This window comes from Pezoporus flaviventris, unplaced genomic scaffold, assembly GCF_033815535.1.
Source record: "Pezoporus flaviventris isolate CSIRO_AGI_PZ_B2104156 unplaced genomic scaffold, CSIRO_AGI_Pfla_v1 ptg000041l, whole genome shotgun sequence".
Taxonomy (NCBI): Eukaryota; Metazoa; Chordata; class Aves; order Psittaciformes; family Psittacidae; genus Pezoporus; species Pezoporus flaviventris.
The window spans coordinates 1582688-2136122 of record NW_026892589.1 but is presented as its reverse complement, the minus strand read 5'-3'; the positions used below and the strand labels follow the sequence as shown (position 1 = coordinate 2136122).

Genomic DNA, 553435 nt, shown 5'->3' with positions numbered 1-553435 from the left:
TCTCCGGTTCCTCCCCTTTGTTGCATAGATCATGCAGCTTTCAAACAGGCAGAAGCTCGGGGGGATATTCACCATAGCAGTATTTTGCAATTGGATCTCTGTAGGTGTTCTCATGTTGCACGCTCTGTCGGGAAGAGAAGGAGAAGCTTTATCAGAACATACATACTGAAACAACACAACCCTTCACCGAGGCCAGGACCCGGAGCATTTATACACATTCTACACAGTAGAGTGTCATCTGGAGTCAAACAACACTGCACTCCTAACATGTAAAAGACAGGTTCTTTATTACAGTGCTTTATTGTTGAACCACACCCAGAACTTCCTTTTCAGAAGGCTACCCAAGCATGTGGGAACAGATTCTGTATTAAAATATACTTAAGCAGTACTGTCAAATGTCCTAAGCAAACAAGACATAATACAGTTGCTGTTTGAGACGCGTGCATTTTTTCCTGAAAAAGCTAGAGTTCAGGTATTATGGATAAAAATACAACAACTTTGGAGACATTTGGAACTATGTCCTTTGTTTGCAATCTATCCCTATTACTATACTAAATACTCAAGCTGTATGACATCTCCAACAGCACTGAGAGCTTGCTTAGACCAGAGCCTCCAATAAAATCCCACAGGTAACAGAAGTTCATCTGTTCTTAAAAATAAACTAAAATTAAAACATACTTTTTGAGTTCCTATGCAGATGATTGTCAGTGTATGGTAAGTCTAGAACTGTACCATAAAGTTAATAGCATCCTTTAACTACTGGGAACAATTCTGACAATATGAGAGCTTCCCCAGAACTCATCCAAGATCTTCACTAGTCACTGAACTCAGCTAGTCTCTTTTCAGATAAGTAACACTTTTCTAAAGAGAGTGTACAACTTATCCTGCTCTAAATATGCTCTTTGCCCTTCATTTACTCCTGGTGTTACCATTTCACCTTACAAATCAAAGGATACTGCCTCACATTAGCTCTCAGCCATAGCTTCAGTGTTTATGAAAGTGCCTGTGTGCACACAAGCACAACAGACCAGCCATTCACAGGACTAAGCCCCGTTTTCAAAGGGTATTTTTCCATTTTTGAGCACTGGGCATGTATTTGTGTCTTACCTGTGATGAAGTCCTGCATTTTGCCAGACACAACTCAAAGTGATCTTCCACTGCCATGAAGAGGTTTTGGAAAGCAATAGCTGCCCGGTTCAAGAAACGTTCCAGAAGATGTTGCTGAAGTGGTCAGCAAAAAAGGCAACAAAACAAAAAACTGTATTTCAACAAGGAGTAACCAAAACCCATCTTAACCTACACAGCTGAAGTCTCAGAGGAATAGTAAGCAACTCCACTTAGAACTTCTAGCAAGCACTGAAAGGTTAACACATCACAGAACCAACAGTAGGAAGAGAGTCTAGAGCAGCTAACAGAACACAGGGGAGTACCAATTGCAAAACTAATACTGGCTGGAATAGCTTTTCTGCAATCAATTCCCTTCAACAAACACAATCCCCCTGGTGCTGAAACATCTTGCAAGGCTCCCAATATTTCCTCTCAATGGTGGGAAGGATGAACTTTTTTTGAAGCTTTATTTATAGCTTGCCATATGCAGCTTTTCCTCATCCTTCTGCAAAAAGGAACTGTCCCCTCTAAGGAAAAAGTCCCTCACAAACAAGCACTTTAAGGGACAGAGGAACCCGAGCAACTGAGAACACCTGAAAAGCAGGAGAACAACTCTGCACCTTGCTGGGCTGCAGGCAACAGGAAACACAGTACTCATAGATACTGCAGCAGCCGTTGGGAAGGCAGCTCTCACAGCTGTACAGCTTTGTACTGGGCACGTTGACATTACAACAGCCATTTACCAGTAGGTCCTTCCTCTCACAGATGTAGCCTGAAAAACAAAAGTAGTAGTAACAACTGGCAAGACGTACCCCTTTGTAAGCTCTATGGAAATTTATAGTAATATTCACATTACTTGAGAGGAGGTTGGTTTATCATTTAGATTATGATCGCCCTCAATTTGACTCAAGTCCTAACTAGCAATAACACTTAGACACAGGGATGAGTTTCACAACAACCTGGTTGTGAAATAATAGGTACAACTGCTATGTACCTAATACATTGTATGTACATTTTAGGTATTTAAAAGCAGAACATTTAAGCTCAGATTTCTTTCTGGCATGATTCATTGGTGTTATTAGAAAAGGTGACTGGTGATCACTGTACTGGAAAAGAACTGTATGTTCTTTCAACTGGCCTATGTCTAAATAACTCTGTTTAGTTCCGTATGAAGAGACTTAGATTTATCCACACAGGATAGCTGTAATAGTCAATTGCTCAGCAGAATCCTTACTAGTTCAGAACCACAGCATATGCCCTTACAGGAACTGTACTACCAGTGTTAGACTGTGAGAGCTCTCTGTGATGTTAAAGACCTCAGTGAATTGGCAGTAAGTATAACTGAGGCAGTGCTAAATTTTAAATCAATGCAAATCACACAAGATGGGGTGGGTTTTCTACAGCCTTGATTTCTTTTTGAGAAAGCTCCAGTGCCTGACCAACAAGCTCACTGGGCAGGAAAGAGCTCCATGCACTGAGAACAAGTGGCTAATGTGCTTGGGTTTACAAGGGTCAGATGAGCTCCTTAACTGTGACTGAGCACTAATGATACCACTCCTGAGCTCCCTCCAAGCAAAGCCAGTCAGGTTTCCCCTATTACTCTGCTTAATATAGCTGACTTTGGGAATGCACAGGGAGCTACAAATAGTTCTGCAAGCAACCATGCTAAAGCAAGCAGGTCACAATGTAAGTTCTGTGCAGAGGTAACTGGAGTGCTTTGAAACTGAGGTGGGTCTGGGACCAGCAGAGCCACACCCATGGCATGCTGAGCCCCTTGGACCCACGCCTGCTGTGCAGTCAAACAGCAACATGAATCCAGTCTGTGGATGGAACACCAGCAGCTGAGATGATGCAGTAAGAATGTCTCAAGAAGGAGCAATTGCTACTTGAAAGGGCCATCAACAATTGGACAGGCAAAGCAGCACTAAACACTGCAACAGGCAGAATAAATTCTTAGTATCAAGTATACCCAGTTCATCTGTAATGAGGAGCTTCCCCTGCACAGAATTCCTGCACTGGTTACTCAGCTGACTGCTGTTTCCCGAACTGAACTTCACCTTCCACATGATCGGCTGCTCGTGCTCCTGCACTTGGAGGAGATTCCGATCTCTCACCATCCTCTCTTCCTGCAAGGAAAGACAGTAATGCAGACAGACATCCAAACATGCAATTCCTTCTGCCATTCCAGTCAATGTGCTTTTCCCCCAGTTAGAAATGTCTAGTGGCATTAAACTCTGCAGAATAGGAAACTACAGTGTCAGTGCATAAGCAACACACTACTTGCAGTAGGTTACTTTTCTCATGACAGAAAGCAGCACAATCCAGTAAAACGGGGGATACAAGTTCCCCAAAGGCTCACCTAACCCAGCTGGATTCAGTCACTGCCACTACAGAAGCAGCACGCGTTCCATTAAATAACCCTAGGTACACATACCCCTCTTTCGCAAGTTCCGCACCTGAGGAACAAGAGTTACTCTGGGATAGGGATGTTTTACCCGCCCGCAGAGGCCCGGTGCCGAACGCCGCCGCCGGGAGGGCACTGACCTGCTTGAACGTGCTCGTGAGGAAGTAGACGAGGGATAGCCCGAAGACGACGCCAAGCACCCAGCGCTTCCTCAGCAGCCGCCGCCACAGCACCGCTCCCCAGGGCACCATAGCGGCGGGCAGGCCGCGGGCTGGGCCCTCAGCCCCCCGCCGCCGCGCTCGCCCGCCGCAGGGACGGAGAGGAACGGCGGGGGCAGCGCTGATCCAGGACCGGCATCACCGGCTCCGGCAGAGAGCCGAGCCGAGCCGAGCCGAGCCGAGCCACTGCCCGGCCTCCCTCCCTCCCGGGAAGCGAGGCCCAGCCGCTTCCGCCAGCCGCGGGGCGGGGTAGGCGGAAGCCGCGGATGTGCGTGCGCTGAGGGGGTGCGGCCGCGCCGGGTGAGGGCGGTGCTGGCGCCGCGGCCCGCACGGGTAGGTACCGGGCTGCGGCCTCCGGGGACGGGTGTGCTGGTGTGGAGGCTCGGCTCTGCCCGGCCCCCGTGGACGTTCAGCTACGAACTGCAGCGGGAATCTCCTTACCGCGCCGAACTGGAAAAAAAAAAGGCCTTGCCTGTGCCTCTGTGTGTGTACATATATATGTGTGTGTGTACATATATGTGTGTGTGTACATATATGTGTGTGTGTGTACATATATAGTGTGTGTGTACATATATAGTGTGTGTGTACATATATGTGTGTGTGTACATATATATGTGTGTGTGTACATATATAGTGTGTGTGTACATATATGTGTGTGTGTACATACATATATATGTGTGTATGTTACTGCATTTGTAAATCTATATTGTGTGTCTGCGTATATATGCAGTGTTCTCCGTCAGGGATTGCAGTGACAAGGAGTAATAGGTTTAACCTTAAACGGGAGAATCAGGTTAGATATAAGGAAGAAGTTCTTTACAGTGAGGGTGGCAAGGTACAGGGTGCCCAGAGAACCCATCCCTGGCAGTGTTCAAGGCCAGGTTGGACTCAGGGGCTTGGAGCAAGCTGCTCTAGGGGAAGGAGTCCCTGCCTGTGGCAGGGGTTGGAACTGAATGATCTTAAGGTCCTTTCCAACCCAAACCATTCTGTGATTACACACATGGACATGAGTGTGTGTGTGTGTGTGTTATACACAATGAAAGCAGAGCAAAGCCCAGCAGGCACCCAGGGACTGTCTGTGCAGTGAGCAGGGCTGCAAGTCCCACTCTCAGAGGGAAATGGCCTTGTATCATGCACACGTGCTGGAGTTGAAGCACTAGGGGTTCCTGCTTCTCTCCATCTTTCCCAAAGAGATGGAAAGGTGAAACTCACTCTGCTATGGTGAAAATGACTCTATGTATGTGCTTCTTACAGGTGCGCCTGTTTGAGCACTGTGGTCAGGTGCCTTACAATCACCCAGCTTGAAGGACCTGTGATGACTTTGAAATTTGGACCATCTTGGATTATCTGAAGCACTCCATGTGTGAGATGTCTGCATCCTCTTGAGCTTCCCTCTCTTCCATCCTTGCACCTCTCGTTAAACCTGTTCTTCAGGTACTGTTAAAAGATGTTCAAGTGTAGCAAGATGAAAACCCCTAATCTAGGAAAGGCAGGAGCAGTGGGTATAGAAGCTGAGTGCCTTTTGGAACAAGGTCTGTTTAAATGCTCTTAAATCTGTGAGTCTCTGAGCAGAACAAATACATCTCGTGAAGTCCTGACTCTTCAGTACTTGGCATTTCTGTCACTGTCCCCTTAATGGTTGATGCCAAAAGATTTTTCTCCCCATAGAGAGAGAGAGACATCATTTGGGAACATGATTTCACCTCACATTACAGTCTGGTAGACTTCTAATGGCCTAGAAGAGAGTGGAGGGTTTTCTAAGTTGCAGAGTTATCTCCACACTGACTCTAACTCTCTTTATGTAGCACAAGAAGATGGACAGATTTCTTTATAAGCAGTGACCCCAGAGTTGTTCACAGGTAGGACAGCTCTGCCTGCGTGGGTCAGCCTGGCTTGGCCTTTTCATCATGTCTTAATTACCATTTTGGTTAAAAAGGGATAATATATATTAAGTTGACAGAGATACTGTCAGGCAAGGAGTAAATAACAATTGCTGCAGGGAAGGCAGTAGTAAGTCTTGTTACTATAAATGCAGCTTTAAAAAATCTGGAAAAAAGAAAATATTTATGTTTTTACTGTATAAAACATCCTTAAAAATGAATTTTGGTCCTGAAAACACAACACGAAGCGTACAGCTAGAGATTAAAAAACTGCTGGGAGTTAAAGATCAAAATCCGTAGTAAAGAGAGTGTTGGTGACTTAGGGTGTCCTCTCCCTAAAATGTGTTGAAAGCTGTCTTTTTCCTGTCATATATGATGATGCAAAATGTTATTTATATAGGGCTGTGTATTTACATTAACTGTCAAGGGGATGTGCAAAGTTGGCAGCTCATATTAAAACCTCTGTGTTCTCTGTCAGTGATGACTCAAATCCAGTGTTGTCTCAGTTCCACCCACTTCATTCATGGGGTTCTGCAAGACTGGATGTTACAAACCAAAAGTCTTTCTCTTTGTTTTGTAAATGTGAACATTTTTATCTTCATCTTTTTACAACTTTGATACAGTTCAGATTTAACTGAAATACACTTTCTTCTGTCACTGATTCGTAACTTATCTTCAGGGCTGGACAAACTCCATATGCTTTTATTGCAGGTGTACATGGTGAGCACAATTGTCTCTTTATGAGCTCTGAACTGCATGTTTTGGGCTTTATCAAAGCATAAAAATGGAATTTAATGCAGTTTTCCATGGGCTAGTGGGTCACTGAAAGGGGGGGGGGTGGGGCTGAAATAAATATTCTGTGTTTTCTATGTCTCAGCTCTGCTTACAGACAGGTAGGAAATGTTCTCAGAGCCATTGTGCCTTTTCAGAATAGAGATATATGGCTACACATTTATTTACATATATTCATGGAGTATGAAATAAGTAATGTTGCAACTTTTGGTATTCAGAAGTATTTAGAGCCTTTTACATTTTATTCAGTAGCTGTTGTAGTTTAGGGCTGTGTAGGATCAAACTTCAAGGATTTAAAGGATGTCTCTCTCAAGCTTCAATGAAATGCCTGTGTGAATCTGGACAAATCACTTGCAAAACCAGCCTATTCCTTAGGTTTTATGTAACTAATATAACATTAAGCAGTCTAAGTATTTGCCAGTTACTCTGTGCTGTGCCTTGATGATGATACTGTGTTCTTTGCTTTTGAATTAACTTTAGTTTTAAAAGGTGGAATGTGTTTGAGGTTGTTCCCTTAAAATTAGACACTTGAAAGCAGAGATTGAGGTAACTAAATGAAGAACTTCTCTCCTTGTTCTAGAAAAAGTTCCTGAAGTTAATACAATTCTAGTGCCTTTTAATTTCCCACTCCAGACCTTACTTTATGCTGACAATTCCAGAATGAATGGAGCAGGAGCATGTGATCTTTTGTGTATGTGCATATTACTTATGACCATTGTGCAGAGTTTGCCAATGGCATTTCTGTGGTTTAAAAGGAGTGGGTTGCTTATTTGAAACAATATTGTCCTGACCTGACTGTATTTTTTCCTTTAAAATGTTTATATGTTTTCTTTTTTCCCTCCCTCTCAGTTTTGCCTTACAAAGCAAGTTTCTTCAGAAGAGGAAGAAGAGATTTCACTTCCAGAGTGAAACTGATTCCATGTCACATCAAGAGCTTCTCTGTTGTCCTCAAGTTCGCTGTCAGAACATCTCATCACAAACCTGCACACTCCTTGTGACGACTGCCATGGGCTGCAGAAGGGGATGTGACTAGTTCCTGCCCTGCTTAGAGACCTCTGTGTGTGTTTCCGTTTGCCAGTTGAACGCTGTTCCCCTGCAAGTGTGCTGAGAAACAAATGCAAGCTCGAGGTGGCCTTTCAGAGAAGCCAAAGATTTATGCCAGCCATGTCACTAGCTGAATGGGTCTCACAACCCTTTGACTCTGTGGGTCTTTGTTAGGAGTCACACTGGGATTTGTTGACCTCCAACATTAATGTTGAGTGTGCTGTGCTTTAAGGTTTTGAGGAAAATGCAGAGACGGCATAGCAGCAACACTGACAACGTTCCTCCTGAAAGGTACATCTTTTTCCTCCTTTTTTCCCTTCATTTTCCTCTCCAGAGGGGAATGTTCTGATTTAAATGTATGCTGTGGTTTAGAAAATGAAAGTTCAAAATTAAGGAAAGCATATATGTCCTGTGCATGGAGTGTGGCCAGGCTTTCTGCTTGAGTTTAGAGACAGGATTACTTTTCTCCAACATTTCACTTAATGGCTGCTACCACCTGCAGTGTTTCAGATTTCATGGTCTGGTGTGGCACATATGGAGACAGTTGGCTTAGCATAGGCAGGATATTTGGGGGCTCTAGAACAGTGATTCATGGCACGGTCCTGTGGGGATCCTGAGTGCTGTCAATCCAAAAAGATCCATCTGTGTAAACACAGGCTATTTATACTGTTATTAAGGTATTTTAAAAGTCTGCTCTTCTGAAACTCCCAACTACTATGACTTAGTATTTTATAGCGAACTTGGGTGATCCTTTACATCATCCCAGAATCTGTATCTAGCTTTATGTATATGAATATTTAGAAGTAGAATACAAATAACCTCTAATTCACTTCTGTAATTATAATATCAGCAAGGGAGGCTTGCCACTGTTATTGTTCTGGTGCTAAATATTCCCTTGTGCTTTCCCAGGGTTAGAGCTTGACTTCTAGCTTGGTTTTGGTTTTTTTCCCTAAGAAGAAACTAGTCTAATTGCTCTAAGGCAAAGATGGAACTAATCAATCATGGACCACTTCTAGTCCCCATTCTGAATTTCAGGGGAAAAGAAAGCCATCTTCAGCTTTTTCAGCATGATGCTGCCCAAGCCTCACTGCAGGCTGTGGGTTTTATGTCAGCAGGCAAGGCTGGGACTTGAGAGGCGCGTTAAGGTTGTATGGGCCCTCTTGTCTGTAACATAGAGCTTTCTGAGTCTGTGCAAACTTGTAAGGCACTTCAGGATTGTTTGAATGGTTCAGATATATTCAGGGTAGGTGCCTATTGCTGAGTGCAAAGGATAAGCAGAGTAATCTCAGTTGGTTTTTGTAAATGCTTCTGTTTCTTAACAGCGTAAATGCATCTTGTCAGTACCATAGGCTGGAGGTTTCCTAACTGTCAAATGAAAAGTTGTTGCCACTGGTCTTCACTTCCTGTTAACTTCAACAAATTCACTATTTCATCCTTGTTTATTTGTTTTTAAATACGCCCCTGATGAATTCTTTCCTGTTGAAAGTGGAGTCATGTATCCTGGAAGTATTTTTCCAAACAACAATTGTGTCTTTATCTCTGACACGGGGTCCCACCCGACTTGTTATGTTCCCAGACATAAGTCCTGTCACATTGTGTCCCTCTCTTGTGTATACATCCCTCAATTGTAATGTTAGGTGTAAAGTCCAAGATCTGGTTGACGAATATTTTAAACCAAAAAGAGGTGTGTGATGTCTTTGACTTGATTCCTTGCTGGAGCCTGTGGAGAGACACTGGGAATGGGGTGTCACTATAAAAAGCCTTATTAGGAGTTTACTTAGTGGGAGGTATTCCCAGAGAAATTTGAAGCAATCTCCAGAGTGAGGTGAAAGGCAGTGCTCTGTGCCCTGTAAGATGCCTGGGGAGGCTTTGGAACCCATGGGGGAGAGAGGGTTAAGGGCCTTGCATGTGCTATCTCAGCTTGGGACCACTATTTCTAAACTTAGAGATCTCCCAGGACTAAAATCAAGAGAGACCCAAGCTCTGCAACATGCCTTATTTGTAGGCTTTGCCTCTTGCTGAGCTTTATTTATCCTTTACTCTCCTTTTGCAAGTTAGAGAGGTGTTTGCTGTCTGCCTAATGATTGTTCTATGGTTACCTGTATTGCTCCCTGTGATCTAAACTTCATGTGTATTAATTTCAGTACCACTGAGTTCAGGTGAAGAAAGCCTGTTTTCTTCTGGTGTTAGGATGAGGGTATTTAAGCCTTTCTTTTAGAAATCTGGCTATAATCCAACAACCTCAGGAAAGAATCAGTGCCAGATCTAATTCTGTCCAGTGCCCAGTAATTTGGGTACACCCATGTCCAGTTTGCCAAGAATATCAAAATAAAACAAGTTCTCTTGACCCAGGAGCACATCCTTCACTTAAAATACTTCTTGGGTCAGGGACACACAAGCAGGTCTCAACGTTTCTCTTCCCCAACTGACTCTGTGTCTTCTTGGTGTTACTCATCAGTGGGCAAGTAGTGATCATCCCTCAATAAAATCAGAAAATTTAGGGGGTAGGCCATTTGTTTGAGTTAGCTTGGTTAATGTGACCTGTCTTGGTTGTGCTGTGTCAGTTTACATGGGGCTTTGTATGTTTTGCTTGAAATATTAAGATCATTATAGACGATGTTGATTTTGGTATCAGATGTGTTATTTCTTTGGTTCCTCCAAAAGTAAATGGGGTGTCTGGGAACTCTGTTTCTTAGGGGAACTTAGGGGAAGTTCAGGTTAGATATAAGGAAGAAGTTCTTTACTGTGAGGGTGGTGAGGCCCTGGCACAGGTTGCTCAAAGAAGTGGTAAATGCTCCATCCCTGGCAGTGTTCACAGACAGGTTGGACAGAGCCTTGAGTGACATGGTCTAGAGTGAGGTGTCTCTGTCTTTGGCACAGAGTTGGAACTGGATGATCTTAAGGTCCTTTCCAACCCAAACCATTCCATGATTCTGTGAAGGAACTTGGCATTGTGATCAGTTCCTTCAAAGTACCCTGATCTTACAGTCTGCTTACTGGCCTCTAATTCTGCAACTCTGACTTTCCAACAGCAAATAGAGGGAAAAGCATCTGTCATCTGGGACCTTCATGTTCTGATAGTGTGTGAGGAACTCTTAATAGACTACAGTTAGGACTGGGCTATAAGACTGAGAAGTTCTGTGGCACTCATGTTGGTTTAATCACTTTCATGTCCATCCACTACAGAAACCGGAGCCAGACAGTGAGTTCCGAGACCAGCGTGGATGAAAGTGGAGTCTTTGAAAGTCTGAAGGCTGAAGCTTCCTCACCACAACAGTTGTTCTCAGGCCTGGCAGGCATCCCCTCAGGCACCATCACAGCCACCCCATTCCAGTCAGGTTTGGTCCTGGGCTCTTCAGCAGGAGGTGGGGAAGTATTCATTCAGATGCCAGCCCCAAGGGAGGAAGGGAGCAGTCGTACAGAGGGAGCCCCGTTCCACCACCGGCAATCATCCCATCATTTCCACCATGGCCATCACCGGGGTTCATCTCTGCTGCACATGGCAGGAGGGGATCGCCACGGGCACACTGAGGAAGGCAGTGATGAACAAGCTGGAACTCCAGCCCCAGCTCTTTCAGAGTTAAAAGCTGTGATTGGATGGCTGCAGAAGGGACTTCCCTTCATCTTGATCCTCCTGGCTAAAGTTTGTTTCCAGCACAAGCTTGGTAAGCATCTATCCTTTCTGGATTGTAAGTGTATTAGAGAGTGGTTAGGGAGCTTTAGCATGCTGTGGTGTCTGAGATATTTATCTGCATAACAGTGTCTAAAGGTAGTCTAGCATGAAGGGGACATATTTAATGCATGCATTAATGCAGCTGATAAATTCACCCTACTTTCAGTCCAAGCTGTTTTCACCTGTGTCAGTCCCATCTGTTTCCTGTCCTGGCCTGTGGGAGACCAGTTCTGTTCCTTTTCCTAATCTCTCCTTGAAATTCCTGTAGGGGCTGAGGATGTTACCAAGGCTTCTCCCTCAGACCTCTCTCCAGGAGAGGTGGGGAAAGCTTACATTAGTGACTAGCAAAGGCTGCTGTGTAACACAGAAGGGTTCAGAGGGACGAGACACTTTTCCAGCTGGAAAGATGGAAGATGTGAAATCAAGCCAAACAGCATCAGCGTTTATGTCTTACAGTTGAGATCTTCAGAGTTACCTAAACAATGTGTCTATGTAGGTTTCTTTAATAGGAGGTTAGTGTTTCAACCCCTCAGTGCTCATGTCAAATCCATTCTTCTAATCCTCCTCTTACATGAAATTATATGTGTGGCCTGTCTGAGGATCCTTACTCACTCTGGGAGTAATATGCTAGATTATCATCACAGGGAAGCCAATAATGCTTTAGTCCACCTTACAGTTCTGCCAGTATTCCCCAAACCAGGTATTGATTCATGTCTGAAACATCTTGCTCCTTGAATTTGATCTCCTATGTGGATAGCGTGCCTTGTCTTCTGCAAGCTGCTGAACTGATACTGTAACACTGTCATCTAGCCGAGTTCTGTTTGCACAACACAGCCGCAACTTGCAGCACTTCTCCTTCAGCACAGAGCCTGACATTAGGATGGAGCGTCTGTATTGGACCAGGTGTCAGATGCTCACTGCAGTAGCTTCATTTTCATTTGGACTGAATTTTAACTTTATGGAGTCCACACTGCCCTGGTTCAATCACTGTTATACTCAGTTCAACCAGAATATCACCCAGTATTTTTTTCCTAAGTTTAAGATGCTGACATCAAATGGCTTAAGGCTGAAGATCCTCCTGCTCAGCCCTGTGTACACTGACAGTGTCTTTCCCTGCAGGGATTGCTGTGTGCATTGGTATGGCCAGCACATTCGCATATGCCAACTCAACACTCCGGGAGCAGGTCGCTCTGAAGGTCAGTACGGCCTCTTACTCTCCTGTGGTCCCAGGCAACATCACTCTGCACACAAAACAATGTCTCTGTTGAACCTTCTTTTGCAATGTAGGGCTGAAAGCTGTTATATAAATACATATCTGTCAGATTAAGAGTACTGTGCTGTAATCCTCACTTCCTACTTCTCCCCATTGATAACTTTCCCACAGTTTATATCCTGCTCTTTTTGTTTAATTATGCTACACTTTTACAAGAGAGGAAAGGTCAGGGATATCTTAATGTGCTCTTGGCTCTGCCACTGCTGTCAGTGCATCTTCAAGCACTCCTCTGCACCTCAGTTTCCCATTGTATACCACAGAGGTGCTGAAACCTATTCACTAGTTAATGAGGAGATTTAATTTATTATCATTTAGAGACTGTTTTGAGACATTCAGCTGAAGGATTTTGTAGCTGTATTGCTTGTTAGTGTCTTGATAATGCTCTGGTGATAATATGCTTAGAATATAAAGAAACCAGGAGATCTTTTCAGGCCTTATAATCAGTGTCAGCAGAATACTTCAACAGCACTGAAAGCACAACACTAGAATTGCTTCTTTTGATAAAAATTACATGGGTGGCACAAGTGTATATTTCTGTCTCCCAGCAGGAGTGGAATAAATGTGATACAGTGCTGAATGAACAGATAAATTGCACAATCATGTAACAGATTGCTGTGGCCTTGCCCTTTGCACCTTTGTCTTTCAGGCAGTGTGCCCCTTAATCCACCTGCTTTAAATCTCACCCTAACATCCCTGGCTGTTGAGTAGCTACAAAGAGCTGTTTTCTTAATAAATCAGCTCCCAAGAAAAATGCTGGGATTTTTCCTCCCAGGAGTAAAATTTACTCTGGTATTACACCAGGCCAAGACCCAGGACAAGATCTTCTGCCACCCACTTCCGTCTGTAACATTCCATGTCTTTTGAAAATGAAAATTTACACTTCTTTTGACCTTTATTTCCTCAATCAAAAATGCATATGCTAGAACCAGCATGTGTCCAGATCACATTCACAGGTGCTGCGTGCAGTGATGGGTTATGTTATATTTGATTTAGCTAAGCCTTCTGTGTGACTTCGGGTCTATTTGTAAAACACCCCTTTGACAAAGTGTCCTTTCAAACAGGTGACAACTCAGAATTACAGGACAACATATGGACTTTTTTTCTTTCCTTTTGTTTTAACCTCTTGTCAAACTGCATTTTGAATATCAGGAGAATTTAGATGTCCCAAGAACGATCCCAACTTTGAAAACTGAATTCTGCAAGTAAGGCTGTCGTTGTCACTGGCGTATTTGCTTGATTTCTCTGAAGTTACTTTATGTTAACGAGTTAGCTGAGTGAGAGCCATTTCTGCTTGTGTTTCTGTATATCTTTACCTACAGCCTGTTTCTGAGTTGTAGTCCTATGTAAATAAACTAACTACTGAACACTTAGTGGCATATTTGTATCCCCTGGGTTGGTCTTGCATTTTTCAGCAGTCAAAGACTCAGCACAGTCATTGAGACTTTGAATTTATCCTCTCTGCTTCTTTCTTCTTGCTCAGGAGAAGAGATCAGTGTTGGTTGTCTTGTGGATCCTGGCCTTTCTCACTGGAAACACCTTGTACTTGCTCTACACATTCAGCTCTCAGCAGCTCTACAACAGGTGGGCAACATTTCCATTGTTAATGATAGAAGGAAGTGATAATTTCCAGGGAGGAAAAGAGGGAAACCCACTTTCCTCCACACTTTGAGAGGAAATGTGCATACTGATGGTATCTGCTGTCTTTGTTAATATCACTGTAATACCATTTGATGGAGGAAAAGAGTGTGTGTTACTCCCACCAGTGGACTATGCTCCTACCAATGAATGACATAACCAGGGTCTGAATGGGTCAGGGTGCGATGATGCACTGCCGTGTTGCTGCTTGAAACATGTACACTTGCAGTTGTCTTACATATCAAAGCAGGGTGGATACTTTTTTATAGTGGGGCTTCTGAATTTTGACCACTGCGACTGAACATAAAGAGAAGGTGTTGGAAGCAGGTAAGAGATTGTCCCACTGATTTTCCACTTCCTCTGATGTTTTCTTTTCAGTCCATCAAGCTTTGAGTCTATTACAGGAGATAAACTGGAGACGAAATAATAGTGTTTTACTCCTGTGTCCTCTGGGCCTGGAGGCATTTGGATCTGAGGTAACTAAGATAGCCTCCGCTTTCAGATTGTGACTGGAGCAGTTCTCATGTACAAGCAAGTTAGTACCCAGGGATTCGGTTCAGCACTATCCCTGCCTGTTATAAAGCAGGGATTAAATGACATATAGGAAGCAAAGATACAGAACTTAAGCAAGGGAGTGCTAGTAGAATAAATAGGAAGCAATGGAGCAATATCAAACCTAGTTATGTGAGAAAAAGGTTTTTATATTTGTAGCTAAAAAGATAGGAATTATCTTCCCAATGAAAAATTTATTTGTCCCATTGAAGACCACTTAGAACTTCAGACTGAAAATACAATGTGTGTCACATGCATCAGTGGGATTGTGGCTACATGGCTCTTGGCTATGTTTTTTCTGTTATTTATTTCATTGCTTCCCTGCTTCTTCCCACTGATACCGTCTAGTAAGTGGAAGAGTCAAGGTCTGCCCACAGCCCTGGTATCCTTTGGAATTGCCCCTAGTGTATTTGGGTTTGATCATTGGGAAGTTCTGTATGTAAGTGCTTCTAGTAAGCAGGAGAGATGAGGTGTATGTGTGGGTCCAAATGTGAGATGGTAAACCATGGGATACTCTGCATAGGGCTTGTAGGAGGGAAGAGGGGGGGTTAAGGTTAAAAGCATGAATGGGACTAGTTAGAAATGAAGGCTAGATCATCTAAAATAAAAGGGTTTCAGCAAATTGGGGCCATCCTACACACTGGTTAGGCCAAGGGTTATTAACAGGGGACAGACTGGGCAACAGCTTCAGTGGCAAGCCCTGTTCCTCCCAGTGTTGTGGTGGTGCCTGCTGGGTCATACTTGGGCTGGTGTATCTATTGCTTGCCGTGTGGGGACCTGTGACTATTCACAAGGCAGGCTTGGGAAATCAGAAATAGCTGCTTTGGTTTTGTTTCTTTCTGGCTTATTTTTAATTTTTCTGATTTATTTACTTTTTGCTTTTTTTTTCCTAGTGCATGAATAGTAGTAAAGTCTCTGATTCTGTTTCTGTTTTTAGGGTGTAATTTTACCTGTTGTGCTGTGCCAGTGTTGTGAGTATTTTAAATTCACGTTCAGGTGTTTTGTTCTGGGTTGGTTATTTTCCTTTTACTTTTTGGTTTGTTTTATTTTAAGTTTTTGCTTTCTACAATGAGGCTTTAGTAGGTAAATTCCTGAAGAGGAATCCTGGTGTTTCAGTCTCATTGCTGCTCGGGTCAGTAGCTCCTGCCCATTGCTATCTGAAGTTCTGCTGTCCTGGAATCCCCTCTTTAAAGGGCAGATGTTCAGCCCAGTCAATAACATTATGTCAAGGGAACTACCTTTCTGGATCTTTGTTTCTGGTAAGAGTTGCTGCTTAACACAGTCCAGCTTTTCTTCTGCTTCAGACAGTGGCAAGCCACCATCAGAACATGACACACCTCAATTCCTGATCTCTTTGCCACACTAACAGTGCTTCCTTTGTCACCAGCACGTTTCACATGTACAAGCAGCTTTAGAGACTGCTGCTCCTGCAGTAGTTCTACCTGTGGCAAGCCAGTCTCAGAGGACATAGGGGTCTTGACTTCCCCAAGGAATCATAACTACTGCTGCCTCCAAAGGATAAGCTTTTACAGTCAGATCCAATAGAGCAAGCCTGTGGACTAAAGGCATTGCCATTAGACCAGAGCTCACTTACAGTGTGGATTGCAGTCTTCCAAAATAGGCTTCATACATGTTTGGGTCCTGCTTTGTGATAGTGGGCAAACCTGCTGACCTAAGTAGGAATGGGCAAGACCAAAGTCAGGAGGCCCAGAAGAACCATGGGACTAATCTGCATGTCTTATTCCTATTGCCCTTGGGAACTGAAGTTCAGTGGAGTTCCTAGGCTTTCTCTAGCCTGCAGTGGATAGAGCTGCTCATCAAGAAGCTTAAGCGAGGTTCTCCTTGCTGGTATCTGAGCCTTGGTGTCATGCCTTTCAGCCTTATATTTCTGAAACCCAACCTGGAGAGGCTGGACTTCTTCGACCTGATGTGGATTGTGGGCATCGCAGACTTTGTACTCAAGTACCTCACCATTGCACTGAAATGCCTAATTGTTGCCCTGCCAAAGATCATCCTTGCTGTCAAGTCAAAGGTAGGAGTCTCTTCTCTTCTTGCTATACAGATGTTTGTCTTTGATAATGTGATACCTTTGCAACATGCCTGCAGCATGAAATATGGGTGGAAGAATAAAAATAATAAAACCTCTGATAAAACTTGGGTGGAAAGTCACCTCGAGAGTCAGCTTTTTGGCTTTTGAGCCATCACAGACCTGAGCAAGGGTTTGGTAATCCCAGCAAGTAATTCAACTCCACACAGGTAATCATTGCTTGAGAAGGAATAGTTACTAGCGATGAGATAAAGGCTTTTCTGGTTGATGTTGTTCTAGATCTGCAAAGAAGTATTTCTAAAGCACCAATCTCTTCATTTAATGGAAGGAAATTGCAAGTACTTATCTCTCTGGCTTTCTGCTTTGGTCAAAGAAGTAACAGCATTAAATGTAAGCTTCTGATGCCACAGAAGACAGCACCAGTTGTAACCATGGCCAGAGAAATATTTTAACTAAATAGCTAACAAATGTTGATGATAGCATATACAGATTAGGCCTAACTTTTGAAACTTTCTCACCACATTCTCTCTTGAAAACCCTTTTCATACTGTTTTTTGACATGCACATGAAGTGCCTCTTCCTCCACTTGGTGGTAACTACATTTCAGTGGCAAATGTAGCAATGTGTAGTGTTTGCATTTGGTAAAGAAACTTCCTGGCAGCTGTTGGGATGAAAGGCAGGATGGAGATGCCAGATACCATCATTCATTGCTGAAAGTCTCAGGCAGGGCACTTAAGGGGATGTCTAAACTGGGAATAGTTTTGCTTAGAAATGACATGGGTGGCAAGGGAGTTGAGCAGTTTGTTCCTGCACAGCAGGGCTATGAGATGCTTATTAATTTATTTCTGGCAATTGTCCAGCTCTTTTTCCTTCTTCTATTATTATTATTATATTTTGGGAGATTAATGTGCTAGGTCAGAGCATAATCCAGCCTGGGGAGGGAGGGAAAAGCAATGTGAATAGTCTTCCCAAGATAAATTGCAGTGTTGGAAAAGGTTCACAGCCTTTGCTTGCTTGTCTGAGAGCTATCCCAAGTACTCATTAATCCTTGTCGGGAGAGAAGAAAGAGAAGGGGGCTTTATTTGCAGCTACAGTGGGAGGCTGGTAAGATCACATCTGTCATGGGCCTATAATGACTCAGAGCACAGATGCTTCATTTTTAATACCTTTTTCTGGATAGCAATATTTCTCACTTTTTTTGAGTCTCTTTTTGTCTTAGGATGTTGTTGATGGTCTTCTTGTCCCTTGATATCTGAGACTGCTGTTACCTACCACTATGGATCTGGATTTATTTTTATCCCTCTCTCTCCAAGGCATCCATTAAGCCAACCAGGGATGAGATCTGGTGTTACAAATTAAGCAAGATCAAACTGGGATGGGAATGCTCCAAGAAAACCACAGGATGCCATAGAAATTGTAATTGGTAACCACATAGCTGAGCTCTTTCCCCTGAGCTGGGTGACCCAGCTTACCTCTTAAAGCCAGCACAGTGCTATACATCTTAGTTTCAGATGAGTTTTAAGCTTTTTCTCAGAACAGTTCTATTGCACTTTAAGCACATTATCTTTGACCAAGTTCTTATCAACTTATTTACTATCTGCTATCTTAATACTTGCCAGATACAAAGTTTTTCTTTTCCTCCCCATATGCTTGTAGTAATGTTCCTGCTTGAAGCCTAGCTTGTAGTTTCTGAACTTCTGGATGTCTGACACATAATCATAGCAGATAGCAAGCTGCTGGAGAAATAAATTACACTGGGAATAGAGCTAGAAGATTTTTCCATGGTAGACATAGAGAATTTTGCTGACGTAACCAGCCAGAACTGCAGTTTCTAGCTGCCCATAACACAGAGCCTAAAGTGGAGGTTGCTGCACTGTCAGGGATAGAGTTCAGCACAGCTTAGAATGGGATAGAGGTATTTTATCTTGAGCTTCCTTGCAGTACTTTGATCATTCAGCACTCAACCTCTGGGCATGCTCCTCATTTTGGAAGTTCAAAGGCATTCCAAAGCCAGTCTGGCTTTTCGCTGCTCATTGAGATTCTCGTCTGCTCTGAATAGCATGTGGTTTTCACCGATGCTTTCATAGCCTTTCTAGTACAAGGCATGCCCTCTGAATGTCCTTCTTTTGAAGTGTTCACATCTCCCCTCAGCTTCTCTGTAGACTGGACACCACTAGTTTTGAGTCTTTTCTCGGAGATCATTCGTTCTAGATCTTATTCTCTTCTGGACTTTCTTCAGTCCCCCCCATTTTCCAGACCATTTCTTCAGCCTATAAAGAAGAGTTTGGATTATAATCCTTCTTCCCAGTGTTTACAGCCTTTCCCACTTCAGTGTCAGCTGTACATTTGATAAGCCTACTTTGTTACATGAAGACACTAATGAAAACAGTGAGTAGTACTCCACTCTTACCTCAGTTAGATGCATCTTTTCATTTTGATAGTAAACACTAGGAATTTGGGCTAAAGCACTCAGTTCTCCCAATCTAAAGTACTGGGTCGTGTATTCCTAGTATGACACCATCACAGGAAGGGCAACTTTTGATTTCACGTGGCATCGAGGACCATCTTGGATTTATAGCATAGGATTTATGATCTGAGAGGCAGAAAAAGTCTGTCTTTGCAATCAGAATACAGAGAACAGTAGATGTGATCATGAGTGTTTGAAATGTGAAGCATGAGGACTGCTATGTTATCAGGATACAACTAGGCAGAGTTCTCCAAGATCAAATTACTCAGAAATAGAATATCATTGCAAACAACCCTCCAAAGAGTGAAGATTGGAAATCTGACTATTTAATCCCAGACTTTCCCAGGTTCCAAACCAGCTCAGAAAAAAGAGGTGCCAAGAGAGGCTGTGAGACTACAATCAGGCTGGAAGGCAGGGAAAGGAGACAAAAGTAGAAAAAGGAAGGGAATCCCAACATCAGATTCCAGCCTTCCACCTCTGCAATCAGAAGTTGTGGGAGAAGGAGCATACCTGTGCCTAAAGCTGTTCCTTCATCCCCATGAGCTGAGGGGCCCATCCAGCTGAGAACAAGTTTTAATAGCAGCTGGGCTCATCATTACTTTGGAAGGGGGGTTTGGCTCCCACCCTGCATGCTGAAGGCTCTCCATTAAGAAAGGCAAATAAGATCATTTGGTTCAATAGAAAATGAATTAAAGTAAATTAAACTGCAGGAGCCATGTGGCCTGCAGAGGCCTCCATTGTTGTACACACATAAACAGCAGTTTTTCATTTGCACTGCTAAGGAATGACAGCTTGAGGGGGGTGGAATTAAAAATAAGGAAATAAATAATAAAAAGACACAGTTGCCAAAGATTCCCTTTAGGAAATCCCAGGTGCCTGCAAGTCTCCCATCCCCTCCTCATGCTGTTGTCAACAGTCTGATCCTGGAGAATGGAGTGAAGCGTGAAGGGGGAAAGGGGAGAAGGAATACCAAACCCAAAGAATTGGAAGAAACTGGTACCCCAGGTTCTGTTTTATATCTGTATGTTTCCCTATATTTCTACAGGGGAGAAAGGTACCAAGAACACACTTTTTTCCAACAGCCTTAGTAGCTGATATGTAAGTATTTTCTTTGCATGCTCAGTGCAGATGTGCAGCCAAGTTACAAGGAGCTGCATTTCCAGAAGATGGAAAATTCAAAAGGAAAACACTAACATTTGTTGGTTGAAAACACAGCATGAAATTACTGTAGGGAACCCAGATCCCAAAGAGCAGACCCAGACTCCTCCAAGGAAGGTACCCAAAATGTTTTTTTCCTGTAACAGAAGCTCTCTGCTGTGGGATGCTGGAGTCTTCTGACATCTGGTTTAGGGACCTGAAATCCAGGGAAGCAGCCCCAGACTCCTCCAAAGAAACTACCTGACATGATTTTTTCCTTTGGAGAAACATCTTTCCTCTGAGATCTGGCAGAGACTCCTCCCAAGCATATCCTGCAGTATTTTGACTTGTCAGTTGTGTTTGAAAGCTGGATCATTACAAATGAGGTTTCTTTTGTGGCAAGACTGGCATTACTCATGTGAAGATTTTTTTGGTGCTGTGTAAATATTGGCAATGTACAAATACTCATCCACACTAGCACTGTGGACTCCTCACTGCCTCTTTGAAAAGACTTACTTTTGGTTGATTGTGGTTTTTTGATGCTTTTTTCTTTAAAGTACCATCTCATCACATCTGGTTGGAGAAAACTTATTTATATGAAGGCACCCATTCTTTATATGGCTTTGGACTTAGACTTTGGACCAGATACCTTTTCTAGGTGCATTCCATGTTCCCTAGCATAGATAGTTTTGCCAGAGGGGAGGCTGAGATGAGCTCTTAGGCAGAAGCTCTTCCCTGTGAGGGTGCTGAGGCGCTGGCACAGGGTGCCCAGAGAAGCTGTGGCTGCCCCATCCCTGGCAGTGTTCAAGGGCAGGTTGGACACAGGGGCTTGGAGCGAGCTGCTCCAGTGGAAGGTGTCCCTGCCCATGGCAGGGGTTGGAGCTGGAGGAGCTTTAAGGTCCCTTCCAACCCAAACCTTTCTATGATTCTGTATGATTGTTCTGCATCACAAGAAGAGCAAGTTGGAGCAGTTTGCTCCTGCCAAAGCATTTTCTCTAGGCCACAGCCTGTTCCAGGTGGCTCACATGAGGAATGAAGGTGCCAGAAGGAAGTTATATTAATTATGATGATGGCAGCAGCCTTCTCATGTCCCTGCAGCCTCTTTCATCATGCAGCCAGATAGTTATCACTCATTTTACATGAAGTCTGTGTACTTGTGTTCCATCCTGAGAAAAACAAGGTCTCTTGGAGCATTGGAGTCTTGTAGATACTGACCAAAAACCCCAGAAATATTAAAACAAGCAATGGGAGCAGGCACATAGATGTATTACAGAGTATCTGGGTAAAGATCTTCCTGCTTCATGTCTGTTCTCTCTTGTACTGTGTGATATGCCAGTTAATCCTAGTCTTCTCTAATAGTGTGGCTAAAGTGGCATTTCCAGCTAGGCAATGGACTGTCCTCTCTGTACCCTCTTCTTGGTGATCTTGGATGCTACTTGGGGGAACTCACTCAAATAGATTCACTCTTCTTGGGCAACAACCTTAGTTTTGATCCTCTGGAGCCACAGGAACTACGTGATGGTTCTGCAGAGACTTTTCCCTATTGCAGCCTGGGACGGATGTGATGTCCCAGAGTCAGAAGTGGGGGATTTATTACTTCTGAAAGAAAAATACTAACTAAAGCATAGGATTAGGTACTGGGGAGCTGGGACTCCTTTCTGTCCCTTTCCCTAACACACTTTGAAAGTCACTGCTACTAAGTTTCTAAAGGAATCATTGCTCCTCTGTGCCAAGTTTGACTTTCCAGTTTAAGATATCCAAGATGTGACTTTCAGACATGCTGTGCACCAAGTAAAAATCTCATTTTCCCCTCTAATCCCACCTTGGAATTACTCCTCATTAGTCTTGCATGGATTTTCACCAGCATCCTCTGTGCCACAATCCTGTTTACTGCTCCTACCCAACACTTCTTTATATTGGCAATATGACCTGAAATCTCAGCAGAGCCTGCTTTCCTCTCATCCAAATTGCCAGCAGGTCTCAAAAGTTGTTTTTCTAGCATCTTCCTGTTTCAGAATATGTCCTAATGCTGCTGGCAACAGAACAAGTGAGACTTGGAACTTCCCTTGAGTGCTAATCACAACTTACAGTTGCCTCATTGCAACTTCTCTCACTTCTCTTACATCCCATTTTAATTCCGCTGTGTAAAACCTTAGCATGCCTGTTTCCTTCTGTGGAGCACACGTATGCAAAGCCTTATGTCGAAAGGGACCACTAAGTCAGTGCTCAGACTATATGGGAATTAGCATTGCTTCTGCAGCTGTAATTTTCCCCCTTTGATGTTTCTAAATTATGATTCAAGTTTTAATTATGTGATTCCATGTTATTTTTCTGTAAGACTTCTTCCGTCCATCACCAGTGAAAGCAAGGTGAGGTATTGAAAGAGGGTGGTGTAGAAACTGGAAAGCATAGAGAACAAAGAGACCATTGGAAGAAGAGGAGTATTCTACAAGTTGAAGTTGAATGCTACACTGGAGAATTCAGTTCCATCCTCCATTTGCCAAATAATTCCTGTGTGATTCTAGAAGAGTCATGTACAGCTGCAAACTGAAGTCAGTGCTTTAGCTCTTAATGGTAATGTGAGCTATAAAATTAAGTGCTTTATAAAAAGTCTACTCCCAGGCATCTCAACTTAGACACCAAGAAAACCTTACCTTAACCTTAGTCTTTGTGTCTTGAGCTCTCATTTAGAAAGTAGAGAAAATAGCTGTCCCTTATGTCAGCTAACAATGTGAAAGTAATGGGGGTTTAAAACATCTTTTACTGTAGTGGTATCCTAAAGAGAGTGAAGACATTTTAGTGATAGGCTACTCTGAGTAATGCTCAGATAACATGAAGTGATAGGATGCAGATCTGCCTTCAAGTAGCAGGAAACCGTACTCACAAGTTACATGTTTAATTAGTACCACTCACCCCCTCTGAAAAAATAGTGATCACATCATTACAGACCATAATGTATTGCCTGTACAGAGAGAAAATCACAATTGCATGAAAATCCTGAATTATGCTCTCAAAATAAGTGCTTGCTTTAAAGGCTAAACATGGTCTTTATGTGCTGAAGGAGACAGAAAAATAGAGGGCTGTACACAAGTAACTGGCTTAGTTTGTAACTGGGAAAAGAGAAGTCACAGTTTCACCACATGGTATCATAATGCCCATCAGAGTTGCTGTAACTGGATCCACAGCACAGTCCTTTGCCACTTGTGCTAATGAAGTGTTTGCTAACAGTAGTAGATGACTGTCAGCTTTTATAGTAACCGAGGAAGCAGGGTAAGGAGTGTACTACCTTTTTAGCCAGGCTTAACTCCAAGCCATTGCAAGAGCTTGATGAGAGCAGAACAGAGACTTCTCTGGCTTTATCCAGGTATACTTCCAGGTAACATGCTATTTAATCTCTGTAGTCCAGCAAGGTAGGTGTGCTCCTGCACAGCCCTGTCTTGCACTGGGGCTGGCTCACAGGCTCACCGAAAAGAGGTTTTGCTGATCTTGGAGAGCTGTTCAACCTCTTTATATGGATTTTTTATGAAATAGGAAGTCACCTAACAGAAGCAGGCCTTGCCTTATTTCAAGCTTCATTCACAGTCAGATGTATGGGAGGAATAGTTGTATTTGTGCTTTATATAACAGACAGCTCTTCCTAATCTTAATGAGAAGTAGCTGAAGTACTTCTAGCTGAGGTTTTCAGACAAAAAACAGCTTGAGACAAAGATTTGACTTTGCAAGCTTCAACCTAGATAGCCAAGATATAACAAAGTTGAAAAGCAGATGACAGACAGGTAGATTGGGTGTGCTTCCACCCAGTGATGGGTGCCATCTGCTGTAAGTTTTTGCTATCAGAAGTCTAGATTTTGCTGCTGGAATTGTAGGGGACAATCCCTGTTCTTTAAGCTTTAGGTTCAGAAGGAAAACTCCATTTCTGCTGCAGTCCTCTGTAGAATTAATGCTGATTTTCTAGGCACCGTTCCTAGTTTAAAAAGGGCTGGTGTGTTACACTGAGGACTGAGATGCAGGACAGTACATTTCTAAAAGTATTTACTGTAGAACTACTTCTCTAAATGATGCTCAGCTTCTTTGTATTGCTTCCCTCCTCCTAGCTGTAATCACTCCAAGCTTATCAGTGGTCAGGTGGCTGGCGTTAAGGGGCTGGATGGAGAGATGCACCCATTTAAAGCTTGACTTCACTCTTGTGACAGTGTAAATAAGTACCTAGCTGCCAAGAAATCCAGATACCCTGCAGTTACCACTGAGAACTGAAGGTTTGTATTAGATAAAGGGATTTTGAAAGCATTGTAAAGGGTGGAGGTTTTGTGGTTAGAAAATTGAAGTGTGTCACTTGTTGCATACTCATTTTAGAGCCGCACTCTGCCATTTCCAATTGTGCAGCTTGTCTGGACCTCTAGGGCTGCCTGTGACCCATCTTTCCTTATGCTTTGCTGTGGGTTCTGGTGTTTACATGCCTCAAAAGCTTCTGTTGTAGAGGTATTTCAGCTTTGATGCCCCAAATGCTGGATCGAGAAGCTCCGTCTGATGCAATGAGAAAGTAAGCAGTGACCTGTCCCAGCCCAGTCTGCCAGGGAAGCAGGGCTGAATAAAAGCAGATGAGTGCGAGCCTGATGGGAGGAACGAGTCAGAGAAAGCAGTTTGCTGCCTTTAGCTTGCTGTAGCTTTCATCAGAGCTGGCTGAGGAGGGGGAGGCAGAGAACTGCCTGTGTGAAGGGAAGGAAGTGACAGCATAGTCATTAGCAGACTGCGACCCTCTGTCACAAGGGCACCTGAAATAAACGATGATTGCATTGAAGCATGAGGCTGGATAGAGACCTCTGTGCTAATTTAATAAATTGCTTGCATTTAGGACTCCAGATTGTTGCTATTCCATTTTTGCTATGTGATGCCACCTGGGATTAACAAGGAGGAGGGGATTGGACGGGGGAGAAGAAGAAAGCAGCCCAGGTCCGTTAGCAACCGCTGGTGTGACCTCACTCCCTGTCCCCGGGGGGATATGAGATCATGAGCATGCCAGAGCCCTCTGAAGGATTCGATTTGCTCAGTGCAGCAGGACGGCCTGAGGAGTGAGCTCATCTCTGAGCCCCTGGGGAGGGGCACTCGCTGCTGCTTAGGGGCTGCACAGGACTTAATCCCCACTCCAAATCTCCCCAGTTAGCAACTGCCCTGTGATGACATCACTGATGACAAAGCTGACCGGGACAGCACAGCAGAATTCCAGGGGAATTTCCCCTGCTCCATGATCTTAAAGAAAAGAACCTGGACATGTTAAAACCAAATCTTTCAGTCCTAATAGTGTCAGTGGAGGTTAAGCCTAGTTCTGCATTCACAGCTTGCCCTGACCTGGAGCCCTGTGACCAGTTCTCCCTTTTAAACAGTGTGGGACAGAACATAAAGGGTCCTCATTAAGACTGAGGAAGGAGTAGGGGGTTGGAGTTGGTTTAAATTAGAGCTTTACTTAGCCAGCTTTCCTAATCTTATGTGCTTTTAATAGAAATTACATGGTAAGAAAGAGACATTTCAGTTGCTGCATCTCATGGCTGTGTAAGCCAGGAGGGAGTTTGTTACCCTGCAGGTGTCCTTCAGGGAAGGAAAGCTTTCTATTGGAGTAAACACCAGAAGGGCAAGGACAGCTTTTGTGCAGGTTTACAAAGGATGGCACTCATTCTTTGAGTCTCTTTTGAGAGAGAAGTGTTTAAACTTCCTCCTCCCTCCCCCCCCCCCCCCCCCCCTTTTCTTCCTTAAGGCCCTCAGGAAGGTTTGTTTCTTTCAGTTCAAAATGCCTTGAGGGTTTGCGTTTTCTTTCAGCGCCAGTCTTATCTGTGTACTGTACAATGCACAAGAGCCAACACACACCTGAGTGGAAGGATGCTGGCAAATAGATAATGAACTTGATTCTTTGGGATGATCTAGAAAGTTGTCAGGAAGAGCAGTTTAATCACTGTAGCTTCAGAAGGGGTACAGGATCAGAGACACCTACCTTGCATTCCTTTTCTCATCATTAACAGTATCTACAACTTATGCCATATTAATTCCTGTAAGTCTTAAACCCTGCTTTTAGCATTCTTTAGCATTGTCCAGATCAGCAATAAGGTTTATATCCATAACTTGCTCTAAGAGTTTAAGATGCAAAAGTGTAGAATAGCTGGGTAAGTGGCAGAGCAAGAACACTATGAAACAATGAAGTGAGTTATCCTTTCTACACCCCAAGTTAAATGGCTACAAAGAAAGCTGCATGTCATGAGTACTGGTCTCTGCACCAGTTAGCAGTGTGCAGATGGACAGGGAACACAAGCCCTACATCAACTAAGTGTTATTGTTTTGCCTTCCTGATAGTAATGATGTGCCCCTTGTTTGGTTGGGTTTTACAGGGGAAGTTTTACCTGATTATAGAGGAGCTAAGCCAGCTCTTCCGCTCCCTTGTCCCCATCCAGCTATGGTATAAATACATCATGGGAGATGATCCATCCAGCAGCTACTTCCTTGGTGGGATCCTGATTATCCTGTACAGCCTCTGCAAGGTAAGTACCACGTCCCTAATAACCTCTATGGGAGCTGTAGCAAGAGCAGAGTGAGAAGCACAGCTGAAGGGAGCAAATGTACCTCTTGATTGTTGCTAGCACTATGCAGGAAGGGAAGCTGCAGCAGATGGGAACACCATGTGCTTCAGTTGCCAAAAGCCTTTTGCTTCACCAGTATGTGGGCATTGATGAGCTAGAGGAAAATCTGTGAGTCCTCATGTAGCATTGCATCAGGCTTATGAAGTCATTGCTGCTTTCTAATACCCTTCTATAAAAGAGAATGGGAGTGGAGTCTTGGGGACCAGGACTGGAAGAGATGTTAACTGTCACTAAACTTCTAGATGCAACACCAGAAGGAAGATTGCAGTTAAATGTTTCTCTCAAAGCCTTCCTCTGCCTTTCAAGGCAGGGTAGGTACTCTGTTAGTCACAATACTCAATGGAGCAGGGAGAGAAAGAGTCATCCAAGTCCTGATGAAGTAAAACAGATAGTTCTGGCCCCATTCTGGCTGATACAAGTCCAGGATCTCAGCAATGGACAAGAGTAATGTTTCGTCACAAGCATTAAGAGCACAAAGTCTGGCTGTACAATTGGAAATAGGTGTGACTTACTTGGTGTCCCAAGTCTGAGGTCCAGAAATAGTTGTATATCTAATTGTGTGCATTGAAACCTGCCTAAAGGCAAAGCAGTAGCTGAATAAGGATATATGTATCTGTGCTGTCCATCTCTGAGAAAGGCCAAGTGATTCAAGCTTGCTGCAGCCCTGATATTTGTCTGTGCCTAAGAAAAAGGGGCTATGGCTTTGCAGAAGCAGACTGAAGAACAGAAGACAGCTGAGCTGAAAACAGCTCAAAGGGGCTAATGGATTGCTGAGTCATAACTAAACCATAAAATAGATCTTATGCAAGATGTGCCTGCAGTTGCATCTATATGTTGTATAGGAATGGAGCATTGCAACCCCTGCTGCCAAGAAACATACAGGTTTTGTAAGCAAGATAGGCAGAGGAAGTTGTGAGAAGTGATTTGGGCACAGCAGGTCTGTGATCAAGCCAGAAGCACAGCAAACTATGCCAGAACAGAAAGAACCTGAGACCAGTGGAATGCCCTACGCACCCATTCATTCTCTTAGCTGTATATTTCCTGCTCTTTACTCTGTCCTGCTGGAGATTTTTGTTGCCCCTTTCATAGATGTCATTGCCTGGCTCCATTTTGGACGATATTCAACCTTTCAAGCACACATTTCACAATTACAAAGAGAGATCTGGTGTCCCTTCTTGCAAGAGTTACTCAACACCTGGAAAAGGGACTCTTATCTGCAGTTCTGCACACCATTTCTGATATTTGGAGAAGCCCTTAGAGTGTGAAGAAGCAGTGGGGGCCATGTGTTCCTTGGCTCAAGGTGAGGGTAGGAAGTCAATCCACATGCTGGGGTGTCCAGGTCAGTGGAATCTGTAGCTTGGCACAGATATGGCTGTGGCTGGACTGGAAACCACCACTTGCATATCATAGCTCAGACATGAACTGCTGCTTCCAGGCTGAGCTTCCCTTCCCATGGGCAGGGATTGTGGGTAGGCACCCCAGGTGAAGCTTGTCAGGGCCCTGCAGGCCTATTAATGCACTTAGGGCCCTGACACATAGGTGCCAGCAGTTCTTTATGGTTTAACTTGATGTTTCTGTACTATGAAGCCTTCATAGGTAATGTTGTGATGATCGAGATTTGAAAAGCAGCCCCATTTTGGAAAGTCTTGCTGATCAGTTGTTTAGAAGAGGAGAGGGCAGGTATTTACCAGCCTTGGCTATACCTTAGGGTAGGACTGAGGTGCACACTTTGTGAAAGTGCTTTGGCTACAGCCTGTGCCTTTGACATTCTTGTTTTTTTCTTTAATTCATCTAGTTCATCAAAGATGTCCACGGAAGTATAGGCCAGCTGAAGGGTGATAGGTCCAGGAACATGTCCCAGGTCATTATGTGACAACTGCTGAGTACCACGGTATGTGGCAACTGCTGAGTACCACACGTGTGTCCAGGTTAGGATTAGACCTCTGCACATGAGAGACTTTGCTTGGAAGTGGAAGAAAAGTGAGAGCACACTTCCCATACAGATCATGAAATGTTAGGTGTGTGCATCCCATCTACAATCACAGGAGTTGCAGGTCTAATTCTTTGTCTGAGACACTGAAAGTATACCCAAAGGAGTCCACATTAGCAAAGCCACAAACCACATTAGAAAAACCACAGAAGCCAATTTGGCACTCAGAGCTTCTGTGCTGCTGGCAGAAATCCAGGGCTCAGCATCCCCTTTCCCTACACAAAGGGCAGGCTGAACCTGGAGAAGGGTGTATATAGCACAGCTGATGGGAGCTGTCTTGGTGTCCCTCTCTGGACGGTATAAACATGGATCTGTGATTTTGACAAGGAAATCTCAGATGTTCATCAGTAAGGACATCAGGTCTTAACTTCTTCCCTGTCCTGAACAGAAACACTCACTGTTTGTGAACCCAATTGCTGCAATCATATTGCTAGAAAGATGACTGATGCAACTTCAGTGCATGGGGTGATAAATGGATGTTAGACAACTGTAAGATGCATCTTTTGGGGCTACAGAAAACTCCAGAGGAAAAGAAACTGAAGGGGGATAAATGGGCTGGGAGTAGAGGAGACATCAGAGCCAGAGCAGGGATGTTAGAAGTCATGCTATAAGCAAAGCAACCAGAAAAAGCTCTGAATTGGACTGTAGAGAAGAGCTGATTCTTATCCTTGTTAGATGATACAAAGTGTAGTAGTGGGCAGCCTCAAGTGCTAGCTGCTGACTGGAAGCATTACTACAAGGACCATGGGAGCCTTTTTACGTGCTGACTGGAAGCATTATTGGTGCCTTCATTTGATTCCACATCTCTTGCCTGATGATCTCATTGGCATTCCCTGCAGTGAGCCCACTTAATCACGCTGACCAAAAAGGGAAAACAATAGAAAGCCAGCTCCAGGCCTTCTAGTGCCTTTGTACTGGTGAGCCTTTGTACATGCAGAGCTGGTGCAGTTCTGCATGTCCTGCTTCACATCAACGCTGCCCTCATACCTGCTTCTCACTCATGCGGGTTCAAAATGGAAAGGTCCTGTTATATCATCTGTCCCTTCTCCCCACTAATGCAGGGCTGTTCTTTGCAGTCATTTCTTCGTATCTTCCTAGTGTTCATAGTGTCTTCTTCCCTGTGTTCTGCCAGCAGATAGGGAAGCTGAAGCTTCTTACTATGTCTTCACTTCAGGAATGTTGAGTGTCTCCTCTCTTGCTCAGCCCCTTGATACTTGTAGGCAGTTTATCATCTTTTCCTCCCACTTTTGTATTCTGACAAGCTGTACATACTTATGTCCTTTAGTCTCTTTTCAGCAATCATTTTCTGCAAACTCATTTTCTGCCCTTCCCTGAACTGCTTTCAGTGTTCAATGGGGAGCCCAGAATGAAGGCTGCTCACCACCTGTAGTTACACCATGTTTGCTGGGCGATGGAGGGAGGGGGAAAGAACAGGGCTGGTGTTGCCCCTGCTTTTGGCCATCTTTGGGCATCTGTAAAGAACCAACGTGCTGGACACTCACCCCCTTCCTGGCAATTAAAGTTTCTCACTCTTTAGGTGGGTGGGAGCAACCCAGCCTCAGTCCTGCTCCTCATTCCTCAGGTCATCCTTCTCACTGTAGCATCTAATCCCCTAAATCACTCTCAGCAGCAGGACAGGCAGAGTATCATCTGGGCCCTCAAGTGTCAAGCTGTGTGGCAGTTCCCTTTTCCCAGAGGCTGAGGAAAGCTGCTTGCTTCTTCTTCCATGTGAAAAGGCTGCTTTTCCTTTCCTCTTTCCCAAGCTAGCCACAGTGTTTTCTAACCTCACTTCTGGGCTTCTCAGGTCCTCAGTTCTCATGGTGGGAATGGGTCCATTTTAGCTCTTTCCTGCTTAGTAGGGCTGGACAATTTGCCCCACCACAAACCCCTCGTGTCTGCTCCTCTTTCTGTTGGTAAGGTCTCTGCTCTGCAGTCCATTGTTACCGGCACTTTTTTGGCCACCATTCTCCCCTGTCAGTTCACATTTATCACTTATTTCATGATCACCATGAGATCTTTTTTGGCACCATCGTTACTTAGGATGTTTGTTCCCTTTGAGTATCCATTTGGAGCCACTGTTTCCCAAGTTCCTGGACTGTCCACACAAGCGCACACACACTCTGTGAAAAGTATCTAAACTGGAATGTCTTTATTGCAGTCTTTTGACATCTGTGGTCGTCTGGGAAGCGTCAGGAAGGCTCTGAAGGTCCTCTGCACCCCACAGGTGAGTAGTCGCACACATTAGAGCAGTTTCATAGGTGGAACTTTGTTACTGTTGAACTGTGGAGTTGAAAATTGCTCAGTGTATCAGGATCACAGAATGAAGTCATTTGTTGTCCCATGGCTGGATAAGCTGTATCTCTTGTCAGGGGTGTTAGGGACCTTTTCTGGTATCTGCCCTGTCCCAGCTATGGTAAGAGATTGTTGCTAGTCTGGCCTGTTTGATTGGAAACACTGTGTAATATGGATTAATCCATTGAGGCCAAAGCTGCAAGAAGCTGACAAAACTTTGCAGTGCAGAGTGTGAGAAAGACTTCAAATAGAAGGATGTAGTTTCTGATGTGCAGTGACTTTAGAAGAGATGCTGCAGTGCACAGGAATTATCCCAGGCATCACATTATACAGTCCTGATACTTAGATCCGTGCAGTGAAATACTGTGGCATATTTTAAAGTGGTAAAATCAAAGACTGTAGAGAAAAGGGACACAAAACATCACTGATGCTTGTTGGAGCGGCCTTGCTTATTCTGTGGGCTTGGGCTGGGCAGTTTTCCTCAGCATATTTCTATTTCCCCTATTACTGTTCCAATAGGAGAAGCAACATTTACCTTCCACATATTTAAAAAGACAAGTGGGAAGCCTGTGGGTGCTGCTGTTGTTGTTCTTTCCTCTATTGTCTAACTTGCTACTAATAATACCTCCTACTATCTAAACACCTCTGTAAATGATGCTGAATTAATCCTTTCAGCTCCCTGTTGAGCTCATTACGTTCCATTATCATTGCTCCGAGTGGAGGCACTAAAAGATGGAGTCAGCTCGAGGGGAAAACAAATTGGGGAACACAGAGCTCCACTCCCTCTGTCCTGTGTGCTGGTGCCCAAATCTCTCTTCCCCATACACAGTGACATAACACAGGTGTCTTGCCCAGGTCATGCAGGGAATCTGGGTGTGAAAACCAGTGTCTATATATACGTGCAGATTATATACCCAGATTATCTTCAAACCCTTTGACACTGGAGTTTTTTCCCACCTCTCCATAACAGACCTATGGAGTTCGTGCCACCAGCCAGCAGTGCACTGAGGCCGGTGACATCTGTGCCATTTGCCAAGCAGAATTCAGGGAACCTTTGATCCTGATATGCCAGGTAAGACCCCAGCTTCCCATGCCAGGTTTCCCCATTGGCATTCACCTTCTGCAGCTGGGGAGAGGCACAGTCAGCCTGGGTACTTCTGAAGTAATTTACTGGGACTCAGTCTACGTCTTTGTGGACATTTATTACCTTCTTCCAGACAGGCAGTGATTTGGAGATTACTGAGCCACTATTTAGGGGCTGATCACGGCTAATGTGATGGAAAAGACCAGCCTTGTAGTCCAGACACTGCAGTTGGCAGTCCAGATCTTGGATCTAGAATGCAAGGCATTTTTATCTGCTTTGTAACAGGTTTATCAAATTAAAGCAAGTAGGTCACAGTGAATCAAAAGTGCCTCTTACTATTCCTGTGAACATCTGTGCAGATGTTATCAAGCTGTCAGCCGCAGAGATTCTATCTTGGTATGTGTTTATCAGAGTTGAGATTCCAATGAGTAACATTTCTCCTGGCTCTACATGTGCTGAGGAGGTCTCAGCTTCTTATAGGTTCTCCATGCTCTCTTCTTGCCCTGTTCCTGCTCTTACAGCCTGGGGCTAGATGGTGGTGTGTGCTGGGCAGCCATCCCTCCTGATCCCTCCTTGTACCCAAGGCAGGCTGGAGGGAGAGTCCTGTTGTGGCTCAGTGTTGAAATGAGAGAAGATAGGGAGTGAAAAATGACATTTATAGAGAAGGGGAAACTGGAACTGAGGGTGCTGAGGCGCTGGCACAGGGTGCCCAGAGAAGCTGTGGCTGCCCCATCCCTGGTGGTGTTCAAGGCCAGGTTGGACAGAGCCTTAGGTCTTGTGTGAGGCATCCCTGCCCATGGCAAGGGGTTGGAATTGGATGATCTTAAGGCCCTTTCCAACCCAAACCTTTCTATGATTCTATGTGAGCCCAAAAAAGCAAATGCAGTGAGTAGGGGAAGAGAAGGGGTTGTTTGAGCTAAGTATCGAGGATGGAAAAATGGTCAATCACTTTGTTGGCCCGGATGTTGCTTTAATGTTTGCCTTTTTAATGTTTCTACTGCTATAGTAACAAACAGTAAATATATCACTAGCTTTGGCCAACTGAAATAGTAGTAATGCTGGGATTTATATTTCTTATCATGTGAGTGCTGGTAACCAGCTCCACTGTCCACTTGAACCTGAATCATTCCTTGCTCCCATGGCTGTCCTATTGAATGGGACAAGACTGGACCTCCTGGCCTCATCCTGATGATGCCTTTTTGTCTCCATAGCACGTGTTCTGTGAAGAATGCCTCTGCCTCTGGTTTGACCGGGAGAAGACCTGTCCTCTTTGTCGTTCTGTCACGGTTGAAACCCTGCGTTGCTGGAAGGATGGCACCACCTCTGCTCACTTCCAGGTGTATTAAAACCATTACAAATGGAATAACATGTGTGGAGAGAAGACAAAGCTGGAAAATCTGGTGATCCCAAGGCCCCTGTTTAGTAGCCCATGGATTTATCTTAGTCTTTCTTCCAGCTCTGTTTCTCCAGGAGCCACAGAAACTTTATCCTCGGAGGCAAGGAAGAGGTGGTTTATGTTATGGCAGACTGCATGGCTAAGCTGCAGCCAAGATTTTGTCTTGAACTTAAGCAGCTGTAAACTGCCTGGGATGTGTTTCCTTTATTTCTCTCCTTTTAGTATAGCTAAATATTGCATGTATAAGGCAAGAGTACTGTGAATTGCATGTGTATAACTGATAATGGCGAAAAAGCTGCCCTCTGGCTCAAACTGCTGTGAGATTTTTCACATGAATTGGCTCTAGCGTCCCTGCATCTTTGACCTCATAGAATTATGCTGTTACTGTTACGCTTCCCTTCAGAACCTCCTGCCCCCACTTCATTTCGTGTTGGAGCAATGTCCTTTCCCAGCAGCCATGTTTTGGAATTGATTCCACAAATGGCATGGGTTGGAAATCTCAAGGAACTTGGGAAAGACCATGCCAGTGACACTGGAAATGACACCCGGAATATTTTTCCTGTTTACTTTTCATGATCAGACTTTCTGATTTCTTAGCATATGTGGAGAACAGTGGGAGGCAGAGAGAGGTTAAAGTCAAGCTCCTAACCCAGAGCATCTCATAGATCTAGATCTCTCTGCAATACGCTTCTCAGTGCAGCCCCTGAGGAAGGCACAGTGGCTTCATCCAGAGTCTGCCTGGGTCCAAACCCAGGAAGCATGTGAGTCTATGCAGCACCACTGGTACCACAAGCACTGGGGCATCAGGGAGGCTGAGTTTCCTGAGGCTGCCTGCCCTGAGGGCAGAATTGCACAGCAGCTTCAGGAGCCAGCCTGGTTTAAACCTGTGGTGGTGGAAAGGAAAAGCTCTTTGAAGGGGATACCTTGTGCTGTTAACAGAATGACCGCATTTCATGTCGCTGCAGTTCCCGTCGCTGCTGAGGCTGCTGCAGTGGCATCTCCACACAAATGGAGTTGTTGTTTGTGGGATGGAGCTTTCTCATTCACTGAACAACCTCTGCTTTGTGCTGCATGCCCAGAGAAAGCTCCTCATTAGGCAACTGTGGCATCTTCCCTGCTCATTACTATGGAAATGGCTGTAAGGTTACAATCCACTTGAGTGGATCATCAGGAAGAGCTGTACCTGGGGGAAATGAGCCTCTGTGTATGTACTGGCTGCTGCCTTCCCCTCCTGCTGGGAAACTCCCCAGGGAGAATTAAAGCAAACAGGAGCTAATGGTAACAGGATTAGGGCTCAACATTTCTTTGGGAATAATAGTTCAGTACAGCCAGAGGAGAAACAGGAGAGGCAGAGCCTGAGTGGGGAAGATAGTCCAGATCTGGCTTGAGAGGTACAGGGGAGCAGAGGAGGAAAAGCTCCACTTGCCAAAAGAAAGTGAGTTGATTGTTGTCAAATGGATCCCATGAAAGCCAAGGAGTCTGTGGCCATCTCTAATGGGAATAGCCTTTTTGGGGATGGGGAAAAGACTTCAGGAAGGAAGGAAGGTTTCCAGTGGGCGCAGAAACGTTGTGTATGATAGTGTGGTAGTGAGGGAAAAGGGAAAATGACTGGTTCTGTAGCAAGGGATTTACAAAGGTTTGAGCACCAGTTTGCAGGGTGATGCCCATTCGTTACAGGGCTGGTGCTACCTGCCCTGAAAGTGTTTGAAAAGCCACTTCTAACTCTGATCTTTTTCCTACATGCTCCTGGAAATGTATTTGGAGCAGTGTATGGAAAGGTCGGTATGAGCCTAACACAACAGATAGCAGTTGATCCCATTTCCTATGGTTTTTGTTTTCCTTTGGTGATAATGAAGGCGATCAAAGGGACAGGTGAGGAATAGTTTTTGCATTCTTACAGCCTTTTTTCTTATGTTATTGAATGTTGTTTACCAGTTGGCAGCAGAGTTGCTGTTCAGGTACCTCAGTGACAAGATGCAGCACTACGATCTGATGGGTGACCTTCGTTCCAGGAGGTGCCTCCCTCTGACCAGGTTTGGGTGCTGGGCCACCCAGTGCTCCACTTCTCTAAAGTGAATTAAGGTGAATTAGTGCTAAATAGGTGATGAAATTCATATGTTGGATGTTTATTCTACTGGAAGCATTACAGAGATCACCTTAACTCCTGCAAGATGAGGAATTTACCACAGACCACTATTATAGACTGTTAAATTGTCACAACCCCCTTCAGTCCCCGTTCTGGGGAGGAAGCAGCCCATGCTGCTCCGGGCCTGTTACATGGTGGCATTGGGAGTCAGGATGCTTCCACCCTCAAATAGGACATTTGGACCAGGGAACATAGAGGGGAAGCTTCAGCTCTAGCGACAGCTGATGAGGAACCACAGTGGAAATTACTGTCTCCAGTTTCAGAGAGGAAATGAAGACCCGGAGCCATTTTCACCATTGAACAGTCATTTTTCTTTTGCTTTTTTTAATAAAGTCATTATAAATATGTACAAAGAGTCTCAGCATAAGAAATTCGTTTTACAAAAGAGAGAAGCCCCATCCAGTCACAACGAGGAGCCTTCCTGAACTCGGCTCAGCAGTGAGCTTCGCTTTGCTCTTGCTTTGGTAAGGGTGGAAACGTGCACAGTGACTCTGCCAGGGTTTAAATCCAAACCAGCCATGCTCAAAGCATTGTGTGTTCACTGCACTTCACCTCCTGGAGCCTGGCTGCAGGCTGGAGACGCTGCCAACATCCTGTGGACCAGAGGTGAGGGGAACACAGTTTTCTTGTGATCAAGTTTAGACTTCACACTGATGGGAAATGTGAATACCCATGAAAACCAAACCCCACTGCAGTTGGCCTTGCTCTCTACTTGGGTGGCATCTGAAGCTAATAACTGTAACTAATAATTGCAGTTCAATACCCAGATGCTTTCAGTGAATATTTATCAAGCTCCAAAGTCACCTTCTTTAAATATTGGAAAAACCTGTTAAATCCCTCAAGGATTGAGTAGGGTGAACTCTGAAGCACTCTGATGGGAATAACATCAAAATTCACTCTTGGATTCAAATAAATACTTTCAGGGGGAAGAAAATCACTTGTTTTGTGTTTTCTAACTTTCTTTTGCAGACTGGGAGTGGAAATCCTGCAGCTTTGCCTGGAACAGTCACCCTGCCACAGGCAGAGCTGTGGTCTGGAAGGCCCAAGCGAGGCAGTGCACTGGGGTATGTGCTGACTGAGATCTGTGTTACACAGATGGAACGTGAGTCAAGCCAGTGGGATTGGCAGAGGGAAGAAGCACCAAAGCATCTCCTGCTGGGAACAGGGATATACACCTGTACACAGCAGGGAGGGTCTTTTGCACCTTCAGACCAGGGCAGAACTAGAAGGCCAAGGTAGGAGCAGCACTCGAGGACTCCTCTCCTCCATGCAGACCAGCTGACACCCCAGTGTTTTCACAGAATGCAGATCTGCTCTAAGGGAAGATGTGGAGGTCCTGGTCACCTCTGTGGAGGCAGAATATAGCCAGGTTTTGACATGGACAAAAAACATGGGTCCGGGATTGAATGTGGAGCCACAGGTAGTTTGTTGCACATGTCTTAGATGTCTGTCAAGTCACAGATGTTTCAAAACCACGTGCAGGAAAACTAACATTGAATGTTAAGGTAGATGTCCTGTTCTGTCCTTGCCATTGTGTACATGGCAGTGCAGCTGTGCTCTCCTTCAGCTGGACTTCCCCATTTGCCATTCCCCTGTCACCTGTGAGATTCTCCTCTGCCTGCTCAGCCTGCAGGACCAAACAGCATTCCACCAAACAGTTCCATCTTACATTGCATTGATCCCACAGCTTGTGTGCACATCAAAACTGCCTCAGGTTGACCAAAACAGATTGTAATCCATTTCCTTCAAAGGAGCTGTTTCTGCTTCTGCAGTGGATTTAAGTCTCTCATCATTTTAGCATGATAGAAACAGAGCAAATTCCCAAATCAGATTAAACTGATTGAGTGGCTGTTTCTGATTTAAGGAAACTGCTTTAGTATGGGGCTTAGCTGAATCAGGGTCACTTCTGTATGCCTGAACCAGAGGCACGATGGGCATCTCGCTCCTCCCCACTGACACCTCACTGGTTTGGGTGATGCCTCTCCTGGCCACATGAAAGTGTATGGCAGGAGGCTTGGTCCCATTCCATATTACTTTAACTACTGAAAATAATCCTAAGAGAGAAGAGGAAGGAATGTGGAATTAATGGGCCTCATCCTGGCCTGGGTGTAACGTGCAAGCAGACAGCAGTGCTATCCTAGGATTAATTTGGCCAAAGGACTTAACACCAGGCTGGGGGAGAGGAGCTTCACAGGGCACAGCAGCTTTGTTATTCCAGTGTGAAGTTCCAGCGTGTGCTGGGAGCTGTCCTGGTGGAGTGCAGCTTTAAAAATTAATAACGACTTTCCTCACGGCCACATTATGTGGTGTTCTGTACAGACTATGATCTCATAACCTCCTCCTCGGCCTTCACACACACCGCCTGCTGAAACCTAAGATGAGGCCTTTCTCATTTAGAGAGCACTCCCCTTCTTTAGAGAGGCACAACTGCAGAGCTCATCACAATCAATGACTTCTTGGCTGCTGTGAGGGAGAAGGCAGAGGAGCACGAGCGAGGAACTGTGCTGGTTTCCTACCCATGAGTACGGTCCAGAAGCCACCATCTCACACAGCTGCTGCAGTGCAGTCAGAACAGCGCTAGGGGAGTACGCAGCATGCTTGCTTTTGCAGTACAAACATCAACCAGGGTTCAAGCAAGGACTTTAAAAAGGATAAAAACACCCCTTGTCAAAAAATGGAAGCATTCAAGAATAGCAATTATACCAGAAAATGTAAGGCTTTGACAAACATGTACCCTCTAGGAAGTAATGCCATTTATGTACAGTGAATGCTGGCTGTGAAGTGCTGGTAAGCTGCTCCTCTAGCAAAGCTCACTTGACCCAGCAACTACGAGATGAAAGTGTCCAAAACTGAACCCGTGGTTCACACCAAACATCCCATTTAGAATGACAAAAGTGAAGCAAACCAAGATTAAAGCAGGACTTGGGGTACTGGACCTGCTCTTGTTTTCACTTGGGAAGCACCATAGGTTTGGTTGGTTCATATGAGTAGCAGTGGGCAGCGTGTGTCTCCTTATGGTTTTGATGACTAGTAGGAACCACCAAGGAGGACACTGATCCCTGGGAGTTCTGAGGCTTGGGGGTTTTACCAGAAAGCCTGTCCTCGGAGGGTTAGGATGGAGGCAGATGAGCCCATCGCTTTGCTACCGAGGTTGATCACTGATATAAGGGTCTTTCCCAAGGTAAGGACCTTACTCATGGGAAGGACAGAACTTCCTTTCCTCTTCCTTCTCTGTGGTGTTTCAGGGGAATTTCTTTGGGGAAAATGCCTCAAGAAGTCCCCTGCCTGCAGACCCCAACAGCAGGAGAGCCAGCAGCAGCACATCCTGCATGCCCAGAGATGGGAGAGCAAATGGAATAATGCATATTTCAGGTAAGAAGTTTACTAAACCTTCAGAACTCAGGAGCTAATGGTTGTTAAAGGTGAGGAACATGTGGAAGAGGCCTCTGTCTTGCACTGAGAAATGGAAGCCAGATCCTGTGCCAGATGGGTTGGCACAAGGCTGCCTCTGGGTACGTGGGGTACACACATGGGGAGGGAGGATGGTGTAGGGGAGGGAAGGCCTCCTGCAGGCTGCATGTCCTGTAGAGCAGTTCCCCATCCCGTCCTCCCCATGTCCTGTTCCAACCTGACTGTGCAACACTGTACTCACAATTCCACTCCCTCGTTTGAGTGATCTGCAGAAAGTTCTATTTTTAAGACTATGCCTGATCCAGCACCTGCAACACTGCTGAAATCAGCTGAGGCTCCTCCTTTTGCTAGAAGAATTCTTACTTATCTCAGCAGGAGGCTGAGGCAGGAAGGGGACAGGATGCTGAGCATCGGGCCCCAAGTGGTAGGAAAACGTTTTGTGGGTCCCCGTAGTTGTGAGACCATCGAAACTATCAACAGACAAACTACACGTAGCTACATGATCCCTCCCAACGCTGCACATAATCTAAAGTAGGGCAAGGTTACTCATTAGGAACAATTTGCTCTTTCAGCATAGCCCTTTCTGCTGTTTGTGAATTGACTGGGATCAGTAATACCCATGAAGATGTGTGCAGGGGCCCAAAACATTGAAGAATAGTTGATAAAGGGGAGAGTTGAGCTTTGAGATTGCTTAGAAACATTTCTCCTGCAGTAGTGAAGAGCCCAAGGTTTGACTTGCCTTGTTCCTTGGGTGAGGGTCAGGGGTTTAAAAAGACAGGGAGCCAAACTTCCTTCGGAAGTCAGGTTCCTGACATTCCTTTATGCCCTTGAAACCGCCCCCCCTGCCACGGGAGGGTCAATTTTGCGGTGCAAATATCTGAAACTGGGAGAAATGTTTCTAAAACCCTGCACACAGTGATCACTGTCAGTAGCTTCTGGAAGGTATCCTACATCTGACAGGTAGTTTTGGCTGCAAGAAAAAAGTGCGCTGTACTAGACTGAAAAAAGCCCTTTGCTTTCTAAGGACAGGTTCTCCTGTTATCCCCCAGTTTATTGATTAGTCTAGATGCAGTTCCCTTCCCTGGTTCATGGGATTTGAGGCTTAAATCACCATCCAGGAGGATACCCAGCTCTGGAGCTGTAGGAGATTCTGCACCAGCAGACGTCCACTGCAGTGAAAAGAGCTGGTGTGTCACTGCCAGCCCAGCGAATGCTGCTTCCCAAGCTCCCAACCATCCAAAGAAAAAGAACTGCCCCAAAGAAAATGTGTTTTATAAAGTTCTGGGCTAGATTGTTTTGTCTTAATTTATGCAGAGATTGAAAGAAAGAAAAAGTAATAGCACCTTCTCAACAAGTAGTATTTTTTTGCTATCTTGTGTATAAATATCAATAACCAAAATAGATTTTTCCTTGTCCCATGTTTCAGAACATCCTCTCAGGGAAACTGTAGCACCACAGAGAGGCAGTTTAGCCCCAGACAAATATGAAATGTAGCACCAGAGAAACTAAGGTCAGAAGAACAGCTTATCTCACCTGGTGCTATAGCACTGAATATATACACACACAGACTGTCTGTCGTCCAAGCTGCCAAGCACCCGTGCCCGCCCCACGGCAAGGCTGTGCCCGTCCCGCAGCAAGCTTGGTCTCTCAAGGTAGTACTTAACTCTGGATGTATTTTCCACCCCACTGCATCGAAAGGAACGTTTATGTTGCCATAAACAAGGTGCAGTGGCGAAACTGCCAGTGTTACAGCAAGGACATCACTAATCTTTTGACTCAGACTGCAGGAGCACAAATGCTCAGACCACCATCATCTACAAGGAATGTTGCTTACGTTCTCAACAAGGCATGCACGTCTTAACGTATGCATACAGGAGGGTTTACATTCTTCTATATATAAGCATGTATGTGTCTCTGGTTTGCTGCTGGGCCCTTGAACAGCTCCTTCTGTGCAAATCCTTCTTCACGTTGCCCAAAGCACTTCCAACATCTTCCACTTCTTTCTTTCTCTCCACTCTTCACAGCTGCTGCTCAGGCTCTGGATCCCTGTAGGAAAAGGGGAAACAATTTTCTCCAAGGGCACAGGGTTCTCTCCAGCCTAAGAAAGCAAAAGAATTGTGTTTGGGTTTAATTATATTGATGCATTGCTTACAATAAAAGCTTCTTTGAAATTTATGCTTGAACCCTCCCGCTAAATTTACGGACAAGGAGAGGTACGTAATTTATGGGCAGGATAGTTTGGTGGTTCAACACGAGACAACACCGTTACCCCTGTGCTACTGCAGGATGCCTGCTGAGCTCTCACTCTGCACGGCTCCTTTTGGGTGCTCCATCTTCATTTACATCACGTTAACAAAAACATTAACTTTTAGGGAAGCCATTAATTTTGTTCCAGGTAGGCAGCGGGGCGCAGTGAGTACCACAGGAGACTGGAAGAGCTCACTCGTTCCTGCTTCTGCCACTGATTAGATTTGTGGCCTTGGGCAAACCACTTCTTTCAGTTGCTGCTGTAAAATGAGGGCAGTAATAACTTCTTTGCCTTAGAGGTGGGCTGCAAGCCTTAATTAATAAAGTGCTCAGAGAAAGGCACCTATCTAAGTGCAAATTAGCAGGCGAGGTGCCCAAGGGGCAGCCACTCTGCAATTCCCATTTATACCTAGGCTTGTTGATACCAGCACTCACTGGGGTAGGTCCCATCTTTCAGGCTGTGGTGTCTGGTCTGCAAAGACTGTGGGAGTGAGTGACCTTACAGAAACCTCAGTGGAGAAATCTCTGCTGCCTTCGGGATGAGGTGATTTCACCCGGCTGGGAGAAGGGAGGGAGGAGTAGCTGACTGTGCAAGTGCATCAGCTATGAAGTCAGTGTAATTAGGGCTGGCAAACAGCTCTGGGACAGATTCTGAGCACCGTTACTCCATGTAAACCCAGAATCACGTCCCTGCTTTCTGTAGCACCACCCTGCCTATGCCAGCGTGAAGGTTGTCGCGATTCAGTGGCACCGTCTCTGAGATGAACTGAATCCTCCCCTGTGAGGGGACAAGTCCTGGTGCTGCAATGGGACTCTCGGAAACCTGCAACATCTCTGGTTCAGCCTCACCAGATTTAACCGTATCTGCTCTATCCCCATTGCTGTGAGCCCCCGAGCTGCTCTTGTGCACAGGATGTGGTGATGACAACCTCTCCCTCAGTTCACAGTCCTGCTTTCTGCTTTTCAGGAATCTGAAGCAACACTGGAAATAGCTTGAAGGACTCAAGCCAGAATGAATCATGTGGACTCGAAGCACGTTTCCTTTTGCCTTGCTGGGATCAATGCTCCCAGATAGCCACACAGCTCCTGGGGCTCCTGTATCTGCACACACAGACTCCACACACACCCCGCTCTCTGGAGTGCTCCAGGTATTTTAAAGGTCTTCTTGCAGAGCTACTTAGGGTTTTGGGAGAAGATAAATAGGAAAGGTGCTCACTACTTGGAACACCTATGTAATATTACCTACAGTAGGAACACGGTAACACTGGCTACACAAAACCAGCCAACAGAGCACAGACCACTGATAACCTGAAGAGGGTTGTTAGAATATTTTACTTTTATATCAATTTATTGTTATAATCTGGAGAGGGGCTTTGGGCAAGGGCCTGTAGGGACAGGCCAAGGGGAATGGCTTTAACCTGCCAGAGGGGAGGCTGAGATGAGCTCTTAGGCAGAAGCTCTTCCCTGTGAGGGTGCTGAGGCGCTGGCACAGGGTGCCCAGAGAAGCTGTGGCTGCCCCATCTCTGGCAGTGTTCAAGGCCAGGTTGGACACAGGGGCTTGGAGCAAGCTGCTCTAGTGGAAGGTGTCCCTGCCCGTGGCAGGGGTTGGAGCTGCAGGAGCTTTAAGGCCCCTTCCAACCCAAACCATTCCGTGATTCCATGGATAACCAGCTGTCAGTAAGTAGCCCAGCAGGGGTTGAAATGCATCCTGCTCAGCCTCCTGGGCTGCACACAAGGAGTCAGCCCTTCCCACAGCCCTGCGCTCGCACACCGGCCTCCATGGATCTCAGCCTGCACTTGTACACCTGCATGCTCAGGTCCAGGCCAGTGCTGGGCACAGACAGACAGACAGCACCCGGGATGTCTCTAGACATGTGCAGAGTCACAAGGAGGGGATTCTGCACCTCTAACAAAAGATGTCTTTATAGGGAGGTCTTCAAAACAAACCGCATCGGCATCACTGGGCGGGAAAGCAGAGCACAACCGGAGCTGCGTGGGGCTGGGATGCAGAGGAAGAGCCTGGGATATGGCTGCTTACACTCAGGTAAGGTGTTTACTTGAGTTACACTGGATTAAAGACTTCAGGAGCTGATCAAAGGATTTCCTCCCAAGCAAAACCATTTAATCCCTATTTATTCTCTCTCCCCTAGTAGCTTTTCCAATTGCCAGCTGTGAACCCTTGTCCTCCTGTGCCATCTATGGCCTGCAACAGATCATCCCTGCTGCCATTGTATTTTACAAACTGTCTCTCTGTGTCACTTAATGTACAGAAAAATCTATGAAATCCTGTAAAACTTGATAAATCCTAGAATGTCTTGAACTCTGAGTGATAAATCTGCTCTGGGGTGGGCAAAGAGCTCAGCACAATGTTTATGCATCTCATACTACCCTATTCTAAGAGCTTTAAATGGCTCTTAAGTTTTGCATCAGCCTCGTGCTGGCCTTTTGCATAAAGGTGTATTTCATGGAAAGAATAAAAGAGAACCCCAGAATCCTGGCCTTCAGCCCATCTTCCCATAAAACAATTCTGAATATCCTAGGCGGTGTTAAAGCCATTTCTGGGTGCATATTGGCTGCACTGCCAGTATCTGACTCATTAATGGAATATACTTTGAGCCAAATTCTGATCTCATTTACAGCACTGTAAATCCAGGGCAACCCAATTGACTTCAGTGGAGTTCCTCCAAATTTCCCACAATAGGCAGTCAGCAGACAGATCAAAATGTGGTACTTCGGGTCTGACCAGGCTGAGGAAAGCCAAACTGCATCCCATTGTAACACTGGGATGGAGAGCAAGTTGGAAAGAGCATCCCCCTCTGTAGAGCTGCTGCCAATGTGTTTATGTGTCATAAGGTTGAAACCTGGAGGGGGGGAAGGAGACTGTCCACTACTGTCAATATTTTTAATGGAATCCCAGCCTGGTTTAGGTTGGAAGGGACCTTAAAGCTCCTCCAGCTCCAACCCCCTGCCATGGACAGGGAGACCTTCCATTAGGGCAGGTTGCTCCAAGCCCTGTCCAACCTGGCCTTGAACACTGCCAGGGATGAAGCATCCATCATTTACTTGTAAAGAAAGATAGGAATTACAGCTGAGTTCCTGTATGAAAAATGTGGTGTCTATGGAAAACATGAAGTGATAAAGAAAATATCACTTGCTTTGAAATGTTTCATGGGACCCACCCTTCCCTTTGGTGATGTGTCCCTCTTTTCCTGGTTATTTAGGGGGTGCAGATTCTGCTCAGCAAGTTGCTCTGATTCATTGCTCCTATTAAGCAATGAGGCTGTGAGATGACAAATCACATTGGCTGCTATTTGCAAAACCATCTCATCCAGCCTGACACATCCCATTGCTTTTAATAGATACAGGCAGCTCCACTTCCCAATTCCTTTGAACTCTCCAGCCTTAAATCCTGCAGTTTTATCACACAGCTCGCTGAGCTGCTGTTTACACACACACACAAAGCAAGCTGCTCTTCTCCAGGATGCTGAGTAGGATGAGCATGAAATGACTCGGGTAGGGGGTCCCTGCTCTCAGCTCAGCACTTCTTTGACTAATCTTTCTTCAGACAGGACACAAAGCCATGCTTGGGCACCACCTGCATGAAGCCAGGGGAGAATCTGAGCTCATGGCCCCTAAAGCAGTTGGCAAAAGGAGCTCTGCTCCCAGCTAACGTGTCAGCATGTAACTTCTTGATTTAAATGGATTACACAGGCAATTCTGTTGGCACAAGTTCCACTCCTAATAAACAAAATAACACTTTTTCATATATTGAAAGAAATATATATATATTCAAGGGCTCGGATTGCTAAGGGAAGGCTTGAGATGGGGACTAAACCAGGCGCTCTCTTGCTTCCTTCTTCACACAGCAGCAGGTTAATGAGAGAACAAGGGCTGGGCAAGAGCCCTTTCAAATTCCCAAGCAGCCTGTATCCATGTACACTCACACTTCATTAGCATCTCTGTGGGAGACAGAAGGGTAACTTGGAAGACCAAGAAACAATTAGGAGGAGGTTCAAGAGGTAGGAGGAAAGAAGAGGAGAACTACTAGGAAAGAACTCTGCAGAACGGCGTGTCCAGGAGACCTTAGCACAGAAAGACTGGGAAATCCAGACAGGGAAAAGAAGTATGTTGGGGCTCCAATCTTTCCACAAGGCAGTGGCCTGCCTGGCTATAGCCCACCTGCAGAAAGAGGCATTTCTGGACTGCTGTTTGCTTTTGAAAACTCTGTTGCTGGTTTATCATGAAAGTTAATGATGAAGTTTCCCTTGTGCAACTGAACTGTGGTGGGGACCTTTGGCATTTTCGAGTAGGATGCTTGCCACTAGGAAGAGCAGGCTCCTTCTTCCTTCATTATCCAGGAGGATAAACAACAGCACTGGCCTCTTTGTGTTAGGGATGCGCCCAGGGCACAACATGCTGAATGCCTGTCCTCGTGTGGAACCGCAGCTCACTGCTGAGCTCACAGCCTAGTCCTGTGCGAGCTGCACTGCCTCTGGTCCTTCATTTCCTTTGCTCTCCTGCACAGCTCAGTGTGACTTCTCCAGACATCTTATCAACCCTGTTTTAATACAGATAATTAACTGCACTGAGACTCTGGACAGAGTGGCTCAGCATGAACCTCACAGCAAACAGTGGGGGGGGATTACTGGCAGCACAGTGGGCACAGAACCAGGCTGGTGAGGCTGGCAGGGACAAGCAGGGTTTGATTTTAATACACTGCCACTTCTGAACTAATAGAGTGAAACACAAGTGACACTGGATGCCAAAGTGGTACATGACAACTATACTTCATGCCCTGGCTGGATATTTCAAGGTGATGTCAGATTATGCATTATAAAACTGCCATTTGCAGAGCATCCATCCCCAAATCCCAAGCATGCTCCACAGATACAAACTGGTCACATGCAGCAGCCCTAATCCTGCTTTCCCTGGCATCACCAGAAGTCCTTGGTACACAGGATTATTCCCTGAGCTGCACTGTTGTGTAAAGCCACAAGGACCTGAGGGAACAACTACCAACCTTCCTCCTCAGAAACAGGACGTAAGCTCAAAGCAGCCAATGCAAAACGCTGTTACCAGTTGAAAAGGCAGGAGGGGAACTCAAGTAGTAAACCAAGCTGAAACCAGCCTCTTCCTCTGACTTTCTATTCCTTCTGCAACCATCAGCTCACAAGACAAATGCTGACTGCAACACATTTGTTAAGTGTACAAGTGAGTCTCTTATGAGCCCTTCCATGAAATCACTAGATCACAAGTGCTCAGAACCTGGACTTCCCATCTTGTTGCAGAACAATGTTATCATCAATGGCAGAAAAATACAGACTTTGCTCAGAAACACTCTGCAGAGTTAAAACACTGCTGTCCTACCACATCCCTGAGTCCAACCCAGCTCACTGTGCTGTCACTTGGGCTCTGACAAACTGTGGATAATCGGACACCTCCACTGGTGTGAGCAAGTCACTGCTCAGGATGAACAGAAAAGAGTCGTAATGGCAAAAATAGCCCAGAAACTGAGGTGTAGATGATCTATTTCATTGTTCTGGGGTTGCAGTGAATTCTCACCCTCAGCCCGGTCACTTGTGCCTTAGAATCTTACCAGGAAACAGGCAGGGCAGTCAGCTGCGCACGGCGACAAGCAGGAGACTGTCCCTGGCTTGTTACTCTCCCACATCTGGCCTCTTTATCCCTGCACGTGCTTCACATCACACACAAGGATCTGCTCTTCACAGACTGACATTTGTATTTGTGTCCACGAAGCCCCCGAGCATTTGGAGGCAGCTCAGCACATCCTGTCTGCGCAGCCTTTGAAGCTGCGAGGCAGGACTGTGCATGCTGAAGGAGCTCCCTTGCTGTGATGAGGATAACGCTTTGCTTTTCCACAGTGTCTTTATCAAAGCAATTCACAAGCAACTGGTTATTGCTTGGCCTGAAGTGCAGAGAGGCAGACGGAGGTGAGGGCTCCACAGAGTCAACAGCAGAAGAGATTGCGGGGAAAAATTAGTATCTGGCCAACCAAAGCTATGTGAACCTTCACAAACGGCTTCCAAACAGCTTTGGCCTCGTGGCAGTGCCAGAAGTCTGGGCTGAGTGTGTGCACTGATCCGTGGGGTCAGAGAACAAGATCTCTCTGCCGGCCCGACTCACCACCACCCTCTCTCCATGGGATGAGAAAGTGGGCAGGGAGGAAATTCCCTGGCTTGTTAGAGAGAAAAGGACCCCAAGACGAAGGAGATCACTGCAGCCCCCCCATGGATTTCAACTTTTAGAGGCAAGCAAGTCAGACGGATGGGTTTGCTTCATACTCTAGAATTAAACTGACAGGAAGGGAAGGAGGGTCGGTCGCTATCCCACAGCCTCATACCTCTATAAAATACTCACATTTTATAGAAATGGAGGCTTTGATCCCTCAGGAAAAACCCCAGGTTTGTTCTGGTTTTGCTTTCAAAGAAAGCTTCCCAAAGGTAACCAGCTCCCGACAGACACAGCAGCTGCGGCTCAGACAGACGACAGCGATGCCCCCGCATACACCAGTGCACACACACAGAGACCTGCTGGAAAACCTCAGTTTTCAACTCTCCTGAGAGCCATACCCTTCCTCCGCACTATTCATATGTACTTAATGGCATCTCGTGCACTTAAAAAGCATGCAAGGCATTTTGCAATAGGAGACCTGATTCCTGACAGCAAACTCTTGTTTGCCCAAGAGTTGCAAACAGCCCAGTTAAACTGGATTGTACAAGGTCAGCCCAGTGCTGGTGGCATTTTCCACCTCATTTTAAGCTCGTCTAAACCCTATCCAAGCTGTGGGATATGAGAGGATGCTCAAAGTTAGACATGCACTTAAGGTCTTTCCTGAACACGGGCACACATTAAGGAACACCCACAGGATACAATTTAAAGCAACCAAAATAGCAGCTCTTGCTCCTCATGTCTGTGGGGGGAAACCCATGTCCCAAAGAGCACTTTAGAGCACCCAAAACCCCTGAGGTGACCCCACATGCACTCAGACTCCCAGAGCTGAGGGTGCAGAGCTGTCCCCACCAGCCCAGGAGGTGTCCTCAGGATGACAGCGAGGGTTAGAAGACCAGGTATACCCCATTTCCCTGCTGCTGCTTTGCTCGGTGGCTCTGGAGCACAGTGGGAGCTCTAGGAGCAGTGACTGGGCTTTTGCCCAGCTGGTAGCTTGGGAACTCTTGGGGAAAGCCTCCAGCACTGGAGCAAGGCATTATCCAAAACCCAGAGCCAGGCACTGCCAGCCGAAGTCCTGCTGGATGGTCCTGTGGGGACATCCACCACTCAGGGACCTTAGTGATGGGTGCTCTGCAGCACCCGTGGGTCCAAAGCCCAACAGGGGATGGCAGGATATGGGATGTTCCTCCACTCACAAGAGGGCTGGAGGCTCTGCAGGCACGGCTGTGCAGGACAAGCACCCTCCATCTCCCAGGGCTGACAGCTGGGGCGATGTGGGACCTGCTCTGATCCCCGAGAGCCACCCTGCGCTGCTGCCGCTGCCCCGCTGGGGCCACAGGCTCAGCCAGTGCGGGCATGGAGCTGGAACTGCCCCGTGAGAGCATGGGTGACCCGGGCGGAGGCTGGAAGCCGTGAAAGTTTGGGGAAGGGGAAGGGGGCTGTTCGGGGAGTCCTGGGAGAGAGGGAAGAAGGGAGAGAGGTAGAGAGGGGAGGAGAGAAGAGATCGGAGCGATCTGGCACCCGGCGCTCCCGTTATCAGCCGCCGGTACCGCGGACAGCACGCTCCGCCCGTGCCGAGCCCTGCCCCGCCGAGCGCCGCTCCGGCCGCAACCGCGCCCCGCCAAGCGCCGTCCCCGTCCCCGTCCCCGCCGCGGTGCCGACCTGTTGCGCGTCCCGCCTGCTCCCCGCTCCGGCCAGCGCCCCTCTCGCCTAGAGGCTCCTCCTGCGGATCAGCCAGGCCAGCGCGGCCGCGGGCGTGATGGCGCACAGCAGGCACACCACCGCGGCCAGGCGCCGGCCGGCCCCGGGCCCGCGGCCCCGCGCCTTGCGCCGCTGCTCCAGCTCATCGCCCAGGCGGCGCAGGCGGGCGGCGACCAGGCGGGCGGCGGCCGAGGGCCGAGCGGCGCGGCCGGGGCTGCAGGGGCAGGGCGCGGGGGGGCCGCCGCGCAGCGCGCACGGGCACATGGCTGCGCCGCCGCTCAGCGCCGAGTGCCGCGCAGTGTGCGGGCGGGCCGGGGCGGCGGCGGGCGGGGGCCGGGGGGGGTTACATCATCCCCCGCGGGGCGGCGCTCGGCGGCGGGCGGGGGAAAGGGGGACGGAGGGGACGGTGCTTGTGCGGTGGGAAACTTGGGTAGCGGGGGGGTGTGTGGGACGGAGGGACGGCATGGGGCTAAAGGGACTGCGTGGAGACACGGGTGACAGTATGGGGATACAGGGACAGTGAGGAGGGAAAGGGGCAGTGTGGGATGGAGGGACAGCATGGGGCTAAAGGGACTGCGTGGAGACACGGGTGACAGCATGGGGATATAGGGACAGTGAGGAGAGAAAGGGGCAGTGTGGGACGGAGGGACAGCATGGGGCTAAAGGGACTGCGTGGAGACACGGGTGACAGTACGGGGATATAGGGACAGTGAGGAGAGAAAGGGGCAGTGTGGGACAGAGGGACAGCATGGGGCTAAAGGGACTGCGTGGAGACACGGGTGACAGCATGGGGATATAGGGACAGTGAGGAGGGAAAGGGGCAGTGTGGGATGGAGGGACAGCATGGGGCTAAAGGGACTGCGTGGAGACACGGGTGACAGTACGGGGATATAGGGACAGTGAGGAGAGAAAGGGGCAGTGTGGGACAGAGGGACAGCATGCGGCTAAAGGGACAGTGTGGAGACAGTATGGGGATATAGGGACAGTGAGGAGATAAAGGAGCAGTGTGGGACGGAGGGACAGCATGGGGCTAAAGGGACTGCGTGGAGACACGGGTGACAGCATGGGGATATAGGGACAGTGAGGAGAGAAAGGGGCAGTGTGGGACGGAGGGACAGCATGGGGCTAAAGGGACTGCGTGGAGACACGGGTGACAGTATGGGGATATAGGGACAGTGAGGAGAGAAAGGGGCAGTGTGGGACGGAGGGACAGCATGGGGCTAAAGGGACTGCGTGGAGACACGGGTGACAGCATGGGGATATAGGGACAGTGAGGAGAGAAAGGGGCAGTGTGGGACGGAGGGACAGCATGGGGCTAAAGGGACTGCGTGGAGACACGGGTGACAGCATGGGGATATAGGGACAGTGAGGAGAGAAAGGGGCAGTGTGGGACGGAGGGACAGCATGCGGCTAAAGGGACTGCGTGGAGACAGTATGGGGATATAGGGACAGTCAGGAGATAAAGGGGCAGTGTGGGATGGAGGGACAGCATGGGGCTAAAGGGACAGCGTGGAGACACAGGTGACAGTATGGGGATACAGGGACAGTGAGGGATGCAGAGTGACAACGTGGAGATGCAGGTGACAGCATAGGAACATAGGGACAGTGTGGAGACACAGGTGACAGTGTGGGATGGAGGGACTGTGTGTGGACACACATGATAGTGAGGGATGGAAGGACAGCATGGGGATGCAGGTGACAGCATGGGGATATAGGGACAATGTGAGGATATAGGGAATGAGTGGGGATGGAGACACAGTGGGGGACAGAGGGACAGCGTGGGGATGTAGGTGACAGTATGGGGATGGAGACACAGTGGGGGACAGAGGGACAGCATGGGGATGTAGGTGACAGTATAGGGATGGAGACACAGTGGGGGACAGAGGGACAGCGTGGGGATGTAGGTGACAGTATGGGGATGGAGTGACTGCATGGGAATATAGGGACAGTGTGGGGATATAGGGAATGGATGGGGATGGAGTGATAATGCAGGGATAGAGGGACAGTGTGGGGATGCAGGTGACAGTGTGGGATGGAGTGACAGCGTTGAGGTGCATAGGAATATAGGGATAGTGTGTGGGATGGAGCGACAGCGTGGGGATGGAGGGACTGTGTGTGGACACTCATAGTGAGGGATGGAAGGACAGTGTGAGGATATAGGGACAGTGTGGGGATATAGGGAATGCGTGGGGATGGAGTGATAGTGTGGAGAGAGAGGACAGCGTGGGGATGCAGGTGACAGTGTGGAGATAGAGGGACAGCGTGGGGATGCAGGTGACAGTGTGGAGATAGAGGGACAGCGTGGGGATGCAGGTGACAGCATGGGGACATAGGGACAGTGTGGGGATATAGGGAATGCATGGGGATAGAGGAACAGCGTAGGGATGCACGTGACAGTGTGGGGACGCAGCTGCCGGTGAGGGATGGAGGGGGCAGTGTGGAGATGCAGGGGGGCAGTGAGGGGATTACGCAGAGCTGGAGTGGATTTCATCACCCAAAGCATTACCGATGCTGATCACATTTTGGGTGCCCGACGCAGGAACACACAGCCCCCAGGCACTGACCCGCCGCTATGCAGAGTCTCCACAGCCATCAGTGCACAGCGGCAGGGCTGGGACCCCCTGCGCAGGACCCCCCATCCCACATCAGCCCTGGGACAGCAGCGGGGGCTCCCTGCAGCTCCCTCTGGGGCAGGAATCACCCCAAACTGGCCCGTTTCCTTCTGCCTCGCAGGGAGGCTGCTGCCACCCCCTCAGCAAATCACCCCGGTGTTGCAGAGGGGGCGGGGGACACCCTCCTGGGGCTCGCTCTCTTCCCAACATCTACCTGCCTGGAGCACGCATCCATCCTGATGAAGGGGCAGCTCCTGCTCCGCAGACCCCCCGCTGGCAGGGCTCACCACGGTCAGTGCATGCCCCGGGGCAGGCCACCCTCTGTGTCCAACTGATTTGTTTCACAGGGAATAAAAGTTTTTCGAAGGGTTTGTACACAGAATGATGGAAATCACCCAATGGTTTGGGAAGGGACCTTAAAGCTCCTCCAGCTCCAAGCCCTGTGTCCACCTTCCACTAGAGCAGCTTGCTCCAAGCCCCTGTGTCCAACCTGGCCTTGAACACTGCCAGGGATGGGGCAGCCACAGCTTCTCTGGGCACCCTGTGCCAGCACCTCAGCACCCTCACAGGGAAGAGCTTCTGCCTAAGATCTAACCTGACCTTCCCCTGTTTCAGTTTGAACCCATCACCCCTTGTCCTATCGCTACAGTTCCCGATGAGGAGTCCCTGAGGTAGCTCAGGTTTCCCAGCATCCACAGTGTCTGTGTTCATTACATTGGGTTTTTCAAACTGCATGGCCAACCACGAGCTACCGAGCAGAGAAACCAGCAAGTGGGCACTGAGGGTGCGGAACGGCAGCTTCAGAGGCGGACGCAAGGCTGGATGGATGTACCCGGGCACAGGCTGCAGCTGGGAGCACGGGCCATGTGTTTTATGGCTGTGCACCAGGGAAGGAGCAGCCATCTGAGTGTCTCCATTGACAAGTGTCACTTACCTGCTTCCTCCAGGGCTCCACAGAACTGGTGCTGAAGATGAATACCCGCGGCCTTTCCTCCCCTCAAGGCGGCAGCTGAGGCGACAGCGGCTCCACAGCCATGTTGGGTTCAGCCATCGTCTGAAACGCAGCCTTGAAGCAACAAGATGGGCTGATAGTGGAGGTCATCTCCTCCCCAGCGTGCCATGGGAGTGCCTGTGGAAGCCAGCGGGTGTGACTGGGATGCTCTGACCCGCACAGCACCTTCCTGGGGCGCACAACGGGCACGACCGCCCCTGCCCACGAGCTCTGCTTCAGCCTCGGCCAACAAAACGGCTGGAAGACGTGGTCCAAGTGGCGCCCATCGCCCAGTGCCACAGCAACGCTCCTGCTCCCGCTCCGCGTCCTCTCCTGCTCTTCTGGGAGCAGCTTTCCCCCATGAGGCCTCACGGTAGAGCCTTGCCCGCGGCCCTCCCTCGGCCGCCGACAGCTTCCCAAGGCCCGGGGCCTCCATCCCGCCCTTCGTGTGCTGGGGTGCGCGGCGCTCACCCCGCCTCAGGCCCGCAACATGGCGGCGCCGTCGGGCGTAGGAACCTTCGTGCGGCGGAACGCGCGGGAGAGGGGGCGGTTTCCGGGCCGGGCCGCGGGGGAGGCTGGGCCGGGCCCGGCCCCGCCGCCATGGCCGAGGGCTCGGCGGAGCTGGAGCTGTTCCGCCGCTGCTGGCGGGAGGAGCTGGCGGGGGGCGCGAAGCGGCGGCGGCGGGAGGCGGCGGCGGTAGCGGCAGCGGCAGCAGCCGGGCAGCCCCCAGCGGGGCCGGCAGCGGGGCCCGGGAGCCGCCCCAGCGCCGAGCAGGCCGAGCCGGGTTACTTGGCGCTGGCCCGCGGCCTGCTGCACGGCGGCGCCCCGCCCGGCCCGGCCCGCCGCAGCCCTTCGCCCGCCCGCCCCGCTGAGGAGCCCGCGGGGGATGGAGGCGGCGATGGCGACGATCTGCTGGGGCAGCTCATCCGAGACCTGGTAGGGCCGCGGCGGGGCCAGGGTGAGGTGCGGGGCGGGGGGGGGGGGAGCGGATGCCGGGCCAGAGGGGGACACCCGGGTTTCGGGTTCCTGTGGCTCCTTTGTCCCCTCCGCTTATTCCATCTTAGAAGGTTTTATCCCTCCAAAATGTACGTTTGTTCTTGCGAATTGGCATTTGCTTCTTCTCTTCAGAACGGTTTTGTTTCCTATTTAGGGTGTTTGATGCAGGTGCGGTGCTTCAGACTGGTTTGCCTTGGGACATGGCAGTGTAGTAACAACGCCATTATTAATTCATTAAATAAATGAGTTAACTCGGAAATAGTCTTAAATACAGTTCTGAACCAGATCAACGGTATTTTGGCGAGTCCTCTAAATGCAATAGAGGTTTTATTTACAGCGCAGGAAAACGAGGGGGGAAACCCATTTTCTCGCTTCTGACTAACCAAACTGGGACTAATTACTATTTGCTTCGAAGAATTAAAAGGAAGAGATTAAATTTCTGTCTGCGAGGCACAAATTAATCCATTTACAGAATTAGTGCTCCATTAGCACACAGGAGCCCAAATCGGTCTCAGAGGGATGGATTTTGGATTCATTCCAATAGACTTTTAGAGAGGCTGGTGCTGACTTCACGTTACCGCTTGGTTTGCAGCGCTGCGCTGAAGCCAAGCTGTGTGGGTTTGGGGGGTGTGGGAAGGGGAGACCTTGGTCTGTCTCTAAGGTTAAGGTTGCGTTAGAATGGGATTAGTAGGAGCTTGTGCTTTGTGGCAGGTCTGTGCTTACAGTTGGGCTGTAAACGCTCTTGCAGGTCAGTTAAAATGAAATCTGTACATCTGGTTTTAGCTTTTCCCCCTCCTTTTTCATGTGAGGGCTGTCAGTCCTGACCATTGTGGCTGTACTGTCTGTCTGTAGGCAGTCTGTCCTTCCAATGACACCTTTGGGTGCACGCAGACAGCCCAGGTTCTGCTGGCTGGATGTGAGTCAAGTCCAATTTGGAAGCAGTACATTCATAGTGGTGCTGTGCCTGAGCTCATAAGCCTCGAGCTAATAAGCCTTGCCGAATGGCTCATCTTATTTGTTTGGGCAGTGTGTTGCTCTGAAATGGTTCCTGGAGCTGGTTCACATCTGGCCAGAGATGTGTGCTAGAGCTCCTTTGATATTTTCCTTTGGTGTCCCCTTTGGAAATGGATGCAATTTAAATCGCATTGAAAGCAAACAGTCGTCTTGCAAATCCACAGCAGGGAGTGGAGCCAGTGGTCCTCATGAGGAGGGAAAGGAGAGGGAACGGAGCTGTTTGTGCAGGAAAATTATGGATGAGGAGGGAGGGGAAGAGGAGGTTGGCGGCAGGTCCTAGTTTAAGTAACTTTGGAATGAGTGTAAGGTTCCAGCGGTTATAGATGGTGCTGTATTGCTAAAAAGACCTAATGGGAACATTGCCCGTATTTGTGCTATCTAAACATTTACCTAATGTATCACAGAATCCCAGCCTGGTTTGGGTTGGAAGGGGCCTTAAAGCTCATCCAGTTCCAACCCCTGCCACGGGCAGGGACACCTTCCACTAGAGCAGCTTGCTCCAAGCCCCTGTGTCCAACCTGGCCTTGAACACTGCCAGGGATGGGGCAGCCACAGCTTCTCTGGGCACCCTGTGCCAGCGCCTCAGCACCCTCACAGGGAAGAGCTTCTGCCTCAGAGCTCATCTCAGTCTCCCCTCTGGCAGGTTAAAGCCATTCCCCTTGGCCTGTCCCTACAGGCCCTTGTCCAAAGCCCCTCTCCAGATTTCTTGTAGACCCCTTTTAGGTATTGAGGTATTTGAATTACTGAATATTAGGTGTTAGAATACCTTTTCCATTAAAAACTTCCATGCAGCCATATTCTGCAATGGTTTTTCCTGTGTAACTACTTTTAATAAACCCAGCACTGCCTGTATGTCCTACTTCATGGGTACTGCCAAGGGTCCAGGTTTAAATAAGTAAGGAACATAGAAAAGACCTGCAAAGAAACAAAGGTGTTGGGGCTAGAGAGGTGCTAAAGTGCAGAGGATGATCCTGATTTGGGATCTGCCTGTTTTCTGATGGAGACAGGTTGTAACTGAGCAGCTGATGTTGTGCATGGGGAGCAGGCATTCAGAACCACCTGGGAAGGGTACAGGGACCAGGAAAAAACACCAGAGAGCAAACCATCAGAATGGGTGACATAGAAATGCCCAGAATGGGCTGATTTTGTTCACTCTCTTATTATGTAGTATAAAAACTTGGAATAAGTAGGCAGAAATGAGGGAGACAAAACTTGATGTGATGCCTCCAGAAAGAAGATTTAATAATTATGTAGTTAAAACAGCCAGAAAGCATCTATATATGCCATATATGTGTTGCATTTAGTTGTTAGGGTGAAGTGATGGATTCTTTGGCTTTAAATTGTTTCTTTAGATACATAATCAGTTAAAGCAGCAACTCTTCCAGCACGTTACATATTAAAAAGACATTTTTATGTTACTGATGAAAGACAGAATCTGCAACATGATTTTCATTCAGTTTTATGTCAAAATACTCATTTTCCATCATCTGTTTGAAGCCTTGTGAGTGAAATTAATACTGGGCATATGTCTTCACAGTTTGATCTACTTGTTTGGTCTTTTTGATGCTTAAACCTTAGACAAACTGTTTCACTGGGACTTGTATCTTGCCTTTCACTGCCATCTGACTATACGTAAGCATTACATTTTTCCTCAGTCTGCTTGTTAGCTCCACTCTGCCTTCTAACATCCTTTACCTGCTGTTACTCAGAGAGAAGAGTAGCTTGAGTACCTTTAGCCAGCCTGGTTTGTCTGATGTGCTGTTACAGGAGGGAGAGGCAGAATTACCTTTGCCTTTTTGGTGGCACTGAGGACACGACGTCCTTTCTCCATACCATGGTAACTTTAGCTACTACCTAGCTGTACATTAAGGAAGCCTAACAGATTATTGTCTCTTTCTTTCTTTCCAGAATGAAATAAATGAGGTTCCTTTCTTTGATGTCCAGCTGCCTTATGAACTGGCACTGAAGATATTTCAGTACCTCGGCAAGACGGAGTTGGGAAGGTGTGCTCAGGTGAGTGCTGGTGACTGCTTCTCCAATACCATGTAAAATGGGCAGGAATATTCCAGGGACAGTCATTGATGAAGGCCAGATATGTGGTAGCCCTTGTATATAGCTCAGCTGATTGTGCTTTTAAGTGCTGAAAATACCTCCAAAGGCGAATACTGAAAAATAATAGTAAATGGCGTGGATTTAGAGCTTGCAGTCGAGTTAAATAAAGCATTTGTGGCTTGGACAAAAGTGAAGCCTTCAGATTTAAAATAAATACTTCCGAAGGTTTTGGGATTCAAGTGGGTGTACTTAGGAACAAGTGAGTGTCTTGCTGCAGTATTTAGAACACAACACTTTGCAGTACTAAAGGGTATGGCAACAAAGGTGTTTGTCCAGCTTTTCAGTGTGTGACCTGAACCACAGGAATTGGAGTAGTAACTTTTTGTCCTAGTAATTCCATGTGAGGCTGAATTGTCAAATGCCACTGATTTCCCATTACCCCCCAGGGGCTTCATAATTTTATTTGGTGATACTTTAAGATAATGCTTTCACCACTCTGTACTCAGACATGGTTCATAATGTAGTAATTGATGTGTAGCTGTAAACTGCCCGTCTCTTCAAGCTCATTCTTCAAGCAGCTTCAGTAACTTTAAACAGTCACATACACCTGACTTAGCATTGTTCAGCCCACCCTACTCAGCCTCTTTATCTCCTTTCTCCACACACTGAAAGATTAATCTCCTCTCTGAATGAAGCAAACTTAAGTTGGTGAGTGCTGATTACCCTGTGACCTAGAGTAAAATATAGTGGATATTCATTGCCAGCTTCTCCCATGGCCACTGGTCAGTGTTTCAGGCTGGTGTTCACTGAACTCTTAAGCACAAAGCACATCTTGCAACTTCACAGGAAGTCCATCCAAAACCATTCTTTGTGTTACACTTGAGCCATGCCCTGGATTGTTTGCAGGAGAAAGAAATGATAACATGTAAAAACTGACAAGGGTCAGGCAGGGTATGGCTTTGCTGGGGAGGGTGACCTGGGCACAAGTATTATCCAAATGGCACGTGTCTTGAAATCAGGCTTTTAAGGTTCAGTATGAGCAAGCCATGGTGTTAAATAGCTACCACAGTTGGTTATTGAATAAATCTTTGACTTGCTGATGTCTTTTATGAAGGAGGGGTAGAAGAAGAAGAAGAATTCCTCTTTCAGGGCTTCTGTTGCAGAGGAATAATTTCTTCAGGATTATTTTTGGTGCTGTCCAGGAGACAAAAGCTTTCAGATATGCTTGAGCTTGTCATACATCTCAACATAAAAAGGACATGGAACTGTTGGAACAAGTCCAGAGGAGGCCACAAGGATGATCAGGGGCTGGAGCATCTCCCGTATGAAGATAGGCTCAGAAAGTTGGGGCTGTTCAGCCTGGAGAAGAGAAGGCTGCGTGGAGACCTCAGAGCAGCTTCCAGTATCTGAAGGGGGCCTATAGGGATGCTGGGGAGGGACTCTTCATTAGGGTCTGTAGTGACAGTACAAGGGGTAACAGGTTCAAACTGAAACAGGGGAAGATTAGATTGGATATAAGGAGGAAATTCTTTCCTGTGAGGGTGCTGAGGCACTGGAATGGGTTGCCCAGAGAGGTTGTGAATGCTCCATCCCTGGCAGTGTTCAAGGCCAGGTTGGACAGAGCCTTGGGTGCCATGGTTTAGTGTGAGGTGTCCCTGCCCGTGGCAGGGGGCTGGAACTGGATGATCTTAAGGTCCTTTCCAACCCAAACTATTCTATGATTCTATGATTTGAGGTAGAGAGATGTGATCAATAAAGGCCCCATCGCATGAAATGAAAAGGGTTGCATTTCTTGGGTGGTTTACTTTAAGGTTATTAATTTTCCATCTCTTTTTGTTTTTGTTGCTGTTAGTTTTGGTTTGCTTTGTTTCCCTTGGGATGATCAGTTTATCTCAGGGCATAATAAAAAGGTTGGCTGGTGAAGGGCTGCTCCTTTTCTGTGTGCTCGGACTGCGCTTGATCTCTGTTTCACTCACTTTGGTTTCTAACCTGAACCTGTGCTCGTAAGAATTGCTTTAACACTGAGAAGATTTTCCACCTTTCTCGTTCCCCTTCTCACACAGAGTCTGTTGGTCCTGCATGGCAGCTGACAGGTAGCTGAGCAGATGCCCGGTGTTTTACAGATCTTTCAGAATGAGGTGAAGATCCAGTGCTTTTAGAGCAGAGCTGGCTGCTGTTGAAGTGTTCAAATAAAAAGCAAAGCGATAAAAATAAATCCCATTTGCATTTTTCTCTTGGTGCTTTGGTTTTTGAAGAGTGGGGGGAAGCCTGCTTGTGTTAAATGGAAAGCCCTGCTGCTTTATGGTGTTATCCCAGAAAGGTGTTTTTTATTAAGGTGCCTTGGGATTTTAATGACATTGGGACAGTTAGTGGAATTGGCATCAGGAACTATGTGAGTGCCTTTGGAGAAAACCTGTTAGCTTAGTTCTTTATGCCAAATTGGTACCCGACTAACAGTGAAGTAGCCTGACTGCAAAGTCTCTTTGAGATTTAATCACGCCACAGACTGCTCTGGAGGACTTTAATTTCACCTTGATATTTCCCCCTTCCCACTCTTCCCCACAGCTTTTCCTTGAGTTTTGGAATTAGTACTCTAAAACACAAACTACTTGTATGGCATTTCCAATACCAAAGCCATGCGCAGCATGTAAATGATTGGTGTCAGCAGTTCCTGAGCTCTGGTGGGTTGTGTGATACTCAATAGTATCCAGCAGACCACTCCCTCTTGATAGCTTATGTTTGTAATTCAAGGAGAAATGTATCCAGGACTTAATGTGTCAGCAGAACAGGCCAGAGTAAGGGCAAAATTTTCCCTCTGCTTTGTGCCAGCCCTATGGCCACCTTTAGATTCTGTTCTGACCATGGAAAGATGTATCTGTGCTGTGAGTGATGCTCTACAGCTGCCTGACAGGAGGATGGAGCCAGGAGGGGCTGGGCTCTGCTCCCAAGGAACAAGGGATGGGACAAGAGGAAACGGCCTCAAGCTGCCCCAGGGCAGGTTTAGATGGAGCTGAGGAACAATTCCTGCCCCAGAGGGTGCTCAGGCATTGGAACAGGCTGCCCAGGGCAGGGCTGCAGTCACCGTCCCTGCAAGTGTTCACACCCCGTGGAGACGAGGCCTCAGTGCCATGGGTTAGGGGTGGCCTTGGCAGTGCTGGGAAGGGTTGGAGTGGATGAGCTTGAAAGTCTTTTCCAACCTAACTGATTCTGAGATTCTTGTGTTATTTGGGGCTGATACTGCAGATACCTGCAGTTAACTTCACTCATGGGCTGAGGATCTGGCCTTTACACTGTCAGCTTTGTGACAGGGTGATGTCTCATCTATGAACTTCTCCATATACTTACAGTTACTGCTTTCTAGTAAATGCCAGAGACTGCATGAGCTGTGTTTTGTGGTGTGAAGGCACCAGTGGGAAGTTGCCTTTTTGCATTTTCATCGCAGGGAAGGTTTAGAAATGTTTACCAACACAATTGTGTATGTATCTAAGACAAGGGAGACTGTTTCTAGGAATTTAAGAATGAATTGCCTTCCATAAATGGAGAATTTCAGATGCTTGTCTCTAGAGCTTCAGGAATTTTCGACCTGTTAGAATTTTAGTGTTTATACATATAAAAGAAGAAAATCTCTTGTATTTTTTGAGCATCCTTTTGCATCAAGGTTGTATATGGATAAAAGAAATCACCCATCCTCCTCGGAGTTGAGAGGGAGAGCAGAGAAACCAATGGATAAGGATATACTGGGCTCAGGATGGGACTTAAAATAGCAGATGGACACAAGAGGGACGTGGAGCTGTTGGAGTGAGTGCAGAAGAGGCCATGGAACTGCTGCGAGGGCTGGAGCAGCTCTGCTCTGGAGCCAGGCTGAGAGAGCTGGGCTGGGGCAGCCTGGAGAAGAGAAGGCTCCTGAAGGGGAGACCTGAGAGCAGCTCCAGTGCCTGAAGGGGCTGCAGGAAAGCTGGAGAGGGGCTTGGGACAAGGGATGTAGGGACAGGCCAAGGGGAATGGCTTTAACCTGCCAGAGGGGAGACTGAGCTGAGCTCTGAGGCAGAAGCTCTTCCCTGTGAGGGTGCTGAGGCGCTGGCCCAGGGTGCCCAGAGAAGCTGTGGCTGCCCCATCCCTGGCAGTGTTCAAGGCCAGGCTGGACACAGGGGCTTGGAGCAAGCTGCTCTAGTGGCAGGGGTTGGAGCTGGGTGAGCTTTAAGGCCCCTTCCAACCCAAACCATTCTATGATGCTATCGTTATCACTGTGAATTGAAAAGATGAGCAGCTTCCACCTGGTGTGGCTTCCATCTGAATAGCTTTGGATTAAATCCGGTTTGGCACTCTGTATTGGACTGAACTGAAGGTCCAGATATTTCTAATTGAGGCCCCTGGCTTCAGCGAGTGAACCTTGACAATGCCTTTGTGTGTCTAGGGAAGAAAATTAACCTAATGAAACAAAGACAGTTATTTGATGCAAAGGGATAAATAAACCTTTGTTACAGTTTGAGCCAGTTGATTTAGATAGGATTAGGAGGAATTTAGGATTTAATGGAAGAGGTGGGCTTTGTTTGTTGCTTTTTGTGTGTGTTTTTAATAGCAAAACCTATGTGAGTGAAAGCCCGTGCAGTCCTTCAGACCATTATTACTTGCTGAACTAGAAGATATAAAACCATTCCTGTGTGGAGCTCAGGGGAAACCTAAGTTTCTTTGCTGAGAAAGGTTGAGAACTGTAGTAAAAAGATAATAAGAACACTAAATGCCAAATGAAACCGGGAACTCTCAATCTATAAACAGCTCTGTGAGGTGTTGTCATTGAGGGTTGTTGGAGTTTCTACATAGTGTAGATTTGGAAATCATTATGTTTGTAGTTTAATAAGAGCTTTGCACATCTCAGCTACTCCCCAACAAGCCGAATGTATGGGTGTGTATAAATAAAGCCGTAATGCTCTGGCTTTCGGGGCCTCACCTGAAACTCGAAGTCAAGCAGATCTAATAAAGCTGACTTGGAGCCAATGGCTGGTTTTAATGCGGCAGCTCACAGTGGTGCTGTAAAGTGGAATGCTTGAGACACTTTTATTAGTGATTTCTTGCAGCTGAGCCTCGCTCAGTGGGGCTTTTACAAGGGATTGTCATGCTAGTTTTGGTGCAGCAAGAAAAGGCTGCGTTAAGGACCCTTTGGAAATCCAGGCTTGTAAAGCAGCAGGATTCAATGTAATTTGATTTAAGAAAATCATAATAGGCGAGGGTCTTTATTCCCTTTGCATGTTTGTTCCTGAAAGTTGAAAAGGCAGCCTAAATTTTATGTAGTTCCCCCCCTTCTTTTGTTTTAATACCATCTTTATAAAATGCTTTTAAGACCTTGAAACTGGAATGCTCTGAACAACACTGTCTATTTTGGCAAACTCCAAAGGTGTGTGTTTTTTTCTTTCTTTTTGCTGCTTTTTTATTAAGCAAGGCGAACACTGCCATCAGTTGGCTTTGTTTCCCTCTGCTTGGCCTCTAGCCTGTCCCCTCCATGTCAGCAGAAACGTGCTGCTGGAACAGGAGGGGGGCAGAGGTGCTGCTCATGTCAACCCGACTTGGCCCAGTGCTCAACTCCTGCCCAACAGCTGCTTCGGTTTGGTGTGTCAGCACAAAGCTGGGTGGTTTTTTTTTTCCTTTGAGCAGTAATATCTGCATTTATATTGCTTTAAAATCAAGTTGAGAGCAAATTCCCCACTAAACTGTAACGCTCTGAGGGCTTTTCTTTTGCTTTTGAACTTCCTGAGTGTGTCCCTACAGGGAGAGGAGCATTAAGCACTGCTTTTTTATTACAGGATGATGTATAATGCTAGAGAAGACTCCGTGCTGGTTCTGTTGTTTGTAAGGCATTCTGATTGCCCTATCCGGGTTGTTTGCTTTGTCAGATGAGGGAAGAGCATTGTGTGTGTCTGCTAGTCTGAGCTAAGTTCTCTTGGTGATTGAGTATTAGTTCTGCTGGACTTGGATTTTCCTGTTTGAGAGCTGCTCTTGTATGTAGGTATCTTTGGGCCCCTCACTGTAAGAGAGCCCTTGAGGTGCTGGAGCGGGGCAGAGAAGAGCAGCAGAGCTGGTGCGGGGCCTGGAGCCCAAGTGTGATGGGGAAGGGCTGAGGGACCTGGGGGGTTCAGTGTGGAGAAGAGAAGGCTCAGGGGGGACCTGATGGCTCCCTACAAGTGCCTGAGAGGAGGATGGAGCCAGGAGGGGCTGGGCTCTGCTCCCAGGGAACAAGGGATGGGACAAGAGGAAACGGCCTCAAGCTGCCCCAGGGCAGGTTTAGATGGAGCTGAGGAACAATTCCTGCCCCAGAGGGTGCTCAGGCATTGGAACAGGCTGCCCAGGGCAGGGCTGCAGTCACCGTCCCTGCAAGTGTTCACACCCCGTGGAGATGAGGCCCCAGTGCCATGGGTTAGGGGTGGCCTTGGCAGGGCTGGGGAACAGTTGGACTGGATGAGCTTAAAGGGCTTTTCCAGCCTGGTTGACTCTAATCTTAAAAACACATTCAGGTTACTCAGTCCCCCCTTCTCTCTTCATATTAAACTTTTCTTTTCCCTGGAAGAATATATAATGAAATATATCTTATGATGCAATCCTTGATTCCTAGTGGGATGCTGGGTTTTGAGAGGCCAGCAGGCAACACAATGTAAACAACATGGCTAGAAGATTCATAAAGCGTTCCACAGGGGAGATCTGTGCTGTTCATTGCGTAGATACTGTCCCACTGCTTGGGGACTATATAGTACACACCATGTGTGCAAGATGGTTTTGCACTTACCGTGACCCAGGGAGACCTGTAAGACACAGGGTCATGTTGATGGGTGCTTTCTGGACCTCAGCTGCTGTCTCCCTGTGATGCTGTGGGTGTTTTAGTTGGGCTGACTGGCCAGTCTTGGCCTGATGCTCCATTTCATAGAGCAGACTAAGGCACGCTCTTCCAAGTCATCACATAACAAATTGTACAGATCACGTTTCAAACTGCTTGATTTATTTTCCTAACCTCTGTGTAAGCCTCACTGCAGGCTTTGTTACTCCGTGGCTTGTGTTCTGCATGGACTCCTAGCAAATCTCTGCTGCCAAAAGAGTCTCGTACTTTCAGTATTCCTTATGCTGTATTTTGTTGTGACACTCTACTTTGGTTTTAAATCAAGGTTTGCCTAATAATGATAAAATACAAATGATGAAATAGAAAACAAGTAATAGTTCATCTTTCACTTCCCTCTGCCGCGTTGTGTCTGTGGAACACATGGCAAGTGAACACAGGGTGATGGTCCTTGTGAGAGTTTGTCTGAATGGGACACGTAGATTCTTGATGTAAGCTGGGGAGTGCAATGGACATTAGATGCTTAATTGTAAGATGCTTATAACTGATGTCAGTCTGAGAAGGCTTTCTTAGTCTTTTGGAAGCAGTCTACAATTGATTGCTGCTTTCACTGGTAGCAGGTTTCATTGGTTACCTCTTTTTCTTTTAAATTAAGAATTACAGGGAACAGATTGCCACTTAAGTTGCCTCTTACCTCTTGAATCTTTAATTCTCAGCCCACAATTGCTTGTGATGAGGCTGTTCTCTCTGCAATGGACAGCAACTTGAGGCCGCTTGAAAAACTTAATAATTCATTCCTATTTATGCATACTGTAATACAATAGGTTATAAATCACTAATGTCATACACCTAATCAGGCATTGTCAGTGGGGCTTTAGAGAGATTGCGGTGTGATCTGAGAGGTTTTCCTGGCTACAAATATGAGCATAGATTCATATTTTTGCTCTAAGCTCACAATGCTGTCTGTTTTCTTGCTTTTTTCCCTTCATAATTTTCTAATGCACTGATTTTTCAGTGTGTTAGAGGCAGTGTGGCACTGAACACTGGTGTCCATCTTGCAAGGAGTTTTAGTGGAGTAAAAATTTAGGTACTTTCAAAAGAATCCACAGACAACAAGCCTTTTGTTAAAGGTTTGGGGGTTTTATGCTCTCAGTAGTATAAAGGGTGAAAAAATACATTTGTTTAGTTAAGAATTTAGAGTGCCTCAGGGTGGTGAGGCACTGGAATGGGTTGCACAGGGAGGTTGTGAATGCTCCATCCCTGGCAGTGTTCAAGACCAGGTTGGACAAGGCCTTGGGTGATACGGTTTAGTGTGAGGTGTCCCTGCCCATGGCAGGGGGGTTGGAGCTAGATGATCTTAAGGTCCTTTCCAACCCTAACTATTCTATGATTCTGTGATTCTATATTGATTTATACATGTGCATTTCAGATGTTACTTAAGTAATTTTCTATGAAATCCATGTTTTACAGCTTCATGCTATACATGTCTATATGTTTTGTTTCTAGGTCAGCAGGACGTGGAAGGCACTTGCAGAAGATGAAGTGTTGTGGTACAGGTTGTGCCAACAGGAAGGGTACCTGTTGGATACAAGCATCTCCGATCATGCCTGTTGGAAGCTTGCCCTCAGGAACTGCCGGGCCAGGGAGCGCACATTGAAAACCAACTGGAAGGTAAAAGGGATGCTGTAGAAAAATGGGAACCTGGTTCAAGGAAGTGGTGGTGAAAAGTTGGTCTTTTGTATTGCAGCTGCTTTTAGCCAGTGGAAAGGGGAAAGCTGCTGAAGGATTTATGAGACCTACTCCTAGCTCCCTTACCTTTTTTTTCACCCCATTGGCTGATTGCTTTTGGGAGTGAGTCTTTGTTTGCTGTGCTGCTCCACTGACTTTGAGAGAGACTTTTATACCTCAACAATCCACTGAGAATCAGTCTTTAAGATGAAGGCTTCCTCCTCTGCTCATTCCATACCCTGGCTTAAAAGAAAGCGATCATTTTGTTGTTGTTGTGATAGTTCTTTCTCTGCCTGAAGATTATGAGTGATAATGAACAGTGATAGCGCTTCTCCTTCATTTCCATCTGTAACAATTCCAGGCAGCAAGTATAAGGTGTGTGTGACTTCTCTCAGCTGCACTGCAGCTTATCGGTAGCAATAGCAAAGCTTGGAGTTTTCCACAAAGAATTAAATTAATCATAGAGTCATCTGGGTTGGAAAAGCCCTTTAAGCTCATCCAGTCCAACTGTTCCCCAGCACTGCCAAGGCCACCACTACCCCATGGCACTGGGGCTTTGTCTCCACGGGGTGTGAACACTTGCAGGGACGGTGACTGCAGCCCTGCCCTGGGCAGCCTGTTCCAATGCCTGAGCACCCTCTGGGGCAGGAATTGTTCCTCAGCTCCATCTAAACCTGCCCTGGGGCAGCTTGAGGCCGTTTCCTCTTGTCCCATCCCTTGTTCCTTGGGAGCAGAGCCCAGCCCCTCCTGGCTCCATCCTCCTCTCAGGCAGTTGTAGGGAGCCATCAGGTCCCCCCTGAGCCTTCTCTTCATCTGAACCCCCCAGGTCCCTCAGCCCTTCCCCATCACACTTGTGCTCCAGGCCCTGCACCAGCTCCGCTGCCCTTCTCTGGCCCTGCTCCAGCACCTCAAGGTCTCTCTTGTAGCGAAGGGCCCAAAACTGAATACAGGATTCGAGGTGCAGCCTCACCAGTGCCCAGTGCAGGGGCACAATCCCTGCCCTGGCCCTGCTGCCGCACTGGTGCTGATCCAGGCCAGGATGCTGGTGGCTTCCTGGCTGCCTGGGCCCAAGCTGCTCACGTTCAGCTCCATCAATCAGCACCCCCAGCTCCTTTCCCATGAGCAGTTTCCAGACACTCTTCCCCAAGCCTCGAGCATTGCATGGGGTTGTTGTGGCCCAAGTGCAGGACCCAGCACTTTGCCTTGTTGAACCTCATCCCATTGCCCTCATTCCATGGATCCGACATGTCCTGGTCCCTCTGCAGAGCCTCTTGTCCTCCAGCAGATCAACCCTCCTGCCCAAGTCAGTGGCTGTGTGGCAGTGCCAACACCGTGTCTTCTTTCTGTGCAGAACCGCATCGGTGCTGTGAGCCAGCTGCGGTACGAGCTGGGAAGGATTCTGTGTGATGTACATTCCTGTGATGGAGTTGTCATTGCTGGGTGAGTACGAGGCTGCCTGATCCTCACACTGCTTGAAATCTCCTGTACTGCTTTTAACTCATTCAACAGAAGCACTTGTTAGAGGCGACAAGAATGGCTTTTGCTAACCATAGTTCCTTTGTGAGTGATGGTGACTGTCCTTCAGGTGACTGATCATGGTTACCTGCAAGTCATTTCATCAGTGCAGGTTTTTATTGTGCTGTTCAAAAAGCTATCTCATGTGCATGCGGTCCCTGTAAAGTCTGCAGTACTTTGTGATGAGCTGTATCCTTTGTTTTGCTGTGGAAGCACCCAGAGTGTGTTAAATGTGATACACATCTACTGAAACATGCTCTCTTCATTACTTTTTCCATAAAATCCCTTAATCTCAAGGATGTTCTTGTGTGCTGTGCAAGATAACTTTAGGACTGTGACTTTCCTCCATTTTTATTTGGAAGACAATCTAGGGAGGTGAAGAACACCCAAAACCCGATATATTTCCCTAATATAAAGCCTTGTCAGGACCTTGATGTAATGTTAGCTATTCATTTGGTTTAAATATACTTTTAAATAGAATTTTAAGAACCTCACAAACGCTTAGAAGAGGTTACCATGACTGTGTCAATAGATGTAAGGCTTTACTGCTTGAATTTTACAGGTTCAGGAATTAGTAGCCCTCCAGAAGAAGCCACACGAGTAAATACAAATGGTGTCATCCTGGGGGCAAGTCAGAGAACACTGTCCTCAACATACCAGAGCTCCATATTTATGGTGGCACTTCACATTAATGGTATGCTTATGCATTATGGGATTAGAGAAAACTATGAAGTACTATAAGATTCACACACTGGTTGAAAGAAATGTGCTTTGAAATACACTGGGTGTAGGTAACTCCTGTACACATGATAGGCTTTTCATAGAATCATGGAATGGTTTGGGTTGGAAGGGATCTTAAAACTTATCCAGTTTCGCCCCCCTGCTGTGGGCAGGGACCCCTTCCACTAGAGCAGCTTGCTCCAAGCCCCTGTGTCCAGCCTGGCCTTGAACACTGCCAGGGATGGGGCAGCCACAGCTTCTCTGGGCACCCTGTGCCAGCACCTCACCACCCTCGGAATGCTCTTGAGCAACTGAGAGCAGAAATCTGAACTGGCAGACAGCAGGAGGAAAAGGGGAGTTTTTATCTTTGATGATTGGTTTGGTTTTGTTTTTTCCCACTTGTTTTCCTTCTGCATTTGCAGGTCTCCCATTCTCTTCTCTCTGCCATCCTGTTCATTGAGTTCCTTGAGCTTCCCTTTCTCTGCTTCTCGTGCAGTGTTTTCACTGCTGTAGTTGGTTGTGTTAGAGGAATGGAAATGGCTCTGCTGATGAGCCGTGAAGTCTGTGACCTCTGGAGGGGCAGTGCCACACAGTGGTTAACCTGAACAGTGGCCATGGAAGAAGTTGTGTGGCTGGAGGACCACAGATCTTAGTGCCTGATGTGAGACCCTTGAGGCAGCGCTCAGACACCACATGTCCCAGCCTGCTGTGGTCTGTGGCTGGGCTCCAGCTAAGCCCACAGCAGCCTGCCTTCTTCTGTGCCCTTCAGCTTGGGCACTGTGTTTCCTGGCCTTGGCCAGGGATCTGCACTGCTGCATCCATTCCACTGTCTCTAATGAAACCTCCTGTACTTTTTTGGGAGCCAGAAACCCCAGTTGTCTCCATGCTGCTGCCAAGACCTCCAGCTCTTCTTTTTCTTCATTTTCTCCATTGTGTTTATATCCAAATATGCAATATATAGAATTTTATCGAATATATACTATAGAATTTTATATAGAATATGTAGAAGATAAGCAGAATAAATTAAGTATCTAAAGAATTAATAACCAAAGGACAACAGTCCTGCATATTCAGCTCAGTCTGTATTTCAGCTTGGTGTATTATGGAAGTTGGGTTTATGCAGTTTCACACAGTGTTTTCATGTTGGTTCCCCAGTTCCTCCAGTGTCTCCTGCTGCTCTTGGTGAGTTTGCAGCAGTTGGCATGGTGAAGGGAGGCGGTGCCATTGGAAAATTGTGGTTCCTGAAAGGTTTGTGGGAATAGATGAGCAGGAAAGAGACCACCGAGGGAAAAGCCGCACGTGTGTATCCATTAGGAAAAGCTATGTTCCAGGTTTCACTCGCATGACTTGTCAGTCATTTCCCTTCTCTGAGATAATGTTTAGTAAATAGTATCTCTTTATGAAGCTATGAGCGTATATTTAGTACAACAACACAGAGAAATCAGAATTCAGCTGTTTGATTTGATCTGGTTAGGAAATGAAATGTTTAGAGTATTAGGACAGAAAGTTACACTCCTTCCTTTGCTGTTTACTGCTTGCCTTTCACTCTGCTTTGGTAGCTTGAGGTCTCTGACAGCATCTCTTTAAGTTGCTTCAAGTAGAAAACTATCCTGTGAATCTTGCCCCAAAGAAGATGAATTCATTGTTCTGCCAATAATGGTGAATATCAAACAACACAGACGTCAAGTTATCACTAAAACTTCCAAGGACATTAGGAAACGGCGCAGGGAAATTACTTATGTGCATGTTCAGGAGGGGAGACTGAGGAATTTGATGGGGTTTTGTTGTTTGTCTTCTTTAAACCCAAACATAACCCTCCCCTTTCTCTCCCTGCTTATAGTATTGTACTTAATGGCATTGTGCTTTCAAATTTGTAATAAAAGTGTAATGAATCTGGTGATCAATAGTAGCTGTTGCATTCGTTCAGTACTGAAGAAGTAATTTAATAGCTGAGGTTAGCAGAAGTCAATATTCTTCTCAGTATAAATATCAATTATCTGTTACATTTAAGGATTATATCTCCAGTTTCACAAACACGTGCTTATATATGTGAATAATACTAGGTTACAGGGAGACTGGCTGTATGCGTAAGGCTAAACTCGTACAAGGCTTCAGAAGTCAGTGATGATCTTAAGGCTGCTTTTGTGTGTGGCATTTCCTGGGGTTTCTCAGCAGTGGCCTGTGGCATCATTTACCTTTCTTTCTTCTGTGGTCAGGCTGCTGCACTGGATCAGATAGGGCTGCTCAGTTTTTAGGTGGGTTTTTGTTGCCTGACTTTGGGGAGCAGCTGCAGCACTCTGGCTCAGCTTGGTCAGACCAGCCAGGCATTACATTCTGTCTTTATAGCTGGAAACTGTGGCAGTGCACAGCAGCTGCTCCCAGGTTTCAGGATGCTCAAGTTGGGATCTTGGGAGATCAGAGAATGGTTCTAAAAATCAAACAAGGGGGGTGGAGAGCAAGGATCCCCAGCAGAAATGCCGGGGCTGTTGTGCATTTGGAGTCTTTAGCAAGTCTGGGAACAACCTTTCTTGATGTGACCCTGCGCTGTGATAGACCTGATCTTGTTTTCTTCACTGTCCAGCACTGTTTGAAGCAGTAAAGTGGGGTAATTTTTATTTAGAGGTTTTTTATTTTACTCTTTCTGAAAAGGAGTTTGTGCAAGCTCTGAGCAGAGTGACCGGGAGCAGCAGCCACAAGCGTGTTGGAGGCAGTTTGCCTGAAGTGCTTCAGGAGGAGATCTCTTTTGTTCACGTTATGTAAGGAAGCAAAGATAAACTGTGCAGGGTTAGCTCTTCCTTAGAGAAATGCACCTATTTCATGGACTCTCCTCTTCTCTCCACACTGCTGCCAAAGCTCAAGCCAGAAGATGGCAGAATATCAAGGATTGATTAAGCGCAACCTGAGCTGCGAGTGGAAGGTGGCTGCTAGCAGCTCCTCTTTCTCCGAGCGCCTTGCATTTCCTGGCTGACATCAGATAATTCAATCCGGCCTGCACAGAGCATCTTGTGTTTATCATTAAATTTTCATCCCAGCGGTTACGACGCTTGTTTTCTGGGTCAGACCTTGAATCCCTTTTCATTTGAGACAGTGGTGTTTGTGGTTACCTCACTCCCAATCAATGTTGTATTCGCCAGCCTTTCTACAGTTACATGTCTCGAAGGATCTTCTTTAAAGGGATGCTGTCCTCCCCCTCCCCTCTGTATTCAATTCAAATGTAGTTTTATCTATAAGTCAGAGTTTACTTAAAGCAATTATATGCCTGCTCGCTTGGCTTTTATAAATTACCACTGGTGATTGGGTTCACTGCACCTAATGCTGTTGTATGCTTGGTTGCAGTGCAGAATGCCTGGATTTCTTCATCGTCTTTTAATAAAAGCTTATTTATATCTTTCAAGCAAGCACATGTTCAGACAGGAAAACTGCTGCTTTCTTTTTCTGGGCAGTATTGACAGCCACACTGATGGGCATCGGCAGGCAGAGGTTTGGTCATCCTGGAGACGCCGATCTCAGAGCATGTGTCTGGTCCTTGTTTGAACTGTGTTGTCATTACACAGTGGATCCTGTGGTGTAACATGTAGTGTGTTGTGAGACTGTGTTGCTGTCTGTGTGGAATACACGTGTGGCTGTTCTTGAGCTGTGTGGCAAACCTGCCTTGTGTTGGTGGCTGTCATCTTACCTCACAACTCTTACTGTAAAACCCCACCAGGTCTGCTGTGAGGCAGGGTGATGTTTTAGTGTGCAGGGTGTTAACTTTTATGCTTGCAGAAGGGGCACTTTGGCTTTACTGCTGCTGTTTGTAGCTCTGAAAGCTTCCCAAATGAAAATAAACAGGAGCCAGTCCATCCTTCCAAATACCCAGATATATAAAGGTATCTGCTTTTTCTTTCTTCAGTTTTCCTTAGCTGAAGAAAGAATGGTAAACTGTTAGTGAAGAGCTCGCATAAATGGAAATACAAGGGTATGCTTCTGCTGTGCTACTGCTGTTAGAGACCCATCTAGCAGATGCTGTGTGGAGTCCCTGCCCCTCTTACAGGCTAGGCTGGGAATCAGCCTGTGGTTCGTCTCTTCACAGTTTCCTCCTTCCCCCATAAGTATTGTCATCTTTCCTAGAGACTTCATTTTCTTGGGTTACATCTAGCGAGATTTTGCTGCTCTGGAATGCCTCCATAAATCAGTAGATGAGCACTTCCTCCCTCTCAGGGTGGAGCAGACCTAGCACACATGGTATTTCTCCAAGTGATGCTTGATAAAGGTAATGAGAAGGAAAAGAACTTCCTAAACACTCTGTGTAGTTGGTGGAATCATCTGGTTTAGAAGTAGTGATAAATTTTGATTCTCTCATACTGAGGAATGCCCTGAAATGATTTTCATACAGTTGCCTTTGTTCTGAAGAGTCTTATGGGGGTTACAGTTTAAACACTGCAGCACTTCCAGACAATTTGGACCTTAACAGTTTAAGTCATTATGAGCAACATAATGTAAGTAGCTACTACTATGTGGTGGGTGTCTTTGTTCTCTGTGATCACCTCCCAGTCTACTTCCCTTATGTTCAAAGGTGACCTGCAAATGACTTGCTGTTCTTTTCAGCTTCATAATGATGTGTGAAACTAGCCCGAAAGGCTTGAAAACACTTCCCTGCACTTTCCAAACTTCATGTCAACTCTCATCTAATTTGGTTTGGGTTTCTTTGGTTTTTGCTATAGGGCTTGTGGGTTATTCTCAAGGTATTTGTTATTAGCTCTTGCATCTTAATTCAGTGTGCAGACCTGAGGAAACCAAAATATTAATTAGTAATGAAAATGAATCAAAGTTAACAAACTGAAGTCTTGAACAGCAGCCTGAATAAACCCCTGCCTTGCTTAATTGCTTGAATTGTGCTTGTATAATGGCACAACTTTGATAGGTTTCTCCCTCCCCTCTTGGTGACTGAGAGCCTGGATGTAAAACAAAGCAGTAAGGCAGAAGGTAAAATGCTTGCCTTTTTCCTTCAGCCCTCCCTAGACCTTTTGTGTCATCTTCACTCATTCTCATCATTGTTAAGAGATAGTCAGTGTCAGACCTTCCTTTTTTTCACGTGAGTCACCTTTAGGAGGGTTGAAAAGGGGATGACATCATTTCAGAGCGGTCAGATGACAAACTACGGGAGTTAGGTAAGGTTGTGTTCAGTGACAAGCACGTTGGCTTCTCTGTCAATTATGGAAAAGAGCCTTTCAGGTGAAACCAAGAGCAGAAGCTTGATCCCGACTCTTTGTGAAAGATGCTTTGCCAGCCTGCCTGACCATGGAGCTATTGATTTACCTCTGGGTTGTGCTAGGTGCAGATGAATGCGCTGCTGCAGCGAGACGGGCTGTGTGCTTAGTAATGCCCAGTTCTCAAGTCACAGTTGTTATTTTTGAGCTTGCAAAGCCTGATTTTCTCCTGAGAGCAGACAAACCCATCCTTCTTTCTGGTAAACTTATCATTGCACTTTTACTGTTTCCCCAGCCTACCAGCCCCTGTGCTTTTGCCATCAGTGTCTGGAGTTCAGGTGATACTTACCCTCTCTGCTGTTTGCAGTATGTTGCAGTCTGTGTCCCTTCCAACACGTAAACGTTCCAAGTTACATCGTCTTCCAGTGGAGTTTTCTCCCCTGTATCTGAAACTGGAGCCATTGATTTATTTGTTGCATTATGTGTTTGTCCTTTAGGAAATAACAGGTCTGACGGAGCAGATCCTCCCCAGATTGCAACCCAATTCCTCTTGAATTCTTTTGATAAAGATGATTTATTTCTTTTCCTCCTGCCATGACAGTACCCACAGTATTATGTTTCCTTGATCAGAGCAACTGGTTGAATCAGTGGGCCTGGGCTGATGCAAGACACTGGAACTTTGATCTAAATGATGGGAGTTTCTTGGCCTTAAGGAAATTACTAGAGACAGTTTGTCTTTCTCTAACTGCTGCTTTTGTAAGTGTTCATTAAAGTGTTTTTCCTGCCATATAACCCTTTGGCTTGATTCTATTCCCTTGGTATGACATTTACATCCACTTCAAATTAATAAGGAGGTGAGGCACACAGAAGTACTTGGGATGGAAAAATACTAATTCTATTACAGATAACAACAGTAACCTGCAGAAGAACTGCGCATTATCTCCTGCAGCTTAACCCACTTTCTAGAGCTGTGGTTTCCTAAATAAGGCTATAAGAAGGAAAGTATAAGCTCTTTGCAGCTCAGTATCTATGAGTGATCCACAGATGGACGTGGGTTGATGAATGGGGAAGTCATGTTCCCAGCAGAAGAGTTTGGGAATGCTCAGAATGTGCTTCCTACATGTTCAATCTTAGTGTTTCCAGATCCGTTTTGGTACAAGTTAGTCACTTTTCTCATAGCTGCACTCATGTCTCAAGCAACCCAAAATAGTGTTGGGATGAAATCAGGGACATTACTTGTCTGCTTCACGTTCTTCTACCTGTGTTAGGATTGTTTCAGATGCTGGGTTTGGTTTAACCCCATCTGTTTTTTTCTTGTATTTTATGGCATAGCTTTCTGCTGTGCTTTATAATGGCAGAAAATTTTCTCTTTCTTGTTTCATTTGTATTGGTTATTGTGTTCTATTTATATGCCTTTCTGCCATATAGAGTAGTTGTTAACTCCTTGCTTGTAGCTTCTTTTTCCTGAATCTTTCCCTTAAGGAATCCCTTAGCCAAGCTACCTGTTGATTATATACGTAGTGGCAAAATCAGTCTTCACATAATTGCTCTGTGAGGTATCTAACACTGTGATAAGTTAGCCTCATTTCAGAGAAGACTTGTTGGGTCTTAATGTTGAGTATAAAGAAAGTAATAGAATCCATTTCATTTCAGTATTGTATGTTGCCGTTGTGGCATCTTCCAGCTTGCAGTGGTTGTGGTGAAGAGCCTTTGTTTGAAATGGAACGTTATGAATTACCACTGCCTCATGGAGAACATGAAGCTTAGGAGCAGTTTGAACCAGCTTCCAAAGGCGTTCGGGCTTGGGTTTATTTGGACCTTATTCTTAAGCCTCCTGAGGGGGTCACTGACTGCATACCTTAATTAACCACATGAAGGACTGGTTACTTGCTTTTGGTGGAATAGGGATGAAAGGTCCGAGATGCTTGTTGCAGCAAGACCATGCAAAATACTCATTATTTTACTTACTTATCAACAGGCATCCGTTCAAACAGAACTATAGCTGGCGACTGTTACTTGAGCAAAATTCCTACTGACTTCAATAAAATGCATTGACATTGTAAGGACTTCATAATAAGATCTGTTGAGTATTAACAGATGGTCACTGACTGCCTGAAACAAAGTTGTTGGGTTTTTTCTTGTGTTTTGTTGATCACCGCAGGTATCTGGAAACTGAACAGGCTTTGCCTTCTGGAAATCAAACCTGACTGTGAAACAAAGGGGGCTTCTTTCTCTTTCCTTTTTATTTCCTTGCTACAGATTCTTTAGAGAAAACACGGAAAATATGAACTGATTTCTGAGATATCTTTGGTGTTCACACCAACTTAGTGTAGTAAGACTTGCCCTGGCATCGTGTGCTTGAGACAGCCAACAAAATGGACTGTCACCAGCATCCTGTTTCACCAGCAACCCAGTTGACCTGCTCGTTGGAAGTGACATTCTGCAGTGCCAGCAGTAAGCAAGCCATGAAGGAAAGCAGTTTGTCTTTGCTGTGCCATGGACTGAAAACGAGGAGAGCCTCGACTGTTTTGAAAATGTTCCTGTTAACAGTTTTTCTTTTGTGTATTTGTCAGTTTATGTATTAGTTGCAGTTGTACTTTGCACAAACACTAATTAGACAGCCATCAACACTCAGGGCCAAAGGCTTACTAACAATGCAACTGTGATAGCAGGGTCTTAATTGGTTGAGTATAATTGTCATTAGGCAACGATAAAGACATCTGGGGCTCTGGAGAGAGATCAGCCTCCCCCTCCTCCTCCTCGTCCCCAAATTTGTTCTGGCTATGGCTGTCCAACACAGTTGAGCTTTTTTCAGATGAGACTCTGTGTTTTGACCAGTTTCCTGATGTTTTTCTCCTTATGAAATCGCCTGCCTCTTCAGCACCACTTCATTAGAGCGATGCCCAGGCTGCATCTCGGCTTCCTCCCACATGTGCTCTGCACTTCACCACCTGCTTCCCAGCCATCATGGGACATCAGCAGCTTTTAACCCCCAGCTCTTTTCTCCTTCAGTCTTCTGCTTTCACTCATGTGAGAGGGCACGAGGAAATGGTTCATCTCATTATGACATTACTGCCAATAAAAAGTAGTTGAAATGCTTTTGATTAGTGAGTAGGTATTTTTATTATGCTGCATTTGTAGATACCATAAGAGTTTAATCTATTTTTGTGCCGTTTCTCTGTACCATATGCATTCCAGCTATTGTTGCTCCATTTCAGCAAGGTTTTTATGTGTATCTGTAAAGCTTAAGCTGAATTTGCAGACTCATTTTAACAGATGTATACATATCTGTCCAGAATTACAGAACTGGCTTGTCAAGGAGTATAGTTAGAAGATTACAGCTCCTGTCTTTCTCCTGCTGCTGCTTTTCATGTGTATACACTGAAACGTTCAAAAGAGCAAGAGGTGACATGTAAGTCTGTTGGAGAAGCTGAGTTACTTGGGTGCAGAGTGTCTGTTGAGCGCTAAGAGGGGGATGACTGGGCCTGGTAAGTAGGGATTGAAGCACGCAGACCCCTGAAACTGTGTGGATGAAACGCCTTGGAAGGCATCAGGGCAAGGAGAGGGGGAAACCTAGGATTGTAAGCAAGAGAATTTTACCTGTGCTTGGGAAAGCAAGACTTTGGACAGCCTTTCTAAAGGAAGTGAATCAGGTGTGGTCTTTCAGATGGTTTGGTTCTGCTCTGAGGCATCTTTCATTCAGCAGCTGGTAACCCAAGTAGATATTCATGGCGAAGTGTAGAAGTTGTGGTAGGAAATGAATAGAAATACTGACATTATCTAGAAATAGGTTTTGTGACGTGCAGCATGTGCATGTTGCGCTCTTCAGCCATCTATTGCTATGGCAGAGTTGCCAAGTGTCTGCAGTAAAGTGGCCTATTTATTTTTTTACAGCAAGGCAGTGCTTTACTAGTTTAAAAGCCTTTTGTTGTGGTAACAAATTGAAAGAGTGCTGCTCTTTACAGCAGCACTGAAAGCAGGGAGTTGAACCTGTTAAATTTTTTAGTTCTGAATTGGATTCATCTGAGTTTGAAATTCTTCCAGTTCTCTTCTGGTGGAGGCCCAGTCTATGCTGGAAATGGGCATGTGGTGGTGATGGCCAACGGAGCGTATTGTCAGCTGAGGAGGTGGTTTTTGTCTCCTATTTCCCCATGCTGATTCCCTGCCCAAACTTAGACCTCTGCTTGTGTTTCCATCATGGTCTTGTAACATCTCTCCAGATCCTTTAGGTTTGCTGCGTGGGACTGATTTGCTGTCATGCTGCACTGGGAAGGATGAGTGTGCTGAGTGAGATATAGTGGTAGGGATGCAGGAAGGATGGGGGCAAAGATGCCTTGCTGCCATCCTCCCACTTCTTCCTGATGAACATAAAGCCCTTGTCCTTTCTTGAAGTGCTCTGATGAAAGCTCTTCAGCATGTACCTATCTTTAGGCTCAAACTTAAACAGAGGAGATTTAGGTTAGATATAAGGAAGAAATTCTTTACTGTGAGGGTGGAGAGGCACCGGAGCAGGCTGCCCAAGGAGGTTGTGAATGCTCCATCCCTGGAAGTGTTCAAATCCAGGTTGGATGGGGCTTGGCGCAACCTGGTCTAGTGGAAGGTGTTCCTGCCCATGGCAGGAGGTTGGAACTGGATGATCTTAAGGTCCTTTCCCACCCAAACCAGTCTGTGATTATATGATTCTATCCATCATGGGAGACGAGGAGGATGAGGAGACTACAGGGAAGTATGGTGCAGAGCCAACCAAGCAGAGACAGTTCTTGCTTTAAAGCAGGTCCCAGCACAAACACATCAATTCGAGTGAAGTTTATTTCAAACGGATAGGAACCTTTGGTCGTTTGTTGCAGTCTGAGCTTAGCTGTAGAGGTGCTTCAGGTCTTTCAAGAACAAAGAATGGTTCAAGCCGAATTTTGACTTGGTTGAATTCAGAGCTAGAATTAATTTAAGCACTTGCTGTGGTGCTGTGATGTTGGAGCTTTCATTCCAGGATTGCAGTCCCTGTTCTTTTTTATGGATGGTGGTGTGTCTTGAGTCCTGAATCCCTTGCATTGCATGCTAGATACTAAAACCATAAGCAGTGCACTCAGAAAATTAGCCAGCCCTGTGTCTTTTCTCTATTCCTGTCATTCTGTTTCTCCATCTGTTAGTCTCTCTTTTTACATTCCTACACTGGACTATATGAGAGCGAGTATGTGTATGCACTAGGAGGAGATGCTGTTCTTCCATGCTTATTTGGGGATGAAAATGAATATTCTGTCAACTCTACCAGTATTTTATGTCTCTCTTGGGACTTACTTTTCAGGGTCACTTACTGACAGGAGAATTTTTGGCTTCCCCCTTGGGAGTAATCTGCTGCTCTTTGCAGTTAAGCTTGAAAACATGACCCCAACCAACTCAAACATAAAGGGAAACACAAAGCAGCTCAAAATTAAAATGCTTCCAAATGTTATGTGTGTGTCTTGTTGAAGGGGACAGCAATAGATCTTTGCAGTTATCTGTCCCACTGTGTTCTGTCTCCTAAGTTTTAAAATATATCTGAAATAAGCACTTTTTGGTGTTGTAAACTGATGTTGTGGACTGATCTGGATTGCTTTTCCGACCAGCATGGAATATTTTGCTTTGGGGAAGGAAGCTTCTTTCTTGATCTATTCTTTTGAAATAGTGCTGCTGTAAATTTGAGATGAAAGCAGGATTTGAAGGGGGATTTGGGCCTCATTTGCAGAAGGAGGAAAAGGGAGAAGTGCTTTTCCCACCCTATTCTCTCATTTTCTTCTCTCTTACTGTGTAAAACACTGATGAGGAAGGCAGGTGAAAAGGACACAGTTCTCTCTTCCCAATTCAGTGCAGAGAATTAATGTGCATCTCTTTCTGCTTGACAGGTTTCACCGCCCCCTCAGGCACTTTAATTAGTTGTATGAAGTGGAGCATTTTCACCCAGAGATGTTGGGAGTGATCTGCTCAGAGTACCTGTAACCCATTGCATGGTACTCCCCAGAGAACTGGGTAACCCGAGTCTAAGTCCAGCATCTTCTGAATCTTTATTAAGCACTTCACCTCCCTTGTAAATAACTGTTTTCTTTTTCCCCTTATAGGGCAGCCAGATTTCTCATTGTTAGATCTTTGAGCCTTATGAGGATCATTCTTTTGAAATACTTTACCCCCCAAAAATGGGAACAAAGACGAAGCTGATGGAGCAGGTAGCATCCTGCTTTTTCCTACAGAATCCAAGTCCCAGCTGTGGCAGAGAAAGACATCTGAGACTGTTTGACAGTGTTGATTGTCATAGTTCTGTCCAAACTCAGTTACTGAACTGTTCCAAATGGCTATTGCACTGTGTTCTTTGACCAGTCTTAGAGGGAGCTTCTCCTCCCTCTCCTGTGTCCTCTGTGACATAGAGGAAGCAGAGTTTCGAGGGGGGGGTTCTTTAATAGGATGTTGTGTGCTGCAGGAAAGATGACACAGACCCATTTCTGTGTTGCTTGCTGTGTAAAACCTTTGTTCATTTAGATACATTCGGTATTATCTGGGAAGTGTAGTTCTGTTTTTTCGTGTTCTCACTGGCACACTGATGCTAAACTACAGGTTTTTCTGATGTTTCAGTGGGAGAGCCTTCTGCAGAGAAGGCAGCACTTTATTCTAGTAAGTGTTCATTCTAAAGACAACCCTTGATAGTATTAATAAAATAATTAGTCTTCAGAGGCGTAGGCAAATCTGATCTGTTGGTGAGACATTAAGAAGTTTCTATGAAGAGCAGTGGGTTGGATGGGTGTATGTGTGTGAGTGCTTGTGTGTATGTACATAAACGCTCTGATTAAACAGCCTTTCCTTGGCCCAGCCACAATCACGGACTTTTAAAGACCAAAAAGAAGCAGTTTGAAGTTTTGCCATGACTTGTTGCTTGATTGCCTTCTCCCCCTTGAGCACAGCTCTACTTGCATTCTGGTTGTAAACCTAATATTGATGGTTGGTAACATGTGGTAGCTCAGTCGTGTCATTCTTGTAGCTCCAGTTTACTGCCTTAGACTTGATGTTACATTCAGTAAATGGGAATAAAATGAGCAAAGTTGATGGGCTTGTGTACAGAGTGTGTGTGTAAACAGGAGGAGAATCACTCCAGGAGCTGTAGATGGTGTTGGGTTTTAAGATGCTTTTTGTTTCTTCCTCCCTCCTCCCGCAGTTCCCCTTTCAGATGTTTGGGGGTGAACAATAGCCTTCTTTTCCAGATACACATCAGGAGAAGTGAGGTTGTGGGACACTCGCACCTGGGACTACACAGCCCCCATTCTGGAAGCAGTGCATGGTCCTGGTGATGCTGGACCTCGGCCACATGTCTCCTTTGTGAGGATAAACAGCTCCCTGGCTGTAGCAGCTTACGAGGACGGTAAGTAACCACAACTCTCCTCCCTATTGGAAAAAAAAAAGGGCTTTACAAAAATGAAGCAGCTGTGCTCAGCTTTTTGTGTGTCTGTAATCCTGTATCCACACACACACGCACACACTTGCTTTTATGTGAGAAAGTTGGCCAATAACCCTAAATGCATTAGGAGGCATTGGAACATAGCACCTATTAAAGCTGATGTTTAATTCCTACTGGAACTGCTACACAAAGCTGGAGTGCCAGGCTGTCATCCAGCCAAGCTATCTTAAGCAAATAACTTGTTTTGCTATAAAAATATTACATTTTCTTCCACCAGCCTTCTCCTCTGTCCAAAACTCCCTTGGGATGCTGTGGAGCTTTGTGATGGGAATACTGGTAAACTTGCATGTGATTAATCTGCATCCTCTCTTGGCGTAGCGTATGGATGCACATTTTCTCCACGGAAGTGTTGGTTTGCAGTGGTGGGTTATTACATACTTTGACCTAATATTTAATGAAACCTTAATAAAATCCTTGTTTTAAATACACTTAGATGTTTGTGTAATGGGTAACAAGAGACCAACAGGCCGTGGAAACAGCAATTGTAAAAGTCAGGTTTGGACAGTGCTGGCCAGTTGGGATCCTAGGCTGACTTGCTCACAGAGCTCAGCTCATCATCTGTCTTTAAAATGTATGATTTGACACTTGAAAACCTCTCCTTGGGTATGAATAAAGAGTATTTTGAAAGTTAGGGTGCTTGTAAACCTATTATCTTTGATCCTGACACATCTGCATGTGAAGACAAAAAAGATGGGTAATCCCAATTAAATCTCTAATCTCTGTGGTTTAGTTTAGAAGTAAAGTTAATGCTTTATATGTGAAAATAACTGTTTTGAGATGATCAGCATCCTTAGTTGTTGTTCTAGCATGAATCATGCTGTAATGGTTTTCTGTGGCTAAAAATCGTTGATGGGCAGTGTTTTCTGCCAACAGCAAGTCTGCTGTTGCAGAAGACTCATTAATATTATTTACTCAAGTCATAGGAAATTATAACTGTGATAGTTTTAAGTGTTGGCTTTTTGTCCAGTGTACCAAACAATGAGGTTCTTTTGTTTGTTTTCTAGTCTCCCACTGAATAATCTAATAATCTGTTTGGGGTTTTTATCTGTCGCATTCCTTGTGTCAGTCCTGGGTGTGCTGTGACTAAACTAGTTTACATAAACCTTAGTGCCTTCTATTCTTTTGGGTAGAAATTTCAATGGGCTCTGTGGTATGGCAGTTAGTCTGATTTGAGAAGCCTGGTCAGAATAGATTAGTTTCTATGTGAATAGGGAATTATAAAGGCTGGTTTTAGAAATGTTGAGTAACTGGAAGCTGGAAGTGTGTATTTACACTTTGGTGGAGAGCATGATTTTCAGCTTGGGGAGGGAGAGGATGACTTTGAAGATAATGTGTTTGATTGTTCTTTGTTGTACTTTTCCAGCTCCCTTTTCTCTTTGTTTGTAAGTTTGACTAACACAGAGAAACCATCTGCTAGTGTTGGAGGTGGTGCTGTCAGGCAAAGAGTCTAGACTTCTCTGTCGAATCCCTGGCTCGCAGACTCGCTCAGATAACATCAGTTTCTCCCAGTTCAACAGAGCTCACGCAGCGATGTCCTTGGCACCCGATCACAGGGAAGAGCTAACAGGCAGATTCTGCTCGCGCCGTGCCTGCCTTACAGCACTGTTCTGCTGGTTCTGTAGTAGCAAACGCTTCCCAGGGCAGATGAAATATAGGAAGGAGAAAGATTTGTCTTCCTGGGATGCCTGCGTCCAGAGTGAATTGTAACTCCGTGATGGTACTAAAGCAAAATTGAATTATGACTTTGGGTGGATGTTTCCGACGGTGTCAGCCTCTGAGAAACAAGGAGAGGTAAATGAGGGAAAAATGTATGGGGGGGAAATGAAGTTCCCTCTGCCCATGCCAGTGCTCAGCGGGGGCACTCTATGTACACCTGGGGCAACGGGACTTGGCAACTTGATCCACAGTTGTGATTTTTGAATTCCAACCCACTGGCCTCATATTTCTTCTGCCTTGTTTCCTATTGTCAGCACTGGCAGTGCTCCAGTTTGATTTTACCACTAATTGTGTTGCACGTTACCGAACTGAAATGAATCAAATCAAAATGCTTTTCCTGGAGCATTAGATAAAGCAGGCGAGGGTTCTGGGTAATGAGCAGATGCTGCTAATGCAGGGACAGTAGAGGCCTTGCCAGGACTCCATCTGCTCCATGCTTGCCTGGCTTTGGCTGGGAGCCACAGCTTTTGGGAAACAGCAGTCTACTTCAGCCATCAGGCTCCCCCCTGTCCTCGGAGCCTCATAGTTTGACTTGAAAACAATGTGCTGCAACAAGAGAACATACTTTGGGTTCTTTATCTCTCTCTTAAGTGCTATGTTTCATACTCATGTAGGCATGGCAGGGAGATGCTGAGCTGCTGCCCTTCATGGTAGAGCTTTCAGACCTGTTGGGAAGAGTTCGTGGTACTTCACAAGTTGCAGAAGAGCAACATGGAGCGAAGGATGGTGGTTTCTGCAGGGATCAGAAGTGCTGTTGCTTGTTGGCAGGCTCCAGGAAGGGAATTCTGGCAGTGTTACTTTCTGGGACTCGAAATCTGCTGTCTTGTCCATTCTGATGCCCTTAAAACTGCTCACAGGTATTGTCCCTTCTGTACCCTCTTTGCAAAGCTAGAAAGGGAGTATTGCGCTTGGTGCCTTCTCCTAAGTGCAAGGATATGCTGTGGGATAGCAGGGAAAGAGCCTGGCTCAAAGAAAGGGAAAAGTTTTTGAAGGAAGTAGTATATTTATTCCCATTGGATATGTGCAGATGGCCTTGGATGCAGAACTCCTGGTTTGGGTAAATGGCATGGGATTTCACGTTAGGTCAGGGAGTCTGCCTCTGGAGTGCCCAAGTTGGGAAGAAAATACAGACTTTCTCATACATGCCTTTCCTGAGGGACTGTACAGGAATGGTGTCACTTGGAAATCTCTGTTAGAAGAGTGGTGGAGGTAAAAGATGACAGCATTTGGTGGAAGCTGATGTGGTTATGGTAAGGTAAAGGCACACCTCATGGCTGAGGTCTGGTCTCCTGCTGTTGAGTACAGTAAGTAACTTGCTGGATCTGCTGACAGTTGAGAAATGGCCTTGCAGTGAATATAACATGTAAAATCTCAGTTCATGAGCACCCAGCATCTCTCTGCTGAGGTTAAGGGACAACCGTATGTCGGTTGTCCCTCTGGCTGGAAATGATGTGGGGAGTTTTAAGACTTCAGGCTGGTGCTCCTTTCCACCTGGGTATTGCATCTACTGCTTGTACTCCATAGAAGTATGATGGTAGCTGGAAGTTACAAGGAAATGAATTAATGTTCCCAACTGGAAGAGAAGACTACATGTAAGAAGTGTTTTCAGGAGGTTTTATTCTGTTGAAATCAAGATGAAGGGGCAAGGCCCAAACAGCTTCTGAATGTAGATGGCAGCTCTGGCCTTACCACACAATGGTGTTCAGAATCTGAAGTGAATGACCATGCAAACCATGAACATGTTTGGATTCCCTGCTCTAACATAGACAAAATTCTGCCTTTGCCTTTTCTTTTTCCCTCCCAGATAAAGCACACGTAGGTTGCTTAACATCTCTTCTAAAGCTGACAGCAACTGCTAGCCCTGTTGTCTTCATGCGGAAGAGCTGATGTAATGGGTCTTTAAGAGCTGTGTGTAGTGTTTTCCACACCAAAGCACAGCCCTCCCTCCACTTAGGCAGGTTTGCTGTTAGCAGGTAGCACAAGCGGGCGGCCGTGCTCTGCTGCGACGTGCTGTATGACACTGACAAACACAACCAATATAGTACTGACAAATGGGATTTAATGTCTGATTTAAAAATGTGATTTAACACGTGATTTTGCCCAGAGGAGCTGGGGCTGCCCCATCCCTGGCAGTGTTCAAGGCCAGGCTGGACGGGGCTTGGAGCAAGCTGCTCTACTAGGTGTCCCTGCCTGTGGCAGGGCTATGGAACTGGAGGAGCTTTAAGGTCCCTTCCAACCCAAACCAGTCTATGATCCTTCTTTTGCCTGTGTTTGTGTTGCTTTTCCCTGTTACAGGAAAAGAGATACTGGTGGCAGAAGTGTTGCCTTTTATACCAGAGAGAGACCTGTCTGAAAACAGATGTAAAACCCAGCTGCTCTTGCTGGATGTCTTTTGTGCTTCCAGCTGCAAAGAGGAGAATAGCTAGAGACAGGCATTAATGGAGAACAGCTTCCAGCCATTCACCTTTGATCTAGCAAGAGATGTGTAATACTGGCTGATGCTTACTAAAGCTGGAGTACAGTCAGGATCTGTGGTGTGTTGTGTAAGGCACAGTAGTTTATAGATAAATGTTTTATCCAAATACCTGTCAACTGAGAGTGAATTGCAATAAATGGACCTTTCCTGAGGGCACATTTCAACAAGATATTGGGTTAGAATTTTGAATTCTTTGTACAACCTTGGCTGAACTGATAAACAAGACAACTGGTACAGCGATTGTAGTGTTAAGTGTCAGCAATCACAGCATCTTCATCAGCTTCTTGCACTTAACTAGTTTCCCGGAGCCAAGATGTAATATAAGCAAGCTGTAAACTCTGAATCTAGGAGTTTGAGGAGTTATTGTTAGAGTTCAATTGGAATAATCACAACTGTGGTGCAGATTTCAGCATGCTGAGAAAGTGTTGCTTATAATAGGGATTTAAGGGCTTTCTAATACTGTTAAGAATACAATAGTAAACCCAAAACCAGATACTGAGCATACTGTATGCTTGTAACCTTAACTTCACCTTAGCAAAGATACTGCTTTGGAAATGAAGTGCTGGTCGCTGCTGGAGGCAGGAAGATAGACTCTCTAAAGCAGTGATCTCATCTGCACTGGTAAATCTTATGCCTAATATTTTTCATGTTGCTATACTAATAACTAACTGTAATGGTGGCTTTTTTGTCCTGCCCTTACACAAACATGATTGACTGTTGCAAAGGCTTGCATGCTAATAAATACATCTTGCTGTTTCTGCAGTGAAATACAGAGTATTCTGAGGAGCACTTTTGGCCCCGACGGTAACTTTACCTATTGATAAATACAGTGCAGTGTTTGCTTTCTCTGTGTAAAACTTGATAATGTTTTCCTGCTGCCATACAAGAATGCATACACCTTGTTTGACACTAGTGCCTTTCCAGAGGAGGTCCTTGCATGCAAGCAGTTGAAGCTTCCAACTGGTAACAAGTAAGATGATGGAGGATGTACATATAGTATCCTACACTCTTTTGGACGAGGGGAGAAGCATGGGGGACAAGCAACACCTTAGTAAGCAAGCAGTTCATCCTAATGAAAGAAAATGGTCTTTCTCTTGCTCTTTGCCTTCCTGAACAGTCCTTTTTTACTCGGTATACTGTGCTCCTTCATTAAACAGGTGTTAACTTGTGCCCTGACAAGTCACTTGGTTCTTTTTGATGTTACCAAGAATGTTTTCACACCACATTGCGAATCAGACGTTGCACACACTGTGTTTTATATCTTTTGGACAGATTTTTGCTATTGAACATGATAACAATGGCTTTCTTGCCCAGTTCTAGAGAGCTGAGCTATGAATTCTTGGCCTCTGACTTGAGTGTTTTGGGGTATTTTGCAGAACTTTCTCATGTTAATGCACTGTTAAAACCAGCAAAATGCTCATCACGTGGATGTTCAAACAAAAGCAAATCACCTTCCTTTTTTTCCTTTCACAAAAGTAGCTTTTAACTGGCTTAAATGTTCTGCAAAACAGTTGGAAATATGGAGAGGCTTGGCAGCAATATTCCTCATCTGATAAAAAAGTCCACTTCTAAGACCCATGATCGGCAATCATTGCAGTCTTTTCTGATGGATGGTTTTTTGCTTGCTTGTTTAAATCAGCTGTGCTGGAGGTGAGACTTCTCCCATTCCCTTTGTCTCAGCTTGGAGCCAAGGACTCACTGTGGAGGCACAAAGCAACCAGGCTGCAGAGGGAATCCGAGCTTGTGCTGTCCATTTGTATTGGTTAACTTGTGTTAAGCCTAAGTATGTGTGATGTGAGCCTGCATTCTGTTTTTCCAAACCCGTTCAGCAGTTATTTACCTTTCAAGCAATTAACATAATTACCATTATGCTAAGAAGTAATTTTGGTAAGTTCTGCTCTGAGCCCTTATGACTCCATCGGGACAGTTTTAGTTGGGACTTATCTTTTTGATGGAAGCCTAATTGCAGTTTTGGCTTTGTGTGAACAAACAGAGGCAGCTAATTGTTTAGGCAAATAGCAGATTAATTTAAATATTCATCCCTAATAAAACAAAAATGGTCCCCATTATGGTCCTCATTCCCATGGCGAGGAATATGAATATTCAGTGGGAGTGCCATTAGACAGGAATCTTAAGGATTATCTGCATTATTTCACATTGGTAGCACTTTCCAGATACCAAATAATCTTTACAAAAGCTAACATAAATCAATTTAAACTCATTTAGATACCATTTCACTATGTGCAGTTTCATTACCACACTCTTGCTTCACCTCCTTTGGGACGTAGGAGGAGTGTTTGCAAACTGGCATTGGTGCCCGTCCACAGCTGTCTGTCAGAGCTTTTATGTCTCCTTCTGAAGGAATAGCTATCATTAATCATTTCATCATTAATGGCTCAAGTAGAAGGAAGGCTTCTCCAGCCCTGTCTGTCACATCTGAAGATTGCTTCTCTGTTAATTCAGTGCAAAGGTGGCCCAGAAGTCTCCAATTCTGTCTGGCCCTTCTGGTCTGTAATACACTCCCTGATTGCTTCGGGTTGCTCTTACTCAGATTACTGCTTTAATGTACCACGCTTTTAAATCAAGTATTGGTGATCTGTGCTGGGGAAAAATGCAGTTGCAAACCCTTTGTCTTTTTGGCTTACACTCCTGTATTCTTGGGGATTTGTATTCTTTAGCTTTTTGGACTCTTCTGCATTTTCTGTTTACCCAGAGCATCAGGATCAGGAGCTGGTTGTAAACGGTTAAGAATGGTATTAAAGTCCCTGACCTGATTGCTGTGTGTGCAGAGCTTCAGATTCTTCACTTAAAAACTCCTCTGTGTGTAGCAGGGTGGCTTCATTTTGAATGTGGGCTCTTCCTCACTATTTTTAGTGACCACGGAGGGCAAATACATAGTAGAACAAGAATTTAGGTGTGTGTTTAAGTCTGATCTTCCCCAAACGTGGCAATGTGGGAGAAGTCAGGCAGTCTTCCTCAAAATAGATACCAGTGTTTATTGAAAGTCAAAAATTAGGATTTATTTAGAGAGCAGCAGAGCCTTTAATGCCAGAGCATGTGATTTTGGAAAGTTTCCTCTGAACCTGTTACATGGTGCTGTGCTGCGTCCTGAAGTTCTGGTTTCCTGCCCTACAGTCTCATTTCTGTATATTAACTTTTTTGCATTAGAATGCTTTTAAGCTTACATCTTTCAATGCTCTTTTAAAGTTCTGTTAAATTCTGAGCTAACACAGCAATTATCTTTTGTACACAGGGACAATTAGCATTTGGAACCTGATGTTCGGGCGGGAGCCAATCCATCATTACCAGCACAACCAGAGGATACAGGCTCTAGCTCTTGGTTCAGAGGGTGCAGTGGTAGCAACGGCATCTGGCTTCGAGGTCAAAGTGGAAAGCCCTGATGACAGAGGATTCTGGCAAACCACAGCAACATTTGACATCCAGAAACTGGTGAGTCTCCAGCTCCATTCCAGGAGCTCCTGATGCACCCATTATTTTTGGTACATTTAAGAGGGGTCTTAGGAAAATCTTACAAGAACTAGATAACAGCATTATCAGCTAGAGGCTATGATTTAGAAGCAGGTTAATGGATGAGCCTTTCATCACTGAAGAGCAAGGGTGAAATGCTGGCTGAAGCTACAAGTGAAAATGAATAGAAGTCCATATGGTGCAGGAGGTTGGCTGTTTTTAATAATTTTTTTTTTGTCAACATTAAACTAAGTTGGCTCATTTTGTAAATCAGTTTTCTCGCGTAGAATTGGAGCTAAAACTCGAGGTCTCATTCCAGAGCAACGCGCTCTGATTAATTCTGAGGCAGGATATTGCAGACGAGCTAATAGCATCACTTGTGAAGCTGTAACTAGTTGTGCAGCTTCTTCAGGTTGCACCTTCTGTCACTCAAGTTTTGAAACTATTTTAATTAACACTCAGAAGCCATCCCGTTCTCTGAGGTTTGATTATGTCTCAGAGCATCCACATTGCTTTGAAAGGGGAAGGAAGTGTGTAGGAATAAATTGGCAAGGCAGCTTCTCTCCTATTGCAGGAAGCTGACTGCACATCTGATGGGTATGAAGCTGTGATTTAAGCCACACCTGACTAATCCCCAAAGTTGAGTCAGTTTTACAAGGCTTAAATCAACAACATCCCCAAACATTTAAAGAGGTTTCCCAGTAACAGTGTTAGAACACCACCATGCACTCTGTTGTAGCTGGATCCATTTTGCTCTTGCATGTTGCTTGCTGTGAAAGGTCAGTGTGCCACATGTAAAAGATGTTCAGGACACCATGCTTTTTTCTAAGGTTGGGTTAGAAATCAACTGTGCTGTTAAGGAGTTTAAACCCCTCCTCTAGTGAGGCTTTCCAAACAGCATCTGAGCCATTTACTGAAATAGGAAGAGCAGCATCATTCTGGTCTTGTGACAGAAAATAAGGAGCTGATATTTGGGCTGTCCTAGAGCCCTGTGATGGCTTTTCTGTTAATTTAGAGTATACATATATATATATGGTTGCAGAGTAAGCATCAACTATATCCAAGGCCAGGTTGGACGGGGCTTGGAGCAACCTGGTCTGGTGGAAGATGTCCCTGCCGTGGCAGGGGATTGGAACTGGATGAGCTTTAAGCTCTCTTCCAACCCAAGCCATTCTGTGGTTCCATGATTCCACATTAGTTGCATGAACGTATTGTCTCTTCTGGAGCACCATATTAACGTTCTAGCTGTGGTATTTGCTTTGTGTGCTTTAACCTTATGTCTCTCTGCCCTTCATCTGAATGACTCCGTTAATTCTTGGTCCTTTCTTTGATGCGACATTTTGTTGTGTTCTGTTGTGGTACATTCTGATTAGTTTTTTAAATGGACTAATTCTAAAGATCCAGCCTCATTTCATCATAGGAGCTAAACTTGAGAAGTTCAGAAATAAAACTGATACTTGGTCTTTGAAATCAGTCCATAATTGGAACGGTCCAAGATTGCCGCAGTCACATCAGTAGTTTGCTCGATTTAGCAAGTGGCAGTAGTGATATAAAAGGAAGTTTTGGCTCTAATAAAAATTAAGTCTGCTCTTTTTAGGTCAACTTCCTTAATCTGGTTCCAGATGCTGGGGGAAGTCCAGTGGCGGTAGCAGCTGCAGAAGACATTGTCTATCTCCTGAAAGCAGAAGATCCTGGCAAAATTCTCCATTCTGTCTATGGCCAGCCTGTGACGTGTCTCGATGTGTCTGCGCATGGAGCTGCCTTTGGGGTCAGAAACTTTGGCTGGTTATTGAATGAGCCCAACCAGGTATTGACTTTTTTTGGTTAAGATTTTTTTACACGTTCGTAATTAACAAAAAAGGGAGTTGTGACCTTTTCCTTCCCTGCTGTTCAGCTTCTGACAGTAGAGGGCAGGCATTCTTTCAGTGCCATAATGTGATGCTTCTGTTAGTGTTCTTCTAGTGCGCTAGAGGAAAGGAGCTGGTTCACTGCGAATACTTTGCATTCTCTGCTCCAGAGTGAGACCCATCTCATGTATGGTCTTTTAGGGGGAACTTGTCTCAGAAAAAAACCCCAAAGCCTAAAAAACCCAGACATCCCTCAACCTTTCTGATGAGGGCATCCGGAGCAGTGTGTCCAGCCTTGTACATGCAAACGTGCAGTCTCTGCAGGATGCTTCCTTCTTTTTCTGCACCTGAGTGTTTGAACTAAGTTACTTCTGACTTGGTGAGGATGGTGTGAGTGTTGTATTAAAGGAAGCAAAATGATAATTATAGATTTGAAGCCCCCTGTGCTACACTGTGCTGCTTTTATCAGCACATCTTAGCAGTGGCAGGGTAGATTAAAACCAGACTGGTTTTGTAACCCTGCTGAAGACTTGTGGCCAAGGCATACTTCTAATGCAGCTCTTGTCAAACTTCTCTGCTTGCAGGAGAGGCTCTTTTGGGCTTGTAAACCCAAACAGGTAGCATAAATAATTGTATTTTTGGGGGGATCAGAATCCTACTTGAAACCCCACGTAGTTAATGGCAGCAGCCTGGACACAGCCCCGCTCCAGGACAGGGACCGAGCTGCAGAAAGACCTGTTCCCAGATGCCTTGCAAAGAGTTTCTGTCCCTTTCCTACATCTTGCCTAACTTTTCCACTCCCTCATTTCACTCCAAGTTTTGTAGTTTCACTTTAGGCTTGTGATGGGCTATCAGTAGTGAGGGAAGAAGAGTGCTTCAGGCAGGTGGAGAAAGAAGCAGGAGGTGAGCACCCAGATGAAAAGAGCTGTGGTGTGTAGTGTAAAAATGCAGCGTTTTCTTTGGCAAGCAACTAGAAAGTTTTATTTAGGAGTACCTCTGTGCTAGGAATAGATGTGTCCAGCTGCATCTAATTCCCCCTTAAAACTCAGGTCCACTAGGGAAATGCTGAGGCCACCATAAATACCTTTAGGGTTGAGAGATGCTGCGAGGCCATGCTGTCTTTATTAATTCCTTTGCTGTTCTAATCCAATTCTTTTCCCTGCAGAGGTGGGAGGTTAGAAGGTAAAATTGCCTCATTCAGGGGCATTACCTCGGTCATTGCCTTTGGTGCTTCATAAAGGAATAGACAAATCTACTTAGGCCCCCGAGCTCCACTCTGTAAAGCCAGACATAATTCCTAATTTACTTCTGAACTCTTTGGTGTTTGCTGGCAGATTGTATTAAGCAGTGCAGCAGCGTGCATCCTAATCAGGGACATGGGACCGAGGTGGCCGGGCTGTGTGTGTGACAAGGACGCTCGCTTGGCATTGCTGCCAGCTGACATCACACTGGAAATTAATTACTAATGTCTATTATGATAATTCTTCACCTCGCGCAGACGTGAAGGGACTTTGCATCAGCTCATTACTGTGGTCACCAGTTGACAGTCTGGCTTTAAAAGAGCTTTCCCTCTTGGAAATGGGATGATGGAGAATTCCAGCCCTGTTTTGCTGCTGGCTGGGTTGCTGCTTCTTCTCAGTTTGGGGTTTTCTTTGTTTTTCCTGAGGGATATGTTTTTTCCTTACTCTAAGCTCACAATCCCAATGCTACTGCCTGGTAACCTGCTTTCTGATCAAAATATAGCTAGGAAACCCACCTTTTCCCCTCCCCTCCTCCCCTCTTTTTTTAATCATTGTCTAATTTTAGCCAAACTTGACAGCAAAGGAGAGATCTGAGGCATACATTTTGTAAGAACTTTTATGTTGGAGAGGAGGAAAACATCAAGTCTGTGGCATAGACTTGCCTGCTGTTAGATGAGAGGCACACGTGCAGGAATGAGGGGAGAATAGAAATGATTCATTTGTGAGGAGTCCAACTTTCATGTTATTAAGCATCAGACCAACCAGGTATGATGCTGTTTCTTGAAAGTTGATCTGTTTAGCACTCCTGGAGCACTTTATGTTAAGCTAAGAGAAATTGCTTTAGTGAAGGCTATTTCAGCTGTATTAACCCCACTTGGAATGTACTATTTCCCTTAGATTCCAAAGCCTTGAAATACTGAGATCTGTTTCCTATCTAGGCTCATACATGGCTAATAATACAGACCAGAACCACTAGCCCTGGCTTTCCCTGTCAAGCTTAAGTGATGCTAATGGCATCCACTGGACATGCCCTGAAGGGTGACATCTAGCAGATAACATATTACCGTGTGTCATGCAGTCTGGAGAGCCAGGATCTCAGTGCTGCAGCAGCATCACAAAGTCATGGCATTCACACGTTTGCATTTTGGGTCTGAGCATTGTATCTAAAATTAAATGCACAGATTTAAAGTAGATCTGGCTTGGGTCCTCTTCATGTCAGGATATAAACATCCTCCACAGGTAACATTGTCAGGATTAACATCATCCCATTTCTGATGCAATTATCTCACTGATTGTAGGATGTGACTGAAGCTTTTCTCATAGTTATATATTTAGGCATATAGGTATATATAGGTGTATTTATAAGCTCCCCTGAATGGACCATCTCGTCTGTAGCTTCAGGTGAGCTTTTCTGCTTGTGGGTTATTCCTCTGAGATTTATAAGTGCTTTACCCTCTTGGGATGGGGGAACAAACCAACTTTCTCCTGTATTAAAATTCAGTTGAAATTGTTTAACATACTCAACAGTTTTTATTGATAGAAAATAATCAACAGAGGAGGATTTTGGTGGTGTTTCTACTAAAGAAGCTTCTTTTAGCCTGGAAGAGGATTTTATTTTAAGCTCTTGCTTTTATGCTTCATACCTTCTATGTTACATGCATTATAAGGTGCAGTCCAGAGGATGTCTGTGGTTTTGGCTGCTTTGTGCACAAACTTGAACCTTACTTCAGAACAGATAGATGGGGAAGGGAGGATAGTAATGACTTTAGAGACTCCAACTTAGAAACAGAAGGCTGGATGCATTCAAATGGGATGACTCGGGAGTTGTTTGTGCTGTTGCTTTTTCGTCTGTTTTGAGCTACTGATTGGCTTATACTTGATGAATGGCATTCAACATCATTTGTCTCGTATCATCATCAACTGAAATAATGCCTAATTTTGCTTCTGTGTTTAATGGTTCCACAATGTTCTTCAGCTCCTTGCTAATGTGAGTGTATCCAGTAGAATTAACTGCTGGAAATGGATGTTATCAGTTAATAGTAAGTCGAAAACCAAATTTTAAATAATCCTTTAAATTGAGTTTCATACTCTACAGTCTCTCTTGGATGATGTATTTAGGTCAGAGCTGCTTTATATAAGCTGTTACATCTTTCTTGCACCTTATTTTAACTAAGATCTTCCTCTTTGTCAACTGGTAAGCTTGCATTAGCGTTGCTGGTGTCGTGTCTCCAGTTCCAAAGTGTTGAGTTCCAAAGACTTGACATTATTTTATCTTGATTTTTCTTGTTTAAGAAAAGTGGGTGGTTTTTCAGTTTTATTAACCACTGTGGCCCTTGTATATAGTCCAGTTTTCAATTAATTGATCTTTCTGAACTCTTGCTTTTAATACCAGTAGAAGTGCAGGTCTTACCGGTGACTGAATTGGAATGTATGAGACTTGCCCAGATGTTTCTCTGTAGAACTGGGGAGGGTTAGCAGATCTTTGCAGGTGAAAGGTGTTTTAAATACCTTTTTCTTTATAAACTCTTTGGTACCATGTAGGAGAGACAGAGCTCTTCTTTCTGAGGATCTAAACTGTGTAAGTTCTGTAAGTCAGCCACTGTAAGAAATGAAGTCTACATACAGACCAGAAGTTGTCCTTGCCTAAATTTTACATGATGTGTGGATTAACGCCTCTCTCGCTGAAGAATGACAACTGTGTTTGCAAATGGCCAGAATTAGTTTTGCAAGTTAAAAATAAAAGAATCCCTTTTGTATCGGCTAATGTTAAAAATGCCCCATCCCTGGCAGTGTTCAAGGCCAGGTTGGACACAGGGGCTTGGAGCAACCTGCTGTAGTGGAAGGTGTCCCTGCCCGTGGCAGGGGTTGGAACTGGATGAGCTTTAAGGTCCCTTCCAACCCAGACCATCCTGTGGTTCTATGTTCTGCTTTTATATTTGTATGTTTATGTGAATGGCTCAAAACTGGCAGAGCTGCTTAGGTAAGTGTCTTAGGGTTTGAAAATCCAGCTGTGGAGTGTGCCATGAATGTTCAAGGGGATAATCAATGAAAACAAAATAATTCAATCAGGTTATTAAGAATTACCTTGCCTTCCTTTTCCCTGCCCTATCCTTAGGTTGGGGCAAAATGTGTTTCTGGACCAGGGCATGGTTTCTTAGTGAGTGGTGGTTCAGTGGGCAGACGTGCTGTCCTTTCATCTCTGCGTACCTGAACTCTTGCATCAGCCTTCAGCCACAAGTCAAATGAGCCTGGTGACCTCATTCCAGGTCTTAGCAGACATCTGTCCACATCACAAGCCCATCAAGGCTGGCATTGTCCCGGGGGCTGGCAGCCGGGGCTGAGGCAGTGTCCAGTGCTGGAACACCACGGGTTGCAGGTGCATTGGCAGAGTCACATTGCCTAAGCCCGCACGCTGCCTGCTTGCACAATGCTTGGCTCTGCTTCTTGCTACCAGCTTGGAGTCGCACTTTTTAGCTCCAGTCAGATGAAAACTTAGAAGGAAAAACCAAGCTACGCTTGCCTTTAGCTTCATGTGTAGTTTTTACAGCAGATGTATGTATTTGGAGGGCAGGGCAGCGTGTATGGTGGCTTTTTGTGCTGCTGGATTTGCTGCAAGCTGCTTAGACCCTGTTGTTTTCGCCGTCCTCTGCGTGGGTCTTTAAGCATTGCTTGAGGCTGCTTGGTGCAGCTCAGCGCATGCGAAATAAGAGCTCTCCCTTGCCAGCCTAGAGTCACCTTTAGGATGGCATGAAAGTCAATTTTCCACATGCTCAGAGAAACGGTTGTGTTACCAGCTTTACACAATGACTTCTCTCTGGCAAGAACTTGCAAAATAGTCTCTCTGGCTGATTGTCAAAAATTACATCATATTGGAGTAAACTGCTTTTAAATCAAACATCCATTATTCATGTATATTAACTGCTTTTATTTATTTATTTATTTTTTGCTGGCTGGTTTGTGCCTGATTTACTCTTTTTCTTTCTCTCTGATTGTTTGTTTGTCTCCCTCAGCTGCTCCTTTTAAATCTTAGCTCATCTTGAAATTTATGGAGCCAGAACACTTATCTCTGCGCACCAGTATCAATGCGCTGACCTTGCATTTGTCAACAGTCACATTTTGCTGTTGTTGTTGCCGTGCTATGTGCCACATTTACAGTAGGCAATTCAATACATTTGCACGGGGAAACTGTGCCCCTGAGGCTTGTAAACTTTGAAAATATCCCTTTTTCCACATCACTTGAGAAATAAAACTCAGCCTTGCCGCAGTCCGTACCATATGTTGTACTCAACTGGATGACTTCTGCCGCCAGCGCATGTGGAATAGCCTTACTGCTTTTGTAGATACCCTTTGAATTGAATGGGTTTAACCTGTGCAAAACCCAGATCCCATTTAATTCACGGTGGACTTGAAATTTCAGGACCCTTTCTTTTGTTGGCAATATTTGTGTGTATTGTGCCTGTGTTCAGGTAGTGTTTTGGGAGGATTTTTCTGATTGGCAGAGGGATGGGCAGAAGGAAGAGGGGGAGAAACCTGAAATGAAGTGCAGATTCGGTTCCCAAAGTTGCTGCTTGTTTCTCTGTCTCTTTGAGCAGCTCAGGGTGTTCTTTTAATGTTTTCTTTTAATCCTCTCTCTCTAAAATGACAGACAGAAAACCTCTCTCCTCGACAGTTCTTTCTGGGAAAGTGCTTCTTCAAGTGGTTATTTGGTAAGGAAAGGAATGTAGGTTTTGAGTGTGGTTTTCCAGTATGCTCTTTGCCAATATTTATGATACTCCATTCAATACTTCATCTAAATAATAACTGCATATACTGTATATAGAGTGCTGTGCCCAGTTCTCAGGTCTTACTCAGTGGTAACTTTTGACAAGAAGCAGAAATGTGATTGCAGAAGGAAACCAGCTCTTTCACAATGCAGTTGTCTGCTGGCTCTCAGCCAGGACAGTGGGTTTGAACACCCCTGCTCTTGTTGAAAGTACCACAGGCTCTTTGATAACAAGTGCTTGGGGATTTGTTGGTTTAATGTTCCATCCAAAAAAGACATCTCCAACAGCACAGGATCCCAAAACACCTGCTGGGGTATTGGACATGCATGGAAGAGTTCCATCAACAGCATTTCCTTCAGTTCCTTGGTTTTTCTTGGAAGTATCTCAACCACACTACATCGACCACGCTTGACCTCACTTAGCTGCAAGATGTAACAAAGCTCACAGCTTAGCTGTTCTGGCTACGGAGACTTTAATTCTTTGTGAATTAATTTAGTCGTCCGGTTTGAGTTCTTGGACAGCATTTAGAGAGAGCTCCTCATACTCACTGCTCAGCAGCTTCATGATGAACAGTACCTTCTCCTTTCTTCCTCTGCCTGGTCTCCTGAGTTTGCCAGATTCTTGGTGCCTCTATGCACGAACAGTGGCCACAGGTTAAGACTTGCCCAGCTCATGCAGTAAAGAGGAAAATTAGTCTAATGCACTGTCTTAACAAAAGAGAGAGTATGAGCATGAATAATTAATACCTCTAGTCTGTGGCAATCGGATAAAATGAAGTCCCATTTGCTCAGCCTTATTAAAAGAGAGAGAGGGAGAGGGGGAGATGGTAAAGGTTGTTAAGGGACTTGTAACATGGAAAGAATCGCCTCCGAGATGGATAATGTGTTTTCTAATCTCTGTGGTCTTTAACTAAACATAATGGTGAAGGTACTCTGGCTATTTCTGGCTTGTTGAATTATTCAGCATTCTGGGAGATTGCCTGGCTCTCAGCCAGTAACGTGGACTTTTCATTTGAACAATGTTAATAGGTAACACTTTTTATTTGTGCGTTAGATCCTGATACATCTGCACAGAGTATTTAATGCTTTTCCTCCCCTGTGTCCCTGCAGTCCCTCTGGGGGAAGGATGCTCGTTAGAGTGTTATCCCAGGGCACTTCATTTCACACCCAAATGCTCTTGGTTCACTTACCTTCACTTCGATACCTATTAGGTCACTGGGCTTGGCTGTCCATTATAGGATTATAAATACCTTTAAAAGGGTAATCCCTTTGCAGTGTGCATTATAGGATTATAAACCTCCTAAAGATCTTATGCTTTATCTGCCCTTTAACATGCAGGCCCTTATTTCAAGTCCCTATTGACCAAGTATTTTCATTATTTCTCCTTGGCCTTTGTAAAGAAAATCCTTGTTGCCTTAGGATGCTGTAGGAGAGCTCATCAGAAGTGTTCTAGCAACTTCAGGACTGTCATCAGTGTGCCTTTAAACCCCTGTCTTCAAGCAATTATTATGCAGACTTCAAGAAGCATTCCGAGTTCTTTCTGTTTCATTACCTGTCAGTTTGTCTAGGTGAGGTTTTGGAATTCATTTGAAGGCCATAGAAGCACTCAGGACAGAAGTTGAGTTTAAAGATGGGCAAAACCTGGATGTGGAAAATAATAAAGGGAGTCTTTCTTCCAACGATAGAAGTATTGGCTACAAATACACACGTGCATCAAAACTAACCCAGCAGTCTTTAAAAGAAGGGAGACTGACATGGGGAAAGAAGGAATTGGAGGGAGTAGAAGATAAGACAGAATCTTTCCTTCCAGTTTTGTGGATCTGAACCTTTCCTTTTCTACACTCTCATCCTTAAATGCAGACACTTTAAATTGGTGCCCACCTACAAGCTGTGTGAGAAGAAATAAATAATGCTTTGGCTGCTGCTACCTACATATGAGGATTGCCACAGGTCTAAACTGGAGCATTCAAGCAGGAGAAGGTGTAATATTTGCCCCAGTGTGTAAAACAGGGGAGTCTTTAAATGCTGTATGGAAGCAATTTTTCATTGTAGTCTTTCACGGCCATAACTGAATTTTCAAGGACGTATCATATGTTTATAGGATAGATGGGAGCTATGGGCATTTAGAGAAATTAATAGTTTATGGATGTTCACTTTAAGTATTAGCCCCAGGGGACTTTGGAGAAAGCAGCATTTGTCCCTCTCTGGAGTTTCAGTGTACAGCTGGGAAGGGCTGGTTCACAGCCTCAACTGGGAGCTGGAACATGTTGCTCTTGACCCGAGCTTTTATTGTTCCTAAGTTGAATTCAGCAGTTTATTGACTTTGTCTTTTGTTCCAAACTTTCCGAGGAGAAATTTGGTTGCCAGGCACAGATATTAATTTCCTTTGCACAAGGTACCTTGCCAGAACATCATTATCTCTGGGTTTGGTTAGCGGGAAGCTGTGCTGCAAGTGAGAACAGGTTGTAAATTGGTCTTTACCTTCAAGACTGATGTTTTCAGGCAGTTTGTAGCAACTTTTTCATAGCTATGGAAGTTTAAATTCGTGTTTAGCCACATTTATGTCCAAAGTCTCCCTGCAAAGCTGGAGTCTGCCTTGCTTTACAGAGCTTGGGTAAAATTGCTGTAATTTTGAGGGTCTTGAGGATAAAAACTGCATGCTAAAGATTGCTGCTTGAGGCAGCTTCACAAAGACAAGGCTGGGAAAGGGAGCTACTTGGGAGATTATTACAAGCAACTGAGGAAGTCAGGTATGAATGTGTTGATTCTAGGGGGGGAGCTGATAACATGTCTGAATAAAACTGTGCCTGCTCTTTAGCTGGGAGAAAAAGCAGGTGGAGGAAACCTGCAAATTCTCTGCCTTTCTTTGCTGTATTCCAAGACATTTATGAAGGTTTAATCCTATTGCCTAGAGGCATCCATCACAAAATGATCCCCTCCTGCTCTCTTAACTTGACATTTCAGATGCTTACTGGAATTGCAGAGATAGGGAGTAAAAGGCTGTGTCACTACCGCTGCTGTGGCAAATGTAGAAATGATATGTACAGATAGTGGAATATTTATTAAGCTGCATGTGGATAAGATCAGAAAAGCACAAGTTAAAAATACTGATATATCCTTGACATAGTCGTGCTGATGTTGCCCTGGAAGCCCTAAGTTCTGTCTGAGGTTTTGACTCCCATTGCTCTTTTCATGGTCACGGGTTTCTTTTAAATTAAAGGAGCATCACCATGAAATTTGGTGATGTTTATGGAGTTATGGAGGCCCAGGTGCTGTGCTGAGCTCCACTGGGCTATGACCAGTACGTTTCTCTGTTCCTAAAAGTATTTGCTCTGCTAAATTGAAAAGCCCAAGTAACCGAACTTCATCTGGCCCCACAGGAGAGACAGTGAACGTGAGTAAACCGATCACTGCGCACTGGAGTGGCAGCTGAACAGAAGGGAGAGAGCACATACCCTCTTCCAGGCTCTGGTCGAATCATCTTGGATGTTGCTTAAATCAGACTTGTTTTTATTCCTTCCCCATCTGAACTGCCACTTGAGATGTAATGTTTCTCTTTATCTGTTTGTGCTGTGATCTGTACAGAAGCCATCAGCAGGGCCTGTCAGCGCTGCGGCGGTGTTTGTTCAGTTCTGCTCTTCCATTTGTGCTGTATTTGATTGAATCTTTCTTGCAGAGTCCATCTGTCTAAACCTTCAAAATGTTAATTTTGTTTACCTTTACTCTCTCAAATATTAAAATTGCTGAAGAAACTGTTTGCTTTTCCGTGGAAGCCTTAAAAATTTGAGCTGGAGAAAATCCCCATGGCTTCTTTTGCCTGCCTGAGAGCTATACCTTCTGATAGTGGTTGGCAAGAGCCTTGCATCCTTGCTTCTTGATTCTTGATGACTCCATTGTGAAACTTGATTTCCTTCTTTCTGAGGGTGTTGTTGCCCTTCTTAACAGGGGTAGTTCTGTATCTTGGTTGTTTACCATCTCTGATGGTAAGAACTCTGCTTTGCTTCACACGGCAGCAAAATGTACTTGGGCTCCTGCTAAATTTAGCCAGTGTTTGTTCTCTTTCTACCAGATTCTTCTTTACAATCTGGAAACAAGTCAGTGTCTGAAGAAGATGGGGAACTCCATAGGTGACTTTACCTGTGTCAACCTCCAGAACAGTCCTCCAAACATGCTTGTAACAGGCAATAAAGACAGAAGGTAGGTACTACCAAGATCTGTAACCCATCTCAAATTAGCTTACTTCTATCCTGCTGTCCTACATCTGGACCTGCTAGAATTTGTTTCTCCTCTAATGTTTCAAAAGCAGCCTGCATGAACTTCAGGAACAAAATATTAGGTAATAGTTGGATGTGGCTGCCAGTTTGCTTTGTTTCAGAAAGCTCCATGGGAAGACTTTCTTTTTAAGCCATTTGGTGGACGCAGTTGGTGTACGGCCCAGCGAGACCACTTGGAATCTCTTCCACTTCCCCACCACCACCCGCAAAATGAGTTTGGCATTTAAAAGCTCACTTTCTGATATTAAAAAAATAACCTAAGGGATGAATCATGTAGGATGAGATGGGTCCGTCTGCCAAATGATGTCAAGAGTGTATTTCGGAACACTGTGATGTCCCTCAGGTGACAAAAAAAAGAGACTTTCATATGAACAGATTCCAGCTTCTATTTAGCTGATTAGCAGCTTTCTCTTTAACTCCTTGGCTTGGGGAGTAGGATTTTCCCAGCACAATATCTGGTGCCAGGATTGGACGCGCTGGGAACAGTCAGTGCGAAAGGATTAAAGTGCTTAAAAAGACCCTTTGAGTCCAATTTTTAGATTTTCTTTTTTTGGCTAGTTATTTGTGGGGTCTGATCCAGTGCACCAAAGGAGATGTGGGATGGCGAGGAGCCAGTCTCTAATGGCTCCCTGTTCCTTCCCTCCTCCTTTCTGCACTGGGCATCAGGCTGCAGGTGGTGGTCTGGTGTGGTGGTGGGTATCAGATTGTAAGGCGGATACTTCCCTTTGCCAAATCCCAGACCTCTGTCCCGCCAGTGCAGCAGCTTGCAAAAATGATTATTTTGTCAAACAGCTTTTTTTCCTTCTCAGCAAATAGGCAGCGCAACCAAAACTCACACTTCCTCAGCAGAGAGGTTAAGGAAATAGCTGAAGTTTGACAAGCGTAATTGAAACCACGACATTTTGAGGGTTTTTCTTCTTCTAAAAGCAGATAATTGATTTTCCAAAGCACGCCAGTAAAACCACCTCCAATTTTGATCTCTTGCACAATGAGGGGAGAGTTAATAAAGTTGATGTAGAATCATAGAATAGTTTGGGTTGGAAGGGACCTTCAGAGGTCGTCTGGTCCAGTCCCCCCTGAAGGAGCAGTTACATCAGGTTGCCCAGGACCCGCATCCAGCCTTGGTATCTCTTAAGTGAGGTTGAAATTTATTCCCTTTGTACTAAATGTCTGTGCTCTTTCCCCTCCAGAAGGCTCAGTTTTTCAGCTCAAGCATTGGCTGAGTTCAGGGGATCACTATTGCAAGAAGTTAGGAATCAACAGTTCAGCAAATAAGTTTGGCATGCAGGAGGCAAGGCCATGTGTGTCTCAGAGGTCATTTCCTTGTGTGTTGCTGCAGGAAGGGCATGAACAGGTAAATGAGACTTCAACATTCATAGCCCTGTTATGAAGCAGTGTACTAAATAGGGACCTTGCCCCTGATGGCCAGTGGGAAAAGTTCCTGCTTGAATTAAGTTCACATTTTCCCTAGTGTATGCTACTCTTTTATTCAGAGAGATCTGATTAACAGGGAGTGTGTGCTGATGCACTGCACTACAGCATCCTTTTCCCTGGTGGTACCTATGGTGATGAATAGCGTTGGGAAAGCAAACATATGGCAAGGCCAGTGTATTGTGTGGCTGAAAGGTGTGGAGCAAAACACGTATTCCATGCTCTCCTTAAAGGCAAGTAAGCTTCTGAGGTACTCTAACAGCAGAATCAAAGCCTGGTCATGATAATACCTTCCTCACAGCTCCCTTGAACCTGGATGAATCTGAAGTGCTCCCACTGAGCCCAGCTGCTGAGGCAGGAGACACTGGGCCATGCCAGGTCTGCATCAGAGCATCACATTAAATTTGCAAAATGCTTTTTTCCTTTTTTTTGTTAAAGCACATCTAAACAACTCAAGTGTGCCTCTAATTCTTGCCAGGGTGTGCCAGAATGGACACCTGCCTGAAACCTGGGTCCTCGCTAATGAAATAACCAGGGCACAATCAGATCTTTGTTTCCAGCAGTGCTTACCAAACAGAAGGAGCTTTGATTGCTGTGCAGAACACATGCAGTAAGACAGGGAGAGTGCTGGGTGTGAACACTTCCAAAATACCCCATCCTTACCCAAAACACAGCTCTAATAGGTAGCCAAAGCTTCTCTCTGCTGGAGTTGGAGAAAGCAAGAAGTCCTTTTCACCATCAGCAGCTGTTGTGGTGGGGTTTTCCTATGGGTGACTGAAGAGCCACACAAAGCATGCTCCTCGCTCTGTTCCAGCATGTTTTTCCACATGTCAGATGGATGTTGCTCTGTTGGAGTTTTGGATTGTTCTGTTGCCTTTTATTTCAGTGGCTGAAATGTGTTATTTGTAAAATCATATGATGCAATCTCCATTTGAGAAAGGAAAAGGAAAGACTTGCAACACCATTAGGATCATAGCAGGGGTATGGAATAAAGTAGAGTTAATGTGTTGGAACAAGTGTGTTTTGGCCTTTTCTGGCATTAATGTGTACCTGATGGTTTCTCTCGATAGCCATCAGCTGGGAGGAGCTTTCTCTGGCTTCTTTCCAAATCTGAGATCAGTATTTCTCCTTCTGTTTTCACTTGCTGCATTATTATTTTAATTCACTTACGTACTTTACTTGATCTCTTAATATATCAGGGTCAAAAAATCATACTCCTCTGTGCGATGCACTGCGTTTAAAACGACACCGTCAGCTTTAACTGGTTTTGTGGACGTGTTGCAGTGGTTGCAATCCTCAGCTCTTTCTCTGCTGTTCTGCTCCTAGCCAAGTCTTCAGTACGTTTCCCTTCAGAACCCTTTGTGTGACTGAGCAATAACTTCTGCAAACCAGATGTACCTAAAAGCCACCCACAGTCAGTAGCTGTGGTTTTGAAATCCAAAGAGATACTGATCGCTGGGTGCTTGGGGAGTGCTTTGTATCAATATTGGTGATGAACTCAAGTGTATAAACCTGTAATTCCCTTGACTTACCTTTCGAATTGCCACGTTTAGTCTCTTCCATAATGTTTGCAATAATAGCCCTTTCCTTGATCCTCATAATTATTACCCCTCAGGCACAGTGGATGTGGGCTGGGTACCAAGGGGGAGGATGTGTTAGCAGCATGCCCAAAACACAGGACTTCGTGCTTCAAGGCAATGCTAACGTGTTGGGAGGCACAGATAGAGAAACTTTATCCAAATTTCACTTACGTTTTATATTACCCATGACTTGTGAAGAGATTTTTGAGTCTGACTCAAAAAATCTTTCATAGAAACCAGAGTGAAAATTCAGTGGTGAGAAGCGTGAATCATATGGGATTTGTGGCCCTGTAGTGGTCATGGGACTACTGCTGTCCTAGACCTGTTTTCATAGCCCCAGAAAGTACTTGTGCTGTCAGAACCCACAAGCTGCACACCCAGATCTGGTTTGATCTCTGTCCTTTCTTTGCTTTCATTTAGGGTCAGGGTGTTCGACCTCCGCAGAAGTGAATCCCTGTGCTCCCTCTATGCCCACCAGTTAGGAGTGTCTGCGGTCCAGATGGATGACTGGAAGATCGTCAGTGGAGGGGAAGAGGGCTTGGTCTGTGTGTGGGACCAGCGGATGGGCACCAAGCTCTGGGAAATGCATGCCAGGTAATTTTGTCTGCACCTGTTGCAAGGGTGTTTATAGGATCTGATAGACAGGAGGAATGTGGGAATGGGATGATCCAGGACCCAAATGATAACATCCCCTGTCTGAAGCTGCTGAGAGTTCTGTTGTCGTGTGATTTGGGAACAGATTGCCTCCCCACCTGGAGTCTTGTGCATGGAAATTGTTTCCCCTGCATTTCTCATGAAAATCACAGAATCGCAGAAACATGTGATTCTGTGGCCTTTACATAGAATCCCAGCCTGGTTTGGGTGGGAAGGGAACTTAAAGCTCATCCAGTTCCACCCCCCTGCCATGGGCAGGGCCATCTTCGACTAGACCAGCTTGCTCCAAGGAGCCACGGTTTCTCAGGCCACTGTCTTCTCCCTGCCCCATCCCCATACAGTATTTACTTTATTGAAACTTGGATTTAAAGTGCTGGACTCCTGGCTGTTGCTTTTCAGAGTGCCTGCTTCTGGCTGTCTCTATGCACTGTAGCCTTACGCAATCCCTGTGTTTCTGTTCACCTCATCCACGCATTCAGTCAAATCCAGGTTGGTATTTAAATTTAAACTCATTTAAATATTAAAATACCAGTTTGTACTGAGAGCACAAGTAGTGCCGTACTGCAAGTACAAGCAGAGATGAGTATCCTGGAGTTGTCAGAAGACTGTTGGTTGCTGCAGCCAAATGATTTCTTACTCAAAGCATGGTTCCGAAGGGCTTTGTCTGAATGAAGACCTGCAGGATTTAGTGCCTTGTAAGTCTGAGTGATAACCCTACTAAAATGAACAGATAAATCCCGATAACTTTGTTTTTAATGCATCTTCCCCAAAGAGGAGCTAGATGAGGTATTTACAGTAAGAGAAGTTCAAGCTGAAGTTGTCACTGATTAATGGCAGGTACCACCTTTTCTTTTGACCCTGTGAGTTATAAAGCCCGTTGTGATGTGGCTGATGCATTAAGGACAATCTTGCATTGATTGTCTCCTGGAGCGGCACTAATGAGCATGCCAAGAAGGAGGGCAGATCTGAGCTTTGGGGTGTACTAAAAGTGAAACCATTAGGTTAAACATTTAAAATACTGTTTAATCTATATAGGGATCAGAAGGGATCACTTCAATCAAAAAGGCTTGCTTGGATAAGAAGGTGTGTGTATTGTTTTCCATGCCTTCAGCCAGGTGTCATGAATGGAAAGCAGGGGCAGAAGTAGAGAGAGGTGACAGGAGACAAGGAGGTGAGACATCTTAATCTGAGAAGATAAATTACTCCTGCTTGAACAGTAAATGCTGTTACAGTGGTTCAGGATTAGTTCACTCACAGTGAGAGGAAAAGGACTGGAGAGCAGACCTCTTAGTTTGTGCCACACAGTGCACTTCTAAATCAGCCATAGCTTGGTGCCTGGGGTGTGGGGGTCCTGGGTGTCCCCATCCCTCCTTTGGGAAAGCGGGCCTTAAAGCAGCAAGGCAAGCAGGCAGGCAGAATCCCTTGCAGCCTGTGTGCTGCCAAGTGTCTTAGAATCACAGAACCAACCAGGTTGGAAAAGCCCTTTAAGATCATCACATCCAGTCATTCCCCACCACTGCCAAGGCCACCACTGCCCCATGGCACTGGGGCCTCATCTCCACGGGGTGTGAACACTTGCAGGGACGGTGACTGCAGCCCTGCCCTGGGCAGCCTGTTCCAATGCCTGAGCACCCTCTGGGGCAGGAATTGTTCCTCAGCTCCATCTAAACCTGCCCTGGGGCAGCTTGAGGCCGTTTCCTCTTGTCCTGTCACTTGTTACTTCGAGAAGAGACCGACCTCCTGTCAGGCAGTTGTAGGGAGCGATAAGGTCCCCCTGAGCCTTCTCTTCTCCAAAGAACCCCGCGTGTGTTCTGATAACAGCCCACTAGATGGGGGTAAAAGCTGCGTTCATCTGCTCCGGAGAGGAGAAGTACAGATTCCCAACCTCTCTCCGTGGAGAGGGCGCTGTTTTAAGTAAATTCCTATTTAATCCAGAGCAACTCCTTTCCTGCGCTTGGATTTTAAGCCTAATGTAGGTGTCACCTCACCCAGTGCTGTGGGTTGTTTTTCAGGCATCCAGTCCGCCACATATGGTTTAATGCTCACAGCCTCATCACTGCGAACATCCCTGATGAGAAAAGTCTTCCAGGCACCAGCATCACGGATGATGACCTTACTGTGCACCACAAGTGAGTATCCCAGCTCTGAGGGGTGGGATTTGTGGCACTGGGAAGATCTGCTTTAGCAAAGTGGCCCACTAAGCAGCCAGGTCATGATCCAGAGCAGTAATAGAGAAGGTATAGCAAAAAGAAGTTTAAAGATAAGGCTTTCAAAACCCATTGATGAATTGACTCTTTACTTCCAACCACTTCTTTTTCAGCAGGAGAATGTAAAGGCCACAGAAGCCAGACTGGGAATGCAGCCCTTTCCTGCTCTAAATATTAGTAGTGGTACCTCCTGCTAAAGGAAAACTACTGGTGTTTCTGCTCCAGGTTTTGGTATTTCCATCTTAGATGGCTCTTAGCATGTCTAATGGAACTGCCAATCTCCAGTGTACTTACGTTCCCCCTTCCAGAACAGATGAGATCTGTTTCAGCAGATGACAGTCATGTCTCTGCAGTGCTGAAGTGAATGATTCACTGTTTGTTTCCAGGGCTTAGTGGGTCCCTGGAAGGAAGCAGGAGGGAGTTTTCTCTGTTAAAACTGCACAGACAGCCCTAGTGCAGAAGAGATTTACATTCAGCTTCTGGAGCATCGGATTCTGAATCTTCATGGCGATCTCTAGCTTTGTTTCCCCTGTTGGAATATGTAATTCAGCCATATAAAATGATGTGTCCTGGTTGTGTTTTGTGCAGGTATCGAGGAATCATTTATGCCTACGAGTTCTCAGCAGACCAGTTGGCTGTAGAAAGTGTCCTTCCAATCTGCCGCTCTTCCTATGATGAAGTGACTGGTTACAACTACAACATTGGCCTTGCAGTTCCCTATGATAACATTTAGGTAACTCACTTCACTTGGCTTCTGAGGTCCAGCCCTCTGCCAAGTACATGGCCAAAGGCAAAAAGGAAATCCACATGGGATAAGAGCCAAAAAGACGGGCTGCAGGCACGTGGAGTGGGCTGAGCATCTGCTGAAAACCTGGGGATATGCACAAGAAGAGAAAGGTTCTAACACTAAAATATGCTGCTGCCCAAACAAAACCTGTGCTGGAACGGAGAGGAGGGGAACAGTAAACAATGTTCCTTCCTGCTGCTTGTGGGAACAACACTGCTGATCCCATCCTGGCACAGGACACAGTCAGGAAGCGAGAGCCCCGAGTGGCAAACTGCAGGGGTAGTGGGAGGCTGGGAGCACACTGAGGAGTTGGTGCTTATCCTGAGAGGAGAAAATAACCACCAAGGACTTGGAAGAAGCATCCTGCTGAGCCACGTGGCTGGAATTTCTTTCCTTGTAACGAGCTGCTCATTCTGATTTTCCTTGGGGTGCATCAGAACGTGTCTGAGAACAGGTCCATGAGTAAAAGGTGGTTGGGAGAGGGGGTTATGATGGCGAGGGAGGGGAAGGGTGGCCCTGGCCAGGCTGGATGCTGGGACACTCAGCAGGCCACACGCATCAAAATGATTTTAAATTAAATTATTTTTGTAAGTCTCTAAAACAGAATTAAATTTTTTCTAATGGTAACGTGTTTGTGAGGGGTTTGTTCACAAAATTAACCAACCCCTGTGCACTGCAGCAGTGGCTCTCATGGCTCAGGTTTGTCATCAGGTTGGTTTGTTGCTGGATCATGCCCTTCCACCATGCACCTTCCACAGGAACTTGGGGTTCCAACACTGTCCTTGCTTCTAAGCTGGGAACTACTCATGTTGGAGTAATGGAACTGAAGGGGTGAACTGGCTGCAGTCCCTCTGTATGGGTAACTAGCACTGTGGAGAAGCATCCAGGCTGAAGGGTAGATGTGATGAAATTGAGAAGTAAGGCTTTAGCTTAAACCCCAGTTGCACTGACATAGGTAGAACCAGTTTGGTGAATAAGAGCACATATCCTGCATGGATATGTTTTACTGGTTTAAATCTATTTTATGGGGGTGCTTTGCCCTTGTGAACTTACTGGTGCAAGCCCAGAGCCATGTAAATGAGTTTAAACTGAGGTTAAGTTTTAACTTAACACCTCTTCACTGGTTTAATGGAATCCATTGAAAAGAAGGGTGTTGGGGTGGGGTGCAGGGAATGTGCCTGAACCTGTAGGACTGGGGCTGGCTGGAGTGTCACCAGCCCTTCTGCCTGAGGCAGGCCCTGGAGAGCTTCATGCTGCAGCCTCCTGCCTGGAGAGAGACACAGTTAATGGGGATTCATTGTCTTGGGGTGGTTTCCACTCGTGGGTTTGGTTTTGAGCAGCTTTCTGCTCCTGATGGACTTCCACAAGGCGCAGACGTTCGGTCTGACCAATGAAGTTGTGGTCTTTTTGTCTCTTTTCTCCCTCTGCCCTTCTGGGAAGGCAGTTCCATCCCTTCGCTGCTGACGGAGCAAGAGGTGTCATGGACATGGAGTCTGGACAAGAGTTTCTGTAGCATCAGTGCTGTTGTGGGTTGCTCCAAGGCTGGGACTTGGGTGGCTGAGCAGAGGGAGCGCTTCCACCGTCATTGTTCTCTTCAGCTGTGACCTGCTGCCGTGGCTCACTGGATACACCCTTGGCTTGTTCCCACTTTGACTCCCATTATCTTGCCTCGTGATCTGGGGCCAGCTTTGTTCTTTCTTCATCTCCCTGCTGCAGGGAGCAGATAAGTTTTGTCTTCTGTGTGTGCTGAGCCCATTTCCTGGAAGCCACCTCTCCTGCTGCCTCCTTGACCATCAGTCACTGAGCTGCACCCGCGTTCACCAAGGTGTTTGCTTTCTTATGCAGAGAAGACCTACGAATCGCATCACTGGGGACCAGGTATCAACCCATCCACATGCTGGAAGGCTTGCCATCATCTGCAGCGAAAGAAATTCTGGTCCCCATAGCACCATTTAGGTGGCTTGGGATCTGAATGCAATAGTGGATGGGAGGGTGGTCCTTTTGGTCTGGTTTCCCTCTCCCTGGAATTCATTTAGGAAGGTTGCACCACAACAGCAGTTTGTGTATGTGTTTAACTAGGATTCATAATGCAGATGAGGGCACTTAGGCTCTTGGAGAGTATCCGTGGTGGGTGTTTCTCAAAAGGGATGTCCTGTTTCACTGATAGTCATTATGCTGCTCTGGAGTGGGTGCTGGAGCGTAGCAAATGCAGTTGTGACTCTTCTCGTCTTCACCAGGGGTAGGTGACATTTAAGTGGAACCTCTTTCCTAATGAGTTCAGGAATGGAGTCACCATCCGCTCTTCACTGGAGAGAGATGCCACCTTTGCATTTCCCACCTGGGTATTTGCTAGTGCTACCAGTTTGTGGTGGGTAGGGGCAAAGGTGGACTCGTCTCTGCAGACCCCAGGCAAAGGTTATTGCTCAAGAAGGTTTCCATGTAGCTGCACAAGGAAGAGGGCTTACTCTGGGGCAGTGTGGAATCACCACCCCTGGAAGTGCTCAGAAGCTGTGTAGATGAGGTCTTCAGTGCCATGGGTTAGAAAAGGTTGGACTTAATGATCTTAAAGGTCTTTTCCAACCTCGCTGGTTCTGTGGTTCTAACAAGGGGGCATCTCTGCTGTGTCGGGTGGTGCCTGGAGCTGATGGGCAGGGGTTTGGGCTGAGGAGCTGTGGTCAGGACATGTTGGACCGGTGCTGTGGGTTGACCCCACAGAGCTTAGGCTGCAGGTGAAAGCTCACACATGGTGCAGCGTGCCAGGCTGGTGCCTGTTAAATGGGCTGGGTTGGTGGGGACAGCTAAAGGATCACCAAAGGAGGCAGGCATTCGGGATGGAGAGCCTCAAGAATGATTTCTGGTTTCAGTTGCTGGCAGCAGTGATCCTTAGCAAGAGGTATCCATTGTCTTTGTGAGAAGGATCCCTGGATGGAAGTTTCTCCCTTCCTGTCCTCCAAAGGGAATGTGTGATCAAAGGGGATGTCTCTATCACAGCCTCCAGCTGCCACCAGGCTGCAGAGCTCTGTCTTCAGTGAGAAGCGATGGGTGATGCAGAGCAGAGCAGCCTTGATGCAGAGGACATGGTAGGGCACTCAGCTGTAGCGCTGTGCTGTCCTGCCACGTGTTTGGGTCCAAGCCAGCAGCAGAGGCCCCAAGAAAATGCTTTTTGCCTCTGTTCTGTGTCCTTGAGCCCCTCGGCAGGGGGGAAAGAGGAATTCCAGCATTTTCTGTTCTGCCGCCCCTCTCTTGACGCTGAGGAGTGGTGGGAGGAGGAAGAGCGGGAGCTCTTTGTGCAGAGAAGGACCAAGGGGGTCTCTGATTCCTCTCCCTTTCCCTGCCTTCCCTGTGCGTGTCCTGAGATGAGGGTACCAGGGAGCCACAGCGGTGCAAAACATACCTGTTTGTGCCCCCTCTGCCCTGTGCCAGCGCCTCAGCACCCTCACAGGGAAGAGCTTCTGCCTCAGAGCTCAGCTCAGTCTCCCCTCTGGCAGGTTAAAGCCATTCCCCTTGGCCTGTCCCTACATCCCTTGTCCCAAGCCCCTCTCCAGCTTTCCTGCAGCCCCTTCAGGCACTGGAGCTGCTCTCAGGTCTCCCCTTCAGGAGCCTTCTCTTCTCCAGGCTGCCCCAGCCCAGCTCTCTCAGCCTGGCTCCAGAGCAGAGCTGCTCCAGCCCTCGCAGCATCCCCATGGCCTCCTCTGCACTCGCTCCAACAGCTCCACGTCCCTCTTGTGCTGCTGCCCCAGAGCTGGATCAGGGCTGCAGGGGGGGTCTCCCCAGAGCACAGCAGAGGGGCAGGATCCCCTCCCTGAGCTGCTGCTCACGCTCTGGGGGTGCAGCCCAGCACACGGGGGGGTTCTGGGCTCAAGCACTCACTGAAGCCAGGTCATGGGAAGCTGTTTGGTCTCCGCCTTCCCACGCTTCACTGTGCTGAGGTGGGTGCTCTTGGTGGGGAGCGGGGTCAAGGGGTCTGCCTGGGGCACCTGCCCTGTGGGTTGCTTGGTCCTGCTCTTCCAGAGCCTCTCCCGTTGCACTCTGTGACCCTGCTCAGCCTTTCTCAGCCTTGCCTTCACCTTTCCAACCGTGGCAAAGCAGCCTCAGTTTCTCCCTTCCCCTCTGCTGACCGCCATGGGTCTGCAGTGCGGCTTTGTGCCACACCACGGGTCCCAGCAGCTCTCACCGTGCCCTGTAACAGAGCCGTTCCCTTTCATGGAGCACCCTGGGCGCTGCAGGATTTCCCCGTGCTCTGCCAGGTTTTCCTGCACGTCACAGGATGATTTCTCCCCCATCTCACTGGGCTTTGCAGCACCAACATTGCTCTCATTGCCTTGGTTTTCCACTGGGAGCGATGCTCCTGCCCGCCCGGAGGGACCCTTCCTGCTCCTGGGCTCTGTCTGCTGGGCTGAGGATCAGCTTTGTCTTCCCGTTCCGCTCTCCCTTTCGTCTGCTCCGTGCACTCCCTCCTGCTCTCGACCTCATCCCCTTTCCCACAGAGAGGACAACCACCACTAAGGCAGAACACGCTGCGGGCAGTTTGCTTTGGGTCCTGCCTCCGCTTGCCCACGGTCCCTGCTTCCACAGCACCCAACCAAGCAGCTCAAGGGATAAACGTCCCCTCTTATCCAGGCCTCCTGCCCTCTGTTTCCCAGCCCTCGCTGCCTGCTGTAAGAGCTGATGTCTCCTCCAAGCAAACCCCATGTGGAGGGGGAGTGGGACCATGAGTTTAAGGACCCTCAAGCCAGCAGCAGCAGGGCTTTCAGAGGTGGAAAAGGGCCTTTCAGACACACAGAACTGGTGCCAGGGGCAAGGAGAGCCTGGAGCGGGGCTGGGTGGGACAGGTCTGCAGCATCTGTGCAGGAATTCCTGTGGGAAGAGGAGGAAAAGGGCCTGGGGATTGGGGGAGAACCTGGATGTTGGGTGCATGGGGCAGAAGGGAGCAGCCAGGGTCTGGCACAGGCAGGAGGAGGAACAGGATCAGCCTCAGCCGGGAGGTCAGGCACAGCCCAGTGGTGCTGGAGCAGTGCAGCTGGGCACGAGCCCAGGGGATGGAGGTGTCCCAGGGAGCCCCATTGAAGAGTCCCAGAGCCCTGCACACACGGACAGGGCTGCGGCTGCCACCGGGGCAGGAGACCCCCGGGTCCTGACCGGCTGCAGTGCAAGAGCTGGGAGCTCCATCACCGCCAACCCCGGCTCCCAGCACCCAGCCCACGTTGAGCACCACGTACCGGGGCTCAGCCACCACCACGGGGGTGCCACGGCCTTGCCCGTGCCCAGCCCCACGTGGCAGCATCCCCATGCATGGAGCTGTGCAATGGGCTCAGCCCCATCCCTGCGGCTCCCTCGGCAGCAGAATCAGCCCCAGCCTGTCCCCAGTGTCTTGGAGCAGTGCAGGTGTCTCCAGGTCAGGACTGCGCTGCAGGGACCGAGTGGCCTTCGCTGGCTGCTCTGCTGCTGCCTGAGGAGCTGCTCCAGTGCAGGGGCTGTGAATGGAGCGCAGGGGCAAAGCTACAGCAGCCTCTGAGGGCAAGGCGTGAGCCAGGGAGAGGCCGGGCACTGACTGCCCTTGGGGGGACGGAGAGGGCTGCCCGTGGTTGTCCATGGTTATCTATGCTCCTGCAGGCACTGCTTGCCGGGGGGGGAGGCTGTTTTCCCACCGGGAGAAGCTATTCCTGATAAAACAAACAAAATCTTTCCAGCTTCCCTAAAAATAGGCACTGCCCTTTTTCATCCCCAGCTCCGGCTGGGAATCCGCCCCCGTTAATACAAGTAAACAGACCTTGAGCTGCGGTGCCTTGTTCCAGTGGGAACATGTGGGGGCAGGAGCCACCCGGCTGCCACGTCCCCGTATCCCTGCAGCCTGCAGGGGGGTGCCTGGGCCCCGGTGGGGTCTCACACAGGAAGGTGCATCCATGGGGTTTGGGTTAAACTGGGGTTATTCCTCGTGCCACGGCCACCTTGAGCATCTCGTGGGATGCAGAGGGGGATGTAACAGCCCTTCCGGGTGATGAGGATGCCCCTCAGCATCCCCATCCCTGCCTGGGTGCACTCCCCATGGCATGGGGATCAGCCCCTCAGAGCACACACGGGGCAGCTCCTTCCCCAGAGCAGCACATGGCAGAGGCTCAGCATCCAGATTTGTGGGAAAACCAGGATCTGTGGGTGCTTTCTGCACAAGGAGAGACCCCCCAGGCCCTGTGATGTGGATGGATGGATGGAGGATGGATGGATGGACGAACGGATGGATGGATGGATGGATGGATGGATGGATGGATGGATGGATGGATGGATGGATGGATAGAGGATGGATGGATGAATGGATGGAGGAATGGATGGATGGAGGAATGGATGGATGGATGGATGGAGGATGGATGGAGGATGGAGGAATGGATGGAGGAATGGATGGAGGATGGATGGAGGGAGGGAGAGATGGAGAGAGGGATGGATGGATGGATGGATGGATGGATGGATGGATGGATGGATGAATGGATGGAGGATGGAGGGAGGGATGGAGGGATGGATGGATCGAGGGATGGATGGATGGATGGATGAATGGATGGATGGATGGATGGAGGATAGAGGGATGGATGGAGGGATGGATGGAGGGATGGATGGAGTATTTCTTAGCAAGGAGTAAAAAGAGAAATACCTTTTATTACAGATAAAACCCTCTTATGTTTCTAGAGAGCAGAGGGCAGCCCCACAACGGGACAGGCACGCGGGACATAGCGCTTGGTGCCAGGAGCATGGAGCTGCTGCAGGGTCCTCTTCATCTTCCTCCTCCTTGTCCTCATCCTCTTCCTCCTGCGGGTGCCAGGAGGAGGCAGGGTCAGTAGCAGTGCGCGATGGTGTCCACGTTGAGGAAGCGGACGTGCATCTTGGTTTCGATGTCGATCCCCTGCCACATCTGCAAGGGGAAGGGGGTGAGCGGGGTGGGGGGGTCCCCATAACCCCCTGGCACCCTCGTCCTGGGGACACAAGTGGAGGTGCCACCAACCTTAAGGAAGTCGTCAAAGGTGATGCCCTCATAGACCTGGTCTGGTCCCTATGGGCAGCGAGAGAAAAGGTTACAGCTGCCCTATAGGGGCAATGGGGCACTGGGTGACCAGGGGATGGGACAAGTCTCCCATGGGTGCACAGTGATGGCCCCACACTGTGCCCTATGGCCAGCCCCATATTGGTTCCCAGAAACAGCATGGCTGCACAGAGCTGCCTTTTGAACAAGCATTAAAGCCCCACGCACTGAGGGTGATGCTTTGTGGGGCTGTTTGCTTATGGCCCTGGGGACAGGGGAGATGCCCAGCCAGGAGGGACATTTCCCAGCCCCATTTTGATGCCATCTCGGTGCCTCTGTGCCAAGACAGGGTGAGGAACCAGCTCCCACCATTTGTCCCACACAGATGCTGGCTGCCTCCATCATGGCGCCATCGGCAATGGACCGGGCCGACTCCTTCTCCAGGTGGGGGTTCCCCGACAGCAGCTCCTCCACCACCTGCAAGGCAGGGGGTCAAGGCTGGGGCTGGGGATTCGGTGGTGATGGGGTGGGAGGGACCATACGTTACATTTCTGTACTCCTGCAGCGTGATCTTCCCATCATGGTCTGAGTCATACATGTGGAAGAGGACTGGGAGGGATGAGAAAAGTATGGCAGGGTCAGAGGGCCCTTTCCCACCATCCATCCCTCCCTCCATCCCTCCATCCATCCATCCCTCCATCCATCCACCCCTCCATCCATCCCTCCCTCCATCCCTCCATCCATCCACCCCTCCATCCATCCCTCCCTCCATCCCTCCATCCATCCATCCCTCCATCCATCCACCCTTCCATCCATCCCTCCCTCCATCCCTCTATCCATCCACCCCTCCATCCATCCACCCCTCCATCCTTCCCTCCACCCATCCATCCATCCCTCCATCCCTCCATCCACCCCTCCATCCATCCGTCCATCCCTCCATCCCCCCATCCATCCATCCCTCCCTCCATTCCTCCACCCCTCCATCCATCCGTCCGTTCGTCCATCCATCCATCCATCCATCCATCCATCCATCCATCCATCCACCCCTCCATTCCTCCACCCCTCCATCCATCCATCCATCCATCCATCCATCCATCCATCCATCCATCCACCCCTCCATTCCTCCACCCCTCCATCCGTCCATCCATCCATCCATCCATCCATCCATCCACCCATCCATCCATCCACGCCTCCATCCCTCCCTCCACCCATCCATCCATCCGTCCATCCCTCCATCCATCCATCCACCCCTCCATCCATCCGTCCATCCATCCCTCCCTCCATTCCTCCACCCCTCCATCCATCCATCCATCCATCCATCCATCCATCCATCCACCCCTCCATTCCTCCACCCCTCCATCCGTCCATCCATCCATCCATCCATCCATCCATCCATCCATCCATCCACGCCTCCATCCCTCCCTCCACCCATCCATCCATCCGTCCATCCCTCCATCCATCCATCCATCCATCCATCCATCCATCCATCCATCCATCCATCCATTCATCCCTCCCTCCCTCCACCCCTCCATCCCTCCATCTATCCCTTCCTCCCTCCATCCTTCCATCCCTCCCTCCCTCCCTCTCTCCCTCCATCTCTCCATCCATCCCCCTCCAGCCCTGGGCTTTGGGCAAGCCTCACATTTGAGTTTCTCTTTCCGGAAGCGGTCGAGCTGCTCCTCGTCCATGTTCATCTCGATGGGTCTGAAGTAGGACATGATGGTCAGGAAGTCCTCGAAGTTTATCTCATCCGCCAGCCCATCCGCCTCCTGCCGCAGGTTCCTGCCAAGAGCAGCGCTGCTGGGGACAGCCAGAACCCCTCTGCCCACCACAGAGCCCAGCGCGTCCCTCGGCAAAGCTTCAGGACTCTTTTATCCCCAGACTCATCTCGATGGCTGTAATTCCCATCCTGGCTCCATCCCACTCTTTAAGCAGATCTTTGCCCGGTCGCATCCTTGCAGAGCATAAACCAATGCCGGGGCTGTCCTCACCTCTTGTCGAAAAAGGCATGGACGATTTTCCCCCTGATTGGGTTGAATTCCAAATCGGGAATGCTGTCGAAATTCTCCTTGCTGCAAAAAGGGAACAGGGAAGTGGGAGGGAGCTGAGGAGGAGGGAGGTGCTGCCACTGCCACCACCGGGCTTGGCCAGGAGCCCCGACCCCATCCTTTCAAAACCATCACTGAGTATAAAGAGGTTTGGCTTGAAACCCCCTTGTTGCCCCAGCTCAGGCTGAGAACAGGCCACGCTGCTTCCATACTGCACCCATCTGAGGTTTGTCCCACTGGAGTGGGTCTTTGGGCCACAGCAGCATGGAGCTGATGCCGGGGCGCTCTGAAGGCAAATGCCTGCATGGTTTCCAGAGAGTTTTCCCAGGAATAATATCCCAAACGGGGCTCAAGAAGGCAAGAGAAGGAGCTCCTGCTGCGCACCCTCCCCTCGGCTCCCTCTGCCCTGCACCACCCCACTGCACCCTCGCTGCCCCCCGGGTTGTGCCGCACAGACCCGAGGCTGAGCCTGTGCTGGTGCTTTGCTGATGACCTGTGTGTGGTGGGGAAGCAGAGGGCAGCTGAGCTGGTGACACCGATGGGATGCTCCGGAGCTTCCCCAAGCAAGTGGAGTTGTGGCTTTGGAGCACAGCAGCCTGCACAGATGTCAAGGAGGGGGGAAAAGGGCAACTGCAAACCCTGCTGTGTAGGGACCTGTCACTGCTCTCCCCCAAACCGGGCTCAGAGCTGTGGGGTGGTGGGCTAAAAAGAACATGGGGAAAGTTCAGGTTGGAGATAATGCAGAAGCTCTTCCCTGTGAGGGTGCTGAGGTGCTGGCACAGGGTGCCCAGAGAAGCTGTGGCTGCCCCATCCCTGGCAGTGTTCAAGGCCAGGTTGGACACAGGGGCTTGGAGCAAGCTGCTCTAGTGGAAGGGGTTGGAGTTGAAGCTGGAGGAGCTTTAAGGTCCCTTCCCTTCCCACCCAAACCAGGCTGGGATTCCATGATCCATGACTTGGCTGGAGCAGCCCTGCTCCTGGGTCACCACTCGCTGTCTCATCTCCTCCTGGCATTAACGCCACGCTGCAGAGAACCAGCTCAGCACGGCCATGGGATGAAGGGCAGGGCAGGACAGGCTCCTGCTCACAGCCCCGGGAGCCGGACATCCCCCCCGGACACCATTCCCAGCGCCGGGAAGCGCCGTACCGGATTGTGAGCTGGTCCTGGCTCAGCTGCTTGAAGCGCCGGTGCAGGTGCTCGATCTGCTCAGAGGTGACTGTGGGGGGAAAAGAGAGAGGTGATGGTGGGGTGTGTGAGAGCATCCTGGGCACAGGGCAGCACCCAGGGACCCATCTGCAGCACCCATATCCCACCCAGGGACGTGGGGTGGGCACCAAAACCTGCCATAGAGGCTGTGCCCTGGGGACACCACCAAAGCCCACCAGCAATAGACAAAAGGCTCCTGGATCTCCCCAAGCAGGTGCTTGGACACCTCTTGACACGGATGTCCCTGTCCCTGTTTCCCTTTGGTGGCTCTATGCAGCCCTATGGGGGTTTGAGCAACCTGGTCGAGTGGAAGGTGTCCATGGAGGAGCTTTAAGGTTCCTTCAACCCAATCCAGGCTGGGATTCCATGATTCTGTGGAACTCCCTGGGGGCCACATGGCAGGATCCCACCTCCCTGTTTAGGGTCTGTTGGGGTAGCAGACCCACCCTTCAAACAGATAGCACTGATAAAAAGGAGTGACCAAAGCTGACAGCAGCAGGGGGAAGGCTGAACACAGAGGAGATGATTTGGCATCCAAAGAGCAAAGCCCAGCTTCGAAACAGCCATTACAGCTGCTTGGAGGGAGCCGGGGCACGTGGAAACCACAATCCACTGAGGTGGGTGCTGGGTCCTGGGGGAGGCCCTAGCCCCTGGGCAGCGTGGCTGCACCCCAGAGCATCACCTTAGAGGGCTGGAGCTGGGGTGCCAGCAGCCCCCCTTGGGGACCCTCGTCGCTGAGGTTACAGCGCGAGGCTCAGCAGCATCCTTCCTCCTCCTCACTCCCATGACTCAGGGTATGTGATGTTTTCCCCGCTATTCTCTACAGGCCACAACCAAGCTCTGCAAAGCCCCAGAGCACAGAGCCAGACTCTTGTGCAAATATTGACAGTGGCCGTTCCCAGGAGCCAGGGGAGCAGCTCCCACCTTTGTTTGTAGGAGCGGATGGAGTCAATCCCGGCACCAACTGCACCCATAGGCTTGCAGCAGCCCTGGCCAGAGCCAAGCAACTGATCAGCCCTTCCCAGTGCCATGGAGCAAGAGGAAAGCATCCCAAAGTACAGTTGGGGGGTTGCAAACAGCTGCTGTGGCTGAAGGCAAACAGGTCAGTGCGGAGCTCGGGGCTGGCTGGCTCCCTTCTCTCTTTCATTAATGTCCTTTGCTCTGTTTCTGTTGTTTCCCAGCCTTGAAATAGAACTCGTATTGATCAGGAAGGCTGAGCACTTCCAGACCTCTATTAATGCACTGGAAAAACCCATCTGTGCTTGTCGCTGGGGGTTTGCAGGATGAGGCCGTTGGATAGGCTTTGGGGGTCCCCCCCGAACCCGCTGGCTCTGAGGCAGTGATGCCTGGCTGCAGAGGCACCAGCTCACCCATACTGTGTTTTTCTCCCCTGATCCCTCTCTGTGTGATGCGCTGCTGCTGCCCGCATCCGCATGGAAACTTTCTCTGGACTTTGCTTTCCAATTTTGGCCATGGAGAAGTGACCTTTCGCTTTCCGCCTCGACAACATCACCGTCACCATGGGAGCAGCTGGGCCACCAGGCCTTCAGCATCTGCCCCTTGGTTGCACACCAAACCCTTTGATCTCTGAGGCATCCCGGACAAGGACATGACGGGGTCACCGCTGGGATGCTCCCGGCCGGTCCAGCCCCGCTCCGCGCCCGGCCCCCATCTGCAAGGCAGAGGGGAGGGATTCGCATCCCCACACGCAGGTGCTCCTCTCACAGCCGAGCTGCAGCACGGGGCTGCGGTGCAGGCGGGCCCCTGAGGACTGCACTGTCCTGCGAAGGGCAGCAGCGCTCGGCTGCCTTCCAGAGAGGAAGCCGCACCTGCACAAAGCGCAGCGGCTCAAGGGCGGCGGAGGCTGCTGCGTCCCTGAGAAACAGCCCCAGCACTCGGATGCTGCGGGCCCGTGCCCGAGCGCAGCGGCTGATGCTGCAAGGGGAAGGACGGTGTTCAGACTGAAGGTGTTGGGGTTGCTCTTTCCCAGCCTGCAGCGGTTTGCGCTGCTTCAGCAAAGGGGAGGGGATGGAGGGGCTCGGCCCCGCGCTGTGCTGGGTTTTGCCTTGCAAGAGCACCTGGGGCGCAGGCACAGATTGTATTGTCCCAGGAAGAGCCGCTTCAGGACAGGGCAGATGCCTCTGCTGCAGCTTCATCATCAAGCAGGGATGGGAACCGGCCCCACCGGCCCCAAGCAGCCATGGGTGCCCCTGCAGCTTTTAGGGTGGAAAGCAGTGGGAAGAAGGCGATGGAACGCGCCATGGGGACCCACAGGGAGCCCTGTCCCATCCCTGCAGCTCCCAAGGGGGGCCGGGATCCCCTCCCCGAGGCCGAACCCCAGCAGGAACCCGTCAGGAACGCGCACTCCTGGGGTTTCGGTACCAGCAGCCGCAGCCCGGGGGCAGGGAGCCCTGTGAACGCTGCCAGGAACGCCCCCTGGCCATGGGGGTCACCATGGGCCTCACTCCCATCCCCTCCGGTTTCGATGGGTGGTGCCTCTGTGAACCCTTCCTTCTCCGGGTGGATTCACCGGGACACCGGACGTGGGAAGGTGCCTCCCTCCCGCGGGTGGGTGCTGCAGAAAGGCCTCGGGCAGCGCTGCCTGTGCCCGCGGTGCCGGCTGCCCTGCCGGAAACCTCATAGGATCAGAGCGGGTTGGGAGGGACCTGAAAGCTCCTCCAGCTCCAACCCCTGCCATGGGCAGGGACCCCTTCCACTAGAGCAGCTTGCTCCAAGCCCCTGTGTCCAACCTGGCCTTGAACACTGCCAGGGATGGGGCAGTTTCTCTCCCACCCTGAGCTGCTGCTCACACCCCGGGGGCTCCTGCAGGGAGCGCTGAGGTCACCCCAGTGGGTGCTGCCGTGCTCAGCCCTCACGGGAGGAGGAGGAGAGGGGAGGGGAGGGAGATGTGACCATAGGATCGGTAGGGGCAGGGCTGGGGGGAGCTGATGGCCCCTCTCAGCCCCGAACCACATCCTTTGTCCATGGGCAGCGCTGCCTCCTCCCTCCATCACCACCCGCTCCCGGTACGGCAGGAGCTGGAGGAGCCAGGCGGGAGCATCCCGACCCCTGTGCCCAGAGCTGGCTACGTCTGGGGGCATCCTGGAGTGATGACATTCACCTCCATGCCGTGCTCGGAGCCTCAGGCCACCTCCTTGCTGCACCCCCCCGCGCTCGCTGGTTCTTTCCCCGCACCACCGGGCGTTAGCACCGCACCGGGGCCGGGAGCGCTGCGGGGGGACCGGGGGCTCTGGGGCAGAGCAGCGCGGGAGGGGGACGGGACGGACACCCAGCTCCCTGCAGCAGTGCCGGGGGTGGGCAGTGCAGCGCTGGGGCTCACCCATGTGCACGCTGCATGTCCCTGCTGGCAGCGGTGCGGCACGGGGGTGACACGGCTGCACCCCCCCACCCCTCAGCCCCGGTGACATGGATACACCCCTACCTTTCACCCCCCACCCACCGCCTCCATCCCCCGGTGCGATGCTGCATCCCCCCCCCCGGTGACACGTCCTGTCCCCTCCGCAGGGCTCCGCGGTTTGGGGTGCGGGGGAAGCAGCGGGCAGGGCCCTGCCAAGGTGCCCCCTCCCCGGGGCCGCCCTGCTCCGGGCCCCCGCGCTCCGTACTCACAGCCGGTCCTGTCCGCCAGCTCCCGCATCTCGGCGGGCACGGAGTGCGCGGAGCCCATGCCGGGCCGAGCCGAGCCGAGCCGAGCCGAGCCGGGCCGGAGGCGGCGCTCCGCGGGCCGCTGCACCGGGCTCCGCCGCCGCTGCCGCTTATAAGGGCGGGCGCGGCGGGGAGGGAGGCAGCGGCGCGGCGCGGCTCCCCCGGGTCCCTGAGCCTTCCGCTGTCCTTAGGTTCCCGAGTTAACGGCGGCACCCCCAGCTCCAGGGCCTGGGGTCCGGCGCGGATGGGATCCCCCTGGGATGCGGCTGGCGGCAGAGCCCTTGTGGGCTGGCGGCGCTGGAAGCCCGTGGCTGTGCTGTGACCATGCCCTAGAAGGGCAGGTAGTGCCCTCCATGCCCTGCACTCTCTCCAGGCGTTTCCCCCACCCAAGGACGCCCTAAAGGAACCCAGTGCCCACCCAAACCCTTTGACTTTCCCATCCGTGGGATGCAGGAGGGTGGGAAGAGAGGGGAGACACAGGACCCCCCAGAGGAGGGATGGGCTGGGCTGTGAACCCAGGGTAGCAGCAGGTCTGGCAGGGCCGCTGCAGAGGTGGGTGCTCTTACCAGCATCTCTCGCTGCCAGAAGAGGGTCGGACCCTGGCAGGGACACATCAGCCTCCCACCGGCACCAGGGAAGAGGAAACTGCATTCAAGAGACAAGGCAGTGGGGCTCAAGCCAGCTCCGGAAGCACAGGAGGCTCGGGCAGCAGGTAGCAAGTCAGTGTGGTTTATTGTTTTAAAGCGAAATAGAAACAGGAAAGGAACCAGACCAATCCCAGCCGGCACCTGCCCCAGAGCAAACAAAATACCTGCTTCTTTAGAAAATAAATAAAGGAGAAAGGGGAGATGGCCCCAGGCTGCAACCTCAGCAGGGTCAGGAGGACCCTGGGGCTCAGGAGCCCTCCCCCTTCAGGTGCGGGGCAGCAGTTCTTCATCTAATGTGTCTCCATGCCCAGCCCAGGCATCTCCAGCTGAAAGGAGCAGGGTAGGAGAGAGGGGTAACGAATGCACCACTCCATCCCTGCCTACACGGGCAGGCCCTGGGTCCGGATGTTGGGGAAGAGCCACAAGCCAGGCAGGTAGGGCCCATGGAGCTGTGACACCCATCAGGGATGCTCAGAACCCGCTCTGAGGGTCAGGACAATTCCCTGAGCAACCCAACGTGAACGTGAAGTTGGCCTGGGAGGGATCAGAAGATCGCCAGGGGCTCTCCTCCAACCCCCAGCAGTCCTTTCCTGCCCTCACCCTCCTGCACACGGCAGCAGAGCCCCAGTGGGTGCAGCTCTCCGTGGCTGCGGTGCAGGTGCTGGGGGCTCTGGTTTTGCTGTAAAGGCTGGGGACAAACTGGTACGTTTGGCACAGAGGCCACGCTCTCTGCATGGCCTCAGCTCTGGGGGCTGTTGGGTTCCGCTGTAGTGCGTCCTCACCAGCCCCATGGGTCAGGATGGATCCCAAAAGGATGGGGCACCATCAGCTGCACCTTCCCCTGCCCCCGGGAACAGGGCCCTGAGCAGCTCTTCAGCCCCTCTCACAAGCAGCAGCACACCAAGACAGTGCCCTGGGAGGGACAACAAACCTGCCCCAGGAGGCTACTGCCCACAGCCCTTGCTGGAGGAGATCTGGGAATGGCACCAACTGTATGACATTCCCAAGCCCCCAAAATCCAGTGGCACCACTGCCTCAGCTCTCTGTGCCACTGTCCTGACGATCCAGACAACAATTACTACCTGCTTCCTACCCCATCCCAGCCTACTTTCATCCTCTCCATACATCTCTCCTTCACCCTCCTGAAAACCATTTTAACATGATAGCACCCTAGCTGTCCTGTCCCCAGGACTCAGAAAGAAAAGGGAGAAGATGGAAAGGCATTCTCCATCTGCATGGTGCTCCATGCTGTGGGAAATTCACCCCTGTCTCCAGGAGACTCAGGACCAGAGGACTTTGGTACTGCACCAGACCAACCTGGCCAGGCTTTCTGCCTGGTGAGATGGTGGCAGGTCAAGTCAGACAAGAGAAGGGCAATTCCACCTTCTCCAGAAAGCAAAGTATCCCTTCTCCCCAAATGAGCTCTGCACAGACATGACAGATCACAAAACACGTGCACCATCTTCAACATACGTACATCCACAAGGACCCAGACATTACTCACAGACACAAGGAACTTCCAGGATCCACTGTTTTCCTGGGGAAATGGTGACTGCAAAGATGCCTGTGCTGCCAGGGAAGGAGGGACAGAAGAGCAAACACCTAATGTGACCTCCACCAACCCAAAGAGGCGTCACCCAGCAGTGCTGGACCTCGGATGCTCAGCCCATGGGAACTGAAGTGCATTTCAAGATGTTCTCAAGCAGGGATAGAGAGGTATCCTTGTGGCTCTTTTTCCTTGGCCACACTGGATCCTTGGGCTGGGGTCCCCGACAGCTGCCAATAAATACTTACATGGGAATTCCTCCTTGTCAAGACTCAGCCTGTAGCATGCAACACAGTCTACCCCACAAGCAGCACCATAGGAGGTGGCTGGCATGCCTGAGCAAACAGGAACAGAAAGGGGAGCCTTTACACACCACTTCCTTTGGTTTTGTCTGGATCCCAGAATTGGCCTGGGACCCTGTGCTCATGTTGTGTGGTGCCTATTGCAGCTCCTCCAGTCTCCTCTGAATTTGGCACATACAAGGCTGTGTTGGCACTGACGTGGTCTGTGTGGCAAAGCAGGCAGGCAGACCTGTAAAACATTGCTGAAGGGATGAGAGACTTCACTTACAGGCTGCTGGCTTCCCTGTGCCTGTCCTCTACTGTGACACTCTCCTCTCGCACCCCATGCAAAACTGGAAATGGCTAAAGTCTGTGGGTGGGGGAAGACTGGGAGAACCTCATGAAGAGCAGTTCCCACGTTTCCTCCTTGTTCAGACTCTTTCCATGATATAAACCTAGAGTGGCCCCAGCAAGGTGGGTATAATGGGGTCTGTTGTACACTGGGACCCACATCCTAAAGCACACAGCACGTTTACAAGCGGGTTACATGTGCATCGTCCAGTACCAGTTTTCAGAGCAACTCTGGGTAGCTTTCTGTTGATGCAGCCTCTTTTGCTAAGGACTCCTGTGAGCTCAGTATGTGGCAATCCTCTTGATGCACTTGAGGGGGGCAAGGTGGCAGACTGCCTGTTTGGCAGAGAGGAGTAGAAAGCCTCAGGAAGCTCACCAATATCTATGCTGTTACAGAGCAAACCTCAAAGCTGAGGCTGGGAATGGGGAGCCCAAGCCCTGCTCCTGCATGCCTGTTTTCAGCTACCAGCATCAACCTTGTGACTCCAAGGTCCCATTCCCAGCCTTGCATCCCTGCCAGGATTCTGTTTTCAAACCTCAACTAGGGTTGGAGGGCTGGGGGCCACCAAGAGATGGATTTTATGATTCTGCCTAATGACTCCTACCTGGCTTTCAGCTGGGTCCATCCTCCTTCCATTGAATTCTTTAGTCCCTTCCTTCCTCCCTCCCTCCAAGTTCATCCCAGTACAGACATCTTTAAACACAAATACCTACTTCGAGTACAGCACCTTCACCATTCCTCAGCACTACCCACACAGGGCTGTTCTTCCTAAAGCACCAAGATCCTGCACACCACCACCACTCCACTGGCAAAAGTGCTGGGCTTTCAACATTTATTTCTCATATTAATCAGTGCTTAATATTCCAATAGGATGGCATGCAGTTCAAGCATTCTTTTAAGAGGAGGGCTGTGGGATTTAATGTGGGGATACCTGAAGTGCTATAATAGAGCATCCACCTAACTCTACAGGGCACAGTACCTAATTCTCATCTTTGAGATAACTACTGTACTGCAAGTGGACAGTGACAGGAGACACTAACTGCAGTTAGTCTATAGACATTGCTTCAGAAACCACAGACATGAAGGTTCTGTGTATGCACAGACACTGTGTCACTCTGTACCCCTGTAATACCTAATCCCAGAGGAAAACCTTTTCTGCAGTGGTTTTGTCTGGAGCTTTAAGTCATGTTAAAATTCATGTGCCTTGAGCTGCTGAAGCTCTTCCCTTCTGGGCAGCAGAGTGTGCACTCCCCCCAAATCCATCCTCTTTTGGCAAAAAGGAAGAAGGCCTCAAGCTGCAGGAATTCACATCTCTCTTTCATACACAGTCTGGCTGACTCCAGGGCTGGCCAGTTTCCAGTCACAATCCCACTGTATTGCATGAATACCTACAGATTGGAGATGGCAGCAAGTGGAAGCTCCCCATACATCAAAGGGATTTTCCCCGAGGCTGGACAGTCATGAGTGGCAGGGTGTGTGGGAGAGTATGGGCAAGTATCTAGTCCAGTGGGTCCCTCCAGTGCTTTGGAAGCACTGGAGATGGAAGGCAGCTGTATGGAGTCCCCTATGACAAGCTGCAGAAACTGCTGAAGGAGAGGGTGAACTGAGAGTTTGCTGAGGTGAAAGCCATCCAGCTGGCCTTGGACACTGCTGAATGAGAAAAGTGGCCAGTACTTTACCTCTATACTGACTCATGGCTGGTGGCAAATGCCCTGTGGGGGTGGTTGCAGCAATGGAAGCAGAGCAGAGGTAGGCTGCTGCACCTTGCTGTGGCAAGATATTGCTGCCTGGGTGCAGTACCTGGTGGTGAAGGTATGCCACGTAAATGCCCATGTACCCAAGAGTCAGGCCGCTGAGGAACACCAGAACGACCAACAAGTGGATAAAGCTGCAAAGACTGAAGTGGCTCAGATGGAGTTAGACTGGCAACATAAAGGTGAATTATTTTTGGCCCGGTGGGCCCATGACACTTCAGGCCATCAGGGCAGAGATGCAACAGAGATGGGCCCGTGACCGAGGGGTGGACTTAACAATGGACACTATTGCCCAGGTTATTCATGAGTGTGAAACGTGCTGCAATTAAGCAAGCCAAGGGGTTAAAGCCTCTTTGGTATGGAGGACGATGGTTGAAGTATAAATATGGGGAGTCCTGGCAGATTGACTGTATCACACTGCCACCAACCCGCCAAGGCAAGCGCCATGTGCTTCCCATGGTGGAAGCAACCACCGGGTGGCTGGAAACATACGCTGTGCCCCATGCCACTGCCCCAGACACTATCCTGGGCCTTGAGAAACAAGTCCTGTGGCGACACGGCACCCCAGAGAGAAGTGAGTCAGACAATGGGACTCATTTCTGGAATAACCTTATAGACATTTGGGCCAAAGAGCATGGCACTGAGTGGGTATATCACATCCCCTACCATGCACCAGCCTCTGGGAAAATCCAACGGTACAAGGGGCTGTTAAGAACTACACTGAGAGCAATGGGTGGTGGGACCTTCAAACACTGGGAGTTACATTCTTTCCATTCTCCTTCCCATCTCTCCTGGAGTGAGGGGTGAAAGACTGACCTCAAGGTTTCCATGAAACAGTGCCATGAGATTCAAAATCATCCTGGGAGCACTCACAGCTGTGCCACAGATCCTGCCCTGGACATAAACGATGAATAGACCAAAAACCAAAGCAAGAACATGGACTGCATATGTTTAGCAGGCAAGGGAAAGGGCTAGAAGCTCATCTTCAGCATTAGGAAAGTTTGTGTCATCAGCAAGGTGGCCAAGTTGACCTCAGTGTCACCAGGGCTCTGGCCACCCCTGGAAGCTTAGCTACTACTGGTTTTGTTGCTGGGGCTCTTTCCCAGGCCCATAAGGATATTCAGAATTGGAATGGTAGCTCTATGAACAATCAGACTACAGAGGGGGAGCAAAACCTGACCAAGAATTCAGACCGGAGGAGACAACAGTGAAACGTAAGAGACTTTAAAAACTATCACCTGCATGAGATTAAAACATTAAAAAAACCCCAGAACACAACCAAACAAAACCCACATCACTGCAAGGACAAGCAACTTCCTTCCCTGGAAGAGTGACTTCTTCCATATTCCACACCAGGGATCTCACCGAGTTGACCTTCTAGGCAAGACAATCACAGAACAAGTAGTATGTGCAAATCCTTCCAGAGGACAACACGCTTTCCAACATGACCGTCCCTGCAAGATCCTTAAGCTTGGCCTCAACTACCAATGTGTCCCTGTGCCTCTGGGCCAGAATGGGCAGGCAGGCAACAGAAAGATGCTATAGCACCAGTTAACAAAGTTCAATGCAATTTTCAATGCATTAAGCCAAAGGATTGTCACCAAACTTGCCTTCCATGCAAGTTTTGCAAAGAGGGTAAAGCTACACTCCAGCTGCTTCTGTCCTCATGGTGCCTTTTGCATTCACTCCTTGCCTGAATTGTAGATCTTCTGAACTGTAGCACGTGTGAGCTCCAGATCCTCTGGGTACCGAATTTCTAGCTCAGTATTTGCTAGGTAGTGAATGCCAGTAAACTCTGAGAAGTAGCGGCCGATGTCAGGATGAGGGATCTCCCGAGGCTCAGAGTTGTAGTCCAGGTTCTCTGTTAGGAAAGGGAACAAGGGGTTATCACCTCATAAAATGGCCTACTGCAAGGCAATAAATCCTGCCTCTCTCTTAAGTCTTGTTTCTGTCTCTACAAACACCACATCTTGACTCTTTAAAGACAAAAAGCTAATCCAGGAAACTACACAGAGTGCACCACTACAGTTGCTCCGTAGTCTCATGTCCTAAAAGATGCTGACCCCATCTACTAGCAGTATGAAAACTGTTTTATGCCTGAGACTACACTGTCTGGCATCAGGTTAAAGTAGCAGGATGCTGGCCTGCTCCTGCTCATTCAGAGGTCCTGGTTGTAAGCACAGGGAGAAGCTGCCACAGTGAGCTCTCTGCCACAAACCCCATGAGAGATCCAGTTGCTAGAGGAGATCCTTCTCAGTTGCTCCAAGGGGAGGCTGACTGCACAGGGTTGTCCTGGCGGAGGAGCTGAGTGCTTTCTAGCTCTAAGTCACCAGCCTGGTTTCAAGCATCTCTCACACAGCAAAATGAACTTCCCTAAATCCAAACTTCTCCGAGTTAAGAGAAAAATCCCTAAGAACACCACACTGATTCCTTCCCAGGGCAGCCCATTTCCTCCTCTGCACAAGATAACCTGACTAAGCACAACAGTAGAAGCACTGGCATTAAAACACAAAGGGAACCCAAGCTGAGGGCCCCTTTGCTCCTGCAGTGTTTGCATAAAGCAGTGTGACTGGGAGGCAGCCCAGCACTAAATCACACGTTCAGGTGCCCTGCAGCAGTCCCCAAATGATGCCAGTTCTACCAGCACGGTGCCAGACACACAGGTAGAAACCAAAGCTGCTGAAGTCCCAAAGCCTGACTGATCTGCAAGGTAGGGTGGGAACGAGATGGGATGCGTTCAGGAATAATTCATGTCTCAAACTATTCAGTTCACTACAGACAGCACACAGAAGTTGTATTAATCCATACAGGTGCTTTGAAGCTACTGTAGGTCTGTGTGCAGCCAAAAGCACAAGCACTTTCTAACACTTCAGTGGGCTGGTGCAGTCCTTGCAAACTACCTTGTTTGTATACTGCACCACTGCAGAAGACAACTGACACTCCAATATGCTCTGCAGAAGCACAGCTGAGCACTGAGCTGTGAACAGAGGGAAAAACACTGTGATGAAACAGAAGCTGGCAGGGGAGAAGAGTCTGAGTTTGGCACTAGGTGGGGAGCCTGAGAAACATGCTGAATAGCATGTTCTGAGCCAGGTACCTGGCCTGGGCTGCCACAGAGCAAACAAAAAAGGCGAGAAAGGACAGGTAGACATCAAACTCACTGTATGAAGCAGGTGGTTTAGAATTAGCTACCGCTCAACCTACAAATATACAGGAAGGACTCAAACTGAGGTGCAGTTATTTATAATAAGCTTGAGGTTATTTCTGAACTGCTTAGATAAAACTCTGCATTACTTAAGATTCTTTCAGTAAAAAACTATCACCCCCTCCACAAAGTCAGGTCAGTAAGTTATGAAACTGACCCTTCCCAAGTGATCTGAGGATCTATTTTAGAGGGGATTTCATCAGCAAGATTTCAGCAAGCAAGGACAAACCTTTCAATAGCAATATCAAACCAGTTATATGCCACAGACACAACAGTGTCACCTACAGCTTGGCTAAAATACACTGTCCTCTAGAATCAGTATTATATTTTTTGTCTAATTGCTTATAAACAAGTATGAGATGCATATTTTATTATATATTATGAATAAATTATTCTATAGTTCTTCCCTGTGAGGGTGCTGAGGCACTGGAAGAGGGTACCCAGAGAAGCTGTGGCTGCCCCATCCCTGGCAGTGTTCAAGGCCAGGTTGGACACAGGGGCTTGGAGCAACCTGCTTTAGTCGAAGGTGTCCCTGCCTGTGGCAGAGGGTTGGAACTGGAGGAGCTTTAAGGTCCCTTCCAATCCAAAGCATTCTATGATTGTATGACTCTATAGTTTAATATCAAGAATTTTTGGTCTTTAAGAGCTTGAGAGGTCAAGTACTGCCTAATAAGAGCCATAAGAAGCTGCAATATGCCCAGTCCCCACTTCATCTACTGAATATAAAGCAAGTCTCAGGACACCAGGAAACACCTGCACTTTACACCTGCAAAGGTAGGAGAGTGTCCCTTCCTGTACAAACACCTCTTGGTCACATATAAGGGATTAGGATGTTCTAGAGAGCACCCCTAGTGAAAGAGCTGAACTGCATTTTGTTCAGCATTTCCACTCCAGCAGCTTCCATGTCTCTTAGCAAAATACAATCAGGCTGTGCAGCTGTCCTGCCAGCTGGATGGGATGCCTCTGGATCAGAGGGAGAAGAGCAAACATGAGGCAAAGGAACACTCTGTTTACAGCATACAGAGTTAGATTTATTATTTTTCCTTTTGAACCCCAGTTCAACACTTCCTCCTGTGTCCTAACCTCATATTCTGTCCAACAGACAAGAATTTCCTTTCTTATGGTATACTGCATGAAGAGTGACAAAGATTTCTACATTGCTTTGCAGTTGCAGAGACACTAATTTTTGTCCTGGTTTTATGCAAGGTGGCACTAAATCCATGCTACCTGTGCTCTTGGCACATAGTGTCTTGATGACAGCTGCTCAGAACCATGCCCTGACAAGTGAAGCTTATTTGCTCCCTCACTAAATCCTGTTTTGAGGTCCTGCCCAAAGCACAATATGATTTCAAAGAGCAAGAGCTACTGACAGAACTTAAGAGTGCAGTAAAAGATGAGTGACTTCTTTCAAAAGCAACAATCATGGTTTACACAATAAAAACAATCACATCCAAAACACGCTTCTTGGGCAAGAAGAGATTACACCAGAGTGGTCCTTAAAATTCATTCATGGAGAGCAAACAAAGCAGGCCATGATTCAAAATCATTTTCCTTCCTACCTCAATCTTAACTTACAGTTTATCTTTCATACTTAAAAGAGTTAATCCCTTAAACATCCCTTTCTCCTAATGTACTTCTAAAATGGATAGTAAACACAGGAGACTTACTCACCTTGAGCAGCATATCTGCAAGAGCCATCTTCCACTAGCACATTGTAGAAAGGCTGGTGGGGGCCATGTGGAAGGCTGTGGACGTTCATGTTCCGGATCCATTCATGCCCCATCATGCAAGCAGGATCCCATCCGTAAATCACACAGTTGTAGCCATATCTAAAGAAATAGCACACCAAAGACTGTGAGAGCTCCAGAGCCAGCTCTTGTCTCTCAAGACTAATACAGCACAAACAGGACAGGAACCTCCAGTCAGGTGGCACAAAAAGATTGTGTGTGTATTTGGAGGCTGGAGAAATGACCAGGAGTGACTGGATAAACAGACAGGAACAAACAGCTGAGGACAAAGGAAAACTAAATGTGAGCAAGGAAAAGAGAATGGGAAAAAGACTCTAAGCCAGCAAACAGAAGAACAGGAAACAATAGAGAGGGAATCGACCATCCTACTGTGTTGTGCAATGACTCTGTGCCCATCACACAGATGTGGTAATCCCAGTACTGAACTCTCAGAACCAAAGCCATCATTATTTTCAGCATATTTATGTGATTCATCATGAGGTATTGTAACTGTCACTACTGATGCCCTTAAATATGTCCACATGTCGAGTCAGAGAACTAGCTGAAGCAACACAGGGCTAGCATGTCACTCTGACAGAGTGGTAGAGACAGGGACACAAAGCCTCTGTGCAATGCAGGAAGAGGGGATAATAATAGCACAGGGAAAGATCCATAAGCTGTCTTAGGAATCTTACAGTCTCTTCTGAAGTAGATTCTGTTCCATGGTCCCTCATCAGAAACTGATTACTGATGTTTCTTCAAGAGCTCTGGGCTGTGGAAATTTTACCTCTGCAAGCAAACAGCAATGAATGCACTTGCTCTCAAAGGACGGAACTGCTCCCATTTTCCTACAAGGTGCATGGCATAGATGCAAATGGCATTTTCCATTCCATGTATCTCCTTGGCAGATAAAACATCTCATTACTGTCAGAACCAACACCTCTGCATTCATCCTTACAGCCTGCTAATGGGGGGAAGGTTTTGAAGAGCTCACCTCTTGTGTTTCATTATCAGCCCAATGGAAAAGCAGACCTCTTTGTGCTTCTCATCTGAACGGTGCTTCACCTCAGGTCCCACCTCCTCCTTCCGCCGCTCAATGTGTTCCAGGGTGTGTTGAACTAAGTACCCAACAGCCCCATGCTGGGAGGGGTCCAAAGCCTGAATATGTTGCAAGATGTCCAGAACCTTCAGCAAGCAAGCCAAAAAGACAGATTCAGAACAAGTCTCTAAAGCAGCCCAATACTTACATATATATACAGATATATTACTCAACTTAGCTGGGTCTAAGCGCCCAGGCCTAAGTGCCAGTCCACTACATGAGTTTTCCACACAGGACTAAGAACCTCTGCTCTACGTACACACTTCCAAGTAGTTCTTTACACTTGCTTAGCTTGCAGAAACTGCACAGTCCTCTCCTTTTCTAATTGTAAAGCTCCCTACTTCCAAGGAAGGGCACTGTTGAGCACAATAACTCCTTAAAACTAAGTCATACAAGCTAGTCATGTCACATTTTGTGACCACAGGGCATTGACAAGACTGTTTCAAGGTTTCTGGAATGTTAATACTGTTGCTAGTCTCCTGACCTGCTCCTGCAAGGTCATCCCAGATGACTGCTGTACTTGAGAAGAAGCATTTTAGTTTAAAAGAGTTCCTCAGCATGTCTGTGGGAGCCTGATGGAGGAAAAACAGGGCAGCACAGAAGGAAGGGCAAAGAATCTCTGTGATGCTATACCACATAAAGGGAAAAAGAGACACAGAACCTGCTCTCTCAGGATGACTGAGGAACACCAACTCTAAAAGTGCTCTCAAAGTAGCAAACCAGAACACCAACCCACCCACCAACAGCCTCTGGCACACTGCCAAGCATCCACTGCCAAGTTTGTTAGAGGCACGAAATACAAGTTTTACTCTTGTTTTTTGTCTTCCTCCTTGTTCTTAATATAACTACTGTCTAAACTGGTTGGGAAAAGACAGACATGTCTGTCCCAGCATCAAATACCTCAAGTGCTGCCACATTTCAGCACCTGGCAAAGGGACTGTCTCCTTGATCATACAAGGAAGTTTTGGTCATTCTAAGTTCAGAGCAGCAGCAGCAGAACAGAAATCTCATGCTGTTGAGCATGAACATCAGCCAAGAGGTGGATAAAAACAGATTCAGAGAAAGAACAGGTGAATAAGACGGCATGAGAAGCAGCAGAGCTCAGGCTTCTTGGCCACCTTAATTCTTTGGCTGGCATCTTGAGAAGGATGAGAAAATCCTGGAAAATCCTACAGAAAGGGGAAGGCCTGACAGTGACCAGAGCTGCCAGATTCTTGGCTATTTAATTTACTGTTATTTGCTAACATTTAGGACAACATTCTGTGCGACTTGGCTTGACTTTTAAGATTTTGTACCACTTGCCATAAATCTGGCAGACCTCTATTAAATCTGGTATCTTCTCTTCTGTCAGACATAGAGCATTCTCTCTGGCTGGCTAAAATCCTACCCAACAGCCTGGAACGACTGGATGCAATACTGCAAAGTCCAAATTTGCACATTTTCAGTGCATCTGGCAATGTGCTGCAGAGAAACCATATGAAAACTCAGCCATGATGTTGTATTATTTGCTCTGAGGGGCAGCAAAACGCAAGTAGGCAAAGCCTTGGTGCTTTACAAATACATCACTGAGTGCCAGAAAGGGGAAGGAAGATCTTGAAGGGGCTCGCTTAGCTGTCCCCTACATACATACAGTTGCTATTTCAGCTTAGTGAGTCCCCTCTGTACACAATGTCTTAGTTCGTGCTGGTTTTAATGTGGTGATCCTAAAATTTGCTGGTATAAGAAAGCAAGGGCGAGCTCAGCACAGTTTGTTCTTCAAAAAGAAGGCAGCTTCTCCAGCAGTCCTGAACTTCAGTGACCTTGGTGGAAAGAGCTTTATCATCTGCTCAGCTGTCCAGCCAGTAATTCTGCCTCCTCACCCAAACTTCACTTCTGGAAATGGCACAGGCATTGTCCATGTGCATGAGCTTCACTGAAGCAGTACAAGGAGTTTTCACTAGGGAACACCTCTTTGCTGTAGTGACACACTAAAGAAAGGGTACTTTGAGTTACATACTTCTTCCCTGGGCCTTAATTCAGTGAAAGGCACAGAGATGATCTAGACAACTTAGACAACTTGTAAGACTCAGCACCTTCTTTCCCACATTCACAAGACAGCAGCACTCAAGTTGCTAAGGTAAAGGTGGGATTAAGAAAGAATCCCAAGGACAAGAATATTTAGTTGCTTTTTCACAAGAGCCACTGACTGTCTGCCTAAGGCTTCAGAGAATAGCTTTGGTTGTATTTTTAAAAGATAATTTCCTGTAACTTTTTTAATAAGGTAATTGATTTTATATGAGCCCAGCAAGAGTTTTACCACCACTACCAAAAACCAGGCATAAATCAGAACGCTCTTGTAACTTACAGCTAAAGTCCATAGCATTGGTTGCAAGATAAGCTGTCAGGCTTGGGCAGTAAATCATAAATTATAACTCAGACTTGATGGTGCTCACAAGTTTCCTCTAGGGCAAGCAAGCAAGCATCATCCTGCTTTCCCTGCTTCACAGAGTAGAAATTGATTCTCTGAAATGTGATAACTCATTCAATTGTATTTATCACAGAAACAACTCGTGGCAGACTGTAATGCAAGCTGACGTAGTCCAAAAATCAATAGACCAGTGTTAATAGTACTTAGTCTATCAGAAAACATACAACCAAGTGGCAGGGTACCTTTTCTGGCCAGATTCCCAGGTGGAAGTATAACCTAGCTTGGAGCATTAGATGCTGCACATTGTCCGGATACATGGCCAGGTACAGATCCAACGAGTCTCTCAAGAGTTGGTAAGACTGATCAGTGCTTTCTCTGCCAGCAAAAAAGAAACTGAGTGGTAAGACTAGCTCTTTAACCCCTGTCCCCAGTACTCTGATGTACATAGACAGTCACCAAAAATGATGCCACAGGTACAGGCATGCTCATTCAGTGACTCTAGCACTGACCATCACTCATAGCATCCAACAGCCTGCTCAGCAGGAAAAAATGCTACAACATGACTTCCGATTGGAATCTATCCTCCCACTTCATTGATATTCCACTTGGTCAAACAATCCTACATGTATAATTAGCTCTCCAAGCCATTTCCTTTTGAAATCTGCTTTTGTACCCCTACCTTAATTAACCCTAAAGCAACTCTTTCACTCTGTGATTTCTGACTATGTGATTATCAGGGGCAACTGAAAACAAACCCAGATGTTTGTTACAAACATACAAACCAAACATATCTCTAAAATTGCCCATTTGAGCATGTGGATTGTGCTTACCAGGTCATAATGAAGGTCTCTATTCAATGATGGACAGTGCCTATCAGCTTTTCACAAAGCAAAAAGAGACCTGTCCGTTTCCTTGGTGAGAACTAGTTTTATTAAATATTCTTCTTTCCACACAACTGCAGGTGATTAAAAGCAACTAGAGAATGGAACATGGCATACAGAACTTAAAATCTCCTGGGGTGACTGACATCTTTCTAAAGCACTCACATACTGTGAGGAAGAAGAATCACATATGCAGACAGAACACTCTAGGCCCTTTTTTCCAGAGGCCAGACAGGCCCAGTGATCAACTCACCGCTTGCCAAGGTTTAAGAGATTCCCCACCATCCGCTGCAAGACCTCTTTTGAAGTCACCACTCCATAGAATTCTTCAGTCACATGGTGGCCAATAAGGTACTCACACTCCTTCACTGTCAGCTGCTTTCCCTTCCCAAAGGCATCAATGTAGGTGTAGTCAAAGATATCAGTGCTTCTAAGGAAACAAAAAGGGAGCTAAACTGTGATGATGGGTCTCATGATCCAGCAGGATTTCCTATTTCTGTGCTTCCCTCAGCACTCTGAAGCTTGTTTGTTAGCAAGTCTCACTCTTACCGCAGCTCTCGCCTAAAAAGAGATTACCTGGTACTTTCTCTGTCCTCTTAGCTGCTGCTTCAGATAAACATATATGGGAAGAGACAGAACAACTACAGGGACATTTCACTCCATCATGCCAGTTCTTTCCTTCAGGTTTGCTGCATCTATCGCTAGATTATATTATGAAGGCATACGCATATGACGTCTGAAGCCTAGTGCCAAAAGGGTCTCTTGGACTGCTGATGTCATTCACAAACCACAGAGTTCTGTAAACTGATCACGATCTGGTCAAAGACATGTTCTGTACTGACTCAGGGAATTAAATAAATGTCCAGAACAGCAGCAGTGGCCTGCAGCAACTGTTCTGTACGGAAGGTTAAATGAAATCAGCACCTTTTTTCTGCTTTTCAGCTTTTCATAATTTTCTTAAGTAAGAGAACCATTACCTCATGGTTACTATTATTGCACACAGGAAATCTGTTACCATTTAACAGCAGCATAGTTCAGTTCTGGGAAAACTTCTGTAGAGGTCTGATCTTTTTCTCCATATAGGTTATAATTACAGAAAGAAAATAATACAACATTCTGGTATAGGTCTGGACTTGTAAATCCTTTTTGGCTTTTATTACTGTGGGCATAACTTCAAAATTCAGCACGTCACTTACCCTTCCTTTCCTTGACACCATCGCAGCAGAAAATGGCTAGGGAAGTTCACCGGTTCAAGTCTGACTCCCAGCTGCCTGGCAATTGTTAAATACAGCACAGACAAGCTGATGGGGATTCCTGTCCTGCGGATCAAAACCTGAGGATAAAAGCATGATAAAACCATGAGGAATATTAAGAAAAAAACAGAAACCCCCAACGCTTGATTTTACAGATGAAAATACATCAACCTGACAGAGCATTATTTGTCTGACTATATTCAGACAGTTAAACACCATAAATGGATGCCTCAAGCTTTGTAGTCTCCTGGTTTTTTTGCCTGACATACACGTACCTGGTGAATGTATGAATTCAGGGAGTTGTAGTAATCCAGCTCGTTTCCTTTGTATTTCAACTGCTCATATAGGACACAGTTCATAGCATCAAGCACCTGCCGCTGAAGCTCCACTTCTGGGATCAGGATCTCTCCTAAAAATACATGTAATGAAATAAAGACTGAGGAAACAAGTGTACTTAACTTTCATGCAATGAACCTTATACCTGAATTTTGCCCAAGGACTAAGGACGCCAAGACAATTCAGATAGTGAAGAGACTAGCTGGAGTTTACCATGGCAGTGCTGTAGAGCTCTGCTCACAACATGGCCCGGCTCAGTGGATCACCCTGCAACTAAGCTGTGCCATAGCAATTCCTCGCTTCCTTCTGTGGCTGAAGGACTGGATCCTAACCACCCTGTGCCAGCATAGCACTGCAGCTCAGACACGTCACACTGTCTGGGTATGGGAAGAGTGCTTTCACTGCTTGGGAGCCCCAGGTTGGCCACACCAGATATACAGGTACAGACAGACCACCCATTCATCCATTTGACAGACAGCAAACATTTAATAGTGATTATTAATAAACCAAAGAGCAAGATGCTGCCCAACTTCTGGAGATGTTAAAGCACCTACCTTTTATCAGGACTACTTAAGTCTTCAGGTACAAATGGGGAAATTAAAAAAAAAAAAAAAGGAAAAGAGAACACCCCTCCTAATTCTTTTTGCTTAGACAGCATCAGATGGACTGACAACCCTGGGCTATTGAGACCCTGGGGCTGCTGCCTGACTGCTGGTTCAGGCAAATGTCAGAATATGCTTCCCAGGGAATAAAGTCCAACAGCTCTTTAAGCATCAATAACTCAACAGCTTCACCTTCTCCACCTGTATCTAGGCTTACAGAAATGCTCTGCAGCAAAGCCTGTGTTTATGTACAGTACCTGCCTTGGAAGCCAAGCTGGGGTGCCTCGGGTTCCTACTCCGCAGCACTTTGCGTACTTTATCTGTGATATCATCCACTTGTGCCTGGACACTTTTTAAGCAGATGTCTGACAGGGGGTTACAGTACTGATCAATTAAAACAGCACCTGCAAAAAACAAGCTATATAAGAAACAGGACTTCAGTTTTTTCTTGGCTTAGTTTCCCCTGCTCTAAATTCCAGGCATGCAGCAAGCAATTGCAGCAGAACATAAGAGCTTTCCTTTTAAAATCTGCAGTCATTTATTGGATTTGTCACATAAAATGCAAAGAATAAGCTGACATGAGAAATACCAATCCAATTCAATATTCTCCTCTCCACCATCTGGAAGGGAAAGCAATAGATTCATACATCGAGCAGGTATGCTGCTAGACCAGGCTTAACCAGCCAACCCTCTGGTCACACCTGGCGTCCTCCCAATCTACAATGGTTTTTATTCAGAGCCTGAAATCATATCAACTTCACTATTGCTTCAGTTCTGATTTCTTCTTGCCACATCCTCCATAGCTATCATTCCCTTTTCTGCTACATTCATCTTTCTCTTCCACACCTGCTCTCCATCTTCATGTCAGAAATCCACTATTACAGAAGAAACTGTCATTTTCCTTCTGCCCAAGCCCCCTCTGTCAAACTTCTGCAAGAAAACAATAGCCCTTTCTGAGAATCTTGTTTGTCATCTTGTCACCACTGCTCTTTCCCACCTTTTTTAACCTTTGGCATCAACTGTATTCATCTGCAAGAACTTTGCCTGGATGCAAAATTGCTCTTCCAGCTTCCCACATGCTTTGATAACATGTCCATGACAGGCCTGTATTCAAACCTTTCAGGAGGGGCCCAGGCAACGTCTTCTTCCACACAACCCCCCCCCCAAAGTGCTCCCCATGCTGACTAGGTGAAACTTCACAAAAGACTGTGTTGGTGCTTTAACAGTACCTCCACAGCAGACAAATGCATGTATTTGTGACCCATACGATCAAGTCACACAATTAAGTGCTTCAGTTATTTCCAGAAAAGGCTACTTCTAGCTTTCCCTTCTTTCCCTACCACAGTCTCTTCTTCAAATTCTATTGCCACTAACAAGAACCAGCTTTGGTGATAGAGACTCTTTAGTATGACATTTTTGAGGTACGTATCAGGAGTAAGGGACTCGTAGAAGCCACTGGCAGCTTTTGATCCATTTAGAAGACTATATTCTCCACAGAAAGCTTGAAGAGGAGAATAATTCACCAGACTGAGGACATGAATAGCAGAAAAGCCTTTTCTTTCCTCCTATCAGGTGCATGTGCCTTCCCACCCTTCGACTGGACTTCCATCCATCCCCCAGCGATACACTGCACAGCTTCAATAGCAAATATTTCCCGAGAGAAAAATCACAATGCACAGGCTCCAAGCTGTAACAATTCCCCCTGCCTGCAGGCTGCTCCTTGCTTTTATCTGAGAAGCTCTTGGCAAAGTAGATAAGAGGGAGCTGACTTGAAATCAAATCAGTTGGTCTGGTAGGCTGTGAGCCACTGTTAAAATGCTTCTGAAATGTCAGCTAATGAGGATGCTGAGCTACTGCTGATTGCTTCAATACATTATTCAAGACTCAAATAGAAGTGTTTAACATTTTCTCCATTGCTTTTCAGCTCATCTGTCCATAGGCAGTGATTCAAGCACACAGCACTGTCAGAAGCTAAGGTAATCCTGACATTCCCATACAACACTGTGCAACCACTGCAGGCTTTTAAGGATTTCAGCTACGTCAACAATGCAAACTTAATTCTCAGTCACTGTTTAAGGGCTAATTGAAATATAAGCAAGGAAGGCTCTTTCCAAGTAGAGGAGAAATGATGGAAAGCTGCCATTAGGTGCTCTTACCCTCCAGAAACGACTGCCGATCAGTTGGGCGCTGAAGATATTCCTTCAGGTTTTTCAGTATGTTCTGTTGCCGTAGGAAGTAGAGAATTTTCTTTGCATAGTACTTCCAGGTGAGACCTTTCCTGCACATTTAAATACAGAAAGCAGTACTGCCCTAAACAGGCACTTTAAGGGTGAGCATTTGGTTTCACTTTTCCAGTGAATACAGGTTTACAAGTTAAGACTATTGCTTTGCTAAATTAATTTGATAACACTGTTATAAGTGAAGAGTCAACCAACAATGAAGTGTTAAAAGGAAATTTGTCATCAAAAAAGCACAATATAAGCAAAACATTGCTGCTATCATCTCTCTTTTTTAACCTATCACCAATACGTAATCTTGAGAGGATACAGTATCATGTGAAACAACACAGATCCTAACCAAAGCAGCTCAGGAAGATCTGACTGAAGTCCTGATTTCATTAGTAAAACATTACCCTCTGACTGGATCCCTCCAGAGTCAATCTTAAAGTATCCTCTCACCATCAAAGCTCTGGCCTTTAGCAGTGGGCCATCTAGTGCCTCACTGAGCTGAGCAGTTCGGAATGGCACAAAGCCCTGGCCCCAAAAACCCAAAGGGAGAATTCTACTCATGCCCGTGCTTTGTCCCCGTTGTGTTTAAAACAAGACCAGTTTCCTTCTTCAGAAGCCACCCTCTGTCCCTGCTTACATTTCCTCTCCTCCAGACTGCAGGTCAGATCAGCCTTCTCCGTACTTCTGCACAGAACAATCATAACACTATCCTCTTTCCAATAAATCGGGATGCTCGACAGGGACAACTGCTTTATTGGGATATCTTCCAGGGAAATGATTTAGCCTAACGCTCCTGAATGGCAATAACTACAGTTTAATCAGGGTGTAATTAGCATCAATTCTGCTTTATGGGGAGGCATTTGGCCAGTGCAAAGGCTCAAAGGCTTTTTAACCAATTGTCAAATGAGAGATGTTTAGTCCCAGTTCAAACAGAGAAGGTAATAAAATGGATGTGAAAAGTCAAAAAATGAGATGATTGCCATTACAGTTATGTTCTTCCAAGCTCTACTAACAGTCCCTTTAACCAAGGCTATTAGACTGCATCAAGAGCAATCTATTGCTGCTTCGTATCATGGCAAGATCAGCATGGTTTATATGCTACCAGCAGAAAAAGCTTCAAGTAAAGCAGTGACTTATCTCGCCCAGTGTTAACCACGGTGATGAGAATACCCAGGCAGATGCAAGCCAGAAGTTTTATTGACCTGCTTGGCATTTCACCCGTGTGAATAGTTTATAGAGCTGCAAATTTTGCAATGGCTGAATTCAACTCAGTTGCTTATTTGCAAAGATTGCACTGACCTACTATAGCCAAGAAAAGCAACAAGAGGCAAAAAAAAAAGATGCTGTAGTTTCATGACACAGGGGTTCATACTTCTCATTGAGTATTCCTGCTTCCCTCCTGTCCTGTGTCCTCATCTGCAAATGACTTCAGCAAACTGATACAGGTTTAAATAAAGAGAAATGTGAGGATGTCCTTAAGTCAAAACTACTACAGAGAAAAGGATGCATGGACCGTCGTCCCGAGAGATGTCATGAACTGACAAGGAAACAAGCAACAAACAGTAACACAAAGCCAGAGGAACTCCTTCTTGTAGAACAGTCTTCATGGTTTCTCCTGGAAATATTACATTTGTTCTGAAACTAAACTCATAGCAATACTTCCCAGCTTTGGTAGGCCTGAGGATGTTGTTTTATGAGAGTTAAAGGAGGACAGAAGCTGAGGTCAGGCATCCACCACAGTGACATTCTCCTTCAACCACTGAAAGGAGAAAAATCCCTTCCATTCCTAACCCCTCACTCTCTTACCTTCCTTCCATGTTAAGGATACACATCAGTTCATCCTCAAAAAAGTGACTTGGGCACCCAAGAGTCTCAATGTCACTGAATCCATCACAGGGAACCTGCCAAAGCAGACAGTGAATTACGCAAAGTACAACAGATTCTTCTCAAAAGAACATAATTTAATAAGAGGTCTCAAAACCAAGTTTTCTCTAGGTTTTTAAGTTTGTGTGCCCAGCTCACCAAGTATTTATAGTCTCTAGTCTATGGATTCATTACAAGGATCCACTGAGAGCCCCATGGCAGCATCTTACAGCAATCTGAACTAACTACTACAGCGTTCAGGGTTCCTACAGTGGGTGTATGGAGCAGCACAAGCACGCTAGATCTTATGCATATCTCCAATTCAGTGAACCTGTGTCTGGTTGTGTTTTCAAATGACTTCTGACAACTTGCAGGACACATTCTTGCACAAGACCTGCAGCGAGATAGACTCATAGGCTGTGGTATGTGTCAACAAACTATTGGTCCTTCCGAAGTTCCCAGAGCCAGGTCTCAACATGCAGCAATGAGCAAAGAGCTTTTAAAAATGCAGCAGCAGCAGCTGAATGTCATATGCAGAGCGTGCTTTGGAATCTATGCACCTCTGCATTTTGAGCTCCTTCCCTTTTTGGCTGGTGATGGAGCATTTTCATACAAAGTGAAGAAATACAAAATTTCTGATGGCATAGTTGAAAAGATGTGAAGAGAGAGGGGAAGACAAACCAATAAAAACACTAAACAAGTAGCGGGGTTGTTGCACATATTTATACAAGATGACTTACATGTTCTGAAAAGAACCTTTTGGAGAATGAAGCTACAATTCTCTGGGCTTCCAAGCCAGCATTGTGCCGTGCTTTGTATTCTTCAAACCAGCTAACACCATCTGTGTGACTATAGTATTTCAGCAGCGATGGCCATCTACACAAGAAGACATAAGTGAATACATTCATTAGTATTTCCATATAACCAAGAACCTCCAAAGCTGTGAAACTTCACTTATTGTAAGCATGTGACATGAAGAGCTGAGACACTGCCAAGACACAGCACAACTTTAAATGTAATTGCATAAATTAAGCCAATGACTCAAGCACCAAAGCATAAACCCAAATGATTTTGTTGATTACTTTGATGGTTAGTTAAAATTAAGGTCTCCTGAAGCCTGTCAGCAGGAAGCCTTCAAAAGGTCAGACTTTAGATATTTCAATACCTAAATATCCTATACACTTTCAGTATGTCCTCTAGAGCTTTGCAAGATCAACAGGTATCATATTGGCAGACAAGAGGCAGTGTTTTATAATAAGTAACAAAGTATGGCATTCTGAAGCAGTATGACATGTAAACTAACTTGTCATCTAACAGAATGAGAATTTGTTGTCTCTGCTTTTCCTCCTGCCTTGTGGGTTTAATTAAAGGGATGCACAAAACAGAGCTCCCTCTATTGCCCTTGCTGGTGGCAACATCTACTGGAGGGAACCAGAATTCTGAAGACAAATTGTGACAGCTAAATGCTTTTGCTGTTCATTCTTAATGCAACAAATAATTATGACACCCCCCCCCCAACAAACATACACCTTCCCTGTAGAAGAAAGTTGTACCTGTTTTAATGAGTCCAAAAGTGCAAAAGCTAAAACACATTCCACAGTTTACTGAGCAGTGTTTCAAGGTTCAATTGAAAACCTAACTTCAGGTAATGTTATGGGGACTATTAGAGCCAGCACCTAGCGCAATAAAACACCAGCACAGCAATACCCACAGCTGCTCTGAACATACCAAGATCATTTGTGTATGAAACATGAAGAAGAACCACTGAAGATGGAAGACACCTGAGAGAAAGGCCTCTTGTAATTTATAGGGATGTTTATGTCACATACTGAGATGCTGTTAATATTAACTGTTTTTTACAAAACATTTTTTTTACATGGATTGCCTTAGACTTTTCAGATTTCATATATATATATGCATATGTATACTTTCATATATCTACATATATTTATTTTTATAACTAGAGAAAAGGCCAAATGTTTAAGCCACTACTTCTGTACAAAAATCATTACCAACTGACTCAACCACACAGTTATGTCCATCCACACACAGAGAATATTTTACTACCAGTTAATCATAAAACTCCAGTGCAATTGCAGGTACAAAATAAAGTCAAAGACTATCCAAATAACTTCCCATTACATAACAACCTCTCTGCTGATGGCTCCCCAGCCATTCACCTGCTGCTGAAATGTAGCCACGTCGTAATAACAATTACAATCATTTATTTTAGGATGAGAAAGAGTAATTTCTGGGGTTGAAATGATATTGAAAATGTTAGGAAGATGAAGCGCAATTACTCACGATGGAATCCAGCCAGGACGACAAGGTCAATGTGCAAACTCCTGCCAAAAGTTCTATTATCAAAGCCAGAGGAGGACAACAGCATGTGCTAATCACCCACCACACTCCATTTCAGCTGCTGGATCTCACCCATTTGTAACATTTCAGGTTCACTTCAGAAACCAGAGGCACTGAATTGGTGACAGGATCTGGCCACAGCTCAGTGAACTGGGGAAGCTGTAACGGTTCAGTAGCCTTTTTCACCCATGAAAAGAGAATAATTCTCTCATTTGAGGAAGCCAAGTGGCAATTAAGAAAAGCAATATTGCTACTTGTCCTGTGCCAAAACACAGACAAAACCAGGTAGCAGATGAGCATGCCCTATTCTAGATAGGCTGGCAGCCCTAGCGAAGGAGTGGTGTTTCTAGGACTGCTGAAAGCAGTGTAGCACAAGCCATACATCACTCAAGCTTTACTCCCAGCTAAAGTATTAACAGCTTCACCAATTACAACCCAACTCTGCTTTCACCAGGCACCCTATAACCACATTTGGGGGAATCTAAACTCAGGAGCAGCAGAAGTCAATCCAAAGGATTTTGGTTTCTGTGAAAATAGCTCTCCCAAAGGCACTACAAATAAGCACTACTGCTGTAACACATCAGCCCTGCAATAGGACAAGCCTTGGCAGTTGTTCTGGAAGCTGTTAGCTGCTAGTGGGGCCTGGGAGGCCCATCAACACCACCAGCGTGTGTGGCCCTACACCCAAACCAGTGCCAGACCCCAGGCTGCCTGTGGGGACTGCAGGCAGCCCAAGCGCTATGGAAAGGGCTGCAAGGACACATCTCCTCCGAGGGGCTCAGCTCGATCCCACCCCATGGGACCCAGGTGGTGAAGCAGCCCTGCAGCAGCCCCTGCTCGGGAAGGACATCCACATCTCACCCGTTAGATAACACCAAAAAGCCGCTGGGCTCGTCCAGCCCATGCTGGGCTCAGCATGCACCTTACAGAAAGGGAAAAGGGACAGGGATGGGGTGACGCGGGCCGCTCGGCTCCATCACCCCGGGAGCACCCGGGCCCTCCCAGCCCCAGGGGACCTTAGACCGGCTCCGGTGTGGCCCGGCCCCGCTGCCCCCCCCTTCGCCAGGCCGCGGGGCCCTACCTGAGGCGGAAGCGCTCCCGCCACACCTTGCCGCGGGGCTGGCACGCCTCACGCAGCCGGCGGCAGGTGCACGACACCCGCCCGATGTCGGCGGCTCCCAGCACGTCGCAGCAGAGGATCAGCTCCAGCAGCTCTCCCGGCAGGTCCGTCAGGCCCATCCTGTCACCGTCCGCCTCCGCCAAGCCCCGCGGCACCCCCGGCCCCGCTGCCGGGTCTGGGTCCGGGTCCGGGCCCTCCGCCGCCATCTTGGATGTTTACCTGCGCCCCCCCCCCCGCGGGAGGGGTTAGGGAGCGTCTCCAGCTTCCGGCGGGGGCGGGGGCACGGCCCGGGGAGCGTCTGCCAAGTGCCGCCGCCTGAAGAAGCGTAGAGCGCGGCCGCCCGTTCCCTTTGTAGGCGCTAGGGAGCGTCCGCCAAGTGCCGCGGAGCGGAACGCGCCGCTTCGCCTGGGTAAGGGTCAGTGGCGGAGCCTAGGGAGCGTCTGCGAAGTTCCTACCTTCAAGACAGGCGGTGTCTGCCCCCGTGGTGGGACCTCCAAAACGCCGTTCGCCCCGGCAGCAGGAGACCGGGGCCGGCTGCAGGGAGCCGGGTGGTTTGTGCCCGCCCGCCCTGGGCTCACAGGGGGTGTGTGGCGTTATCTGAGGTACCGCTGCCGCCATGGCTGCACGTTGGTACATGCACGCCTGAGGTGGCACCCGGGGTAATGCCGCCGCCATGGCGGCCGGGGCACCCCCGCGGGGGCTGAGGTAACCGCTGCACGGCGAGTGAGGTGACTCCAAGGTGGCTGCTGCCCTGCCCGGGGGAACGGCTGAGGTGACACCGCGGCCATGGCGGAGGTGAGAGCGCCAGGGTGTGAGGTGAGCCCGCCGCCGTGGCTGACACCATGGCGGTGTGAGGTGAGCCCGCCGCCATGGCTGAGGTAAGACCACCACAGTGTCCAGGGTCATGGCACTGCTATGGCCAAGGTGTAACTACAGCGCTGGCCAAGGTAGAACTACCGCTGTGTATCAGGTAACACTATGGCCGCGTTCCCCTCACCAGCCTGGCCCTGCAGGGCTCGCCGGAGAAGCATCCCCTCACTCCTGCACATGGATTCCTTCATCCTGCTCCTTGCGGACAGCTTCAGGATCTTTCTGTCCTGATCACATCCGTGTGCTGCTGCTCTTCAGGGAGCACTGGGATGTCTGTTTAAATAAAGGCAGATTTGTACCCCCTGCAACACCCCGTGTCAAAAGCCACACTGCTTTCAGGTTCACTGTCCTGGCCACATGCAGCCGTTCTCTTTGCCCAGGTCTCTCGGGTCCTGCTTGGAGCACTGCGGCTGTGTTCTTCCAGCTCCAGCACCAAAAGCTGCCCTGGGCTGTGTGCAGACATCCCTGCTTGCCTGGCTGTGGCAGTATCCTGACGGACATGCTATAGATGATGCCATGCCATGCTGTGACTCAGGTGACCTTACAAGAAAGTGTTTGTCTTGAAGATAAATACATATTGCTGATTTATAGTGGCCTGGCATTACAGGTAGCAAACCAGAGCAACCCTGAGACATCGGGAGAGCCATTCCAGCATTAAAACCTTAGAGAGAAGAGAAGAACGAGGTCTGATGGGCTTTAGTTCACTTTTTTATTTTGACTGTAATGCAAACAGGCATAAGTATTCCATAAAATCAGAAGATTGGAACTATACAGAAAGAGGTGCATGCTTTAGAACAATGTGGATATCTTGCAAACAGAGCCAGAGTCAGTCCGAGAGAGGGGGCTGGAGTACATTGTACGAATGGCAGAGATTTTAGCAGCATTGAGAGCTCAGAGGTAGGGGAAAACCATGTTTGTAACCACTTAAAGCACTGGTATGATCAAATACAACACCAGCTCATCTATCCCTCCTCCCACCGTCCCCACCCCTTTGCTCCTCAGAAGAAACCTACCTCAGGATCACGCGAAAAGCTACAAAATAAGCTACACATCCTCCTCCACACATACCTGTCTTATGGGATGCGAAGTGAGAGTAAAGACAACGTGCCAGTGTTAAATCGTGGCATCATTTGATAAACCAAATGAAGGCACAGTGACATGAGGAGGTGCTGAGGGGAGGGAGGAAGGAGCAGGAGGACCAGAGAGCAGCGAGAGGTTGGAGTCCCTTCCAGCACAGCAGAATTTACTCATCTGAAGATGTTGAGAAGAGGTTTAGGAAACCTCTGCCGTGGAAAGTTTGGGAGTTGCCTGCCCCAAAGCTGCCACCCTTCACAGACCAGTCCCCTTCCTCATCATGGCATCAGGGAAAAAGGCCATCAGGAGAAAAACTAATCCAAACCAACCTTTGAGGCTTATGCTTTTCAAAGGTGCCTAAGGGAATCACGGAATAAATCCCTGTTCCTATTACAAAGATGAATTGGCACTGAATATCAGAATCCCTGGGTGGCTGGAAACTCATGTTTCTAACTCCATTCAATCTAAAAAGCGACGAGTCCTGGCTGAAAGTCATCTTCCTCTGTTCATCTGCTGCCTGGGGAATTGTGCACACTCTGGAAGAGCTGGGGATGGTGCTGCAGACCAGGGAATCTATTCTCAAGCTCTTTTCAGCATACAAATCCCAGGGCTGTTTGAAGGCATCTCAAGGCAGCAGAGCACGTTTAACCTTGGGAATGGTGGACATTTGCCTATTGTGTAGAATTCTAGCAAAGCAGAAACTGGGCATTGAATTTCACTGGCTTCAAAGCCATCACTTCAATGCTGTGCACGGGGAGGTGCTGAAACACCATCTTCTGTTTGCGGACATCCTGTCGAGTACTGTAAAACCTATTTTGTCAAGACGTGATTCCGTGCCACAATCACACAGAAAGAGAATAAAGCAGGCTCAGAAGCAAGTAGCATTAACATCTCTTGTTGGAGCTGAATATGTATTAAGGCAGTTTTGTTGCCCTTGGAAAATCTTTAAATCTCTGTTAGCAATTCTTGTGAGAACAAAATATGTGATTGAATTCAAAACAATCTGATAATGTTTTTTGTTGGCTTTCTCCACCCGAAAGCAGCACATGAAAACAAAGCAACAAAAAGAAGCCCCGAATCTTTTGCTCTTTTAGATCATCTCTTTCAGTATTTACCCTTTAAATTTTAAAGCATTAAGGATACTTATGGAAATAAAACGCTTTGCCCAGTGTTATTCACCCACTTCCCCACCGTGGTAGCAAAGCGTAGCTGCAAAGCCTTGCCCTGTGGGCTCCTGTCCAACAACGGATGCTCAGGACAAGGCTCACTGGTTTGAATACCTTGCTTTTAAAGTGGTTCCTCCCTCCTCTCTCCCTGGAATCTGGGCAGGTAGGAAGATGAATAAGGCAGGAAAGCAGCAGCCCTCACAGTAAGGTGCTCCCATTGCTAAACAAGCTGTGACCACTCCGCTATGGGCTCACAATCTCTTGGGTTTTGTTTGCTTGGTTGTTATTTTCCCCTGTGATTTCAATGGCTCAAACTTCCATCACAGCCAGACATCTGTAGGGGTGGAGGCCAAGCCTTTCTAGTCTGCTTCATTCCTGGCACAGCAGGAAAAAGGTGTATCTATATCACAATGCTTAAATATGCCATGAGTTACCCATGCTAAAAGCAAGCCAATGTCTGGGAAGGTCTGTTTTACCTGTGGAACCAAGTGCTTTAAAGCAGAAATCTCATTAGCTTTCTCCCACTCCTCTGGTTTCCTATTAAATACACACAGCCATATGGAAGAAGCCAGAGCTCAGATCTCCCTGTCGAAGAGAGACTTCAAATGGGTCACTAGAGTCATGCATTGCAGGCAAGTGCAGATAGACACACACAAAATCACTGCCATCATGAAACTGCTGCCGCTTTGAAAGCCTGATCCTGCAAGCTGCTGAAATCCCCAGTGCCACTGAAGCGTGTCGAAGGTGTTTTGTATTTGGGAGGACTCAGATCCAAGTTCAGGAATACAGTTTTCAAGAGCATTCAGCACTGGCCAAATTTTGCTCCTCCTGTTACAGCAAAAGAAATCATTATACCAAAACCAGTTACAGCAAAGTGGAATGGTCCTGAAAATGTGTCTCCATCTGTTCTGTAAAGGGACTGTGCTCCCCTCTGGAACTATCAAAGTGATTGCAAAGTTATCAGAGCAATTCTGAAGCTGAGAGCTCATCCCCAGTGAAAACAGGAGCAAAATCTTGTTTTGAGCATAAAAATTCTTCCAAAGAGCACTGGGAACTCTCTGCAGCTCCCCCACAGGTATGAATCAGAGGAGTGAATGGCCTCAGTGGTCATCAGTTGTGAGACAGCAGCTTTAACTTGGGCTTGGTGCAAGGTCATGAAGTTTCAAGCACAAACTCTCCTCCTGCTGCCAGCTTAATAAAACCATGATCTCCAGTATATGGTAGGTGTTTATGGACCTGTGGTGCTTCAGAAGGTGGTGTCCAGTTTTCACCCACACTTTGCACTGACTCCATACACCTATCAAACCCCTTCACTGGGAGATTAAGTGCAGAGCAGGCCTGTAGGTTTCCTCTCAGTTATCCCAGGGGCAATTTGCCCATCAAGAATTTCACTTATCCATTGAAGTCACTGTTCCCCTCAGCCCCCAGTCTCTGTGTGTGAGGAGCATTTCTGGAGAGAGCCAGAACAGGAGTACAGCCCTAGTACAATAGTCTCTTCCCAGCCCAAGGCACTGCAAGCCCGTTGCCATTCCCAGGACTCACCCTTGCCAAGCAACTCACTGCACCTTTTGTCTGGTCAGCCAGGGCTGAGAAAGGAGGGATCTCTGGAGAGAAGTGGTAAAGGGAGCACAGGGTACAACCTGGGATGGGGTGAGAGGCGTCACGTACTAACAAACAGTAAAGGAACAAACGGAGCAATCACAGTCAGACTGGACACAGGTTCAAGCAGCTCCTGTCTCTTCCCATCTCCTCTTCTGCATGGGTGCAATCACTCAGGACATACCTGCAAGCTGTGTTGCACAGGCTCACACTGCTCTGAGTGTAGAGTCCCCTGCTCACCCCTGGGATGTGTAGGCACAGGATGGCGCAGGGAGCTCAAACCCATTTCTCTGGCCAGTATGGACATGGCTGGCTCAGTTCCTCTAAGTTCAACGATCTCAGGCCCACCCTGCACCGACCGTGGAGTCATCTTCCTGAGTCTGCTTCTGAGGGCAGAAGTCTCATTATTTTCCTGCTGTCTCTCATAAACAGAGCAACAACAAACTCCCAGGCAGTCCTTTTGGGGAGATGAAACCTTTGAAGTCATCAACAACACAGGCAGTAGACACCCTTGCACTGAATGAACAACTTATTTTTCCCTGCTAGTGGACACAGCAGGTTGGAAAAACAGAGAATCATTTCCCATGAGTTTTCAAGGTCAGGTAATAACTTTCTGTGGATGTTTGAATTAAAATCTTTGCCAAAACCAACCCCACTTCATAGTGTCTTGAAAATCAAATCTCCTTTTTAGAGAAGACCCTCTTTGTGTTTAATATCTGGGGAGCAAACAGGAGCAAAGCTGCTCAAAACGGGCAGTGGTGGTGGTGGACATCCTCCAGGAGAGGAACTCGGACACTGGATCAGGCTGGGTGTCATCAGGCCCAGCACCCCTCCCCTCAGGAGCCATGTGGGGCTGTGCAGGAGCCTGTCTGGGCAGCAGGCACCTGGAGGTGACAGATCTGTGAACCAAGTGCCCAAGAGGCACAACCTCTCATCCATGACACCCTGGAGCAGCTCACAGCACTACTCTGTGGCTGACCCCACCTCACTCTCTGCTGCTTATCCGTGCCAGAGTTACTGTAGCTACAGCCACACGTCAGAAATGTCACACTGGCACAAGCAGGGTGTAGACAACTGGAGGAAGAGCTGCATTTGTGGAATGATAAAGCAGATCCACAAATTGATTTTCCCCTTTGCTGTGGGAGAAAATGAAGCACGAGGGGAGTGCGATGCCCCTGCAGGTGAGAGGATGGAGAAGCTGAGATGTCTGAGACTGACTCAACAAAAACCAGTGAATCAAAATTCCCAGTGGTGCAGCTCGTGAGGAGCAAATGGTCCATCTCAAGCAGAGGGAGCAGAAAGGCAGCTCAGAGCCCTGGTGGACATATGAACGGGAGTCATGGACCTTCATGGCAGGAAGAGTGTTTCTTCTCCAGGGCCGGGCAAAGAGGCTGCCCTTAGAACAGCATATCCCTTCCAAAGGGCTCTGAAGGACTCACCTACCCAATGCCTGGTGAACTTGAGGGGGCTCTAGCTGTCTGTGACACAAGCCCCTGCATGGATCCCACTGAAGGCAAGGCACATGCCCCATTCCCTTCTCCACTGTGCTTCCCCACTGCTTTCACTGACAGCTTGGGTGGAAGGGGGATATGGAGGTGAGAAGCTTTGGGGTACAGGGAAAGCAAGTCAATTCGTCTCAGACACAGACTCCAGCAGCAGTACGTCTTCCAGATGGGAGGTGATACAGGACAGGAGAAAACTAATTGCCAGCAACACAGGATGAGCTGGGAAAAGGACAAAGGCAAGGGCATTTCTTAGGGCACTACCTGCTCTTCAGATTGCATCACTCCTTCTACCAAAAGGAGAACCAGAGCTCAAAGTCTAGAGCCACAAGCAAATCTCCCAAAAGAAGGGGATGAGTTTGATTTTTTCCCTTCAGCTCTGTTTCTGCAGCCACAGGACTGGGGGTTAGGACCAGGCTTGTTCTATGTTCACAGCTTTAGGGCTGTTTTCCACAGACAGCAAAGGGACCCAGCTCCCCCACCCCACTGCCTGCCCTGGGATTAAGGCACAACCCACACAGGGGGACCGTGGGCTGCCCTTTCTCCTCTCCTGTCCAGTTTTCACCTCCAGGTGACAAGTCCCCAGGCAATGACACAAACCTGCCCTCGCACCCGGCTCCAAACCCTGCTCTGGCCACAGAGTGGCAGCATCCATTCGTATTTTCCACCACTCTGGTGGGAGCATCAAAACCGAGACTTGGAGCTCAATTCGGTGCCTTTTGCTCCTGGATTTGGGGTTGGAGCTGTTTCAAGCATTCAGGGAGTCAAGGCTGCAGGAGGTGATCACGGTACGGGGAGACATGGCTAGCCAAGCAGCAGGAAAGAGGAGGAAGTCCTGGCTGAGGGTGGGGATAACGGCACAGCCTGGGGCCGGGGGAACCGGAGCAGCTTGTACCATGGGCTGGGAGAGCAGCAAACCTCCTGCAGCTTTTTGTTCTGGCTTTGACAGAGGGTGGCTAATCTCTGCCCTCTGAAAGCAAGCTCACCATTGCAGCTCCTGACCAAGCCCTCTGCTGTCACCGGTTTTGGTGCTTTGCTCCATAGAAGTATCAGCATGGAGTTCATCAGAGCAAGGGCAGGAGGAAAGGATGGGCATCTCCTACATCTGCCAACCCCATATCCCTGCCTCCAGCAAAAGCTGCAGCCGTGCTCTGCTGTCCTTGTCCTGGCAATGAGGGAGGACAAACCTTTTCCAAGATGAGGAAGAGAGGAGGAGGAGGAGGAAGGACACCAAAGGTCATCTATGCTTTACCTTGCAGACAGCTTTTCTCTGTTAGAGGGATGATACCTTCCTGTGATCGCGTTAACAGATGCTTTTGGGGCCAGGTTTCTGCAGCAGGGCTGAGGTGTGAGCGTGCCAGAGCCCAGTCACGCAGCATCTTTGCAGCCCATCTCACCTCTCTTCTCACTTGAGATGTCCGGGCAGACACAGCTAGTGCTGCTGGCAGCTGGGGCAGAGCCTACAGAGGGGGCTGGCTTGTCACTGAGATGCCACATGCATTTCTCAGGTCACTCCGTGCTGGCACTTTCTGCTCCTGAAGGTGTGGAAGAGGCTGGGCTCTGCTGTCCCAGCACTGCTCATGGGACTCTGCTAAGATGGAGATGATGCTGTCTTTGGGCTTTCAAGAATCCTTGGTCAGCACATCCTCACCAAGGAGCAGGAGCCTCCGTAACCCTCCAAGTGCTGCCTTCCAGATAGGAGATGCTTCTTGCAGTGGGGTTGGAGTTGCTTCTCTCCCATCCTCATGGCTTTTCAGTCTCACCTGGGAAAGGGTTCACACATTCACAGCATGCAAAGCTCTGGAATGCAGCCAGTCCCTCAATCTGTCCCATCAGCATCATTTCTGCAGGTCACACATCTCCTGTAAAGCCCTCCAGAGGACAGCCTGGCCAAGCAGCAGTCAATGGCATGAGTTTTTCCCCAGCATACACATCAGCCTGTGTATTTGATGCTTGCTTCTCTGTGGGAGGACTCATGCCAGCAAAAGTAGGGTTGAGCAAAAGGAGAGGCTCGTGGGGAGCAGGGAGCAGAGAAGGAGGCAAACATAGCACAGAATCCATTTAGGAGAAATCATGACATGTGGATAAGAGACATCCCACCCTTGGGATCGAAACAGACACTTGTATCCAGGCTGCTTGGGGGTGAACCAAGTTCATAGGCACGAGGGCATTGCACATCATCTGCCCCAGCTTCAGGCATATGCCCAGGGCTGTGTAAGTCCAAAGAAAAGCCATGAAAACGCAAGGATTCAGCCAAGCCCCGAGCTGGGGAGAGGGGGAACTCTGGTCAAGCAACAAGACGTAGCCATTGCCCAGCCCCTGCCACCTCTGCTGTCCCACTGAACACCAAAATGTGGATGATCACAAAGTTGATTTCATGCAGCTGCAAAACGCCCTCGTGAGAAGGAGAAATGTGGAGTTCTGTTAAGAGCCACTGCAGGTTATAAAGCCATCGTACTTCAGTGGGGAAATCCAGGGAAGGGAAAGGGGGTGAAAAGAAATGGCCACAGGACAAGAGCAAGAGAAAGAGGAAGAAAAGGAAATAAAAATCATCATCATTATCATCATCATCAGGACACAACGACAGGACGAGAGACAGAGCGCTTTCCATGGGCAGTTCCCCGCGGAAAAGGAGCCACCGTGTCCGTGAGATACAAAACCCTCCGGCTGGAGGGGGCAGCAGGAGCCGGGACTGGTTTGGCATCCCCTTGGGGTGACGGGTCCAGTTAGGAGCAGAAAACCCTGCAAGGGAAAGGGAAGAAAGGCTGGGCTTAGTGAGAGCAGGGAGGAGCAGCGGAACACTGGGTAAGGACCTTCCCTGGGACCATGTAGTAGACAGGAATTTACAGTGCCTTTTGCAGCTGTGTAAAGCGGACAGAGAGGTAACCTTTATCCCGACCTAGAGGTGGGAAACTGAGGCACTCTGTATGCAGTGCAGATCCCAGAGTATGTGCTGTGTTGGAGAAAAATTCCTACCCAATCTCAGGGACGTTGGGAAACCCGCTCTGGGTCAGCAGGGCACTACATGGCACAGCCAGGAGTGCAGGGAAGGGATCTGCAACCCAGGTTACTGAGGGCCAGGACAAGGAGGAAGATCCAGGCAGCTGCCCATCCTTTATCCTAAATAATCCTTCTGCTCAGCCAGGGAAAATCCCACCCCGGCTGAGCTGAGCAAATGGCAGGACATGGTAGAGCAGAAACAAACAGAGCAAATGTCAAGGTTTTCTACTTCTCTTGGTTGTTTTTGCAACAGTGGAAAGAAAGGTCTCTAGATCTTTCCTAACAGGGCATGCAGCAGCCTGGAGACCTCTCCCTCTGTGGGTACCTGCTGCCTGCATCCCTTGGGCCAGGCAGGGACCCCCAAAGCCATCAGTTGAGCTGGGGAAACCACCCCTCACCGTGGGTCCTGCAAACTTTAAATTCAGGCCTTTACATTTAAACAGGGGAGATCCCAGTTAGATACTGGAAACAAATTCTTCCCTGTGAGGGTGCTGAGGCGCTGGCACAGGGTGCCCAGAGAAGCTGTGGCTGCCCCATCCCTGGCAGTGTTCAAAGCCAGGTTGGACACAGGGGCTTGGAGCAAGCTGCTCTAGTGGAAGGTGGACACAGGGGTTGGAGCTGGAGGAGCTTTAAGGTCCCTTCCAACCCAGCCCAGGCTGGGATTCTGTGATTTGATGTAAACTCCTTGGCAGGGGGGGCAGAGGCAGGCAGTAAACAGAACTCTTTCCCTTTGCATCACCATTTAGATGCAATTGTCAGGTCTGAGCACATAGGTCCAGGGGGTGCAATAACCCAGGAAGGCCACCGGCACATTTGTCCTAGCAAGGTAACAGCTATTTCAGAGCCTGCCACGCAGCAGCCTCTGCTTCCAGTGCAACCCCAAATGCTTTTTCTCATCCTCTGCTATAAGAGGGATCACACGAGTGCAGAAGTTAAAGCTCCCTTCCCCATCCCACACATGCTGGGGAAGCAACTGCAGGGGTTAAAATAAACGTGTCAACTCACTCATCCGTGTCTTTTTTGCTCTCCTCAATGAATGCAATAGACTCAGATCTAAGGCGGTTAGTCACTTCGTACGTACGCAGGGTGACTCCAAAAATATCCTCGTGGTACCGGCTGTCATCCTGAAACACGGATGGGAGAGGGGCAGCAGGAATGAGGAGTGTTTACAAACAGTTGTGTTGCTGCAGCACCACAAAGCTCTGTGGTGTGGGCAGGTACCAAACACACAGCACATGTTCTGTCTGGAGGGACAGGCAGGGCAGAGGGGCAGGGACAAGCAGGGAGGTGGAAATGACCTTCCCAAAGGCACACTGTGGGGCAGTGGTGGAGCTCCTCATCGTTTGGCAGCCTTGGACATCAAGGGGACAAGGAGCCTGGGGCCAGCCTGTGTGTGAGAGCTGGTTGTAAACCAGTTAAAACGTAGTTCTGAGTTCCGTTAGCTACTGGATGGAGTGTGGGGACCTGGTTCAGAAGGGGCAGTCCCACAGGAATCAGGCTGAGTTATCCTCTTAAGGAGAAGCAGAGCGTTCAAGCATCGGTCCTTTGGCCTGTGTCCCAGACTGAGCTCATTTATGCTTCAGCTGCAACATCTGCAGCAACCTGTTTGCCCAGGAGCGTTGTCCAGCCAGGCACACACACAGAGGAGATCTGGGGAAGGGGGACTCACTGTGAGGGTGCTGAGGCACTGGCACATGGTGCCCAGAGGAGCTGTGGCTGCCCCATCCCTGGCAGTGTTCAAGGCCAGGTTGGACACAGGGGCTTGGAGCAAGCTGCTCTAGTGGAAGGTGTCCCTGCCTGTGGCAGGGGTTGGAGCAGGAGGAGCTTTAAGGTCTCTTCCAACCCAAACCAGGCTGGGAGTCTATGATTCTATGACCCACAAACTTCCCTGTTAGGTTAGTGCACTGATGGGGGAGGACACTGAGAACTAAGCAAGGTGAACAAGCCCTGCCCAGGCCACCAAGGGTGCCCAACAGAGCTTGTATCAGTGCTCATCACAGGAGCTGAAGGACTGCAGCAAAGCAAAGTGACTTCCGCTGTGCACCCAAAGCTCCGTCAGGTCATGCTCCCATCCTTGCCCAGTGCAGCAGCACTGCTGGGAACTGCTGTCCCCCCTGCAGCACCCATCACCCAGTGCCACCCGCTGTGCAGGAGGAGGCATCAGGTGCAGTGCCCATGGCAGGAGGTCACACAGTGTCTCGTGGTGCAGGCACTACTCACCCGCAGCTTGCTGATGAAAGCTCCTGCCTCCTCCACCGAGAGCTGGCCCTGCTGCCTCACGATGCGCTGCACCGTCTTGAGGACGTCCCCGGCCATGGTGACGTCCCCGCAGACGTAGATGTGGCCTCCCTGCTCCTTCAGTGCTTTGAACACAGTTTGGGCCAGCTGCTCCTGTAACACGTCCTGCACGTATTTCTGAGGGAGGAGGAGGAGGAGGTGGGATTAACTCCAGCTTCTCAGCCCTATCTACCTGAGTGCTCCGGCCAGGTTTGTGTGCACTGGGCAGCACTGCAATGTGCCACCGCTTTGGGCGAGCATGCCTGCAGCACTCACAATGATAAACAAGAGATGGGGAGAGCAGCAAAGCATCGCTCTGCTCTTGCATTTTCACACCTCCACCATAGATCTCATTGCCAGGCCTGCTCAAGGTGGTGGTGGTGGTAATTTGGACCAGTTATTTGTGCCGTCTCTGCGCCACTCCACTGGGTGACATCCCTCCTTTTCCACCTCCTTGGGAAGACGTGCCTTTCCCCTCCCATTGCTCCCAGGGCAAAGCACAAGCAATGTGGGCACACATTCAGGCTGGTGCAGGGATGAGGGGCTGCAGTGGGGAGGGCACAATCCTGTACACTTAAGCAACCAGCACACCCCAGGGCACGAGCCGCTGTGGCCAAGGAAGCAGCATCTCCACTCCGTGCTGGGTGGCCATGGCTGTGCAATGAGACCTGAGCAGAGCCCTCCACACACCTTTGGTTTGTCCGGTTCCCGGGAGTAGGCTGTGTACAGCTCTCTGAAGACACCTTGGGCTTTGGCAAAGAGTGTCTCCTCTTTATAAATGTGGTCAATCCTGGACTGCCGACAGCCAAACACCAGCACCATGGGACAAGGCTTCAGACCTGGGGGAAGAGAAGGGAGAAGCAGTTAGCCTGGAGACCACCAATAGCCCGTTTCTGCAAGCCACCTCTCTGCAGAGCTGCCAGCAGCCCCAGCACCCTGCACAGCATTGCTGGGAGCCCACTCTGGTCAAACTGGGAAGGAGGGAAGTCCCACAAGGAGGAAGGTGATGCATAGCCTGCGCCAGCGCATGGGCTGGGCTCACACAACAGGGATGCTTGTGCCAGGTTTGGGGGAGAAATGAAACTTTTTTTCCCTAAATCGTCTAAATGATCTGTGTAAAATGTGTATTTTACACACATGTACATGAAATGAGCCCTAAAAACCAACACCAGCACTGTCACACTGCCACAAAAGCTTGCAAAGCTGTACAGGAGGAGGCTCATGGAGTTAGGTTTGGGAGTTTGGGCCGACCTCCAAGCTCGCACTTGGGTGAGTCGCTGCTTCAAGAAGCCCTTGGCCTCTGCTAGGGTGACTGGACCCCCATCCCCATGCCACCACCCAGGGTTCCCAAGTAGAGGAAGAGGAGGAACAAGCATGGACCCACCTTTGTGCTGGATCTCAAAGAGCCGCTGCTGCCAGAAGCTGCGGAAAGGGGCGATGCCAGTGCCGGGCCCGATGAGGATACAGGGCACCTGGGGGTCCTGGGGCAGGTGGAACCCGGGCGCACTGCACACACCAAAGACACAGTTAAACCCCAGCAGGATGCTCCCTCCCTCACCTCTGCCCACAATGAGCTGGGACACCAGGAGAGGGAGGGGTAAAACCAAGATGAAATCCCAGAGAGCAGCATTTTGGTGCAGAAGGAGGGACCCATTTGCTCACCAATCCCACCCTGTTTTGTCCTCACCCTCAGTGCTTTGCAAAGATCTGAGGGCAAAGAGCTCATCCTGCAAGAGGATCACCCCATCTTTTTCACCCTTTGCCTTTTATGACCACTTACCCTCTTACAAAACAGGGCACTACTTCATCGGTCTGTATCCGATTGAGCCAGGAGGAGCAGACTCCATGGTGGATTGGTCCTTCTCCATCTAGGAGGGGAGGGAAGGAGGTCTGTACTTGTCACACCAGCCAACTACTCCAGTTGGCTCCCTGCTGCATCCCACATGAACACCTCACTGAAACATTGCCATGGACCGTTCTCCATAACATGGGACAGCGGTGTCATAGGTTCAAGGAATCTGGTCACTGTAGCAGGTAGAAACGCTTTCAAATGACATATAGAATCATAGAATCATAGAATAGTTCGGGTTGGAAAGGACCTTAAGATCATCCAGTTCCAACCCCCTGCCACGGGCAGGGACACCTCACACTAAACCATGCCACCCAAGGCTTCATCCAACCTGGTCTTGAACACTGCCAGGGATGGAGCATTCACAACCTCCCTGGGCAACCCATTCCAGTGCCTCACCACCCTCACATTAAAGGATTTCTTCCTTATATCCAATCTAAACTTCCATTGTTTAAGTTTGAACCCGTTACCCCTTGTCCTGTCACTAGAGACCCTAATGAAGAGTCCCTCCCCAGCATCCCTATAGGCCCCCTTCAGACACTGGAAGCTGTGAGGTCTCCACGCAGCTTCTCTTCTCCAGGCTGAACAGCCCCAACTTCCTCAGCCTGCCTTCATACGGGAGATGCTCCAGTCCCCTGATCATCCTCGTGGCCTCCTCTGGACTTGTTCCAACAGTTCCATGTCCTTTTTATGTGGACACCAGAACTGCACACAATGCTCCAGGTGAGGTCTCACGAGAGCAGAGTAGAGGGGCAGGATCACCTCTTTTGACCCTTTTGATGCAGCCCAGGATACGGTTGCTTTCTGGGCTGCGAGCACACACTGAAGCCGGCTCATGTTAAGTTTCTAATCAACCAACACCCCCAAGTCCTTCTCTGAAAGAAGATCTCTACCAAAGACCTTGTGGTGTTGCCCATGTGCTGATGCTTTTCCCCTGCTCCCCAAACCAAGCCTGTCTCCACTGACCCCTGCGTGAGCACTGTACCTCTTGTGCGATAGGAGACCACCGCCACGGTGAGGTGGACCTCGCCTGGGTACATCTCCGGGGAGGAGCTGATGGAGTAGTAACGTGGTTGAAGGAGGGGGAGCTGTGTGAGTAGCAGTGTGGAGGGCATCTGCACCGAGGGGAACTCCTCCAGCACCTCCACGATGGTGGGGTTCTTGGACCACTTCCATTCCTCATACTCCTGCAAGCCCTACGGCCAGGGAAAAGAGGGAAGGAGGGAGGAGAGAGCTGCAGCATCAGCCTCTTCCAAGCCAACTGCCTCAGCCAATATCCTACCAGGCTTATGGCAAAGCTGGGATGGGTGGCAGTGTGGGATGAAAACGCCCTGTAGTTGTGATTGCCCCCAAGGCCTTAAAGAACTTGGGTCCTGAGGCTTTACCTTGCTAAGGACCTGCAAACGTTTCTTCTCCTTGTCACTGGTGGCCAACAACGCAAACTGCTGCAGCAACAGGGGGGTGGGAGGGGTGGTGATGTCCAAATAGTACTTAAAAGCTTGGAAGATGGTGCATGGTGGGACACGGTTCTCATCTGTCCAGTTACTGATGACACCTGCCAGGAGGGAATTGAGCACAACCATGGGATCAGCTGAGCCTAAGAGCCAAGGTGAACAAATCACACAGAATCCCAGCCTGGTTTGGGTTGGAAGAGACCTTAAAGCTCATCCAGTTCCAACCCCCTGCCATGGGCAGGGACACCTTCCACTAGTCCATGAGATACTGTCATGCTACAAGTGAGATGCTGTACAATGAGCATAAATATGAGCCTGATGCTCCAAAGTTACTATTGCTTTTCATCTCCTGTTACACTACACATGGCAGTAGGGTAGCAGACTTATGCTTGAAATATAGTGCTGGAATGGTCCATCAAGATCCTTTAGCTTCTTTCCAGCCCTAGACATTGCTCTTTCCATGCGAGTATAAACACCTTTCATTTTCCCCAAGAATAAGGAAATACCTTCCCCAGGGCCCTGCTCATCCATCAAACTCTTGCTCTACCTCCCAAGTACAGATGAGCAGTGGCTTGGGCAGAGGAAGGTTGAAGGAGGTGCTCTCAACCAGTCAAACACAGCAGTGAGATGGGAAATGATGTATCCTGGCGGCCACCTTCCTCCCTGAGGAGCTACAAGGTGACGGGCGAGGGGCAGAGAAGCCAACTCTACGCTGAGGTGACCCTGGTTACCTAGAGCTGTGCTCCTCTCCTCCAGGAGCTCCACCTTCACCAGCTGGTTGGCCGGGGGGGCATCTTCAAGCCTGTCAATGAGGGCATTGACCAAGTCTTCGTGGTTCCCTGGAAACACTCCCAAGTGGTCCCCGGGCAGGTACTGCAGTTCCTGGTGGCCGTTGGTGTGGAGGCGCACGAAGATCGTCAGGCGGCTACAGGGAAAGGAGGAAAAGTGGGATGTGTTTGGGGAGTCCTTCAGGGAGCGTAAAACCAGGTTAACTTCTAGCTTTAGATACTTTATCATAGAATCAGAGACTGGTTTGGGCTGGAAAGGACCTTAACATCATCCAGTTCCATCCCCCTGCCACAGGCAGGGACACCTCACGCTAGAGCAGCTTGCTCCAAGCCCTGTCCAACCTGGCTTTGAACACTGGCAGGGATGGAGCATTCACCACTTCTTTGGGCAACTGGTTCCAGTGCCAAATACCATTTGTTTGCACTACACAAGTGTGGCCACCCATCATCCCACCCCTTCCATCAGGCAAGGAACATCCTTTACTGGGTTCACCTGGCTTCCAGCCTTGGTCAGAATCAGCACAAAGGTGGTACCCATTGGGACATTCAGGGATGAAGGGATGTGTGCGTGGGTGCTTGGGTGCACCATGAGTGCCTTCAGCTCCCAGGGCAGCTCCATCTCCTACCTGGACTTGGGGCTCTGCAGGTTCTGGCGTGTGATCAGCCGTGCTGCATAGACACGCTTTTTGTGGATGCTGTACAGTCCTGCAGGGGAGAAGAGTCAGTGAAGCAATGCAGCGGAGCATGGCCAAGGCAGGAGGCTTCTGGCTATTGCAAAGCTGTTGGCTGCTGCTGCACGTTCAGCCCTTCAGACTGGAGCTGGTTGTTGCCAGCCCCAGCAAACAGACCATGGGCTCAATCACCCTCCTGCCCCTATCTTCTTGTGTGATCCCAGTGATCCCAAGAGATCAGAGACCCCAAAGGAGGCCCAAACACACGCCCCTTCTGTTAATGACCGAGGAGGACCCCGAAACAGCTCTCACGAGGCTTGGGGCCGAGCCCTCACGTGCAGACACGCACCTCTCGCTGCTGGCACCACCTGGCTGGGAGCAAAGAGCCTGGATTTGGGAAGAGCAAAGGCAGTGCGGCAGATCCTCAGCTGCAGGAGCCATGCTGAGGGGCCAGGTGCTGCTGGGCTGGACACGCCATTGCATCGCAGCGCTCGGCTGAGCGGCATTTGGACGTGAAGAGAGCTTGGAATGCACCCAGGTTGCCAGCTCTTTGCTTCAAAAAATGGGGTCAGGAGGAGGGAGAGCAGATCATAGATCAACAGTGCTGCTACAGACACACACAGGGGCCAGGTGGAGGGGCCTGAGACGTCACAAACTGCTTCCTGGGCGTGTGGTGGAGGGGAAAAGCAACACTGAAATGTTGGCAATTTAGCACAAAGTAAAGAGGTTTGACCCCTTCACCCCTACTTTATAGAATCATAGAATAGTTTGGGTTGGAAAGGACCTTAAGATCATCCAGTTCCATCCCCCCTGCCATGGGCAGGGACACCTCACACTAAACCATGGCACCCAAGGCTCTGCAACCTGGCCTTGAACACCGCCAGGGATGGAGCATTCACAGCTTCCCTGGGCAACCCATTCCAGTGCCTCAGCACCCTAACAGGAAAGAATTTCCTCCTTATATCCAATCTAAACTTCCCCTGTTTCAGTTTTAACCCGTTACCCCTTGTCCTGTCACTACAGTCCCTGATGAGGAGTCCCTCCCCAGCATCCCTATAGGCCGCCTTCAGATACTGGAAGCTGCTCTGAGGTCTTCTCCTTCCCCTGCCCCATGCCCAGAGCTCTCGGTGGTGACCCCATCTTCATACCTTGGGTGAGCTCTGGGGCCTCAGCCACGTAGGTGAGGCGAAACTTGCTCCTCTTCCAGCTCCGGTCGTTGCTGATGAGGGAGTTGTTTGCTTTCTCGATGTTGACGTCGTCCCCCACGCAGAACACGTCGCACGCTGCCTGCAGCACACACCGGGCTCTCAGGCATCTCCCCACTGCCCCCAAGGAGCCCCACAAACCTCTGGTCCCAACCCACCTCAGCCAACACATGGGGAAGGAGCCCCCAGCTGCCCCAGTGGCTATGGGCATGTCTTGTGGTGCCCTCCCTTCCCCAGGGATCTGGGATAACACAGGAATTCAACACAGTGCTCACCCTTTGGTGAGCACAAACCAGAGCACCAGCTCCACCAAACTACAGAAAACCTCTTTATTGTGGGCTAAGGTGATGGTTGAGTATCCCAGCGTAGGGAAGGAGAGGCTGGGTTTTGATCCAACCCCAAACAAGCATCATTGCTCTATCCCTGTATCCATCTCCCCTCCTGCTCCTCCCTGGAGCACAAGGGAAGCGGGTTACCTTGAAGACCTTCTTGGCCCAGGTCCTGAAGGACTCCTCTTGGCCGCAGAGCTCATCCCCTTCTCCCATGCGGAGGATCCTCTCTCCACCCAGCTCCTCCAGGAGCGTGTCCACCGCGCGGGCAAAGGCGCAGAAATGGGGGTAAGCTCGAGACCCCAGCCCGAACACGGAGAACCTGTGGAGAGGGGGCACGGCTGCAGCCACTGGGCAGGGAGCGACACCACCATGTCCCCCTTCTGTCCCACCATGTCCCCCTTCTGTCCCACCATGTCCCCCTTCTGCCCCACCATGTCCCACTTCTGCCCCACCATGTCCCCCTTCTGCCCCACCATGTCCCCCTTCTGTCCCACCATGTCCCACTTCTGTCCCACCATGTCCCACTTCTGCCCCACCATGTCCCCCTTCTGCCCCACCATGTCCCCCTTCTGCCCCACCATGTCCCCCTTCTGTCCCACCATGTCCCACTTCTGTCCCACCATGTCCCACTTCTGCCCCACCATGTCCCCCTTCTGCCCCACCATGTCCCCCTTCTGCCCCACCATGTCCCCCTTCTGTCCCACCATGTCCCACTTCTGCCCCACCATGTCCCCCTTCTGTCCCACCATGTCCCCCTTCTGTCCCACCATGTCCCCCTTCTGCCCCACCATGTCCCCCTTCTGTCCCACCATGTCCCACTTCTGCCCCACCATGTCCCCCTTCTGTCCCACCATGTCCCACTTCTGCCCCACCATGTCCCCCTTCTGTCCCACCATGTCCCCCTTCTGTCCCACCATGTCCCACTTCTGTCCCACCATGTCCCCCTTCTGCCCCACCATGTCCCCCTTCTGCCCCACCATGTCCCCCTTCTGTCCCACCATGTCCCACTTCTGCCCCACCATGTCCCCCTTCTGTCCCACCATGTCCCCCTTCTGCCCCACCATGTCCCCCTTCTGCCCCACCATGTCCCCCTTCTGCCCCACCATGTCCCCCTTCTGTCCCACCATGTCCCCCTTCTGCCCCACCATGTCCCCCTTCTGCCCCACCATGTCCCCCTTCTGCCCCACCATGTCCCCCTTCTGCCCCACCATGTCCCACTTCTGCCCCACCATGTCCCCCTTCTGCCCCACCATGGCCAGCACCAGCACAAGAGTGCGCGGAGGGACCTGCGCATTGCAGAGATACATCATGCTTTAGGTAAGAGGAGAAGGGGAGCTCCGTGCAGGAACCATGTCTGCCCCCTCTGCTGCCTCCCCCCCATCCCATTTACCTGACGTTAGCCAGGGGCCCTGTGCTTTCAAAGTTGTCCCTGGAGTCAGGGCCATCGCTCGAGGATTTCTGTGCATCCGAGTAAGAGGAGACGCTGTTGAAACGGACCTTGTAGCTCCTGTGAACAGCAGCAGCATTGGGCATTACAGTGATGCCACGTGTGCATGGGGCTCCCACCGGGCTGTGTGCTCAGACTGTGCACGAGACCAAACCAGAGCTCAGGGGTTGATATTCCAGAGCAGACTCCGTGATCAGTGGCTAGAGCAGAGCAATGTGCTCAACCCACTCCTTCCAGTGGTGCCCGGCAACAGGACAAGGAGCAGCAGCCATAAACTAAACCACAAGGAGTTTCACCTCACCGTGAGGAAGAACAACTTTACATTGAGTTGTTCAGGAACAGGCAGCCCAAGGGGGTTGTGGAGTCTCTGTCTTTGGAGACATCCCAAACCCACCATGGACATGTTCCTGTGTAACCTGCTCTGGGTCGCCCTAGAGCAGAGGGGCTGGTCTAGGTGATCTCCAGAGGTCCCTTCCAACCCCAATGATTCTGTGACTCCTGGGGTTAAGCCATAGCAGCCCATACATTGCATCCCTCCATCTGGTCCTGGCCCACTCCATGAGACCCTCCAGTGGGTTGACCCAGGTGTCGGCCACCACGTTGTCCCCAGCAATGCAGAGCTGCCCGGACCTCTGGCTTTACCTGCCCTTCCCTGGCTGCACCCAAGGTCGATGTGCGCCTGAGCTGATATTCTGAAGGGTTTTTCATCCATAGGAAGTAAAACCCATAAAATAAGATAAAAAGAGCGAGAGCAGAGGGATGAGGAGGGGGAAGGGAGCGGAGCAGAAGCCCTGACAGCAGCAGAAGTGTTTCTGAATTGAACCATCTTCAGAAATTGCTCTCCACAAGAGTTTCTAAATATACTGCCAAGCAGGGAGGCAGCGGTGTGTGTGTGCATGAGTCACAGCAGACCTCCTGCACCCGCCGCCACGCAGAGGAGACAACCCCCGAGCAGAGGAATGCCAGGGTTCAGAGCCCTCTGCTCCACAGCCTCCTCCTGTCTGCCCCGGCTCCTCACGCTTCTCTGCTTCGCTCATCTACACAGAGCCATCTCCTTCCTCTGCCTGCCCTGGGCCACGTCCTCACCCTGGGTTGTGTGGGGCAGGCTGGGCAGAGCTGCCCATGATGAGAATGAAGCCCAAATTCCCCAGTCAGTGCTGGGTCCATGGTCAGGGCACCAGCAGTTTTGTTGAAATTAATAGGTCCTTGTAGTGCAGGACTCTTGATCTGGGACTATAGGGATAGGGCAAGGGGTGATGGGTTCAAACTGAAACAGGGGGAGTTCAGGTTGGATCTAAGGCAGAAGCTCTTCCCTGTGAGGGTGCTGAGGCGCTGGCACAGGGTGCCCAGAGAAGCTGTGGCTGCCCCATCCCTGGCAGTGTTCAAGGCCAGGTTGGACACAGGGGCTTGGAGCAAGCTGCTCCAGTGGAAGGTGTCCCTGCCCGTGGCAAGGGTTGGAATTGCATGATCTCAAGTTCCTTTCCAACCTGAACCATTCCATGATTCTATGACTGTTAAAGGATGAGCTGCAACTGAACAGCAGGTCCATAAATAGGAATGACTTATGAATGCCTCTGAAAGCTCTTGGAAAACCCTTGAGGTAAGACACAAAGAGCCAAGCTGATGCTGCCCCTCTGCCCCAGACAGTCTGCTCCAGGCCACCTTGTCTCATGGCAAAAGCTTTCTTTCATGCTTAATGGTGTGCACCAGGACCCTCCCTAGCACAAACACAGGCTGGGGGGGACTGGATGGAGCAGCCCTGAGGAGAAGGACTTGGGGTGCTGGTCAAAGAGAATCTCTCCATGACCCGGCTTCAGTGAGTGCTTGAGCCCAGAACCCCCCCATGTGCTGGGCTGCACCCCCAGAGCGTGAGCAGCAGCTCAGGGAGGGGATCCTGCCCCTCTGCTGTGCTCTGGGGAGACCCCCCTGCAGCCCTGATCCAGCTCTGGGGCAGCAGCACAAGAGGGACGTGGAGCTGTTGGAGTGAGTGCAGAGGAGGCCATGGGGATGCTCCTGGTGGGGCAATCAGGGCAGTTAAATTGCTCTGTACCACTGGCCAGGGCTAATCCTTCCTTCATTGAGGAGCAGCCCTTTGCTGGCTGTGAGCATCCTGTGTTAACTCAGGAAAGCCTCCGGAGCAGAGCAGTGCCCCAGTTAAGTGAAATGTATTGTACTTAATAGCTAAAATAAGAGGATGTTCTAGATATTTAACGCTTTGCTGGCTGCAGCCTCTGAGGCATGCGCTGAGATGCTCAAGGCTCATCTCCTAGTGATGAGGATCTGTAAAAGCCCAGAGCCTGTCTCCAAGGTACCAGCTCCAACCTCCTTGTTACAAACATCACAGTCAGGATTTAGAACAGCCCTTATTTTCCCTAGAAATACTCTCACATGATGCCAAGAAGTTAAATTTGGTTCTCGAGCTCACCCCCACCTACATCCACACAGCTGAGAACTCCCTTCTACCTCCAAGTCATCCTATTTTGGTGTCTCCTGGATGGCCCCAGCTCTCAGATCTGATGATTTGGGGGAAATTCCTGCTTTTATTTGGGTTTTTTTTCTGTTTTGGGTTGTGATTTTCATAGATGCTGCCTCTTTGCAGCTGAACAGAAATGCTTTAAACGCCAGCCAGGGGAATTACAAGCTGGAGTCCATGGGATTCCTGACTCAGTGCATCTGCCCTCCCTGGGACCTCCACCAGCTCCGTCCACTGGGTCTCCAAGCAGGTCCCATCCCTTTGACCTGGCCAGACTTGAAACCTGCATGAGGATTTCATCCTCTCTTCTGAGAGGAGGCAAGCAGAGGTGTACTGGCTGTGGGGCTGCCTGCTTGCAGGGGTTTGGAGTGGGAAGGGGGGTTTGGAGTGCTCTTACTTCCTCTCCTCCAGGTTGGCATTGGGATTCTTCATCTCCATTAAGGCGCAGCCAAATTTCTACAGGGAAGAAACAAGAAGAAGCCATCAGTTTTGCCAGGCCCTGCAGGGAACAAAGCATGACCAAAGCCTCGGCCATGGCTCTGATCTCTGCTTGCTGTTCCCAGCAGCCTGCAACGCGGCTGTACAGGGACTGGATAAGGTTGTAGCTCCCCAGCCAAGGGGCTGGCACCTTTTGTGTGACACTGACATCAGTTGTACAGGACGGATTTAGCAGCAGCTCAGTTACTTGTCTCACAGTAGGGAATAAGTAGATAACCCTATTACAGAGCAGGCTGGAGGCAGGCACACACAGCACCAGATATCACACAGCTTCTGGACCTGTTTTGGGCCATTCCAGCTCTGGCCGGATAAAAAGAGGATGTTTCTCCCCATTCCCCACTGCCTGTCCCCTGCCCGTGTCCCTCTTGCAGTGTAGTCACCCATCCCTGTGCTCTGTCCTACCTCTCCGTTCTCAGGTGGGTCTCCATTGCCAAAGGTGCTTGTGACCACCAGGACCATGGTTTCATGCTCTAGGTGCACAATGTCATACTCATCCATGGACATCACCTGGAGGAGACAGAGATGTTAACAAAAGGCCTTTGGTGGGGAGATCTACCCCCAGCCAGTCTCCTGGGATAGATCCCAGTCCTCCTGGGGATGGGAGCAGCATATCCTTGCTGACTCCATGTCCCTGCATCAGCAGAGATCTCCACACAGGGAGGATGAGAACAAGAGCCTCAAGGAATACGGGCAAAGCACGGGCTACCACCTGGGAGGCAGTAGACGTATGCATGCCACAATGCCTGCAGCAGTATTAGCTGGAAAATCCCCTGTGTGGGCTCCAATCCGGACTCAAAAGCTCATATCCTGGGAGTGGCTTCCCTGGGAAGCTCCACATGCCCTGAGCCATGTGTTTCCTGGGGCCACCCAGATGCGCACAGAGCCTCAGCGGGGCTGGGAGCGGGGACAGTACCTTGGCATCGAAGGCGTGCTTGAAGATCTCACACAGAGTTTTTGCATAGACCTGCGACTTCCCTGTCTCGGTAGCGTACAGAATGGTGGCTTTGACCCTCTTGGCCATGGCCTGTCCCATCAGCTTGGCTGAGAACTTCACAGCCCTAGGAAGCAAGAACAAACCCTGGTAAGAATCCTATGGAGCCAGGCTGAGAGAGCTGGGCTGGGTCAGCCTGGAGAAGAGAAGGCTCCTGAAGGGGAGACCTGAGAGCAGCTCCAGTGCCTGAAGGGGCTGCAGGAAACCTGGAGAGGGGCTTGGGACAAGGGATGTAGGGACAGGCCAAGGGGAATGGCTTTAACCTGCCAGAGGGGAGACTGAGATGAGCTCTGAGGCAGAAGCTCTTCCCTGTGAGGGTGCTGAGGCGCTGGCACAGGGTGCCCAGAGAAGCTGTGGCTGCCCCATCCCTGGCAGTGTTCAAGGCCAGGTTGGACACAGGGGCTTGGAGCAAGCTGCTCTAGTGGAAGGGGTCCCTGCCCGTGGCAGGGGTTGGAGCTGGAGGAGCTTTAAGGTCCCTTCAACCCAAACCAGGCTGGGAGTCCATGATTCTATGATAAGAGAGCTCGCTTCTCTGTCAGTGCCTCTAGCCCGGACTATTCACACCATTTATTTGTTATTAAATGAACAGCCTGCTTTAAAAAGCTGCAGCATCACTTTGTTGTTATTGTTTGTGCCAAACAGGGAAGCAGTGGAAGAGCACGTTCATCTTGACTTCTCAGAGGGGAAGATCGGACGGGGGAGCTTGGACACATGAAATACCTGAATGGGTGTAAGGAGGAAAACGCTAAACCAGGGGTGGGGATGATCTTTCTGCAGAGACAGAACAGAAGAATCAGGGGCAGCAGCTGCTGAAAGCAGTGACAGCATAACCTCAAAGGCAAAGCTGGAGACCAACCGCAGATCAAGCTGCAGAACTCATGGTATCTTCTCCTCCTCTCTACGTCTTTACATCCTACCTGGCTGCCGTTCCGCGGGAGCTGTCCTAGCCAAGCAGTTGCTCCTGTGCCCCACACGTCACACAGAGCCCTGAGACACTGAGGGGCTCAGATGGAGCTGTCTGCAGACCCTTGGGTTTGCACTGCAGCCATGCTATGAACCTGACTCGGAGGAGCAGCCCTCCCGAGGCTCAGAGCTTGCACGTTCACTCAAGGGCTGTGTCTGGCTGCTGCCTCCTGTGCCCGCAGTCGTGACTGGGTGCATTTGCTCCAGCCTTCCCCCCCGGCAGGGCAGAGGGGCTCTGAGAGCTCACTGCCCCCTCTAATCCTGGCCAAGGTGATGCAGCACTAGAAACGCTGGCTCCTTGTCTCTGCTGGTGCTGCTGCCTGGGGTAGCATCAGTGGGCCAAGTTTGTTGGTTTAGGGCTGCTCATAATCACCTAATTTGCTGCTATACAAACACTCCTCCGTGTAGTTCTGCATGTTAAAGCTGTCCTTTTGCTTTCCCATGAGGGTAGTGTCTCCATTCCCTAGAACTTACAGTGGCCCCAGGGGAGGGAAGGGGCAGGTTTGAATGCTCTGATTTAGCTGGAATCAGCACAGCCTGTCTGAACAAGCATCAAAATCACGCTGTGACCAGTGCCAAGGCCTGCTGAGCTTGGTCCATCACCTGATTAGCTCAGATCCAGTGAGGATTAATGGTGAATTACAGGAATAATTCCTTTCCCTGCGTCAGGAACAGTGGAGATTTGGGTTTAAATTACCTGCTCTGCTCACATTTTTATAAAACCATTTATCAATCACACACACAAAAAGCATTGTTTCTCCTAACTCAATGGCTCGATCCATCTTCCTGCGCTCTCCACCAGCCCCAGGCTGCAGCCCAGACCCAGGCACCAGCGTCAGCTTAAGGAGCACATTCATCAGCTGCTGATCGTGTTCATGGATGCTCCACAGAAAATAGCTTACAGAAGGTGACAGCTGAAGAGTGGGAACAACCTGATGGCAGGGACTTGGGGAAACTGAAGTGTGGGGAGATGCTGTGAACAGCACCAGGCCTCCTGCCAGCCTGGCCATGGATACCAGGGCAGACCCAGCCCTTCCCAGCCTTGGCACGGGGCTCTGCTGCCGTGGAGCCAACAGCTCCTACAACAGCCTCTGTGCCAATGGCCCACAGGGGAGGCTTTTGGGCCAGGATCAGCCAAATGACGCTTCATTCCTGCATCCCTCCTGACTGGATGCTTTGGCAGGGGAGAGGGATGCGCGTGGTCCATTACTGGGGGTCAACTGGCCATGAAGTGCTAATCTCAGCTCAGCCCCGATCCATCTGCTACCTGTAGATAGATTCCTCATGCCGATCTCCCCCCAGCTCCTTGCAGATGGGGTGTTTGGAGGTTTAGACACACACTGGAGACCAGTGCTCCTCAAGCAGCTAAAAAGTCAGCAAGAAAAAGAGAGATAAGGACACAGGCTTCATCTTGCTTGTGCCAGCATGAACAGTGCTGTGGGTGACCACCAGTGGGTGAGTTCTCTGCCCCAGGAGGCTGTGAAAGGGCAAACAGGCAATATACCCCCCGAAAGTGAGAAAGCCATTCCTGACCATTGAAGACCATGTTACTGGAGAATGAACCAGCCTGGGAGAAAAGACCATATGCAATGTCTGGTATTCACCTGCCCACACACCTAATGGGATGTTCAAAGGACTGCTTGCTTCTCCAAATGTCCCTATGGGCAGCTTGGGATCCAGGCTCCCAAGCCATGAGGTCGCACACATCTAAAGGGTAGGGGTACCAAACAGCACAACAAACACTGCTACCCAAAACCAGGATCAGCCCCAAACACTCCAGGGTTTTCCAGACCCACTGGTACTTACTTTGCTAACTTCTTAAAGCCGATGGCCCTCTTCTTGGTGGGTGTCCCATTGACACCTTTCCAGACATGGGTATTCCAAGGGTCCGGCTAGGAGAGAGAAGAGCAGCAGCAGCTGACAGGCAGTGATCAGAGCATTAGGAAATGCTGCAGCCACAGCACTAGCTGGCTTACACACAGCTTTCCATGTCATGTATAGGTCCCTGGTCCTTGGAGCCTCAAGGATCATGGCTCCAGGGTTTCTCGTGGCAGTTGGACAATGGAATATGAGCACAAAAACTGCAATATAATAAAGCCTTGCTGGCTTGTAACAGTATCTGGGCAAATTCTTCCCTCTGAAGTAAGCAGTAATAGGCAAAACGAAGGCAGGCAACACCAGAAAGGGAGATGGGATGGAAACAGCTCCCTCCCCTCCCCATCCCACAGGTTGGATTTCTTATCCTAAGAGGCCCTGTGGGAAGAGGAGGCAGCTGAAGCAAGGAACAAGCTCACAGAAGTTTATTCAGTGCCCTCAGAGTCTGTAATCAGGGCCAGGAACCATCAGGGCTCCTGGTGGATGCTTATAGAAATGAACAGGCTGCTCCTGGTTTGTGATTGCTCCTTAAGGGCTCTCGACTAGAGGTCACATTGTGTGAAAGCCACCGGCGCAGGGATGTTGGCTCATGAGGGTGTGTTTGCTCTGGGGCCTTTTCCCCATGCTCTGAAGTGTTAAATACTCCAGCATTTCATCCTGCTGCTTGGCAGGAGCCCTCCCCATCAAGCTGCTGGATCCCTGAGCTGGCAAGAGCCATTCACTACAACATGGATGCTGTAGAGAGGAGGATACAGTGACCACCAGGTCATTTCCTCACCCATCCATCAAAGTGCAAAACGCAAAGGGAGGAGCTCTGCTTGATCCAAGGGTGAAGGTTGGCACCTGAGGTGTCTCATATTCTCATGGAGGGGAAAAAAGCCATTGCCTTGGGAAAAAGTGTAACATCCAGGGGGTTATTACACTACATTAGGGGTGTACTACATCAGTCACACTTGTTCATGGACTTCAGTGCCTGAAGGGGCAGCTTGTTGAAGGGATTAGAGGGTGTCCCCCTTTTGCATCTTCTGAGCTCCAGGTCCCACCCTGCTTCTGGCTATACCTTTGGGCATGCAGCACTGATGGAAGGCAGGGTGCAGACACTACCTGGTACTCAAAGGAGGGTGTGAGACGGTAGTTGAGCATTTCCTGGTGGAAAACTGGGGTGATGCTGCCCGACATGGGAGGGACAATCCACACCCAGTCAGCAGGACAGCCCCCACGGCATCGGTACTCATTCTCCATGTGCTTGATAAAGGACTCGGTGGCTGAGTGGTGGTCCACAATGGTCACCTTGTCGCTCTGTTGGAGAGGAAAGAGAGCAGAGCCATCAGTTCTGGGTTAATTCACCCCAGAAGGTAACAGCCAGGATTTAAAACCAAGATTTTACATTTGGAGCTGTTCAAGTCAAATATTCCTCCCTCCCATGGTCTTACAGGACTGTACCTTTGGAGATGAACCTGCTCTTCCCAAGCAGGCTGCAAAGCTGTCCTAGTCCTTCCTGAGTAGATGTGCTATGGGATGCTTGTTCCTCCTGTTATTTGTCATGGGTCAAGCAAAGACTAAGATGGCATTGAAGAGGACGGAGCATCCTCTGCTCAGCCCCTTGGGGAGCTCTTTCATGGCTTGCACAACTCAAGGAGCAGCTCTGATCTAGCTCCCACCCTCTGAAGTTGGGTTGCCAAGGACCAGTTTTGCTAATCAACCTTTAAGTAAAGGCTGGGGGAGAACCTGGGCCAACTCTTGCTTCATGAACAGGAGAGAAGGGCTGGATCTTGCCCCCTCAGGGCTCTCCCTCTGGACCAGCAGAGCTCAGATGCTGCTAATGCTGTCCTTGCAACATCCAGGCCACAGAGATCATTACATTTCACTGCAGGTTCCTGGAACAGCCAAAAACTAGGAGGGCACAGGCCAATTTCAGCTGAGAGCATCAGCTGTCATTGTTCTTGGAGGGATGTCTCCATACTTGGCCCATCCAGTCCCTGTGTCCCTCAAGCCTGACCCAAACAAACCCAAGTCCTGCTACTCAGTTACCTGGAAGCTGTACAGCACAGCAATGTTGATCTCCACCAGGGCCTGGTCCTTCCACAGCGAGGAGGTTTTCCTCATATCCAGGTCCATTTTCTTGGCCACTTGCTGCAATAAAACATGGTAGAAGGTGAACATTTGTAATGGCCAAGAACCAAGACCAGCACACTTGCAACAAAGGGCTGACGTTTTGCCTTCCTCTGAGGAGACGTGGTCCTGCCTTTTCCTCTCCATGGCAGGAGTGTGGCCAGCCTGGCCTCCCTTCCTCCCCTAAGCACAGGAAGGTAACTAAATGCTGTCATCAAGAGCAGCTGCTCTCTGTGGGAGGAGAGGAAATAGGTGGGTCTGTGAGATGGAGCAGGAGATGGAGGTGATCCGTGAGCTGGGAGGAGCAGACTCCTGCACCCTCCCCATGTCTCCGTGCTGCTCACAAGCTCCGTGCATTCTCAGCCTGTTTCTTCTACCTGGAGTCCTTCCCCCGGGCACTATCACAGAGGGACATGTGCACACACACATTCGCTGCCACCCCTCTGGTTTCCAAGTGACTGGGAAGGATGCTGACAAAGTGTGCCCCTTGGAAGGGCAGAGGAGCCACCCTTCATGGGTGCAGACCCCTTGCACCAGCACCTCCCCTTGGCATTGTCACCAAGCCATGCTAAGAGCATCCCTGAGGAGTCACCAAGTGTCTCAGCACCTTCTGAGCCCCACTACATCTTAGCACTTGACTAGGTGCCTGCTGATCCATAAGGTCGTAAGGGGAGCTCAATGGACACCACACTTGCTTGAGTTAGGTATTAGCTGGCCCCATAGGTCACAAAATCCATCACCCCCTCCATACCTCCAGAAGAACATCAGTGCCCTCTCTAAGGGAGACTTGGATGTCTCTTGCGGTGTCCTGCCTGCTCCCCCGTCACTTCACACACCGCAGGAGCCCCTGATCAACTCAAGGAAGGGGAATTACCTCTAGTATGTTGTAGCGAGAGTTGTCACAGTAGTCCCGGACCCCGATCTCTGTGCCCATGTACCAGCCACTGAAGGGGCAGGCGGAAAACTCCAAGCCACCAATCTCAAGGAGCATGTTGGAAACCGCTGGCAAACCATACCACTTGAGGCCCAGGTCCTTAAACCATTCAAACCTGGTGGGATAACAGGCAGGGAACGGAGGAGGTTACTTTGCCACCAGTCTCCAGGCAAGCAGAATGCTTCCTGAAGGCAATATCTCCCTTAGGGGCTGTTTATAGGGAGAAATGGGTAGATCAGGCATTGGAACATGCTGCCCAGGGCAGTGGTGGAATCACCATCCCTGGAAGTGTTCAAAAACCTTGTAGATGAGCCTTTTAGTGCCATGGGTTAGTGGTGGCCTTGGCAGTGCAGGGATAGAGGTTGGACTTGATGAGCTTAAAGGGCTTTTCCACCCCGGTTGATTCTATGATCAGGAGTGCTACAGAGTGATGTAAGTCCTGGGAAATATCAAGAAAAGGGAAATCATCCTTGGGACAAGGGCACAACTCACTTTCCACCTCCAGGTTCTGCCAGGCTTACATCAGAGTGGAGGGAAGACCTGGAAGAGGGTCTTGGGTCAAGCGCCCAAGCCATGGCAAGAAAAAACCAAGCTCAGGAGATGGCTTAGGGTGAAACCAAATGGGCTCAGTCCTGCTGATCCCCAGCTTCGGGGCTAACTCTGACTTACTTGGGATGTCGGATGGGCACTTCCAGCACGAGCTCTGGAGGGATTTCAAAGAGCTCTGGGTCATTGCCATTGGCTTGGAGGAGCAGAGGCAGGATGTCGAAGCGCCCATGTGGTGCCTTCCATCCCTGCTGAATGCAGATCTATGGGAGAAACAAAGATGGGGTTCAAGCATTATGGGCAGGGAGTTGCATGGCACTGAATAAGGTCTCGTAACAGCACCTCTGCTCAGCCCTTGGGATGGAATAATAACCTCCATCCAAGGGAGCTACAACATGGGGTTGCCTGTCACAGCCAACCCTGGCCAAGTAAGGGGGAACTAGAGTGAAAACGAGCTTAGAACTAGATCCCAGGTAGGATCATGCTCTGAAAATGCTGCTTGTGTCTGTAATGGTGAAAGAGAAAAGGGAAGAGAAAACAAATGCAGCTTCATTGCAGTGGATGTGACAAACCCTGCTTGTCCCAGCACCCTCCTCCCTGCTGGGGTGGTCAGGATGCATGCCCCCACGAGCCCGTGGTGCCCAGGAAGGATGGAGACAGCCTCTGTCAGGTATGGTGCTGGTGCCTCTGTCAGGTACGGTGCTGGTACCTCCGTCAGCTCCACGTTTGCAGGGTCTCCCAGGATGGTGCCATCGGGCTGCTTGTAGCCGGCGTAGCGGATGAGCTGGGCATTCCAGATGCGGAAGTCGTGCTTGCCGTCCGTCCGCTGCGGGAAGATGGTAATAGCAGATCTGGAAGGAAAAGGCAGGGGTTGTCAGAGGAAGTGTTGCAGGGAAAGGTGCTGTCCCTGCCTGCACCACCCTGTGCATCACCTCTGCTCGTGCCCCGGGTAAGCCCCAGACATCTACTGTATTCCTTTCACTAGAAGCTGCCATGGCCAAGTGTGCTCCAGCTCTGGAATTTGGGGTGTTCCCAGCAGTTCAGCTCCAGGCAGAAGCTGGCTGCTAAGATGGGGCTTCACACAGAACCGGAGAGCACCCCATGCTCTGCATTTGATGCACAATATGGGGAAGGAGAATTAATGAAAAGGGGAATCTGTGCCTTGAGATCCCACGGAGAGCAAGGAGGAATACCTTTGAGCAAGGAGGAATACCCTTGGGCCAGCAGGACACCTTCCCTTGATATTGGGTCCCTCTAAAGCTCCACAGGAAAGGAGGTGGCTACAACCATCCTGCTGTGCAATGACTGCTGAAGGAGACACCGTCAGCTGGGTTGATACACACCCAGCTGTAAACTGTCAGCTATAAACCCTGGAGGCTCCCTGGTACTCACCTGAGATTCCCTTTGTTGGTAGCGTATTTGATGTGGTTGCAGATGTAATTGAACATCCCATGGGCTGTGGTGCAGTCCCGGGCATCAAACACCTGAAAGAGTGGAAGCAATTGTGGTGATGCTACAGGATGCTCTGACTCCTTAGGACAGAGCCAAGCAGAAGAAACACAGCACAGGGAAAGCTTTAGATACCACCATGACTTGTTAGGTGTCTAAAGCTCCAGAACTGCATGTTCTCTGCCTGTACAACACTGGAATGCCTAATGCAGCTGCCCCTTCTGCTTGGAGAGGTGAGTCATCTGCTCCTGAGGCAAAACCCTCCTCAGTCTAGTGCTCCCAGCCTGTCGCTTACCCACCAACAGTTTGGGTTTCTGCTGTTTGGCTCTTGAAGATCAAGATTCAAAGCTGAAATAGGGCAGGTCTCAGGTCTGAGGGGTACTGAGAGGATGGAGAACCACAGATTTGAATCAGAGAATCATAGATTCTTAGTTTGTGTTGGAGGGACCTTTAGAGGCCATCTAGTCCAACACTCCTGTGATGAGCAGGGTCACCTTCCACTAGACCAGGTTGCTCCAAGCCCCCTCCAACCTGGCCTTGAATGTTTCCATCTATAAAAGGATGGAGAAACCAGGAAAGAGGGTCAGCAGGAGGCTTGAAGACAACTTCTTGCAGATATAACTCCCCTCCCTGAATCCAGATATGCCAAAAGAAAGAGTGGAAGAGAAGAGTTGAAGCTGGGAGCAAAGGCTCAGCCTCCTGGCCCCAGGCAGTGCCTGTACCCTGTGTGAAGCAGCCACAAGAACTGCTCAGCAGCACTTGAGCTGTGTTCCAGGTTACAGAGGGAGACGTCATCTCTGTACCATGGGATTCCACTGGAGATACTACTTCAGAGCCTACTCTACGCTTCCAGCTGGTCGAAGGGCACTGAGCCAAACCTGCTTCTGCCATAGCATCTCTGTACCAGGGATGAATGTGCCCTGCTGCCTCTCTCCAGCAATAGTTTTGGAAGCAGCATGTAAGATACTGAAGGAGTATCTGATGTTGGAAAATGTTCTCTAGACAACCAGCTTCTAGTTGGCCCCTTTTCAGTCACAGACACCTCAGCTCCACCTACCCCACAGATGCTTTCCCAGCTCCTGCTCTCTTCCCAGCCTCTGCACCCCCAAAGCTGTTGAGGAGAGCAGGGCTGCTGTGTGCTGAACACCCGCAACTGTACCTGTGCTGTGCTTCCCCAGGTGTTTGCAGAGCAAGATTTGCCTGTCCAAAACTCCGGGGCATCCTTTGGCAGCCAACCTGGGGCTGGTGCTCACCTGCAGCTTGGACCACTGAATCCTGCCCACACAGCGGGCTGCGTTCCTCCAGGCATGCTTGGCTCCGTAGATCAGCTCTGTGTCCCGCAGCTGGTAGGTATCAGTGGCTTCAATCTCCTTGGTCACTTCCTCCAGCCTTTCCATGTGGGCCTTGGAGCCAGATCTGCATGGGTGGGGAACGGAGGAGATGGCAGCTGTCCACTGAGGCGGAAGGCAGGGAATCCTGCTGCTCTCCACCTGGGCACGAGTTCATAGGGTGGTTTGGGTTGGAAGGGACCTTAAGGCTCCTCCAGCTCCAACCCCTGCCACGGGCAGGGACCCCTTCCACTAGAGCAGCTTGCTCCAAGCCCCTGTGTCCAACCTGCCCTTGAACACTGCCAGGGATGGGGCAGCCACAGCTTCTCTGGGCACCCTGTGCCAGCGCCTCAGCACCCTCACAGGGAAGAGCTTCTGCCTCAGAGCTCAGCTCAGTCTCCCCTCTGGCAGGTTAAAGCCATTCCCCTTGGCCTGTCCCTACAGGCCCTTGTCCAAAGCCCCTCTCCAGGTTCCCTGCAGCCCCTTTAGGCACTGGAAGACTGCTAGAAGTTGTTTCTTTCTTAAGCATATGTGTGCACATATATACACACATGTATATATATGTGTGTATATATGTGCACACATATGCTTAAAATAGGGATGAAGATATTAAGATACGCTGTCAGATAATGGATGACCAAGTGCAAATGGGAGAAGTCAGTAATTTGCACAGAGGCACACACCAAATACTACAAGTGAAGCTCCACTGCAGAAGCAGTGTCAAGGTCTCAGCCTGCTTTGACTCTCAAGTGTGAAAGATCAGATGATGTGTGACATCTCAGCAGCAGCAGCAGCCTCGGACTGCGACATTCTCCAGCCAATGCTTACCTCTTTATAGAGGAGTAGTACTGGTCAATGAAGTCCTTAGCCAAGAGGAGCACCTCCTCTTTTGTCTTGGTATCTTCTGACTTACGGATGTGCTGGCTAGGAGTCATTACTGAGCCCATGCAGATCTGCTCGGTGCACGCTGTGGTCTGGTGGGACAGAAGGAGACAAGAGTGTCTTGGGTTACTAAAGCACATTTGACTATATGAACAGGGCTGGGGGATGTCAGTGGTTAGCTGTGCAGAGGTCAGAGGCATCTTTGACAAACAGGGACATTTCCAGCTTATTTGTTTTCACACCCATTGGCATGTTGTAATTGGTAATGTTGCTCAAGCATGTGCAGTCGTCTCTTGTCCCATCCTATACGGACAATTGGGTCTCACTAGATTCTTGCCCAGCTTGGTGTAAAGTCAAATGCTTTTCTTTATGTATCACAGGGCGACTTTCCTCTCACCCAGGCTGTTACACCAGAGCTTTGAATCTCAACCTCCAGAGACAAGACAACTGATCAGAATTCATCCAGTCCTGCACTTCCAGGTGAAGCCACCTTGGAACCCTGCGATCCACTCCATTGTGCTCAGGCAACTTTCGGCCAGGCCTACCTACAATACTCACCATCGCCGTCTTGAGGTGCAGGGTGTCATGGAGCACGGAGCCTGTCTCCCAGTTCTTGATTTTCACAAACCGGGGGCATTTGGAAGGACTTCCATTCACTGTGTTCTTGGTCGGGGACTGCCGCCCCGATGGCGGAGGCTGGACAACGACAAGAGTAGGCACAAGGTTAGTGCTCCGCAAGGAGATACAGAAGAAAGGCCTCAGCAAGCAGCATCCTGTATTAGTGGATGCCTGCCACTTAAATCCTAGTGACAATATAGTGAGACAAGGTACAGGATCCAAGTATCTGGCAGCATTTGGGATCCTACAATCGAGCAACCAACTCCCAATGAAACCGAGAAGTCGTCTCCGTTTACACGAGTGTCAAACCTGTAGAAGAGGAGTTAAAAACAGACATAGCAGCAACTTAGAGGAGAATGTTTTGTTCAAGTTTCCCAGTGGAAGACTTACCTCTAAAATGTATTAGATGTTTCTTTTTAAGGAGCATTTTAAGGAGCATCACCTGCTCAGGTTTTGCATGTGCCAAGCTGATAGCAGCACTGAGATAGAGCTAATTGTTCCTCCGAGCAAGCCAAAGGCACAACTCCTTTGATATCAACGCTGGGAGATCATAGGGATAAGGATGAATAAATTATGCAACAGGAGGGCTGCTGGATTATGCACAGTTACTTCAGTCTCAGCTCTGAAGCTCCAGCCCTCCCTGCTCCTCTGCGTCATGGTGTGCTCATCAGCACATCCCGAGCTATGTGCCAACAAAAGGAAGAGCCTCAGCCAGCAGAGAGCTTGTAATGAGAAGAGCTGGCTGCAAGTGCTTGTGTTAGCACGTGTTGTCACAGATAACATCTACCCGTTCTACAGTGACCCTTCTTTGCCCCAAGCACTTAAACGCTTAAAGAGCAATCAGTGTTTGCTGGCATGGGACAGTGGTCTGAAAAGCAGGGAATCCTGTAGGAATAAGACCTTATAGTAGGGTGCAATCCACACATGTAATCACAACGGCGTTACTGCAGGCTTCAAGGGGTGACCTTATCCCACACCAGAGCATCCTGTAAAAACCTCCTTATATTTGGCATCTCTTAAAGGCTTCCATCTCTGCAAATCAGGCTTGGACCAAGTTTTGATGTAGCCTTCCTACATGAACCCTGTAGCTTGTGTCCCTTTCTAATGCATCTGCAAGGTTTGTTAAAGATGGCACCACCTTCAGCAGAGCTGTGCAGAGTCTCATCCTCCTTTTTGGTGGCCCTGGGCTCATGTCACTGTTGCAGCTCATGGACTGGCACCAATAGTATAAATCAGTGTTATTACCGCCTGAAGGACCAAGTGAAGAAGAGCCAGCCCATGGTGGAAGAAATTCATGTTTGAGAACAAACACTTTTGCTGATGAACAAAGACCCAGGAGGGAAAGCAACAGGGACCACAAGGATGGCAGAAGCAGATGAGACTCCAGACCTAACTTATTCCTACTTTGCCAGGCAGAGGGTTGCTCTGCTCTTCTCAAGCAGAATGATGCCTGATGCACCGCTGCATTGCCCTGGTGACAATGTTGGTCCTATTTTTTGCCTAGTCCTTGTTTTTACCATATGTTCCATATTCTTTCTCCCAGAAAACAGGGATTTTGCTGTCAAGCAGCCTGAGGCTCACAGTGTAATACTGCGCACTGAAAGCATACACTGGGAGCAAGAGGCGAAGGATGGAGGCGGAGGGAGAGCTCTACCCCTCATCCCTTGGTAGGACCCTCTTTGGTCCTCACAGCAGCTGAAAGCAGCTCTCTGCACACCCTCAGGCTATGCTGTCACGGGTCTCTGCAGCATTCCTCATGTCACAAATCCCATGAGCTTCCCTAGGAACGTCTGAAGTCCTAGCCCCTGAAGCCAGATGACCGCCCAGTGGATCTCAGCTTCTCTTTCCCATGCAGCAGAAAGCAAACACAGTACTTCATATACAGCTCAGAAACACCAGTAAATAAAAAAAAGCCTCCTAAATGTAGTCCTGGAAAAGCACTGTTTTTAAGGTGGGGGCTTTTCTTTTCAGTTTTGTGGCATCTGGCCTGAATGATGGCAGTTTCTGGCTATTTCTTTCTGCTTGTTTTATGCTTTCAAGGAAATGAAACCATTCTTGAGCCACCAACAGCATCTTCTGCTCTCTGAACCAACCTGGGCCACCCTTAGGAGCATGGGGGATAATCTCCCACCTTCCTTCTGAGTGTGATTGCTCAGAGCAGCTCTGTGAGACTGGCAACACTGGTGCTGAGAAGCCCCAACAAACCAAATCCTCACCTTTACCTCCACTTGCCAGACATGGGTTGGAAGTACCAAGCAGAAAGTGCTGCTTGTATCCAGCATCACCTTTTTATTCTGAGTTAGTTTTGGTTTGCTGATGGGGTTTCAATGCAGCTTAGGAGGCATGCTGCTAAACAGCATCTTGCTGGAGCAGGTACGGGACAAGCCTGTGTTATGAATCCAGATGTAGCAATGATCCTTGGATCCTGGTGGACACTGGCTGTTTAACACCTGCCTGCGGATGTTCTGTCCTAAACCTCTCTCAGAGCTGCTCCCTTTCCATGCAGGAGCTAGCAAAGTGTGAATCCTTGCTGAAAGAGGGTCACGATGGAATGCTGAATGCTGAGTCCTTAGGATGCCAGCCAGACTGGAGCAGCAAAGGAGACACCACCTACAAGAAGCAGAGGTGCCACATCTGGCAACCACAGCACAGAGCAGCTATGGAGAGAGTGACACCCAGGAGAGCCTGGGAAGGAGCTCTGTGTGCGTATGTGTGTATTCGCCTTCCCACACGGCAAAGCTGAAGCCAAACACTACCCCTGGTTCTGTCAGGGAGGTTGTATGAGATCTTTTCATGCTTTAATTAGGCAGCTGCAGTGTTAGTGACTCAGGAGTGGGACAAACGGAGAGACTGATGCAGCAGCCGGGGCGCACATGCATTATGCAAACAGCTTTTACACGGGAGCGTGGTGGCACTTGTCGTCAGCACACAGCTTGGGAGCTGTCTGAGCTCCTACAGACACAGGGGAGAAATGCACCCAGCCCTGGGAGGCTCTTGGAACCGGAACGACAGGGAGCATCCTCCTCGCTGCAGACCTGAGTGAGCTCTACAGGTCCTCAGCCTTCCTCCTGCTTCCCACCTGAGCTTCAGGAGCATGTATTGTCCTGCTGAAATTCATTGACTGCAGGAGGACAAGGTCTGCAGTGTTAGCCCAGGTCATAGATATCATAGAATCCCAGCCTGGTTTGTGTTGGAAGGGACCTTAAAGCTCCTCCAGCTCCAACCCCTGCCATGGGCAGGGACCCCTTCCACTGGAGCAGCTTGCTCCAAGCCCCTGTGTCCAACCTGGCCTTGAACACTGCCAGGGATGGGGCAGCCACAGCTCCTCTGCCAGCTCCTCGTAGTAAAGAATTTCTTCCTTATCTCCAACCTAAATTTCCCCAGTTTAAGTCTGAACCCATCACCCCTTGTACTATCACTACAGTCCCTGCTGAAGCTTTGAAGTCCTTCTCCAGCTTTGTTGTCAGCCCCTTTTGGCACCGGCAGCTGCTCTTAGGTTCCCACATAGCTTCTCTTCTCCATCTATTGCCATGCTGACATTTCCTTCCAGCCTGCATTAACCCCACTGGCTGGAAGTGTGGGTTTTTTGCTTTTATAAAGCTGTAAATCATCCTTACAAGCGTGGAGCTGACATGACTGCCTTCCCCTCCTAGCTCCACGGACAAACACACCACTGGTTACCCTGGAGCTCCTAACAAATCAATCCGTGTGGGCTGAAATAGGACTCACGTAGGACCTGGGCTGGTGCAGTCACAGCATTTTGCCATCACTCAGGTTTAGGGCCAGGAGGAACTGGGCTCCTGGGAAACAAGCAAAACACCGTGCCCAATTTTGCAAGAAACAAGGGGTATGGATTGATGCCCAGTGGGTGTTTCAGCTCATTATGAGCCTCAGTCAGCATTCCCCACCTGGCCAAGCTGTAAACCCCACCAAATCCTGCTGCAAAGGACAATGTGTAAGAAGAGCTCACACTTTGCTTGGCCTTTCCCTGTGTTCACAGTAGTTACTGTTGCTTACAAGTTCAGCTGCCTTGACCGCATGCAGCCCTAGGGAATGACTGCGGGAAGCATGAGGGAAAACCCAAGCTGCCTTCAGAAGTGCAGGCACATCGATTTGGGGATAAGGAGGATGAAAAGAAAGCTGCATATCTAGTGGGAAAAAAAAAACCTAAAGAGTTTATTAGCAGCTTAAGACTGGGAGGTTTGGCAGCCCTTACACGGGGAGAAATTAAGCTCTGAACATAGAAGGTTATAAAGTGCTTATAGTAACAGACACGTACATGCAAGGAGCTTAGCGAAGGAGGCAAGACAGTGTCTTTCCAGAGCTGGGGCAAAGGGACCAGAGCTGTGACCTGTCCTTGGGCAAGATGGGCTCGTGATACCTGCCACAGTGCATTAACCATGCGGTTGGGACATGGGGCTGCCCAGGGACATCTCTCCAACAGCTGAGCAAAGGGTGATGCAGCGCTTGGATACACCCAGCTGTGTGTAGGATGATAACCACCATAAAGTTGTTTATGCTGCTGGAAGACCTGGCCACAACCCTGAGCTACAGCCAAGGCAAGGTGGAAATAAGCTCCCAACTGCATCTAAGCATCCAACCAAGTTGGTTAAAGCCATGCAGCAAGCCTGCCATGGACAGGAGTATCTCAGCTTCCGTCATGTTCATCAACACCTTCACAGGGGGTCTCCAGCACTGTGAGTGCCGCAAAAAGTGGACGTGAACATTGCATCAAAGTGGTCCTCAGACTGGTCACCGTGTCCTGCCCTGGTGCTGATTAATCCCATCAGGGAGACACGTTTGCCTGAACATGCTTGGCAATGCTCACACACGTCATGCTTTTCCCAAGGTGATCCTTCTGGCCTGGCAGGGTCTGCCTTTACGTCTCTGGCTTTGCTACAGACGGAGACCTAATCCCCTTTTGACAGGGAAGCCTGAGAATTTATGCCTGTGGAATGTGAGGAGATGAAAAGGCACCATCGAGCACATTATCTGAAGTGCTCTATCGAATTACCATCATGTGAATCAAAACGACTGTAACGACGCAACTTGGCTCTTAGCCGCAAAGACAGACAACAGTCCCAAGGGAGGTGTCAAAGTCCTGGTCCCTGTGCTCCCATCCCAGTCTGACCCTCTGGATGAAGAGCATCATTCTCCAGTAACCTATACCCTGCTTACACCACAGGGAATTCGGCTTCATTCAAACGGTCTCTATGCTCCATCAACTGCAGCTCTTGGGATCAAAGGCCTTCAGGGTAGCACATGTAGTCCTTGCATGTTCTCTGTGGTGTGAGAGCCCACCAGGATGGGTTATGTACCCCCAAACCCTTTTCCCACCCAAACCAGCACAAACCATGGGCTCTTACCTGCTCTGCTTCGGAGTAGGGGTTGTTCAGGACCACAGGCACGTTGCTCTTTCCCCACAGGTCACCGAGGACACGGTCGTTCTCCATCCCGGCTGGTAAAGCTTTCTGCAGCTTGTTTTCCCCTTCCCTGAAACTGAAGGGTTAAAAACCATTGGGGTCAGCGGGCTGGAGGGTGGCTGGGTGCCGGGACCATGGGCCAGGTCCCGGAGTGGTATCTCCAGGATCTGCTCCAGCTGTTTCCCACGAAGGAGCAAAACCTCGCGCATCGCCCCGCAGGAGGGGAGGAAATGCTCTGCCTCGGCCAAGGCGATGAATCACCGCAGCGAAGGCAATCCAAGCACAGCAGAAATCCTGCTGCACAGGCAAGCACAGTGCTTGCAAAACAACAGGAAACCCCTGCCTGACACTGCCTCTACACACCGGAGCCTTTGCGCCCTGAAACCAAGTTGGAGCCCTGTGAAAGCAAGCATGGCGCTGGGGGAAGGAGAGCCGCACGCGCTTGCAGCTGCAAAGTCTCATGGTGAAACCTCATAGCGAAACCAGCTGGTGTTTATGAGCAAAGAGAGAAAAAAATAAGCCAAGATAAAATAGGTGGCTCCCAGGAGGAAGAGACAGCAATCTCTCTTCTTCCTGACCTTTAGAGATGCTGCAAAGGCTGGTGAGCGCAAGCGATTTTCCTTAAGCAAACTGATGGATTGCCTCCACAGAGGATGTTGGTAAGGCTGGGGGACTGAGGACACCCCCAGCGTGAGCTGGCGTAACTCACGGTGCCCACAGTCTACCACGCACGTCTTGCCTGGGGAATGTACCATGGGATGTCAGGGAGGCTGTTAAATGCCATCGAAGCAGGTGATGGAAAACCACTGCCATATGAGCCTGCACGAAGGAGAAAAACAAATGGGGTTTAGAGACAGGATAGTCAGAGAAAGGAAGCTGTGGCATCTGCACTGAAGATGCCAACCACTCTGGTGAGGCCACACGTGGGAAGGAGCACCATGGGTTTAACTGCACGGGCCACAGACCAGGATGGCTACAGCCCTACAGCTCGCAGCCACCCTGCCCTTGCTCAACAGACCATTGAGGTAATGTGCTCTGGCAATTGCTTTGCTCCTGCTGTCAGTTCTTGCAAGTCTTCTAGATGCCCACTGAAGTCAATAATGACCCTTCCCATTAATGATGGTGGGCTTTGGGCACCGACCAAAGTAGGACACTCACACTCAGGGCATAATTCACACCAACTCAGCCTTTTGATACCGTCACAGGAAGACACAATACTTACAACACAAATTCCATTTCAGAGTCCTCCTTGCCCCCCAGTTCGCATCTTTAGGAACAGTTTAAAGGAAACGCTTCACTTGAAGATGATCTCCCTGTGAACTAGATTTTCTGTATGTTTTCTGCTTTTACAGAGCAATTTTCAGCTGCCAAAATATTACACTCAGCTCCTGGATACCTTCCAAACAACGGCTGCCTTAGGGTGATAGTGGCCAGCTTGATGCAAGCAGGGAGGTACAGAGCCATAGAGACAGCTTCTACTGGGTTTTCTAGCCCCCCCCAAGCCCTGAAAGCTGTTCTTTTGTGACTTGGCTGCTGCGAATACATGGAAGGGTTTCAATCAGATAAAGCACAAGAAACCCCACCCATTGCACCACACAACCACAGCCAAAGACAACAGGTCCTGGCTCTCTGCTGCACGGTGGAGGCACTGCCGGGAGCACTCGACAGCCATGCAGGCCCCCCAGGGCTGGGGACAGCCGTGTACCCACTCTGCCCTCTACCAGCCCATCCAAAGGGGAGGTTTGAGGGTCTCTTGGCACATCCAGCTTACCTCCATCTAGAGAATTCCCAGCAGCAAGACATGGAATTAGCAGGATGAACATTCAGCAAATCTGGCTTTTCCCTCGAAGTTAAGGCCAGCTACTAAATATCCCAGAGAATACCAATTTCCATGGCTGCCCATCCATACCTTCTCTCCCATCATATCTAGGAGAGTGAAGGCAGGTCAACACCAAGCTAGTAAGCACATGAAATGATGGGCATACATGAGCCATCTCTTGTAGCTGATGCTACAACACTACAAGCACTCACGAAGTTGTCCTCCCTGTAACTGGCCCAAAATCATAGAACTAAAGATTCATTGAATGGTTTGGCTTGGAAAGAGCCTTAAAATCACCCAGTTCCAACCCCCTGCCATGGGCAGGGACACCCCACACTAGGCCACGTCACCCAAGACCTTGTCCAACCTGGCCCTGAAGACTGCCAGGGATGGAGCATTCACAACGTCCATCAAGAAATCAAGACACAAGCACTAAATCCCTAAGGCAATAGAAGAAATAACTTTGTTTTACTGGTGCCGGGGACTTGGCACAGGGAATCTGCTTCCAGGAGGAACACAGTGCCTCTCCAGGGGCACAGCCTTTGCCTCTATGCAGCCAGGAGATGCTTGGGCAGACAGACCCCAGCGTGCCAGGTATCCCACAGGCACCTCCAGAATGACACTGAGCACATGCCTGCAGGCGCCTGGCACAACCTGCTGTTTCCAGGAAGGTGTTTGCCTGTTTAAAGCCTGTCCAAACGGGTGTTTGATGACACGAGGGAACCTTGGAGAGGAATCCATCAATCGGCAGCAGCAGCAGCCGGAGGTCTCGGCTGGGAGGCAGCATGCGGAATCTCATTGTCTGCACACCAGCAAAGCCATAAATGCTGCAGCCTGAGCCAACTGCAGGGGAAAGGACCAGATGCTTGAATTAAGTCATCGCTGTAGTTGGCTACTTTGTGTATTACAAGTATTACTGGAGCAGGGCCCCGTTCCCATTCACTGGCCTTGAGCATCACCCGACAGAGAGACGCATCATCCTGAGGAGCAGCGAAGTCCGGGTGGGCATTAAAGGCTGAATGCTCAGGAGCAAATGTTCCACATCCCATTGTGTGTTTGCCACAGGGGCAGAGAGCCTTGTGTAGTGCTGTTCTTGATGAGCTGCTGTGACCACGAGTGCATGCCCCTGTGCTGAGCTAGGGTAGACCTGTCACAGATGAGGCTGCCCAGAAGCATCCAGCTCTGTCTTTTGGAGAGAGACAAAGAGAAAAGCCCATTCAGAGCAGCCACAGCCTCACCCCAGACCTAGCCCAGATGGGAAAAAGACATAAAACTGATCAATTCCTTCATTTTACAGGTATTTCCTGCCTGGTTTGTGTTTGTGAGGTCAGACAGGATCAGGATCTTTGGGGTAAGTTATTTTCCTCTCTTGACTTGGCTTCCCCACTGCCCAGAAGAGACACAGGGTGACCTGCCCTATTCCCATGAGGATGCTGCTCACATAGTCAAGGAGGGGGGCAGAATGGCCAAAACACTTGCCCGAGCTCAGTCTCCAGATAACGTTTCCAAAAGCACTTTATCAACAGGAGAGCCCAAAGGGCCATTCTCATGGGTTCCTGGTAGGCAATGGGGAGGATGCAGTTCCCCCAAGGCAGCCGGGTTGGACCCCTACAGGGAGCTGCCATGGAAACAGCCCTGTCTGCAGCCACGCAGGGAAGAAGGGAGCTTGCCCTTGGAGACATTAAAATCACCCCTTTATAGTCTTTGAGGCACTGGAGGCAATGCTGAAGATGTGTCCTTGGAGGTACGTGTTTGAACTCTCCCAAAGGCCAGATCCCGGTTCCCGAGATCCCTCTCTGACCTGCTGCCAGGTCTATTACATGCTATCAGCAAGGCCTCTGGGTTCAGAGCAGGTTTCTGGGAAAGGACCGCGTTTGAAGTTGTCTTTTGTTCCAAAAGCAAAATCTGTTACTTAAAAAAAGCAAGAGGAATCCTGCCCTCCCCCGCTGGTGCAAAGGCAGAGCCGTGGATGCTGCCTCACCTCGGGAAGAGCATCTGGCTGTTGGGAGAAATGAGAGGCACCACTGTTTGCTTTTGACTAATTTGATGATGTTGCAGTGCTTGGAGTGATGCTGCTGAGGCAGCCGTTTCTGAAATCCCTCCAAAGCTTTTCCAAAAAGGAAACTGGAAAAATAATGAGCAAAAAAAAAGAAAGTTTGTCACTTTGCTCCTTTGAATTTGCCTGGCAGAAGAATCTCTCTGATTTCCCAGGCAGAGATACTGCTGGCTGCTGCAATCCCCAGGGCCCGTTTGGGTGAACAGATAAGGATGCTGCTGTCCACACTTGGGATGACAGCTGTTGTGCCATGATGCCAATAGCAGCACTCTGCTGTGACCATGGGGATGGACTCACCCCAAACCCTTGTCCATGGGGCTGAAAACCCTACACTTGAGCTTGGGAAGCTCAAACGTGCACACCTTGCTTCGTGTGAGCTTTGGGAGAGAAATACCTTTATCTTGCTTTCTGCTCATCTCCTGGTGTGTCGCTGGAGATGGCTGCCAAGCTGCACTGCACATTGCTCCTCCATCCAGTGCTAAGAGGCTGGGGTAAAAACCTATTGCCTCACCTTTATTTTGCCCCACAGAAAAACATACTCCAAAGGGCACTGCATCCTCAGAAGTTAATATCCCCTTGCAAGCGTACTCCTTTGGCAGCTCACAGTCTGTAACACTGGAAAATCTGGATACCTAAAAGGGGTTGACAAAAAAGCTGGAGAGGGGCTTTGGACAAGGGCCTGTAGGGACAGGCCAAGGGGAATGGCTTTAACCTACCAGAGGGGAGACTGAGCTGAGCTCTGAGGCAGAAGCTCTTCCCTGTGAGGGTGCTGAGGCGCTGGCACAGGGTGCCCAGAGAAGCTGTGGCTGCCCCATCCCTGGCAGTGTTCAAGGCCAGGTTGGACACAGGGGCTTGGAGCAAGCTGCTCTAGTGGAAGGTGTCCCTGCCCGTGGCAGGGGTTGGAGCTGGAGGAGCTTTAAGGTCCCTTCCAACCCAAACCAGGCTGTGAAAGCTTGCTGCTGCAGACTCCTCACCTCGAGGGTTAAAGCAAGGTCTGCCACAACAGCACCCATCTGAGTGAGAGGCAGGAGAAGTGCTTGGGCAGGACCTGGGATTTGCGGGGTGCAGAAGATGGAGCAGAGCTCCGGAAGAAGTGGGAATGTTGGAAGCAGAAATAACTCCCAAAGGGGCAATATGCCCTGAGCAGACAATTGCAGAGCAACCAAAGCAAGAAACCTCTTCCTAAACGAGAAAGGGGAGCTTGAACAGCACCAAGGGAAGAGAAGAGAAGCCTCACCCACAAGTACATGGCATGGCTTGAAGGAGGTCTTGTGCCCTGGAAGGTCAGAGCATTGCTGGGCTGTGCCCAGTGCTGTGATTAGGGACTAATGAGCATAGCAAGCCACAGAGAGCAGCTCTGGGGAGAGACCTGTGAAATATGAGGTTGGTAAATGCCATTGGAGTAGGCATTGACACAGAAAGACCTGGAACAGACCCAAGTCATCCCAAAGTCCCATCAGCATTGTTCAACATTCATCAGCCGGTGTCAGATGCAACCTACAACCACCACGCTCGTCCCTTCCCAGCCATGCCCAAAGAGCCCTGGGGCATTCCAGCTTCAGCATCTTCTTTGGAGGCCAAACACAGTTTAGGTCTGCCAGGAGGGCACATGGGATGTGGGTTTGTCTGCTGGGACCGTGTACAAGGAGAGTATGGCACCCCATAGGATGAAAGTACATCAGCACAGGGGCCGAGTGTGTGAAGGGCGCCTTGGAGACTGGTCTGAGAAGGCCCCACGGGGGTGTATTTGGGTGGAATATGCTGACACTGGGCACAAAATGCCTCTTTGGATTAGACTGATGTAGTCAGAGTGACGAGGAAGAAGGATCCACCGAGGGAGAAGGGGAGGGTTATTCACAGGCAAAGCTTCCTCCTTCTCCACTTTGCAGCATGGCAATGACATGAGAGTTTCAGGGAGCCTTTTCATTGCAGAGGTTTTCAAGTTCTCGTGTCCAAGTACAGAATAATGAAGACATCAGAAATGCAAATGAAATGTTTTGAGGCACACAAAGAGATTTTGGCGGCAGCGAAGGAGGTGGGAGGAAGAGAATTTTCTCTTGGAGAACTGCAAAATTATGGGGTTTGTTCCAGTGCAGGATGGAGCCTGAAACCTTCATAAACAGGATTCCTGCTCTCAGCACGCTGCTCCCTCTCGGGGCTGCTGATGCTGCTTTTTGGACCCGACCTGCCATGTTTCCATCATGCTGTTCATGTTATGGAATAGACCTGAGAAGGAAAATAAATACTGGCAACTGAGCGGAGGGGAGAGAGGGAGGGAAGATGGGACATGACAATCTCCCTAGAGCGCAGAGGGAAAACAGACCTGGCTTAGCTGGCAGTGAGTGAATCAAACTCTATTTTTGTTTTCTAGCCCACGGTGAGGCTCATGGCAGAAATGCCAGCTCTCATCATACCTTGCACCCCACTTCCATGCTCTGTGCTGTGATTGACTTCATTGCAGATGGCTTGAGCCAAGTAGCAGACATTGAGCCGTGGTCACAGCCCATCCCAAGGGCACGCACCATGGATACAGGGCACCTTACAGCTGGAGCAAAAGCCAGGTCATTGCAGGGACATGCAGAGCATGGGTGCAGCAGATGGAGAAGAACTGACTTCCCCCCCCAGTGCAAACTTCACCGTTCCCAGTTTTCTTTGGAATTAACATTAGAGACATGGGTTGGAAGCCTGAAGCATCAGGTGTAGTTAGAACCACATTTGGCAAAGCCCACCTTGAAGAAGTGTTTGGCTCCATGTGAAAGCCTCGGACATGCACCATTCCTTTCTGCCCTAGGAAAGCTGTCATGGCTCTGCAAGCCAAATTCAGTTTGACAAAGTGCTGCAGGCTGTGAAGCTCAGCACCAGGCAAAGAGAGAGACAGAACAGGATTGGTACCGAGACCAATGGATCAATGGCCAAGTGGTCCAGGCTGGAGGTGTCAAGCTCAAGGTTTTACACCCTCCTGTTGTCCTGGCAGAGCTCTGTTCTTGTTTTGATTAATGCCAGCCCTGATGCTCCCCCCCAACCTGCAGAAGTCAGAGCCTACGGCACGAGGGCTGCATCAATCTGACAAGGCTCGCTTATTCTTTCGGACATCTCTTTGGCATCAAGCAACAGTCCCCCCAGTTATCCGCTCCCCATTGCTCCCTGACCTTCCTGCACTCCTTCTATGGACCAAGAAAACTTTCACTGCAGAAGACCTTCAGGATGCCCCAGCTCTGCCTGAGACCAAGCCAAGGAGATGAATCACCTCCAGCCCGTCGCAGCAGTGGGAGGAAAGGTGGCTGGAAAATGCCCTTTACCTGGCAGAGCGGCTCTCAACAAGTTTTCCCTGCAGTAAATCTCCTTCCTCATGTCTCTGCTCCAGCCCAGGTCTCCTCATCCATAGAGTCCTACCGCAAGAGGCAGGCTGCAGCTTTTCATTGTGCAGAAGACTGATTTTGACTGAAAAGTGGATTTTCAGTCCCAAGGTACATAGATTATAGAGATACTTCTTTAAATGGTACCGGAAAAGAATGAGTGCAGCCTTGTGGAGTACCCACTTTGCTGATATTCCTCCTGGTTTCGCATCTTTCAGTTTAAGTGAATTCAAAGTGTTTGGGTTTAATCTCTGAGGAAAAGCGACTCCTCAAAGGAAAAAACACACAATTTTCCTCCCTCTCCCAGCTGGAGCAGAATTCCCTCAGAGACCTGCAGCTGGTGGGATGGGGACACAGTTTGAAGGGTGAGGCTGTACCTGGTATCAGCGCTTGGGATTGTGTCCCCTGGGGGATTTGCTGGCCTGCGACCCCCCCTACAGCAGCCTAAGCAAACCCAGAGGCAGAGAGGGGATCTTTAAGCACCCCTGCACATTCTCTGGACCTGTATGAAGCACAGCCCTGTCAAGGCTCCAATCCTTTGTTTGGTAAAACCAGGTCCCCCCGGGATGGCTTGATACTGGATTAAAGGATGTGCAGTCTGAGGAGGTAACCCTCAGCCTTCCAAAGAGAGTGCTGGGCTCAGGGGTTAAATTACCTCCTATTGCACAGCAGAGACCAAACCCCACTGCTTCTGAAACAGCCAAAAGTACAAGACCTGATAAGGGATGGCAGGGGAGGGTGTCCCCAGCATACCCTGTCCCATTGCTCTTCCCAGACGTCTGCCACCCGCTGCGGGCACCGAGCTGAGCAGATTTGTTTTCCCTCTGACTCAGTGTGACCACCCCAACGGGCTTTGAGCAGCCGTGCCCTCCGCAAGGGATAACGCATCATTTGGGAAAGCAGGAATGAAGATGGGAAACACACAGCGTGGGTGTTGGTTTGCGACGGGAGCCTTCGGGAGCTCAGCCTGGGCGCTGGCACCGAGCTGTGCACCACAGGGGTCCTGCTCCTCCCCAGCGCTGCCTTTCCCCTCTTGTTGTAGCCGATAGAATGGATGAATACAATCTTTCCCCCTCCCAAAGGAAGCAGGTGCAGGAGGGGAGCTTGGAATTACAAATCCCTCTGTCACTGGACCGAGATACCAGCTTAGGCGAACCTTTCACAGCCAGTCAATAAGCGAGGGCAGCCACAGCCTGCCGCAGCACTTGACACTGCTGAAATGTGTTCAGGGACCTGGGGAAAGGCAACAGGAGAAGGCAACCTATCATTGCTAACAAACAGCCAGGAGGCAAGAGAGCTGGCACCAAGAAATAGAAACAGGCACTAACAACAGCTTCTGCAAAGCATGAAGGGCCACAGGGAGCTGCTTCGGCTCCGCAGCGATGGGCTACATAATGCTGAGGAAGATCAGGGGGACACCACCACACACATGGCCCCTTGCAGAAATAGGTATCGGAAATGAAGCAGTTCCACCCGCACAATGGGACTTCACCCTTTTCAAGAAGCTATGGGGCAAGCACACACGTCCCCATCTTTGTGATACATGCATACATGTGTAGAAATAGCTTGATCTAGAAAGAGCGGAGAGGATGAGCAGGCAGCTCCGCTGTTGGGTGTCAACAAGAGATGGCCATTTCTGAGCTCTTGGTGGGAAACATCTCCCTCCTTTGAGGAAATAGAGCACCCGAGGCAGGTCCCACTGGCCTTGTACTGAGGTCCCCTTGGCTTCAGCTGGAGCTGGACCAGGGCTCCCCTCTCCCTTCCCCAAGCAAGATCCTGACTGCCAAAAGCACAGAAGGTTTTGAAACTCGTTTCTCTTGGGAAGCATCACACCCTGCCAGTCTGACCTTCCTTCTCCCTCTCTGGCAGCTAATCAATAGCAGATTTCAACTGGAGAGCTCTAACGCAGCACAGCAAGGACAGACGACACCATGAATCTTATTTGGCAGGTGGGGAAACTGAGGCACGGGATTGTGTTTCAGCTTAAAACAAATGAGATCAAGAACATGGAACAGAAACAAATCCCAGTCCAGCCGGTGACCCACCACATCACACAGCTCAGCTTTCCATGAGACACAACTCTTGCTGTCTACCCCATTTCCCAAGCTTACATCTTTCTCCCACCACCTATTCCAAATCTTCCATTACTTTTATCTTCCCTTCATCAACTGTTTCCCCCTTTTTCTCCATCCCTTCCTCTCCACCTCCGTCCTGCTGTGTCAGACAGCAGCCATTTGTGGAGAGCTGCTCACCAACACCCAAACTATCCGCGTTGGGTAGCCAAAACCACCACATTCCACCAAAGGTAAAAAAGTAATTTAGGGACCTACCAGTCTACCTGGACTTCTATATCTCTTGTCTCTACCTTGGAGGGTGCATCTCCATCGCTGTCCTTACTGCTGCTCTTCAGGAGATCCAGGACAGGCTCGATTTCTTTGAGAAGTTCATTGTCTTCCACGCCACCGTTGAGGCAAGGGTAGCTACAAGCACCCGCCTTCCCCTTTCCACTGCCCTGCCCTTTGCCACCGGTAACGACGCCGTTAACATGGACCATCGGCTCCACCTCCTGCCCAATCTCCCTTGTCCACAGGGAGCCCATGGTGCGGTCGGCTGCTGGCAGCGGCTGCTCTTTGCTGTGCAGGCTTGGGTTGGACAAGTCAACCGCCTTCGGAGCCGGGCAGAGGGGTCTGGTGACGCGGATGGTTTTTGGTGTCCCGTCGCCTGCAAAAGTGGTCTCCAGGTGAGTGGTGAAGCCCTCGGGACCCCGCAGGATGAGGACCACGTAGGTCTCGGAGGCGATGCTTCTCAGCGTCTCCAGCGCGGTCTCATAGCTCACGTCCACCAGCGGTTTGCTATTGACGGCTAAAATGATGTCCCCAGCCTGGATGAGGCCACTCTGCTCGGCAGCCCCTCCCCGGATCAGGTCGGAGATGATGACGGGTGGCTTGCTGACGCGCTCCTTCACCAAGAAGCCGAGGCCGCCCACCTTGCGCTTGAAGAGCCTCACCGAGATGACGTTGGGCTGTATCTGCTGCACGCTGAACACATTCTCTTCCATGGCAGCCCCTCTTTTTCGAGCCTGCAGACCAGGACCTTGGCACTCGTGGAGCACAGAGGAATTCACTGTCTGAGATGCTTGTCCACACCAAGGTGGGGAAGGGACAACTCTTTGGCTTTTGAGCAACCAGCTTCACTGCAGAACTCCTCTGGGCTTTGGCTGCAGGCTGGTTTTCTTCAGCATACTCACTGCTGCCTGTCTCTGTAATGCAGCCAGGGGAAAGCAGGGTGTATCACCGGTGGAAAGCAAGGCTAGGAGCAGGGCTGGGCATCGCAGGGGCTGGAGGGGACAGCATGCCAGCTTCCAGTCAGCCTCTGGTCCTGCGCTGGGCAGAGGAGGGGATGCAGCCCGCTCACTTCACCGACATCCCTGAAAGCAGTACACGAGCCTCTTCAGCTGGAAAGGAAAAGAGAAGCAAACAACAAAGGAGAAAGAGAAGTGAGACAGGGCAGGCGTTAAGTGCCGGCGCAGCACGGGGCTCGGCGCTCCACAGACACCCCCGTGCATCAGCCCGGCCCCACACATGCCACCCCTCAGGCTGCGCGCTGGAGCCAGGCTGCAGCTCCCCATTGCTCTGGGCTTTGTTTCCTCCACCCCTCCCTGCCAAAAGCAGCACCATCTGCTCGGCAGAGGATGGGGAAGTGCAGGGAGAGCCCGGGGAGGGGGAGCCGGGCTCGGACCCTCCCTGCTTTGACCATGTCGACCAGTCTGGCAAATGGGCAGAGGTGCATGGAGACCGGCTCCTGTGCCGGCCGAGGATGTCCTCTCCGTGTGTTTTCCAGAGTATCCAACAACCTGATGGTTGAGGTGGATCGGGGTGAGCAGACAGGGATGTGCGTTGCTACCCAGGATGAAACCCGTTCCATAGGCGCTGTCACACCAAGAGGGTTTTACGCTTTCTAGTAGCAGCCACAAGCAAACCAAGGCAGTAGAAGACATTCAGCTCCCCTTACCATGAGTTACAGCGAAGCACTCGGAACGGCGAGGGCTTTTAAGCCTGGCTACAGGGAGCACAGCCTCAGCCTGGCTCAGCTCCTCCTCTGCCCGTATTTCAAGCCTGGCACAGGGACACAGGAGGCAAAGCTCGCACTCCCCCGTGCCCAGCCCTGCCATCCAGCTCTGAGCAGCTCCCAGACAAAGTGCTTCAGCTGATGGAAACCCATCTAGAGGAGAACACGCAGGGAGTTTACCCAGCTCTCGGGGGAACCTCGTGCATCGGGGCATGACTTTCTACTGCCCATGTGTGGCTTGAGGAGCCACGTCTCATTGGCTCCTGATGAGACCCTGGTTCCTACACGCCACTGCTCGCATTCGCTAACTTCAGCTCTGAAACCCCATTCTCTGCATCCCCCTCCTGTTTCTTAGGTGCTCTGGAGAACGTGTCTCCCTGGGACCGTGCCCTGACATTTAGCAGTGCACTGAAAGGCAGATGCCTTCTTTTCCTTTTTAAATCTGCATTTTGGGCAGAGAACAGAGGGCACGAGATCTGCAGGCTGGAGGCACTGGGGTGCCAAATCAAACGCTCTCCTGTCGCCCAGAGACAGCACATTCAGGGCAGCATCTGAACTTTCAGACATGGAGCCGCCCTCTTCCAGGCGCTCCCTTCAGCTCCCAGATGGGAAAGACAGGGATCTGTGGAGCAGGGCAGGGACACCAGCCCTGGCATTAACTCCCTTGAGCATTTTAATCCCCCTGTGATGAAGGCTGCTGACCCCAGACTGGATTTCTACAGGCAAGTAAAGAGTAGAGCAATTAGAGAGCGATAACCCAGGCTGATGGATTTAACCCCTATTGCCCTTCTCCTGCCATTACTCATCCCTGCAGAGCAGCAGTAATGTACAAAGGGTAAATGTCACCTGAGTGGGTCAATGGGGAGTCACCTCTTCAAGGGCCAATTAACCCAGGTGACATAAGCCCTAATTGCCCAGTGACTTCCCACCAGTGGCCCTGGGCAGAGGTGACTGGAGCAGGACCTCTGCCAGCAGCGATGGCTTGTGCCACCTCACAGGGCTTGGGGCAGCAGAGCAGGACATCTCCAGGTCCTCAGGTCATCTGGGCAGGGAAGGTCACATACCCGGGGAGGATGGAGGGAAGCAGAGATCTGCTTCTATGGGGAAGGTCCTGTTCCTCTTCTCCTTCCTTTCCATCCCCTCCATCCCTTCCCCAGCCAGAGCCGGCTTTCACCGGCAGCACTGGACGCAACAGGATCCCAGCTAAGCCTTCCCTCTCTGTTGCAGGCTCTTTGGTACCGGTGCCAAACCACAGGACCCGACAGACCTTCTCCCTACCAAGCCCTGTCCTTTCCTCTCCCTGCTCCTGGCAGCCCACCAACACATGCCCTGCAACCCTCAGGCCCTCCACTGGTCCCCATTACAAACCAGGTCACCATCACCCTGACGTCCGAGCAGGTCCACCAAGAACAGGACTCATTTCTAATGCATTAGCTGGCACCAGAAGGATGAACCAGGCTTTGAAAGCAGTGTAAGTACCATGGGAGTGCAGTACTGCCAACTTCCTTCAAGGGGACAGCCCTGTTGTTAGCTCTGGATTAGTCACCAGCTACGAACGTCTCGCAGTGGGTGAAGTCTGTGTTCACACCATGCCCGTATCGAAGGGGCCAGGGCCACCTGACTGACTGCTCACAGCAAGCCCCTGTCACCACCAGGCATCCCCAGCAGTTCCTGGGGGCAGATGCTCAGCAGCTGGAGGAGATGATGCCTTTCAGCTTGTCTCAACTCCTTACTGCAGTGCTTGCAGGGGAGGGGGGCAATGCTAAGCCTCATCCACCCCAAATAGCAAAGTATTTACAGTCCCTCACTCTTCTCCTGCCAGGCCAATTTCCAGTTCTTCTCTCCAAAGCCTTATAGCAAAGCTTATAGTCTGTTACCTATATGCAGCTCCAGCCTGCAGGATCCCAGGGAACAGAATTATTGCTGGTGCACATCATTCCCCATCCCCAAAACCTGCCTTACAAGAGGGAAGAGGAGAAAAGAGTAGATTCCAGGTGGTACCCAAGCACCCAGCCAGGGCTTTCCCCGAGTTGGAGGTGACCAGCATGTCCCTATAGAAAAGAAGGGTGACTTGTTCCTTCCTTTTCCTCAGTTGCCTCCCAGAGTAAAGAAGGTCAGAAAAACTCCAGAAAGCAGAGGGCAGGAAAGGAGATGGAGGACAACCTGTCCCTAAGCTCCTGACCCTTCTGTTCCTTTGGGAAGAGTTGGACAAGCATTTACTTAGAATCATTTAGGCTGGGAAATAATGTTCAGATCATTGAGTCCAACCATTTTCCAGCTACAAAATCTTGCACAAACTCAGACTGAAGATGGGAGGGAGAAGCTCAGGAGTCACCTGGAAGCACAGGGAAGCCTTCCCCACACACCCAGCATGGGTGAGAGCTTCCCCATGCCCACCTCCCAGTGTGTCCCAGTACGTTGGCAGGTCCATTCCCAGAGGGAAGCTGAAAGATTCAACCCCATGTGAAGTGATGGGGAGATGGGGGCTGTTCGCAGCACGGATGAGCTCTGCTCAGCTCTGACGAGCTCAGTTCTCCCTATGAGCATCATTAAGAGTCTGATTTATGAACCCAAGAGCAGTAGCACATTTCCAGGTCGTACATGTGAAGCTACTGGAGATGTCAGTTCTAAGCCCTCAAAACCCATGGGAGCAGTGTGGTGAGCAGGGTTTCACAGTGCTAGTCGGGTGGAAACACTTATTTCACCCCTGAAAGACACAGGAGGTGCCCAAAACCACTGGCAAAGCCAGGTTCAGCTCCTTGCTGATAAACATCCACGGTCATTGCCATCCCACTCCCTGCCTCAGTTTCCTTCCCCTTTCCAAAGCATAAACCCAACTCAAATCACAGAACAGCAACAAACCCTGTAGAGCAAAACTTGTAGCACCCCAGACAAGCGTTAACCCTGATCTCAACACCAGTCCACACTGACAACGCCTGTCTGGAGGGTTCCATCAGTGCAGGGAAGAGCAGCAGAAGAGGTTCCCCTATGGCAGTGATGAAAGCATTTGCTTAACATACAAGCAATACGAAAAGCAATAACAAGAAGCTTTTAGAGCGGCCAGATAACATTTCAAGCAACAAACTCCAGCACATATGTTAATTGGCTGATTTGATTTGGGAAGCAAAGCGGAGGAGAAATCAATCTTAGGAGCTTAACACAATCTCTTAACTCTCCCAGCCAGGGGCTGCGAGTGATGCTGAGTTAGGATGTACCCAAGAGCAGCCCTCAGCGTGGGCACTTGGGTTGCCCTTGCCCTCACAAATCGATTTTGAGCCTTGTCTTTGCTGTGGTAATGGCTTATATTTCTATGTGCCAACTTTAAATGGACACCATTGTCCTATTTAATTAGTTTTGGTGGGATTTATAGTGCTCAAGGAAGAACCCCAGGGCTGATGGATTTATGCCCGTTTAATTTTTACGACCCATGGAGCACCAGTGGATCTGATGAGGAAGGATGGGATGCAACATATGCACATTTACTGTAAACCTGTGTGTTTGTGCAGCCGAAAATGGAGCATTAAAGTGATTCAGTGGCAGCCAGCTTGCCCATGCCAGCAGTTCTGTGCTCAGCTCCCGCTCAGCTCGGACCGACGCCACGATGTATCTGTGTACATGGCCTTTTAATCCTGACATTATATAGGCAATGCTCCCCCAGCTATCTCTAATTATCCACCTCCCACCAAGCTGGCCAAAATCCTCCCAGGAAGGAGCAAGCCCTTTTTCCTTCACAGCCAAACCATGCACTCCGCTTCTGCCTTCCCATCCCCAGTGCACCATGCTGGGAAGTGGCTGTTTCCCCCTGGACACAGTGGTCTGTTCATCCCCAATAAACCTGATTTACACCTAGGAGTGAATTAAAGAAGAGGTACTTTGCCATCTGTGCAACATCCTGGTGCTAGTGTTCAGTGTCCAGCGATGCTGCATCGCTGCTGGACCACTTCATACAGCCACGGGAAGCAGCAGGCTCGAGAAGGATGTTGCCAAAGGATGAATGGTTGAGGTCTCAGTCCTGGAAACCCCCTCACCTCCCTCACATCAGAAAGGCGCAGATGTTTGCATTGAAAACACATCTATAACTGGTAAAAGAACAGTTAATAATGCAACCGCTTGCATTCCAGTATAAATAAATCCATGTCCATTCCCTGAGAGGGTTCATTTGCCTCTAATCATGGGGTTGCTTTCTGGAAAGCCAAACAATCCATGGTTGCTCATGGCCACATCTTTGGGCTGGAGCTGCCCTAAAGCCCCACAACATGCACATTGATCCAGCTCCTTACTCTTCCTTTTGTATTCATCCCAACTGTCTCACTCCAGGGAATTAACAGCCAGGAAAGCCTGGTCCTGTTGGCAGGAGCAGTCACTGGCACACCTTGTGAACAGTTGGATCATTCTAGGTCCCTTCCAGCTGAAATAATGCTCTGTTCTCTATTCAGACCAGCATCCTGCACACTCCTTACCATGGAGCACCAACGCTAGAGGACGCAGAACTGCACCAAAACTTTGCTGTGATTTAATGAAGTCCCTCATCCCTCTTCCCTTCAGCCCATCCGATACAAACCGTGCCTCTCCAAGCAGACCTCGGGCAATCACTATAATGTTGCCAAGACAACTGTGTTGACAAAATTCCTTTTTTTTTCCCCCAGATGACAGAAACAAGGCTTTGTTTTAATTTGGAGTTCAAGGCTGAGCAGATTTCAGTCACACGCCTGCCATTTCTCTTCTACTGTTTCTTGGCGCCTGTGGTGTGTGGCTGAAACAGAGTTTAGATAAACCCGTCAGTTCAGCCGCTTACCCCATCTGAAACTGATGTTCTTATTAGGGCACAGCCCATCTGTAAAACAAATTTCACCACCATCAATTTGCCAAGAGGACTGGAATTACACCAGCGACTCCAGTTTGACAAATGGGACCCGTGTTAACACCGCACCACTTTGTCCTAAATGACAGAACAGGTAGATAGGAAATAAATGAGAAAGTGCCACTTGATGGATGGTCTCAGAATCCAATCGCAGCACGAGAGGGGGGTTGTGGCTCCATTTAGGGAAGAACAAGGAAAAGGGAATTCAGAAATCACAGCAGGTTGGCTGGAGCTGCAATAGCTCCGGAGCCGCCAGCCGGCATCAATAGAGTCAGCGACAGAGCTCGCAGCTCAGAGTCAGTCCAGGAATTGAGCTCCCGGCTCGTCTCAGCAGCTCACGTTCTCGTCCCCTCCTTTACTGCTGACTCCCCAAAATCCTTCCAGAATAGCATCAAATTTGCCTCCTCTATCAAGCCAGTGGGAGATGCAGCCCAATTAGGACGGTAAATAGCAATAAACCTGATTGTCACCAACTTCTTCTGATAGAGTGATTCATGTCACTATTTAAAACCCCAGGAAAACATCGGGCTCCTTACGGCACAAGCCTGGGTTCCTCAGTCTGGAGGCACGAGCCAGCGGCTCCCTGTGAAAGCCTCCCAGTGAGAAAGGCGATGGGATTCTCTCTGTCCCCCTTCTTCAACACCAAATGGGGCAGGAGGACTCGAAGTGCGATTCCCTGCTGATGAATTGGGTCCATGGAGGCAGAGCAGAGCTCACACCCTCCATGCACCCTCATCCTCAGTGACTGTGCAAGACAAAAAGGAAGATAATTTGTTCCCGAGTTTCTGTCTGCACTTTTCTTAGGGTTTTGCATTAGCACTTGTTGCCATAGTACCACCAGCAGCAGCAAAGGTCTCGGGATGCCTCCTGGGACCCATTTCATGTCCTAGGAAGGGCTCTGGCTCTGATTTAGGCAGGACTGGGGGAGATGGGGAGGTGGAATTTTCTGTTTCCTTTCTAACTCTTTCCTTGAAAATTAAATTGTGCTGAGGCGCTGGCACAGGGTGCCCAGAGAAGCTGTGGCTGCCCCATCCCTGGCAGTGTTCAAGGCCAGGTTGGACACAGGGGCTTGGAGCAAGCTGCTCCAGTGGAAGGGGTCCCTGCCTGTGGCAGGGGTTGGAGCTGGATGGGCTTTGAGGTCCTTTCCAACCCAAACCAGTCTGGGGTTCTATGAGTGCATGAGAGAGAGGAACAGAAACTGGCCCTGATGCTCATCGGTTCTTTCCCCTTCTCCCATGGGACAATCCTGTGCTGGTGATGCTGCCTTTGCCTGCAGCAGCCCCAGCCCCTCTTGGAAAGAGAGGTTTTGCCCATGCCAAAGGAGATGATTTTGGCTTCCTACGATGCTGCTCCTCAATAATGGTATTACGGGGAGAGGCAGCAGTGGGGCAGGCTGTCACACCAGGACCACAGTCCCCCTGCACTCCAGTGGGACTGGAGGCACTCACCACAACGTGCCACTGGTATTTCCAAGGATGCATTCATTTTGAAGGATGGGTCCTGCTCTCAAGAGACTACTGAGCTTCCATGACTATCAAGGCAAAGAAGAACTGCATCTTTTCAGCATGTCTGAAAACATGGACTTGAGACTCTGCAAAAAAAGGATTAGGACAAGCCTGTCCTTGAAGAGCATTGCAAGATCTCGTCAAGCATAAGGAGTTGCCTTAGCATAAATACCTCCGGTTTTGTATATACACACACAGAGTACTTGCAGGCTTCCACACTCTGCATATAGCACCAACATACTGCTAACATATGGGCTTTCCAGACTGTGTGTTTCTCATGCTCACAGCCAGATCCCAAGCACTCGCTTGGCATCACATCGGCACTTCAATCCGCTTGCTTTACAGCTGCCGTGGAGGGTGGCAACGCATTGGGTCAGGTATCACACACAGCCCGTCGCAATCCACTTGGAATGAACATGTTACATCTGGCTTCAGCCAGAAAGGGGCTGACAGATCCTTCCCTCTTCAGGACACAATACAGTTATTTTTGGCTACGCACAAGAGATCAGATCTCGTATATAGATCTGATTTAATGCACACGATACAATCAGAACAGCGTGAGTACAGCAAAGGCATTTTTGCTTCATTTGGAGCCTCCTTTCAAAACCGGTCCCCTCCTGTCAGGATTGCATTTCTTTAGTAAAAATTGATGGTATCAACAAGTATCAAACAATATTCTCATTACTCAGGAGAGGTAGATGCTAATCTATGCGAGCCGAGCTCATGTGACTTATCAGTTACTATATATAGTTGTTTTCAGGCACTGATTTAGGCAATCTGGCAGATTTCCTAAGCCTTTGTACAGATACTCTACTGAAATGGAAAAGACAAAATACACGAGCAAAGCAGGGGGTGGAAAGAAAAAGCTGAGCGGGGTAAAACGTGCCCGGGGGAGGACCAACCCCTCCCCATCAGTAGGAACACAACGTTAACTGCAAGTGAGGATTGAGCCCAAACCCCTCTGCCTAAGATGGCCTCTCCGGTACTCGCTCACGATCATTGCACTGGCAGAGGGAATAAGCAGGATTCAAAGGGCACAAGGACTTGTCACTCTCCTTTGCTCATGAGGGAATGTAGCGCTTCTCCCAGTGCAGGTGTCTGATCAGAGGAAGAGCCCCTCAGACCCCAGGTCTGCATAAGAGGAGACTTTGTGCTGGGAGTTTGTTTGCAAACACATGCACGCGTTAAAACGGGAGAGTATGTAACGGAGTGTGTAGCATCCTTAAGGAAATATTCTGGGTATTACAAGCAAGAAAGAAACAGAGGGAGGAAGAAATCGCTGATGCAAACCCAAATTCTTTACGATAGGACGTCCTCACTAAGACCTTTAACAGAAAAGACATAGCCAACCAAGACGTGCAGGTAGAAATCCTGGGGAGATCCTACTGTGAACAGCCCCCCTGCCCCAAAAGCTTCCTACAGCTTTTGTGTGATGATCCCTATAGATCCCTGCCTGAGCCATCAGCATTTAGGGATGCAGAAAAGGAAGACGAGCTGGCATTTAAAGCAGTCGAGCCCCCAGCCACTGCAACTGCCCCCCGCAATCTCCCACGTCTCCCGCTCCAGACAGCCTGTGCTCCCACGGGAAGGAAGGAGACACTTCCCCTCCATTGCGGTGGGAGGCGGATCAGCTCCTCGGGGACTCGGCGAGATCGTTGTCAAGTTGCTGCCAGAATTTCCTCCTGACAGTCATAACTTGAAAGCATTGGAAGAAAATGTCTGCACCTGGGCTGCGGAGCCGAGGCAGGGAAAGGCTCTGTGGGGCTGGAGCTGGATGGGGCGATGCATGCCCACCCCAGCACCAGATGCTCCAGATGTGCCTCTACAGAGGTCTCTTTTTCTGCTGCTTTGACAGTAAAAACCAGAAGCTTTCTACTGTCTACCACAAACTAAGCCAAGAGCGAGCCCACAGGCAGGGCAAGCACGGCTCAATCCCCTTGCTCCTGCGACAACTCCCTTCTGCATTTAAAGCGCATTCAGAGGGGACTATCGAGGTCCCGGCTGGGGAGGGAGAAGGGGCAAGAACCGGCATGACCCCCTCCGGAGGACTGGAGGCGGTGCTGAGCGGGGCATCCCAGGGCTGCACTCGGGGGGCTGGAGCCGTTTTAGGGTGCCTCTTCCCGAATGGGATGCATGCGGACCCTGCTCCCACCCCAGCGCCCCGGGGACACTCCGGGTCATCCCCAACCCAGCGCCGGGCTGGTGGTGGCACCTCCTGCAGCACGGAGCCCCTCCTGATGGTGCCCGCGCTGTCGCGGGGGGGGGATATGTCGCGATTCCCGTCGGGCAGCGATCAGCACCCGGGACAGCTCCGGCACGGCCCCTCCGCGGGAGGGGATGGGGGGGAACAGTCCTGACCCCCCCCCATCAAGGGAAACTGCCTCTGTCAACTTCCCCCTCCCATCTCTGCACCCGGGTCCTCGTCTCCGCCGGTCCCGGTCCCGGTCCCTTCCTTCCCCGTCCCGTGTGTGCCGGGTCCTCCCCGGTGAACCGCTCCCCCATTCCAGCCGCCCGCCTCGCCCCATCCCAACTTGCTGCAAAGAGTTACGGGGGAGGGAAATACCCAGCAGCTTCGTTCCGTTCCTGCAGCTCCCCCCCAGCCGAAAGGACAGGCGGAGGGGGGGGGGGAGCCGAGCACGGAGTTTGCAGCGGAGCCCCGGGGGTGCGGAGGGCGGCGGGGGGGACGCAGAAACACCCGAGCCCCACTCGCTGGACCAGCAAAGCGGCTTTAGCCGGGCAGACCCCACCCATGCCCCCCGCTCCCATCCGCGGCGCGGGGCCCGGGGACACCCCGGCTGCCCTCACCGAGCCCCGGGCTCCTGCAGCCGGAGGCAGCTCCCGGCTGCCCGCACCGGCGGGGCTGAGCACCCGCGGCTGCCACCCCGTGCCCGTCCCCAGCCAAGGGCACGGCGGCGCGGCGCAGCCCCGGGGGCACCGGGGAGCGCTTCCGACGGGCGCCCGAAGGAGCGCACGGTCCCGCGGGGCTCCGCGCATCCCCCCGCAAAGTTTCCCGGAGAAGCGGCCCCGGTGCGGGGCTGGGGGCAGCCCGCCCGCCCTCCCCACCTACCGTGCGGCGGAGAGGAGCCGGCCCCGTCCCCGGCCCTGTCCCCGGCCCCGCCCGGTGCATCCCTCCCGGCGGCTCCGGGCGCAGCGGGCGGACGGACGGAGCCCGGCGCGGCGCTGGGCTCGGCTGGGCTGGCGGGGAGGGAGCCAGTCCTTGCTGCGCCCCTTTATCCCAGCATCACCGAAACGAATCCGCTTTGACGTCCAACCCGGGTTTTTATGGGTGTGGAGCGAGCCGGTGCAGCCCTCATTAGGAGACACTCTGCTCTCCAAATCATACATCTTTTATATAACCTCATTTCCAGCGTGGCTTTTCTTCCCCCTCCCTCCCCTTACCGGGGAGCATCGCTCTCCCCCTCCCCAATTCCACACCCCCCCCCCCACAATTAAACAGCCGAGAGACACCCCCCGGCCCCCACTTGTTGCCGGGAAGCTCCGCGCCGCAGCCCGCCCCGGACCCGGGCTCTGCCTGCCCCTGCCCAGCCCCGCTGCACCAGCAACCGCCTCAGGGCCCATGGAAGGCTGCATTCACACCCCCCTTCTTGCTCCCGGCCGGGCTGTGCGCTGATGGCTGCAGGAAAGCCCCCTCTTTCCCTTGCTGCCAGGTCTGCCCCTGCCCTCTCTGCACCCAGGGCAGATGGCACCAACCCCGCTGTGATGCCCTGAGCACCAAAGCTGCCTGTACCTCTGCTGGCAGAACCGAGCCTGGGCTGCACGCAGGTTAGGGAGCAAAGGGGCTCCTCCTCACCCCATCACCCCATTTCTGACTCTCTATCTGCCCCTGATAAGGCCCAGTGCAAGCCCAAGGCTTGACATCAGTCTCCAGGATTTACAATTGTGCTCATTCCCATGGCAACAACAAACACACAATTATAGATATATAGTATTATATAAACCCAAGTGGGCTCTTGGGCAGGGATACGAGGTTCACCTGCTGCAGCCTCCTCCCAGGGCCAGAAGGCAGCTCTCACTGGAGCGGGGAGAGGTGGCTGCAGCCTGCTGAAGGTACATGGCCCGTGGATGCCCGGCAGCTCGGGCTCCCTGCCCCATGGCTGCTCTGAGGCAGGCAAATGCAGCACAGCAGGAGATTCAATTACAAAACTTCCCACAGGGAAGAGGAAAAGGAGCAGCCCTGTTCCCTCCCGGCACACTGGGAGTTTCGCAGAGGTGGTGAAGGGGAGAGGATAGGCAAATGTGGTAGCAGAACTGGGGCTGCTTTCCCCCTGCTCCCCCCTCCTCACTCGCCTCATACATCACGCTGTAGCACACTGTCTGGGGCTAATGAAAACATAATTAGGGCTATTTAGATGCAAGGGGACTAATCTAATAGTAAGCTAACCAACGACAGCTGCTCTGATGCTCTGGGCAGGGAAACCTGCCCCGTGGAGGGTTGTGTAGGTGCACACCAGCGCTGCATGACCCTGTCCCAGGCTGAAAATTCTCAGCTGAAGAGAAACACAAACCCTTCCCCTCTTTCAGTGCTCCCATCTTCGAGCCTGGCCTTAGCACTGCAGGGAGGTGTTCAAAGAGACTGCACTGCCAAAGGCACCCCGAAACACAGCACGAGCTGCGGCCTCCAGCACCTCGCTGCTCTTGTGCCCTCCTGCCTGTGAGGCAGAACTGCAGGAGACAAAGCCATGCTGGGGAAGCAAACCTGAACGAACTTAACAGGACGATGCTCATTCCACTGTCAGCTGGAGCGTTGCTGGAGAAGGTAAATCTGGGCAAGCAGGAGGATGCTGCCGGCCTGTGCACGTCCCATTCGTCCCCCTAAGCTGGGAGCAGCCCCAAGGTAGACTTTCCCTCCAGCTGGTGGCCATGAGTCAGCCCAGAGAGGGAGGCTTGGAGGTTCATAAGCAACTAATGAGGCAGATGTTGGGCTGTGAATGGAGAAGGTGGAGCGAGACCCTCTCCAGCCCATCTGCACCCAGCGAGCCCGTTCCCACACAGCTCTTGTGACAGCAAATGTTTGCACCTTCCTTCCTCCAGCCAAGAGCATTTGTGAGAAGGATTTCTCCACAGGAAACGTGTTCCTATCATCCTGCCTCATCCTTCACGGGTAGATGAGAACCCCAAAGAGACCCCAGCTCTGGAGAACCCCCCCCCCCATCCACGGAAGTTGCTTCCCCCCTTCTCACAGCTCTGAGCAAATGCAGGCAGTGCCACCATGCAAGTTATCCCCCAAACCTGCTTGGGATCGGGAATAGCCTTTTCCCTGCCCCTCACACAGCTACATCCCAGTTCCCCCTCTCTGAAATCAGCTCAGCTCTGCTTGCCTCTGGCCATATGCTGCCAGTGGTTAGAGAAGCCAAATATAAACCCAGCAGCTAATGCTCTCCCAAGTTTCCTTTCCCTCCCCCTTCCCAGATCTGAGCTCTTTCCCCTCTCCTGCTGCCCTTCATCCTCACCCACCTCTCTTTTGGGAGCCGGGAACGCAACGGGAATGTGGCTGCTCGGGATGCTCAGCTCCAAGATCCTTAGGAAAGCGTGGCCCCGGCACAGCTCACACACAATATCCCCGGCAGCCACAGCTCTGGAGTTATTCGGCTGCTATTTCTATGCAACTCGAAACGTGTTGGAGGGATTACTGCCCTGGGAATAAAGAAACGGCTAAATATATTTATACTAAAGCTTAAGGAGCGATGTAACTGCACACACACACACACACACACACACGTACACCAGCTGATGGGGGGTCTGGCACGGAGACTGCGGTGATTTGGGACAAATCCCAGGATTGTCTGTCTGTGCTCCAGTTTAGAGCGGGCGCCTATGCGGGTGCTCGCCTAGAGGTGGCAGTGAGCCTTCGCTCTTGTCCTCTCCAGGACCAGAGCAGAGCAGAGCAGCACAGGGGGGGCCTGGGAAGTCCCCAGCAGAGCTCCGCACTCTCTGCTGGCTCTGCCGCTGTGGGCATTAACACAGGTTCCTGTGCCCAGGAGGAGTCCCGCTGCCTCCTTCCCCTTCCTCTCCACCCGTGCCGTGCCCACGCCACTGCCCCGGCGGGATTCCTTGGCATCGTTCCCTCGGCACGGTGCATGGGGCGGGGAAAGATGGGGGTTTGAGGCAAACCAGACTGCGTTTAAAGCCTGCAGGACATGGCCGAGGGAGCTCACATCCCTGCGCCAGCTCCCGGATGTGTTTTGGGGGTGAAATTCCTTGCGTCCCATTCTCAGGAGCTCTAACAAGCCCCGAGCTACCAAACATCAGCTTTGCCCTGAAAGCACCCTCCCTTCCAACCGGACACCTGTAAATCCCACCAAAACCCAGCTGTATCCATTAAACCTCCCTGCGCTGGGGGCTAGGGGTGGGAACGTGCTGCTGGAAGGATTCTTTCGGAGCGCATCGCACCGCCTCCAAGGGTATAAAGTGGGTTATAAAGGGTGATCTCTCTGTCACACGTACTTGCGGGCACGCATGCACACAGCAAATCTAATAAAAAGATATTAGTCGAAGAGTATTTGGCTTCTGGCATTCAGCTCAGCCAAGCTTCGTACAGACACCACAGAAATGAAATTACGGGAGCACACAAACAAGAAATTCCAGGGGGATGAATTAATGTTTCATCACTATTACACGGCTGAGAAATACCTGCCCGTCTTCCCTGGTGTTTCTTTTAGGTGTACTTCAAAACGCGGACCCCCTACCTTTAACAGCCACCGCAGCACATTTCCCACAACCCAAGCCCTGCCACCTTCCCATCAAAATCAAAAGTGCTTTCATTATCATTTTAAGGACACGTTGGAGGGCTCAAAACCACCCCAAAGTTCAAGGACTTCCTGTAAATCCAGGATCTGATTTAGACAGATTAAAACCCCCCTGCTTGAAGACCTTGCTTCACTGGCTGGAAGGGGTTCCAGTTACTTCTGGGTTATTCAGATGCAAGTGCTGTTTTGAAGCACAAGTGCCTGAGCCATCCACCAGCAGCTGTAAGTTTGGGGGCAGATGCTCGGCAGCGGCAGAGCTACACGACTCCACTGAAATCAGCAGAATCCACATCATTAAAGCCAGCTAAAACCAGCCACTTCGCAGTGGTTTATATCATCCGAGTCCCTATTTCAAGCCCTTTCCTTTCCAGTGGGATCAGGCCCCTGAATGGTGCCTTTTAACCTTTGAATCAATTATTGGGGTAATTCCAAACCAGAAACATCACTTGTGTGTCAACCTGGAGCAGCATATTGAGAGGGTTTATGTATTTTCTCCCTATTGTGACACGTTTCAGAGGACCGTGGCTTAAACACTTGTTCCAAAAGACCCAAATCTCTAATCTTAAATGAGAAGTTATCACCGGAGGACCTTGGTGTGGGTGGTGACAAACACAGGAAAGGGCCCTGCGTCAGCCAGTGCCTTGGGTAAATAGGGACGGGGAGGAGAGCGGAGGGCTTGGAGCAGGCTGACAAGCCTGATAAGCCAAATCTGCAAAGCATTCATTGCGAAAAAGAACACAAAGCAAACCCAAAAGCAGAGAAACAGCTGCTGGTGAGCTCTTAATTTCTAAAAAAGAGCAAGAAGGGCAAAAATAAAAAGCCAAAAATACCCCATTCCCCACCAGCAAAGCCCCTCGCGGGATGGGGAGGGAGGGAGGTGCCAGCATCCCTGGTCCCCTCCGCAGACAAGCTAAAGTGAAGCGGCGTCTTTGCGGTACCCCATGAGGGGGAGCGAGCTGTGCAGCCCCTCTGTCACGTCAGCCCCAGCCTGGATGGAGCAGCAAAGGGAAGGTGACTGTGAAAGGCTGATCCCAGCCCCAGCAAGAGATGTGCAAGCACAGGGGGACACAAAGGTGCTGGTCACCCACCTCCCTGTTAGCATCATCAGGCCACGGCCAAACGGCAACCAAGGATCAATGCCAGCCCAAACATCAGCAGCTCCCCAAAAAAGGATGAAAACAAGAAGGCAAGAGACAGAGCTGTGGATTTTCTCCTTTTCTTCCACAACCCAGACAAAGGAAAGGCGATGCTCAGGATTCCCACCGACTGCAGAGAAGTTTGCAGAAGTATGCCAGGAATTCAGATTTCTCCCTGGAAGGACTTGAATGGGATCCTGAAGCACTGCTGCAGTTTAAAGGTGTCACCCAGCTGCTTCTCGTCGAGCCAAGATGAAGCAAACCCTTCTCCAAACCATGCTGACAAACGCCAGCCCAGCCAGGGGAGCTCAGCAGCCCCATGTGAAGCCCCAGCAGCAAGTTTCAACGTGCCAGGCCCTGAGTTCACAGCTTGCTTTTGGTTTAAAAAAGCTATTTACAGTTCCTGGCTCCCAAAACCCAGCTCAGCCCCAGTGATTCACCTACCTCCAAGCCGCAAGGTGCTCCCTGTGGCCAAATCCTGGCTCGTGTGCAGCTCCTCTGGTTCCAGGCTCCGGGAAGCAAGGCTGACCCCGCTAATGGGAGGAAATAGGGGCTGAGCAGCTCACTGGGGTTACCTGTGAGAGCTTCCTTAGTGCTGGGGACCTCATCCTCAAACAGCCTTGACGTCAGCTCTAATAACACTGACAGAGACTTTGCCTACGGTTGAAAACATCCTCGATGTTTCCTTGTGAGATCACCAGTGCCTCATGGATTTCAGCCCAAATCCCAGCCCCCTGCTCGGCATCCCGCTCATTCCAGCCACCTGGCACCCATTTTCATGCAACTCACCAAAAACATCCTGTTTTTGAGGTCTCAACCCTCCCATTAAATTTGGTGGAAATTAGCTGGGTTTGTTAGGATGAGGCGGGCGGATAAAGCAGAGCGCAGCTGGGTGAGCCCCGTTTCCTTAGGAAAGAGGTACCAAAGGTACCCCCAAAAAGAGAACACCCCCAAACCTTCTGTTTTGGTGCTGTTGGAGAAGGAAAACTGTGCCTGTGTTTAAGAGCAGGAGGATTTCCACCTCTCGATACCTCCTGTGGGTGATGGTAGCTCCACCAAAGGGTGACATTGCTGCCCATAACCCCAACCCAGCTGCTTTGGGGGGACTAAAATGTGTTTTCCTTGCTCTCAAGCTGGAGTTAACACCCCCCTCGAGGATGCGCCAGTCCTAGGTAAAGATAGGTTTCCTGGTGGGCACACATAGACCTTCCTAGTCTTGGGATCCTGCCCAGTTTGTCGAGGGAGGAGGTGAAATCCCAGGAAATCCTGGCTCTCCACAACAGGGAAACACTGCAGGGGCCCCAAATGGTTTTATTTCCAGGCTCCTGCTTTTCCTGCTGCATTTTAACACCCTTTGGAGAGCCCCAATTAAGTTGATTGCTGTGACGTTAACATCTGACCCATGGTTTTGCCTACATCCCGCTATAGCTTTGGGCTTTGCTTGTGGATGTCCTCACCTTTCCACACTGCTTTGAGCAGAGCTGGCTGGTATCAGCTCAGCCCAGGGCTCATGACTGTAGGATTTACTGCTCCACAGCAATCCTGATCCACTTCTGCTCCCAGTCCAGCTCTGGATCTGGGATGATGGGTCCCACCTTGCCCCCAAAGCAGGAGAAGTGAGGTCCCAGCAGGCACTGCCATCACCCTCAGGCTCCTTCAGTGGCCGCTCCAGCACAGGACGTGGTCCCTTTGCCATCAGGCCACTGGCAGAAGCACATTGGCAAAGGGAGTTGGGTTGAAGCTGGGGTCCAGAGGGGCTGCAGCTTCTCTGGGCTTCATCGGTGTCTCCAGATGTGGCTGTCACCACCGCACACCAGATGTGCTGAATCCCCCTCTCAACCCATCACTAAACACTGGAGAAGAGCCCAGGCAAGAGGATGGAGACCCACAGGCTTTGCCCCTGTGCTGGCCAAGCACCACAGCTGGTGGAACAGGACAGACCCATCTCTGCTGCCCCCATCTCCAGCCCAGCAATGGTACTGCCCTTCCAAGGCCAGGATCTGGGGCTGTGGACCTCAGAAGGTACCAGGAGAGGTGGCATCCAAACAGAGTTTTCTTTTTAGCAGTGTTGTTTTCCTATCGTCATTTGAGGGGTTTTGCAGCAGGAGCAGCTGATGGCCTGGAAACAGGCTCAGAGTTAGGACTGGAGGCACCCATCCACGCAGCCTGAGGGAGAGCTTTGAGGCTGAAAACATAGTAAACAGGAAAAGCAGCCCGACAGCTAAAGAGGCCACCTCGGACCTGAGAAGCAGAACCCTGTGAAGCACTGGAAAATAACCATCCTCTTACCAATCCAAGTGGGGAAACTGAGGCACAGAAAGGGCCGGGGTCAGCCAATGTGTTTGCAGCGACCCCAGGACCAAGAGACAGGGCTCAGGGTTTTCACTGCGAGGTTAAAGGACCATCAGGAATCCCTGGAGCAGGGGAAGGCTGGAAAATGCTCCCCCCAAAGCACCAGCCACAGCCAGAGAAACCCAGTTTGGGACTTGGCAACCCGAAAGCTTATGTTTGCCATTTAGACAGCAATAAATTAGAGTCAGACTTTCAAAAAGAAAGAATAGGAAAGGACCCCAAGCAAGATCAAGATCAAACAAGAAACGAGCTGTTGCAAAACACCAAGTCACAGCAGGCGGATCTCTCCCTGCATCAAAAGCTCCCAGCCCCAAACTGCTCCCCAGCGGAGACCCCACTGGAGCAAGCAATGGAACAAAGAACCCAGCCCTTCCCCATAAAGACCTCATTTGAGGGTCAAATGAGGCCAATTTGGGATGTTTGGGAACACCTGCAAACAAGCTGATGGAGGAGGAGAAAGGGATGCAGCCTTAGCAGAGGCTGTGAGTGAACCGGGTGGGTTACCAGTGGCCGAGCCTGTGGCCAAGGTGGCATCAGCCTTGTGTGACCCAAATGTCACTCCTGCCACCAGTGCCACCGCTTGGGGCTCGGCAGCCTTGTTGGGGAGCAAGGGGTCACACCAATGCACACCAGAGCCCCTCACCAGGAGCAAGAGTTGCTGTTTGAATCACAAACATGTTGTCTCATGCCCTTGCTGCCCAAGGAGAGCAGCCATCCCCACCAGCTGGCCAACGGTCCAGCGTGAACAGGGGATGGTCTTGGAGCTAACATCAGCCTCAGCTTGGGTTTTCATCTAAAACCCCCACTGTTTGCAAAGCTCATGCAATGGATCAGATCCATCTCTGCCCTGACTTCATCCCACCCAAATCACCAGGAGCACATCTTAATGGGTGTCGCAATGCAGAACAAGCACAGGACCAGCGCCGAGCTGCCCCAGCCCAAAGCATCCTCCCCTGCAGACAGCCTGTAATCACAGCTGGAGAAGAGCAGGAGGCTGCTGGCTTTCCCCTATTGCACTACAAGTCAGAATGCAGCACACTTTGGACATTCTTCATGGAATCCAGCTTTCATACAAAGAATCCGCTGTCTCTCTAGGGCACGTTTTCTCCTCGATGGCCCCACAGCCTGTTTCTCTCCCCAGCATCCTGCTGGTACCTAAAGAAGCCTCTCTCGCCTTCTCTGAATCTCGGCGTTCTATCACCGCCTCAAACGTGTTTTTCTTGCTCTCAGGGTCCCATCAACCCCCTGCAGAGGAGGACAGAGTAGCTATGGCCCTGAGTTGCACTCACAGAGCACAGAAGTGAGCTGCAATAACCAGGCACATCCGAGAGCTTTTTGATGCAATGGAGATAGACGGAGCCTGAGACAGGCTTCCCCCTCCCCTTTTACTTTCCCTCTCTTTATTTTTCTCTCCCCTCCTCGACCTTTTATTCCCAGTGGCCAAGAACATTTAGTCTGGCCGGGAAAAGGAAATCTCATTACAGCATTATGGTTCATTTAGCAGGTCCCACTGGAAGCCCTGCAATAACCACTGCCTTCCTAACAGGATTAGCCAGTGTCTGAACCTCCCAATCTCGCTGCAGTCATCTCCACTCCCAACAGGCTCGAGGACCCCAGAAAACCCCAAGCAGCCACAGGAGCCCAAGATGCAGGTGGACACAGAGAAGGGAAGATTGAGGGGAGCCAAAGATTGAGGCTGTTGGTGTGAACGTGGGTGCTGCTTGCAGAGGCTTGAGCAGACGTTGTCCCAGGCTGTGTTAGAGCCCTACAAATCCCACCTTTCTTTGCTGTCTTGGGTTCTTCCAGCCTTATGGCTCATTCTCACTCAACCTCTTGCTTCCCATGAGGGTTCTGGGGGTATTGACTTCAGAAATGCAAGCAAGACACTGAAGTAATGCAGGTGCTGCTGCAGCATTAAATAGGACATACCCTGTCTGCTGCACCTCAAGCAGTACTGAGATGCTCGTGTAAGTTGGTTGAGGATCCCCCTAACATCAGTCTTGGAGTTTACATGAACATGAAGGTGTTTGGTTGGCATCACATTGTTTGGTAACCCAGTGTTTTCTGGGTTCAACTCTGTCATTATGAGGGAAGGAGGGCTTAGGAAAGAATAATTCAGATGAAAACATCAAGAAAGAAGCCAAATTACACGCGGCCACTACAACAGCCAAGACAAGGTTTCGCCTTCAGTGATGCTGAAATCAATTTGCTTCCCTCATCCTTGTCCCCACCCAGTACAAGGAAAAGGTGGTGAAAGAGCAGCAAGTTGGGTGTAGCACTGCGTGTGAAACCACCTCTGCAGCTTCACAGGGGAGAACATCTGCTCCTGATGCTTCATTACCACACTGATTTATACATGGAGAGGACACAAACGCTGTCCCCAGCAGCAGCCAGCAGAAACAACAGGCTGGGGGTGGCAAAGTCAGCTTGTGCAAGAGCCTGGAGCTGACTGCATGTTTGGGACAGGAGCACGGCCCCGGGCAGGGAGGCTGTGACAGGAGCATTGCAAAATACTGCGCGTACGACTGATGACAGTGGTGAGAAGTGTCTCAATGACATCCCTGGATGGGACTGAAACACTTCAGAAAGGAGTGCAAAACACGTGCAGGGTTTGCCTGGTTTGCCTTCCCTTAGAGCAGGGAGAGACAGCACAGCTTTGGTTGAACCAAAGGCAAGAAACTTGGTTAACCAAGACTGTCAAGACCGTGCTCTCCACCACATCTTACTGATGCAAGACGTGCATCTCCATCTCCACCTTACTCCATCACACATCTGCTCCAAGGAGCTTTTGCCATGGCAGAGTCCTCACCAACCACTGCAGGGACATCTGGTCCCCTGCGATCCCCTGGGAGCATCACCCACTATGGCCCTTCTGCAGTGAGAAGTGGGAGCCCTGGGAGGTGTTGGAGCCCACCTCCGCATGCCTCTCCTCTGACAACAAGAGGAGCCCAGGATGTTGTCTCCCAGTTTTGATTCTCAGAACAAGCTGGGGTGGCTGAGAAGCATCATTAGTGCTGGAAGCAAGAAAAAGACAGTCAGGGTTGTTTTTCAAGGCAGAGCCCTGCATCCCCATCCCCGCAGCTCCCACGCTGTTTCAGCTCCACCAGCAGATGTTCCTTCATTAGCGAGGCATTTGTCTGGAGGTGAAGGGATGCGGCTGCCTTCACACTGCTGCTAACAAAGCTGTGTGGGCAGGGGTTAAGTGCTGGGGCTCAGCTTGTGCTCACAGGACATTACAGCGAAGGCAGTGGGGACCGCAGGGGTTTTGCATGATCAGCCCAGGGGATGAAGCTCAGGTGAAGAGAGAAGCTCTGGGAAAAGAGGAGTGAGGGATGAGAGCAGGGAAAGTTGCACTCATGCACGCAGCGTGTAATTCAGATTGCAGCGTCTCACTGAAGCCAAGAGCTGAGTAAGAGGCTAGAAAGGGTGATGCGTTTACATGGCTAATGAGAACATGAGCCCTGCCAGGAGGGTATAAACCCTCAGATCCCTGGGAACACAAATGGATATCCCCTGAGGAGAGAGATGTCTGATGACCTCCATCCATTCTGTCTGTCCTGGCGAGGTGCAGAGAATGAGGACCTCGGCAGAGCACTAGGACAAGGATGCTCTTGCTCCCTCAGTGCAGAAATTCCCACTGGACCGGTCACTTTGGCTTTTGGGAAGCATTTTTAGCCCCTTTTGGCTGCAAGCTGAGCTGGCACAGAGCTGTGAGCATCCTGCCTTCCTCTGGCCCTTCTGCAGGGACCCCTGAGCATCATCACTCTTCCCAGCATTGCTCCTACCACTGCTGTGCAGGACAGAAGTGTTACTTTGTGAGCTGGTATTGAACAAATCCAACCTTCTAGCACAGCCACATGCAACATCCAAGAGCATCAGCCACCACAGAGGATGGGATACAGGGCCTGACAATGGCTGGCAGCAAGTCCCGGTACAACTACACACTGCCCAAAGCAGGCACGCAGCTCCCCAACATCCTCTTTCCCATTTTCCTTCTTGTTGTTTGTTTGTTTGGCCATCCAAACATTTCTCAGCAGCAACAGGGTCTGGCAACCCAAAACTTTCCCTAGGGAAGAAGTTCTGGCATCCAGCAGCCAAGTCAGGAGACTCTGGAAAGTTGCTCTGAGCCTGCCTCATCTCACAACTTGACATATCACCGCTGTCCATTTCCCTTCCCAAGGAAATCTGATTTGTTCCAAAGTTTATAGTTTCAGTGACCTAATCCCAGCATAGTTGTTCCTGTTTCCCTTTAATTTACTGCCGCAGCTTGTATTAATTGATGGATTGCAGAGGGCTTGAGCCACGCTAATTGCTTTAGAAGAAGAAAACAAGAAGAAAGGAAGGGAGATGCGAGGTCCCTTGGTGGATTACGAAGGTATCCGAATGGGGAACCAGCAGCCACTAGAAAACAGCAACAGCTCCAAACAGAAGCAATTGTCTGGAGAGGTGGGGGCACAAGGAGTGTGATGCTGCCTGGAAACACAGATATCTTCCCTGGGATAACCTTGAGGAGAAAGGCAAGGTGGGGGAGAGGAGGCTGCGATGGGCTCTCTGCTCTGCCAGGGTTGCCTTCACCCTTGCTTCTGCTGCTGAATGACATTGGGGATGAGATGAGTTTCCTTCGGACAGGGAAGAGGCAAATGTCACCCATCATCCAGCAAGGATGATGTAGGGCTGCTCAGTTTGCCTGAGGAGGTGATGGAGCAAATCCTCCTGGAAGCTGTTTCCACCTATGATGGGCAAAGAGTCATTGGGAACTGCCAGCAGGGATTTATTAGGTGTAAATCACGGCCAATGCACCTGATCACCTTCCAGTTGAGAGGACTGGCTCTGTGGACCAGGACAGAGCAGTGCAAGCTCTATAACCTCACTTAGGCATGGCCTTTGACAGCCTCCTGTAGCATCCTTGTTGGCAAACAGTGGATAAGCAGGTAAATCAGGCTGCACTCAGCTCATTTTCAAGTGATACCAGATGGGGGAAACAGTTGACACGCTGGAAGGCAGAGCTGCTACCCAGAGGGACCACAATGGATCCAACAAGCAGCCCAACAGGGGCTCAGGGAACTCAAAGGCAAACACTGATTCCTGCCTCTGGAATGGGATAACCCCAAGTATCAGCGTCCAAATCACTGGAAAGCAGCTTTGGGGAAAACGATCTGGAGATCCTCGTGGACACAAGCCACCACGCTGCAGCTTGGCCAGCACAGATTGCTTCCCCCTCTGTATTATTCCCCTCTATTTGGTACTTGCAGTTCCACGTGGTGATCAGTTCTGGGCTCCCCAGGATAAGGCAGACATGGACACACTGGAGGAAGCCTATTGGAAACAACCAACCCAGTCAAGGACTGGACACAATGCACAAGGGAAGGCTGCAGGAGTTGGGCTCCTTCTTCCCAAAGAAGAAGAGGGAAGAAGAGACCCGATGGTTGTCTGCAACCACCTAAGTGGAAGCTGAGGAGAATACAGGTGGAGGTCACCAGAGACAGGATGAGATGCAATGGCACAAGCTGGAACATGAGAAATTCTGAGCTATTGAGGGGAAGAAATGATCCCCATGAAGATGGTCAAACACACGGCGTGGTCATCCTTGGAGTTACATGGTCTAGAGGAGGTGTCCTTACCCATAGCAGGGGGATGGAACTGGGTGAGCTTTAAGGTCCCTTCCAACCTTAACCATTCTATTGGCTTGGCTGGGTCACAGCTCTGAGCAGCCACCGCCGGCTCTGCCTTGAGCAAAGGTGCCCGTGGCACAGGCGGAGGAGGCAGGGTGCAAGGCAGAGCACTGAGATTGCTGGTACAGGCTGGGCTTGGAGACCTCATACAGGTTTGGTGGCTGGTCTTGAGCAGAAGCCAACAGAGAACAAGACAGAGCAGGAAGGAGCTTCACCTCCACCAGCTCCGCCTGATGGGAGCACGGTGTTTCTAGGACCTGACACACAATGTGGTGCCTTGTGCTGTCATGAGCCAGGTCTGATCCCATGGGAACATGCAGCAAGGAGGATGTGGAGGCCCCCTCTCCTCTCTGACACCGTCTAAACCACAGCATCATCCAGGTCTAAAAGTTTTCCAGGCAATAAACTTGCTCCTTGTTGTTATCCTGGCTGAAAGCCCCCCCCGGTTCCACATAAATCAGCCCAGGCTCTTTCAGCACGACTCTCATGGAGAGGCTGATTTATTCAGGAGCAACACAGGGAGTTTCCAGATTAACACTAATTGCTCTCCCAAATTACTTAATAGTTTAAATTGCAGTCCTCTCCTTGGGAATCATCTCAGACAGTTCAATAAAATACTAGCATCGAAGAGACAACTGCAAATTGATAAAGTCTTTGAGACGAGGCTAATATCATTGCTGTCTGGCAAATGTATTCATCTGAAACCCAATGAGGAGGATAAACAGCCTTGCTCGGTGAGGAAGACACTGCCTGCTACCGAGCTGCTCAATTTGCGCTTCCAGAGATGCTCTTATTGCTTGGAGAGAGCCTCAACACTGCTGAAACAAGGCAGCCGACTGCGACACCTATGAATAAATAGCAGCATCCTTCCTCTTCAGGAAAAGAACTAGATTTTTAAATAATAATAATAAATAATAATAATAATAAATATTACTAATAATAGGGTGAATGTTTATGCTGGTTGTGATGGGAAGAAGGAGGCAGTGCTCCCCTTTGGGGTGCTGAGGGCTGCTGTGGATGCAGGAGCCAGCTGGTGAGGACCAAGCTCCCGCAGGGTTGAAATTGTCACCCAGGAGGGAAGGGAAAACTTGTTTCATTTGGGCCATTTCCCAATTTCCCGGCCCCTCTGGGGGCAGGAGATGGATGTAGATGTAGGGGAAGGTGAGGGAGGATGGGGGGAGCATGAGGGAGAGCCGGATGTGTGCGTGGGGCTCAGCATCCTCCTGCTGTGGGGAAAGAGGGGCTGCTGGATTCACCCATGGGGACACAACCCCACCGAGGAGGCTTAAAACAGCCTAAAGGTGCAGGACCAAGAGAGTGGGTGCAAAGGAAGCCCCAGTAAAGGGACTCCAGGAAAGCTGGAGAGGGGCTTGGGACAAGGGATGTAGGGACAGGCCAAGGGGAATGGCTTTAACCTGCCAGAGGGGAGACTGAGCTGAGCTCTTAGGCAGAAGCTCTTCCCTGTGAGGGTGCTGAGGCGCTGGCACAGGGTGCCCAGAGAAGCTGTGGCTGCCCCATCCCTGGCAGTGTTCAAGGCCAGGTTGGACACAGGGGCTTGGAGCAAGCTGCTCTAGTGGAAGGGGTCCCTGCCCGTGGCAGGGGTTGGAGCTGGAGGAGCTTTAAGGTCCCTTCCACCCAAACCAGGCTGGGATTCTAGGAAGCACCAGGGTGGTTTGGGGGGTGCTGACCAGGACAGGCACCACCAGCACACTGGGAGCATCACCCCCACTGTGCAATGCTTTGGGAAGATGGGTACCCAGGCTCAAGGAGCACCTCATCACCAGTATGGCGATGGCCATCCCACATCCCACCTGACAACAGCCCTCCAGGACCCCACACACCCTGCTCCCACCCAGACAGAAGACCCTGCTTCTCCCCATGTCGGTCACCTGCCTTCCCTGGGGCCAAGTTGCCCATTTCCTGTGGTTTTAAAACCATTTTTAGGTTCGGCTGTGGGTGGTGGGGGAGCAGGGTCTTTCTAACACAGACTGATGGGCAGCAACTCGGATCCATCTGCCTGTAACACAAACCCCTTCCATGCCAGGTCTCCTCCCACCTCCAGCACAGGCATCACTAAACCACTGCAAGAGTCATAGAATCATTAAGGTTGCATTAAGGTTGAATAGGACCTTAATGATCACCCAGTCCCAACGCCTGCCATGGGCTCCAGAAGCTCCTCGGAACGCTGGGGAAGGGGCTTAGCTCCTGTGTGCTCTAATAGGAGGCAAAGCCAACCCCAGCTCTTTCCCTAGAGAGCAGTGTGGGAGCGAGGGGGTTACCAGGAGCCGCTGCCCAGCACGGTGCCAGGAGCCATGGGGAGCTGAGAGCAAGCCCAGCCGATGGCTGCCATCTGCTCCTGGCACCTCGTGTCGCTGCCGGAGCCCGAAAGCACACGAGTGCAAGGAGAAAACAAACCACAGCAGCCCTGTGAGCCCGCACTGTGGGCTCGGAGCAGGCAGGGATGAGATGCAGGCACCTGGGGCATGGCTGGGCAGCAAGAAGCAGCCCTATGGTCTGCTCTGCCCAAGCTGCCAAAGCCCTTTGGGGTGTTTAAAGGGCTGCAAAACACTGCCTGTGCTGGGGGCTTCACAGCCAGGGACATGTCGATTCGGGGTGCTTTCCACCCCAAATCAGCCTATGAGTCTATGCCCCCTTGTTCCTTGTGGGATGCAGCAAGGCAGCAGGAGGGATGAAGAGCGACTGGGGGGTGCTGTGAGGTCCCCATAGGGGTTGCCCTACTTCTGCACCCAAGGATGCACCGACGGCATCAGTTCTCTGTGCCTCACTGATGCAGAGGGATCACCTTGGGCCAGGGCCCATCCTCCCCAGGCCATGTGGAAGCTCCTGGGGCTGCAGCAGAGGAGCCCTAAAGGACACTCACACAGCAACCTGCAGGGCCACAGCTTTGATGTCCCCACAGCCGCCAGGAGAAGCGGCGTGGAGATCCATCCCCATCCCTCCGGGAAGGCATCCAAGGGAGCCGGCTTGGCAAAGCCGCCAATTAAAGCAGGAATCAGGCAAGCAGCAAGTGCTGGCTGCGGCCGGGTGGCCTCCGAGCCATGGGGGAGAGCGGCCGAGTTTCCTGACCCACATCAACACCCCCTGTGGGGCTCCGAGAAAGAGAAACCCTTTAGAAACATAGGAACCAAAGAGAAGTCGCATTCATCACTCAGCCTCTGTTTGTTTTCTGCACTCGGCTAAGCTCAAACAAGCAAAACAGATTAGTTGGGCTCATTTGTTTCCTACTTAATTACACCTCTTCGGTGCTGATGTAATAGATTGCAAGATCGGGGCTGCTAAGGCTGAAAATCCACCTGCCCCCCTCCCACACCCACCTTGGCTTTTCATTCCCGTGCTCAAAAAGCCCAGATGGAGGGGTTTGGGGGGGGGGGTGTGTAGAAAAAGCCCTCTAATTATGGAGGAATTCAAGGCTCTGAATGCAGGAGCTGCCAGCGAGCGCTCAGGTTGTCAGAAGCAGATGGACGCGGCTCCAGCTTTTGATCACAGCCTCCGAAAGCCTCCCCAGAAAACAAGGAAAGGGGGGTGGTGGATAAGGACCCCGCATCTGCAGCCGCACGCAGCCTCCCATAACTTCAGTTGTTTCCCCCCCCCTCGTCGCTTTGGCATCAATAGGACTTCCCAGGAAGCTGGAGCAGCTGCGTGCCGATGCAGGATGAGGTCTGTGCTGGAGGAAGGAGCTCTCGCACCTCCCCACAGATGTTGCTGCACAGGCTGGAGGTGCCTCCCCATCCCCTTCGGCTGCTTGCTTTCTTTCCTTCCTTCCTCTCCTCTCCGTGCCCCACGGCTGCCCCTCGTCGCTGTGCCCGTGCTCGCACACGCTGTGGTTAGTCAAGGCACAGCCCGCCTCGCCAGCCTGTGGCATGTAGGAGAAGGCGAGTGTCCCAAAGAGCAGCAAGATGCACATGGGAGGGGCTTTTAAGGCTTCCGGTGCATAAAATGGTCCCGCAGACCCCAGCCCATTGTCCCCCAGAGATGCGAGGGAGCTGCCAGCCTCCTGTTCCAAAGGGATGCTGATGGCAGCAGCAGCCCCCTGCCCACTGTGCCAAGGCCAAACATGAGAGATGGAACAATGAAGCATATGGGGGGGGGGGGGGGGGAATGGAGACAAAAAGTGACCCCCCTGCAATCCCCAGGTTAAGAGACCAGGAAAGAGGTGGGGGAGAGCAGCCCTCCCCCCCATCCCATCCCGAATAATCCACAGTGCTCCTGCTCCTCGAAACCCCTCTGTTCAGTGGGAGCCAAAGACATTCACACCCTCCATGTGTGGGGCCACACACACTCCATGCCTCCTCACTGCCACCACCACCCCCCCCCCCAAGTGCCCCCCTGTCCCCAGCCTTACTTGTGCGCAGAGAGCCGGGCACCGCGCATCGCACCCCGCTCACCTCCGCTGCCGCCGCTCAGCCGAGGGCCCCCCGTCCGCAGCCGGGCTCGCAGCCCCAAGGGGCGCACCCCGGCCCCATGGCTCCGGAGCCGGCCGGCAGCGAGGGAAGGAGGCTCCGGGCAGCGGCAGAAAGGGCTCTGCTGCGGGGGAGCTGCGGGAGGGCTGGAGCGCAGCGCCGAGCCGGCTGCGCGGCCCCCGCCGCCTTTCCCACGGTGGCATCGGGCCTCGCCGTGTCCTCGTCCCCTCCCCAGGCCGTGCAGCACGCACCGGACCCTCCGCCCTGCCCATTGCCCCAGGCAGAGCATCCCCTGGGGGTCCCCAGCCTTGGGATGGGGGCGGTTTACTTGTGGGTTTGGGTGGCCACGGCACCCGCAGGGCACTTGGCACTGGTGCAAAGTCCCCAGCAGTGACTGGCAGGGGATGGAGGAGCTTGGTTATTGAGTAACTTCTAACCTCCCCAGGTGGAAGCTGCTCCGCGTCCACCTCATGGCACAAGTGCTTTTAGCGCTTTGGGGTTTGTTTGCACCAAGTGGAGGGGTTGGGAAGGAGGGAAAGGGTGAGAAAAAAAGCTTCGGGTTTGAATTCCAACACCCAGCTAATAGGGAAAAGCGGAAGGGGAAAGCCCAGCAGCCCCTCACTGCTGCAGAAACAGGCTTCCCAGGGACACATCTACAGGGCATCAGGACCTTCCCCTCTGCAAAGCACAGAACAAGGTACAGACCGCACAGTAAGGCTGCTTCCACACCACAGCCAGGACAAGGAAGTCTCTTTTAGCCTGAAGCCTAAGGAATTACATATAGACATAAGAACTGGTTTTTAAGCCACCCCCAGAAGAGCAGGCAAGGAGCTCTTGTCCTTGACGCTGAGGTGGGGTTTTATTTGAGCTCGATCAGGAGATAACATGTCTTTCCAGGCATCTTGAAGGGTTTTGCATTGATTTTCCTCAGCTACAAAATGAGGGGGAGCAGGAAGGCGCCCGCAGGCTCCTTACCACGGCCCCTCTGTGCTGCAAAGTCAGGTGTGCCCAGGGAATTAGGATTCATCTAAGAGCTACTGCATTAACTAAACCAGTGCTGAGAGATTAAATCATCACCAGGGACCCTCTTGTCCCTTCCAATCACCCCATCCAGTATCCACCCAGTAATGAGAGAGCTGCACCTTAAATTCCGCATCAGGTTTGGCTGCTGCGAAGCCCCTGAGCTTCCCTTTGCCTTTAAAGAGGCAATTTGCTTTAAAGTGAAGAGACTTTAACACTAAACAAGAGCCCCCCAGCCCCGAGGAGGGAGGGATGGCTGGACCCACACATCGCACCAGCATGGATGTAGCCCTCTTGTCCAGAAGCCTCAGCTCAACCCCAAGGAACCCAAACCCTTGTAAAATCAAACCAGTTTTCAGAAGTCGCATCCCGCCCCCATCACTGTCAATACCTGGATCAGGCCCCTGCAATGAGCCCTTCTCATCCCAAGGCAACTCAGATGCTGCTCATGAGAGCAGGAACCTGTCCCACGCACCCTCCTATTGCTCACCATTGCCTGCAAAACCCCACTTTCACCTGGCTGGGAGCAATTTAACCCAGCATTTTCCTCTTCCAAAGTCGGTCCCCACTGCTCTGCCCTGGGGCCATTTACCAACAAGGAGACTTTTGAGCAGCAAATCCCCATCCCACCTCACATGAGCAGCGTCAGAACGGTTCCGTGTTTCTGCCTTTAAACCCCCGGTTCTGGCTTCCCAACCCTGCATTCCCAGGATCTATTCCCAAACATCTGCCAGGATCATGGAAACAAAGAGAGGGCGGTCACAAAGGATGCTGTGCTCTGATGTTCAGGCCCCTTTTATAATCAGGCATTTAGAGAAGGGGCTTGTGCACCTCCAGCAGTGCAGGAGGAAGCCCTAGAGGGATGCCCTAGGGATGCAGCCAGACAGGCTGGGGCAATTGCTGTTTTATAGCTTCCCAAGCACCTGAAGGCAAATCCTGTCTTCCCACCTCAATTCCATAGGCAAGAGTGTTTTGAGCCTCCTCAACAGTTTTCAACTGCTGAGCGTGACTTTCCCAGTCCCTAAATCCCCCCCATCAACCACAGCATCACCCAGCACATAGCTCACAGCACTCATCCCCACAGCAGGACCCCATCCAGCACCACCCCAAGCCCCCTGGCATGCCCAGACTCAGGCTGGGTCTCAACCCACCAGCCCAAGTCTCACTCACCACTGGGTCCTGGATTGCCACGGTGTTGTTCCCATGGGAAAAGCAGTCCCAGGGGTGCTCCCTGGGAGGCTGTGAGCACACATGTGGGTGAGCAGCACCCAAGGCCCCTCTCTTGCCAACGCATTGTATTTAAAGTGTGGGAGAAATTGCTGCTAATGGGGCAATCCATTTTCCTCCCAGCACCAGAGGCAGGTTTGCTCCAAGCCAAGCCCAAGGGCAGGGCCAAGGGAAAGCACTGGGAGCATTTACCCAGGCACAGAGCAAGGGATCCTCTCTGCTAAAATCTGCTTCTTCACAGCATGGTGGCTGCCCGGAGTCTCCCCACATCCCTAAGGATGTAAATGGGATTCATGGTGTGTAGGCTGCAAAACCAATGCAGAGCCAATGCTGCCTGGCAGAGCCATGGTGTAGCTGCTCCACCAATGTGTATTCACTGCTGTAAATACAGAATGAACTCAGAACCAGCCCCGTGTGTTGGCTGGGGAGCTCTGGGTACGGAGCAGGGATTGATCACCATGTGGTAGGATGCTATGGGCTAATTCAAGCAGCAACCCCCCCATGCAAGGGTAAGCAAGGAGCCATCCCCATCCAGGATGCTGGAACAAGCAGCTGAAGATAAGACTGCATAAGTTAGACCCCAAAAGAGAAAGCAGCATGGCCAGGCTGGGGAAGGAGCAACCATGACTTTATCTCATACACACAGAGCCACCAGCGTTCTCCCCCATTGGGGCAGGCCTGGAAATAGCCACCAGCAAATGAAACCCAACCCAGGGCTCTGACAGCAGCTCCACTCTAATCCCAGTGCCCATGAGCCTGGAAGTGACCGCCATCCCCTCTGCATCCCCTAGGGATGTGGGCCAGGGCCTCAAGAGCCTGTTGGTGGTGATGGTGCCAACAGACACAGAGGGACAGATGGTTCCCAAGCACCGGGCATCCCCAAACACCCCTGGTGCAGCAGCCAGCAAATGAAGTGCTGCAAAAGCCCTTGAGATAAATAGGTATTTATCACAAACCAGCCTGGTTTGGGTTGGAGGGACCTTAAAGCTCATCCAGTTCCAGGCAGGGACACCTTCCACTAGAGCAGCTTGCTCCAAGTCCCTGTGTCCAACCTGGCCTTGAACACTGCCAGGGATGGGGCAGCCACAGCTCCTCTGGGCACCCTGTGCCAGCGCCTCAGCACCCTCACAGGAAGATCCCCAATGTCCCCCTAAAGCTGATCCCACCCCCCAGTGGGACCCCCTCTCCTCCAGCCACAGCTCTTTCAGTGCTGGCTGCCCAAACCCTGCCCAGGGGAGCGCAGCCCAGCGCAGCCCTGAGCTCCAGCACCACAGACCCATCCCTCACAACACAGCCAGGGGATGCCCTGCGCACCCTCCCCGCTCCGGGCTTTGCTGTACAGGCACACGAAGCCACCCTGCCCCAGGAAAACAAGGAATAAAATAGCTGGGAGGCACGGGGAAGCCCTCAGCCAGTTTTAATACCTGGTGGTGCCCAGGGCACGGCTTGGCTCTTTAACCCTTGTAGGAGGCTGCAAGTGCGAAGCTTAGGGTTAAAAGCCGGGACCTGGGAATCACTCCTCCTTCCCAGGGCTGCCCAGAGGAAAGGGTCCTGCTCATGTAATGGCTCCAGGCATAGGGCAAGGCAGCCGGGGGTCAGGTTTCTGTCCCAGCGTAAAAATAGAGGTGAGGAAAGGGAATCTGCTGAGCAATGGGACAGCAGGGCCGTGGGGAGCTCAGCCAGGGCAGCCCCTTCCCCAGCAGGAGAGGACAGGGACCCCAAGGGGAACCCGGGCAGCTCCTCATCCACCCTGGCTGGCATCGATCCCACTGAGGAGCTGGGTCTTTCTGCCCTGATCAGAGCCATGATCCTGGTCACGGGTGGGTGGCCACAGCCCCCTGCAGCCCCCGCGATGCTCTCCGGCACATCCATGGTGGAACTGGCTCAGGCTGCCCCAGGAGGAGCAAATGGAACCCTAATGCAGGGCTGGAGCTGGGCTTTACCCCCAGCCTGCGCCTGACATCACCCAGTCCCTGCTGGGGTGGCTGTGAGGGGCTCAGCCCACCCCTGGTGCCCCAGGAAGGGCCCAGCCCTGTGCTCCAGCAGTGAGGGCTCATTGAGCTCCTGAGAAAGCCCAGACAAGCCTGGGGAGGAAAGATGAATTATGATGGGCAAACAATGCCCCATTGTGGGGCACTGCCACAGCCCCAGCCTGTGCCAGGGCTGCACCCACCCTGGGGAGAACCAGCCCTGGCCAGGATGGTCCAGACCTGGGTCAGTGATGCAGGACTGGGTTGGTGATGCGGGACCACCACTAGCCCCATCCTGGCTCCAGCTACAGCATGAGCACTGCATTGAATCACAGCCCTTCTGCTCTGCAAATCCAGTGCAGCCCCCCCAAAAATCCCCATGGTGCTGGGCTGGTGAAAACACTGGCTGGGGGCCACTGTCCTCACCTTCCAAGTTTAGGGCTCCCTGATAGCCTTTTTGCCTCCCAATTCTGCCGACACAGATTGAAAAGGGGAGCCCAAACCTGCCAGCAGTGGTCCCCATGGTGAGCAGAGGCTTGTGGCTGGTGTCCAGGTCTAACATCCAGGTGAACCATCCTTTGGAACCATAGAACCCAGACTGGTTGGGTTGGAAGGGACCTTAAAGCTCCTCCAGCTCCAGCTCCTGCCACGGGCAGGGACCCCTTCCACTGGAGCAGCTTGCTCCAAGCCCCTGTGTCCAACCTGGCCTTGAACACTGCCAGGGATGGGGCAGCCACAGCTTCTCTGGGCACCCTGTGCCAGCGCCTCAGCACCCTCACAGGGAAGAGCTTCTGCCTTAGATCTAACCTGAACTCCCCGTGTTTCAGTTTAAACCCATCGCCCCTTGTCCTATCACTACAGTCCCCGATGAAGAGTGCATGAGCTGGTGTCTGTATGTCCGTTTATTTAAGTTCAGATCAATAAAATGCTTCAGTGTATGTTTAATTTTGGGGCAGTCACGGAAGATAAATGTATATAAGCCCCAGTGTGTCCAAAGGGAGGGTAGGTCACCCAAGCAGCACCTAGAAGACATGGACACACCTCTGAAGCCACCCTCCCTGCTGAAAACACACATACCCTCTGCTCTCCTCCTTCTCCATCCTCACAGCCGGCCCCAAAAGGGTTACTAGCACAAAGCAAAGAGCCCTTTTGACGATGGGGTCCAGTCCCATCAGCCAGGCTGCCTGCAGCCCCACTGCGCCCATGTCCCACCCAGCACCCAAGTGGCAGCAATGCCCACCCTGAGCCCCAACCCATGGTCCTTCAGCATCACCATGGGCTTGCTTGAGAGCAGCAGCAGGAGGACTAGAGCGACGTCCTGGGGGTTTAGCTCTTCTTCCACTCCCTGCATCTATTCTTTGCTGTGAAATATTAATGGCTCATGATTCATCAGCACCAAGAAGGAGATTACAGACACGTGTGTGCATTCGTGTGGCTCTCTGGTACACACACACGAGCGTGTATATGCAGATACATATTCAGAGGTGCTTCTAAGCTGCCAGCACCATTTTTAAGGCAGTTTTGGGGATATATTGCACATTTATCCCCATTCTGGTGCTGGCATCTCATCAGGCACAAGCCAGGAGCGAGCTCAGCATCCCTGTGCTGGGCTCAGCAGGGGCTCTGTGCTGCTGCTGGCATTTCAATCAGCCACCCTGTCCCTGGAGTGCTGGAGCCCAGTTACACACCAGTGGCAACCAGTTATGCCCCAGACTGGTGGAGCCCTCCAGATTTACACCAGAGGAATCACCAGCAGGGTTTATCCCCCTGTTTATTGCATATATGCAAGAGATCACGGCGCTGACACAGCCAGCAGCCCATTTACCCTGCAAGGGAGCCAGAGGTGTAACAAAGTCCCTGGCATGGCATCAAGTGGTGGCTCTTTATCCCCAAATCTGTTTTCTCTTCTCTGGGAGATCCAGGCCCTATCACAGCACCCCCCTTCCATCTTTCCCAGGAAAACCGCCCTGGCCAGCCCCATCACCACTCGCCGCTCGGAATGTGCCTGGTCTAATTGCTTACCAGCTCCTGCAGGCTTTGAAAGATGAAAAGCCCTCGACAGGAGAAGCATTGAGTGTTCATGGTTTATTAATGGTGAGCCATCATTATTTCACCTCTCAAGCACTTGGGAGATAGCGAGGAGGGAAGAAGAGGGGAGAAGCAACACGACCCCTCCATCGCCTGCCATCGGGTCCCACCCGCATCAGCCCCACAGGCGAACACGCCGCTGCTTTCCACCGGGCTGTTTTGCAGATTGATGGTGCCCCCCCCCCCAGTAAAACAGCATGGGAGAAGCAAACAAAGCAAGCAGCAGATGTGAAGAGCCTCCAGTGCTTCATCACCAGGCTCAGCCATCCCCGCAGGGGCCTGGCTGGGGAGGAGCATCCCCTTTAGAACCCACCCAAGCCCCAGCCCCTCCACTGAGAGCCATGCAGAGATTTATCTGCTGCTGGTCCTATCATTTGCCCAATTCCCATGTTTTTGGCTGCCGCATCTCCCTGCAGCTCCCATCCAAATGTTCACAGTGATTTATCATTCCCAAAGGGTTCAGCTGTGAGCTGACATGGTGGGAGATAGGAAAAGGGGGATTCAGCAGTGCTTGTGTTTGCCCCCTGAGCATCACTGGACCAAGATGCTCCCAAAGCTCCGATAGAGGGGGAGTGGTCCAGAGCCCTCCATAGACAAATAGTCCCACCCCATCCCTGCGATGCCGCTGTGGAGCAAGGAGAGGGCAGGAGCAGCCGTCGGCGCGGGGACGCGGAGCAGCACAGGGGTGCAATGGTTTTGCAAAGGTGCTTTTTGGGTTCGGTTTTGGTTGTTTTTTATTATTGGCATAAATAATTCATACACTGTCACCTCACCAAACACTGCACGAGAAACCACGGGAACAAATGGCTATCCATTTCTGCAGGTCACAGAGAGTCGCACTCAGTCAGACAGCTGAAATTATAAAGACTTTCTTCAAGTGTAGAAAACGTTATAAATGTTACTGTACAAATTTACATCGGGGAGATCCATCGTGCCTTTCTCAGCCATTTCCCTTGTCGGTTTGTGGGGTGATATTTTCTCTGCCGTTGTTGGGTTTTTTTTTGCACCAGATTCAACTGTTCTGTTCCAGTGACGAGAGTTTTGCAACGACGACAACAAAATAGATATATATATTTATGTATATATTTATAAAAAGAAAAGGGAAAGAGGGAGAAAGGAAATGAGAGTCAGCTCATTCTGCAACGGTCAGAACTAACACGGAGAAAACAAAGCAGGCCATCGAGTTCAGTTGGAAACTGTACAGGAGTTAGAGCTCGTTATATATGTATATATCTATATACATACATATAGAGATATGTATATATATTTATATATACCTTATGTACAAGAAAATGTAACAGCGTACTTTACAGGGGCCAATAGTTAAAGGCGGCTTTTGCAGCTGACCAAGCTTCCCAAAGAGTCACCATTCAAATAAATAAAATCAAATATAAATTAAAATAAATAAATGGTGAAGAAAGGAGGAAGGAAAGAAAAGGTGCCCAGTAGAGCACCGGCTGCTGGAGGGCTCAACCTGGGGCTCCCCATGGCACTTGGGGGTGCAGACAACATCTCATGGCACCTCCACCACAGCCCCCTTCTTAGCATAGCTCAAGAGCAAGCCATAGGCACCAACTCTTCCATAGGATCCAGCAGAGGTTGAGCAGCTCCTCCACCTCCAAGACATTCATTTCTGCCTGTCATCTGTCTTAAAGGTTCATATCTCAGCTCCTGCCATGGTCAGATAAAAGCCATGGGGCTGGATCCTGAGCTCGTCATCCCCAGGAACAGGCTGGTCATGGCTCAGCAAGGGTAATTTGGGGGGCGGGAGTGGATAGATGAAGAAGCAGGACCAGGGGATGTAATTTAGCAGCCGAAGAAGGACATAGTGCTTTGGGGTCATGCAGCACCACCACTTCCATCACTGGTGATGGCCTCACCACCCAGCCCCAAACACAGAGTTCCCCAGGAGCATTGAAATGATGGGGAAATACCCCTCAGGCAGCAGCAAGATAAAGGGGAGCTCAGGGAAGAGCCTCGGAGCATGGCTGGAAGGATGAAGCAGCTGAGAGCTGGAGGACCAGGACAGGAGATCACGACTGTGGGGCTGCTCCACTGCAAGAGCCCGGGGATGCACCTGGGGTTGGGGATGGTTCCCTACGTCTCAAGCTGCTGCTTACAACACCACAGTGCTAAAACCAGCTCAGCTCCCAGCCGGCGCATCTGGAAATAGCCCGTCTCTCCTCTAGCTCACGCAGCTAAGCTGAGCTACCGGATGGACCAGCTCCCTCCTTCGGATCTCCTATTAGAGGGCATTGTGGAGAGCTTCTCCTTTCTCTCCCTGCTGAAGGGCTGGATATTTTTAAACTGGGGAAAAAAAAAAAAAAAAACCCGAAGCTCACAGAGTGGGAGTCAAAAAAAAAAAAAAAACAAAGGAGAAAAAAAACCCACAACAAAAAGTAGGATTCGTTGGGTCGGTTTTGTTGTTTAAAATAATTAAGACTTTCAAAACTAAGGCGGCATGATGCAAATCACACGGCTGCATAAACAACCGCTGCTGCGCTGAATGGAAGGGAAGGAGCTGCTCTTCTCAGCTAATTTATGGTAAGTGCAGGGCAGCTATTTTTCCATCGATACTATTGTGCGACAGCTCTGCTCGTGGCCCTGTGGAGACCCTACACTGAGGGAAGGGGGGGGAAGAGAAGGGAGATGAGGGAAGAGCTGGCGAGATTTACTGGCTGTTGGAGCTCTCAGCTCCTTTCAGATGCCCAAAATCCAGGGAGAAACACTTGGCTGAGGCTGCTGCAGAGAGCCCTGTGCTCCTGGTGGGGACCTGATGGCGTGGGGTGACCAAACCAACATGCCTATCGTTATTCCTGAGTGTTGGCTGATCTGGCATCTGTCAGCTGCTGGTGAGACCCCATGGGGGGATACGTCAAGGTAAGACGCTACAGCAAAGAGAGGGCTTGGGGCACAGGGAGTACACTCACAGTAAGACTTTCAAGACTGATGCTGTGCCTTCCAGTATAGATCTGCACAATGTCTACCAGGCTACAGCACTTTGCCACCCCTGGGGTGGAGCATCACCCATGGTATCACCTCCTTCGTCTTCCCAACACATTCCTCTTGCTCACCTTGGAAGTTCACTTAGAAACTAAAACCACTGAGTGAGGACAGGGCCTTTCTACAGTGATCGCTCCATAAGGATGTGGTTCGGAATCAAGGGTTTCATGGTGAGACCTCCCTGCAACCCCTGGCAGCTGAGAAATCTGGTGATGGGGCATCCTCCCTCCCACAGACCCCAGGACCACTTCAGTGAAGGCATTGGTGAAGCCTCAGAGAGGCTTAGTGCAAGATTTACAGCACATGTGCGCACAGGCACAGAGGATGGAGAGGGTACGAGACAGCAGGAGAGGGTTGGGGTGAGGAGGACAGGCAGAAGAGGGCATCGAGGTGGGATGAAGAACATGGTGTGATTGTGTGTGTTAGAGGGGAAGAGGTGGGATGTGGAGGAGGCAGAGGGTGAGCAGCTATGGAGCATCCTTTGTCATCACTAGAATGAGATGATGCTCAGCCACCTACACTGAGCTCTGCAGCATCACACCCAGAGGACCACAAACCACCCATGCTGCCTGGTGCAGGGAGTCATTAGCACAAATTAACACTCAAATGCTCAAGCCAAGGCCTCATCCTGCCCTCCCTTGCTCATCCCAGCAGCAGCAGAGCCAGGAGCAGGTGATTCCTGCCTCATACCATGCAAAACATCCGAGAGTGAGATGGACCATGTAACCACATGGCACAGCAAATGTCCCAGAAGCAACAGCATCCTCCTGACAGACCCTCTTCCAGCAGGCTTGGAGGCCGGATTCACCCCCTGCTCCTGCCCACCTCAGGTTTGACACAGATGCACGTGTGCAGATTTGAAGCCATAAAAGCACCTTTGTAGATGCCAGCACAATTAAAGCTCCATCTCTTCCTAGCTGCAATTAGGTTTCTAATCTTCATTTACTTATGCTGAAGCGGTTCAAACGCCGGCAAGGGGGAGTTAGAGGAGCAGCAAACAAACCAGGGCTGGTTAGTTTGGAGAGCCTCGCCATGTCTCCAAATTAAAGCTAACTTAGACTCCAATTGAATTACTCAGGATGGTTCCTGTCAAGCAATTACGCACAATAAGGGCCTGAAAATGCAATTTGCTGTCATCTGTCGCTTGACAGCTCATCTAATGGACTCAAGGGCCCATCCGAGCTGACGAGGAGAGGGAAATACCAGCACACAGCATTCAGATGGCAACACCAGCTCCGAGGTGTTGCCCAAAGAGCATTTTCTTTTGGGACATCCAGGATTTGGCTGATGGAAGATGAATATGCAGGGAAAACGGTCCTGGGGATGGCTGCTCATTCAGCTGAGATGTCTGTGGGGTGGAAAGGGAGATGCTCTGCACCACCAGAGCCTGTCTGCATCCCTGGCTCCACCAGTGAGTCCGGGGACAGCAGTGGGAGAGGGGAAGGACCCCAGCTCCAGCTGCGCCCGCTCTGCCCTGCTCCAGAGCATCCCCAAACCCAGGGCTTCAGCAGCATCTTCGGGAGTGAGGGTGGAAACCAGGAGCAAAGCGGTGCCAGGGAGGAAGAGAGGGAATGGCTCAGTGATGAGATATGCACTGGGGCAAGCAGCTAAACTAACAGGAACGTGGAGGAGCGCCCTGCCAAGAGGGAGACCCAGGGGGGAACATAAGTGGTCATGGCCGGGAGGTAGAGAAGCCACTTGTGAAAGGTCACCACTGCCCATGAAGGGGCTGCAGAGGCGTTGGGGAGCAGGACTCCTCCAGCTCTAGCTCTGCAGATGCATTTCCCCACGGGGGGCAGCTAATAGCAGCAGCACTCCCGGACCCCAGCAGGCTCCGGCTCTGAACTCATGAATCAGCAACATTTCCCCCTTTCTTTTTCATCAAAAATAATAATAATGATAAAGAAAATGAAACGAACCCACCGAGAACCAAGCAGCGACCCCTCCCCAACCGAGCATCGTGAGCACTGACCATGCTGATTGGGATCAGAGGAGCCCTGGGGTTAAATTGAAGCCGTCTGCCTCGAGGGTTGTCCCTGCTTGGCAGGGAACCGCCCCGAGCCCCGACCTCATGTGCACGGAGAGCCACCCGCTGTCCCCATCCCATCGCAGCCGGGCCTCGGCCACCGGCTCGGCTCCTCCAGCCCTTGCGGAGAGGCTCCACGGGATGGAATGCTGCAGGGGAAGAGGCTCATTCCCATCCTGCTGTTGGCCTGCGGCACTCGCTGCTCCTCTGTAGCACAGGGTGGGAAGTGGAGAGGAAGAGGAGAACCACAGGGGGAGGAAGGCACCGTCCCTTAACTCCTCCTGTCACAGCCTGGAAGGGAACAACGCAGCAGAGTCAGCACTGGGTGCTTCATCCCACAACACTGGGTTCTTCATCCCACAACACTGGGTGCTCATCCCACAACACTGGGTTCTTCATCCCACAACACTGGGTGCTCATCCCACAACACTGGGTTCTTCATCCCACAACACTGGGTTCTTCATCCCACAACACTGGGTTCTTCATCCCACAACACTGGGTGCTCATCCCACAACACTGGGTGCTCATCCCACAACACTGGGTGCTTCATCCCACAACACTGGGTGCTCATCCCACAACACTGGGTTCTTCATCCCACAACACTGGGTGCTCATCCCACAACACTGGGTTCTTCATCCCACAACACTGGGTGCTCATCCCACAACACTGGGTGCTCATCCCACAACACTGGGTTCTTCATCCCACAACACTGGGTGCTTCATCCCACAACACTGGGTTCTGGCAGGGCAGCTCATTGCAACAAACCTCCCCAAAGGGGTTTGACATGGGGATAGCCCTGAATGCAGCGGCACCATGGGATGCTGTCATTCCTGCATATCCCCACAAGCCCGGGCTGGGGTTTCCTGGTGCAAGCAGCTCCCAGGTTCAGTATAATCTGGAGGAACAAGGGCTTGTTGGGTACCACACACCTCACCCGCATCCCTGCGCATCCCTGCTCTCCAAGCAACAGGATGCCTGAGGGGCTTTTTCCCCCCATCCCCTTCATGCAGGGATGGCAGAGCCCCCGGGTACCACAGCCAGCTCATCCCTGTGCCAGCCAGGACTCCATGAGGAAGCCGGGACATAACATGGGAGCAGTGTCTGAAGCAGCTGAGGAAGGAGGCAGCTCCGTGCTGAACTGAAGCATCCTCCCTCCCCAGGGGACTGGTAATGAAGGAGAAGCTGCCGGGCAGCCACAGCCCATGGCAGGCAGAGCATGGCAAAACCCCTCCCAAGCCCAACGAGGCAGTTACACAGCCTGCTGCTTGGGGGTTCAGCATCCTTCAGTGTTCCTTGCCCAGCTCCCTGAGCTGCCCCAGTGCCTGCTCGGAGCACAGCTTGGTAATTAACTTCCCTGCTAATTAACAGCTTCCTTTCAGGGTGATTCGGGCTCCATCTGACTGGGGGCTTTGTGCTGTTCCCGGGAGCACATGGGGATGGGAGGTGGCATCAGTACCCATAACCTCAGGGCCATCCGCGCTTGGCGCACAGATAACGAAGCCGGAGATCGGTTATCAGATGTGGGAGGAGAAATCAGCACCTCCAACCTTCGGTGAGGTCCAAGAGGGATGCTCTGAGCAATTGAAAGCACTCTCACTTCTCTCCCTCAGCTCACCTTTGCCTCCCTCCATCCCCATTTCCAGCCTCCATGATCAGAGGGATGCACGTCAGGAGAAGGAAATATCCCCCTGTGAACGCAACCCCTGCACGGATCGGGCTTTGGCTCCTATTTGTCACAATATGATGAATTCAAGGGAAGAAAATGAGTTTTTAAGTGATTCTGCTGCATTTTGCCTGCTGTTACCAACAAACCAGATCCTGAAACCCTGACTGGGGACCCATTTACGCAGCGCTTGCTGAAGCAGAGAGAAGTGACTAAGGCAAAGCAATGAAACAGAGCAGGACGTGGCCATGAGCTGTCTGGAGGAGAAGAGACCATTCCCACCACTGGAAGCTGCAACTGCTGAGCAGGGCCCCCCCCCAACACTGGTTAAATTTGGGCAAAAGAAAGAAAAAACACCTTCCCTGGCAGGAAAGCTGCTCTGAGCTTAGTGAATAGGTAGGCAATGGAGCCTACGATATCCCCAGTGGAGATGTCCCCATGCCTCCCTTTGGACCTATCCTGCTTCTTCCTCTGGTGCTGGTGGAGCACATTGCCAGGCTCCTCCTGATCATCTCCAACTACTTCCACAGGCTTTGTCACCCCAACAAAGGACAGCCAGTACGGCAGTGAGAGCAAGCACAGGCACAGCACTCTGTGACCACTCTTCCTACCCATCCTTGCCTCTCCGCATGCCATCAATGTACCTGCAGCTTACCCCTGTCACCAGCACCACCAATTCAGGCTGTAATAGTGGGGGCTTGAAGAGTACAGGCAGAGCTGCCTGATGGCACACGGAAGGGCAAGCAGGGACAGGGACTTACTCTGCTGACTTCCAGAAGTGCCCGGGGTGGGAAAGGCGACGGTTGCGCTTTGGCAGTTTCTCCAGCATGTCCATGAGTTTGGTGAACGTGGGTCTCTCCTCTTGGTCGTAGGCCCAGCAGAAGAGAAGGATGTCCTGCAGGCACACAGGGCGAGAACCTGAGCAAACCTAAGCCAGTGCCTCTCCATCACCACCCCTGTGCCCAGCATCCACTCTGTGAGGACCCCATCTCCATCTCTGCATCCTTGCAAAGGGCTGGGGTGGAGGGGATGCGTCCATCCCATGTGAACCCCATCTCCATCACTGCATCCTTGCAAAGGGCTGGGGTGGAGGGGATGCATCCATCCCATGTGAACCCTGTCTCCATCTCTGCACCCTTGCGAAGGGCTGGGGTGGAGGGGATGCATCCATCCCATGTGAACCCCATCTCCATCACTGCATCCTTGTGAAGGGCTGGGGTGAAGGGGATGCATCCATCCCATGTGAACCCCATCTCCATCACTGCATCCTTGTGAAGGGCTGGGGTGAAGGGGATGCATCCATCCCATGTGAACCCCATCTCCATCACTGCATCCTTGTGAAGGGCTGGGGTGAAGGGGATGCATCCATCCCATGTGAACCCCATCTCCATCACTGCATCCTTGTGAAGGGCTGGGGTGAAGGGGATGCATCCATCCCATGTGAACCCCATCTCCATCACCCCATCCTTGTGAAGGGCTGGGGTGGAGGGGATGCATCCATCCCATGTGAACCCCATCTCCATCACTCCATCCTTGTGAAGGGCTGGGGTGGAGAGAACGTGCAAGCTGAGCTGATGCTTGTGCCAGTAGCAGGACTCAGCCTCACCAGCAGCAAGGGCAGGGATGCAGCCCTTCCTTTTGTGCTTGCAGATTTTGGGCAGCAGAGAGTGGTTTTCAAAGGGACCCTCCACCCATAGGTCAAGATCCCATTCCTCCTCCATGCACACAGCAGGATCCAGTGCCTGCCCCACGCCACGTACCGAGATCTCCTTGCCCATCCCGATCTGGCTGAGGTTGGGCTTCATCCCACTTCCCACTTGCCAGATTATTGCCTCTGCTGGCTGCGTCTTGAAGGGCCATTCCCGTGCGTGCAGCTCGTACCAGATCGTGCTGTTGGGAGGCAGAAGGGATTAGGGATGAGAGGAGCCGGGAGGCATCCAGGGGCCGCATCTGGCCAATGCTCCACATCAGCAGCCTCTCCCTGCTGCAAAATCATCCCCATCCAGATGTTTCATCCTAGATATGACATCAGAAGTGCTCAGCCATCAGGAGGATGCTGTGGGCAGGAGGATGATGGATGCACGGGCAAAGGCACCAGCCAAGCTGCTACATCAAGTGGGAATCTCACAGGGTGATGGCACACATGAAACCCCAACCATCTGCCAGTGCACCACTCCTATCACTAAGCCAAACCTTTCTTTCCATGAGGACTCCCAAATCCAAGGGAATATCCCAAAACAAGGGTGTCCCTGGCTGAGCTTTGTCCTCCCCCGTGGTCCTACACCCCTGCTACCACCTGGGTGGTTTGCATCCTCATTTTCTGGCACCCAGAGGCTGGATGAGTCCCAACTCCTGCAGCACTCACCCTGATTTCCAAGGCAAATTCCCTGGACTTGCTTTCCCCTTCAAGTGATGCTGTGACCACCAGCTAAAGCAACAAGAAACGGGGTTTAAACGGCACCAGGGTGGAAAAATCTGGTGGAGAGGGTCTGGTAAATGAAGGATCACTTCTGGATAGGGGAATCCCTGATTTTGGAAATCGGCTCTCCTGATTTGGGGAAAATATGCACAGTTTGGCTGTAAATCTTCAAATATTGGATTCATGTGAGATAGATACCCATTGGTGCTGGCAGGGGAGGAATAGTGGGGTTGGAGATGGGCAGGTGCTGGCAGCACCAGATGAGATGCTCAGATGGGAGCAGGGATTCTGAAGATGCATCCAATGCATTTAAATTCAGGTTCCTACTTGGGAGTTTGGGGCTTCATTTTTCCACTTTCCCACTTTTAGATGCATTCAAAACATCTGGGCTGCATTTCCCAGGGCATGGATGGCCCTATGGAGAGCAGGCTGCTGCTCCAACCTCCGTTTGCATCTCTAATACTGATCACTGCTGTGATGTCTCAGGCTTCAGCGAGCACACACCACCAGCCTCAGCCCCCTGCCTCACACCATCCTCACACCCTTTCATTAACATTTTTATCCCCTTTAGAAGGTCTTTTCCTCTCGCTATCACTGATCCCTGTGTGGTGGCAATAACCCTCTGGGTCATCCGGCAGCATCCCGAGCTCAGCAGAAACAAGAAAGAGGAAAAATGGGGGAAAATCTTTTAATCTTTGAAGGAAGATGCTTTACATAAGGGCAGAGCTCTCACTCCAAGAGAAAGGAGGAAAACCTAAGCCTAAGTAACCAACTCTCGCTTAGTTCGATACGATCCTTTAATTACCTCTTTATTCTTGTGCTAAAGTTATACCTCAGGGAGGGGATAAAAAGGAGAAGCCAGATCTTTTCAGCTGTAATTACTGCAGTTTTGATGGGAATATCACCTCTGATAACAGCCCCTTGTGCACTCATCCCCGCAGCCTTTAAGGTATCCATGAGAAAATTAATCTGCTGGGTAAAGCCCTATGTCTCTGCCTCGGGAAAGGTTTTATTGGGGCACAAATGGGCTCCTGCAAGAAGAGAGGTTTGATTCCAGATAAAGGGGCAGTGATGGGCTGAAGGACACTCATCAGTTCTCCTCTTCTTGGGCTTTTGGCATCTCCTCCCCTGGCAGCCATCAGCACCAGCCCCTCTGCAGCCAGCCCAGGGGGTACCCAGGGGTTCCCAGACCTGTGTTGCCATGCCTCTGCATCCAGAGCATCCGACCCACCTCAGGAGGATGCAGGGGAGAGATTACACCAGGCTGGCATCCCCCTGGATCCCATTGCTCTGGTCTGTATCCAAACAGGAGGATTTGGTGATCTGGGGGGGGGGGGGTTAACTCAAAATTCCCTGTAGCAGGAAGGTGCTCTGAGCCCAGGGATGGGGATTCCCACAGGCAGCATCCCCTTGGCACTGCAGCAAGGAAACTGTGTCCCCATCCCCTCCTGGCTGCTTAGAGCATCTCACACATGACCCAACCATGCCAGTTCTCACTGCAGGGACTCACCCCAGTGCAAAGACATCCGAGTGCTTGGAGAAGGGCAGCTTGTCCTCCTCGGTGTCAGGAGAGAGCTGGCGGATGATCTCGGGGGCAAGGTGACACAACCACCCGTTCTGGATGCGCAGCTTGTTCTCCCGCCTGCAAAACATGGGCCTGAAGCCATGGCTACCAAAGGGGGGAACATCACCACCAGCGAGCAGCCCCCCAGCCCTCCCACCCTCTCCCAGTGGGAATTTAGGCCTGGTTTTCCCTATGGCATCCTTGCAAAGTCCGGCTTTAACCCTGCTGAGGGGAATGATGCCATTAGTGGATTTGTGCCTGTCTCTGCTGGGTCCACAGTTCTGGACCAGCTCTGGTTCAGACAAGCTGGGGATGGGGATGCAGGGTCTGCTGGGGACCTCGCTGTGACCACTACTTCAAAACACCTTGAAAGAGCAGGGACAGAGCATTACCTGGGGTAAATCCCACCAGCACTGACACCTGACATGACCCTGCTGTGATTTGAGCAGGGGTTTGGACTGGGGACCTCTAAGGGTCTCTTTCCAAGCAAGCCCATCCTATAAGAATGGCCTGAAAATCAGTGGGTTTAGGTGCTTGGCCCCCAGACAACGCCTCCAGCCCACCTTCATGTCCAGGCCTCTGATGCCATCACCCATGGGAGCAGCATGGCTTTATTATCACCAGCCCCTCAGTTAACCTCAGACATCATCTCTACCTCTCCAAGGTCCCCCTCTTCATAACAAATACATGAGGTTCTTTTGGCCAACAGCTGAGGATGGCATTGGCTGCTTCTTCATCCTTTATATCCTCCAGCAGGCACCTAGGATGCACCACTGGGTTAGACAGAGTCCCCAAGCAGGGAAATGGGGAAGGACTACCAGTGGTGTTAACACCCTAAGCAGCTTGATCATGTGTCCAAACCCAAATTCAGCAGCACACTTTAGCAGGAGGTAACAGAACCTGCCCCATGTCACATCAGACAAGAGAAGGAAGAGCTCGATGACTTGTATCAAGGAATTCCTCCCTCTTTGTGCTTTGATGCACTCCCAAAGACTGTGATGAACACAGGTAAAGGATGGCTGTGGGGTCATCTGTGCTCCTGGGACCAAAATCCCAGAGCTGAGGTCCCAGGGGACACCATTGAGGTATCTCCATTCCCCTCCAAGGCAGGATGATGAGCCCTCACTGCAAACACTGTCTCCTTGGCTGGCTTTCCCCCCATGGCTGCTTACACACAAAGTGCGCGATCCAAGACAGTGCAGTCTGGATCCTCTTAGCCAAAAAGCCATCCCCATCCCCAAACATACCCCCCTTGGCTCTGGCAGTGACCAGGGGAGGATGCTCTCCCTAGGGAAGGATACTGCCGGGCCAGGGCATCACTGATTAACCTTCCATGCCCCCTCTGGGGTCTCGGATGCTCCTCACCCTGCTGTGCCACAGCCATGGCCGCAATCAGCAGCTTGGGCAAGGCACAGACCCTAAGGCCCCAGGAGCTGCAGGAGAGAGCACTTTGGCACAGGGGGGGGAGGCTTTCAGCTCCCACCACCATCCCCAGCCCTGTGAGGCTCTTAATTACGAGCTGCCATTAAGCATCAAGGCAATTAGAGCAGAGGCGGAGGAGCTGCTCGTCCCTCCCTGTGTCTATGGTCTGTGTCCCCAGGCAGGCAGCGGGGAGCACTCAGATCTGCTCCGCCACCATCAGCAAGACCAGGATTGCACCCAGGGCTTTTAGTTTTGCTCACTCAAGTCTCCAAGTGCTGTGGTATCCCACGAGTGGCTTTCAGGCTGGCCTCAGGATGCTCTGGGGACCAAATCTGGCTCCAGAGCTCCCGGGCATGTACACCCGAGCAAGTAGCTATGGGTTTCTGAGCTTCCATTAATGAAGGCTGAGCTTTAAAGCAGTTCCAAACCTGGTTCAATCGCAGCAATTTGAGGTTTCATGGCCAAAGTTTTCCTGAATTCATAACTGACCTGGCCACTTCCACTAGCAGAAAGCAGCACAACCAGCTGAGCATCTTCTAAAGCCACTGAAGGACAAACCAGCCCCAAGGCAAAAGCAAGAGCAGAAGAGCTTTTCCAACTACTTAAAACCCACCTCATACTCCTCATAATTACAGAGCAGCCCTTCCAAGACAAAAGAACATTTAAATAAAGGAGAAATACATCTGATTTCACCAGGAAAAGACACTGGATTAGGAAGTCTCTGCAGAGAGCGTTTTAGTTGTGGTAGTCATCTCAGTGTTCAGCAGCACAAGTGTGTCAGAGCACAGATGGCCACTGCAAACTCCTTGTGTTGGATGCTCTCATGAACTGAAGGTGAGCCTGGTCTAGGAGAATGAGGAGGATTTGTAAGCCTTGTCTTTAAGCCTAGAGAAAGCAGGTCAGTTTGGAGTTCTCATTCACATCTGAAGCAGCATCACCATCATCAACTTGACCTGTAATTTTTGCTCCCTTCTCCATCCAGGCTTGCCTGCACAAGCCTCTGCGGACCCCAGACTGGACTTTATCTTTCTTCTTCATCTGCAAGAAGCCAGAACCAGCAGAAAACCCTCCCTGAAAAGGGGAACCAGCCCTGCAGACATGTGCTGCTTCCAAATCACAGTGACCGGGGAGTGCAGATCCCCAAAGCCTTCTCTCAGCTCCCCACCAGCAGAAGACGTGTGGGTCACAAGCAGAGCAGCCACACTGAAAGCTCCTTGAGGCAGAGATTTCCCCATTTTCTCTGTTTTTCTAGCAAACCACTGCTCATTTCTGTCCAGCCTTGTATTTCTGACCATTCTTCCTCACATGAGTAGTCTCCTGACCTTTACCCATCAAATGATACCCCAGTCTTGAGCAGAGATGGCTGTGCATTGGTCCACTCCATTGGATACCCCATTTCCAAGCATCTCATCTCTTGGTTTATCTCCACAGCATCTCTGACCTTCACAGCAAAGGTCTCTAGCAAAATTTGGCCATTCTTGCCCAAATCCTTCTCCTACTGCCGCAATGAGCTTCAACCTCATCCTGGCAGGACCTCAGTCCCAAATCCCCTGCCCAGCTGCTAAACCAGAGCTGAAACCACTTCTCCACTGCAGGGAGAGCAGCAGCACTTCTGGATTTCTCAGCCTTCCAGAGCTTTTGGCCAAGTCTGTGCTAAAACCAGATGATATTTATACAAATAGAAGGGAAAGGCTGCCTGCTCAGCTCACCATGAGAGGCATGGGACAGAGGCATCTGTTCCCTTTGCCTCTAATCCTTTGGCCTCATCCCATGGGAACTAGAAATACATACATATATAACTTTTAAGATGCATTTTATCCCCTGAGCAGCTTCACTGTAAAGTGATGATCAGCCACAACAACCTTTCCAGTGACAAAGCCCATCATGAGGGGTGATGGAGACCGAAAGGACCATATGAGTGGAGACAATGAACACTTCAGTCCAGTACCTGATGTTCTGGATTCTGTACTGTGAGGGTGCTGAGGCGCTGGCACAGGGTGCCCAGAGAAGCTGTGGCTGCCCCATCCCTGGCAGTGTTCAAGGCCAGGTTGGACACAGGGGCTTGGAGCAAGCTGCTCTAGTGGAAGGGGTCCCTGCCTGTGGCAGGGGTTGGAGCTGGAGGAGCTTTAAGGTCCCTTCCAACCCAAACCTTTCTATGATGCTATGACCAGAAGGTGGGTACCACGCTGCAGGAGAAGAAACCTGCCCGAGCTGCTGGCTCTGACAACACCAGGCTTGGCCTGCGCTGCTTCCAGCACAAAGGGTTTAGTGCAAAGCTCTCTGCTGCTGGGAGAAGCAAGCAACACACTTCTTTAGTTTTAACAAAATATAGAATATAAGCTTTGGTCTTTTTTCCCCTCTTCTGTTTCCTTCCCCCCCCACACTTTGCTTTTCTTCCTTTCCACAACTACAGAAACCCTTTGCCCTGCCGAGCCTACAGCTGGAAAACCTCCCACAGCACTGGGAAAAAACACCCAAACAAACATTTAATAAGGCACATTTACCAAACGGGCTTGATTCCAAACCTCAATAATGTCACAGCACTATGAATGTCCCGACCTTGGCTCTCATTTTCTCTGGGTCTTGCTCCAGTGTCAGCACAGAGACTGCGCCCAGATGTCTGCAGCACCCAAAAGGTCACTGGAGTGGTTGGGGACATCCATGGGGACATCAGTGCGGGATGCTGTGCTGGCTGCACCACTCATCGGCCCAGGGGCAGGAGATGAACCAGATCCCAGGGGATTATATAAGGATATATAATATATCCCTAAGGAAAAGCCAAGAAATGAACTGGCTTTGCCAGCCCAAGTGAAACAGAGCCCAAGGAGCATCTCCCAGAGTGCTTCGGCCACAGAAATGATGCATCCCATTGGGATGGGAAGAGGCTGGGTCCAAGAGACCCTGCCCAGGGCCAGCTCCTGCCCCTCTGAACCAAACTTGCACAGGCTCGCACGCAGCATCATGCCCCTTCCAGCAATCAAAAGCAACTCTGCCTTTAAACACCAGGTTTAAAACCCAAACAAAATCAAATCAAAACAAGCTGCAAATCCTGCCCCCACGAAGTGGAGCAGTTGGGTTTCACCACTTGGTGCTGAGCCCAGACCCACCTTGCTGCAGAAACCCCAGCCCTGCTCCCGCCATCCCTCTGGGGCTTTGCTCTCCAAACCCCACAACGGTGCTGAGCATGGAGCTGCATTTCAAAGCAGCATCACTTGTGGGGCAGAGAGGGCTCTGCAGGAGCTCTTTTCCCAAAGCATTTCTCCTCAAAAGCAAACTCCTGGGAGGTGGGATGGTGAAATCCAATGGCAGCCCCAAGACACGTCCTCATGTCTAGCAAGACTGCAGACCCAGAAAGGCACTTGCAGGGGAGGTTTTGGGGTTCCCTTTGCACGTTTCCAGCTCAAAGGGTAGCTGTAGGGCATGGGGAGGGATGCTGGTATTTCCACCAAGCCATGTCCTACCTGCCCGCTTGGAGAACTCCCGAGATGCTGAAGAGGCCAAAGTCTGTGATCACCACCTTCCCGTTGTCATAGAAAACGTTTTTTGACTTGAGGTCCTTGTGAAGGATCCCCTTGGCATGCAGGTAGCCCATTCCCTAGGATGGAAGAGAGAGAAAAACACCCCAAAACTGAATGAGCAGCACAGACAGAATAGCACCAGGGCAGGGGCAGCCCCACGATTGCCAAGATGGGGAGAGCCCAGATGGCGGAGCAAGTCCAGAGGAGGCCACAGGGATGCTCAGGGGCTGGAGCAGCTCCTGTATGGAGCCAGGCTGAGCACACTGGGGCTGTTCAGCCTGGAGAAGAGAAGCTGCGTGGAGACCTCAGAGCAGTTTCCAGTGTCTGAAGGGGGCTACAAGGATGCTGGAGAGGGACTCTTCATCAGGGACTGGAGTGATAGGACAAGGGGTGATGGGTTCAAACTGAAAGAGGAGATGATAAAGTTAGATCTAAGGCAGAAGCTCTTCCCTGTGAGGGTGCTGAGGCGCTGGCACAGGGTGCCCAGAGAAGCTGTGGCTGCCCCATCCCTGGCAGTGTTCAAGGCCAGGTTGGACACAGGGGCTTGGAGCAAGCTGCTCTAGTGGAAGGGGTCCCTGCCCGTGGCAGGGGTTGGAACTGGAGGAGCTTTAAGCTCCTTTCCAACCCAAACCATTCCTTGACTCTATGATTCTATCCCTGTGCCACAGCAGCACATCCACGCTATTGAGCTAGGACTTGGCCACAACCAGAGGCTGCACATCCCCAAATGTCCCTGCAGATGTCCGGGCGGGTGTCTCTGGCTTGGGACAGGCATCACTTGGTGCTCACGGAGGGCGATGGGCTGCGACAGCACCACTTGTCTTCCTGATTAATGGCTTACGCAAGGAAAATTAGCAGCAAACCAAACTGGCAGTGCTTTCCTGAGATCCTCTGCTGGGAAATTGATGATGATGATGATGATGATGATGTTTTCCCTTTCCAGACTGGGAGCAGAGGGTAATAAGTCAAATCTCTCCATCCCCGCTACCGAGTCATTAGTGCTTCCTATGTGCACACCGACACCATTAGCATGGAAACAAGCACCTCGCAGGAGTCCTGCCTTGATTCCTTTCCCTGAGGAAAAGCTGCTTGGTGGTTAATTAAAATTATTGCTAATGATGCAAAAAGAGGCCATGGGTGGGAAATCCAGCTCCCCTGCACTGCCTGAGCATCAGCAAATCAAGCCGACTGCCGACAGCTCCGTGTGGAGGGCGTTCAGCTCCATGGGATAACCAGCTCTGGGAATGGGGAGGGTGATGAAAGCCATCTATCCCCACTTCAGCAGGGCTTTTGATGCTGTCCCACTTTTCATTCTCAAGCAGACTAGGGGAATCTTGGGCTAGAGAAAGCTATTGAAGGATAAATGCCAAATGGGCCAGCAAACTGTTGCTTAAGAGTGAATATCAGCTGTCAGTGACATAGGGGGATTTATTCACTGGATTTCCACAGGGGTCCATCCTAGGCCTGATCTTTTCACATGTCATCATTAACCACGCCGGCAGTGGAACAGGGATGTATTTGTAAGTTTGCAGACAATGTGGAGCTGGGAGGAATGATCCAAATTCAGAATGATGTGGAAAAAACGGGAAAGCAAACGGAAAACCCCACAAATCCTCAAATGTAAGCACCTGGGATATGGGGGGAAATTCAGAAGGCACCAAGCACTCAGCAGCAGCACAAACCCACTCCAGAGTGGGAAAGGCTGGTGGCAGCCAGGGACAACATGCTGCTGGGGATAGCAAACACCCCAACTCATCAAGTAATGGGGGTTTAACTTCACCCCTCGGTGCTCGAATCCCAAAGTGCCTCTGCTAAGGGATGCTGGAGGAAGGATTCAGTGCTGCGGCTGGCCCTGAGGTGCCACCGCTGCAGCCGGATGCCAGGACCATTCCAGCCACTGGGATTAATTAGGGGTCCCTGTGTCCCAGCACATGAAATACTGATGAGGTTTAAAGTTCTGCTTTAAAATGTCACCTTCACTGCCACCTTCACACAGTGCCCGGGAAAAGCATTTCAATGTGTGAGCCTGTTCCTCCTGCAGCGCCTCGAGCAGCCACGAGGCAGGATGTGGCCCAGCACCATGAGGATGCTCTGCAGCCCCCTCCCATCACACAGGAGCTCAAAGCAGGCGCTTTGCACCTATGGATGGGAACACGTCCCCCGTGCAATCATCAAACGCAGCGAGCCTTTGCCAAAGGTATTTCTCAGCGAGCCCAAATCCCTCTCTTTGCTCCACGGGGTATTGTGCAGATCCCACTGCAAATTCCAGCCCCGACACCTTCACCCTTGGGATGAGCTGTAAGAAAACACTCGCAGCCCAGTAACGCCTCAATTTCCTTGGCTGGCCAAGGAGAGCGAAAAGCCAGCTCCCTCTGCCGGCCCCGCTTCCCAAGGAAACCAGCTTCCACCTCCGGAGCAGCATGGAACAACGAGAGCCCTTGCACTCACTAATCCAATCAGCTTAACGACCCTCCTGCATGCAGGGACTCGAAGGATGAAGTCAAACGATGTGCACCAAGCCCAATCACAGCAAGTCACTGGGGTTTTCCCTCGGTTCTCCACGCCAGCCAACATCAAGTCCACCAAAACATCCTTAACATCTGCTGGGGGTTAACATGGGGAGGTGGGAAGGTGGAAGCTCTTCCCTGTGAGGGTGCTGAGGCGCTGGCACAGGGTGCCCAGAGGAGCTGTGGCTGCCCCATCCCTGGCAGTGCTCAAGGCCAGGTTGGACACAGGGGCTTGGAGCAAGCTGCTCTAGTGGAAGGTGTCCCTGCCTGTGGCAGGGGTTGGAGCTGGAGGAGCTTTAAGGTCCCTTCCAACCCAAACCAGGCTGGGATTCTATGAGTTTAAGGAATTTACTTTAGAAACAGCATACACTTTGGGTGTAAACAGAAGCAAAATAGGTAATCTAACAAGGAACAACATAAGCAGAAGCTGGGGAGCAGCACTGTTCGGGACATTGCAGAACATATTCTGTTTTCTAACATGGATTTGAGTATTTAAGGGGTTTAAGACCTGCCAGAAAAACTTCGTCCTTTTCTCTTTTTCTCCACAGAAAGATGCTAAACATGAGCTCAGCCCCAGATGACCTGGTCTTGCTGTGGGCCAAAGGGATTGGCTGACCTTGGCCAGTATCATGAGTCCCATGGTAGGACACTTGCCAAACGCTTCAGGCATCATTTGATGTTAAGTACGTTTGGAATCACAGCACAGCCCTCCTCTGGCAGACAGCTTAACACCTCTTGAGGAAATGAGCCGTTGCAGACACTCGATGGGAAGCTCTGATGGCTCAGGACCCAACTTCCCAGCCACTTGACCCCGCCACGTGAGGATGCTCCCCAGCCTCTATTTATACGGTCACGTCTGAAGTGTTGGAGATGCTCTCTGAGTCATCTCTATGAAAGGAAAAGCTCTTTTAGCTCTGAAAAATGTGTGTGTTCTGCCTCGTGGCACACGCAGCCTCCTGCCACGAGCCCCACGGCACTGACCCCTCCGGCGCCTGGGCTGCAGGGATGCGATCACTACGGAAACCTCCGAGCAACAGCAGGTCATTGGGTTTTCCCCAAGAGGAGGGGAATATCCCACCAGCAATTCACTCACAGTAGCAAAGCTGGGCTTAAACACCTGCACTGCCAAGGGGATGTGGACAGGATGAGTCCCAGGCTTACTATGGGGAGCCCATGGGAAGCCTTGGTGCCAGCCCAGGGGAAAAACTGGGATGAGGGAGGTCTAAGAGACCTGGATTTTAAAGCCAAAGGGGGTTACCCTGCCCTTGGTAATTCTTGGATCCTTCACTCCAGGGCTTGGCTGGATCCTGATCCCCATTGATGCCAAGCTGTCCCACTTCACACCACAGCACAGCACAGCATACCTTCACGATTTCTTGTGCTATCTGCCTTGTCTTGTTGACATCCAGGACAATTTTGGCATCTCTCACCACCGAGTAGAGGGTCCGTCCTTTACACAGGCTGAAAGAGAAGGAAAAGGGAGAAGATAAAAGCAGAGTTTATAGCACACACCCCCCCCATTGAGAAACATCCCCAAAGTACAAAGGCAGTGGCTGTGGCTGGGAACTATAAATAACCACAGGAGCTTTGGCTCCATCTCAAGGCAGATTGAAGGTTTGGGATGGAACCTGGGGGCTCTCCCCATTGCAGCACTGGGAGATGCGTGCTGGTGCCATCACCGTGGTACCGAGCCCCACAAGGGGTAACCCCGGGCTGGTCCCCAGCTCTTCCCCACATCCCATCCCCGCAGGAACCACCTGGTCCTCTTGCTTCAGAGGGGTTTTGTGCAAAACTGGCCGCAGCTCCCGCCTCTTCCCTCGGAGGATACAAAGCTCACAGATGTAATGAGTCAAAAGAGGAAAGACAGGGAGCAGAATGCAACCCCCACCGAACCCCATGCACTGTACAACGTCCTCCAATTTTCCTTCTCTCGTACCAGTTACAGTAAAATCTATTTACAGAGCCTTCATTACCAAAGGCAGCTGGAAAGGGGGGGGGGGGATATAAACCAATTAAAAATATATTGACATTTGAATATCATAATGGAGAACGTGGGTGGCTGCTGCCTCGACTCGCGCCCACAAAAATAAGGGCTCCTTTTTGCTTTTCCCTATCCACCCACACTCATTACAGGCAACTTTGGAGAGATGAGGCTGGATACCTGTGCCTGGGAATAAAGAGCCTGACACATGTCTCGTTAAAGAGGCTTCAGCGACCGCACATCTTCATCTGATCCTGGGCTAGTTAACGAATAAAAAGCTATGGGTTTTAATTCCTCTGCTCCCCACACTCAGCTCCACCACCCCCCTCCTCACCCATCTCCTCCAGCACTGGATTTGTCCCCTGGGAGATCAATAGGGTTTGCTCCTTTTGGGATGGAAATAATCAGCCTAATCTGTGCCTCCTTGCAAAGGATGAGGAGTATCACACTGAGCTGGCCCGGGTTTGCCTGGGTACCATGTTGGTCAGACAGGGAGAGGGGATGGTTCAGACCCCAGGCATGGATGAGGGGGAAGAGGAACACCGAGGGCAGTGATGCTTGAGCACAGCCCTGTGGAGAGGTGAGCTGCCCAGCCCTGCAGCACCATGGGCTTGATGACCTTAAAGGCTGGATAACCATAGAATGGTTTGGGTTGGAAAGGACCTTAAGATCATCCAGTTCCAACCCCCTGCCATGGGCAGAGACACCTCATTCTAGACCATGTCACCCAAGGCTCTGTCCAACCTGGCCTTGCACACTGCCAGGGACGATCTTAAAGGTTGGACCTGATGATCTTAAAGGTCTTTTCCATCCTAGCTGATTCTATGATTCTGTGAACGTCCCCCAGGTTGCAAATCTGGAGGAATCGGGAACACAACCTGATGGTAAAGTCCTGCTTTCATTTTGACCCCAAAGCTGGCTCAGAGCAGGATGATGAGGCAAAAACCCCAGGCAGGCTGTGCCACGCTTTCCCTGGGGACACTGAAAAAGGCAGCAGCAATCCCAGGGTGTCCCACATCATTACCTGTCAATAAGGTCCCAGTGAGCTATTAACCCCTCAAAGCAGGGATGTTAGAGGCCAAAAGCTCCTTATCCCTGCATTGGCAGCACAGTTTTCAAGTCAAACAGCAAAGCAGGAATGGGACCAGACCCATATCTCGTGGGTTTTGGAAAGACAACAGCATCCTTCTACTTTGCCATGGGTTGTGTTGGAAATAGCCTTGCGAATGAGTGGCAGTGGGGATTTTAAGGCATCTTCATACCCATGCAACTGCGTTCTAGTAATGGTTTTCCTTGCTCAGGTGCCTCAGCACATCCCTGAACCCACCAGCTGGGCTGCAAACCCAAGGCACCCACAATTACAGACATGATCTTCCTCTAAATCAGCTGCTCCCCATCTCCTGCAGTAGTTTGGCTGCAACCAAATCTGAACTTGTCGGAACATTGGGATCCAAGCCCTCAAACTCCCACTTGGAAAGCAAATCACTTGGAAGTGATCAAGAAAACCCTTGGGTTTCTGCAACTGGGATTAAAGGGTACAAAACAACGACAAATACTCATTCTCTTTTCGCCACCTTTAAAGTATTCAAGGGATTTGCACTAATCTGCTCCATAAACCTGCAAAGCTCCAAGCTCTGCAGTGCAACAGGCGTTCTGCACCTCCCATGACCTGCCTGTGCACAAAGGAGTTCCCCTCAGCCCCCCCTGCTCCCCAGGCAATGCTTGTTTCCCTCCAGAGAAACCCATTGCAGAAAGTGGCTTGTGGTCTGCGTTAGTCACGAATCAACATTGCACATGCAATGAATAGAGCAGAACCGGGCTTGATTTCAGCCCTGAAGTGAGTTAAGATCAGCTGTTTTCCTGGAAAAGGGTTGGTTAAGAGAAAAATCCTTCCATTTCTGCCCATCTGCGCTGCTGTGCTAACCCCAGGAGCAGAGCCTGCAGCCCTTTTCCGATGACATTCCCATCTCTCCACTTCATTTACTGAGGGAGTGCGTTAAAGGAGGCAGTGGATGCACTCGGTGCGAGGTCTGACACGAGGACAGCAGCCACTGCTCAGAGCCACGGTGGTGGCAGCAGCCCACGGTGAAGCGCGGTGGGCATGGGACGTGCCAGCACCGCTCCTCACACCCCGGGAGAGCCACCGAGGCAGCCCAGGTGCCTCACACCTCCTCCCAATGAATAACCCCTCCGTATCAATCCAAACAGCGACCGCCGCGCCAGTATGTGCAGCGTTTTCTTGCCGGATAAGGAGCTGCCAATGCAGAGATAAAGCCCTGTCGATACCTATTATGTAGCACCTGAGCCCATTCAACCACCACCTGCGGAACCTTTTCATGGCAGAGCTCCACAATTTCACTGCTTCTCGTTCCTCATCTGCCGTCAATTGCTCCCCATTGGGGCAGGAGCAGCAGGCACAAAGCACCACATCATCTTCTACCTTCCCACTTCAAGAGGTCTATGCCGAACCATGGCATTGAGGCACCCATCCGGCTGCGAGCAAGCAGGGCTGTGGATCACAAGGCCAGAAACTGCCTACACTTGACACCAGAAACAAAGGCAGACGATTTGCATCTTCAGATGGATCAAGGCTCATTCACCACTCAAGTACGTATTCAGAGATAAATACCTGTCTTCTCCTAAACCTCTCCATCCCAGCCATCAGCAGAGCATGACACGTGCCCTGGTACCACGTGGTGAGAACAGCCCCACTGGGTGGCTTGGGAAGATGTAAAGGTCCTTCCCGTGGTCCCCAGCAGCCAGGAGTGCACCTCAACCCATGGCACAACCTCAGCCCCAGGACAATCCCAGCCCCATCCCGCTGCAGATGCGACTCTCTATTCAAAATGAGTTCTTGAAGTGTTCAGCCAAGCAAGCCAAATCCCAAATTGCTTTATAAACACTCTGCATTTCACCAACGTGGGCTGAAGACATCAGCAACGGGAGCAAAGCCAAAGCGACGTGAAGGGGAGCAATTTGGGAGGGATGAGTGAGGAAGAGCTGGAGCACTGCCTCTTGCTGATTTTCCTATTTGATGTGAAAACAACTTCATCCCTCCTTCATCCATTGGGGGTTTCTTCCCCCTCATCAGTAGTGAAGATCATCATCCCTACAGACTATCATCACCTCGATAGGGTTGAAGACCTCAGCCTGGCTCAGAAGCAGAGCAGAGCTGATGGTACAGCGCTCGCATGCAGGTCACGATGCCATTACTTCCCAGGGTTTTGTGCTTTTCTTGCCTCTGCCCAACCATCCACATAAATGCCCATTAAATTAAATAGGCTCATTTGAACACCCCAAAGTGATGCTAGTCCCCAGAAAGCTCATTACTTGCTAGTATGTTGATTTATGGGCAACCAGCTCAGATACCATGGTGATAGCCGGCAGGCTGCACCCAGGGGAGACACACAAAGAGTGAGAGTGGGAATTCATAATAAGTGCTTTAATATAAAAATACCTCTGCTAGCAGGTTACATCTGTGCTGCAGGAAAGACAGCGCAAAAGGGGGGAGCTGCTCGGGTGCTTCCACGATCCCCAGCAGTTTACTGACTTCCAGTGCTTCACGGAGAAGGAAATCTTTGGGGAATATTAAGATACAGCCACAGCAACCAGAGCTGCTGAGCTGGGCCTTGTTTGATTTAGCTTGAGCAGGACCAGCCGCAGCAGAGAGGGGAGGAATGAGTTCTGCCCGTGCCCGAGTTGTCTCAGAACTCTTTCCACCCAGCAGCTTGGTTTTCCTCCGTCACCAACATCTGGCAATGTTTTGCAACCAGACAGCCACCAAATGGGAACTGAAACCAGGCTGGAAGAGCAGCAAAGGGAAGGGTTTGGGTTAATTTTATCCCTGGGCTTCTTTTTCCTCCAAATCAATAAGAAATATCGCACCCCTGACGCACGCTCTCCCTGCTACGCCAGCGCGAGCGAAGCAGAGCGGTGCCATCAGCCAGCTCACGCTTCCCAAGCCCTCTGCATCTAAATGCCACCCCAGGACAGCGGGGACAGGCCTGGGACAACAAGGGTCACACTGACGTGAGCTGCGATGAGTTTGTTAGGTCTCGGTCCAAAGAGAAGGCTGGCATGCGTCAGACTCGCACCTATACATACATATATATACACACATATATATTGCTCCCTAATTAAAAGCTCGGGGGTGGAAGGCTTGGCTGGCTCATGGCCAGCTATTCGCAGTGGGATGCTATCAGCACCCAGCATCGTTGGGGCCCCCAGTTCTACTGCGGGGTATTCAGGACTGGTTTCACTGGTATTCAAACCACCACCAAAACCTGCAGGTGAAGTGAAGCAGCACTTCCCTGAGCCACACATACCCAGCACGGAAACACTTCAGCCCCAGGGCTACAACTGCCCTTCCATTTCCCTCCTCTTCGCTGCACCCACGGGCAAGCAGGGGGAGACCTTCCCTTCCGCTCCGCTCCCATCACTTCCAACAGCAGCAACCTGTGGTTTCCTTCCTCCCCAGATCCCAGGGAGCACCATCCATCCACACTGCACCACACGCAGGGCGCAAAGCGGCAGCCAAGAGCTTCATGGCAGCGCAGCACCTGGACCAGAAGCCTGCAGACCTGATACAGAGCATCAGCATCACTAAAGCTCAGCTCCTCTGGGTGAAAATACTTCTCCCATGACACTCCACCTCCAAGCTGACCCCTTACACAAGTCTCCCAAAACAATCCCAACAGGGAGGCAGGAATTCATGACCTGCCACATAAACCAAAGCCCAGGTCCCCAACCCAGCCCCAGGTCCCACTTTGCATGGAGGAGCCTCTGTAGAGCAAAATGAACGTGGGGACGTAGAAAAGCCCTGGCGAGACAATGCTCAGGATGCTCCCCTCTCCCTATCTCCAGCCCATGAAAGCACTGTCCTTCGATGGATATTATTTAGGCAGAGCATTTGAGCTCCCAGCAGCTGGCACACGAGATAACTACAGCCAGAGCCTCCAAACCGCAAGGGCTGAAGGAGGAGGAGGAAGAGGAGGAGGAGGAGGGGGAGGAGGAGGAGGGGGATCAGCCTCCCCCAAAAGTAGCTCCAATTCCATCATCGCTTCGGGAGAAAAAAAAAGAACCCAAGTTATTTAGAAAAAGCCAACTCCATGCATTTTTATTTGGAGGAGATGGTGTCAGAGACGAGCTCTCCCACAGCTGCAGGGGAAGAGCTGGGAGACAGGTGAATGCAAAGCAGGCGCCGGCCCCGGCGGCTTAGCTAGAGCCCTGACTGCAAACAAGTCATCCGGAAACACTCACTGCTTCAGGTGGTACTCACCGCCTTTGGAAAGGGCGAGAGGGCTGGATGGGTCTATAGGGATGTGCGAAGATGCTTGGACCTCTCCTTGCCTTTGAAGGAGCCTAATATATTCCCTGTGCCCTGATCCTCCTGCTGCTTTGAGTGTGAGGAGGGAAAAGATGCTTCTTTTGAAGAAAGGGAAGAAACAAGTCTTTTGATGGAGATGGCTGCTTGACTAGAGCCCAACTCTGCTTTGCAATGGTAATAATGATTATTATTAATAAAAACTTAATAATGCTGTCACAGGAGGGATCTAATTCCCTCCTCTTTGGCTAGGCAGGAGGATGCCAGCACACAGGTTCCCCACCACCAGCAAACAGCCCTGCCTGGCTCCAAAGAGGATCCCTGGCATTGAGGATGCTCCAGAAACATAAGGAATCATGCTGAGATATCACTCAATAGCAAAGGGAAGAACTGGCACAAGCAGAAAGAGGTTGTGGGACCATCTCTCAGCAGGACACTTAATCACAGGCTTTCCCTTAAACACCCGCTGAAATCCCTTCTTCTCGAGTGAAGTGTGAGTCCTGCTGCCTTAAGTACATTCCTCACAAAGTCACGGCCAAAATAACACCATTTCCATGGCACTTTTGAGACACAAAGGAGAGCATCCCCCCTCGAGCATCCCCTGCACAGAGGAGCACATTCAGGTGCTGCTAACGCAGCCACCGGTGGGGATTTGATGCTGCAGAGGGTAAGAACGGCTCAGCCAGCACTGAAGCAGCCAGCTCTTACTTTGACATCAAACACCCTTGCAGAGGATCAAGCCGCTGCCTTTCCCCATCCCCATCACCCTCTTTGCTTGGGATATTTCGGGCTCCTTCGCCAGCCCATCCCACCCTGGAATGCTGTCTCCAGGCGGAAGACAAATTCTTGCTTAATGTACATATTAATACACCTATCGACTTTGCTGTTGTCAGTCGTTATCAGGATTTATCCAGCCTGATGGCCTCTTATTGATTGCGAAGGAGTGTATTCCCACGGGTCAATCAATTCTGATCCAGCCTGTGGCATGAAGTCAATACCTATTTATTATATGATCTACGAGCTCCATTATTTAACTGCTAGGAAAGGGGAAACACAGCAAAATTAAGGAGGGAAAACAACTGAGAGCCAGGCCAGGAGGTGATGCTTTGGCTCCAAAAGGGGTTGCTTTAACATGGGGAGGGTTAGAGGAGGCAGGACCTGCTCCCAGAATATAACCATGAGTGGGGAGAGAAGGACCAGAGCTGAAAGGCATCTCAGATACCCTCAGATGCATTGCTCTGGGAAAGCAATGAGGAAGAACCTTGCCTCAGTTTCCCTCCTGTTGAGCAGGATTTAGAGCTCCTGCTTAACTTCCCAGGTGTGAAAGAAGGCTGATAGGTTGTACCTTGAGATTGGTGGATTTCGGTGAGAAGAAAAGGGCAATTTGGTGTTCATCAATGCCCAATTGGTCAATGTGACTCCCTGGAGTGAACAACAGGCTGGCTGCAAGCAGCAGGCACTGCCTTGAGCAGCTCATCCTGGCCCCAGGGAGCACCCACAGGGGATAAACCAAGCAGCCCCAATCTGTTTCATCTTAAGAGCAACGATTTACACACTTCCCCTTTACTTCCTTTGAAACATCCCCTCAGCCCTCAGCCCCCCAAGTACTCAGATTTACAAGCCCCACATCCCTCACAGCCAAGCTGGGACACTGGAAACGTCGGGGAGTTTGGCACAGGGAAAGGCTTGCAAGAGCCCAGTGTTTAAAGCTGAGCTGTGTCCAGAGGTCCCCCTTGCCCACAGGAAACAAGGCCCAGGAATGGGAGAGGATTCCCTGCAGGGAGCTGGGCTTGTCCCTCCCAACAGCAGAGTCAAACGTTTGATGTTGTAGAAAGCCAGCATAGAAATACATTATAAATCAAAACAAACCCCTGCATTTAGTCCATGTGGTGCAAGGAAGTTACCCTGTAAGATACAGCCACAGCATCTGGGATATTCCCATCTTGCTCCCACCCCTTCCCTATTAATTCACGGCAGGTAACGCGTACCCTGATATTGAAGCCAGTTTGCTTTGCAGGGAGGAAAAAAGAGCAAACTCTCCTTTCATCTTCGGTATCTCACATAAGAGGTGTCCCCCCCTAAGCAGCTCCAGGGAAGGGTTTGGGAGATGCTCCCGCTCCAACAGAAACCCTCCAGGTTTCTGTGCTGAAAGGCACCTTCAACAAATTCCTTCTCTTTATATAGTCCTGCCATGGTCAGCCTTAATTCCTAATGTTCTCCTCGGGCTTCCTGGCACATTCGAGCCCGGACATAAATCATGGCCATGCAGCCCCGGGGGGGGATCACCAGCAGCCATCCGGTTGGCTCCTGGTCCTGCTTTAAATCCGGAGCTGCTCTGGCATCACGCTGTGATGAGAGGGGCCAAAACCCTGCCTGGGGCACCTTGGGGAGCAAATCCCAGGTTCCTGGTGCCACACTGGAGCTTTTAGCTAAAAACCGTGTAATCTCCTTAGGAAAGCTGCACCAAATCCCCCACGCAAGGCAGCAAGAGCTCAAGGCACAAAGGCTCCGGCTCAAACCTCCTCTCTCCTGCCTTTGAGACCTGTGAGCCCGCTTGCAAACAGCGCTGCCATCCAGCAAGAGCCATCAGTGTCTCTCTGGAGAGCTGCTGATCCCCCTGCTTTCATTACAGCCTCAGGGAGACCCAGGGGCCTTGGGAAGGATCAATGAGCATGAAAATCCCCCCCTTTTTTTTTGCTTTTTTCCACAGAAGGAACACGCAGAATCCTAAAATCTGCTCGTTTCTGCAACCCATTACCCTCGTGGGTGGCTCGAGCCATTGCAATAGCATTAGAGCACTGTTAGACTTTGTCTTTTGAGGGACCTCCTGGGTGGCTGAGGCTTTACCACCCTCCCCGCACCACCACAGGCGGAGGCTGGGACTGGGAACACCAAGGAGCTGATGTAAGGAGCTTACCCAGGGCTTTGTCTCATTGAACACCAGCAAACACAAGTTGTCATTTCCCTGCACGCAGCCAACACGGAGCTTTTCCAGCCCTTTCATCTCCACGGGGCCCAGGACTTGGATGCTGCGCTGTGCTATCCATTATGCAGCACGCCAAGCAGCACCAAGATCACATTCACTCTTGCTCAAGACTAATTAAGATGAATGTTAACTGTCTCCAGCACTCATTACCCAAGAGGGAATCTATTAGTGGCTCTGATGGAAGCGCTCTTTGGAGTAACCACCTCCCATTGCACAAAGATGCTCGGTTTCTCCCTTTCTCTGCTGACCCGGACACTTGCATGAAAAGGCACCTCAAGAATCATTGACTCATAGAGAATGGGCTGGGCTGGAAGGGACCATAAAGCTCATCCAGCTCCAATCCCTGCCACTCCTTGACCAACACCCCCAAGTCCTTCTCCTCAGGGCTGCTCCATCCAGTCTCCCCCAGCCTGTAGCTCTGCTGGGGACTGCTCTAATAAACCCAGGGGCAGGACCTTGCCCTTGGCTTTGTTGAACCTCATGAAGCTCTCGCCTCTCCAGCCTGTCCAGGTCCCTCTGGATGGCATCCATCCCCTGGGCCATGTCAAGTGCACCACACAGCTTGGTGTCACCTGCAGATGCTGCCCTCCATGACTATGCCATTGATGAGCATATTAAGCCGTACTGGTCCCTGTCATCTGGCCAGACCGATGGTTAATGCAGAGGAAAACCAGAGCATTAACCCAACACATCCTGCTGCTGCCTCAGTTCCCCCCCCCCCAGCTGTCGCCTGTGGGCCGTGGTGTTTGGAGGGGGAGATTTCTTTCTGCTAATGAGATGTTCCATGAATATCACAGCAAACAGGAAGGAAAGCGTAGGGATGTGAGAAAGCAAAAATAAACTGGTCTATAAATAACCCCCCTCCGGCAGCGCCGGGCAGCACGTCGTGGTAGAGCCCCTTCCAGGGATGGGCAGCTGCTTCCCGCATGCCACAGGAATACAGAGATTTCTTTAACAGCTATAAGAAACTGCTGTTCTTGGTGGAAAAACATCCTCGAGCACCCACTTCTGAGCACCCACAGGAAAAGGAGCCTCTCTTTTGCACAGAGCCGATTCAGGGCCAGGGATGCGCGCAGGGAGGAGCAGGCAAGGAAATTCGGACATCCTGGATTTGTGTCTAGTTAGCCCCATCAGGCACCTGGGATTGGTTTTCCCCACGCCAAGCAAGGCTTGGTTTAAAGTTATTCCCATAAATCCCCTTTACTGGTGGGTTTGGAAGTATCGGAAGCTGCTCTAAGGTCTCCCCCGAGTCTCCTCTTCTCCAGGCTGAACAAGCCCAACTTAAGCCCAGCTGACCTCGTGATAGAATAGTTAAGGTTGGAAAGGACCTTAAGATCACCCAGTTCCAACCCCCCTGCCATGGGCAGGGACACCTCACACTAAACCATGGCACCCAAGGCTCTGTCCAACCTGGCCTTGAACACCACCAGGGATGGAGCATTCACAACTTCCTTGGGCAACCCATTCCAGTGCCTCACCACCCTCACAGTAAAGAACTTCCTCCTTATATCCAATCTAAACTTCCCCTGTTTAAGTTTGAACCCGTTACCCCTTGTCCTATCACTACAGTCCCTAATGAAGAGTCCCTCCCCAGCATCCCTATAGGCCTCCTTCAGACACTGGAAGCTCTGAGGTCTCCACGCAGCTTCTCTTCTCCAGGCTGAACAGCCCCAGCTTTCTCAGCCTGATCATCAGAGATGTCCCAGGAAGCCCCCCGAAATGTCCAGCCAAGGACAGACCCGACAAGGACTGCGGGTGCAAGGGCAAGGGAGCATCCCTGCACTGTCAGCCTGGGAAACGGAAGGGATGCTTTGCCCCGAGAGCCTCAGAAGTGGCTCCTGGTGAAGCACCATCAGAACAGAGCCCAATAGAAAGCCTCAAAGGGGAGTAAGTTGTGTCTGGAAGTGACCTCCAGGCTTCCCATTCCCTGAGACTGAGCTGAGCCCCCTTCCAGCATTCCCCTCATCATTCCTGTATCCCCATGGCCAGCCCAGCACCAGACACGATCGCACCCCGCAGCTCCCAGCAGGAGAAAACCAGCCAGGTTTCCTGTTGCGATGGAATAATTGTGGTGATGTTGATTCAGCCTTCGAAGAACATGGATAAAAGCAGGTTCCTGGGTGTAGGCAAAGAGCAGGCGAGGCTCGGAGATGCTGTGAGCACAGGTTATATTTAGGGCAATCCAATAAATCTCTGTTTTGACCTTAAATAAAGGACCGAGTGCAGCTGGGAAGAGAATGAAGGCGAGCGGCACGCTTCGCAGCCCTCATATTAATGCATCAAGCCACGGATTTATTTTGTCAGGCTGTCAAAAGTGGCACCTTTACGGGTTTATATAAAGAGGCATTAGACTAGAAAACACTTTGTAGCTAAAAACCCCCATTAAAATAAAGAATATATTGCCCAGGTTTTGCTACTGAATAGGATTGAAAAGCAAATAGGGGCTGCAAAGGGATGGAGAAGCTGCGTTCTCCTGCGTGGAGAGGCTGCGACGCAGTGTAGCGCATGGATGGGGTGTCTGACGCATCCATCAATACAGGTGTTTGCACCCTTTTCAAACAGCTTTTGGCCTAAGCTGGCTAATGGATAGGGAGCTGAAACGCTGCTGCATTGTCACAGATGACTGGGTTTTGGTCCAAAATGAAAAGCTTATTTTTCTCCAGGTCCCAGCTGGGAACAACCAGCCCCTGTTTGGAGTCAGCCTGTCCCGAGAGGACACAATTCCAGAGCCAAACGCTGCCCATGAACCCACCAGAGCAGGGAGCAAGTGATGGGCACGAGGGTTGAAATCCTTTGCTGTTGAGCTAGGAGGGAGCAGAGCAAAGCTCCCACCCTGGTACCCACAAAGCCGCCTTATCTGGGATCGGGAGGTGCTGCTTTCAAGGGGACATTAGGGGTGGCTGATGCAATATTTCACTGCTGATGGCTGATGGAAACGCTGCTGTTTCAGTGCACGGCTTTGGAAACACTGCCAGGAGGAGGTTGGAAAGTCAACCTCACCTTGGGGAAGCTCCTCCAAGGGAAGGTAACCCATGGTGGGGTGCTAAGCAGCACCTGGTTCAAACCCTGCGGCTGAACACATGGGCCAGAGGTGAGGGAAATAGCTGAATACCCAGAAATAAAGGTATTTCGCATGAAAACAGCTCCTCCAGGAGCAGCTGCAGCCTCCCTGCCTTGGGGCCAGGGGGATTTTTGATTGCCTACCCTTTGATTGACCATGAAGATGCTCAGTGCTGTGTTTCCAACCACAGATACATGGGAATTCATTGAGAGCCAGACAGCTCTGAGGGGTTTGAGATGGTTTGGAAGATCCCAAATCCCAGCTTGCTCCCAACTAGCTGAAGGAAGCCCCCTCCAGCAGCCTTATCCCCCTGACGCGATGTCCCTGAGCATCACCAGCACCCAAGCAGCAGCTCTTCAACCCCATCTCCCTCCCCTGACCCCATCCCAAACTCACTCCTATTAGTCCCATACCCAGTTTGGGTGTAATAGGGACAACAGCTTTGGGAAAGGGAGGAAATGCTTCAGGAGACCATGACTTATCTCCCACCTCCTTGGAAGCGAGGAGACCCTGTGGATGGGCTCCAGACCTGTGGAGGATGAGCCCTCCTTGCAAGCACTTGGTTTTCCCACCCCTGCTGCCCTTCTGGCTGCTTTACAGACCCTTGGTCCCAACACTCACACCCTGCTGAGCCTTCAGACACCCAAGTTATCGCTGCTTTATGCAATTAGAGGCTTTTCCCCCACTCAAGCATGGTCCAGACCCACCACCACCCAACCAAGGCATCATGACAGAAGAACCCCAACCAGCACAGAAACTGCCGATCCTACCAGGTTACATCCCTCCTGATTCAAACAGATCATTCCTGTCCCTAATTAAAACAAGCCATTCCTGTCTCAAGCTCCATTTGTACAGAAGATAAATCTGCCTGGACATACTTGGGTGGGTTTTCTTTCCGCTTCGCGGCATAGATCACAGCAGACGAAGAGCATCCCTTTGCTAGGGCAGGAGGGGCACGGCCACTCTTGGTGTATCATCTGCTACCATCAGGCGATGGCGTCGTCTGGTTAAAGGTGTTTTGGGAAGAAGAAACAACCCCATCCACACGTGAGGTGTGAGCTGGGGCTTACCTGGTGATGATGGCGAGGTGCGGGGGGCTCATGCAGGCTCCCATGAAGAGCACCACGTTCTCGTGCCGGGTCTGCCGGTACGCCATCACCTCCCTCTTGAAGGCCTTGAGCTGGTCCTCGTTGTCCCGCTCGATGTCGATGAGGCGGATGGCCACCTCCCCGTGCCAGCGGCCGTGGAAGACCTGCCCGAAGCGGCCCTTGCCGATGAGCTCTCCGATCTCGAGCTGCTCGAAGGGGATGTCCCACTCCTGCAGGAAGATGCTGGTCTGGCTGGCCTTGCGCGGGAAGTTGCGCGCGGAGAGCAGCGAGAGGTTCATCTCTTCGAAGTCATCCTCGGACTCCTGCGCCTCCTCGGGGCCCTCTTCATTCTGCCGTGGGGTGAAGGGAGCGCGATAGAAACTGCACCCGTGGAAGATAACGATGGGCAACACCCCACTGACCCTCCTACTGCTTGTTCAAGACAACAAGGAACCAGGCAGGTCCCTTCCAAAGGCAACCGGGGGGGCAGAAACCCAGATTTACAGGGAGACATTTACCTACTCCAGGGTTAAATGTAAGAGCATTTAATTCATTCATCTGAAAGCAGTGCTTCATCCCACCATGGCCAAGCTGTGCTCTGCTAATACAACTGCTCCCACCCTGGCAGCCCTGGTCCGCACAGAAGGCACCCCAGGATGGATATGGCTTCTCCCTTCATCTCTTCCCTTAACTTTCCCCTTGGTTTTTTCCCTATATCTGTTTTCTACAGGAATTAAAGCACCCATTAAAAGCTGCATCCCCATCCTCAGCCCCTGCTCCTTCCCCTTCCCTGTATCTCAGAAAAGCTCACTGAGTTCTAAACCTGAGGGCAGACACGAAGCCCATGAGGGTCTCGCTTCATGGGGTGGGCACACGGATGCCTGGGCAGGGCCAGGCCTTGGCCATTAATTCAATCGTCAGCAATTTCACTGCACAGATGTTCAGCTTCTCTGTCTGCTGTGAAATGTGCCCCAAGACATGTATAAAATAAAGGTCTGCTGAGCACAGGAGCAGGTCCTGCTGTCTCACCTCCGAGGTGGGCTCCACTTCAATTTGAAGCAATGGGTTTCCTTCCAGGCTGTTAAAAGGATGATCGCGTTAGTGAGAACACAGATAGGTGGGGAGCACACGTGGGCATCGAGTCCTGCTTCCCACAGCATCACCGCACCGGGTCTAAAGGGATGTGGGGGGAGAAGAACCAAGCTCGTTGCTCATATGGGGGAACAGCCCCTTCCAACCCACACCCCGGATGTCTCCAAGCCCAAGGACAGCTCTGGGTGCTCACTGGGAGCAGGGAGGATGACAGGGATGAGCAACATTCATTACTGCATTAATTCATGCAGGATGTGTGAAGTTCCAGGGTGGATTTGGTGATGTGGGAGCATCATCTCCATCCCCCAAAGAGCACAGTGAGGAGGCTCCCTCACCACCACGTGCCCTGGGAGCTGTCACCACAGGCTAACCCAGGGGAAGGCACAGATTTGCCCCCTTGCAGCTTTTGCCCATATCAAGGCAGCCTGGGGCATGTGCTCACGGTGGTCTCCAAGGTCAGAACCACCTTCCCAACAAACACCAGCCAAAGCACAAGCGCAGCTGGTTGGACACCACAAGTGAAGAAAATGGGGTTTTCAGTCATCTTTGAGAGGTGGAGGTCTCAAAGATCCTCCCTGCTGTAAGAGCACCCACATTCATCGGGTTTCCCAGCTCCCCGGGCAAGGGCTCCTCTTCTTCACTTCCACAGCACCCCCCAGCACCGGGGTCTCACCGTGCCCAACAGTTAACAGGGGATTAGGGGAATTCTGTGGGGAAGATCAGCTGGAGCAGCTTGGGTGGTTTTGAGCATAATACAGGCTATTATGATCAATAACATAACCAACAGCATCCCTTCCCAGAAAGAGCAAGGATCACAGGAGAACCTGAACGCTCAGCGGTCCTGTGCATCCTCTCCCATTCAACAGCCACTAAAGAGCTATAAACCCCAGGAGGTGCATGGGTGCACACACAAAAGGAGTCAACTCTGGTATTTTAATCCGCATGGAAAACCCAGGGGATGCAGATGGCTTCTGCTGCCCATCACGATGCACGGGCGGCTGCAGGAGCAGCAGCTCCCTCCTCCTGCCTGCTCTTTAACGCAGGCACAAATACCTGTCTCCCGAGTATTGGAAGCAGAGGCTGGTGTTTAACCCAGCCAAGGCCAGGGTAAGCTCGGTGCCTCTGTCCTGACCATCCCATGGTTCTGTGATTTGCAGTGGGGTGAGCAAGAGGGGAATCGCTGATTTTATAAACTGAAAGCTATTTTCCCATAAAATCCTGCCAGCTCTACACCAAATACCTTGCAAAAAACACCCCAAAGGCCCCAAAAGGCTTTGAATTCACCACGTTGACATTAATTCCCCAGCTACCAGCAGCGACAGAGGCTCCATCCCCATCCCTCCCATTGCCTCCCCCAGAGGAGGCATCCACTGGACCCCTGGCAGTCGCCAGCGCAGTTTGGAGAGGATGGGGAAGCCAGACACAAACCACATCATAAACCTGGAGCAAGACCCTCTCTGTGAAACTGCTGGCTTGGAATAGCCTTCCAAAAGGGCATTTATCTAAAGGATCAGCAAGCAACAGTGAACTGAAACGTGGGGCACAGGCATGATGACCTTGGTGAGTGCTGGGATCAGCAGAGCAGCTCAGACTTGACCTGCCAGGGAGAGCTGGCCCTAACAGCAATGAGGTACTGCATTGCTGAGCTAACATCAGTGCAAAGTTTGTTGGACTTGAAGCCATCACAGGCAGGGCTGCAAGAACCATCTTTATTAAAACTGTCTCAAAGACCCTGGTTCCCTGCTTATCATTCCCCATAGAGTCATGGAATGGTTTGGGTTGGAAGGGACCTTAAAGCTCCTCCAGCTCCAACCCCTGTGTCCACCTTCCACTAGAGCAGCTTGCTCCAAGCCCCTGTGTCCAACCTGCCCTTGAACACTGCCAGGGATGGGGCAGCCACAGCTTCTCTGGGCACCCTGTGCCAGCGCCTCAGCACCCTCACAGGGAAGAGCTTCTGCCTCAGAGCTCAGCTCAGTCTCCCCTCGGGCAGGTTAAAGCCATTCCCCTTGGCCTGTCCCTACATCCCTTGTCCCAAGCCCCTCTCCAGCTTTCCTGCAGCCCCTTCAGGCACTGGAGCTGCTCTCAGGTCTCCCCTTCAGGAGCCTTCTCTTCTCCAGGCTGACCCAGCCCAGCTCTCTCAGCCTGGCTCCAGAGCAGAGCTGCTCCAGCCCTCGCAGCAGCTCCGTGGCCTCCTCTGCACTCGCTCCAACAGCTCCATGTTTAGTAAAAGATTCATCCCTTGGGCTTTGGTTTCTCAGACCAAAAGTCATTTCTATTCCTGATGGTGAAGCGCTGGGCACGTGCACTGCTGTGGTCATCAATCAGTCCCCTGCCCTTTCCTTTCAGCCGCTCTCCTCTGTGAGACACAAGCCAGAGCCGTGAGCTGGGTTAGGGCGGCAGGAGCATCCCTGACCACCCACCCCAACTGCCCAAAAGGCATCCCTGAGCCCAGTCTGCTCCTGTAGAACCAGGGGAGCACCCATGGGTGCCTGGAGGAGGCGTGGAGCAAAGGGTGCTCTGCGTGGGGAGGGGAAGGTGATGCTAAAGCAGGAGGAAGGGAGGCACTCACATGGGGTTGGAGTTGACGGGGTGGAGGATCACCTGCGGTGCTCGGGTCGGTGTCTCAGGGACCACATCTGGGGAGGAGAGAGCAGAATAAGAGCAGGTTGGAGGCACCAGGAGCCCCTTCAGTGCTGGAAACCTCCCTTCCTACAAGTCTGGAATGGTTTGGGGTTGGAAGGGTCCTTAAAGCTCAACTAAAGGGACCTTAAAGCTCATCCTTAGGTCCAATTTAATTACCCACTTAGCTATAGCTGGGTGTAACCCAAGGCCATCCAGCCCTGCAGTAATAGAGTGGTTTGGGGGAGAAATCCCACCCCAGCACAATCCCCTGCACACATCCAGGGGTTAGGAGAGCCAGCCATGCACCCAGCCTCCCAAAGGATAGCTCAGCGCCCTGTGCTCCAAGAGACTTACCTGGGAAAATGAACTGCTGCTTGTACTTGTAGTAATGGGAAGCTGGAAAAGAGAAAAGGGGAGTTAAACACCGGCCTGCAGAGGCAGACATTGGAGAAGCTCCAACCTGCACCACGGAACACCAGCCCTAAGTCCGGGTCCCCTCCATCCCCAACTCTCTGAAGGATGCAACCACGATGGCACGCAGGGTGCCAAATCAAGACTTGGCTCCCATCCAGCCTGCAGGAACCACTTGGCATCATGGAGACAATGAAAGGGTGCTCAGGCATTGGAACAGGCTGCCCAGGGCAGGGCTGCAGTCACCGGCCCTGCAAGTGTTCACACCCCGTGGAGATGAGGCCTCAGTGCCATGGGGCAGTGGTGGCCTTGGCAGTGCTGGATATGGTTGGACTGGATGATTGCAAAGCTCTTTTCCACCCCAGCTGATTCTGCCCCCTTTTGTCTGATCCAGCCCATCTAACTGTGCCTTTTGTGTGCATTTCTGCCATGCCGTGGAGCAGTGACCTTCCTGCCTGCTCCTGGTGCACTGGATGGTCCCCTGGGGACCACTGCCCAAAGCCAGTGCTGCAGGAGGGCTCTGGGCGCTGGTACCCTCCATTATCTCCCTAGCACCAGTAGGCAAAGCCCAAGAGCTGATTCGACTCCCGCAGGCAGGTCATGGGTATGAAGCAAGGCAGAGCTGCTGAGGCCACCCGAGGTTGGCACCAGCTCAGAAGGCACCTTCTCCTTAAGCTTCAAGACCCCAAAGGCTGTTCCTCAGCTTCAAGACCCTGAGGAGTGACCCCAGCTCTGCAGCAGGACCCCTGAGCTGGGATCAAAGGAGACCCAAAGGTAATTCTGGCAGAAGGAGGTCACCTTTTTGCACTTTCCAAGCTCAGATCCTAATCCCCAAGATGCCTGTTTTGATGAGATGAGCCATGGAGAGCATCCCGCAAGGGCAGATGAAAGCAGCGACTCCTGCTTTGTGTCACACCAGGTCCCGTTTGCCACAGGGCTCTGCTCATCACAGGCACGGAAGCAGGGAGCAGTGACCCCACTGAGCTGCTGGGGTCTGATCCTGCCCTGCTCCATTCCTGCTGGCTGGACAAGGAGCTCCCGGTGCTGTGGCAGTGGTGGCAGTGACAGCACGTCCATAAGGAGATGCTGCTGCCCACTATGGGGGTTGCTTCTGTGGTCTGTGCTTTAAACAACATGAAATAACATCTCAGGTGACCTGCAGGGAGGTGCCTGCTCCACAAGTGATGCACGATGGGGCCACCAGATGCTGGATCCTGTCTCTTCCCCCAGACCCAGGCAGGGTCCAGGGCTTGGGGTGTGAATCACTGCAAGCCTGGCTATCACACTGGGAAGACATCAGGATGCTTCTGCTCTGTCTGGAGCACCACGAACCCCGTTAAACTGGCACAGAACCCTTTGGGCAGGCATTCTGTAGAGCTCTCCCAGCACTTGGAGGAGCCTGACTTTGGGAGCAGGAGAAGGATCCGATTCCCTCCTTAACAGTTGGGTTCAACTGCTCCTTGGGTTGATCAGTGCTTCCTCACAGCTCCTCCACTGTCTTCCTCGTGCTCCTCCAGCATCCCAGGCACTCCAGAGACCTGTGCACAGCTGCAGCCTCTCCAGGTACGTGCTGTTTGCCCTCCTACTGGACCAGTTTGTTATCCTTGGAGGTTTAGGGATGCAGGACCCTCCGTGCTGCTGCCCCATCAAAGGGCACAGACCAAACAGGGGTCACCAGGCATGAGTGCTTCAGCATCTAGAGATGGGTCAGGGCCATGGCTGCCCTCCTCTTCCCTCACCAGGCCCTTTTGGGAAGGGCTGGAGGGGCAGACGGGTGGATGAGGACACCCAGCACTGCTAGGAGTGATGCTGAGACATTCCCTCCAAGAAGGGACCTTCCCTGGAGCAGCAGCACTGCACCAAGGACATCCCAAAGGCAGCAATGCTGGGTCAGCCTCTGCCACATCCTCAGGCTACAGGAGCCTCTTTATCCTTCTGAAGGAACTCCTACGTCCTGCAGCCAAATTGCCTCTTCCACCATTCCTGAAGAGACTGAGCTGCAGGAACAGATGGGTCCCAGGTACCCACACAAGACTCGATGGAACAAGCTATATCAGATACCCTCAGCATCAGCTACGCCCCACTATCACCCCACACACACTGCCATAAGCCTGTCACCCCAAAGACACAGTGAAACCAACCCGAGTTACCCTTGCAGAGGGGTAAGACCTTGTTTCCCATTTGCCGTTGAGGCAATAGGGGGGCACACACTTTCATGCCTGGAAAGGTTTCTGTAGCCTCAAGCACATCAGGTCACCCAGAGAGGCTGTGATGGCTCCATCCTTGGAGGTTTCAAGACCAAACTGCATCAAGCCTCCATCTCTGACCCTCCTCGAAGCAGGTTTGACTGAAGACTCCCAAGCTCCCTCCTGAATGATCCTAAACTCATCTTTGCTGCTCATTTCTGCTCCCAGCTTTTCCCCATCCCAGGGTGAGCCCAGAACGGGCATCACCCGGACCAGACCCTTATCCCAGGAGCAGATGCCGAGGGGAGGACACGGTACCTGGCAAGTTGAACTGCTTCTGCTGGCGCGGGCACTGCGGGGACGGGTGCAGGGGGGACGGAGGGGTCGCGCTGGGGGGCAGCGGTGGGGCTGGCGAGGAGGGTGTGGAGGAGGTGGTGGACGAGGGGTTGCTGCTGGAGTCTGGCTGGTAGGGCACCGGGATGTGGTCCTGCAGGACACGGGGAAGGAGAGAAGAGAGGAGTCAGTGGGAGCAGTGCACCCCGAGGTGCTCCGGTGCTGAGGAGCTGGGTGACAAGTGAGGGGTCACCCTACGCAGGTCATCCCAGTCCCCTATTTCCAAAAGCCCTAGAAAACAACCAGAGCCACAGCCTGGCCTTTCCCAAAGCTGTATTCACAGTGTGCACGAGAAATGGGGCTCCTTTGCAGCCCTTCCCTGCTGCGCACACACACTGAGGGCTCCCCAGTGCTGCTGGCTGGGGATGGCCACCAAGACCAGAGCTGGGGGCCACATCCCTGGGCTTGGTCCCTACAGGCATCGAGGAGCTGGTAGCTTCAGCTGACTTCCTTCAAGCCAAGTACCCAGTGCCTTGCTCAGAGCACTGAGGCGGAGCTAAGAGGATCAGCCAGCACATCCCAAGCCACTCCTTGCCCCTTATCAACCCTTCCTAATCAAGGCAAGGATGGCAGCTTCAGGTGTGCATCTGCAGGCTCACTGTGATGGGTGAGAAAGGACCAGCTGGGAGCAAACAGGGAGCAGAACCCACCTGGGTATCTTAGATCTGAGGAAGGAAAACTGAGGCCACCTTGCTGCCCAATGAGACACTTGATGGGGTCTGACCTTCAGCAGCACCAAGCACTCCCACCTCTCAACCCATAGCAAGATCCCTCCAAGGCTAGCAAACCTGCACCAGCCTCCCCCAGCCTGATTCATTTTAGATGAGCTGGGCTTTCCAGGAAAGCCACATTTATTCCATATAGACCATCCTGACACACAGGAGGATCGTGGGTAGATAAATCACTTTTTAAGCCAAAGCTGAAGGCCACTAAACAATCAGACGTCAATGGTATTCACAGAGAATGGAGTATCTCTATGGAAATGCTTTCAGAAACATCAAAGTAAGAAGTGGACCTTGTTGCATAAAGCGTATTCATAGAGGAGACTGTAACCAGAACGGGAGTGCTCAGGTTAAAACCGAATATAAATACATATATATATGATGTTGAGCATCATCAGGCTCTGGTTAGAGGAAAGCTAAGGTGAAAGGACTGCGTGACAGAGGCAGGAGAAAGAGGGCTGATGCCCTTCGCACCCAAAGCCTTTAGCAGAGCTGAGTCACTTCCCTGCTGCCCTCTCATAAATGAAACAAATCACTGGAAGAACAGGCACTAAGAGGGAAAATGCAGCTCTATTTCTTCTGGATACCTGCAGCAGCTCTTCAGCCTCAAAAAGCCATTTGCACCACCCCTTCACAGCCACAGAGCAGATCATTACTCATACACTAAGGATGTCCCAGGAGATTTAGGTTTATAAACTGCATCCTTAGAGCATCACCTGGTACCCAGCCTGTGCCGAGAGCCAGAGGATGCTGAGGAGCTGGGGATGCTGCCAGGCTGTGGGAAGCCAGGGTTTTCACATCCTCTTCCCCATCACAACAAGGATTTCCCTTGCTTTGAGTGCTTCCAGCCTGCAAACTCCTCACCCTGCTCTGCCTCCAGCAGCCCGTTGGGAATCTCCACTGAAGGCAAAAGAACCCATGCCAGGTCTACTGCTATTAATGCAGGGCAGGAGCAAGCCTGGTGCATGCTCAGGTCCAGCTTTGCCACTGACACAATCAAATTCCGGGCTTCTTTTATTTGTAACAATAAATCTGTCTCTTATGGAAGTCTCAGGTGGTAGCAGAGGCCTCAAACCACCCCGAAATCAGCTTAGATCTGGAGGCTGCAATGCAGCAAGAGCAGTGAGGGACAGGGTATTTTGAAGGTGCTGATCCCATTTGATATTGGAAAGAAATAACCTCAGCAGATGTAACCCACACTGGGAAACCCAAAGGAAACCATCACGGCTCATCCTGCCTCCACACCAAGCACACCCTTGCTTTGCTCCTTGAATCCATGGGATCATTCTTGTTTTAAGGCCCCAGGCAGGTTTCTAGGCAGCACCTACCCATACAGCCCCATAGCAGTGGATGCTCATGGAGACCCACGGAGACACCTACAAAGCCTGGTCCTGGCAGATGGTTATGGGGCTGGAAGATGCCCCATCCTGGAGACAACCCACCAGTCCCCTCCTGCCCCAACCACAAGGTCAGGGCATGGTCCCTTTTGCTCTTAAATTCCTCCCTTTAGGAATTACTCTGCAAGCTGTGCTCCCACCAAGCCAACAGGATTGATGCTCCCAAAGGATGTGCCCTGGGAAAGCTGTGGCTCCTCATGCAGGGAACATCCCTGTTGGGAAACAGGGTGGCAAAGCCTGAGCTGGGCTGCTCAGAGCATCCCTCGTCTGCAGGAGCAGCAGCTGCATGCACAGAAGCACCAAAAGCTGCAGGTATTTGAACAACCTGGGGCTGGACCCAGCGCTGGGGGCTCACCTTGTTGAGTTTGTTGGTTTTGGGGAGCGTTTGGCTGACGTGCAGGTCCGAAAACCGGGGGGGTTTGCGCAAGGGGTTGTTGATATCGCAGGGCACCGACTCTGTCCGGACTAACCTTGCTGGATTAAGAAGGGAGAGAGGGGAGAAGGGGATGGAGAGGAGGGGGAGAGAGATGGAGACACATCAAAGCTCCAAAGGGGCACGTTGAGGTCACCCTGTGCTTGCAAACTGCTATTGAATCGCTCTCCAAAGCAAGCCCCAGCAGCACCTTCCAGCTGCTGCGGATGAGCCCCAGGACCAGCCTTTGGGCTCCCCCCCTGCACCCAGGATGGAACCAAACCCCACCAGGACATGGGGGGCTTAAAGCCCCTGGTGTCAGGATGCAAACTGCACCCTTCTCGCCCTGCTAAGGGGCTGCAGTCTGGGAGGCTCAGCACCTGCCACAGCCACCCTGTCCTGAAGAGCATCAGGAGGAGGCACCATCCTCTTCCTCGTTGCGGTTCATTGGGATGAGGGGAAGGAGCTGGCTCAGAGCATCCTGCTCTCAGCAGGGAGATTCTGGTGGGGAGCAAAGCCAGCCTCCAGCTTGGGGGACTCAGGAAGGGGCTGGCTGCAAGGCATTATATTTAAGAGCTTGTTTTGGTGGGGGCCATCTCACTGATGCTGAGGCCACCCTAAAGCCACGCTGCTCCTTGCTCTCACGCTAAAACACACAGCGGGCATCTCTGCCCCTTGCAGCATTGCAGGCTGTAATTCCTGCCCATCCCAGCATGTAGGATGCTGCTTTCCCTGCCTCCTGGTCAGGGTTTGCAGCGGCTCAGAGCATGACACGGAGGTCTTCAACCTAAATCTGCCACAAGCAAGGGCATGGGCGCCGGAGCAGAGGCTGCAAAATTGCCCCTCTCTGAGCCACAGCATCCCCACTCTCCCTGCAAGGTGCCACCAGCGCGATGCATCTCCCCATAATTAAAGCAAGGAGCGCGTTTGTGGTGGTGTTGAACACAGAGCAGCAGCCTCAAGAGCTCAGAATTGAAGGCAATGGAAAGCGGAAGCGTTTCCCTTAGGTGGTCACAGTCCTTTGGCCGCTGGGGAGCCAAAAATCTGGAAGAAAAGAGGTGGGAAGCGGCGCCCGTCGTCCTGCTGCAAAGTTCTCCCTCCTCCGCGGGGTTAGGACGGGCTCTCCGGGAGAAGAGCGGGGTAAAGCAGCTCCAAAAGCACCGCGAGCATCCGCAGGGCCACATCCCCGTGGCGGGGACCCCCATGCACCGAGATGCCGCGTCCGCCCTAAGCTCTGAACGGTAGCGAAAGGCTAAAACCTGTTGCACTTACCCCGTGCCGTGGGGAATCTGAAAAGAAAAGGAGGCAGGGGAAGGGTGGGTGGAAGTGGTTTGCAATGCAAATCTGCCTCGCCCCGCACGGCTCGTCTCCCTACAAGCGGAAAAAACGGTGGGTAACGTCTCCACGGAGAGCCCGAGCGGTTCGGGAGCCTCCGGCACAGCAAGGAGCAGGCTCCCGAATCGCCCGGGGGGCTGCTGGGATGTTTTACCCGCTGGCAGCGTCCACGGAGGCAGAAGGAAGAAGGAAGGTCCTTACCTCCGCGGTGGATGATCAGCAGGTGACACGGAGGGGCCTCTTTGGTGCATTTGTTGTGGCACTTGAGCCTAGCGGGGAGCAGAGGAAAAGGTGTGAGGAGAGAGGGATCGAGGAGCATCGTGGCACGGGCAGAGGGATGCGGGTGGGAGCAGGGAGCATCGCTGCGGATCAAGGAGCATTTCTGCACCCGGGAAGGTGACTTGGTGCTGTGCACAGCCCCTGGGTGTCCGCTCCCATGGGCGAACCTTGTCAGATCCCTGCAGCTTGCCCTCAGGAATAGCCACTGTTCCCAAGCAGCCTCCCAGGCTGCAGGCGCAGGGGTAAGAAGTGGTCCAGGGTGCAAGTCTTGATGCATCAAGGGGGTTGGCTGGGAGGATGCAGAGGCAAATGAGAGCCATGACAAGTGCATCAGTCCCGATGGAGGGATGCAGGAGCCCCCAAACCCGGGGTGCTGCTCAGCTCCAGGGGCACCAGGCACCCAGCACTTATCTTGAGGATACCCAGTATTGTCACTTGTGCCAGGCTTGGCTGAAAGAGCAGGAGCAGAGACCTGAGCTCTGGGGAAAGCCCTGACCACCATCCACTAACTCTGCTTTCTGCTTAAATTGCAGGGGCAACAGAGGGGGAGGAAGAGACTGCCCCGGCCCCTTTGGCTCCCAGTGAATCCCTGCCATTGCGCCCTCCTCTCCTCACTTTAATACCAGGACATTTAACAACGACAGCATTTATGACCAGGTTGAATATTCTGCAGGAGTCTGTGGAGGTCTTCACCCCTGAGTCATGCATAGAGGCATGAGCTGGCTCCTGCCTCTCCCAAACCTGCTTTAATAAGGGATGGAAAAGAGTCTCTGGCTCCTGCTCTACCCCAGTGAAGGGGAGGGAGCCACGGGGGAAGAGGCAAAAAGGAGGCAAGGACTGAAAAAAAACAAGGGTAAAGGATGAAAAAAGACTGCAGCTCCAAGTCAATGAGCTGGGTAATGAAAATTCAGGAACTGTGCATGTTAGCTTTTATTACAGAACCATTCCTAGAGGGAAAGGCAGAGATTAATTTGCTATTGGAGGCTTGGGGGGGGGGGGTTCGGGTCTGTTTGTTTGCTTTTCCTGCTTGTTTCCCTCCTGTTCCTAGGGAAAGCTGGGGAACCTGAGTACTTCCGTTCCCTCTAACTTCTTACAGCCAGGGAACTGGTTTGCTTCTTTCCTGAGTGACTGCAGGCAGCAGGATCAACCCAGAGCCAGAGCATCACAGGGACAGGTCCTGCATCCCTCCTGCATGGGGACCAGCCCTGGGCAGGCAGAGCAGGCAGGCAGCAAAGCCTCCGGTTGCTTGAGCATTGAATGCAATCGGAATCCCCACTTTAATATCTATGTATTTGATAATATCACTTCCAGAAAGCCACCGTCAGCTGCAGAGTAATGGGGCATTTCTTATCCACATTTTAATCCCAATTTGCTAATTCATCAGCATTTAATCAATAGCAACAGCGATCGTTATCACTTCATAGCTCCAGCTAACTCAGTTACTCACGGTCAATCAGCTTATTCCCAGCACTCATCCCTAGGAAAGGCAATCCTGTCTCCAGGAGCAGCTTTTCTAAGTGCTGATGGCTGCATGATACCGTGTAAGAGCTGGGCTCTGCCACGCTGGGATTTAAAGCAGTAGAAGTGGCCTCTGCACCTCACTCTTTATCCAGCCCTATCCAATTTTCCAGCCCTATCCAACTTCACAGCCAGCACAGCCTCTCTGTTACTTTATTGTTGTTTGGGGTGGGTTGGCTCCTTGGTGCCATGACAGTGCCAGGAAACAGAGGCCCCCAAGCCTTTTGCTGCTGCAAGAAAATCGAGGATACAGCTCCAGGCTGTGGGTGAAACCCATTTGATGCCCAGAGCTACCCTTGATGCTCTCGACCAAGCTGCTGTCAGCCCCTGGTCCAGCACGTCCCTCCCATTCTCTCCTGTAGATAACTTCACAGGTAACCCTATAACATGGGTGTCTAAAGCCAGACCAAGGATGGAGGTGAGCAGGGAGGCTCTCAGGATCCTACTCGGAGCTCTGGAGCTGAGGTCTGGTGGGCAGCATCCTCCCCAGGGACCCCGCTGCCATCCCCAGCACCCAACCTCAGCCCTGTTTTAGGGTGATCTTCACCCAATTTCATGCCTCATTACAGCATCCTATGAGGATGAGCTGGAGAGAGGCTGGTTGCTTTCCCCATGCCTGTGCCCCTGCTTGGCTGCAGCAGTAAAACCCCAGTGATCCCCATCCCAACAGGAAGGAGCAGCCCCACAGCTCCAGCCCCACACCGTACTTGCAGTTCTTGCATTTTAAGCCGAACAACATTCCTTTACCGCAGACGGTGCAGGTCTGAGACATCCAGTACTTGGTGGAAAACCTGGGGAGAGGGACACAGAGAGTGGCCAGAGAGAGAAGCAGCTGAACCACCCCATCTGTGCTCCTGCAGGAGCAGCTCCCAAGCCTCCCTTAACTCCCGAGCCCTGGTTTATCCTTTCCTGGCTGCCTTTGTGGGTGTTGAGGCATCATTCTAGGGGTGCCAAAGCACAAATCTGAGCTCCCCCTTGCGCAGAAGGGAGACCAAACTGGGCATTAGGCACTGGTTGGGTGCAGCTCCCCATCTCTGCCTTGGCCAGAGCCCCCAAAACACCTCCTTGCCCTGGGACCCCAAGGTTCCAGTCCATTGGAGAAGCTTCTGCCCTATTGAATAGCAGAACCAAAGCTATTTCTAGAACTTCTCCTCCTTGAGGTAGATATGGAAGGGCAATAATCCAGAGATGGGAAATGTGCTGAAGGTTGGCAAGGTCATGGATAATACATGACTTATTGACAGCAGCTCCAGCCTTATCTAAACCAGATCTGAACTGAGATGGAATTTAAATGGGCTACTAGGGCAGCACTGCCCAGCATAGGAAACTGGGGGAACAGCCCCGAGTCCCCCCTCCTGGACCAGGGATAGAAAGGAAGACGTTCCTTGCTGGCACTGGGGGATTCACTGGTTGGGTACCTGTGTTTGATGGAGTTTCCTAGATCTCGACGGGGGATCTGCGGGGACCAGCGAGGCACTGACAGCGTATCTGCAGGAGAGGAGAGACAAGCAAAACCATCAGGTGGTGACAAGGGGGGCAGCCAGGGTTCCGGCTTTGTGCGAGGGGAGCAAAGGATGTGCACCAAAAAGAGGGGTTTGCCCAATATTTCCCCTTAGACATGATCCCTTTCTGGAAAGCAAGAGGTCTCTGCCCTTGTGCTTGGGTCTCCAGGGTACTGGAGTCTCCTGCTCCCCCCATCATAACCCCCAGCACCCACTTTGGGCCAAAGAGAGAGGCGCGGGGTGATGCACCCACCCCATGGGTGCTGCACCCATGTGCACACAGAGAGGGGTTGCAAAGCTACCGGAGCCACATTGCGATGTCCAAACAAGAAAGGGAAAACGAAGCTGAAGCTGCATCCTTTATTAATGAGCCACCACTTGTGGTCGCGGCTGAATAAAGGCCATTTAACTGGGCTTCAAGGAGAAGAGCAGAGTGAAAAGCAGCCTCAGCACTCTCCTAAGGGAAAGAGGGAGGGAGAAAGAGTAGCAGGACCCTGGCTGGGTAAGGAAGAAGAGAGAAGTTCATTAATGCCCGCTGGAGCAGGCACAGCCATGCTCGGTCTCCGCATCCCCCTTCAGCCTCAGCAAGGGCACAGACCCTGCTCCTCCTCCTCTGCCACAGGAGAGGTGCTGCCCGCAGTGGAGCTGTGCCAGGGATTCAGAGGCTGGATGGATGGATGTTCAATAAGGGCTTCCAGAGGTTTCCCGGGCACCAGCGACCAGCCCCATCACGGATCCGAGCCCGGCCGTTTGCTCAGCACGCCGGCAAATCCCTCACTAAACACACTTCCAATATCATCCCTGCGAGCGGGGAGAGCCGCTGTTTGCTTTAATATCCCCTTTTAATATAGCGGGCGGCGCGGTGCTTTAATTGCACTTCCCTTTCTGAAGGTTACATTTACATCCCCCTTCCATGCAACGCCGTTAAAAGCCTTGGGAGCACCCTAAACCACATCCATCCCCTGCACCTCCCTTCTCTTACTCCACCACCTCATCCCGCTCATCCCTCAGGCAGAGCTGGCAATGAAGATGTTGAAGGGCTGCGAAGTCAATTAAGGTAATTGCTGCCCCCAGCCCCACGGTGGCTGTTTTACACATGCCAATATTCCTGACCACGCTTCTCACCACCTCCTGAGCCCGCATCCCTCCCTGTACCATCTGCAGCCCCCTGGGGGTGTCCACCAGCCCCGGAGATGATGCTCTGAGGACTGGGACCGCTCCACACGCAAGCACATCCCTCCCGCAACATCATTTTCTCATCAGTGAATCACATCAGACAAGTGAGTCCCCGTTGCCCATCCCCAACGCTGGTCCTCGATGAACTGAACACCTGGACAAGAGCAGCTCCTCTCCCAGAATGAAATCACATCCTCTGCTTTACCAGCCACAATTTATTTCCACTAAGGTTCTGATGGCCTCAATTAAATCCTGCCATCCCGGCGAGGAGGAGAAGGGACGTAGGCAAAAGCATCTGAGCCTTTTAATTACTTTCTAAATGGGCTCGCTGCAAAAATGTATTAAAGTGTATCAGGGATTTTAACCTCCTACCAGAAATGAGCCCTACGTGATTCACAGCTCATTACGCTCATTAGAGGGAACGATACATGGAGGATCGTGGTGTTTAACAATAGACCTGCTCATTGTAGGAGAGAAAACAAGCAAAACAGGGCAGGAGGGAGGGAACAGCCCCCAGGGCTCGGGGGGGGGGGGAGGCTTTGAAGCTCATTGGTGATTCTCCCTTCAACTTGCACATGTGAGATTCCCACCCAAAGGAAAAGCTGGTCCTCCCCGGGCAATAGGGAATCAGGGTGATGCCCAAAGGGAAGGTGGGAATGCAGCAGCCTCCCAGCCAGCACAGGGGGAATGTTCTCAAAAATCCACATTTGCCACAATTAGATGTAAATGCAAGGAAAAGCCCTTCATAGGCTCAGGATCACGTCCTGCTGCCAGGCGGGGGGCTTGGCTTTGTCACAAGGACCCTATGATGGAGAAGGGCCAGACCCAAGGATGAGCTCGTCCTCGTGAGCTCTGAAGCATGACAGCCCATTCCCCACCTCCCTCCCTCCTCCTGCTGCCAGCAGCTCAGCACCCCACGCAATGACCATGAGCAACTGATGCTTCCCGACCTCCCTGCCCACGTGTCAGTCATTACTCACACGTTTATCACCATCAGCCTCCTTTATGGCTCGAGAATCAGGCCTCTCTCAGCCATCATTCCCCTCGCACACATGTGTGAGGGCTGGTTTAGGATGGTTTTCCCCTTCTCTCCTCTTCCAAGACGGAAATTAATGGGCACGGGTGTGATTTCCCACGGTAGAAAGCAGCTGGTACCCATTGAGCACCCAACAGGGCCAAGCACCGTCCCTTTCCCACCTCCCCATCACCTAGAGGCACCCTCAAAAGCTAAACCCTGCTCCTCAGTGGAGCAGTCCTACCCAGCACATTGATCCCCATAGAGCACCCAATGCCAGGGGATACCACCCAGGCACCCCACAACCTCCACTGCTTTCCTTCCCCACAGCATCCCGCCGGCAAGGGTCAGGGCTCCTGCACAGCCCAGCCTTGAGTCAACAGCCCACGCCTGACGGGATCAAGGGAGACAGAGAAGGGGGGAAGCGCCCGGACCGGGGGTGACAGCCGCCTCCGGCACGTCGGTGACAGCAGACACGGAGAGGAGCCCGGCTCGCCGCGGTGACAGGCAGCGGTGACAGGCACCACCGGTCCATGAGTGGCACCCGCGCGCCTCGGAGGTGACAGGGACCTTGGCCGTGACGCTCTCCTCGCCCCCGCTGCCATCCCGGGTGTGGATGTTCCCCCTTCGCTCCCTGTCTGTGGGATGCCTGGGAAGAGAAGAGCAGCCAGAGCTCCCTTGGTGCTTTGGGTTTGGGTTTCCACCCTCCCTTGGGGCACATCAGGAGGGCAGTGATACCCCCAGCCCCAACACTGAATACACCAGGGGCATCACCCGGGGCTGGGTCGTGCCAAACCACACCGATGGGGACGGTGCTTTGGCACGATATTGCCCTCCTTCATTTCCTGGCACCTTTCTGGATGCCCAGGGAATTGGTGTGAATGTGTTATCCATCACGGAGACAGCCCCATAAACAAACCCTCCTCCTCCTACTACAACAAACAGCGTCAGGCGATGCTCGCATTATGAATGGGACGGATAAAATCGATGGAAGTGCACTTGGAAAGCATCCCGGGATGAATCACCGCAAGGCTGAGGGACAGCCAGGAGACTTTACGCTGGTCTGTAGACGTCCTACAGACCCGCATCCATCCTGAGCAGCCACCAAAACACTCCAGGCACCAGCCCCAGTGTGTTTAAGTCCCCCAGAGAGATTATGGGGTGACACCGGGTGAAGCCTCCTCCCAGAACAGCTCAACAATCCCATGGAAGACGACCACGACAGGGACGGTGTCAGGTGTATCTACCACAGCACACCCAGGCAGAAACAGCAGCCCTGGGCCATATGATGGGGAAGGATGCTGGCAGAGATTCATTGAATCAGCCTGGTTTGAAGGGACCTTAAAGCTCATCCAGTCCCTCCATAAGACACCCCAGTCCTCACCCGAGCTGGCTTTAGGGCCAAACTAGGAGGGAAGAGATCCCCGAAGAGCTCAGCTGCAGCAGCAAGGAAACTGCAGCACTGCTCAGGGCAGCAGCTTCCCCTCCCCATGCCACAGAATCAGAATCAACCAGGTGGGAAAAGCCCTTTAAGCTCATCCAGTCCAACCCCAGCACTGCCAAGGTCACCACTAACCCATGGCACCGCCAGCCTCGTCTACACGGGGTGTGAACACTCCCAGGGACCACGTAGGATTCAACCTGAAGCAGGAGCCAAACCTGCCCGTGGCAAACATCCTGCACACAATCCCAGCCCTGCAGTGTCCCTGCTGTGGAGGGAGGGATGGATGACCCTGTGCAGTGGGATCACCCGCAGCAGCCGATGGCAGCAGAGCTATTTGCAGAGCAGCTCTTGTAAGAAGAGTCACCTTACAACCCCGCAGCCCCTCTTTGCAGTGTGACAACCCTGTTTATACAGCTGAAATGTCACATTCAGCCACTTTGCTGCCTCAAAGACTCATTGGGATTTCCTACCCCAGTCCATAGCCCTGCAGGAATCGGCTTTACCCATTCAAAGCTGGGTTCTCCAGCTCCACACAGCACTGCTGGCACAGGAAACCCTCCCATTGCCTGATGGCAAAGCAGCCAGCTGTGGCCAGATGTGGGCTGCAGGGAGCTCCCAGCTGGGCTGCCAGCATGTATGGCTGCAGGGCAGGTTCAGGGAGAAGGGCACTGATGGTCACAGAGAAATGATGGCCCCCTTGGGAAGTCCCCTGTGAAGGAGATTGGGCTGGAACAGGGTTAAGGAGAAAGGGTTAGGAAGGACCTTAAAGCTCCTCCAGCTCCAACCCCTGCCACGGGCAGGGACCCCTTCCACTAGAGCAGCTTGCTCCAAGCCCCTGTGTCCAACCTGGCCTTGAACACTGCCAGGGATGGGGCAGCCACAGCTTCTCTGGGCACCCTGTGCCAGCGCCTCAGCACCCTCACAGGGAAGAATTTGTGCCTGTGATCTAACCCAAATGTTGGCCCATTCTGGAGAACACCAAGCAGGGGACCTGCTCTGGATGCACACGGTGACAGTGGCTGGATTTGCAGCAGAGGGACAGGCAGAGGAAAGCAATGCCAACCAGCTCCAGGACACCCAGGTAACAGAGACACAAACACGACCTGCTCGACATGAGCCTTTACAGTCAAAAGGAGAAGATCCAACCTGATTTCTGGTGCCTGTAGCCAGGTCACGGGGTGTTGAATCCTAAATCCTGTTTCCAAGTAACAACACGTCTCTGGTGGTCACTTGTTCACTGTGAGGGACCAGGTGCACCAAGAGAGGGGCCTGGATGCAGCCAGACAAAGCATCTTCTGTCCCTCAGCCATGGGCTACTCCATGGCCAAGCTGGAGCTCAAGAGCACCCCAAGATCACCCCAGCATCCCAAATTCACAGGGATCCTGGCCCTGCGTGGAGAGGACTTTACCCCTCCAGCTGGATTTGTGCTGCAGGAGAAAGATGCTCCTTCACAGCATCTTCCAGCCCCCATGCCCTTGCTGTGGCAATCAGCTCCCATCAGGGCAAAGTGGCTGTTAAAAACAAGCGAGAGGCATCCAAACCCGCATCCGAGTGGGACCAAAGGTGATGCAGATGGGAGCATGCTCCTGCCACAAGCAGCAAGACACGCTGCCTGTTGTAAAGAGATCACTGAGAGACAGCCAGGGAGAGAAGGGTCTGGCCAAGGGCTCGCTGGGCTCCTCTTCTGCATCTCAATCCATCAACGACAATAGTTTGCTCTTTCAGTGCTTACGGAAGTCATTCCACATCAATCCAGTGCATACCTGGTGATGCCAGGCTGATCCCACCACGGAAAAAGGGAAGGGGCATTTTGCTGTTGGGGTTTTATAAAGGTTTAGGTACCCATGGTCATAGGGATGGGATATGAGGGAGCAGCCTTCCAGTATCTGAAGGGGGCTACAAGGATGCTGGAGAGGGACTCTTCGTCAGGGACTGTAGCAATAGGAAAAGGGGTGATGGGTTCAGACTGAAACAGGTGAAGGTCAGGTTAGATCTAAGGAAGAAGGATGTGCCAGTCTTCCTACAGGGTCACAAACCAGAAAGCAACCATGGAAGCAGACAGAAAGCCGGGATGCAGCTCCAGGACAAGGCCATCAGTACAGAATGATGCAGAAATACAAGAGAGGTAGAAAAAAAACCATTGTTTTTTGGCCTTCCCTCCTATTTTCCCCACAAGTCCCTGGGATTAAGGGTCAGTGAGTGGATGGATGCTGAACCTGCCAGGACCAAATGGTTTCAGTGATGCTAAAACCTCTCCATGGAGATCAACGTCTCATATCTAGCCCACATAACAAACATGTACAGCAGCCAAGAAAGGTAGAGAGCCGAGGGAAATGCAAAGAGACACCTTTCCAGCAGGGCTAGTCACTTGATAGCCCATCACTTCTCATCGCATCCCGTTCCTGTCGTGCCACCGTGCCACATTCCATCAGGTTATGACACCGCGGGATGTAACCCAACCCAATGCAACAAGACACGGTGGGGGGCTGTTGAGAACAGGTCTCGTTTCTTGGTTTCTGCTCTGCTCATCTCCTTCCTTGCAGGCTGAACTCAGCTGATGCCACAGGGAAAGAGCAGTGGAAAAACACCCCTTGCTCCAGGCAAACCCGCTGAGAGCCGGGTCCATGGACATCCCCAGATGCCCACAGAGCTCCTGACAGGTCCCACTGTCCCCAAAGCCAAAGAAAGGGGTGCAAAAGGATGCCAGAAATGGCTCAGTGAGACTTCAATGACCCCAAACAGCAGCTGGTTGGTGTAAACCAAAGACAGAGAGGAAGAAACTGGAAGGGGTTTCCCTTGCAGAGGGGTCCTGGTGCTGCGTCCCACTCTCGTGTGGGGTCAGCGAGAGGAAAACCTGCTGGTGCCGGGGGGCTGGATGGGCAGGGAGGGATGCTCCCTGTAAACCCCTTCTTCAGCCAAGAGCCATGCAGTAAAACCACTGGAAGAACCCAAACTGAGCCAGGATGACCACGCTTTGGGAAAGCAAAGGAGGGAAAGTCTGGGATGGGGAATGTGGCAGAAACCCAGCATGGCTGTGGAGCTGGAGGAAGTTTTCAGTTGAGCAATGGAAGCAAAGGGAGCTCTTGGCATGCAAATCACTCCCAGCAGCTGCCACACGGCTTCTGGGAGGGTTTTGTTTGGTCTGAGAGCTTGTGAAAGCTTCAGTTCCTGCAGGATCCACCAAGCGCTGCTCCGAGGCTGGGGAATAAGGGCCCGGTTGGTTCTCCCCAGCCAGCAGCAATGCCCTGCATGAGCACATTGATTCAAACCCACCCATTGGGTCCCACCAAGGGCAAACCCCATCAGGCAGACCCACAGGCAGGATTGGGGCTGGATGCTGGGATCAGGCTCCGTGGGGTTTGCACCAGACCTGTCTGCATTGGGGCTGCCTTCATCCAACACTCATCTCTTTGGCTCAAAACCCCACGTGCAGGAGAAAACAACATGGAAAAGGAGGAAAGCAGCCTCCTGGCACGAAGGTAAAACCACTGCTGGATTTACAATGGAACCCATGGAAAAGTCACTCTCAGTGACAACCAGTGTCACCAAGCAATGGGAAGGCTCATGGCTTCTCCAAACGACAGCAGTCACCCTCCTGCACCCATGGCGTTGCGATGGGGGAGCAGCTCTGATGGCATAAATCAATATTCGATGTGACAACGGGGCTGTACATGGATTTCATCAAGTTTCCAGGCTTATAGTTGCCCAGAAGCACCCACGTATCTCCAACCACTGCTGTGAGGCACCTGCACATCACTCAACCAACATCCTCCATCGGCCACCGGAGACACCCTGCGCTTCCCACAACCACATCCTCTGCTTGGCATCACCCCTCACCCACCCCATAGAAGGGGGCCTTGGACTTACTTGCTGAGAAGGTGGCTTCGGTGTGGACGGGAGGGGTGGAGGGCAGGAAAGGTGGGTACCCCACGAAGAAGGAGCGGAGGGAGCGCTCGGAGAGGAGCGGGGAGCGCTGCGCGGGGATGTTCTCGCAGCTCCCCACGCTGTTGTGGATCTTGAGGTTCAAGGGCTTGTTCTTCTTCTTGACTCTGCAAGGAAAAGGGAGAAAGAAAGGAGAGAAAAGTGAAGGGCAAGGAAGTGGGCAGGGAGAAAGAGCGATGCACCAAGGGACTGGTACCTCTAGGATGGCTGCTCATGTGGAAATGCTGCTCTGCCCTGTGAGCTTGTGTGATAATCAAACCCATTTCCCTACAGGAACTTCCATCCCTCCTCATCGTCACAAAAAGGCAGTTTTCATTAAGGAACACGAGAGTTTTTCTTCTTGCAAGATCTGGATGGAAAGGGGCAGTTGGTCCAAAAGCCCCATCACCACCAGCCTTATCCATCCCCCAAATCACCTACTGCCTGCAGCCCTTCACAGCGGTCACCCCTCAGTGCCTCATGCCCAGAGATGGCCAACACAAACCTGCCGGAGCCCCACTGATGGTCAAAAGGTGGGGTTGTGCTCTGAGTCCTTGAACATCGTTGCACGAGACCCCAGGTAACTGCCTTGTCCCGTTAGGGACCAAGAGGGCTGGATGTGGTGCTGTGCCCATCACAGCTCCTCTTTATAGCAGCTCAGAGGCTGCCAGCCTGGGTCTCCAAGGCTCATCCGCATCCCAAAACAGTGGCAAAGGGGGGAAACTGAGGCATGGAGAGATGATGGAGCAGATTCAAGCTGCTCATTACAGCACCTCGAAAGGACTTAGGCACTCGCAGTGCTGCTAAACTGGAAAGATGCTGCTCTCTGTGCATCATAGCAGTGCTGGTCCCAGCTCCTTCCCGCTAGGAGCAAGGCACCCAGATCACCAGCATGCTATAGAACCAGCTCCAATTCTATGGTCATTTAAAGTCACCTACATCCATTTCAGGGCCCAAGCAGGGGAGCAGAGTACAGCTGAGGGGTCACTGCAACAGAGCAATCCAGGCAGGGTTAACACTGTGAGCAGCCCCAGCAGAAAGCCCAGGAGCAGCTCACCAGGGCACAGGACCATGGGGCAGACAACCCGAAGCACCAGGGGGTGTTCATGGGAGCAGGGGGGGGATGAGACCCACAGCTCCCATTTATCAGCCCATTCTTCCAGCTGCCTTGTGCTGTGACAAGGACCAGCATCACTTCAGTGGCTCAGAGGGGCCCAAAGCAGCACACAAACCAAAGGGTTTGCAATGCAGAGCGATGCCGACAGCTTGAAGAGCTGGGCTGCAGGTTCCTGGCTCTGCTCTGCCTCTCTGGCTCGGCCATGCCCAGCCTGGCCACGCTGCGACAGTGTGAGGTGGAGAGGAGCAGCATCTGCCCTGCTCAAAGCAGGCTGAGGGAAGGGCAGCTCAGTCCCACTGGAGATCCGGAGGATTTGGGGCAGAGATCCCCAATCTGAGCAGGGGGTGGGCAGTGCGACAGCTCACGGGCATCATGGAGCTGGAGGTGGTTTCCTTGCAGGTGATGCAGTCAGCACTGATGTACAACTGAATCACAGCCTCTAATGCAACCCCTGCCTTTGATTCCAGAGGGCTGGAGCAGCTCTGCTCTGGAGCCAGGCTGAGAGAGCTGGGCTGGGTCAGCCTGGAGAAGAGAAGGCTCCTGAAGGGGAGACCTGAGAGCAGCTCCAGTGCCTGAAGGGGCTGCAGGAAAGCTGGAGAGGGGCTTGGGACAAGGGATGTAGGGACAGGCCAAGGGGAATGGCTTTAACCTGCCAGAGGGGAAAGCAGCTGCTTTCCTGAACACTTCCACACTCATTCCCAGCACAGGGTCCTGCTCAGCTGCCATCGTTCCAGCACCACTGACCAGAGCTCAGACACCACAGGAGAACCATCCTGCCTGGGGCCACGCATCTCCCACTGCCCTGGGTCCAGCAGCACCCATGGGCATCCGGCCAGGCCAGCAGATAGGAAATGACTGCAGCAGCTTCAGCAGAGGAAAATTAAACCACCCTTTAATAAGTTAATTGTTTCCTCACACAGGAAAAGCTGCTGCTGCCTTTGGGGTGGCTGCAACGACTTCTTTGGGTGTGCTGGGCATGGGACCATAGAATGAATCACAGAATCCCAGCCTGGTTTGGGTGGGAAGGGACCTTAAAGCTCCTCCAGCTCCAACCCCTTCCACTAGAGCAGCTTGCTCCAAGCTCCTGTGTCCAACCTTGGGATGGGGCTGATGGACCAGCCAGGTCCAACAGAACAACCCTTTCTTAGAGCCCATCGGGGTCCAATGCACCAGCAGCCCCATAGATGATGCTTTCCATGCCTTACCAGGGGGAATCTAAGTCCTAAACCCCAAGTCCTTATAGCAAACCTGCCAGCCACCATTGTGAGAAGAAGCCCCAGAGCCAGACCAACCCCTCCATCACTGTCACTTGATTCCATCCCAGTGCCATGACCACAGCATCTCCCCCAGCACATGCATGGCCCCAGCTCGGCCCCAGCACCCATCCTATAGCGCTTCCTGAAACGCACTGATTAGCCACTAATTCCATTTTTCCCACCCATAAATCAGTTCCAGAGCAAATATTTACCACGAGCATCATTTCCGCGCCAAGCAGGGCTGTGAGAGCTCTCGTTGTTCGGAAGGATGACTGATTTTGGAGGGATCTTTCTCTCTCCCTATTCCTTCAGGAATGAAAAATGAATTCAGAAATACACACAACCCCCATGAGCCAACCAGCTGAGGGTTGGCCACTCAATGGCCTTGACCCCTCTTCCCTGGTCCATGGGCAAGCCCTTGGCTGGGGTGTAGAGGATGTGGGCAGTGGGTGTCCCAACACCGTGCATGGTTGCAGGGAGCAATCCTCCGCCCCATCCTCTAGCAAAGGCAATGGGGAAGAAGGCAGGAGCAGCAAATAACCCAGCATTGGAGCAGCACAAGCCCTGCCAGCACAAACAAGCTACAAAGACATCCAAGAGGTGACGCGGTTCCTCTGCAATCCTCTCTTGGATGCTCCAAAGCAGCCCCAAGGCCACAACAACCAATATGGGAACAAGGCACCCAGGGTGCAACAGGACACAGAGCAAACCCCTCCCTGCCATGCAAACCAAGCCCAGTTTGGGGTTGCTTGTGCAAAACCAGGGTCAAACAGTGCCCTCGCTGCATGGGCTTCAGAGCAGCCGTGCGGAGTGAGGGCATCCATAGGAACTTGATGCATTGGCAAGGGGGATACATCACAGCCTGCTCCTCACCGGCCTCCTACATCACCCATCTGCACTGCAGCATCCCGGTGTGAAACTGGGATGGTTCCCCTCGGCCTCACACCGGCAGCGGTTTTGGGGAATGCTGTTTCATGGAATCATTCAAGTTGGAAAAGACCTTTGAGAACGTTGAGTCCAACCATTCAGCCCACCCCGTGCTATTCTCAGCCCACAGAAGGAGCACCAGGACAGGGATGAGACACCCCATCACCTCCCAACAGGACTTTCAGTAAAGCTCAAAGCCCTTCTGGCTATCAGAGGGATGCGCTTTGGCTGGTGACTACCAGGATGGTGCAGGATGAGGCCACCACACTTAGGGCTGCAGCATCCCAGCCCTGCTGCAAAAGCCTCTCCTCCACAAGCCACTCCCGAATCAGGCTTTCTCTGTGTCTCACTTTTGAGGTGGTGAGTGCAGACAGGGGTGTAAATCCCACGGGGTGGGGGGAAAAGCGAGTGCTGGAAATGCATCGTGGTTCTGCCAGCCTAACCCCCCCCCCCCCGAGTCCCCATATCCTGCATCCCATTCCAGGCCCCGCTGGGAATCACCCCCCACACACGCTCCCAAACCCACCGAGGGCAGCAGAAGCAAAACAGGGGGGTTCTTACTTCAAAACAAGGAAAAACATCAGCTTAAGTCAGTTCTCCATAGGGATAAACCCTCTACACTGCAGCAGACCCCCCTACTGAAGAGGGGGCACACTGATGGAAGCCTCAGCCCTGCAACCCCAGACGGATGGGGAGGGAGCAGCGAAGTCCGGGGTGTTTGCAGGATGCAAACCGGGCTCGCTTGGCTGCTCGGGGGGAAGAGGGGGGGTTGGCAGCACTAATCCCCCCATTAAGGACCATTTCACACCTCTCCAGACGCTGGGAAGTTCTCACTGCTTGGCTCTGGAAGGGGGAAGTAAGCGCTGCTTAAAACATCCCGGTGATTACACAGGAATGCTGATGGAGAAGCAAATGCAGCAGAAGGGAAAAGGCTTGGCAAAGCTCGGGGCTGCGGTAAGGAGCTATTTAGATGGTGCCGATACCTCCCAGCCCGCGGGAAGGACCATTTTCCTCCAGTCACAGTTGGGCAACCATTGAAATGAGACCAACCCAGCCGAGGAAGGGAGCAAAACGCCAGTCAGGGACATGGGGAGTCAGTTCTGTACCAGTGAGGGCTCATTCTGGCTTTAAAGGGTTTGTGGGGAGCAAAGCGGACCACGCACAGCCCATCTCTAGGCTTGAAGCACCCCCAGAATCATGCAGGGGTGGCAGGGAAAGTGCCACCACCGCCCCAGTGGCTCCTTTCTGGCCAGATTCAGAGCAGATCCCAACTCTGAACATCCCGGCTATTCCTTTTGGACACTCCAGGAGCCTCAGGTCCCTTCTCCATGCTCATCCCAGCCCCAGCCCCACTGCAGGAGGCTGTGAAGCCAGGCAGCCCCTGGTGCTCTGCCAGCACCAAGCAGCCCTTGCTGCAGGGATTCCAGGCTTCCCACTGGGAAAATGGGGCTGGATCCTGCCCCACACAGCCTTCAGCTCTGCAGACCTTTTCCAAGCTCACTGGTTCCTACATCACAAGCCTCACAGCTGCTCCTGGACCCACAGACCCTCACTGACATCCTCAGTCAACCTGCTTAACGTTACCTCTCACCATCCCCTAACCCTCCGCAGGGCCAAAACCACCCTTACTTTAATCCATGTCTTCCTCATGCATCTCTCAGCAGGGACATCAGACACAGCACCCTGCACCCCAGCCCCCTAAAACCAGGGGTCACAGGAGCATCAGGGCTATTTTCTGCCCCAGCCTGACACAGATGCAACACCGTTATTTGGGAGCGATTCCATGCTCCGAGAGGTAAAAGCCAACTATTAGAGAGGTAATTTCATGCAAGGATCTGCTAAATATATGATGGAGGCTTTAGGGAAAAGGAGGGGAAATAAAAGCCCCGCGAGTTTGAAGCACTTAATGCAAATCCCTTCAGGTGCCAATCCAGGCTGGATGGCGCATCCCCGCCTGCTCTGTGCCATCACTCAAACGCTCAGCACCGGCTGCGGGAAACAAATAGAGGGTTTCAAGAGGCCGTGAAAAACAGGAGCAGACACCCAGGACAAAGGGCCCGTCACTCCTTTCAGCTCCAGCGAGGCTCTACGGGCATGGAAGACCGGTGGGAGGGCGGGGATTGATGGGGAATTGTGGTGTGAGGAGGGATGCGGGAATGGTGAGGATGCTCTAGGGTCCCAGACAGAAAGGTACCTGGTGAGGAGGCACGGAGTTTTGCTGTGCAAAAGCAGCTGGGATGTCACAGGCTGGAAGAACAGGGTACAATGGGAGAGTAGAAGGTGGAATACGTGGATGGGAACAGGAACCTCCCCTCTGGCAGGTTAAAGCCATTCCCCTTGTCCTGTCTCTATAGGCCCTTGTCCAAAGCCCCTCTCCAGGTTTCCTGCAGCCCCTTTAGGCACTGGAGCTGCTCTGAGGTCTCTCCTTAAGGAGCCTTCTCTTCTTGCCTCCAAACCTTGAGGAGTTCGGACCAAAACCACCATGGCTGGAGCCACCACAGTCAGAAAAGGAGGCACTGGATCACTTTTCATGCCTGAAAACCAACGTAACAGCATCTACACCCATTGCCACTAAGCATCTCTCCCCGAGTAGCCAGGACAGCACCAGCTGCTTCAGCATAATCAGTGGTCAAGGCAAACACAGAGTTAAAGCCAGGGGATTATTTGAACCTATCTAAAGAGAAGAAATTTCTTCCTTCTACACCCAGGCCTGCACAAGCTCTGTGCAATACTTGCTTGATATCGTATAATGAGAATAGCCACCAGATGTTACATTTATCCTCCCCATTACTGTAAGGGGCAACAAACCTCCTCCTCCTCCTCCAGCCAGAGGAAAAGCAGGGGTTTCATATCAAAGCCTCAACAGTTAAATATTTATCCAAGTGCCTGTCCCCACTTCCCTGGATGGCTGCACTTTAACGTTCGAGTCCTACTGATCTATTATTCCCTTTTCCTAGCACAAAGCAGAACTTTTTATTACAGCTGCAAATTATAGAGCTGGGAAACTCTTTGAAGGGAGCTTGAGCCAAGCAGGGGTTTTCTTTCCCCTCTCCCAGCACTCGTGTGCCGATGAGATGCTGCTGCAGGAGGGCAGCAGGAGCAGCGCATGGATAGACACAGGCTGCAGTGTGGAAGTTGCTCCAGGAGCTAATTGCCAGGATCCTGAAGCAGGATCCTGTTTCTCATTAAGCCCCTTCTGTTTTCTTCCTTTCCACTGTTCTGTTTCTTTGAGGGACACACAAGGGCACTGGGGATGAGCAACACTGGCTATGGGCAACTAAGGATGCTGAGATTGAGTCTTCTTTAGCCACTTCTGCACCAGGTCAGTCTTGGGTGTTCCTTGTTTGCACCGAGTTTCCCCATCCATCCCCTGGAAGGGGGGAATGGGGAAGGGACCTTAAAGCTCCTCCAGCTCCAACCCCTGCCACGGGCAGGGACCCCTTCCACTAGAGCAGCTTGCTCCAAGCCCCTGTGTCCAACCTGGCCTTGAACACTGCCAGGGATGGGGCAGCCACAGCTTCTCTGGGCACCCTGTGCCAGCGCCTCAGCACCCTCATCATAAAGAATTTCTTCCTTACACCTCCTCTAAATCTCCCTCTTTTACTTTAAAACCTTTACCCACTACAGGCCCTATTGAAAAGTCTGTCCCCACCTTTCCCATAAGCCCCCTTTAAGTACTGAAAGGCTGCAGCACCGTCTCCCTGGAGCCTTCTCTTCTCCAGGCTGAACAACCCCAGCTCCCAGCCTGTCCTAATGGGAGGGCTGAAGACCAGAGTTCTCCATTGGTATTAGACCCCATTCCCCAGCCATCACCACCTTCATGCTTGCAAAACCCAGCTACGGAAAAGGATGTGATCAGCTCAAGCACTTTGCCTACACCCCTGGCATTAACATGAGCAGAGTAACACACAGTGTGGCCCAGGCACCTGCACGAGCACTTGGAGCTGGTTTTGGAGGAAAGCCCCGAGCTGGAGGTGCATCACCCTAACTACACCTCTGCAAGCCTGCATCTCGGAAGAGACTTGGGGCAATCTTTGCCCTGTGCCTTGCTTACAGCCTGCCTCTGGGTCTCAGGTTGCTGATGTGCGGTGGGCTTGGGCAGCTCTTTCATTGAAAAGGAGAAGCAGGAGCAGTCCCATGGCTTCTGGGGAAGCCTGCTCTCCCTGCCTGCGTGTATTTCACTTCATCATCACCAAGGAAGCCACCAAAGCACTTGGCCAACCCGCCACGTGCTTGGGCCGCAGCAATGGGTCAATGGGGACTTGTAGGATGGTGATGAAATGAGCTCACCAACCTCTTGGACCACAAAGAAAAGGACAGAGGAGCTGCTTCATGTCCTTCCTGCATAGCTGCAACTGGGAGAGAGAACTGTGAAGAGCTGGAGCGTGTCCTCCTGGTTGTACCACGACCGAGAGCGGGCAATGCCTTTCCTATTCACCACATTCACCACAATGCCTTTCCTATTCACCACATTCACCACAATGCCTTTCCTATTCACCACATTCACCACAATGCCTTTCCTATTCACCACATTCACCACAATGCCTTTCCTATTCACCACCCTGGGCCATTGCCCACAGCACTTGCCCTCCCCTCCAGCATGGACACCATGGAGGCAGCAGTGCCAGCAGCAGGAGAGCTCTGCCACCTCCCACCTCATGCTCTTAATCCTTACCTCAGCTCATCACCACACTCTCTGTTGCCAAAGCAGCAAAAGGAAGCTCAGCTTCTCACTAAAGGCCACGGTGAGAAGTTTCTCCTCCAAGCACGTTAAAGCTGCTCTTGATGGGATGCCACAGCAGTAATTAACATTAATGGCATAGCTAAGGAGAGCTGCAGCCCAGAGCAGTGGGATAATGGCAGCAGAGCGCCAGTTGGTTACGGAGCCTACCCATCACTGTCAAGCCGGGGTGTGCAGACCGTACTTTGAGAGAGCTGGAGGCAAGCCAGGACCTGTGCAGAGCTCCACAGCCCTGACTCACCAAAGGCCCCGAGATGCATCACAAAGATGATTTGCAAACACACAGAGATGCTGCTTGGTTTGCTATTCAAATTCCCTTACTTCAATGCTCTCCCCGTTGCAGACGTACCAAGCGGGTCTCTGCGTTTTGGAGGATGAATAACACAGGGCTGCAGATGGGTTATTTGCACATGTTGGTAGTGGCCTGCTGCACCCACCTGCTCTGCAAACATCAATCCCTTGCTCATCCCCAATGCCAGGAGCCCACTTGCCTCTCCAAGGCTGGGAAATGTCAGACGCGCCAAGCACGAGATCCATCTCAATGCTGCTCTTTCAAATCCAGGCCGTGTGGAATAGCAAATAATTGATCTACCTGGTAGAAGAGTTGATTGGCATCGATGCAAGGGAAAACATCACTATTATAAAGGTTGCAGAGCAGCAGAATCAATGACCCATCTCTCAGTAGCATTGAACTCCAGCTTAGATTGCTAACTCTAGGGACAGTGCAACCGCAGGCTGCTTGGTGTGCTAAAGACGAACTTGGTCCCGGGTTTCTATAAGTCTGTGACTCAGTTTTACCTCCATGCCTCGAGGCCCCAAGTAGGATCTTACACCGGACTTGACCAAGTGCTGCAGGAGATGTCCTGTTTCTCAGGGGGTTTTCTGCTACACGGGAGGGGGAAAACCACCCACAATACACAAAGCTTCGAGTTAAAGCTGGAAATAATACAAGAGGAAAATAAGGAAGCGGATAAGTGCTCTATCACCAGAGCAGATGCGAACGTCACATCTGACTTCATCCATTCAGGGTATGATAGAGTCCCAGCCTGGCTTTGGTTGGAAGGGACCTTAGAGCTCCTCCAACTCCAACCCCTTCCACTAGAGCAGCTTGCTCCAAGCCCCTGTGTCCAACCTGCCCTTGAACACTGCCAGGGATGGGGCAGCCACAGCTTCTCTGGGCACCCTGTGCCAGCGCCTCAGCACCCTCACAGGGAAGAGCTTCTGCCTAAGAGCTCAGCTCAGTCTCCCCTGTGGCAGGTTAAAGCCATTCCCCTTGGCCTGTCCTTACAGGCCCTTGTCCCAAGCCCCTCTCCAACTTTCCTGCAGCCCCTTTAGGCACTGGGAGAAGACCTGACCAGGATACACCCTCAGGATCAATGAGGCACCATTGCATGGCTTCGGATAAACAAGACTTCGGCACCAGAGCACCCAACCCTACGTGCACCCACGCCTCGGATGGGGTTGCGATGATACAGGATAAAGAATCTTCATTGAAAACACACCCAGACCAAAGCTGCCTTGAGCTGCAGGAGCCTCCTCCCAGCCCAAACCTGCCCTGGGTACAGCACCCACAGAGCCTGGGGAGAGCCCAGCATCCCCTGGGGCTCAGCTCGGCCAGGTCACGCTGCTTTAACCCACTGTGGACCTGCTCTGCTCCTCCCTCCCATCTGATCCCCAGAGGCTGCTCCTTGGAAGCCACGGAGCTTGGCCAGACACCAGCGTGGCCAAAGGAACCGCAGCTGGGAAGGCGATGAGGTTTCTGGCTCAGCTCCCCTTTATACGGCTCTAAGGATGGAGAGGACCCAAGCACCCCCCTACGCTGGGGCAGATCTCCCCTCCAGAGGCTGTTTTACACACCCCCTTCAAGGGTTAACGCACACTCTTGGGCTCACCCTTCACCAGCTTGGCTTTTACTCCCCAGCTGAGGTCCTTTTCAGCCCTTGCACTCAGCTGGGTTTTTCTCCTGCCTTCTTGCTGATGGATAACCATTAACTACCCATGAAGGACTGAAATGGGCCGTGGAATTCAGCAGGTAGTAAATGGGCGTTATATTCTCAAGCACTCTAAATGTTTTGTTTCCCTTGCAAGGCCATTCCCAGGATGTTTCTGGATTGGGGCTTTATGGAAGCCAGGGGATCTTTTTAGGAGTAATGTTCCATACGCCAGAGTTACGGTCAACAGCTGGAGGCTCCATGCAGGAAAATCTGAGTCTGGAAGCTCCAAAACCCTTAACCCCTGCTTCAGAAGGTCTTGGCACACAAAAGCAATGGATTAAACCCTAGAAATAAGCTCCAAACCACAAAATACAAGCAAACTGAGGAGCTGGCATCAAGAATCAAGTGGTACCTGGTGGCCTTTTGCTCCAGAGAGAACTCAGTCGCTGTTGCTCTCACAAGTACATGGTGGTGCTTTACTTCAGTGCCTGCACTGAGATGGAATAACCTGTGGAGCAGCCCCACAGCACCCTGAGAGCTGCCCTCCATCAATACTGACCCACAGCTCATGGGGACAGAGCTCCTTGCTATTGCCAAGGGCATCCCTGGCTCCCCAGAGCCCATTTCCAACCATCCTGAGATGGGGCTCACCAGGTACATCAGCCTCGGGGGACACCAGCCTCCCTCCTGAGGGTTTCAGACGGGTCCCACCAGGGACCAGTCTGCAGAGAGGCAGGAATGGGGGCAAATCGAGACCCAAAATCACCCCAGGAGATGCCCACGCACACTTGGGGTCCCCAGCAGTGTCCCCACACCATCAGCTCTCCAGGTCTAGCCCCATTTCCATGCCGGGCTACAAACAGAGAACAGAAAACCATGATCCAAAGCAAGCCAAGAGCCCACTGGAACAGCTAAAACCAGAAGGGCTTGATGGGAGAAGACCTGAAATCATAACTCAGGGATGAGCCCCGTTTCGTGTCTGAGGTCAGGATGAAGCCTCCCTCTTACAGAGAGCATGGAGGACCCAGACACCGCAGTTATGACGCTAAAAAGAATCAAACCCACCCCAAAATACAGGTGCATTGCACAGACACAGCCACAGAACAAGAATTAACTGATAGCAGCCCCAAAAGCCACTTTTTCTCTGTGCTACCCATCACATCCAGGCTGATGAACAGCTAAACTTGAGCACACCTCTGCTGGGGAAAAGGAGGAAGAGAAGCAGCTGCCTCTTTAATGCACTAATTATTCTCCCAAAGCACTAATGGGATTAGCAACTGTGATTTAGCGGTTGTCCCCTGAAACCCCATGAAGTGCCATTAGGGAAAACTCACCTTTCCCGTTCTCCAAGTAGCTTTCTGGAGCTTGGGACCCCCACACAGACAGGATGAACCCCCAGTCGTAAGCACAGGGGAGCACTGTTAGCATCAGCTCTCTCTTCCCTCTATTAATTCATTACCCGTGAATTAAAGTTGTCCAACACCACCAGGAAGGGGAGCACCAGAGACACCGGACACAGACAGGGACCAAAAGAACCATGGTTTGGGTTGGAAGGGACCTTAAAGCTCCTCCAGTTCCAACCCCTGCCATGGGCATGGACACCTTCCACTAGAGCAGTTTGCTGCCTGGCTTGAGGAATCAGCAACCAAAGGGGTTTTGCTGGAGTAAGATCCAGACATCTGTGTCCAAACCTCACCCAGACCCACACCAGGGTGAGCTGGAGCATGTGATGACCATGCTGGGGATCAAATGGCTGTGGGGAAGCAAGGGAAGGCTTTGCCCTTGGAGATACCCACTCCGTTAATGAGGGTAGGGCTTGGATCGGATGCTGGAACACAAATGTAAGTATGAGGAGATGGGCTGCTCCTGCAAACGTGGGGATGCTCACCGGGATGGACCAAAGTAAATACAGCTTCCCAGTGCCTAAGCATGAGGGGGAGGCCGGCCTGACAGGAGGCATTGAGCAGATGGAACAAATTCACTTCTAAAAGCCTTTAGACACCAACAGTTCACAGGCCAGACCAGCAACCACCCTCCCCATCTAACAAACACCCCATTTAGTGCAGCAACCACAGCCCGGGGGATGCTGCAGCCTTAGGGACTCAATGGGGGAACAAGTGACACCAGGATGCTGCGGCCACCCCAAGCCCGTTCCAAACCTGCTCTGGTCTCCTCCTGCTCAAGCTGGGGCAGACCAGGGTCTGGCAGCAGGGCCTGCCCTGGAGCTCCTGCTTTGGGAGCCTGGACCAGCCAGGCTCCATCCCAACGCATCCTTGCGGAGAGGAGAGGAGAGGATGCCCCGGGGTGAGCATCGCTCCCCTCTGCCACCCCGCGCCGAGGCAGCACCAGGGCTTTCTGCACCACTCACAGGGGATGGAGATGCAGCTCCTCGGTGCTGGGAGCCCTTTCCCTGCACTGCAGCAGCCTCTGCCGGTGCCGGAGCCGCAGAGCAAGAGCAGTGGGAAAGGATGGGCAGAGAATGGGAAGTCTTCTGCAGGAGCTCAAGAGCACTTCTCCGGGCACCCTGCGCCAGCGCCTCAGCACCCTCATAGTGGAGAACGTCTACCTTAGATCCAGCCTAAATCTCCCCTCTTTCAGTCTGAACCCATCGCCCCTTGTCCTATCAGTGCAGTCCCTGATGAAGAGTCCCTCTTGAACACGCTCAAATCCACACTCAGTTCTTACACCCCACGCTGCAGTATCAAAATCCCACCACCCAGCCCACCCCATGCCATGCTCCATGAGCCCTGGAGCCCCTTGGTGCTCCCCATCCACCACACGTTCCCAGGGAGCAAAGTAGCCACCATCCCAACAGCATCCCCACTGGGGTGGTGTCTACTTTGAGCTGCAAAGGGCTTTTCTACCTCTAAGGTGAAAATAAGGTGTTGCATTCAGTACTGGTAAGAAGGACATGGAGCTGTTGGAGCAAGCCCAGAGGAGGCCATGGGGATGAGCAGGGGCTGAAGCGGCTCCTGTATGGAGTCAGGCTGAGAACATTGGGGCTGTTCAGCTTGGAGAAGAGAAGCTGCAGGAGACCTCAGAGCAGCTTCCAGTGTCTGAAGGGGGCTACAGGGATGCTGGGGAGGGACTCTTCATTAGGGACTGTAGTGACAGGACAAGGGGTGATGGGTTCAGACTGGAACAGGGGAAGTTCAGGTTGGAGATTAGGAAGAAGTTTACTGTGAGGGTGCTGAGGCACTGGAATGGGTTGCCCAGGGAGGTTGTGAATGCTCCATCCCTGGAGGTGTTCAAGGCCAGGTTGGACAGAGCCTTGGGTGCCATGGTTCAGTGTGAGGTGTCCCTGCCCATGGCAGGGGGTTGGAACTGGATGACCTTAAGGTCCTTCCTACCCCAACCCATTCCATGACCCAGGACCCATTCGGAAGGCTCTGGGATGGGGCTCATCACCCCCCACACCCCCCGGGGGCCCTCCCGCTTACTTGGGGGTGTGCGCCTCGTCCACGCGGTGCCCCAGCTGGAACTCGTGGGACTTGCTGCGGTGCAGCGCGGTGAAGCCGGGCAGGAGGTGGATCAGCTTCCGCGAGGACGGCGGCGGCGTCCCGGGGGGCTTCAGCTTGTTCCTGCGGCGCAGCGGCGGCGTCCCCGGGGGGGTCATGGTGGTGACGATGTTGGGGGTGCGCGGGGGGGGGTGAGCCGCGTGGCGCTGCCGCGGCGATGGCGGCAGGGATCGGTGCCCCGACTCCACGGGCGGGCAGAGCCCAGGGTGACCCTCGACGGTCAAGCGGTCCACGTGGGTGTACATGGGCCCGTGCGGAGAGCCCGCGTGGCAGTGGTGCTGCCCGCACTTGGGTTGCGCCTTGGGGCTCGGCACCAGGTGAGTCCTGCCCCACTGCGCCGGCTCCGCCGGGCACCCCGGGCTGTTCTCCTTCCCCGGCTCCGTCGTGGGCCACTGGATGGTCCAGTCCTGCTTGGAGAGGCTGCCGCCTGCAATAGAGCACAGAGGGGAGGTTATGGGGGGGGGGACGGCAAAACGAGTCCCCAACCCGGCGGCGCATCCCAAGTGCCAGCAAGAAGGGGCTGGAGCAGCTCCTGTGTGGAGCCAGGGTGAGAACATTGGGGCTGTTCAGCCTGGAGACCTCAGAGCAGCTTCCAGAGTCTGAAGGGGGCTACAAGGATGCAGAGAGGGGCTCCTCATCAGGGACTGTAGGGATAGGACAAGGGGTGATGGGTTCAGACTGAAACAGGGCAGATTTAGGTTAGATATAAGGCAGAAGCTCTTCCCTGTGAGGGTGCTGAGGCGCTGGCACAGGGTGCCCAGAGAAGCTGTGGCTGCCCCATCCCTGGCAGTGTTCAAGGCCAGGTTGGACACAGGGGCTTGGAGCAAGCTGCTCCAGTGGAAGGGGTCCCTGCCCGTGGCAGGGATTGGAGCTGGAGGAGCTTTAAGGTCCCTTCCAACACTTCCATGATTCTATAAGAAAGCTTCTTCCTGTTATGTACATACAAACCCAAGCAGGTCCTTTACAAGTGTTACAGAGGTGCTTTGCCCACCTTCTGAGCACCCCACTTGTCACCCCTTCCCACCCCCCCACCCCCCAAACAAGCTGTAGGGATGCGACACCCATTGCCCAGGCTGATGCTCCCATCTCGCTCCTGCAAACCTCTGCCCTGTGCTACCCAGTTGTGCCATTTGCATCAAGGAGGGAGACTGTAATTAAGTGGGGCTCCTCTCCACAGCTAATTACTGATCCCTCCAGCAAAGGCCTGGTGGCAGCAAGCTCAGAGCACCAAAGTGATAGACCCAACGCAAGGTCTCTTCTCCAACACCTTTTGATCACCTCTGCCAGGAACACCGGCACAAACCTAATTGCTCTAATCCAAAAAGCCTCCTTCCCCATCCCGTCTTTGATCAGGAGCTGCCTGGCCCTTTCGCAGCCTTTTCAAGGGGAATGTTTCCTTTCAAGCTCAGGAGGAAAAGGGCATTGGGAATGAAAGCTTTGGGAATGGGTTGAAAAAGCAGCTCTGCGGGAGAAGGAGGAGAAGGAGGATTCCTGGATCGCGCTCCCAGAGCACAAACTAAAGCGAGCGCTGTGAAGCTGCATCTCTGGCTGCTGCAAACGCCCGTTGGCTCAGCGAGAGGCTCGTAAAGAGGACGTTAACACCTTGCTTTGATTAATTAAAGACAAAACCCCGCTGTAGGGAAGCCTTGGCTGGAGATGATCTCCAAACCCACCACGGGCACACACCAAAGCCCTCCCTCACCAGCACAGCCCAGTGGGGACACTGCGAGTGACAACATGGAGCACTTCAAGCTTAAAGAGGGGAGGTTCAGGTTGGATCTAAGGCAGAAGCTCTTCGCTGTGAGGGTGCTGAGGCGCTGGCACAGGGTGCCCAGAGAAGCTGTGGCTGCCCCATCCCTGGCAGTGTTCAAGGCCAGGTTGGACACAGGGGCTTGGAGCAAGCTGCTCTAGTGGAAGGTGTTGGAGTTGGAGCTGGAGGAGCTTTAAGGTCCCTTCCAACCCAAACCAGGCTGGGATTCTCTGTCAACCCCCAGCAAACACAGCCCTGCATGGGGCCATACCCCCTGAGCAAGGCCACCCTTGCAGGGTACAAGGGGCACCGCAGGCACCAGCACCCAGTGCCACCCATCCAGGCTGCCTCCTCATCCCCAGGGCCACTGGAGCCACCAGTCCTTGAGGCCACCCCAGCTGATGGCTTCATACACAGATAGGTGGAACCCCAGCCGTGCATAGGCAAGGAAGGACACGGCATCATTAATTAAACCCTCTTGGAAACCATCAACCCCTCTGGTTAATTAACCCGCACACTAACATGCACGTATGCAAATCAAGGTGCTCCCCATTGGCTGCTCCACACGCATAGATTTGCATAACTCAACACTGCAGCACCCCAACAGTGATTAGCAGCAGTTAATGAAGGAGGAGACCAAGGCTGCTTCCCACCACCCAAAACTCAACCAGGGCATTGTGGCCACCACATCCCCCATTGCCACTGCCCCTTTTGAGGCTCAGAGCACAATGGATGCACTTGAGAGCAGAAGCAACTCATTGCAAGGGTTAAAAATACCCAGGAGAAGCTGGGAGATGCATTTTCCACACACGGATGCTTCCAGGAACGCTGCAGGTAACAGGCATCCGCTTGATGGGATAAGCTTAAACTGAGAACGCACTTGAAAGGGAAAATACAACAAGAGAAAGCTCTTCTTTCTGCAAAGCCTGTTACATGCTTTAGGATGTCACTCCCTGCCAGGGCTCCCCCAGGCCTCGCTGCTCTGCCAGAGCAGATTCCCAGCTGGAAAAGCAAGGGAAGAGCTCACACAGCATCAAAGTCCCCTTTACCCAGTTTTCCCCAAGCCCTGCTTGCCTCAACGGTGCTGTTCACTCCTAAAAGCCTGTTGGTTTTGTATGGAGAGGGAATATGGAGGGCATATCGAAACGAGCATCAGCCACAGCCGCCCACCATCCCTCCAACCCCATGGGCCACTGAGTCCCGGACACCGGCACAAAGGGAGATGCTCGTCGGGGCCAGATCTGGCTTTACTTATGTCTGTGATGCTGCTGCTGCCTCCGTGCTCAGCCCAGCCTCCTCCACCCCACTGCGCTTCACCAGGGAAGAAGCTTTCGCTGAACCACTCCATTAATGTCAACAAGGAAACAAACTCCTGGGAGGAGGAGGAGAGAGCAAACGGTGCTGGGATGCAGCAAAGAGAGAGCTGCAGAGAGATGGAAGATCCCAGAATCCAGCCTGGGTTTGGGTTGGAAGGGAGCTTAAAGCTCCTCCAGCTCCAACCCCTGCCACGGGCAGGGACCCCTTCCACTGGAGCAGCTTGCTCCAAGCCCCTGTGTCCAACCTGCCCTTGAACACTGCCAGGGATGGGGCAGCCACAGCTTCTCTGGGCACCCTGTGCCAGCGCCTCAGCACCCTCACAGGGAAGAGCTTCCCTCACTGCAAAGCAAGCCAGGATCTTGCCCTGGTTCTGTGCACATCTCCATTTGCTCATCTGGATGCTGGCTATAGCGGAGGAGAGAGAGTGGCTGCAGCATCTCGCAGGGAGCAGTCAGGGTGAAAAGCTGCTTTGGGTACGGATCCCTACAGCCACCGGCTCCCTAAAGGGCAGTAAATTATTCCCAGCATTTTTTTGCTTTAGGAAATGGAAGCAAAAGTTGCAGCTTTTTCTTGTGGAACAGGAGGAAAATGACTTTTCTGGTGATATTTTGGGTGCCCCAACACACATGGGTCTGCTGGAGCGAGTGCAGAGGAGGCCATGGAGCTGCTGCGGGGGCTGGAGCAGCTCTGCTCTGGAGCCAGGCTGAGAGAGCTGGGCTGGGGCAGCCTGGAGAAGAGAAGGCTCCTGAAGGGGAGACCTGAGAGCAGCTCCAGTGCCTGAAGGGGCTGCAGGAAAGCTGGAGAGGGGCTTGGGACAAGGGATGTAGGGACAGGCCAAGGGGAATGGCTTTAACCTGCCAGAGGGGAGACTGAGCTGAGCTCTGAGGCAGAAGCTCTTCCCTGTGAGGGTGCTGAGGCTCTATTGTATGATACAGAGGAGGTTTGTTCCATCACACTCCGCAGACACAGGGACACGGAGACACCAGGCAGGACCTTTACATCCCCCATAGCAGCTGCTCATGGCCTTGCCTCACCCTGCAGCATCCCCAGCTCCCTGCAGCCCTCCCAGGGCCAGAACAAGTCATGGATGTTCCACTCTGGATCACTGCTCCCTGTGGGACAGCGCCCGTCCTCCCGCACGGCTCTTCCTCACAGCCCATCAGCTCCTCCATCCACAGCAGCCCCGCTCTGCTCCAAGTTAACATTCAGTTAATCCCTCTCCCAGCTCCAAACCAATGCTTTGGCTGCCGAGATCCTCCTGCCAAGGGGAAGGTTTCACAGCCAGAAGAACCCAGTATGGACTTGTTAGCACAAGAAAGCAGGGCTTTAATGTGGGGCTGCCACTGGGTTTGAGAAGCACAACACGGCTTTGGTTTATAAGGGTGCTCCAGGGCTTTTCCCGATGCTGGAGTTGCCCCCAGGATGCTTGGGGAAGGGGATCATTCAAGCCATCAAAATTCCTCCCATTTAAGCAATGAAGCAGCATCCTGCTTCATCCCTGCTTCATCCCAGACCACCCCCAGGCAGAACTGGCCCTGGGAAATCAGATGCCTCTAATTAATGACTCAATAAATAGAGATTGATGGAACAGGTTAATCCTGTACCTCATTCCTGCTTTATTAATGCTCATCTTGGCTTCTAGACATTGACCACTACTGCACTTGCAAAGGAATTACACAATGGCTTAAAGAGGCAGCAAGTTGTTCATTAATTATCCTTTCAGACTAGGACTGTCCTTGCTTCACAAGGAGATAGGAGGCAGGTAAAAACCCACGTCCATCACAGAGTGTGACAGCTTACGGAGGGGCTGTGAGATGTGGAGCTGAAACACAGTGGATGGAAGGACGCGAGGAGCACATTGTTGCTTTAGTACACCCCATACTGCAGAGCTGCACCCCATCCCTGCTTGGTTCCTGCAGCACAGGGACATGGCAAACGCACTACAGCTGTCCTGCCCATTCCTTATCCCTGCAGCACGGTCCATGGTCCATGCCTGGACCGTGCTGCCTCAGCCCCATCATGGATGGGGTGATCTGATCCCACCACCCAACCTCACCCTCAGCCAGGCAGGGGGACCACCACCCTCAGAAGCAGGGCAGGGGCTGTGCTCCCTCTCTTCCACATGACAAAAAGCAGGGGGACTGCTGAGATGGGGCCATTTGACCACACAAAGGCTCTGCCAGGCAGGGAAACACCAGCGCAGAGACAGGGACCACGCAGCGGTGCCAAGTGGGATACAAGGAGACCATCTGGCAACCGGGATGGAGCTTTCTGCACCCAAACCCTCCGGAATGTCACAGAGGTTTGGTCCCCTGAAGCTCCTGCATCCCACCTGCCGGTCCCTTCCCTGTCCCCAGCAGGACCCCCATCAGCTGGAAACCCCATGGACCACTGCAGAGCAGGAACAGACACCGCAGCATCCCTGCAGTGCCAGAGGGACCAAACGAGCCCTCCCCACACATCCCAGCCCACAGCACGGTGATGGATGGAGTTAAATGGAGCGCTGGGGGAGGCGTTTTGCCTGGATAGCAGCAAGCTCCCTCCTGCAGGGACCCAATGGGCCACCAAGCCACGTCCCACCATGGGGGCTAGCAGCCCCATTACTTGCCCCATTAAAACACCAATGGAGCAGCAAGCATCCCGCAGCCCTGTGGTACCCCCAGCTCTGAAGCCGCCAGAGGAGCAGAAGATGCTTCAGCATCTCCACTGCAGCTGCTCCAAAGGCTCACGTGGGTTTTCCAAAGCACAGGGGGGGAATTCCCATGGCTGAGCAAGCGGAGGGGCAGGAAGGGGGATGCAGGCAGCACAGAGAGCAAAGCAGGATTTGTTTGCGATGGTCTTTAGAAGTCAAAGGTGTTTAAACAAAGAGCAGGCTGAGGGAGCGCTGATGGCCTTCCTCAAATAGCAGAGAGACTTAGTGAAAATGCCAAAGGGAAGGAGGGCAGAGCACAGCTGGGAGCTGGATTTAGGAGTTAAGGAGCATGGAGGCACTCGTGCTCCATGGGAAATGTCAGGCTGGGTTCAGCCATCGCTGCTCCGGCACAGGGACCCTCTGCCACCACCCCCTGCGCAGGCTGGCGCTGCCATTGTGCCACACCGTGCCATGAGGATGCCCGGAGGAGCTGCAGGAACCACAATGGGTGGATGTGGCCAAGTCCCCTCCTGGGCAGGACCTGGGCCGTGTTGTGCCAGTGGTAACGGGGAAGACGCTGCTGGTCCCCAAGAGCTGCCCCTCATTGCATCCACATCGCATCACCAGGGGCTGCTCTGAACCTGCGCATCCCAGCATGGCTCATCCTCCATCCCCCAGCCCCTGGGATGCAGCCGCATCCATTGCAAGGGGACAGGAGCCAGGCAGAGGGGTCTGAGGCCCCCACACCCCCAGGACTGGGGTCATCCCACAGAAGGGTCATGGCCAGACTCGCTGCCAGACCACAGGGACCACAGCGAAACCAGCCCAAGGCCATCGTCCCAGCCAGGAGCAGGAGGGGAGCTCTTGGTAAGAGGACAATAGGGGGGGTTAGACTGGGAACTGGGGTTCACCATGCCCCCATCTGCTCCAGAAGGGAATGCCCATTCCCCACGTACCCATATGCTACCTTCCATGTGCACCCTGTGCTGGCAGCGCTCCCGCAGGCAAGCACCAAAGCAGGGGATCAGCAGCAGGGATGAGCATGATGCCAGCAGGATCTGGTCCCCATCACACACGGGGGGGTGAGGCTGGGCCTCTCCTTGGGATCACAGGTAAAGAGGAGCCCCCAGCTCACCCCAACCTCTCGACAGCCACCCAGGGAAGGGACCCCTTGGCCCAGCTGGGACGGGACAAGGCGCAGGCCCTGCACAGGCTCCGCTCGCCCCTTGCCCACGGACCCGCGGCCGCTGCTCCAGCGGGAGCATCCACAGCATCCGGTAGCGCTGCAGCAGCATCCCCAGCGCAGAGCTCTGCTGCCACCGCCCGGGGACACGGAGCCCGCACACACAGCACCCCCCGCACCACCAGCACCCCCCGGCGCCATCAACACCCCCGCGGTACCCACGGCACCGGCTGTGCTCCTTCCTGCAAGGAACAGGGGTCACGGGGACCCCATAAGGAACACTGGGGGGCAGAACCTCCCTGCAGAGAAGTGACCCATTGAGATGAGCTCTGAGGCAGAAGCTCTTCCCTGTGAGGGTGCTGAGGCGCTGGCACAGGGTGCCCAGAGAAGCTGTGGCTGCCCCATCCCTGGCAGTGTTCAAGGGCAGGTTGGACACAGGGGCTTGGAGCAAGCTGCTCTAGTGGAAGGGGTTGGAGTTGGAGCTGGAGGAGCTTTAAGGTCCCTTCCAACCCAAACCATGACTCTATGATCTCATGCCTAGAGAGGCGAGACATCCCCAAGCCACAGGGATGCACCGAGCGACGATGTCCCCTGTGGCAGTGGTACCCGGCCATCCCCCAGGGATGCAGGAGCTCTGCATCCATGGAGAAGACCCTGCAAACACCTCCAATGCACTGCAGCCACGCTCCCCGCAGCGCCAGTGCACCGGGGAGGGGGGCAGCTCCAGGGGACCCGCTGTGGGTACCGGGGTGCCGGACTCACCGGACTTGTGGACGCTGCGGAGGCAGGAGAGGGAAGCGTTCAGGCGGGCGCATTCCTCACTGTTGGCCCCAAACTTCTCCACGGTGGCACAGACCTGGTCGTCGGTCATGTCCAGCAGCTCCTCCAGGCTCAGCTGCCCCGGGGTGATCTCCTGACAGGGAGGAACAGGGGCAGGGGTGAGGAAGGAGGAATGAACCCCCCTGGAGCATCCCCTAACCCAGCACATCAGGGCATGCAGAGGAGAAACCCCATTTAGGTCCCAGACCCAAAACCATTCGTTTTCCATCTCAATCTACAGGAAAACCCAAGGAACTTGTGAATACCCCATCCGTGGCAGTGCTCAAGGCCAGGCTGGACACAACCTGCTCCAGTGGGAGGTGTCCCTGCCCATGGCAGGGGTTGGAACTGGATGAGCTTTAAGGTCCAAGGTCCCTTCCAACCCAAAGCAGGCAGGGATTCTGTAATTCTAAAGCCCAAAGGGCACCATTTGATCCTCAGCTTTTGCACGGCCTCAGGCACATCCAGACCCAGCTCAACACCAGGACATGCGGGGACACTGTGCAGACCTGTCCCCAGGCTGCTATGGGATCACCTCTGGGTGCCACCCCCTTGCTGCCCCCATCACCTGCATGAGCCCCAGATGCAGCAGCAGGAAGCTGTGACCTGCCCATGCCATCACTACACTGTGACAGGGACATGGGAGGCCCCCACTGAGAAGGTGAAGCAGCACCCACAATGTCCCCCTGGCACCCATGTCCTTCGGTGGGAACACCAATGGGGTGCCCTCACTGGAGGAGAGCTGTGGGGGGGCCCTAGAGGCGCATCCCACCATGGACCTGCAGCATCTTCCATGCAGTGAAACCATCTCCTTCCTCCATCCCGGTGCCCCAGCCTGCACCAAGGCCCAAGCACAAGGCTTCAAACCAGGCTCTATCATGGAAAAAGCTCCCCCCTTCTGCTCAAGGACCCCACAACTCCCTGGATGAAGCACCCCGGAGGTGCCCGGTACCCACGGCCGCAGCAGGGCCCTCACCTCCATCACCTCCTTGCGCATGTCGACGATGCGGAACCAGTGCAGGAGCTGGGGGAAGCCCTCCAGCTTGGCATTGCGCTCCTGCAGGGCCACCTTCCTCTTGCAGGACAGCTGCCGGCTGAAGTACTTGACCAGCTTGCTCTGGAAGAGAGGGTGGAAGCCCCATGGGACCCCCCTGCCATGGCTCCCGCAGCGGGATGGGGATGCAGGAGGGTGAGCGCAGGCTCTGCCCCATTCCTGGGGCACTCGCAGCCCATCCAGCCCTCAAACACCCCCTGTTACCTGCTGCGAAGTCAAGGCCTCCTTTAGCATCCATCTGAGTGTCCAAAAGGAGCATTTCCCTCCCCAGAAAGCCCTTTCTCAGCCCCGTTATCCCCAGCCCAGGGTGCTCCAATGCTGTGGTGCTGCTTGGGGGATGCACATCCTTCACCCCACACCCCCCACCCAAAAGCAGAGAGGACAGGGGACACAGATGCAAATACCACCCCTCCCAGCACCCAAGGGACACACTCCCCTCACATACACCCAGGCTCCATGCAAAGGGACCCCCAAGCATCCCTCCTTGGGAGCACACACAGTCCCAAGGCTGGGATATAGGTGTTTTGCTTCTTATTCCCCCCACACCTGCCCCAGCCCTTCTTCCTCCACCGTCCTCATCACCCTCAATCCCCTTGTGCTTGGCAATGGTCCCATCCCTCCTCCAACCATCCCCACCAGCACAGTGAGGCCAAAGATGCTGCACTGGCAACCACAGCCTGACACGGAGCAACTGGGCTCCATCCCTAGGGATACAGAGCAGAGCCGGGCTTGGAATCCTGTTGGGATTTCCTCCTCCTGGATTTCCAGCCGGGTGATTCCCTGCCCGCAGCAGCACTAGATGGTGCTGTGCCCCTGCCCAGCCCCAAAACAGATGAGCAAAGTATGCGATGGTTTGGAATAGACAAAGGGAGAAACCCCATGGAAGCGTTAGGGGGAGCATCCCCATTGCTGCCCTTGGTGGTACCGCACAAAGGTACCACCAGTGATGGGCATGAGGCTTGGTGCGATGAGATGCATGTGAGCAGAGAAGGGGGGGAAATCAGCCCCCTGCACGCACCCATGGTGGTTGGGGTGAGCTGGATGCACCCATAGACATGCGTAACAAGTAAAACCAGCCCCACTGCACTGCTTGGGGGAAAACAGAAGAGGCTGCTCGTGCCCATCCACTTGAAAACAGTGAGCAGCCACCAAAGTGTCCCACCAGCATCACCACCAGCATCACCACTGACAGCATCACCACCAGCATCACCAGCATCATCACCAGCATCACCACCACCAGCCAGACACCCAACCATGCAACTTGTCCCAAGCCCCAACCTGGATAACAGCCGTAGAGCTTAAATACTGACAATTAACACCCAAAACAGAGCCAAGGGGATGCCCAGGGAGCCCCATGGGGCTGGGCAGCACCAGCAGCACCCTGACCAGCTGCCAGCTCCAGTTGCTTAAGGAAAATCAATCTCCTGACGCAGAGCATCCAAGGGATTCAGGGTCAGCCCCAACCACGCATCCTAAACCCCAGGCCTCAGAGAGGAAGCAGCAGCAGGCACCTTGAGTCCCAGCCTGGTTTGGGTTGGAAGGGAGCTTAAAGCTGCTCCACGTCCATTGTCCACCAGCTCCTCCAGTCCCCACCACAAGCTGAGAGCCCAGGGGGAAGCAAAGGTGATGCCGGAGCCACGGCAGCCTCTTTAGTGCTAAAAGGGTCCTGGGACAGAGCTGGGGACCAGGTAGCCCCCCCACCACATACAGAGACATAACAGGAACAGGGAAAGGAGGGGTGGGAAGTGGAGGTGCTTTAATTCGCAGCTCCGGGTGGGGAGGTTCACTCCCCCCAGCCCTTGAGAGACGGGGGGGGCATTGTTAGGGCAAACAAGGACACAGATGTGATGTCCAGGCTGATGCTTTGGTCCATGGGGAGAGAGAAGCAGCCCCTATAAGTCCAAAAGCACTTCTTGTTTAGGCAAAAGCTCCATCAACGGGGCTGGAAGGGGAAGTGATGGAGATGGCCCCGTGCCATGGGGACAGCCCCATCCCATGGCTCGGGTGTTGCTCTCACCCTGCATGGGATGGAGGTCGGGTCAATGTGCTAAACGTGGCCCTGCTGTAAAGGCCAGGTCCTGCTCTGTGTTCCCCACAAGCCGCTCCCTGCCTCACTTCATCCATATGGAAAAGGGCAGGGGGATATCCTGGGGGGCTGGGGCTGGGGGGGGGGGGCAAGCAGAGGGGTTGGAGTCCAAACAGCACAGATGACGATGCTGTCTGGGGGATGCGCTGCTGGTCCAACTGGGAATGATGCTGGGGGGGGGGCAATATTCCTTCCTCTGGAGCTGGGGCTCGGTTTGAGGGTGCAATGCTCTATCAGAAGAGGGCAAAACACCAGCAGCCCTTTCCCCTTGGCCACGCTGAGGGGCTCCCCGTCTCCTCCCTGAGGCAGAGACCTCCGGATATAGAACAAGAGCCCATCAGGGCCCTGCTGCCCCATGGCGATGGGTGCAGGCAGAGGACGGGTTTCCCCACTCCATGTCCTCCCCTGCATCCTTGGGTGACCCCAGCGAGGCGAGGGGCTGGAGCCCCCAGTGTCCCCATGCAAACCCAACGGGGAATTCCAGCCTATTCCCATCACCCCGGGCAGGATTTCCCCCCGCTCCCAGCACCCAGAGCGGCACCAAGCAGCGGGCACGGGAGCAAACAGGCGGTCTCCAAGGAGCAGCGGGTGCTGCACCCCCGGCACCCAGCACCCGCCTGACGTCAGCCGGGATGGAGACGGCTCCGAGCCTGGAGACCGGGGAGAGGCAGCGGAAAATCCACCTGCGGGAGCACGAGGGGAGGATTAACCTGGGAATGAGCAACCGGGAGCCATGGGGGGACCCCAGCGCCGTGAGAGCCCCCCTGCAGCTCTGGGGCAGCAGCACAAGAGGGACGTGGAGCTGTTGGAGCGAGTGCAGAGGAGGCCATGGGGATGCTGCGAGGGCTGGAGCAGCTCTGCTCTGGAGCCAGGCTGAGAGAGCTGGGCTGGGGCAGCCTGGAGAAGAGAAGGCTCCTGAAGGGGAGACCTGAGAGCAGCTCCAGTGCCTGAAGGGGCTGCAGGAAAGCTGGAGAGGGGCTTGGGACAAGGGGTGTAGGGACAGGCCAAGGGGAATGGCTTTAACCTCCCAGAGGGGAGACTGAGCTGAGCTCTGAGGCAGAAGCTCTTCCCTGTGAGGGTGCTGAGGTGCTGGCACAGGGTGCCCAGAGAAGCTGTGGCTGCCCCATCCCTGGCAGTGTTCAAGGCCAGGTTGGACACAGGGGCTCGGAGCAAGCTGCTCTAGTGGAAGGGGTTGGAGTTGGAGCTGGAGGAGCTTTAAGGTCCCTTCCAACCCAAACCAGGCTGGGATTCTATGGTGGGATCAGCTCATGCCTGTGTCAGATGCCCTCATGCTCTGCACCTCCTGTTGTTCCCAGCTTTTCCACAGCCACACCAGGGTGACTTGTCCCCGACTCCTACCAAGGGGCTAATTATTCCACAGACACCTGGAGCAGCCGGGGCTGGGGAATTCCTGGCCACGGTTCTGTTTTCCCTCTCAGGGCTCTCACGCCATCTCTGGCTCCGCACATCATTTGTTTCAAGCACTGCTGAACGGTCCCTGGGGCTCTCTCTGGAGTACAGGGGCCAAGATGGCTCAGCCCAGCATCCTGAAGTGCCAGGCTCTCCAGGAGGATACAGCCCAGGCAGAAACCTGCTGTGCTCACCCATGCTGTCAGGTACCAGAGATTCCACACACTCAGGCAGGGAAAACCCCAGTGCTGAGGCAGCACCTCCTATGGCTCTTCCCCAGGTGCCTCTTCCCATCCTCACCCACACGTTCAAGCAGAAGCCAAAAGGATCCCAGGATGGTTCCCCCTTCCCAGCAGGCAGCGGGGGAACCACTGATCCTGAGGTTACCCTTGGAGTCCTGTTCCATACTTTTAAATGGGATGGGGGTAACACAAAGAACAGCACAAACATCCCAAGTGGTGGTAGCTGGTGTTTGATCGCAGCCGCTGCCTTGACTTGAGCCCATCCCAAGCTACAACCAAGACCCCAAATCATTCCAGCCCTGAGAAGTGCCTCTGAATCCCGGCTGCAGCCAGTGTTACCCATCCCAAAGCGAGGATGCTGCACCACAGGATGCAGTGGTACCTACCCCAAAGGAAGCATGCTGCACCATGGGATGCAGTGGTACCCATGCCAAAGGAAGCATGCTGCACCACGGGATGCAGCGATACCCATCCCAAAGCAAGGATGCTGCACCACAGGATTCAGTGGTACCCATCCCAAAGGAAGCATGCTGCACCATGGGATGCAGAGGTACCCATCCCAAAGGAAGCATGCTGCACCATGGGATGCAGAGGTACCCATCCCAATGGAAGAATGCTGCACCATGGGATGCAGAGGTACCCATCCCAAAGGAAGCATGCTGCACCACGGGATGCAGTGATACCCATCCCAAAGTAAGGATGCTGCACCACGGATGCAGTGATACCCATCCAAGGAAGGATGTTGCACCACAGGATGCAGTGGTACCCATCCCAAAGTAAGGATGCTGCACCACAGGATGCTGTATCCAGCTCCCCGCACAACCACAACACACAAAGGATGGGAACTCGCTTGCAGCTTAGGGTGGTTTAAAGAAGAAAAACAGGAAAACACCACTATTAATTCATCACAGTCAGGCTTTAGCATCCAAGGATTAACCAAAAACCATGGATTCACTCATGTTATAACAAGCTCGTGTCCTGGCCGCCATCCCCTTGGCCATGCTGGTGCCTGGCCCCGCTCTGCTGCTGCCAGATGGGAAGGGAAGAGGTGCCGAGCGGATCTCTGCATCACGTCCTTGGGACACACTGGTGGCAGCAGGACTCGGGGCCAAGCTCAGCTCCTACTTATGCTGGCAGCACCCCAGGACAACACCAGCGGGATCCAGTCCCACACCAATGTGTCGGCATCGGGAATCTGGCCCCAGATTCACCCTGGGAATCACCCTGTGCTGAAAGACCCGGATGAGCATCAACTAGGATGCCCGTAGATGAGACATGCAGCAGGCAACGTGGTTTTGGGGGTGTTTTAGGGAATGGGATGCTTGGGCTCCCCACAGCAGGAGCAGCACAATCCATAGGGCTGGAGAGATGCTTCCCTGTGAGCACAAGGGATTCATGGGGTGGAATCCCCCCAGCCAGCTATGAACCTGCCAGGCTGAGCTGCCCCAGTGACACCAGGATGCTGGAGGCTGGGAAGGGACATCCACCAGGATGCTTCACCACACTCCTGAGCATCCCTCAGACCCAGAGGCAATAACTCATCACCATCCTGACCCTAACGAGGCCGTCGCTCCACGTGGGATAAACTCCATGTGAGATCAACCCCACATGGGATAAACTTCTGTAGCCCTGCACCTCCCCACATCAGCTCTTCCGGCTGGGTTTGGGGCCTGTCTGCTCCCCACAAAGTCACACACACCCCCCAAAACTGCTGCTGCTCCATCCCCACAGCCCTGTCCCTCCTCTGAAGTTGCTCCAGGGCCACACATGGACCACCAGCCCTTCACATGGAGAGCTGGGATGGGACAGGGATCTGGATCAAGGAGAGGTGACAGCAGGATCAGTGTGGGAGCGCAGCACAAGTCAGTGCCAGGGATGAAGAGCGGGAGCTGCCTCCCAACCCCAGGGTGCCCCCACGAGGGGCACAGCAGCCACATGGGAATGCCCAGCTCAATCCCACAGCACTTTGGGACCTTTGGGAGCCTTTGGACACTTGGGACATGGTCCAGAGCCAAAAGGCACCCGGAAGAGCAGCTGCAGGGCAGGGTCCTGTGCACCCGAGCCCTGGAACCACTTTGCCACCATGTTGGTGTTTCCAGCACCATCCCAAAGGCCTGAGCAGGGCCAGGCTCTGAAATCCTTCCACCCACAGCCCAGCTCCACACTGGCACAGCCCCATGGACGGGGTCACAGCACCCTCATGGCCACACTCTGTCTCCAAGCATCCCAACCTGCCCACACCATCCCATCCATCCCAGCCCAACAACCTCCTAATGAACCCCCAAATCCATCCCCAGCTGGGGCCTGGCATGCTCCAAAGGGGAATGTCTTCCTACGTCTTCCTAACAGACAGGGCCCCACTTGGCAGCTTTTGCTTAGTTGTGTATTGCCCATCTATGAAACATGATAAATCCAGCTGGTGCTTCCCTTGGCACGGCAGCATGGCTTGGTGAAGGCTCCCCTTCCCACCAGAGCGCTTCCCACTGTCTGGATAGGCCAAAGGGTTTGGGTACCATAGAGGAGGAACCGGGGATGGGGATGCTGGCCTTCATCCCAGCAAAGGGATGCTGCTTGTCTGGGAGGTTGGGATAACAGGGAGAAGGGATGCAGCCAGGCCGGGGGAATGCTGCTGGTGGGAGGGATGGATGCAGGTGGGCTGGAGGGGATGCTGCCGGTGGGAAGGGATAGGAAGGGAAGCAGGAGCCTCATGGATACAGCCAGGCCGGAGGACCGGAGCGCAGCAGAAGAGCTGCCGGTGGGCAGCCAAAGGGATGCAGCGCAGTGGCAGGGATGCAGCCAGGCCGGGGGGGGATGCAGCCTGGTGGGGAGGTGGGATCCCAATCGCACTGGGAGCGACGCAGCCGGGCCGGGAGGGGATGCAGGGGGCTGGAGCAGGGATGCGGCCGGGCGGGAGGGATGCGGCGGGGCCGGGGGCGATGCTGCGGGGCCGGGGCCGGGCCGGACCCCTCCGGGCAGCCCCGGAGGGAGGGTTCGGTGGTGCGGGGCCACCCGCAGAGCGCGCAGCCTCACTCGAGAGCTCCGCAGCGCCGCGGGGGAACCGGCGCGGCCCGGGGGGGGGGGGGGGGGGTTGGTTGAGATGGAGGGGAAAGGGGGGGAGGGGGGGGGTCGTCAGGCCCCTACCTCCAGGGTGCGGATCTCCTTCTGCGTGAGGTCGTTGGAGGCGGCGCACTTGGTGCGGAGCCCCTCCAGGTTGGAGATGCTGATGTCGATCATGTTCTGGACCAGCTCGCACTGCTGCAGCGCCTTCTGCAGACTCAGCTGCTGCTCCTCGCTCCTCGTCATGTTGTCCTCATCCATCGCTCGCCGCGCCCCCCCCTCCCCTCCTCCCCTCCCCTCCACCCGCCGCCGCCGCCCCGCCGCTCTCCGCCCCCCCCCCCGCCGCCGCTCAGCCCCGTTCAGCCGCGGCCCGCAGCATCGCGGTGCGGTGCCCACCGAGCGTCAGCGCCGCCGCATCCCCCCCCCCCCCCCTCCCCCCCCCCCCCCCCCCTCCGCACACCGGGCGCGGCGGGGCGGGGGCGGGGGCGGCGCGCTCCGGTACCGCGGGGCCGCGCTTGCTGCGCGCCGCTCCGCGAGGTAACCCCCCCCCCCCCATCCCCATCACATCCATCCCATCACATCACATCCATCCCATCACATCACATCACATCCCTATTCCCATCTCCATCCCCATCCCCCCCATCCCATCTCACTGCATCCCACCTCGTCACATTCCATCCCTATTCCCATCTCCATCCTCATCCCCCCATCCCATCACATCCATACCCCATCACATCCCATCCCTATTCCCATCTCCATCCTCATCCCCTCCATCCCATCACATCTTATTGCATCCCATCCCATCCTTATTCCCATCTCCATCCTCATCCCCCCCATCACATCCATATCCCGTCACATCCCATCCCTATTCCCATCTCCATCCCCATCCCCTCCATCCCATCACATCTTATTGCATCCCATCCCATCCCTATTCCCATCTCCATCCCCATCCCCTCCATCCCATCACATCCATATCCCGTCACATCCCATCCCTATTCCCATCTCCATCCCCATCCCCTCCATCCCATCACATCTTATTGCATCCCATCCCATCCCTATTCCCATCTCCATCCTCATCCCCCCCATCCCCATCACATCCATATCCCGTCACATCCCATCCCTATTCCCATCTCCATCCCCATCCCCTCCATCCCATCACATCTTATTGCATCCCATCCCATCACATCCCAATCCACCCCTATTCCCATCTCCATCCTCATCCCCCCCATCTCCATCACATCTCACTGCATCCCACCCCATCACATCCTATCCCTATTCCCATCTCCATCCTCATCCCCCCATCCCATCACATCTTATTGCATCCCATCCCATCCCACCCCTATTCCCATCTCCATCCTCATCCCCCTATCCCATCACATCTTATTGCATCCCATCACATCCCATCCCTATTCCCATCTCCATCCTCATCCCCCCTTCCCCATCACATCTATATCCCATCACATCCCTATTCCCATCTCCATCCTCATCCCTCCTATTCCATCACATCCATATCCCATCACACCTCACTGCATCCCACCCCTATTCCCACTCCATCCTTATCCCCCCATCCCATCACATCCATATCCCATCTCACTGCATCCCACCCCATCACATCCCATCCCTATTCCCATCTCCATCCCCATCCCCTCCATCCCATCACATCTTATTGCATCCCATCTTATTGCATCCCATCCCACTCCTATTCCCATCCTTCATCCTCATCCCCCCCATCACATCCATATCCCATCCCATCTCATTGCATCCCATCCCCATATGCCATCCCACCGCGTCCCTATTCCTATCTCCATCTTCATCCCCAATCCTATCACATCCATGTCCCATCTCATTGCATCCCATCCCCTTCTATCCCATCTCCAACCCCATCCCTCTGCCACCTCGTACCAGCCCCTTCCCCTGGCATGGTGCAGCGGGGGGAGCACCATGGGGGGCTCCTGCAATGGACAGGGGGGCAGGTACGATGGGGGTCCCACTGCACTGGGGAGCTATTGGGGCCCCTGGTCAATGTGGGAAGCTGGGGTGCTGGGGAGGGCAGGGACCTTTCTGCACTGGGGGAGGGCTGGGGCAATTCTGGGGGGCTGAGGTAATGGGGAACCCTGGTGCATTGGGGGTGCAGCTGCAATGGGGGTCCCTGCATCAATTGGGGTCCCTGGCCTGGCTGTGCTATGTGCAGGGCAGGAGCAGCAGCAGGGGGGGTACAGGGGATGTGCACCCCCAAAGCCTAAGGAAGCTGTATTGTGGTGCAACAGGGAACTGCCCCCAGCCCCTACTGCAGCCCCTCTGCTCAGGGCCAGGTCACCCTATGGACCCCAAGGGAGTCCCCAGTGGAGAGGGGAATGAGCAGGGGGCAGCCAGGATGGAAACCTGCAGCAGGATGCAGGGAAAGCCAAGGATGCAGTGGCAGGGTGCACCCCAACACCCCTTCCTACCCAGAGGCCACGGTGATGGCCCCACGCTCACAGCCAGGTTGATGGGTAGAAGCCAAAACCACCTTCCAGCCCCATGTTCTTCCCGGCATCTCCATTCCACAGCAGCCAGAGCCCCTGCAGAAGCACTGACCACACACGTAGGGGGTGAACCCCACTTCTCACTCGTACAGGCAGGTATCTGGGGCTTCAGCCCAGCCCCAGGGAGGGGGAAGAAGAACGGGGGTGCAGGCATTGACCCCCCCTGTGCTGAAGACATTCCCTTGGGGAAGAGCCTTTCCCTCTGCCAGCCCCTGGAGAAGCTTTACTGGAGCTTGGTGGACGCACATAAAGCATTTAATGCAGGTATGTGGATATACACACAGAAACATCACTTTATGTCATTTTTAGCTATATATCTATAAGAGATACCCAGAGCCAGGCCAGAATGGCCAAGCCAGGCCAATGAGCCCAGCAGCTCTTGGGGAAAGGCAGAGCCAGGACGATGCTGCAAAGAAACTCCACCTGCTCCGGTCCCAAAAGCATTCCCCCATTCCTCCCCACACCAATCACCTCCTTGGCTTCAGGGATTTGACTTTATTCCCAGTTGATTTGACTTTGTTCCCAGCTGACGGACCCATCCCAATCCATGGAGAACACGAGCCATCCCCTGACAGCTTTATCCATCAAAGGCCAGGCTGGACACAGGGGCTTGGAGCAAGCTGCTCCAGTGGAAGGTGTCCCTGCCCGTGGCAGGGGTTGGAGCTGGATGGGCTTTAAGGTCCCTTCCAACCCAAATCACTCCATGATTCCATGGCTCCAAAGAGCTGAAATCACCCATGAGAACATGCCCATGGATCTGAGTGCACCAGCCACAAACCCGCCGCTTCCAAAGGCTTTTCCTGCTCCGGAGCTCAAGATTTCTTAATGATGGGACACGGGGGGGAAGCAAGGAAACACCTGGGACAATCCCTTTGGAAGCAAAAGAGCCTGCAGCAGGGGCAGGCAGAGAGCAGCAGCTCCGGACCCGTTACACACAGAAGCCAGTGCTGGTCACGGCTCCAGGTCGCAGCTCCCAGCCGGTTCCCAGCTCGGGAAGGACCTGCTCCTGCGGTCAGGAATGCCATCTGCCACCGCTGTGCTGTGCCCAGAGGGACGGCCGAGGCTATGGAGCTCAGGCTCCAGCTCCCGCCTTCCCTGCGGGGGGGGGGGAACAGGAACCTGGAACATCTTCCCTCTGGCAGCTCTTTGGGATCCTATAGGGCTCGACCTCGAGCTCTTGATGTTTTCCCTTCCCTTGCCAGCTTCAGTCCCACTCGATATGACTTCATTCCCAGCTGGATTTCTCCATGACTTATTTTTGCCTCCCCAATACGTTCCCCATCCCCTCTACTTCCCTGTGGATGCTCCCCATCATCTCCCTGCGCTCTCTCTCGCTGCCACCGGCTTTCCTTTCTCCCTCCAAGCAGCATCATCCACACCAGCAAACTTGGGTGGTTTTTCCCTCTAAACCCCTTTTCTAAGGAGATTCCAACTGTTTCCCAAAGCCCGGCCTGAAGCAGCTCTTCCCCTGGCGGCCACGCAGGCACCCGGCACGTCGGGGAATAGCCAGGAGCCACCTCGGCAGTGAGGGACAGAAGACAGAGCTGCTTCTTGAGTTAGTCACCAGGAACCAGAGACCTGCAGGGATAAAGGTGTTCCCATCCCCACGGGCACCTCTGGCATTCGCTGTTCCTATTGCGCTCAGAGAACCATAGCGGGTCCCCCCCCAACCAGCCCCTGGAGCTGCTGCATCAGCCTCAGCCTGAGACCGATGGGTGCCCCCCTCACCCATAGGGAGCCGGCACTGTGTGCTCCCCAAAACCATGCCTGCAACCTTCCTTAGCAGCTCCCAGTGCAGTTCTCTCCCCAAAACCGGGCCCACCACCTTCCGTAGCAGCTCCCAGCACCAAGCTCCCCCCACGAGCATCCCCAGAACTTCACCTTAGCAACTCCCAACGCCAGCTCCCCCCAGACCCACAACCGACCCCTCGCTCCCCCCAGTCCCACAACCGACCCCTCGCTCCCCCCAGTCCCACAACCGACCCCTCGCTCCCCCCAGACCCACAACCGACCCCTCGCTCCCCCCCAGTCCCACAACCGACCCCTCGCTCCCCCCAGTCCCACAACCGACCCCTCGCTCCCCCCAGACCCACAACCAACCCCCCTCGCTCCCTCCAGACCCACAACCGACCCCTCGCTCCCCCCAGTCCCACAACCGACCCCTCGCTCCCCCCAGACCCACAACCGACCCCTCGCTCCCCCCAGTCCCACAACCGACCCCTCGCTCCTCCCAGACCCACAACCGACCCCTCGCTCCCCCCAGACCCACAACCGACCCCTCGCTCCCTCCAAACCCACGCGGTGCCGCGCTCCCCCGCCAAACCGCCCCTGGCCACACCCCCAAGGCGCAAGCCACGCCCCCCCAAGTGGTCTCCGCGCCCAAGCCACGCCCCTTTCCCGCTCTCTCGCGAGGCGGCGCGCCATGGCGCGGGCGGGTGGCGGGAACTTGCCGTGGTACGGTCGGTACCGGAGCGGGGCCGGTGTGACCCCAAGGGTGACCCCCGGGATGACCCCCGGCTGACCCCCTCCTCTCCCGGTGCAGGGTGGAGAAGTACCGGCCGCAGGCGCTGTCGGAGCTGGTGTCGCATCGCGATATCCTCAGCACCGGTAAATACCCCCTCCGGTAAGCACCGACACCCCCCCCCCGGTACCGGGCACCCCCCAGCCCCGCTGTTCTCCCCGCTCCAGTGCAGCGGTTCATCAGCGAGGACCGGCTCCCGCATCTCCTCCTTTATGGCCCCCCCGGTACCGGTAAGACATCCACCATCCTCGCCTGCGCCAGGCAGCTCTACCGGGAGCGCGAGTTTGGCTCCATGGTGTTGGAGGTGAGTGGGGATGGGATGGGATGGGATAAGGGGGTCCCGCCACCCCCGGGAGCATCCTCAGGAGGGGATACGGATCCCTGCTGCCTCCCTCCAGCTCAACGCCTCCGATGACCGGGGTATCGACATCGTCCGAGGGCCCATCCTGAGCTTTGCAAGCACCAGGACCATCTTTAAGTAAGTGGTGGGTCTGTGCTTCCCAAAGCTTCCCAGAGTTCCCGATCCCATCATCACACTGCCCCCCCCCCAACAACACAGCCTGCCCCAGTGCTTGGCTCGGGGTGGGAGCACGTAGGAAGGAGCCAGGGATGAGGGTGAAGGTTAAGGAGGGTTCCCCTGAAGCACCCATGGGGGTCAGGCTGGGAATAGCATCCCACACTCCCGTTTCTCCAGCACCGAGCCACAGCCAGGACCAAACCCATTCCCTTTTCCCCCTTCTTTAAGGAAAGGCTTCAAGCTCGTCATCCTGGATGAGGCCGACGCCATGACCCAGGATGCTCAGAACGCCCTGAGGCGCGGTGAGGGGCATGGGGGACCCATTGACACCCCTCAGCCCCAGCCTGACTGGGGGGGTGGACACGGACCAGCTTCTCCTCCCTCCCCTTTGCAGTGATTGAGAAGTTCACCGAAAACACCCGCTTCTGCCTCATCTGCAACTACCTGTCCAAGATCATCCCGGCGCTGCAGTCCCGCTGCACGCGCTTCCGCTTCGGGCCCCTCACCCCGGAGCTCATGGTGCCCCGGCTCCAACACGTCATACAGGAGGAGGGGTGAGCCCGGGATCCCCGTCTTGACACGGGGAGCAGCAGCGGGATCGGTATTCCATAGAATCCCAGTCTGGTTTTGGTGGGAAGGGACCTTAAAGCTCCTCCAGCTCCAACCCCTGCCACGGGCAGGGACACCTTCCACTAGAGCAGCTTGCTCCAAGCCCCTGTGTCCAACCTGGCCTTGAGCACTGCCAGGGATGGGGCAGCCACAGCTTCTCTGGGCACCCTGTGCCAGCGCCTCAGCACCCTCACAGGGAAGAGCTTCTGCCTTAGATCCAACCTGACCTTCCCCTGTTTCAGTTTGAACCCATCACCCCTTGTCCCATCACTCCAGTCCCTGATGAAGAGTCCCTCTCCAGCATCCTTGTAGCCCCCTTCAGCCACTGGAAGCTGCTCTGAGGTCTCCACGCAGCTTCTCTTCTCCAGGCTGAACAGCCCCAGCAGACCCATAGGATCAACCAGGTTGGAAAAGCCCTTTAAGCTCTTCAAGTCCAACCACTCCCCAGCAGTGTCACAGCCACCCCTCTCCCCTGTCACTGAGGGCCCCATCATGGTTGCATTTCCTGCCGGCAGCCCCAGGTCTTGTTTTCCAGGGTGGATGTGACCGAGGATGGGATGAAGGCTCTGGTGACCCTCTCGAGCGGTGACATGCGCAGAGCCCTCAATATCCTGCAGGTATGGACACGGCCTCTTTCTCCTCAAGGGAGCTGGAGGGGTCAGCAGAGGAAGGTCCAAAGCTCTTCATCCCTCCTCCACCCTCCTCTTCCTCAGAGCACCACCATGGCCTTTGGGAAGGTGACGGGGGAGAACGTGTACACATGCACAGGCCACCCCCTCGAGTCCGACATCGCCAACATCCTCGACTGGATGCTGAACCAGGACTTCTCCACCGCCTACCGCAGTATCCTTTCCCCTCCCCTGGCTTTGATCCCTGCTAATACATCCTCCTCTTTGCTGGCACTTCCCATCCTGGGACCTCCGGCTGGGTGGGAGGTGCTGCTCCATGGGGAGGGTCCTTGGGACTGTGGTGAGGATGAGGAGTGGGATCTCGCAGTGGGGCAAAGCCTGGATGAAACCCTTCACTCGCTCCCACCTCAGGAATAACAGAGCTGAAGACACTGAAGGGCTTGGCCCTGCAGGACATCCTCACCGAGATCCATCTCTTCGTGCACAGAGGTAGGGGCTTGTGGGGCTGACCCTGCGAGGGACAACCCTGGGTGCCCCCAGCATGACAAGTGCCATCTCCTCCTCTCCACAGTGGATTTCCCCCCCTCGGTGCGCATCCAGCTGCTGATCAAAATGGCAGATATTGAGTAAGTGCAGCTCAGCCCCATTCCTTGCCCCCCAAACCCCATCGCTGGGGGGCTGCCAGGGCACCCACCCCATAGGGGTCACCGCTACCACGCTGGGTCCTGCGTGTTGCTTGGTGGGATGAGGATGCCGGTGTCAGCACCCAGACCTGCCCTTGCCCCTGCTGCAGGTACCGGCTGGCTGCTGGGACCAGTGAGAAGATCCAGCTGAGCTCCCTCATCGCGGCTTTCCAGTGCACCAGGGACCTGATCGTGGCCGAAGCCTGAGTCCTGCCGGGTGGATCCTTCCTTGCATCAGCAGAAGGTGGAAGGAAGGGATCATGGGCTCCATGCCCTGACACTTTCCACTTCCCTTTTCCAAGCTCCAGCCCACAGCCAGGCTGCAGGAGTCACGCAGCGTCATCCCTAAGTGCGTCAGGAAATAGAGATACCTCTAAAGCGCATCAGGTTGCACTTGGCTCTTCTTTTTCCTCCTGAAGCAGGTGGTTGAGGCTCACACCCTGCCCCAGTGCAAAGGTGCCTCAACCACCCAGGCTGGAGTCTGCCTGTGTCACCCCCCTCCTGCCCAGCCTCCCTTCCTTGCAGGGCAGAGGTAGTGCCAACCCCTGCCACGGGCAGGGACACCTGCCACTAGAGCAGCTTGCTCCAAGCGCATCCCTTGCCCTGCTGCTCAGGCTACAGCCATTCCCTGCCTTCTGCATCAGCTGGGGCACAGCCTCTGGCTCACCCACGGATCAATCCCACCAAGCTCCAGCGCAGACAAGCAGCAGCAATGGGAGCTGGGGGCTGCGTTGGACTGATCCCTCCCAGCACTGAACCTGCTGCACTGCAGAGCTGGGCAAGCACCCACTGCAGCTCCACAGCCAGGCTGGGGCCATCCCTGCCTGCAATGCCCAGGTCACCTCTAGAACCAGGAGCAAAGATGGGTGGAATCAATTCTTTATTCTGTCATCACTGCCACTGAGTCTGTGGGGAGCTGTGGGGCTTTTCCAGCTCACAGCCTGACCGGTGAGCAGCACAGCCCACATTCCTCTGGGAATTAAGCTACTGTACAGGCTTATCCCATCAGGATGAGTTTTGCCAGGGGTGGTTGTAGCCCTGAACTCACAAACACCAAAAGCTCTGCTCCGACTGCAAACCTTCACCCCACAACACTGCACGTGGAAGCAAAAGCACCTACCCCATAACTTGCAGATAGCAGGGGGACAGTGGGACCCATGTCCCCTGCAGGGCCCACCACACCGTGTCCCTTGCTCTCTGCATGCGTTTTTGCTGGGCTCTAGTATTATTACACCAAAAAACCCCTCCACACTCCCCGAGGCAGCCCCAAAAGGAGGGCAGCAGCAATCCTGCCCCATGGCTCAGGCATCAGCGAGACGTCGTCGTGTGGTGCCTCCTCCAACCCTGGCCAAGCCCTGCCACCAGGCAGAGGGCTCTCACCTCCGTGCATCCACATTGCACCCTGGTTTAAAAGGTCCGGTAAGTGAGGAATTCCTTCAGCTTCCTGGGAATGGGGAGCGCCAGGACCTGGTACGTTGTGAGGAAGGTGCGCAGAGCCTTGCGGCACAAGTGCTTCAGTGACGAGAGTACCCTTGGAGTGGTCCAGAACTGGACGTGGCCATCCCTGGTCCTGCAACAGGGCAAAGAAGGACACGAGAAGACTCAATTATCCCCATATATCCTGAGCTTGCTGCAGGCACAGGCATTTCCCAGCCTGCAGCCCCAGGGAAGCTGGGAATGTGGTGAGCAGCCACACGTCCCTCACACATACGTACCCTGTGGCAATGAAACCGCCCTGTGGGAAGTACATGCAGCACAGGCCGTTGGTCATGGGAGCAAATGCAACTGGAGAGCGCAGCTCCAAGGCCCAGATCCTCAGGAGCCTAAGGAGAAAAGGAGACAACACATCAGACCTCATCCACGCAGCCCTAAGGTCAGATAAAGCCTCTGGGTTTGTAGAATGGTTTGGGCTGGAAGGTACCTTAAAGCTCCTCCAGTCCCAACCCCTGCCATGGGCAGGGACACCTTCCACTAGAGCAGCTTGCTCCAAGCCCCTGTGTCCAACCTGGCCTTGAACACTGCCAGGGATGGGGCAGCCACAGCTTCTCTGGGCACCCTGTGCCAGCGCCTCAGCACCCTCACAGGGAAGAGCTTCTGCCTAAGAGCTCAGCTCAGTCTCCCCTCTGGCAGGTTAAAGCCATTCCCCTTGGCCTGTCCCTACATCCCTTGTCCCAAGCCCCTCTCCAGCTTTCCTGCAGCCCCTTCAGGCACTGGAGCTGCTCTCAGGTCTCCCCTTCAGGAGCCTTCTCTTCTCCAGGCTGACCCAGCCCAGCTCTCTCAGCCTGGCTCCAGAGCAGAGCTGCTCCAGCCCTCGCAGCATCCCCATGGCCTCCTCTGCACTCGCTCCAACAGCTCCACGTCCCTCTTGTGCTGCTCCCCAGAGCTGGATCAGGGCTACAGGGGGGTCTCCCCAGAGCACAGCAGAGGGGCAGGATCCCCTCCCTGAGCTGCTGCTCACGCTCTTGGTGTGCAGCCCAGCACACGGGGGTTCTGGGCTCAAGCACTCACTGAAGCTGCTCATTGACCAGCACCCCAAGTCCTTCTCCTCAGGGCTGCTCCATCCACTCTGCCCAGCCTAAAGTTGTGTTTGGACTGGGTGGCACTGTCCCCTGCAGATCTGAGCTGGATGCAGACAGAGCTAGTGACCGTGCTGAGGGGGTGGCACAGCACACAGGACACAGGCTCCAGCTCCTTGCTTAGAGGGGTGACACTGCCCTGACCTTGTCCCAGCCATGGTGTCCCAGGCACCCTGCCCTTTCCCCTTAACACCAAGCATTGGTGGGGACCTTCCACACAAGATCTGCCCCCCACTGACACATCCCGAGCTCCTGGTTCTTTTTGGTGGTGTCCTCCTGGGACCCTCTTCCCACTGGCAGTCCCCAAGGAGGTCACTGACCTGTCATCTGCCACCGTGGCTAGGTAGAGGCCCTCAGGGGAGAAGCAGACGGAGCGCAGGGAGCTGGTGTGGACCTCGCTGCTGTCATCCAGCGCTGAGTGCAGGGGGACGTGGCTGTGGTAGGGAGAACAAGCCCAGCATCACCCCCAGGCTGCCATGAGCTCCATCCCCACTGCTCTGGGGCTGGCAGAGGGGCCAGAGCCCCCTTTCAGACTGGAAACAGTGGAGAGGTGGTGGCCATGGGGAGAAGGCCACGTTCAGCCCTTCCAAACCCCCTCTTGCAGTGTCCCCCTTCCCGGTGCTGTCCCCATCCCCGTACCGCAGTGTCCTCAGCTGCTCCCCGGTGTAGGGGTCCCACATGATGACACAGGCGTCATAGGAGGCGGTGACAAGGAGAGCAGAGTCCGGGGAGAAGTCACAGGACACCACACTGCTCTGGTGCCCCTCCAGCCTCCGGATCAGCGCGTAGGAACGCATGCTCCACAGCAGCGCCTGCGGGAGCATAGCACAAACATCTCAGGGTTTAAGAAGCACCAGCCCTGGTCCAAGCTCCTCCATGCAGAGCCTGGGTGGAGGCAAGTGAGGATCTGGCCTGGCCCCATGGGTGCTTCTTGCACTGGGGACGTGGAGGGCTGAGGGCAGTGCTGGATACAGCGGGACATGGGATGGGGCTGTTCGGCCTGGAGAAGAGAAGCTGTGTGGAGACCTCAGAGCAGCTTCCAGTGGCTGAAGGGGGCTATAAGGATGCTGAAGAGGGACTCTTCATCAGGGACTGGAGTGACAGGACAAGGGGTGATGAGTTCAGACTGAAACAGGGGAAGTTCAGGTTGGAGATAAGGCAGAAGCTCTTCCCTATGAGGGTGCTGAGGCGCTGGCACAGGGTGCCCAGAGAAGCTGTGGCTGCCCCATCCCTGGCAGTGTTCAAGGCCAGGTTGGACACAGGGGCTTGGAGCAAGCTGCTCCAGTGGAAGGTGTCCCTGCCCGTGGCACAGGTTGGAAATGGATGAGCTTTAAGACTCCTTCCAAACCAAACTATTCCCTGATTCCACGATTCTATGGCTGCATCCCTTGGGACTCACCGACTTCTCCCCGGCGGCGGAGCAGAGCATGCTGCAGTCTGGGGAGATGGAGCAGCAATAGACCCACTGCACGTGGCCCGACAGCACCTGGACCTGCCGCCCTGGGGACAGGAAATGTGGCAGTGACAACAGGGGAGCACCAGAGGCAGTGCTGTGCCCTGCCCCTGCTCTGCCCCCCCTTTCCCAAGAGGGAATACACATGGAGCTGGCGGTTCCCTGGGCAGATCCTGAGCTCTGCCTACTTGCAACCCCCTCCTGCACCTGGCAGGTCCCATCTGGAAGGGGATGTTGTGGAACTGTCCCCTTCTGCCTTCATCCCTGTCACCAAAGATCCTTTCCCACCATCTCCCCTAAGAGGGGGGTTTCACCCCCCTATCCTCAAGCCCAGCCTGAGCCGGGGGTGACCTATGACAGCGACACCCCTGCATGCTCCTACCATCTCTGCTGAGGTCCCACACGCGCAAGGTCTTGTCCCGCGAGGCTGACACAAGGATGAGGCTTCCATTGGGAGCGAAGCTCAGGTCTCTGACAACATCCTCGTGCCCCAAGAGGCTGAAGAGGAGGTGTCCTGCAGAGAGGAGCCGTGCTCAGCGCCATCCCTCCATAGGGCACAAAGCAGCACCCCTTACATGCAGGCAGCCCCGCTTGGGACAGGGCAGAGGCTTCTGCTCAACACTGGGAAGCAGTCAGGGAAGGACGGAGGTGGGATCTCCCTCCAAGGGGACAGACACGAAGCCAGGAGTGCCCCCACTGCTGGCAACATCCCCTCACCTGTCTGCACCTCCCAGACCTTGATCTGCCCATCGTTGAGCCCGGTGGCCAGGATGAGGCAGGGAAGCCCCACGGTGCAGGCAGGGTCTGTGTCCCCCTCCTCTGCCGCCGGCCAGGCGCTGAAGGCCAAGCCCCACACGATCTGACCACACTCCAGTGTCTTCTCCTTGGCCACCGCTCGGCTCCTGGCCTCCGCTTTGCTGCTGCGGCTCTTGCGCTCCGGGGCTTTACAGCTGCTGGAGAAGGGAAGGGGCAGGAGAAGGGGGAACGCGTTCAGGCCGAGAGGTGAAAGAGCAAGAGGTGAAGCTTTCACTATAGAGGGTGATGCAGAGGAGGCCACGGAGATGCTGCGAGGGCTGGAGCAGCTCTGCTCTGGAGCCAGGCTGAGAGAGCTGGGCTGGGGCAGCCTGGACAAGAGAAGGCTCCTGAAGGGGAGACCTGAGAGCAGCTCCAGTGCCTGAAGGGGCTGCAGGAAAGCTGGAGAGGGGCTTGGGACAAGGGATGTAGGGACAGGCCAAGGGGAATGGCTTTAACCTGCCAGAGGGGAGACTGAGCTGAGCTCTGAGGCAGAAGCTCTTCCCTGTGAGGGTGCTGAGGCGCTGGCACAGGGTGCCCAGAGAAGCTGTGGCTGCCCCATCCCTGGCAGTGTTCAAGGCCAGGTTGGACACAGGGGCTTGGAGCAAGCTGCTCCAGTGGAAGGGGTTGGGGTTGGAGCTGGGTGAGCTCTAAGGTGCCTTCAACCCAACCCCTGCTCCCGGTGGTCCCTGCCCCGCGCCCCGCACTCACAGCTCGGGCTCCCGCAGCGGCCACGGGATCAGCTTCACCACGCAGTGCCCCTGCGACCACGCGAACCAGGCGCCATCGGGGGAGAAGGCGACGCTCCAGGTCTCGCAGCTCGATTTCCAGTCGTAGCGCTGGGGCCGGCCCGGCTTCAGCTCCGCCAGCAGCACCGGCTCCTCTGCGGGGCACAGCGCGTTACCGCCGCCCGCCTGCCCCCGGCCCGCCCCGGCCCCGCTGTCCCCCCCGCCCCGGGCCCCCCTCACCTCCCACCGGCTTCATGGCGGCTCCGCGGCCCGCCCGGCCACGGCAAGGCCCAGCCGGGCCGGGCGAGGCCTCCGCGGGGCCGGCACCAGGCCCAGCGCTGCGGAAGCGGCGGCGAAGGGAGGGACAACCGGTCCCGCCATCCTGCTGCTCCGCCTCCCCTAGCACCGCCCCGGGGCACCGCTGACACCGCCGGCAGCGGCACCCACACGGGGGCACCCCCGGCAGCGGCACCCCCCGGCACCGAGCCTCCCCTGCAGCCCCAGCACCTAAACAGCGGCGGCGTGGACTACAACTCCCATCATGCCCCGCGCCTCCTCGTCGCTCATCCCTGCCCGCCCGCGCCGCGGGGCATGATGGGAGTTGTAGTCCCTGCATCCCTCCCGGTACCCGTGTGTGGGGAGAACGGGGCTGGCCCCCCCGCACCCACACATACACACACACACATACACACGTGTTCCTCTGCCCTCGGGGGGCACCCAAACGGCCCCTTTGCCCCCCCAGCATCCCTGCATCCGCCATGCCCCCCCGTCCTCAGCCTCACTCCCACCGGGAGGCAGCAGATCCACACAGGGCACACGGACGGGGGCACCGTCCCGGCGCGGGGTGTATTCTGTTACCCGGAGATGTACACACGGCTCCGTGGGGAGCCCACGCGTGACAAAAGCACCAGCCCACGATGAGCGGGATGAATGGGGGACAACACGGGGGGGGGACGGGACACGGGGACACCCGAGCCCACCCGGCTGGGCTGCGGAGTCGGCAGCGAAGCGGCGCAGGAGGCGGCTGTGGGGCACGGGGGGGTGGGGGGGGTGAGGAGGCGGCGGGAGCCCCTCACCGTGGCCTCAGTCCTTCAGGGTGGCCTCGGAGACGCCCTGGGCCAGCAGCTCGGCCAGGACGTTGTCCAGGTAGTTGGGGTCCGGGTAGCCGTGGCCCGTGAGGTTGGAGCCGAACTCGGTCTTGTGGTGGATCTCGTTCCACACCACCGTGTCCGACTCGCCCGTGGTGTTGGAGGTGCCGATGGTGAAGATGAGCCGCCGGTCCCAGGCCACGATCAGCAGCTTCAGCACCTGCGGCGGGCGGGCACGGCCGTGGCTGGCCCCACGGCACCCCCAGCGCCCCTCCCGCCCGGTACGGCCCCAGCACCCCGGGGACAGGATTCACCCCATCACGGTGCCTGCAGGTGCCACCCTTGCCTGTGGCACGTCCCAGCCCTGCAGCAGCAGTGCTGCATCCTCCCCATTTCTTCCCATCCCTTCGCATTCTATCCCAGCCTTATCATGCTTCATCCGATCCCATTCCCGTTCCTTCCCTTCCCTTCCCTTCCTATTCCATCCCAGTCCTGTCCCATCCCATTCCTTTCCCATTTCATTCCATCTGTATGCTTCCCTTCCTTTCCCTTCCCTTCCCATTCCATCCCAGTCCTGTCCCATCCCATTCCATTCCTTTCCCATTCTATTCCATCTGTACGCTTCCCTTCCTTTCCCTTCCCTTCCCATTCCATCCCAGTCCTGTTCCATCCCATTCCATTCCTTTCCCATTCCATTCCATCTGTATGCTTCCCTTCCCTAATCCCATCCCATTCCATTCCTTTCCCATCCCATCCCATCCATACGCTTCCCTTCCCTTCCTATTCCATTCCATCCCAATCCTGTCCTGTCCCATCCCTTTCCTTTCCCATTCCATCCCATCTGTATGCTCCCTTCCCTTCCCATCTGATTCCTTTCCCTTCCCTTCCTTTCCCATTCCAGTCCCAGTCCCGTCCTGTCCCATCCCATTCCTTTCCCATCCTATCTCCTCCCACCCAATTCCTTTCCCGTCTGATTGCTCTCCCATCCCATTCTATCCCATCCTCATCATTCTCCATCCCACTCCCATCCCGCTCCCACCCAGCCCTGGCTCCCTCACCTTCCTGCCCTTCTCATTGTCGGGCAGGTAGCAGTGCCGCGGGAAGCCGCGCGCCGTGAACTTCTTCCCGGGATTGGGATGCTCGGGGCCCTGGTGGGAATGCAGCCGGTGAGCAGGTATCCAGGAAGGGGGGACGGGGTGCCCATCCCGGCACTGGGATCCTCACCTGGATCCCGGTGGGAATGTCGTAGACGATCCGGATGGTTTTGGAGTCGGTGTAGCCCGGGAGGGAATGGGGGATGAGGTGGAATTCCATCTTCCCGGGGGGCTGCGTGCCCGTCTTCTCCCCATAAATGGCCTTACACGTGGGGCACTGCAGGCTGCCGTCCTGCACCGGTACCGGGGGCATCAGGGGCAGCACCCTCCTTCCCCAGCACCCGCAGGGAATGGTGAGCACGGGGCGGCGTCCCCAGGGCAGGGATGCGCTCACCTTGTTGCCGTTGTTGTACATGGCCAGCAGGCAGAGGAGGTGGTACATGTGCCCGCACCGGCCCAGCCTGCCCACCAGCTCCGGCTTGATGCCCCTGTGGCTGAGCACACCCTCGTAGCCGGAGGAGGTGACCAAGCGTTCCATGCAGATGGTGCAGTCCTGCCAGGAACGGGATGGGATGGATGGGATGGGGAGGTCACCCCCAGCTCCCAGCCAGAGCGGCAGCCTCAGGGATCCCCGCTCACCTCATCCGGGGGATTCTTCACCTTCTGGATGTAGCGACGGACCACGTCCTCGGGGGTCTTGCCTGCCATGGGCACAGGGGGGGATGCCATCAGAGCCTGCCTATGGGGCCCTGAACCCCATCACCCCCTGCCACCAGCACGGGGACAGCCTGAGGCAATGCGGAGCATGGGCATCACCTAAAGCCCTCCAGTGCATCCCTTGGGGTCCCATCACCATGGGCAGCGGCAGTGCCTGTGCCTCAGTTTCCCCCTGCAGGGTACCCGAGGGTGTGCAGGACACCATGAGCTCCTTACTCTTTTTGAGGTGCTTCTTCTTGGTCTTCCTGCAGATGCCGTTGATGCCGGGCACGGGTTTGATGTCGCTCTTGCTGACGGGCGGCGGGTGCAGGATGGGTTTGGGGGCACGGGTCAGGCAGACGGGCAGCCCCGCAGCGCACATGAGGATTCCCGTCATCCCTGCGCCGGGAACAGGAGCTGTGCGTCCATCCCCGCCATGTCCCTGCATCCCTCCCACCGCCGGTGCCACCCCTCCTGTGACAGCCCTTACCTGCGAGGGCCGGGTGGATGGGGCCGGTGCTGTTCAGGTTCTTGACTGGGAGAGCTGGGACCCTGCATGGAGACAGGAGGAGAAGGGGCTCAGCACCGTCCCCTCTGCACATGGAAGTCCCCATGGGAAACAGGGCAGATGGGGGACACAGCCTTTAGGGGGCTGATGTCCCACCACGCAGGGCTGTCAGCCAGGGCATGTGCCCATCCCTGGGGACACCATGGAATCATGGAGTCCCAGCCTGATTTTTGTTGGAAGGGGCCTTAAAGCTCCTCCAGCTCCAACCCCTGCCATGGGCAGGGACACCTTCCACTAGAGCAGCTTGCTCCAAGCCCCTGTGTCCAACCTGGCCTTGAACACTGCCAGGGATGGGGCAGCCACAGCTTCTCTGGGCACCCTGTGCCAGCGCCTCAGCACCCTCACAGGGAAGAGCTTCTGCCTCAGAGCTCAGCTCAGTCTCCCCTCTGGCAGGTTAAAGCCATTCCCCTTGGCCTGTCCCTCCAGGCCCTTGTCCCAAGCCCCTCTCCAGGTTTCCTGCAGCCCCTTCAGGCACTGGAGCTGCTCTCAGGTCTCCCCTTCAGGAGCCTTCTCTTCTCCAGGCTGCCCCAGCCCAGCTCTCTCAGCCTGGCTCCAGAGCAGAGCTGCTCCAGCCCTCGCAGCAGCTCCGTGGCCTCCTCTGCACTCACTCCAACAGCTCCATGTCCCTTATTGGGGTGCTCCACCGTGATACCCAATGCCCCTCATGCCCCCCACAGACCAGTACCTCACCAGCTCACCCATCACCCTGGTCACCACCCCCATGGCCCAAGAGCCCCTTCAAGGGTACCAGCACCAAGACTCCCAGGGTGATGACTGAGGCCTCCCCATCTGCTCACCCCACTGACCCAGGCACATCCGCGTGCACTCGTGTGTGCACATGTGTGTGGGCAGGCACCCATGTGTGCATGGTGCTGGTGTGCACCCATGTGTGCCAGGCTGGGAGTGCTGCCCAAAGCGCAGGCACATGTGGGTGCAGGCACATCTGGGGGTGGAGCTGGGGCTGATGTGCGGGTAGGGATACAGCGGTGCCAGCAGAGGGGTGGAGAGATGGATGGAGAGACGTGTGTGTGGTTTGGGAAGCAGAGGAACGGATGGGCAGGGAGATGGAGGGATGGATGGATGGATGGATGGATGGATGGATGGATGGATGGATGGATGGATGGAGGAATAGAGGGAGGAATAGAGGGAGGGATGAGGGATGATGGATGATGGGTGGATGGATGGATGGCAGGCACAGGGCACGCACTGGGGTGAAGAACAAGCAGGAAGCACCATAGCAGAGCCCTGCACAGTGCCCCAGTGCTCTCCTTTGCGGGGTCTGCCCCAGCTCAGCAGCCGGGCAGCAGCCCCCCCCAGGGTCAGCCCCTGCCCGGTGCCACAGGTCCCTGCTGCATGCAGTGATGAGCTCAGCAGTGCTCAGCCCCACACAAGCAGGGACTGCAGGAGTTTTCCCACCCATTTCCAAAGCTGCCCTGCACACACCAAGGCTGGGCGGTGGTGGAGAGCCCAGTTCCCCACCAAGGTGTTCCTGGCCCCCTCCTACCTGTCCATGGGGGTGCATGGATGGGGTCTGCGTGCCGGTACAGGGACAATGATGGGGACAGGGACAGGGCACACGGAAGAGAAAGCAGTGCGTCAGCAGGGGAAGGAAACGTGCCAGCCCTGCCTGCCCCTGCCTGCCCTTCCTGCCCTGCCTGCCACTGCCTGCACTGCGTGCCCCTGCCTGTCCTGCCTGCCACTGCCTGCCCTTGCCTGTTCTGCCTGCCCCTGCCTGCTCTGAGTGCCCCTGCCTGTCCTGCCTGCCACTGCCTGCCCCTGTCTGCTCTGCCTGCCAATGCCTGCCCCTGCCTGCCCCTGCCTGCCCCTTCCTGCCCTGCCTGTCCTGCCTGCTCTGCTTGCCCCTGCCTGTCCCTGCCTGCCCCTGCCTGCCTGCCCTGCCTGCTCCTGCCCACCCTGCCTGCTCTGCCTGTCCCAGCCTGTCCCTGCCTGCTCTGCCCGCCCTGCCTATCCCTGCCTGTCCTAACTGCCCCTGCCCTCACCTGCTTGCCCCTGCCTGCCCCTGCCTACCCTATGTTCTCCTGCTTGCCCTGCCTGCCCTGCCTCTCCTGCCTGCCCCTGCCTGTCCTGCCCGACCCTGCTTGACCCTTTCTGTCCTGACTGCCCCTTCCTGCCCCTGCCCTCCCCTGCCCTCCCTGCCTGCCCTGCAGGTCCCACAAGCTCTGCTGCGCGCTGCCAGCAGAGGACAAGGCACCTCCATCCCCTCCCTTCCCCGCAGCTCCATGTGCCCGCCCCGACCCCTCAGCGACACCCCCTTTATCCCCACCCGCTCACCCTGCGGGCACGGTGGCTCGGGCGCCGATCGCAGCCCCGCGCTGGCTCCCGGGCCGGTTGAGGTTGTTGAGCCCCGGCAGCGGCGCTGAGCCGGGCGCGTTGGGGCTGGGGGCGAAGCCGGCCCCGGGCACCCGCAGCCCCTCGCCCTTGGCCGCGCCGCCCGTGCCCACGGGCCATAGGGCTGGGCCGGCGAAGGTGCTGCTCTGCCGCACGGCCCCCGGGTACAGCTTGCGGCGCTGGGAGGCCAGGATGGCGTTGGAGGCAGCGCGGGTGCTGTTGACCAGCAGGCACTGGGGGCAGGAGCAGGGAGTCCCCGTGCTGGTGCCCACGGGCCACGACTGGGACTTGGGGATGGAGCCCATGGTGAGGGGATAGGCCAGGTCCATGCGGCGCCGCAGCCGGCGCTTGCGCTGCGTCTGCCGGTTCATCTGGGACATGCTGCTGAAGTAGATGAGGTAGCAGAAGCCCAGGGAGGAGAGGTCGAGCCAGGGGTGCTGCTTCTCGTAGGCGTTCTGGATGGTGATGCAGATGTCCATGTCGTACGGGGTCCAGGAGCTGTTGTCGTTCTCCCATTCCCACACGATGCCCTTCCCCGGCGCTGAGGAGGGGTCATAGAAGTTCCTCCGGACGGGGCGCATGGTCCCTGGGGAGACAACGGGGGGTGAGCACCCCCAGTGGAAGGTGTCCCTGCCCGTGCCAGGGGATTGGAGCTGGAGGAGCTTTAAGGTCCCTTCAACCCAAACCGGGCTGATTCTATGGCTCTATGAGGGATCAGTGTCTACAGGGCTCTCCCTGGGCACTCGTGATGCTCCCGTAGCAGGATCCCGGCCCCGGCCGCCATGGGAAGGGCGATGCCGCTCATCCCCCTTTCCCCATCCCTCTGCTCCAGGCCCATCCCTGCCAGGATCCCATCCCTGTGTCCCCGCAGCACTTCCCGGTCAGCAGGGGTTTCCTGGCAGCTGCTGTGGCTCTGCCTGACGCTGGCAGCCGAGGCACCGAGGCACCATCCCTCATCCACGGCCAAATCCCAGCCCCTCGCTGTGTGAGGGTGCTGCTGCCGCTGCCCCTGGCTCGGCTCCATCCCCGCCTGGCCCCGTTAATGGCGCTAATTGATGGTCATTAATCACGGGCCGGTGCCCGGGTCAGGCAGCAGGGCCCGGCCCAGCTGGTGCTGAGGCAGCGCTGCCACGGCCTCATGGGAGGAAGGCTCCAGCCTGCACGTCCCGCCCGGTCCCATCCCCATCCCATGTCCATGTCCTGCATTCTGCTCGTGTTCACATCCACCCCTGTGTCCATGCTCCCCATCCTGCTGCCCACATCCCGCTCACATCCATGCCCTGCATCCCACTTGTGCTCACACCCATCCCTGTGTCCACGATCCCCGTCCTGCTGCCCACTCATACCCACATCCTGCTCAAATCATGCCCTGCATTCCACTTGTGTTCACATCCATCCTGTGCTCATGTCCCCCGTCCTGCTGCACACTCATGCCCACATCCCACATCCCACATCCCACTCACATCCATGTCCCACATCCCACTCTCCACTCGCAGCCTCATCCCGCATCCCGCTGCCGCAGAGCAGGGGAGGATGGGGGGGGGACATTCCAGCCCATCCATGTGGGCACACATAGGTCCCCAGGAGCCATCAGCTCCTCCAGCCCCACATCCCCTGACCCCTCCACCAGCTGCAGGGTCGAGTCAGTGTCCCCAAGAGCCACCAGCAGGGAATGCACTAGTAACAGGGTCACCTCATTTCACTCCATTGCTGGTCTCGATTGGGTTCCTCCCTCCCCAGGCATGGCACAAGCAAACCCCTCCTTGCTCCCAGCCTCCTGCCCCATTCCCGGTGTCCTCATGCCACAGCAGGCACCAGCAGCACCCTCAACACAGGGACCCTCATGTTCCTGAGCACCATGGGACCCCAGGACATCCAACAGCCTCCAGGGGCAGCGATGATGGATGGTGGCAGGTACTGGGATAGGGCACAAAGAGGTGACGGTCAACAGGGTGGAGCCATGTCCCCTCCTATGACATCCCTCTCCCAGCATCCCTGTCCCCACGCTCTGCGGTACCCAAGACATCCCAGGAAGCACCAGTTTGCTCCCAGCAGGGATGTGTCACCCCCAAACCCAGCCATGGTCGCAGGAGCACCTGGCCATGGGATGTGACACCAGACGCCTGCTGTCAGAGGATGCAGGAGCTGGCATGGGGACAGCCAGGGTGTCCCACTGGCACCGCAGCCCTATGGGGCCCTGCCACGCTGACTCAGGGCTGCGGATGCCAAGCTGCCCTTTGCCAAGTCCAGCCAGAGTCCAGTTTGGAGCCAGCTTCAGTGGCAGAGGCAGCACAAGGGTGACAGGTCCCTGGCTCCATCCCCGTCTTGGTCCCCAGCCCACTGTGGGAGCCACATCCGCATGCAGGGCCATTTGCCATGGCTGGTGACCAGGAACGGTGGCACCGGTGGCCATGGGGTCCTGCTCTGGGGTGGCCCCTGTGTGTCCCCAGGTGAGTGATGGGGGATGTGGGAATGGCCAGGACAGCGCCCGGACCAGCAGAGCTGGCACACACCACTTTAATGGGACACATTAATGGGGTCTGGGCTGTGGACCAGCTCTGATTTCCCCCAGGATGCATGGCCTGGATGTGTGCTGCAGCACGGTGCCGTCAGCAGCTCCCAGTGCCCAAACTGGGGCATTCCCAGTTCCCTGGGGAGCCGGGATGGAGCAGCTTTGTGGGGCAAAGGGGTGGCCAGTGGGACATGTCACACAGCATAGCACCTCACTGAGGGGCGAGAGGGGAGGGAGGGACATTGGGCACATCCCCTCTGGGCAGGGGTCCATGCTGGAGGAGGGAAGTGGGGAGGGGGAAAGGAAAGGCCTGGAGGAGCCTCCTGGGGTCCATGGGGGGAAAGAAAGAGGGAAGAAAAGAAGGGATGGGAGGGACAGATGAATGGATGGATGGGTATATGGGTGGGTGTGTGGATGGATGGATGGATGGATGGATGGATGGATGGATGGATGGACGGATGGGTGGGTGGAGGATGGATGGGCGGATGGATGGATGGATGGATGGAGGGTGGATGGATGGAGGATAGAGGGAGGGATGGATGGATGGATGGATGGATGGATGGATGGATGGATGGAGGGTGGATGGATGGAGGGTGGATGGAGGATAGAGGGATGGATGGATGGATGGATGGGTGGATGGATGGATGGAGATGGATGGAGGGTGGATGGATGGAGGATAGAGGGATGGATGGATGGATGGATGGATGGATGGGTGGATGGATGATGGATGGATGGATGGGTGGAGGGTGGATGGATGGATGGATGGAGGGTGGATGGATGGAGGATGGAGGGATGGATGGATGGATGGATGGATGGACGGACGGATGGAGGATGGATGGATGCATGCATGCATGCATGCATGGGTGAATGCATAGATGGATGGATAGAAGGGTGAAAGCTTGGATGGATAGATGGATGGATGGATGGACTGATGGAGGATGCATGCATGCATGCATGCATGGATAGACAGGCGATTGGATGGATGCATGCATGCATGGGTGAATGCATGGAGGGATGGATGCACGCATGCATGCATGGATAGATGGAGGATGGATGGATAGAGGATGGTTGGATAGAGGATGAATGGATGGATGATGGATGATGGATGGGTGGGTAGATGGATGCACGGATGGTTATTCCCGTCTCGGCGCCATCCCCTTACCCGTGTCCTGCCGGAACTGGTGCATGGACTGGAGGTCGATGATGTAGGGCGCCAGCTGGACATCGACCTGGCCCAGCACCACGCTGCCGCGCGCATCCTCCTTCAACACGTTCTCGATGTGGTGGCACACGGCGGCCGAGTAGGGCCTCCAGCGCCCGTGCTCGTTCAGCCACTCCCACACCACCACCCGGGCCAGGTTCTGCGGGGGGAAGCCGAGGCCCCCGGCGGGCAGCATGGCCCCCGCTCCCTGCCGCGCCATGCCGGGGCACAGCGACACGGGGGCAGCGCCTCGGGGCGCTCCTCCGGCTCTCAGCACAGGCGGGCGCTGCCTGCCCGGTCCCCGCGCAGCCCGGTCCCCGCGCACCCCGCGCTGGGGGCATCCATCACCGCGGTCCTCCTCGGGCCTTGCTCCTCCGTGCGGCGCTGGCAGGGCTCCGGCTCCGGGACCCCCGCGCCGGTCCCCAAGGCACCTCCTCCTCCTCCTCTTCCTCCTCACGTCCTCGCTGGCTCCAGGGCTGTCCCCGCCGCACGGCGCCTCACCTCACCGCGGGTGAACAAACGGGGGTGTCAGCTGCAAAACAGGGCCCCGGACACGGTCACCCCATGGTCCCTGACGGGTGGCAGCGTGGGGACGGTGCCCATCACCCCCATGGAGCCGGGGGACAGCGAGGCCGCTGTGCCCGCAGCCCTGGCAGCGTGGGCTCCCTGCCAGCCCCGGCCGGCTGCCGGCCTCCAACGTGACAGTGGGGACAAGGGGGACACGGCGCGGGGGGGGGGGACAGGAGACCCTGGTCACTGCCCTGGGAGGAGGCTGGGGTCCCATAGGATGGGGGTCCCCATCTCTCCCTGCGCTGTCAGGGTGCGGGGAGCCCGCAGACCCCGAGCCCACTCCAGCCACAGTGATTGATGATCTGCACTGCAGACATCGGGCTGGGGGTGAGTCCGGGCACCCCCGCTCCTCGTCCCAGCCCCGAGCCCACCCTCAGCACCCCCAGGATGGGGTTGGGGGTCCGAAGGAGGGGGGGGTGTTCGCTGCACAGCCGCCGTAAGCAGACACACGGACACAGCCCGCACGCACAGACACAGTGACACAGAGACACGGGCTCACACGCAGCCGGTGACACAGCCAGCGGGACACAGACACAGCGACACGGGGGACCCACGGCAGCGCAGCCCCCCCGGGGATGCTCACACACACGCACGCAGCCTCCCGCCGCCACACGCGTGTGCCCCCCGTGCTCACCCCGCGCCCTCCGTGACCCGAGCACCGCCGGAGCCGGGGGGAGCCTCACGCCAACACCGGGACCCCCCTTCCCCGGCCCCGGCTGCTTTGGAAGGCGGGGGGGAAGGCCAGGCCCGACCCCCAATGCCCGGTCCCCCCGGTGCGCGGCAGCCCCCGCACCCCCGCTTCACGCAGCCCCCGGTGCCCGGTCCCCCCGGTTCACGCAGCCCCCGGTGCACGGTGCCCCCCGTTCCCCGTCCCCGGTGCTCGGTGCCCCCTCCCCCGGAGCCGGTTCCCCCCGCCCCGCCATGGCCGCCGCCGCCCGGCATCGCCCGCGCTCCTCACCGCGACCTCCGGCCGCCGCAGCGGGACCCGCATCCGCACCGGGAGCAGCGGCGGCGGCGGCAGCGGCGGCGGGCGCGGGGCCGGGCGGCGGCAGCGATCGCCAGCGCCAGGCAGCCACGGGCACCGGCGGCGGCGCGCACGGCAGCGCGGGCACCCGCGCCGGGGACACGCATCGGGACCGGGCACCGGGAACACGCATGGGGACCGGGCACCAGCACCGGGGTCACGCAGCGGGAACGGGAGCAAGCACCCGCGACACGCACCGGGGCTGCGGTCCCGCACCGGGGACCTGGACCAGGATTGGGCGCCCACAGCGGGGACACGCACCCGGACCGGGGACCTGCGCCGAGGCTGGGCACCCACACCAGGGCTGCACCCACACCAAGGGACATGCACAGGGCATGCAGCGGTGCCCCGCATTGGGGACCCATATTGGGGACAGCACCAGCACCCATCCTGGCACCCGGAGCACCAGCCACAAGTGCACCCACACCCAGCACGAGGCCAGAACCACGCCAGGGAGACCACTGACACCGGGCACCCGGAGCACCCAGGACCAGCACCCAACACCCAGCACCCAACACCCAGCACCAGCACCCAGCACCAGCACCCAACACCCAGCACCAGCACCCAGCAGCCAGCACCCAACATCAGCACCCACACCAGCACCAGTGCACAGCACCCAGCACCAGCACCCAGCACCAACACCAGCACCTAGCATCAACAGCAGCACCCAGCACCCAACACCAGAACCAGCCCCCAGCATCAGAACCAGCACCAGCGCCCAGCACCTAGCATCAGAACCAGCACCCAGCATCAGCACCAGCATCCAGCATCAGCACCAGCATCCAGCTCCAAGCACCCAGCACCCAGCACCAGTACCCGGCATCCACCACCAGCAGCTACCAGCAGCACCCTACACCCACCACCAGCACCCTACACCCACCACCAGCACCAGCACCCAGCACCAGCACCCTAAACCCGCCACCAGCACCATCACCATCACCAGCACCCAGCACCAGCACCCTAAACCCGCCACCAGCACCATCACCAGCACACAGCACCAGCACCACCACCAGCACCCAGCACCAGCACCCTAAACCCGCCACCAGCACCATCACCCACCACCAGCACCCAGCACCAGCACCCTAAACCCGCCACCAGCACCATCACCCAGCACCAGCACCAGCACCATCACCAGCACACAGCACCAGCGCAGGACCGAGCAGCGGTGGCCCCGCAGTGACCCCTGGTGGCCTCGGGTATGGGGACGGGGACACCCCCCTGTCTCCTTCAGCCCGCGAGGGGCAGGAGCCCCGCATCCATCCCTGCCCCATCCCTGCCCTGAGCTGCACCCAGGTCTCACGTTCCCCAGGGCAGATGGGGCAGGGGCCGGCGCCTTGTGCCAGGCTCAGGCAGGGGTGGGGGGCCCCCATCAGCACCCTTGGGACCCACCAGCAGCCTGTGCCCGTCCCAGGGTGTCCCACGTTGAGCCCTGGTCCCTGCCTGGGACCTGGAATGGGGGCCTGGAACTGGGATGGAAACATGGCATGGGGACAAGGACCCGGGACAGGGACCTGGAGCTGGGCCAGGGCCATGGCTTGTGGACATGGATGGGGCCACCCCGAAACAGGCGAGGAGCCCTGGGGGGATTCCAGCCCTCGAGCAGGGGGTGGCCATGGGAGAAGGGACCCCAGGGCTGACCGGGGGTCACTCAGAGACCCATGGGGCCAATGTCCTGTGCAGCCTGAAGCCAGGCCCCGTGTGCTCCACTTGGTGCTGGGGAGAACCAGGAGGGAGCAGCAGGAGTGGGGCTGCCCCACTTGAGGGGGACAAGACGGAGACTCCAGTGCCTGCAGCCCCGCAGAGCCAAGTGGGATCCATCCCATGGAGGGGAGCACCCAGACCCGGAGGGGGGGACACGGGCATCCCTCGGTGCAGCATCCCACGGGACTCCAGCGCCCGCTGCAGCCTTGTTTAGTCTGAGGAGGAGCACGGTGACCTTCGGCTGCTGCAGCACCCACAGAGGTAAACAGCCCGGCAAGGCCACCCCCGGGGGGGCCGGGGACACCCCGTGCTCCGACCAAGGTGAGGGTCCCCCCAGTGTGGGGTGCGCCAACCCCCATCACCCCAATTCACCCCTGCCCAGAGGAAGGTGGCACCCATTGGGGGGGGGGCTATGGGGGTGCTCCCTCCTCCTGCCCTGCTTGTGTCCCCACAAAACCAGCTCCAGCTCTTCCGTTCTCCCCATAGATGGGGGGGGTACAAGCAGGGTGCACCCCCGTACACTCCATTGGTGGGGTTCCGGATGCTTGGGACCTCCATGCAAGTGGTGGGGGGGGGTGTGATGGGTGCTGACAGCAGAGGGTGGGGGGTCCTGGGTGCTGCTGGTGCAGGGCTGTGTCTGCAGGCACAGACAGACGCTGCCTGTGAGACCCCCCCCCCAGCAGGGACCACCCGCACACATGCCCATGCACACACACACACACACACACACATGGCCTCCTTGCACGGCCCAACATGGGACCACACACACACACACATGGAAGAGGGGACCGGAAGAGCAGCAGAGACAGGCGGACAGGCAGGCAGACAGGCAGACAGACAGGCAGACAGACAGGCGGATGTACACACACCCAGGCTGCGGACACGCACAAACACAGGACACGAACACACAGGGACCTGCAGCACACGCAACACGGATGGGCCATGGGAGCCCCCCGGGTGAGGGCATGAGGACACAGATGTGCACGCACATGCACACGCGTGGGCACTCATGCACACGCAGGGCTGAACACATGCACGCATGGACAGACACACATGTGAACATGGATGTGCGCACCCATGCACCCGCATCTGTGTGCCAATGCACATGTGCATGCACACACATGTGTGGACCCGCGTGCGTACGGATGTGCACACATGTGTGCACTCGTGCACGCACAGAAGCACACGGATGTGTGCACCCATGAACACACGGAAGCGTGCACCCATGCACACACGGAAGCACCCATAGATGTGAACCCATGCACACACACACGTGCAGACACAGGGGTGCACACGCACATGTATGAACCCAAGCACACGCAGACGTGCACCCATGTACACGCACACCCATGTGCATACCCGTGCACACATACGTGCGCACCCAAGCACGCACACACGTGCACCCATGCACACGGACATGCACACACGTGTGCGCACCCACACGGACACACATCGTGCCCCCCCCCACCCCGGGTGTGTGTGTGCCCAGACCGTGAAGGCGGGAGGCGGGGGGGTCCCTCCTCCTCCTCCTCTTCCTCCTCCTCCTTCATCCCTCCTCCTCCTCCTCCCGCTCCGCTGCCCCTCCCGCCGCTCGGTGCCGGTGCCGGTGCCCGGGCAGCGCCGGCAATGGCTGGACGTGCCCGGGGGCGCTGCTGCCGCCGCTGCCTGCCGCTGCCTGCACCGCTGCCTGCACCCCTGCGGCTCTGCCTGTGCCTCTGCTGCTGCCTGCTCCTGCCGCCCGCCGCCCGCTCCTGGAGCCCGGCCGTGCTGCCGCCCGCCGCCCGCAGGTACCGGCACCGGGGCACCGGGGCACCGGGGAGGGGGGGGGATGTCTGGGCACGGAGCGCAGGCACGGGGGAGCTTTGCGGGCAGCGGGGACGTGGTCAATGGGTACCGGGCGGCATCGGGCATAGGGTACAGCGGTACCGGGTACGGGGGGGGGGCACCGGGTGCAGGGACTGCTCGGTCTGTGCTGCTGGGGCTAGCGGGGCTGGGAAGGATGGGGGGGGGAGTACCGGGGTTTTCTGGGGGATACGGGAGCAGCAGGACTGACTGGGACTAACTGGGGAACTACTGGGGCTAGTAGGGCTTAACGGGGCCAGCATCACTGCTGGGCTTATCCAAGCATGCAGGGCTGGTAACTGGGGTTACTGGGGGTACTGGGCGCTCTGGGGCTGGTGGTGGGGGTCCCGCCCGTTCTGGGGGACTGTGGTCCCCGTCCCGTCCCCCCCCCCCCCCCCGCCCGGTCCCGGCGCAGCGCAGGGGGTGCCGGGGGGGGGTTGTTTACAGGAAATCTTCGGCTCTGGCCGTGTCTCCGGCACCGGATTGCCGGGACCTCCTGGTTCCGCTCGGGTCGGCAGCGGGCAGAAGCTGCCTCATTTCCCCTTCCCCTCCCGGCCAAGCCCAGGAAGCCCCCGGCGCCTTGGCACTGCCCTGCGGGGTCCCCTCGGGACACCCCAGCCTTGGACCCGGGCCCACCACCCTGCCGATGGCTCCAGGGAGCCCCCATCCCACTCCTTGGGCTAAGGCATGGCTGGGGTCCTCCGTGTCCAAGGGGGGGGCACGAAGCCAACAGGATGCTCTTGGAAAGGGGTGGGCTTGGATTCGGAGCCAACCCCAAGGCGGGCTCTGCCCGGGTGTGTGTCTGCAGAGCCCGGAGCAACTCAGTGCAGGAGTGGTGGGCCAGGTCAGGCGAGGCAACGCAAGCCCCTGCGTGCCAAGTCCTGATGCCCGCCAGCTCCTGTCCTCCCTCTGCCAGGAGGGAGGAGAAACGGTCTGGGATCCATTCCCATTCCCCATTCCCCATCCTCATTCTCCCTTCCCCATCCCCATCCCTCATTCCCCATCCCTATTCCCCCATCCCCATTCTCCATTCCTCATCCGCCCTTTCCTTTTCCCCATTCCTCATTCTCCATCTTCACCCCCCTTCCGCAATCCCTATTCATTATTCTCCATTCCCCTTTCTTCACTCCCCTTTCCCCACTCCCTATTCCCCTTTCCCTTTTCCCTGTTCCTCATTCCTTTTTCCCCATCCCCATTCCTCATTCTCCATCCCCATCCCATCCCATCCCCGCGGGCACCCGGCACAGCCAGCGCTGGCACCGCTCCTGCACCCTCACCCTGCAGCAGCTTTGGCCACATCCCGTTGCCATCCGCATGGCGACCGTCCCCCGGGAGCCGGATGGGGGCAACGCTGGGGGGTGTCCCCGTGGGTTGGGGGGCGCTGGGGGTGCCGCTGCCCCCCAGGACCCCGCGGGTGGCAGCAGGAGCGCGGAGCGGCCGCGGCGGGCTCGGCGCTGTCGTGGCGCTGGCTCCCGTCCCGCTTGGGCTGGTGCCCGGCCGGAAAGCCCTGTGCCCCCCTGCTGTGCCCCCCAACAATTGCGTGTGTCCCCCCCCCCAACCCCGAGCTTGCAGGGGCTGCGGCGACCCCAAAACCTCGGGGTTTGACCCCAATTGCAGAGCCGAGGGTGCGGCCTTGGACACGGGGACACCGCTGTGCCCCCCCCTGCAGGGGGAAACTGAGGCTGGGGGGCAGAGCCTGGCATGAGGAGCCCGAAGAAAGGAGCCTTTGTGTGGGGAGGGGTGGGCTGGGGGTGCGGGGGTGGGGGGGGCTCCGGGCCCTGCTCCAGGCCAGCCGGCGCCAGAGCCATGCCGGGTGGGAATGCTGCAGGAATGTGGGGCCCCAGCTCCACACACCCCACACCCCCCCCCCGGCGTGCCAGGGACGGGGCTCCTCATGGGCACCCCGAAAGCTGGGTTGAGGGGGGGGGTAAGGGGTAAGACCCCCTGGGATGGGGTGGGGGGGACACTGCCAGCCCCACGGCAGGGCTGGTGGCACTGGGGGTCTCTCTTGCAGCAACTGGTGCTCCTACACGGTGACACGGACGGTGTCGTGCCACGTCCAGAACGGCACCTTCCTGCAGCGCGTGTTCCAGGGGTGCCGCTGGCCCCTGGCCTGCAGCGGGGGCAGGTGAGCAGTGACACCACCACCACCACCCCCCCAGCACCCCGGGATGCGGGGCTCCATCACCCCGGGATGCAGGGCTCCATCACCACAGGGTGCAGGGCTCCATCACCCCGGGATGCAGGGCTCCATCACCCTGAGATGCAGTGCTCCATCACCCCGGGATGCAGGGCTCCATCACCCCGGGATGTGGGGCTCCATCACCCCGGGATGCGGGGCTCCGTCACCCCGCGATGCAGGGCTCCATCACCCCGGGATGCAGGGTTCCATCACCCCGGGATGCAGGGCTCCAGCACCCTGCGATGCAGGGTTCCATCACCACAGGATGCAGGGCTCCATCACCCCGGGATGCAGGGCTCCATCACCCCAGGATGCAGGGCTCCATCACCCCGGGATGCAGGGCTCCATCACCACAGGATGCAGGGCTCCAGCACCCCGGGATGCAGGGCTCCAGCACCCCACAATGCGGTGACAGCACTGCCCTGCTCTGTGCCAGCAGCTACCGCACCATGGTCCGGCCCATCTACAGGGTGAGCTACAGGACACTGACAGCACTGGAGTGGAGGTGCTGCCCCGGGCACAGCGGGAACAACTGCCAGGAAGGTGGGAATGGGCTCATCCTGACCTGGTGCTGGGCTTCTGGTGCTTGCCAAGGGTGTCAGTCAGGGGCTGTGGTACCCCAAGGCATTGGGATTGCTGCTGAGGTGGGCAGGGTTGGGAGAAGTGGATCCATGGATGGATGGATGGATGGATGGATGGATGGATGGATGGATGGGTGGATGGAGGGAGGGAGGGAGGGAGGGATGGATGGATGGATGGATGGATGGATGGATGGATGGATGGATGGATGGATGGGTGGATGGATGGATGGGTGGATGGAGGGAGGGATGGATGGAGGCATGGATGGATGGAGGCATGGATGGATGGATGGATGGATGGATGGATGGATGGATGGATGGATGGATGGATGGGTGGATGGAGGGAGGGATGGATGGATGGATGGATGGATGGATGGAGGCATGGATGGATGGAAGCATGGATGGATGGATGGATGGATGGATGGATGGATGGATGGATGGGTGGAGGGATGGGTGGGTGGATGGATGGATGGATGGAGGGAGGGAGGGAGGGAGGGAGGGAGGGAGGGAGGGAGGGATGGATGGATGGGTGGAGGGATGGGTGGGTGGATGGATGGAGGGAGGGAGGGAGGGAGGGAGGGAGGGAGGGAGGGAGGGAGGGATGGATGCATGGATGGATGGATGGATGGATGGGTGGATGGATGGATGGATGGATGCGTGGATGGATGGATGGATGGATGGATGGATGGATGGATGGATGGGTGGATGGATGGATGGATGGATGGATGGATGGATGGATGGATGGGTGGATGGATGGATGGATGGGTGGATGGATGGATGGATGGATGGATGGATGGATGGATGGATGGATGGATGGATGGATGTTCCCATGGGTGGGTAGATGGATACTCTTTGGGTGGATGGATGGATGTTCCCATGGGGAGATGGATGGATGGATAAGTGGATAGACGGCTTGGCATGATGCTCTTGGGTGGGTGGGTGACATCCCTGTGTGTGGATGGATGGCAGCTGGATGAGATGGGATAGGCAGATCACTGTGGAGCAGTGGGTCACGGCTGGTGGATGGGTATCCCCCCATTAGGCTGGATGGGGACGTGCAGGGGTGCGTGGGTGCTTGGCTTGGCTGGGAATAACAGGAAAGGTCCCATCTGGTGGCATGGGCGCTGCCACCTCTGCAGGGGGCCTCCAGCCTGCTCTTCATCCCCATCCTCACCCTCCTCCTTGGACCTCGCGGAGGGTCCCTATCCCATAGGGGCAGCTGCAGGCACCGGGAGCTCTGGAGCCAGCTGGGTGGCAGCAGCACAGGGGGATGTGGGAGGGCTCTTCCTCCTCCTCCTCTTCTCTGTGCGCTTGGCTGAGTGCCCCACATCTGGCCCCGCTTAGGGCGGTGCTGCCCATCCCTGTGCACGGTGGTGGCACTGGGGCCATGGGGTGTTGTGGGGATGGGCTCAGCACTGGGGAGGGGAGGGAGTTGAGGGGGGTGATTGGGGGCTCTGAACCCCCATTTCCTGCCCCCCCCCTTTCTGAGCAGAGGCTCCCACCTTCCTGTCCCTGCGGGACTCCGGCCGCCCCAGCCCTGCCCCACGGCGCCCCCTCCTGCGCCCCACGGCTTTCTCAGGTGGGTCCAGCCCCACGGCACCCATATGGGTGAAGGGGGGGGGGGGGATGCTCTCCACCCCACCGCCGTGCCCCCCGCTTTGCCCCCCATAGGCTGCCTGAACTGCAGCCGTGTTGGGGAGCTGACAGCCCGGCTCGCCACGCTGGAGGCGCAGGTAAAGCCATCACCGTGCCACCGACCTGGGGTCCTGTCCCCAGCCCGGGTCATGGTGCTCCCCTTCGGTGGGTGCAGCACCCCGGGGGGGTCACCTACAGCACCCAATCCTGCTGTCCCCTGTCCCTGCAGGTGGCCCGGCTCTCAGTGTCGGACCCCCCCAGCGCCACCCCAGCACCCAAAGGCAGCGCCCTGGGCAGGGGGGCAGAGATGGGGCAGCTCTGGGGGTCCCCGGCCGCCCGCGGGAGCCCTGGGGATGATGGTAAGGAAGGAGCTGCCCCCCCCCAACCCCACATCCTGTCCCCGCCCCGTGGTGACAAGGGCCCCCCCTGTGGCAGGGGGCGGTGGCAGTGCCAGTGCCCTGGAAACTCAACCGGGTGTTGTTAATGTTTGGGGGGCACCTTGGGACACCCCTCTGGGGAACCCTCAGTCCCACTCCAGTGTCCCATCCCATCCCCATCTGCATCCCCATCCTCATCCTATTTCCATCCCCATCTCCATTTCCATCCCCGTTTCCATCCTCATCTCCATCCCCATCCCATCCCCGTCTCCATCCCCATCCCATCTCCATCTATATCCCCATCTCCATCCCCATCCCATCCCCATTCCCATCGCATGCCCATACCCATTCCCATCTCCATGCCCATCCCATCCCCATCTCCATCCCCATTCCCATTCCCATTCCCATTCCCATCCCCATCCCCATCTCCATCCCAGTGCCCATCCCCATCCTTTCTCCATCCCCATCCCCATTCCCATCCCCATCCCATCCCCATCCCCATCCCCATCTCCATCCCAGTCCCCATCCCCATTCCATCCCCGTCCTATCTCCATCTCCATCTCCACCATCTCCATCCCATCCCCATCACCAACCCGTTCCCATCTCCATCCCAGTCACAGTCCCCATCCCATCCCCATCCTATCTCCATCTCCACCCCATCTCCATCCTCAGCCATGTCCCAGTCCCACCCCCATCCCCATCCATCCCCTGGGATATTTGGCCACACGTGGGGACCAGAGTTCGGGGGGAAGGGGGGGTTGGATGTTGAAGGGCCTCAGGCTTTTCTCCCCCCCCCCCAGTGCTTTGGTTTGGGGCAGGGTGGGGGCACCAGCCCTTGGGGTGCCCCTTGGACCAATGCTTTCTCCAGGGGGGTGCTGGGGAAGGCACCCACAGAGGGGGGTCCCTGGTGCTCCCCTAAGGGTGCTGTTGGCTGCAGGGAAACCTGGCGCCAGGGCTCCCCCCGGCCCCAAGGGGGATGCAGGAGGACGGGGACCATCGGGAATTCCAGGGGTGAAGGGGCCGATGGGGCCACCAGGTAAGGGGGGACCGCTTTGGGTGGGATCCATCCCGGTGCTGGCTCCGGCCAGGGCAGATCTCGGGGGTCCCTGCAGCAGTTTTGGGGCTCAGCTCCAGGCATTGGGGTTCAACAGGGACCCCCCCCAGCCTTCACCCTCCTGTTCCTCCCTGCAGGCCCCCCTGGCCCCCCAGGACCACCCGGCAGGGATGGAGCCAGGGGGGATCCTGGAGAGAAGGGGTCACCCGGGCCCCCCGGACCCCCTGGGCCCCCTGCGCCTGTGGGGCCAGTGGTGCCCCGCACCCAGCCCGGTAAGGGATGAATGGGATGGGGATGGAGATGGGGATGGGAAGGGAATGGGATGGGGATGGAGATGGGGATGGGATAGGGATGAGGACGGAGATAGGGTTGGGGATGAGGATGGGGATGGGATGGAGATGAAGATGGGGATGGGGATAAGGATGGAATGGGGATTGGGATAGGGATTGGGATAGGGATAAGGATGGAATGGGGATTGGGATAGGGATTGGGATAGGGATAAGGATGGAATGGGGATTGGGATAGGGATTGGGATAGGGATAAGGGTGGAATGGGGTTTGGGATTGGGATGGGGATAAGGATGGGGATGGAAATGGAATAGGGATGAGGATGGAGATAGGGTTGGGGATGAGGATGGGGATGAAGATGGAGATGGGGAGGAAGATGGGGATGGGGATGGGGATGAGGATGGAGATGAGGATGGGATGGGGATGAAGATGGTGATGTGGATGAGGATGATGGGGATGAAGCAGGGATGGGTTAGGTATGGGTTAGGGATGGGATGGGGATGGAGATGGGAATGGGGACAAGGACGGGGATTGGGATGGGATGGGGATGGGATTGGGGTTTATGGGGTCCCCTCCCCATGCTGCCCCTCCCCATTTCCCCCCAGGGGACCCGCTCCTGACCAACACCGTCAGTGAAGCTGCCGGGGGGATCGTGGGCCCCGCCGGACCCCCCGGACCCATGGGGCCAATGGGTGCGTGTGTCCCCCCCATCCCCAACCCATCACTTTGGGGGTGTCCCTCTGTGGGGCACCCTCCCAGTGCCTCCTCTCCTGCAGGTCCCCCCGGTCCCCCCGGTCCCATCGGGCCCCCCGGCCCTCCAGGACCCGATGTAAGTACTTGGGGGGGGGGGGGGGCACGGGGTGGGCTCAGCCCCATCGCATCCCCCCACCCCATGGCTGATGGCTCCTTGTCCTTGCACAGGGCAGAGCCGGGAGCTCCCGGCCCCCCCGGGGACAAGGGGGACAGGGTGAGTGTGGCACAAAGGGGGGGGTCTCTGTGAGCATCCCCATGGGGCGGGGGTGTCTGTGCCCCCCCCAGGGTGCTGACTGGCTCCTGTCCCCCGCAGGGTCCCCAGGGCCCCCCCGGCAGCCGCGGGCAGGACGGGGCACAGGTACAGGGCTGGGTCGGGTCCCCCCCCTCCCGCTCCCCCCCCCGTGCCCCCCCCCACTTCCAGACCCCCTCCTCTCTGTGTTTCAGGGTGACAGAGGCCCCAGGGGCGAGCCGGGGGACAGGGGCACCTGGGTGAGTGATGGGGGGCATGAGCTGGGGGGGGGACACACGGGTGGGACCCCAACCCTGCTCCCCCTCGGGACCCCAATGGGGACATCCCCAGCGCCGTGTCCCATCCCCATCGCCCCGGTACCAGCGGGGCGATGGGGATGGGGTGGGGACCCGTGTCCCCTCCGTGCCCCACACCGGGGGGGTGTCCCCGGGTTCATGTGTGGGTCCGGCCCCCCTGAGCCGGTGCCTGTGCTCTGGCAGGGGGAGGGCTTGCACCAGCTCCGCGAGGCGCTCAAGATCTTGGCAGAGAGGGTTCTAATCCTGGAGACCATGATCGGGCTCTACGGTGAGTGGGTGACGTCATCGTGATGTCATCGCCCATGCCGTGGTGGCGTCGTGGCACCCCAGGACCCCCCCTTGGGGACCAACCTGTGTCCCCGCAGGCAGGTTTGGGACGCATCCATGGGGCTCCGTGGGCACCTGGAGCACCCCAATGGGACCTGCACATGCAGGGGACAACCATGTCCCCAGCAGCACAAGGGGCCCCCGGCCCCCAGCCTGGACCCATTGAGATGGGGGGGGGCCCGGCACCCCTATGAGAGCAGGAGGACACTGGAGACCTGGCACCCTGGGCCATGGCACCCCAATGCTCTGCCGCCGCGCTCTGCTTTGTCACCCTGCGTCACGCTGTCACCCTGTGTCACCCTGTGTCACCCTGTCACCTTATGTCACCCCATGTCACCCTATGTCACTCTATGTCACCCTGTGTCACCCTGTCACCGTATATCACTCTATGTTGCCCTAAGTCACCCTGTGTCACCCCATGTCACCCTGTGTCACCCTATGTCACCTTATGTCACCCCATGTCACCCTATGTCACCCTGTGTCACCCTGTGTCACCCTGTCACCCTATATCACTCTATGTTGTGCTATGTCACCTTGTGTCACCCCATGTCACCCTATGTCACCCTATGTCACCCTATGTCACTCTATGTCACCCTGTGTCACCCTGTCACCCTATATCACTCTATGTTGCCCTATGTCACCCTGTGTCACCCCATGTCACCCTAAGTCACCTTATGTCACCCCATGTCACCCTACGTCACCCTGTGTCACCCTGTCACCCTGTGTGACCCTGTCACCCTATATCACTCTACGTCACCCTATGTCACCCTGTCTCACCCCATGTCACCCCTATCACCCCGTGCTGCCAACGCCGCTGCTCTCTGCTCTCTCACTCTCCCCCAGGCCAGTAGCTCCCATCCTCCTTGGAGCAGGCCCGGCTGGAGGCCCTGGGCACCCTGCTGAAGCCTTCATCGGGCCAGGTAACCTCTTCCTCCTCCCTCCTGCATGAGCTGGGGCTCCCCATGGCCGCGGGCATGGAGCAACGCGGGCTGCAGTGCATGGAGAGGTCCTTGGGGCACCCCCAGGCCAAGGGTGGCCATGGAGAGCCTCTTGGGTTGAGAGATAACCATGGAGAACATCTTGGGTTGAGAGGCACCATGGAGAGCATCTTGGGTTGAGAGATAACCATGGAGAGCATCTTGGGTTGAGAGGCACCATGGAGAGCATCTTGGGTTGAGAGATAACCATGGAGAGCATCTTGGGTTGAGAGGCACCATGGAGAGCATCTTGGGTTGAGAGATAACCATGGAGAGCATCTTGGGTTGAGAGAGACCATGGAGAGCATCTTGGGTTGAGAGGCACTATGGAGAGCATCTTGGGTTGAGAGATAACCATGGAGAGCATCTTGGGTTGAGGGACACCATGGAGAGCATCTTGGGTTGAGAGATAACCATGGAGAGCATCTTGGGTTGAGAGATAACCATGGAGAGCATCTTGGGTTGAGAGAGACCATGGAGAGCATCTTGGGTTGAGGGACATCATGGAGAGCATCTTGGGTTGAGAGATAACCATGGAGAGCATCTTGGGGTGAGGGACACCATGGAGAGCATCTTGGGTTGAGAGATAACCATGGAGAGCATCTTGGGTTGAGAGGCACCATGGACAGCATCTTGGGTTGAGGGATAACCATGGAGAGCATCTTGGGTTGAGGCACTATGGAGAGCATCTTGGGTTGAGGGACACCATGGAGAGCATCTTGGGTTGAGGGACACCATGGAGAGCATCTTGGGTTAAGAGATAACCATGGAGAGCATCTTGGGTTGAGAGATAACCATGGAGAGCATCTTGGGTTGAGGGACACCATGGAGAGCATCTTGGGTTGAGGGACATCATGGAGAGCATCTTGGGTTGAGGGACATCATGGAGAGCATCTTGGGTTGAGAGATAACCATGGAGAGCATCTTGGGTTGAGGGACATCATGGAGAGCATCTTGGGTTGAGGGATATCATGGAGAGCATCTTGGGTTGAGAGGCACCATGGAGAGCATCTTGGGTTGAGAGATAACCATGGAGAGCATCTTGGGTTGAGGGACATCATGGAGAGCATCTTGGGTTGAGGCACTATGGAGAGCATCTTGGGTTGAGGGACATCATGGAGAGCATCTTGGGTTGAGAGATAACCATGGAGAGCATCTTGGGTTGAGGGACACCATGGAGAGCATCTTGGGTTGAGAGATAACCATGGAGAGCATCTTGGGTTGAGGGACACCATGGAGAGCATCTTGGGTTGAGGCACTATGGAGAGCATCTTGGGTTGAGGGACATCATGGAGAGCATCTTGGGTTGAGAGATAACCATGGAGAGCATCTTGGGTTGAGGGACACCATGGAGAGCATCTTGGGTTGAGAGATAACCATGGAGTTCATCTTGGGTTGAGGGACACCATGGAGAGCATCTTGGGTTGAGGGACACCATGGAGAGCATCTTGGGTTGAGAGATAACCATGGAGAGCATCTTGGGTTGAGGGACACCATGGAGAGCATCTTGGGTTGAGGGACACCATGGAGAGCATCTTGGGTTGAGAGATAACCATGGAGAGCATCTTGGGTTGAGAGGCACCATGGAGCCCTTCTCAAGCCAAGGGAGACCCATGGAGACCCTCTGAGCCTAGGGAAGCCCTGGAGCTCCTCAATGATCACAGGAGACCATGGAGAACCTCTTGGATTGAGAAACAGCCATGGAGACCCCCTTGGGCCATGGAAAGCCTGGAGCTTCCAAAGGACCAAGGGCGACCACGGAGCCCTTCTCAAACCAAGGGACACCATGGAGCTCCCCTGGATTGGGAGAGACACCCATGGAGCCGTCCTTGGATTGGGATAGACACCCATAGAGCTCCCATTGGACTGGGATAGACACCCATGGAGCTCCCATTGGACTGGGATAGACACCCATGGAGCTCCCATTGGATTGGGATAGACACCCATGGAGCTCCCATTGGATTGGGATAGACACCCATGGAGCTCCCCTGGACTGGGATAGACACCCATAGAGCTCCGATTGGACTGGGATAGACACCCATGGAGCTCCCATTGGATTGGGATAGACACCCATGGATCCCTCCTTGGACTGGGATAGACACCCATGGAGCCCTCCTTGGAACGGGATAGACACCCATGGAGCCCTCCTTGGAACGGGATAGACACCCATGGAGCTCCCCTGGATTGGGATAGACACCCATGGAGCTCCCATTGGACTGGGATAGACACCCATGGAGCTCCCATTGGATTGGGATAGACGCCCATGGAGCTCCCATTGGATTGGGATAGACACCCATGGAGCTCCCATTGGATTGGGATAGACACCCATGGAGCTCCCCTGGATTGGGATAGACACCCATGGAGCTCCCCTTGGAACGGGATAGACACCCATGGAGCTCCCATTGGAACGGGATAGACACCCATGGAGCTCCCATTGGATTGGGATAGACACCCATGGAGCTCCCATTGGACTGGGATAGACACCCATGGAGCTCCCCTGGATTGGGATAGACGCCCATGGAGCTCCCATTGGATTGGGATAGACACCCATGGAGCTCCCATTGGATTGGGATAGACACCCATGGAGCTCCCATTGGACTGGGATAGACACCCATGGAGCTCCCCTGGATTGGGATAGACGCCCATGGAGCTCCCATTGGATTGGGATAGACACCCATGGAGCTCCCCTGGATTGGGATAGACACCCATGGAGCTCCCATTGGATTGGGATAGACACCCATGGAGCTCCCCTGGATTGGGATAGACACCCATGGAGCTCCCATTGGATTGGGATAGACACCCATGGAGCTCCCCTGGATTGGGATAGACACCCATGGAGCTCCCATTGGATTGGGATAGACACCCATGGAGCTCCCATTGGATTGGGATAGACACCCATGGAGCTCCCATTGGAACGGGATAGACACCCATGGAGCTCCCATTGGAACGGGATAGACACCCATGGAGCCCCTTTGGCCGGAGGGACCCCACATGCCCCCCATGCCCAGCGCCCCCCATGCCTGCTCACCCAGTGGGGGGGCAGCTGATGCCCCCCCTGCCCCCCATCCCACCCCCCCCTCCAGCTATGCTTTGCAGGGTCACACTCGGGGTGCCAGGGCCGGGTGCCAGCAGTGGGGTCCCTGTGTGTGTGTCCCCCATCCCAATGTGGGGATCCCTGCACAATGACCCCCATTTGGGGGGCAGGAATCTTCGTGTCCCCCCCCCCCCATTGGGTGGCTTTTGGGGGTCTCATTGACACCTCTTCCCTTTCCCCCCACAGAGTCAGAGCCCGGCTCCGGTGCTGCCCCCCCCCGGAACAAGCGTGGCCATGGCCACCGCCCCCCGTACCCCATCGTGACCCCCCACCAGCGGCCCCCCCATGGCCACCAGTGACACAGCCTTTGGGGGGGGCACCCACTGTCACCCCCCCGCTGCCGTGCTCTGTGGGGTGGGCAGATTTGGGGTGTCCCCCCCCTTCCAGTGCCCCCTCTTGGTGCTAGCTGGTGGCACGGCGCCAGCCCCCCCATGCTTTGCTTGACACCCCCCCCCAAGATGGGGACACAAAGGGGTGAATGGGGGTCCCCTCCTTGTCCCTTTTATACCCCCACCCCAATGGGCAGCTCTGGGGGGGGAATTATTCCTTCCCATTCCCCCCTCCATGGTGGGCCCCCGCTCTGGGGGGTGACAATGGGGACCCCCCGGTGGGACCCCCCCACCCTGAGCTTCACCCCCCTGCTTTGGGACCCCCGAGGTCATTAAACGCTGCCTGAAGCTGTGTCCATGAGCTCAGTGCCATGGGGTGAAGGGGACCCATGGGTGCTCTGCGGATGGCGGGGGGGGGTGTTCTATGGGTGGCACTGGGGAACACTGGGGGGGATTGGGAGCACTGGAGGGGGGGAACTGGGGAGCACTGGGGGGCAATAGGGAGGTGCTGGACTGCAGTGGGGGTAATGGGAGCACTGGGTGGCCCTGGGGGTAATGGGGGTAAAGGGGCCCTGGGGGGCAATGGGGGGCACTGGGGGTAATGGGAGCACTGGGCGGCACTGGGCAGCACTGGGGGGCACTGGGGGTAATGGGAGCACTGGGGGGCACTGGGGGTAATGGGAGCACTGGGGGGTACTGGGCAGCACTGGGGGGTACTGGGCAGCACTGGGGGACACTGGGGGTAATGGGAGCACTGGGGGGTACTGGGCAGCCCCGGGGGGCACTGGGGGTAATGGGAGCACTGGGGGGTACTGGGCAGCACTGGGGGGCACTGGGCAGCAATGGGGGGCACTGGGGATGGCACTGGGGGCACTGCTGACGTCACTCGCAGCCCATGACGCCACTCGCTGCTGTGTGACGTCAGGACGACCCCGCGATGACATCACGCCACCGCCGCTCCGCCTCCCGGCCAGAACGGCTCTTGCACGACGGTCCCTAACGGCTGGGGGCTGTACCACTCCGCTGCGCTGCGGGGGGGGGGGGGGGGGTGTGCGCGTGTGTGTGCAAGAGCACCCAACGCAGCGGTAGAACCGCGGCCCCGGGCACCCACCGCTGCGCACCCGGTTCACCGCGGAGAGTCCGGGATCGGCGGGGAGAGCCCTCGGTGCTCGGCCTCACGCAGCTTTATTCCCGCTCCACTCCCCCCCCCCACCCAGCTTTGCCATGGTACGTGCCAGGGGCTGGCCCGCGCCTGCGCAGAGCGGGGCGGCGGCGGCGGCCGGACGTTGGGAGCGCGGAGGAGGAGGAAGGCGACAAAATGGCGTCGACGGGTGAGCGGGGCCGGGGGGGCGGCGAGGGCAAGGCCCGGCCTCAGCGCTGCCGGGGCCGGGGTGAGCGGGGTCCTGCCGGACGCAGCCCCGGCTCCCGCGGTGCGGAGCCCGCGTTACCCGTCGTTAAGGGGCCGTTAAATGCTCATTAAGGGGCCGTGAGGGGGGGGTGTGCGCTCTGCGCCGTGTGGGGCCGCTCGGGACGGGTCCGGGTGCCTGTGGGGAGGAGCGGTGAGAGGAGCTCCGAGAGGAGGTTTAGAGCGCGGGAGGGGTAGGCTGGGCTGCTCCGTGAGGAGTGTGTCCCGAGTGTGAGGGAATGGGCTCGGTAACGGGAGGGTAAAGGGGAAGGACCCACGTCCCTGCTCATGTGGGGTGATGGGGGGGGGATTGGGGGTTGTAACCCCCGCTGTGGTGCCCGGGAAGGGGCTGCCCTGGGGCTGCCGTGCCATTGTGCTGCTGAGCCTCGTGGGACGGCGGGAGGAAGATTGGGTTTCCCATTGGAAATGAAGGCTCGGAGGGGGCTGAGGGAGGAATAGTCCTGAGCTGTGCGTGTGTGGAGCAGGTCGGGTTTGAGCCTTCCCAAGGGAGGAGGCAGTGTTTGGGTAGGGCGGGGGGAAGGCTCTGAGGGGGAATGTGTTCAGCTCTGGGTCCTTCAGTGCAAGAGAGACATTGAGGTGCTGGAGCGGGGCCGGAGAAGGGCACTGGAGCTGGTGCAGGGCCTGGAGCCCAAGTGTGATGGGGAAGGGCTGAGGGACCTGGGGGGTTCAGTGTGGAGAAGAGAAGGCTCAGGGGGGACCTGATGGCTCCCTACAAGTGCCTGAGAGGAGGATGGAGCCAGGAGGGGCTGGGCTCTGCTCCCAAGGAACAAGGGATGGGACAAGAGGAAACGGCCTCAAGCTGCCCCAGGGCAGGTTTAGATGGAGCTGAGGAACAATTCCTGCCCCAGAGGGTGCTCAGGCATTGGAACAGGCTGCCCAGGGCAGGGCTGCAGTCACCGTCCCTGCAAGTGTTCACACCCCGTGGAGACCAGGCCTCAGTGCCATGGGTTAGGGGTGGCTTTGGCAGTGCTAGGAATGGTTGGACTGGATGAGCTTAAAGGGCTTTTCCAGCCTGCTTCTATGGGTGCTGAGTTGCAGACCCAAGCAGAGGGGTTGGTTGGTTGGTTGGGGTCTGTAGCAGGGGAGGTCCATGCTCAGCAGCCTCCTGTGTTCTTAAGAGCTTGGAGGGTTCCAGTAACCTAGTGGGGTGCAGAAAGTGGGGATTCAATGGGAACTACAGAGGTTGTGGTGGCTGGAGGGGGAAAAGGGAAGGCAGGGGGAGATGTGTGTGTGTGTGTGTGAAGAGGAATCTTGAGTATTTATGGGAATGGCTTTAACCTGCCCGAGGGGAGACTGAGCTGAGCTCTGAGGCAGAAGCTCTTCCCTGTGAGGGTGCTGAGGCGCTGGCACAGGGTGCCCAGAGAAGCTGTGGCTGCCCCATCCCTGGCAGTGTTCAAGGCCAGGTTGGACACAGGGGCTTGGAGCAAGCTGCTCTAGTGGAAGGTGTTGGGGTTGGAGCTGGAGGAGCTTTAAGGTCCCTTCAGCCCAAACCAGGCTGGGATTCTATGAATGGGTTTTAGCACTCAGGGTTGAGCAGAGCAAAGAGCTGTGTGTAGGCTGAAAGAAAACAGCGCAAAGAGCAGCCCCCCTGAGCTCCAGCAGTGAGTGTTTCAGGGCTCAACGTGACAGCCTGCAAGGGAAGCAGCGATAGTGCCAGGGGAGTTTAGCAGCTTGTGCTGTGCCTTTGGCAGTGTGGAATCCTTCAGCTCGGGGCTGCGTTGTTGTGGGGGGGATTTTGGGAGCTTCCTTGTGCTCTGGTTCGGATCCCTGCGCTCTGGTGTAAGGGCAGAGTGATTCAGACCTGTCCAGAATGACCACCAGAGCCTGGGCACCTGTTGCCTTGTCCCAGCAGCAGCAAGGGAAGTGGGAAAGAAGGAAGCTCACGTTGAGGAGGAGGAGGAGAAGCTTTATTAGGGATGAATCCTCAGGAACCGGGAGGTCTTGGTGTGTGAATCCAGGATGGTCAAAGTGATTCCTGGTGCTCTATCAGCCCAGCTGGGAGCAGGCATCCTCCCAGCTTGGGGGTGCGTGGAGGGCTGTAGGAAGCCATCAAGGGCTCCCCACATTCCTAAGGGGGATCAGTGCACCCTGAGGAGTGGTTGTGATGGAGACCCCAAATCCCTTCCTCTGACCCTGCCTGAGGAAGGCTCCAACATGCACCTTCTGCTCCAGCTCCATCATGGCCTGAGCACCAAATGCGAGCGAGGTCTGGATTCATTCCTGATCCCCCTCCTTGGGACTTCTGTGGTCCTGGGAGAGCTGGAATCTGGCTGGAATGGTCTGGGTTCATCCCTGGCTGTAGCTGTTGGTGACCTGGAGGGAAAATGTACTTACAGGAGCTGTCATCATGTCACATAGAACCTTGTAATTGCTGTGTGCACACGGTTTTCATTCCCACCAGCAAAGCACTTTGGCAGAGGTGACTCTGCTTGGAATATTCAGCAGGATGCAGGGCTTAGGGGAAGGAATTCCAGGATGAAGTGCTAGAACTTCCCAGCCATTTGCTGGTGTCATTGCAAGCCGGAGTGAAGCGTGGTGCTTTCTTCATCCCCAGAGCCTGCAACCTGGGGCCCTTTGAACCCAGGAGAAGGGGTTGTGTCAACCCATGGCCTTCCCTTTGTTCCAAAGGGAAGCACCCTCCTACCCCCCCCCCCCTTTGGGTGCCATCCAGGGTCATTTGAGATCAAAGTTGCTACTGCAAACAGCACTTAACAATGGAGGGAAGAGAGGTTTTGTTGCTTCCCAAAGGACTGCATTTACCTTGCCCTCTGTGGCAAGCTGCTTTCCAGGTTTATAGCAGCTCTGTCCAAGCTGCAGGAGGGAATTCCAGCTGCTGTGCTCTTAATGCTGCTCATTTTTAGCCTTTGTCAAGCTTTTTATTCCCCTTTCTTTTTTGTCTTGTAGATTATAGCACCTATAGCCAAGCTGCAGCCCAGCAGGGGTGAGTAGCATTCCAGTCTTCTTTGCTTGCAAATGACGGGCTATAAGCATATACTAATTGCAGTTTAGGCTTAACTGAGGTGTGTTTGTCAATCCTTTAGCTCTTAGATTCCTAATATTTCAGCAGAAACCAGTGGGATAGATGAAAATCGCCTTGGGATGTGTTTTGCATGGCTCAGAAATGATGTCTCTCAATTGATTTTACAGCTACAGCGCGTACGCACCTCAGCCAGCTCAAGGCTACGCACAGAGCACCCAGGTAAAGCATGGGAGGGCTTGTAAGGGCTCTGAGCCATCATTCTGCCTGTAACCTCCATAGAAACAGCACCAGCTGCCAGGAAAAGTTGGCTTGTTGCTTCCCAAAGTGCTTCCTTAGGATGAAAACACCCTCAGCATCAGAGCCTTAACAGTCCCCTCTGTGTTCATGCAGCCTAAGGGGGTTGTGAAGGGGATAGGAAAGCCTCATTCTCACTGTGTGTGTAACAGCACTCAGTGGTGTAGGAGAGACAAGCCTTCAGAAAAGGGGGAATGCCATTTGGGACGTTGCAGGAGGAGGAGGGGTAGGTTGTTCCTGCAGTAGGGTGGGAAAGCCCTGTGCCGAAAGCAGGCAGGAGAACAGGTTTAGTCTGGCCATTTGGGTCAGCTTAAACAAAGCTGACACTGACTTTTACTTTGAGTGAGTATTTTGAGGCAGAACCATTGCTACCAGTTGTGGGTTACACAGGAGAAGCGTAGCAGAGTGGTAAATGTAAGAGCAGAAGGTTTCAACTCCATCCTCTAGTGGGAGACTAAACCAACTAAACTCAGCTGTAGACAGATCCTGTGGGAGGTTCCCAGTGTTTCCTGCCTCTGGGTGACAAGAGCTTCCACAGGCAGTGACATGCTCCATCTGATCAGTGCTTTCTACTCTTGAGTTGAGGGAGTAACAGAGGCTTGGATCCCAAAAAGGCCTTTCCCTTTGGAAATCTGGGGGGTAAGGCTGTTTCAGTGTCACTTCTTGAGCTAGAACTAGAGTTTTGCCCTAAACCAAGCTGCTGGCAGCACTTAGCTGTTGGAAGTTGGCTGGTCCATGGCATGGGGCTGAGGTGGCTCTGGAGCTGCTAAAACTGCAGCACCAGCAGCTCTGTGCTCATCCAGTGGGAATCCTGGGGCTGAAGCCATCCTCCAGAACTGACTCTCGCCGAGTTAAAAGGCATCGGGGTGGGAGCAGCGGTCAGAGGGATGGTTTGGTGATGGCAAGGCCTTGGGTGCTCCCACTGTTCCCATCCTTGGGTCCCAACACAAACTCCTGTTTTCCAAGCTGTCAGCTGATGGACATGAAGAATATTCAGAACAACCTCACTGAAACCTTAAAGAGGTTCCTTGTGGTGCACACTGAAGGGGTCTGACACTGAGGTGACTTGGTTTACCTCCTGCAGTTCTGCCCCCCGAGTAGTCCCACGTTTCAGTTCAGCCCTGGGAGGTACCTGTGAGTACTGATGGGTGCCCAGGCAATCGGGAGGAGCTGGGTGCTTTCATGCTTTAGATAGAGCAGAGATGAGTTGGGACGATAGCAAAGGCTCCTCTCTGCTCCTTGCCTTGGGAAGCTGCCTTTGTAACCTCATTGCCCAAGCTTTCCTCAGTAGCCTTGGCTTGGCTCTGGTCGCTTTCAGTACCTCAGGTAACCCAGACCCAGGTGTGGGTGCATCTCTGCACCACCAGTGAGCCTCTTGTGGTGAGGAGTTAACTGTGTGTCATCTCTGGAGCAGACCTACGGGCAGCAGAGCTATGGAACCTATGGACAGCCCACGGATGTCAGCTACTCCCAGCCCCAGACGACCGCGACGTACGGGCAGACTGCCTACGCCACGTCCTACGGGCAGCCCCCCGCCGGTAAGAGACCGACTCCCCCCCTGGCCTGCAGGGCTGGGCCTGACCCTGGGCAGAGAGTAAAGCTCAGGTCTGCATTGGGGACCTCCAGCCTAAACCACGCTCTGCTGTGGAAAGCGCTTCCGTCCTCGAGCCCACCTTGAGCCAAGGGCGCTTTGCAGTGATGTGAAGGTGGGTGGTGCCTGGGTTTGGGTGCTGGAACTAAGCTGGAACCAATCCTGGCTGCAGAGTGCTGTGCTTAGAGCAAAAGAGCCACAAGCTGTGCTCCCCTGGAGTGTGAGCTTGTGGGAACCAGTGTCCTCAGTGCTTGGGTTGATAAAAATCCCCTCAGTGGATGTGGTGGGAGCCGGTTCTGGTCGTGTCACCCTCTGCTTTCTGTCCTATGCTTCCCACAGTGGAAGGGACCAGGACAGGTCTGACTGTCCTACTCACTCTTGCATGGAAAATGCTGTTTAATCCTGTGTAAACTTGTGGGGTTAACCCTTTAGTGGCACTTGGATTTCCAGTGCAGCCACATGTTGATAGGACAAGGGGGAATGGGTTCAAAAACCAGGGGAGATTTAGGTTGGATCTAAGGCAGAAGCTCATCCCTGTGAGGGTGCTGAGGCGCTGGCACAGGGTGCCCAGAGAAGCTGTGGCTGCCCCATCCCTGGCAGTGTTCAAGGCCAGGTTGGACACAGGGGCTTGGAGCAAGCTGCTCTAGTGGAAGGGGTCCCTGCCCATGGCAGGGGTTGGAGCTGGAGGAGCTTTAAGTTCCCTTCAACCCAGACCATTCTGGGATCCTACGTTCCTGTGCTGGTTACTGTGCTGCAAACTATTCAGACTGGAGTTCTGTACATCTGGGTGCCTTAATGCCTGAAAGGAGCTACTGAGCCATGGCTCCATTCTGGTAGATTTGGAGTGAATATTCAAATAGTCCAAATTGAGGAAGAAATCGCATTTTCCTGTAAGTAAGCCCTTGGGTGCTGTTTGCTGTATGTTCAGCCTTTGCTGTGGGACATTCTAAGTGTCTGTTAGAGGCAGAGCCCTCTTAAATGCTTCCCAAAGCAAGGGAATACTGGGACAGGCAGTGGGGTATCCGGCTAGAGAAGCCATTGAGGATGCTTCACAAGGAAGAAGTGAAGAGAAAGTGTTAATCTGTAGTTTCTCCAGTGACACAGCACTGAAAACAGTTAAGGTCTTTACATGGATAAGGAAAACTGGAAGGGGAACCGGAACCCTCCAGCCAGCAGCTCTGTGGGTCATCTCCAGGGGATTTTTCCTGTCTTTTAAAAGCATATGGACATAAACTGGCAGCAGAAAGGATTTATAGATTTCCAAAATTCCTTTCTTCGGAATGTTTGAGCCCTTTAATCCTTACTGCAGGCTCCAGTCCTGCAGGGCTCCCAGGAAGCTGCACTGCTGCTGCTTTGCCTTGTCCCTTAAGAGTGTATTTGCTAAGCTGGGATCTCCAGGAGGGGAGTCATGGAATCCCAGCCTGGTTTGTGTTGGAAGGGACCTTAAAGCTCCTCCAGCTCCAACCCCTGCCATGGGCAGGGACCCCTTCCACTGGAGCAGCTTGCTCCAAGCCCCTGTGTCCAACCTGGCCTTGAGCACTGCCAGGGATGGGGCAGCCACAGCTTCTCTGTTGATCCAGAATGAGCCCGAGGTTGGGTTTATTCCTCCTACCCCTTCCTCTCCTTGAGGAGCCCGAGCTGTGCAAGCACTGATGGTGCTCAGAGCCTTCCTCCCTCACTGGTCTTTGCCTTTCATGCTAAATGCAGCTTGAAGTGTTGCCTGGGGCGTACGCCATGCCCTCAGGGACGTGCCATTTTTCCACTTGAATCCCGATTTACTTTTCCTGGGCATTGCCTCCCTGTAGGAGAGGGAAGGCTGCAGTGGCTTCAGAGCAAAGTGCCTTTTCCTGTCTGAACAGCCTATTTTGGGGTAAGATGCTGTTGTTGTCAGGGCAATTCAAACCCTGGGCACATCCACCCCAGCGCTGCCATCCAGCCTTGGGCTCCTCCTGGGCTGCCCAAGGTGTGACTGACCACCTAGGTCGTGCTGCTTCTTCCCTGGGACTGTAGGAGAAGGTGTCTTGGTGTCACCCCATCCTTTGGTATGGAGAAGAGGGGTTCAGGAGCCTCTGGACACCAACTGGATTGGGGGATTTATGGGCACTATCAGATCTGTGATCATGGGATGCTCTTGAAGCGCTGTGGTGTATCGGCAGGAATTCAGGAGTAAAGGAAGAGCTGCATGGTTTAGGGTTGTTGGCTTTCTAAGCACGTTGTTTGAGGGCAAAGACATCACTTCAGGTGTTCAAATAGGGATCTCCTTTAAGTCACATCACTCCCCAGCCCCTCACTGGCACAAGCTGTGGGCCACACAGGACCAACTCTTCAAGCCCAGCCCCTGTGGGTACCTTTTCTTGCTGCTTCCATCAGAGAGAAGCCTTCAGAACTGAAGCCTGCTCATTTCAGAGTAAACCTCTCTGGATGCAGCATTTCCAGTTGATACTCCCTGAGGACCAAGTCCTGCAAACTTCCCCTCCTCCTGAAGGATTCCTAGGCTTTGATAAGGGTGTTCCTTGCAGGCTTGGATACTTTGAGTGGAAGTGAGCCATGCAGCTGGAGGCCTGAAGCAGGTTATCCCAGTTCTTCCCTACATTTCACTCTCTACCTGGTAGAGGGAACAGAGAGAAGTGGAGTCATGTAAATACCCCCTCAAAAACACACCTCTTGAGGGTTTCCACTGTACCCAAGCTCAGTGTTGAATGCAGATGCAGCCCAGCAGGGTGGTAAACCACTCGCTGCCTGTCCTCTGGTACAAACCCTTCCCTCTGGGCACAGCCACACAAAGGGAAAGCTCCATCTAGAGCTGAAGCATTTGAAGTCAGGATTATTCCAAGTGGTTACAAACCTCCTTTGCTCAGTGGGAGAGGTTAGTGCTGTCCCTGACAGTGCTGAGAATAGGGCTTAGGCATGGGGGGACCACCCTAAGGCTCCAGGTTCAGGCAGAGCAGCCCAGGGCAGGGCTGTGGCTCCAGCAGCACTTATGCAGGCTGTACTTAGGCAAACAAGAGGCTTTTTTCGCCTGTGGTCAGGCTGCAGCCACTTAAAAGAAGGATTCATTTAATGTCTGGTGTCAGTGAGCTCTGATGGAGTGCCGTGGTGGCTCACAGTGAAGTGTTTGGGCTGCTTCAGTTTGTCCAAGGCTCCAAATCACACTCATACTGTCCTTCTCAGCAGCATCCTGTCCAGCAACACTCGGAACAGGACTTTGGTGCTCAGAGAACCCCTCAGCAGAAAGGAACACTGACCCTGAAACAGGCTGACAGTGGGTTCTGTACATTGTTTCCCAGTGGGAGACCAGCTTGATGGGTCCAGGTTGGCTGCCCTGTGGTGTGGAATCCAGCCCATGGTGTCCAGCAGGAGGCTGGTGCTGTGAGGAGCGTGGTGAGGGCTCGGTTTAGGCTGGTTACTGCAGGGGACAGGGTTGTGTCCCCTTGGAGCCCTCCTTTTCCATAACCAGGAAGCTCAAGAGCAGCACTATGGGACAGAAAGCTGATGTTTGGGGTTTCTCTAATGCAGACTTCCTCCTCTCACTTCTCTTCCTCTTCCCTGGGGAATCTGAGCCCCCTTGGGGAGGCCCCTGGGTTTGCCGCAGGGCACTGAGATGTGGAAGTCCTGCGGGGCTTCCTGAGGGGCCTGTGTATTCCATTTGAACTCCATTTGCTTTGCAAATGAGGGAGTCAACCACAGCCCAGTGTGCCTGAAATGCTGTAGAATAAGAGGAGGAGCCTGGCACACGTGTCCCATGTCTCTTAAAGCCAAGTGGAGAAGCTGTTACCTCAGTTGGACCGTAAGGCCCCACCATAAGCCCCAGGCACTGGGCTGCTCTTTGGCAATCGATCTGTGTTTGTAGTAAGTCAGCTTTTGCAGAGGGTATTTGATTGCTATTTTGACATCAATTATTAATATTGATTATTATGCAGTTGATTTTTCCCTTGGAAGCCTCCCTTTTATAGTTTGAAAACCCACCTGCAAGGTTCTGGACCATCAGAAGGCACCGTGTTTATTGACAGGTCACCCTGGTGCCAGGCCAGATGCGATTACACAGTGCTGGAAACACTGGTTTAAATGGAGCTGCTTTGGGATCTTGGATGTTGTAAAGTCTGAAATAAAGGCATGAGCTCAAAGCTTTTCACCTAAACCAAGAAATACTGAGAGAAGTGAAGGCACATAAACCACTGGGTGATCTTTTTAGACCTTTCTCTTAAGTTAAAGCAACTGTAAATTGTTGTCTTTTGTTTCCAGAGTAAATAAGACTTCCTGAATGCCTCACAAAGACTTTCTCAAGCCATGCTGGTGCTATTTTATGCTTCTGGTTCTCAAATAAAGCCAAAAGGATGGGACCACACTTCTTAAACTCTTACTTCAGAGCTTTGTGCTTTGTTACAGTAGCTGTGGGCTTTGGTAGCTGTGATCCGGGGTTGGATGCTGATTGAAGCATGGCTCCTGGGAGCGTGGTTTTGGGTGGTGAGGGTACTGCTGGGGCTGTGGGATGAGGCTTCCCAGGGCAGGGGGGCTCTCCAAGGGGGGCTGTGGGTCAGCTCATCTGTGATGTTCCTGCAGCAGTAAGATCAGTGCTGGACGAAGGTGTGACGAACCCTCAACAGAGGCTCAGTGGTTTGAGGTCTCCAACCTGACGTGAGTGTTGGGCTCTTGTCTCTTGCAGGTTACAGCACCCCGACTGCCCCCCCAGCGTACAGCCAGCCCGTGCAGGGGTACGGCACAGCCCCCTACGACACCAACACCGCGACGGTTACAACCACCCAGGCTTCCTATGCAGCCCCCTCTGCCTACGGCACCCAGCCCGCGTACCCGGCCTACGGGCAGCAGCCACCAGCGGCTGCTCCCACAAGGTAATACCCATCTTTCCATAGAGTCCTGGAATAACAGAAGGATTTGGGTTGAAGGGACCTTAAAGCTCCTCCAGCTCCAACCCCTGCCACGGGCAGGGACACCTTCCACTAGAGCAGCTTGCTCCAAGCCCCTGTGTCCAACCTGGCCTTGAACACTGCCAGGGATGGGGCAGCCACAGCTTCTCTGGGCACCCTGTGCCAGCGCCTCAGCACCCTCACAGGGAAGAGCTTCCTTATATCTAACCTAAATCTGCCCTGTTTCAGTCTGAACCCATCACCCCTTGTCCTATCACTCCAGTCCCTGATGAAGAGCCCCTCTCCAGCATCCTTGTAGCCCCCTTCAGACTCTGGAAGCTGCTCTGAGGTCTCCGCACGGCTTCTCTTCCCCAGGGTGAACAGTCCCAGTGTTCTCAGCCTGGATCCATGCAGGAGCTGCTCCAGCCCCTGAGCATCCTCGTGGCCTCCTCTGGCCTTGCTTCAGCAGCTTCCATGTCCTTATGCTGTGGACACCAGAGCTCCACACAGTGCTGCAAGTGGGGTCTTTCCCTCCCTCCCAAAGCTCTCTGCTCTCAGGCACACGCCGCCAGCTAAACCAGGACCTGCTGCTCTTTCTTTCTGTGCCTGCTGGTGCTCGAGCTTCACTCCTGCTGCAGCTGGAGGGCTGGGGGAAGCAGCGTGGGTCGGTTCTGCCCCTGCACAATGAGTCAGGGCTGTCACTGGGAGATGAGCAGAGCAGCGCAGCAGCAAAAACAAGCTCTTGACTCATGGCATAGGGCAGAAAGCGGAGCAGTGTGATCAAGCAGGATGCTGCTCCAGACCAGGACTGATGGAGTCATGCACGTGCTGGAGGCTGTTTCCTTTTTAAACCTCTTGTGCCTGGGCACTGACAGGATTGTATTTAGTTGAATTGTTTGCTCAGGATTCAGCCTGCATCATATAAACTCATGTAGTAAGGACTAAAAACCGCTTTAGGCATGTACCTGATGGCAGCCACTCCAGTTAGCAGAGGGGGAACTTGGCTGGATCTGTCAGATTACACTTGAAGGATCCATCCTGATGTCTAAAGTACCTTTTTCCAGCTTTTACAACTCTTTTTACTCCACTGTTAAACACTCGTAACAGGATAGAACAAATACAAAAGGGGACATTCCAATCACATGCAAAGGGTTCTCTCTTTTCAGGCCTTGAGAGTTAATACTAAGCATACAATGATGGTTTGTGTAGAAAAGGACCTTTAAGGCTCTCCCAGTCCAGCCCCCAGCGTCCTTTTCATTTCGTCAGTAATGCGTACGGGGCAATATCTGCTTGTGCTGGATTCCAGGCCACACAGGGGTGATTGCCAAGGGCCTGTGGGAACAGGCCAAGGGGAATGGCTTTAACCTGCCAGAGGGGAGACTGAGCTGAGCTCTGAGGCAGAAGCTCTTCCCTGTGAGGGTGCTGAGGCGCTGGCACAGGGTGCCCAGAGAAGCTGTGGCTGCTCCATCCCTGGCAGTGTTCAAGGCCAGGTTGGACACAGGGGCTTGGAGCAAGCTGCTCTAGTGGAAGGGGTCCCTGCCCGTGGCAGGGGTTGGAGCTGGAGGAGCTTTAAGGCCCCTTCCAACCCAAACCAGTCTTAGTCTGTGATTGAACTGCCGACGTTTCTGGCTGCTTTTGAGCTCCTCCTTTTTCTCTGCACAGACCCCAGGATGGCAGCAAACCAGCAGACACCAGCCAACCACCATCGAGTACAACCGGCTACAGCCAGCCCAGCCTGGGGTACGGGCAGAGCAACTACAGCTACCCCCAGGTGCCTGCCAGCTACCCCATGCAGCCAGTCACTGCACCACCCTCCTACCCCCCTACCAGGTAACTCAGCTGAGCCTCATGCTGCTGCTGTGCAAACGGGTTAGCTTGGGCAAGAGGGGTTTGAAACCAACCCATGTGGTGGTTTTGGTGTCCTGGGAGTAGGGAGGGGGGTTCTTGTTGGGGCACCTCTTGTTGCAGGAAGGATGGTTGAGTGCATATGTGTCTGTGTACATCTCCAGCAGCAAGGTGAAAAGATGGCAAATGTTAAGAGGTTTCTTGGATAGGGAGTGTGTTACAGCCACCTTCTGCTCCCTCCTTACACATCCTTTGCCAAGGAGCTTGCCCTCCTCCCCTCAGAGTCTGTAATACTCTGGTGTTGACTTCCAGAGCGTGTGATTTGAAACCCTCAGCCCCAGGGGCTGGCGTATTGTCCATCAGCTGAAGACATTCCAGTGCCAGGGCAGAAGAGGAACGTGTTACCTGCCTTGTTGCTGATTTTCTTGCCCTGGTGCTTCTGCCTCTTTCTCGAGGCATGACTAAATGGTGACGGGCCACAAGGATCTTGCTTTTAGCAGGCTCCTGTGTTGATTTTGCCTCCTGGCACCACACTGGCCTCCGCAGGGTGACTTCACCTGTTTAAATGGTTTATAACACCACATATGGCTTATAATTGCATTACCCTCTGGTGTGAGGCAGTCCTGTGGGCTCATGCACACTGCCAGGGAGTTGGCTTATTGTTGCAATGCTTTTGTCTTCCAGCTATTCCTCCACACAGCCGAGCGGTTACGATCAGAGCACTTACTCCCAGCAGAGCACCTATGGGCAGCAGAGCACCTATGGACAGCAGACAAGCTATGGCCAGCAAAGCAGCTATGGGCAGCAGCCCCCACCGACCAGTTATCCCCCCCCGAGCGGGTCCTACAGCCAGGCCCCCAGCCAGTACAGCCAGCAGAGCAGCAGTTATGGCCAGCAGAGTGAGTGGTCAGGGATGAGAGGTCTCTTCTTGCCCTTTCAGCGTGGGCTGGCTCTGAAGGAGGCTCAGTTTGGGTCTCGGGCTTGGAGCTGCGTTAAAGGGAAAAGCCCCCAACACAAGAGGGACGTGGAGCTGTTGGAGCGAGGCCACGGAGCTGCTGCGAGGGCTGGAGCAGCTCTGCTCTGGAGCCAGGCTGAGAGAGCTGGGCTGGGTCAGCCTGGAGAAGAGAAGGCTCCTGAAGGGGAGACCTGAGGGCAGCTCCAGTGCCTAAAGGGGCTGCAGGAAAGCTGGAGAGGGGCTTGGGACAAGGGATGTAGGGACAGGCCAAGGGGAATGGCTTTAACCTGCCAGAGGGGAGACTGAGCTGAGCTCTTAAGCAGTGACACTGCAGTGCTCCCCTCAGGACTGACAAACACAGAAGCACCAAATGCTGCAGAGGCTGGGCTGGGTGAGATGTGGTGTAACCTGTTGTGGGTGGGAGTTCTGCAGGGATTGGGCAGGTAGGCCCCAGCATCAGACTTGATTCCACACTGGAAAGTAGCACATCTCTCCTTAAATGACCGCTGCTGCTGTAAGTGCTGGAGTAGTGATTGTTGTGCTGATGCTCTGGGGCTGCAGGCAGGGCCGAGGGCTCAGCGAAGGGACAGGCAGCTCTGCAACGTGTTTGTTCCACCCTTTCCCAGGCTCATTCCGTCAGGACCACCAGAGCAGCATGAGCGTCTATGGACAAGATTCCGGAGGCTTTTCAGGCTCGGGAGAGAACCGGAATCTGAGCGGCCCCGACGGCCGCGGCAGGGGACGAGGGGGATATGAGCGAGGAGGCATGAGCAGAGGTGGGCGGGGAGGAGGACGCGGTGGAATGGGGTAAGAGCAAATCTTTTCTCCTTTTATCTACTTCTGGTTTACCCATAGGCTTTGAAACGGAAAGAAGGGACTGAAAGGTTGACATTCCCAAGAGTATTTCCATGGAGAACACCTCTGTAGCACTGAACACCCATGGAAGTATTATCCTTAGGGGGAGTAGGAGCAGGATCTATTTGGTTTTCGTCCTGCAGCTGGTTGGGCCCCAGGTTGGTGGGGGGGGGCTGGAATTAGGGGAATTGCTAAACCTGGCACTTTCAGCTCCCTTCGTGCTGTGCAGAGGTGAGATCCTCTCTGGGGTTGGACAGTAACCCTGGATCGAACACACACAAACCTCCCTGTGCCTCAGCAGTGGGAATGTCGGCAGCGTGGGCACGGACACGGCAGCAGCCTTGTGCCGGCCACAGCCGTAGCACATGGAGCAGCGTGTGCCTGGGGCAGGTCCAAGCCATGACTCTTGAGTGGCCACAGCACTTAGAGCTTGGTTGGAGTGTGAAGAAAGACCCCCTGAGAACATAAAGAGCTCCCCCTTGGAGCCTTCAGGTGCTCTAAATCAGTTTGGCCATTTCAACTGATGGCAAAACCTGGTTTGGTAACCCCTGTCCGTGGTGGTCTGATAGAGGTGAGGAAGGAGGACAAAGCTCAAAGGCTCCTGAGAGAAGGAAGCTGTAGCTTTGTGTGTGTTCCATCCCTTGGGACCGTCGGGCAGAGCTATGCAGAGTGTCCCTAGGTGAACACTGGGCTGTGCAGTGCTGGCCTCCTCCATAGGCAGCTTTTCCTGGTGCTGTACAGCCTGGTGGCAGCCAGAGTTTGGCAACTGAGAGTCCCACTCTGCATAGCTCTGTCACAGTGAAGTGGCATGAAATCTTTATCGGAGAAATCCAACTCCCAGTGTCTGGAAATGGCAGATCAAAAAGGCCTGGCTTGTGTTGGGACGCATCTGGCTTCAATTGGCTCGAGTGGAACAAGAGTTCCCTGGTTCTGCATAAAGATTTCACCCATGCTGTACTGATTACTAATGGTTGGCAGTAGATGTAGACACTTGAAATGTCTATCATCACATCTTCAAATTCCTAGCCCCTTCGGAGCTGCTCATGCCAAAGGTTTTGTCCTCTTGGTTCCGTGCCCTAATCCGAGCTTACTCTGAGCACGGAGCCATGTCCCACCTGAGTAGACCCTTGCCAAGGGCTCCCCAGCTTTATGGACGTAGACTTTGTGCTGTCCATAGGCAAGGTGGCCCTTCCTAGGAACACCAAGGGGCGGGTAGGGGAACTTGGCCCTCCTTAGCATGCTGTGGTGATGGATTTCAGTGTCTCCTGCAGGTAAGGAGCTCGATGTTCTTAACGTGCCCTTTTCTTTTTTCATTGACTCAATTATTTTCTATTTTCATTGGCTGTTAAACATGGAAACTTTTTAACATGCTTTGTCGCATTTATATGCTACAGGTTACAAAGTGAGAGCCTTGTATACACACTTCAATACTTAAAAAGTACCCGTACTCAGTACTCAGCCGGCAGCATAATGAAAAGTGGGACTAGACACGGTGTCCATATGGAGAGGAAAAAAATATACATAGGATTATTTTTGACCCCAATGTATTCATTGTATAAATGGAATCCTTCTGTAATGTGCTTTGGTAACTGCATCCTTGTTGTTTGGTAATAAAGCCAGAGGAGGTGTACTCTAGAATTGTGTAACGTTAACAAGTGTAAAGCATTGTGTTTAACACGAGAGCCGTGACGTAAATGGTGTGTGCTCGAAGGAGCAGAGCTGCATGCAACACCTTGAATCTCTGTATTGACAAACTCTTTTCTCCCCCAGTATTAGAGGTGCAATACTTGCTAAAAAACAGGCAGTGCTCTCCCTCCTCCGCTCCTCCACTTCCAAACAGCCTTTGCGCCTCTCCCAGAGCGAGGGAGAAGCAGCCAAATCCTTCCCAGGTGGCATTTTCCCAATTACCCAGTGCTTGGAAGCGCTCTTTAAGCTGTGAAGGCTTCAGCCACAGCTTTCCCTTTGCACCGAGACACGGCGTGTGTCCACAAAGCTGCACCCCAGGCCCCCGAGCCCCCGCTGTAATGCTGTTAAGTTCTCCCTTCCACTTGTTAAACTCAGTGCTGTAAAAGGGTGTTCTACCGAGGGGATGAGGCAATGTGAGCTGAACTGTGTTGTAGGCATCGCGTGTGGTTGTCTCCTACCTGTTGAACTGTTAATGTCAGGGCCGCGCGGGCTCCGTGCGCTGCGAGGGGCTGAGGGTGCACCTTTGTGTACACACCGAGGGGAGGGAGCTGCCCAGCCGCCCAGCCCCACCATGAGGCCAAAACCTGATCTTCTAAACTCTCTACACCGTGGTTCTTTTTTGAGCTGTGAGTATTGCACTGCTAATACCCCCTCCAAGTAACGCAAAGGGTTCCGCCAAGCAAGGTGGTGGGCTCAAAGCACACGAGGTTGCCTTATACGTAAAGGAAAATTGAGCGAGCTGCCCTGAAGAAAGGCATAGTGCCGAGATGAGAGACAGACAGACAGATGCATTGTTTGGAGATGTTTTAGCCAGTGCCCTTCTTCCCCAGTGAGCCGCAGAGGCTCAGAGCGGTCCTGGCTTTGTAAAGGGAAAGGGCCTTCATTTCTTCGTTTATCCCCCCAGCAGCGCTGGAGAGCGAGGTGGCTTCAATAAGCCTGGTGGTAAGTTTTTGAGCATTACAATGGATAGTGTTTAATAAAGAAAAAAAAAATAATAACAAATTGCAGTCAGTTTGTAGCACAAAGTGTAATTGTTATTCGTTTAAAGTGGTTAAAATGCCCCATGCCACGGGCACTGCCGGCAATAACTGCGCTTACAGGACACAGGGTAACGTGGAGGAATTGAGCAACCGCTCTGTGTAATGTGGGGAGGCAAAGAATTAATTGCATTTAATAACTGTTATATAAAAGTAACTTTAATGACAACCAATTGGCCTGGTAAAGCAGTAAAACGAGCCAGTGTCCTAGTGGTTAATGGTTGGAGAGCTGCTCAGACCAGCAGGCGGCCGGGCCGAGAGGGTGCGTTGCTGCTCTGTCTGCAGTGCAGGTCAAGCTGAGTTTAACCAGCGCCATCGCACGGTGGTTTTACGTAGCTAGTGTTGTGTGTGTCGGTTCTGCAGCCCCCAAGGCCTGCACTAACACGGCTTCTTATGATTCTTTCCCCACTGGCAGGACACATGGAAGAAGGACCGGATCTTGATTTAGGTAAGGCACCAACTCGTTGCCCGTTCCCTGCTCCTAGTGAGGGTGGCAGCTACAGGAGGGCTCCTTCCAGCTATTTCATGAGTCCCAACTTGTCAGGCTGTTGAAAAACCACACTTACTTGTGAGGCACAAGAACTTGGGGGTGCTGCTCTGTACCTGGGTCAGCACAAACCCTGTTTGCAGCAGGCTTAGCCCAGAACTCACCCAGTAGCCTCCCCTTGTGCCATTCCAGCCCGTTGCCATGCAACTCTTCCTGTTGCACAGGCGTGTCCGGAAGTGATGTGTCAGCATGGGGTGGACATCCGGGTGTGGGAGCCAAAAGGATGCGGAGCAATCCCTCATCCTCATCTCCATGTCTCCCATTAGCACCAAGTGGTTTAACCCCATGGTCTCACCTGCCTTCCTGCGTGGAGATGGTGGGGTAGGGTCACTGCTCCCAGTGCCTGGGCATCTGTCACCTCATGAACACACTCCTTGGGAGCAAAGCTGCAGCTCCATGATGAAAAGCACTTTGGAGTGTAATATCCTACCCTGACGCCCTGAATTCCCTCCTAGGCCCCCCCATGGATCCAGATGAGGACTCAGACAACAGTTCCGTGTACGTGCAGGGACTCAATGATAACGTGACCCTGGAGGATCTGACAGACTTCTTCAAGCAGTGTGGAATTGTCAAGGTGAGGGACACACGCACGTGAAGGTTGGCTCCTGGCTGGTGGGGGGACGGGGATCACCCATCCTGGAGCACGGAGCTCATCTCCCTTCAGCCCTTTGCTCCCAGGAGCTGGTGGGGCAGCACAATGACCCCAGCCAGTGTTAACCTCTAGCTCGTGCTTCCCAAAGAGCCTCATTTGTCTCTTGAACCTGATGAGGCCGTGGAGGAAGCGTGGATCTGCTGCTGGTGGGACGTGAGAGGGCTCAGGGTGCTGGGGATCGAGGAGGAGGATGTGAGGAGGCTGCAGCTTGGCTCTTGCACAGCCAAGGTGCACCTGGGAGAAGCCTTTGGTCCTGAACCAGTTCCTCCCTTGGTTGGGTTGGCTGGGCAGCAGCTGCTGCTCCTGCTAAACCAAAGGGGCCTTTCTTGTGCCATGGAGCCACCAAACTGAGGGTTGTTTGAGTTGAGAGCAGAACAGAGGAGAACAAATCCCTGCTTGGCTTATGGTCAGAGGTGGCTTGAGGGGATGTCTGTGGCCTGCTCTAGATGAACAAGAGGACTGGGCAGCCCATGATACACCTCTACATGGACAAGGAAACCGGCAAACCAAAGGAGATGCCACCATATCTTATGATGACCCATCCACTGCCAAGACAGCCGTGGAGTGGTTTGATGGTGAGTGTGTGCAGGGGGTGTTTTGGGGTGGAAACACTTTGCCATTATGGAGCTAAATCCTTGTCTGGCCAAAGGCAGCTTAAAATCACAGAACCAACCAGGTTGGAAAAGCCCTTTAAGATAATCACATCCAATCGTTCTCCAGCCCTGCCAAGGCCACCACTAACCCATGGCACTGAGGCCTCGTCTCCACGGGGTGTGAACACTTGCAGGGACGGTGACTGCAGCCCTGCCCTGGGCAGCCTGTTCCAATGCCTGAGCACCCTCTGGGGCAGGAATTGTTCCTCAGCTCCATCTAAACCTGCCCTGGGGCAGCTTGAGGCCGTTTCCTCAAGCATTTGTGTCCTTGGGGTGTGGAGGATCAGCAGTGGCCCAAGGCCAGCTTTAGGTGGTCAAGCTTCAGCCTGAGAAGCTCCTGGGTGTAACTGGGCTGACAAGTGTGGTGCTTGGGTGGTGCTAGCACCTTCTCCTGCACCAGTTAACGCCTTGGTGCCCATGGAGGAGCCGAGGCCCAGCAGCAGTGATGCTCTTGCCCTCATCTTCCTCCTCCCAGGGAAGGATTTCCAGGGCAGCAAGCTCAAAGTGACGTTGGCGCGGAAGAAGGGCCCAATGAACAGCATGCGGGGCGGGATGCCGCCCCGGGAGCAGCGCGGAATGCCGCCCCCCCTGCGTGGAGGTAACGTCCCCAGAGCACCCTGCCTGGGCGAGCAGCACCCATGGGTGCTCCCTGCCCTCCAGCCAGGGCCACGGCACCAATGAACCATCCCTGCAGGTCCAGGGGGGCCGAGCGGCCCCATGGGGCGCATGGGAGGCCGAGGTGGAGACCGGGGCGGCTTCTCCTCCAGAGGACCGAGGGGATCCAGGGGGAACCCCTCCGGAGGGAGCGTCCAGCACCGAGCTGGTGACTGGCAATGTCCTAACCCGTGAGTATCCCTGGGGCTTGTGAGCATCCCTCATCCCGAATGATCCCGGAGCGCCTTCCTGCTCCCTGCTGACTGCTGCTTGTCCCCAGGGGCTGCGGGAACCAGAACTTCGCCTGGCGAACAGAGTGCAACCAGTGCAAGGCTCCCAAGCCCGAGGGGTTCCTGCCACCGCCATTCCCACCTCCAGGTGTGTGTGTGGGGCGGACACAGCCCTGATCCTGGGTCGTGCTCCTCCAGGAGCAGCTCTTCCTGGAGCTGCTGTGGCTCCATCCCTCAGGAGCTGTGAAATGGAGGCTGGGGCTCCTCTGCTTTCTGTTCCTCACACACTTCCCAGCGCTTCCTCTGCTGCCAGTGCTCCTCCTCGGGGCTTGTTCTTGGGTCTGCTCTTTGGGGTTCCTCCTCAAGGCTCTCCTGGGGCTCCTCCTTGGCATTCTTCTTTGGGGCTCCTCCTTGACGTTCTTCTTTGGGGCTCCTCCTTGACGTTCTTCTTTGGGGCTCCTCCTTGGGGTTCTTATTTGAGGCTCCTCCTTGGCGTCCTTCTTTGGGGCTCCTCCTTTGGGTTGCTCCTTGGGATTTCTCTTTGGGTCTCCTCGTTGGGGTTCCTCCGTGAGGCTTCTCCTTTGAGCTCCTCTTGGGGCTCCTTGGCCCTGGTTTCAGCACTCGCCCCTTGTTGGGCAGTGCCCTCCAACAAGTCCCCTTCCCACTCCCCCCTTGACATCCCCCGGCATTCCCAGCAGCTCCGATGCCGGAGCAGCGCCCGGCACAGGGCAGCTTCTCCCCTCTGAGGCTCTCCCCTCCCACAGGCGGTGACCGCGGCCGGGGCGGCCCCGGGGGGATGCGCGGCGGGCGCGGCGGTGGCCTCATGGAGCGCGGCGGGCCCCGGGGCCATGTTCCGAGGCGGCCGCGGTGGCGACCGAGGAGGCTTCCGTGGCGGCCGGGGCATGGACCGAGGCGGCTACGGAGGAGGCGGCCGCCGCGGCGGAGGCGGAGGAGGAGGAGGAGGACCTGGGGGGCCCCCGGGACCCCTGATGGAGCCCATGGGAGGTGGCGGCCGCGGCGGGCGGCGCGGAGGACCAGGGAAGATGGACAAGTGCGTATGGGGAGGGATGGGGGTGCTTTGGGCAAGGGGAGGTGGACGGGACGAGGCCACACCGGGGCCCTGTTGGGTTTGGGTGCTCAGGGGATGTTCAGTGGGTGTTGGGGTGTTCAGTGGGTGTTGAGGTGTTCAGTGGCTGTTGAGGTCTTCAGTGGGTGTTCAGTAGGTGTTTAGTGGGTATTCAGTGGGTGTTGGGTGTTCAATGGGTGTTGGGTATTCAGTGGGTGTTCAGTGGATGTTGAGGTGTTCAGTGGATGTTGAGGTGTTCAGTGGGTGTTGAGGTGTTCAGTAGGTGTTCAGTGGGTATTCAGTGGGTGTTGGGTGTTCAGTGGGTGTTCAGTGGGTGTTGGGTATTCAGTGGGTGTTCAGTAGGTGTTCAGTGGGTATTCAGTGGGTGGTGGGTGTTCAGTGGGGCTCCTGAGGACACCAGCACTGATCCACCCATTCCCTGTGTATCCACATACAGGGGCGAACACCGCCAGGAGCGCCGAGACCGGCCCTACTAGACACACACCGACCCCCCCCTTCCCCCCAATCCTCACCCCCGGAGCTGCGTTTCCTACCAGATTTATTTTTTAAAGCAGAAATGAATCGGAAACAAGGAAAAGTTTTAACTTTCTAATTCCATATTTATAACGTTGGCCACGGCGCGAGACAGACGAAACACCTCCCGTAACCCCCACTCCTACGGGCGCGCGACCAGTTCTTGTGGCGGTTGGTTCCTTACCCCCACCCCCCCCCACCCCCCCGTTATTCCCGTTATTCCCGGATCCCGGTTGGCGCCGCTGTTCCCGGTTGTGACGGTTGGTTTTTTTATGCCGATCCAATAAACCCCGCTGTTTGTATCCGCACCAACCTCTCGCTTCCCATCCGCGGCCATGCAGCCAGTGCGGAGGGGGGGGGGGGGGGGGGGGGGATGGGGGGGGCCGTTTCGTCCCGCCCGCCCCGTTTCCCCCCCCTTTCTTCTCCGTGTCCCGCCTCCAACTTCCCGGCCGGGGCGCGGCGGCAGCGCGGGGCGGGCGCTCCCCGCACCGTTCCCCGCATGGCGGCCGCGGGGCCCCCCCCGAGCGCAGCGGGCGGGAGGAGCGGCCCCGAGCGGCGGTAGCGCAGTGAGGAGCGGGCGGTGAGTGCGGGATGGGGGGGGGGGGGGGGAGGAACCGGTCCTTGGGTCCGTTGTGTGTGTGTGTGTGCCCCCCCCCCCATGTCGGCATCGGCCGCGCAGGTGCTGAACCTCCCCCCCCCCCCCCCAAACACCCCAGCAGAGGGGACCCCCCCTGCAAAGGGAAGGGGGACCCCAGCTATAGACCCCCCCATAAAGGGAAGTGGGACCTTGCTAGAAACAGCCCCCCCCCAAACAGGGATCTCCCCAAGGGAAGGGCTCCCTTCCCGTTTGGGGCTAGGGAGTCCCCCCATGCCGGGGTGTCTATGGGCATCGGCCGCGCAGGTGCTGAACCTCCCCCCCCCCCCCAAACACCCCAGCAGAGGGGACCCCCCCTGCAAAGGGAAGGGGGACCCCGGCTATAGACCCCCCCATAAAGGGAAGTGGGACCTTGCTAGAAACAGCCCCCCCCAAACAGGGATCTCCCAAGGGAAGGGCTCCCTCCCGGTATGGGGCTTGAGTAGGAACCCCCCCCCATGCAGGGACATAGACACCCCCCGGCACAGGGGACTCCCCTGCAAAGGGAAGGGAGACCCCAGGTATTGACACCCCCAAAGGAAGACACCCCCCCTCCCCGGCATGGGGCTGGAGTAGAGAATGTGCACACACAGAGCAATGGGGGGTCACTGGGGCACCCCCAGGAGGGGATTCACCAGCTCTTGTATTTCTGCCCCCCCCCAGTTGGGGGGAGCCATGGGGGTATCCCCAAGTGAACCCCTAATAGGGGGGTATCTATGGCTCCATCGCGGGCCTCCCCAGGGGGGTGATGCACACCATGACTGGGCAGCTGACTCATTCAGCATGGGGGGACCTGTCTGTGGGTGAGGGGAAACTGAGGCACGGGGAGGGGACACACCAAGGCAAGGTAAATACCCCCCCCCCATCCATCCATAGGCAGCCATGGCCGACCCCAGCCACATCCAGTCGGCTGCTTCCAAGAGCATCCGTCCCTTCCGCTCAAGTGAGGAGTACCTGGAGGCCATGAAGGAGGACCTGGCCGAGTGGTTCAACACCCTCTACGACCTGGACATCCATGCGGATACGTTCCTGGAGAGCCTGGAGACGGGCGCTCACCTCTGCCGCCACGCCAACAACGTCACCCGCAGCGCCCGCGCCTTCCAGCGCCGGCACCCGGAGCCGGGCGCCCGCGTCCCCCGCAACGAGGTGCAGTTCCAGGCCAAGAACGTGGCGCCCGGCTCCTTCGTGGCCAGGGATAACGTCTCCAACTTCATCCGGTGGTGCCGGCAGGAGCTGGGCATCCAGGACGTGCTCATGTTCGAGACCAACGACCTGGTGCTGAAGAAGAACGAGAAGAACTTTGTGCTCTGCCTGCTGGAGGTGGCGCGGCGGGGAGCCAGGTTCGGCATGTTGGCCCCCATGCTCATCCAGATGGAGGAGGAGATCGAGGAGGAGATGAGGGACCCAACGGGGACCCGGCGCCAGGAGGGCCGGGACCCACAAGCACCCTCGTACCCCGGGCAGGCCCGACCCATCTCCCTCTGCGACCTGAAGAACCTGGATGAGCTGGTGAGACCCACTGTGGGGCCAGCGCTTCACCCAACGGGCTATGGGCCTCTCTCTACACTCAGTGGGGTGCTCTGTGGACCAGGGGAGGTCCCTATGGCCCATGGGATGTCCTCTCTATCCACCCAGTGGGGTGCTCTATGGCTCTGAGGCCCATGGGAGGTCCTCTCCATCTACCCACTGGGTGCTCTATGGTCCAGGGGAGGTCCCTATGGCCCATGGGAGGTCCTCTCTATCCACCCAATGGGGTGCTCTATGGCTCTGAGGCCCATGGGATGTCCTCTCTATCCACCCAATGGGGTGCTCTATGGCTCTGAGGCCCATGGGATGTCCTCTCTATCCACCCAATGGGGTGCTCTATGGCTCTGAGGCCCATGGGAGGTCCTCTCTATCCACCCAATGGGGTGCTCTATGGCTCTGAGGCCCAGGGGAGGTCCTCTCTATCCACCCAATGGGGTGCTCTATGGCTCTGAGGCCCATGGGAGGTCCTCTCCATCTACCCAATGGGTGCCCTATGGTCCAGGGGAGGTCCCACCCATCCCTATGGCCCATAGGAGAGCCTCTCCAGCCACCCAATGGGTGCTCTATGGTCCAGGGGAGGTGCCTATGGCTCATGGGAGGTTCTACCCACCCACTGGGTGCTCTATGGTCCAGGGGAGGTCCCTATGACCCATAGGAGGTCCTCTCTATCCACCCAATGGGGCTCTTGGTGGCCGGTGGGAGGTCCTCAGTGGCCTCCTGACGTCAGGATGGGTTATGTGGGGGGGGTGGCCACGGCCACAATGACTGGGAGGGACGGACGGGACCCCAGTGTCACCCCCTGTCCCTGCATCCCCTCCTCCCCATGGCAATGGGGGGCACAGGACCTGCCCCCCCCCCCCCCCTGCCAGCACCATGGGGACAGAGAGAGGGACATGGGGACAAACAGCCATGACAAGGGGGTGCCCCCCCGGCCCGGCTCAGCGGGGATTAGAGCTGGGCTGGGAGCAGGAGCCGGATTAACACAGGGACACGGGGGGGGGGGGGGGAAATTCCCTCCCCTGACCCCTAAACTCAGAGCACCTCCAATGAGACCCCCATTCCCCATTGGGGATGCTGAGGAAGGGGATGGGGGGGGGGGTCACATCCTGCCCCTTGTCGGCCCCCCCCCCCCCCCCATCTCAGCGCCGCATTTTTCCGGGCTGCGTAATTCCTCTCCATGGGCTTTTATGGGCAGCGCCGGAGCCGGGGAGGAGCCTGTGGGGCCGCATCCGGACCCATGGAGCCGTGTGTGTGTCCTACGGGGGCAGCAGGGTCAGGACCCCACACCCTGCACCCCCCAAGCCCCCCCTGCCCTCCGTGGCCCTAAGGCCAGGGCAGGATGTGGCCGTGTCCCTGCATCCCCCCTGGATCCCGGCCTGATCCCTGACGTCAGCGCAGGCAGGAGGCACAGAGCAGGCAGGGAGCTGTGGGGGCACCTCTGCTATGGGGTCCCCTGTTATGGGGGGGGGGGAACCGCCCGAACCCTCCCCTTGTCTTGTTATGTTGAGGGGGGTGGGATTTAATCCCTTTCTATGGGTGCTCATGGGATGCTGGGGGTCCCTGCCCCATAGTGGGGTGCTCAAACCCCCCATGGGTCAGGGAATAGCTGGTCTGGGGAGGGATGTTCCCAGCTTTGGGGTGCTCTGTGCTCCCCACACCAGGGTCCGGGCACAAGTGGGCTCCATAGGTGGCAGATGGAGTGAGTTGTGCCTGTTCTCATAGGACCCCCCAAGGTCCGTCTCCCATGGGCTGTGGGTGCTGCAGGGGTGGCACCCAGGGAGCTCCGCTGTCCCCTCTGGGTGCACCCATCATAGGGGCTGCCCCATAGCAGGGTCTGGCCCCACTGATCCCTCGCTCCCGCTGCAGGTGCGGGAGATCCTGGAATGCTGCTCCTGCCCCTCCCAGTTCCCCATGGTCAAGGTCTCAGAGGGGAAGTACAAAGTGGGGGACTCCAACACCCTCATCTTCGTGCGGGTAAGAGGCAGCACCCACCGTGACCCCATTGTGTCCCCATTGTTGTCCCCATTGCGTCCCCACTGCTGCCCCACACAGGGCACTGGGGGTGTCTGTGCCCCCCCTGACGCAGGTGTCCCGGGGGGCTGCAGGTGCTGCGGAGCCACGTGATGGTGCGCGTGGGGGGCGGATGGGACACGCTGGAGCATTACCTGGACAAGCACGACCCGTGCCGCTGCGCCTCACTTGGTGAGTGCCCAAGCATCCCATAACAGTGACATCCCATAATAGTGACACCCCATAACAGTGATATCCCATAATAGTGACACCCCATAACAGTGATATCCCATAATAGTGACACCCCATAACAGTGACATCCCATAATAGTGGTATCCCTTAACAGTGACACCCCTCAATACTGACATCCCATGAAAGTGATACCCCATAACAGTGACACCCCATAATAGTGACAACTCTTAACAGTGACACCCCACAACAGTGGCATCCCATAATAGTGACATCCCATGATAGAGACACCCCATAACATTGATGCCCCATAACAACGACACCTTGTAATATTGACACCCCGTAACAGTGACATCCCATAACAGTAACGTCCCATAATAGAGACACCCCATAGCAGTGAGACCCCATAACAGTGACATCCCATAATAGACACCCATAACAGTGACACCCCATAACAGTGACACCCCATAATAGTGACACCCTGTAAAAGTGACACCCCATAATAGTGACATCCCAGAACAGAGACACCCCATAAAAGTGACACCCTATAACAGTGACACTCCATAATAGTGACATCCCAGAATAGAGACACCCCATAACAGTGACACCCTGTAACAGTGACACCCCATAATAGTGACACCCCATAACAGTGATATCCCATAATATTAACATCCCCATAATAGTGACATCCCATAATAGCGACACCCCATAACAGGGACACCCTATAACAGTGACACCCCATAATAGTGACATCCCATAATAGAGACACCCCATAACAGTGACACCCTGTAACAGTGACACCCCATAATAGTGACACCCCATAACAGTGATATCCCATAATATTAACATCCCCATAATAGTGACACCCCATAATAGCGACACCCCATAACAGGGACACCCTATAACAGTGACACCCCATAATAGTGACATCCCATAATAGAGACACCCCATAATAGAGACACCCCATAACAGTGACACCCTGTAACAGTGACACCCCTAACAATGACACCCCGTAACAGTGACACCCCATAACAGTGACATCCCATAACAATGAAACCCCTAACAATGGCACCCCATAATAGTGACGCCCCATCCCAGTACCACCGCTCTCACCAGTCTGTCCGCTCTGGGCCTCCCTTCCCTGATCCATCTGCAATGGAGGTGGTGACCCCGTCCTGGGGACCCCTGGTTGGGATGGGGCTGTGGGTGCGATGGGTGCCAATGGATGCAGTGGGTGCCGATGGGCGCCAGTTGGTGCAATACATGCAGTGAGTGACACCATGGGTGCCAATGATTGCAATGGGTGCAATGCATGGAATGGGTGTCAGTTGGGTGTAATGGGTGTCAATGGGTGCAATGCATGCAGTGGGTGCCAGTTGGGTGTAATAGGTGCCAATGGGTGCAATGCATGCAATGGGTGCCAGTTGGGTGTAATGGATGCCAATGGGTGCAATGCATGGAATGGGTGTCAGTTGGGTGTAATGGATGCGAATGGGTGCCAATTGGGTGTCATAGATGCCAATGGGTGTATTGCTTGCAATGGGTGCCAATTGGGTGTAAGAGGTGCCAGTGGGTGTGATGCATGCAATAGCTGCCAATTGGGTGTAATGGGTGCAATGCATGCGATGGGTGCCAATTGAGTGTAATAGGTGCCAATGTGTGCAATGCATGCAGCGGGTGCCAGTTGGGTGTAATAGGTGCCAATGGGTGCAATGCATGCAATGGGTGCCAGTTGGGTGTAATGGATGCCAATGGGTGCAATGTATGGAATGGGTGCCAATTGGGTGTAATAGGTGCCAATGGGTGCAATGTATGCAATGAGTGCCAGTGGCTGTAATGGGTGCAGTGCATGCAATGGGTGCAATTTGGGTGTAATAGGTGCCAGCGTGTGCAATGCATGCAATAGCTGCCATTTGGGTGTAATGGGTGCAATGCATGCAATGGGTGCCAATTGAGTGTAATAGGTGCCAATGGGTGCAATGCATGCAATGGGTGCCAGTTGGGTGTAATGGACGCCAGTGGGTGCAATGTATGGAATGGGTGCCAATTGGGTGTAATAGGTGCCAGTGGGTGCAATGCATGTGATAGCTGCCAATTGGGTGTAATGGGTGCAACGCATGCAATGAGTGCCAGTGGGTGTAATGGGTGCAATGCATGCAATGGGTGCCATTTGGGTGTAATAGGTGCCAGTGGGTGCAATCCATGCAATAGCTGCCAATTGGGTGTAATAGGTGCCAATGGGTGCAATGCATTCAATGGGGTGTAATAGGTGCCAATGGGTGCAATGCATGCCAGTGGGTGTCAATGGGTGCAATGCATGCAGTGGGTGCCAATGGGTGTAATGGGTGCAATGTGTGCAGTGGGTGCCAATGGGTGTAATAGGTGCCAATGGGTACAATAGGTGCCGATGGCGCAATGGGGTCACCATGCATGCGATGGGTGCCAATGGACCCTGACCCATCCCCTCTGTTCGCAGCCCACCGCCAGCCCCGAGCCCCCCCCGCCTGCCCCAGCCCCGGTCCCTCCCGGCGCCCCCCCAGCAGGGCCGTGGGGCTCACAGGCACCCCCAGGCCTGGCTCCAGGCAGGAGGGGGGGTCCCCGCGGAGGGCTTCAGCCCCACAGACCGGCCCTGGCAGCCCTGGCAGGAGCCCCGCACGCACCGCACTCAGGTACCGGGCGCTGCGGGCATGGGGGGAGCACCCACTGCTGCCCCACAGCACACCTCAGACCCATGGCAGTGCCCAGCCACATGGGGGGGTAATGGGGGCAATGGGGGGGTGGAATGGGGTTGTAATGGGAGGCAATGGGGGAGTGTAATGGGAGGCAGTGAGGGGGTGTAATGGGAAGCAATGGGAGGATGTATTGGGGTTGTAATGGGGGCAATGGGAGAATGTAATGGGGTTGTAATGGGATGCAGTGGGAGAATGTAATGGGGTTGTAATGGGAGGCAATGGGGGGTGTAATGGGAGGATGTAATGGGGTGTAATGGGGGGCAATGGTGTGTCTAATGGTGGGACAATGGGGGGCAATGGGAGTGAGGAATGAGGGGGACTTTAGGGCAATGGGGCGGTGCAATGGGGCAATAGGGTGAATGGAGGTGGAATGGGAGGACAGTGAGGGGGCAATGGAGGGAATGGGGGTGTGCAATGGGGGGTGCATTGGGAGATCAATGGGGGTTGTAATAGGGATGAATGGGGGGAAATGGGGGCAGTGGGGTCTGGAATGGGATAATGGGGGGTAATAGGGGATGTGTAATGGAGGGGTGCAGTGGGGGCAATGGTGGGAGTGGTGCAATGAAAGGGCAATAGGGTGGCAATGAGGGGAAATGAAGAGCAAGGGTGGTGTGCAGTTGGGATCAGTGGGGGGAGAAATGGGGAGCAATGGAGGGGCAATAACAGAACAATGGGGGACAAAGAGGTACAATAGGTTGCGTAATGGGGAGCAATGGGGGACAATGGGAATGGGGAATGGGGGAGTGGTCAATAATGGGTGCAGTGTTGGGGCAATATTGGGGTGCAATAGGGTGGCAATGTTGGGGGGCAATAGGCATCAGTGTTTGGTCAGTGTTGGGGTCAGTGTGGGTGACTATGGGGATGCAATGGGGGGGTCACTATTGAGGTGCAGTGGGGGGTAACTATTGGGGTGCAGTGGGGATCACTATTGAGATACAATGGGGGGATCACTATTGGGGTGCAATGGGGGTCACTATTGGGATGCAGTGGTGGGAGGTCACCATTGGGGTGCAATGGTGGGAGGTCACTATTGGGGTACCACGGGGGGGGGTCACCATTGGGGTACAACGGGGGTGTCACCATTGGGGTACAACGGGGGGGGTCACCACTGGGGTACAACGGGGGTGTCACCATTGGGGTACAACGGGGGGGTCACCATTGGGGTACAACGGGGGGGGGGTCACCATTGGGGTACAACGAGGGGGGGTCACCATTGGGGTACAACGGGGGGGGTCACCATTGGGGTACAACGGGGGGGGTCACCATTGGGGTACAACTGGGGGGGGTCACCATTGGGGTACAACGGGGGGGGGGTCACCATTGGGGTACAACTGGGGGGGGTCACCATTGGGGTACAACGGGGAGGGGTCACCATTGGGGTACAACGGGGGGGGGTCACCATTGGGGTACAACGGGGGGGGGTCACCATTGGGGTACAACGGGGGGGGGGTCACCATTGGGGTACAACGGGGGGGGGTCACCATTGGGGTACAACGGGGGGGGTCACCATTGGGGTACAACGGGGAGGGGTCACCATTGGGGTACAACGGGGGGGGTCACCAAGGGGTACAACGGGGGGGGGTCACCATTGGGGTACAACGGGGGGGGGGTCACCATTGGGGTACAACGGGGGGGGGTCACCATTGGGGTACAACGGGGGGGGTCACCATTGGGGTACAACGGGGAGGGGTCACCATTGGGGTACAACGGGGGGGGGGGTCACCTTTGGGGTACAACGGGGGGGTGTCACCATTGGGGTACAACGGGGGTGTCACCATTGGGGTACAACGGGGGGGTGTCACCATTGGGGTACAACGGGGGTGTCACCATTGGGGTACAACGGGGAGGGGTCACCATTGGGGTACAACGGGGGGGGTCACCATTGGGGTACAACGGGGAGGGGTCACCATTGGGGTACAACGGGGGGGGGTCACCATTGGGGTACAACGGGGGGGGTCACCATTGGGGTACAACGGGGAGGGGTCACCATTGGGGTACAACGGGGGGGGGTCACCACTGGGGTACAACGGGGGGGTCACCATTGGGGTACAACGGGGGGGGGGTCACCATTGGGGTACAACGAGGGGGGGGTCACCATTGGGGTACAACGGGGGGGGGGGTCACCATTGGGGTACAACGGGGGGGTGTCACCATTGGGGTACAACGGGGGTGTCACCATTGGGGTACAACGGGGGGGTCACCATTGGGGTACAACGGGGGGGGTCACCATTGGGGTACAACGGGGGGGTCACCATTGGGGTACAACGGGGGGGTCACCATTGGGGTACAACGGGGGGGTCACCATTGGGGTACAACGGGGGGGTCACCATTGGGGTACAACGGGGGGGTCACCATTGGGGTACAACGGGGGGGGGTCACCATTGGGGTACAACGAGGGGGGGGTCACCATTGGGGTACAACGGGGGGGGGTCACCATTGGGGTACAACGGGGGGGGGGGTCACCATTGGGGTACAACGGGGGGGGGTCACCATTGGGGTACAACGGGGGGGGGTCACCATTGGGGTACAACGGGGAGGGGTCACCATTGGGGTACAACGGGGGGGGTCACCATTGGGGTACAACGGGGGGGGGGGTCACCTTTGGGGTACAACGGGGGGGTGTCACCATTGGGGTACAACGGGGGTGTCACCATTGGGGTACAACGGGGGGGTGTCACCATTGGGGTACAACGGGGGTGTCACCATTGGGGTACAACGGGGAGGGGTCACCATTGGGGTACAACGGGGGGGGTCACCATTGGGGTACAACGGGGAGGGGTCACCACTGGGGTACAACGGGGGGGGTCACCACTGGGGTACAACGGGGGGGGTCACCACTGGGGTACAACGGGGAGGGGTCACCACTGGGGTACAACGGGGGGGGGGGTCACCATTGGGGTACAACGAGGGGGGGGTCACCATTGGGGTACAACGGGGGGGGGTCACCATTGGGGTACAACGGGGGGGTGTCACCATTGGGGTACAACGGGGGGGGGGTCACCATTGGGGTACAACGAGGGGGGGGTCACCATTGGGGTACAACGGGGGGGGGTCACCATTGGGGTACAACGGGGGGGGGGGTCACCATTGGGGTACAACGGGGGGGGGTCACCATTGGGGTACAACGGGGGGGGGTCACCATTGGGGTACAACGGGGAGGGGTCACCATTGGGGTACAACGGGGGGGGTCACCATTGGGGTACAACGGGGGGGGGGTCACCTTTGGGGTACAACGGGGGGGTGTCACCATTGGGGTACAACGGGGGTGTCACCATTGGGGTACAACGGGGGGGTGTCACCATTGGGGTACAACGGGGGTGTCACCATTGGGGTACAACGGGGAGGGGTCACCATTGGGGTACAACGGGGGGGGGTCACCATTGGGGTACAACGGGGAGGGGTCACCATTGGGGTACAACGGGGGGGGGTCACCATTGGGGTACAACGGGGGGGGTCACCACTGGGGTACAACGGGGAGGGGTCACCATTGGGGTACAACGGGGGGGTCACCATTGGGGTACAACGGGGGGGGGGTCACCACTGGGGTACAACGGGGGGGGGGTCACCATTGGGGTACAACGAGGGGGGGGTCACCATTGGGGTACAACGGGGGGGGGGTCACCATTGGGGTACAACGGGGGGGTGTCACCATTGGGGTACAACGGGGGTGTCACCATTGGGGTACAACGGGGGGGTCACCATTGGGGTACAACGGGGGGGTCACCATTGGGGTACAACGGGGGGGTCACCATTGGGGTACAACGGGGGGGGTCACCATTGGGGTACAACGGGGGGGGTCACCATTGGGGTACAACGGGGGGGTCACCATTGGGGTACAACGGGGGGGGTCACCATTGGGGTACAACGGGGGGGTCACCATTGGGGTACAACGGGGGGGTCACCATTGGGGTACAACGGGGGGGGGGTCACCATTGGGGTACAACGAGGGGGGGGTCACCATTGGGGTACAACGGGGGGGGGGTCACCATTGGGGTACAACGAGGGGGGGTCACCATTGGGGTACAACGGGGGGGGGTCACCACTGGGGTACAACGGGGGGGGGTCACCATTGGGGTACAACGGGGGGGGGTCACCACTGGGGTACAACGGGGGGGTCACCATTGGGGTACAACGGGGGGGGGGGGTCACCATTGGGGTACAACGAGGGGGGGGTCACCATTGGGGTACAACGGGGGGGGGGTCACCATTGGGGTACAACGGGGGGGTGTCACCATTGGGGTACAACGGGGAGGGGTCACCATTGGGGTACAACGGGGGGGTGTCACCATTGGGGTACAACGGGGGTGTCACCATTGGGGTACAACGGGGGGGTCACCATTGGGGTACAACGGGGGGGGGGTCACCATTGGGGTACAACGGGGAGGGGTCACCATTGGGGTACAACGGGGGGGGGTCACCATTGGGGTACAACGGGGAGGGGTCACCATTGGGGTACAACGGGGGGGGGTCACCATTGGGGTACAACGGGGGGGTGTCACCATTGGTGTACAACGGGGGGGGGGGGTCACCATTGGGGTACAACGGGGGGGGTGTCACCATTGGGGTACAACGGGGGGGTCACCATTGGGGTACAACGGGGGGGTCACCATTGGGGTACAACGGGGGGGGGGGTCACCATTGGTGTACAACGGGTACTGCTTCAACGCTCCCTTCCCTGTCCCCGCAGGCCCCGCGCCCGCCGCTGCTCGGGCGACAGCGACTCCTCGGCCTCCTCCGTGCCCAGCGCCCCCTCGAGCGCCCCGAGACCCCGCGAGGAGCCGGAGCCGCAGCGCTCCCGCAGCCCCGGTCCCCCCCGTGCCCCGCAGCGCTCCCGCAGCCCCGGGGCGCAGCCGCTGCTCCTCATCAGCCGCGGCCCCGCCGGGCAGCACTCGTGGACCCGCGCCCCGCCGCGGGAGGAGCCGGAGCGGGGCCCGCGCTGGTTGGAGCCCGCTCAGGAGCAGCGGCTGCTGCGGGAGCTGGAGCGGGAGCTCCTCGCCAACACCCGCGCCATGGCCGAGCTGGAGCGGGCGGAGCCGCCCCCCGCGCCCCCCGCCGCAGACTCCGCCTATTGCTCCTCCAGCTCCTCCTCATCCTCCCTCAGCGTCTTCGCCAAGGCCGGAGCCGCCGCTCCCCCCCGCACCGCCCGTGCGGGGCCGCGGCCCCCTCCCTGCAGCTCCTCCGATGAGAGCGGCGACGGCCCCGGCTCCGACACGGACTGGGGAGCGGCGGAGGACGAGCCCCCCCCGCCGCGGCCCCGCGCCCGGCCCCGCCTGGACACGCAGCCCCATAGGAAGCCGTCGAGGATCCCCACGCCGCGGGGCTGTGGGGCAGCGCCCCCCCGCGGCAGCCCCAAGGCCGGGGGGCACCGGCCGTGGGGGGCTCTGCAGAGCGTCCTCTCCTCCTTCCTGGAGCCCGCCTGGGCCCCGCGGGAGCACCAGGGGCTGGAGGAGGACTCGTGGCCGTGAGGCACCCGCGGGGTGATGGCGATGGCCCCGACGGACCGCAGCCGCGGTACCGGATACCCGGCCGGGACCTGCGGCGCTTGGGGACTGTTGGCGACGGGCCCCGGTCCCGTGGGGGACAAAGGCAGCGGGGCCCGGAGCAAGGAGCTGCAGCGTGGGCACACGGGAACAGGGCTGGAGAGGAAGCGGCTCCAACCCCAGCTGCGCCTCTCCTGTCCACTCCTCTCGTCCCCCTTCATCCTCATCATCATCATCTCCTCTCGTCCCCCTTCATCCTCATCATCATCATCTCCTCTCGTCCCCCTTTCCCACCTGCTCCCTCCTCCTCCGAGGTGACTCTGTCCCAGCCTGCATTCCCTCTCTCCAGCCCATCAGGCCTGGATATAGCTCATCTGATGTCCCTATGGTGGGACCCCCACCCCTGGCCCCGCATGTGCCCCCCCCAGCCAGTAAAGACCAATCGAGCCGATCCCGGTGCACCCAGTCTGTGTCCTGGGCTCGGACCTGCTGAGGAGGGGACGACACCCCCGGCCCAAAGGGCTGGGGTCCTCCATTGGGAGCAATGGGGAGAAGAGCCGGGGTCAGGGTGCACCCCCTGCAGCCATGGGGACCCCTCCAGGTCCCCACAGCAGCGCTTTACCATGGCAGGGGGCTCAGCCCCACTCTGCTGTTGTGCAGGGCTGGCTGTGGGTCACTGTGGGGTTGAGACCTGCTGGTGGTGACCATCCCACAGCCACTATGGGGATCCCAGAGCCCTGCACCCCCTCCATGGGGGGCCAGAGCCCCTGTGCTGGGGGGGTGCTGGTGCCCATCTCCACAGCCAGGGCTCACCCCATGGGACCCCCAACCCCAGCAGCATCCCCGGGGGCAGACAACACCTTCATGGATCACTCACCGTGACCAGAGCATAGAGTTCTAGTGTATATATTAGATATCTCCTGTACCCAGTGCTTCCAGGGAGGGCTGACCCATGGCTTGAGCTCAGGGGCTGAAGGAGCAGCACATCCTCGCCAGCACCCATGGGTGACAGTGGGGAGCCGTGGGGCTGCTCGGGGGGGCAGAGGGAGGGGTGTGATTGATGCTTGGAGCCCTCCCAGGCCCACAGAGGGGCTGGATGGGGCTGGAAAAAGCCCTTTTTGTGCTACACGTGGAAGCACAGCCTCAGGTTTGAGAGCCTGGAGCCCTTCTGGGATCCCTGGAGCAGCTCCCATGAGGAGGAGACCCTCTCCCATGGCTGCAGAGCGAGCCCATGGGTGCTGAACCCTCCCCCAGAGCCCACCATGGGCGGTGGATGGGCGCAGGGTGAAGCAGAGCGGCAGCCCCCAGAGGGCTCAGCAAGGAGGATGCAGCATCACTCACACAGGGACCTCCACAGGGATGCCCCTGCCCTCCTCCGCTCACCCCAGCCCCACTGGGGATGGAAGGAGGGTCCCAAGGGCTGGCTCCTTGGCAGGAAGGAGAGGAGAGGAGAGATGAGACATGCACATGGGTCCTGCCCCGCTTCCTGGGGTGGGAGCGGGAGGAGAGGAGGGCGAGGGGCTGCAGCAGCCCCTCAGTTCTTCAGGATGGTCTCATAGGCTTGGTAGATGTACTGGGACACCTCCGGCGCGCGGCATTTCAGGGATAACTGCGGGAAGAGAGGGAGGGATGGGGGTCACGGCCCCACAGCCCGCAGCCCCAGCCCCATTCCCAAGCCCCACAGCCTGCAGCATCCCCCGTGGGCACAGCACGGCCCCAGCTCTGCATCGCAGCGGGGTCAGAGATGGTACCAAAAAGGCACTGAGCATCCAAACCCCGTCCCCGGCTGCTGGGGCAGGCGCAGCGCATGCAGGGGCCGGGCAGAGGAACACAGAGAGGCTTCAATCCCTGCCTGCAGCTGCAGGAGGGGGAGCGGTGCCCCCAAAGGCGCCTCCTCCTCAGCAGTGATTTGCTTCAGGATTAAATGACTGAAACCAACTCGCTCCTCCTCAGCCCGCAGGCAAAGGGGTTCGGAGCCAGGGATAAGGACGTGCAGCTCTCCTCCTCCCTGGGGATGCACGGGAGCATCCTGCCCCTCCGAGTCACCTCCTGAGGCCAAAGGGATGGGCAGGGCTGGGGAACGCAGGGGCAGGGAAGCGGGAGCAAGGCAGGGACAGCCCCAAGCAGGTACAAACCAGCGTCCTGACCTCCAGATCCTGCCGGAGCGCACGGGCAGCGGGGACAGAGATGCAGAGACGTGAGTGGAGGGGACCCAGCTCATCCCAACCCCAGGAAAACCGGCCCCGAGGGACAGGGATGGGCCCCAGCAGCAGGACACGGGGATGGGTTGGGTCCAAATCACAGCCAGGCCTTTGCTCTGAGGCTGTCAGCACCTGGGCTGAGCTGGGGGTGCCCAAGGAGGGGACGGGGTTGTGGTTGACGTCAACGGAGGTGTGGGGTCTCCTTTCGGTGCCACCACAGAGCCAGGAGCGGTGCTGAGCACCCAGCCAGCCCCACAGGCCCCATCCCACCCTCCCCACAGGCCACTGGGAGCAGCACAGGGGATGGAGCTGAAGCTGGGGGGCCGGGGAGGGGGGGTCCCACCACCATGGATGAGCCATTGGAGCAGCCTCGGCCCGGGGCTGACGTGGAGGCAGAAGGGGAAGGGCAGGGGAGGTACCGTGAAGCTGGGGTTGCTGGGCTGGATCCGGAGCTCCGCCAGCACCCAGATGCCATTGGTGAGCTTCAGGGACTGGTAGAGCATGTCCTGCCCCTCCACGTTCCTCTTGGCGATGGTGAAGATGTTGCTGCCTTGGAGCTTGCTGCTAATGGCATCTGCATGGGGAGAGAGCTGCTGTGGGGCAGGGCATGGGGCTCACCCCAGCTCTGCTCATAGCTCCCTCTGCGTGGGATGCAGCACATCCAGCAGCCTCCATCCCCACACAGCCAGGAGCAGCACCCAGCTCCTCCCCACGGTGACAGCCCAGAGCTCGGGTCACCCATGGAACCACCCCACAAAGCTCAGCTCCCTGCTGCCAGAGGGATGGAAAGGACTTGGATGCCCCCGACCAGGGTGTGCTCATCCTGCCTGGCACCTGGAGAAGGGGCTGGGAGAGCAAGGAGGTGCCAAGGGGGCCGGGACAGGCTTCTCCCATAGAGACCGACCCACAGCAGCCGTCCCCATGCAGGGACCCCAGAGCATCTCCCAGGTCTCCACCATGAGTCCAGGGTGAGCAAAGCAGCTCCCTCCTGGAGCACACGGGGCTGGGGCTCCGGCCTCCCTGGAGCCTGGGCTGGGATCACCAGGATGAGCTGCTCCCCAGCGGCCAGGGCCTTGGGGAGGGTTTGGACCCACCTGCATTGAGGGAGCAGTCCTTGATCTGGAACTGGGCCTCGTTCTCGTTGGGGATGTCCTTCCACGTGGCCAGGAACATCTGCCGCTCTGCAGGGAGGGATGGGACAGCGCTGCTGAGCCCACAGCATCCCCGGGACACGGAGCAGGGACACGGAGCAGGGATGCTGCCACCTCCCTGCTGGCTGCAGGGATCCCACCCTGCAATCCCCTTCAGCAGCTTCCCAAGGCAGCAAACTGGGCTGGCTGGGGAGGGTTTGCTGAGGGACAGGGATCATGGAATCCTGGAACCAACCAGGCTGGAAAAGCCCTTTAAGCTCATCCAGTCCAACCGTTCCCAGCACTGCCAAGGCCACCACTGCCCCATGGCACTGAGGCCTCGTCTCCACGGGGTGTGAACACTTGCAGGGACGGTGACTGCAGCCCTGCCCTGGGCAGCCTGTTCCAATGCCTGAGCACCCTCTGGGGCAGGAATTGTTCCTCAGCTCCATCTAAACCTGCCCTGGGGCAGCTTGAGGCCGTTTCCTCTTGTCCCATCCCTTGTTCCTTGGGAGCAGAGCCCAGCCCCTCCTGGCTCCATCCTCCTCTCAGGCACTTGTAGGGAGCCATCAGGTCCCCCCTGAGCCTTCTCTTCTCCACACTGAACCCCCCAGGTCCCTCAGCCCTTCCCCATCACACTTGGGCTCCAGGCCCTGCACCAGCTCCAGTGCCCTTCTCTGGCCCTGCTCCAGCACCTCAAGGTCTCTCTTACAGTGAGGGGCCCAAAACTGAACACAGGATTTGAGGTGCAGCCTCACCAGTGCCCAGTGCAGGGGCACAATCCCTGCCCTGGCCCTGCTGCCGCACTGGTGCTGATCCAGGCCAGGATGCTGGTGGCTTCCTGGCTGCCTGGGCCCAAGCTGCTCACGTTCAGCTCCATCAATCAGCACCCCCAGCTCCTTTTCCATGAGCAGTTTCCAGCCGCACTTCCTCAAGCCTGGAGCATTGCATGGGGTTGTTGTGGCCCGAGTGCAGGACCAGCACTGAGCCTTTTGAACCTCATCCCATGGATCCTGTCCAGGTCCCTCTACAGAGCCTCCTGCCCTCCAGCACATGAACCTGGTGCCATCTGCAGCTTCACTAGGGACACCCCAGTTCCCTCATCGGGGTCACCAGTGAGGACATTCAACCCTGGCCCCAGTACCGAGCCCTGAGGGGCACCACCAGTGCCCAGTCCTCATCTGGATGAGCCAAGCAAAGCCAGAGCTGCCCCTGGCAGTGAGGAGTCAGAGGGTGCCTCAAAGCACCTCGGGTACCACAGCGTGGCCAATGCAGGCTGGCAGCACCCCTGCATTGCTCCAGGCTTCCAGCAGCATTCCCAGGGCTGGGAATGTGGTCAGGGGCTGGGCCGGCACCTCCAGACCCAGCTCAACTCACCCATCTTCCCGTCCTCCACGAAGAGGATGTGCAGCGGGTACAGGGTGCTGAAGTAGAACACATCGATGTTGTTTTTCACTGCGACCTGGGATGGAAGGACATGGGGACATCAACACCTCCTCCAGCCTGGAGAGCATCCCATCCCACCCCACCCCATCATCCCACCCCATCCCATCATCCCGTCCCATCATATCCCATCCCATCATCCCATCATATCCCATCCCATCATATCCCATCCCGTCCCATCATATCCCATCCCATCATCCCATCATATCCCATTCCATCATATCCCATCCCATCCCATCATATCCCATTCCATCATCCCATCATATCCCATCCCATCATATCCCATCCTATAAGCCCATCCCACCCCATCCCATCATATCCCATCCCACCCCATCCCATCACATTCCATCCCATCATATCCCATCCCATCATCCCATCCCATCATATCCCATTCCATCATCCCATCCCATCATATCCCATCCCAGAAGCCCATCCCACCCCATTCCATCATCCCATCCCATCATATACCATCCCATCATCCCGTCCCATCATACCCCATCATATCCCATCCCATCATATCCCATCCCATTCCATCATATCCCATCCCATCATATCCCATCCCACCATATCCCATCCCATCCCACCCCATCATCCCATCCCATCATATCCCATCCCACTATCCCATCCCACCATATCCCATCCCATCATATCCCATCCCATCATATCCCATCCCACCATATCCCATCCCACCATATCCCATCCCATCCCTCTGGAGCCAGGCTGCACCCAAGCCAAGCGCAGGCTCTCCCGCCCTGAGGTGGTGTCAGACCCGCCTCGTGCTGAGCTGAGCACTGCGGTTCCTGCTCCTCAGCCCCCATTCCCAGCTCCATCCCCTACCTGGAGGTTGTTCAACGGATCCATCTTCATGACGGAGCCGACCGTGTTCAGGGGCAGGGAGATCTCCACCGACTGGTTGGGGGTGAGGGGAGCGTGGACCTGGAGAGGAGCCGCTGGGGCCAGGCCGAAGCTGGAGGTGGGGGACACAGGAGGAGGGCAGGGGGTCGGTGTGGGGGGGAGCAGGTGATGGCACAGGGCACCCGAACCCTGTCCTCCTGCGGGGATGCCCAGGACCAGGCTGGCTCCTGCCCACGCCAGGGCAGGCCCAGGCAGCCCCAAAACCTCACCCCTTCCTCCCAGGCAGACTCGCACCCATTGGGAGCATCCCTCAGGACCGTCCCTTGGGGGGCCCCTTTGAGGACAAGCAATGGGGCAGCGCTTGGAGAACAGCCTCTTCAGTCAACTTCTTAGAGGCTTTGGTTTGATGCTCATCACCACCAGAGCCGTCAGAGAGCGGGGTTCATCACGTGAGGCTGGTCCAGCCCTCGCCACCCCTCCATCCCAGCCTAATCCATGCGCAACCACGGAGCTGGGGGCCCTGGCTCCGGGGGCTCCTCACCTATTGCGGTTGAACTGGATGGCGAAGTCGGACATGACCTGCAGGGCCTTGTTGGTCAGCACCAGCTCCATGGAGATGGAGCCCACCTGGCGAGTGAAGGTGCCCGAGATCTCCAGCCCCTTGGCCTTCATGGCAGGGAGCCACACCTGGGGGGAGCAGAGCAGAGACCCTGAGGGGCTGCAGGGCCAGGCCAAGGGGAATGGCTTGAACCTGCCTGAGCTGAGCTCTGAGGCAGAAGCTCTTCCCTGTGAGGGTGCTGAGGCGCTGGCACAGGGTGCCCAGAGAAGCTGTGGCTGCCCCATCCCTGGCAGTGTTCAAGGCCAGGTTGGACACAGGGGCTTGGAGCAAGCTGCTCTAGTGGAAGGGGTTGGAGCTGGAGGAGCTTTAAGGCCCCTTCCAACCCAAACCAGGCTGTGGAGTCTCCGAGCTGCAGACACAGCAGCTCTCACCCTGCACACCCAGAGCAATGCAGCCCAAACCCAGCTCTGGCCAAGCCATGACCTGGCAGTCCCTGCTCCCACCCCTGCTTTAGGGCCTCCCCTCCCTGCCCCATGAACGCCGGGGTCCACGCGCCCCACTCACCGCTTTGGGTGCCACGTAGGAGCCTGGCAGGGCGCCCACCCCTCCGGTGAGGTCAAAGAGGTCCCCGAGGCCGCTGCCGAGGGGGGCCCCCAGGTTTGTGGGCATCGTGGTGCTGGGCACTGGGGTGAAGCCACCGCCACCGATCTGTGTGGGGACAAAGGGATGGGTTATGGGGGGCAGCGTGGGGCAGGGCAGGAGGAGGAGGAGGAGGAAGATGCAGAGGGTGAGGACAGGACACACTCACAGCAGGGCTGCCTCCCACATCGCTCCGCAGCTGCAAGAGAACATAGGGGCATGAGCAGGAGCCAGTGCTCCGTGGGCACAGGGGACAAAGGGGACTGATCCCATTGGGGACCTTCCTTAGGGGCACCCCCTAAAGGCATCAGTACGGGGCAGTGATGGCCTGGAGCCCATAGGGATGCTCCACTGGTCCCAGACAGTGGCCTGGCTGCCCCCAGAGGAAGTGGGGTGACATTGGGACGGTGAAGAGCAGGGCTCAGGCTGCACGGGGGGAGCGGGGTGGGGGCTACACGTGGGGCCACGACAAGGGCTGATCCATACCCCTTCCGACTCGTCCCCCATCTCCAAGCGGAAGCAGGGAAGGCGCAGAGAGGAGCCAGGCACATGCAGAGAGAAGCCAGGAGAGAGGAGACAAAACCAGAGAGAGACAGAGAGAAGGGCAGGAGGGAGGAGAGGTCAGTCCTGCCGCAGCACCACGTCCGCCCACCCCTGCCCTGGAGCCAGCACAGAGCTCACCCTGGGTGCCTCACCCCATCCCCAAGCCCTGCACACCCACAACACAGGGTCATGGACCACGAGGGGCAGGAAGCAAAGGGACCTCCCCTTGGGGGCTCTGCTGGAGCTGAGGGGCAGCAGAGGAACCCCCGGGCTCTCTTTCCACGCAGTGGGGCTGGGGGCAATCCCCCCCTCCACAGCACAGCACAGTGCGGGCACCCACACAGACCTCCTGGACCGGGAGCACCGCTCCCACCGCAGCCATCGGATGAGGACAATGGGGTGCAGCACCGGTGCAGAGGGAAGGATGAGCCCCGGGCAGAGCAGCCCACCCCATCCCACAGCACCAGGGTGGGGGGGGCTGTGACGTACCAGGCTGTCCAAGCCCCCCCCGAGCAGGTCCACAGCCCCCATCTGCACGGCGGAGGTGGCGATGGGGGGGCCGCTGACCGGCGGCCCCAGGTCCAGGTTGAGCAGGTCCCCCAGGAGGTCGCCCTGTGCAGGGATCACCGCCGGCTGCTCCCCTGCCTGCACCCCCGGGGGGGCCGCGTCCGGGCTCTCGGTGCTCTCGCTCCTGCAGGGAACGGCAAAGGAAAGAGCTGAGGAGGGGGCAATGGGGCCCACGGAGACACCGGAGCATCCGGGTGGGCTTTGAGGCAGCGTCTGGAGACGGCGCTGCTCCCAGCGGAGCATCCTCCACCTGAGGCTGGGATCGCTCCTTCAGCCTTGCGAGGGAGCACTGGAACCTGCTCCTGCAGTGGAGCCTCCTTTGGGAACGGGAAGCCTCAGCTCCAAGCACACGGATCCATGGGGCTGCACCCCCAGAGCGTGAGCAGCGGGACAAGGAGGGGATCCTGCCCCTGGGGAGACCCCCCTGCAGCCCTGATCCAGCTCTGGGGCAGCAGCACAAGAGGGACGTGGAGCTGATGGAGTGAGTGCAGAGGAGACCTTGGAGCTGCTGCGAGGGCTGGAGCAGCTCTGCTCTGGAGCCAGGCTGAGAGAGCTGGGCTGGGGCAGCCTGGACAAGAGAAGGCTCCTGAAGGGGAGACCTGAGAGCAGCTCCAGTGCCTGAAGGGGCTGCAGGAAAGCTGGAGAGGGGCTTGGGACAAGGGATGTAGGGACAGGCCAAGGGGAATGGCTTTAACCTGCCAGAGGGGAGACTGAGCTGAGCTCTGAGGCAGAAGCTCTTCCCTGTGAGGGTGCTGAGGCGCTGGCACAGGGTGCCCAGAGAAGCTGTGGCTGCCCCATCCCTGGCAGTGTTCAAGGCCAGGTTGGACACAGGGGCTTGGAGCAAGCTGCTCTAGTGGAAGGTGTTGGAGTTGGAGCTGGAGGAGCTCTAAGGTCCCTTCAACGCAACCCAGGCTGGTTCTGTGTCTCTATGGCAGCCCCAGCACTGAGGGCAGATACTCACGAGCCCGTTCGCGGGGGCAAGCTCTTGTGCACGACCCCTCTGCTGCCCTCCACGAAGGCGCTGGGGGGTTTGTGGTACACGGAGGCCAAGGTCCCGATGTAGCAGATGAGCTCGTCCAGCAGCGTGGGCTCGATGAGGTCGGTCTCCTCGGAGATGAGGGGCTTCTCGGCCAGCACCACCTCCTTGGCAGCCACGGGGTCCGTGGACAGCAGGCGCCAGTAGATGTAACCGCGGTCCCGCAGGTCGGGGTTGTCCGAGTCCTTTGGGGAGCACCAGGGTTAGTGCCGAGGCCAGCAGGGCAGGAGGAACTGCAGCCACCACAGAGCAACCCAGAGCATCCTGCCCCTAGCTGAGCCTTGCTGTGGTGTTTCAAGGCCAGGTTGCAGGGGGCCCTGGGCACCATGGTCTAGTGTGAGGTGTTCCTGCCCACGGCAGGGGTTGGGACTGGATGAGCTTTAAGGTCCCTTCAACCCAAACCCGGCTGGGATCCTGGGATTCTATAAGTGGGATCATGGGGATAAAAGCTGAAGCCGCTGATGTCCCTGTGGAGGGGCCGCACTGCTTTGCTCCCCCAGCTTCAGCAGGGGAACAGCACAAGCTGCCTCCAGTGCTGCAGGCGATGCCGTCCTCGCTGCAGGACTTCAACCCTCAGCTTCTCCTGGTTACCCCCCTCCTGTCCACGGCACCATTCCCGCTGCCTCGCTGGGGATGGCAAAGCCAAGGGAAGCTCTCCCCTCGCTCCGGAGCCGTCACCCACCTGCGTGGCCAGGCTCAGAACCTGCTGCACCAGCTCCTGGGTCTCGGTGGGCTTCTTGAGGAACAGCTTCACGATGGCTGTGAGCAGCTGCAGCTGCACCTGCGGGAGCACGGGCAGGTGAGCACACACACACACACACATCCCACCCCTCCTCTGCAGGAGCACGGGGGCCGCCCCAGAGGTGCTGCTGGGACCTAACCCCAACCACACGGGGACAGTGCTGGTGACAAGGGTCAGGATGCTCGGCACGGCCCCCAGCCAGCCCTGCAGCCCCAGCCAAGCTGCTCGGCATCAGCCCATCCCAGCCACAGCCTCACACAGAGGTCACTGGGCAGGACCCTGGGACCAGGATACAGGGTCCCACATGGGGGAAGGGCAGAGCATCCTCTGACTCGTATAAGGATAACAGCAGGGATTCCCTTTAGCCCGACACAGGGCCCCCAGGACTGCTGCTTTCCCAGGGTGCATTTAGACTTGCCCCTGCTCCCCATGGATCGGCTGTAGGAAGTTTCCACAGATGGAAACCCCCATTCCAAAGCCACCGGCCCCAGCTGCCCCAGCTGCTCGCTCCATCCCTCTGCTCGCTCCATCCCTCTGCTCGCTCCATCCCTCTGCTCGCTCCATCCCTCTGCTCGCTTCACCCCTCTGCTCCCTCCATCCCTCTGCTCCCTCCATCCCTCTGCTCCCTCCATCCCTCTGCTCCCTCCATCCCTCTGCTCCCTCCATCCCTCTGCTCGCTCCATCCCTCTGCTCGCTCCATCCCTCTGCTCGCTTCACCCCTCTGCTCCCTCCATCCCTCTGCTCCCTCCATCCCTCTGCTCCCTCCATCCCTCTGCTCCCTCCATCCCTCTGCTCCCTCCATCCCTCTGCTCCCTCCATCCCTCTGCTCCCTCCATCCCTCTGCTCCCTCCATCCCTCTGCTCCCTCCATCCCTCTGCTCCCTCCATCCCTCTGCTCCCTCCATCCCTCTGCTCCCTCCATCCCTCTGCTCCCTCCATCCCTCTGCTCCCTCCATCCCTCTGCTCCCTCCATCCCTCTGCTCCCTCCATCCCTCTGCTCCCTCCATCCCTCTGCTCCCTCCATCCCTCTGCTCCCTCCATCCCTCTGCTCGCTTCACCCCTCTGCCTCCATTTCCCAGCTCCAAAGGGCTGATCCTGCCCTGGCACTGAGGAATCAAAGGCGGCCACTTGGTCCCTTCCCAGCCAGGAAGGAGGGAAGATGCTTGGCCCAGCACCACGGCGGCGTTCCACGGACCACGGCCGGGCACCCTCGGCACCCGCTGGCTCCAGCCGTACCTGGGTGCTCTCGTCGTGGAAGCCCTCCAGGAAGCTCTCGAGCAGCTCGTCCGCGTTGTCGATGCGCTCCGCGTACTCCCCCACGATCCAGATCATGGCTGCGCGCGCCTCGGGCTCGTCCAGGGAGTCCAGGTTCTCGCACAGGGTGGCGATGACGCTCTCGTACCTTCCCGGGGACAGCGACAGCCCCGGCACCCTCAGCACGGCCAGGGGCACAGCACGAGCCTGCGCTGCCTGCTCCTCAATGCAGCCCCTCTTCCTTTAGCCTCTGCTCCCCCCCGCAGCAGCCCTGCTCCTCGTGCATCCCCTTCATCACCAGCTCAGCTCATTAGCATCTATCACCATTATTAATGCTCTATTAGCTGATCACACAGCTGCCCGCTCCTGCTGGCTCACCTCGAACACTCCCTCTCCCCCTGCTGCCCCTGCTCCAGCATCAGCAGCGATGAGTTAAGACTCGGGCACAGTTCATGCTGACACAAGGGACCTCAGAAGGCTCTGCTGGCTCCTGCCCATGTGCCCACCGTGGGGCTGGGTGGCTCCTGCCCATGTGCCCACCGTGGGGCTGGGCGCCGTTCTCCTGGCGCAGGTTAACCCCAGGGCAGCGCTGAGCACCGATCCCAGCCTCACCAGCCCACGCACCCAAAGCCACCTCCAGGGCAGCACCCACCGCGCCATGGGGAGCTCACCCCACGGGCTCTGCGGAGCGCGCTCGCGCCGGGGTCACCTACTTGTTGGGGTACTTGCGGAAGATGTCCTTGATGACCACGATGGCCTCCTGCACCACGTAGTTCACTTTGGTCTGGATGAGGTCGAGCAGGGTGCTCACGCAGCGCTCGGCCGATTGCTGGTGGAGGCACTGGGTCAGTCAAGGAGCAATGATCTTACAGCCCCATCCCAAGCCCTCGGCTGCCTTATCCCCTCCATACTGCTCCCAAACCCATCCCAGAACAGCACGGGGGACACACACACAAGTGTGGTCTCCCCGTTCCACCCACGCCTGGCTCCTTCTCATCCCCTGCACACTCCCAGAGCCTCCTGTCCCCCTACCCCTGATCCCATGGGATGCATTTCACACCGCTGGGTGCAGGAGCACAGCAGCAAGCTCCAACGTGAGCAGCAGCACCTTGCACCCTGCCTCGGCCCGGAGCTGCACAGCCACAAGGGCTCTGCATTGAGACAGAGGGAAAAGCAGTGCCGTGGTAATAAATCCTCCTGGGAGAGGCTGGCTCACTGCAGAGGAGCCTGGAGAGGAGAAGGCTGCATGGAGACCTCAGAGCAGCTGCCAGTGTCTGAAGGGGGCCTATAGGGATGCTGGGGAGGGACTCTTCATTAGGGACTGCAGTGATAGGACAAGGGGTAACGGGTTCAAACTTAAACAGGGGAAGTTTAGATTGGATATAAGGAGGAAATTCTTTCCTGTGAGGGTGGTGAGGCACTGGAATGGGTTGCCCAGGGAGGCTGTGAATGCTCCATCCCTGGTGGTGTTCAAGGCCAGGCTGGATGAAGCCTTGGGTGCCATGGTTTAGTGTGAGGTGTCCCTGCCCGTGGCAGGGGCGTTGGAACTGGATGATCTCAAGGTCCTTTCCAACCTGAACTGTTCTATGATTCTAGGATTGCTTCAACAACAGAGCCTGAGCCTGCTCCAGACCATCTCCTGCCCCTCACCAGCACTGAGCTGTTTTGTGACTGAGGATGCTCTGGGTAAACCCAGTGAGGCAGAGGCTGCCTCAGAGCTGCACGACCCTGCCTGTGACCCTGCTGCACCCAGAGCCACTGCTCCAGCGGGGATTCCATCAATCCCCTTCTTCAAATCACCCCCAAGGGGAAGCAAAACCTCCCAGTGCTCAGTGAGGGATCAGGTACCTGAACTCTCCAGGTTCCCTGCAGCCCCTTCAGGCACTGGAGCTGCTCTCAGGTCTCCCCTTCAGGAGCCTTCTCTTCTCCAGGCTGCCCCAGCCCAGCTCTCTCAGCCTGGCTCCAGAGCAGAGCTGCTCCAGCCCTCACCTCCACCTTGATGGCGCAGCGGCCGATGGCTCGAACCGCCTTCCTCACGAAGTCCACGTCCACCTCCGTGGCGTACTCCTTGAGCTCCGCCAGCACCTGCCCGGGATGGGATCCTGAGCCCCAGCACCAAGGGAGCGGGGCAGGGACCCAGCCGGGGGCAGAGCTGCCCCAGTGCATCCTGCACAGCGGGGTCCGGGGTGTCTCGGGGGGATCCCCCCCCTCGCCGTGGGGCTGGAGCTCCCCGCACCCCTCCTTGGCCCTGACCTGAGCAATGTTGGCCTGCGAGGCCAGGCGGATCATGATGTCCAGCTTCTCCAGCTTGACGTAGATGGGGTCGTTGTACTTGACAAAGAACACCTTCATCTCGTGCTTCAGGATCTCGGGCCTGCAACGAGAGGCAGTGATGGAGGGAGCCACACTCGGACCACACGGAGAGGACACCAAAGGGCTTCCAGAAACACAGCCCCGATCCCACTGCACGCTGGTCAGAGGATGGATGGGGACCCGTTCACCCCACCTGCAGCCAGCTAGTGCCCCCAGTCCACACTCGTTCATTGCTCCATCAGCCTCCTACGAGCATGAACCATCGCTCCTGATCCCAGGTTGGAGCTGGGATGGGGAAGGATGGAGGACACAAGCTGGAGAAACCCGGACCAAGAGAGTGAGCAGCTCTGGGCCAGCAGGATGAGGCTCCCTGGCCACAAGCACAGGGGTTTGGGGGTCTGCTTAATGCCAAGGAATCCAAGATCCCTTGGGAATCCTGCCAGGGCAGTGCCCCTTGGCTGGCAGAGAGGGGACAGCACAACCTTGCCCCAAAGACACGAAGCAACAGGGGACATTTGTCTTGCCAAGGGACACGTTGGGGGGAGCAGGGATGCAAAGCCTAAGGCTAGGCTGGACCTTCCTCATCCCCTCTCTCTCTAAGCTGGGAAGAGACAGGCCAGGTCCAGCTCCAAGGGGACAAACCTGCCTCCACCTCCCCGCTCCCAGGGACATTAATTGCTTCCTGCTTCTCCCAGAAATTGCTGCTATTTATAAGGGACAACCACGGCGATGGCTGGGAGGAGCTGCGAGCGCAGAGCCTGCCTCTCCAGCTGGCCAGGGCTGCTCCGGGCACACGTGTGGGGCCTGGGACACCACCAGCCCGTGGAGATCAGCACAGGGACGAAAGGACTCAGCCTCCATCCAAAGAGAGCTGCAGAAACAAGGGGATGTGACTGAGCTGCCTCACTGGCACCGAGGGACCGACCCAGAGGGGCAGCGTTTTACAGGTTTTAAACAGGTTTTGGGGGGGTTGGCCCATGAGAAGCTCCCCATGACCCAGCCTGAGCCCAAAACCCCCCCCCCCCCCCCCGTGTGCTGGCTGCACCCCAGAGCGTGAGCAGCAGGACAAAGAGGGGATCCTGCCCCTCTGCTGTGCTCTGGGGAGACCCCCCTGCAGCCCTGATCCAGCTCTGGGGCAGCAGCACAAGAGGGACGTGGAGCTGTTGGAGCGAGTGCAGAGGAGGCCATGGGGATGCTGCGAGGGCTGGAGCAGCTCTGCTCTGGAGCCAGGCTGAGAGAGCTGGGCTGGGGCAGCCTGGAGAAGAGAAGGCTCCTGAAGGGGAGACCTGAGAGCAGCTCCAGTGCCTGAAAGGGCTGCAGGAAAGCTGGAGAGGGGCTTGGGACAAGGGATGTAGGGACAGGCCAAGGGGAATGGCTTTAACCTGCCAGAGGGGAGACTGAGCTGAGCTCTTAGGCAGAAGCTCTTCCCTGTGAGGGTGATGAGGCGCTGGCACAGGGTGCCCAGAGAAGCTGTGGCTGCCCCATCCCTGGCAGTGTTCAAGGCCAGGTTGGACACAGGGGCTTGGAGCAAGCTGCTCCAGTGGAAGGGGTCCCTGCCAGTGGCAGGGGTTGGAGCTGGAGGAGCTTTAAGGTCCCTTCCAACACAAACCAGGCTGGGATTCCACGAAATCCCAATGAGAAACACTCCTGGAGCTCCCAGCTTGACTCCTGCTCACGGCCTCACCTGACCCTCTCTGCTCAGCCCTTAAGGTGTTAAGAAACACCCCCCATGCGACGGGACGTGGCAGCAGGGCCCCACCACCACCGCAGTCAGTGGGTTTGAAGCTTTGGGCAGCAGCATCCATAGGGAAGAGGGAATCCCGGAGCGGGGGCACCCACCTTTTCTGCACGATGAGGTTGATGTTGCGCAGGGCCACGTACTGCAGCTCGGGCTCTGCAGAGAGCAGCGTGACCAGCGGCGGGGCCAGCTTCTTGAGCAGCGTCCCGTAGTAATCCAGGTCCTTGGAGAGCATCTCCATGAACTTCATCAGCACCTTCACGGCCGAGAGCACCACGGCCGAGTTGGCGTGGGACAGGCGCGGCGTCACCCGCTCGCAGATGCTGCAGGTGGGGGGGTGATGGGGAGGGAAGGGAAGAACCCATCAGAACCCATCGGAGCTCATCAGTGCCCATCGGAGCCCATCAGAGCCCATCAGAGCCCATCAGAACCCATCGGAGCCCATCAGAGCCCATCAGAACCCATCGGAGCCCGTCAGAGCCCATCGGAGCCCGTCAGAGCCCATCGGAGCCCATCGGAACCCATCGGAGCCCATCAGAACCCGTCAGAGCCCATCGGAACCCATCGAAACCCATCGGAGCCCATCAGAACCCATCGGAGCCCATCAGAACCCATCGGAGCCCATCAGAACCCGTCAGAGCCCATCAGAACCCATCAGAGCCCATCAGAGCCCATCAGAGCCCATCAGAGCCCATCAGAGCCCATCAGAACCCATCAGAACCCATCAGAGCCCATCAGAGCCCATCAGAACCCATCGGAGCCCATCGGAGCCCATCGGAGCCCATCAGAGCCCATCAGAGCCCATCGGAGCCCATCAGAGCCCATCAGAGCCCATCAGAGCCCATCAGAACCCATCAGAACCCATCAGAGCCCATCGGAGCCCATCAGAGCCCATCAGAGCCCATCAGAGCCCATCAGAGCCCATCAGAACCCATCGGAGCCCATCGGAGCCCATCGGAGCCCATCGGAGCCCATCAGAACTCATCAGAGCCCATCGGAGCCCATCGGAACTCATCAGAGCCCATCGGAGCCCATCGGAGCCCATCAGAGCCCATCGGAGCCCATCGGAGCCCATCAGAGCCCATCGGAGCCCATCGGAACCCATCAGAGCCCATCGGAACCCATCGGAGCCCACCAGAACCCATCAGAGCCCATCAGAGCCCATCGGAACCCATCAGAGCCCATCAGAACCCACCAGAACCCACCCTCCTGCTCCCACCGTGCTGCAGTGCTGAAGAGGAACTGCACTGGTGGAGGCTGCAGCACTCGGGACCCTCTCAGGAGATGCTGAAGCACCCCAAGGAAGGTCACGTCCCAGCCCCTGCTCACTCCTACTGCAGTGACCCCCATTTCAGGGCTCCCCAGTGCCTCTCACCCCTTGCTGCATGGTAAGGGCACGTTTGGAAGTAGCTCAAGTACAATCCCCGTGCCAGCACGGGGACAGGACTCGCTATGGGACCACGGCCCTGTCCAGATGGCCGTGCCGCAGGCACAGAGGCCAGCAGATGCTCACTGTCCCACTTCCCCCAGCAGGCTTCCAAGGGTCAGGAGGACCTTCTTAGAGGAGAAGGGGCAGAGTCAGGCCCTTCAGTCGATACCTGCCTGTCCCCCTTGCCTATTCCAGTGCTCCCCTTGAGGGCAGCACCCAAATCCCCCCTCACCTCTGGGCCTCCCGGTCATCCTTGGGCATGTAGTTGGCCAGGCAGTCCAGGATGAAGATCTGGCCCCACTCCGTGCACTCGTTCAGGGCTGTGAGCAGCTTGTTGATGGACTGGGGATTGAGGTCCAGGAGGTTGCTGCTCGGGTGAGACTCTGCTATCTCCGACAGCGCCGCTACCGCATTGGCCACTACCTGCCGGGGGGGACAGGACACGGGTTGGGTGACACCAGGGTTTGGTGACACCAGGGTTTGGTGACACCAAAGCGGGTCCAGCAGCCTGGGGGAAGCTGCTGCAAGCGGATGAGCTTCCTCCTTGGGATCAGCTCTTCGCATCCAGAGACATCTGGGCACCAGCATCTCCGCCCCGGCAGCTCACGCTGCGGAGATGAGCAATCACCACGAGCACAGTCCCACCACCCACAGCACATCAATGAGGGCTCACATGTGCTCAGCACCAGCGAGCCTTGGCCCTGTGCCTGCTGGGGAGGAGCCCATTCCCTCTCTGCAGCAGCTCCCAGGGTCTCCACTAAGCCTGTGGGGCAGGATGTGAAGAGCAGCAAAGGCTGAGGGGAGGGAACCCCTGGGGGAAGCTGGCTTTGAAGCTCCCAGATGTCAGGAAACCCTCAGCAGAGGCAAAAGCCACCAGGGAGGCGGTGTCAGAGCCAGGAATCAGCTCCCCTCTGCCACCAGAGCTGGCTTGGGCAGCCTCCTCCCACTGGAATAACAACGCACTGCCAAGGAACCCCAGCATCCCAGAACGGGCTGGGTTGGAAGGGACCTTAAAGCTCCTCCAGCTCCAACTCCACCACCTCCCACTAGAGCAGCTTGCTCCAAGGCCCTGTGTCCAACCTGGCCTTGAACCCTGCCAGGGATGGGGCACTGGAGAAACACTGCATGCAGGAAACAGGGGTCCAGGACAAGGAACAGAGCCTGGAGCCCTGAGAACCAACAGCCCCCAAGAGCACTGGAAAGAGAGCGAAGGGGATGGAGCATGAAGGGAGAGCACTGACTGAAGAGAAGGCAGGAACAATCACCATGGGGTTGGAGTCGGAGATGAGGTCTTTGAGGGTGTCCAGGAAGCCCTGGTCCTCCACCAGCTGGGCATTGATGTCGTGCAGCTTGGCCACGCAGACCGCGGCCGTCTTGCGCACGTAGGGGTCCTCGTCCTTGAGGCACTTCCGCAGGGGCTCGCACAGGTACTCCGTGATCTTATCCACACGGATGCAGCCCATGGTCCGCACCGCCAGCGCCCGGATCAGCGGGTTTGGGTCCTCACAGTCCTGCAGGGATGAGAGGGGGCCATGAGACGCTGTGGCCACTGCTGCGTCAGTCACGGGTGTCAGCGGGACCTCTGCTCCCCAGAGGATTTAACACTCGGCTCTCGAGTACAGGTCACCCATGGGGCTTTAGCTCCTGAAATGCCAAAGTTCCCCTGAATGCCACCAAGCCCTAACACCAAGTGAATGGCAGTGACCTGGTGCTCAGCTCCGGGGAGCAGCACAAGAGGGACGTGGAGCTGTCGGAGCGAGGCCGTGGAGCTGCTGCGAGGGCTGGAGCAGCTCTGCTCTGGAGCCAGGCTGAGAGAGCTGGGCTGGGGCAGCCTGGAGAAGAGAAGGCTCCTGAAGGGGAGACCTGAGAGCAGCTCCAGTGCCTGAAGGGGCTGCAGGAAAGCTGGAGAGGGGCTTGGGACAAGGGATGTAGGGACAGGCCAAGGGGAATGGCTTTAACCTGCCAGAGGGGAGACTGAGCTGAGCTCTGAGGCAGAAGCTCTTCCCTGTGAGGGTGCTGAGGCGCTGGCACAGGGTGCCCAGAGAAGCTGTGGCTGCCCCATCCCTGGCAGTGTTCAAGGCCAGGTTGGACACAGGGGCTTGGAGCAAGCTGCTCCAGTGGAAGGTGTTGGAGTTGGAGCTGGAGGAGCTTTAAGGTCCCTTCAACCCAAACCCTTCCAGCATTCCCAACAAACGTGCTCCAAGTGGAAGATCACAAGGGCTCTCTCAGCTGCAGAGGTTCAGAGCCCAGGCTCACGTGATGACAGCTCCAACACGGGAGCTGCCCACAAGCGAAGCTGCTGCTGACACAGCAAGAGGCTGCCAAGAGGATGCTTCCCTTCTGCACCCCCGGGTACCGCTGCTCACTTCTCCCATCCTGAAGGCAGAGCCTGCGGAACCCTGCCCGCGCTCCCTCCCCTGGGGCAGGCTACGGAGCACCCACTGTGGTGGCCTTGCATGAAAGCAGGGATGCTTGGAGCACACCGAACCCCCCTCACTGCAGCGCATGGCTCGGGCCCCCGGCGCTCAGCCCTCACCTTCACAAAGGTGTTCACTGCCATGATGGCCATGTCGGGCTGGCTCTTGGCGTAGTTCATCAGGTAGAGGTAGACCAGCTTCTTCAGCTCCAGGTTGTCCGTCTGCATGCAGTTCACCACATCCGGGAAGAGCGCGCTGCAACACACAGCACCTCCTTAAAGCTCCTCCAGCTCCAACCCCTGCCACGGGCAGGGACCCCTTCCACTGGAGCAGCTTGCTCCAAGCCCCTGTGTCCAACCTGGCCTTGAGCACTGCCAGGGATGGGCCCCACGCAGGACCAGCCCTGCAGCAGGATGATGCTCTGCCAGCATGGAGCTGAGGGGATGCCAGAGATGCTGATTCACCACAAACCAATCGGATTATTAATGACAGAGATTCCCCCTTAGACTGTTAAAGCACCTTCAGGCAGGCAGTTGAGATGAGAGGGGTGATCCCACCCCAGCACATGTCTCTTGGAAGCTTCTCCAGCACCACAAACCCACCCATCGCTCACAGGATCAAACCCAGGGCATCCCTCACGGGTCTGCGAGGGATGAGGGCACAGGGAGCAATGTGCTGCTCAGTCACATGGATACAGGAGAAGGGGGAAACCAGCTCCTTGACCTTTTGGACTGGGGATGGCTGCTAAAGGACAATGAACCCCGAGGCGTCTGCCCTACAGGCTCACAGTGGGGTTCCTGCTTGCTTCTTATAACAGATGAAGGAAGCAGAATAATCCCAGTGCCGGCCAGAGCAATCCTTTTAGGCAGATTACACCCCATGCAGGGAGGCTCTGCCTGCCACAGAGCCAGTTACACAAACACCCCAAGGACAGCTGCGGGCAGCCCTCATCCCAGATGAAATCCAGCAGGAAAAGCCCTTGGAGGCACCAGGGACAAGCAGGAGCCCCCCAGGGCAGCACCGGCCCGTACCTGACATCCTTGCCCACCGTCATGGAGGCGATCACCTTCTTCACAGCCTCCTTCTTCTTCTCCTTCTTGTCGCTGTTCAGTTCCGCCTTCAGCTCAAAGATCTCCCCTGGAGGAAGGGGGAAAGGGAGCTCAGGGCATGGGGCACCCACCTCAATGGGTGCCAGGAGCTGGACACAGCGGTGTCAGTGCATCCATAGGGATCCCCCAGCCCCAGAGGGCTTCAGCGCAGGGAGATGCTGTGGGAGTGATGAGCACCAGCACTCACAGCTCAAGCACAGGACATGGGGCTCACTGGGGGGGGGGGGGGGGGGGGGCGTTTTGGGCTGTGGGGTGGTTACTACAGCACATGGGGAAGCTCCAGCCCCACACATGGCTGCTGGGGAGCCCTCACCTACATGGGGAGAGCAGCACAGCCTGGATGAGGCCAGAACACACAGTGGCCAATGCAGGAGCATGGTGGGACCTGTTCCTCCATGGAAAGGATGGCAGCCCCCACATCCCATGTCCCTATGGCAGCCCCCACATCCCATGTCCCTATGGCAGCCCCCACATCCCATGTCCCTATGACAGCCCCCACATCCCATGTCCCTATGGCAGCTCCCACATCCCATGTCCCTATGGCAGCCCCCACATCCCATGTCCCTATGGCAGCCCCCACATCCCATGTCCCTATGACAACCCCCACATCCCATGTCCCTATGACAGCCCCCACATCCCATGTCCCTATGACAGCCCCCACATCCCATGTCCCTATGGCAGCCCCCACATCCCATGTCCCTATGGCAGCCCCCACATCCCATGTCCCTATGGCAGCTCCCACATCCCATGTTCCTATGGCAGCTCCCACATCCCATGTCCCTATGGCAGCCCCCACATCCCATGTCCCTATGGCAGCCCCCACATCCCATGTCCCTATGGCAGCCCCCACATCCCATGTCCCTATGGCAGCTCCCACATCCCATGTTCCTATGGCAGCTCCCACATCCCATGTCCCTATGGCAGCCCCCACATCCCATGTCCCTATGGCAGCCCCCACATCCCATGTGCCTGTCTGGGTTCAGGGGGCTGGTCCCAAGATGCTCTGACCCCAGGAGCCCCCTGAGGTGTCAATCACAGCATCCCACTCGGGTCTGGGGCCAGAGCTGGGCCCTGCACCAGGTCCTGGCTGCCTGAGTCCATGGGGAAGGGCTATGGGAGGCTCCTGCTCCTTCTCCTACCTTTCTTGGTGGTGGTGAAGTACTTGGAGTCGGTCATGGTGGCCTCCAGCGAGCTGGGCTCTGGGAACAGAGGCAGAACAGGGGTTGGGGGTCGATCGTGTCCTTGCTGGGGTGCTTACGGAAAGCTCCAGGAAGGAAAAGCCAGGGCAGGGAAATGGGATCTCATGGGAAGAGATGAAGCCCGTTATGGTTCATAAAGAGCACGTGAAGGAGCACGAGCAGGAGGAAGGCAGCCACTGAGGACACCACTGAAGGGGCAACCCTCACCCCTGCAGCACGGGCTCAGTGACCTCTCCCTGCCCAAACCCCCCCAGTCCCTGCCACCTCCACAGGGAACAGCTCCGGGATGGGATGAGGAACCCAGGAGAACCCAGCGCCGGAGCCATCGGCTCTGCAGCCACATCAAGGGGAGCTGCTTCAAGCAGGGCAGGCGGAGGGGTCAGCAGGGACCCGGCTTTTCCGGCTCTCCCACTCATCCCCGGGCCAGCAAAGGCACCAGAGGCTCGTCCTTGAGAGCCTGCAGCGGCCTCGTGGCGCGGAGGGGCTGAGGCAGCAGAGCCAAAAAAGAGCAGGGAAGGAAAGCGCTTACAAATGGGTTTCGGATGTAAATGAGCATCTCCAAAGCCAAGCGCGGCAATGCCCTGATGCAGCCACAGGAGCCGCATCCTCTGCTCCCGGGCCAAGCCGGGCAGGGACACAAGGATGTGGTGCTGAGCACGCGGGCAGTGGGGCTGGCAGGGAGGGAGCCGCGGTGTGGGGCTCGCTGCGGGTGCTGGCAGCGCGGGGCTGATGCTGTTACAGGGGCCAAGCGCACCATGGGGGTACCGAGCTCCCTGCGGGACACGGCTCCCGTTACCTGGCGTGGGTTCGGAGCTGTCCTCCCGGCTGCACCGCAGCAGCAGCAGCTCAGATCCTGTCCTGCAAGGGAGGGAGGAGGAGGAGGAGGAGGATTCGCTGCAGTCCCTGCCCTGGCTCCGGCTCAGCCCCGCGCTGCAGGGAGCGAGGCTGGAGCCTGCAGGGAACCGCAGCAGCCAGCGCGGAGCCGGGATCCATCCGGTGCCGCCCGAGCCCCGGCACCGCAGCGGGGTTCAACCACCCAAAGCAGTGCAGGGGAGGTGCTGCGAGGGCTGGAGCCAGGCTGAGAGAGCTGGGCTGGGTCAGCCTGGAGAAGAGAAGGCTCCTGAAGGGGAGACCTGAGAGCAGCTCCAGTGCCTGAAGGGGCTGCAGGAAAGCTGGAGAGGGGCTTGGGACAAGGGATGTAGGGACAGGCCAAGGGGAATGGCTTTAACCTGCCAGAGGGGAGACTGAGATGATTCCAAGCCCTGACCTGCCTCCTCCAGCCTGAGCTCAGGAGCCAGGGCTCCCCCCTGCTCCCCACAGCAGCAGGACCAGCCCTGAACCCAGTGCCTGAGGAGAGGCCGAGACTGGTTCAAACAGCACCAAAGCTGGGTGCTCAGCACCCCCTGACAGCCCCAGGATGCGACCAAAGGTGAATTCCCCTTTCACAAGCTCAGCAGGGTCCAGTGCTGGTTTTGAGGAGGGCAAAGGAAGGGTTCAGGGGGTGCAGCTCCCATCTCACCCCATCCCCTCCACATCCCCTTCGTGGTGCTTGAGCTGGGCAGGGGGGCGGATGGGGCAGGGCTCCTGCTCCGGAGGGTGAAGGATCCCCATTCCTGGCGCTGGGGAGCAAACAGCCCCGATCCGCCCCTACGGACAGGTCTGGCTGCGGAGCTGAGAGCACCGCACCCTTGCCAAACACAGGAGCCCGTCTGCAGGCACGGCTCAGCGCCCGCGTTTGCTCCTGCAGCTCCTTCCCGGGAAGAGCCCATCCCGGCCCCGCTGATGTCCCACAGGACAGCACCGGGAAAAGCAGGATGCCAGGTGGGCAGCAACGGCCCAGGGGAGACAAAAACCTCCTGAGCTCCCTGGGGTGGCTCCAGCTCTGTCCCATCTCCTCAGGAAACTTACCCGGAGCTGGGTCTGGAGTCAGGGAAGCAGAGACAGGTTGGACACAGGGGCTTGGAGCAAGTGCTCCAGGGGAAGGTGTCCCTGCCCGGGGCAGGGGTTGGAGCTGGAGGAGCTTTGAGGTCCCTTCCAACCCAGCTGAGGCTGGGATTCCCTGAACTCCTCCATCCTGGAAGGCCGGGATGCTGCTGAAGGGAGCCCTTCAGCTCCCAGCAAGACACCCACTGCCTGGGAAGGGATGCAGGGGGAGTGCTGCTGCCCCTCCAGAGGAAGGAGCCGTCCAAGCAAGCATCACAGGAGCACTCACACCGAGCCCCAGACACGCTGGCCCCTGGTTATGACACCAAGAGGTCTCCCCGTGGCCCCACCGACCCCACTGCAGCCCCTGTGGCAACCCAGGACAGGGTTCAGAGGCTGACAGCAAGCTCCGACCTCCCCACAGGTGGGTAAGGAGGATGCAAGAGCCAGCACCTAAGGAGCCTTGTGCTGAACCCGGTTCTGCCCTTGCTGGCAGCAGGGAGGCTCCATGGGGTATCCCGATGGATTCCCCGGTCCATCGGTGCTCAGCCCCACACCTCTCCCCGCAGCTGGCACCAGCCCCATCCTCACTCCCTAGGACAGTGTTTCCCTAAGGAGCAGCCTAACCCAAGCCAGCCACAGGCTGTGAACCTCCTGCCGCATCCCGAGCTCCGCTCCCACCTCCCCATGGCCCCAAAGGGACCAGGGCTGCACCATCCCTCCTCTGACCCCGCAGGCCCCCACTAGGCTGCGCTTACACCCCAGTGTCCCCGCATGGAAGACACCGCTCAGAGCCACGGAGCGCCTCGAGCAGGGGATGGATGGATCCTCTTGGAAACCTGTTACTGCCCAGCCAGGAGGGTCCATCGCCCATCAACCAACCCCGCATGGCATGGCAAACCCATTGCCAGCCCCACTGCGGCCTCAGCAAGGTGCCAGAGCTGATCAACAGCTTGAGCAATCCAACATCACCGCATCCGGCCCTGCAGGTGGCAGAAGGACCCCGAGAGCACGTGGGAAAACATGGACACAGCTGGACATCCCATCGGTGAGTAACTGGGGAACGAAACCCTCAGAGAAGGCCCTGAGGCATCCTGTGGACCACAGCACCACGCAGGATCCCACTGCACAAAGCATCGTGCTCTGCAGAGCCAGGGTGGGTCTGAAGCAGCACAAGGCCAGAGATCACCTTAAGAGGGGACCAACACCTCCAGTGCCCCCCAAGCAACACAGGAACGAGCAGGTTCTGGGGGTGCCGGATGCAGCATCAGCCCCGGTGACAGCACAGGGGATGCTGCGAGGGCTGGAGCAGCTCTGCTCTGGAGCCAGGCTGAGAGAGCTGGGCTGGGGCAGCCTGGAGAAGAGAAGGCTCCTGAAGGGGAGACCTGAGAGCAGCTCCAGTGCCTGAAGGGGCTGCAGGAAAGCTGGAGAGGGGCTTGGGACAAGGGATGTAGGGACAGGCCAAGGGCAATGGCCACAGTTCCACAGGGCTTGACCCAGGCAAGGACCAACACCTCCCGAAGCCCCAAAGCACCCCGGGCACCGAACCAGGCTGAGCCTCTGCTCCTCCCAGCACCCATCGACGTGAGCCCCGCTGCGGCCGGAGGGGGCGAGCGCATCCCCGGGCAGTGCACGGCCCACGCAACACTTGGGAAGGAGGAGACACCGGTAACACCTCCTATGGGCAGGAGCCGCTTCACAGGCTCCTGGTCCCGGCTGGGGTTCCCCCGTTAAAGCCTCCATAGAGGAGGCAGCGAGCGCAGCGCATCAGAGCCTGTCCCCTGCTTCAGCAGCGCCCGGTCCCGACCCTCCCCACGGACCCGCAGGAGGGTTGAGGCCCCGGAGCTGCCCTGGGCACCCGCAGCGGGAAGGGAAGGGGGAAGGGAAGGGAAGGGAAGGGAAGGGAAGGGAAGGGAAGGGAAGGGAAGGGAAGGGAAGGGAAGGGAAGGGAAGGGAAGGGAAGGGAAGGGAAGGGAAGGGAAGGGAAGGGAAGGGAAGGGAAGGGAAGGGAAGGGAAGGGAAGGGAAGGGAAGGGAAGGGAAGGGAAGGGAAGGGAAGGGAAGGGAAGGGAAGGGAAGGGAAGGGAAGGGAAGGGAAGGGAAGGGAAGGGAAGGGAAGGGAAGGGAAGGGAAGGGAAGGGAAGGGAAGGGAAGGGAAGGGAGCCCCCACCCCGGCCCGTACCTGCCCCTGCCGCCGCCGTCCGCTGCCACCGGCCCAGCGGAAGTGAGCGCGGGCCGCAGGAGCGCTTCCTGGGCGGAATGGATCGGGGTGGTGGGCGGGGCTAGAGGGTGAATGGGCGGAGCCGCACCCCGTATATGGACAAAATGGGCGTGGTTTCGCCTGACGTGGGCGTGGTTAAGGCGGGGTGAGCGCGGTTATGGCGGATTTGGGCGTGGCTACGGCAGAAATGGCGCGCTCGTGGACGGGGCTTGCGCTGCGGTGGGCGGGGCTACGGCGGGACCCGGGGCGGGCACGGGACGGGGTCACCCCCGTTACCGCCTCCCCTCCGGCACCGGGACCGCGGCTCCTCCTGCGCCGCCGGCACCCCGCAACTGCGCCGAGACCCGCGATTGGCTCGGCCCGACGTACCTGGCTGGTGATTGGCTGGGTCCCAGGTTGAGCGGCTCGGCTCTATGGGCCTGACTGCTGATTGGTTGAGCTCTATGGGCCTGGCTTGTGATTGGCTGAGCAGTAGGCACCTGTATAGCCGCCTGCTGACTCGTCCGACCTTTTATGTGCCGATTAGCCCCGCGGGCCGTGGATGCTGATTGGCCAGCGGTCTATATGTGCTGACTGTCCACGCGTGCTGATTGGCCGGGCAGCCCTCGCTGAGCCCCCCAAGTTCCACCCCCCGGTCAGTTTGGGGGAGCGGTGCGGTAACCTCCCCACATACCCCCCCCCTCCCCCGGAGCTGCCGGGACCCACGGGGGGCACCAATGGGGAGGAGTCTGGCGTGGAGCCCCCCAGGGCCCCCCGTTGTAGGGGACCCCCCTCTCCTTCGCCCCTCGGTGGGGCCGGGCTCTGCCTTGGGGGTCCCCGCGCACCCGCGGGGTTGCGGCGCTGGGCGGGGCCGCTCCCATCCCCGGTGCCGGGGCGGAGCGGTGGCCCCGAGCGCTATAAAGGGGGCGGCAGCGGTGCCGGTGCCGCAGCGCAGACGGGGCAGCCATGAGCCTGCTGTTGGAGCCGCTGCTGGGCCCCCCGGGGGGGCTCCGCAAGGAGCCGGGCCGCGGCCCCCTGCGCTCCGCCGCCTCCAGCGGGTTCCACTCGTGGCCGGGCTCGGTGGTGCTGGGGCGGGCTCGGGGCGCGCCGGGAGCCGGCGGCAGCGCGGCCGCTTCGTCCACGGAGAGCCTGGACTCGATGAACGGCGAACCGCGGGTGCGGAACGAGAAGGAGCTGCTGCAGGTGCTGAACGACCGCTTCGCGGGTTACATCGAGCGGGTGCGGGCGCTGGAGCAGCAGAACCGGGCGCTGGCGGCGGAAGCGGCGGCGCTGCGGCAGCAGCAGGCGGGGCGCTCGGCCATGGGCGAGCTGTACGCGCGGGAGCTGCGCGACATGCGGGGCACGGTGCTGCGGCTGGGAGCGGAGCAGGGGCAGCTGCGCCTGGAGCGGTCGCGCCTGGCCGAGGACGTGGCCGCGCTGCGGGGCCGGCTGGAGGAGGAGGCTCGGCAGCGAGCGGAGCTGGAGGCGGCTGCCCGCGGGCTCGCCCAGCTCTCGGCGCAGGAGGAGCGGGCGCGGGGCCCGCTGGAGGAGCGCGCCCGGGCGCTGCGGGAGGAGGCGGATCTGCTGCGGCGGCAGCACCGGGCCGAGGTGGGAGCGCTGCTGCGGGAAGCCCGCGTGGAGCCCCCCGCAGAGCTCCCCGCCGCCCTGCGCCCCGGCGTCACTGCCGCGCTCCGCGACCTGCGCGCCCAGCTGGAGGGCACGGCGGCGCGCAGCACCCTGCAGGCAGAGGAGTGGTTCCGCGGTGAGTGCCCGCGTTGTTTCCCCCCTCACCCCAGCCCCACAGCGTGCTTTTGGGGGGCTGGACCCCCCGTTAGGCTGCCCTTAGGGGTGCCCTACCGGTGCGGCCCTTTCCTCTGCAGGGACGCCAGAGGGGTTGCAGTGCGCTGCAGTGCGGGGGGGATGCAGTGTCCTTGCTGCGCTGCAGGGTGGGGCACCGGGGCGGGCGCGGTTCAGCACCGTGGACAGAGGCCATTCAGCACCATGGACAGCGGCGCGGCGCACCCATGGGCGCGCTGGGGCAGCAGCAGAGGCTCTGTGTGTGTCCCCCTCAATTCGCGTCCTCTGTATCCTTCAGATGGGGGGCTGTAGGACACTGCGGTAACACCCCCCCACCCCCTGCCTCACCGCAGAGCAATGGGTCCACCCGTGGCCGGGTGCGAGCAGTGGCACATGTATAGATCGCAGCAGGAACTGATGGGGGGCCCCTATAGATGTGCTGTTCTGCAGGGTTGGAGGTGCCTGCAGCCTCTCCTGTCCCCTTGCAGTGAGGCTGGACAAGCTCTCGGAGGTGGCCAAGGTGAACACGGACGCCATCCGCCTGGCGCAGGAGGAGATCGGCGAGTACCGGCGCCAGCTCCAGTCCAAGACCACCGAGCTGGAAGCGCTCAAAGGGACCCAGGAGTCGCTGGAGAGGCAGCGGCAGGACTCGGAGGAGCGCCATCATGCAGATGTCCTGTCCTACCAGGTAGGGCGGCAGCCTGGGTACCGGCCAGTGGACAGGGACTTTCCAGCTGCTGGGGAGGAGCAGCTTTGAAGCTGCTGCTTTGGCATCCGAGCTCGTGAGGATACGTGGCAAACCCTCAGGGTTGTGTCTAGAGCCATCCTCTGCCTTTCTTTGACTTGTCCATGCTGTTGGTCACAAATGGCTCTGGTCACGTCTTGTGTCCCAGAGCTGGGATGCAAAGCCCAAAGGGGTGTGCGGGGTGGTGGCCATGGGCTGAAACACTGTCCCCATCAACCTCAGGCAGTGGTTTGGTGGCCACAGACTTGCCCAAATCCTAGAAACATTCCCACTCTCTGTCCCTGCCTTAGTTAGCCCTGGAAGGGGCTGGGGCCTCCACCAGGAATGGGACAGCCCCTGGACACATCCCTTTCCCTCTGCATCCACAGGGGGGCTGCAGCCCCTCGGTGAGGGCACCCTGATGCTGGGTGAACCTGGAGACCAGGGCACTGTTTAGGGGTGCTCTGTGACACCCTGCATGAGGGGACTGTGCCCTCCCCATGGCACCAATCTCGCTCCCTGCCCGCAGGAAACCATCCAGCAGCTTGACAGCGAGCTGAGGAACACCAAGTGGGAGATGGCAGCTCAGCTCCGAGAGTACCAGGATCTGCTCAACGTCAAAATGGCCCTGGACATCGAAATTGCTGCCTATAGGTAGGGGGTGGGCCCCTGGCACCGGTGTCCCTGCGGACACTCCTTGAGGGAGATGGAGCTGCAGGCCATGGCTGGCAGCTTGCGGGCATGGGATGAGGGGAGCAGCAATCACTGACTGCCCGACTCTGGTCTCATCCTGGCAGGAAGCTCCTGGAAGGGGAGGAATACCGGATGGAGTCTGGCTTTGGGATGCTGTCCTTCCCCGAGGTGGTCCCCAAGGCTCCCAGCATCGCTGCCAGCATCAAGGTGAAGAGCGAGGAGAAGATCAAGGTGGTGGAAAAATCCGAGAAGGAGACGGTGATTGTGGAGGAGCAGACGGAGGAAATCCAGGTGACCGAGGAGGTGACGGAGGAGGAGGAGGAGGCCGAGAAAGAGGCTGAAAAGGAGGAGGAGGAAGAGGAGGCAGCTGAAGCAGGCGGTGAAGAGGAGGCAAAGTCCCCTGAGAAACCAGAGTCCCCCTCAAAGGAGGAGCCCAAGAGCCCGGTGGCTGCCAAGTCCCCAGAGAAGCCCCCAAGTCCCTCAGAGGAGGCCAAGAGCCCAGCAGTGAAGTCCCCAGAGAAGCTTCCAACACCCACAGAAGAAGAGGCCAAGGCCCCAGCAGTGAAGTCCCCAGAGAAGCCCCCAAGCCCCTCGAAGGAGGAGGCCAAGACCCCAGCAGTGAAGTCCCCAGAGAAGCCCCCAAGCCCCTCGAAGGAGGAGGCCAAGACCCCAGCAGTGAAGTCCCCAGAGAAGCCCCCAAGCCCCTTGAAGGAGGAGGCCAAGGCCCCAGCAGTGAAGTCCCCAGAGAAGCCCCCAAGCCCCTCGAAGGAGGAGGCCAAGACCCCAGCAGTGAAGTCCCCAGAGAAACCTGCCCCTCCAGCAAAGGAGGAGGCCAAGCCCCCAGCAGCCAAGTCCCCAGAGAAGCCCTCACCCCCCTTGAAAGAAGAGGCCAAGGCCCCAGCAGTGAAGTCCCCAGAGAAACCTGCAGCCCCCTCCAAAGAGGAGCCCAAGCCCCCAGCGGTGAAGTCCCCAGAGAAGCCCCCAACCCCTTCCAAGGAGGAGGCCAAGACCTTGACCGTGAAGTCCCCTGTGAAAGAGGAGGCCAAGTCCCCTGTGAAGGAGGAGGCCAAGTCCCCTGTGAAGGAAGTGGCCCCGGCCAAGGAGCCCACCCCGGCCCCTCCAAAGGAGCTGAAAGCCCCTGCAAAGGAGGAGCAGCCCAAGGAGACGAAGGCTTCCACCAAGCCTGGAGCTGAGGAAGCTCCCAAAAAGGATGCCCCAGCCAAGGAGGAGAAGCCCAAGGAGAAGGCACCGGAGCCTGCAGCTCAGGAGGTGAAGGAGCCCACCAAGCCAGCCCCCAAACCTGTGCAGGAAGGGAAAGCAGAGGAGGCAGCTCCCCCAAAACCACAGCCCGAGCCCAGCAAAGCGGCTGCGAAGCCAAAAGCCGAGGAGAAGGCCGAGGAGCCAAAGAAGAAGGCCGAGGAGCCAAAGAAGAAGGCCGAGGAGCCAAAGAAGAAGGCCGAGGAGCCAAAGAAGAAGGTGGAAGAGCCAAAGAAGGAAAAGGTGGAGGAGCCAAAGAAGGAAAAGGTGGAGGAGCCAAAGAAGGAGAAGGTGGAGGAGCCAAGGAAGGAGAAGGCCGAAGAGCCAAAGAAGGAGAAGGCTGAGGAGCCAAAGAAGGAGAAGGTGGAGGAGCCAAAGAAGAAGGTGGAGGAGCCTAAAGCTAAACCCAAAGATGAGCCCAAAGCCAGTAAAGAGCCTGCCAAGGCTGAGGTCCCCTCCAGCAAGGAGGGCAAAGCCCCAGAGCCGGCTGTGGGGAAGAAGTGAGCGGGGCCCCGGGCGCTGAGGATCCCCTCTGGGCACAGGAGCTGCTCTGCTCCTCACCGAGGGCTGGGCCAGCCTTGACCTTAGCACTATGTCCATGTGAGAGCCACAGCCCCTCGTGCCCTGCCCGAAGCTTCCCTAGCCCAGTGTGCCACGTTTAACACTTGAATATAACCCAGGAGAAGAGCCCCCAGCGCCCTTCTCCACCAAGTGCATTTATCTCATGTATGTGCAATGATGGATGAGTGCAATGCAGAGCTCAAGCTGCTTGGGAGGGGGCTGGTGGGGTCAATTGTACCTCTGAGCAGTGACCCGAGTGCAACCGGCTTTGGTGGGAGAGGCTGGGTGCTATGGGACCGCTCACTGACACCTATGGGGCACCAGGAACCCCAGCCCACTGTTGTTTGCTTCCTGTGCAATAACCAAATACAGTGCTTACAGAGATGCCCTGGCTCTGCTGGCTCCTCTCTGGGGGGAGGAGGAGGAGGAAGGGGTGGTGGAGGAAGGTGGGAAAGCCTGGTTGGGGTGCTGGGATGTGGCACACGCAGTTGGAGGGGGGCTTGGGGTGATCCCTGTGGCAAACCCAGCCCCCGGCAGGCAGAGCCTGTGTCCGGGTGGGCTGGAGCCAGGGTCAGCCCCTGCTCCCCATGAAGGACTGCAGTGGGGTTTGATCTTCCTTGTCTTTCAAAAGCACAGCTTCAGGGGGCTGGAGGGGCCTGGGTTAATGCTGCAGGGGCTGAATGGGAGCAGGGAGAGGGGCTGGTGGCCTTCATGGGGGAGAAATTGCTTGCAGGGAAGAAGGGGAGAGGAGGGAGGGACAAGGACCTTGGGAATGGGGAGAGAGCCCCACCTCTGCCAGCATGGCTGTGGGACTGGCCCCACCTCCCTGTCCACATACAGGGGTGCAGGATCCCCACCAGCCCCTCACACAGTGCAGGGAGGCCCTGAAGCCCCTCTGCAGCGTCAGGGTTGTGCTGAGTCAGCAAGGAGCCAGCACAAGGACAGGCTGGGGCTGCAGTGCAGGCTGTGCAAAAGGGCTATTTTTAGCTATGTCAGTTTTTAGCTATCTCAGTTCCATGGTCCCAAGGCCCTGCAGCAGCAGGCAGGGAGGGAGGGCAGGAGGCAGGCACTGTGCCAGGCAAGGGGATGCATCAGCAGCACCAGAGACTGGGGCTTGCTGCAGCCCCTGTGGTCCCCTCAGGACAGACGGGGCCCCCACACGCTGCTTCCTTCACTGTTTAATCCCTTTGGCTACAAAACCCTTTAATGAAACTCAAAACCTTGGAGAAGAAACTGCCCAGGCTGGGACAGGGACCCTCAGCGATGGCTGAAGAACCCCTGGGGGTAGTTGAACTTGAAGGGCTTCAGGCGCAATGGTCCCCTGCAAGAGAAGAGGGAGGGGCTGAGAGCACAGCAGGCAGGGAGCCCATAGGCAACTAAAGGAGAGGCTCCAGCTCAGGCAAGGCCATGCTCCAGGGGCCAGCAGTGCCACCATAGCCCTGCAAGGACTCAACCCATACCCAGGGTTCCTCCTGGCCCTGCGCTCTCACCTGACCAAGCGCAGACACATCTTCTCCTGGGGGAACTCCTTGGGCCCCTCCACGCTGGTGTCATGGGGCTCCGTCTCCAGGTACACATCCAGCACCATGCACAGCCGCTGCAGCTGGTTGGTGAGGAGCTGGTGGCCAGGTTTGGGCCCCCACAGCTCCTTGTAGTTCACATTGACCTCGCTCTCCATGGCCTGGAAGAGGGAGCGATTGGGGCAGCGCCGGTTTGGGTCTGTGCTGCAGCCACCAGGTCTCCGGGGCCTGCCCTGGCCATCAGCTCACCCCAATAGCTTCCGATGGACACAGAACTGCTGGGAACACCCCCAAAAGCCTCCTCTCCCCACAGCCCCCATTACCCGAATGTTGTCATCGTTGCTGCCCGTTCGCTCTCCTTTCCAGTTGAGGCAGAGGCTGAAGATGGGCGGCAGCGTGGAGTAACCGGGGTTCAGGACCACGGCTGCCTGGAGCTTGGCTGGGAAGGGCAGGGAAGAAACATCACCCATGGGGGCACCCACTGCGGGAGTCAGAAGTCGCCAGGGGAAGGAAAGCTCTTACCTGTTCCCCTTTCGATCAGGGCCATGTAGTAGAGGTGAGTGTCTTCAGCCAAGCCAGCCTCGATCACATCCTTAGTGTAGGGCAGCTCCTGTGAGGAGAGACGAGAGGAATGAGGAGGTGTTGGTACCGTGCAGGAGATGGAAGGGATAAAGGAACCCAGCCTCATGCTCGGCACCTACTGCATAGTCCTCATAGGGGATGGCAGTCCACTTCACCAGGCGTGAGACAACCTTGGTTGGGAAGAGATGCTGGCACTCGCTGGAGACTGGCACCACACCGTGCTCTGGAACCAAGGACAAGGCCCCCTGAGCAGTGCAGGGCTGGGGACAAGGCTCTGCCACTGTCCTGCAGGGGGGATGCTCCAAACCCAGCACCTGAGGACACCGTTATCCTTCTGAGAGATGCCCAGATTAAAGCAGTGGAGGCGTGGGCCACCTCCCACCACAGCCCAAATCCATTCCCAGCGCAGGGATGGCCAGTCCCAAAGGGGTGCTGGGGTCTGAGAGGGGGCACAGCTTTCCTCTCCCCCCACAACAGGGCAGTCCCCACCGCCCCTGCGGACAGAAGGAACGGCTGGGAATGGAGGGTGGCACCATGCAAGGTGACATAAGTCGGGCCTCCTGTGCAGGAGGACCCTGCTGCCACAGCCCCTGTCCCCAGGGCACTCACCCAGCGATGCAAACTGCTTGTGGAGAGCCAGGCGGGACTGCAGCCTCGAGCGCAGCAGCTTCACCGTCAGCTCCATGTGGCTGGCGCTCAGCGTGTTGTCAGCAGTGACCGTGTGCTGCGGGCAGGAGGGGCTGTCACCATCACAGCAGCCTGTGTCCTCCACAGACACCCACCTGGCCACAGGGGCCAGCCCAAGTCACTGCTCGGTGCCTGTAGCAGGGCTCAGACTGTCACACGTGGCAGGTAAGACGCATTGGGGTGGCACCGTTGCAGACTGATCCCAACTGAGCCCGCCCCGTGGTTTGGGAGCAACAGGAGATGACAAGTGTCTCCAAACCCCACCTCGATGTTCCAGTGGGGAGGAGAAGGAGGTGTGATGTACCTGAGGCTGATCCTTGGGGAAATGCAGCCCCCCCAGCTTCTGCACCCACACGTAGGGGTGCCCCAGCTCTGTCACGTAGTCGCTCAAGGTCAGGATGCTGTGGGGACAACAAGGAAGGGTTGTGCCACCCCCAGAGCACTCCCTGCCTGTGAGGCAGCTGGAGGGAGCACCCCAAGGTTCTGTGAGCCCACCCAGTGCCAGCTGGCAGGACACTGGCTTCCTGGCCAGCTGGGTGAAGCTGCCCCCATTGTGTGGGGCAGCGCCCCGCTCACCCCACTTTGTCGAACTGGAACTGGTTGGCCGGGTTGGGCGTTTTCCTCCCGTGGTCTCCTGGGTAGAGGCAGTTGAGGATGGAGTCCGGGGAGAGCAGGTCACTGGTGGGAAGAGGGGAGAGAGGAGTCAGCAGCAGCCGGTGCTCCCTGTCCCGCTGGGGCGGCCCCTGACAGGCTCCGAGCGCAGCGAAGGGGATTATGAGCTCCATGAGGTGGCTTTCAGGACCATGAATGGCTTTTCCCTAATTTCACTCCAACAGGAGACCTGTCTCCTCCCTGGCTGTGAAACCACAGGGCACCAGCTCCCTGCTTCCCAGGAGGCTGCTCACTCCAGTGCATTAACTCCCACGGAACCCCACTGATGCGCAAGGGGAAGCATCACCAGCACAGGCAGGGCCCAGCCTGATGCCTGTTTGCCACCCAACAAGCTTAAGCAGAGGAATTCTGCTTCACAAAATCAGATCCTTCAGCTCTGACTGCACTCACAAACCTGACCAAGCATAAAGGGCTGGAATCTTGGCCTTGGCTCAAGTCACAACCGCCCTGGCCAAGTGCTTCGAGGGAGGGAGCACCCTGCAGAGAGGCTCTAACTGCTGCCATGGGGAGCTGGGGTACCTAAAGGGATAAGAGAACACCAAGAGGTTCTTTCTGGATGGGACAGGCTGGGAGGCAGCACTTGCTCCCAGGTACACCCAGACCAGCCTCTCCCACCTCCCTCTTCCTCAGGCACCTCCTCCTGGCCTGGGATTGCCCCTGGAGAGCTGGCAGCTCCCAGGGCAGGCTCCCACTGCAGCTATTCCTCACACAAATCAGGCTCCAGCGGGCTCCGGGGAGCACAGGGAGAGGCAGCTGCATCTCTGGTGCTCAAGACAAGGTGACCTGCAGAGTGAGCGGGGACTGGGAGCTGCCAGGCACAGGCTGCAGGAGGGAGGGGGGCAGTTGGGCTGCAAGAGCATGATAGAAGCAGGAGAGGCTCTCCCCAAGCTCCTGACAGGTCTGGCATCACTCCCCTAAGACATTCCCAAGCTCTCTGCCATTGGCTTGTGACAGAGGGAGAGGAGAAGGATGCTGCCTGCACTGCAGCAGCCTGATAGGGCTCCTGGCAAGGCCCTGGAGCTAAAGGGAAGGACAGCACAGGGCAGAGGATGTGCAAGGTGAAAAGCCTCCCTGGGGGCAGAGATGGAGCTGTGCTCTTTTGGGTCTCCTTTAGCCAGCAAAGGCCAAGCCAGGAGAGCATCCCCTTACCCGGCACTGATGGCGGTTGTCATCTCAACAGCAGTGGCCACCTTGGCTTTCACGGTCATGACGTTGAGGTTCATCAGGTAGTAGAAGGTCAGATGAAGCACGTTCTCATCTGCACCAACAGAGGAGGGTCGTTGCTGTTGTCTGCTCTAGCTTGGAGCTCTGCAGAGGGGATCTATGTGCCCCTCTGCTGGGACAGCAGGGAGTGGGGCAGCCAGGGTCCCATGCTGGCGCTGGGTGACTCCCTGGGTGCTGTCACCCATCCCTCACACCAGCCCTGCTTACCCTTGCACTTGAGGTCGACCGTGACGGACAAGGGATGGCGCTTGAGCATCTCCTTGCGCTTGTCATCCAGCTGCACGCCCAGGGTGGGCCTGCGCCGCTTCTGGGGTGGAACAGAGCTGTCAGAGCCCCTCCTGCTCCTCAGGGCCCACCCTCCTCTCCCACTGCTCCTTCCCCCTGGCCTCCCTCCCCAGTCCCCAGCACTGCGGGCACTGAGCAGCCTGGGGAAGGAGGGAGGAGGAAACCCCCACCCTGCTGCAGGGTGAGGACAAAGCAGGATGGTTCCTGCCCCTCCGTCAGCCTCCAGGAGCTTCCCCACCCCTGTGAGATGAGGACAAGGACCTGTTGGCCCCAAAAGCTTCTCCATAGCATGGAGCAGAAGCCAAGGGTCTTCCCTTTACCCTTCCTCACAGCAAGAGCCCAAGACACCAGGCACTGCTGCTGGGCGGTGAGGACTGGTGGCACAGACCTCCTTGGGCTTTCATGCTGGGGACAGCCAGTGCCTACAGCCTCCAACCCCAAACCTAGACCTAAATGCCGCCCAGGGGAGCACCATGGTGCAGAGTCCAGCTCAATGCTTCTGCCAGACAGCAGGGAATGGAGCTGGGTCCCTCCAGGCTGGACTCCAGCCTCCAGCCCCAGGCTATTTATACAAAGTGGAGCAGCTCCAGCCAGAGCTGCCAGGTGGGATGTGAGCGTGGTGGGACACAGAGCCCTGGCTCTCCTGCACGTGGGACAGGAACTGGGCATGGCACCTCTCTCCTCCCGAGGAATGGCTGGATTTGACTCAGTGCACGTCCACATGTGCTCACTGCACGTAGGGCCCAGCTCCCCTCGCACGTCCCCGTTACCAGGCCCAGCCCAGTTTGCCCATGGTGACAGTGCTACCCCTTACCGTGGTCTGCTCCTCTTCAGCATCAGAATCGCTTTCATCGTCTGGGCAGAAAGAGGGGGGTCAGCAGGGGCTGCCTGGGCTCAGCAGCTCCCCCACAACCAGCAGCAGTGCCAGTCCCTTCTGTAAGAGCCCAGCTCCCCCAGGCACCTCTGTCCCTGCAAAGCAGGGCCCTGGCAGGATGCAGACACCCAGAACCACATCCCCAGTGCCAGGGCTCACTCTAACAGGCTGTGAGCATCCATCTGGAGGGAGGAGCTCGGGACGGAGGGGATGAGGTGCCAGGGACTGGGGCCAGCAGCTCTGACACTGCACCATTTCACCACCCAGCCGCTTCTGTACACAACCCTCTGCCTGCAGAGAGGCACCACCACCCCAACTCACCCTGCGAGTCCTCAGGCGGCTTGTACAAGGCTTTGGCTTCCTCTACATTCCCTTCAATGGCCACCACGAGCTTCTTATCTACAGAGGAGACACAAAAACCAAGATAGGAACCCCCCTCTGTCTGGGCAAGGCAGTTGGCAGAAGCTCCCACTTCCCACTGGCAGAGAAACCTCAAAGGAAGGGTCAGTGGGAAGAGGCCGTTGTCCAGGGGGCTCTATGGGGCCACTGCAGGGCTGGATCTCCTGGGAAGGATGGGGTGAGAGAAGGGAAAATGCTGGGGTTTGAGGGACTGGCCCTGGAAACCACGAAGGTCAAATCTTTATGAACCCCTCCAAGAGGGGCTGGGAGCAGGGAGCGAGGAGCTGTCCCTGTGGCCACAGGTTAGCAGGGATCTGGTGTGGACCCAAGTGCACAGCGTGGTCCTTCCATGCTCCCCTGCAGCTTCCACACTACAGCATCCCAAGGGGATTCCTGGGCCCTGCTGGGAAATTCCTCCCCACTCAGGGAAGCTTCAGAAAGGCTCTCAAAACACAAAGCTGCTGAAGGGGATGTAGGGTTTCAGGTGAGCTGTGGGAAGGACACAGCTCTGCAGTCACCAGCACTCATGGGTGGCACAACCCAGCACCCACCTCATGGGATGACAGCTCTTGGGAGGCCACATCAGCACCAAGCCAGCTTGCAGGGACATTCCTGCTGACCTTGGGAAGGGGGCAGAGTGGGAAGGCAGCTTCCCAAGCAGTTCTTCCAGCGAGGGAGCTGAGCAAACAAGGTTTCAAATGCTGCTGCCTCACTGTGCCTGGCCATGGGGCCACCCTGACGCTCTGGGCTCAGCAGAATCTGGCAGCAGAGCAGATGGGATCAAACACTTCTTGTGTTGGGGCCCCCAGCACAAGGACATGGAGCTGTTGGAGTGAGGCCAGAGGAAGCCACAGGGATGCTGTGAGGGCTGGAGAAGCTCTGCTCTGGAGCCAGGCTGAGAGAGCTGGGCTGGGGCAGCCTGGAGAAGAGAAGGCTCCTGAAGGGGAGACCTGAGAGCAGTTCCAGTGCCTGAAGGGGCTGCAGGAAAGCTGGAGAGGGGCTTGGGACAAGGGATGTAGGGACAGGCCAAGGGGAATGGCTTTAACCTGCCAGAGGGGAGACTGAGATGAGCTCTTAGGCAGAAGCTCTTCCCTGTGAGGGTGCTGAGGCACTGGCACAGGGTGCCCAGAGAAGCTGTGGCTGCCCCATCCCTGGCAGTGTTCAAGGCCAGGTTGGACACAGGGGCTTGGAGCAAGCTGCTCTAGTGGAAGGGGTCCCTGCCCGTGGCAGGGGTTGGAGCTGGAGGAGCTTTAAGCTCCCTTCCAACACCATGACCCTATGCACACAAGCATCCCTGAAGCAGTGCTTGCTGCAAGCAGGAGTGAAATCCATCCTGTTGGGGGAAGTTCTGCCCCCAGCTGGTGACAGCCCCTCAAGGTGTCCCTGAGGACTGTGCCCCCCTTGATGCTCACCACAGGCCTGACCATAGGCACTGGCTTGAACGAAGAGGACGTAGAGAGGCGGTGGGAGGTGCCGGGCCGTCTCGTACTGCTTGTGTGCCTGGTCAAAGGGCATGAAGAGATACTCCTGGACAGGCAGGGAGGCCTGGAGGGACAAGAGTCAACCTTCATCACTGGGAATGGAGCAGCTCCTCCTCCTTACTCCCCTTTGCCATGAGACTGGAAACCAGCACAGCGGCCGCGGTGCAGGGTTAAACACAGCCATGGGCACAGCCAGCCCCCAGGGGAGGGCTGGCAGCTCTCCTTGTTGGAAAACTTCTGGATCTGAAAATAACCCAGTTCCTTCTCCTGTTCTTCCCTGCCAGGGCAATCACAAGGGGCTGGAACCGCGTGGACTCCCCAGGGAAAGGCCCATTTAACAGCTCCTCCATCCGCAGGAACTGCCGCATAAACATGGATGCTCCAGAGGAGCCCTGGCAGGAGGCACATCCACCCCTGGGCCACTGGGAATGGGATGTCTCCAGAGCGGATCCACCTCTTCAACACAGCCCTCGGGTGTTCTCCCACTCCTGTGGGGCTCCAGTACCTGCATGATGCTGTTGAGCCGAGGCTGGAGGCTGCTCAGATATTCCTTCTTCACCTCGATCTCCTTCAGGATCTTCTCCTTGCTGGTCAGGCATTCCTTGTACTTCTCTGCCAGCCTGGGGGTAGGAATTGGTTATCAGCACACAGCACAGCTACAGAGCCTGCCCCAGCGCTCCTGACCTGACCACTCACTGCAGGCACCAGCAGAGCCCAGACATGGGGACAAAGAGCTCTAAGACCAAGGGCAAGTAGGGGAGAAAGGAACCCATGAGAGCTGGAAAACAAACAGGGAGAGGAAATGGAAGCTTGGCCTCAAGCTGTGCTCTGAGAAGGGACAGCAGCTGAGCAGATCCACTCCCAGGCAGCCTCTCCAAGCTGCTGGAGCCCTGCTGACCCCACCGAGCTCCTCAAGAGGCTTCTCCACATCAAGTCCTTGCAGTTAACTCCTGAGAGCTGAGGTTTAGTGCACAACAAGTGCTCCATGAACTGGTGAAAGCCCAGGAAAACTCATGTTCCCCACGGCCCTGCAAGCCCTGGCCACCCGTGTGTATATGGAGAGCGCTAAGTCTCCTTATTGCTGCTGCTGGCAAACCCTTGCCTGGCAGGAGCAGGGACAGCTGAGCATGGAACGTGCTGCCCAGGACAAGCAGTAGGGGGGGGAGCTCATGCTCCTCACAGGACGAGAGCACCCACAGTGGGGAGGACCCCAGCTCCGAGAGGGAGCAACAGAGCTGGCACTGCAGGACTGAAACGCTGCTGCTCGCAAGCACAGCTCTGCTTGTGTGGGGTCAGTGCGTGCCCCCGCCGGGCTCCTTCCAACCCAAATCCCTTCCTCGGGCACGGGCTGCCTGCCCCAGGCCACGGCGCTGCCGCAGCTCAGCCACAGCAGCGCTGTGCAGGCAGCTCCCCACTGTGGCAAGCGGCAGGAGCACAGGCAGGAGCAGAGGCAGCGCCAGAGCCAGCCTGGCTTCACTTAGCTCCCTGCAGGCATCACTTTGCCCTGCATGGCACATGTGCTGGAACCAGGGCAGTGAGTAACCACCCGCCCTTCACTGTCACCTCTGCAGTGGGTGGCATCCCCAGTCCCTGCTGCAAGAGCCTCCAAAGGGACACCAAGGAAACATGAAGTTATCATTGAATCCCAGCATGGTTTGGGTTGGAAGGGACCTTAGAGCTCATCCAGTCCCAACCCCTGCCACGGGCAGGGACACCTTCCACTAGAGCAGCTTGCTCCAAGCCCCTGTGTCCAACCTGGCCTTGAGCACTGCCAGGGATGGGGCAGCCACAGCTTCTCTGGGCACCCTGTGCCAGCGCCTCAGCACCCTCACAGTAAACTTCTTATCTCCAACCTGAACTTCCCCTGTGTCAGTCTGAACCCATCACCCCTTGTCCTATCACTGCAGTCCCTGATGAAGAGTCCCCTTCCTCATCCTTGCAGCCCCCTTCAGACCCTGGAAGCTGCTCTGAGGTCTCCACACAGCTTCTCTTCTCCAGGCTGAGCAGCCCCAGTGTTCTCAGCCTGTCTTTGTATGGGATCAAAATTCATGGCACCAAGTTCATTTTCACCCCTTGGTGCTCAGGAGCTGCTGCTGATGTTCACTGCCTTGGTGAGAGAACACGTGGGCTCCTCTGGAGCCCTTCACAGCCACCACCCAGAGCCTGGGGCTTCCCTTGTACTGGTTTGGAGGTTGCTCCACTCCCAGCATCCCAGGACTCTCCCTCATCTATGATACAAGGACCCCACCAAGCCCTGGTCCCCATGGAGCGAATCCCCACACCAAGGGCTCAGTTACACACCGGATGCCCCAGGTTCTACACTGTGCTGAGTGCTTGTTAACACCTCCATCCCCCACATCAGAGGCTTCAACCCCGACACCAGCCCCAGACACCACTGCCCCACCTCTTGCGCTGCTCCAGCTCCCAGTCCAGGCGGGCCAGTGTCTGCTGGTGGGGCTCGGACAGGGTGATGGCAGGGCGGCTGATTTCAGGGGGGGCCTCTTGGTAGAACTCCTCCAGGCTCACCAGCTCGATCTCCTCATGCTTTGATCTGTGAGAGCAGATGGATCAGAGCAGGGAAGGGTGGGACATGCTGCAGCACAGCCCAGCTCAACCATGGCTCACAGGGCAGTGGTCAATGACAACACCTTTGCTCTGGGAACACAGGATCCCAGCCTGGTTTGGGTTGGAAGGGACCTTAAAGCTCCTCCAGCTCCAACCCCTGCCACGGGCAGGGACACCTTCCACTGGAGCAGCTTGCTCCAAGCCCCTGTGTCCAACCTGGCCTTGAACACTGCCAGGGATGGGGCAGCCACAGCTTCTCTGGGCACCCTGTGCCAGCGCCTCAGCACCCTCACAGGGAAGAGCTTCTGCCTCAGAGCTCAGCTCAGTCTCCCCTCTGGCAGGTTAAAGCCATTCCCCTTGGCCTGTCCCTACATCCCTTGTCCCAAGCCCCTCTCCAGCTTTCCTGCAGCCCCTTCAGGCACTGGAGCTGCTCTCAGGTCTCCCCTTCAGGAGCCTTCTCTTCTCCAGGCTGACCCAGCCTGGACAGTACTGGAGAGACTCCATCTCTCCTGTGTGGTGGCATCTGGAGCACCCGCTCTCCTCCCACAAGAGCCTGAGGCAAGACGGGAAGCGATGCCCAACACTGGAGGCCTCCACCCCACCTCAGACACCCCAGGGCCCCTCTCCCCCCCAGCCAAACTCACTTGAACTCCAGGCATTTGGTGATCTCCTTCTGCAGGTGCATCACCTCGTAGAGCAGGTTCTGGAGCTGCAGGTGATACGCATCCACCTTCTGCTTTGCCTGCAACACAGACATGGCCAGAGCAGGGGATGAAGCTCTGCTGCCTTCCTAACACACCCCCAGGAGTCACCAAGCCCCTCTCACCATACAGCAAGTTTTAGGCTGTGCAACTACTCATTTTTTGGGGAAAAAAAGACATTTTTAAAGGCTGGGAAACCAAATGATCACAACATCAAAGTGATGCCCAGCACAAAGCACAGAGCAGGGCAGCCCTGCTGGGGCACACAGACTGAGTCCCCTCGTGTCCTCAGCCTCTGCAGCGGCACAATGCAACAGTGTGTTCACACACTGCAGAGCTCTCAGAGCTCTGGGTGCAGAGCTTTGGGGTCAATTGTATTCACATTCCTCAGGCCTGCAGCACACCAGCCTCTTGAGATGGAGCTTTCCGACTTCCCCTTCTATTGAGGACAGAAGCAAAGAGAGCTCCTTCGCTGTGCAGCACCACTGCTGCAGCACACGAGAGTCTCTCTAATTCAAACCCCGCACCCCTGCTGCTGCTCAGCTCCTCCTGAACGTGGCACAGCGCCCGTTGTGTGTGACCTGGACAGGTCCCGGCCCGCAGCCCCCCTGCACCTCGTGGGTCTGGTCCCGGCCCTTCTTGAGGCGGATGTGAGCCAGGCGGTTCAGCTTCTTCAGCGTCATGAAGTGGACGCAGCTCTGGACGCGCCGCTCGTCGATCTCCGCAGCCTGGGGGTGAGGAGGGAGGGGGGTGAGGCACAGGGAGCCCCTCTGCCCCACGTGCTCCCTGCAGGGCCGCTCCAAGGGGGGCTTTGCGGGGGCCATGACTTGTGTCACCCCATTGCCACGCTCAGATTCACCGCTGGATGTAACCAGGAGGGCTCCGGGCTCGCTTCTGGACGAGAGGGAGCCTGAAGCAGCCACCCTGCCAGTGCAAGCCTGCCCCAGCCATGGCGGGGCTGGTGACCCACACAGGACAGGGAGCACCCAGCCAGCCCCACTGTGGTCAGCCCAGCCTCGATTCCTGCCCCACAGCCCCCTGGACACGCTGCAGGAGCTCAGTAACTCAGTGACTGTGATCTCTGCCCGGGCAAAGGCCAAACTGAGCTCAATGGGGTGTATGCTCTAGGGGGGAGGCTGCTCTCCCTCAGGTTAATGGAAAACACCAAAGAGGAAAACACATGGAACCAAGCCCCGAGGCTTCTCCTCCTTACGTTGTCCTTGATGCCCCGGCTCTTCAGCTCCTGGATCTCCGCCATGAGCCGCTGCAGCTCCTGGCAGGTCTCTCTGTAGAGCTCATAGTCCTTGATGGGGTCCCGGAGGTCCACCTCGCACTCCTCGCTGTAGTAGCGGAGGTCCTGCAGGGGCAGAGAGCACCCCCTGAGCCTCCCTCCTCCCAGCTCCCCTGCACTGGGACTGGGACACAAAGCAGGGCTCAGTTCCTGCCTCTGGCCGTGAACCCCACGGCCAGGACTCAGGTAACCCCAGGCACGAAGCCCGGGAGGCTCAGGCTGTCTTTCATGGCGTTAAACCGGCACCTGCCCTGCACCAGCGCATCCACAGGACCAGTGGGGAAGGAAATCACTTCTCCAGCCCTTATCCCCCCTTTGGCTGAACCCAAATTTCCCCGTAGAATCATAGAATGGTTTGGGTTGAAGTGACCTTAAAGCTCCTCTAGCTCCAACTCCAACACCTTCCACTGGAGCAGCTTGCTCCAAGCCCCTGTGTCCAACCTGGCCTTGAACACTGCCAGGGATGGGGCAGCCACAGCTTCTCTGGGCACCCTGTGCCAGCGCCTCAGCACCCTCACAGGGAAGAGCTTCTGCCCTATCTCCAACCTGACCTTCCCCTGTTTCACCCTGAACCCATCACCCCTTGTTGTGTCCCTGCAGCCCCTGATGAAGGGCCCCTCCCCAGCATCCTTGCTCACAGGAGCGTTTTAAGGCCATGGGCAAGCCCCGAGGGACCTTTCAGCCCTGCGCTCGCTCTCCCTGTGTCTCCACATGAACGTCTGACTCCTTGAGGAGTCCTGGAGGAGATGGAGACAGCTCTGGAAGCTCAGTGTTTCAGAGGCATTGGAGCTGCCCTGCCTCTAAGGGACGGGCTTCAGCTCCCCAAAGGGGAGGATAAAGCCAGCACTGGGATGAGCTCAGCGCAGCAGGGCCCTGCTGCAGCAGGGGGGGGGGCCGGGGCCCTACCTGCTCCCCATCGCCTTTGCCCCTCTTGCCCTCCGGCGGGGCCCCGTCTGTACGGATCACTTTGGGCTTCCTCTTCTTGCTGGACTCCGAGGACATGGCGCTGCCGGGCTGCGGGAGGGGAGGCAGAGCTGCTGCCACGGGGGCAAAGCCACTGCGAGCGGGGCCACCGGGACCCCGCACACCGGAGCCTCCGCCCCACCGAGCCCCACAGACCCCGCACACCGGAACCTCCGCCCCATTGAGCCCCACGGACCCCACACACCGGGGCCTCCGCCCCATTGAGCCCCACAGACCGGGCACATCGGAATCTCCACCCCACTGAGCCCCACAGACCCCACACACCGGAGCTTCCACCCCACTGAGCCCCACAGACCCCACACACCGGAGCCTCCACCCCACTGAGCCCCACGGACCCCACACACCGGGGCCTCCGCCCCATTGAGCCCCACGGACCCCACACACCGGAGCCTCCGCCCCACCGAGCCCCTGCCCCACCGAGCCCCACAAAACCCGCACACCGGAACCTCCGCCCCATTGAGCCCCACGGACCCCACACACCGGGGCCTCCGCCCCACTGAGCCCCACAGACCGGGCACATCGGAACCTCCACCCCACTGAGCCCCGCGAACCCCACACACAGCGACCCCCATTCCCACCGAGCCCCACAGACCCCACACACCGGAGCCTCCGCCCCATTGAGCCCCACAGACCCCACACACCAGGACCGCGCCGCTTCCCCCAGCTCCACCCGGAAGTGACGACAGACGAGCAGACTAGAGCGGCATGGCGCGCCTAAAAGCGCCCCCTAGCGGACGCTCTCACCGGAGGACCGCGAGCGGCGATCATAAGTGGGCGTGGCTTCGGTCGCAGTGGGCGTGGCCAACCCCGCCTTGGGGGGAGGCTGCCCCGAGGAGCGGGGTTCCCCATGGTGCTGGGGACCCCCAGTGATAGCGGGGGCATCCATGGGCTTGGGGGGGGCGACACGGATGGGGACCCAATGGCACCAGGAGCACACAGAGAGTTGGGGGTCCCTGATGTCACATGGAGGGGTTTGGGGTCCCTGATGTCACATGGAGAGGTTTGGGGTCCCTGATGTCACATGGAGGGGTTTGGGGTCCCTGATGTCACATGGAGGGGTTTGGGGTCCCTGATGTCACATGGAGAGGTTTGGGGTCCCTGATGTCACATGGAGGGGTTTGGGGGTCCCTGATGTCACATGGAGGGGTTTGGGGTCCCTGATGTCACATGGAGAGGTTTGGGGTCCCTGATGTCACATGGAGGGGTTTGGGGTCCCTGATGTCACATGGAGGGGTTTGGGGTCCCTGATGTCACATGGAGAGGTTTGGGGTCCCTGATGTCACATGGAGGGGTTTGGGGCTCTGATGTCACATGGAGGGTTTGGGGTCCCTGATGTCACATGGAGGGGTTTGGGGTCCCTGATGTCACATGGAGGGGTTTGGGGTCCCTGATGTCACATGGAGGGGTTTGGGGTCCCTGATGTCACATGGAGGTGTTTGGGGGTTCCCTGATGTCACATGGAGAGGTTTGGGGTCCCTGATGTCACATGGAGGGGTTTGGGGTCCCTGATGTCACATGGAGAGGTTTGGGGTCCCTGATGTCACATGGAGGGGTTTGGGGTCCCTGATGTCACATGGAGAGGTTTGGGGTCCCTGATGTCACATGGAGAGGTTTGGGGTCCCTGATGTCACATGGAGGGGTTTGGGGTCCCTGATGTCACATGGAGAGGTTTGGGGTCCCTGATGTCACATGGAGGGGTTTGGGGTCCCTGATGTCACATGGAGAGGTTTGGGGTCCCTGATGTCACATGGAGGGGTTTGGGGTCCCTGATGTCACATGGAGGGGTTTGGGGTCCTGATGTCACATGGAGGGGTTTGGGGTCCCTGATGTCACATGGAGGGGTTTGGGGTCCCTGATGTCACATGGAGGGGTTTGGGGGTTCCCTGATGTCACATGGAGAGGTTTGGGGTCCCTGATGTCACATGGAGGGGTTTGGGGTCCCTGATGTCACACGGAGAGGTTTGGGGTCCCTGATGTCACATGGAGGGGTTTGGGGTCCCTGATGTCACATGGAGAGGTTTGGGGTCCCTGATGTCACATGGAGAGGTTTGGGGTCCCTGATGTCACACGGGAGGGTTTGGGGTCCCTGATGTCACATGGAGAGGTTTGGGGTCCCTGATGTCACATGGAGGGGTTTGGGGGTCCCTGATGTCACATGGAGAGGTTTGGGGTCCCTGATGTCACATGGAGGGGTTTGGGGTCCTGATGTCACATGGAGAGGTTTGGGGTCCCTGATGTCACATGGAGGGGTTTGGGGTCCCTGATGTCACATGGAGGGGTTTGGGGTCCCTGATGTCACATGGAAGGGTTTGGGGGTTCCCTGATGTCACATGGAGGGGTTTGGGGGTCCCTGATGTCACATGGAGAGGTTTGGGGTCCCTGATGTCACATGGAGGGGTTTGGGGTCCCTGATGTCACACGGAGGGGTTTGGGGTCCCTGATGTCACATGGAGGGGTTTGGGGGTCCCTGATGTCACATGGAGGGGTTTGGGGTCCCTGATGTCACATGGAGGGGTTTGGGGGGGTCCCTGATGTCACATGGAGGGGTTTGGGGGGGTCCCTGATGTCACATGGAGGGGTTTGGGTCCCTGATGTCACATGGAGGGGTTTGGGGCTCTGATGTCACATGGAGGGGTTTGGGGGGTCCCTGATGTCACATGGAGGGGTTTGGGTCCCTGATGTCACATGGAGGGGTTTGGGGGGGTCCCTGATGTCACATGGAGGGGTTTGGGGGGGTCCCTGATGTCACACGGAGGGGTTTGGGGTCCCTGATGTCACACGGAGGGGTTTGGGGGTGACCGGGCAGTACCAGGGCACCAAAGCAAGGGGGGGGGTTCTGGTGCAGGGGACACCCATGGCTGACACCAGGCTGGGGGCTCTGCTCCCCATGCAGGGGGCGGTTGGAGCACCCCAATTTGCTCCCCCCCCCCCCCAGCCCCACTCCCCCCAGGGGCCAGGCTTTGGCATGGTCAGTATTTAATTGGGGACACGGCCCCCACCGGGCCCATCAGGAGGAATTAAGACACCCCCAAACCTCTGCCCCCCCCCGCAGCGCCGGCCCCTGCCCCACATGGGGACCCGCTGCAGGATGGGCGGCTCCCCCCCATCCCAGACCACCCCATAATGGGGGGGGGGCAGGAGAGCAGAGGCCGGGGTGCAGGCAGGAAGGGAGCCCCTTGGGGTGTGGGCAGACCCCCCCTCACTGCAGCGGGGAGATCTTCATGGGAATCATTATCCGGGATTCCATGGTCCGGACCAGCGGGACTGGGAAAGGAAGGAAGAGACTGGTCAGGAAAGGGGGTCCCCAATACAGGCAGGGTCCCCAATGTGGGGGGGGGTCCCCAATGCAGGGGGTCCCCACTCACCCGTGTAATACACGTTCTCGTCCCAACCTGTCTTCCTCCAGGCTGCGTTCCTCGTCTCCTCCCGGGACTGCAGGTCCCTATAGGCTGTATGGAGAGGATGGAGCTGGTACCCAGCGCCCCCCCCCAAGCCAGCCTCTGCAGTGGGGGTACCCCCGGGGTGGCAGGGACCCCTTACCCCAGAGGTGGTGCACGACGTAGAGCTCCCCGATCTGGGAAAAGAACCCCCCCACAGCCTCCTGGTTCTCCTGACGGTACTTAATGGCCCGAGCCCTGGGGGCAACACGGGGGGGAGGTTCCCAAAGAGCCCCCCCATTGATCCAGGGGGGGTCTCTTCCCAGCACAGCCACCACTCACCAGTTGTTGCCCCATTCAATCATGGTCCCTGGCTAGGAATAGAGGAGAAAAGGAAGCAGAGGGGGCAGCCGGACCTCATCCGCTCCAAGAGGGATGTGGGGACTGCCCCCCCCAAAGCAGGACCCTCCCTCTGTGGGTCTCACCTTCAGCTTGTAGGTCCTGAGCTCATAGATGTTGGGTCCCTGCCGGGGCAGGGGCTCGTTCCAGAAGCTGAACTCCAGGAGCAGCTGGTTCCTGCGGGACAGCAGCATCCGGCTCCGCTCCCTGCGGAACTCCAGGTACTCCTGGGGACAAGCCCCGGGGTGGGGGGAGTCAGGCAGAGGTGATGGGGGGAGCCCGAGCTGCTCCTCCCCACCCTCATCCCGCTGGTACCTGGTTCTGCTTGAGCTTGTTCATGCAGTCCGAGAGTGCTGGGTACCCCCCGGAGAAGCGCCAGAGGTGCACTGGGAGTGAGGAGAGAGAGGGATGGGGATGGAGTGGGGATGGGACGGGGATGGGACGGGGATGGGACGGGGATGGGACGGGGATGGGACGGGGATGGGACGGGGATGGGATGGGGAGAGCACCCCCCGAGTCCATCCAACGGCTCCCGAACCTCTCCCTCCGTGTCCCAGACCCCCGGGTGAGCCGAGGTCTTTGCCCTTGGCGCTGCCCTCACCTGCCTGGTCCTGCTCCCCGTACCAAGTGTTCCAGTTGCCCACCAGGTCACAGGGGTAGTCCGGGTCCAAGTGCAGCTTGGGCAGCACCTTCTCCCTATGGGAGCACAGAGAAAGGAGCTGGGTGGGGGGGCAGCACCACCCCAAAACACCCCCGATAGCCCCGTTTGCTCCCCCCCCCCCCAGCCCCGCACGAGGGGTGCGGGCAGGGACGGCTCGGGGGGGGGGGATGCACCCGTTCCACAGGGAGGGAACCGAGGCAAGGAGCAGGGCGCAGCCCAAGCCCTCCCGCTGCAGCCCCGGTGCCGGGCTCACGTCAGCCCGTTGTAGGCATCCAGGCACTCCGGCTTCACGTTGTGAACTGCGGGGAGAGCACAGAGCGGCTGCCAGGCTGGGGCTGGACCCGGGGAGGGGGGGTCCCCCATGGGTGATGGGGGGAGCGCCCCAGCCCCGTGCCCGCCGTGGGGGCACTCACACTGGATCTTGTAGAGGCTGCTGGTCTCCCGCTTGGAGAGCAGGTTGGAATGCGCGTCCTTGCGGGGATCCACCTTGTGCACAAACAGGGAGCGGAACCAGCTGCCCTCGGCGTCCTGCGAGTACCCCCTAAGGGACAGCGGCTCAGCACCGGGACCGGCGGTTGGAGGGCGAACCGGGACCCACAGCCCGTGATGCCCACAGCGGGGGGGGGGGGTTTCATTCCATCCAGACCCATGTGATGGGGGAGACGTGGGGAAAGCCCCAGCCCAGCCCCGGGGGTCCCGTTCAGCCCCGGTGGTGCCCGGACGGGACCGCGCTGCACGGACGGACCTTTGCCCGTGGGGCCCCGGCCGGTGAGGCATTAACAGCGGCGGGGGCCCCGCGCCAGGCCCGGCCTTGGAGGGCTCGGGGGGGACGGGGCCTCGAGGGGTGCTGGAAGCGGGGGTCCCGGCCAGGCCCCACTCACCGCGCTCCGGGACCGGCCCCGCCGCCGCCACCACGGCCCCACCGCAGCCGCCGCAGCGCCGCCGCCGCCGCCATCTTCCCCCGCACCGGGCGGGGGCTGCGCTGGACACGCCCCATCTCAGTCCGACCACGCCCCCTTCCAGTCCCGCCACGCCCCCTTTCAGTCCGGCCACGCCCTCCAGGGGCGTGGCGCCCCGCCCCTCCCTCAGAAGCTGGCCTGTAGGAGCGTGATTCTGATTGGCCGCCGAGCCCCGCTCCCGGCCACACCTTCTCGCTGAGAGCCCCGCCCACTCATCCCCTCTCGCCCCCTCGGCGACGTCTCATTGGCTGCTGCGGGAGGGGAGGCGGTGCCCCGGAAGGGCAGCAGCCAATCAGAGGAGTTCGTTGGAGAAGCCGGCGTCTGATTGACAATGGTGTCATGCTCCGCTGCGTCCCGCCCGCTGCCGGCCGGAGGAGGCGGCTGCTGATTGGTCGCTGCTCCAGGAGGGCGCGGCTCCCGCTGGCTCCTCCCCATTGGGGGCGTGGTCAGCTCGGGGCGTGGCCGGAAGGCGTGGACAGCGGCTCCCGCGGGTTCGGGCGCCCCGCGGAGGCTCCGGGACCGGGTCCGGGTCCCGCCGTGCGCGGTGCTGGGGGTCCCGCAGCGCCTCCCCTGGGCCGGGGCCTCCTCCTGGGGTGCGGGCACCGGCGTGAGGGGGCGGGGCACCGGCGGGTCCGCCCCATAGCACCCCCCTCCCGCCCCATGGGCTCCCCATATCCCCCCCCCGGCACACCACAGCCCTCTCGCCCTACCCCAGCACCCACACCCAGCCCTGGGGAGCGGGATGGGAGCAGGACGGGACGAGACCCCCAGCGCTGGAGGGGCTGATTATATGGGGTCCCTATGGGGGTTAACCACCCCCCCCCCAGGGAGGGTACATTGGGGTGCCCTGCTAAGGCAGGGGGTGTTTGGGGTCTCTGCTGTGGGATACGGGGACCCCCAAATCCCCCATGGTGGGGCACAGGAGTCCCCGAGGTGTGGGGGTGCCGCCCCGGCCTTACCCCCCCCCCGGGGGCACCCAGTACCGATGGGACCCCAGGACAGAGAGTGTCAGAGCAGCGGGGGGGCACTCGGTGTTAGGCTGGGGGGTGAAGACTCCAGCCCCCAAGTGCCACAGGCTGGGGTGCAGGAGGCTGCTCTGAGGGTCACCATGGGGCAGGTTAAACAGAGGGGTCCCCCCCTTCAGTGCTCACCTTGCTGGGGGGCAGGGGAGGGCCCGAAGTGCAGCAAGGAGGGTGCAGGTGGGGGCACCGAGAGGGCAACGGGGGGGACGGGGGTCCCGCACCCCAGGGCTCCTGTGGGGAGCTGGCACAGGGGTTAAGGGGTTAAATATACCCAAACCACTGTGACCCCCCCCAACCCTCTCTGCCCCCTCCCCAAAGCCCACAAAATCCCCCTTCAGCCCCCCCCCCCCCCCATGCGGCCCCATGGCCTCAGCCCCCTGGTACCCCCTCACCGGAGCAGGGGCGATGCCCCCCGGCGCAGGGCGCAGACCCAGGCGTTCAGCTCCTCGGCTGTCTCGGCCCCCAGGCAGTACGTCCGCATCCCGGGGTGCTCGGCCTGAGGACGGGGGTGCCCATGGCGGAGGGGTCCGGACCCTCTGTGTGTGCCCTCCCCATAGGGCACCCCCGGCTGTGGGGCTCCAGGGAGCGATGCTGACCGTGAAGAGGAACTGGGGGGCGTGCGGGGCGCGGGGCGCAGGGGGCAGGACGCGGATCTCGTAGCCGGGCAGGGGGAGGCCGCCCCGCACTCGCTGCTCGCTGCTGTCTGAGGGGGGGCAGAGGGGTCTCAATGGGGGGGGCCCCATCAGCACCCTGAGACCCCCCAGCATCAATGGGGGGATGTCAGGGACCTCCTATGGGTCCCACCAAACCTCTCTCCCCCGACTCCTTCAGCCCCCTCAGGGACCCCAATCCCTAAGGATCTCTGATGGTCCCCATGGACCCCCAACCTCCACAGGGCCGCAGGTGCCCCCCAGCCCCTCTCACCCCTGTAGTAGTAGAGGCAGAGATCGACCAGCACAAACCAGCGCCGCTTCCACAGACGCAGCCCGGAGCTGTCCTGGGGCCGAGGGTGGGGGAGCATAGGGGTGAGGCCGCCCCAAACCCGTCACCCCCGGAGACCCCCAAACCCCTTCTGATGCCCCAAACACCGTAACACCACAGCACCCCCACTCCAGACGCCCCATAACCCGACCAAAGACCCCTAACACCCCAGAGCCCCAACACGATCCCCACCACTGCGGACCCCCACTTCCCATACCCCCACCTCAGCCCCCCCCAGCCCCTCATACCCCGTACTCCCCACCCCAGTCCTCCCCGATCTCAAACCCTCCCCCCTCAGCCCCCCAGACCCCTCCCACCCCATAACCCCCACCCCAGCCCCCCAAACCCCACATCCCCACCAGACCCCAAGCCCCACAGACTCCCCCCTCAGCCCCCCCCCCAGACCCCACAGCCCCCCCCTCACCCCCCACCTGCTTGCGCAGCCAGCCCCGCATGGCGGGGGGGGCGCGGGGGTCCCTGCGCAGCGCCTGTCCCCCCTTCCCGAAGGCGTGGACCCGCGGCACGGCCCGGCAGGGCTGGGCAGGGGCTTCAGCAAGTTCAGGGACTCCGGACCCCCCCCCCCAGACCCCTCGGCTCCCTCCCAGGCACCCCCACCCCGCAGTGACCCCCCCAGAGCTCCCCTGGCCCATCCCTATATCCCCCAATAGCTCCTCACGGGTCCCCCAGCACCCCATAGAACCCTTGGGTGCCCCCTAGCACCTATTGCCCCCTATAACTTCCCCTGCCTGAACTCAGCCCCCATTGCCCCCCATGGCTTCCCCTGCCCTCATCCAGCCCCATTGATCCCCCATAGCTGCCATTGCCCTTCCACACCCTCCCATGACCTTCCATAGCCCCCTAGCCCTTATTGTCCCCTATGGCTTCCTCTGCCCCCATCCAGCCCCCATTGCCCCCCCACCTCCATACCCCCCGTTGCCCCCCCCCATAGCTCCTCATGACCCCCCCCTCCCCATCTCCCATTGTCCCCGGTACCTCCCCATGCCCGCACCTCCGGCCCCCCTTGGCTCCCCCAATCCCCCCCCCGTACCCACCGTGGTGTCCGGGCCCGCGGGCTGTGGGGGGCGGCGGGGGGGGGCCTCGTCGGCTCCTGCCATGGGGGTGCTGCGGGGACACGGGGGGGCCGCGCCCCGTCAATGTCCGCATTGTCCGCGGGCACAGAGGGCCCGTTCTCCCCATGGCGGGGGCGGACGGGCCGGGGGGGGAGCGGGGCGAGGGGGGGTGGGGGCTCAGCCCTTCCCGGTACCCCCGTCCTGGACCCAGTCCTGGCCCCGTTACACGGCCCCGTTGTCCCGGTCCCGTTTTCCCAGCCCCAGCTCCAGCCCAAGTCCCGTCCCGCTGCCCTGGCTCTGGTCCCGTCCTGTTTTCCCGGTCCCGTTGTCCCGGCCCCGCTGTGCCTTTCCCGGTACCGTTGTCCTGATCCTGGTTTTAGTCCCTCTCCCTTCCCGTTATCCCGGTCCCACTCCCGTTGCCACTGCCCCGTTGTCCCGATTCCGCTCCCGTCCCGCTGTCCCAGTCCCGCCGTCTTGGTCCCGGCGTCCCTGTCCCAGTCCCGTCCCTTGTCCCCCTGCTCCTGTCCCGTCAGGTCAGCTCAGTGCCAGTCCCTTTGTCGCGGTTCCCGTCCCAGTCCTGTCCCGTTGTCCCGGACCCCGTCCCAGACCTTTCCCGCTGTCCCGGTGCCTTTGCTTCTGCTCCAGTCTCGGTCCCAGTCCCTCCTCGTTGTCCCGGTTCCACTCCCGTTCCGCTCTCCCAGTCCCGCTGTCTTGGTCCCTGCGTCCCGCTTCCAGTCCCGCCCCTCTTCCCGGTTCTCATACCGATCCCGTCCTTCTGTACCAGTCCCCGTCCCGTTATCTCAGTCTCAGTGCCCTTGTCCGGATTCCATTCCCAGCCCTGTCCCGTTATCCCGGTCCCTCCCCGCTATCCCGGTGCCGCTGTCCCTGCTCCAATCCCGGTCCCAGCCCCATTTCAAGCCCCGTTGCTCCGGTCCCGCCCCCTGTCCCCGCCTTCCCGAGCCCCCTCCCGGTGCCCGGAGCGGGACCAGGGGCGCTGCGGCAGAGCCGGGACCCGGGGAGGGACCGGGACCCCCGGGGGGGGAGGGGGGGGGGGCAGCTCCCCCTGTGCTCCCCGCCTCACCGGGACCCCCCCGCCCCGCGCTGCAGGGTCCTAGCGCCCATCTCCACCCCACCGCACGCATGCGCCACCGGCCAGTGCGAGGCGTGCAGTCTGCCTCTCCTGCCACAAGAGGGCGCCGCTTCCCCACCCTCTCATTTGAGCGACATCCACTTTCCCCAACCACAGCCGCGTCCCTCCCATCACTCGCTTTTCTATTGGATAAACGCCATGGCGAGGCGGGACCAAAGCGGCGAGAGACCAATAGGGTTGCGGCGAGGGCGGGGTCGGGGCGGTGCTGCCGGGTCGGCGGGGAGGAGGGCCGGGCGCCGCCATGGCGCTGCCGCCGCGCTGAGGTACCCCGCCATGGCCGGGGCCATCGCGTCCCGCATGAGCTTCAGCTCGCTCAAGAGGAAGCAGCCCAAGACGTTCACCGTGCGCATCGCCACCATGGACGCCGAGATGGAGTTCAGCTGCGAGGTGACGGGGCGGGACGGGGCTCCCGGTGAGGGGAGGGGGGGTCACTGGGGTGGGCCGCGACCCTCCTGCCGCCTCCCGTGGGCCGGCAGCGGGGCCAAGCCCGGGTGTGCGCTCGGGCCGCTGGTGGGAGCGGGGGCTGCGGCCTGGGGCCTGCGGGACCGGGTGTTGGGCTGGGGGTCTGGCTTGGAAGTGGGGTTTGTCCCGGTTGGAGCCGAGGGTTATCCCGGTTATAGCCCGGGTTTGTCCTGGTTATAACTCAGGTTTATCCTGGTTATAACTCAGGTTTATCCCAGCTATAACTGAGGTCTATCCTGATTATAACTCAGGTTTATCCCGGCTATAACTGAGGTTTATCCCGGTTATAACTCGGGTTTATCCCAGTTATAACTCGGGTCTATCCCGGTTATAACTGGGGATTATCCTGGCTATAACTGGGGTTTATCCCGGCTATAACTGAGGTTTATCCCGGTTATAACTGAGGTTTATCCCGGTTATAACTGAGGTCTATCCCGGCTATAACTGAGGTTTATCCCGGTTATAACTGAGGTCTGTCCCGGCTATAACTCAGGTCTATCCCGGTTATAACTGAGGTTTATCCCGGTTATAACTGAGGTTTATCCCGGTTATAACTGAGGTTTATCCCGGTTATAACTGAGGTTTATCCCGGTTATAACGGGTCTATCCCGGTTATAACTGAGGTCTATCCCAGTTATAACTCGGGTCTATCCCAGTTATAACTCAGGTTTATCCCGGTTATAACTCAGGTTTATCCCGGTTATAACTGGGGTCTATCCCAGTTATAACTCAGGTTTATCCCGGTTATAACTCAGGTTTATCCCGGTTATAACTGGGGTCTATCCCGGTTATAACTCAGGTTTATCCTGGTTACAACCCATGGTTATCCCACTGTCACAGCTGAAGTCACCCCGTGTGCGTTACTGGCTGTCCCAAGGAGCCCGAGGCTCGCAGTGTCCTGCTTGGCCAGGCTTAAATCCAAGGGGATCCACTCCAGGCGCTCCACAAACACACAGGAAGGAGTTTTCCACCTTCTCGGCAGTTCCCAGCTCTAGCCCGAGGGCAGGGGGGGTCGGGGGTCGTGTCCTGGTGTGGGGTTTTCCCTTGGTTGTCGCTGTGTTCTCAGCGCCTCTGGAAGGATGGGACCGTGCAGAGGCACCTCCACGCAGTTTAACTCCATTTAATAGCTCCTATTCCAGGAGCCTGACCCCAGTCGTGGTGGAATTCCCGTGTGTGTGAGCAGGGCTGGCTGTCACTGCGGGTTTCCTTGCTCTGTTGTCAGCTCTGAAGAGCTTTCTGCCGTCCTTAGGGATTAAGGGTTTAGTTTGGGCAGTGGCTGTGCCCATTACGCTGCCAGGAGGGTTTGAGTGGCCTGGCTCTGGGCTTGCATGGTTGTTCCAAGTGTGCCAGTGATAATGTGTGATGAAAAGTCAGTCCTTACGTGTTTCCTTAAGGATGTGGCCACTTGTTTCATGCTGGGATCAGGGATAAGGCAGTGCTCTCAGGTGGGATTTGACCACCCAACTCATGCCTCTTTTGATGACTCCTTGGGGAGGTTCCTGCCCCAAAAGCTTCACTGCTGCAGGTGGGCTTCGCCAGCCCTTTGGGAGCTCCTGAGCTGTGGGTATGGTCCTGTTGGAGCTGGTGCCTGAGGGATGTGGCCTCCTGGCACTGGGGATTCAGGTGGTGCCCTTCACAGGGGAAGTCGTTGGGATGCAGATGGGGCTGGTGCAGGCTGCATGCAGGTGAGGTGTGTGTTTAACTCCAGTGGTATTCAAGCAGCCCAGCTCCCTGGCCAGGCCTCTGTCCTCATCTTTGTCCCACAGGGCTCTGAGGAAAGCTCTTGGCTTGCTGAGTCTGCAGCAACACGCCAAACCCAAGGCTTGAGGTTGGATCAGTCACTGGGGCTCAGGTGAGGGAGGAGATGGGATGGGACAGTGGCCCAGGGAAGGGCTTGCTGTGGTCCTCACCATGGTGAGACCTGGAGCCAGGAGCAGAGCTTGTGCCCGTGGTGGGCTTGGCTGTCCCACCTGAAAGTCCAAGAGGAGGGGGACCATGCTCCTCCTGAAGGGATCCAGCCCCTATCCCAAGGTTTGCAGGGTGAGGTGGGAGTGGAGCAAGCAGTGTGGTGAGCCCAGGCATGGTGTGGTGGGTCCTTTGGGATGGGAAGGAGAATTCCTGACCCAGCTGGAGGCTGGGGAGGGGGAACCCATCAGAACATTAGTGGCAGGAGGTGCAGCGGGAGTCTTGTGTGTGATCTCTGGGGGTTCTTGAGATGTGTTTTGTGAGCTGTCAATGGTACCTCATGGTGACAGGGATGGAGATCTCATTGGCAGCTTGCTCCTGGGGGCATTCTGCTCCCTGCCAAGCCAGGCAGGGGGAATCGCTGCTACCTCTTGGCTTTTTGTGCTTGTCCCCTGCCACCTGAGGAGCTCAGTGATTCCACTGTGAGTCTGTAGTCTCAGGGTTGTGCCTCTGGTTGGGTTTTGTTGTGTACCTGGTGCTGGAGCCTGCTCCCTGCTTTGGGCTTCAAAGCCCATGGTAAAGAGCAGACAGGGGAAGGGAGCAGGAATGGTTTTGCTGCTTGATCCAAGCTGACACCTCAGCTTCATCCCAGGCTGCCCAGCAGCCGTGGGGGAAGCTGTGAGGTGGGTGTCCAGAGCAGGATGGGGCAGTTGGAAGTTGCTGCTCCCTGCTACATCCTCCACATGCCATGGTGCAGGTCCTGGGGAAGCAGAGGCTGCAGCTGAGGCAGAGCAGGCTGATTTCTGTCACCCTAGCACGTGCTCTGTCCTGTCTGCTTTCAAAGGTCCCTGTCCCCCCTCTGCCCCATCACAAAGCCTCTGCTCATCTCCATGCGCTGCCTCTGCACTCACAGCCTTGCTTGAGCATTTATCATACTGCTTCCATCCTCTTTTCCTTCTCCAAAAGCTGGTGAGTGGTCCAGGGGGTGTGGGGCCACTCTGGGGTTGCTGACACTGTGTGTGCTGATTGTCAGTGTAGCTCAAACCAGTGGCTTCCTGGACAGGTATTGATCACACTGCTGGTAGATACAGGTGAGCAATCAAAGCTTCTCTGTGTGGGGTTAATATAACTGCTCTTTGTTTTACCCTTTAAACTCCATTGCAGAGCTCTGGAGTGTTCTGGGCTGTCACCGCTTAGAACTGCCACTTCCACCATGCAGGACAGAGGCGACATCCCCACCTCGAGGCAGGGACAGCAGAGGCCTGAGCCCACAAGGGGTGAACACGGGCTGTGAGACCTGGTGCTTGAGGCTGGGCTGAAGGTGACTTGGTGCAAACTGAGCCCCAGCTCTTGTTCCTCTTCTCCTGACCCCACCCACACCTCCATCGCTGCAGGGATGCTCCTTATTCTTCCTGTATTAATTCTTCAGCCTTCCCTGTGCAAATGCCCAGCTGTGTATTTGGAGATTAAACCTGCTTTGCATCTGTTTGCTCTGCAAATAATGGCTCTAAATTGAGGCTAAATCTAAAATAATTCATAGAAATGAAATTTTAATCTCGCTAAGGCAGCGATGGAGCTCAATAATCACAGTTGGGCTTTCACTTTAACCACTTGTAATTTGTTTGGGGAAATCACAAAGTGAGTGTCTTCCTTTCTGTTACCTCCAGCGCAGCTGCTTGAGCCTCACACCTCATTAATTGAGAGCCTCTTGAGGAAGGAGAGGCATTTGCATAGCTCTTAAATCCCAGGGTTAAACCAGTCCCTGGCTGCTTCACCTTCCCAAGGTCATGTCATGCCTGGTGGTCTCCTCTGCCAGTGTCACCCCAATGGAGCAGCTTGCTGATGGTGACCCTGAACCAGATGGAGGTGGTTGGTGTGGCGGAGTGAGGTGGTTTCGTTGGTGCCTCTCGACATGAGAGGTTGGTTATGTGTTATCTCTAGCATAACATCTTGAGCCCACCTCTTCCAAGGCACCGTCCGTCCTGTGCCTCCCATGGGGTGGTGTTGGCTGGGGTCAGGTTGGTCTCACACGTACTGATGTGCAGGGTTTTTTGCTCCTAGAGCCAAGTTCCCTGGCTGATAGGAGAACAGAGCAGTCTTCCCTTTGGTCTTGCACATGTCTTTGCCCATTTCTTCCTCTTGCAGCAGTCAGTCGGGTGGTTGGCACTGTTTCTGAGCCACAGCACCTTTCCTGAAAGCCTTAACCTGCCAGAGAGGAGACTGAGATGAGCTCTTAGGCAGAAGCTCTTCCCTGTGAGGGTGCTGAGGTGCTGGCACAGGGTGCCCAGAGAAGCTGTGGCTGCCCCATCCCTGGCAGTGTTCAAGGCCAGGTTGGACACAGGGGCTTGGAGCAAGCTGCTCTAGTGGAAGGTGTCCTTGCCCGTGGCAGGGGTTGGAGCTGGAGGAGCTTTAAGGTCTCTTCCAACCCAAACCAAGCTGGGATTCTGAAGGGTATGTGTTTGATTTAACCCTTTCCATCATGCCCGTGTGTGAAAGTGGGCCTGAAGCCTCTGCAGGGATGGGCACTCACTGAGGTGCAGTTGGCTGCATCACATCCACAGTCCTTTGACAGCAGCAGCTTCTGTGGGTCTTACATGAAAACTGGATGGAAAAGCTTTACAGCCAACCTTCAGTGCTGCAGCAGCAAGGAGATGCAGGTTTGGAGTGATGTATTTGCTGGTCAGAACGCGCATCCTGTTACTGCTTCAGTGCTTAAGCTGTTCCCCTCTGTCCAGAGGCTGGAAGGGATCTTCTTAGCCCAGTGCCCCACTCAGTGCAGGGCTGGGAAGATAAGGTTGGTTGTAAAGCTTCTCTGTTCACTTGTGAGTAGGCAAGACCCCATCTGAGCAGCATGTGGCCAAGCTTTAGTCTCTCATCAGATGCAGGTTGTTGTGTAGCTGAGCTGCTAAAGCTCATCCTCTGAACCAGGAGCAAGCCAGGATTTGGTGCGGAAAATCTGTGCCCAAATACGTTTCTGAGTAAGAGCTGGTGCAGTAAATGGGGGTTGAGTTTTGAGCTCTATCCAGTCACTGCAGCACAGTAAAAAGGCAAGAGAAAAGAAGCAGGGAGCAGAGTGCCCTCAGCTTCCTCTGTGTTGCAGGATACTTGGAAAGGGGTTGTATAAGGATCCATCCATCCCTGGTTACACGTTTAGCAGCAGTGTGGTCGTGCTGGTAGGGGCAGTGAGCTCTGGGGCTGCTGGGCTGCTGTAAGTTAAGTGGAAAAGAGGAATCCATGGGCAGTAGGAGCTGCTTTGAGAAGCTGAGAGGAAATAAAGGCCCTCAGCTACAGAATGACCTCCAGGAAGTTGTTGGGTACCAGCGGTCAGGTCAGTGCTCTGGTTCCTGCCCTGATCCTGGGGGTCTGTGCTGTCTGGTTGCTGCTGGTCTCTTGCTACAGGAGATGTGGCAGGTGAGAGCTCTTGTCTCATCTTGGGGTCTTGGAGGGGTTTATGCCCCCTAAGAACTCACAGCAGTGTCGCTTGGGAATGAGTTTGTCAGCACTGTCTTGCTTGGTACAGCTCAGCTCTGCACAAGTCACACAGGGCTGTGTATGAACACGGATTCTCTGTGGCTCCCCTCTGCTTCCCCTGCATCCGCAACACTCCCTGTATCCCACTGCAGCTCCTTCTAAGCTGGTTATGACCCCCCATGTTCCCCAGTTCCCTTCGAAGATGGTCCAAAACCCACTGTCAGTCCTCAGTCTGCTTAGTCCAGGGGAGGTGTGTTCATGTGAAGGGGAAGGAGACAGGCATTCGGGACAGAAAATCTTCCTCTCTTGCTGCGCAGACTCTGGTTTTGACACTGTTTAATACCTCTTTTTAGTTATTTTTATTTTCTATGCACAGGCAATTTCTTTCAAGTGGTGGTTTTTGAAATGAGAAGTGCTTGAACAAAGAAACAGCCCTGCAAATAATCTACTGGAAGCTGGGAGGCAGCACTCTGATAGCAAATGAGCCTGGAGCCACTCTGCTCTGGAGCCAGGCTGAGAGAGCTGGGCTTTTTCAGCATGGAGAAGAGAAGGCTCCTGAAGGGGAGACCTGAGAGCAGCTCCAGTGCCTGAAGGGGCTGCAGGAAAGCTGGAGAGGGGCTTGGGACAAGGGATGTAGGGACAGGAAAAGGGAGAATGGCTTTAACCTGCCAGAGGGGAGACTGAGATGAGCTCTGAGGCAGAAGCTCTTCCCTGTGAGGGTGCTGAGGCGCTGGCACAGGGTGCCCAGAGAAGCTGTGGCTGCCCCATCCCTGGCAGTGTTCAAGGCCAGGTCGGACACAGGGGCTTGGAGCAAGCTGCTCTAGTGGAAGGGGTCCCTGCCCGTGGCAGGGGTTGGAACTGGAGGAGCTTTAAGGTCCCTTCAACCCAAACCAAGCTGGGATTCTATGAAAATCAAACAGCCCATGGGACTGGCAGCATACATGGCTTCACCTTGCTTCATTCAGAGTTAAACTTGCCCTTGCCCAAGGGGCTCAGGGCACTGTCTCCTTAAAGTCTGGCTTGGCTTTCCCTGGGGCAAGCTGTGTGTTTTCAGAGTCATCAGCATGCCAAGGAGCATCAGAGCAGGCCAGGCTTGTGCTGGAATGCCCCGTGTCCATCGGGTTTGGCTTGGGATTGCTCCTGTGCATGTCCTGGGATGGGGAGAAGGTGCTGTAATGCAGACCGTGTGGCAGCAGCACCATGGCATTACCTTGGCACAGGAATCCAGAGCTCCCTGTGTGAGCAAAACCCTTCTCTGAGCCTCTTGGGGGTCCTTCTCCTGTGTTCAGGTCCTGACACAACTTGGAGCGAGGGGAGGCTTTGGGACGTCACTGGTTGTTGTCCCCTCCACCTCTCCCACTCCTCAGTGCTGGCTGGCCATTGCCACAGCAGCTTCTTGTCCCTGTGCCCTGCTCTGGCTCTGCCTTGGGCAGACACCACGCAGTGTGCTTGGCTGCACCATCTGCCTCCTCACGCCTGGGTGCGTTTTTGGCCTCCTCAGTGGTTAACAGAAATAGGTTTTAATTAAAAGCTCATTATGGAGATGTCGTGTAGCATTAGTAAATAAAAATAACTTTTACAGCCCTGTCTTGTGGCAGGGAAGGTGTTTGACATCACTTTGTGTTGGAAAAAACCCAGAATAGTGCATATTTGATTCCCTGTTTGCTCCAAATGGGCTTTAAATCCAGATAAATGGTTGTCTGTGGCACTCCTGTTATCATTCACGTCCAGCAGGTGAAATAAATGTGGTCTGCAGTCTAAGTTACCTCCATTTCAGCTGTAAACCGTTGTTGGTGGGTGGTTTGGTCATCTCCTGCTGGGATGAGGAGTAGATACAGCCTCTCCATGCCTTGTTTCCCAGGGGTTAGTGGAGTTCAGCACCCTGCTTCTCCCTTCTGCCATCTTCCAGTGGAAAGGTCTCCCATCCTCTCATTGCTTCTGAAAAGCAAGGACATCACGCATGGAGCCTGAACGCATCTGCCCGGGGCTTGGTGCCCTTTTCTGCCTGGTCTTTGAGGCTGTCACATCACCACAGCAGGGGCCTGGCTCCCTCCTCACCTCCCAACACACAGCTAACACTGGGCAAAGTGATCCCCTGAGGTGAAAAGCCATTTTCTGCCTTCCTGAAGGGTAAATTGGTGCAATAAAATGTTCTATAGGTGTTACCCTTTCATCAAGGTCACACATCAGCCCAGTGCTGTGCCTCCTGCGGGGTGCCTGCACTGAGGAGGGGTATGGGGGGACTGGTGTGAAGGGTTTTCTCTGGGCTGAGCTGCTGAATGCTGCCTTAACGTCCTCCAGTCACTTGTAGGTGCCCTTCTTCCCCAGCCTGACCCTGCCTGAAGCTCCAGTGGTGTGTGGTTGTGACAGCAAGGAGGTGAGATCTCTGCTGCCCCAGGGAGAGCCAGGTTCTGCCCAATGCAGTTTGGCCACCTCCCTGTTGTCTGAGGAGAGCTTCTCACGTGAGGAACCAGAATCTTAACTGCCAAAAAAAGCCCTTTTACCCCCCACTTTCCACCTGGATGGAAGCCAAGCATCAGCCTCTGCCACTGGGTTTGGGAGTCGCTTCCCTCCCTGCTCAGCTCTTTCCATGCAGGATGCTTGCACCCTCTGGCACCCAGTTCTTGCACTGCTTGGCCTCCCTCCTCGTCACCCACACGGGGGGGATCCCGTAACCCCTGTGCTTGTTCCCTGGTTGCTTTATTGACTCGCTGGCTCGGGAGCACTTGTGAAACCTGACAGAAAGGTTGTGCACTGAAATAAATTGTCCCGTTGCCTGCTGCTTGGAAATGACTCTTGGTGCGGCTTAATAAATAATGCAAACCCTGTTAAGAGATGCCAAATGCGATGTCTCCCCTGGAGAAAATGATGATGCCAATAACCCGGGCTGGAATGGCTCCGTTCGAGCCACTGGCTGCTGAGTTTTCAGTGTTTAGTGCTGTTTACTTAAACCGCTCTGCTGATAAATCCCGAGCGCTCCCTTCTTAGTAGAGCACATAAATTCCTGCTCTGCAGAGAAACAGCCTTGCAGTGCTCCCTCTGTTTGTAAAGCAGCTCTCCACGTATTCCTCCAGCATCTCACCGGGTAGATCTGACACCCTGTGCTGTGGCTGTGCTCATGGGAGAGCCCAGAGCTACGGTGGAGGGTGCTGAAGTGATGCCTCCCGCTCCGGGTTCAGGTGGTTATGGTTTCAGTGGCAGGCTGAGCTCTGTGGCAGCCACTGTGGCACACAACTGAGAGGGTTCTCTGCTCTGAACCTCTGCGCTTTGCTGTCAGGGGCTGGTAGTGCCTTGCAAAACCATCTTTGTGCTTCAGGTGTCACTTCAGAGCAAGGAATGCTGTTACGGGCTGAGGACAGGATGAGGAGCTGCTCCGCCGTCCTGGCTGTCCCCCAGCCCCTTGCCAGCAGCTCTCTTCATCCCCTCCTGCCTCGGGGTGCCGGTTCTGGCTTTTACAAGCAGGAAATGTGGCAGTTAATGACACGAAGCCCATCAAGTGAGGGTGAGGAGGGCCGAGCTGCTGCCTGCCCTGCCCGCGGAGCAGTTGGAGTTGAGCTGTCAAAGCCTGCCGCTTGAATGCAGATCGTTATTTTAAGTACCGAGGTGTGGAATGAAATGTATGTTGGAGCAAATGTGGCTGCTGTTCCATTTATATCTTTAATGAAGGTAATTCAGCACACTCGGGGAGGATGTCTGTGCCACGTTATGGTCGGGAGACTTCAGCACGGTGCAGGCAGGAATGTTAAACACGTTATTCCTGCCACACGCACGTGTGAGGTGATAGAGCAGCGGTGTAAAACCCAGCTGCAGGAGCAATGCCTTCGGCTGCTCCCACCACCAAACTAAAACTGGAAGGGGAACACACAAAGCTCTTGCTTTAATGCTCTGAAACTGCTTGCGTTTGGGGAGGAAAGCTTTGGGTTGTGCCTGTTGCTGCAGTGGGGTGAGTAGGAATGAGGTTTGGGTAGCTGTGTGGAGCTCTGCGGCCGGTGGGGATCCCAGATGGAGGATGTATGTGTTCACAACACGGATCCCATAGGATGCAGAGCAGTGTCCAGGGAGGAGATACACGCAGGAGCCTGTCCTGGGACAGGTTTGGTGCAGGGCTGTGTGTGTGCAGGCACCGATGGCTCCCCTCAAGCTGAAATGTCTTTGCAGAAGGAGAAGATAAAAAGCTGGGGAGGGTTTATGCAGAGCAGTTTAATTCTAGTCGAGAAGCAGCCCTTTGATGGCAGCTCAGTTTGATGTGCCAGCAGAAACAAAAGAGCTCTTTAAATGTGTCTTGTTCTGTTTTGTCTCAGCTCCCAAATTAACCTCCCTCTTCACATAATAGCCAGGGAAAGATGTTCTGCATCTGAGCCCTCCTGTGCCGAGCTGGTGGCCAGCAGAGGCCAGGGAAATGTGTGGAATTAGGGGCTCATAATCACAGCACCACAAAACTTGCTCCTGCTGCTTTTGACCTCGAGGTGTTGCCAGTGCTTGATGTGAATGGCAGAGAGGCTGTGGCAAGCCTCTGGGGTGGTGGGTTTGTGCTGTTCCAGGTGCATTGTGTGCCCTGGGAAGGGGTACAATAAAGCCATCCTCATTGAATCCAAGCAGCAGCATGTAACAGGCTGGTCCTGGGTGGCTGTACCCATGAGGTGGCAGTGGGGGACAGCAGGAGCCAGCCCTGCACTGCCTCAGCATTAATATTGATGCTGTCCAGGTGGCACCAAGATTGAGGTGCAGGGACAAGAGGATGTGCCCAGATCCTTTTGCCCTGGGGCTTTAGAGTGATGGCCATATGGCTCGGCCCAGCAATTGTTTCCACCGTGCAGATGGAAGACCAAAGTGGTTTTGGCACATTCGATTCATCTGGTTTATGTCCCTCTTCACCTTCCTGCCTCCCAACACCTCCTGCAAACTTCAGCAGCAGCAGAGATGCAGGCACAGGACTGCTCGGAGGACACTGAGCTGCTCTTGTCACCTCCGTTTCCAGCAGCAAATGCAGTTTGACTCTATCGAAACATGCTCTGAGAGAACCTCTGCTGACACTGGAGATCGTGAGCGTTTCCTGGGGCTATGGGTACAGGTGTTGAAGCCAAAGTGGGTTTTGTTTCTTGCTGGAAACAGTGTGGGGCTCAAAAGGAACTGAAAGGACCCCTCAGGTCCCTCTGTTGAGTGCTGGTGGGTTGCCAGAGGAAACAGAGGCTTTGCAGGGGTGTTTCTGGGAGGGGGAAATCGCATCTCAGTTTCCTGCTGAGCTGGTGATCTGCAGGTGGGATCAGATGGAGGGATGTCAAGGCCAGGTTGGAGCAAGCTGCTCTAGTGGAAGGTGTCCCTGCCCGTGGCAGGGGTTGGCACTGCATGAGCTTTAAGGTCCCTTCAACCCAAACCAGGCTTCTTTACTTCATTAGGATGCTTTCTTATCTGTACTAGATGCCTTCTCCACACTCAGAGACCTTGTGAGGGGAAAGAAGAGTGGATTTGGATGATGGAAGTGATGTTCTAAAATCCATCCTTCTAACTCTGCTTCCTGTTTGCTTTCCTGCAGGTGAAGTGGAAAGGGAAGGACCTGTTTGATCTGGTGTGCAGGACACTTGGGCTCCGGGAAACCTGGTTCTTTGGGCTTCAGTACACTATCAAGGATACGGTGGCTTGGCTTAAAATGGACAAGAAGGTTGGAACCAAATTTCCCTTGGGAAGTTGTGTGGGATGACACGGGAGGATGTACCTTCCTCTTTGAGTGCCTGAGGTTGTGTTCTCTTTGGTATTGAAGTGAACTGGGTGAAGTGTATTGAAATCTCATCCCTGTGTCAGTCAGACTGGGAAGAGCTGCCAGGGATACCCCAGCCCACCTCCTTAGGAGCTGTGAAGCCTCAGACCATTCACACAGAATCCCCTTGAGGCATTTTGGGATACATCCCTGCTAGGATGCTGGACCTGAGGGTGCCTGTAACATGCATGAAGCCTGAAAGTCTCTTCTGTGCCCCTGAATAACAAAACCATTAGGGGAAAAGTGAAGCTGCCTCTTGGCTTCTGCTGCTGAGATGTTCACAGAGTTAGGGAGGAGGGAAAAGGAGGTAGAGATAGGGGAGAAAATGCTTCCCACATACACAAGCCTCCTGATTGCTGTGGGGTGGGTTAGGAGGCAATAGTGGTGAGTCTGTTCCAGAGGATGTGATGCTAAAAGCATCCGTAATTGAGGCCATGAGGGAGGTCTGGGTGTCTTGTGAGTCATGGCAAGGCTTTGAACTGACATGAATCCAAACCAGACAGTGCCAATGCAAGAGAAAAGTCGTGAGGAGCAGCACTGCAATAAATACAAGAGGAGGCAGTGCAGGGAAGCAAGGAGGAGGTCGGGTGGTGGCGTGGCAGGATACGGCATCGCCCGGTGCTGCTGGATAGAGCCCACGTGTGCAGAGCAGTGGGGATCAGCCTTGGCTGTCTCATTTCACATGCTCTTTGTTTGTGCTGCTGTTGTTTCCTTGCATCCTTAGAAGTGTCAGAAACGTTGGGGTTCTTTTTTTAGCTGTGGTTTCTGAACTATTTAGGTTGGTTTCTCTAGATGTAAAGTGTTTGACAAAAGTTATGCTGATCTCAACAGAAGGGAGCTGTGTCTGGGCTCCAAGAGACAGTGCTGAAGAAGCTGGGAAGAGTAACTGAATGGCTGTCGTATCCCACAGGTTCTGGATCATGATGTTCCAACAGAGGAGCCCGTCACCTTTCACTTCCTGGCCAAATTTTATCCTGAGAATGCAGAGGAGGAGCTGGTCCAGGAAATCACACAACACTTGTTCTTCCTGCAGGTAGGAGCCCTCTCAGGACACTGTTGTCTAACCCAAGGGTGAAGGAGCCAGGGTAAGCAGAAGTGCAAGAAGGTTTGGCACAGGGTGCCCAGAGAAGCTGTGGATGCCCCGTCCCTGGCAGTGTTCAAGGCCAGGTTGGACACAGGGGCTTGGAGCAAGCTGCTCCAGTGGAAGGGGTCCCTGCCCGTGGCAGGGGTTGGAGCTGGAGGAGCTTTAAGGTCCCTTCCAACCCAAACCAGTCTACGATTCCATGATTTTAAGGCCTCAGGTTCAGAAGCTTGCTCAGCAGAGTGTTCATCCTTATCATTGTGTTCCCATCTCTCCAAGGGGAGTGTCTTCAACATCAGAACCTTCTTAAAACAGGCCAAAGATGGTTTGTCTGCCTGAAGCAGACTTGCAGACCTCCTAAAGCAGCTCTCAGGAATGAGCAGGTGATTGGTAATGGTAGTGTGTGGTAGCTGGGGGAAATGGACCTGTCAGCATGGGCTGGAGTGACACACACAGCCTTGGAGTCCACCTCTCCCCAGGGGGTGGTGATGGCTCTGCTGAGGGGTGGTGATTGCCTTTATATGAGAGCATCCTTCTGTGAAGCAGGGGGATTTCATCCTCCAGAGCAGAACGCAGGCAGCCTGTGTCCTGCTCAGGCTGTACAGCAAGGTTCACCTTGCTGCAGAACAGCCTTCAAAGAGCTGGAGCAGGAGGAAATCCCAGAAGCTCTGTTGGAGACTGATGGCAAAGGCAGAGGAGAAGAGGAAACCAACAGGTCCCACCTGCCCCTGTAACTCCTGCCCTTATGTTAAGCATTTGGAAAGTGGTGAACCCATCTTCAGGCTTTTGTCTTTATTCAGAGCACACTATAGACCTTTGTGGTGAGAAACCAGCTCAGGTGATGCTGTTGCAGCAGTGCTGCGTGGCTGGTAACAAAGAGCTGCTCTCACAGGAGCTCTCTTTCAGACAAGATTGATGTCAGAAGCTGTGTCATGAAATCCCAGCCTGCTGGCTTTGGGTTGGGAGGGACCTGAAAGCTCCTCCTGCTCCAACCCCTGGCACGGGCAGGGACCCCTTCCACTAGAGCAGCTTGCTCCAAGCCCCTGTGTCCAACCTGGCCTTGAACACTGCCAGGGATGGGGCAGCCACAGCTTCTCTAGGCACCCTGTGCCAGCGCCTCAGCTGGATTTGGATGCTCAGGAAATACCCCTGTATTCAGTGTGCCCTGGCTGCCTGTCACAGTGAGCTCACCAGCTCGTGCTGCTCCTCGCTCTTCCAAAGTTCATCTTTGTTCTGAAGAGCTGAAGGCCTTCCAAATGCAGAGCGTTGCTGTTGATTCCCAGGGTGTCTTTCATGCACTGGTGTCTCTCTGGCGCCGTTTTAAAGCGTCTGCTTTGCCACGGGCTTTATCCTTGATGAGGAAAAACGTTGCTGGCATCTTTGAAAGGGAAAATCAGAGGAAAAGCAGTTAAAGCTGTGTGTTACAAATGCAGACTGTGGCTTTGCTACTTGGCTTTCCGATGGGGCTCCTGTAACACGTGTGGGAAATGGAAGCACACATCAGCTTGCATACTCTCCTGGTTTTATCTTACTGCAGGAGAATATCCTCTGTGCTTGTGTCGTAACCAGAGCTGAGGACTCAGCATGTTACAAATTCAGATTGATGTTGCTGCATCTCTGTGACAATCCGTTTAAGTCTCTCAGGAAATGGAATGTTGGGTTTTTTTCCTGCCTTTATTCAGGAAAATAAAGTGTGCAAACCCCAAAACTATCAAACATGACAAGTTGAATTATTTAATATGCAGAAGCCAGGAAAGGTAAAGCTGTGGCTGCTGGGAGCTGCACGTGTGCTCCTCTGGGAGGCTCTGCAGGGCTTTGCCTGCTCTAAAAGCACTGCCTCTGGGATTGGGGAGAATTAGCCTCCAGCACAGGTGAGCACTGACTCATAATGAGGCCTGAATATCCCAGAGCAAAACCTTTGTGTGCTCAGAGGCTTACTGCAAACTTCTGTTTGGTTTAGTGCTGTGGATAATGTCCCATCAGTCCATAGCTTCTGCCTTAGGAGGTTTTAGCTCCGTGTTTACACACCAGACCTTCTCCCCGCCTCTTGCCTTTAGCAGGGGGCTCCAGGTTCTGTCATTTTCCACAGATAAATTAAGCTCTTCTCACAAACCTCTCTGAAAAAGGGGGCCTTTGAAAGGCTGAGCCTTCCCTTCCCAGCCACCGGATACTTCCTGGCCTGAGCTGTGACGGGTGTTAGAAACAGTGTTAACCGTGTGCTTGACAGCTCGAGATAAAGCAAACTGCACCCATCTGCTGTGCCAGTCATGCTTTGCACTGCTCCACTGAATGCGTGTGCTGTGTCCCTTGCTGCGTGCAGGTGAAGAAGCAGATTTTGGATGAGAAGATCTACTGTCCTCCTGAAGCCTCTGTCCTGCTGGCCTCATACGCTGTCCAAGCCAAGGTAAGCACAGGGGGATGCTCCAGGGGCCTGCTGGCTTTGGGTTGGGAGGGACCTGAAAGCTCCTCCAGCTCCAATCCCTGCCATGGGCAGGGACCCCTTCCACTAGAGCAGCTTGCTCCAAGCCCCTGTGTCCAACCTGGCCTTGAACACTGCCAGGGATGGGGCAGCACAGCTAGTGATGGGTTGATGTTGCTCCTTTACTGCTGTATCCAAAGGCAAACCAGCTGTGGGACTTAGGGTTTGCTGCCCCCCCAGAATACTTGTCATCATGAGAACCACTTTAGTTTGAGTCTGCATCTCTGCCACATGATGTTATTGCAGTGTTAAAGGGCTCTTCCTGGCTTTTCCCTTGACCTTGGGTTTGATCTTGGCCGTTTGGCCTTGCTAGGCAGAGGAAGACATCAGCGGTCACCAAATTCCCCTCATTCCTCTGCTGTGGAGTCTGTGTTTTGCTGAGGATTTATTTAGGAGAACATGGATTTCCTGTCTGGAGCAGGCAGCCTTGGACAGCTTGCAGCAGCCCACAGCAGAGGGAGCTGCCCGAGGTTGAGAAGTCGAAACGTTCTAGCAGGACGGGAAGGAATTTATCCTGTGTATGCACAGCATGTCCTGCTGCTCAATTAACAACTCCTGCAGCTGATCTTCAGTTGGTGTGTGTAGAGATGATGTCTTTGGGAAAGGAGTGGGTCTGATCGCAGCCCAGCGATGGTACTGCTGTAGCCTCCTGTTGCAGGCAGTCCTAACTCTGGACTGGGATGCAGGGAGGTGTTTTGGCTCACAGGACCTCAGGCTGGTGGCCGGGCCCTATCCCTGTCCTTGAGGAGCAGCAGTTTGAGAGGAGCAGGGTGGCTCTGGTCTGTGAGACCCCTTTAGCTGACAGTGCAGGACAGGGGGTTTGGCTCTGCTGCCTGAAGAGAGGGCCTGGTCCAGGCTGCTTGTAACCAGGGGTTGTCCTCAGTGTTCCCCCATGGCTTTTTCTGCATCACAGAACCATTGGGGTTGGAAGGGACCTCTGGAGGTCATCCAGGTCCAGCCCCTTGCCAAGGCAGGGCCACCCAGAGCAGGTCACACATGGAATCACATAGGTTCTGGGGTCCTGGGATGGTGGGTTTGGGATGTCTTCAGAGAGGAAGATGCCACCAACCCCTCTGCAGCCTGTGCCAGTGCTCTACCACCTCAGCTGAAAGTTGCTCTTGCTCATGTTGAGGTGAAACTGCTTTAGTTTATGGCCATTGCTCCTCATCCTGTTGCTGTCATTGCCATATAATGGGCCTCACAGCCCATCAGCTGTGTACAGGCTGCAGCCCTGGGTGATGTGCACTGATATTCTTTGGTGATGAATGTTTGAATTTACTAGGAAAAGGTTTTCTCCTCGTTGTCAGAATATTGATGGAGCCGTGTTTTGTTGGAGAGACCCATCAGGGGAAGGACAAGTTGCTTTTCCAAACGCTGCTGTTTGAGTCCAGCATTCATCACTTATTAGAGTGCCTGAGCACACACTTGCCTTTTCCTCTGTTGACCTGCTGAGCTGAGGATACGGAGGGGATGACATTCCCTGTTGCAGGAATGAATAAACCATTGAGTAGATATCGAGCGCTGTTAACTCTTGGCTGTGACAGCTTCTGCTCGTGTGGCTGGGAAGAGGCTGTGATGTGGTTCAGGGCTGTTGTACCAGCCCCTTTCCCTTCTCCCAGCTCAGCTGCTGCCCTTGGGGCTCAGTAGCACACTTGACGTGCTCAACACTTGGCTGCAGTCAGAGCAGTTCTTTTAACCTTGATTCTGCACAGAGATTGTGATGCCCTTTCTGTTCTCTGCTAATGTGCTTTCATGTCAGCATCAGACAGCACTTTTCCTTGCTGCTCCTGCAGACTAGCCAGGCTCCAGGCGGGGTTTCCCCTCCTTCTTGTCCTTTTTCAGGCAAGGAGGAAGCTGAAAGCACATCTTCAGTGTAGAATTGGGGAGAAAGATGTTGCAGGTCATCTCCTTCCCAGTTCAATAGGATAAATGTGTCCTTCCTGGTCAAGAGAGTGGCCACTGAGCACAGTAATTTCACTAACAACGTGCTGATCTGCATGATTAGGGCCATAACAGCCTGACATAGAGGTGTGTGTGCATCTGATAACAGCCACTTGAATGACAGCCAGCTTGGGTTGGGCTGTTGCTGCACTCCTAACTGCAATAACAAAGGGAGCACGGGGGTCATTACAATAAGCCCTTATTTATTTCTGTGTTAGGGGGCTCATTTGGGGAATTACTGTGTTTCCCTCTAGCCCTGGTTCAAACCAGCCACGCTGCTTTCAGGTGGTGGATATGGTTCAGGTTTTAAATAGCCTGGGGTCTACTGAGACATGCACCCAGCAGAACATGGGGATGTCCAGGGGTGCTTCTGTTTCTTGCCCCTTAAATGCAGATCCCTGCTTGCTGCAGCCCCCTCAGCACTTCACATCCTGTAGCACTGTAAAGGGCTCTTCTTTGCTTGCATTTTAGTTCATTTTCCTCCCAGACAAGCAATACTTGGTGTCAATAGCTTGAAGCTGAACATGCCAGTGTTTATCCAGGACAATAAGCCAAGGGTATGAATGAGGTAAAGGCACTTTCCATGGGTATCCGTGAATATTAATCGTTGTTCTATTAACAGGAGCTGCAATTCCAGGACAGTTTTGAAGTGCTGATTTAACTGAAAAGGTCTTTAGAAGTATGTTTGCCAAATCATTTCCGCCAACATATACTGCAATACTTAGAGCTGTTTGTTGATGTTTGACTTGTGGATAATCAATGTTCTCATCCAGGCTCCTCAGTACAAATATTCCTTTGGGACACAGCAATGTTTTTCACCACGTGCAAATCACATAATCCATACTTAGTCTTGGATCTCTCTGGTAGATCACAACCCAATATAATCACATTAATCCTCTTTGCTGTTCTTTTCATCACCTACAAGTGATTTATTTCCTGCCTCTCCAAGGGTGTTGGAGTTGTTTTGTTTGCCAGCACTACGTTGTTACGGCTCTTCCCTTTTGATGTGGGTTCAAGGGGTGTGTACCTGCAGCATGCTGGTCTCTGAGGACCTCCAAGCATCTGTGGAGACCTTGGAAAACAGCTGAAATCCATGGTGGTTTTGTTCTGTTAATTGAAGTCTGAGTCAGTGTTGATTGTTGCATGCTTCCTTTGCATCTGCACTGGCTGCAGATCAACATCTGCCTCTTTAATCCCTGCTTCTCATCTCTGAAACAAGGGTGTCTGTGGAGATGTTTGATGCTGAGCTCTGGTTTCAGTGTACGACGTGCTGGTTCTGGTGTTAAAAGGAGGCTGGTATGGAGCTGCCTGACCTAGGACATGACCACCACATGCGTCTTGGTCTTGGTTTGAAAGATTGTCACCATTTGGTACTTCTTGAGCTGAGGTTCTTCAGGAAAGCAGTGACTTGAGCACACATCACCGTGCCTTGTGTAACTGGGGAGCGTTACTGCAGAACCCTGCTTGCAGGTGAATGGAAATCACAGCGTTCCATGGACGTGCCTCACATCCACCGTCCTCCTGAACTTGCTGGCTTATTCGAGGTGTGTGTTTCTGGTGCTTTCCTGCTCTTTGAGGCTGTCCAGGAGGTAAATCCATTCTCCCAGGCACAGCAGGAGCGCTTGGCTGTTCACTCTGTAGCATGTTTGTTTCTCAGTCACTTCATATGCTCAGAAAGATGCAAATCTGAACAAATAGCCCTGATTTCTGGCTGCCCTTCACAAATCCCAATTGGGGTCCGTGCCGCAGTCGAGCAACAGACCCTCTGGCAGAAAAATTGGCACCTTAAAGAAGTCTATCCAAGTCCTGTGTGTTCTGTCTTCCAGGAGGGTGGTGAGCAGCAGCAGAAAAACTGCCTCACCTCAACCACTGGCATCAGACAGTCTTTGGGGACAGGGTCTTTGTCTGTATCTTGACTCCCTGTCTCTATACCAGGATGACAGCAAGGATCCCTCTCCTACAGAGTCTTTCCCTGTATTGGAGGAAGTGTTTCCTGGGCATGGTAACCAGAGTGGAATAGAACTGTTGGAAAGGACTTACAGCAATCATCTGGTGCAAGTGGAGGATGTAGGATAGATGGTGGACACAGGCTTGGTAGAGTCGGTGGAAATCCAGTGCTGCTCAGGGCTTTACTTCAGTGTTAGTCTGTTCCTGTCCTGGAGGATGCATGTTTTGGGAAGGAATGGCTTTATGGTTGGATTCAATGGTCTTAAAGGTCTCCAACCTAAATGATTCTGTGATTCTATGATGGTGGACACTGGCTGGAGGGTGGACATCAGCCAATGGTGGGCAGTTTGTTGTGCTTCCACCTCTGCTGCATGAGGGGGATGTCAGTTCCTATCAGCAATCAAATAACAAAGCGAATCTGGTTATTAAACCCATCGAGCAGCCTCTGCTCTCTGCTGCAGGAGGGTGTGAGGTGTGGGGTGGAAGTGCTGTTTGCTGCCTGCCCACGGGGTGGATGTGTGGGGTGAAGCGTGTTCCTTGCCCGTGGTGTTAAGGTGGGGTGAGCACAATGTCTGTGCTTCTTTGCAGTACGGCGATTACGATCCCAACGTGCACAAGAGAGGCTTCCTGGCACAAGAGGAGCTGCTCCCAAAGCGGGTAAGGAGCTTGGCTGAGAGGAGTGGTGGCTTTCCAAGGCCTCTGCACAGAGGGTCTATGTGGGGCTGTCTCAGGGTGCCTGGGGCTCGGGTGTTGCTGGCTCAGTGTGACCTGGTCTCTGTCTCCCCACGTGTCTCAGGTGATAAACCTGTACCAGATGACTCCGGAGATGTGGGAGGAGAGGATAACAGCCTGGTATGCAGAGCACCGGGGCAGAGCGAGGTGAGTGTGTGCTGCAGTGCTGCCTCAGGGTCAGTCCCATCAGGACCACAGGGTTTGGGGAGCTTGGGCAGGTGATGGATGAGCTCTGCTGGCAGCAGGGTTAATCCCAGCGCACCTCTGCAGCACACTCACGAAGGGCAAAGGGCTTTCTTTGCTGTCCTCAGGTCAGTGACAGGGTCCTGATGCTGTGCTGGGCCACCTGCAGAGGGCAGGGAGGTGAGCAGCCTGCTGCCTGGGGTCAGGGTGATTTGGGAGCCCGGAAAAGAAGTGGGGATGTGTTCTGATGAAGTGTTATTGCTGCCTCAGGTGGAAAACTGCTCCTTGTCAGGTGGATAAGCCTGAAGTCAGATGGATCCTCCCAGCCAAGGACTTCCTAATTATGCCCAAGGGATTGGGAGACAGACAAAGCAAAGCTTGAAGTGCTGCATCTTTCAAGGCCTTGGCAGCCATTAAGATGCTGGCAAGCTGCAGAGTGGGATTTGCTGTTGGACTTTATTGATCTTGCCAGCAAAGACAGGATTGACCTGTGTGATAGACACAGTCCAGGTTTTAAAGCTTGTGAGTGCTTAGGCTTAGAAGGAGCAGTCGTGCCTCTCTCCCTGATCCTGCTGAACACTGTAACGCTGACCTTTCTTTGCCTGACAGAGATGAAGCTGAAATGGAGTATTTGAAGATAGCTCAGGACTTGGAGATGTATGGAGTGAACTATTTTGCTATTAGGGTGAGTGCACGCTGTGGGACGTGTCTGCTTGCTGGTGTAGCTCTTGTGTTCATCTTTTGTGTTGCTGTGGGATTTGGAGCTTTGAAGAGCCAGCAGACCTGGGAGACGTTGTTGCAGTGGTGCTACATGGCTGGAGGTGAAGAGCTGCTCCCACAGGAGCTCTTCTTCAGACAAGATCAGTGTCAGAAGCTGTGTCATGGAATCCCAGCCTGGTTTGGGTTGCAAGGACCTTAAAGTTCCGATCCTGTTCCGACCCCTGCCACGGGCAGGGGACACCTTCCACTAGAGCAGCTTGCTCCAAGCCCCTGTGTCCAACCTGGCCTTGAACACTGCCAGGGATGGGGCAGCCACAGCTTCTCTGGGCACCCTGTGCCAGCACCTCAGCACCCTCACAGGGAAGAGCTTCTGCCTAAGAGCTCAGCTCAGTCTTCCCTCTGGCAGGTTAAAGCCATTCCCCTTGGCCTGTCCCTACAGGCTCCTGTCCAAAGCCTCTCTTCAGCTTTCCTGTCGACCCCTTTAGGTATGGGAAGACCGTTACAAGCTCTTCCTGGAACCTTTTTCCAGGTCCTTCTGATGCTTCCAGAAGCTATTCAGATGCACAGTGCTGGTGGGTTGCTGCTCAGGGCTGGGTGATGAAGCTAGCAATGGGTCATGTCAACCCTCCCTAGTGGAATTAAAGGGGTTTCTGCTTTTTTCTTTCCTCCTGCAGAACAAAAAGGGCACCGAGCTGCTCCTTGGAGTGGATGCCTTGGGTCTTCACATTTATGACCCAGACAACAGGTTGACCCCTAAAATCTCCTTCCCATGGAACGAGATCCGCAATATCTCATACAGCGATAAAGAGGTAAGGCCAGAGCTCAGAAGCTGAGCTCTCTGCTTTACTCTGTATATTCCAGTGTACCCACTATGTATTCCAGTGTCTATATACTGTTTTATGAAATAGCGAGGTGTTTTCCTGGTGAGAAGAGCTCTTGTCATCTCATTACATCACCGGGGTTTTCAGGCTGCCAGGCTTGGCATGACAGCTGGAATCTTTTTAGGAAGTTGGGTAGTTTAAGCCTGCTGTTGGGGTAGATACTTATTAAATCCAGAGCATAAATATGAGTCTTCTGAGTCGTTGGCCACCAAACCCAGTTGGGAACGGCAATGGACTTGGCAGTGGAGGGTGAGCTGATGGGCTCGGTTTTCAGTCTGAGACAGCAGCTCAAGGGAAGGAGCTGCCTCGTGGCGAGGAAGAAAATGAGTTTCTTAATTAGAAATGGTTTTCTAAGCTAATGCTGATATTGATCAGGGTGGAAGCTGAAGGTTCCTCATATTTATTGCACGTCTTGTGCAGTTCTGTGCGCAGTGAGGCCGTGCTGGAGTTCTTGTCTAAGAATGAAGAGCTTCCCAGCTCTGCAGGACAGCCCCACGCTTGGTGACTTCCAAGGGCTTTCCTGCCTGTGACAGACGAGTGCAGCAGCAGCTGCCTGCTCAGTGATTGCCTCAGGAGCCTCCCTAACCAGCTCCTGACACAAGCCTGTAACAGAGCTTTCTCCTGGGAGAAGGGACTGTTACCTTCCATCAGGTCACTGATCTGTGTAATGAAGTGACCACGAGTAGAGCTGACATGGTAGTAAACAGGCTCAACAGCTGGCTATGACAGCTCCATCAGCCACAGAGGGCTTTGATCCAGCCCAAGCAAGACTGGCTCTTTACCTGGAGCTGCAGTTCCTCTCCTGGCTGTTGCTTTCCAGGCCTGGTAGGGCTGTGCTGGAGCCTCAGTCCAGGGACGTGCACTCACATCTGCCTGTGTGTAAGTCTAAAGGTTGGCTCTTAAACTGATGAAACAAAGCCCTGCCAGGGCCAGCTCTGCCCAGCCCTGGTCAGGCAGTGCCATGGCTTGACAAACAGGCCTGCTTTAATGGACACAGACTGCTCGAGTGCTGTCTCAGCTGGGTGGTTTTGCAGTGTGTGGCAGAGTGATGGAATACAAGCGTGCTGCTAAGGAATGCTGTGCTGTGAGCACTCCAGCTCTTCAAGTGCCCTTTTAGCTAGTGCAGAGTTACCTGTCTATGCAGGGGTTGGGTTGCTGGAGTCTGGTCATGCCACCTGTGTCCTGCTCTCCAAGCCATGGCTGGAGCTGTTTGGTTGGTACCTAGAGTGTGAATACAGAGAGAGACGATACTGGAGTTCAGAGTGACAGGGCTTGTGACAGGGCTGACTGCCAGAGACCAAAACCCTCCTGGGCAGCCCTTGTGAGTGGAGGTGTCACTGGGCAGGGCAGTAGCTCCTGTTGCTGTGTTCCTCATGCAACCTCCTACCCACCATCAGGCACCTGAGCTGGTTCTTCCTCCCTTCCTCCAGAAGCATCAGGAGTTCCTGCTGTAGTTTCTCTGTTCTCTGGAGCAGCAGGAGAGCAGCATCCTGCCTCCGGAGGTGCTAGGCTGCCTCTGCCCTCTGCAAGTTGCTGTGTTGCAGCCTGTGGGTAGACAGCACTCTCATTGCTTCTGTGGCCTCACGTTTGTCTGAGCAGAGGGACAGTTGTCTCCTTGCTTGCTTTTGATACTGATTCTCTTGCTTGGCTAAAAGCCACAGGGACAGCTCTCAGCCTTGTTTGTCTGACACTGCTGACCTCCTCCGAGCCAAAGCTTTCAGTAAGACATTTATAGCTGTGTCTTTATTAAATGCACTGCTCTCTGATAACTCTCTCCCTCTTTATTTTTCCCTTTTCAGTTTACCATTAAGCCATTGGACAAAAAGATTGATGTTTTTAAATTCAATTCATCAAAGCTGCGTGTGAATAAGCTGGTAAGTCTCCAGACGGAGTCATTTTTATGGGCTGCAGCAGTAGTTTCTGCAGGCAGTACGAGGCAGTGTTCTTTTGGGGCTTTCCTTGGAGCAGGCAGAGGCAGTGTGCTGGCCTGCCTGGGCTTTAGGTGTCATTTGGTAGCAGTTACTACTGAGAGGCTCGAGAAGAGGAAGGGGCAGCTCAAGTCAAGCTTGTTCACAGAACATCTTTCCCCCCTCTCCTGTTTTCCCTTGCTGAGCCCTTGGGTTGACCTGCACGGTGGAAGCACTCAGTGAGTAAAACCTTCTTGTCACCTCATCCTGTGGAGCCAGGCTGAGAGAGCTGGGCTGGGTCAGCCTGGAGAAGAGAAGGCTCCTGAAGGGGAGACCTTAGAGCAGCTCCAGTGCCTGAAGGGGCTGCAGGAAAGCTGGAGAGGGGCTTGGGACAAGGGATGTAGGGACAGGCCAAGGGGAATGGCTTTAACCTGCCAGAGGGGAGACTGAGCTGAGCTCTGAGGCAGAAGCTCTTCCCTGTGAGGGTGCTGAGGCGCTGGCACAGGGTGCCCAGAGAAGCTGTGGCTGCCCCATCCCTGGCAGTGTTCAAGGCCAGGCTGGACACAGGGGCTTGGAGCAAGCTGCTCTAGTGGAAGGGGTCCCTGCCCATGGTAGGGGGTTGAGCTTTAAGGTCCCTTCCAACCCAAACCAGGCTGGGATTCTGTGATCTTTTTTTCCAGATCCCCTTTCTTCTGCAGACCTTTCCCATTCTGCCCTATGATGTAGATCTCCCTGTTCTGGGACCATTGCCAGGCACAGTCCTGGCTTTTGCTAGGCTGGTCCCCTCTGAGGACACTCTCCTTGTACAAGGATGGGGGGGGCTATGTTGAGCATCCGTGTTAGAGACCAGCTTTAGCCAGTGTTGTGAATTTGGTATCTGGAGGAGCTTTGATCCAGGTCCTGTAGTAGTTGTGCACCGTCGCTAAGTTGCATGAGGGTCCTTTGCTGTCCTGGTGGAGCCTGTCCTGTACTTCCCATGCCTTAGGGAAGTGGGGCTTCCTGACATAACCACATCCACTGCACCACGTTCATAGTGCTGAAGCTCCTGTGACTCCAGAGAAGCCATTTGTGACCTGTGAAGTGAAACAGCAGATGGGCTTGTGAATCAGTGCTTTAGAAAGGAATCCCAGTTTAGAACCTGCTGTTCTTGCTGAGAAGAGCTTTCACTCTCTTGTGTACCCATCCTTTTGCTAACCCTCCTCTAGTATTGCCACCTCCTGTGTCCTCCTTGAGTACCAGAGGAACCCATGGTGGTCCTCAAACCCTTCAGCAAAAGTATCTGGGGATGTTCAAGGAGGTTTTTTATAAAATGGAATGGAAAAGGTTTTTCTTCCTCTTTTTTTGTTTCTTTTTTTAGTCTCAGTGCTTGACACATGCACTTGAGAGAAGGCACAAGTTGATCTTGAGCCTAAAGAAAGGGGGGCAGTGAGGACCAGGGAGCTATGGTAGGGTTTGGGATAGTGGGTGGAGGTGCTTACAAGCACCAGACCCAAGCAGCTGTAGTGGCTCTGTGTGTCAGGAATACAAACCACCTCCTGGTCGTCATGTGTACAGCTCTTTCTCTCCGCTCTTCACCCTCGACTGGAATAGATTCTTCAGCTGTGCATTGGAAACCACGACCTCTTCATGAGGAGGAGGAAGGCAGACTCGTTGGAGGTCCAGCAGATGAAAGCACAGGCCAGGGAGGAGAAAGCCAGGAAGCAGGTGAGAGACATCTCCTGTAACCAAACCGTGAGCTGAAATCAGAGCTGCAAATGAACTCGGGAGGGAGCAGTCTCCAGAATGGCATCAAGCACTAGGAGCAGCTTTGAGGGAAGGGCCTGTGAACATCTTGTTAATAGACTGCTCCCGGCTCGCCAGCCATGCCCAGCTTGGCTCTGCAGGCCAATGGCAGCCCGCATCCAGCCCCTATACTGGAGCACAAAACTGGGATGATGGGAGGGAAGAGCTGCTCCGGGTGTCCTGCAGGTGTGTGCACATCTTCCCCGCCTTGCTTTACCCCTGGGCTCCGTGGCTGCCAAGCTGCCGTGTGAGGGGGTATTTGCTTGTAGGGAAAGCAGAGGCTGTGAGGGGGAGCAGTGCTTTGCTGAGGTTCTTTGCCTCCTTGTCTAATTGCCTGCTGATGGAATGCGCGCCGGGGCTGGGGCATGCAGCTTGCATGCTAATCTGCTGCTGGCCCCCTTTAGCTGCCGCAGGTCAGCCCAGGCAGTGAGAACGCCTCTTTGGAGGCACCAGCGTGGAGGCAATGAACATACATCAGCAAATTGGATTGTCTGAATCATTGTTTTCTGCTCGTAGACCTTTTCTACTCCCTGAAACCTGCACAGCTAATCTGAGTGCTGGTGCTTGGAATATAAATGGCCCTTTTGCAATCAAACCACTATATTGCAGCAGGAGAAACCGGAGCAGCCACTTGTACCCAGGAGGGCCTGATGCTCAAGGGACTGTTAAGTTAATGGGTTTGAGCATGGCCGCAGAGGTGGCTGCATGGTGCTGAGCTTGGCCTTGAGGTGCTGGGCTGACCTGGAGATGTGGCGTGGCTTGTCCCACAGGCACCTCCTGAAGCAGTTCTCCTTCCTGCAGCTCATGGGGCAGGAGAGGATGGGACATGAGTCACTGAGCAGAACTAGGCCAGCTCCTCTGGGAATGGGGATTCTTGCTTCCTCTGGTCAGTAAGGAGTTGGTGCCGTGGAGCAAAAGCTCTCCGTGGAAGGAGCATTGAGGTGTCCAAGTGCTGGTGGCTTCAGGGGCAGGTTTATGTGTTGGAATAACATGAGCAGGACCTGGGATCTGTGCTTAGCTGGGCTGCTGGGAGAGGTGAGGGTGCTGAGGGCCAGCAGGAGCTGGGCACCTCGCATGAGCTCTCCAACCCAGAGCACTTGTGCCCTATGGGAAAGGTCAGGCTCCTGCTCAGGTTGGCTGCCCTGCTGTAGCCACTGTGCTGCTGCCTGCTCTCCTCCCTCCCCAGCACCCGCAGTTAGGAGCTGGTTCTGGACCGTCCTTTTGTATTGGGAATTCTTGTTAATGGAGGTCCTGAGTGGGATGCAGATCATAATGATAATTAATGAGGGAAACCTTTAAGAGAAGGCAGCAGAGCTGTTTGAGCAGTGGGAGTCTCACTCTCAGAATACAGTTGGTGTCCAAGGAGCAGAGATGTGTTTTGTCACACTTATTTCCCTTATTAAAGCCAGCGGGTGGCCTGTGCCAAGCTGTGAGTCCTGCCTGCAGTGGGGATGCTGATAAAACACCCAGTCTGTCCTGCTGGAGGGATTAAACGTGGTGTGCTTATCAGCCCAATGGCTCCCTTTGGGCTGTTGGTTAGTGGAGAGGCAGTGGTTGGGCACATTCTGTCTGCACAATGCTCTCAGCATCTTCTGGGAAGAGGTGGTGGATTCTGGTGTGATGTCTCAGCATAGCTTGGGTGTTCCCCTCCTGGGGAAGCATTGCTGTTTCCTGCAGGTGGAGCTGGGGGAGAGAGCTCGTGTACCTGAAGATGACACCAAGTTGGCCTACTGGAGGGCAGGAGGCTCTGCAGGGGATCTGGACAGGCTGGATCCATGAGATGAGGGCGATGGGATGAGGTTCAAAAGGCTCAGTGCTGGTCCTGCACTCGGGCCACAACAACCCCATGCAATGCTCCAGGCTTGAGGAGCAGCGTCTGGAAACTGCTCATGGGAAAGGAGCTGGGGGTGCTGATTGATGGAGCTGAACGTGAGCAGCTTGGGCCCAGGCAGCCAGGAAGCCACCAGCATCCTGGCCTGGATCAGCACCAGTGCGGCAGCAGGGCCAGGGCAGGGATTGTGCCCCTGCACTGGGCACTGGTGAGGCTGCACCTTGAATCCTATGTTCAGTTTTGGGCCCCTCACTGTAAGAGAGACCTTGAGGTGCTGGAGCGGGGCCAGAGAAGGGCACTGGAGCTGGTGCAGGGCCTGGAGCCCAAGTGTGATGGGGAAGGGCTGAGGGACCTGGGGGGTTCAGTGTGGAGAAGAGAAGGCTCAGGGGGGACCTGATGGCTCCCTACAAGTGCCTGAGAGGAGGATGGAGCCAGGAGGGGCTGGGCTCTGCTCCCAAGGAACAAGGGATGGGACAAGAGGAAACGGCCTCAAGCTGCCCCAGGGCAGGTTTAGATGGAGCTGAGGAACAATTCCTGCCCCAGAGGGTGCTCAGGCATTGGAACAGGCTGCCCAGGGCAGGGCTGCAGTCACCTTCCCCGTGGAGACGAGGCCCCAGTGCCATGGGGCAGTGGTGGCCTTGGCAGTGCTGGGGAATGGTTGGACTGGATGAGCTTAAAGGGCTTTTCCAGCCTGCCTTGTTCTATGATTCCATGATGTAGGAGCTGGCAGAGGTGGTTGCATGCTTTGTGCCCTCCCCTAGGAATGAGTGGAGGTGATGTTTCAGGCCCGCTGGGTTAGGTGCCTGATCCAAAGCAGGAGCTCTCCACATCCTCCAAGCTCCTGCCTTGCCGTGTGTCTGTACTTGGTGTTTGGAAGATGCTCTCAGCCTGCCCTTAAGCGCAGCCTTGCTCTCTGGTCAGTGTGCTGTAAGGAGCTCTGCGGGTAGCTGGAGCTCTTGGGACCTTCCTTGTGTGAGCCTGCCCTGTGAGGCAGTGGAGGGGGGAGCTCTTTGGTATGCAGTCACCTGCTTGGGTGGCTGTGCTGTAGGGAACAGCCTGATAGGGCTGATAGGATAGGGCTTGTCTCAGGAATGGCCCTTTACAAGGGAGCTGAATATGTCAGGTCACCCCCATGTAGTGAAGCTCCCAGTGTTGATAAGCAGAGAGGAGGCAGCAGTGCAGTCCTGTGCTCTAACCACACACAGTGACCGTTCCTCATGCTATGAAAAGCCTTTCTAATGTGTATTGTTTCTCCTTGCTTTCCCCAATCCCTCTCTCCTAGATGGAACGGCAGCGCCTGGCCCGAGAGAAGCAAATGAGGGAAGAGGCTGAAAGGAAAAGGGATGAGCTGGAGAGACGGTTGATGCAGTTAAAGGAAGAGGCAACAATGGCCAATGAGGCTCTGGTAGGTTGTTTCCTGAGGCACTGCAGCTTTTCCTCACTCTTTCCACTGCCAAAGTGTTTCAGGAGGCACGTTGTGACTGTCCTGTGGCTGTGCAGATGAGGCCCTCAGTGCTATGGGTTTGTGGTGGCCTTGGCAGTGCTGGGGTTGGACTGGATGAGCTTAAAGGGCTTTTCCCACCTGGTTGATTCTGTGATTCTGTTCTCAAAGTGCTGCTGGTGGATGGTGATCAGGAGGGTGGATGGAGGGACACAAAGGAGGATGATTTGGAGCAGAGCCTGGGCACATCCAGGTCTTGGCTGCAGAAGCTGCAGGCTTGCATGGAAGGGAGAGAGGGATTCTATGGGCAACCATGTGGAGCGAGCAGCTCAGGGCTCTGCTCCGGAGGCTGTGAGCACATTTGGGGGGACGTTCAGTGTGCTTGATGGCTCCATGTGCCTTGTTTCTCAGATGAGGTCCGAAGAGACGGCAGACTTGCTGGCCGAGAAGGCGCAGATCACGGAGGAGGAGGCCAAGCTCCTGGCTCAGAAGGCAGCCGAGGCTGAGCAGGAGATGCAGCGGATCAAAGCCACGGCCATCCGGACGGAGGAGGAGAAGCGGCTGATGGAGCAGAAGGTGCTGGAGGCAGAGATGTTGGCACTGAAAATGGCCGAGGAGTCGGAGAGGAGGTCAGAGGGTCCAACCTTGCAGCTGCCTCTGCTTTGCTTTCCAACCCCCTTTGACTTGGCTGAAAGAGTGGCTCATGCCTTGAGTTTATCCATCCGAGGGTGTGCAGTGAGCCCTTGGCCTCCTGTGCGTGTACAGCAGTGCGTGGCCCCAGGGCTGGCTGGTTTCTCCATCCATCTCTCTCTGTCTTGCTGTTTGCCACAGCGGGGCTGTGTCCCGGTAGGAAATGGTGCTGGTAGAGCAGTGGTGGCCCTGATCTTCCTCTGGATTAGAGCTGGAGACCTGTCTCCAAAGCCTTCTTTTGGGAGGGATTCTGTGATGGGAGCAAGGAGAGGGGCTGTCAGCAGGGGAGAAGGTCCCAAGGCCCTTAGTGTTCTGCCTCCTGTGCCTCTTGTGCCCTGACAGCAGCAGCTCTACTTTGGGGTAATTTCTGCAAACACCCACTGCATTCCTCAAAGTATGTGACATTAATAACACTTGTGGTTGTTTTTTCCTCTGGATGGTAGATCTACATTCCCTATTCCCTCTTTATTCCTGTTTACCTCTGTTTTTAGTTCTCCTTCCTGGTGGTGAGCTCTCTGTTTCAGGTTAGCCTTGAGCTAACCCCTAGCTCCTGGAGTCCTTGCTTCTTGTTAAACCTGGTGTTTCCATCCTCTTGATACCAGAGCCCAGGTCCCATGGTGCATTTGGTAGTGAGCAAGTAAAAGATCATTCTTGTTTCCTTCCAGCTGATTACTCCTTTCCATGTGAGAGCTTGTTTGGCATCAGCCCTTCTGCTTGGATGAACGCTGCCCTTGTCCATCTCATCTTGCCTTGGTCTCTATCTTACAAAGTCTACACTCAGAATTCAGTCCAGCAAAGAAAGCACTCTTCCTCCTTTGGCTTTCTCTTTGGGGGGCAGTCCTTGAGGGTAAATACTAGTCCTAGAATAGCTGGGCTCTAGTGGTAGGCAAATCTTGGGTGCTGCTTCCTTTTTGAATGCAGCAGATAATTGTTAGTGGAGGGTAACTTGTCAGAGAGCTGCCTCTCCTGCTTTAGGTCTGAGCTTAACTTTTGAAGTTCTCCCTGTCCTGGTGCCTTAGTCCACTTCTCCAGCCCTTGGCCTTGCTCACTGGTGCTCACACAGCCCATGGCAGAGCTGCCCCGTTGTGGCTCGGAGTTCTGTGCTTATTGAAACATCCCACGTGTCAGAGGTTCTGCCATTTCCCTTGCTCCAATGATTTCTTAGTTTAGGTCTTGTTGGGGGTCAAATCTCAACCTATTGCACACCTACACTGTGATGCTGCTCCTCCAGCTTCTCGTTCCTCTCAACTTCCATCTGATAGTTGCCTTTTGCTGTATGTCTGTAGGGCGAAGGAGGCTGATCAGCTGAAGCAGGATCTTCAGGAGGCCCGTGAGTCTGAGCGGAGAGCGAAGCAGAAGCTGTTGGAGATCACCAGCAAGTCGTCATACACAGTAAGAGCGAGCTGGATTGTAATCCCCAGCCCCTAAATGTGCCCTCCTCTGTAACCTGGAGGAGTCTCCTGTCTCCATCCCATCGGTGGAGGGATACAGGCTGTCCCGTTGCATTGCTGTTCAGAAACCCTTTGCAGTGCTTGCTCCCTCCATCCAGACACCCCATCCATTACTTTGCTCTTTGTTGTTTTCTTTCTCCCCCACCTGCCCTGCCTCATGCTGCAAGAGTAAAGCAGCTGCTGGAGAAATTAAAGGCAGCAAGTGTAGAATCCATTTAACACCCAGGTCAGGGCCGCACTTTGCTAGCACGTGTGGAGCAAACAGCCTTTAAAATAGGGTTAAATACTGAACAGAGGTGTCCTGATCCTTGTTAGGTTGGATAAACATTGTTCAGAAGCTGTACATTCATTCTTTGGCATAAAGTGGTCACTGTGCCCCTGTGTGCTGGAATTAAAACCCACTTCCTTGAAGGGAGACAATTCCATGATTGCCCATTAAGATTTCACACCTTCCTCTGCAGCATCTGGTCCTGGTTGCTGAAACTGGCCTAAATGACCATGGCTCTGTTCTGTCTGGCAGTTCCTTTCCTCCACTTCTCTAATGCTGTACCTGCAGGCTCCTTCCCATCCTCTGGGAACTTCTGAAGAGTGGATTGAAGAGGATGGAGGTGAAGGAACCTGCTTGAAGTTCCCTGCAAAAGCGTCTCAAAGCTTTTCACAGTTGCAGAGATGGGAAACAGGCAGGTGCTCTGAGCTCTGGGACACCTACAGGGCTTGCTAAAGCTTAGCTTGGAGTGCTCCTTATTTTACAAGTGTCTAGGATTCTGGGATCCTAGGTCTGGAGCCCTCAGCACAAGAGGGATGTGGTGCTGTTTGTGCCCATATCCAGGTGACAACTCCTTGCTGGACTCTTCCATCCCCTGTTGTGCCTGCCTTGCTTCTCCTGTCCCCTGTGGCCCCTCCCATCTCTCTGCTATGTGAGCCAGAGTAAGATGCTCACTTCAAAGCTGGTGGCCTGAGGGATGAAGCAATTTGAAAGCTGCTGTTGGGAGACTCATGTCCCTCAGGTGAATGGCAGCTCTGCCCAGCGGTGCAGGATTCCAGCTCCTCTCTTCCGTAATGAGAGTATAACACTGAGCTTGATCTTTTCAATGGTACCAGGGCTTGTGCTGTGTCGTCCCCTGGCACTGAGAGCTAGGCAGGACTTCCCTCTGGAGGAGCAAGAGCAAGGGAGGAAGCAGGGAGTGGATGGATGTAGAATCATTAGGTTGGAAAAAAGACCCTTAAGGTAATTGAGTCCAACCATTAACCTAGCTGTATGTTGCAGAAAAGGCAAGAAACATATATATATAGCTATGTATGTATCTTTTAACTTTCCATTATCTAATGCTGGTCCCTTAAAGCTTGTTTCAGTGTCTTTTTAGTCCTTGAAGCTCAGGCTGCTTCTGTGATGTGACTGGTAGGTGATGCATGAGAAATGAGACGTGAATCTGAGTCTCAGATCGTCAGGGCTAGGAGAACAATTCATTCCTTACTCACTTGGCAGCGGCTCTTCCCTCCTTCACTGCCCTTCAGGTACCACTCAGGGCAAGACTAAAGGCACTCATCTCTTCTCTGATCTGCTGGAAGCAGTAAGTGGCTGTCTTGGGCTTGCCCAAATCCTTGAGCAGTGAAGGAAAGGCAGTGGCAGTGCAAGGAGCTCTACCTGCAGGGGAAGCCTCATGACATGACTTGCTCTGTGCTTCCTCTTTCTCTCCTGCTCTGTACTCCAGAGGGATGTCCACTGTCACCTGTATTCATGGCAGGCAATTGCTTTAATGCAGGAACAGGGTTATGCAGTTTGCTCCAGGTGAGGAGACACAGAAGGAAAAGGTCTGTGTCCCCTTTGTCACCCTGTGTCCCTGGATTAAAAATCTGGGCGCCAGCTGCAAGACCTGCCCAGGATCACTGCCATGGCAGGGAGATGTTTGCCCCAGACATTAAGCCACGTCTTTGAAAGTCTTCAGTTTGCTCTTTGCTGTTTTTTCCTCCCTCTTCCTCGCTGCTCCTGCTCTCTAACTTCTACACCGTTTGTTTTGTTGCTTCATGGAGGAAGTGGCTGGTGTAACCGTGACAGATGGGTACCTGGGTTTAATGATTGCAGCAGCTGAAATTCCTGCTCAGATCCGACTGCTGCTCTTTGGGGTTTATTCTTCAAAACAAAGCCCAAGTAGCTTGTGCTGAAAAGAAATGCTAAAGGTGGTTTGAAGGCCACCAGCCCTGTTGTGAGCATCCTGCCCAGCACAGATCCTAGAACCTCACATGGGAAGGGCTTTGCGAACACCTCGGTGCCTTACAGGGATAGGACTTGAATGTCAATGGGATGCAAGCACTTGAATCAGGGAAGTGCTTTGGCAACCTGTCCCTTTTCCTTTGAGACTGGGATTTAGGGATTCAGCTGTCCCTTTCAGCCCTGCTCTGCAATTAATGTGCTCTGTGCTAGCAGCAAAGGGCAGGCAGAACTCCTGCCTCCTTGGTGTGAGTCTAACCTGTGCTCCAGCCAGGCTGAGCAGTGCAGTTGGAGGTCCTTGTCTCTGCTTGTACTGGGTGTTTGCTTTCCAGCTCTGCCTCTGCAGCAGACATGAAATGTTGTTCCTCTCGCTGTGTCCAGCCCAAGAGCGAGCAGGGGATGAGCCCTGGCTACTTGTGAATTCCAGGCTGGTGGTGAGGGAAGAGGCAGGTTATGTGCAGAGTAAATCTGTCACCGGCCCGGCGCTGGCGGCTCCTGTTGAAGCAGAGCTGGCTGCAAACAATCCCTGGAGTATCCCAAAGAGGAGGAATGAGGGAAAGAAAGAATCAGCTGAAGCTCAAGAGCTCGTGTGCTGGAGCAGGGCCCCTAGAACCATCCTATCAGCTTTTGGTGCGTGCTGCCAGAGCAGCCTCTGCAGCACCGTCCCCAGCACCCCCTCGTCCAGGCTGGCTTGGGCACACTGTTGTCATTAAAGCAAGCATGAATGTCTAGCAGGGAGGTGGGTGACCTTTTGGGTGCCAGGCTGGATTAGTCCCATCCAACACGAGGGCTGAGCACACTGGCAGCAGTTGTGACTCAGATCCTTGACGTGCGCTGCTGCTTGCAACCTCATTGAGTGTAGTGCAGGAGCAGAGTGATGACTGGAGGCAGGATGCTGTTCCTCTGCTGGGAATGAGCCCCTTTGTTAGAGGTGTGACAGGAATTTGGACTGAGAGAAGGGTTGTTTTTTTAGGGGAAGATGAAACGTGAGGCCTGGCAGTGTGTGTGTGTCAATGGGGGTATTGCAGCATCATGCAGGAGGGAGAGAGTCCCAGATCCCTGCTCTGGTGCAAGGAGCAATTCCCGGTGTTATCTCTGCATTTCCAGCTGAATCTGGCAGTGGTTCCTAAATACTTGGAACATCGGTGCATCTCCATGGTCCTTGCTGGAACTGCTGCCTGAGTTAACCCTTGGGGTTACGTTGGTCTTTGCTCACGCTGTGGGGAGCTGTGAAGTGCAGGACTCTGCTGTCATACAGGATCTGGCATTGCCACTGTTCACAGCTTGTGCTTTTTAAATCTCTAACGTTAAATAGCTGTCAGATGTCTCCCAAAAGGCAGCTTCTGACTGACTTTAAGTGGCACAGCAGCGATAAAACCTTGATTTTGCCAAGTTCTGTCAATAGATTTTGAAGGCAGGAGGTGTCTTTCTCCTCTTCACTACCACAAAGAGCGGAGTCCCAAAGGAACAATAGAATGGAAGAGCAAATTGGAAATGGAGCAGGGGGTTCTTCAAGCTGATCCAGTGCTTGGTGTGCTCACCATCTCCTGTGTTAAAAGATCACCAGCAAAAGAGCAGCCTCATAATCTGTTCTCCAGAAAGTTTGAGGTTGATTCAGGCAAACAGGGTCGTGGGCTGTGCCACATCAGGAATCCCACCCTGGTTTGGGTTGGAAGAGACCTTAAAGCTCATCCACATGAGCCCCTTCCCTTTCCCCATACAAATGATGAGATCCTTCTAGTTCAGCACTCTGCAAGGTGGAATACACCCAGCCCCAGGAAGAGTGTGTTGTTACCTGTGTGAGTAGCAGTTCAAGCCCTTACTACAGCATTAGCAAGTAGTGCCTTGTTGTGTGTGCTTAGTTGCTGCTTTATTTTACCTCTGTTACAGAACGTTTGCTATAGGAACATTTGTGTGCCAAGAGGGATTAATCTGTACTCTCTCTTTAGCAGTCTATGAACTCAAGTACAACAGCACTGCCTACTGACCTGCCAAGCTTCAACCTCATCAGTGAGAGCCTGTCTTTTGACTTCAAGGATACTGACATGAAGAGGCTTTCGATGGAAATAGAGAAAGAGAAGTATGTGGCATGTGTCCAGCACTGGGATTTGTGCCTCAGTTGTAGTGGGAGGAATTGGATGGGTGCTGAATGTAGTTTTTAAGTACCAGACAAGCACCAGTGTGAGGTGAAAAGGGGAGAGAAGCCTTTGGTATTCCTTTTGGATTAATAGCTCTGGTTGACCTGGTGTCACAGGCATGTCCCTGCTGCCTGCTTAGAGGCAGGTTGAAGCATGCTGAGCTTGATTCGTAGAATCCCAGATTGGTTTGGGTTGGAAGGGACCTTAAAGCTCCTTCAGTTCCAACCCCTGCCATGGGCAGGGACACCTTCCACTAGAGCAGCTTGCTCCAAGCCCCTGTGTCCAGCCTGGCCTTGAACACTGCCAGGAATGGGGCGGCCACAGCTTCTCTGGATTTGCTCCAACAGCTTCTTATGTTGGGGGCACCAGAGTTTCCTCTCCATAAGATTACCCTGGCTCTTGTTTAGGCTTGAATTGTTCATCTTGGTAGAAGGTTAAGAGCAGCCTGGCTGCTGGTGTGCTGAGCTGTGGCAGGCTGGTGCCACTGCATGTGCAGTGTGTCCAGAGAATGGAAAGTAGCTGCAGTGTGTGCTGAGCTCCTGCTTTGGGGCTTTAACCCCTTTTTCCTGGAATGTGTGTCATGTTCCTATATAAAAAGTGCACACAAGCAAGTTTGGATTTGATTGAGCTTTGATCTTGTGTTTTCCTGAGGGTGTGAGTGTAGCCTTCAACACAACAGATCGAGCAGAAATCAAAGCAGATCCGATTTTAATCTCTGTAGTAATAATGTGCTTTGTGCATCGACTGGCTTGTAGATCAAAGCTGAAAGGGCTCTGCCATAGCGCTCCAACCAAAACTTCCCAGGGCAGGAATGAAGCACCCCTGGATCCCAGAGGGATGGTTTATGTTGCCTCTGCTCAGTGCCCTCTCCTGTGTGTGGAATAAGAGCCCCCTGTGCTGGAGACAGAGGTGAAAACTCTTCCTAAAGCCAGAAGGAAAAAGATAGAAGCTGAAAAGAAGGGGCTAATTCCTGCTTCTGTACCCAGGTTGTTAACTGGGTCATCCTGCTCTCCTCAGCAGGAAGAGCTTGGCTCTGCCAAATCCTGAAAGCAGCAGCATCTTGTGCTGTCTTCTATGGGATTGTTCTCCTTCCTCTGGTGCGGGGAGAATGCTCACTACAAATCCTGGCTGTCCGAGAGGGTTCTTGTTGGTGTGCTGGAGCTTTGCCCTGGCTCTCAGTGTTTCCTCATGGCTGGCACGGTGTGATTTTTCCTCCAGTTGATGCTTCAGCACAGAAGGCTGTGAGGGCCCAGTCCTGAGAACTGGGTTTGCTTTTTTTCTTCCTTTCTGTTTCTGGGAGACCTCTGTCTCTCCCAGCCTTGCTGTGTGGCTAAGAGATACCTGGTATTTGGGGGGCAGTGCTTGCTCCCACACAATTTACAAGCTAACTCCTTCCAAAACATGAGAAGTCAGTACAGCAGGGTCCTTCCTGACTGGTAGGATTCGTGCCTTTGAGTTTGGGAGCTAGCTTTGGGAGAGAGTGCGGTGGAGTAGAGCAGTGGAAAGAGCTAAAACTACTCCCTTGTAGGCTGAGACGTGTAATGTCATGGTGCAGCTTCATGCAGGGATGGGGAGACTTACAAATACCATCCAGCAGCTCCAGCCTGCCTTTAGCCTTTCATACAGTAATGTAACTTAGTTTTGTTCCTGGGTCAGCTGCCTGGGTCCCATTTTAATAACAGCCCCATCATTGCTGAGGCTGGTTTCAGTTCGACACATTCGGAGTAACAGAGAGAAGGTTTTCCTGGTGTCATTCTGTTATCACTGTATCGTGTCAGCCTGGCCTAACCCAGGACTCTTTGTGTGTGCTAGGGTGGAGTACATGGAGAAGAGCAAACACCTCCAGGAGCAGCTGAACGAGCTGAAGACTGAAATTGAGGCACTGAAGCTAAAGGAGAGGGAGACAGCTCTGGATATATTGCACAACGAGAACGCCAGCCGGGGCAACAGCAAGCACAACACTATCAAAAAGGTATCGGAGGGCTCCAGTTTGTATCTCTCCTGATGAAACCCTTTAAACCCAACCACAACAGAACCCTTCTGTCTGGGTTAGCTTTTGCACAAGTTGTTATAATAAAACTCTTTGATCTAGGCTTCCTTCCCCAGCTGCTCAGCTTTGAACCAGGGGGCAGGGAGTGCCACGTGCTGGCTGATGTTTGCCATAGCCAAACCTTGTCTCTTCAGTGCTGTGTGAAGGGATGCAGAGGCCTCGAGCTGTGAAGGTCTTGCTGAAAAGGGATGCTGTTAGAAGGGATCACCACCCTAGTGACCTCAGGAACAGGAAAAGCCCCGTCTGCATGTTGCAGCTGTGCCCTACAGGCATTGCAAGGAAACAAACACTGAGCTTGTCTGGTGAATAATAAGGGCAAAAACGCTTCTGGGTGCTCAGTAGAAAAAGCCAAAAGCCTCATCCTCTCTCTTAATCTGTTCTCCAGCAGCCTGTAGTGCAGCTTCCAATACTAACAGCCAAATCTGCCACTAGTAGTGGGGTGTGAGATGTCTGCTCCCAGTGCTGTGGACCCTGGAACCACCTGCCTCTAGAAATCCTGTTGGGATGAGTATCTTAGGCCACATTTAGGGTGCTGGGTCTGCTAGCCCAGGGATCGCACCTGGAGAGGGATCTGGAATGCTGTATGGCATGGGATGCAGGCTGGGGTAACAACTCCAGGGTTTGAAACCAAATCCTTCCCTCTTTACTACTCCCACCTGAGAGTTATGGCTGAAAGGATTTGGTAATACCAGTTGATGCCAGCTTTCATGGCTGGAAGTTCATGATCACTGAACTGGGGCAGGAACACGGATCTACCGGGTCTCACTTCACTCTGCTAGCCCTGAGCTATTTGGGTTCCTGTCACACCAAAGCAGAGAATCTTCCCAGGCCCTTGTCACTGTAGAAGCTGAAGATGTTGCTGCTCCCAATGGGTTTTGTCTCCATGCTCAGAGTCCTCAGTTTAAGTGGAAAATGGTAAATTTTCACTTCTGACAGAGACAAGTTCCTAGTGAGCTGATGGTCCCATTTGTCTCACTTAAAGAAGGTGGCTGGGCCATCATTTCAGTGCCTGTCAGGGCTCATCATTCTAATTGGGACTGTGCAGTCACTCTTCGTTCCTTTGAAGCTGGAGTCTTGTCCTGTCCCCTCCCTTCAGGAGGGATCTGAGGCTGCCCAGCTCCTGCACCTTCACTGGGGGAGCAAAGGTTGGAAATAATAGTCTATTAGTGCAGCACATCAGAATACAATTACAGCCTGGTTTTGTGCATGGCACCAGGAGGGCAGGAGGGCTTTTGTCTTGGTGGTTGTGATGGGAAGGCGGCTGTGAGGCTGGAAATGGAATAGCAGTTTAACAATACTTCAGTAATACCAACCCTCTGCCCCTCCTGGATGCTGCTGATCACTTCAGTGCTCTGGGCAAGCTGGACAGGTTGCACAAATGACCTGACATTACTCATCTCACAGAGGATTCTTTCTTCTTGTTGTTCATTTTATTTTGCTGGTTTAGCCTCAAGCCCAGAGCAGAAGACCTATCTGCATTTGAGACTTCCAAGTAGGTTATTCCAAGGTACTCTCTGCGTGGGGTGCTGGGGTCACTGCCTGCCGCACTAACCCCTGCATGAGCTTGCCTGCAATGCACCCTGCTCTGGCCAGCTCCCCTTGCTGCAAGCCTACAACTTCCCTCCTGCACCACAGAGGGGTGTGGTGGTGCTGGTGAGACTGGGCTCACTGTGCCTGTCCCCACAGGGAGCCCATGCAGCACGGCACAGGCTTAAATCACAGCATCCCAGCCTGGTTTGGGTTCAAGGGACCTTAAAGCTCCTCCAGCTCCAACCCCTGCCTTGGGCAGGGACCCCTTCCACTAGAGCAGCTTGCTCCAAGCCCCTGTGTCCAACCTGGCCTTGAACACTGCCAGGGATGGGGCAGCCACAGCTTCTCTGGGCACCCTGTGCCAGCGCCTCAGCACCCTCACAGGGAAGAGCTTCTGCCTCAGAGCTCAGCTCAGTCTCCCCTCTGGCAGGTTAAAGCCATTCCCCTTAGCCCGTGAATAATTCACCACACCTGTTTTCCTGGGCTGCTGGTGACTGGGAATCCAGGGGAGGCGCAGGGTGGCCTTTGAAGATTTCTTTAAAGAAGGAAACCAGGACTTTCCCCCTCGTTTGCTGCAGAGAGAAATTCAGGATTTAAAAACAAACCAACCCCAGCAACTCTTTGCTGCCAAAACTGTCATAACAGGCTGAAAACACAGCCCTCCCTCTTGGAGTGGAGCAGCACGTGGTGTCCGTGTCTGCCTGCTTGAGGAGCAGCACAGGCACGTGGAGCAGGCTGCTGAGGGCAGGCAGTGTCTGCAGGGCTGCAGTGGGGTGGTCCAGGGGGGCCGTGTTGGAGCTGCTGGTCACCATCGTGCCTGGGACACCCTGACTGCCTGTGATGCCTCTGCCTCCTTCAGCACAGCGCTGGCTCCGGCTCTGGTAAATGTGTTTTCTTTGCAGAGCCTGCTTTCCTCTGAGGATTTGCCCTCGAGGCACAGGCAGAGATCAGCTCCCTCTGCTGGGATGAGGAGTTTGGGGAAGCTGCTTTGTATTTCTCTTTCTTTGACTGTGGTTCTTGCACACTTCTGGGGTTTGGTGAGGTTTGAGTGGCAGTGCTAAGGGAGGAAATGGCAAAGAGGAACGGCTTTAACCTGCCAGAGGGGAGACTGAGCTGAGCTCTGAGGCAGAAGCTCTTCCCTGTTTGGGTGCTGAGGCGCTGGCACAGGGTGCCCAGAGAAGCTGTGGCTGCCCCATCCCTGGCAGTGTTCAAGGCCAGGTTGGACACAGGGGCTTGGAGCAAGCTGCTCCAGTGGAAGGGGTCCCTGCCCGTGGCAGGGGTTGGAGCTGGAGGAGCTTTAAGGTCCCTTCCAACCCAAAGCAGTCTGTGCTCTGTGGTTCCAGGGCTGTAAATCACTCAAGTTAGGACTTTGTGCCCACCAGCCGCTCTCTGGGGAGCTGCAGATGTTCCCAGGATGGACCTCTCTCCCTCTGTAAGCATTTCCTTGGGGAAGAGGCTAAAATGAGGGGAGACCCTCACCTTGGATGTCTCTCTGGGGCAGGCTGGCTGTAGTTTCCCACTGCCCCATCCCAACTGGCTTGAGGAACCCCATGGCAGGCGAAGCCCAGGGAGGTGAGGTGGAGCCCTGGCAGTTTGTGGTGAGACCCATGCAGCAGCTGGGAGGGATTCGGTGCTGGGAGGAGCCCCCATGGTTCAACCAGGATGTCACCTCTTAGGCTCCATGCCTGCCTTTGAAGACCCCTGCAGAGTTTGTCCTGAGTAATTACGTGGTTAAGGTGCTAATCCTCTTTATGAGCCCTATGGGCACAGCAGAAGCACCTCAGCTGGAGCCCGATCTCCTCTCCACCACGGGCTGGTGCTGCTGATCCAGCTCACTTGGCTTCAGGAGTGTTTGCCACTTAGGCTGTGGTAGGAGATGGAAAAACCCACTTCTTCCTCGCATCCTCCAGAGCAGAGAAGCTCCCAGGGCAGGCTGCTGCTGAAACCACAATCAGGTCTTTCGTTGCACTTGCTTTCTTCTTGCACCGTCATGCTTATTTACTGTGATTTAAGCCCTTTGAAGTATGCAAATCTCCAGGCTGTTCCCAGACAAGCAGCTTTGTCTTTGAGCAGCTCTCTGGTCCTTCCCCAGGCAGGCTTGGCTTTTCCCTGCCAGGCTGTCACATGGCTCCTGGCTTTTCCTCAGATGCAGGGTTCTCCTGAGCCTGGAGCTTGCTCCTGAGGGCCAGCACTGGGGTGCCCGTTGGGGTCGTTGGACATGGGTGAGCTGTTGCTGGTCCCAGTCCTGGCTCACCCTGGTGGTGGTGCAGTGTTGCCCTCAGGTTGTTGAGGTTTGGATAAGCTGCTTCAAATCTGCTTTATCACCAATAGACTCCTCTGGGCTTCCTCCATCATTTGGGCCGTGAACAGTCGTGTTTTACCACATCCCCTTCAGGCTCAGGCAGTGAGCAGCTCCTGGCTGCCAAGCGCGGAGGGGCAAGGGAGGCAAAGCAATGCGGACTCATCTGCAGGCTTATCCTCACTCCTTTCACCTTCAAGCTGTGCTCTGGGTTGTCCTCTACAGCAGTATAAGGGCACTGGTGATTTAGTGATGGGCACTGCCATCTGAGTCTCTACATGATGGAGATAGGAAGCTGCTTTGCCACCACCAAATGCCAGGAGGCTACTTCATCATCAGGACAGGCTGAAGGATTTCACCGTGGGGCAGGCAGCTTCCCTCTGTTCCAGCTGTGCCTGGATGGCATCTCGCTAGGGATCACTGGAACGAGTCCCACAAGGACTTCCTCGAGTCTTGTGGGGTCTCTGTCATCTCCTGGAGCCTCCCTCCCTCTCCTGTCCCCTTCTGGGACCTGGAGCCTCCCCTGCATGAAGTGGGTCTGCTTTGCTCCAGTGGTTTGCTAAGGGAGATGGAAGAGGTTATTGTGCTGCTGGAGCTTCGTCCTGTGTCAGGAAGGGACCAGCACAAGCCCTATTGCTCTAGGAAGGGCAAAAGGAGGGAGCAGGGTGCCCAGAGAAGCTGTGGCTGCCCCATCCCTGGCAGTGTTCAAGGCCAGGTTGGACACAGGGGCTTGGAGCAAGCTGCTCTAGTGGAAGGTGTCCCTGCCAATGGCAGGGGTTGGAGCTGGAGGAGCTTTAAGGTCCCTTCCAACCCAAACCAGGCTGGGTTTCTCTGAGGTACTCTTAGTCTCATGCAGCTCTGCCTTGGTGTCACTGTGTGCTCCACTCTGCTGCTGCAGAGCCTACACACGCAGCAATGGCCTTCCCAGGAGCAACAGCACCGGTTATTCCCCCTCCCATTCCCATTCCCTTTGGGAGCTGTGAGGGCTGAGAGAAACCCTGAGCCAGGATGCTGGCTTCTCGCCCTGCCTGGCACCCACCTGGGATGCAGGTGAGAACTGGGACATCCCCGGGGAGCAGCACTGCTCTGGACACCTCCGGCACCCATTTCCCCAGCTGTGGGAGGAGGTGGATGCTCATCCCCTGTGGGTCCGGCCCTCACATCCCCATGTGTGCCAGGCCACGTCCCTGCCAGCTTCCTTTCCTCTCTGCCCTGGTTCTCCTCGGAGCTGGGAAGTGAAACTCCTTGGCAGCTAAACTGGGACACGGCAGCTCCTTGCCTTGTTTACAAGGAGCCAAAGGAAACCAGGGAACGTCAGGCCTATCAGCTATTTTTGTGGCAGCCTTTGAAAAGCGTTTCCTTCAGATGGAGCATCATCCTCTGTCTTTTAAATGTGCTCATCAAAGCATTGGGGGCCGGGGGGGGGAAAGTGGGGCTGGGGAGAGAACAACCGGCAGCGTGGGAGGGAGAGGGAGCTGGGGAGGGAGCAACAGGAAGCGTTGGGCTTCACCATGGAAGGTGGGAAGTGAAAGGTCCACCTGGCTGCTGGGGCCTGAGGAGCGGGCAGGGAGGGAGAAGGACATTCAGGGGAGCAGGGAAGGGAATAAAGAGGATTTATGGCATGCAGCACTGGGTGGCGAGTTAGCAGGATCGTAGCTCTCCCTCCCAGCAGCAGGGAGATGTCCCCGATCCCATGGGGTGAGGGGACACTGGTGGGGGTGGCACGGGTCACCCCCTGCTCCAGCTGCTGCAGGATGAACAGGGACATGAGGCATTTTAAACCTCTCCCTGCTCCTCTGGGATGGGATCTGAGCCCCCGGGGCAGCAGCACTTGTGTGCTGCAGTTATTGGGTTACCCTCCGCACCCCGCCGGGCTTGGAGGCACTGATTGGGTTGCTTGTGTTGGTTTGATGTCCTTAAATCAAATGAGCCCCGCAGGCCGGGGTGAAACAGGGCTCAGAGGAAGCCCGGCGCAGGAATGCAGCGAGGGGGACTCTTTGCTTCCCTGGCTTTTGATTCATTGGAGCTCTGGCTGCTTAATTGCGCTGTCTCTGAATTTCCTTTGCTGCTGTGGCAGTGCGTTGTGGAGCCTCCCTCCCTCCTGCAGGAAGCAGATTATCATAATACTGCTTGTAAATCAATTTTTCCCCCCCTCTCTGCACTGACAAGAATGTAACTCGCTCTTAATCACTCTCCTCGCCTGTGGAACGCTGTGCTACGGGCATGGAGATGGGTTTCTCCTTGCCTGGCTGGGCAGAGGGTGCAGAGTTAGTGGAGGTGCTGGGTGCCACCTCAGGGAGAGGCTGGAGAAGGGCTGTGCTCTCCTTGCTTCCATGGCCCAGTGTGTGGAAGAGAACAGGGAAAACCCAGTTGCTCCTGCAGGAGGGAATGGGATTTCCCTGCAGAGCTCCTGCTTTCGCAGCCCAAAGGAGATGGGGAGTGAGATGGGCTCTGTGGGGGGGGAATAGATCCGGCTGCCACGGGGCTCACTACCCCAAGGAGCTTCCCTTGGCTCTGCCCATCTTCCTGCAGTGTATCCACAGGGAGGGGATCCTGCCCCTCTGCTCTGGGGAGACCCCTCTGCAGTCCTGTGTCCAGCTCAGAGGTCATCAGTACAGGAAAGACATGGACCTGTTGGAGAGGGCCCAGGGACACAGGTGTGGGCAGAGGGATGGAGCCCCTCTCCTGTGGGGAAAGGCTGAGAGAGCTGGGCTGGGTCAGCCTGGAGAAGAGAAGGCTCCTGAAGGGGAGACCTGAGAGCAGCTCCAGTGCCTAAAGAGGCTGCAGGAAAGAAGGGGAGAGACTTTAGCAGGGCCTGTTGCTATAGGTCCAGGGGTGATGGGTTCGAACTGAAGGAGGGGAGGTGCAGGCTGGATGAGGAAGAAATCCTTTACAATGAGGTTGCTGAGGCGCTGGCACAGGGTGCCCAGAGAGGTGGTGGCTGCCCCATCCCTGGCAGTGTTCAGGGCCAGGCTGGATGTGGTCCTGACCAGCCTGGTCTCGTTGAAGATGGCCCTGCTCCTCGCAGGGGTTGGACCACATGAGCTTTGAAGGTCCCTTCCAGCCCAAAGTGTGCCATGAGTCTGCGGTCCCTCGGGTTGGTGGTGAGAGCTCCCCCAGGGAAGGGAAAGCAAGGAAAAGGGAGGGGGAGTTTTCCCTCCGGACACAGCAGAGCAGCGGTGCTGGAGGCAGCGTGCAGCCAAGAGCAGGCTTCGTTTCCTCTCTGTTCATTCACGACTGCAGTCAGAGGTGAGGAGAGAGCAGCTCCATCCCCAGTGCCCGAGCTGCTGCTGGGTGCGGAGGGCAGAGCAGCCTGAAGCTGGGGTCCCCTTCCTCTGCCCAAGGCACCACCGAGGCCTCAGCCACAGCCCGGCTCCTGCTAAGGAGAAACATCCCAGCTGTGCCTGGCCCCACTTGTGTGGAGCTCTTCTGACACCCTCCGGGTTGCTGGGGGTCTGGCTCCTCTCTGGGGACTTGGATGGGCAGAAGAGCCAGCGCGGCACCAGTGGGGTGCACACGGTGCTCTTGGGAAGCTGCTCTCACCCCTCTCTGCAGGACCCCATCTCCTCACGACCCATCCCTGAGGAGCTGAGCTGCTCCTCCCGTGCCTCAGTTTCCCTGGAGAGGTGAAAACATCCGCCCCCAGGAGCCCCTGAAAGGCACGGGTGCAGGCTCCTGGCGATGGAGCAGGGCTGCATCCCTGTGTCTCCACGTGCCTGTGCTGGATGCCCTCAGGGCTCTGCCTCCCCGTGCTTCCCCAGCAGCGCTTTGAGGTACCCCAGGGCCATGGAAGCAGTAGGGGATTAACAGGGAGCTGTGGGTAGCCGGAGGCAGAGGCAGGCTCAGATCTTCCTTGTGAGCCTGAGGGCAGCATCTTCCCTCCCTGCCCCAGCAGTGGCTCCCTTCTTTTCCCTATCGGAGCACTGAGGTTGCTTGGGGGGGGGAGCATCTCCCCTCGCTGTGCTTTAATGGTGCAGCACCGCGGGCTGGAGGAGTGGGGGGGCTTTGATTCCCCACCCAGCCTGCAGAGGGGATGGCTCCGTGTGGGCTCTCAGGACGCTGGTGCTGAATGCTCCTCCTTGGGGTGTGCCTGGGGCCCGTGTCCCGTCTCAGCCAGCGCTGGCCTGGCAGATGCCGCCAGCGAAGGGCGCTGGAGCCCTGCAGCCCCTGCCTCTGCAGTGGGGATTTTTCCAAGTGCCGTTAGAGCCGTGCAGGAATTACCGAGGGGGAAGCGGGGAAGGGAGAGGAGGGAGGGAGGGGGGGGGAAGCTCTTGGCAGCTCCAGCGCGGGGCTGAGCTCCCAGTAACGTGATCCGAGGATTCCTGCTTCAGCAGAACCGGCGTTCCCCACGGGAGCTTCGGCTGCTTCATCCCGCTCCCAGCCATGGGGATGCTTTTCCTCGCCGGGGGTCCCGCAGAGCCGTGGCCAGGGCCCTCAGGGGGGGCTGGAGGGGAGCCCCGGGGACACGGGGAAGGTGTGAGCCCAGCGTGGTGCTGAGCTGGGTTGTGGTCAGCAGGCACACGTGGTGACCCCAGTGACAGCGATGGGGTGGGTGCGAGCGCAGGACAGGGTGGGCTTGGCTGGCCCCGAGGCTGTGGGGCTGGAGGCAAGCACGGTTCTGCCTTTGGCTCCAGCTGATGGAGGCTGTTTCCATCGAACCCCAGCCTGGATGGGTTGAAGGGACCTTAGAGCTCCTCCAACTCCAACCCCTTCCACTAGAGCAGCTTGCTCCAAGCCCCTGTGTCCAACCTGGCCTTGAACGCTGCCAGGGATGGGGCAGCCACAGCTTCTCTGGGCACCCTGTGCCAGCGCCTCAGCACCCTCACAGGGAAGAGCTTCTGCCTAAGAGCTCATCTCAGTCTCCCCTCTGGCAGGTTAAAGCCATTCCCCTTGGCCTCCAGCTTTGTAGGACCCCCTCAGGACAAGGCAGGAAGGGCTGTGCTGGCCCCAATCCCATGCCCAGGAGTGCTCCAGGCTCCCGTGTATCCCACAGCCACATTAATGGCGTTAACTGGGTCTGCAGCCCCTCAGCAGTCGGGGGGAAGGTGCCGTTGTCCCCTGTGCTTCTCCTTTGGGCTGTGCTTGAGGCTGCTGCCGGCTCGGCCCGTGCCACGTTCCCTGGTGTTTTCCAAGGGCAGGGATGGGGGGATAAAGGCAGCGGCTGGCTCCGTGTGCAGCCCGGTGCCAGGGGCTCATCCCGCTGCCCTTCACCCCCTCTGCTCTCTTGCAGCTCACCCTACAGAGCACCAAGTCCCGCGTGGCCTTCTTCGAGGAGCTGTAGGGAGCGACCCGTGCTCCGCGCCGCCGCTGCCACCGGCAATTCCCTTGGGATCGAGTGCCCAGCCGGGGCTGGGAGCCGGGCATCACCCCCGGGGCACACCGACGGACAGGGGGCCCGCTGCCCGCGGACTCTGCGATGCTCTCTGCCTTAGCATCCATCCATCCATCCCCCTCTTCTGCCCTTTCTTTCCAGCCTTTCCCTTACTTTCCCAGTGTAGTCCTTTGGCTCGGATGCACACACACACCCACACCCCGGCGTTCTCCCAGTGCTGGGGCTGGCACTATGGCCATGCCCTGCTGCCATCGTGCCCATGGGGATCCCATCCCTCCGGCTGCCTTCTCCCGGTGCCTGGAGCTCCATTAGGAACCCGGAGCATGTCCGAGTGGAGTGCTGTAAATCAGGGCTGGCGCAGGCGGAGCGGGGCCGCGGTCCATGGGGATGCTGCTTCCCTGGGGAGCGGAGGCAGTGGCAGGAAGCGGGATGAAGGTCTCCTCCTCATCCTCCTCCACCCTGCAAGGGGTTTGGAGCAGGGGAGCAGCCGGTGCCAACCACACAGAGCCTCCTTTGTTCTGCAGACTGGGACGGAGCCAGGGCTGCCTGCTCCTGCCTGCCCCTGCCTGTCCTCACACGGGTGCCTTTGCCCACAGCTCTGCCCTCCCGGCAGCAGCACAACGGGGATGCTCTGACCTTTCCTTCATGGCTCTATCCCAATCCCCCGGGGATTTACCCCAGTGCTGCCCCGGGACCCCAATTCCCCGCTCCCCCAACCCCTCCTGACCTCCGGCTGCCCCGGGATGGCCGGAGGGAACTCTTCCTTATTTAAAACCACACTGCTGGGGATGGAATTCCGGCTCGCGGCTGCCATCCGGATGGCTGCGGCCTGGCACCGGCCGCCTTCCCATTGCCCTGGATTCATCCTCGGAAGGAATAACCGTTTTCTCCTGGTTTTAATAAAGATCCAAAGCGCTAAAGAGGGGCAGCGGGGACGTGTTTGGTCTTCCTTTCTTTGGGAAAAGCCTCGCGGAGCCCTTCACTGCTGCAGGGGGAGGATCCCTGGGGATGCTCCCTGCTCCCAGCCCTCCGGGGTCCTCCTCTCCCCTTGGGGCTCCCCCATCCCTGCTTGTCCTTTTCCTCACCAGGATCCGGGGCCTGAGCCCCGGGTTTGCCATCCCCGGAGCTGCTTTCAGCCTGCCTGGAATGTGGAGCGCGTCCACGTTGTCCTCCAGGATTGAGCTATGGATAAAACCCCTTTGGGACCCCACTGACCCCCCCTCCGTGCCAAACACCCCAAGAACGGGCACGACCCCACCTTGGGGGGCTGCTCCGGGCCCCCAGCCCCGCTCCAGGGGCTCGGTGATGGTTGATCCCTGCACCAGCAGCAGATCCATGGGAACGGGGAGTTTGTGCGAGGGAAGGGCTCCTGCACACGGGTGCTTGCACGGGGGGGGTGAGGCAGGGAAGTGCACCCACATCGGGGAGCAGGGGGTGCTCGGGGCCGGGTCATGGGTGTTGGTGAGCCCTGGGCAGCTCTGCCTGGGATGCGATGGATGGAGAAGGCACTGGGAGCTGTGGTCGATGGCTCAAGGTCCAAGTGGGGACCGGTGGCGAGCAGTGCCCTCAGGGGTCGGTGCTGGGCTGCTCAGCACCTTTGTCAGTGCCGGGGACACCAGGACTGAGCACCCACAGCACTGAGAGCAAGGGCTGAGAGTGCAGAGGAGGCCACGGAGCTGCTGCGAGGGCTGGAGCAGCTCTGCTCTGGAGCCAGGCTGAGAGAGCTGGGCTGGGTCAGCCTGGAGAAGAGAAGGCTCCTGAAGGGGAGACCTGAGAGCAGCTCCAGTGCCTGAAGGGGCTGCAGGAAAGCTGGAGAGGGGCCTGGGACAAGGGATGTAGGGACAGGCCAAGGGGAATGGCTTGAACCTGCCAGAGGGGAGACTGAGATGAGCTCGTAGGCAGAAGCTCTTCCCTGTGAGGGTGCTGAGGCGCTGGCACAGGGTGCCCAGAGAAGCTGTGGCTGCCCCATCCATTCGAGGGATGCTGAGACCAGGCTCACTTCCATTTATCCCATTTGTCCCAAGCAGAGCTCTCCCCTCCTCCCATGGAGGAGCCATTTTCCCCTTTGAGACCCCAAATGAAACGGAGCTCTCAAATCCTTCCCCTTTTCCGTTCCCTCCCCACCTGCTCCAGCTGCTGGAGCCTGCCCCGTCACGGGTGTGATTTGCCCCAGAAGGCACCATCCCAGTGCAGGGATGGCCACAGCTACACCAGATCCCAGTCCTGGCACATCCCAGCAGGATCTGGCACTGAGATAACCCCTCTGCCCGCTCCATGCCTCCCTTCCATCCAGGTTCATTTAAAGCCCCTCTCACTGCTGCCCAGTGACAGCAGTAGCAGCTCCGGGGATGGATGCTCCGGTGCCTCCGAGGGCTCGGGGCCAGCGGTGGCTGCAGGGTGACACAGGGGCCACCCTGGCTGCTCCTGTCCCCTCAGCGTGAGCGGTGCCACATCCCGGTGTTATCCATGGGGTTGTCCTCAGGGATTTGAGGGCACCCAGCCCAGGTTTGCACCATCCCATCTATGCCAGGTTTCCACACACACATCCTTGTCAGCTATCTCCATCCCATCCCCATGCCATCTCCAACCCTATCCCACCCCATTCCATCCCATATCCATCCCCATCCCCATCCCCATCTTCATTCCCATTCCCATCCTCATCCCTTTTGGTTCCTGAGGGAGGTGAAGGTGTTGATGTTGGGTTATGAACCTGGACAAATGAGACACAAAATGCCGGGCCTGGATCATGCTTCTCCCTCCTCGTTCGTGGGATCCACTAATTCCAGTGTCACCTGAGGGCATCGGGAATGTGCTGCCATCATGGAAGGGATGGAGGGAGAGGTGGCAGGGACCTGCCCTGACTGAAATAAAGGGGGAATTGTGAGAGGAACAGCTAAGAGAATACCAGGAATCCTGGAGAGGAGCATTGGACACATCCCAGAGGCTGGAAACCTGCAAAGCCCCTGGCAGAGCCTGGGGTTTTAAGCTGAAATCCCTGGGATTTTGAGGCTGCGGCTGCCTCCAGCCAGCATCCGGGTCTGAGGAAACCAATCCCGAGCTTCTCCCTTCCAAACAAGTGAGGGGACCGGCAAAGGGGCTGCGGTTGCACCGGGGGCAGGTCCCAGCCTTCATCCCATGAGGAAGAGAACGGCGGGGCAGGGCGGGATGGGGGTGCCTGGCTCGGCTCAGTTTAAACACAGCGGGGGCTCCGCGTTGGTCCCACAGAGACCCCGATCGCGGCTCCAAGTGCGATTAAGCCGTTGTTTAATTCCCGTTCTTCCCCCCCATGCCGGCGCCTGCTTTGCCTCCATCCCCCGGGAAGAAGCAGCCGGAGCCGGGATGGGGCGGCTGCGTCCCCCCTCCGCAGGGGAGGGTGCCCCGACGGGTCCCGGTGGCAGCGGAGCGAGCTCCTGAAGGGATTCGTGGGGAAGAGCCCGGGAATGCGGCGTTGTTCCTGCCGGGATGTGCGTGGGGAGGAATAAATGAGCTTCCCCCGGGGCCTCCGGTGGGCAAAGGGAGAATTAATTGGGAGGCAACTTCGTTAACCCCGGGGAGCGGCCGGGGAAGGAGCAGACTTCCAATGAGGCTGCTCTGCCTCGGTGGGCACCGCTTCACGTTACCGGCGCCCTCCCGCTCCGTGCGGCGAGCTCAGCCGCGCTATCAGACACCGGAGACTCCCCGCGGGGCGCAGGGGGATGAGCCCCAAACCCGAGCCCGGGGGAGGATGGAGCTGGACCAAGGCACCCCCGAGCCCTGCATCCCCCGTGCCCCCGGCCCCGAGCGGTGCCATCCCGCAGGAAGCGTCCCTGGAGCCCGCAGCGCCGGGGTTGGATCAGTTCTGGAATCCCAGCGCGGCAGCGGCGCTTTTCCTCCGCCTCCAGGGGCCCCCGCGGGTTCATCCCAACGGGCGCCGAAGGGCCATGGGGTTTGGGGAGCTCCGGTGTTGAGCTGCGGCCGATGCTCCCGTCGGGAATGGGGGAGATTCCCTCGGGGAATGGGGGAGCCGCTCGCCCACAAACGCCGGCAGCTCTGAGCTGGATGCGGGAAGGGCTGCGGGGCTGCTGCGGGATGCTCTGTGTGTGTGTGTGTGTGTGTTGCACTGGAGGGGATGGAGGAGCAGGAAAACCCCATTCCGAAATTCCTGTGCAGTCCCACTCCGAGGAGCACACCTGGAGCCCGTCCGGCTCTGCCTCAGTTTCCCTCCTGCTCCTGAGCATCCCTGGTGCCTGATGAGCACCGGGGAGGTTGCAAGCGTCCCCCTTTTCTCTTTCCCACCCCATTACTGCTCAGGGGACATCGTCCTCTTGTCTCGGCCCCTTCCCTCCCACTACAGCCCCTCCAAAGGCCGTTTCCATTGGGGAACGGGGGCTTTGGCCGCTGGAGAGAGAGAGATGCCACCCGGGCACGGGGGACACCGAGACAGACCCGTCCCAGCGGGCCAGGGCCTTTGGAGCTACCAAAGAGAGACCCTGGAGAGGGGAGCTCCCGGGTGCTGGCAGCATCCCTGGCTGGGTACAGGAGCGCAGATGAGGAGCACAGGGACATGGGTGCCATGGGGAGGATGTGTGTGTGAGGGGGAATCTGCGATTAATCAGAGACAAAGAGAGAAATGGGGTGAAAAATGTGATCAAGGCTTGAGGGGAAGCGGGGGACAATGGGAATGGGGATGGGGGGGGGGCTTCACTCCAGGCCTGGCTTCGTGCCTCTTTCCAGCTCCTTTTTTGCCCTGGTGCAGGAGGAGGGGGTCCGGCCGCTGGGTCCCTGTCACCCCCCTCAGCCGGGGGAACCTTGGGGTGCCACGTGCGGGGACTTTGGGGTGACGATGTCCGAGTGCTGCATGTGGGGACCGCAGGGTGATGGGGGGCAATGTGCCCGGTGCCACGTGCGGGGAGCCGGGGGCAGCAGGGACCCCACGGGCCCTGTCCCTGTGCCCCACCAGCACCCCGAGCACTCAGCCCGGCACCGCGGGGGCAGGATCCCACCGGGGACACCCGCTTTGCCCCCCCGGGGGGGGGGGGAGGTGCCACCCCCGCCCCTTTCCCCCCCCCCCACCCCCCCCAGCCCCATTTGCCGGGCGGGACCGTTCAAAACCCGCCCGCTCCCGCCGCTTCCCCCCCGGATTCCGCCGCCGCTTCCCCGGTGCCGCGGCCGAGGATGCTCCGGGGGCCGGGGCTGGCGGCGGGGGCGCAGCGGGTGCGCGGCGGCGGGGGCTGAGCGGCGGCGGGAGCCCGGCCCCGGCCCTGCCGGGACACCTGGGGGGAGGCAGAAGAGGAGGAGGAGGAGGAGGAGGAGGAGGAAGAGGCCGCTCTCGGCCGCGGCCCCGCCATGCCGGGGCCCGCCGGGGAGCGTGGCCCGGCGGCAGCGGCCCCCCGGGGGCTGTGAGCGGGCCCGGGGCTGGCGGGGGGGGAGGGTACCGGAGCGGCATGGCCAGAGCCGTCCCCCCCCCCGCCGCCGCCGCCGCCGCCGCCGGGATTTAACCGGTGCTTGGATGCTCTCGCCTCCCGCTTCCACTTCGGGCGCGATGTGCTCCGGGCCGCCGCCAGCCTGCTCCGGAGCGGGGTCCCCCCGCGCCCTCACACCCCGGTGAGGGGCTGAGCCCGCAGCCCCGTCCCGACACCGGCCCCGGAGGACGGGGAGCACCCGCTCGCCCTGGCCCCCCTTGGCCGGTGGGTGCCGGGCGAGGGGCAGCGGGGACCGGTAACTTGTTCTTAGCGTTCCGCGGTACCGGCTTGGGGGGGGACCCCCCCCGTCCCTGTCGTGTGTCCCCCCCCCCCCCCCACCGCCCCGCGAGGAGATTTGGGTTTAAACTTTGGCTTTTTGGGTAGCCCCGAAGATGCCGTTCCACCCGGTGACGGCGGCTTTGATGTACCGGGGGATCTACACCGTCCCCAACATCCTCTCCGAGCAGCGCCCCGTGGAGATCCCCGAGGACGAGCTGGAGGGTGAGCGGGGCCGGGGGGGAGACCGGGGATGGGGGGGGGGGGACACCGCACGGTTGTGCGGGGCTTTGGGGTGCGCGGTCCCCCAGCCCAGGCGCCGTGGGGAGAGCTGGAGGCGAGCGGGATGCGGATGGATGCATGGATGGATTGATGGATGCATGGATGGATGGGGAGGAGGAGGAGGGGAGGAAGGGAAGCGTGGGGCAGCGGCAGAGGGTGACGGGGCTGCGGGGGTCCCGGTGCCGCCGTTGTGTCAATATGACACAGCAGGGACCGGCGGTGGCGGCGCGGGCCGGACCCCCAGCGGGCCGGGGCCACCCTCCCGCTGTCATAATATGACAGAGGCTGGCGGCGCGGGGGGGCTGTCCCCGTCACCCGTGTCACCCCCTCCCCGGGTCGCGGTGCCCCCGGGCTCTGCCCACCCCTGCCATGAGCGGGGCCGGGCTCGGCCGGAATTGGCTTTTTCCAGCCCAAAAGTTTGCTGGGGCCTCGGGACAGGCGCTACCGGTACCCCCAGGCTCGGAGTGGGGACGTGGGGGGGTCCCCGGGAGCCCCGTTCTGGCGGGTGCGGGAGGAAAGGGGCTGCAGCAGCCCCGGACCCACCGGGGAACCTGAGGCACGGGGTGACCGCGGCTCTGCGGGGGGGGGGGGGGCTGGAGCATCCCCTGGGCACCCCCGTGGGGAAACTGAGGCACGGAGCCCCCGGGCTGCGGTGGGGGGGGGGGGTGTGAAGGGCTCTGGGCCCAAAGGTGTGCAAGGACACGTGTGTGCGTGCACAGCTCTGCAGGCTGTGAGTGTGCACTGACGTGTCCCCTGGTCACAGCCCCGCTGCAGGGCGCCTGTGTGTCTGTCTCTGTGTGTATACGCGCGGGCAGCATCACTGCAGCGTGTGTGTGTGCACAAGTACAACGTCACTGCAAGGGCTGTGCGGGTGGGCGTGCAGTGCAAGGGTTCTGTGCACATGGGCAAGCACCACTGCAGCGTGTGCGCCCGCACAAGTACAGCGTCACTGCAGGGCGGTTGTGTGCGTGCATGGGCATGCACGAGTACGTCGCTGGAAGGTGCTGGGATGTGTGCACACGAGTACAGCATCACTGCATGGTGCCTGTGTGTGTACCTGTGTGTGTGCAGATACAAGTACAGCATCGCTGCAAGGGGATGTGTGTGCATGTGCATGCACAAGTACTGCACTGCAAAGTGGTTGTGTGTGCATGCGTGTGTGCAAGTACAACATCACTGCAATGAGCGGGTGTGTGTATGCGCGCAAGTACAACATCACTGCAATGGGGTTGTGTGCGTGTGTGCAAGTACAACAACACTGCAATGGGGTTGTGTGCGTGTGTGCAAGTACAACATCACTGCAATGGGGTTGTGTGCATGTGTGTGCAAGTACAATGTCACTGCAATGGGGTTGTGTGTGCGTGTGCAAGTACAACATCGCTGCAATGGGGTTGTGTGTGTGCGTGTGCGTGCAAGTACAACATCGCTGCAATGGGGTTGTGTGTGTGTGTGTGCAAGTACAACATCACTGCAATGGGGTTGTGTGCGTGTGTGTGCAAGTACAATGTCACTGCAATGGGGTTGTGTGTGTGTGTGTGCAAGTACAACATCACTGCAATGGGGTTGTGTGTGTGTGCAAGTACAACAGCACTGCAATGGGGTTGTGTGTGTGCGTGTGCAAGTACAACATCACTGCAATGGGGTTGTGTGTGTGCATGTGTGTGCAGGTACAACATCGCTGCAATGGGGTTGCGTGCGTGTGTGTGCAAGTACAACATCACTGCAATGGGGTTGTGTGTGTGTTTGTGTGTGTGCAGGTACAACATCGCTGCAATGGGGTTGTGTGCGTGTGTGTGCAAGTACAACATCACTGCAATGGGGTTGTGTGTGTGCGTGCAAGTACAACAGCACTGCAATGGGGTTGTGTGCGTGTGTGCAAGTACAACATCACTGCAATGGGGTTGTGTGTGTGCGTGTGTGTGCAAGTACAACGTCGCTGCAATGGGGTTGTGTGCGTGTGTGTGCAGGTACAACATCGCTGCAATGAGTTTGTGTGTGTGCAAGTACAACATCACTGCAATGGGGTTGTGTGTGTGCGTGTGTGTGCAAGTACAACGTCGCTGCAATGGGGTTGTGTGTGTGTGTGTGCAGGTACAACATCGCTGCAATGGGTTTGTGTGTGTGCAAGTACAACATCACTGCAATGGGGTTGTGTGCGTGCATGTGCAAGTACAACATCACTGCAATGGGGTTGTGTGTGTGCAAGTACAACAGCACTGCAATGGGGTTGTGTGTGTGCAAGTACAACAGCACTGCAATGGGGTTGTGTGTGTGCAAGTACAACAGCACTGCAATGGGGTTGTGTGTGCGCAAGTACAACATCACGGGGTTGTGTGTGTGTGTGCAAGCACAACATCACTGCAATGGGGTTGTGTGCGTGTGTGTGCGCACACAAGTGCAGCATCACTGCAGGGTGATCCCTGTTTGTGTGTGCACAGCCCCTCTGCAGTGCACGCGTGTGTATGTGCGCACTCACACACATGTGTGCACAGGCACGGGGTGTCGGGTGCTGCACCCAGCCTCGTGCAGCACCGTCGGGTACCGCCGGGCCTCGGGATGCTCCCAGCACCCCGGCTGCATCCATGTGCTCCGGGGATCAATGGCAGCAGCGGGAGCCCCAAGGTGACCCCGAGGCACCCGTGGTCTCCCCATCACCTCCTCCGCCCCCAGGGGACGTTTGTGACCCCCAGGAGCAGGGTGCAGACTGCAGGGGGGACACACACTCTGTTTGGCCACTGCCGGGTCATGTCCTTGGCTTTCCCCGGCACCCCGGGCTGGGAGGCAGGAACCAGCTCCAGGTGGGATGAGCATCCCTGAAGGGTGAATTTCGGGGGTGCCTGGACCACAGCAGTGCCAGACCACAGCGAGCACGGGGGGACCCGAAGCATCCCTTGCCCACAGGGGGATGCTGGCTCTGGAGAAGCTCAGCCACGGGGCCAAGAGGCCCCAGAGTCCCCCCAAACCCCTCTGCAGACGCCGCCGATGGGCAGGGACGTCCCCCAGGATGGGCAGCGCAGCCCCGTGCGGGTTTTCTCCCCCCAACCGAAGTTCTCAGCCCTGTTTCAGCCCCGCACGAAGCCCTCGGCAGTCGGCAGGGACCGGCTCGTCCGCGCCGCCCGGCGCAGCAGCTTTGCTCTCTGGTGAAGGAGCAAGGCGCTGACGTCCCGGCCCTGCTTCCTGCTGTTCCCGATGCAAACCCCCCCTTTCCCACCGGCTGGGCTCAAGCTCCATGTCCTGGGGGGCATCGCAAAGCCAGAAACTGCCCCAAGAAGGAGCAAAGCCCCCAGTGCAGCAGGGGCAGGATGGAGCCGATGGGCACCGCGAGGCTTTGGCCCAATGCCCCCAGAGCCCGGGCACCCCACAGGGATCTTCCACACACCTCAGGGTTCATTTTGAGCCAGAAGCCCCAAATCCTCTCACTTTCTCTCTCCCCTTCATCCCCCATTCACGGGCTGAATCCCAAAGACCGGGTTGGGGTTTTCCTGGCTGAAGCTCTGGTACCCATCACATAACCTGGGATGAGTGCAAAGTGCCCCAGGGAAGGTGGGTGCTGCACACCCAGCACCCGGGCACAAGGATGCTCCAGGCTGGGTCCTGCAGCAGCTTTTGGGGTGCCCCCAGCTCAGGCATGTCCCAGGAAGGTGGTTTTGGGGCAGGATGCTGGGATTTTGGCTGTGGAGAGCTGGGTGGTGGCAAGGGCAGGGTGGGTGGGTGCTGCAGCAAAGACTTTGGGGGCCCCTTGGTGTCCCCCTGGGGAGATCAGACCCTTCTTGGGGTGGTTTCTGGGGCCACAATGAATGTGTATGTGTATGTGTATGTGTATGTGTATGTGTATGTGTATGTGTATGTGTATGTGTATGTGTGTGTGTGTATGTGTATGTGTGTGTGTGTGTGCACAGTTACCCTTGCTGCCTCGCACACCCCTCCTGGTACCAGCGCATCCATCACCCACTGACACCCATCACACCCCAGAGCGATGCTTGGGGGGGGGGCTCTGGTCCCTGCAGGTGTTGTAGCCCCTCCGGCTGTGCCTCAGTTTCCCCTCTGCAATGGGGACCCCACTGCAGCTGCAGGGATGGGTGGTTTGGGGCCACCAGCACTGCCCATAGGGGGTCTGTGGGACCGGGGTGATGGGGGCGGCCGGACCCATCCCTGCTCCCTCCGCAGAGATCCGTGAAGCCTTCAAGGTGTTCGACCGGGATGGCAACGGCTTCATCTCCAAGCAGGAGCTGGGCACGGCCATGCGCTCCCTGGGGTACATGCCCAACGAGGTGGAGCTGGAAGTCATCATCCAGCGCCTCGACATGGACGGTAGGACCCTGGGATGGGGACAGGAATGGGACCCCCCAATCCCCCTTGGTGAAACTCCCCATTTGCCCCGCTTCCACCCCACTGGCTGGCGGCGGCTGGACCAGACGCTGTGGGATGCAGGAGGACCTGATTCATCCATCGGCATCATCACCACTGCAGCTTCGCTTAGGCTTTAACCATCCCGGAGTGGGAGCAGCACCGCTCCCAGCTCCACAGACCCGCTGGGACCGGGCTGCTGGGGCTGGATCCTTCAGCTTAGGTTGGATGCTGCGCCCCGGCCGTGCCCTCCAGCGCTCGCTGCCACCATCGGCCTCTCCGCGTCGCTCCCGGCTCATTGAGACCTTAAAGAGCCCGTTAATTTATCGGCCTCCCCCTCCTCATTTAAAAGCCTTTCCGGCAGCGCTGCCAAGCTGCTGCTCCCGTCATTACTCATCGTTAGCGCTGCTCCGGCAGCCCCGACACCCGCATCCTCCGCAGCGCAGGACACAGCACCCGGGCCCTTCCCACCCCGCCGGGGTCGCGGCCACCGCTGGCGCTGGGGGGTCTCTGCTTGGTTTTGGGGGTCCTCAGCCAGCACTGCGGGTCTGCACATACGGCACTGGGGTCTCTCCGTGGCGTTAGGGTCCTGGCTGGCACGGGGGACCCCAGCTCAGCGCTGGGCATCCTGGCCAATGCTGGGGGACCCCAAACCTTGCTGAAGGGCCCCATCTGGTGTTGTACTGGGTACTGGGTGTACTGAGTACCGCGGTACTGGGTGCCCAGCCGGTCCGGCTGCACAGGGGCAGCCGAGCACCCCCAGGCAGGGTTCCCCTGGGCTCACCCCGTGCCCCCCCCGCCCCCGTGCCCGCAGGTGATGGGCAGGTGGACTTCGAGGAGTTCGTGACGCTGCTGGGGCCCAAGCTGTCCACGTCCGGCATCCCCGAGAAGTTCCACGGCACCGACTTCGACACCGTGTTCTGGAAGGTGGGAACCCCCCCCGGGAGCAGCGCGGGGGCTCGGGGGGGGCAGAGCTGGAACTGGGGGTAAAAAGGTGAAGGTTTGGGTCAGGGTCAGACTTGGGTTAAGGGCTGGGGTCAGGGCTCGGCTCAGTTTAGGGTTAGGGTGAGGGCCGAGCTCAGCCCCAGGCTCCATGTCAGGCTCAGTGGAAGCTTTCGGGGTCAGGTTCCACCAGCCTGAGGCTTTTCTGTCCCTGCCACGCTCGGGGCTGCGGGTGCTGCGAGCACCCCGTTACCGTGCACGGGGGCACCCATCCGACGCGCAGCACCCAAGGGCGCCGCCGCAGCCCTGCCGTGGGGTGAGCCCCCCGCCTGCTGCCCCCCCCGCAGTGCGACATGCAGAAGCTGACGGTGGACGAGCTGAAGCGGCTCCTGTACGAGACCTTCTGCGAGCACCTCTCCATGAAGGACATCGAGAACATCATCATGACGGAGGAGGAGAGCCACATGGGCACGGCCGAGGAGTGCCCGGTCGATGTGGAGAGTGAGTGCCCGCGGTACCAAACACCCCCCTCCCCTCGCCCCGGTACCATGGGGGGTGCTGGGGTAACCCCTGCTCCCCCCTGCCAGCCTGCTCCAGCCAGCAGATCCGCCAGACCTGCGTGCGCAAGAGCCTCATCTGCGCCTTCGCCATCGCCTTCATCATCAGCGTGATGCTCATCGCCGCCAACCAGGTGCTGCGCAGCGGCATGAAGTAACGGGAGCCTCGCCTCCGGAGCAAAATCCCTATGGAATCAGACATGAACACACCCCCCCCACCCCCCGGAATGGGGGCAAGGCCGAGGGGGAAGCCCCGCACGGGGTCCCCGGGGCGATGCGATCGCATGGCTGCAGAACATGGAACCTTGGTACTGACACAAACCCACACACACAGACCCCAACCAAGCATGTACCGTGCATGGAGCCCCGTGTGCTGCCCCCTCCCCGGGCGGAGGATCCCGTCGGATGCACCGATGCTCTCGTCTATAGCTCTATATTTATGATCAAAACCAAAACCATCCCCTAAGCAATACACGCGCCTCAGATGGTCCCCAGGGATGGGAACGTTTGCATGGACTTTGGCTGCCAAGGGCTGGAATTCCCACCCCGTCCCCTGTCCCGGCCCGGTGCCGTGCCTCAGTTTCCCCACCCGCCAGACTGGGGGGACTCTGGTGACCTCCTGCTTGATGCACTTTAGGCCGAATTCCCTTGGGAAGAGCCAGAGCGACCCCGAGGCTGGGAGCCCGCAATGGCCGGGGTCACCCACCCTGCACCCCCAGGGCCCCCCCCAGCCTGTATGTAGCACCCCTGGGCATGGGCCTGGCTGGGATCTGGGGCTGTTCCCCCTGTTTGGGGTTGTTTTTTGGGGGGTTTTGGTTTCTTTCTTTCGTCCTGGGTTCGGATCGGAAATAAACGTGGGATTTCTGAAGCGCTCTGGGCTGCTGCGGCTCCTGGCGATGCGATGGGGCAGGGCGATGGGTGCTGCTGCTGGGAGGGCACCCATGGGTGCTGCTGAGCTGGGAGGTGGCAATGGGGGGCGGTTCCGGAGCCCTCCAGCAGCCCCAAAGCTGGGGTTCCTTCCTGGCTGCTCCCATGTCCCCCATCCCTGTCCGGATGTGGGTCCTGCTGTGGGTCATTGGGAGCTCTGAGTGGATTTATTCCCCTCTCCCCATCCCCATGCCCTGATATTCCATGTCGGCATTTGTGGAATGGTTTAAGGCCATTCTCCTTCCAAAGGGCCTCCATGGGGAGCGTTTTCACCCAGACTAACGGCAGATCCGGGGGGAGCAGGATCCAGCCTGTGGCTGGAGGCTCCAGGGGGTCAGATGGGGATCCTGGCACGGGGGGGGGGGAGCACCCCACGGCTCCTGGGTGGGCTCTGGTCCCATGCTGGTGCAAAGCCCGTGGCAATGGAGCTGCCCCGTTCATGGATCCCATCCCGGGGGATGCGTTTTTAATGGCAGATAGACTCAACCAATGAATACAATGAGGGGGAAGCTCGCGGTGCCGGGAGAGCATCCGGCAAAGGTGCTGCCCCCTCTCCGTGAGGAATGAGGCTGGAGGAGCCCATCCCCGGGGCATCAGGGCTGGGGCACCTCCCCCCGGGAGCCCTGTTTGACCCCTATCCAAGGGGAAAACACATTTCCTCGTGCCTGCATGGGATCTCCCACCCTTGGGATGCGCCTCCCCGGCAGCAAGGGGGGGGACACCCCGTGTTTGGGATGCCGGGAGGAATGGGCTGCGTTCCATTGATCCGGGGTTGGGTTTGCTCTTGATCCGTGTAATTTATCAAACAAATTGAAGTGAGCGTCCAAGTGAGGAATGGGAATGGGAATGGGAAGTGCAGCGCGGCAATGGAATCACTGCGGCTGCCTCGCGGGGGAAGGGGGTGACCCACACCTGGAATGGGGCTTTATCCATCTCCATAGGCAAAGTGTTGGGGGTTTATGGGGTGGCATTCCCAAAGGAAGAGGCCTTGAGATGTGTTTCTGGGTGTATATATATATATATATATACATGTATTTAACCAGGTTTGTCATAGGTGCAGTGAATAAACACAAAGGGGGCACAAAGGGAAAGAGGACAACTGAATTGCTGGGAAATGCAATCACATAAAAATGGATCAAAGGAACAATGTGATTCCAGAGCTCGGTTTCCAAAGCTGCTCAGTTTCAATAGGAACTGGGAGCAGGGAATTCTGGCAGGGTTGGAGATGGCAGCTCCCGATGCAGGAGCACGGGGAGGTTCCTGCCCCGCTGTCCCTCGCACGGCTCTGCCATGGCTGGGGATGGATCATTGGGGCTGCTCCTCGCTAAGGGAGGTAAAGGATCGCTGGGAATGGGAATATAGAGACTCTTGCAATGTGATTGCTGTGCTGGGATGAGGGAAGGCGCTGTGGGAGGTGGGAAGTGGGAAGGAGAAAAGGACCCTGTGTGGGGCAGGGGGAACCAGGCAGCAAATGCAGGGATGGGGGGTTGCAGGGATGGGGTTGGCACTGCGCCGGGGTTTGGGATGGGAAGGGAGGAAGATGGAAAAGGTGCTCTCTCGCTCTGGTGCTGCAAGTGGTGTGGGATGGTCTCTGCTCCATCCCTGCCCCGTCCTCATCCCTGTGCCCATCTCCATCCCTGTCTCCATTCCCATCCTTACTCCCATCCCTGTCCTTACGTGTGTCCCTGCCCTGTCCCCTTCCCAGTTCCCATTTCCATCCCCCTTCCCATCCCGTCCCCATCCCTGTCTCCCTTCATCCCGTCCCCATTCCCATCCCCAGCCCTGTTCCCCAAGAGCTGCCAGAGGACGCGGGCAGCGCCCGGTGAGGCTGCGCCTTGGCAGGGGCCCAGGAGCTGCTCATTTCCCTAAAAGCTTCCCGATAAATTACCCAGGCTCTGGCTCTATAAAGGGCACTTTGGGCTGGGGCCGGCTCCCCACCGCCCACCCCGGCCGCCGGGACCTGCGGGGATGCAGAGCACGTCCATCCCTGCAGCATCCTTTGGGAGCCGGGTACCAGCTGCTCCCGGCGCCATGCGGGAGCACGGAGGGAGCCGAGCGCCTTGTCCTGCTCCTGCGGTACCCTCCCGGCTCTCTGCAAAGGGCCTGCTCTCCCCGCCCCGGCTGCATCCCGCGCCGGCGGTGATACACACCGTCATTACGGCTGCTGACACCACGCCGTAAAATACATCCCATAAAACCCGGGATTTACGGGCTCCTCAAGTACCTGGGAGTTACGCGGCTCCCGGAGCACAAAACACCCCTGCGAGAGACGTGAGGCTCGGCCCCGGTGCCTGGAGCTCAGGGAAGCTCTTACAGGAACCCCAAAGGCCATTCCCCCCCTTGGCCGCCCCCCTCAGCCCGGGGCTTGGCAGGGGATGCTCCACATGCAGCTGGATCCGGAGGCTCCGCATCACCGGCATTCCCTGTGGGTTCCACCCGAGGTTGGGGCTTGCAGCTCGCCCGGGTGCTCCCGCCTGCTCCGCCGGACGTGGGCTCCTCTCCCACGTCCAAGCTGGATTTGGGAGCAGCTTTGGAGCTGTGAGTGCTGGGTGAAGCAGCACCTCCCCGAGCAGCCGCGCGTCCTGGGGTGCTCCAACCACACTGCGAGCGCAGCGCATGGAGCCCGGCTGCGGGGTGATGGTCTCCAAGCACAGGCGAAGGACTGGGAGGCGTTCTGAGGCCGGCAGAGCAGCACACGCTTTGCCATCTCCCGTCCCTGGGAGATGGGGGAACGTCGGCTTCGCCTCCATCCTTCGGGATGCGCCGTGACTCAGAGTGGCAGCGGAGCCGTTTGCCACCCCCGGCAGGCAGGGAGCCCCCCCGGGGCTCTCCCCTGCACTGCGACGCACATCAAGGCAGGAGAGAGCAGCCAAAGCTGCTCCTGATGGCTGGGAGCAGAGCCAGCAGCTCCCAATGCTCCGGAGCATCCTGCAGCCCCTATGGGGTTTCTTCCCCCCACCACAACCCCTGCACCCAGGGCACGGTCCCCTTCCTCTGGGGACTCCCGTTTTACGCCCAAATAGGTGCACACGGGTGCTCATTTACCAGCTCTTGTCACGGAGGTGAGGATGGGGCACGGGGCTGACGCTGCATCCTCCGAGCCCAAGCTCTGCTCTCCAAAGGGAAGCAAGCACAGAGCGGCCCCAGTCACACGTGCAGGGATAAAACCACCCTTAAGCTCGGCTGAAAGCTCCAGCAGCCCCGGTGAAGGCTGGACCCCTGCTGCAGCAGTGCTCACAGCTCCACGCCAGCCATGCCAGGGTCACCTCCCTGTTGGAGCGGCACGGGATGGATCCCAGGGAGCATCTCCGCGCACAGCCCCTGGTGGGAGCACTGCCCCGAGCCCGGCAGCCGGGTACCAGCGGGAACCAGGCGGGATGGGGCCAAGGGCAGCTGGCTCCTGCCTCTGCTCTTCATGAATCTGGAGCTGCCGCCTCCGGGCACGGCCAAACCTGGAATGCTCTGGCAGCGGGAGCAGAGCTGCTCCCTGGGGAGGCTGCTGCCAGCATCCCCACAGCTCTGCACGAAGCCAGAGCAGGCTCCGGAGACAGGGCAGCCCAGGGCCTCCTTCAGCCTCCCCTTTCCCAGGGAGGAGAGATCACAGAATCCAGCCTGGTTTGGGTTGAAGGGACCTTAAAGCTCCTCCAGCTCCAACCCCTGCCACAGGCAGGGACACCTTCCACTAGAGCAGCTTGCTCCAAGCCCCTGTGTCCAACCTGGCCTTGAACACTGCCAGGGATGGGGCAGCCACAGCTTCTCTGGGCACCCTGTGCCAGCGCCTCAGCACCCTCACAGGGAAGAGCTTCTGCCTAAGAGCTCAGCTCAGTCTCCCCTCTGGCAGGTTAAAGCCATTCCCCTTGGCCTGTCCCTACATCCCTTGTCCCAAGCCCCTCTCCAGCTTTCCTGCAGCCCGTTCAGGCACTGGAGCTGCTCTCAGGTCTCCCCTTCAGGAGCCTTCTCTTCTCCAGGCTGACCCAGCCCAGCTCTCTCAGCCTGGCTCCAGAGCAGAGCTGCTCCAGCCCTCACAATACCTCCATGCCCTCCTCTTTACATCTTCACAGAGGACTCTGCAAAGCTCCCACTGCAGCAGCCACATGGCCGGGCTCAGCCTGGCTCTGGCTGGGCTTGGCCAATCCAAACCTGCCCCTAAAAGCACCCTAAAAGCACCCTCCCCAGGGCAGCCTGTCCCCTGCCTGTCCTCAGCTCCCAGTGCAGCCCCACCGCAAGCAGGGGGCTGTGGTCCCTCCTCACCCCTTCCCAGCTCCCACAGTGGGGAGTGACCCATGGGGGTATTTTCCCTGTGGACGCTCACAGTTCACTCAGTTTCCTGGAGAAGGAGAAACCTTGAGGCTTTTCTTCCTTCTTGCTTTTTACCTTCAGCATCGCAGGAGTGGGAGCAGAGGGCTTTTGGGAGCTCCCTAAGCTCTTCATTAGGAGCTCCAGCACCTGAACCGAAGCAGTTTTACACACTGAACTCCACAGCAGCAAACCCAGGTCATAAACACTGCAGGAAACATTAAACATCGCTTTAAAAAGCCTGGTTACAGCTTCCTTCCTGGCCTGGATCAGCCCTGGAGCAGTGCAGGACGCAGCGCAGACAGCAGCGCCCTGAGGGGGCACATCCTGCCCTGGCAAACATGGAATGTCCACTCTGAGCACGGCAGAGAGCCCCTGGCACAGGGCTGCAGCTCTGCTGAGCACAGACCCTGGTGCCAGTGACAGGGAGACAACCGTGGGGGGCTGCAGGTGAGCAATGACACACCACACCACACACAGGCTGCAACGGGGGGGGGGTTTATTGATGGAAAAGTGTATATAAATAATCCCAGCCTTTCCCAGGGCAGGTGAGGAGGAAGGATTCCATCTCCAGCACATCCTCTGTGGGGTCCCTGCGCCTCAGCCCCACTGCAGGCTGGGGGGCACAGGCCACCCTCCGGGCGGGGGGGGCTGCAGGGACGGTGGCAGCTCCTGCACCGGTGGCCAGCCCGGTGGGTACTGGAAGGGAGCTGGTTTCTCAGGCAGAGCACTGGGGAGGTGGAAGGAAGGGGCAGAGGTGAGAGGGGCTCACTGGGCAGCAGGGCCCTGCTTTGGGGCTGAGCTTCCCTGTACCCCCTGCCAGCCCCAGCCCTGGGGCTCCCTGTCCCCTCCTGCCCCCAGCTCTCCTCACACAGCTGGGTTCGAGGAGAACAGACAGCACCAGATGCTCCTTTCCGAGCAGGCTGCATCCCAAAGCCAGCTGTGCGCTTCCCAAAGGACAAGGAGCGCTCGGAAGCGGAGAAGCTGCCAAAGCGATGGGTGTTTGCACAGAAGCACCCTTCAGCAGAGGGAAGAGGCTCCCTCCTCCAGCTCACAGCCTGCAAAATGCTTTAGGTCCTTCTCTCAGGTTTACTGGATGAGGCCACTGCAAACAACACACCTGACTGAAGAAGTGCAAAGCAAGGAGCATCACTCCCTTGTCTCCGGCTGAAGAGCGAGCTTGGCTGGGGCAGGTTTAAATTCATGGCAAACACAGCTTTTCCATTAATTCCTGAGCGCAGGGAACTCATCTGCTCCTCAGGACAAGCCCTGACAGCGGCCTTCCAGCTTCCCAGGCCTCTGCCTCTGATCCTGATGAATCTTTTTAATTGTTATGCCAGGAGAAACCTCATGAATCTCCTTTACGTAACGCTCTGGAGAAGCAGCACCCTCCTCTCCCTGCAGGGCGGGCGACGTGGCCAGGAGCCAGCTGCACAAGTTGAGTGCAGTGTTTTCTAGGCAGCTAACACGGAGCCAAGTCGTTTGTTGTAATCCTTATCCCCTTGACGGGGAGTTTTCCGGGCTGAGGAAGAGACCAGGGTGCCAGGACCCAAGCCAAGCCCCTCTCGGGCAGGAGGAGCCCTGCAGCAGCAGTGTGGTGGGGAGCAGGATGAGGCACACCGCAAGGGGAACAGCAGAGCTATCAAGTAATGAGCTGTTGTGTGAGCAGCAGGACTGATCAATAGGGAGGATGCTGTCTGGGTACTCAATTCCCTGGGGTCTCATAAGATTCAAGTGCTACCAAAGGTTTGCCTACAGCTGCAGCATTGGGAATGGCTGTCCCATGTGGATTCCCTGGTGTCTAGCAAGGGTCAAGAATGTTTCCTTTCCAAAGATATTAATGGGATCCCTCTCCTCTACTCACTTCCCTGGTCATGTAACCTGTAGTATCTCAGACCCCCTTCTGATGGAACTCAGCAAGTGTGCCCCATGGCAGCTATGGCAGAAGCCACACTCAGGTGCACTGACAGGCTCCATTCCCTTTGGGAACCGGGTTAGAAATCAACAATGTCCTGGCAGAGCTCCACCCCTGAGGGAATCCCCCTGACTCCACTCAGCTCCACCGCAGCTCTGCAGACAGCAAGGGCACAGTGGGACTGAAAATACACCTGAGGTGGAGGCTTCCAAGTGAAGATTGTCCCCTTGAGGCCACCCAGGCTGCAGGAACAATGGGAGGAAGGCACCCTGTGCCAGCGCCTCAGCACCCTCACAGGGAAGAGCTTCTGCCTAACAGCTCAGCTCAGTCTCCCCTCTGGCAGGTTAAAGCCATTCCCTTTGTCCTACCCCTACACCCCATGTCCCAAGCCCCTCTCCAGGTTCCCTGCAGCCCCTTTAGGCACTGGAGCTGCTCTCAGGTCTCCCCTTCAGGAGCCTTCTCTTCTCCAGGCTGCCCCAGCCCAGCTCTCCCAGCCTGGCTCCAGAGCAGAGCTGCTCCAGCCCTCGCAGCAGCTCCATGCCCCCCAGATGACTGTCTTTAAGAAAGCCCTGCAGCATCAAGGCTGTACCTGGCCACTCGGCCACTTCTGGTGCAGCACAGCGTTTCCTTGGTGCTGTGCTGAATTTGGCAGCAGCTCCATCCATGACTTCCTGCCAGCTATCCTGCCAGTAAGCCCCTGGCAAGGCAGAGACAGAAACTCAGCTACACTCACAGGCTGAGGCTTAACACAGCAGCAGCTGTGGAATATGGACTCCCCAGGCACCGGGAGCACAGGGATTGCCTAGAAGAGGCCTCTTCCTTGGCAATGTAACACAACTTCTCTGGCAGACAAAGCAACACACAGGAGTTGCTTGTAAAGGCAATGCTGGGACTGGAGAGCACAGGGAAGAAGAGGAATGAGAGGGACAGGTGCTGGCAAAGCTGGATAGAGGAGCAGAAGCTTTGAGTAGCTGGTGTTTAGCTCCTGTAGTAGCTGGTCGCTTCTGAAAGCAACAGCCTCAGAAACTCAGCTCTTGTGCAGCTTTGGAGGCAGCAGGGACCAAGTAGATATGAAGGTCTGGAAATTCCTATGGGAATGACCATCTTCTGTAAGAGGTGATCTACCCTGAGATCAAGGGATTCATGGGCAGGACAAGCAAAATGCAGCAAGCGAAGTGTAGGGTTCTGGCTGCCCATGAGCAGCCAAGCTGATGGAGAGAACAGAAAGCAACAAGCCCAGACAGGCACCAGAAGGAAGCTCTTGCCCAGACCAAACAGAGGAGAGGACAGGAGCAAACAGATAAAGAACAAAAGAGAGATCTGGCACCTGCCCAAATGTCATCCAATTCAGCCTGCGGCACAGTCAGGTGAGCAAGGGAACAGCAGGACCCGAATCCCAGCGAATGCCGCGAGGAGGAGCTAATTCCAGCCTCTCCCTGGCAGGGATGTGCAGACAGGGCAGGGGAAGATGGAGAAGCTGTCAACAGATGAGACGGGCTCCTACCACTGAACTCTGTGCATTAATAACTCAGCACCACGGTGGCACTGTCCTGCCAGACACTGCTACGTGCTCTGCTTCCCCAGGGCAGCAGGCACAGGCAGCCAGGCCTGGCTTGTGCCCCGGCTGCATGGGGAGACACATCTCTGATGTGGGCACGCAACACTGGAGCCGTGTGTGTGTTTGTAGCATGTTCTGAGAGCAGGCACGCAGTGCTGGCAGGGTGAGTGTGAAATGAGAGCTCAGGGGGTCCCATTGAGCTGGGACCTCCGACCACCTGCACCTCCTCCTATCCCCCTGTGCCCTGCGAGGGCCAGAAGCAGCAGCCAGCTCGTACCTGTTGCTCTGTGCCATGCTCAGTCTCTTTGCTCTCTTCTCCAGCCAGTCCTCAATGGTGCCAGGCGGGACATCTGCTCCCTCCTGCTGCAGCTCCTTCGATCTCTGCTCCCCTGGTTGAGAGACAGAGGCTGTCAAACACTCCTGCTGCAGTCCTTTCACTCCATTAACCCACTGCTCATTACCCCGCAGACTCTCCTACAGTGGAGAGCTTGCAGTTTGCCTGTGGCAGCCCCTGTCACCATCTGATGCTTGGCCTCCTCACTGGTGACAGCTCCAGCCAGCCAGAGCCAGGCACGACGGAGCCAGCGAGCGCGGCGGCACTGAGCGGAGGGGAGTCTGACACCCCCGGGGTGCATCAGCCTCAGCCTTGCTTGGCGCAGGCTCCGCTGGCCCTGAGCCCTTTCCAAAGCCGTGTCCCTCCAAGAGGCAGGACCCTCTGCCCGGCTGGGTGGCAGTGAGAGGGACGTGTCAGGATGGGTGCAGGCTGGGCAGCGGTGGGTGCGTGGTGTGGGGTGGCACACAGCTGTCAGCTCTGTTCAAGGCTCATGCAGAGCCAGGGCAGGAGCCTGTCACCAGCCCTGCTCAGCTGATGTGCACAGTCACGGCAGAGCATGGCAGAAGGAGGGGAACAAGTTCCTGTTTTCTCCTGTGAGCAAGGAGAGCAGCAGGAAACCTCTGCTGTCTACCAGCAGAGCGAGCAGTGCGAGCTGCTTTCAAATCCTCCATTGCCCTGGGGAGCTTGTGAGGGATGGATGCCCGCAGGCACCCTGTCCTGCAGCACTGTCTCCTCCGGGAAGGACAGCACAGAGCCAGTGGGGCAGCCCAGCACTCCCCAGTCCCTCCCACTGGGCAGAAACCCACAGCTGCACAGTTAGCAAAGCTCCCCAGTCCCCCCCTCAGCCAGAATCCCAGCCTGGTTTGGGTTGGAAGGGACCTTAAAGCTCCTCCAGCTCCAACCCCTGCCACGGGCAGGGACACCTTCCACTAGAGCAGCTTGCTCCAAGCCCCTGTGTCCAACCTGGCCTTGAACACTGCCAGGGACGGGGCATTCACCAGTGACAAGGCAGGAAGGGATGCGAGCAGGGTCTAGCACGAGTCCTTGACACAGCCACACTCCTGACAGCATGCTGGGGCTGAAGAATGCTCAGAGCTATTGGACCTCCAGCCCAGTGGAAAGTTCCCACCTCACAGTAAAGAGGACATGATACTCTGAAAGCCAATCACTGGTATTAATAAAAGGGAGCAGAGGCAGTTGGTGTCATTCCCCTCCACGCTGCTCCCCAAACCCTCCATGGACAAGCACTCTGGAGGAGCCCTGGTCCCATTCTGAGGTGAACCCAGCGCAGCCACCCACAGCCCTGCCCACCAGGAGCCTGCTCCACACACAGCACCATATGTCACACGTTTAAGGAAAATATTATAGGTTTCCAGACAGGGTGTGAAATGAATATTGCTTGGGCAGAGTGAAGGATCACTTCATCCTCGTGGTGGCAACCAATTATTCATCTGCCTGTTGAATATTAATAGGGATGGCAGAAATGTGCTGCACAATGAGCAGCCGGAGATGGATCATTTGTCATCCAGCCTGTTCATCTGCTGCTGCTGGGGGGGGTGACAGTGCACTCCCTGCCACCACACAGCCAGCCTGCCACGGGGCTGGTGGCAAGGTGCTGCTCTGCAACCCGGAGATAAGGACACTGTTCAAATCTCCTACAGTTGTTCCCAAAGACCAAAGCCCCAGCAGAGCTGTTTGGGGTCAAGGCAGGAGCCTGGGTTGTGGTGAGGGCACTGGGGAGGCTCAGTCTGGTGAGCTGGGCACTAAGTTCAGCTCCCAGTTAGACTTCTCTGGCAACCCTGATCACAGCCACCCTACTTCCCTCTGTTCCAGGTTTCTCCATGCAGTGAGGACCTGGGCACATCCCACCTCAGCAAGGGGACAAGCAGCAGTTGTGAGAGGCTTCGATGAGGGAGGGAGGAGAAATCAGAGAGAGAAACCTCTCCCACCTCTATGTGCCACTAAGATTTCCTTTTCATCCAACACAGATCAGACCAGAAACTGGCACAGCCTCTCTTTAGAGCAGGGAGCTCCAAGGCCACTGCCCCAAAGTGCCACACCAGGGCCTGGTGGGAGCAGCTGCAACTCACTGTCTCATCCAGACAAGCTCACTCTGGCTGCAGTGGAATGACTCCAGGCTGGCCCAGGTTAGGAACACATTCAGCTGGCTCCCCATCTACCCAGCTCCAGGAGTTACTGCTCCAAAGTGCTCCAAACCTCAGGCTGAGAAATCAGGCAGCAGGTACAGGCAACTGTCTGGATCTGTCTTTGGTCTCCTTTTCCTCTGAAGCACACATGGCCCACCCAGGAAGCACCAAAAACCACCAGGAGGTTGGAAACACCCCCTGAATACTAACACCAATTCCAAGATGTAACCCTGAAAAAGAATTCCAACCCTCACTCCTTGTCAGTGGTTGTGCAGCCAGGCAGACTGCAGCAGCAAGAGGTGTGAAGGTGCTTCCACCCTCCTTCCTCCTGGGCTATTTGCTTCAAGGTCTAATTACAGCCAATTAAAAGAGCATCTGGAGTCAAGAAGCACCTCTCTAATGATGCCAGAGTGGGAGTCCAGATTTATCTTCTCTTCTCATGCAACTTTTTGCATGAGGTTTCTTCCTGAACAACGCACCACTATGTGAGATACAACCACTGCCACTGAGCAGGCCCCCCAGCAGAGATCTACATACAACCCCTCGGGTCCCTCCCTGGGGTGGGAGATGTGGCAGCCCAAACTCCTCCAGAGACATGAACAGCAGCAGAGAGATGAGCATGATGAGGCCCTGCAACAATGAGCAGCTTAAGTAAGACTTCACCCCATAGCCAAGAAGCAGCAGAGCTGCCTGTCACCAAGTTAAACTGGTGACCACAGCCACCCACAGCAGGATCACTCCTATTCTGTCCATCACAGGAGCTACTGCACTCACCCAGCTGCAGGTGCCTCTCCTCTCTCAAGCTGGAGCTCACCAAAGAGGCTGGGATGTGCCAGTGCTCCCAGCAGAAGTGACAGGGTTAGCATGGAGCCAATAACTTGAGGCAAGAAGATGGAATTTGACAGTGACTTTTCTTGACATGACTGCACTTAAAATGACAGCCTGGAAGTGTCTCGCTGCTGAATGATGCAGGGGATGAAGAAGGCTGATGCTCTGATGTAGTAAGAGCTGGGAATATCCCTCCCTCCCTGCCAAAGGTGTAAACTGTTGCTTCTTGAGGAGTATATTCTCCAGAGTGCAGAAAGGCTGCAGCCAAACTTGAAGCTGTCAGAGAACTGCAGCCAGAAATTTCCCTGCTTAACCCACAGGATTAACCCAAACAACAGGGTGAATGACGGATAACACAACATTTCCTTTGTAATAACAGAAATGCATCATTAGCAAGTGGAGCTCACACAGCCCTACCAATACCCAGCACTTGACAGGGGGTCAGGGACAGGGTCAGTATTTACATGACAAAGAAAGAGCCACCATGGTTTAGCAGTGTTTAAAAAGCCAGAAGTGCCTACACCACTTCACTACAGGGTTTCCTTCCACCTTCATCTGGAGCATCAGCCCCTGGACATGGGTTCAGTGCAGTCTGACAGCTCCTCTGCTCTGCACCCGTGCACCAGAGCTGAGGAAAGCAGAGGTAAGCACCACTGTGGACCCACCAAGAGACCAGCCACTGTTAACCCACGAGAGGCAGAGCATGGTCGTCTCCAGCATGGTCACACAAGGCTCTGCACAACATGGTGAGCGGCTCTGGAGCTTCCAGCCTCTCAGCTCATCTCGAATCCCCAACCACCCCAGGCTGCAAGCCTGTCACAACCTCCCGGATGTGGTGTGTTCAGACAGGGGAGCCCCTCTCCAGCTTTCCTGCAGCCCCTTTAGGCACTGGAGCTGCTCTCAGGTCTCCCCTTCAGGAGCCTTCTCTTCTCCAGGCTGCCCCAGCCCAGCTCTCTCAGCCTGGCTCCAGAGCAGAGCTGCTCCAGCCCTCGCAGCATCCCCATGGCCTCCTCTGCACTCACTCCAACAGCTCCACGTCTCTCTTGTGCTGCTGCCCCAGAGCTGGATCAGGGCTGCAGGGGGGTCTCCCCAGAGCACAGCAGAGAGGCAGGATCCCCTCCCTGAGCTGCTGCTCACACTCTGGGGGTGCAGCCCAGGTCACGGTTGGTTTCTGGGCTGCTCACCTCTGCCCTAAGCCTCACCATCTGAGACACTGATGTTCAGCAGCCTAAAGAGTGGTGAGATGTCCCCACGACACAGAATGACAGCTTGGCTTTTGAAGGTGGTTCTTCCGTTCAGTCTACCTTACGATGGGCTTTTCCCCACCAAGTCCTGCTGAGCCCTTCTCTCCATGAAATCCCTGCCCAAGCTCCCTGCAGGCTCAGCTGGTTGGATTTTGAGGTGTGTGTGCTGCTCAGCCTGCACTTGGCTCACACGGGACTTCCACAGAGCAATGCCACAAGACGTGAGCAGGATTTAACTCTACAGCCAGGCACTGAGGTTAGAGAGGCAGAGCCAAGGCCAAGGCACCCTGCTGTCCCCTGACCATCACTCCTGATAGCCTAATCGTTTAATGGAATGTTTGACTTGGCAATACCAATGCAGGGGCTCCAAGCAGGAGCCAGGCACCAGCTCTCACGAGCCAACTCTCCACTTACACTGTCTGACACAGTCACTGTTCATTAACAAGTGTCACTGGCACAGAAACCTGCCTGAGCACAGGGCACTCGCCAGCCTCCCTCTGCAGCTCAGCTCTGCTCTGCTCCAGAGAGCTTCCACCTCCCTGCAATGAGCAGCTCTCAATGCCTGGGAATGCTGCAGGCTCCTGCAAACAGGCTGATGGCCTGAGCCACCTCTGGAGCCCAGCACTTAAACCCCATGGCACAGGGGAAGGTTTGGGGCCAGCAGCAGGGACAAGGAGTGTGCCTGACAGCCCAGCACTGCTGCTCTGGGGAGGGCTGGCTGGGAAGCTCCAGTTGGGAAGCTCTGGCTGGGAAGCTCCCATGCAGCCCGGTGGGATGGGGTTTATTGAGTGCCAGTGCTGTTCAATGGCTGATTCACAGAGTCGCCTCAGGGACTCACAGACTGACTCAGCAGCGGGGAGAACAGGAAGAGCTCTGTAGTGTTTGCCTTCCTCCTGCTCCCCAGAGCCAGGAGAGAGGCTCTGCCCCACTGAGTGCACCCTCAGTAAACCTGAAGATGACACCAAGTTGGCCTACTGGAGGGCAGGAGGCTCTGCAGAGGATCTGGACAGGCTGGATCCATGAGATGAGGTTCAACAAGGCTCAGTGCTGGTCCTGCACTTGGGCCACAACAACCCCAGGCTTGAGGAAGCGCAGCTGGAAACTGCTCATGGGGATGCTGATTGATGGAGCTGAACATGAGCAGCTTGTGCCCAGGCAGCCAGGAAGCCACCAGCATCCTGGCCTGGATCAGCAGCAGTGCGGCAGCAGGGCCAGGGCAGGGATTGTGCCCCTGCACTGGGCACTGGTGAGGCTGCACCTCAAATCCTGTGTTCAGGTCTGGGCCCTTCACTCCAGGAGAGACCTTGAGGTGCTGGAGCAGGGCCAGAGAAGGGCACTGGAGCTGGTGCAGGGCCTGGAGCCCAAGTGTGATGGGGAAGGGCTGAGGGACCTGGGGGGTTCAGTGTGGAGAAGAGAAGGCTCAGGGGGGACCTGATGGCTCCCTACAAGTGCCTGACAGGAGGATGGAGCCAGGAGGGGCTGGGCTCTGCTCCCAAGGAACAAGGGATGGGACAAGAGGAAACGGCCTCAAGCTGCACCAGGGCAGGTTTAGATGGAGCTGAGGAACAATTCCTGCCCCAGAGGGTGCTCAGGCACTGGAACAGGCTGCCCAGGGCAGGGCTGCAGTCACCGTCCCTGCAAGTGTTCACACCCCGTGGAGACGAGGCCTCAGTGCCATGGGGCAGTGGTGGCCTTGGCACTGCTGGGGAATGGTTGGACTGGATGAGCTTAAAGGGCTTTTCCAGCCTGGTTGATTCTGTGAAATCTCCTATGTCTGCACAATGCACACACACACTTTCAGCACTTAAGCCTGGTTTTGTCAGACTATTGGCAAAACAGGTTTGCTTCAGCAGACAGTGTGGGCACAAGGGCTGCTCAGAAGCTGGGCTGCATTAGGAAGACCATTGCCAGCAGGTCGTGGAAGTGATCCTTCCTCTCTGCTCCACACTGGTGAGCTCATATCTGGGTGCTGTGTCCAGTGCTGGGTTCTCCAGTACCACAGGGAGTCCCTGCTTTGAGCAAGGTTGGGCTGGGACTAGATGATCTCCAGTGGAGATCTCAACTGTTCTACAAGCTCTCACCAACACCTCACATTTCTAACCACCAAAGCAATGAACCCTCTAGAGAAGAGAGAGCTGCCACCCCTTTTAGGGCAAGGAGGTGGCACTCCCAGAATGAAGAAGTTCAGGAGTGCTCTGGAGTCTCCCAGCAGGGGAGCAGCTGCCATTCATCCTCTGCACAAACTTCAATTCCACCCAAAGCCACAGGAGCAGAGGTCATTTCTGGACCCAAGACCCCATGTCCTCTCCTCAGGACAACCCAAGTGACAGCAGGCTCTTCCCAAGAGCAGAAGCAGCAGCTCCCTGGTAACAGTGGAGAGGTGGGGGAAATGAAATCCATAAACTGAAGGGGAAGTGATGTACCAGTGCCCTCTGCTGCTGGCAGGTTTTATTCCCTGACTGAACAAACCCCCGAGGGCTCAGAAAGCCCACTCTGCTTCATCTGCCTGCTGAGCAGTGACAGCATTGCTCAGCCCCAGGTTTGTGCCTGTGCCAGCAGATCAAGAGCAGAAAGCACATGAAACCCGCAGCACTGCCAGCCACGCTCCAGGCTCACACAGCACTGGGAGGCAGGCAGGAGGGATCCACCACAGGCTCCTCACGTGCCCCTCTGCCACCCACAGACCCCACAGCAGCTCCTCCTCCTCACAGCCCCCTGAGTTTGAGGACTTACCTTGAACCTGGGCACTCAGCTTCTCCAGGTCCTGCTCTGTCATGTGGGAAAACCTGCAGCTGGACCCAAAGTCACACTGTCCTGGAAGGAAAGACACACAGGGTCTTCCCTCCTTGTTACACCCACATGCCAGGCACACAGCCCCCCTTCCCTCCCTTCAAGACACACACACCCCCCCCCCCACCAGGGCTCCCCAGAACAGCCATGGGCTGGCTCAGGAAGGAGCTGCTGGAGCTCACAAGGTTATTTCTACCTCCCAAGAACTCACCTGTTTGCAGAAACTTCCGACAAGGCTTCTTGGTTTGCTCCTCTTGCAGGATAGCAGCAGCATCTAGGGGAGACAAAGAACAAACCAGGGTAAAGATCTCTTGCCCAGAATACCCCATCCTGTCGTGGTCCAAGACAGCTCAATGAGAAGCTGTTTTGTATGACAACCAGGAACTCAAACCAGACAAACTAACACTTAGCAGTCCCTGTTTGCACCCCTGGCTTCAGCTTTTCAAACACCACCTTCTTTGCTCTCTGCTTCATGCTCTGTAGGGAAAAGCAGCATGACAGAAAAGGAAGAACTCTGCAGCACAGAAAGAGATTCACCAAGCTCTCAAGAAGAGCCCTTGGAGGACCCTGTGCTGAGGCTCCAGTGGACACCATGGTCCTTCACCTGCTGGAGACATCCCTGGGGAAAATGAGCCTAGAAGACACAGCAGCTCCCACAGACTCCATGGAAGAACTTGCACTGGCTGATGCCAGGCCACAGAGTCTGGAGATGAGAGGAGAGGAATCCCCTAATCAGGGATGGGATGAGGTATTTTATCAATCAGAGGAAACCCAAGGGCTGCAGTCTGGTGAGAAGACAAGTACTAGGTAATGTGCCTCATCACCACTGACCCAGCCAGAACTGGGCTGGGGCTGTTGGTCCTCCACACTTGGCCATTCCAGAGAACCCTTCCAACTTCCACATGGGGTTAAGCAGACAGCAGAGCCACCCAGAGCTCAGGGCATTCCTCACCTAGCTAGCCAGGAGCCAAAGAGCCTGCAACTCCTGATGCTGAGGAACCAGGAGGGAGCAGAAGAACATCCAGGCAATGGTTTCACAGTCAGCCTTTGCCAAAGACACAGTCCTGCTCTCTCTGACACTGGGCACACATATCCACCATATTCCTCAGGCTGGCACTAAGGTAACTATGTGGTGAGTCAGGTCCAAGCATAAAGCTGGGTGAGGACAGTTAAACAGGCAGAGGACACTGGATGTTCCTCCAGCATGTCCTGATACAGCCTCCAGCCCCAGATCTTCAGTTCCTCCTGTGCCAAACCTCAGTGCACTCAGTCCTCCTCCTCTGCCCGCCCCCTTGGCTGAGATAGGTTTGAACATACCAGTGCTGCTCAGTCCTTTCACCCTTCTGAGGTCTCCAGCCAAGCAGTCGCACACTCAGCCTCTCCCACAGCCACCCTCAGAACCCTCATCTCCACCTGCTTTCTCCATATAAACACCCATATTCCTTACTCCTCACACATCAGAGACTGACTGTGGCTTGCAGAAGGCACCTGACTCACCTCCAGGAACTGTAGCTCACTTGCTCTCTTGGGTCTCCTGTCACAGGTTTGCTCATGATGCCAAGAGCTTTATCTGCAGCGTCTGTTCTCAGAAACACCCTCCCTGTCTCTTCCAGCTCATCTCAAGCTGATCTCTACAATTTCCCCTTCCCACATCCAGACACATGAGGCTTTGCCTCTGAGATTGCTTGGCAACAGCAGTATCAAGTCCACAAACCAGAGCTGGGCTGGTTCAGCTCCTTAAGGAGAGACCTTAGAGCAGCTCCAGTGCCTAAAGGAGCTGCAGGAAAGCTGGAGAGGGGCTTGGGACAAGGGCCTGTAGGGACAGGCCAAGGGGAATGGCTTGAACCTGCCAGAGGGGAGACTGAGCTGAGCTCTTAGGCAAAAGCTCTTCCCTGTGAGGGTGCTGAGGCGCTGGCACAGGGTGCCCAGAGAAGCTGTGGCTGCCCCATCCCTGGCAGTGTTCAAGGCCAGGTTGGACACAGGGGCTTGGAGCAAGCTGCTCTAGTGGAAGGGGTCCCTGCCTGTGGCAGGGGTTGGGACTGGATGAGCTTTAAGATCCCTTCAACCCAAGCCAACATGTGATTCTGTGATTCACTGGAACAGACAACCTGAATATAAATCTTCAGTGCAGATTTATTTCATCTGTCCCCCCATCTATCACCTCCCCAGTCCCAGAAAGAGAGTGGCAGTTGGTACCCACCTCGGAATAAGTCATACCAGGCTCTCTTAGCCCTGAGATGCTGCACTCCATTGAGATGCTTCTTCCTGTTGTGAAGGTTGTCCTGGAAGGACCTGTCACAGTAGTCACAGAAGTATCTTTTCCCCATCTCTCTTCTGGCAGAGCAGCATCAGCGTGGCTGGGAAGCATCAGACAGCTCCTCGGCACCCAGCCCTGGGGATGGAGGATCCAGGATTTACAGCGCCTGCTTCCAGAGGGGAACAACTCAAATCATGTGGGGTTGGCAGACAGAGGAAGAGGCGAGACCCAGCAGTATATATTCTTGTCCATCAGAGACTGGCAAGGCAGCATCTGCTGCATGTACATGGGAGAAGAGGCTCAGATCTACACCTCTTCTCTGCAATACTCCAAGCAAAACCAGGTCTGCTGAAGGAATTCTCCTGCCCTGAGCATGCTGGAGTTCAGACCCACAGAACAGAGACGCTGAGAGCCAGCAGCTCCCAGCTCCACCTGCACCAGGGAAGCTGCAGCAGAAACCATCCACAGTGCAAACAGGAGCAAGAGGTCCACACCACGGCCTCCACTTGGGGCCCAGACTTGAACCCCAGAGCACAGACAACCTCCACAAGCTGCCATGCAAGAGGAGGGACATTCCCCTGTGTCCATCTCTCCAAAAGGAAGAAACTCAGCAACCCCCCAGAGACGAAAATCAGCTGATCTGACCTGTACACAGGTGGGAGGCTGCACTACCAACACGGAAGGACCTAACATTTCACTCACTACTGATTTACTTCTGTACACCTAGTGCTGCTCTCCGCATACTCCCCAGCCTACAGATGTGTCTGCATCCAGGTACAGCACTCACAATAGCTGAGATCACAACAGCCTTGCAGCCAGGAGGAAAGAACCCCCAACCCATGGCCACCACCAGCAACCTGGAGATGCCCAGTGCTTCTCCTGGCCTGGGAAAAGCTGATCCCATACGTATGTGTAGTCTGGAGATGCTGCTGTGGAGCACAGAGGATTAACAGGACAGATCTCCTGTGCTCACATCTGTGCTGGGCCTGGAGCAGGTGGGGTTTGGGATTAAGTGCAGTCCTGTCCCCATCAGCTGTCCTTACTGGAGCTGTGACAGGCACCCTGTGGGAGCTGCCAGTTCTCTGCAGAGTGACACACAGGAACCTGATAAATGCCAAAGATGGATGGACTGGGAGATAAACTCCAGAAGTGATTCTCCACTTTCTGACACCTTGACAGCCAAACGCATTTAAAAAATGGCAGAGAGACCAGAGCAAGAATTAAAGATTTTATAAATAAAACAGGCTCAGAATCAATCACAGCCTCCCTCAGAACCTGCTGTCCACGACCCACGGTGTGTGCTTGAGGCCAAAATCCCCCTGGGTGCTGGGCTGCACCCCCAGAGCGTGAGCAGCAGCTCAGGGAGGGGATCCTGGCCCTCTGCTGCCCTCTGGGGAGAACCCCCCTGCAGCCCTGATCCAGCTCTGGGGCAGCAGCACAAGAGGGACGTGGAGCTGTTGGAGCGAGTGCAGAGGAGGCCATGGGGATGCTGCGAGGGCTGGAGCAGCTCTGCTCTGGAGCCAGGCTGAGAGAGCTGGGCTGGGTCAGCCTGGAGAAGAGAAGGCTCCTGAAGGGGAGACCTGAGAGCAGCTCCAGTGCCTGAAGGGGCTGCAGGAAAGCTGGAGAGGGGCTTGGGACAAGGGATGTAGGGACAGGCCAAGGGGAATGGCTTGAACCTGCCAGAGGGGAGACTGAGCTGAGCTCTGAGGCAGAAGCTCTTCCCTGTGAGGGTGCTGAGGCGCTGGCCCAGGGTGCCCAGAAAAGCTGTGGCTGCCCCATCCCTGGCAGTGTTCAAGGCCAGGTTGGACACAGGGGCTTGGAGCAAGCTGCTCTAGTGGAAGGGGTCCCTGCCCGTGGCAGGGGTTGGAGCTGGAGGAGCTTTAAGGTCCTTCCAAACCAGGCTGTGACTTTCTGCAGAGCCACAGCAATCCCCCTGATCCGAGCATGCTGAGCTAATGCAGCTCTGCCAAGCCCCCTGCCAAGCACCCATCCTGGCATCCTATGAGCAGCAGCACAAACCCCCTGCCTTCCTGTGCTCCCAAGTCCCTGGAAAACTCTTGGGCTTCATCCCACAGGTTAAACCAGAGTCTCCTCTATCTGCATTTGATGGAAAGATCCAGTTTTTTTGAATCAGCTTGCAAACCTTCATACTGAAGGACAAATACTCAGAAACTGCAGCTGAACGCGAAATGGTTTTGGTTTAAGGTCCTTTCCTTGGTCTCCAGGTGAAATACCCCATCAGGAGGTGATGAGCCAGTTACCTCTGCCTGATATAACTGCAGACTGCTTCACCTGCAGTCAGACCTGACTCCTGCTTGGATGTTGTAACTCGGCTCTGCAGGGCTTGAGGAGTGAAACTGTCCTACTCCAGCCCAAGAAACCAAACCCAAGTACTGCTTAATGAACATGAAGCTGTGATTTCCCCCAGCCTTCACTAGCAGCTTTGCTGTGCTGTGGTGGAGCTGCTGGGATCCAGAGAGAACACTCATGCTCTGCTCTGCTGTGGCTTTTAAGTATGAAAACCCCCTTCTGCATCTTATTCCGTAGCGTCCCAAAGTTCCTGGGAACAGAAAAGCTTCCTGCTTCAGCTGCTGGCTCCTGCACTCCATCTCTGCAGTTCAGCTGTTCTGAACGAGGAAAACAAATGAGATTCTGCAGTGGTCCCACACAAGTTTCCAGAGCTCTCACTGGGAATTCTGCCTGCAGAAGCCCAGCAGCAGCAGCCTTTGAAATCCTGTTTCCGACTTTTCCTTTCATCACCCCACCAGCAATAATTGCAGGAGCTCCTTCCCCCTCCTTCGCCACCAAAAGCTCCTACAGATTCCAGGCAGCCAGATCCCACACCCCACAGGTGCCGGCTTCCAAATCCTCCCAGCAATTCCCATTGCAGGGGATGAATGGAATAAAAATAAAGCAATTAGAGGAGCATCTCATTCTCCTAGAGATCACCCCTCCCAAAGAACACATTTCCATCTTGTTAAGGATTCAGATGCTGGACTGTCTTGGCTGGGTTCTTACAAGCCTCTGCAGTAGCAACAATCCACAGTGCCCTGTGCCGAACTCATAGGGAGGAATAAAAGCAGCCCCTGCACAAGGCTGTAACCTACTTCCAGTTCCCACATGGCTCCCCCAGTAAACAAACAGCATTATTCAGCTGCAAACAGAGACGTTTGCTAATTAAATCCATGTTAGACATTATGAAATCAAGTCAATGGAGCTGCTTTAGAAAGAGCTGCTTCAGCGTGGCCATAAGTGACCACTGCCAGCCCCTCATTTGCAACTGAATTCAGGCAGACAGACAGACCTCTGGACACACAGGCAGGTTTCAGACAGCTGAAGTCTTCCTGCAGAAGTCCAAACACACACAAAAATCAGGGCTTGCTTTGCCTTGCATTGTGATGCTTAAAAGCATTAACCACAATCGCCTCTCCTGTAAGCCTCCTGCAGCCACGTTGGGAGGTATGGCAGGCAGTTCACCCGTCTGGCTGAGGTGCTTGGTAGGACTTCAGGCAAGACCTCATGCACCATCCTACACCTTCCCTTCTGCAATTGCTGCCGCAGCACTTCTCATTGGCTGCAGATCGTATTCAGGACTCGCTGGGGGGTGCTTTCCCTGATTTCCCAAGTTGTGACAGAGGGAAGAAGGTGACCCCGAAATGGGCACACGCAGGCATGGGTCTGTCTCCTGTAATGGCTTTTCTCTTTGCTGAACCCTGAGGATTGCTGCTGGGCCTTGACCTCAATTTCCTGCTGCCTCATAGCCCAGGCTTGGGGCCATTTCAGCCACTCTGGATACCCAGGCAGATGTGAAGTTAATTAAATCCAAGTGTCAAGCTTATGACACTTGGCTGCCAGTTTTAATGTGCTCATATCTCCATGGGAACATAGAGGCTGCCAGCACCTCCCAATGACAGAGGGACAGACCCTGACCTCTCTTACACCTGGGGTAAACATGGAGCTTAATAATAACTGAGGTTTCCAAAGGGGGACAGCACCATACACAGGGCACAGGAATACACTGGGCCCCTTCCAGGCTTCATGTGGGCTTCCAGCACAAGCCAAGGCTTTGCCCTAGCCCAGATCTCTGCAGGAGCTGTGTGCAGGGAGCCAAACGTTAATAACTTAAGAGAAATGAGTGCCCAGCCAGATCAGGAGCTCCTTCTGAGCAGCCAAGAGGACTGAAACGACAGAGCAAGCATCACCTGAGGATCTGTTCTCAGACCTCATGGAGACGCTCCTTTAACAACACTCCTGCAGAGAGATGACTTCAGGTTTAAGATTCCCCTGATCCCAGCTGTCCTGCTGTTGTAACCTCAAATGTGCCTCTTTCCTCCCAGCGCTGGAGCTGCCCTGGAGCCCTCTGCCCTCACTGAGGTTAAACAGTACCAAAAACACGACGAGAGGGTGGCAAACAGGAACGTTTCCACTTCAGTGGGGTCATTAAACAGGATATAAAGAGGAAATTCTTTCCTGTGAGGGTGCTGAGGCACTGGAATGGGTTGCCCATGGAAGTTGTGAATGCTCCATCCTTGGCGGTGTTCAAGGGCAGGTTGGACAGAGCCTTGGGTGCCATGGTTTAGTGTGAGGTGTCCCTGCCCATGGCAGGGGGGGTGGAACTGGATGATCTCAAGGTCCTTTCCAACTCAAACTGCTCTATGATTCCATGTCATGCTCTGCCCTGGAGCAGCCACAGAATCCCCAAATGGGCTGGGTTGGAAGGGATTCCCTGGTGTCTAGCAAGAGTCAAGAATGTTTCCTTTCTAAAGATATTAATGGGATCCCTCTCCTCTACCCACTTCCCTGGTCATGTAACCTGTAGTATCTCAGACCCCCTTCTGATGGAACTCAGCAAGTGTGCCCCATGGCAGCTATGGCAGAAGCCACACTCAGGTGCACTGACAGGCTCCATTCCCTTTGGGAACCGGGTTAGAAATCAACGATGTCCTGGCAGAGCTCCACCCCTGAGGAAGCCCCACAAACCCCCAAAAGCTGGAGAGGTGCCTTTGACAAGGCCCTACAGAACAGGACAAGGAAAACGGCTGGATCCCACCCTGAGCTACCGCGCTGGCAGACTGTGCTTCCCATGGACCTTTTTGTATGCTGTTAATGAGTTTAGAAAGGTCCTTGGCTGAGGTCATAGAACCACGGAACGGTTTGGGTTGAAGGGACCTTAAATCTCCTCCAGCTCCAACCCCTGCCATGGGCAGGGACCCCTTCCACTAGAGCAGCTTGCTCCAAGCCCCTGTGTCCAACCTGGCCTTGAACACTGCCAGGGATGGGGCAGCCACAGCTTCTCTGGGCACCCTGTGCCAGCGCCTCAGCACCCTCACAGGGAAGAGCTTCTGCCTCAGAGCTCAGCTCAGTCTCCCCTCTGGCAGGTTAAGGCCATTCCCCTTGGCCCTCACCGCCCTCCGCAACGGCCCGAACAGCGAGAAACCACCACCACTTCCCCCGCTCTCCTCCCCAGCCGACACCAGGCCCGTCCCGCCGCCGGAGCAGAGCCCACCCGGCGCTCCCGACTTCACCGCAGCCTAACCCAGACCCGGAACCCCCCGGAACGCGCTCTCGGGGCAAGTTTTACCTCACGGACCGCTCCTCTCCACCAGGCCCCGCTCCCGCCGCGCCTACAACTCCCACAATGCACCGCGGCGCGGCGGCGCCCAGCAGGCCCGGCGCCTACAGTCCCCACAATGCCCCGCGGCAGCAGCGCGCGCCTGCGCAGAGCGCGGTGAAGATGGCGCTGCTGCGGCAGGCGTACAGCGCGCTGTTCCGCCGCACCTCCACCTTCGCCCTCACCATCGTCCTCGGCGCCGTTCTCTTCGAGCGCGTCTTCGACCAGGGCGCGGACGCCCTCTTCGAGCGCCTCAACGAGGGGGTAAGGGCGGGAGGAGGGCGGCGGGGCCGCCCCGGGGTAGGCCGGGGCTTGAAGGTCAGGCTGAGGCCTTGCCGCAGGGCCCGCTGGGGTGAAGGGAGCAGAGGCGTTGGGTTGCGGGGGCTGCCGGTAGCGGAGCCCGGTGAGGGCTGCGGTGCTGTCCGGTCGCCCTCACGTCTCGCTGTGAGGGGGTGAGCGCTGCCCGGATCCCGGCTCACCTGCACAGGACGTGGAAGGTTCCCGCACAGGGAATGCTGTCACTTCCATCTTGCAACAGGGATACCCCCCACCCCCCCCCCCGAGCTTGGCGTGTTGCACGTCCCCACCTGCAGCACAGGGTCCTATGCCCTGCTGCTGTCCTAGAGCACCAAGGGCACCTTAGTAGTTGAGTAGAGCTGGCCTGTGCCTTCCCTGCTCCTCAGCAGCATCTTCACTGCCCTGGGGGGACACCAGGGCTTGGGTGAGCTGCAGACACAGCAGAGAGCAAGAGCAGGGGCCTTGCCCCCTCCTTTTTAGCAGCAGTTAAAAGCTGACATAAAATCACATCTGAACATCAGCTCTGTGCTCTACAACTTTTGTTTAATTATAGCATTCACTTTCTGTGTGCTAGGGGCAGGTTGGGACAGGCCAAGGGGAATGGCTTTAACCTGCCAGAGGGGAGACTGAGCTGAGCTCTGAGGCAGAAGCTCTTCCCTGTGAGGGTGCTGAGGCGCTGGCACAGGGTGCCCAGAGAAGCTGTGGCTGCCCCATCCCTGGCAGTGTTCAAGGCCAGGTTGGACACAGGGGCTTGGAGCAAGCTGCTCTAGTGGAAGGTGTCCCTGCCTGTGGCAGGGGTTGGGACTGGATGAGCTTTAAGGTCCCTTCCAGCCTAGACCAGGCTGGGATTCTGTGCAATTAGCGAGGATGATAACTTGGATTTTAAATCTAAAGCACTGTCTGTGACAAATAGCAGAGCCCAGCACACTCCTCACCCTGTGCAGTGCTTCCCTCTGTTCTGATGGCTGCAGCACATTTCAGAGCCTGGAACAGTATCTTTCTGTGCATCCTGTCTCTCTGGGAGCAGAAAAGCCCTTTCTAGTCCGAATGGGAAGCTAAGGCAGTGTGACTGGAATTCCCCAATGATCTCCAGCTCGCAGAGCAGAGCAAGCGGGATGTGTGTGGCTTCCCCCTGCATCTCATCTGAAAGCTCTGAGCCCAGCTTGTGTCTGCCCCACCCTGCAGACCCAGGCCTGTGGGGAGCTGAGGCACAGCACCACCCATGGGTGCTGTACTTGTGAAGGCCCAAAAGAAGGCGAGGAAGGTGGGAGGGACACACAGCACAGTGGGAGGATGGAGTGTCCCACTGTATCCCTTCCACAGCAGGAAGCAGCTTCGTGCCCCTGGAGCTCCCCCCATATAGTGGGGTGTACACCATGGGAGGGAGGTGCAGGTTGAGGGGATCCCCCTTTGTCCCATACCCTGCTGGCACTTGTGGGTGTGTTTTCATACAAAGGCTTCTTTCCCCTTTTGCTGCTGCTTGTCATGGTCATAGGTGTCATGATAACTTGTGTTTTCAAGTGCAGCGTTACCACAGGAGCACTGAAAAGCGGGCTAAGATTGGGGTTTTGGGTTTGTTTTGCATGCAGAAACTGTGGAAACACATCAAGCACAAGTATGAGCAAAGTGAAGACTGACATGCTCAGCAGCAGGAGCCAGCCCAGGGTGACTGAAGACACTGCAGAGAAGGATTTGGCCTTCTGAAACTGGTTGTCTCAAAATGGAAATGGGTTCCTGTCTGAACAACTCCGAGCCAGATTGTATCAGCCACCTCCTGATATGATGTAAAGCAAGATGGACTCAAGGAGTTCTGCTGCTGTCCTCAAAGTTACTGTGTTAAAATAAAACATTCTTGGTCCACATCTCCTGCTTCTGCCTTATCCTTGGGCCTGACTGTAACTTCTTACAGGATCATAGGACAGTTTGGGTTAGAAGGAACATTCACTGCTCATCCAGTCCAACCCCTGCAATGAGCAGGGACATCTTCAACTAGATCAGGGTGCCCAGAACCACATCTCCATCTAGGAAAGTGCTTAAATACACATGCAGCTTAGTTCTAAGACACTGTAAGAAACACAGCTTCCCAAAAATGGTCTGAAAGACCTGAAAGCACTTGTGCAGCTGCTGTCTGACTGCCACTGCCATTGCTTCTGTCTGATGAGAGCCTTCAGAGAGGCGTAAGGAGCTGTCTGCTTTCTTCTAGTCTTGTTCAGGGAGAAGTGGGTATCATTGATGTGCTCCTCTGTCACTCACATCTCTGAGGCTGGGCTGGTGCCTGGCCTGTCTCCTTTCCCAGAGGCTGCCTTGCCCTCAGCCCTTCCAGTCTCCAACCCACTACTGGGCTGAGAATGGGCACAGCAGGTAACTTTCTGCTTCTCCAAAGCCCACAGCAATGGGATGTAAATCTCCTTCCAAGCCATCTCTCTGCATCCTGGCTGTCTGGGGTGCTCAAGGGACGGAAGTATCTCACCAGGGTGGTGTGGCAGGGCACAAGCCTGCCTCCATCCTGTCCTGCTGGGAGGGGAGGAGAGTCCTTGGATCTGCACCCCCTGCCTGGGAGCAGCAGCTCCACTGAGGAGCCCACCCCTGTTCCCAGTGGCCATTCCAAACACCTCTCCCTTCTCAGGGAAGGGCTATTGGGGTACTCATTGGAGTAAGGATTCAGTTATTTCCTCCAGGCTCTCAGGTAGCTGAGTGGTTGACCTGGTTGAGTGACTCCTGCTCTTCTCCCTGTGGCAGCCTGGAAAAGCCAGGTCTCTTCCCTCCTCACTGTATTTCCACTAATCAGGAGGCATTTTAGCAGTGGCTGAGGCAGAGCAGATTAGAGCCAGTGCTAATGCAAGCAGCTTCAGTGGGTTTGCAAATCTGTGTCAGGAGTAAATCACTTAAGTCTAAACACAGAGGACTTGAAAAAACACCGTGCTTGTGGTTTGTGAGCAAAAACCAACTGCAGCTTTCAGGGCCCCAGCTGCACTTTAAAGAGATGCTTTAGAGGATGGTTTAAGATTTCCTGGAATGATTTCACTCTGTGGCTGACTCCCTGCTTTACCACCAGCCCTGCTGAGGGCTTCACGCTGTGCTGAGCAGGTGAGAGATTTGCAGGTGCTTAGATGCACCAGTTAAAGATAAATCTGTATTAGAAGGGGGGAGACAAATGTTGTAGCAGGCTGGCAGAGAGTAAATGAAGCTACTGGTGCAGAGAACAGCAGCTATGGAAGAGCAGAGTTAGTTATCCTAGCAGCCGATTTCCCCTGCCAAAGGAGCTGGGGAAGCTGGTAAATGTAATTCCCTTTCTCCTCTGCCTTATCATTACTGGGGTTGCAAAGAACAATCTTGTCTGGAGCTCTCAGGACTTCATCTTACTTGCATGGCAGCGGCAGCACTTGTACACTTGGAGGAGAGCCCGGCTCTGGCAGCAGCACCGATCACACAGCGCCGGAGTCCCGCCCTCTGCGTAAAACCCGGCAGGCACCTACGTGCTACGGAGCTCATTGCCAGCGTGCTCCTGCTGCGGTGTTCCCAGTGGGTGCACCCTGGAACATCACCCACTGCTGGTGGCCTCAGCCACAGGCACCGGTGCAAACCACAGGGAGTGGTGGTGGGGAGCAGAGTAACGGGGAGCTCCCCTCCAGCATGGGGACAGCGCTCCCCAAACGTGCCAACGCTCCGTGCCAACAGCGGCCGGAACACTTCCATCACCAGCGCTGGCAGCTACTCCAGGCTTGGCGTGTAGCAGCCCTGCCGCGGCATTTGAGCACCTTACAAACAGGTTACAAAGTGAACTCTGTGTCTCCCTGCCGAGGGAACAGCTCCCTCATGAAAGAGCCCTCCTGAGAAGTCCTTTCAGCAACCTCAAACCGCTGGTTACTATTAACTCCCAGCCTTCCAACAGCAAACAGGATGCTCGGGGCAGTTCTGCTCCACAGAGTGTGATAAAGCGGTTATTGAGGAGCAGCTCCCTGGGGACTCTGACCCTGTTGCCTTCAACTCCAATTCCGTATTACTGCATCTTGCTTACGGTGCCCTGATCCCGATTTTCAGGTCTCTTTCGTCTCAGTGGCTGTAGCCAGATCTCATTATACTAAACCAACATCAAACAGCAAGTGAATTTCAGTGCCTGCAGGCACAGCACATTAAAGGCTTGTTGAGGTACCTCCCAGTTAAAGATCAATAGGGTTTGTAAGAGCCTAAAGCACCAACTAAAAGATCCAAATCATTTATTTGCACATTCTGTTTTCACACACCTCGCTGGAGGGACAGAGATTTATCAGGTCTTATTCACCTGAACTCCTGTGTCTGCCAACAACGGGAAGAGCCCCAGTGTTTTCCTACCAGCCTTCCAGTTGTACCTCAGGATAAGGCATTTCAGCAGAGCAGAAAGCTGTGAGGGCTGTTCCTGGGAAGCCTGGCTCTTGGAGGGGCCTGGAAACCCACCTGGGTGCTGGGGAGGGTGCATGGAGCCCGTAGGAAAATAAAGTTCTCAGAATTATAAATAGTACAAAAGGAAAGGCAGGGCTGGTGCAGCCCAGGGGCATACACACTCTGACCCAGAGAGCAGTCAGGGCCGGCCCAGAGGCAGCTCCTTCCTGTGAGCACCCACAGGACCTGCAGCTCCACATGAGCCAAAGTGCCAGGTGACGATGACAGCCCTGAGCTAAGGCAGCGCTGAGGGAATGGAGCTCAATGGCCTCCTCCCAGGCAGAGGGCTGGGGGGTGATGCAACACCAGCAGGCAGAAGAGTCTCTCAGGAGGGGATCATGCCTTTACTGCGCTTCCTGTCAGCCATGGCGCGGCGGTTGTGGTTCGCTCTTGTGCTTTTGTTCGCTTCCTTCTTCCTCCGTTCCTGCACCGTCTCCCGGTTCTGCCCGTGGCCCTTCACGTTCCCAACCACAGCAGAGCTGTCGTGCTTGTACCTGAAGTACACAGAAAAGGACATCACAAGCAGCACACTGCACCCTGGCGGGGCAAAAATCCACCGATCCCAGGAAGCAGGTGGGTGTGAGGAGGAGTTCGGGCATCCGGCCTTGAACCTCGGCTCAGCCCAGCTCTGCAGGGCTTCTGTAACAGCCAAGACCAGCAGTAGCCACACAAGGACCATGGCCTTCAACACATCAAGTCTGACATCCAAAATCAGCTATTAAACTGTCCCAGAATCCCTGTGGGAGCCGTTCAAGCTCTGGGAAGCTGTGCTCTCCCAGAGCCTATCTTGCACAGGGTTCTGCTGTGTATGATAAAGGGACATTCCTACCCATTTGATGGGACAGAACAACCACCAGTGAAGTAGAAGCTGGGTGAGGAAGTTCACCACCACCACAGCAGTGACCCTGACATACAGGGATGTTAAGGAGCAGGATACCCTCCAACAACTCCTACTACCTGCAGAGCCACTGTTTCACCCCATGGAGGCTGGTGCTTACTCACCCCTTCCTCGCAAGGAAAGCCAGGCGCCTCGCTTCAGCTCGCTCCCGCAGTACTGCTGGGTCCTGCACAAAATGGTCCTACCATGGAAGGGAGGGAGGAGGTCAGTAAACTCAGCAGATCCTGCCAAAGCCTAGAGCAGGACAGGATTCTGCCAGACCATGGAACACAGTCAGTGCACTGTCCGTTATCTCTTCTGGCTGAGCCGTCAGAATTGGTGTCAGTGACTCTAAACCTGACTGAGACTTTCCTCCTCAGCCAGCAACACCATCAACATCCCCATTTACAATATATCCATGACAGCAGACCATGACACCTTCAAAGCGTGCTGCTGGCATCACCTGTCTTTGGAATAAAGGAGATGAAACCTCTCCATAGAGGTGAGGCAGGTAAGACATACAGTAAGTCTTAACCCAACTCCAACCACAAACTAAGTATCACCTTTGTTCTTTCCTTTTCAGCTTCCTCCTCCTCCTCCTCTTCATCCTCTTCCTCTTCCTCCTGTCCTTCCTCCTGCCCTTTAGTTCTCAAGACCTGAGGAATTGTGAACGGCCTGAGAATTAAGACACAAATAGTCAGCAATGGAGACAGTGCAGCCACCAAGTGAGCAGCAGCATCCTTCTGGGTTTGCATCCCAGCTTCCAAAAATGACAATCCACAGGTTCCATGGCCTTGCTGCTTTTTCTGAAGAGCCAGATAGAAAATGACACCTTTACTACGGACAACTGCTGAATCCATGTTCTTCACTGGGAATGTTCACTATGAAGTTGTTACTGAGCATCATTATGGTTGCAAAGGAGCAGGTCAGGAAAAACCTGAAACCTCACAAGGAATTTCTCCAAGGAAACAAGTGCTTCCTCTGGGAGGTGGGGATCCAGCCCCAGCCCCAGGGCAGTACTAAGCAGAAGTAAACTTTGCTAGGCTTTAGCTCACCAGTCGGGGAGCATCTGTTGTACAAAGATAAACCCTCAAACCTCAAGCTTAAACTCAGACAGAAACATTAATGCTCAGGAAATGCTGTGCTCTGGAACCTCTAGGACTGGTCAGTGGTCATCCACAGAGCTCTAGTTTTATGGCTGGGCCCTACCCCAGTTTTATACAGGGAGAAACAGTTGGAGAAATCCATCAAGCTTTGTGAATCACCCTGAACATGCAGAGCAGCAAAGGGCCTGAGGGGGTGGAGGCAGAATTTACCACATACCTATAGCTCTTCTTTGATATATATATATATATATACACATATATATATGTGTGTGTGTGGTTAAATTCTATTGGAATTCAGATCCACCATCCCACTGTCACAGAAATAAATGTAAAACCAGAAATGTCTTTGTTACTTCAAACCTACAGATCTAGTTTTCCACAGGAACATCCACTAATTGTTCCTCCTGCTTTTCCCTAGGAGCAGTGAGCACCTGAAACAGGGGGAAAAGACCCAAGTACCACACTGTTACAGGCAAACCACTAAAGGATTTAAGCTGAAGCCTCACCATGCTTTAGGAGAGGGAGAAAACTATAGTGAAAGGGACAAAGGAAGCCCAAAGATGCATTCTGGGTTGAGGTTAGAAACGGAGACATCTTCGTAGTACGCCAGAATTTTAAAGGCCGCTTTTAGAAGCTGGTTTAGCATTTCTGAAACACAGGATTTCTGTCTCTGGCTCTTATTTCTAGAACAAATATTCTCCAATCCCCAGCCCAAAGTAACCCTTTGCTCCCTACAGCTGTCCCAGCTGCCTGTCCTTGTGCAGGGTGCTGTGCGGTCCTGCAAGGACTGGATTCCAGGTGTCAGCACTCAGAGGTGTCAGAGGGGGTTGGAAGGAGCAGCATCCGCATTGCTCAGCTTTCCGAATGCTGCAATTCTCCTCTAACCACCAGCTGCACTCCTCAGTATTCCAGAGAGCCCATTTCCCCCGCTGCAGGAGCGTTGCCTACGAGCAGAAGTGCTGCTGAGTGCAAGTTCAACACAACAGCGAATTCCCCTCTTAGATGTGTTGATTAGCTGAGGGAATGCCTGTGTCCTGCAGACACACAAAGTGGGAGCCTGAGAATGTCCTGGGTGCACGCCACAGCAACACTCCTACTGACAGGAGAGGAGAGACCCAGATCTCCCTCCTGCCATGTTACAGAGAAAGTGGCAGCACCAGAGAAAGTGCTGGCTTGAAGCACACACATCCTCATTGAGAAATGAAGCTGAAAGCCAGTGCTGAACAGGCTTGTGTGAGCCATAGGTGGCCATTCCCATCACCCTCCCATCCACTGAAGCCACAGCACCTACCTCCTACTGATGAGCTCATCATCTGAGTCAGCATCATTTGCCCCCACTTGGTTTCCATCATAAGTGTCGTCGTACTCGTCCTCGTAGTCCTCCCCGTAGAGCTGAGCCTCTCCCTGCTGCACAGGCAGCTCCTCCACCACCAGCCTGTACTGGCTGTAGCGCTCCTTCTGCTCAGCAACCAGGCGCTTGTCATTCAGCAAACTTCTGGTGGTGTCCTTCTCCCTCCTGCACTCCACAGGAACAGAAACGTGTGTAAAAACCTTCCTGAGAAGTTAATTCACCACCCCACCGCGTTAGTAAGTGGAAGCTGGAGGAACAGAAGTCTCACTTCAAACTCCGTAAGTGCTACTTAAGCCTATTTCCCCTCTGATCTACAATAGGGCTGTTTGTCTGGTTACTAAAACCAGCCTCCCCTGGCTTGGAACAAAGTCATTCTTAAACAGAAGCCCAGCAAGATTGCCCAGATAAGAACAGGAACTGGACACCAACACTGTCATTTCAGACTGAAAGGAAGCTTTTAGGGAGGCCAAATGCAATTATACTCAAGCTGCAATTTTCAGGCCAAGATTCAAACACCACAAGAAATCCCATGCATCTTGAATGAGAGGCTGTGGGGGTGAAGGCTCCAGCCTACAAACCAGCTCTGCCAGGCCCAGAGTGCCCTCTAACACCCTGCTGCAGCATCGTCTCACTGCAGCAGCAGCACAGCCGCAAGCAGAGACCTGTGTTAGAGTCACTGCTGCAGACACCTGAGTTCCTACAGCCAGGAACCTCAGCTTGCAAATGAGAGAGATTGCAAACTATGGAGATAGATGGGGAGAGCCAAAAATGAGCACTGCAGCAAGGACTCAGCCAACTAACGCTGGAAAAGAACAACCCAGAGTAGACTTGTGACTGATTCACCCTGTCTCAAAGCATGTACTTTGTGAATGTAGGAGGTGAGTCAGTGATAGCCATTTTAAAGGGAGGACCAAGAAACAGAATTCTGATAGAGGTATTACAAAGATGCTGTGTCTCACACTGCATAAGCATAAAGCCTTTGAAGTGCCATTTTTCAGGCTGGCCAAGCACATGCTTACAGCAAAGCAATGAGGGATTCCACTGTCAAGTATTCACAGGACAACTTGCAGCCCTCAGAGTCCAGGAGGAACACACATCAGTGGTGCTTTGGCATCTGGATATTAACAAAGAAAGAGCCTGCCCCTAACAGACTGCAGTGACTCCAGAACAGACAAACTTATGTGACACAGAGCAAGCCCAGGGGAAGTCATCTAAGCAGGCTGATCTTCATTAAGAACATCAAGCAGTAACCTTATGGATAGATGTGGTTCCCTCTCTTCCATGACTCACTCTGGTACCTGCCTGCATTTAGCTGCAAAAATGCCCTACAAAGCATGTGGTTAGTTCACACATACCCAGCTGGGATAACATCTTCCGTTGGTATTCAACATGAGCCTGAACTAAGTGTTTGGTAATTGTCTCCTGCTGAGCTGGTCTGATGACTGCAGAAGAGCTGCAAGGAAATGTTTCAGGCACCAGTTCCAGGAAAAGCAGTGGGATAACTCCTCTAGTCCCATGGTGTGCAGGACTTCAGGTGACAGATTCAGCCAGCAATTATGGCTGGACAGGCACAGACAAGTGGGATCACTTTTCAGGATCAGCAAAGAATGACATGTATGCTCGTATGTTCGCTTCCTCATGCTTGTTTCTCTCTTCATCCTGGTGTGGCTCTCGCTTTCACATTAACACTCCCTGCCCAAAGCTGCTTATGCTTATCCACACAGGCTCTGGAGATATCACGCTTAGGCAGCAACACCACTCTACACATAAGCACAAGCTGTCTAAGAACAACTGTTTCATCAGGAAGACGCAGCCTGAGGGAGGCCAAGAGACACCAGGAATATCGGCAGTCAGAGGATAATGCTGAGCACTCATGGAACAGCACAGCAAAGAGTGACAACTTCCCAAGGAGTGATGTCACTGCTTGAGAGAAGATAGAGCCTCCCTGGCAGCAGCCAGACAGCAATGCCATGGGAGCAGGGTGCCACCACCCAGATCAGGGATCATGGAATCCCAGCCTGGTCTGGGATGGGAGGGATCTTAAAGCTCCTCCAGCTCCAACCCCTGTCACGGGCAGGGACACCTTCCACTAGAGCAGCTTGCTCCAAGCCCCTGTGTCCAACCTGGCCTTGAACACTGCCAGGGATGGGGCAGCCACAGCTTCTCTGGGCACCCTGTGCCAGCGCCTCAGCACCCTCACAGGGAAGAGCTTCTGCCTCAGAGCTCTGCTCAGTCTCCCCTCTGGCAGGTTAAAGCCATTCCCCTTGGCCTGTCCCTACATCCCTTGTCCCAAGCCCCTCTCCAGCTTTCCTGCAGCCCCTTCAGGCACTGGAGCTGCTCTCAGGTCTCCCCTTCAGGAGCCTTCTCTTCTCCAGGCTGACCCAGCCCAGCTCTCTCAGCCTGGCTCCAGAGCAGAGCTGCTCCAGCCCCCGCAGCAGCTCCATGGCCTCCTCTGCACTCGCTCCAACAGCTCCACGTCCCTCTTGTGCTGTGGCCCCAGAGCTGACCTTGCAACTTTCCAAGTTCTTCAAGCGATCTGCAGAGGGAGCTCCCAGCAGGGTTATCCCATACACTGGCTGAACCTGGGACAGTGCCCTCTGGCCTTGTCCAGCTGCTGCAGCACTATCCACATGTGCAAGGCTCTGGGGAGATGGGAGGTAACGAAACACACAAGCCTCCTGCTGACAGTCACTGCCTGCACTCTGAGCAAGGCAACACCATGAGGAGAAAGGTTGTGCCTATGAGTACTTAGCTATGGGCACCTCCAAAGTCATTGCCTTGGCCAGAGAGAAATCAAGTAGAAACACTACAGCACTGCTGCTGAGAGGCTGCTGGACTGGACCTGGGGGCAGAAGCAGTTTTCTCCTGAGAGTCTGGGGCAGCTTTGCAAACAAAACCTTAAGTGGGAGCTCCCAGGATCACAGGGCTCAATTTACAGACTTCTATTTACATTCTGTATAAATCCACACCAAAGTAACGATCACGCTCAGCAAGTTGAAGTGTTCCAGAAGAACCTGAAACAAGTCAGGGATGTTCTAGAGGTGACATCAACGGGAGCCAGCAGGGCAATGTTCTAACCTAAATCTGTAAGAGTATGGCACAGCACAACGTGCCAAACTGGGCAGAAAGCAAAAAAAATGCCCTGCTGCAGGAAGCTTACAGCAGTGGAACAAAAGTAGTTCGCACCCCTGAGCACGGTCAGACTGTGAAGGAGATGGGTATTGAAATCAGATCACTCTTCACTCTCAGTTCCGAGTCCCCCCTGGCTCGCAGAGGTGGCTGCTCTGCAAGGTTTGCTCTTCAGTGCAGGTTTAACTTTCAGACCAAGAAGCAAGAGCCCAACATTACAAAGGAGCTTGGCAGAGCCCTCTCTAGCAGCACACAGAGGAAAGCCCATTAGGAAACCCACTAACTGAAACCAACCCACTAATAACAATTCAGTTCACTTTCCCAAAGAAAGAGGTGGGAAACCTTTTTGCTCAGCCTTACCCCCACCACACAGACCTGCAGGAGGTTTGTATGAGAAATAGAATTGCAGGGTTGCAGGTACCATCCCTCCCAACAGACAGGGTTAATAAAGGGTGCACGATACTCACCTCTTGCCCTTCTGGATCCGAGAAACATCCACTGAATCCCTACTGAAAACATCAAACTCATCATTCTGGAAAACATTATAGCGAGAAGTGACCAGAGGAGTCGGGTCTGGCTTCAGCTGCCTGGTAGAAGAGAAAAGAGCAAGAGAGAATAAAACCAAAGGTGAGCTGGGGAAGACCAAGTCCTCTCCTTCCCGAGGCCTTGGGTTATCCTTGTCAGCCTCCAAGTCACCCACTACATGCCAAGGTCCACTATGTGGTGCTAGGTCACAGGTTACAACTCCTTCCTTTCACAGCCACGCTGTAGTACATGTGCAACCACTATGGGGCATTGGTGTGAGATAAAAGGCACCATTTCTGAAGCTTATCTTTTGGGGCAAAATAAAGCAACTTACAGAAAGCAACAGGAAAACTCTTGTTCATTTAAGAATGAATAAAACCATGAGTAGCACAGAATGTCACCAGGCTGCCTGATCTCAGAACAGCGACTCAGCAAAGCCAGGCACTAAGTGTGATGAATTACACACTGGAAAAGATTCCAGTAATTTGCTGCTGCTGATTTCAGGATATTTATCTTCCTACCGTTCTCTCAGCGTTCCAGGCTTACATTTGTTCAACTTGTAAGTCAAAGGAGTATTATTTTTACATTCATTGTGTTGGGGCTGTGAGCTCAGCTGTTGGCTGCAGACGCTGCTCTGCTCACTCCTAAACCCAGCCCTGATCCCAGTTCCACATTTGCTATTGAACTGACAGCTTTGTTTCAAGATGCAAAAGGCAGGAAAAAAAAAACTAAATCCAGCCCTATCTTCTGTAACTGCTGGCTTGGCAGAAAAACCCCAACCCTTCCAAAAAGCCAGCCACCATTTGCGCCCAAGTCAGCAGATGTGACTGTGAGAGCACCAAGATTGTTGCAAGACTAAGATATTTTATATGGTTTTCCTGATAGAGATGCTTTCCTTTTGAATGGCACAATGAGACAGTCTGCCCATTCCCCCACGAAATGTGAACAAACAGCACATTCACATCCTGAGGCTCAGGCAGAAACTGCTGGTGCAGCACAAACACGTGCTGGCAGCTGCAGGCAAACTCCAACAGCTCAATCCCACTGCCAGCTATGAGTCCTGCGTCCCAGGTACAAGCCAGGGAAAGCCTGTCAGAGGGTGGATGAAAATGGATCTGAACTGCACCTCCAGTCTCTCCCTGCTTTAAATTCCCTCACAAAACAGGAGCCTGTCAAATACTATATTCAATCCTGCAGGTGGAATTTGGGATTAATCAGTTCCTCTGAAGATGCCCTTTCCTGCAGGACCTCTGGGAGTTAACGACTATTACCCTGGCCTCTGTAGCAAAATAACTTTAATAGCTTTTGAAGACAACACATTCTATTGCCCAGCCCAAGCCAGTGTCCCCATGATGCAATTTTAATGGTTCTGAAGTGACCATTTAATGTACGAGTGTTTTTATCCCCCATCACAAAACACAACCCAGCATCTGCTCTGTTGAAATGCTGAGCAGGGACACAAATGAGGGCAGAAAGCTATAGCAGTGAGAAGCTCTCACTGCAGCTACCTATCCCCCCAAAATGCACATTCAATTTCTTAGAGCTCTACAAGTGTCTAACCCTCAGTAAGCATGATGTTCATAGAATCACAGAATCCCAGCCTGGTTTGGGTTGGAAGGGACCTTAAAGCTCCTCCAGCTCCAACCCCTGCCATGGGCAGGGACCCCTTCCACTAGAGCAGCTTGCTCCAAGCCCCTGTGTCCAACCTGGCCTTGAACACTGCCAGGGATGGGGCAGCCACAGCTTCTCTGGGCACCCTGGGCCAGCGCCTCAGCACCCTCACAGGGAAGAGCTTCTGCCTAAGAGCTCAGCTCAGTCTCCCCTCTGGCAGGTTCAAGCCATTCCCCTTGGCCTGTCCCTACATCCCTTGTCCCAAGCCCCTCTCCAGGTTTCCTGCAGCCCCTTCAGGCACTGGAGCTGCTCTCAGGTCTCCCCTTCAGGAGTCTTCTCTTCTCCAGGCTGACCCAGCCCAGCTCTCTCAGCCTGGCTCCAGAGCAGAGCTGCTCCAGCCCTCTGTTAAATGATAACCCACAAACAAAAAACCCCAAATGACATCAAACCCATGCCAGAAGCTGTCCCTTGCCTTTGCATTGTTCGGTCCAGCTTATCCAAGTATGGCTCCAGCTTCTCTTCTAGGATGTTGTTGATGACTTGCTCTGCATTGTAACTGTACTCTTCCAGGCAGGCCAGGATGAAGCCCTCACCAAGGTCTGGCAGCAAGTCTTTCACTTGAGAGATCAGTGAGTCCAGCTCCACTCCTGAGACCCTGGCGATGGGTGCAGCCGCTGCACCGGCACACTGCAGATACCAAACAGAAGTGGGGGCATTACTGGGGACAGCCAGCTGAGGGGAGGCAGGAAGGCATGTTATGAAAAGGGAAAGCAGCAGCCTGGGTTATCTGAATTTAATCACAAAGAATTCAAAAGAAGAGAAATCATCAAAAGCTGTTTATACTGCACAAGGTCTACGACACAGCCTTGAGCACCCAACTGGTTTTGTCTGTCCCCAGATCAGAGAGGACACTCTGGGGAATCCCTTCCTCAAATAACCTATGAACTGTGCATTAATGAATACACACATGAACTACAGTGATGAGGCACAGTATTTGAATACACCACAGCAACAGAAAGCCCAAGCCAACAGATGTTAGAGGCAATGTGCTCCAAGATAAAGCCAGGCTCAAGGTGTGGCTTTATGGCTTCTCATTTCACAAGGCACATGGGGCTGCACTGAAATCTAGCAAAGGTAAGAAATGAGACAATCTCCCGTAAGCCCCAAACCTGAGCAAACCAATCCTCTCTTCACAGATGAATGAGGCAAGGACAGAAAGAACAGGACCCAGTCCACACAGGTCTACTCACCTCATCCTCTGACACATATCCAGCCCTGAGCCCTTCCATGTCTTCAACAGTTCTATCCAGTATTGCTGATGCTCCATTAGATGCTGCTGCTGGTGTTGGATCTTTAATGACTTCTTTTTTCCTGTCTACCCCTTCCCATGCACTTTCCACTGCTTGGAGGATATAGGCTGTCCTGGTCTCATCTCTAAGAGGACACCATTAAGGACATTTCTAGATGTGCATATTCAGACCTCACCCTGAAGAAACAATGAGATTTTCAGCAACCCCAAACCTGTGCCTCAATCAACCTTCATGGAATCCCAGCCTGATTTGGGTTGGAAGGGACCTTAAAGCTCCTCCAGCTCCAACCCCTGCCACGGGCAGGGACCCCTTCCACTAGAGCAGCTTGCTCCAAGCCCCTGTGTCCAACCTGGCCTTGAACACTGCCAGGGATGGGGCAGCCACAGCTTCTCTGGGCACCCTGTGCCAGCGCCTCAGCACCCTCACAGGGAAGAGCTTCTGCCTCAGAGCTCATCTCAGTCTCCCCTCTGGCAGGTTAAAGCCATTCCCCTTGGCCTGTCCCTACAGGCCCTTGTCCCAAGCCCCTCTCCAGGTTTCCTGCAGCCCCTTTAGGCACTGGAGCTGCTCTAAGGTCTCCCCTTCAGGAGCCTTCTCTTCTCCAGGCTGACCCAGCCCAGCTCTCTCAGCCTGGCTCCATAGACACATGACTCTCCCCTTTCTTTTTTAGGGGAAAACTTTCTATCACCCATTTCCAGTCCTACAGCTTAACCAGAGGCAGCAATATTGGAAATGCCACAGGCACGAAGGAATCCAAGAGCAGCCAGGTCTGCAAAGCCCCAAGGTGATGGTGAAGGATACAGCGTGGAGGATGCTTGCTGAAGCAGGCTGACATCATCCTCAACAGGAAACAGCTTATCATAATCACGGAGAAATCTGAAACCCCAGAAGCAAGCTTAATCAGTCACAGTCAGTCACCAGCAGACCTGTCACACACTGCTGGCCCTGCCATGCTGCTTCGGCCTCCTCACTGCTCAGGCAGGAACACTTCTAACCCCTCACCCAGTACTGGATTCCAGCATCCACTGCCAGGTCTCATTATGCTCCCATTACTCTGCAGCAGGACTTCACCAACCCCACCCCAGCCATCAGACCCCTGCAACACTCCTCAGGATGCTAAGACCCAGTGCCACATTACAGAGAAAAGAGAGTTTACGTTTGAACATGATCAGAACAGCACCGTTGGGAGGCCAAGATCGAATTCCCAGTTCTGCCACTTACTCACTTTGCACCTGCAGCATCAGCACTAAACACTTTTCTGTTCTGGTCACCTCAGCTGAAAAGCAGAGATCAGTAATAATAGTCTAAGCTGTCCAGGTAGCTAATGGCTAAATTACTATCCTCCCCTTTGAAAGCCTGGATTAAAGAGAGCAAAGAATAACATTCTCCAGCGTCACGCAACACCCTCCTCACCTTACAGTAAAGGCTGCACTGCAGTGTGAAATCCTCTCACAGCAGCTCTCCCAACTAGTCACAATGATTTCTAACTCCCAAATGTATCATAATACCTCATAATAATGTCTCGGGCAATTCTACTGTAAAGAATGGAAGAGGAAGGCAAGCTGACCCTCCCTTTGGGTCTCTCTGCAGCCAGACTCACCTCCTTTCCTGCAGCACTGAAGTGAAGATCTGGAGGAATTCCTCAATAAAAGGCTGAATGTTCTCACAGCTGCAGAAAACAATGGCACAGAGTGAACAACTGGTGGTAAGCGTTGCACAACCTCCACATTCCCCCTCAGTCACGCTCATACATCAGGGGAAAATCCCAGCTGAAAATAAATTTCAGACCACTTTGGGGCTTTCAGAGGAGCAAAGGGTCAAATGGAAACAAGTTTCATCCCTGGAAGACATGCAAGGCCAGGCTGGATGTGGTTCTGAGTAGCCTGATCTAGTTGAAGATGTCCCTGCTCATTGCAGGGGGTGGGAACTAGATGAGCTTTGAAGGTCCCTTCCAACCCAAACTGTTCTATGACTATTCTTTGGCTTCAGCAGACACTTCAGCCAGCTGTGTCCACAGCTGTATCACAGTTAGAAATACAAGACTTCAGACAGACTTTACAAGTCATGCTTTGATGCCCCAGACTTGCATCAAGCACAACAGGGTGTGTAGTGCTTTTGTAATTGTGCTCTTATTATATGTCTTGGGATTATAGCAGTGAACCTCCCAGAAAGTATGTGCTCACCTGGGTAAGAACACAGGCCAAGCCAATTCCTACTGCAGCCTGTGTGTTATAACACCCAAACCTCCTACTGCTGCTGCTGCTGCAGCAAGCCCACAGCCAAACTGAACACTCTCTGCAGTACATCAGCGCTGGGAAAAAAGCAGTTCCTTAGAAAGTGAAGGAAACAAATCCAGGTCTCCCATAAGGAATTCCACCAACAGACCCTCCTCATCTTCTTGGACAACTCTACCCATACCAAATGAGGGCAAATATTCAAGCAGAACATGAGCTGCAGCAACCTTCAAACCCTGTAACACGTAGAGGCAAAGACAGCAGCCCAGGGGAGCACTGGCCTTGCAATCCAGATCCAGGCTCTTGGCTCCATCCCCAATATGCAGCATGATTTTGGGCTATTTCACTTCTCTACTATAACACAGAGACAGTTACACTTGCCTTCATTTTGAGATTACTCTTAAAGTTATCAGCTAACAACTTTCACAAGAGGAGGGGGGAAGAACCAGGTAAAGGCACCAGTATCTAGATTTGAGTGTTTTCAGTGATCTGCAACACTGCATCACTTTTAATGTGGTGTCTCAGTCAAGGTGCCTACACACACCCTTAGAATTTGCAATTTAGCCACAAGCTGAGGTTAGAAAGCTTGTTGGACCACAGCATCATCCCACTCTAGTGGGGTCAACACACACCAGTTCTGGATCATACAGCTTCCTCTGGAACATTCCTGCTGTGCAGGATGACAGACTTCTGATCTTAGCCAAAGTATATGGCTACAACCCCAATAAAAATAGCAACATCCATTCATTTTCTCCAGCAAATCTCCCCTCAATGGCAATCAAATAACTGGCTGGTACCACAGGTCCCAGTGCCAATACCTGCTTTCTAAGATGGGCTGCAGACAGGCTTGGTTTATTAGGATATGAAAAGCTTCTATCATCTTCTTTCTGGAATGTGAAATTCTCCTCCACAAATCAGCAAAGACACTTCAGGGAGAGTAAAAAGACACTATTAGCATCAGCACAAGAAATGTGAATCTTTAACACACCTTTGCTCCTTTATTTGCTGCAATCATTTATTTGCTGCAAGGACCACATAACAGAGCCATTTCCTAGTTATGAATGAAAATCCATACACTAAAAGCTGGTCTCAATCACCAGCTAGACAGAGACATCTCAACTGCACCAGCGCAGCCTGTGCCTTAAAAAGAGACCAATCTACACATAGAGATATTCCTGTTTTCATGCTTTTTTATAACTGGAATGCATCTCCCATCAAATTCTTCTCAGACAGCAGTGCAAGAACTCATTAGTCACCCCACTGCCCAGGGAAATTTGGAATTAGAAAAGTCATCTCCCTGGAGTTCTTTGAAGCAGCATAAAAAAGACAGAAAGACTCCGTGGAGGTGAGTAAAGCAGCATGAAGTGAATTCTTAACTAAGCCCTTGGAGAGTCCTGTTGAACAGAAGAGGCAAAGCCCCTGCACCCACTTTCACCTGTTGTCCTCATAGTGCCTCTTCTTGATTGCAGCTTCCAGCTCAGGAACTGCCAGTTCATAAAACGAAGCTAATCTGTAGGAAGGGGCAACAAAACAGTAACTGTCACCTGAGGCTTCAGAAGTCATTTGCTAAAAGACAAGTCAAACTGCTCATTTCATTAGCACTCACTGGCATTACACCATTTTGTTATTTGTACCCTGAAACAGGAGCAAATATGCTTTTTGCCAAGGGCCTGCAGGGACAGGCCAAGGGGAATGGCTTTAACCTGCCAGAGGGGAGACTGAGATGAGCTCTGAGGCAGAAGCTCTTCCCTGTGAGGGTGCTGAGGCGCTGGCACAGGGTGCCCAGAGAAGCTGTGGCTGCCCCATCCCTGGCAGTGTTCAAGGCCAGGTTGGACACAGGGGCTTGGAGCAAGCTGCTCTAGTGGAAGGGGTTGGAGCTGGAGCTGGAGGAGCTTTAAGGTCCCTTCCAACCCAAACCAGGCTGGGATTCTATGCACTAGACAGAGCAGCACCCTGAGGTCATCAAGGTATCTTTGAAGATGCAGGCACAGAACTGCATTTGAACATCACCACACTACTGAAGAGAAGAACAACCTGCCCAACTGAGAAACACCCCAAACAAGATCTGCAGACTGCAGGGAGCAGATATGCTTAGCCCATCCTGAAGCACGCCCTTCCCTTCCAATATCCTCATGGCCCCATCTTGCTCTACGCTAAAACCAGATACAAAACTGGGTATGATTTCCAATAAACTCTTACTGGTCTTCCTATTCAGCTCTGCTCTAGGTGGGCACTTTGGTGAAGGTATTCAATATGCAGAAAGCCTAACAGCACGTTGCAATAGGATGCCACAGGGAGGAAACAAAGAAAGATAGCTTGGTCCAGTTTCACATTTTCCATGCCAGGCAGCTCACACAGACTCCTTCCTTTAGGGACAGAGCCCCAAGAGATGCAGACTAACAGCCAGTGCTGCTCCCTCAGTAGCTGGCTGTTACAAATCACAATTTGCAGCACTGTGCAGGAGAGCCACGCTGAACTGATGGGCCGAGGCTCCATTAGGAACATTATGTCTGTGTCTCCTATTAAGAACCAAACATGCTAAATGAGTATCCTTGAGGCAAATGTAGCAGAAGCTCTCATTGATACTTTTAGTCAGGGAGAGAAATGAGCAAGTGCCAGCAGATGGATTCAGCCACAGAGAGGTTCCAGGAGGATGACACATAGATCAGTTTCCCTTTCCACGCTCCAGAGCCCCAGACATTAGTCCATATTGAGAAGTAATGAGAATGTTGCTGTCGTCCCACTGCACAGAGATCAAGACTATTTTAGCACATCTCTAACATCAGCAGTAGGATTGAAAGCAAAGGCTTTCCTCCTGTGAGTAACCAAGCGTGGAAGCTGTGCTGCTCACCAATTCAAACAGCCACCAGCACTCCATCAATCTGCTGGTCCTTCAGTAACCAACTGGACCACAACACCCAAGGAGGACAGGCACCCACACCCCCCAGAGCAGCATTACTCAACCTATGGTCCATAAACCACCAGCAGCTGTGCTGCCTCAGAGGCCTGCAACACAATTGGAAACAAAAGCAAAATACAAACATGTGCTTGTTCCCAAGCAAACAAAACTGGGAAATAAGGACAATAAATTAACACTTCACAGTGGCTCCTAACCAAAGGCAAGACTCTACAAGATGGTCTGGGGGATTAAACAACTGCAGCAAGCTGGGTAAGTGCCACTCAAGGACTTGCAGCCTCTGTGGGGACACACTCTGCTGTTTGGTCATCGAGACCATCCTGACTCATCTGCACTGTGATCCAGAGCTGGGCTGGGAATTAGCTGCCAACCCAGCTGTCATTCTCTCCCAGGCACTCAGCTTCTGCCAAACCTCAGTAATATTCTCTAGCGTAAGCCTCATGCAGAGCATCAAATAAAAGCATTTCTTTTCAGACCTCGATGGACTATCGCTCTGAAATACTTTCCACTTCCCTTGCTTCAGGCCCTACAGCAGGAAGCCCCTTTTGTCTACAACTCTTTTCTCCTTGCCCTCTCCACCCCACCAAGTACCGTTTAGTAGGTTTTAAAGCCATCATGGTTGCCTGGCTCTAGGATCACTCAAGGATAATGAGGAAGGTGCACAGATAGCAGAGAAGCTCCAGACATCCCTGTAATCATTATTTATCACTCTGTATTCCTGTCAGTGTGAACCTCACTGTCAGTTCATAAAACGAAGCTAATCTGTAGGAAGGGGCAACAAAACAGTAACTGTCACCTGAGGCTTCAGAAGCCATTTGCTAAAAGACAAGTCAAACTGCTCATTTCATTAGCACTCACTGGCATTACACCATTTTGTTATTTGTGCCCTGAAACAGGAGCAAATATGCTTTTTGCCAAGGGCCTGCAGGGACAGGCCAAGGGGAATGGCTTTAACCTGCCAGAGGGGAGACTGAGCTGAGCTCTGAGGCAGAAGCTCTTCCCTGTGAGGGTGCTGAGGCGCTGGCACAGGGTGCCCAGAGAAGCTGTGGCTGCCCCATCCCTGGCAGTGTTCAAGGCCAGGTTGGACACAGGGGCTTGGAGCAAGCTGCTCCAGTGGAAGGGGTCCCTGCCCGTGGCAGGGGTTGGAGCTGGAGGAGCTTTAAGGTCCCTTCAACACAAACCAGGCTGACTTATGATTAAATGGCAGTGTCAGTGGTAAAGGGACTGGGCGAGGACACAACAGAATATTCAGTACTTTTACTTCACCAAGCCCAGCTCTGTCTGCGGGACAAGATGTACCTGTAACAAAACTCATGTTTCTGGAAGGTCTGGCAGGCCAATGGGAAGATATCAAGGAACGCCCAGAGTGTCGTGCAGGTGTCGCATAAGTACAGCACAATGTCCTTCAGCTCCTGAGAGTGAAAGAGCAATTACTGAGAGAAGAGCCAGGCAAGTTTTCCCAGGAACACAACACAACCACCAGGGACACACCGCGTTCAGACCAAGCCTTGCTTCTGACTGCACAAAGAGTCTGCTATGAATTATAAACACATGACACATTAATGGGTCTAGAGGCAGAGACAATGTCCATGCTAGAACTTCTGTCCTTTAACGATTTATGATGCAATCCCCACAGCTCGCTCACATTCAAGACACTGTGAAATTACATGAACCTTCAATATATCCTGTTTTGGACAGTGGCTCTGGCCTCCATGTATCCTCCTCCACATAGAGTATTGCTCCCCATCTAGCTGGAAGCACTGCATAGCAGTAACACAGGAATTAAAGGGATGATTTCAGTGGTCCATTTCAGTGCAAGATGCATTTCCAGGGCAGCTGCAACAACTCCCACACACAAGCTGTGTAAGTAAGATTTCACAGAGCATGCTCACTGACATGGGGCCTGTCTTTGTGCAGCACCCAGCACTAACCCCCCCCTATTTAATGAACTAAAGTACTTTTGTTAAACAAACATTTCTGAATTACAGCCAAACCAACTCTGACCACTGCCAGGGCTCTGGTGGAGCCTTCTGTCAGCTACCAGTAAGTTAAGTTACCTACAAGCTGGTTAAGGGAAAGAGATGGCAGGTTTAGAAAGAACCCACGATATAAGGGACATAGTTGAAATGCACAAGAAGAAAGCAACCAGCTCAGGGTGGAAAGACTTTTATCATCAAGTCATATGACAAACAGTGAACTAATGACAGGGAACCATGTGCTGCATGAGCCACCCGTGTCTGGGAACAGAATGACCCTCTGTGGTCGCAGTGCTCCCCAGACTGCTCAGTCTGCAGGGCAGCAAACAGCAAAGGGCAAGAAGCAGCAGTTCTACCTGGAGAGGCATGTTTCCTGGAGTCACATTTACTTTTTCTTCCAATTTCTGGGGCTCAGCAGAGGCTCCTTCACACTGCAAACCACACTGCTGCAAAATATTGTTGAACACCTACATCAAGAGAAGGGAGCAGCGTTAAAACAGGCAGGGAAAGCAGCAGGAGATGCTTTACCTTGTTAACAATCACTGCTATGATCACGTGTGCAAGCTGGGACTGTTTCCATTCAACATGGAGCTGTGTAAGGCAGAAGTTGCAACAGACTCTCACAGGCTACAGCAGGAAGGGCCACGCTGCACTTCTGAGACTCCATGCAGCTTGCAAGTAGCTAAGTGCAGCTGCATATGGCTGTGATGCCAAGACAGGGACTGCAGCTAATCTGACTTCATAGCAGCCTTCCAGTATCTGAAGGGGGCCTATAAGGATGCTGGGGAGGAACTCTTCATTAGGGACTGTAGTGGTAGGACAAGGGGTAATGGGTTAAAACTGAAACAGGGGAAGTTTAGATTGGATATAAGAAAGAAATTCTTTACTGTGAGGGTGGTGAGGCACTGGAATGGGTTGCCCAGGGAAGTTGTGAATGCTCCATCCCTGGAGGTGTTCAAGGCCAGGCTGGACAGAGCCTTGGGTGCCATGGTTTAGTGTGAGGTGTCCCTGCCCATGGCAGGGGGGTTGGAACTGGATGATCTTAAGGTCCTGTCCAACCCAAACTATTCTATGATTCTAAGCCAGATCTTAGCTGGGTGAGAAAAAACAGGCAGCAACAACACTGGGAAGCCACCCAGAATCCCTATTTGCAGTGGGACAACTGTGAAGTTAACACCATATGAGCTCCTGCTTGCAAGCTAGTCCCACAGCCTTCCTGTGAGCAGGTTGGCAGGACAGAGTTTGTGGCTCTTGTTTATAACCAAAGAGCCTGGGAGAAGCTGACAGAATTAGGTCCTGGATTGCCAACATCCTGTGGGGTAGGACCAAATTAAAAGCAACTCTCTACACCTGTACCTTGAGAGATTTGGCAGCTCTCCTCCCTGAGGCATATGAATGGGCAGCTGAAGGTGCTCATTGCTATTCTAGAGGGCATGTAAGCTCCTGAACCTGCACAGGTATCAACCCCTTTCAGTGACAGTGTCAGCACATCAGTAGTTTTCTGGATCAGTGATCTCTAGCTGTTACATCCACACACTTGAGATGCACAGGCACGGCCCTGCAGTGGTCACCAACACACAGAGCCAAGAAACCAGTGCTCTGCAGAGAAACTCCAACATGGTACATCACAGAAAGCTCCTGGAGTCTCTCCTGCCCTCCCACTGATGCATTTGAAGGTCTGGTCTTGCATCCTAGGATATTTTTCAAACAAGGTATCACCTCTGGGATTTACCTCTAACAGTTTCTTAGCACTTGGGAAAAAAGGATGTGGGCTTTCAAGAAGTGACATTATTGGTGTCTTGGGGTAAATGGTATCTTGGGTTTGTTTATTTTGAGTACATAAATATGACATTTTCAGGCTATAAAAATGTCAAAGTGCCTTGATTTCCCCCTCAGGTTAAATATGAATCCCACTTGCTGAGTCTGGGGAATATAAAGGCTGCTCATAAAAATGAAAGCTTAGACATGGAGAGGTACAAAACGGCTTTTGTATGGCAGCAACGCATCCCTTCCAAGAGAATTCCATTTACTCCTGAGCAGCTGCAGTGCTAATACTAACCCATTCCACTATGTCAAGTAGACATGTCTATGGTCTCGATTTTGCTGGTTTAAGTTTCAGTGCTTCCCCCACTTGGGATGGGTGGAGGATACAAGGAATACTTTTTGAGCTGCCTAATGAACATTCCTTCAGATTACCTGCAGAGACAGCAGCAGCTGAAGGAAGGCCATAGGAAATCATCATCAAGAAACTGTTTTAGATGAAGGTTCCAAACCTGCCTGAGGCACATTAGCATCAACTCGAGAAAGTAAGCACTAGCAAATGCATTCTGCCTGCCTATGACCACGTTTGCTCCATTGCACCCTCTAAGCTGTGCCACACTCCCAGAGGAAAGCCCAGCTCTGGGCTGAGCAGCAGAGCAGTACCTGGAGGACAGTGGGCAGAGTTTCGTCTAGGTCACTGAAGTAACTTGGTTGTTGAGTGAATATATTTCCTGAGAAGAGAAATGGGAGAAAAGAGACCGTTTCCCATTAGTTCAAACATTCATGGCAACAAGCAAATGTGCATCAGCAGATGTACTGGTGATAGCCCAGTACAGTACTGTACTGATACCTCAGATATACTGTACTGATACCCCCACTCCCAATCCAGCTAATACCCATCTAGGACCCAGGCAAGGCTCCTTCCTCCACTCCTGCTCAGTCTGACTGATAGGGCTGCTGTCAACTCACTAGTGCAGCGGCAGGACTGGTTAACAAGGATATGCTCATCAGAGCAGAGCAAAGGAGCTGCAAGATGATTTCTCCAAAAGCTGGATCAATGAACACCACAAATACTACCCCTGAACATTCCTGCTTCCTGTATTTGACAACTGGAGTTGACTTTCAATTACTGAGAAGAGCTCAGCATGCACTGGGAAGTGTTCTGCAGAATATTTCTTCAGGGTAATGAGGCTTTAGCAATACCTGTTGTTGTATTACTAGGGCTTCATTATCTCTACAAAATACTCCACTGATTAACGGCACAGCATAAATCCTCAGCAAGTAAGCCCAGAGGCTGCCTGTTTTCCTGTGAGTTACTGTTCAGACCATGAAAATTAACAGAGCTAATGTCCTTATGCAAGGGCAGAGCACGGGTGAGAGTTACGAGACAGGTTTCAGAACAATTTATACCCCAACAAGAACCTGAAGTTGATTGAGTTCTGAATTACACACCAGAACTGCTGTGCTATTACTGTCACAACATAATCAGGTGAGCAAATCACCGGTCACCTCCATGCAGCATTACTGTGCTGAGTATATGCAGAGCATATGCAGAATTCAAATGAGGTTTCACACACTTGGGTCTTCTTTGGACTATTTTAAGAGCCAGATAATCCAAGCTTCACCTCTGAAAGGGAAATACCTATCTTGTCATGCCTCTTGGCCACCTCTGAGGCTTGGCAGGTGAATTCAGAGTGGAAGTTACTGAAAGAGGATAAAGGGGTTAAAAACCACAAAGGTTTATCTAAGCTTTTCTGTTCTGGCAATTTGGCTGCATCACATGAGCTCATGTTAGTCAATGTGGAAATGAGACAAAAATAGCTACTAAAGGAAGAACAAAGTTTCATTGCATGAATGGCAGACAATGTGGGTTAGAATTCAGGTAGAAGAGCTCACTTCATCCATAGTCAGGTTCTCTTCCATCTGCTCAGGTGGACGTTAAAGATCACAAGTGGTTCCCTTGTGAAGGGAGCACGGGGTAAGTGCAGCAGCTAAACCAATGTGCCCCACGCTCATGATACAGAGCGTAAGGCCGAGTTGTTACTTCATATGAGCTGGCCAGAGTGGCTGTACAGAATCAGGGAAATCTAGTGATAAGCACAGCTTGAGCAATGCTCTGAGGGCTCTGTGGTTTGAAGGTACTCCACAAATCAAGGCCTGCACTGAGACTTCCAAGATCTCCTGCTTCACAGACCAGAGATTACCTCACGTTGCACATTCCCCATGGCTCCCAACTCTGTGAACACTCATGCCAGACTGTGCCCATTGTCAGAGCCTCCTCCCTCCCTGCTCACTCGTTGAGTTGTTTCCCCCTTCCCATCCCTGTGAGGATTTTACAGAGCCCTCATGGCCTCAGCCCAGCTCAGGACAGCTAAGCAGCAGGACACAGCGCTTTCAATGACATCAATGAAGGTCACAACTAAAGTAATCTGATGCAGAAATTACAGATTCTTGTTGCCACTGAACAGTTCCTTTCCAGAGCAGTTACACTGGCATAAACCCCTACTTGCCACCCTACAAGTAAGCAGAATGCCAAAATGCAACATGTTGTTCCTTGGCTTTAACTAACCGATCATCTTCTGGAGCAGGACACCATTTCCCTTCCCAAAAAGCACACAGAGATCCAAGATCTTCGGGATGTCGAACAGGAAGTTATTGTAAATAATTTCTCCAAAGACAGAAGGGGTGATGAAATGATCCTGCAGAATAAAAAACCAAACCCAGTAATTTAAAGGATAATTCATATCTTGCTCTGCAAGAGCTCCAGCATTATAATGGCACCTGTGAAAACATCTATCAAAGGTGTATTTGGGATTTTGTTCCATAGAAGGCAGAGACTCTGCTTACACCAGCTTCTGCAGCACCCTCTGTCCCCACATCCCCACTGCTTGTCACTGCCATGACACTGCCCACCCACATGAAGCGAACCCACCAACCTAAGTGTTAAAAGAAAAAGCTCCTACAGTTCATTCAGCTCCCAGACCTGGCTCATGATAGGGCCAAAGAGCTGAGCTGACAAAAGAATGGCTCAGCCCAGGTGTAGGAATGAGTAACCTGGCACAGGAACAGCTTCACTGGCACCAACACTGAAAAACACCCTTGAGATCCCAGCCTGAGGTTAGTGGTACCCTGGAAGAGTCAAGGCACCAAAGACAACTGCATCACTGACAAGTAGGAAGCAAACCCAGGAACTGCAGCTCTATATCCTCTGCTGGAACACTCAACACAGCCCCCCCGACTCTCAGCACTGCAGGAATTTCGGCTAAAATTCCACATGACAAGTGCCTCTGACACTGAGAAACAAGCAAGCTAAACCATGACTTTGGCCTTCTAGATGAGAATGTGCCTATGGTGGTGAACATGTCCAACCTCAGTGAAAGGCAGCACACACATTCCCTGCTTCAGCTGAGGGACAGGGCTTACTGCTGGCTGGGGCCAACTTCCAGGGCTCCTGCTGCCCGCCTGCAGGACAACAGACTATTTATTCTCTTCCAATTACTCAAGTATAACATGGTGTCAGATGCTCACTGCCTCGCTGGAGGGGTAAGATCTAATCAGCTCCTGGAATGAAAGACACCACAGAGGTGTCAGTGCTGCTGCTGAAGTGGTGCCAGCTGCAGGCTCCAGCATTCCTTCTACCTGCTCCTGCCCCGCTCCTCCACCTCCCACTCCAAGAGCTTTCCTCAAAACATCCTGAACGTCACCATCGTGACAATCAAGAGAATCAATACAGCACTAAATAACACACCATGAGCCGAGGATATCAAGGAGTAATTGCTTAAACACAAGGCGCCTCGCTCACTCACCCATCCTGCCCACAGGCCTTGTGAAAATTCCACAGCTCCCAATGGGAGTTGCACTCACATGATTAGGGCTGAGCGTGGCTTTCAATTACCATGCCAAGAAAACAGTAATTTAGAGAAGTTTCACTGTGTCCCCAAAACCTGGGGAAAGTTCAAGGAAGGCCAACGATCAGGACAGGTTATGTGACACAGCACAGCACAGAGGAAGTGGCACTGAGCCCCTGTGCCACAGAGCTGCAGAGTGGCCAGCTTGCTCCCTCTTCCAGGGATGTATCACAGCCCCACCTGTGGCTAACCTGCTATTACTGAGCTGCCTGCCTGGATCTCCTTCCTCAGAAACCGTCCCATAGTTCAGATGCTTCAGTTCTGCGTGGTTATCATCTCTACAGAGTAAACAGGCTGATAAAAACAGCCAGGGAGAGGAACGCAGCTGGACACACAAGGAACACCATTAAGTCCTCTGATGGTGTTTTTCCTAAGCTGCCCAGCCCAGGGAAACTGGAAGGGAATGAAATCCTCACCTTGGACTCCTTGTGAGTGGACATCCTGAGGAAGGTTAGGAAGACACTCCGGTGAAGGCCCCTCTGCATGTCGCTCACCTCGGGGTGACAATCCAGCTCCCCATCAAACTTGCGAGGGGCAAAGCGCAAGTAGGAATCCAGACACTTGTGAAGTGTCTCATCAAAAATCACCTTGCACCGCCAGAAACAAGGAAACAAAGAAGAGAACGTCACACATCCACAGGCTGTGCTCAGGGGAAGCCCACCTAAAGTTGAAAGTGATTTAAAACATTCTAGAGTGCTAAAAGGAGCCTCACATGCAGCAAATACAAGCAAACTCTTCAAATCCACAGGGGAAAATCTACTGGGACTTTCTTTGCACTCTAAGGTGCAGTAATTAAAATGCTTGACAAATAACACAGAATCTTCGAATCAGTTAGGCTGGAAAAGCCCTTTAAGCTCATCAAGTCCAACCGTTCCCCAGCACTGCCAATGCCACCACTAATCCATGGCACTGAGGCCTTTGTCTACACAGTGTGTGAACACTTCCAAGGATGGGAGGTGCTGGTGCGGTGCTGGTGCCTGCTGGGGACTCAGGGGGAGGTCATGTCATTAAGTGCAAAAGGAGCATATACAAGTCTTTATGAAACTGGTTTAAAGTTCATGGCTTCTAGAAACACCTTCTCCAGTGTCCACAAAACAATTCTTACCTGGCACCAAAATTTGTCATGAGGCAAAGCCAGAAGCCAGTTCAGGTCATCTGCAATGAATTTGGCTCTCTCCAAGAACTCTTCCACTAAAGCAGGGTCTCTGGCGAGGGGTGGCGGTCTGTATAGCACAAAAGACCGATCTGCTTTTATTTCTGGGTGCTGCAGAAAGCCAAAACACTGTATTAAAACTACAGACCAAGAGACGGGAATGCCCAGTTACCATGTGCACTGCTCACTGAATTAGGAAACCAACACAAAATTGCACTTGAATACAATTTGCCATTCAGTTCCCTGGTAACTTCCCATTTTGTAAGCTTTTGAGATGGGTTACCAGCAGGTTTGTGTCCTTATTTATCAGCAATGTTTTCAGGCCTTCCTTCATAATGTGGTGGATGCTGCTCCTTGCACTCTGTTAAACAAAGCCTTGCAAAGCAGCCCTCCCACACCTTCAGAACAAACAGCAGCCGCGTGGTGCTGTGCCTCTGAAGCGCGGCTGCGCTCTCTTTTCCCTCCTAACTGGTTCTTGCACAACATTCCATGAAGTCAAACTGACACAGCCACCAAACAGAGAGAAGAAACATTTCACTGACCTCCCCCAAGGGTTACTGAACAGGCTTTGCCCAAATACTCCAGCCTAGAATGAGAATCACACTGAAGAGCAGGCAGCAGCTTGAAGCTCTGCCTTAACCCACATGTACACCCAGGTACGTGTGAACCTCCTCAAGCCAGCAGCCCACTTCTGCAATGTGCCCACAAGGCCCTCTGCTTTCTCTCTCTTATTTCTGGGAGAAAAGGGTTACCATGGATTAAATATCCTGATTTCACCAAGCAGAAGTGTCACAGGATGCAGGGAGTGCATGGAATTATCCCAGTGCTCTAGGTCAGAGCTAAGTTCACACAGAGCTTGCAAAAGCTCCCAAAGCATTCCCTCTATGGCAGCCAAATTTACATTGCTGCTCCTTGAAATAAGTAGCTCTGGAGGACACAGTTTGCTGTTGATGTTGAACACAATGAGTTTGAGTTGGGCTTTTTTTTTTTTTCCCCAAGAGTGGGTAAATGAAATCTCAACTGTGAATGCATTAAACCACAAAAAAGCTTCTTGTGACAGGTGAGCTAACCAACTTTCATCATATCCCAGACAAAGGGTAGTTTCACCCAAGCTTCAACATGAGATGCTTATTTATTAAAGATTTTGTTTTGGCTTTCAGGAAAAAGACAGCTCACCAGTGCTGGTAAAGTTCTCATCTTCCCTGTTTTGGGATCCTTTTCTGTCAGCTGGAGCTCATCCAGAGGCAGCGCCGGCATTGTGATGACTTGTTCCTATCTTCAGCAAACAGAAGACCAAAGGCAGCACAGGGTGTATTTTACAAGGTCAGTCAACTGAAAGCACAACAAAAGAAGCTACACACACAGAGCCTTCCTGTACCACACAGGGCCTGGAGATGGATTTATGTAAAGCAATTTATCCGCCACCCAAATGCCAAACCTCGAGGGAACACCCAGAAGCCACCTGCACACACCTCAGAAGAAACCTGTAACGTGCTGCTCTACTTGCAGCCCTGGTCCTCAGTGAGAGGCCCCAGGTATCATCCAGGACAATAAAAATCAGATGGGAGTACTGTTTAGTATGAAAGCTTCCTATTTAAATCCAGCTCCTGAAGAGCTGGGCTCAACTCTTGGCTTTTGCTGTCTCTTTAATGCTTCCAGTCTATCTCCTGACAGTCCAAACTGGAGAGGCAACCAAAACACAGTCTGCCAACATACTATTAAAGGAATAGCTGTGGTGCTTACGTGGCAGAAGCACTCAGCACTCCTCCAGACAGAGTGCCCAGGGTGAGCCTGCAAAGCACAGCCTGCCCTCCCCTGCCACCTCCCACCTGCTCACCAAACCACGACTGCAGTTCTAACAGCGCTTTTAGGCTCGATTCCCCTCCTAAAATTAACTGCAAGTCAAATGTGAGGGCGATTCAAAAGCACACCCCTTACGTGCATTGTTAGAGAAGTTCAGGTATTAACAAGAATGGTTTCAATTCTTGTGATAAACAATTTCCCTATGAAAAAAATCCACCCCAACAACTTTGCAGCAGAATCACTGGTTTTCCTCTCATAACACATTTAATTTGGCCCTTAAAACTTCTGGAGTCAGGCTGAAAACTGCACAGGCCTGTGTGTTTGCAACAAGGGGAAAAATGTCTCATTTCAAACCATGGGAGTCTTGATTCCAAGTCAAAACATCTTGGAAGAGAGTGGACCCTGGCCAAAAGCATATTCAGCTGGAGAAGAGAATAACCCCAAGCATGGAATATCCTCAGCACAGGGGATCACTCCCGATCACTATCATGTGCTTTTCCTGACCCACTAGCTTTGGTCTCAACTACAAGGACGTGATTAATGATGTCAGGCACACTGCATGAGCCAAAGAGCCCTGACACAGAATCCCAGCCTGGTTTGGGTTGGAAGGGACCTTAAAGCTCCTCCAGTTCCAACCCCTGCATGGGCAGGGACCCCTTCCACTAGAGCAGCTTGCTCCAAGCCCCTGTGTCCAACCTGGCCTTGAACACTGCCAGGGATGGGGCAGCCACAGCTTCTCTAGGCACCCTGTGCCAGAGCCTCAGCACCCTCACAGGGAACCAGACTTTTGCCGGGGAACTTATTTTCCCAGGATGAGGAGCACTCCCTGCCCTGCCGTCCCACCTGGCACAGACCGGGGAGCCGGCGGGAGCTGCACGCTGCCGGGCACCGCAGAGGAAGGGTTTGACACGCCAGGTCCCAGCAGCGGCTCTGCGGTGGGACACGCTGCTGGGGAGCGCGGCCAAGCCCTGGCCCTCTCCGGGGACTCCAGCGCTCGTCTTCCCCGCGCTCTCCCCCCAGGGACCCCGGGCAGGAGCAGCAGACATCCCCGCTCACGTCCCAGCCCGGCCCCCCGCCCGCAGCCCCGAGAACCCCTCCAGCCACCGGCCCAGCGCGGCCCCCAACAGCTGCCGCCACCGGCCCCGCGGTCCCCCAGGCCCTGCCCGCCCCACCGCGAGCACCGCTGCTCCGGACACGCGTTCGGTGACCGCCGGCCCCACCACATCCCGCGGCCCCCGAGCCCCCGGTTACCGGCAGCCACGTCCCGCCGAAGAACGGCACTTCCGGCTCCGAGAGGAAGTGGCCGGGGTGGGCGGGGCCCGGGGTCCCGGAGCGGCGGCTTTGGCCTCCGCACGGCCCGGTAATGAGGGGAAGGGGAGCCCCCGCCTGCGGCCGGCTGCTTTCCCTTGGGAAACACCCACCGGTTAAACCAGTCACCGTCCGGACACACCGGCCCGCCCTGACACCAGGAAAAGCCGGGTCTGAACGCCCAACGCAAATCACGGCTTCCCGGTCAGCGCGGGGTGATTGCTGGTGCCTCGGGTAGGGACAGGGTAGAGCGTGACACAGCAGAGCTGCTGAGACCAGAACAGAGGGTGAGAGGGTGAGGAGAGGATCCTGCCCCTCTGCTGGGCTCTGGGGAGAACCCCCCCTGCAGCTCTGGGGCAGCAGCACAAGAGGGACGTGGAGCTGTTGGAGCGAAGCCAGAGGAGGCCATGGGGATGCTGCGAGGGCTGGAGCAGCTCTGCTCTGGAGCCAGGCTGAGAGAGCTGGGCTGGGTCAGCCTGGAGAAGAGAAGGCTCCTGAAGGGGAGACCTGAGAGCAGCTCCAGTGCCTGAAGGGGCTGCAGGAAAGCTGGAGAGGGGCTTGGGACAAGGGATGTAGGGACAGGCCAAGGGGAATGGCTTTAACCTGCCAGAGGGGAGACTGAGCTGAGCTCTGAGGCAGAAGCTCTTCCCTGTGAGGGTGCTGAGGCGCTGGCACAGGGTGCCCAGAGAAGCTGTGGCTGCCCCATCCCTGGCAGTGTTCAAGGCCAGGTTGGACACAGGGGCTTGGAGCAAGCTGCTCTAGTGGAAGGTGTCCCTGCCCATGGCAAGGGTTGGGACTGGATGAGCTTTAAGGTCCCCATCCATCTAAAGCCAGGCTGGGATTCTGTGATTCTATGAAGGTTTGATCCAGAGCCATCCAATTTTACCAGGCAAGCAGGCTTCAAATTGGATCCAAACTGGAGAAGGTCTCTATAGACAAAAGCTTTTGGAAAAAGAGCTTTTATTGAAAGGATCCTTCTTCAGGATGATTCATGGATGGGAGGAAGCTGCTCAGAGCAGATTATCAGATGTCATAAGTCAAAGCCAGGGAAGAATGCCCTGGTTCCGGCAGCACTGTCAGTGTTCTGAAAGGCACATTCCAGTCATCTCCTCGACTCAGTCTGCACGACCGACCTGGTGATAAGACACAAAAGCAGCCTTTTTCATTTCAAGCAGCACAAAAAGCACCAAGA

General features: G+C 54.2%; 23 protein-coding genes, 1 long non-coding RNA gene and 1 other non-coding gene across 56 annotated transcripts in view; 11 read left to right on the top strand and 14 right to left on the bottom strand.

Annotated features, from left to right (window-relative positions):
• The window catches only part of SPRING1 (SREBF pathway regulator in golgi 1), a 5307-nt gene extending 1396 nt beyond the window's left edge, over positions 1–3911 (bottom strand). Inside the window, exons 1-5 of one of the 2 annotated variants that reach the window (XM_061465773.1) lie at positions 3652–3911; positions 3077–3233; positions 1701–1879; positions 1108–1221; positions 1–124 (exon numbers count right to left, since the gene is read on the bottom strand). The exon at positions 1–124 is cut by the window's left edge and continues 1396 nt beyond it. In XM_061465773.1, coding sequence (XP_061321757.1) covers positions 41–124; positions 1108–1221; positions 1701–1879; positions 3077–3233; positions 3652–3762 — 645 coding nt within the window. In that variant the 5' untranslated portion in view covers positions 3763–3911 and the 3' untranslated portion in view covers positions 1–40. The remainder of the gene's footprint in view (positions 125–1107; positions 1222–1700; positions 1880–3076; positions 3234–3651) is intronic. The other variant, XM_061465774.1, reaches the window with a different exon arrangement.
• A 16-nt stretch (positions 3912–3927) lies between these two features.
• On the top strand, positions 3928–33693 carry RNFT2 (ring finger protein, transmembrane 2). The gene is made up of 11 exons (XM_061465772.1): positions 3928–4062; positions 4984–5163; positions 7251–7736; positions 10632–11110; positions 12238–12314; positions 13872–13972; positions 16457–16610; positions 26604–26753; positions 31001–31066; positions 32105–32206; positions 33430–33693. Exons 3-11 carry the CDS (start codon positions 7654–7656, stop codon positions 33562–33564), a joined length of 1347 nt encoding a protein of 448 aa, XP_061321756.1. The 5' UTR covers positions 3928–4062; positions 4984–5163; positions 7251–7653; the 3' UTR covers positions 33565–33693.
• Positions 33694–39002: 5309 nt separating this feature from the next.
• LOC133275701 (uncharacterized) lies at positions 39003–40698 on the top strand. The gene is made up of 2 exons (XR_009745659.1): positions 39003–39132; positions 40598–40698. It is a non-coding gene; the product is annotated as an uncharacterized LOC133275701 (long non-coding RNA).
• Positions 40699–53496: 12798 nt separating this feature from the next.
• On the top strand, positions 53497–107492 carry FBXW8 (F-box and WD repeat domain containing 8). The gene is made up of 11 exons (XM_061465781.1): positions 53497–53847; positions 56830–56934; positions 65300–65464; positions 66873–66961; positions 80169–80326; positions 87868–88064; positions 89680–89889; positions 100002–100129; positions 103638–103811; positions 105884–106000; positions 106667–107492. The coding sequence occupies exons 1-11, from the start codon at positions 53512–53514 to the stop codon at positions 106809–106811; spliced, it is 1824 nt and encodes a 607-aa protein (XP_061321765.1). The 5' UTR covers positions 53497–53511; the 3' UTR covers positions 106812–107492.
• Positions 107493–113490: 5998 nt separating this feature from the next.
• On the bottom strand, positions 113491–120828 carry TESC (tescalcin). Of its 3 annotated transcripts, none has more exons than XM_061465782.1 (8): positions 120751–120828; positions 117064–117133; positions 115863–115943; positions 115514–115653; positions 114419–114480; positions 114241–114348; positions 113854–113901; positions 113491–113763 (listed from the first exon to the last, which is right to left on the bottom strand). In XM_061465782.1, exons 1-8 carry the CDS (start codon positions 120806–120808, stop codon positions 113686–113688), a joined length of 645 nt encoding a protein of 214 aa, XP_061321766.1. In that variant the 5' UTR covers positions 120809–120828; the 3' UTR covers positions 113491–113685. The 3 variants fall into 3 exon arrangements, with proteins under 3 accessions (XP_061321766.1, XP_061321767.1, XP_061321768.1); XM_061465783.1 differs by having other exon boundaries at positions 115514–115575; positions 120751–120826; XM_061465784.1 differs by lacking the exon at positions 114241–114348 and having other exon boundaries at positions 120751–120826.
• A 5746-nt stretch (positions 120829–126574) lies between these two features.
• FBXO21 (F-box protein 21) lies at positions 126575–144819 on the bottom strand. 2 transcript variants are annotated; one of them, XM_061465780.1, is made up of 12 exons: positions 144410–144680; positions 141708–141843; positions 140911–141005; positions 139033–139154; positions 137134–137280; positions 136214–136347; positions 135882–136018; positions 134939–135115; positions 134047–134179; positions 131293–131483; positions 130243–130400; positions 126575–127227 (listed from the first exon to the last, which is right to left on the bottom strand). In XM_061465780.1, the coding sequence occupies exons 1-12, from the start codon at positions 144652–144654 to the stop codon at positions 127049–127051; spliced, it is 1854 nt and encodes a 617-aa protein (XP_061321764.1). In that variant the 5' UTR covers positions 144655–144680; the 3' UTR covers positions 126575–127048. The 2 variants fall into 2 exon arrangements, 1 of the variants encoding a protein (XP_061321764.1); XR_009745661.1 differs by lacking the exon at positions 126575–127227 and adding an exon at positions 131086–131198 and having other exon boundaries at positions 130265–130400; positions 144410–144819.
• Positions 144820–149392: 4573 nt separating this feature from the next.
• Positions 149393–224013, bottom strand: NOS1 (nitric oxide synthase 1). Of its 5 annotated transcripts, XM_061465778.1 has the most exons (30): positions 223978–224013; positions 209787–209972; positions 193336–194459; positions 183718–183850; positions 178292–178429; positions 177680–177825; positions 176777–176939; positions 175467–175558; positions 174784–174925; positions 174198–174337; positions 173469–173643; positions 172514–172615; positions 171587–171781; positions 170414–170499; positions 167567–167711; positions 167056–167160; positions 166553–166611; positions 163626–163742; positions 162380–162554; positions 161847–161985; positions 160654–160732; positions 159971–160164; positions 159171–159340; positions 158771–158981; positions 157717–157804; positions 157321–157442; positions 156627–156775; positions 155880–156074; positions 154665–154783; positions 149393–153401 (listed from the first exon to the last, which is right to left on the bottom strand). In XM_061465778.1, exons 3-30 carry the CDS (start codon positions 194061–194063, stop codon positions 153386–153388), a joined length of 4323 nt encoding a protein of 1440 aa, XP_061321762.1. In that variant the 5' UTR covers positions 194064–194459; positions 209787–209972; positions 223978–224013; the 3' UTR covers positions 149393–153385. The 5 variants fall into 5 exon arrangements, with proteins under 5 accessions (XP_061321762.1, XP_061321760.1, XP_061321759.1 ...); XM_061465776.1 differs by lacking the exons at positions 209787–209972; positions 223978–224013 and adding an exon at positions 221730–221816; XM_061465775.1 differs by lacking the exons at positions 209787–209972; positions 223978–224013 and adding an exon at positions 204507–204808.
• Positions 224014–228734: 4721 nt separating this feature from the next.
• Positions 228735–311477, bottom strand: KSR2 (kinase suppressor of ras 2). Of its 3 annotated transcripts, XM_061465769.1 has the most exons (21): positions 311207–311477; positions 304250–304390; positions 303217–303367; positions 295495–295999; positions 282026–282207; positions 274439–274508; positions 273728–273811; positions 271425–271492; positions 271161–271259; positions 269832–269950; positions 267283–267451; positions 264722–264763; positions 264315–264381; positions 261683–261731; positions 260636–261003; positions 247579–247675; positions 243651–243784; positions 238714–238845; positions 236545–236674; positions 235546–235679; positions 228735–233412 (listed from the first exon to the last, which is right to left on the bottom strand). In XM_061465769.1, the coding sequence occupies exons 1-21, from the start codon at positions 311381–311383 to the stop codon at positions 233406–233408; spliced, it is 2925 nt and encodes a 974-aa protein (XP_061321753.1). In that variant the 5' UTR covers positions 311384–311477; the 3' UTR covers positions 228735–233405. The 3 variants fall into 3 exon arrangements, with proteins under 3 accessions (XP_061321753.1, XP_061321755.1, XP_061321754.1); XM_061465771.1 differs by lacking the exon at positions 271161–271259 and having other exon boundaries at positions 311207–311476; XM_061465770.1 differs by lacking the exon at positions 228735–233412 and having other exon boundaries at positions 235542–235679.
• A 4557-nt stretch (positions 311478–316034) lies between these two features.
• On the top strand, positions 316035–318989 carry RFC5 (replication factor C subunit 5). Its single transcript, XM_061465768.1, has 11 exons — positions 316035–316101; positions 316190–316254; positions 316336–316472; positions 316567–316646; positions 316914–316987; positions 317080–317239; positions 317830–317911; positions 318008–318137; positions 318335–318412; positions 318495–318549; positions 318717–318989. Exons 1-11 carry the CDS (start codon positions 316070–316072, stop codon positions 318811–318813), a joined length of 990 nt encoding a protein of 329 aa, XP_061321752.1. The 5' UTR covers positions 316035–316069; the 3' UTR covers positions 318814–318989.
• WSB2 (WD repeat and SOCS box containing 2) lies at positions 318810–324537 on the bottom strand. Of its 3 annotated transcripts, XM_061465766.1 has the most exons (10): positions 324396–324537; positions 324139–324310; positions 323353–323588; positions 323018–323149; positions 322582–322682; positions 321822–321994; positions 321503–321616; positions 320322–320429; positions 319987–320176; positions 318810–318951 (listed from the first exon to the last, which is right to left on the bottom strand). In XM_061465766.1, the coding sequence occupies exons 1-9, from the start codon at positions 324409–324411 to the stop codon at positions 320014–320016; spliced, it is 1215 nt and encodes a 404-aa protein (XP_061321750.1). In that variant the 5' UTR covers positions 324412–324537; the 3' UTR covers positions 318810–318951; positions 319987–320013. The 3 variants fall into 3 exon arrangements, with proteins under 3 accessions (XP_061321750.1, XP_061321749.1, XP_061321751.1); XM_061465765.1 differs by lacking the exon at positions 318810–318951 and having other exon boundaries at positions 319470–320176; XM_061465767.1 differs by lacking the exon at positions 318810–318951 and having other exon boundaries at positions 319470–320176; positions 323353–323585.
• Positions 324538–325124: 587 nt separating this feature from the next.
• On the bottom strand, positions 325125–333915 carry DTX1 (deltex E3 ubiquitin ligase 1). The gene is made up of 9 exons (XM_061465764.1): positions 333625–333915; positions 329894–330536; positions 327524–327585; positions 327271–327432; positions 326977–327038; positions 326732–326890; positions 326468–326629; positions 326302–326391; positions 325125–325463 (listed from the first exon to the last, which is right to left on the bottom strand). The coding sequence occupies exons 1-9, from the start codon at positions 333881–333883 to the stop codon at positions 325239–325241; spliced, it is 1824 nt and encodes a 607-aa protein (XP_061321748.1). The 5' UTR covers positions 333884–333915; the 3' UTR covers positions 325125–325238.
• A 4586-nt stretch (positions 333916–338501) lies between these two features.
• Positions 338502–351289, top strand: EMID1 (EMI domain containing 1). 6 transcript variants are annotated; one of them, XR_009745614.1, is made up of 16 exons: positions 338503–338745; positions 340815–340928; positions 341419–341525; positions 343053–343139; positions 343232–343293; positions 343425–343554; positions 344510–344608; positions 344764–344898; positions 345519–345605; positions 345690–345746; positions 345840–345880; positions 345980–346024; positions 346111–346155; positions 346396–346480; positions 347383–347459; positions 350797–350917. XR_009745614.1 is itself a non-coding variant. In XM_061465651.1 (15 exons), exons 1-15 carry the CDS (start codon positions 338585–338587, stop codon positions 350907–350909), a joined length of 1368 nt encoding a protein of 455 aa, XP_061321635.1. In that variant the 5' UTR covers positions 338502–338584; the 3' UTR covers positions 350910–351289. The 6 variants fall into 6 exon arrangements, 4 of the variants coding, with proteins under 4 accessions (XP_061321635.1, XP_061321638.1, XP_061321637.1 ...); XM_061465651.1 differs by lacking the exon at positions 347383–347459 and having other exon boundaries at positions 338502–338745; positions 350797–351289; XR_009745615.1 differs by lacking the exon at positions 346111–346155.
• Positions 351290–352146: 857 nt separating this feature from the next.
• Positions 352147–372911, top strand: EWSR1 (EWS RNA binding protein 1). Its single transcript, XM_061465753.1, is given in 19 exon segments — positions 352147–352270; positions 355270–355306; positions 355513–355564; positions 357054–357177; positions 361894–362080; positions 363758–363925; positions 364625–364839; positions 365522–365702; positions 368341–368378; positions 368889–368921; positions 369476–369594; positions 370119–370179; positions 370182–370247; positions 370801–370923; positions 371020–371170; positions 371260–371357; positions 371974–372044; positions 372046–372260; positions 372733–372911. Coding segments are annotated over 19 exon segments (1992 nt in total). The 5' UTR covers positions 352147–352257; the 3' UTR covers positions 372773–372911.
• Positions 372912–373265: 354 nt separating this feature from the next.
• Positions 373266–385373, top strand: GAS2L1 (growth arrest specific 2 like 1). Its single transcript, XM_061465650.1, has 6 exons — positions 373266–373389; positions 374320–374952; positions 376837–376944; positions 377076–377172; positions 379646–379838; positions 384589–385373. The coding sequence occupies exons 2-6, from the start codon at positions 374326–374328 to the stop codon at positions 385364–385366; spliced, it is 1803 nt and encodes a 600-aa protein (XP_061321634.1). The 5' UTR covers positions 373266–373389; positions 374320–374325; the 3' UTR covers positions 385367–385373.
• A 1327-nt stretch (positions 385374–386700) lies between these two features.
• On the bottom strand, positions 386701–407419 carry AP1B1 (adaptor related protein complex 1 subunit beta 1). Of its 5 annotated transcripts, XM_061465748.1 has the most exons (24): positions 407351–407419; positions 406495–406554; positions 405278–405383; positions 404366–404501; positions 403095–403340; positions 402062–402252; positions 400502–400723; positions 398603–398723; positions 398339–398434; positions 397063–397178; positions 396332–396497; positions 395037–395135; positions 394280–394539; positions 393241–393442; positions 392695–392715; positions 392378–392407; positions 392134–392277; positions 391552–391697; positions 390993–391122; positions 390090–390174; positions 388677–388763; positions 388002–388156; positions 387517–387537; positions 386701–386990 (listed from the first exon to the last, which is right to left on the bottom strand). In XM_061465748.1, the coding sequence occupies exons 2-24, from the start codon at positions 406529–406531 to the stop codon at positions 386916–386918; spliced, it is 2892 nt and encodes a 963-aa protein (XP_061321732.1). In that variant the 5' UTR covers positions 406532–406554; positions 407351–407419; the 3' UTR covers positions 386701–386915. The 5 variants fall into 5 exon arrangements, with proteins under 5 accessions (XP_061321732.1, XP_061321733.1, XP_061321735.1 ...); XM_061465749.1 differs by lacking the exon at positions 387517–387537 and having other exon boundaries at positions 407351–407417; XM_061465751.1 differs by lacking the exons at positions 392378–392407; positions 392695–392715 and having other exon boundaries at positions 407351–407418.
• LOC133276077 (small nucleolar RNA SNORD125) lies at positions 391373–391476 on the bottom strand. The gene has a single exon (XR_009745771.1). It is a non-coding gene; the product is annotated as a small nucleolar RNA SNORD125 (small nucleolar RNA).
• Positions 407420–411601: 4182 nt separating the features above from the next.
• On the top strand, positions 411602–416093 carry NEFH (neurofilament heavy chain). Its single transcript, XM_061465747.1, has 4 exons — positions 411602–412438; positions 412962–413161; positions 413727–413851; positions 413995–416093. The coding sequence occupies exons 1-4, from the start codon at positions 411643–411645 to the stop codon at positions 415649–415651; spliced, it is 2778 nt and encodes a 925-aa protein (XP_061321731.1). The 5' UTR covers positions 411602–411642; the 3' UTR covers positions 415652–416093.
• Positions 416094–416878: 785 nt separating this feature from the next.
• THOC5 (THO complex subunit 5) lies at positions 416879–429044 on the bottom strand. Its single transcript, XM_061465746.1, has 19 exons — positions 428896–429044; positions 427912–428055; positions 427313–427426; positions 426642–426739; positions 425837–425983; positions 423938–424052; positions 423364–423496; positions 421874–421951; positions 421493–421533; positions 420601–420700; positions 420319–420427; positions 419074–419175; positions 418802–418898; positions 418420–418534; positions 417930–418033; positions 417751–417838; positions 417552–417667; positions 417199–417389; positions 416879–417029 (listed from the first exon to the last, which is right to left on the bottom strand). The coding sequence occupies exons 1-19, from the start codon at positions 428989–428991 to the stop codon at positions 416966–416968; spliced, it is 2052 nt and encodes a 683-aa protein (XP_061321730.1). The 5' UTR covers positions 428992–429044; the 3' UTR covers positions 416879–416965.
• A 3031-nt stretch (positions 429045–432075) lies between these two features.
• Positions 432076–434398, bottom strand: NIPSNAP1 (nipsnap homolog 1). Its single transcript, XM_061465649.1, has 10 exons — positions 434292–434398; positions 433824–433951; positions 433664–433709; positions 433351–433445; positions 433065–433135; positions 432836–432976; positions 432693–432724; positions 432514–432608; positions 432339–432422; positions 432076–432237 (listed from the first exon to the last, which is right to left on the bottom strand). The coding sequence occupies exons 1-10, from the start codon at positions 434363–434365 to the stop codon at positions 432173–432175; spliced, it is 831 nt and encodes a 276-aa protein (XP_061321633.1). The 5' UTR covers positions 434366–434398; the 3' UTR covers positions 432076–432172.
• Positions 434399–434495: 97 nt separating this feature from the next.
• On the bottom strand, positions 434496–437592 carry PLEKHA4 (pleckstrin homology domain containing A4). The gene is made up of 7 exons (XM_061465672.1): positions 437425–437592; positions 436804–436908; positions 436316–436388; positions 435988–436094; positions 435784–435887; positions 435521–435632; positions 434496–434957 (listed from the first exon to the last, which is right to left on the bottom strand). Exons 1-7 carry the CDS (start codon positions 437485–437487, stop codon positions 434496–434498), a joined length of 1026 nt encoding a protein of 341 aa, XP_061321656.1. The 5' UTR covers positions 437488–437592.
• Positions 437593–438808: 1216 nt separating this feature from the next.
• Positions 438809–484982, top strand: NF2 (NF2, moesin-ezrin-radixin like (MERLIN) tumor suppressor). Of its 7 annotated transcripts, none has more exons than XM_061465760.1 (17): positions 438809–438979; positions 449964–450089; positions 451096–451218; positions 453587–453670; positions 458222–458290; positions 458430–458512; positions 459158–459233; positions 459943–460077; positions 461949–462023; positions 463647–463760; positions 466952–467074; positions 467522–467739; positions 469087–469192; positions 473410–473540; positions 475411–475570; positions 477055–477140; positions 484708–484982. In XM_061465760.1, exons 1-17 carry the CDS (start codon positions 438866–438868, stop codon positions 484907–484909), a joined length of 2025 nt encoding a protein of 674 aa, XP_061321744.1. In that variant the 5' UTR covers positions 438809–438865; the 3' UTR covers positions 484910–484982. The 7 variants fall into 7 exon arrangements, with proteins under 7 accessions (XP_061321744.1, XP_061321741.1, XP_061321740.1 ...); XM_061465757.1 differs by having other exon boundaries at positions 473413–473540; positions 477096–477140; positions 484708–484847; XM_061465756.1 differs by having other exon boundaries at positions 477096–477140; positions 484708–484847.
• Positions 484983–490280: 5298 nt separating this feature from the next.
• On the top strand, positions 490281–497522 carry CABP7 (calcium binding protein 7). 2 transcript variants are annotated; one of them, XM_061465744.1, is made up of 6 exons: positions 490281–490475; positions 490635–490751; positions 494976–495119; positions 495970–496082; positions 496445–496598; positions 496685–497522. In XM_061465744.1, the coding sequence occupies exons 2-6, from the start codon at positions 490643–490645 to the stop codon at positions 496810–496812; spliced, it is 648 nt and encodes a 215-aa protein (XP_061321728.1). In that variant the 5' UTR covers positions 490281–490475; positions 490635–490642; the 3' UTR covers positions 496813–497522. The 2 variants fall into 2 exon arrangements, with proteins under 2 accessions (XP_061321728.1, XP_061321729.1); XM_061465745.1 differs by lacking the exon at positions 490281–490475 and having other exon boundaries at positions 490498–490751.
• A 4850-nt stretch (positions 497523–502372) lies between these two features.
• Positions 502373–520504, bottom strand: ZMAT5 (zinc finger matrin-type 5). Of its 4 annotated transcripts, none has more exons than XM_061465743.1 (5): positions 514894–515115; positions 512905–512967; positions 512637–512717; positions 505628–505739; positions 502373–502607 (listed from the first exon to the last, which is right to left on the bottom strand). In XM_061465743.1, exons 1-5 carry the CDS (start codon positions 515018–515020, stop codon positions 502478–502480), a joined length of 513 nt encoding a protein of 170 aa, XP_061321727.1. In that variant the 5' UTR covers positions 515021–515115; the 3' UTR covers positions 502373–502477. The 4 variants fall into 4 exon arrangements, with proteins under 4 accessions (XP_061321727.1, XP_061321723.1, XP_061321726.1 ...); XM_061465739.1 differs by lacking the exon at positions 502373–502607 and adding an exon at positions 520457–520504 and having other exon boundaries at positions 504998–505739; positions 514894–515116; XM_061465742.1 differs by lacking the exon at positions 502373–502607 and adding an exon at positions 520457–520503 and having other exon boundaries at positions 504998–505739; positions 514894–515085.
• A 140-nt stretch (positions 520505–520644) lies between these two features.
• On the top strand, positions 520645–522720 carry LOC133275695 (cytochrome b-c1 complex subunit 9). Its single transcript, XM_061465763.1, has 2 exons — positions 520645–520825; positions 522448–522720. The coding sequence occupies exons 1-2, from the start codon at positions 520685–520687 to the stop codon at positions 522493–522495; spliced, it is 189 nt and encodes a 62-aa protein (XP_061321747.1). The 5' UTR covers positions 520645–520684; the 3' UTR covers positions 522496–522720.
• A 2338-nt stretch (positions 522721–525058) lies between these two features.
• On the bottom strand, positions 525059–552229 carry ASCC2 (activating signal cointegrator 1 complex subunit 2). The gene is made up of 19 exons (XM_061465738.1): positions 552187–552229; positions 550309–550408; positions 549085–549243; positions 548396–548566; positions 546641–546770; positions 544735–544802; positions 542667–542777; positions 541634–541746; positions 538853–538927; positions 538236–538343; positions 536784–536852; positions 535985–536059; positions 535127–535310; positions 534349–534563; positions 532208–532327; positions 528552–528776; positions 526718–526829; positions 526280–526356; positions 525059–525771 (listed from the first exon to the last, which is right to left on the bottom strand). Exons 2-19 carry the CDS (start codon positions 550387–550389, stop codon positions 525603–525605), a joined length of 2262 nt encoding a protein of 753 aa, XP_061321722.1. The 5' UTR covers positions 550390–550408; positions 552187–552229; the 3' UTR covers positions 525059–525602.
• Positions 552230–553435: the final 1206 nt, after the last annotated feature.

Excerpts from the sequence above, each read along its gene's own strand:
- RNFT2 (XM_061465772.1), top strand. The coding sequence starts at position 7,654 with ATGTTGAGTGTGCTGTGCTTTAAGGTTTTGAGGAAAATGCAGAGACGG. Across the intron at positions 13,973-16,456 it reads TCTCAGCAGCTCTACAACAG|CCTTATATTTCTGAAACCCA; the intron begins GTGGGCAACATT and ends CATGCCTTTCAG. Across the intron at positions 16,611-26,603 it reads TCCTTGCTGTCAAGTCAAAG|GGGAAGTTTTACCTGATTAT; the intron begins GTAGGAGTCTCT and ends TGGGTTTTACAG.
- FBXW8 (XM_061465781.1), top strand. The coding sequence starts at position 53,512 with ATGGCCGAGGGCTCGGCGGAGCTGGAGCTGTTCCGCCGCTGCTGGCGG. Across the intron at positions 80,327-87,867 it reads TGTAGCAGCTTACGAGGACG|GGACAATTAGCATTTGGAAC; the intron begins GTAAGTAACCAC and ends TTTTGTACACAG. Across the intron at positions 103,812-105,883 it reads CTCTGGGAAATGCATGCCAG|GCATCCAGTCCGCCACATAT; the intron begins GTAATTTTGTCT and ends GTTGTTTTTCAG.
- TESC (XM_061465782.1), bottom strand. The coding sequence starts at position 120,808 with ATGGGCTCCGCGCACTCCGTGCCCGCCGAGATGCGGGAGCTGGCGGAC. Across the intron at positions 114,481-115,513 it reads CCGGAAAGAGAAACTCAAAT|TCCTCTTCCACATGTATGAC; the intron begins GTGAGGCTTGCC and ends CATCCCTCCCAG. Across the intron at positions 113,764-113,853 it reads CCTTTGACGACTTCCTTAAG|ATGTGGCAGGGGATCGACAT; the intron begins GTTGGTGGCACC and ends TTCCCCTTGCAG.
- FBXO21 (XM_061465780.1), bottom strand. The coding sequence starts at position 144,654 with ATGGCGGCGGAGGGCCCGGACCCGGACCCAGACCCGGCAGCGGGGCCG. Across the intron at positions 136,348-137,133 it reads CAGCTTGGCTTCCAAGGCAG|GAGAGATCCTGATCCCAGAA; the intron begins GTACTGTACATA and ends ATGTATTTTTAG. Across the intron at positions 127,228-130,242 it reads TTGCAGATATGCTGCTCAAG|AGAACCTGGACTACAACTCT; the intron begins GTGAGTAAGTCT and ends CTTTCCTAACAG.
- NOS1 (XM_061465778.1), bottom strand. The coding sequence starts at position 194,063 with ATGGAAGAGAATGTGTTCAGCGTGCAGCAGATACAGCCCAACGTCATC. Across the intron at positions 162,555-163,625 it reads GGGCCCCTGGCTAACGTCAG|GTTCTCCGTGTTCGGGCTGG; the intron begins GTAAATGGGATG and ends CCCTCTCCACAG. Across the intron at positions 160,165-160,653 it reads CTGCAGAGCCCCAAGTCCAG|CCGCCTGACGATCTTCGTGC; the intron begins GTAGGAGATGGA and ends CTTTCCCTGTAG.
- KSR2 (XM_061465769.1), bottom strand. The coding sequence starts at position 311,383 with ATGGATGAGGACAACATGACGAGGAGCGAGGAGCAGCAGCTGAGTCTG. Across the intron at positions 282,208-295,494 it reads GACGAGGCGCACACCCCCAA|AGTCAAGAAGAAGAACAAGC; the intron begins GTAAGCGGGAGG and ends TTTTCCTTGCAG. Across the intron at positions 236,675-238,713 it reads TCGGATGTCTTTGCACTGGG|CACGATCTGGTACGAGCTGC; the intron begins GTGAGTCCCTGC and ends GCCTCCCAACAG.
- RFC5 (XM_061465768.1), top strand. The coding sequence starts at position 316,070 with ATGGCGCGGGCGGGTGGCGGGAACTTGCCGTG. Across the intron at positions 316,473-316,566 it reads TTGGCTCCATGGTGTTGGAG|CTCAACGCCTCCGATGACCG; the intron begins GTGAGTGGGGAT and ends GCCTCCCTCCAG. Across the intron at positions 316,988-317,079 it reads TCAGAACGCCCTGAGGCGCG|TGATTGAGAAGTTCACCGAA; the intron begins GTGAGGGGCATG and ends TCCCCTTTGCAG.
- WSB2 (XM_061465766.1), bottom strand. Across the intron at positions 323,589-324,138 it reads CCGCTGCGGGAGCCCGAGCT|CAGCTGTAAAGCCCCGGAGC; the intron begins GTGAGTGCGGGG and ends TCCCTTCTCCAG. Across the intron at positions 322,683-323,017 it reads GTGGGACCTCAGCAGAGATG|GGCGGCAGGTCCAGGTGCTG; the intron begins GTAGGAGCATGC and ends TCCTGTCCCCAG.
- DTX1 (XM_061465764.1), bottom strand. The coding sequence starts at position 333,883 with ATGGCGCGGCAGGGAGCGGGGGCCATGCTGCCCGCCGGGGGCCTCGGC. Across the intron at positions 327,433-327,523 it reads CATCCACCCGGCCCTCGCAG|GGATGACGGGAATCCTCATG; the intron begins GTAAGGGCTGTC and ends TTCCCGGCGCAG. Across the intron at positions 326,630-326,731 it reads TGTACAACAACGGCAACAAG|GACGGCAGCCTGCAGTGCCC; the intron begins GTGAGCGCATCC and ends GTACCGGTGCAG.
- EMID1 (XM_061465651.1), top strand. The coding sequence starts at position 338,585 with ATGGCTGGACGTGCCCGGGGGCGCTGCTGCCGCCGCTGCCTGCCGCTG. Across the intron at positions 345,747-345,839 it reads CCCTCCAGGACCCGATGTAA|AGCCGGGAGCTCCCGGCCCC; the intron begins GTACTTGGGGGG and ends TGCACAGGGCAG. Across the intron at positions 346,481-350,796 it reads GACCATGATCGGGCTCTACG|AGTCAGAGCCCGGCTCCGGT; the intron begins GTGAGTGGGTGA and ends TTCCCCCCACAG.
- GAS2L1 (XM_061465650.1), top strand. The coding sequence starts at position 374,326 with ATGGCCGACCCCAGCCACATCCAGTCGGCTGCTTCCAAGAGCATCCGT. Across the intron at positions 376,945-377,075 it reads ACACCCTCATCTTCGTGCGG|GTGCTGCGGAGCCACGTGAT; the intron begins GTAAGAGGCAGC and ends GGGGGGCTGCAG. Across the intron at positions 379,839-384,588 it reads CCCGCACGCACCGCACTCAG|GCCCCGCGCCCGCCGCTGCT; the intron begins GTACCGGGCGCT and ends CTGTCCCCGCAG.
- AP1B1 (XM_061465748.1), bottom strand. The coding sequence starts at position 406,531 with ATGACCGACTCCAAGTACTTCACCACCACCAAGAAAG. Across the intron at positions 391,123-391,551 it reads ATCCAGTTCAACCGCAATAG|CTTCGGCCTGGCCCCAGCGG; the intron begins GTGAGGAGCCCC and ends CCCCACCTCCAG. Across the intron at positions 388,764-390,089 it reads CGTGGAGGACGGGAAGATGG|AGCGGCAGATGTTCCTGGCC; the intron begins GTGAGTTGAGCT and ends CCCTCCCTGCAG.
- NEFH (XM_061465747.1), top strand. The coding sequence starts at position 411,643 with ATGAGCCTGCTGTTGGAGCCGCTGCTGGGCCCCCCGGGGGGGCTCCGC. Across the intron at positions 412,439-412,961 it reads GGCAGAGGAGTGGTTCCGCG|TGAGGCTGGACAAGCTCTCG; the intron begins GTGAGTGCCCGC and ends GTCCCCTTGCAG. Across the intron at positions 413,162-413,726 it reads CAGATGTCCTGTCCTACCAG|GAAACCATCCAGCAGCTTGA; the intron begins GTAGGGCGGCAG and ends CCCTGCCCGCAG.
- THOC5 (XM_061465746.1), bottom strand. The coding sequence starts at position 428,991 with ATGTCCTCGGAGTCCAGCAAGAAGAGGAAGCCCAAAGTGATCCGTACA. Across the intron at positions 426,740-427,312 it reads GCCGGGACCAGACCCACGAG|GCAAAGCAGAAGGTGGATGC; the intron begins GTGCAGGGGGGC and ends TCTGTGTTGCAG. Across the intron at positions 417,030-417,198 it reads ATGTGTCTGCGCTTGGTCAG|GGGACCATTGCGCCTGAAGC; the intron begins GTGAGAGCGCAG and ends CTTCTCTTGCAG.
- NIPSNAP1 (XM_061465649.1), bottom strand. The coding sequence starts at position 434,365 with ATGGCGGCGGCGGCGGCGCTGCGGCGGCTGCGGTGGGGCCGTGGTGGC. Across the intron at positions 433,710-433,823 it reads CAGCCTCTACAAGATCCAGT|TTCACAACGTGAAGCCGGAG; the intron begins GTGAGTGCCCCC and ends CTCTCCCCGCAG. Across the intron at positions 432,977-433,064 it reads ACAAGCTCAAGCAGAACCAG|GAGTACCTGGAGTTCCGCAG; the intron begins GTACCAGCGGGA and ends GCTTGTCCCCAG.
- PLEKHA4 (XM_061465672.1), bottom strand. The coding sequence starts at position 437,487 with ATGGCAGGAGCCGACGAGGCCCCCCCCCGCCGCCCCCCACAGCCCGCG. Across the intron at positions 436,909-437,424 it reads CCGCGGGCCCGGACACCACG|CCCTGCCGGGCCGTGCCGCG; the intron begins GTGGGTACGGGG and ends GCCCCTGCCCAG. Across the intron at positions 436,389-436,803 it reads GGGGCTGGCTGCGCAAGCAG|GACAGCTCCGGGCTGCGTCT; the intron begins GTGGGGGGTGAG and ends CCTCGGCCCCAG.
- NF2 (XM_061465760.1), top strand. The coding sequence starts at position 438,866 with ATGGCCGGGGCCATCGCGTCCCGCATGAGCTTCAGCTCGCTCAAGAGG. Across the intron at positions 467,740-469,086 it reads GCCGAGGAGTCGGAGAGGAG|GGCGAAGGAGGCTGATCAGC; the intron begins GTCAGAGGGTCC and ends GTATGTCTGTAG. Across the intron at positions 477,141-484,707 it reads TCTGCATTTGAGACTTCCAA|CTCACCCTACAGAGCACCAA; the intron begins GTAGGTTATTCC and ends GCTCTCTTGCAG.
- CABP7 (XM_061465744.1), top strand. The coding sequence starts at position 490,643 with ATGCCGTTCCACCCGGTGACGGCGGCTTTGATGTACCGGGGGATCTAC. Across the intron at positions 490,752-494,975 it reads CCCCGAGGACGAGCTGGAGG|AGATCCGTGAAGCCTTCAAG; the intron begins GTGAGCGGGGCC and ends CTCCCTCCGCAG. Across the intron at positions 496,599-496,684 it reads GTGCCCGGTCGATGTGGAGA|CCTGCTCCAGCCAGCAGATC; the intron begins GTGAGTGCCCGC and ends CCCCCCTGCCAG.
- ZMAT5 (XM_061465739.1), bottom strand. The coding sequence starts at position 515,020 with ATGGGGAAAAGATACTTCTGTGACTACTGTGACAGGTCCTTCCAGGAC. Across the intron at positions 512,718-512,904 it reads TCGGAAGTTTCTGCAAACAG|GACAGTGTGACTTTGGGTCC; the intron begins GTGAGTTCTTGG and ends CTTTCCTTCCAG. Across the intron at positions 505,740-512,636 it reads GCTGAGTGCCCAGGTTCAAG|GGGAGCAGAGATCGAAGGAG; the intron begins GTAAGTCCTCAA and ends TCTCTCAACCAG.
- LOC133275695 (XM_061465763.1), top strand. The coding sequence starts at position 520,685 with ATGGCGCTGCTGCGGCAGGCGTACAGCGCGCTGTTCCGCCGCACCTCC. Across the intron at positions 520,826-522,447 it reads TCGAGCGCCTCAACGAGGGG|AAACTGTGGAAACACATCAA; the intron begins GTAAGGGCGGGA and ends TTTTGCATGCAG.
- ASCC2 (XM_061465738.1), bottom strand. The coding sequence starts at position 550,389 with ATGCCGGCGCTGCCTCTGGATGAGCTCCAGCTGACAGAAAAGGATCCC. Across the intron at positions 536,853-538,235 it reads CAGCCCATCTTAGAAAGCAG|CTGTGAGAACATTCAGCCTT; the intron begins GTATTGGCACTG and ends TGTTTTCTGCAG. Across the intron at positions 526,357-526,717 it reads CTGAAAAGGAAAGAACAAAG|GACCATTTTGTGCAGGACCC; the intron begins GTGATACTTAGT and ends CTTCCATGGTAG.